The sequence below is a fragment of the Schistocerca cancellata genome, chromosome 7, assembly GCF_023864275.1.
Source record: "Schistocerca cancellata isolate TAMUIC-IGC-003103 chromosome 7, iqSchCanc2.1, whole genome shotgun sequence".
Classification (NCBI taxonomy): Eukaryota; Metazoa; Arthropoda; class Insecta; order Orthoptera; family Acrididae; genus Schistocerca; species Schistocerca cancellata.
In genome coordinates this window covers 343,664,762-344,240,125 of record NC_064632.1, presented here as the reverse complement: position 1 = coordinate 344,240,125, position 575,364 = coordinate 343,664,762, and the positions used below count along the sequence as shown (strand labels likewise).

At 41.3% G+C, this 575,364-nt stretch overlaps 3 protein-coding genes across 4 annotated transcripts; 2 read left to right on the top strand and 1 right to left on the bottom strand.

Moving 5' to 3' along the window:
- The first annotated feature begins 58,806 nt into the window (after window positions 1–58,806).
- Window positions 58,807–117,340, top strand: LOC126092172 (stress-induced-phosphoprotein 1). The gene is made up of 11 exons (XM_049907647.1): window positions 58,807–58,962; window positions 59,179–59,388; window positions 84,522–84,805; window positions 84,883–85,078; window positions 93,625–93,751; window positions 98,946–99,088; window positions 99,953–100,130; window positions 112,755–112,916; window positions 113,085–113,188; window positions 116,372–116,535; window positions 116,643–117,340. The coding sequence occupies exons 1-11, from the start codon at window positions 58,954–58,956 to the stop codon at window positions 116,713–116,715; spliced, it is 1,650 nt and encodes a 549-aa protein (XP_049763604.1). The 5' UTR covers window positions 58,807–58,953; the 3' UTR covers window positions 116,716–117,340.
- A 54,201-nt stretch (window positions 117,341–171,541) lies between these two features.
- On the top strand, window positions 171,542–319,090 carry LOC126091842 (exportin-1). Of its 2 annotated transcripts, none has more exons than XM_049907097.1 (20): window positions 171,542–171,760; window positions 176,790–176,915; window positions 192,599–192,773; window positions 201,324–201,430; window positions 213,532–213,762; window positions 224,980–225,099; window positions 225,211–225,339; window positions 233,367–233,522; window positions 234,007–234,201; window positions 234,389–234,631; window positions 252,460–252,694; window positions 256,948–257,111; window positions 257,221–257,355; window positions 267,383–267,487; window positions 304,443–304,628; window positions 304,735–304,983; window positions 305,074–305,199; window positions 305,309–305,435; window positions 315,270–315,520; window positions 316,652–319,090. In XM_049907097.1, exons 2-20 carry the CDS (start codon window positions 176,805–176,807, stop codon window positions 316,796–316,798), a joined length of 3,192 nt encoding a protein of 1,063 aa, XP_049763054.1. In that variant the 5' UTR covers window positions 171,542–171,760; window positions 176,790–176,804; the 3' UTR covers window positions 316,799–319,090. The 2 variants fall into 2 exon arrangements, with proteins under 2 accessions (XP_049763054.1, XP_049763055.1); XM_049907098.1 differs by lacking the exon at window positions 171,542–171,760 and adding an exon at window positions 171,779–172,153.
- A 10,720-nt stretch (window positions 319,091–329,810) lies between these two features.
- LOC126092003 (acylphosphatase-2) lies at window positions 329,811–493,744 on the bottom strand. Its single transcript, XM_049907379.1, has 3 exons — window positions 493,581–493,744; window positions 427,230–427,356; window positions 329,811–330,285 (listed from the first exon to the last, which is right to left on the bottom strand). Exons 1-3 carry the CDS (start codon window positions 493,642–493,644, stop codon window positions 330,171–330,173), a joined length of 306 nt encoding a protein of 101 aa, XP_049763336.1. The 5' UTR covers window positions 493,645–493,744; the 3' UTR covers window positions 329,811–330,170.
- Window positions 493,745–575,364: the final 81,620 nt, after the last annotated feature.

Genomic DNA, 575,364 nt, shown 5'->3' with positions numbered 1-575,364 from the left:
TTATTTCTTCGTAGCAGCTGGAGAGCGTCAGCTACGCCAAATTTTGAACATCACATCATTCGCCACTCTTTCCCAAAGTATGAAAACGATGGCTATGAAGCTGTGCCATTTGCGCCTAGAGCTTTTGCCTAAGAAAGATCGGTAAGCGATTTGTTCAGGACAGTTCGTTTCTTTGTTAAGGGCCAATGTTTTCTTGTGGTCCCACCTAATATGGATCCCATATAAATACGGAATGTTAGGCAACGGCCGTAAAACCGTGTTATGACAGACAGAACCTACTTTCTCATTATCTTAACATGACCCTGTGCCTGTCATTTGCTGAATTGCACGTAGTGAACGCGATGATTCTACTTCATATTCCAACATATTGTTGCTCCCGATTATTTGTCGACACTACCGACTCTAATTACAACTTTCATTCTGTAGTCAAGGGCTTCTACATTTTTATGTTTCGTGAAGTGCTCAATCTTACATTTCTCCCCGTTAATTCGTTTATTAACCAATTTATTACCAGCTGTATGTCGTTCGCCAATAGTGGCTGGCAGAAGGCTTCAAGTTTACTCATTACATATTAAGGTTAAGAACTAGATTACAATACTTCACAATCGAACTATAAAATCAATACTAGAACATGGAGTAATAATGCAGTAGAGTCGCTGCTGTTATAGCACTGACTTGCAGTTCAGATAGACAATCACCAGAGAAGTATTCTTCAGTACTATACAAAGGCCACTCTTTTAATTTACACAAAATTTAAGTTCTAAATTGCTCCACTGCCAATGATTGAATATCCTTAGGTGAATCATTAAATAATTTTAGGGCAGCCATTGAGAAGCTGTTTTGTGTCTTTCTTAATGGACATCTTGTACCTGTGTATACTGTCTTCAATGTAAGTGTTGTGTTGATTTTCTTTCTGTAGATCACATGTTTTGTATTTCTATGAGCGAGGCAGTTGAAAATATATTGGCTGAAAACAGTCAGCACACCTAACTTGGAAAAAAAAAACGGTTCATAATAATAAGTTTTTTTTTTTTTTTTGCTTGACTTAATGATCCTCATTATTTTCTTTGGCAATAAAAGCATATTCTCGCAGCCTGCAGAATGGCCCCAGGATAACAGTCCACAGCTGATGTGACTGGGAACACTGCATAGTACACTGATGGTAGATACTGATCTGGTATTATACTTTTTAGTTTCCTGAAGGGATATAAGATACGTGTAGCTTACCGTTGCCAGGTTAATTCGGTATCAGTGAAAATGCCCAGAAGCTTAACAGCTGCTTTCTCACCCAGTGATCCAGTATCGTTGTGGCTGCTTATCATCCTCTGCGTTTTGTCTTCATAACTTTTACTCATGATACGGCAGACCCTGGCCTCATGCAATTGGGCTCCCGCTTGTTGAACAACCCGAACTTCATTCTCCCCTTTTGAGAACAAAGTTGTATTTTCTGCGAACTGTAAGGTGCGTCCATTGGAACCTATGGCATTAACGAAAATTAGGAACAACAATGGACGTATTATAGGTCCCTCTGGCACACCTTACTGTAACGTCTTTTCACCTGAGCCTGCTCCTTGCATTGATAAAATTAATCGTCCGTTATTCAGGTAAGATTCGAGAGTTCGTAGATAAGCTTCCCCAATATCATATGATTTTAGCTTACTGAGAAATACCGTAACTACATCTGTACTCTGCAAACCACCGAGAGGTGCATGGCAGAGGATACAGTCGAGCACCTTATTAAGGTCACAAAGTACCAGTGCTGTAGACTCTTTGTCTTCCAACCCCTTACTTATACTTGCAACTAAGTCACGTACTGCTGATGTCGTTGATGTTCACTTCCAAAAGCTGTGCTGTGTAAAGTAAAAGAGGTTATTTCCTTCAAGACAACTTAATAGTTGATCTTTCTTTATGGACTCCATCACCTTAGCTAGCACTGCTATTGTACACTGAGGTGACAGAAATCATGGGGTAGCGATATGCACATAAACACAGATGACGGTGGTATCGTGTACACAAGGCATAAAAAGGCAGTGCATTGGCGGGGCTGTCATTTGTACACAGGTGATTCATGTGAATAGGTTTCCGACATGACTGTGGCCACACGACGGGAATTAACAGACTTAGAACACGGAATGGTGTTTGAAAGTAGGTGCATGGGGCATTCAGTTTCGGAAATCGTCAGGGAATTCAATATTCAGAGATCCACAGCGTCAAGAGTGTGGCGACAATACCAGGTTTCAAGCATCACCTCTCACCACGGACAACGCAGTGCCCAAAAGCCTAACGACCGACAGCAGCGGCGTTTTTGCGTAGAGTGGTCTGTCTAACAGACGAGCAACACTGTGTGAAAATAACCACTGAAATCAATGTGGAACGTACGACGAACGTATCCATTAGGACAGTGTGACACCATCTGGCGTTGAAGGGCTGTAACAGCAGACGACCAACGCGAGTGCCTCTGCTTGAACCACATCGCCTGCAGTGCCTCTCGTAGACTCGTGACCATAACTGTTGGACACTAGACAACTGGAAAAACATGACCTGATGGGATGAAACCCGATTTCGATTGGTAAGAGCTGATGGTAGGATTCAAGTTTGGCGCAAATCCCCTGAAACCATGGACCCAAGTTGTCAACAAGGCACTGTGCAAGCTGGTGGTGGCTCCATAATGGGGTAGGCTCTATTTACACGGAATGGACGGTTATGTTCGGCCACTTTGAGACCATTTGCAACCATTGATGGACTTCATGTTCCCGAACAAGGATGGAATTATTATAGATGACAATTCCCCATGTCACTGGGCCACAATTGTTCGCGAATGGTTTTAGAGAACATTCCGGACAGTTCGAGAGAATGATTTGGCCACCATATAACCTACATGAATCCCATCGAACATTTATGGGGCCTAATCGAGGGGTCACTTCGTGCACAGAATCCTGTACCGGCAACACCTTGTAACCTCCCCGCAAAATTTTTAAAGTCAATAAATAGTGCAATCGTAACCTCCCAGCAAGAGTATGAAAGTCAATGTTACGTGAAATGTTATCTTCCCACAAAACTGCATAATAATAAATGAGCTAAGCGTAACCTCCTTGCAAAATTAAAGAATAATAATGGCCCAAATGTAAAGTCCCCACAGTAATAAAACTCAATGATAATAAAAATGTGCAAAAATGTTAAGTCCCCACAAAATTAACGCTAAAATGAACCTGATAAATTTTTATAAGGGCAGCTGCGCTGACCTTCGACCCTGTGCAATAATCGAACCTGAACCAAAAAAAAAAATTCTTACATCAGTAAACTCCATCAATATCTGCTCTTGTTTTTCGGCACAGCTCCGTGCAATGCTGGCTCATGTTTAATTCTGATTCTTGGAGGGAATGCATGGGAAATATTATTTAACTTGAAATGAATCTTTTGTTTAAAACAGTTACTTTATAAGAAAATTATTATTGGGGCAATTCTTGAACAAATTAATTACAATTAGCATATGTTATTAGCTGAGCGCAATGCTGCTTCATTACCTTCGATAACAATATACCTCGTCCAGAACCGTGACCAGAGACCCATGTCGACGCCCGCCGACTCCTCACACACAACTACTGTTCCTGCCGGCTCGCTACACGCAACTACCGACTAACTACTACTGCAGACAGAGTGCAACTCCACATTCGCGCGGTCAAGCGCAGACTAACTACGATAAATAACTCTCTGGTCAGAGATTCTGTCATGCCTCGCCATCGCTGTCAATGAATACACTAAATACATACGTGTTTCAACCTTTGCAATTGTGAACGACTGTAGAGGCAGCAGGGCTCAACATTTCTGCAGGGGACTTCCATCGACATGTTGAGTCCATGCCACGTCGAGATGGTGCACGATGTCGGGCAAAAGGGGTCCGACATGATCATAGCAGATATTCCATAACTTCGGTTGCCTCAGTGTAGATATGAGCCTGTAGCTTGATACTTAATTTGGACTTTTTTTTAAAAACTGGTGCTGTGCATACTACTTTCAGGATATCTGGAAATCACACAGCATGGTGCATTTATTTATTACTACTGCCAGCGGTTGATCAGTTTCAAATGGTTCAAATGGCTCTAAGCACTATGGGACTTAACATCTAAGGTCATCAGTCACTTAGACTTAGAACTACTTAAACCTGGCTAACCTAAGGACACCATACACATCTATGCCCGAGGCACGATTCGAACCTGCAACTGCAGCAGCAGCGCGGTTCCGGACTGAAGCGCCTAGAACCGTTCGGCCACATCGGGCGGCTCAGTTTCACAGAATATAGTTTTTAACATAGTACAGGACTTGTGATAAATATCGGGACTCCCTGAGTGTCTGTAGTTTTTTCCTTACTATTTTTATTATGTCTTTTGGACTCTCTTTCACATTGCCATGCTGCATTTATTTTCCAAATTTCACTTCAACTGAAGGATCTGTTCCAAAGTCACAAAGTTCACCTACTGTTCTTTCTACTATCTAGATAAAATATTCATTAATTTCATCTGGTCTGCAGTAATTAGAGCAAGAGGTGGGCTTCTGCGGTATTCATTAGGCAGATCTCATGCTGCCTTGCAAAGATTTCGAGCTTCTTCTGTAAATCTGGCATTGCTTTCCTTCTTTGCTTTTTCTCCTTCTTTTTGTGCATCTTTTTGCTCTGCAAATATTTATACGACAATTTATTAATAACGTCAATATCTTGTATTGTTTTAACTTGATTATTTAGTAGTGCAGGGTCTCTGCATGGGCCTCTTCATGATTTTGCCATACCACGCACCTTCATTTGTTTGTCTCTGGCACCTCAATTGTTGGTGCAAATGGTCTATTACCCTAGAAGTAAAGAAGAAAAGGGACAAGACTGAGCAGCTGAGTGTGTTTGTGGTGGCGTGGTGGCCACAGTATACTATCTATATTCCGTTTTAACATTTCATTAGGTTATTGGCACTTGTCGGAGCCCCACACGCATGTTTGATACATTTAAGCGCCATTTTTCAATGTATCTTTCGTTTCTTCTTCTTGTTCGGTAAGTTTAATGTATGAATGAGAGTGTGCAAGGATTTCAGTGTGTAGATCCGTGGGAGTGTAGTAGTCGGCCACTGTGTCAGAACAGCCAACTGTAGGAAAAACGTACCAGGTAGCAAAGAGGTTTCTGTTTGCCTTGGACGAACCTTTTGTATAGGTTGGCACCACAATAGGGGTTCCTCTGGCCACTCCCGAAGGTATGGGGAGCAGTTTTGGTTGGAGAGCGAATGCCCGGGGTGTGTTCCGTGGGACGTGACACGGGTGAGACCTACTGGGGGTAAGTGTGCCTTTCCGATTAGAAGTTAATGTTGTGCTTTATGTAAATTTTTCAAATCTCGTCAAAGTAAATGATTCCTTTCATCGTTCATAGTTTATTATCGTGTGTGATAAATTTTACTTGCTAATTCGTGAGTGTTAAATGCGTTAAAATCCAGGGCCGGTGTATAGGCTATTGTTCAGTTGAACTGTTAATTAAATACGTGGAGCCCCGTTCAGTTTATTGTGATTCAGTTCATTTTGTTTAGTATCCCTTTCGCGAGAGCATGTATATTGCGTATGATTTCCGTGACTTTATGACTGAATTTTGTGCAATTCGTCTCACTTGATAACTTTCTTTGTACACAGTTTTGTTTAAGAGGACCACGTGGTCGTGATCTAATGATAAAGTTTATAGTGCCAAGGCCATAGTGATCTTCCGTTGTATAATATCTGAATTAATTATCATTCTTAATTATGCGTCATTTTTATGGCAATTCACTTCAAATAAAATTTTCTTCATTTATCCCGCATGTTAGAAACAAGGAAACAGCCCCTCTTGCTACCCACGTGCGCTGTGGTGAAGGTTTTTAGTTCTTTTCCTTTCTGTTAGTCTCTCAAGTGCATGTGAATGTAATTGTTCGTGATTAAACCATCCTCTGATCATTCCTCTTCCATAGATCATAGACCTTGCAGGGGACTCCGAAGTAAAGTTCTAGGGGTAATTAATATGCGACTAATAGATTGCAGGCGAGAACAACCATCATATTACTTACTATAAACGTTCATGTGTGCAACTAAATTTACATATCTAATAAATGTTCTTTTGCCAGAATTTTTGAGTATGCTCTGCTAAAATTCCACTCCATGCTTCATCCAGCTCTGATGTACGGCACGTCCTACGGCATTCCGTTTGCCTGACAGTAGTATTGAGGCCACACTTTACCCCCATATTCAGATTAATTGTAGAGATACCCCTCAATTGTATATATATCTTTCAGTAGTTCGACAATGCATTTTATTTTAGCTAGTCTAGGGGTATATAGTCTCCTTGCTTTGACAGTTTTCTCTGTGTACTTTGATTTGGCAATTGGAAATCTCTTGGGTTCTCATGGAAAATTTCCACCAAATTTGACTTTAAGAGTCTAGAACATAGAACTGAAAGCTTCATCTGGCGTGAGTTCTTCAAACATTCGGTGTCATTCTATAGAAGACGCGGTAGTTTTAAAAGAAACTAACTTTTCTTTGTAATAATTCCGTTTCTGAACACGGGATGCCAACTGGTAATTAGTTATGTAGTGATTTTTTCATATCTTCATGATTATCATAATGTGGTGTACAAGCACAAGGTCAAACACACTTGCTTTGCAGTCCCAGCTATTTAGGTTTGTCACAGCTGTACCGAGACAGACATTTCCTCATGTTGGTAAATGATGCGCCACAAGTAGTACATAGTCGCTTACTAAGTTCATAAAAGCTTTCTTGCCAGTCTCTGGATGAAACTGATAACATTTGTACATACGACTGAATATTATTACATTTTTACATTTCCTGGTAGATAACTGTGCCAGCCTCGGAAGGTCCTCTATTCGAAGTCATACTGTACGTCAAGCCCATAAGATGAACATAAATTAGCGCTGGTTCTCGACTTCTGGATTCCTGCATGCCATCAATATTTCACAGATCCTTCAAATAATGACTGAGTCCTTTTACTATTATGTTCCTAATCTATCAGACTTCACCAGGCCGTGCCTTTCATTGTTTTACATAAGTGACACAGGAAATAATACAAGGTGGGCCTAAATTCATTGACATTTATCAGTATTTATTTTACAAAAATTATAGAATCTACAAAGTTATGGTTTGTGAAAAATGAAACAATAAATCACCAAGTTTGATTGCATATGTTTGTTGCAGACAGAAGCTGAGTAGAAAGCACCACACTCGCCCTGGTTGTAATATGGCGTCATGCGAGGAGAAGGTGTAGCGTATTTTGTGGTATCACGAGAAAAAATCTCCGATTACTGTGCAGCGAGATTTTTGAAGGCAATACGGAAGAGAAATACGTCATAGGACAAGTACTGTTGCGTAGTACTTAACTTTTAACAGACCGGAAGTGTGTTGGATCTTCTGCGACGAGGACGGCCTTCGGTCAGTGAAGGAAGTGACGGAGATGTGCGTTCTTACGAAGCCCTTCCAAATGCACTCGACGCACATCTCGTGAATCAGGGATTCCTATGACTACACCAGACGGTGCGTAAACATTCACTAAACGTTCATCCCCTACAGTCAGAGCAACACCACGGGTCGATGGTAAATATTCCACATCTTCCGCCACTATTCCTTCTCGTAACAGTATGGCTGTGCCACCGCTACCGTCATAACCTGTTAAGCAATAGACGTCACAACCGTAAAACTCAACTGGGGCATCGTTTCGTACCTCCTGTAGAAAAACTATGTCGACGTCTGCTGCCCGCAGCATATCTTGCAGCATTTGTATCTTTACTGAGGTGCTAATACCATTGATGTTAACTGTGCCAATACGGTAGACGTGTGACATTTTATCGGTTGCCCGCTGCTGGGAGTTTACGCATCTACTGATCGGCCGTCGACGGAGCGTTCTTCCTGGACCGGACCACACGACACCTCCTCATTGGCCGCCATGGGCAAGGTTCCATCCCAACTCGTTGTCAGTGGGAGCGAACGATTGAACGTCGTCCTCCTGCATCTCATCAGTTTGTTCGATTTCTTGTGCCCAGTCTGCTAATGCATTGGTGAGGACTCTCGCTCTTGACGGACGTTCATCTGCAGGTGGGACCTCATCCTGTTGCTTATCTGTACCCATCGCGTCTAGTTGATGTGGCGGCTTCTCCACCGTTTGTAGCACCGACGCTGTGGATGTGACGTCGTCCTGACCTGGCGGTGAGAACTAATCTTCATAGTTTACATTGTCTAGTTCGTTGCCTCGGTTGTGTTGCTCGTCTTCTGTGGACAGCCGTCTCTTCTTTCTTTTCTTCGACCGCTGTTTTCATGGTGGAGCTTCCACGCTTCTGCTGAGGGACCCCCTTGCGGATCCGCTTCCACATCTGATGATGGGTTCGACTGGAGCGTGGTAGGAGCTTGGCTCCGCAGCTGTTGTGGGGCGTCTGGCTGTTGGTGTGACAAGGCCACTTGCACCGTCAGTGACGTGGGATCGGGGACGATACTCGCAGAATCTACGGTCAACGGCTTGTCATGCGTATCGCCCACGTCGTTCCGTAGCGCTTCCACGTACGTAATAGGCAGCGACGTCATCTGCTGTGGCGGTTGCTGTGTGTCCAGAGATAGTTGTACTGGACGTCGCTGAAGACAGTCAGTTCGGACATGGCCTTCCTGCCTGCAACCAGAACAGGTTTTAGGTTGAACATCGTATATAACGATGGCTCGGCAGCCACCTATTGTTACATAAGACGGTATGGCTTCTGGGGTTCAAATCATATTTGGCGCACTCCGTTGTGTACGGTTTACGTCTCGAAGCTGGTCCATTTCTCCGCAGTGTGATTAAGAACCGTGCCGTAAGGGCGAAGTGCTATGATAACCATGTCCGCAGGAACTTTGAACGGAAGTTCGAATGCGCGTACCGTTCTCTCTCCGAGACCTTCACGATCAACAGAAACCACACCCACGTTCCCGTCGGCGTGGCAAAAGCGGTAACCTTCGGTGGATCGACATAAGTCTGTCGCACGCTGCCTCGTCTGTGAGTTTTACGTATACGACGCTTGACATTATTGATAGGTGAATTCGTATCAGCTCCCGAGGATCTACACTACTGGCCAGACAGGACCGGCTGCGATGGTGTACTCAACGACGAACCTGGGTGCACGAATGGCAAAACGTCATTTTTTCGGATGAATCCAGGTTCTGTTTACAGCATCATGATGGTCGTATCCGTGTTTGGCGACATCGCGGTGAACGCACATTGGAAGCGTGTATTCGTCATCGCCATACTGGCGTATCACCCGGCGTGATGGTATGGGGTGCCATTGGTTACACGTCTCGGTCACCTCTTGTTCGCACTGACGGCACTTTGAACAGTGGACGTTACATTTCAGATGTGTTACGACCTGTGGCTCTAACCTTCATTCGATCCCTGCGAAACCCTACATTTCAGCAGGATAATGCGCGACCGCATGTTGCAGGTCCTGTACGGGCCTTTCTGGTTACAGAAAATGTTCGACTGCTGACCTGGCCAGCACATTCTCCAGATCTCTCACCAATTGAAAACGTCTGGTCAATGGTGGCCGAGCAACTGGCTCGTCACAATACGCCAATCACTACTCTTGATGAACTGTGGTATCTTGTTGAACCTGCATGGGCAGCTGTACCTGTACACGCCATCCAAGCTCTGTTTGACTCAATGCCCAGGCGTATCAAGGCCGTTATTACGGCCAGAGGTGGTTGTTCTGGGTACTGATTTCTCAGGATCTATGCACCCAAATTGCGTGAAAATGTAACCACATGTCAGTTCTAGTATAATGTATTTGTCCAATGAATACCCGTTTATCATCTGCATTTCTTCTTGGTGTAGCAATTTTAATGGCCAGTAGTGTAGTTTTACCACTTCGTGCATGAAACGTTCGATGTCGTGTGCTTTTGGTCTTGTGTATTGTGTGTGGAACGTGGATAGTCGCCTTCTGGTAACAAAGAGCCATCGTGATCTGTAGTAATCAATACACCGCTATGCGAAGCCTCACGGATGTAAACAAAGCTTGCGCTAAACGGGGCGCGGCCGGTGCGCTAGGCACGTCCGAGCCGCTGCAACGCCGAAGGCGGACTGCGTTTGGTTATTCGGGCACGACTCAGGGCCACACCCAGATTCCCATATGTCGTCATTCCCACGTCACAACTTGTACTCATATAGTCATTGTGTAATATCCATAAAAGGGAGGACATTTCTTAATTGAAAGTCGCTGACCCATTGCATCGTTCTTCTTAACAACACAGTCACTGCAATAGCGTGTGTATTAAGACTGTTGATGCTTTTAAAAATCTCGGGAATCCGATATACTGATATTTAAAAAAGAAGCATTATCTGCCTTCGATGTATAAAAAAAAGTTATCGATATTTCGAAGAAGAAATATCGACGTAGAGGCCAAAAAAGTATCGGTCGCATATTGAAAATATCCTGCCAGTTTTAGAGCCGTATATTTGAGTATTGATTTATTATTAGATATTTTGTACATCAACAAGGTAACAGCCTGCTTAGAACAAGAATTGAGAGGAAAACGATGCACTTTCACGCTTGGCAATAACCACCTTGCTAACAACGGTGACGTCAGGTAAGTGGCACAATAAAAGGTGTCCGATGGGTCCGTCGTTCGGTTTCGTAACATATCGGATTTGTCTGGAACACTGCATGTCGACTTATCTGTTTTTTCATTTCTGCAAACGGCAGCGATCTGGCAGTTGTAGTGTCAAAACTGCGTGGTGAAGTTACACGTTGCAGTTTCTGTTCGTAGCGCCAAGCGCCGATTATGTCTGCATTTCCGCTCACACGTCTCCGCCTACCACAGTGACAAATCTTGCCAATTAGTCTGGAACCGCGCGACCGCTACGGACGCAGGTTCGCATCGTCCCTCGGGCATGGATGTGTGTGATGTCCTTAGGTAGTTAGTTATAAGTAATTCTAAGTTCTAGGGGACTGATGACCTCAGAAGTTGAGTCCCATAGTGCTCAGAGCCATTTGAACCTTTTTCTTTTTTTTTTTTTTTGTCATTTAGATTTTTCTTTATCACTTTCAGCAACTGTTTTTGAAGGATGCCGATGTGAAGAAATACCACACTAGTTGAGTTAAAAATAGTTTTTAACCCAAATGATGTGCTGTGGTATTTCTTCACATCGGGTTAGGTTGGTTTGGGTTGTTTTGGGGGCGGAGACCAGACAGAGAGGTCATCGGTCTCATCGGTTAGGAAAGGGAGTCGGCTGTACCTTGTCAAAGGAACCATCCTGGCATTTGCCTGGAGCGATTTAGGGAAATCACGGTAAACCTAAATCAGGATGGCCGGACACGGGATTGAACCGTCGTCCTCCCGAATGCGAGTCCAGTGTGATTTTCACGTCGGATATCTTGTCTTTGTGTAATCTATATTTGCTTCACACAGTCAAAGAGAAATGGAAGTGATGGAAGTTCAAAAAGTAATAAGACTCACATATTGAAAGTAAAATTATGTTCTATTAAAATTTCTAAAAAAACTTCAAATATTTATTGAAAACTGCGAAAGAACTATAACTGCGCGCGAAAGGCAAAGGTCCCGAGTTCGAGTCTCGGTCCGGCACACAGTTTTAATCTATAATATAAAATAAAAATATCGGCACTCGATATTGCCATTTCGATATAGGCATCTCGATATATCGTTGAAAAGCATATCGCCGTTATACAACGAAATGTTTTGGAAAAAATATCAATACATCGACAGTTTAGTAACAGCTGCCAATACCGGGCAGTGACTTTCAATTACAAAATGTCCTCCAATATACGGGAATTGCATAATTGTGTACAAGTACAGCTTGTGACGCTGGAACGAAGACGTATGGAAATTTGAGTCTGGCCATGTGTTGTACACGAATAACCAAAGCGATTCAGGCGAGCAAAGTGGGAAATCCGGGTTCGAGTCGTACCTAGTCCGGCACAAATTTTCGTTGTCGTCATTTCCCTACACAGCTATTGGTTGTTCCTATTCACAACTGCGAATACATTTCACGTACTTGGCAAAATGTTCACCCTATATGCTTCCTGGTTAACCTCTTTATCAATTGCGAGTGACTGTTACATATTCACACATTTCTTTCTCTACAAACAGCAGTTGTGTAGCACTAAGTCACTCTTGAGTCTGTGTAAGATTGGCCTTGGAGAAACTCCTTCTGCTCCATGTGACACTTATTGGTATGAGGGCAAGGAGGACATATCGGAACAAGCGAAGAAATGGTGTTGCCGCCAATATATGTTTTCAGATTGGTAGGTACTATACAATAATATAGTCAAAGGTCACATTATTGTACAATAATATAGTCAAGGGGCACTTCATCAACGAAATACGCTGCCTAACGGAATTAAAGGAACATTTTTTCGAAAGTCCGTAATTGTCTTCCATGGTGACACAAAAGTTTGAAATTTGGCTAAACGGTCTTCACAACCTTCTTCCATAAGGGTTCAAAAGCATGGCGCCCTGCGACATCACCCTGTGGCTCTGCGACGCGCCAGCGGTTGTGGCCGAGCGGTTCTAGGCACATCAGTCCGGAACCTCGTTGCTGCTACGGTCGCAGGTTCGAATCCTACCTCGGGTGATGTCCTTAGGTTAGTTAGGTTTAAGTAGTTCTAAGTCTAGGGGACTGATGACCTCATATGTTAAGTCCCATAGTGCTTAGAGCCATCAGCTCAGCGACGCTTCTAACAGTAAGGTGTCGGCAAATGAGAAAAAAAATCGGTCATAGCCCAGAAGTTCATGTGAGCTGTAAGGTTGGTTAATAATGTCACATTGGCACCAAATTTCATCACAATTCTTCCTGACACCACCGTGAACGTGTCACGCGACCTGTACATCGTCACAGTCCCTCGTAGCCACGTTTCACCCCTCCTTTTGAAATTTCTACAATGGACGTCAGAACCGCGACGCCCAACGTTGCAATCACGCAGTTTTCTTGCGGGTGGCTGAGGAAAACATTTCAGTCACACTGCCGCTCTGAAACGGCACGAAAAGGCCGCAGTCAGTGAAACCATCCCTTTCCCTGGGATGTTATTTCCCAACATATCACAGTCGAAAACGACAGGTCGCAGTGCGATGAGCAACAGGAAGATGTTCTGACGACTTATGACACGGACGTTTCAAACCTTCTCTAAGGATATTGTGGGGCTGTATCTCCATTGAATGTGATTGTACTTCTTTGGAGTGCACGGAGCAGCGCGAATGCAATTTTTGCACTTGTGTAAAGTTTGGAACCATTAGGACCCGATCAAAGCCTTTCGACAAAATTGAACGTAATCCAAAACAGCAAAAGGTACTTTTCCAGCCCTCCTGTTTCCTCCCTCCTGTGGCGGGAGTGCAACATTAACATGTGTGTGAATAAAACGGCAAAAGGCCCCCCTAAGATCCCCACGCACTATTGTTGAGCACGTTAGAAATGTACCTTTGGAAATCACGACACTAAAGCAGCCTGGTGGCAGCTCCAGCGCCTGATGGTTATGCAACACCCTCGACACTCCTCGGGTGGAGTTGTCTACCTTCGCCCGCTATATCAGCCGTTAGGCTTAATTGGTATCGAAGTTCCTGACATGTACATTTCTAACGTGCTCAACAAAAAAGCATGGGTGACACCGACGGTGATGCCGAACTGGGGGTCTTATAGAGACCCTTTCCGTTTTATTCACACACGTGTCAATCACTCCTGCGTGATCACGCCACAGGAAGGTAGAAACAGGAGGGATGAAAAAACATAAGTATCCTTAGCTACTACAGATTACGTTCAAATTTTGTCGACTTGTTTTGAACGGTACTTAGTGGTTCCAACCTGTAAACGAGAGCATAAATGGCAGTCCAAAGGGGTGAGATCACAATCGACGAGGGTGCAGTCCTACAGCATCCTTAGACAAGGATTGAAACATCCGAGGGTGTCAGGAGTGTCAAAGGTTGTCAAGAATACCTTCTTGTTGCTCATCGCACTGCGAACTGTCTTTTTCAGCCGCGAAATGTGTAGGATATATACTAAGATGGTATCTGTTCTTTCGGACATGTCCGAAAGAACAGACACCATCTTAGTATATATACAGGGTGTTACAAAAAGGTACGGCCAAACTTTCAGGAAACATTCCTCACACACAAAGAAAGAAAAGATGTTATGTGGACATGTGTCCGGAAACGCTTACTTTCCATGTTAGAGCTCACTTTATTACTTCTAGTCAAATCAGATTAATCATGGAATGGAAACACACAGCAACAGAACGTACCAGCGTGACTTCAAACACTTTGTTACAGGAAATGTTCAAAATGTCCTCCGTTAGCGAGGATACATGCGTCCACCCTCCGTCGCATGGAATCCCTGATGCGCTGATGCAGCCCTGGAGAATGGCGTATTGTATCACAGCCGTCCACAATACGAGCACGAAGAGTCTCTGCATTTGGTACCGGGGTTGCGTAGACAAGAGCTTTCAAATGCCCCCATAAATGAAAGTCAAGAGGGTTGAGGTCAGGAGAGCGTGGAGGCCATGGAATTGGTCCGCCTCTACCAATCCATCGGTCACCGAATCTGTTGTTGAGAAGCGTACGAACACTTCGACTGAAATGTGCAGGAGCTCCATCGTGCATGAACCACATGTTGTGTCGTACTTGTAAAGGCACATGTTCTAGCGGCACAGGTAGAGTATCCCGCATGAAATCATGATAACGTGCTCCACTGAGCGTAGGTGGAAGAACATGGGGCCCAATCAAGACACCACCAACAATGCCTGCCCAAACGTTCACAGAAAATCTGTGTTGATGACGTGATTTCACAATTGCATGCGGATTCTCGTCAGCCCACACATGTTGATTGTGAAAATTTACAATTTGATCACGTTGGAATCAAGCCTCATCCGTAAAGAGAGCATTTGCACTGAAATGAGGATTGACACATTGTTGGATGAACCATTCGCAGAAGTGTACCCGTGGAGGCCAATCAGCTGCTGATAGTGCCTGCACACGCTGTACGTGGTACGGAAACAACTGGTTCTCACGTAGCACTCTGCATACAGTGACGAGGTCAACGTTACCTTGTACAGCAGCAACTTCTCTGACGCTGACGTTAGGGTTATCGTCAACTGCACGAAGAATTGCCTCGTCCATTGCAGGTGTCCTCGTCGTTCTAGGTCTTCCCCAGTCGCGATTCATAGGCTGGAATGTTCCGTGCTCCCTAAGACGCCGATCAATTGCTTCGAACGTCTTCCTGTCGGGACACCTTCGTTCTGGAAATCTGTCTCGATACAAACGTACCGCGCCACGGCTGTTGCCCCGTGCTAATCCATACATCAAATAGGCATCTGCCAACTCCGCATTTGTAAACATTGCACTGACTGCAAAACCACGTTCGTGATGAACACTAACCTGTTGATGCTATGTACTGATGTGCTTGATGCTAGTACTGTAGGGCAATGAGTCGCATGTCAACACAAGCACCGAAGTCAACATTACCTTCCTTCAATTGGGCCAACTGGCGGTGAATCGAGGAGGTACAGTACGTACTGACGAAACTAAAATGAGCTCTAACATGGAGATTAAGCGTTTGCGGACACATGTCCACATAACATCTTTTCTTTATTTGTGTGTGAGGAATGTTTCCTGAAAGTTTGGCCGTACTTTTTTGTAACACCCTGTATAATTAAGGCTCACCGGCCACTTGACCATCTTCTTCTTCTGTGCGAATGCACAAACAGTGCCCGAACTCTTACGGGAATCAGCAACGCGCCGCGAGTAATGAATATAATGGGCGGGGGCACTACGAATGTAGTGCGGGACAATACGTTGAGAATGTGGGTTTCGCTAGAGGCGTGCCAGAGATAAATCCGTGCAGTCGCGCTATCCTCTGTATCCTCGGTGGCTCAGTTGGATAGAGCAGCCGGCACGGTAGTTCAGCGTGTTCGGTCAGAGGCTTAGCAGCCCTCTGTGATAAAAAAAACTGAGCTAATCGATCAACAACAAAAAAACGGATGTCCTACGACGTCCGCCCCGAGCAGATTCTACGAACAAAAGCGAAGAAAATGAGATTAAAAAAAAAAAAGCGTCTGCCATGTAAGCAGGAGATCCCGGGTTCGAGTCCCGATCGGGGCACACATTTTCATCTGTCCCCGTTGACGTATGTCAACGCCTGTAAGCAGCTAAGGGTGTTCATTTCATTGTAAATGTGTTGGAATCAACGACCCAGGGAAAGGTGTGGTTTCATTGACGCCATTTATGCCACCCCCTGAGGGCTTTTCGTGTCGTTTCTGAGCGATGGTCTGTGTCAAATGTTTTCTTCGGCCACCCAGGAAAAAAACTGCCTGATTTCGACACTGGGTGTCGCGGTTCTGACATCCACCACAGAGATGTCAAAAAGAACGGGGGAAATGTGGCTAAGAGGGGCTGTGACGACATACCGGTCATGTGGCACGTCTTCGGTGGCCTCAGGCAGAACTGTGATGAAATTTGATGCGAGTTTGACTTGTTTAATGCACCTTAAGCTTACATGAACTTCCGGGCTATGACCTAACGCGGGGTAGCCGCCCGGTCTAGGGCGCGTATTGTCACGGTTTGCGCGGCTCCCCCCCCCCCCCCCCCCCATCGGAGATTCGAGTCCTCCTTCGGTCATGGTTGTGTGTGTTGTCCTTGGCGTAAGTTAGTTTAAGTTAGATGCCAGCACGGTAGCTCAGCATGTTCGGTCAGAGAGCTGATTGGCCTCTATAATAAAAGAAAACTGAGTGAAGGATCAACAAAACGAACTTAAACGGATGTCATGTAACGTCCGCAACGACCAAACACAACGATCACCAACGAATAAAAATTAAAAAAAAAAAAGGGAAACGCCTTTGATTCATAATCAAAACGTCTTCGGTCCTGGGTTCGAATCCCGCCGCTGCTTAAATTTTGATTAATAATCAGCATTGGCGGCCGAAGACTTCCGGCACAAGAAGTCACCCTCATTATGCCAATGGCCTTGTCAAAGAGGGCGGAGGAACGGACAGAGGTTCAGGGCACTCTCTTTCCTAGGGGTGGGAAACTGCCCCTAAAGGCGGAAGAATCAGCAACAATCAACGGCATGAGGATGCAGAAGGCAATGGAAACCACTGCATGTTTCCTGCATACAAAATCCTTCGAAACCAGATCGTTGTGCAGCAGTTGTAGACGTTTATTGCCAATGCAAATTCATTCATTAGTGGTGAAGTTTTATAAGGCGTTTACTCCTGCATTGTAAAGACTTAACGTTTGGGCAACTGAATATAAATGTGGTCGCACTTAAAAATGGAGGAGTCTTTGAAAAGGCAACGGATGTTTTCCGCTCGTTTCCTACGGACATTGTATTCCGTCTCTAATGACCTGGTAATCAACGAGACGTTAATCACTTATTTTCCTCTTGACATAACGGTTTTTTTTTTTTGTAATTGTAGTCCATTCTATGGACAAAAATTGCAAAATGTGCTTCATCGAACCAACCTTTGGCTGCATTTACTAAAGCAGAATTTACTTCAAAATCAGAAGCTCTTATATCGATGTTTGCTTTCTTTTTCGGATAAGTCGTCTGTGACCATGTTGATAAACATGGTTCTGTCTTCTAAGGTACTACCACCAGAAATTCTCAAAGGAGGTTTACGTAGTTTTAGAAATATGCAATATGCCGACACATTTCTGGTACATTTCTCCTGACATATAGACTTCACTACTCCTGATCTCAAAGAAGAAAACGGAATGGGTCCCACACAAATCTTTTAGCAGCTGAAATCAAATTCCATTTTCTACTGGTAAAATTTTTCATCTTTAAGAGTTTAAAAAATAATATAGTGCTCAAGTTGGTGATCTACTTTTTAACTTCCTAATAACAAAGTTCTGAATTTGACGCTATATTCTTTTGAGATATCACTTGCAGCCCACAACATTCAGCAACTGCGTTATTCAGATCTCAGCCTTGAATGAGATTTCTCACATCATTTGAAATCCGTTCCCCCATGTACACTGAGCAAGACGAAGTCGACGTGTGACACTGAACTCTCCCACTGGTGGAATTCTTGTCTGACATCTTTATTTAGATATTCTTGCTGTCCTTCGATCACTGTAGGCGAATACCTCGATAGCTCATTCGAAAATGCTGTGCCGATTTTCCTCTCTTCTCTGTTTACCTCGACACTGACAAAACGCTAAACCCTAGTAGTTATTTATGACTTCTCTTTCAGTCCATAAATTTTATTTTCACACTTCGCAGTGATGAACGCTACAGTTTTCAATAGTTCAAGCTAAGGGGAATATATCTAAAAACGAAAATAAACTGACGGAAATGTAAAGTATTACACTATGAATGCCTTGGTTGAACACAACCGAATTGACACTTCACCTGTGCGGCTGGTCCCTTCGGAGGTTCGAGTCCTCCCTCGGGCATGGTTGTGCGTGTTTGTCCTTAGAATAATTTAGGTTCACTAGTGTGTAAGCTTAGGGACTGATGACCTTAGCAGCTAAGTCCCTTAAGATTTCACGCACATTTGAACATTTTTTTGACACTTCACTGTTTCCGTTCCTATGGGATAAGTTGGTTACAATTTTGTCCTTGCACAAGCTTATCTTCATTACAGAAGAAAGCTATTTCTACAGACGAAAAATATCGTGAGTACATGATGGCTGTATGGTGTATCTAATCTCACTGGAACTTTTCCACTGGAGATCGAAAAACAGCGGCCACAGGATACACATGTGCGACTTATCTTCATAGTTCGGACTTCCAGAAAGGTCGAATCACTGGAATGGGGGACAAGGGAGCATCATACCGACAAATCGCACAGACTGTTGGCTATAGGGTGGATGACAGCAGGACAAACTGTCGTGAGATGGACTCGGGATAATAGTGTGGCAAGAAGAACAGCCGCTATTCCTACAAGAAAGATTATACCCTCCCAAAATAGTAAGCTTGTTCGATTGGCTCTGCTGAATTGATGGATCATAACAGCTGAAATCTGGGTAGAGGTTACACGCAGAGTGTCAACATGAACCGCCGGTTACAGATTACAGGAACTTGTGTTGACAGGGCGAGTTGCCATGCGTCGTTTACCGCTGACACCGTACTACAGATAGCAGAGACTTGCAAGGTTAAGGACCAGACACAAGTGTGATATTAAGTGGCTTTCTGCGTGCTCGGCGATTAGACTCAGTTCTGTTTATGGCTGTCAGATTGACGTGTCTGTGGATGTCTTGGTAAAAGATCACAGAAAGCAGCGTGACCCATACTTCTCCAACGCCTTGAACCATGGTGTGGATTTCTGTTGGATATGACAACAGGACCGATTTGTTACAGTTGAATGGAAGGCTGAATGTTCGCCAGTATGTGGCAAGAGTGGTAAGCCATGTTGTTATACTCTTTGTGAACAGGATAACAATGGATTCCACAGTACAGTTCACACTACAAATGCCTACAGGAATGTAAGGATCCTTAACTGGTTTGCCCAGTTCCCAGACATGGCACATATAGAGTACGTCTGGGAGGCGAAGTGATATCTTACATTGTAGCTCCCTGGCAGCAACATTCACGAACTAACGCAGCATGTATTTCAGACACAGCAAGAGATTCTTCAAGATGACATTTGGAGGTTTTTTGCTTCCATGCCACAACAAATACAAGTGTGCACTCTTGCCTGCGGCGGTCAAACCTCATACTGACGTTGATAGTGGATATCACTTGCGGATGGAATGAAAGTTTAACCGTTTAGTCACCATTATGCGATTAACATCTCCACAAAGTTTGATAAACATCGGATTGTTGCAATATCTTGTAACAGTGTCCATTTCTGTAGTTTAGGAGAAAATTGAAAATGGTGTATTTCACCATAATTTCGAATTTAATTCTGTCTCTCTTCTAATCTGCTATGTTTACGTCAGTAGAAGCCATTATATTGTGATATTTGTACTCAGTTTACTACAAATCAGATGTAAAACTTCCGACATGTGTTAGACATGATAGGCAACAATATCATCATTTCCTCATTTAGAGAGCAATTAGAAAACAAAAGGGAGAGGGAGTAAAGAACCAAAGACTATTGAAAGTGAGGAAAATAATCCAGTTCACAGTATGGGACAGAATTAAAATAATGTTCCTCCAGTTTATACAGCCTTTTTCTCACATGGCGCCGGCCGTTGTAGCCGAGCGGTTCTAGGCGCTTCAGTCCGGAACCGCGCGACCGCTACGGTCGCAGGTTCGAATCCTGCCTCGGGCATGGATGTGTGTGATGTCCTTAGGTTGGTTAGGTTTAAGTAGTTCTAAGTTCTAGGGGACTGATGACCTCAGCAGTTAAGTCCCATAGTGCTCAGAGCCATTTGAACCATCTTATCATATGATATCAAAGTCAACAGCCGTTAGTCCAGCACAAATTACAGTTAACACAGTTACGTCAGTTACGAAATATCACATATGACAGAGATAGGATAGTTCATTTATGTAAATACATCATAAAGTCATGGTGGACATACAACCCCTTAATCTTATTGCTTTTAGGATATGCCAGGAGATAATTTCCTTCAAGAGGAATACTATCAATCTTATGAGGATCTGTACACAAAAGTTACCATTTGCAGTTTTTCTTTCAAATAAGTGAAGATCTCGGTGAGTTTCCACTAGAATATATTCTCCAATCTAATATTTCTGGATTCACCACTGTCTTTCTTCTCAGGCATACTTCCTCAGTGAGTGAGACTAAAACTTTTCTTACCTTTTCTGCCCAGGAACATGTCGCTTTGCACATATGGGGAACTGGATTCATCCACTCATTTTTCTCCTTGGCACTATTTATAAGTTCAGCTAGTGTAGTTTGTGTGTTATACATTGCCAGATTTTTCACTACCTGTTCAAACGTAGTAAATTCTCTGTCCATGTGGCTTGGTTATTGTGTCCTCATGAATCAGTTGAACTCTTGGAAGATAACGGTTGCTCAGATATGCTTGTGGGTGGAAGCCTGATATTAGTATTTGTTTAACACTATTTTCCTGTAGAAATGCTTCCGATGTGTGACAAGTGATATCTGAAGCCATTATCTGACAGAAAGGTGGTAGGTTTGCTAATTGTTGATATATAACTGTTTACTACCTTTTGATAATGGTACATGCTGCAGTAAACTTTGTAGCATAGAATTTAACATATTTGGTGCGAAGTATCATATAGTGCTACCACATACTTACACTCGAATAGGCGCACTGTTTTTCATAAAGTGAGTGGGCATGTGGCAAACTTTGTAAACATGTAATGAATAGCTTTCTTTATGTTACCAAGGTAAACATGTACGACCAAAACCACAGTTTAATCTTAGTTTAATGCAACAACGACACAATAAACTTACATTACATGAGATAAAGCATTCTTTAATTAAACAGTAATCAATAAACTTTCATTATATCACTGTTGCTGTGTACAAGTATTACCCCATAGTAACGGCCCACTCCAAGCATTAAATAGCGCAATTGCATCATATTCCAGCCAACTGCTTATTCAATAACTAACTTTGTCATACACACCTGCCTCATTATGGGGTTGTGCTGCTAGGTCTTAATCTGGGTCTTTTTTTGCATGGATCGTAATTTTTTTCCTCACGTAGATCCGTAATTATTTTATATTAAAGCTGCTCACTTGGACTCATGACAACACACCTTATCACTGCGTTAGCGGAAGCAATAATGGAGGAGTAGATATGGACTCATAATTGTGAAACAACAATGGAATGTACAAGACTGTGCCATTTGTGGCTTGCATACTTTATACATAGGCTCGACCATTTGTGGGTTAACTCCAGCTCTAGCTAAGGTCAGAGTCCTGCAAGATCATTTGAAATCAATTTCTATGGTTTTGCTTGTGATGTATGGTGAACTCTTTATGAAAGCATTTTGTTTGTGGGATTTTCTTGTTGTCATAGACGACATGTTCTTAAGAGCTGCTGAATGCGTCCCCTCATATTAGGAAACAACATTATAAGCTTATCTTACTAACAAACTTGGATGTGCCATAGCGACCCAGGCATTATGTGTACAAGATTAAGGCACTCAACATGTAGTTGGGATACAGACGCACCATATGTCACACTGCTGATCATGCCTGTAAAATAGACCATCATTCCACAATTGGTAATGTTGTTTTAATTTATCTGTTGGATTCAGTGTAAGCAGGGTCTTAATTTTGAACGAATGTGACTCAGCATTCTGCAAATGTGCCATGTTTTTGCACATAGCTAATTAATATTGGCAGTAATTGTTGTCCTTAAGGAAGAAAACATGGTAGTCATCTGATTGTTCAATAAGCTCTGTGTGTTCTGGTCACTCCTGTGGTAGTCATAATAGAGTGTCTGCTACAATGTTTACCTGTTATGTGAATGACCTCATAATTGTATTCTTGTAGAAACACAAATTAGTGTCGATGAAGTAAGTTGCAATACAACACAAGACTCAGCACTTGATGATTACAGTAATACTTAACTTTGTTTCCATAAAGGGAATGATTAAATTTTTTAAACACCCATACTACTGCCAATTTTTCCAGCACTGTGGGTAAGAATATACTTTCACTTTCCAAAAATGCTTGACTTGCAAACCAATAACAAAAATATTCTGGTTTCCACCTTCTTTACTCTACTGAAAGCTATGGGCTCCTAGACCAAATATGACGCCTGAATGACAAGGCAAAAATCCCTGTTCATGTCAGGATGGTGTAAAATGTTTTAGTTAACTAACACATAATTAATTACATCAGAATCGCTTTTGCATACGTTGGTCGAAGTCTGTGGTGCAATTTTCTTCAACAGACTTAAAAGAGCAGTACTGTTCATGAGCTGATGTGGCATGAATCTTCGAAAAGTGATCATGAACCAAATATGCTTTAAGCTGATTTTTTGTGCTTGGGTGAGGACAATGCTTTATTGCACTGATTTTGTCAGGGTCAGAAACTTAATTTTATTTCTCACAAACTTCGACTGTTTTAAGTTTGCAGTTATCCCTGCTATTGAAAATTCCTACAGTGTCTTTTCAAGCAAATCTACATGTTCTCTCCAAGCTATTAATATATCGACAGCACATAACGTAACCCTAACAAATAGTTCAGGCCCTAATGCAGTATCTAGAGCGGTTATTAACATGCCTGAATTCACATTTAGACCAAATGGAAGTACACAACATTGGTAGCTGCTCACTCTGAAGAAAAATCTGTATACTTTCTGGATTCTTTAGTAAGACTCACCTACCAATACGAAATTCTTAAACTGATGCTAGTAAGATATTTCACAATAAGGTGACATGGAAGGTTCAGCTATACTCCATTCAAGTGTCTGTTCGATTTCAGTAGTGATGACTGCCCTTTCAGCCCAAGGAATGTAATGCCTATTATGACAATAGATCTCGAGTGGATGGACTTCCATATTTAACTGGTGTGTTTCAATAACACCAGGCTTACTTCCAAACAGATGTATGTACTTCAGTAATAAATCTCTCAGTTCTGCTTGCTACAGTGTACCTATAGTAATGGATTCAGCAGTCTTATCTTTCACCAAATTTTCAATATCTGTAATCAGACTACAATGAGAAGGTATGCTTCTGGTGCATTGTACCTGTGTCTTAAGTAGTCTTACCCCCCAGAGCCTGGCAATATTTACTACGCTCCAACCATGTTTTTATTAAATATACAACAACCAGCTGGCTATCGATATTCAAAAAACATGTCCCTGCAGAGAAGGCAATTATTGAATCCTTCTCTCATAGGGGAGCAATACCTAAAATGCATTTGACGACTAATCCTCTCGTAATTAGCAGTGGGCATTTTATTACTCTGTTTCTTATTTCACATCCACTTGAGTATGCTGCTTGACATTATGTGATTTCACAGAAAAAGCTCTGGTAATTCTACAGTTCTGCACTGGATATGTTGGTACTATGCTGACCTCACTAATTTCATTGAATAAATTAGAAGATAAAACACTCACCACAGCTCCCACACTTGATACACTACAGTCGGTATTCTGCCCACTACTGCACATATTGTTGCCTGTAAAATATCTTTGTTTTGAACATGGCACTTAAAATGATCATTGGTTTGTTCCACAGAGATATCCACTTCATCATTATAATGTAACAAGTTTATTTCGTCCCTTGATTGCCTCCATCCCATCCCTTGGCCAACATTTGAGGGCACAACGTAGCCAGACTTAGTTTGTTGGCCGCGTATTGTCAGGTCGCGGCTCTTCCGCTACCCTGATGATGTTTACAGTAGGGTGTGATGTCCGCCAATCAGCTTCAATTGTGCGTTTCTGTATGCATGTTATTGTTATTTTGCAAGGGTGGTTGGTTATGATTTCCCATATAGGAATCTCACCTACTGTTGCGGTGATGTGTACTACAGTTTTGTCAATGTCCATTACCATTACAAAAATGTCCAGGATGATGTCGTTTATTATTACATTTCTTTCTATTCGGATTCTGCGGACCGCCATGAGTCTGTTCTGCATTGCGCCCAGGAGGTAGTCCCATCTCTGTGATGCAACACACTCTCTTGTCCCACCATGGTTACGCCACTGGGCATGCATCAGAGACAATTGCGCAGTATGGTTATTGTTATTACTGTTCGATTTAAAATCTTCTTGTATCAGGTTCGCAGAGTCGAGTACAAACATATTTTTTTCAAGATCTTTCTCAGATACATGAGTCAATTTGTCTCTGAGATTAAGTGGCAGTTTTGTCTTTAATATTCTGAGAACATCTCGATTATGTATGGGCTCGTCCCAGTATCTCGTTTTATTTAGGTATTTTCCAAAATGCTTGCGGAGGCTAACCTGTTTGCTGGTGAAACCAAACCAGAATTTTTCCTGAACGCACTCAGACCAGTAGTTTGCTAAAATTCTCTCTCGAATTACTCATAATCTTGGAAATTCTATGCTTTTTCTGTGGCCCAAAGGACAGTCTCACCTTGCATGAAGTAAATGTGCTGTTTATCAGTCCATAACCTAAGAAGTACACCGTTGAAACACTTTATAAAAGTAACTGGCTGTAGACTTTTCTTTGTCTGGTGTGATTACCTGAAATTGCCTGTATTTTAGTAGACTTTTGTCTGACAGAACAGAGTATAAAGGCGGTGCTACTCCCACACCACACAGTACAGGGTTAGATGACATGTCTGTGCTGCTGAAACTATTACCATACCTTTCATCAAAGATGGTGGGACTAATGTGATTACCTTTTACCCTAACAGGAGAAGTTGAGGATTCAGTGATCTGCGTGATCATCCTCAGTTCCTGCTGAATACTACCAATCTGTCAAGCGACGTTTTCTCGCCATTTTGGTAGGTCTTTGTCTATGGCTTTTTAATTTGATTTAGTTGCGAGATCTTTACGGAAGTTCCTCCTTGTGACAAGATTTCCCTCACTGTTTGCTGTACAACGAATAGACCTGCATTTAACCTTTCATTTATGTGTGTTTCCCTGTTTGAAATCCACCGATGATAATCTTTCTTGAATTATTCTCTTTGTGGGTCAAATTGATGTTTAACTTTAATCTTATGTTCTGCTGTGAAGTTTAGATCTAGCTTGCAAAGGGTCTCATTCAAATGTAATTGTTCGGCAGAGAGTTGTTTCATTGTGTACTGGTGTGCCCTTATATGCACCTTTCAAAGTAAAGGCTTCAGTTTTTATGTACCGTATTTTGAAGACAAATTTGTCACATCAATTTTTATAGCGTTTTACTGAGAAGACAACTCAGTACATACTCATTATGCATGGTAGAAATTTCATTTCATGAAGTTGTTGTTCCATCTTTTGTACACATTTTTGTCGACATTTCTTTCATGATCTCCATTAAAATATACAGCATTAACGTATTTGGAACTGGTACATGACTAGTTGTGGGACTAATAATAGGATTAACTGTTTCGTTTTTAGTACATGATACTTAATCTCATCTGTAAATTCTACCTCCATAAACTATGTCAATCAAATTAATGTCAGAACACAGCTTATTAAATATGGTGAACAAAAATGTTCTAAAATACAACATTAATAAGTAAACATGTGAGCAATGATATGCCATTAAGCACAATCAAACTTGGTTTCAGCTATCTTGTACAACTAAGCTACTAATTATTGTTAAGACTACCTAATACTATAAAACTGAAGCAAAAGCGAAATTTTGTTACGATCACACTTCGTAAAAGAGCAACATTCTATACTCTAGAAGGGAAAAAATAAACCAGGTCGTCCTTGCACATTATTTTACAGTGTAGTCTAGATATCAGATTCTCAGTTATTATGTAATTATCCGATCTTCTCGTTTTTTTATACAGCTGTACTCTTTAATATTCTTGCTTTCTTCTGTTATTTCTTGTTTCATACTGTGCACAATTTCCATGAAAAAAGAATGGTTATAGTAATAAGACAAAGTTTTTTACAAGCCATGTACATAACATTGATCCTGCTGAGGTGTAGCGATTGAATGTATCACAATCAGAAGGGAAAGGTTGTTTGAATTTGAACTGAAATACTGATGCTGCATTATTCTAAAGTCTAATTGTTCAGAAGCCAGGACACATCATGATAATCGCCACAGGAACAGAATATGGAAAGCGTAATTAAAAGTAATAGCATCAAGAATAAATTACCTCTACTGCAGATGTACAATTTAATTACCTGCGTTGTTGGTGTTCAGGTAAGTCTGGTGATGCCAAACTGTGTTTGTATGAAATATAATACAACAAACTAATTTGCATCACGCTAGATAACTTGAGTCAGACCTTGTTAAAGAAATGTAGATTGCAAGGTTCAACAGTTGCTATATTGTGCAAATCTGAATATAATGGCATATGGATGATGTGCAAATTATTGCAGCACCAAATTGATCTTCTCCCAGCGTTAATAGCTGAAACACAACAAAACTCTATATATCATTAGTAAAGGAAGTAGCATCAATTCTGAAAAATAAAAGCTGGACTAAATCAGAATTATTTTATTATTTCAAGTATACTGTGAACAAAAAACAAGAGGTGCTTAAATTCTGAAAATCGGAAGAAGACACACAGCAGATAGAAAGCGATTTATGCCTCTGTTATTTTGCATGATGGACATCGAAAAATACAACAATGATTACCTGCAGAAATGGTAGTGGTACTGTACAATTTTATGTTTGCAGTGTGAAATAAATAATTATAGGTGGTGCCATATTTGCTAATGTGATGGTAAAAGAAACTCTAATGAGCCATTGTCAATTCCAAGCCTTTATTCCAGACAAGAAAATGTGTACCCAGTCATGTTAATAAAGGACTTTCGTGGCCTATGCCACATACGTGGACAGATGCACAGAAGATTGCCTTTGTGTCATGCTTTATACAAGGTGATGGAGCATTATGGGCAACACATGTTCCTGACTATTGCACAAGCTATGGTGATTTCGAAGCTGCATTCATGTCCAAATACCAGCAATCATGCAGGAAAGGCTACGCAAGAAAATTTTTAAACCTGAGCCTTTCCAAGAATGTCATGGAAACTTGAGGAAATATTTTGAAAAATGCTTGAATAAAATAATATATTGGGGTGATCCAGTTTCACATTGTTTAGGGAAAAGTTAGTTAACATATCTGAACCTAACATTGAAGAATCCATGTCTATATTAGATTTAATCTATTTGGTTAAAGAAGATGCAAAGGCATATTATCAAAACAGAAAAAATGACACTAATTCACTTTATAATCATGAATGGCACAGAAACTGTACTAATAAACCAGAATTTTAATGGTGAATCCCTAACAACAGTAATAACATTTCAAATAATGACCAAAACCAACTTAATTAGTAAAGAAGCAAAGTTATAGATTCCATCCTGGATATGCAAACAGAAACAATATTCCACAGAGGCAGCATCAGCGACTCAGTTATACCAAAAAAAATGGTTCAAATGGCTCTGAGCACTATGGGACTTTACTTATGAGGTCATCAGTCCCCTAGAACTTAGAACAACTTAAACCTAACTAACCTAAGGACATCACACACATCCATGCCAGAGGCAGGATTTGAACCTGCGGCCATAGCAGTTGCGCGGTTCCAGACTGTAGCGCCTAGAACCGCTCGACCACTTCGCCCCTCAGTTATCCCACAAACACTAACTGGGTGAATTATTACATTTTAAATTTCGTTTTATTAATGTAGTTCTCTATGGATACTTTCATACTACCTTATTTATTGCACATTATAACATGTTTTTAAGAGTTTTTGTCATTGTTTGCGCCATATTTTGTGTAGTTTTTCTGTTGCTGTTTTTCTCAGCACACATCATGTCATATGAAACTATATGAGTAGCTGTTAGTAAACAATTACTAACAGGTGAAGTTACGTATTTCAGCATTAAGTACTTGCAGTTCTGGTAGTGTTGTAAATACAGTTTTGGTATTTACTAGGCTTACTTAATTCGTAGTGTACTCGCGTTCATTGGACGGCATGCTGCTAATTTTATACACAGAAAAGCAAAACTTTCGCACTTTGTTTATGATCCAAAACATTACGCCATCTTGCTGTTCGCGTGTGTCGCGAGAAATGTATCTCACATTGCGAGAAGGCTATGAAAACTTTAGCGGGAGTTCTGACGATTTCTATTCCTAATTAGTGTCTCTGTGTGTGATGGTGAAGTGGTTCTTTTGCGTGTGTGTGCTTTCTGTTCTGTGTCCTGGATCAGTTCTCTCATAGCGGTATTGAGTGTGTTGTTACAAATTGCTGCGTTTTCAGTTACTAAGTTTCTCCCTTACACTATAGCCTTTTGTTTGTAGTAATTTTCTTCTATTTTTAGTTGTTGGTATAGACTGTTACTGTGTTTCAGAGGGTGTAGATCGCTTTCAATGTTAGTGTGGTTATGGTTTTTGTTCATTAGGTGTTATGCGAAAGTCGAGTGTGTGGCGTCACTCTTTAGAGCTGTCATGTGTTCTGTGCACCTCATTCGGATATTTCTGCTTGTTTGTCCTATGTATTGAGCCTCACAGGAGCTACATGTGAGTCGAGATATTCCAGCATTGCTGAATTTGTCTCATGGTCTACTGTCTTGTATTAGCCTTTTTTGAACTGTGTTGTTTGTTCTGAATTTTATTGGGATCCCGTGCTTTTTCAAGATGTTTCCAATTCTGTGTGAAATTTTGTTATTGTATGTTAGTGTGTACCATCTGCCTCTTTTGCATGGTGTAGTGGTGTCTACGTGTTGTCTGTGTGTTCTGCCTCTGGATTTTCAGATCCTTTGGTTGGGCTCTTGAGTAGGTGGCCACTATCTTTATGTTTCATTTTTACTTGTTGAGTTTGTTTATGATGTATGTTTTGTAGTCGTTTCCAGCAGCAATTTGTTTGATTATAGTTAGTTCCTGCATGTAGTTTCTTCGTTTAAGAGGTTTTCAGTTTATCCTGTGGAGCATGTGTGTGAAACTGGCATATTTATGCACTGTCAGGTGGATGGATGAGCAATGGATAACAGTGCTTGTGGAGGTGGGTTTTTTGTAGATGGAGAATTCAATTTGGTGGTTGCTTCTTGTGATTGTAAGATCCAATAAATTTAGTTTTTTTATTGTTTGCATTGTGGATTAAAACGATTGAAGAACTACATAGTAATACCAACACCCTACACCCACAAATCCAAGCAGGTCAAAGAAAATAAGGTTTTGATGCTAGGATGCAAAGGTATATAGCAGGAGAGAACGTATTCCTTCAAACCCATCTTAGGTCATCCAGACTGACTAAGCACAAGAAGTGGCATACAGTGCACCTAGTCCCATGCACTATAAGTGATACACCATGTGATGGTGAATAGCTCCCCTCTTATTCACGTACACAAAGGATACTGAAAGAGATTTGAAAAAAAAAATTATGGCTGATAAGCTTCACAGGAAGCAGTAATAGTATCACAAATGCATAAATATCTTTGTGTAAATATAAATGTAAAAGTAGGTACAGAGTTAAGTCTTTCATTAACAATTTTATGTGTTTATAACACAATATTGGTGTGTAGCTGAAGATACGTATTAAATTTTGTTCCAACTCATGGCATGATTATGGAATCAAACTTACCACAAAAAAGGGAAAAAGTGAATGACTATTTTCAAAAAGAGAATTAGAAGACCTCGCAGGTGCAGTGGATTTATGTGAAAGTTATTTGGACTTTTAAATTCGTATTTCATGTAAAGAACTAATAATAGGATAATATTTGTTGCTGTCTGTATGTATTACGAAAGGAGAACGAATGATTTGTGTATGTAGATATGTATATGCTATTTGCAGAGAAGGAAAATTTGTCTTTGTGTTCAAGTCAAGTATGAAACAAAAATACTACTGTAATCATGAAAAGAAATTTGCAGAAGCAACAATACGTATCCCCTATAACAGTATAAAACCATTTAGATATCTTACGTAAAAAGAAAGAACGCAATCATGAGTGGAAGTAACATGCCTCGATCCTTGGCTACTTGATAATAATCCGAGTCTCTCGTCATTGGGGGCGAATGTAGTATAACATGTAACAGTATGCTTTAAAATTTATTTAAAATACGCTTTTAGTGAGCACTTTGCGCAGCAGCAATACTTTGTCTTGAGCGGCTCTCATCCAGAGAAATTATACTCATATTACTTTATCGGTGCTACTTTTACATCCACTCACTGACTTCTATATTACTGAAATGATTCATAAAGAAAAATGATATTAACTTACTTACTCCGCTGACAGTTTCTGATGAGATTACAAGCCCCATAAGGTATGAATTAAGAAATAAATAGAATCAGTCATTCAATCAATTTCCTGTTTATGAGTGCTTAATACAAAAACTTTTCCCCACAGCTTTATCTAGTGAACCTTCAACTCTATTGTTGTCACTATTTATAGATTGTTGCATGTAACATTTTTATATGGTGTGTATTTCCATTGAATAAGAGAATAATTATTCATTATTTTGTAACAGATTTTAGAACCTGCTTTTTAAATAATGAAGTACAACAGCCTTCATTATCCATACTGTTGTAAACTATTCGATAAATTCAAAAGGATTACCACCAGATAGGACAACTATGGTACATAATATCTATTTTATTTCGTAATTATGCATCTGTGAAATATTGCAGTACAGTATAATAGGCATTAAATAAGCAGCTGGCATGTCATGAACCACAACCTAAGGGAGGACTCACGAAATTCATAGGATTAAGAAGGAAACTCTTATTCGGTACGTCAAACGAGGAGGACACCAAGTACAATGAGACCACAGAAAAGCAAGTCGAAGAGGAACAGAAACAGCTATTGCGCCTAAAGAAGGAGGAATTAACAACAGTAAAATCAGCAATAACTGACTTTGGCAATACAGAAGAGAAACGGCAAAGGTGCACCAATATCCTGCAAACCAGCATGGAGACACTTAAGTACACGTTTCTAAATTCTGGAAAGCAACATACCACAGGATGTGGATGTGGATAGATTTGACAGTGTCTAACAAGAAAATTAGGATTGTGTCAGTATATTCACATTGTGAAGGGACAGATCAAGATAAGATGGATAGTTTTTATGATGCACTCAGTGATGTAGTTGTTAGAGTAAAGGACAAGGACAGTGTTCTGCTCATGGGTGATTTTAATGCCAGGATTGGAAATCGAACAGAAGGGTATGAAAACGTTATAGGTAAATTTGGAGAGGATATGGAGGCCAACAGGATAGGGAAACAACTCTTGGATCTCTGTGCCAGTATGGGCTTCGTAATCACAAACTCCTTTTTTAAACATAAGAACATTCACCGGTATACTTGGGAAGGCAGGGGAACCAGATCTGTCATTGACTATATAATAACAGATCAGGAATTCAGGAAGGCTGTGATGGACACACGTGTATTCAGGGGATTCTTTGATGACACTGATCATTATTTAATCTGCAGTGAAATTGGTAATGTGAGGCCAAAAGTGCAGGAGGTCAGGGCCATATGTAGGAGGATAAGAGTGGAGAAACTTCGGGATAAGGAAATCAGCACAAGTACATAACAGTTATCTCAGAAAGGTACCAGTTAGTTGAATGTAGTCAATTACAGTCATTGGAAAAGGAATGGACAAGGTACAGGTACACAGTATTAGAAGTGGCTAAAGAATGTCTTGAAACAGTAGTGTGTAAAGGTAGGATGAAGCAAACAGCTTGGTGGAATGACACAGTCAAGGCAGCCTGTAAAAGGAAAAGAAGGCGTATCAAAAATGCCTACATACTAGAACTCAGGTAGACAGAGAAAGTTATGTTGAAAAAAGAAACAAAACCAAACAGATAATTGCAGCATCCAAGAAGAGATCTTGAGGAGACTTTGGAAACAGGTTGGAGACTTTGGGTCAAGCTGCTGGAAAACCATTCTGGAGTGTAATTAGAAGTCTTCGAAAGGGAGGTAAGAAGGAAATGACAAGTATGTTGGACAGGTCAGGAAAACTGCTGGTGAATCCTGTGGATTCCTTCGGCAGATTGAGGGAATATTTTGAAGAGTTGCTCAATGTAGGTGAAAATACGATCAGTAATGTTTCAGATTTCGAGGTACAATGGGATAGGAATGATGATGGAAATAGGATCACATTTGAGGAAGTGGTGAAAATGGTCAATAGATTGCAGTGCAATAAAGCAGCTGGGGTGGATGAAATTAAGTCAGAACTCATCAAATACAGTGGAATGTCAGGTCTTAAATGGCTACACAGGATAATTGAAATGGCCTGGGAGTCGGGACAGGTTCCATCAGACTGGACAAAAGCAGTAATCACACCAATCTTTAAACATGGAAACAGAAAAGATTGTAACAGCTACAGAGGTATCTCTTTAATCAGTGTTGTGGGTAAAAACTTCTCAGGTATTGTTGAAAGGAAAGTGCGAGTATTAGTTGAGGACCAATTGGATGAAAATCGGTGTGGGTTTAGGCCTCTTAGAGATTGTCAGGACCAGATCTTTAGCTTACGGCAAATAATGGAGAAGTGTTGTGAGTGGAACAGGGAATTGTATCTATGCTTTATAGATCTAGAAAAGGTGTATGACCGGGTTCCTAGGAGGAAGTTATTGTCTGTTCTACAAGATTATGGAATAGGAGGCAAACTTTTGCAAGCAATTAAAGGTCTTTACATGGATAGTCAGGCAGCAGTTAGAGTTGACGGTAAATTGAGTTCATGGTACAGAGTAGTTTCAGGGATAAGACAAGGCTGCAACCTGTCTCCACTGTTGTTCATATTATTTATGGATCATATGTTGAAAACAATAGACTGGCTTGGTGGGATTAAGATATGTGAACACAAAATAAGCAGTCATGCATATGCGGATGATTTAGTTGTGATGGCAGATTCGATTGAAAGTTTCAGAGCTAGATCAGAAATGTAAGGACTATGGAATGAAGATTATTATCTCCAAAACGAAAGTAATGTCAGTGGGAAAGAGATATAAACGGATTGAGTGCCAAATAGGAGGAACAAAGTTAGAACAAGTGGACGGTTTCAAGTATTTAGGATGCATATTCTCACAGGATGGCAACATAGTGAAAGAACTGGAAGCGAGGTGTAGCAAAGCTAATGCAGTGAGTGCTCAGCTACGATCTACTCTCTTCTGCAAGAAGGAAGTCAGTACCAAGACTAAGTTATCTGTGCACTGTTCAGTCTTACGACCAACTTTGTTGTATGGGAGCGAAAGCTGGGTGGATTCAGGTTACCTTATCAATGAGGTTGAGGTTACGGATATGAAAGTAGCTAGGATGATTGCAGGTACTAGTAGATGGGAACAATGGCAGGAGGGTGTCCACAATGAGGAAATCAAAGAAAAACTGGGAATGAACTCTATAGATGTAGCAGTCAGGACGAACAGGCTTAGATGGTGGGGTCACGTTACACGCATGGGAGAAGCAAGGTTACCCAAGAGACTCATGGGTTCAGCAGTAGAGGGTAGGAGGAGTCGGGGAAGACCAAGGAGAAGGTACCTGGATTCGGTTAAGAATGATTTTGAAATAATGGGCTTAACATCAGAAGAGGCACCAGTGTTAGCACTGAATAGGGGATCATGGAGGAATTTTATAAGGACGACTATGCTCCAGACTGAACGCTGAAAGGCATAATCAGTCTTAAATGATGATGATGATGATGATGATGATGATGAACAGACCACAGGCTGCAGTGGTTAACCTCAGAGTCGGTATTTAACGAGCAGGTGATGCAACTGATGGTAATATTCCAATATTTAAGAGGAGGAGTGAGTAACTATTGGCAGCCATCGTTAATGCATGAAGGGGATGTTAGCACCACATGTCATTAACTCCAGGCAGATGATAGAGTCCTTCTGGTTAATCACAAAACGACATTGCCAACAAGAAGTGCGCATTAGAGCTCAAACAAGAGAATGGATATAGATTCCTTTGAATAATGTAGAATGGTGTGTTCCTAACTGATGCATACATAGTGTATGCATTGATACTTGCCCCAATAGAGAGTCAAGTTTTCAGTTTGTGCAGGGTACTGACACTATCTGTGAGAAGAGAGAGGAAAAATTATATATATTTGCCTCCAGAAATGGGCTATCTGCTAACAGACGAGGCAAAGCAACAACATGCAGCGTCCAGCGCAAGTAGTTGTCAAAAGAGAAGTATTATGACTAAGTGCGTGTGAATTCTGATCTGGCTCATGAGAAAAACTCATAAGAAACGCATACCCTAACTGAAATTCTTCCTAGCACCACTGCATCATCACCAGGTACACAGAATCACAGGTGAAGGTCCGAACACATTTTACATTTGTGTTTCAAAGCTGTATTAATGATATTAGTGAGAAATTCTTGGAAGTTACGAGAAAGCAGCAATGTTCGACCCCAACAGAGCCTTGGATGATCAACAGCTTACAGCAGAAACTATCTGAGGTGAGTCAGTTAATCTTGTACACAAAAAGGACCTGTAAAACTTGGCTGTATGTAGCTGTATCTGTTTTTCTCTTCCACTGTGACGTGAAAGTGAATTTAAGCATTCGATTTGAGTGATAGGGACTGGCTTCTTTTTATGATTCATAGTCTGAAATACAATATTTAGATGCAACTGCGTGCAACCTGTACGTAATAGAGCGTCCAACTGGTGTAGACACTTGCCCTAACAATTGGTTAACAATATTGTGAGTTACAAGCCTCATGTGTATTAACACGTTCTTGAAGTATGTCTTAGGTCTGAAGTGACAACCCAGTGTGTCTGCTCTTTGGCATATTCGTGTAAACGCATAAAATAGCATTAAAACGAAACAAACACCAACCCAGGGTCTTGCATAGAGCCACTCGAGTGCCTTAGCTGGATGACCTCGAATCCCACTTCATGTTCATCCTGATTGTGAGATTCAAAATAGGTATGTTGCGACCATTGTCGGGTAAAACAAGCTAAAGCAGAAAGGAGTAAGAAAAAGAAGAAGAAGAGATCTCGTGGAATTATCTCATTTCTAATTCCTCTACTGGTGGATCTTTCGCCAATCGAATCTTTAGCCAGAGGAGCTACTACACACAATGAAAAATTCTAAAAGCACCCAGGTGCAGCCTGAGAAGTCGAAAAGACACAATAGGTTGATGGATTTTGTGGTTATCAGAAAAGGACCATATTTAAAGCCACACAAGGCTATTTTTTTAAAAAAGGGCCTTATCTATACTACCCAAAATATCACTTCCAAATATCGATCTGCTTAAATACGTCAAAAAATTCGGCATTCCAAGATTTTGTCGAGTTTTATGTGAAATTCATTGCTTAAGGCTATGCAGAAATCTAGTGAATGTGCGACTGTAAATTTAGATGTTGTGGGAGGATTTGGAAATCACTGGGTGGCGAATGTTAACAGAAACGCAAATGCCATATATCGACTAGCTTGACTTCTTCAGCAACTTTCACCTGCTAGAGGAACTGCACAATTATCTTACCAACAACCATGTGTCCTACAGTTTTCGATGTTATCAAAACTACATACATACATGTATGGTCATATACGCCTCATATTCCTGCAGACGTCTACAAAGAAGAATGCATAAGAACAGTGATCCCACATCCATTCATTAGTTGAAGTTTAGCTGTGATGTCATAAACTGTGATTTTAAAAGAACGATCATCAGTTTTAAACAAGAGCTACTTTCCACCAATCTATTTAAGCAAGGGAAATTGTAGTATCGCTTTGATTGGTCTGGAGACGTACAACATCATTCCTAATATTATTGGGGCAAACGATAAACTATATCTGGTAGCGGATGGCGGAGGAGAAGATGTTGAGGAAATACCGCCTGTCACATATGATACTGATGATTTAAAACATTTTTAAAACAGTCTGGAAAACGGATTGAGTTACATGCAAGTGTCAGCATGTTTAAATCAGGAATAAGGACATCAATGGTACAATAGACTTCAACCAGAAATGTTCAATAATGCTGCTATTAGCTTCCTCGAAAACTCAAATTTTGAAGAAGAAGTCCATAAATTTTATGAGTCAACTCGGCCAGTAGATGCAAAGTCAGTAAGTAACTACTAGTTAGTACAAGTACCGTAACGAACGTGTATCTAAACAATGAACTGAGCCATACATTCTATGAATTCTTCCCTGCAATTCGACCAGGACATAAGATTGTTGAGAGACCTGCCGACGCCCTACTCCTTCCAGTGGCCACACAGAAATTAGACAATCTCGAGCTGCTTATTGTGGACCAAGACACGCACATAGCAGACTTTTGTGGTGATGAAATCGTGATATACCTGCACTCGAAACAGTATGATATCTTAAGGCACAAAACCAGTGCATGCTGCCATCACTGTACCACTTTGCTAGGAGACACGCTGAAGAACTGTCAGTTCCTTAAATCACTGGGCTTGAAACCTACTAATGATGTCTCTCGGTATAACATCCCCATAGAATATGAAGAGCAAATTATACATCAGGAATACTTTTCACGCAAGGTATATGCTCCAACAACGTTTAACAAAAACAATGAGGTCAGGATTTCCATCCAGCACTCTGCCTTGCAAGAGTTTACTATACCTGGACAAGAAATTTCAGCTAAAGGCCGGTGACATCGAAGCTCACACATAATCAGTTACCATTACTGTTTCAGGAAATAAGATACGAACTGAACAGAACTGAGACTAATCACACACCCAATGTAGGCATAACATTCACCCTTAAAACATACATTTCCACACTGGTCTCAGACTTGAACGCTTGGAAAAAAAAATGATTCATTGCTGAACTGGAGGGCAGAAAAGCAGCAGAGTACAGACGATTTAGTACATGTATACCCCTCGAGATGCTGATGGATTGCTTTGAAGACACATGACAAATTATTAAGAATGTGAAGCAAGAACTTATTTTGGTAAGAAATGCAATGGATAATAACTCACATATTCAAGGAAACACTGAAGAGAACGAGAGTATGGTCAAGAAAATAATATAGAAATTACCTCACATCTTTGTAACAGGCGGAAACTGCTTGGAACTTTTGCAGGTTCTGAATGCAGATACTCATCTACCACTAACTTTCTGTTGATGGGAGCTTTTTGAATATCCTCTGCTACCTATAGCATCTAAGGGAATGTAGCTTATTAAAACATCAGTTCAGTTAAAAACACACTCTACTAGCATTCCAGTCCGATAGTAAGGAAAACCTAGGAAATGATTCGAGCATACTCGACAATTGTAAATTAACTAATTTACAATTAACTAATTTACTCGATCTAACCTGCCAATTGGACAGAAGTTGGCACGATATCCCTCGGGAGGATATCCAACAACTCTATCGGTCAATATCACGCTGAATAACTGCTTGAATAACGGCCAGAGTTGGACTAATGCGTGATGGATCTGCTCAATTTGTAAATCTCTTTCTCTTGAATAAATCATACTTTTTTCTGAAAATGCAATCATTTGTTTGACTGTACATGTGTATCATATCTACTGTTTTCAGTCCCAGTCTGATAATTCGTTTGTGTTGTGTCCTTTTTTAGTCCTAGAGTGTATATTACCCAATATGAGCACTTCAGGACGCAATAAATTTCACGTTTTAATTACATCATGTACTGACATGTTCTTCCTGTTATAACGAATGTGGGAAAGCACACCTAGTATATACTGTCACAATAAGAGCTCCATATTTCTTTCTGCATCCAGATATCTTCTGCTCCACCTGTTTGGATAGGTCCAGGCTTGCCGACCAGCCACCATCCTTAGTCTCATTCAGCAAATAAAAGGGTAGGACTGACTCAGTTGAGCTCACACCTGTGTTAGTCTGACAACCAGAACTACTAGAACTATACAGCTCTGAAGAACGAATCTTGTGAACAGTGCCATGAGATTGGTGATGAGGGGATTAAACACCTTCAGTTCACTGATGACATTGCAGGCATGCATGTAAAAGTATTATATATATATATATATATATATATATGTGTGTGTGTGTGTGTGTGTGTGTGTGTGTGTGTGTGTGTGTGTGTGTGTGTGTGCTTATGTGCTTGTGTGAGTGAGTATTTGTGCTTGTTACTTACATGTCATTACCATTATCAGAAATATTGAGCCAATCTTCAAGCACACATTAAGGCTTGTGGTATTATAAGAGTCAATACATCAAAGCCAGCCAGATCCTATCCACTGATGATGATGATGCAACAGGTTTATGGCACAAATATGGGTGAGTGGGTAAAGGATATGATAAATGACCTGACCACATACGATGATGATAATGTGATGAACTCCCAATGGACTGTTCCTGACACCAATAATGCCTTACATAAGTACCAGGAAAAATTTTTTTACACCTACACAAAGGGATCAAATGTATCTGTACACCCACAAAAACATACTTTTTCATATTAGGTGCATTGTGCTGTGTCATAAAAATGAATATGAAAAAGAATAGGCATATGGTTGCATTGTTGTCTGCACCTTACCCCACATTCATAATTAACGTCTTTGCCAACCCTCTGGTTACTCAGTGTTTCAATTTTTGTTTTTTTAATAAATCTTAATTTTACAGTTTCGTGGGGACCTTTCATCATGTACTTATACAGCTGCCACCTACTGCCATGTACTCCATATCAGTGACCTCAGTAGTCATTAGACATTGTGAGAGAGCAGAATGGGGCACTCTGCGGAACTCACGGACTTCAAACGTAGTCAGGTGATTGGTTGTCACTTGTGTCATACGTCTTTACGCGAGATTTCCACGCTCCTAAACATCCCCAGGTATACAGTTTCCGATGTGATAGTGAAGTACAAATGTGAGGGGACACGTACAGCATAAAAGTGTACAGGCCAACCTCGTCTGTTGACTGACAGACTGCCACAGTTAAAGAGGGTCGTAATGTGAAATAGGCAGACCATCAAACAGGAATTCTAAACTGCATCACGATCCACTGCAAGTACTGTGACAGGCGGGAGGTGAGAAAACATGGATTTCATGGTCGAGCGGCTGCTCATGGACCACACATCACGCCGGCAAATGCCAAACGACGCCTCGCTTGGTATAAGGAGCGTAAACATTGGACGATTGAACAGAGGAAAAACGTTGTGTAGAATGAAGAATCACGGTACACAATGTGGCGATCCGATGGCCGGGTTTGGGTATGGCGAATGTCCTGTGAACGTCATCTGCTAACGTGTGTAGTGCCAACATTAAAATTCGGAGGCGGTGGTGTTATGGTGTGGTCGTGTTTTACATGGAGGGGGCTTGCAACCCTTGTTGTTTTGCGTGGCACTATCACAGCACAGGCCTACACTGATGTTTTAAGCGAATTCTTGCTTCCCACTGTTGAAGAGCAATTTGGGGATGGCGATTGCATCTTTCAACACGATTGAGCACCTGTTCATAATGCACGTCCTGTGGCGGAGTGGTTACACGACAATAACATCCCTTTAATGGACTGGCCTGCACAGAGTCCTGACCTGAATCCTGCAGAACACCGTTGGGATGTTTTAGAACGCTAGTCCTCACCGACCGACATCGATACCTCTCCTCAATGCAGCACTTCGTGAAGTATGGGGTGCCATTCCGTAAGAAACCTTCCAGCACCTGATTGAACGTGTGCCTGCGAGAGTCGAAACTTTGATCAAGGCTAAGAGTGGACCGACACCATACTGAATTCCAGCATTACAGATGTAGGGCGCTACGAACTTGTAAGTCATTTTCAGCCAGGTGTCCCTATACTTTCGATCACATATTGTACATATATCCATCATGTTCTTTTGGAATGGAACACATATAAATATTGACATTTTTCCCAAATAGGAATGTCTGAACTGTCCAGATGGTGCCTTCCATTTGCAATCACTCCAGTCTAGGGCATCATGCTTCCTATGCCCAATGTGTGCACTGCACATTTGCACTACCCTGGACCATTGTGATCGCCATGATATCGGCCATCTCATTCACCATATAAGTGCTGAGGACCAACAATCTCACTCCAGTCATCAACCTTCACTGTTAGTTATAACAATACTCTAGTTAGCAGCAGATCTGTTCTAATAATGCAGACACTCACCATTTTAGTTGCATACTAGCTTTACATTACTCACTGATTCAGGTGCTTTTGAGGACAGGATCTTGTATTCCTGTATAGACAATAGTATATTCAGATATCAAGATCTGATGAGTTTTCCGAATGTCAGTCTACCCACACTGGAAAGAGAGCTCCCCAAAATCGTTAACGATCTTTGGTATTCTGCCCATTAAATGTGGTACAGCACTTTGCTGCCCATGTACACCACATAACAAGCCGTTGATGTCGAGGAAAAAAGCATTGTCTGTATTTTAGGAGAAAGTAGTGTGATATCACAGAGCTCTTTAATTGCTCAGTAGTTCCGAACTCTTACCTTGAACGTCACATAGAGCCATTTTCCTGATATGCAGAAAAGAGGGTCTGGTAAAACACTCAGTGGAACACTACACCTAGACATCCATTCACATGTTTTTGATCCATTAAATTGCGAGAGAAGAGGTGGCGCAGCTAAACGTAGCTTCCAGACTATATAGCGAACAATAAGGCCATTGTTAAAGTCCAAAATCTAAAAGACGACAATTGCTTTAAATGGTCAGTTAGTGCTTGTGGAAGAAAGACACATCATGAGCATTCAGCTTGATACAACATGGGTAATAATATTCTTGGGTATAATAACTCTGATGGTATCGATTTCCCTGTTAAACTTTATGACATTAATTAGATAGGCAGAATTGTGATATACCAGTTCAGGTAAAGCAAGGCAGAAAATGGTGATGTTACAAACAAATTCGTTGGACCCCTTCATTGCAGGTAACAATAGTCAGCATGTAGACCTGCAGCTATTCTCCAAGGTAGAAAATCAACTCTGTTGCTGGATCAGGAACATGTTCAAACTTTTTTCGTCTCAGTTCTGTAAAGATGGTCACAAATGACTTTTTCCCCCTAGATGCCCCAACTTTTACTTTAAGTGAGCGATTAGCAAAGCATTGCATAGATTGATCTTCACAGGAATCAGTCATGTTGAAATGCCTGCTGAGAAGACCAAGTTCTTAAAATTTACGAATATCAGTCACCAGGGGCATGTCCCCTTTGTAGTGCGCACTGACTCTGAGTACCTCCTTGCTCCTTTGACATGATGTGTGGGTGATCCCATTGTCGCCCATACCATGGCTGCAGAACAGTGTATACCCTATGCAGCAACGTTTCAAGTTTTGTGCTCATATGAATGTATTATTAATCATTTTGATTCAAATGTCAAGGATAATCCTTATCTTATCTTACTTTATCTTACCTTACCTTACCTTACCTTACAAGTTGGCTGCTCTGAGCATGAACAACTTGCAAAGAGTATTGATGAGATATATCACACCAGCATTCCTATCGTCGAATTGCAGTCAAATAACGCCTTATATGCAAAAAAGTTCACTGTCATATGTTTGAGCTGCCATTATACAAAGTAGTGGAAACTCCACATGGAGATCATTGTCATCTAATGGAGAAGTTCCGTGTTGCAGCATGCAATGAATACAAGTTGAACTACCAGCTACAACGACACATACTTTTCTTTTTACATAATCTGAGTGGGTACATAGCTCACTCCATTGTTGAGCACTTGGCTGATTTTGATTCACCCAATGATCATGTCAGTGTCATGCCTGAGGACGTTAAAAATGATTTTCATTTTCCCAAAAACACCACCAATGACATTATGAAATTTTCACTCTGGAGTGGAATGTGCACTGATTCACCAATGACATCATCTCTACTTACTTGACTCATTGTGTTTGATACATGTGCCACTTCAGAAACTTGCTGATAACACATGTCAGGAGAACATGCATGTCACTAGAGCTGCACATCCCAATGATACTAAGCTTCAGCTTGTTTGAAGAAGGGTGTTTTCGTATACAAATATATGGATTTGGTGGAGAAACTCTAAGAAACTACACTGACTGGCATAACTGCATTTTCTGGAAATCTTAAAGGCATGCCATAACAGATGCCGAGCGTAGGCATGTGGTGAACGTTTGGCATGATTTCAACATCTCTAATTTAGAGAGTTATAAAAGCTTTGCATGGATATGGACATGGACATGAGGTTAATTGCAGACATTTTCGAGAAATTCTGGAGTGTATGCATCACCACATACACCTTCGATCCTGCCTTCTATTACGCCTCACCAAGACTTTCGTGGAAATCAATATTGAAAATGACTATTGTCCTCATCGGCATTTTGATCGATCTTGACATACTGCTCTTCTTCAAACGTAGGGTCTCTGGGGGACTTTGCCAATATCCCCGTATGCACACGAAGGCAAATAATGTAGAGATTGGTAGAGGTTCAACGCATCCAATAATTCGAGTTACATCCTTTAGCTGGCTGCAAACAATTTATATGGATAATCATATACCAATCTGTGCCAACTGGAGGATTTAGATGACTGTCCAATCGACAAATTGTCACATTAGGCAAATTCAAAGATGTGGCTGCAGTTTCTTTGTGTAAGATATGTCGTGGAGGCAGAACTGGCATATCCTAATAGTTTGTATGATGTGCACATCAATTTTCGACTATGTACAGGAAATCTAGTTCAGTGTTGGCAAAACAATGGCGAATCTGGAAACCACCACGAAATGTACATGTGTATGAACAAAATGAGATGCCATTATGGACTATATTGTCTGACCAAATTTTAAATGAGGCACACTCTTCAACAGAGATCTCATCGCCCTGGAGATTCCAGGTTCTTGATTGGCTTCATGAAGCCTGATTTGTTGGTACCTACTCATACTCCACATGTACTAATTTCATTACAGGTTTGCGTAAACTCATTTTGCCAACCCAGATTTACCTTCTACGGAAATGGATAGCTTCATCTGCCAGGTGAAGGATTGTGATCCATTTGATGTAATAACATGCCACCCCAATCCATTTGACAAGTCAGAATATGTATCCAAAAATCCTTATGACACAACACTTACAAAGAATAAGTTTATTAGCCTTATGTAAGAAGAGGCGAATGTTGTGCAGTTTGAAGAATTTGTGGATCTGCACTCGAAAATACCATGCAGGGAGAGGTGCCACCCAAAGGTGGGCAATCGGTGTGTGTTGTTATGCATCAATAGGAAGGTCACAGTTCGTAGTAATAGATGGCAAATCATCGAGTAAAACTGAAGTGATATCAGGTGTTCCCCAGGGAAGCGTCCTGGGACCTCTGCTGTTCCCAATCTATATAAATGACCCGGGTGACAATCTGAGCAGTTCTCTTAGGTTGTTCGCAGATGATGCTGTAATTTACCGTCTAGTAAGGTCATACAAAGACCAGTATCAGTTGCAAAGCGATTTAGAAAAGATTGCTGCATGGTATGGCAGGTGGCAGTTGATGATAAATAACGAAAAGCGTGAGGTGATCCACATGAGTTCCAAAAGAAATCCGTTGGAATTCGATTACTCGATAAATAGTACAATTCTCAAGGCTGTCAATTCAACTAAGTACCTGGGTGTAAAAATTACGAACAACTTCAGTTGGAAAGACCACATATATAATGTTGTGGGGAAGGCGACCCAAAGGTTGCGTTTCATTGGCAGGACACGGACACTTAGAAGATGCAACAAGTCCACTAAAGAGGACAGCTTACACTACACTCGTTCATCCTCTGTTAGAATATTGCTGCGCGGTGTGGGATCCTTACCAGGTGGGATTGACGGAGGACATCGAAAGGGTGCAAAAAAGGGCAGCTCGTTTTGTATTATCACGTAATAGGGGAGAGAGTGTGGCAGATATGATGCGCGAGTTGGGATGGAAGTCATTAAAGCAAAGACGTTTTTCGTCACGGCGAGATCTATTTACGAAATTTCAGTCACCAACTTTCTCTTCCGAATGCGAAAATATTTTGTTGAGCCCAATCTACATAGGTAGGAATGATCATCAAAATAAAATAAGAGAAATCAGAGCTCGAACAGAAAGGTTTAGGTGTTCGTTTTTCCCGCGCGCTGTTCGGGAGTAAAATGGTAGGGAGATTGTGGTTCGATGAACCCTCTGCCAAGCACTTAAATGTGAATTGCAGAGTAATCATGTAGATGTAGATGTATATCAAAAGTTCTTGAGCTCAAAGACTACTTGGAGTGCCTGCTCATGGTGTTGGTGGTGCTACACTTCCCCCTCTGCACGTGGTGTTCTTCAAGATAGCATTCAGTCATGAGACCATTCAGTGCACATTGTATCATGCTGAAAATAGGCCTGTCGTGCAGTAATATATCATAGTATGTCACTTGTGAGGTTAGATGCTTTCATACTCACACTACTAACTCAAGTGACAGAGTGAGGGAGAACGTAGTTATTTGTAAATAGTGAGGGTGTGCATGTATGCATGTAGAATAGTGTGACCTGCTTATCATAATGTAAACAGTTGTGGCTACACAGGATGTCCCATTTATCTTGACCACCCTAAGTAACTGTTTTTCGAGATCCAATTACAGCATGTTTCAAGCAAATGTTCTTTAGCCATCAAGGGGACATGAATCAGCATGATTGCCTTCGTTGTAGCTTTGTTTTTTACAAATATATAAATAGCTGTATGACTTTTTTAAATGGCACCCTGTATTTTTTTATCTGGTAATTCATTTCTTCTCCTAAAGACATATTAAAAACGTATCACAGTGTACCAATCACTGAAACACAACGTTATTAATTACATAACACAACACTGACGTTGACACTCTCAGTGCTTAGTGCAGATACTCAGTGTAATGGAACACATACAAGTGTTGATGTTGACAGAGGACAAACCTCAACATGAGTAAAATCCACAGCCGTCATTCCATCAACCATCGTCAGTTGAAGAGTTGTGTGAGTAGAATGTACACCAATGAAAGAGAAGGTAGAAATGCTATTCATCTATGGGGAATGTAAGTTAGCAGAACAGTAATTGCAATACTATTTTCTTATATACAGGTACATCTAGTACACTAGTTCAGCCCTTTTAAATACAAGGGTCACTCCAAAAGAAATGCACACTATTTTTGTAAAAATACAGTTTTCATTGTGCATGTATGAAAGTTTTACAGTGTATAGATACTTCCTTCCCTCTTGTTTTCAAACTTAGTACAATCTGTTCCCGTGAGTGGCTCCATCACAGCATGTCTTCAAGATAACTGCTACACTTGACGTTCGTCAGAAGCAACGTGCTGTCATAGAATTCCTGTGCTGTGAAAACGAGACAGTTGGAAACATCCACAAGAGGTTGAAAAAGGTGTATGGTGATGCCGCTGTCGATCGCAGTACAGTTAGTCGGTGGGCAAGCAGGTTGCGTGATGAAAGTGGGCACGACAATATTGAGGATTGTCCCCACAGCGGCAGGCCTCGTACTGCACACACTCCAGACAATGTGCAGAGAGTTAACGAATTTGTGACTGCTGACAGACGCATCACAGTGAACGAATTGTCACGCTACGTTGGGATAGGGAAAGGAAGTGTTTGCAGAATACTGAAAGTGTTGACGTTAAAAAAGGTTTGTGCCAGATGGCTTCCCAAGATGTTGACAGTGGCTCACAAAGAAAAAAGAAAAACGGTATGCAGCGAACTTTTGGAACAAGAATTGTGGAGATGAATTTCTTGGAAGAACTGTGACAGGTAATGAAACATGGCTCCATCATTTTTCACCAGAGATGAAGAGGCAATCAATGGAGTGGCATCATGCAAATTCACCCAAGGAAAAAAAAATTCAAAACCACACCTTCTGCTGGAAAAGTTATGGCCACGGAGTTTTTCGATTCTGAAGGACTCTTGCATGTGGACATCATAACAAGTGGAACCACCATAAATTCTGATGCATATGTGACGACACTGAAGAAACTTCAAGCTCGACTGAGTCATGTTCGACCACATAGGCAAAAGCAAGATGTTTTGCTGTTGCACGACAATACACGGCCACATGTCAGTCAAAAAACCATGGAAGCGATCACAAAACTCGGATGGATACCACTGAAACACTCGCCTTACAGTCCTGACCTGGCTCCATGTGACTATCATCTCTTTGGGAAACTGAAAGACTCTCTTCGTGGAATAAGGTTTGAAGATGATGACTTCCTTGTGCACGCTGCCAAACAGTGGCTCCAACAAGTTTGTCCAGAATTTTACTGTGCGGGTATACAGGCGCTGGTTCCAAGATGGTGTAAGGCAGTTGAGAGGAATGGAAATTATGTGGAGCAATGAAAATATTGTTCCTAAAGGATGTATCTACACACTGTAAAACTTTCAAACATGTAGAATAAAAGATGGATTTAAAAAAAAATAGTGCGAATTTCTTTTGGAGTGACCCTTGTACTTTTGTGTGGAGTTTAGGCATACAGTAAAGGCTGTCCTTCCTACAAACTGCATTGTCATAACGTTTCTTTTATAGTTGTTGAAGGTTGACGAAATGCTACACAGGCAGCGGAACTATACAGAGAGCGATGTCCTGACAAGTATTCACCTTCCCGTCGGATGGTTTCTCGTCTTGTTGAGACACTTCAGGAAAGAGCAAGTTTCAACCCACGACAACACAATCGTCATAGCACTCGAACAGGCGAAGCTGATGAAGTTACTGATCTCGCTTCCGGTGCTATGAGTCCACATGTGAGTACAAGACAGTTTGAATACGAGATTGACATTCCTAAAACCACTGTACATCGTATTTTTACACGTCACCGGTTCGACCCTTACCATGTACACCTACATCAAGAATAGCATGGGAATGATTTCCAAAATCGTGTACAGTTCTGTCAGTGGGCCCAGCAGCAAATCCTCGCCGACCCGAACTTCTTCTCTGATGTTCTATTTACTGATGGATGTTCCTTCTCAAACAAATGTCAGGTAAATATAAGGAACACGCCTTATTGGTCCAGCAACAACCCACGATGGCTTAGACAGGTGGAACATCAGCATCAGTGGAGGGCTAACGCCTGGTGTGGGATGCTTGGTACTACAATTATTGGCCCTTATTTCATCAATGGTAGTCTAAATGGCACAGTGTATGCCAACTTCCTCAGACGAATTCTTCCTCCTCTTCTGGATGAAGTGCCACTAAGATCCAGAATGCTTATGTGGTATTGACACGATGGATGTCCAGCACATAATGCCTTGGGTGCGCATCATGTTCTGAACTGAAGGTACCCTACCAGACGGATTAGTCGAGGAGGAACAGTTACTTGGGCTGCTAGGTCTTCTGATTTAAAATCCTGTGGACTTTTTCCTTTGGGGGTGCGTTAAAGACGTCGTCTATCGCGATATTCCAACGACTTCAGAGGACATGCAGGAACGTATCATGCTTGCTCGTAATTCTCTTCAGCAGGTGACACTGGAAGAAGTAAATAATTCTTTCATTCAACGAAGGCACCAGCGTATCGGTGTCCAGGGTCACTACTTTGAGCACCTTTGAATGTTCTAATCCTGGGCAATGATACAGGAGAGTCATGGTCAATTTTGTGTTATGTTTTTACTTGGTTTTCATTTGTTTTATGACAACTCCAGCAAGTGGACGAGTTTGTGACCCTGTGCTCAAAGTCAGTGTTGTGTTATGAAATTAATAACATTGTGTTTCAGTGAATGGCACACTGTAATACATTTCTGAACAGGTCTTGAGGAAAGGAAATGAATTACCAAATAAAAAATACAGGGTGCCATTTTTAAAAGTCATACTGCTATTCATATCTTTGTAAAAAACAAAGTTACAACATTTGAGTGAAACATTTTGTAATTTGCATCAGGGCAAACAGTTATTTAGGGTGGTCAAAATAACTGGGACACACTGTAAATGTGTATATGACCTGAGTTCGTTGCACACTGTGTGTGTGTGTGTGTGTGTGTGTGTGTGTGTGTGTGTGTGTGTGTGTTTGTGTGTGTGTGTGTAAACTGCATATGTGTAGTACAAAAATGTGTACTGTTACAGTAGTATGCATGTATATAAGAAAGAAAATATGTGTACCATGTAGCTGAATATGAGGCTGTTTATATATATTTATAGTTGTGTTTAATTTTTTCACCTGATGCTAGTCATCAAGGTCTCTAGTTTTGCTGAGTCTCTCTTTTTAACAATAAAAAGAAATATAAAATGACATTGCAATAGTTAAACTCTAAAATTTTCTCACGGCAATAATTGGAAAAGAATGATAAAACTTTTTTCAAATGGCATTGCAGTAGCTGAATTGTGTAATTTTTCAATTAAAACAACTGAAAAGAATGACTACTGTAAAGACCTTCATGGGGAACATACTGAAACATGCAGTAAATTTTGTTATATTAGATTTTCATGCTTCTGGTCATAGCTAGTGTAAAAAAAATATCTCCATACAAAAAGTATTATACATTGTGAAAAAATTTCATCGAATGCATGTTCTAGGCATTGTTATTAACGAAAAAAAGGTACTCCTGGACAAAAAATTTGCTGCGAAAGAAAATATTGTATATGTTTAAGCAGTGTGCGATTTGTGCTTTTAACAGTGGGGGGGATGTCTTAGGGGGTTAGTATAATTATATATGTCACTAGCTTAGACCGTGGCGTTACCCATGGTTAAACAGTTATTTATAAATAGATGTCAATGCCGAAACTCAGTATTAACGCGTATGCACTATCAGAGAAGCCATCCCTTGTTATATCTTTAAAAGTGCATTATAGGTAAAGCTTATTTACAAAATCATCTACATACAGGTATACGACGGCAATTCAAGAAGTAAAGGCACATTTGTGAAAAGCTGTACTTATTCTGATGATAGAAAACTGAAACATGCGATATTTTCTGGACTTCAATGCAGTTTTACCGACGTTTTATGAGTTTTTTTTTTATTTCATCAGAAAACACGTTTTTCGGTTGCATCTGTAACCAATTTTGCACCGCATCAATGACGTGTTCATCACCTTTAAATCTTCTTCCCTGTAGTGCTTCCATTAAGGGTCCAAACATGTGAAAATCACTTGGAGCCAGGTCTGTACTGTATGGTGGATGTTACAGCTCCTCGAATCTCAACTCCTTTATTGCGTCTGCTGTCTGTGTGGCAGAATATGGGCGAGCTTTATCTTGCTGCAGGATGACACCTCTTCACAGTTTTCCACGACGTTTGGATCTGATAGCAGGTTTTAGTTTCGTACGCAACACATCACTTCCATCATACAATACAGGCCTGGCTCTAAAGCCTCGTTTACGCTGGGGCGACGTCTTGCCACATTCTGGCATGCTACAGAAATGGGGCGTGCGCCGTCTTGTAGCATGCTACAACAGGCATCGTCTTGCGGCGTACGTTGCATGCGGCAGGTTAATTTATACCAAAGCACCAGAATTTGTGCCACACGTGTGTCGGTCTTGCAGTATAAAGGATGATAAAGTATCGCAGCGGCGGCATACTTGGTACTTGCACAAGCAGCTAACAACGGAAATGAAAACTAAAGGAAAAGTAAACGATGGTGGAAGAGTATTTAAAGAACGTCCAAGAAATAGTATCCTAGGAACTAGAAGCAGACGATGGTGCGTTATTTAGTAATGTGTGCTTTCGTCCCAGGCGCATTAGTCCGCGCCATACCATTACCAAACGATGGCCTAACGTTAAATGTTCGCACAGGTACGGGGCCGGTCACCACCCTGTGGGTGGGAATTTCAGCCCCCAGCTCACCCAACTCTGCAGTACAACTGCTGCAGTTTGACTGCCACACTACTTTCCTCGCAAGCTCGCAAGTAAACGGATGACGCACCTTAGACGAAGGCAACAATGACAACATGACAATTATGATTTAGTTCTAAATGTTTTGAAATGCTTAACTACTACATAACACTTCTGCAAAATTAATAAGCAAACATATTAATAGTAAGACTGTATTTAAAACTTTCAGTGTTCGGCTCCACAAATTTAAATTATATGTAAAGTTTTACTCCAGTGCGTGGGAAATAAACATCCCAGGTTGGGGTGCATAAACTATAGCCAGAGGAGGGGATGGTCTGATGCAGGGAGGGGGGAATCCCCCCATCCCCCCCTGCAAATCACACACTGTGTTTAAGACAATTTGTGTGTAGCCATTTTTAAAGAACTCAGGCTACCAGCAGTCTACGTACAAAAAATGCAGCCAAAGAAAATATTGCATGTATCACAAGAAAATTTGAGTGTAATCACTTAAAGAAGATACTGCACAAAAAAATTCTATCAAAGAAAATACCCTGAATAAGGGAAGAAAAGTTGTTACCCTGTCTCCTTGTCATTATTTACAAAATCTTACCCAGTCTTAAAGATTCAACTACATTGGCAGTCCCAGTGTACACAAATGTAAAAACGACAATTCTCTTACACATAAATGAATAAAAAAATACATGTCAGGAGTGTGTATAAGAGAGATGACTCAGTTCACAAAATATTTATGTAAAAGATAGTTCTACTGCATACAAATGTATTAAAGATGTCAGCCTTATGTTCTTATGTGTAGATAGGAAATGATACAATATATGAAGTCCCTGCTCCACATCTGGTGAAAACATTTAGTGTCCTCCTTCATTGTCCTGGGGGACATTGAGCTGTTGAAAATAAAACTGTAAGCTATGGTGTATAGAGCATGAATGCCTGATGACTACTAAGACCAGAGGGTAAGTGACCGCAGTGCCATCAAGCAAAATCCTTGGCAGACTTATACCACAACACAAGGTGGAGCCATTCTGCAGCTTTTTCTTCTGCCATATTTCATAGAGACATCACAATTCTGCCAACCAGGATTCGCCATCTTGGATAAATCTGCCTACCACACAGGCTGTTTCAGCTTTTCCTGCCGCCATCTTGGATAAATCTGACAACAATGTAGATTGCCACAACTTTGTTACAGTCCCATTACTGGTGGCACTGTGGCGATTATAAAGCTTTAAATGCTATCACAGTACAATAGCACTGTCCTATACCTCATTTACAAGATTTGAACTGCTAACACTTCAAAATAAAGATATTCTCCAAAACTGAACTCATCAGAGCGTATGACCACATTGCCATTGCACAAGAAGATGTACTTAAAATGGGCATTCTATTCATAGTAACTTGAATGATTTGACTTTTGTGTATTATAATATTATGACTCATAAGAAGAAATTAATGTTTTTAAGCTTTAATATTAAACTCCTTGTTATTGAACTAGTGTGTATACTGTCTCTGTTTGTATGTCTGTGAAGGACAATATCAATTTCCAGAGCGGCATCGACTAACCCACAGCGAACATAATTTTGCAGATGTAGACAAGTTACTCTTGTGGTGTATAAGCAGCTGCCGACTCTGACGGTCGCCTATAAAATTCCTGAAATATAAGAGAAAGAAAAGTTCTATAGGATCTTCTCTGGGATACTGCCATTCGCATTTGATCATTCGATGATTGTCTGCGAGTGAAATGAGGTCGTTTTAGCAGGGAAAACTTTCTTTATGCTTTTGACCTTATTATTGAAGCAGGTTCTACAGCAAACATGGACCACCAAATGTTCGACGTCCTATACAAGCTTGTCGTACTTTACAGTTCATCACAGACTCTTTTGATCAAAAATAAATACCCAGAATTACCTTTGAAATGCACGAGACTGTTATGGATGTTACTAAACTCAACATTAACGTTACATATCGCTCTTGAATCTAAAAAAACACAAATTATACAATATGGCGGCTAACAATGACTGTTTCATTGCAAACACTTCATACACGTCCTCTCGTTATCCTGTCTCATCTCAAAGTCCCATCACAAACCGATTTTCTTACATTTCTCCTTCGCTTGCCATGGAGCAATGCTAAGTCAAGGAATAAATATTTAGCTCGCGAAGGCGTAACGCACCGCTTCGCGATATATATTATCTTTGAACCAATAACAATAGGGAGGTCGTTTAACCGATCAGCTGACCGATTCACGACTCCCAAACAGTAGTACGGGCCAAGGAATATTATAGTATTCCGATTCAGATGATTTTCTCGTTGCTCCAGCACCAGATGAAGAACATATAATGCGTCTGCAGCTGTTTCTTGGATGACTGGATAAATATCACCCTAACCTTACAATGGGAAAAAAATGGCTCTGAGCATTATGGGACTCAACATCTGACGTCATCAGTCCCCTAAAACTTAGAACTACTTAAACCTAACTAACCTAAGGACACCACACACATCCATACCTGAGGCAGGATTCGAACCTGCGAACATAGCAGTCGCGCAGTTCTGGACTGAAGCGCCTAGAACCACTTGGCCACCGCAACATGGGAAAAGGCGTTTTTACAGAGAAAGAGATATCATTCTTGCATTATATGTTGTCAGATCAAGGAATTTTACCATTATAACAAATAAATGTCAGTCCTCCAGAAATTTCAATCCTCAGATTGTGAAAATATGTTTTTGGTGCCCACCTACAAAGGGAGAAACGAACATCATAATAAAATAAGAGACATCAGAGCTCATGCAAAAAGATTTAAGTATTCGTTTTTCTTGAATGCCATTCGAGTGTGGAATGGCAGAGAAGTAGCTTAAAAGTGGTTTGATGAACTCTCTGCCAGGCACTTAACAGTGAATTGCAGAGTAATCATGTAGATGTAGATATAGAAGAAAAAGTGAAAATAATCAAGGACTTCCTTCATCCTAAAACATCAGTAGAACTACACCATTTCTAAGACTGATTAATTTCAAAGATGTATGTTACCATATTCTGCAGAAATCCAACAACCTTAGTTTAACTTCATCAAGAGTAAAAATAATTGCTCTGTTATATGGACCAGCGAGAAAGAAGGGCTAACTCACAGTACTCAGCATGCTCATCCCTCAACAGATCTTCCCTTAATTTTGATGGTTGATGCTTTGACTCTGCCAAAGGAGGCAATTGCGAGGAGAAACAACTGAACCACTTGCGTTTTTCTCCAGTTCTCTCACTGACTCACAGCATAACTGTAGTACCGACAACTGTTAGTTGTTAGAGTGAAACACTTTGATTATCTTCTGGAATGCAGAGAATTTACAATATTCGCATACCACATAGCAATTAACATTTGCCTTAAACAGTGCCCTGAAAAAGTAACACCCGAGCAACTGTGCCATCTGGAATTTCTCAGTCAGTTCACCACAAATATTCGATACCTACCTGGAAGAGAGAATATTCATGCTGATACATATTGCAGAGTTCAGGCATCATGTTGCCAGCCAGTATTTCATATGAAGACACTGCAAAGGCTCAAAGCAATTACCTAAACCTAGTCAAAGTGAAGAATTCAAACTCCTGTTCCTTAGCATTTTTAACAATATTGTTATCTGAGGGATCAAACCTACTTTGTCATAATTCTACAGGTAAACTCAGGCTGTATGTTCATCCCAAAAATCACCATCACCAACAGTGGATGGCAGTTTGAGTGTCAACTGTTCACTCGCCTCACAAAGGCCCTACATATACACCACATCAAAACCACTGCTTATCATTCAACATCGAATGGAAAAGTTGAACAATGACTTCACAACATCAAAACAGCATTAAGAGCCTAACTTTCATGTGACTAGATCAGTCAGTTACCAGCAATTTAATGGGTCTCCAATTTATGTGATTCCAGATTCTAACACCACCGCTACAAAAATGACTTATGGCGTGAGAGCTAGACTTTCAACCTATTTCTCTTATCCTACACAAGTAGAGTGTGACAATCCAACTTTCATTTTCAACTTGAAACTGCATATAGTACTGCCTAACCAACATATGTTCGACATCATGCTACAATGTCTGCCTGCATCTGTACTGAACTCATGACCTCTTGTCATGTTAAAATGTCTGGCTTCATCTATACTGAACTCTTTTCATGTATTCATAAGACAACCTCTACAACCTTTCTACAATGGACTATGCCTGTCACATTCATACCATAAAAAACACTTTGTCATTGCAACACCTCATGGTCAGGAGACCATTTCCACCAACAGACTTAAGCCTGCCTTCCTGCTGAAGAATGTGGATCCAGGATTATCCATGTGATCTTTACATAAACAACCAGCTCAAATCATCAAAACTCTGGAGTGTTATTAGCCAACCCAATGAGTTACATGTTCTGGATAGATTGGGCACTTCCTAAAGAAACAGGTCAACTTTATCACTGGGGAGGGAGTAACATGTAACTGTAATAGACATAGTGAAAAATAAACTGTGTAAAAATTACAGGTACACATTGGAATAATTGATCTTTGGTTTCAGTTATTTAGCATTTCCGTTGCATCTAATATTAAAAGATATATGTGTGCATTCATGGTAGCTTCCTTTGTGTAAGAGTAAATAAGTGATTATTGTTAATGTGACCCACTGTGTAAATTTTTTGTGATCTTTACAGAAGCAACATGTTGTGAGTTCTCTCTCAAAGATGATTCTTGAAATTTTGTAAGTCCGATTTCACTGGATAATTTTTGTGTGTGTCTTTAAGCCTGTGCCAGTTCTATTTGTGTCAGCACCTTCATAACTGTGTCCCAAGGGTCAAACAAACATGTGACTATTCCTAGTACCCTTCTTTGTATATGCACCATATTCCCTGTTGGTCTATTTCAACACATATTGTTTGTTCCCTTCATCGATGTATTTACCTTTCTGTATCTAAAGTGAAACTTTATTTTGTACTCAACACAAGTAACATCACACTCGCACTTTTTACCAATGCACCTACTAGAACTTTTATTATCATAAGCCTAAGAATCTTTCAACCTCCCACTAGTCCTATTTGCTTTTTGTTCTCACTGAAAAGCTGTTTCGAATTAGTTGCGCTCAGCATATTTGTTTTTTTATAACATGAATCTCTTCCAACAGCACTACGATAATGGTTTTGTCTTTGCTGTTCATTATAATAAGCTTTTTGTCTAAATTGTCTTTCTAACAGCTCATACCTTCCTTTGGAACTGACACACACGAATAATGACATTGAGTTTTACAGATTAAATATACTATATCTTTACCTTCTTGTGAGAATATGAAGTAGCTGAGTTTGCCATTTCCTGCAACTAATAAAATGAAGTAGCTGGTCGATTTTGTGACTTTTTTCTTTCACTTGCTTAGATGAAAAAATAATATAATATGCATCTTTCATCACAACACATAAGAACTGGTGCACCTTGAGCACTTTTCCTCATTCTTTTTACATTTACTTACAAAACAAACATATTCGCACTGTTTACTTGGTGCCATCTTGAAACCTCTTAAAGTAGAAAAATACGAAGTCGAAGACATTACAGAACAAAAAAATATAGTGCTATTTGAGCTCAGAATTTACGAATCACAACTGAACTTAGCATGTTACACAAATGTATTGGGACGAAAATGTAAGAAAAAACAAAATGAAGTGATTAGATTACTTCTGTCTACATCTACATATATACTCCGCTAGCCACCAAGCTGTGTGTGGTGGAGGGCACAATTCGCGCCAATGTCGTATTTACCTTCATCTGTTCCACTCGTGGATCACGCGAGGGAAAAACGATTGTCTGAACGCCTCAGTACGAGCTCTAATTTCCTTTATCTTTGAATGGTGATCATTGCGCGATTTGAAAGTAGGTGGTAATAATATATGCTCTACACCCGCGGCGAAGATCGGATTTCGAAATTTAGTGAGCAGCCTCTTCCGTTTAGCGCGTCTTCTATCTGCAAGTGTGTCCCATTTCAAACTTTCTATGAAATCTGTAACGCTCTCGCGATGGCAGATAGCAGAATACTAAGTATATGCAAAGGGTCCAGGTAAAATTGTATTGCTGTAGTGACCATCACCTTAAGGTCATCTCACCATCTTACATTATTTCCAACTGATAATTAAAAAAAAATTAGACATCTCTATTTTTAGTTGAGAAAATAACGGTGTACTTTCCAAAAGAAAATTCTTACCAGCTCCTACGAAAACAATGAAAACTAATGTTACGAGAAATTTTGAAGCAAAATAATTTTTTACTTCAGCATGCTGAAGAAACAGAACCACTCACATATTTGACTGAAAAAATATGAGAGCCGTCTAAAAATTTAGAGATGCATATGCTATATATTTTATCGTGAAAACGCGAAAGTATTCCGAGATAAAAGAAAATAAAATACCTGAGGGGGTGTGAAATCGTTCCGTCTATGTAACGAAAAATTCGTCGCTGATGAGTTCGCATTCTGTTGGGCCTTGTAGAAACTTTCAGTGGGAAAATTGTGAAGGAAACTAAAATTTAATTTTGGTAACATCTGAGACATGATTGTTGTATTGTCACCTATGAAAGCATTTCATTTGCAAGGAACTTCGTGCACTATCGTGTACGAATACTTACATGTCGCCGCCAGGATTTTAGTTCTAACGTTTCACCTTAAACGACTGAGAAAATTCTCTACTTCCTTGAAAATTTTTATTTTTAACTCTTAGTAACCTTGGTCACTGCACCCTACACCCAAATTGCCGATAGACGACATACAAAAGTAACTGTAGGTACTTTGAGGCCAATATTTCCATTGAAGTCGAGTAAAATATGTAGGTGTGTATGGTTCAGTGAAACACAAGTTTTATCGACATATATTAAAAGTTTATTGTTCTCAGCATGCAAAAAGTGCACTGAACACAAAACTTTGTTCTTGCTACTGCAATGCCTCTGCATTCCATTAAAAATTTTCATCGATCATTACACCTCCTGAATCAAAGCACAGGTGAGCAGAGAAGGTGAAGAACAGAGGTCTCTGACTCAGAATACTTAATTTTTTCACTGAGAGCAGCCTGTATTTTTCTAGCTGGCGGATACACTCTTCTGTTGGAGTACCTATGGAGTACCTATGGACTAACTTTTTGTCAAAATCGTCATTTTATCTACATTTCCGTTTTTATTTCTGTTCCTTTCTCAGAGAATCAAAACACACACACACACGCAGATACAGATTCTGCGGAAGTCATTGCGTTGTTAATAAGGAATACATTCGATTCCGAAACACGACAAGGTTCTTTTGTAGTTTTATGAATGTGTGCAAAATTATATTATTCTTGGTATCCTCAATATCGGTCAGATCAGTAAAAAATTTCAGTGCATCCCATATGACAATTTTTGATTGTTTTCTAATCTCTTTTCCCTTTTTACACACGCTAACTGGAGTAGCACTACACATAAGCCCTTGATCCTGCATTTTGCTTACTAACAAACACACGTCAATGCATCGTTGTGCAGAAAACTGAAACCACATGTGAACACACGATACCACACAGAAACACTAAACATTCAGCTGACGCTGACTTACTGCACTCTTAACAGTGTATATGTGCAACAAAGCTATGAGGTGTATGAATTGCAACACTTACTGCTTGAAGATTGTAGGAGTAGATATGACATTGAGATGTCTAATTTGATGATGGCCACTCTAGTGATAGTCGAGAATGATCAAAAAACGACATCCCTCATCATGACAGTTTTGATTGTCTTTTGGAAGAGAACTAGTTATTTAATTTCATGTCCCTGAGATCACTTGCATAATAAATTGTAATGATGTGGAACAAGGCACTTTTTACTAATATCACAAATTATTGTGTAATCATGCCTACATGCTTTTTTACTATACTTTAAAACTTATTTACCCCTTTCTATATAGGGAATTTATAAACAATAACTACAAATAAAGATTAAAAGAAACAAAAGTACAAATTCCACTGCCAATGTTAGCAGATGACGAGACCGTCCAAAAACTTTCTTGCCGAGAAATCTTGATCTTACAACATGTGACATGACGATTCGCTGTGTGAAGATGTCATTTGAAATGTATTACTGAATTTTTTTACATGATGTCATGGCCAGAGTGATTTTTTTTAATCTCAGAGTTCCACTTTCACTATATGTCCTCAATTAGTTGTTGGATGTACTCAAATACATGTGCACTCTATCCACCAATCCGTTCTCTCCTTCTAATGTTTTTGATTTCAACGAAGGTTGTTCTGACTTTTTTTATTAGTTGAAGCAGTCCTTGTGACGATAATTTCTTTTTCGATTTCTTCACATTTTTCCTGTAGCCTTTTCGCTTTGAGTGCCGTGCACTTTCTGTTTATTTCATTTCTAAGGAACTTAAATTGCTGTATTCCCGTCTTTCCTAGAACATTTTTCTACTTCCTTCTTTTGTCGATTAACTGAAATATTTCTTCTGTTGCCCAAGGTTTCTTCGCAGTTAGCTTTCTGCACCTATTAGCATTAGAACATTTGAAATTGCGATAACAGACCGCACTATTTTCATATTTATTCATCCTCTTCTATACATCTACGTGTGACGTCAGGAAGAGCTTCAAGTGTTCGTGCAGAGCTTTTCTCTGTCGTCTGGTGAACAGTTTTGGCAGTAGAATCAAAGTATTTACTGAGAGGATGAGATGCGTTTCCAAAGCCGGGTATGGCACGAAAATACTGAAAATCCATTATCTTTGAGCTGCAGTTGTTTGCTTGACTCGTAGTTCTGGATGTTTCGTTACCTGTGAGAATCGAGTGTTGAGTGTTGTGCAAGTGAAATGGATAAGGTAATTTTTATTTAATAATTAGTTAGGAAAATGTGAATTGGTGAAGAAAGGGAGAAAAAGAATTTGATGTAAGGGTGCTTTTTTTTCATGTTAAGCCTAGCAACAGTGCATCATGTGTAGCGGCGTGTCCGGGTGGCGACTGTTGTTTAATTACTTGTTACACTTATTGTATTTACCAGCGTTATTTGTAAACTATAGTAAATCGTTTTTGTGTAGGTTAATGCATTGAAGGACAAAGGAAATGCCGCCCTACAAGCGGGCAAGCTCGACGAAGCGATTAAATGTTATACCGATGCAATAGCACTGGACAAAAACAATCACGTTTTGTACAGTAACCGTTCAGCAGCGTATGCAAAAGCAGGAAAGTACTCTCAGGCACTGGAAGATGCGGAAAAAACTGTGGAATTGAAACCTGATTGGGCTAAGGTGAGTCATTATCATAAATACTATTTCTTGAGTTCAAAACTCGTTATTGCTTCGAGTCTTACTTAAAGGTTTCGTCGTTGAAACTAGAAATAGATACTTTAAATAAGAACTGACGCACAAGGTAGTCATTGGTGTGAGAATCTGATGGTGAGAAAAAGATATTACGCTGAACCGATAGCCGCCAGATTCTGTTGTAAGCAAGTTAGTGCTATGCCCACAATGATTTAGACATCGACGAGACTTGAACATAAACTCTCCTTTCTTTTAGAAAGTTTAATTTAACGTACTGTACGAACTTAGTCACATTTGACTATGGACGTTCGTGAAAACCACTATGATATTGTGAAAACACCACGCGCTATGTAGTATTCCGTGCAGGCAAATATAAGTTTAATTTATTATAATCTTTTGTCCTAATGGCTGGAATCAATTATTCGATAAGTATGACACTATGAAATTAACTCAAAATCGCATCTGTACATTGTACTAAAGCTTCATATCTTGGAGAAAGAACAAACCTCTCAACTGCAGGCAAATACTCCAGTCTTGTCACCCATTGAATGCCAAGTCCGCTTATTGAACTTTTTTCTTGGTGTTTTGATAGTATACTGTAAAACTGCCTTCTTTAATGAGAAAATGTAGTCCTACCTGCAGCATTCATAGCAAATAGGTCAGTTTCTAAATGTGGATGTTCACATGTGGTGTGTTTGAAAAAATGTTAATGCCTGACATAGTCAATTTAAATAGGTGCCTTCTAACGCAGGTTTCAGATAAGCCAATGGCTTAGTGTAAGTGTAGAAATGTTAACATTTGAATACTTCCACATTGGCAATCACTAGCCCCAGTCTTGATTTAGTGTGTGGTTCCCGTATCCCTTCCTCCCTTTATTGAGCCGATGGTGCATAGATTAGATTGGAAGGTGTTAGTTAGATTGTGAATTGGCTTCGCCAACAAATGTAAATATGGTAATCATCCAATCTGTAGTGTAGCCTGAGGTTTGTTTATTCCACTTGTAACATACCTTTCATTGTAGGAAATACGGAAGCGTCCGATCCCGCCCATCTGCTTTGACCTATGACGTCACAAATATGGCAGAAACAAACACACACACACACACTTTCCACAAGAAGCCTAATGACACTAACGGGACAAGCGTGGGAAATGGGGTGTTTTGGGTGGGGGGGCAAACTAAATATAAACAAATTTAGACGCCTTGCGTAGCTACAACGTGTAAGTGAAGACAGCCATGCATGAATACCCACCCACCTCCCCAGGGGTCGTAACCCCTGCAACCCATAGAAGATAAAGATGCTTCAGTAGCTGATTAGTGTTTTTTGTCTTTTTTTTAAAAATCTCACGGGGTAGAACGAACAGATCAGAAAGATAAATATAATAAACTAAAACAGAAATTGGAGGAAACAGATAATTAAAATAAGTAATAAGCGTTTTTAAATTTTAAAAAAATATCTCACGACATAGAACGAACAGATCAGAAAAGTAAACAAAATAAGATAAAACAGAACTGGAGACAGCCACACTCAAACCAAACTCCATGACGTCACACACGACAACACCCTTACGTCACGGGTCAAAGCCGACGCGTGGGATTGGATGCTTCTGTCGACTCTCATTGTACATAATTACAACTGGAAGGTTAATTTAGGAAATCTGTATTATGTAATAAATCTCCATTTATTTTGGTGATGATATGTATATACAAAATATTATACAAAAAATATGAGCAATGTCGTGGTTGTGGTGGGGGGGGGGGGGCAACACTGCAACTTTTATTGCCCAACCTCCATTAATAAATCTGAATACTACTTTCCAGAACATACTAATAAGAGATAGGGCATCCCTGCACATGGCAAACAACTTTCTAAATCTGTAAGGAGTATTATTAGTTGATTGGTTGGAGGGTAGAGGGACTAAACTGCAGGGTCATCAGTTTCAAGCAGTATTGCGATTTGCCCCGTGTAATAGTGTAATTTCGTGCCATGGCCCTTTCATTCAGTATTAATAAACTATATCACATTTGGCTCCTGCAGAAGCTATAAGTGCATCAATCATGCTCTAACAACTTTGGAATACTGTGTACTCACTGACTATGCAGACAACAGTACAAGCAAACTCAGTTCTAATTGTGTTTAAAAATATTAAATAGATTTTAAGTGACATAACATCTAGTGTTAGTGATCAGTTTCTTGTACAATTACAGTCTGTGGAAAAGTTATTTTTCCCATACAGTAGTGGCAAGGTGTACCAGAATATGCATTTGCTGGTCAAAATGCCAATTAGTTAGCAATTACAAGGCAAGTAGCAAACTAAAGTTTGATGTAGTGTCCCTTGTATTCTCACATGAATGGCCAGAAACTAGTGATGACTAGTGTCCATTATAAGGAAAGAAAGTAAAGGAGACGCCCATTTAAACTATGGGCACCTTTCAGCAGTTAGAATTTCCCACCACTGAAATCGATGTTAATGGCCATACAGTAAACAATCAAGTTCCACAACAGGACAATAGATTCCAGTCCATTGTTGTCCTAAGAGGAATGCTGTTTAATTAATACACTCCTGGAAATTGAAATAAGAACACCGTGAATTCATTGTCCCAGGAAGGGGAAACTTTATTGACACATTCCTGGGGTCAAGTACATCACATGATCACACTGACAGAACCACAGGCACATAGACACAGGCAACAGAGCATGCACAATGTCGGCACTAGTACAGTGTATATCCACCTTTCGCAGCAATGCAGGCTGCTATTCTCCCAGGGAGACGATCGTAGAGATGCTGGATGTAGTCCTGTGGAACGGCTTGCCATGCCATTTCCACCTGGCGCCTCAGTTGGACCAGCGTTCGTGCTGGACGTGCAGACCACGTGAGACGACGCTTCATCCAGTCCCAAACATGCTCAATGGGGGACAGATCCGGAGATCTTGCTGGCCAGGGTAGTTGACTTACACCTTCTAGAGCACGTTGGGTGGCACGGGATACATGCGGACGTGCATTGTCCTGTTGGAACAGCAAGTTCCCTTGCCTGTCTAGGAATGGCAGAACGATGGGTTCGATGACGGTTTGGATGTACCGTGCACTATTCAGTATCCCCTCGACGATCACCAGTGGTGTATGGCCAGTGTAGGAGATCGCTCCCCACACCATGATGCCGGGTGTTGGCCCTGTGTGCCTCGGTCGTATGCAGTCCTGATTGTGGCGCTCACCTGCACGGCGCCAAACACGCATACGACCATCATTGGCACCAAGGCAGAAGCGACTCTCATCGCTGAAGACGACACGTCTCCATTCGTCCCTCCATTCACGCCTGTCGCGACACCACTGGAGGCGGGCTGCACGATTTTGGGGCGTGAGCGGAAGACGGCCTAACGGTGTGCGGGACCGTAGCCCAGCTTCATGGAGACGGTTGCGAATGGTCCTCGCCGATACCCCAGGAGCAACAGTGTCCCTAATTTGCTGGGAAGTGGCGGTGCGGTCCCCTACGGCACTGCGTAGGATCCTACGGTCTTGGCGTGCATCCGTGCGTCGCTGCGGTCCGGTCCCAGGTCGACGGGCACGTGCACCTTCCGCCGACCACTGGCGACAACATCGATGTACTGTGGAGACCTCACGCCCCACGTGTTGAGCAATTCGGCGGTACGTCCACCCGGCCTCCCGCATGCCCACTATACGCCCTCGCTCAAAGTCCGTCAACTGCACATACGGTTCACGTCCACGCTGTCGCGGCATGCTACCAGTGTTAAAGACTGCGATGGAGCTCCGTATGCCACGGCAAACTGGCTGACACTGACGGCGGCGGTGCACAAATGCTGCGCAGCTAGCGCCATTCGACGGCCAACACCGCGGTTCCTGGTGTGTCCGCTGTGCCGTGCGTGTGATCATTGCTTGTACAGCCCTCTCCCAGTGTCCGGAGCAAGTATGGTGGGTCTGACACACCGGTGTCAATGTGTTCTTTTTTTCATTTCCTTGAGTGTACTTCTTCAAGGTGTGAAAACCAAAAGCTCGGTTCTATTTTCAGTTGGCCTTTTCTGTTAATGTTAATGGAGGTAAATTTTATTTACTCAATTAATTAATTGTCTGCATCTAACTATTCCATAAACCACCTGAAAAACTTTTTTAGTAACAGGTTTAACATTGTCTGCGCATAGGACAGATTTTTAATATACCCTTGGGGATAGATTTCAACGTTGTTGAGGGAATATAGCCTACCTACAGCCCATCTAGGCTAAATAATTTATTTAACAGTATGGTATTACGTTATGGAATAATACATACAAGACTTGGATAATATCTTGTGAATGTGAGCAAAGAAGTGTATCAAATTGGAGGAAGTGAGGGGAAAAATTGCAAAGGCCTTGAAAGAAATGAAACATATCATGTCTCGTAGACATGCTGCAGATCTAGTTAGGGTGTACTATTGTGCTTTGGCAGGTTAAGAAACGTAAGCCAGTGGGTATTAAACCGAGCAAGGTATCGCAGTGGTTAGCACACTGGACTCGCATTCGGGAGGATGACGGTTCAATCCCGCGTCCGGCCATCCTGATTTAGGTTTTCCGTGATTTCCCTAAATCGCTCCAGGCAAATGCCGGGATGGTTCCTTTGAAAGGTCTCGGCCGACTTCCTTCCCCATCCTTCCCTAATCCGATGAGACCGATGACCTTGTTGTCTGGTCTCCTCCCCCAAACAGTCCAACCCCCAGTGGGTATTAAGCTTAGTGACAGTAATCACCCTAATACCACCATAGTGTTATCATTGTGTATAAGTAAAGTTATCACCAAGGTGAAATGTAAGCTTTGATTACATTATTAAAAAATATGAACTGGCTTACAAAGATGACAACTTACACATATACACAAATAGCTGGACATAAGCGTACAGAGTACTTGATGTAAATAAAGTAGCTGGAATTAACTAGGTTGACCATTTCATGAGCTGGTATCAGCAGCTCACCTCATTAAAACCCAAAAACACTGGAAAATAAAGAGCAACAGCTTTTAATCAAGCAAATGCCATTGAATTATTTACTGGGACATTAGGGAAGTCTCTGATTCCACCCATCTTTGACACATGATGTCATCAATATGGTGGAAAGCCTACTTCCAAAATGGAGACAATATTGTCACTAGATACAGGTGCCAACTAATGTGAACAGAAATAAAAATGACACAAGAATATCCAACTCAAACAATAAAATGAAACTAAAGGGGCAACTGCGGCAAATAGGGGGCTTAGGACAGGGAAAAGCTAAATATATAACAACACAAAACATCACATCATAAAAAAAGACTCAGTTTAATACAATGCTACAGCCACAAAACCAAAAGGAATTGTGTACACTTCACTCAACCTATATAGTTCAAACTGAGCCCACAATACCAAAAAGCTATCTGCAATTCTGTAAAGTGGATTGGACGTTTCCCTTGACCTTTACTGATCAAACAAAGCCCTCGACACCAAAAAGCCAACACCTAGAACTACGAATAGTGAAATTTGTTATTGTACTATATAGCTCAAACACAGCCTTCGATACCTACCGGCAAACCACAAATAAAAAAATCACAACCCCATACTTTACACACCTACATAACTCACAGAACACCGCTGAAACCAAACCTCAACAGTTTGAAAATCCAAAAACCCCCATATTGACTAGATCAATTAAACAATTAAACCACAACTGAAATACCATAAATATAAAAGACAAAACATCAGATTTACTATTGAATAAAACCAAAGCTAGAGTTACTTACCAACAAAAGTCTCCAACAAAATCACGTAGTCTTGTTACAATACCCCCTCCCCCCCTTACAAACACAAACTAATTACACCTAACAAAAATGCCACACGCACATAAACAAAAGGAAAAAAAATAACTCACTGAAAACAAAGCAAGCACTTCCAAAATCACGTTACAGCTCTGATTGCTCAGGCTCAAATAAACTCAAATTACCACCGTGATAACAAAGACTCAAATTAACCCAATACCACATGTCAACAGTCACCACCATATGGTGCCATCAAATACAGCACCACGATGTCTACAAGCACGAACCAACTCATAAACACGGCACTGTAGCAACATCACACACATCACCACCACCATTGTGTCACAGGTCAAAGCGGATGGGTGAAATCGGACACTTCCAAAGTGGAAGATACCAGTTCATGACACAAAACCAGAGCAAATCAAACCATCACTGCCCAGTGACAATATCGTGCCACTCCAGCCAGGTTAGGGTTGCTGCCATTAGAAAAATACTAACAGGCTCATTTATATGTCCCACCCCCCCTCCTTTCCCAAATCAGACCATCACTCTCAAATACTCATGATAACGAGACGGAGACAACTTACAGCACAAAAATAGCACAGTGGTCTGCCGTCAATGGTATCTGTTGCCAGTGGCCACAGGTTGTCACCTGAAATGAAATCTGCATGCAGTCAACTTTTTGACTCCGCTCTGCTGGGCAATGTGTTGGACGATTCCCTTTTGTTATCAGCCATTTTCCTGGTGGGCCACAAGTTCAAGCCTGAGCTGGCTTGCTGTACTGTTGCTGTTCCCAACCTGTACAGGCCTACATTGTTGCTGACAACTGCCCGGGGTGTGCACATCCACCATCATCTTCAATTATGCTGGACATCATGGCTTAAACACGATATATCCTGGAGTGTTGTAGATGCAGCCACAGATCAGCCGAGCCATGTGCAGTGGCCACAGTCGTCCAGCACCAATAGAGCAGGGCTTGCATCATGCTTCCCCAGTTGCTTGAATGCCAACAGCAAGCATTACCAGCCGGACAGGCAAAAGGTTGACACACCATGCTTTCGCGACCATCTTTGTCGCCATCTTCAGTAACCTGCTCTCAGACTACAGCCCCATCCCTTTAATTGGCATGAGTAAAGAACTAATATAACAAGGGTTGTTTTACTGACATCACCAAATTGTTACACACCCGACATCCAGACAGCAGTCCGCCCTGATTTGGTATCAGCCAGTTCAACCCTCACTGAAGGGGTCACATCCCAATCCCTACACAACTAAATGTATTCTATTGATGTAATAATTGTATACTACATCTGATGACACTTATGAAGAAAATTACAGGTGAAACTGGGAAAAAGAAAAGCAACACACGCAGAAATTGAATGGTGGCATTAATTTTACTTTCTAATGTAGGTTTCGTTTTTCTTAGACTAGTGTTACAAATAGACTCTCTTCCATCCTGCAAACTCCACAGCTTCTCAAACATTTGTTTATAGTCCTTAAACCACCATAATGTAACTCCATATTTTTACTTCCAGGTTTGTCAGAAAACAGCTTTGGAAGATCGGTCTGATATAATGGTAACTTTTCTAGAAGCCTAGCAGTTAATTTTAGTTCTTTTTTCTGATTTCATTTATTTTGTATCAGTTCTCCAGTTTTTCCACTGTTTTAAAGGATTCCTGTTTCTTTTCTTCTTTTGAGTATTGTTGATGATTTCCCTCTTTTATCACCTATTTTCATTTTTTGTTGCTGCCTTTGGGAAAAGGTCAGACATTGTCACATTCAGGTGGTGCCTTCCTCTTGTACTTACTTACAGCTCTTTTCTTTTTCTATTGTGGGCCTAGGAGTACAGCTCAAAATGTTGGATTTTCTTTGCTTGTGCTAGGTTAATGATCTGTTGTGCAGTTCACTTCAACATGCAAAGAATCAACTACAATATCCAGTTTGTGAATTCAGTTGTACATGAAATCATTGGAATAAATAGCTTGTGCAGCTGTTTATTAAAAAAAGAACAACTTCTGTTGTTTGACCACTGAAAGGTAACCCGCCCCTGTTGAAATGTACTCCGCAGTAGTCGCACGTCATCAAAAACATGTTTGAACTTAAATGTAAAATTTTACCTACTATTTACTACAGTAACAAATAGTGCTAATTACAACAACAAAAATGTCATGTTTCATAGGAACAAATTAATAGCTAACATCTCTTGAAGTACATCCCTTACTCCTAAATCATCAGCTACTTGTTGACTTAAGAAGTCAAATTTTTCTTCGTAACGTGGTGCTTGGTAGTCCTAGTACTGAAAATATGCAAGGAACTGTAGGCATAATCTGTATCGCTTCACGCAGGGGGGCTACCTTCAATCTCGGATGTTATTGAATTTAGCACATGTTAAAATACCGGATTAAGTAAGACACGTGGTCCCCCCCCCCCCCCACGCCCCCCTCCCAAAAAAAAAAAAAAAAAATCCTGTACCGGGATACAGGTCTTCAAAAGATGACACTGCAAACACCATTTTGAAGATGCGAATTTTGGAAACATTTTTAAAATGCTCTAGCTCTGTAATAGTTCTAGATATTTTGTTAGAGGGTTTTCTTATTTGGAACATAATTGATTTTTATGATTACAATGGTATCCTCAGTTTGGACGTATCTGTCAAAGTTCTTTTACTGTCACTTTTTGAATTTTCTTTTATATTTACAGAAAAAAAATTTCAATAATGCTAATCCAGAAAAGTTAGATTTTTCCTGTTGATTAGTATCATGTAAAGAAGAGGTACCACATTTGAGTTGGATAGGAATTATTTAAAAAAAAAAGATTTTTAAAAACGGGTAATGTATGGCTTTACTGAAGTTGTTTCTTGCTAATTTCTTTGTTACAATGTGTGTTTCTATTGTCATTGTTGCAAATATTGCTTAAACTTTGTTGTCTGTTTCTTTGGTGTGGTTGTTAATTGCAGGTTTCTGTTCTGTAGTTGTTCAGTGCTTCTAAGAGATCTGAGACCATTCAGTGAGTTTTGTGCTTTCATGAGGAATTTGCCAGTTGACACAGTTGCAGTGTGTTTTTTGAAAAGGACTGTTTGAAATGTCTTGTAATTGGGGTTGCAGGAGAGTGAAGTGTGCTGACTACACATGACATAAAAAAAAGACTTTGTTCAGGTTCGGAATAAGTGTTCTCATTGGAAGACTCTGTTTCAAAGTGAGGCTGTTTCCAGTGACGACTTTTTGTGTTCTAAATATTTTGACAGAATCAGAATAACAACAATGATGGTATCACAAGAAGGTGAAGCCCCCCATGGTGCAGATAATGCAGATTTTGCATCAATAGAGGAAGAATTAAATACCTGGAATCAGTCAGTTACAGAGATCGGTGTTAGTCTGGTTATGAAACCGTGGCCAGTGAATTCAAGTCATAAGCTCTATGCATCAAGAAAGCATAGAAAAATTACTAAAGGTATTGATGAATACACCACATCAAAACTGACCACACTCTTCAAAGTAGAAATTCCATCTTCAGAAGAAAATGAACCAAAGCACTCTTTAACCTCTTGCCAGGAATTTTTCAGAAATATCAATTCAGCTGTTGAATATTGTGAATCCTACAGTGAAAAGGTGAAAGTTTTGACTATTATTCCACAGACATTTTCAAAGAAAAAGGAGTCTTTGGAAGACCAGATCCCTATTATGGTCATCCTGTAGAAGCACTTTTAAGTTCAAATAGTGCAGCCATTTTATCTGGAAGATAAATGGAACTGTTCTCACCAGAGTGCCAACAAAAAAGACACTATAACTGTAAAAGTTGAAGGTCAAAAAGTTGTGAAAGTGAAGAGGTACATGACTCGCAGTGTTAAAAGAAACTTTTGCAATTTAGAAGAGCAACTGCACAACTTCACATATTGGAAGATCAAAGTTTTATGCACTACGACCTAAGTGGGTAGTTCCACAGTTGTATGTTTATGTGTGTACTGCACGAATTTTGAGCTTTGTGTGCAAACTTAGAACAACTTACTGGAGCATGTGACATGTGACACCTTGGTTGGGCATGGCAAGTCATTAGTAGTCTGTGACGTAAAGCGAGAGACTTGCTTGTTTCAAGAATGTGGTGACTGCCCTGGAAAGGGAGGACTGTCTTTAGACACATGGCCTTGAAGACATAGCAGATAACTCTGCAGAAATTACATATGCGACATGGGAGGAAAATAAACTAATTAAGAAAACTGTTGCCTTTGACAGTTTCATTGATGAACTTGGTAAATTATCTATGAAAGCAGTAACACACCAGCCTCTGAAGAAATTGCCACAACACACATTGCAGAAGTGGAAGGGTGTTTACAGACTGAAGACCTATTTTTAGTGCTTCACTGTGATTTTGCTGAGAACTGGACTGTAATTCTTCCACAAAAAGTACAAGGATATCTTGTAGTAATGACCAGGTTTCAATTTTTACAGTGGTGAGGTATTTTCAAAACAAGACCACAAGTGTTGCAGTTATAAGTGATGACACAGGATGTGACTCAGCACATGCTTTGCTAGTAATGTGCAAAATTCTTCAACCACAAAAGGGGCAGAGATGATCATCATTATTTCTTATGGTGCTCATAGTCATTTTAAAAATCGTTGCCAGCTGTTTTGAAGTGAGTGAGTTGCTTGTGCCAACTGACTAGGATACACAGTGCTACTGTTGTGGGAAGGGCCTTGTGATGGTGTAGGCGGCCTGCTGAAGCACCATGCTACAAAACATAATCTTTCCAGACCAAATACAGCTGTGATTCAGAATGCTGAGGATTTTACGTGACAGGTGAAATGTTACACACGCACAGCCCTCATTCATTTGTCCAAAGAGGAAATCGAAAAATTCTTTGAGCAGAAAAAAGAAGAATGGTCCAAACAAACTACTACTGTGACAGAAATTCAGAAGGCACGTTTTTGGACTCAGTGACGGGGGAGCTCATATTAAGTCTTTGGAGCTTTCACATACATTTTGGAGCCATTTAAAATGCTTGAAAAATGTGTGTCTTACTCATCTTTCAAATCTAAAATTGTGTTAAATAAGGCTAGGTTTTGATTTTTATGATCCTGTTATGTGATAATGTGGTAAAAATTTCAGTTTGTAAAACCTGTTCAACCTAAAAGTGGAAGCTCTCCTTTTCAAGGAATGTAGAACTATATGGTACTAATCAACAGAAGAAAGATCAAAATTTTATGGATTGAATTTTTGGAAAAAAATTCCATAAATTATAAAAAGAGAGTTAAGAAAGTTATAGTAAAAGAACTTTGACAGATAAGTCCAAATGGAGGATTTCTTCGTAATCATAAAGCAATAGTCTTTTAAATTTAAAAAAAAAAAACTAAATATCTAGAACTGTTCCAGAGATACAGCATTTTAAAATTTTTTCCAAAATTCGCATCTTCAAAATGGTATGCGCAGTGTCATCTTTGGAGGGCTGTATCTTGGAGCAGAAATTTTTTGGAAAAACAAAAAATACTTGTTCCTTGCTTAGTCCTTCATTTTAGCATATGCTAAATTCAATAATATCAGAGACTATGAAGGTAAGATTTTTTTCTAGCCTGCCTGAATTTATATAGACTACAATTGTAATAGAATTCAAAAATGTATGGTACTCCACTAACTGTTATTTTTGTGTCCAGATTTCTCCTCAGGGGCTTAGCAATGTTTTGCTGGGTATGGGCTTGGTGACCGCGGGGTTCCTGAGCTGGGGACTGGTAAGCACCGCCAGCCCCCGGTCACGGTAAGCTCTGGGCATGCTTCAGTGACCACTGTGCGGCAGTGGACCATTGTGTGTCTCAGGGAACGGGGATCTTGGCTTGACGGCTTAGATCGCAAAATGAATCTATTAAAAAGAAAAGAAAAAACCTTAATCTCAAGGTGTACAGTGTGCTGATGGGATGCGTGGCTGTCAAGGTGCAACAATCATTATCGTGCAACCTCAGTTGTATAAAGCTTACTCAGGCACATGGGGCTCAGTCTGAGTGGACCCTTACTTCACTAGCTGCTCATGGGACCGAAATGGAACCCTCGAAATCATCTTCTTCTTCTTCTCCCAGTGGAAAGGGTGTGCCGCCTGGGAGTATTCACACCCATTCATCCAAAAGAATGAGAGAGGCTAGTCCTCCTGGTATAAGAATACTTTGGATTGCAGTAACGGGGCTCATGGAGTCATGAATAACAGTGTTTTTCTGGTGATAAAGAGGAAGGGGGGGCATTTGAAAAAGTGTCCCTTCTTCTATGTTCATAAGGAATTGGAAGTCATTCATGGAACATTAAAATCTATAAAACAATTGTGTAATGGCTCATTGTTGGTCGAAACTAGCAAATCAAAGCAGGTAGACCTTCTTAAGAAATCACAGAAACTTGGTGACTATGATATGGTTGTATAGATGCACATCTGTCTCAACTCCGGTAAGGGCATTGTCACTTGCCAAGATATCATTGACATAGCAGAACTGAAGCAAGAATCAGCATCCCAGGGAATAGTTGATGTGGAGCAATGAACTCTGAGGAATAATGGAGCAACTGAAAAGACTGCCACTTTCATTGTCACATTCAGTTCTCCGACACCGCCTGAACATCTTATGGCGGGGTTCCTTTGACTTAATGTTCGGCTTTACATTCCAAACACTATGCAGTGCTATAAATGCCAGCATTGCGGCCATGCAACCGTGAGTTGTGGAGGTGAAGCAATGTGCGGGAACTGCAGAAAAGCTGCTCATGACACTGGTACTGACTGCCCGTCTACAGCGATCTGCATCAACTACTCTGTGAACCACCCAGTCGGGAGCTGAGACTGCCTGTTTTTGCTGAAGAATGCAAAATACAGGAGATGCTGAAGCAAAAAAATATAAGGTGATGAAACCCCCTGTCTTTGACATCCCATATTCTTCCATGGTACAGAAACATAGTTCCAAGGTGGATGCTTCGACACAGACAGGGCCTAGTGTGTCTGTATCCACCACAAGCACCTGTACTTGCACGTGTACATGTCAAGGGAAGAAGAGTTACGGACAAAGCAATCCAGGCAGCTGCACCAGGAATGACCAATAACAGTTCAGCAGTAAGCATCCAGAAGGTACAAGAAAAGCAGAGGGCCTCTCATTGCCCCTTTTCCCCCCTCATCCTTGAAGGGACAAGGCTTCAGTGAAAGGCTCACAACATTCAGGTCAAAAGTTGTCCCGAGCACCGTCAGACTGATCTGACTGATGAGGAGAATATCAAGGAATTAGAGACCTTGGTTCCAGGCAGCTCCTCCGCTTCCCCTCATTCATCAAGTGCTTCTCCTTCCCAGTGCAAGAATAGGGGTAAATTAAAACGGCACCTATGACATGGCTTCCATACTACAGTGGAACATGAACGGGTTCAGGACTCATGTGGAGGAACTGAAACTCGTAGCACAGGCATGTCCCTTGTGCTTTTGTTAACAAGAAACGCATTTTAAAGATACTGGTGTCTCTGTGCTACAGGGATATATGCTATGTACTGCAAGGATGATCTATCAGGGTAAAGGGCCAAGTGAGGTGTCGCAGTGTTTGTCACTAATACGCACCACTCCTCTGTTCTCCTATTGGCTACTGACCTGCAACCAGGTGCAGTTCAAATTCAAGTGTGTCGAAGGATCACTGCTCACTGTATGTACCTCCAGAAGATGCGCTAGACTCTGAGGCTCTCATGGATCTTACCGCCCAACACCCGCGACCGTTCCTCCTCCTGGGAGACTTCAATGCCCATCATGTCCTGTGGGGTTTGACCAATACTTGCTCTCGGGGACAGGTTTTGGAGGGTCTCATGACATCTCACAAGTTGTGCATCCTCAACACAGCTACCTGCACACATTTCTCTACTGCTGCTGGGTCATTATCAGCCATCGACCCCCCCCCCCCCTCTCTCTCTCTCTCTCTCTCTCTCTCTCTCTCTCTCTCTCTCTCTCTCTCCCTCCCTCCCTCCCCCCCCCCCTCCAACCATTCCTCCCTCCCCCTCTCACCCTCGCCGACTCTGTTCAGTGGGAGGTCATTGATGACCTTCCTTCCAGTGAACACCTCCCAAACTGCCTGCACCTACTAAATGTCTCACCACCTGACGTTAAGCCCCCAAAATGGATGGTCAGCAAGGCTAACTGGATGAGTTTCACCCAGCTGGCTGTGTTCGAACACTGCAATAGCATCCAAGGATGGGTGGACAACATCACACAAGTGATCCTTCGTGCTGCTGACTCCTCCATCCCGCAGTCCGCAGCTCACCTTAGGAAATGGCCAGGACCTCAGTGGACAGATGGGTGTCATTTCGCGATCTGGAAAAGGCTTGCGGCTCTTACAAATTTTAAATGCTAAACGACAGCAGATTACCTTAGGACCTTTAGAGTCACGAGGGCCAAGGCTCAACACATCATTAGGGAGAGTAAGAAAAGATTATGACAAGCTTTCCTGGACTCCATCAATCTTTCCACTTCTTGTATAAAAGTATGGGAAGCCATCCGGAGGGTTACTGGTAAATACTGCCCATTTACCGATAGCAGCAGTGCTGGAACAGGTGCCTCCAAGCAACACCCAGAGACATTTCTCAGATGCTGGTCAAACATTTTGCACAAACTACTGCCAATACAAGCCAGGATCTGGTGTTTCTTCACTGTTGTGCGACTATAGAGAGGGAAAAGTTGGACTTCAGGCCCAACAGTTCTTAGGCCTAAAACTCCCCATTCTCCATGTGGGAGCACGAATTGGCAGAGACTAGATTCGTGACACTGCCCCTGGTCACGATCAAATCCGGTACTGCATGCTTCGACATTTGCCAGTGGCATCAAAGGGAACCCTCCTTGAATGTTTTAATGTAATATGGCAGACAGGCAACTTCCCCTACTTGTGGAGGGAGGCATTTCTGATCCCTCTCCTCAAACCTGGAAAGGATTGCACATGTCCCAGTAGTTAACGGAGTATCACTTTAACAAGCTTTGTAGGAAAGACCCTGGAGGAAATGGTTAACTATCTTCTGGTCTGGTTGTTAGAGACCAGGCAACTCCTTAGCCGCTCTCAGTGTGGATTTCGAAGATTTCGGTTCACTGTCGACACTCTGCCCCTCCTAGAGGCGGCTATTCAGCAGGCTTTCCTCTGTAAGCATCACTGTATTGGCATCAGGTGGGGCTTTCGTGACCACCTCATCATCTTCATACAGTCTTTTGTGTCTCAGCGGTTTTGTAGGACCCGAGTTGATAACACGCTGTCTGATCTATTTGCACAGGAGAACGGTGTTCCTCAGGGCTGTGTTTTAAGTGTTACCCTCTTTGCCAGAGTCGTCAACAGTATCACATCTCCGATAAGAAGTTCTTTACAGTGCTTCATATTTATAGACGATTTTGCTGTTTTCTGTTCTTCCACCAGTGTTGCAGCAGCGGGCCATCAGTTGCATTTCACAGTGCAGCAGTTAGAGGAGTGAGCTGCAAACGTTGATTTTCAGTTTTCTGCAGATAAGTGTGCATGTGTTCTTTTTAATTGATCTCGTCGTATTCTTAATTTGCCTGCCTTGAATATGGGAGATGCCATCCTACAATTTAGGGAGACAGTGCAGTTTCTGGGCTTCCTCTTTGCCTCCCGATTGTCATGGTTACCACACCTGCGAGACCTGAAGTCACTGAACATCATAAAGTGCCTTAGCCACAGGTCTTTGAGTGGACAGGGTGTGTGTCCTTCAGTTTTATTGGGCTTTTGTGCATTCGCGACTGGACATTAGTTGCACGGTGTATGGGTCAACGAGGCCATCTTACTTGCAGATCATTGACACTGTCCAGCCATGAGGGGATTCGGTTGGCCACGGGTGCTTATCGGACCAGTCCCATATCTAGTATCTGTGCTGAGGCGGGGGAACTGCCACTTACCATCTGGCGCCAGCTCCTCATGGTGCATCACACGTGTAAGTTCCTTGCTCCAACTTCACCTGCACACCATACTGTTGCTCGTCCACCTCTGTAATGCCTTTTTTCCAACTGTCCACGAGCCATGATACCATGTGGGATCCGTGTGCAGTGTTTGCTGGAGTCACTCGGTGTGGAACTAGTACGACCCCAAATCCAGGGTTTTAACTGCCTGCTGCCCTGCTTACTGGAGAGGCACAGAGTGATTTTAGATTTGGTGCAGTACGAGAGAGAGAGCACTCCTGCTTCTATTTGTAATGTGATATTCTCTGATATTTTATCTGAGTACCACGACCATGTAACTGTTTTTACAGGTGGGTCTAAGCAGGGGGACTCTGTTGGTTGCTCTTTCGTTTTCCCAGGTCATATCGTCGAGGTCAGACTGCCTCCAGAATTTACCATCTTCAATGTAGAATTGTATGCTGTCTTGGAGCAGATGAGACGTTCTACCAGTGTTAGGTTTCTCATCTGCTCAGGTTCTCTGAGCACCCTTTAGTCTCTCGAACGTTTGTACCCAGCAGATACAGTAACCCAGAATATCCAGCATGCCCTCCTACAACGACAACGACTGGGGAAGGTGGTGTCTGCTGGGTACCTGGGCACATTGGAACTGCAGGGAATGAAAGGTTGGATCGAGCAACCAAGGAGGCGATTTGCGATCCTCTGGTATTTGGGCGTCCTAGCCCCCTGCATGCTATCAGCTCGCTGTTGAGGTACAAAGTCATGTGCCGATGGGAAGACAAGTGGCTGGCAGTGATTGATACCAAGCTCTGTGTCATCAAGCTCACAACTCGGCCGTGGAGTACTTCTTTCCAGCCACATTGGCGGGGCGAGGCTCTTCTTACTCCTCCTCACATGGGTCACAGCCCTATGAGACACGATTCTTGCTCTGGTGAGAGGACCCTCCAATGTGTGGTGCTTGTGGCATGCAGATCACGGTGCAACACATTTTATTGGTTTGCATTTTATATGCCGACGAGCAGATTGTGCCGGATTTGCCAGCGAATCTGCTTTCTATTTTATGAATGTGGTTAGGATTTTAAAGTTGTGTGAATTGTCCAATGTTTTTAACAAGATTTCTTGGAGATGTTCTTAATGTGTCAAAGGGTGGCCTAGATTTTTGTAAGTATTTAGCCAGTCACGTTTCCCTGTGCTTATAAGTGTAAGGACGCTGATAACCTCACCGTGGGCACCTGTCATACCCACATACATATACATATTCACATTTATGTATAACTAATTTGAAGCACAGTGTTGAGTGTTTCTTCATGTGGCTGAGTGTACAACAGACCATAAAGGTAAATATATGAAATGTATCAATGTGGACTTTTCACAACCCTTTCTGTTTTACAACTTGATGACAATTCACAATGTGAACACAGGTTCAAAACTAGTAACCAACAAATTTGAATTTGACATGACAAGGAGATTAAAAAAACATATGATGTAATAATAATAATAATAATAATAATAATAATAATAATAGCAGCATAAATGCCAGTTTGTACAACACAGTAAACAAAAAGTACGAGTCTTAAAAGTTTTGCCTCCGATGCTCTCCAACACATCGTCATCTGTCACATGCAACTCTTCCCCAACTTCTACTACAGTGGAACTACCAGTGCCACAATCATATCCCCTTCCCTTGCTGCCTCTTTTCTGTCTCTCAACCAACTTCCCCACCCACATTCTGTGTTATACACCACTTGAGGAGGAGGGGGGGGGGGGGGGGAGGACAGGCTGAGAGAGAGAGCACTTAACGGATGTATACAGAACTTTGAGCAGACTTGTATCTTTGCCCTTGGATGTGAAATTCAGAGCTGTGGTATGTGTGTTTTCCATTGATGATTCTATTTTGAGGAGCTTTTGTATGAGGAATGTGTGTCTGTGGTGAAAATTTCTTTGTTTAACAAGCTACAAATTTCAGTAATAATGTTCTTTTCCACTTCACATTTTGACTAATTTGTTTGTAACAGGGCCTATGCGCATTTTTCTGACTACACTACTTCTTTCCCATTCTTTTTCCTCATACTGTATCACAATCAGAATCATTTGATGTGCTGAGCTGCCCATTTGCGGAAAAAATGAAGTCGGTTATCATTACGCTGTGAGTGGAATGTGTGGCAAACATTACAGTACTTCTGTAAATTTTTGTATTTGATCTAATTGTGATTCTGAATCTGAAACAAATTTTTGAACAGTATGTGCTAGTAATGGAAATCTTGTAATATTTCGGGTGGAATACAAATTGTGGAATGAGAAGAAAGGTAAATATTCACCACACACACACACACACACACACACACACACACACACACACACACACACACACACACACACCTCTCTCTTTCTCTCTCGCCCCCCTCCTCCCTCCCTCCCTCCCTCCCTCCCTCCCTCCATTCTGTTGATTTAATACTACCAGCATCTTTCTTATATTTAGTTGGACATCTCACTTATGTGCACATGGGCTGTTTAGGCAGATTGGAACCTAATATTCAATGGTTGAGAAGACAAGATTGTGAACAGAAGAACGTAGGGTGCATGCCGATGTTCCCCACCTTGTACCATATAGTTCATGGTTGAATTGTGTGCTTATTTTTAAATTACCAACATCCTTTATATTCTATTACTGGGTATGAATTGTCAGTATATTGGTTGGATCGTGCTGTAACCAAAATTATTTTAAAACTGAAAAATGAAGTAGTATCTCTGACTGCTTGGAATACAGTACACAAAATGCTTAAAAATGTGTTTCCTTATATGCACAAACATCTTTCAGTAAAGAAATATATAAAGGTCGTGTTCATGGAGCAGTGTGTATCAGATAAAATTTGTTATAGGCTTCATTCACAGTTTTTTTTATGGCCCTTTCACCACATTGCACAACCTGTAGCAGGGGTGAAAGTTTCATTCTGGAATCTGCAGTTAACAAAGTTCCCTACTTTTTGTGTATCTTTCAGATGTACATTTGCTCAAGTTGTTTACAAGTGTCTTTCTACAGCTATATACGTTGCGCGTGCGCGCGCGCACACACACACACACACACACACACACACACACACACACACACACACACACACACACACGAGAGAGAGAGAGAGAGAGAGAGAGAGAGAGAGAGAGAGAGAGAGAGAGAGAGATGTTGAACAAAGAACATGTTCTACACTGTGCGAGTTTAATATCAGGAACATTCAGTTAATTACATGGAATCAAGACTTTGCTACATCTTTTTAAAAAGATGAATGTTGCAGTTTTGTTTTGTTGTTGTTTTCAGTCTAAAGACTGGTTTGATGCAGCTCTCCTCACTACTCTATCCTCTGCAAGTCTCTTCATCTGTTAATAACTACTGCAACCTGCTTACTGTGCCGAGCACTCCTCTCTCTCTCTCTCTCTCTCTCTCTCTCTCTCTCTCTCTCTGTACACTTTTTACCCCCAAACTTCCCTGAGCTACCAAATTAATATTACCTTCATGCCTCAGGATGTGTTTTACTAGTGGATCCCTTCTTTTAATCAAGTTGTGCCATTATTTTTTTTATGCAATTCAGTTCAGCACTCCTTCATTAGTTATTCAATCTATCCGTCTAATTTTTGGCCTTCACATTTCAAAAGCTTGTATTCTCTTATTGTGTGAAGTGGTTATTATTGTCCATGTTTCACTTCTGTATAATGTTTCATCCCAGACAAATACCTTCAGAAAAGACTTTCTAACTTTTTTTAGGGGCATTGGGCCATAGTCAAAGTCATACTTTTCTGCCCAATGTTTTGTCTTCCAATGCTGGAAACATCATCAGTGGCTGTAACAATCCAGAAAGGAGTCACAATCTCAAATAAGTTCTGCATGCGAAACAGTTCCAACTCATTATAGCTGCTGACATCATTGGAAGAAGAAACATTAGGCATAGTGGTAGGCCTTGGACAATAGCCTAATGCCCATAAAACAAAAATCACCAGGGGTACTAATACCGAATGGGAATGTCTGCATTGTATGACAATACTTCACTTTATGATAGACCAGCGACCTGCCCAACTAATTATTTATGGCTAGATGGCTTACCTGGCATAGCAATAATAAATTATAGTCCAAAACATCCTCGTGACTCAAACAGTCTGTTAGTGAAAACTACAGCAAAATCTCTACAGTAGTTCATGAGATTAGCTTTCACATACGGACAGAAAAATGCAGAATGGGGCTTCTAATGTATACCAACTATAGAAATTCTCCTCTTTTAGAAATACTATTTTCCTGTATGTGTCAGCAATTTATACTAGGTCTACTTCAGCTGTGTAAGTTAGTTTGCTGTCCAAATAGCAAAACTCATATATTGCTTTTAGTGTCTCATTTTATTCTCAGATTCCTTCAGAATCATGCAATTTTCATTCAGTTACACTCCATTACTCTTGTTTTATTTTTATTGATGTTCACCTTTCAATATCTTCTGAAGACACTATCCATTCCATTCAACTGCTCTTCCAAGTCCTTTGCTACCTCCGGCAGAATTGCAGTGTCCATTGGCAAACCTTGAAACTTTTATTTCTTCTCCCTGAACATTTATTCTGTATCCAAATTTCTCCTTGGCTTCCTTTACTATCGCATTTTACAAACTATAAGACACACTTTTTTGTTCGAAAAATTGCCTGCAATATGCAGGTGTGTCTTTCAATAAAAATTAATACATAAATGTCCAGTGTTTGATTTAAAATTCCCACGGTCTGAAAAATGGCCACAGATTCACTGCCGCAGAAAATGTGTCTATCTGCCAACATTGGATTCAGCTGGCAACAGCAGTGTGCCAGTGCTATGAATATGAGTTGTGGGGATTCACAAGCTTGCTAACATTGTCTCCCTCTCACCCTGCCACATCACAAATCCAGAACACTGTCCAGCCTATACTGCGTCATTGCAGTCTACGGTGCCAGTCAACTTGAATTGGAAGTTTGTGTTATTAGTAACAGTACAATATTTTTGTTAGCAGCTAGTTTTGTAATGGAAAAAAATAAAAGGTAATCATATGATGTGGATTATAAATTGAAAGTAATAGTATATGCAAAACAACATGGAAACAGATTAGCTGAGTAGTATTTCGGTCCTCCACCAACAGAAGAAAAAAGAAAAGAAGAAAAACATTTGCGATTGGCAGGCTAGTAAAGAAGAAAATGAAAACAATGAAGTCTAAATATGCAGGTAGCGTATTGGATGCAAAATGGCCAAAACTAGAATGCGATGAATTGAAATGGACTAAAGGACACCATCAAAATGGCATTTGAATTAATACAAAAATTAAACAAATACATGTTCGTAAGCTAGCACTACAGTGGAATTTAACAGACTTAAAGGGTGGAGTTGGTTGGTGCTGCAAGTGTATGAAGCATCATGGACTTAGCTTGTGAACCAAAACCAAAATATCTCAGAAAATTTCACAAGAGCCTGAAGAGAAAAGTATTACCTTACCATTGCCTTATCATTCAAGACTGAAAGAAAACCAATGTGGAATTAAGCCAAATAATGAATACATGCTAAATGCCTCTGACATTTTGATGTAACAGAACTGTTGTCATGAAAAGTGCTGAAACTGCAACTATTAAAACAAGTGGACTTGAAAAAATGCACTATACTGTTGTCCTTTCATGAATGTGCTGATTATATTAAACTTAATCCAATGATCGTTTTCAAACACAAAAATATGCCAAAACTTTCTGAAATACTGTCAAGTGGTGTTGATCACTTACATGACAAGGGATGAATGGATGAGGCTGGTATGAAATTATGGATAAGTAGCGGTGTGTGAGAAAGAAGGAAAGGTACTTTAGTGAAGAAGAGTTCTCTTCTTGTGCTAGATCAGTTTAGCAGTCATTTCAAAAATTTTGTGGAAGAGAAATTGAGATAGGGAAGTATAGAGCTTGCTTTTATTCTGGGAGGGCTTACTTCACAATTGCAATCTCTTGATGTCTCGATAAATAAACCATATGTGAAAGAGGAATGGAAAAAATGGATGTTGGGTGAAACCCAACATGAATTTACACCAAAGGGAGCTTTAAAATGACCTGCAATCAAACAAGTGTGTCATGGGATAAAATATTTGTGCTCTAGAGTGAGAGAAAATGTTATTGTTAACTCTTTCAAGGAGTGCAGCATAAGTAAAGCTCTTGATGGCTGTCAAAACTATCTTATATATGAAGAGGACAACAAAGAGGAGGAGGAGGAGGAGGAAGAAGGTTCAGATGAAGATTTTCAGGGATTTTAAAGATCAATTCGGTTCTATAAACTGAGAATTTTTTAGTGTTGCTTTGCAATCTGCTAATAAAAATCGTAAAAACATTATTTTTTATAAAAATTGTGTGGAAATTAAGATGTGTCTTACAGACGGTAGTGTTTTATAGTCCGTAGAATATGGTACTTGCTCATTGTCATTCTCAACTACTGCGTTTTTCCCATGGCCTTTGACTCTTTATAACCGAAATTCGGTTTCTGTAAAAGTTGTAGATATGTGAATAATATTTTGCTCTCTTATCACCGTCATAATTTCATAGTTTATTCAGATCAACATTGTCAAAAGCCTTAACTGAATTTAAATATGTTATAAATGTAGATTGCCTTTCTTCAGTCTGTTTGTGAAGATAAGTCATTTGGTAAGTATCGCCTCATGGTTTTGCATTTCTCCGGAATCCAAACTGATCTTCAGCAGGGTCGATTTTTACATCAGATTTTACATTCTCCCGTGAATAATTTGTGTCAGTATTTTGCACTATGACTTATTAATCTGTTAGTTTGGTAATATGCAACTAGTTAGCAGCTGCCTTTTTCTAACTGGAATTATTACATTCTTGTTGAAGTCTGGGGGTGTTTCATCTGTCTCGCATATCTTGCATACCAGGTATAGTAGTTTTGTCATAGCCAGCTCACCGAAGGATCTCAGTAGTTCTGAAGGAATGTCACCTATTCAAGACCTTTTTGGTTTTAAGTATTTGAATGCTCTGTCAAATTCTTATCACATTCTCATTTCTCACTTCTCATCTTCATCTACCTAGTCTTCCTTGTCTATAATACTGACCTAAGCTGCACTGCATGCAATGTGGAGTGGTGATTATTGTCGTTGGATAGTGTGTTGCAGATCTCACCAATTAGTGATGCTAACTGTTATTGCACATTGCACAGCTCATGGTGTTGCTTCCTCTCCTGGAGAAACTGCAACCCTCTGTTTCAGAAGTTCATATGGGAGCTGACTATATCATCCTAGATGCAGATCTTGTCAGTCATCTTCCATACGACAGTGTTGGAGCATCGTTACATTAGGATCATATTGTCATGTCCTCATCACTATGATGAACAATAAAGGTAGCCACTGACGTCGACACTGAGCGACGTGGCGCAGTGGTTAGATACCGAACTCACATTCGGGAAGACGACAGTTCAATCCCGCGTCCGGCCATCCTGATTTAGGTTTTCCGTGATTTCCCTAAATCGCTCCAGGCAATGCCGGGATGGTTCCTTTCAAAGGGCATGGCCGACTTCCTTCCCCGTCCTTCCCTAATCTGATGAGACCGATGACCTCGCTGTCTGGTCTCCTTCCCGAAAACCAGCCAACCAACTGACATTGACGCTTTGGGATCGTCAAGTGGGCCCTCAGTTTTCTGGACAGTTTTCTGTGATTTATCAAGTGTGGGATCTTTCAAGGTGTAACAAAATCTCGTGATCATTTATTTCATTCATCCTCAATCCTTTGGTTATCGCGAGTGAATTTTGGATGCTCCTTATACCAGTTATTCATCCACCATTTTCCCTTCCGCTTGAAAGTAAGTAGAGCAAGTACCACAGCAGCAGCATTTTGACTGTCTAAAATTTCAAATGAAGCTAAGTGTTGCACATTTTTATTGAGAAATAGTGTTGCATATTTTTATTGAGTAGTCTAGGGAGAACTTCTACGATGTTGCACAAAATTACTGTTTAATAGTACTCACCTTGGAGGGCCTGTTAGCAGTCGAGATTTTGTGCTCCCATTTTGGATGATTGCCCCTAGACAGAAGTTTTTGTTGTTCCTAATTTGCATTTTTCGTAAGCACTTGACATTCAGTTAGTCACAACAGCACTTTTTCCTCCTCTTCCTCCTCCTCCTCTTTAACAGTCCCAGAAGAACTCGTCTCTATAAAGAACAGTGATCACCATGAAAACATTATGTTGCTGAAATTATCTGTTAAATCATACACATGGGCAAAATTTTGTGAGGTGACTGCCTAAGCTCATACCCCAAAGAGCATTGGGAATGAATGCTTTGAATTATCGTAGGAGTTAAGATAGCAAAGTGTAGCTGATTTTGAGTATCTTCTTATACATTGATAATGTTTTTGTGGGATCATGGAAAATAGTACTAGTTTTTAGTGTTACGACAATATTGATCTCTGGAAGTTAGCATGCAAGGAAATGTTGTTGACGTATAGTATGTAATTTACTGTGATGAAAAGGAAATCAATTAAAATAGCTCATAGTTATCTTTAGCAAATGTAAATCTTTTAGCTGTAGGAAAGATAAATCTGTTATCTTCAGCAAACATTTTTCAGCTTGTGTACCTATAACATTCACACAGAATCATTGCCTTAGGCAACACTGCAGAATATCTTTATTGCCACAACCAAGATTTTTGTACTCACATTCATTAGTTGTGCCAAATGAAAGCCAGACTGTAAATTTCTAAACTAATGTAGACCTAGAGCTGCCTTACTGATTTGTCTTTTGCCACAACTAAGAATGTATATCTCAGATAAAATCGTTAATAACTATTTCAACATAATGAATGGGTGAAAAAGTATTGTACATATTGATAACAAAGCCATCAATATCAGGCACACACAGAAAGTGAAGGAAGGGCTGTCTCTTCGTATTTTCCAACATATGCCTATAGGCCTCATGAGGTGAAGAGCCTATTATTGGCATCGCCATACCAATCTCTCATAGGTTGCCTCCAATCTGGACATGACACAATCATCTGCTTCATACTGGGCATAAGCACTGTGTGTGCATAGTCCTTTGTAAATTATTATTTATTTTTTTATTTTTTTTATTTTTATTTTTATTTTTTTTTTTTTTTTTTTTTACCGTTTTTCGGATGCATGCTTGTTACATGATGATTTGGTAATGCTTTCTCGCTTGGAAATGGAAGAAATTTATTCTGTAAATTGTCAGTAACATGAAGACATGACACTTATCAAAACACAAGTATCTGCTATTTACTGAATAATTGCAAAGTGCTGTACAAAAGTGCCCAATGAGAAAAAATGTATTTTTGTCCATTTGCCTGATCTGTGATAATTTTAACTTTAATTCTGGCAGATAAGCCTGCAATGTCATATACACTCCAGAAATTCAATTACCTTCAGTAAAGTTTCAAGTATCAGATTTATATTGGTGGTGAATTTTTGCGATAAAATCTAATCTTTTGTTTCAGGGTTACAGCAGGAAAGGATCTGCTTTAGCATATCTGGGCCGTCTAGCTGAGTCTGTTAAAGCATATGAAGAGGGTCTGAAGAAAGAACCTGACAATGCCCAGTTAAAGAAAGACTTGGAAGATGTAAAAGCTCAACAGTTTGCTGAGAAGGGGATGGCAAACCCATTTAGGATGCCAGATTTATTTATTAAATTGAGAAGTGATCCTCGTACTCGAGCGTATTTGGAAGATCCTGATTATGTGAAATTGATAAATGAATTGCAGAATAATCCAAATAGCCTAGGGTGAGACATTGTGCTATACGTGCTATTTACATTTTGCCGAATTCAGATCATAGAAGTAATTGTATTGTTTTTTCCAGGACCCATTTACATGATACCCGAATTTTAACAACACTAAGTGTTTTACTTGGATTAAACATTGATCCTCATGGAGATGAAGAAATGGAAACTGAACCTATACCCCCTAAACCCGAAACACCAAAACACCACTCAAAATTGAATACAAAACCGAAAGAAGAGAAGACAAATGAAAATCTCTCTGAAAATCAAATAAAAGTAAGTTTTTTCTGTACATTATGGTTTGAATTGTAAAATATTTTAAAAACTTCAGCTGTGATTAATCATACATTCAGTGTTTTTTCTGTTCATATGTATTTATATTTTTGCCATGTGCCTTGAATCTACTGTTTCAGGAGTAAAATTTATTGTCAATTGAAAAACTAATAATGTTAAATTGACTGGAGCATTATTATGAATTATTTTGTGTCTATTTTTATTTGTGAAATGCTTGTGATTGTGCCTGATGACATCCAACTTTGTTGCAGAACTTCTGATTCCCTGTGCTTCGCTATTTGTTGTCTACTTGTTGCTCATACCTCTCAATCAGAATTTTCTTCAGAAACATAACTAATGCTCATTTTTTTCATTCAGAATAATGTCATTTTGGAGGGGGGCTGTCTTTAGTGATTGAGTTTGTTAGGCAAACCCACATTTCCAGATACAAAGCCAATCAGTGCCACAGTCCTCTATAATTGTAAGTTCTGAGAATTCTTCAACAGTCATCATTAAGCAAACAGATTAAATGTTGTATGTCTGGGAGAATGGGGTTGGTTGGTTAACTGCTTGCATTTAACAGCTAAATCTCTGCACAGGCAGTGTGGTTAGTTTTAGCAGCAAGCAAGCAACCTGTGGAGCACAAGCTTCAACTGTTTGAATGAGCTTATTTAGGTATGCACCTTTGCTAATATTATTTGTGTTGTTAACTTAAAACACTGGAAGTGGGACGGTTGTATTACCTGTGAGCATCAACATCCAACCAAATAATCTTCAGGTTATAGCCCCTCATGAACAACAGCATTGAAGAATAGCAGATGTACTGTGCCATATGCTTTCTTTGATTAAAACCAAAAGAACAGTCTGTTGATAATGTCTCAACTTTCTATATGTACAATTATTTGCAGTATATGAACCCTTGAGTCAGTAACACGTAGGGAAATATCAAGCTTCAGAAGACTGCATGTGTCACACCTACTGTCAAAACTGCACTGAAACACGTTTCTCAACTGTACTAAACTGCTCTCGAAATCATACTCATGCCTCAGTGTTAATTGAAGAAAACATTGTATGGAGTTTGAAGTTTCCTAAAAGAAACATCAAACTCCTCAGTTGTTGTAATCTCTCCAACTCTGTGGAAGATGAGACAAACAGAGAAGCCTCAATGTTTAATTGGGTCCCATGCAGAAGTAGAATGTTAATGGGCTGAGTGTTGTAAGCCATAGCACAGGAAATACTTGTGTGTCTCTGTTTGCTAGAGCTTAGTTTTGAAGAATCTAATATCTTTGGTATAATGGATTATAGCCTCCACAAATTTGACCTTTGTGGGAAGAGAGTTAAAGGTTGAATTATCTTTAGAAATGCTACATAGAACTAGATTCTTCTCTTTGACACTAACTTAGAATAACTTTTATTTATCTTGATAGTGTCTTCATAAAATATTAGTGGTTTTGATTGTGCCAGCAATCATCTTCAGATGTAGAATTGACAGGAAATATATTGTTCGTAAAAAGTCCTATCTACTTAAAATAACTAACACAATCGAAACCGGTAATATCGTGTGATAAATACACAGTCTAGACAAATAAAAGTTAATGGTAAGTTAGTGTAAAAAAAAAAAGATGGACTGCATTTGAGCCGGTAGGTTGTGCTGCAAGACACATGTGCAGCTCTGTAGCATATCAGTAAAATGAGTGTCTTGTGTGCAACCAGTGCTATCCAATTAGAAACCTAGTTCATAGTTAACTTCGCTTTTTGTGTTGGTAGTGTTTAATCACTTCTGTTTTATTTCAAACCATGTCCATTGCGAAGAGTGGTGCAACCCCAACACAGAAGTGTAATGGAGGAAGGAAAGTGTGCAAAGTTATGTGTTTGTTGATGGGCTACATTGAGAAAGAAAGAAAAATTTGTGACCTTATTTCCTGTTTGTCGGGTTGTTAAAGAGGACTGCAACAGTTCTGAAACTATGCAAATAATACTGTTTTAACAGTATGGAGAGAACAGTACAATATAGATTGTGATGAGAGTAGCACAGCAAAGCTGCTGAGTATGAAGTGAGTGACGGCTTTCGGCGATTTCCAAAAAGACACTGTTCGTCGTCATGTATACACTATTATAAAAGAGAAGGGAACAGCCCACACCATCTAAATTGGTGGCGCCACTTCAAAAAGATCTAAAAGGCAGCATAGTCGTGTTATGTACTGTACGCAGACATAAGATTGAGCTATTCACTATTTAAAGGAAGTAAAATATTAATGGAAATGACAGATGGTGTTGTATAGTGGTGCAGATTTCAGTGTAGGATAGTGGATTTGACATTTGAAAGTGTAGTGTGGCTAGATGAAAGTTGTATTAATACCAGCCATTCATTACGTAGAGGCTGGAGTGCTAGAATGCCCAAGGGGACAGTGACATTATCTGCTGGAAATATCTACACTTCAGGTACATCTGATGGTTTTGTGCCAAACTCCCCCTTTTTTTCCAAAAAACGCGTGATCATCGTGGAAAGGGGACATGTAGTTTTTCAGAAGTGGTTTGAGATATCGCTTGTAACATATTTGATAGAGCTGTGAGTGATTGTTATATCTGCGTCATTCTAGTATTCATAAGAAGACATAACTTCAGCAACAAAAAAAAAAAAAAGATTACTTTATTCAGTGATTGAATAGGTGAAATGTGGATCTCAGAGAAGATTTGAAAAAGACTGCCTTACATGATATTGTGGCACAAAAGAAACAAAAATTTCCAAAAATCATAATTGACGAGATTACTAAAAGGCACAGTCATGAAATTGTTAATCTTCCTCCATATTATTGTCATTTCAGTGGCGTTGAAGGGGTATGGGTGCAAATAAAAAATTATGTTGCTGCAAACAGCAAAAAATTAGTCATCTATCAAGTTCAGAATCTCCTTGTGGAAGCTGTCATCAAGCAACAAGTGAGATCTGTGAACAGCATTTCAAGTGTCATTAGAGAAGCACCCAAAAATGAAGATGTTGTGGAAGAATGTGTTGAAAACTGAATTATATGTCTGGGAGGGATCTGTGATAGTTCGAGCAGTGCAGAAAAAAGTGAATAAGATTCAGATGGTGGTGTCAATGGTGTTTTCCCTTTAGTGTGACTGCAACACACTTAGAAATTTAAGAAGGTAGCATGCATTGAATTATCATCATATTGTACTTTCTTCAGATTATAACTCTTAACATACTGATAAGTTATTTGTCTCTCATTGTACAACTATTTGATAATGCAAATATTTGACAATGAAAACAAAAATGCAAATGTTGGATGGTATTGTAAACATAGTTTTCACTTGTGTGTGAAGTTTAAAGAGCAACTTAATGTGCTGTCAGTACATTAGGTGCTACATAGTTCTTTTCAATTTCTCATGTTAATATACTACATTAACACCTGTTTCTGCTGCTAGAGAATGTGAGTAGTAGTGACTGGGTGTGGGGCCTGTAAGTATTTCCTCCTGAACTTATCAATATCAGTGATTTGTCACATAAATTATAGCCACTTCTTGGTCTATGCAAAGAGGTTTTTTTATTTTTGTAGGACTATGTTGTTAATGGGTTTTGCTGTTATTATTTTACACCAAGGTTGATCCAAATTACATCCTTGGTCTCTTAGAAAGAAAGCTTCCCTTATGTGTTTTTTTAGATACTTGTTTTGTAATATTTTTATGAATATCACATTAACATTGGGTATATAGACAGATCAAAACTGGGAACTCCCTTCACTATTCAATTGTTTTCTTTGACTGCCTTTAGGATTCACCTGTCAAATTTGTTTACAGCATACAGTGATTAGTTGCACTGTGAAGGCACTAGACAAGGGAAGGTTTTAAATGAGGTGATCACTCTGGTTCCCATGTCACATTTCGTTCTCATCAGTAAACAGTTGTCAGGAATGTACAGAACTCTTTCATTTACTTCTAGCACAGCAGAAGAATGAAGCCGTATTCTGTTGTGTACCAGGGCACATGGAAGCAGTGGCAATCGAACATACGGGCTACCTACTTCATTGTGGCTGCGCAGGCACAGTAACGCCGTTTTCTGGCGCTCTCTGATAACTGTGGAAATGAGTTCTAACAGGTCGCGAGAAAATATTGCAATTGGTCATGTGAAAAGCATTACTTTCAAAGTACATTCATTTTACACAATATGAGTTACATTAAATGTGTGAACAAGATTTGAATTTCTTAAATTGCAATGCGTTTGATTTTTCATTTAAAGCTTAACACTTTGAGAGCCAGCCACTTAGAAGAATTAAGAGACCAGATATTTACATCATTACTCAATATTTTACCAGCTTATTTGTGTGAGGTATCGAAGTGTAACACACGAAAAAGACAGATATTATGTGTGAAACCTTAGAGCTTCTTGTAGCTACACTATGTAATTAATTTTCCTATTTGTGTATTCGTGCTACTTAACAGTGATGTTACTATAGGCTGACTACATCACTTGTCCTATGCTCTGAATCACTACTTTTACATGCGACACATCTTCCGAAAGACGAAAACTGAATTTTGGAAACCATTTTTTTGCTGTCGCATTTACATTTGGAGGTCTGAAGTGGATTTGCTAGCACAGTTAACTACGGCACCTGGAAAACAGCAGATGTAATTTATGATTTAGTCAGCACAATCGCAATTTCTCTTCAGTTAGATGAGGTGAAAACAGTGTCAGTCTAATATTTCTACTTATCCTTCTCTGTACAAAAAGCCACTCCATCAATACTTGCCAAAATTTTTAAAAACTAAATGAAACATGACAGCCACAGCATGTTTCAATACCAGCTGCGTTTAGGTACAGCGAAAATCAATTGCATAACTTGAAAATTGGCAACCAGAAGCATATTTCCAGAATTGATTTTGAAGTGTTTACGTGACCACTCAGAAGCGGTATTGGGAAATCGGCTTAAGAAATCTACTTTTGGGAGCCCCATGTAAACATGATGAATATCTGCTATCTTTGGCTCACGATATCACTTTTAAAATGCTAACCATTGAAGAATGTGTGTTTTTAGTCAAACAAGTGTTCAAAGCTGACAGTAAATACAGTTTTGGTTCGTCAGACATTTAATTCAGTTTTCCTGGAGACAACACTCCCAGATCGCGATACTGTGCGAGATTTGATTAACAAATTTCGAAGTACAGGTTCAGTGACAGATGCACCAAGCAGTGGTTGTCCTAGCGTTTTATCTGAGGAGAAGCTACTAGATTCTTCCGATAAAGTGACCGTGAGTCCGAACAAGTCGTAAGAAAACTCGTCCATGAAATCAGTGTTAGTGTCAGAGTGGCCCACACTGCTGTAAGGAAAAAATTAGAACTTTTCCCATACAAAGTGACAGTTGTGCAAGAACTGAAAAATACTGATCATGGCAAGAGACTGCATTATTGTAAATGGTTCAAAAATTTCGTTCAGCGAAATGGAAGGGATATTCTTAATGAAACAGTTTTTCATTGATGTGGCGTGGTTTCATTTATCCGCAAATGAACTCGCAAAATTCTCATATGTGGAGCACTGCAAATCCATTATGTATTGAGCAGAAACCACTTCATTCTGTGAAAATAGGAGTTTGGATTGCAATTTCTAGACGTTGGATTGTGGGTCCCGTATTTTTCAACAAAGCAATAAACGCATGACAATACTGCAGTGATATTCTGTACCCATTCATAGGAGAACTTGTGTTAAGTGAAATACTGAATGATTATTTTCAGCAAGATGGTGCAGCTGCTCGTGTTTCAATGTCACTGCTTGCTGATGTTTTTGGTGATCGCGTAATGTCACAGGGCCTTTGGCCTCCACGATCGCCTGACCTAACACCACCTCTTTTTCTTCTGGGGTGCAGCGCTGCTCTGACAATAGCCTGTTTTTTTTTCAAAGACTGATTATCTATTAAGCCAATAAAGTACAGAATAAAAAAAAGTTGCCGTGTGGGACTGTCATTGTGAAAGCAACTGTGTATAAAAACCGTCCAAAATCCATCGATGAATGGAAAACTGCAATATCCACTTTCACTGCTTCTGTTACAGAAGAAATGTCACAGCTTGTGTCTGTAAACATGATTAGACAAATTGAATTGTGTATTCAACAACATTTAATATGAAAATATGTAAGTAAAAATGAATATTCAGTAAATTAATAACATGTATTTAACTGAGTTTCACTTCAGTATATTCACTGCGGCATACGGCATGCGCGGCTAACAATTGTTTAGCACTGCAGAGAGACTTTTTGAATACCCCGTACGTTGTATTCTGTATATGCACGAAGTTCCAAGACACAACCAGTATGACAGCGTTATTTTTCCAAAAAGAGGTTTGGGGATACTGTCACACGAAATATAATGCAGTGACAACTACTAAAGTTTCCAGTACTTTTTATTTAACTATAAAACCACATTGTAAATAATGTTACCTAGCATTATAACAGTTTTTAAATACCCTAGTGCACACATTTTCCAAAGTGTTCTCTTTAGCACATAGTAGTATTTGAGCAGTAGCTTGATGACTGGAATTTACTTTATAGCAAATAAACAATGTTTTCAGCCTTCCGTTGCAAGGTAATTTTACTCGTTTACCTAGGTTTCGATTCCAGTAATGGAATCTTCTTCAGAACAACAATGAAATTATTTTGTGAGCCAAACACTGGCCATGTCACAGATTAAAAATTAAAACATTAAAGACGCATAATCGTAAGATTATGTCAGTCAAAATTAAAACCATTAGGGCGAACGTAGACGGTGGCTGATTTATGGCCGGCGCAGCTCCGTCTACGTTCACCCTAATGGTTTTAATTTTGACTGACATAATCTTACGATTATGCGTCTTTAATGTTTTAATTTTTAATCTGTGACATGGCCAGTGTTTGGCTCACAAAATAATTTCATTGTTGTTCTGAAGAAGATTCCATTACTGGAATCGAAACCTAGGTAAACGAGTAAAATTACCTTGCAACTGAAGGCTGAAAACATTGTTTATTTGCTGTACATTTCACAGTTGCTGACACGCTGCAATATGTTAAAGATTTGTAAATTTACTTTATGTTTAAATTTTTTTTCCCTTAAAGAAACCGTTTCTTATTTTCTTGATTCAACTGAAGATGACACACATACAGCAGCCCAAGGTTGTCCATTGTTCATGCCTTGTTTATTTGAGGCTATGCACAAATTTTCTACTTCTTTGCAAATTACGCAAAATAAGATTTTTGTTTGAAATGAGTAACCATTTATTTTTCTCATTTCTTGGACCAAAGTGCAACATTCTGGACGATCATCTGACTTGCAAATCATACCCAAGTTACTGTATTTTCACACTTGTTCAGGTTTACATTCTCACTCTTACCATCCACCAACAACATCAAAATTTCTGTATTTACAGTCACACAAGAGCTATACTTAAGTTTTAGTGTTTTAGATTCAAGAGAACAAATAAAATAGCTTGTTATTTTTGTTTCTCATTGCTGTCAATAATGGCTGTGATCCTTGACAGCAATAGTTTGAATCAGACTGATTTCAGAATTGATATTTTAGGAAGAAAGGTGGGTAGAGGTGGCTCTATGAATAGCTGAATGAAAAAAGGCCATCTTATGAGAATGCGGGTGTACTGAAGTGAATGGTATAATTTGATCAGAACTGGTTTCTTTATGGAAGATGTTGAAGCTAATTTTGTCATCTACTATCGTAAGAGTGAGATTTAGAAAGTTTTAATTGCCAGAACTCATTGAACATATTAAAAAGTCTATAAATAGACATTAGGCCCTTTGTAAATGATCAAAATGTCATTGACGTACTTAGCACATGAAAGAATGCCTACAGTTGAAGCTGAAAAATAAATATAATTAGTAAATGCGCGGTTGCTGGGCCTCAGCCAATAAAAATGTTTAAAATTACAAGATAAAGTATGTTGTATAACTTTGATTTCTTGGTTGACTGTCTTACACTGGTTCTCATAAAGTCAGTCACTGAATTGACTGTACAGCATTTGTAGCATTTTGCTAGGTGCACACTAATTGTCTCACTGCGAGTCTTCCATCCTCTGGTAGTGGAGCTCGATCTCCGGCGTCTTAAAAAGATGCACTCGCAGATTGTGTGCAGTCAGTAGAAGCAGAGACAGTGTCCTCTGTGGATGTGTATAGTGCCACCTGTAACTTGATGTTGAGCCCTGCAGAGAGCATGGCATGCTGGCAGCCTATTTGTGTCTCTCTTCTTCCGCTGAGGTGTGAGTGGTGCGCCATGTGGGGTAGACATACACTGTCAGTACTGCAGATTTGACTGCCCTCTTGAATCCATCTCTCATTTGTAGCCTTCTACCCTGCTTTCATGTAGTGTTTGTTAAAAACGTTGTTAAAATGTGTGCAGTATATCTCTCTTTTCAATATATTATTCCTAAGTACAACTTAATTTTCTTACATCTTCTCTGCTTTCGTCTTCCCTAGTACAAAGTAGACAGCAGTTGTGGACACTTATTTATAATGGCAATGAAATTGCAATCGTGGATATTATTTTCTGTTCAATATATAAATATACCTTTTCTTGCAGGCACGGAAAGAAAAAGATCTTGGAAATGAAGCGTACAAGAAGAAAAAGTTTGAAGAGGCTTTGAACCATTATAACAAAGCAGTTGAACTGGATCCGACTGATATGACCTTTCTTAATAACATAGCAGGTATGAATTACTATTATATGACATACTTCTGAAGAGATTCTAGCTATGTTGACTGATGAGTTTGCTACAGTTTAGATAGCTGTACGGAACGTTATCAGTTATTTGCATTTGATTGTGGTAACCTACTATGTTGCACATAATTTTTCTTTTTCTATATTATAGTTAGTTTTTATTTTTTAGCATTGTTAAATATATTTGAGGCTACTCATATGTATGGACCTGTTTGTGGATTATGATGTGGTTTTCTTGGCAAGCTAAATTTGTCCTGCTTCAACAGCTTATTAAGTCACCAGCCTGACCTTTGAAGATTGTATGGGACAAGGTGAAATAAATTGAGAGGCTGGGTACATAATTACGGGTGATAAAGGCCAGGAGATGATAAGAGAATTTCAGTTAGAGGTACTGCAAAGAAACCATGGGTAACAGAGGAAAAACATTAGTTGCTCGATGAAAGAAGGTAGTACAAAAATGTTTCGTGAACTTCCGGTATACAGAGGTACAATTCACTTAGGAATAAAAGAAATAGGAAGTGCAGGGGAGCTAAGGTGAATTTGCTGCATAAAAATTTGAAGAAATTGAAAAGAAATGATTGACAGGAAGGCTGGCTCAGCATTTAGAGAAGTCAAAACAATCTTCAGTGAAATTAAAAGCAAGGGTGATAACATTAAGAGTGCAGTGGAAATTCCACTGTTAAAAACAGAGGTGACAGGTGGGAAGAGCACATGGGAGGCCTCCATGAGGAGGAAAGACTTCTCTGATGACATGATACAAGAAGAAACAGGAGTGGACAGGGAAGAGATAGAGGATCCAGTATTAGAATCAGAATTTAAATGAGCTTGGGAAGATTTAAGGTAAAAGAAGGCAGAAGGGTTAGATAAAATTCCATGAGAATTTCTAAAATCATTGGGGGAAGTGGCAACAAAGTGATTATTCATGTTATGTAGAATGTATGAGTCTGTCGATATACCATCTGACGTATGGAAAAACATCCACACAATTCCAAAGATTGAGAGAGCTGACAAATGCAAGAATTATCATGTGATTAGCTTAACAGCTCATGCATCTAATTTGCCAACAAGAATCATGTATGGGAGAATTAAAAAGAAAATTGAGGCTTTGTTAGATGATTATCAGTTTAGCTTTAGGAAAGGTAAAGACACCGCAGAGGCAGTTCTGATGTTGCAGTTGATAATAGAAGCAATACTGAAGAAAAATCAAGACATGTTCATTTGTTGACTCGGAAAAAGCATTGGACAATGCCAAATGCTGCAAAATATACGAAATTCGAGGAAAATAGGATTAAGTTGTAGAGAAAGATGGATAATATGCAGTATGTACAAAAGCCAAGAGGGAACAGTAAGAGTGGAAGACCAAGAATGAAGTGTTCAGATTAAAGAGGGTATAAGACAGGGATTTAATCTTTCACCTGTAATGTCCACCCAGTACGTTGAAAAAGCAATGCCAGAAATGAAAGAAAGGTTCAAGAATGGAGTTAAAATTGAAGGTGAAAGGATATCAGTGATAAAATTTTCTGGTGATATTGGGGTCCTTAGTGAAAGTGAAGAATTACAGGATCTCCTGAATAGGATTAATAGTCTAATAAGTACAGAATATACTTCTCTTTCCCTTCAGCATTTGTCCCGCGTGCCTGCGGGGTCCGTTGCATAGGTCCATTGTCTCCATTCTTTATCACGGGCTGCATCTGGTTGGATGTTCTTGCATTTAAGGTCTTTATGAATTGTAACAGCCCACCGTTGCTTAGGCCGTCCTTTTGTGTCTATGGCTGACTACTTCAAGTGTGTAACCCGCCTTGGCAATAGTCATCACCGGCACATAAAACATGCCCAGACCATCAATGACTGCTCTCACACATCTTGTTTTGGATTGGTGCAACACCAAACTGTCATTAAAAACGTGATCTAACTTAGTGAGGCTCGCTGTCCACCTTATCATCTTCGTTTCCATTATACTTAGGCGGTGTTGTGTCTCAACTGTAGTCGGCCAGTGCTCACAACCATACAAGGCGACTGGTCAGATGACAGTGTGATAGATTTTTTTTTTTTTTTTTTTAAAATTGGCTTTCATCCTGCGGTCATAAGTGACTCCGGTTGTTGTTCGCCACTTCATCCAGGCCGCCTGAGTTCTGGTGTTGACCTCTTCGGTGAGTCTGCCATCAACGGTGATTGTGGAACCTAGGTACTTAAACTTTCTCACACGAGTCAGATCTTCACCATTAATTGTGATGGTTCCAATTTCATGTCTGTCTGATGTCGTGTCTTAGGGTTTTTTTAAATTAATGTGCAAACCGTGTTGCGCCAACTGGTCACTCCATTCTTGAGTTGGGCTCTGCAGATCAAGCTTGTTTTCTGCTGCCAGTATCACGTCGTCAGCATAAAGTAGGGCCCATGGTAATGGCCGGTGCAGCAGATCAGCTGTCACGGCGTCCATTACAAGAATGAACAGAAGTGGTGATAATGCAGAAACTTGATGGATGCCAACTGTGATGGGGAAGTCCTTGGGTAGTCCTGAGGTTGTACAGACTTAACTTCTCAGCTGTGCATAAAATAACTGCACCCGGTTAATAAGCTGCTCCGGCACATCTTGTTGTCGAAGTGCTAGCCAGATGAGACTGTGTGCCACCCGATCAAAGGCCTTTTTGAGATCCAGGAATGCTAGATGCAGTGGCTTGGCTTTCTCTTGATGTTTCTCGACTAACAGTCTTGCAGCATGAATCGCATCAGTTGTGCCGCAGTTCTTCACAAATCCAGCCTGGTTTCTGGAAATCCGTGTGATCGGTCCAGAACACGCTCAGAGGTTTTCATGGCATGGCAGAGAAGTCAAATTGGATGGTAGTTGGTGCACTCAGCGGGATTCCCCTTCTTAAAGATGGTCACGGTGATTCTCTGCTGCCGATCAGTTGGTTTTTGTTCCTCGTCAATGATCTTATTGAAGAGTTCCATTAACCATTCGGCTGCCTTCCAATGATGCGAACACCGTAGCTCTGCTGGAAGGTCATCTGGGCCAGTGGCTTTCCCAGGCTTCATTTTCCTCAAAGCAGTCTTGACCTCTTAGACTGCAATTTCTCTTACGGGCCCTTAAACAACATGGCAGTTGGGTATTGGTGGATGGGAGAACTCTTCTGTTGAGATCTCCTTGAAGTAGCTGCGCCATCATTCTCTGGCCTTCTTCCAGTCAACTAGCAGATTACCGGTCTCACCATTGACTCCGTAGAACCGATGAACATTGTCTGACTTGCAATGTTTTGCTTTAGCAATTCGATATAGGTCCTGTTCTCCTTCACGTGTGTTAAGTTTTGCATATAGATTAGCATAACGTGAGGATTTGGTTGCTGCTGTAGCCTGTTTTGCATCTCTTCGGTCTGTTCTTGCACGCATTCCATTGCTCTGGTGTTTATCGGCAAGAAACTCATGATATATAATATACATGAGAGTAAATTGAAGAAAGATGAAGAGATGTTGCAGAAATGAGAACAGTGAGAAATTTAACACCAGGATTCGTGATCACGAAGTAGATGAAGTTAAGGAATTCTGCTATGTAGGCAGCAAAATAAGCCATAATGGATGGAGCAAGGAGGACATAAAAGCAGATTAGCACTGGTAAAAAGAACATTCCTGGTGAAGAGAAGTCTACTAATATCAAACATAGGCCTTAATTTGAGGAAGCAGTTCATGAGAATTTACATTTGGAGCACAGTACAATTGTAGTGAAACGTGGACTTGGGAAAACCAGAGCAGAAGAAAATCAAAGCTTTTGAGATGCAGTGCTACAGATGTAGGTTGAAAATTAAATGCACTGATAAGTTACGGTACAAGAAGGTTCTCTGGAGAATTGGTGAGGAAAGGAACATATGGGAAACATTGACAATAGGGGCCAGGATGGTAGGAAATCTGTTAAGACATCAGGGGATAACTTCCCTGGTACTAGGGAGCCAACAGACGTGCCGCAGTGATAACATAAGTTCCCATCAGATCATCGAAGTTAAGCACTGTTGGGCTGGGCTAGCATTAGGATGGGTAACCATACAGTCTGCCGTAAGCTGGATGATCTCAGCCCTTGTGAAGCAAAATGAGGAGCTGCTGGGCTGAGAAGTAGTGGCTCTGGTATCGTAAACTGACATACGATTGGGATAGTGGCTTGCTGACCACATGCTCCTCCATTTCTGCGTCCAGTTACACCTGTGGGCTGAGGATGACATGGTGGCCGGTCAGTACCATTGGGCCTTCAAGGCCTGTTTGAGCAGAGTTTAGTGTAGAGGGAGCTGTCAAGAGTAAAAACTCTAGTGGAAGACAGAAATTGGCATGCATCCAGCAAATAACAAAAAAAAAAGGGCAGTCACCCTGTGGGGTTGTGCGCTTCGAAGACATTAATGATAAATAGGTCCTATTCTGCATACCTGATGGGATCATTGCTGGATTGCATGGGTGATGTAGCGCACACTTATAGGTCTGGACCAAATACCAGATTACGAAACCATTCCATTTCAGAACTGTAATACATACTACAAAAAGGCTACAGAACTAAAACCATTGTGGTACAAAATGTCACTGACCTGGTGGTCTTGATCTCCATGCCCTAGGCTAAGGTGGCCTGAGCTTGTTCACAATGCATTTTGCATAAATTTTGGTAGTGAAGGGTATAAAAAAGTGCAAGATTTGAAGAAATATTTGGTTGTTGTAACTTTTTTATTAAAAGAAAAATGATTTAAGTGTGCACCTGTGTAGATGATTGAGAAAACACGCAAAACTGGTAACAACAAAACTTGATTCCTAGCAATTTCTAGGACTTTTTTTTTTACATCCTTCATATCCAGTAATGTTCCTTAATTTGCAAAATGCTGAGCTCTGTTGTGATTTAGAGATCACATTAAACTCTAGGTCCCCTTATGACTGATCAGAGGAAGGCAAGGGCATACCATCTTCAGTAGGGCCCATGCCCCAATAGAGCACTGTGGTGTTTAAACCACAAGACTCTTTTTTTTTTCCCGAGAGTAGCATGGAAAAAATAATATTGCTTTAGTTCCTATATGTTTATTTAGATTCAACAAGTCCAAACAGTTGTTTATGTTTTTAGAACTATGTGATAAATTAAGTAATAAAGCTTGTTACAGTTCTTCAAATTATGCCACTCTTGATATGTCATAGATCTGGTGGTCACTATTTTATGTTTGTTGCAGCTGTCTATTTTGAACAAAAGGAGTATAAAAAGTGCATTGAACAGTGTGAAAAGGCTATTGAAATTGGGAGAGAAAATAGGGCTGATTTTAAATTGATTGCCAAAGCCTTTACCAGAATTGGGAATGCCCACAAAAAACTTGGGGTAAGTGATTTTTCTGTAAAAAGATAACTTCAGAATTTGCTTGGTATTTTGAGTGACTGCATATTGGCAGTTTGTGCTGTAATACTGTCATATTTATCGTGTATCAAGAAAAAAGGGTAACACCATTATCTCTTAATGTATCAGTTGCTGTATTGATTTACTAATTAGGCAGAAAGTAGGTAACCTTCCAATAATGACTTTTTGAATTTTTGTGTATTGAATGGCCCATTATGGTTGCAGATGGATTACTAACCACACATCATAGTTGAGAAAGCTGGTTGTCAGGACCATGAATTTGTCATGTTTTATCTGAATGTACTGGGTGTAACGATAAATTTCCATCAAGCTCCATGGTCTTGTCTAACAAAAGAAATGGGCATTTATGTATTTTCAGTCAGTTGATCACAGTTTAGGGATTGTGAAAATATATGAATCATTTCGTGTACTAGAAAACATTGAGGAGTTCAACTTTGACTGTAACTGGTGTAAAGTATGGCCTTTCATTTAAGATGATCGATAAAATAATTAAGAAATGTGTACATTTCGAGCATTGTAGAACTTCTGTAAATTGTTGCTAAAATAGACAAGATGTCTCATCACATAAGAGACACTAAATCAACTATTACAGGATTGGTATTAGTATGTCCTTGTTCTTACTTTGCTACTGGTAGTTGTGTGCTGCTGTTCCACGGAAAGTCCAATTCCTGGATTTACAGTAACAATACTTATTTTTGTTGTCACATTCATCAACTGTGAACTAATGCTGGGATTAATACTGCTTGCTTTGCTTGTACTACAGTCAATTTGTAAATACACAAAATGTAACAATTTTTTCACTTCTTTGTCTCGTGATATCATTTTCAGGACCTGTACAGTGCAAAAACTGCATTTGAGAAATCCATGTCGGAGTTCAGGAACCCTGAGGTGAAGGCTTTGCTTTCAAATGTGGAGAGAGAGATAAAGGAATTAGAGCGAAAGGCATACATTGATCCAGCTAAAGCTGAAGAAGAGAAGGAGAAAGGAAATGAACTCTTCAAAAATGGTATGTTATAAAGTTACATTATTATTGAAGGAGATATTTATCTCTGTTAATGTTAATACAAAATGCCTTATAGAGGTACATTAGTTATTATGGCAGCAGTCGCATGCTTTTGATTGTGAATTTTTAAACCCTTATCAACAAGTTTTTCACAGATTATCTTCCAAAATATTAATCAGTTCTATTTGAATATCCCTCATAAAGATTGCAGCTAAAACCATGAATATATTCATGTATAGCAAAACTCAAAAGTTGGAGAAAATTAATTGTTCTTGTAGTTCCAACATAGATTGGAAACTAACCCACAGATTTGAAAAAAACTGAAGTGTTTACTCCTTGTGGTATGCACAAAAGCAAAGAATAACAAGAGCTTTATAACAACCAGGGATTGGTGCTGCCTTTGCAATATTTTGGAATTATCTCCTCAATACTTGCAATGTGGAACTCGAATTCTTCTTACTATGTTTAATATTGTTGAGGAAAAATACATTTTAAATAAAGTTCACATTTTGGAACTGTTTCTCCCCCCCTAGGTGCTCACCTTGTCAACTCTGTCCATTCTGTTTTTCTACACTGCAGCTGGTTTTGATTTTGTCACCACTCCATATTTTGTGCTCTGTCAGTTCCTGAAGTTTGTAAATAGTAATCAAAATATGAGTGTGTCTCATATTTCTATGGAATTACTGTTATTTTCCGTCTCTGAAAGGCAGCAGTTCAGCTCTTGTGAAGCTTTATGTTACAAAATGGAAATATGTCTTCCGAGATGGCCTTGGAGTTCAGTACGTCTCCTGCAAGAAACAAGTTGGGCAGTCCATTGAGGGGAAGAAGTGTAGTATTTAGGTCAATTTTATGCTGGTCATCATGTAACTGGATGTCAAAACATTCCACAGTGCATTTAAAATGGCGCTATTCACACAGCCAACCGATGTAACGAAGTAGAATGTGACAGATATAATTACAAAGAGTTTTGGGAAGAAAGTATTGGTGTTGGTATTAGTGGGGAGAGAGTGAGTTGTCTTGTTTGTTTTGGAAATTAACCTATTCTCACTGTTTTCACTCAAATTATGGTACTAGATTTTATGCTTTTATCCTATTAATTTCTATTTTATAGTTTGCTCTCTTATCTTCTTTTACACACGTTGCAACGGTTGCATAAAATGTTGGATATTTTTCCTGTGAGTGGTTTTTTTTTTTCCAAAAAGATATTAAATACCAGGAATAGAAAAAATATTTTAATTTTAAAGTACCTGTTAAATCCAACCGATAAAGTTACTTTTTAATGATACACTGTGGAAAATTCTTCAGAATAAAGCATCACCATAACTTTGAAGCTTGCTTCCGAGATATTATGCTGCTGATTCATCAACACTTATAGTGTAAAAGTAGGTTCTCTGAGTATATCAGAACAATGAAGACTTGGAAAGTTGCTTTTTCAATGAATTCAGAAAATCTTTGTTTCTCATCAGACTGTCTATGAGGTGCGACGATAAAGTAACAGGGTGTATACGACCCGGGACAACCGGGAAAAACCCGGGAATTTTTTCATCCGGGAGAAAACCGGAAAAAAACCTGGGAATTTTTCGGAATTCCGGGAATTTTTCATTGTTTTAGCTTTCAGTTACATTTTTGTAGTTTTGACTGCAGAATTGATTCTCTAGCAAAGAATGTTATTGTACCCTGCTACTGGAGAATGATACTGCAGCAATAAAATATAAACGAGAGGGAAAAAAATAAAACTGTAGTGGCAAAGGAAATGTGCATTTTACGACAACAAAACACCGTGCACGCACAAGCGTCTACAGATAGCAAAAATATGTTAAAGGCCGTAGGGCGCAGACTGTAATTCTTCGTAACAATAAACTGCTTGCTATGAGCATGACGTCACAACTGTTCACATTAGGTTCGTTTGACCAGTTGCCAGCGGTCTGTTGCGCATGCGCATTTGAATCGCGTATAAGCAGTACCTTCTCTCGCTTCCCGCTTCTTGAAGTTTGGCTGTTAGCTGCATCGGTAGTAGCAGCAAGCAGCCAGATGCAAACGAGAAAAAATTTTCTCGCGCGCCCTAGCTGCCAGATTCGCGCTTGCACAGAGTTGTCTGAGTTGTAGTGGGGAGGTGGTTAGTCTCCATGTGACCCGTGTTTACGTTAAGTGATTCCGCTGCTTCTCTTCGTGTACAGCTCCCACGTCAAATGAAAACAAAACGGATTTCTGTGGCCGGGAGCTATCAAGTGAATTAAAATGCATTCACATAATTACAGAGGGCAAAAATATATTGTTAATTTCAGTTTCTGATTTTATTTTTTTTCCAAGTTAGTAGCAGTCAAGCATTAATCGCCTTGCAGAAGAATGAAGTTATTTTTGCAAGTTTGCTAAAGAAATTCCGCTGAGGCAATCATTTTATTTGAAACGAAGTGTTTCATTTAACAATTTTGGGTACTTCCAACTGTTCGGTGAATTTCAAGTGCACGTTATCATCTTCTGCCATGTATGGCATTATGCCATAATAAAGAACCAAACATGAGATCGTAGAGTACTGGTACTCCAAGAAAATTTACATCCCAAAAACCACACTGAAAAGCTTAATATCAGATGGGACCTACTTCATTGTGAATCTGGAAAAAACCAATGTGCACTTCAAGCCGAATTATGCATTTTAGTATGATTCACGAAATTTTGATGCCTTTTGGAGTATCCTCTGATGCCCTGTTTCTTTTATGGTGTAGTGTAAGCTCTCTTAGTGCTTTATACACACGAACATGCGGGCTTCCTACACCACTGCAGTTGCACACGCACAATAATTCGTTCTTGGCGCTCTCTGGCAACTGGTAAATCGAACCTATAACTAACAGTATTGCGAACGGTGGTTAGAAAAGCGTTACTTTCAAAGTAAATTTCTTTTTACGCAAGATGAATTATGTTACGTGTGTGAAAGTGGGATGGATATCTAAATCACAGAGCGTTCGAAACTGAACAGTTTGAGGACCAGCCACTTCAAGAATTTCGAGCCGAGGCATTTATGTCACAATTTTAAATTGACTGGCACATTTGTGTGATATATCTTAAAGTATATCACACCAAAAAAAGACCAATATTACACGTGAAAGCTTAGCTTTTCTTGTAGATATACGGTACTGTGTACATTAATGTAAACCGTTAACTTTTCCTCTTGTGTGTTCGCGCTATGTAACCAGTAATCTTACTAGTGGCTGACTATAACACGTGCCCTATGCTCTGAATAGCTGCTGTCATCGGCTGGCGAGATCTCGTGGCTTGAGATATGACTCGCTTACAAAAGGACATCACAACCTCGGTTGCAACGCTCCGGAAACTAACAAGCTGTGTTTGGTGCAATTCGAATTTATACTTTCGTAATACGAAAATATACAGCGTATATGTTGCTGCAAATCAAAGGTCTTTACAAAACTTCTCTGCTCCGGCTTTTCTTTTTTTTTTTCCGTGAAGTTCTACGCGATTATATAAAACGTTAACCATTCAGAGGATTGATAAGTTTTACAGTCCCGAGGGAACTTTTTCTGTGCTGAGTGACAGTAGGTCGCCCGGGAAAAAGCATATTTTTTAAACGGGATATCCGGGAGAAATCCGGGAATTTTTTTTCCTTGTCCCTGTATACACTCTGAGTAATGAGACTGATGTGGGGAAAAAATGTTGCTTACTGTTTTAGTCAAGTTTAGTGTTGTCTCCTTCAAAGTATTTACCTTCTGATTGCATACACTTTTTCCAGCGCTTCTGCCATTGATGGTAACATTTCTGGAACTCATCTTCTGTAATATCCTCCAAGACCCTCGTCACAGCTTTTTGGACATCTTGTGCTGTTTTAAAATGGTGTCCCTTGACCGCCGTTTTGACTCTTGAAAATAGAAAAAAGTCGCATGGAGCGATATCTGGTGAATAAGGTGGCTGTGGTAGTACTGAAATTTGTTTTGAGGTTAAAAATTGCTGTACTGATAGCAGTATGGGATGCCGCATTATCGTGATGCACAATCTTCAGTTATTATTAGACGAACCGTTTCTCGATTGATGTTCAGTTCTTCTGAAATCATTTTCACAGATGATCTTCGATCAGATCATAAGAGTTCACGCATCCCGGCCAAGTTGACATCCGTCTGTCATCCACTGTGGTCTTCATCTTCAACATTCATTCTGCCTTCACTAAACATTTTATGCCAACGAAAAACTTGATCTCTTGACATAACCTCCTCTCCAAAAGCCTTCTGAAGCTTACCGTAAGTTGTCGCATTTTCACCCAATTTAACGCAAAAAGAAATTGCATGCCGTTGCGCAATATTATGCGGTTTAATTTCCGTGACGAGAGACACAAATACATTTTAACTTATTACAGTACAACTCATGACTGATTAGTTGCACCAATGTGCTGCTTGGACTAGAAGCAGCTTATAGACAGAGGTCAAAGATATTGTGCCTACGCAAGTCTGCAGGGTTGCCACATCTTGCAAGGAAAATTAGTCTCATTACTTATTGTTGCATCTCGTGTACAGTAATCATTGATAAGAGATCATCTTAGGGTTGAAACAAGAACTCATTTTGATATTTCAGTGCATGTGTGGCCGAAGAAACGGTTGACAGACTTAAAGTTGTAAACACAGTCTACATGGACTGGTAATGTGTCATTCAAAAGCTTGTTTGTTTCATCACCAAAAATTACTTTTTCAAAAATAATGATGTTATCTTCGAGCTTGTTTAACATGGAATAGAATTAATTGAAAATAGGTTATTTTAAAAACTCTAATGTCCCCGGAGGAGCGGTCCATATTCAGGGATATGAAAGGAGTGATCATTTGAAGCAAGAAAGTCAAGTTAACATGGGCACTAAAAGCATACTGGAAAAGCTATGAGCATGTGTTCAGTAGAAGAGATGTTTCACAGTGGCAAAGATGAAAAGTGCTCGTAGGGTCATTCCATGCCAAGTGGTGTAGAGTTTCCCACGTGAGCTTAACTGAGTTTGATAAAATTTTGTGTAACACTCACACCTGCGTGTGCATCCGCGCATACATGTGCGTAGCTCAAACGTGTTGTTGTTGTTGTTGTTGTTGTTGTTGTTGTTGTTGTGTAAAGAAAACTGTGTTTGCAGGTAATGCAGGTCTTTCTGCTACAGTTTCTTACTGTACGTAGGTAAGGCAAAAAATGTTGTCAATAGTTTTATTTATTACACATCTTAAAGTGGTGTTGTGTGTTTGTTCGGGTAAAATGAGATGTTGTGCAACATAACACACGCTTTGTGGATGATTTTATGGCAATAAAAATTCGTTTCGAGTTGATTAATGTATATAGGGAGTATAAGCCTTCATTTATAACAGTTACAGAATAGATGACTAAATTCAAAACAGGCTGGATTACTTACATAAGTTTAACCATGTATGTGTCCAAAAACTGGAAACACAATTACAGCTGGAAAGTACATGATAGAGTACTGCAAAATTGACAATTATGGTATACATTATAACTGACATTGTAGCCATGACATGAGTAATTCATTATGGGTTTTGCTATGGTTTGATAAGTCTAGTAAAAGCAAGAAAAAATGATTGTTCCGTAAACAGCTCACTTACACCCCGGCAGTCTCGTTTGCGTCTTGCACAGTTATCCTTCAGTGTTTTCATCTCACTGGAAAAAAAGTTTGTCGAATTCTGCAAAATAATTGTTGACTGCAAGTATCACTTCCTCTGTTGGTGAAAATTTCTTCCCAGCAAGCCAAAGTTGTAAGAAAGGGGACAGGCAGAAGTCATTTGAGGCAAAGTCTGCTGAATAGGATTGATGAGGAACCAATTCAAAACCTAGTTCCTGCACTTTTGGCATTATTGCTGATGGTGAAAGAGCACTTTCTTGCATTCCAAGCTTGGTCTTTTTACAGCCAATGCAAGTTTCAGACAACCTATCAACAGATAACAATAGGGTCCAGTTATGAAATGAAATGTAGTCTTTTGTAGTCTTTTGAATCAACGCTACTTTGGCGACTTGTGTGTCGAATAGGGTCAAGCTATGATTCTGCCTTTTTCCAAGTAATTCATGATTATCATTTCTTGAGAATCCCAAAGAAACACTAACCATCAAAGAAACACTGACCATCAAAGAAACACTGACCATCAAAGAAACACTGACCATCACCTGAATAGCTGACAAAATGCTCTTTGCCTTCTTTCGTGCATTTTCACCAATCTTTGTCCACTGTTTTGACTGCTGTTTTCAGAACTGAAAGAAGACTACTTCGCAGCATCACCAAACTCCCCCCCCCCCCTCCCCCCCAGACGCCGAGCAACGACGTGTATGACATCACAAACATAGAACCGTTACAAACTCGACTAACGAAACTACGCGCCAACTATGGCAAACACATACTGACGAAACGACCAGACATGAAAGACTTACTGACCCTGAAATCCGGGAAAGGAGGCGCCCTAAGTTCAAATACATCCAACCAGCGCGTACAGTGGCACAAAATACGACCTCCCACTTCCCCGACCTTGCTCCCACCATGACCCCACTCGTAAGCGGCACCCACTGTCCCCCCCACCTCGACGCCAGGATGTAGGCAACGGCCCTACACACACACACACACACACACACACACACAGTCACACACACCGCAACGAAACGATCACATACACAAACAAGCAATAGCAATAAAACGAAAATCTGAATAGATACACTTCCCTCTTAAATATATGTCTTCTTCTTAATTATATGACTCTCATAGTTATATGACCTTCTTAAATTTACATGTTTTTTCTTAAATTTATATGTTCTTTCTAATTTATATGTTTTTCTTCAACTTATATGTTTTTGTTAAACTTATATTTTTTTTTCTTATACTCTAATTTATTTATTTATCTCTTTGTTAAACACTTAACTATATGTCTCCTAAAAGAACTTCTTAAATGTCTCCTGAATATCAAAATAGTATAAACCCTGTATTGTTCATAAATAATAATGTAAACTCCATATTATACCAGAATAATAATGCTTGGCACAATTGCAAGCAAATGTAACTCTAAAAAGCAAAAATTGTATTGAACACCATCGGCCGAAAAAGAGCAAATAGCAAGCTCTAAAAAGGCCCGCCCTCCACATAAGGGAGGGAATGAAATGTGCAAAAAAAAAAAAAACTGCTGTTTTGAATTTGATGTTTAATCTTGGATGCCAGTTTCATCAACAGTCACAAATCGGTGCCAAAAAATTGTACAGTTTGTGATTAAATATATCCAGACATTGTATTGAAATATTGTACCGAATACGCTTTTGGTCGACTGAGCAGGTGTGGACCCACCTTGCAAAAAGCTTCTTCATGACCTATTATCCATGCAGGACAATATGCACTCACTCAGTTGAGGTGCCTACAGCCTCAGCAAATTCATAAATTTTTATTCAACAGTCTTGCATTACCACGTCATGGATTTTGTCTGTATTTCCTTTGAGGTAATCTCAGCTAGCCGGCTGGAGCACGCTTCACCTTCAGTGCTTGTACAATTTTATTTAAAATACATTAACACAAAAATAGTGATGCAGAATCCACATGAACTTCATCCAATTCTGTTTTGATTTGATTGCCACTCCAAACCTTCAAATGAAAATGTTTAATAGCAGCATGAAACACTACTTTTTTTCCAATGGCATTTGACACACTGATTGATTCAAATGGCTGTCAACAATGAACTGTACACTGTATATTATTGAAGCTCTGTGTACAATCGTTAGAATAGTCAACCATGAACGCACAACATAAATGTTCCGTTCTTTCATGGAAATTTACCAGGTTTGCCAAACCACATTTGTAAGCTTTGTGTGCCATGGATGAAAGTAAAACTGAATTTCTCATAGATATTGGTACTGAAGAACATGATAATTTACCTCAAAGACCTGCCAATACAATTTCTTTATTGGGCAAAACAGTTACCATTAAGAATTGAGGCATTCTGCATTCTGCTGGAGTACAAAGTAGATCCTGAGGATTGGGCGAGATCAGTTGCAATACCATTTATACAGGAAAGACAACAGAAAAGATTGTCACATATAGGGGCACAAAGCTATAAACAGCACCTTATACAACCACTGTTAAAATTATTATGGGGTGCATGATCACAACTAACAAGTCCCTTTCAGCAGATGAGCAGCTTAGTTTCAGGGAAGGACATTTTTGTAGTGACTTTGTATTCACAGTTAATAATTGATTCAGAAGAAATTGCTGTTCACTTTAGAAATCTGTATTTTATTCAGTGATGTACAAAAGCATTTGACAAAAGTTGTGCCCAAGCTTTGAAAGTTATGAAAGAGAAAGCCTATCCATTTTGTGTAACAGAAGTCATAAGGGCCTTGTGTATGGAAACTTAACATCTGCGTTGGTGTTGGGGGTGGTGATCCACTGATGCATTGTAGACCATGGGTTTAGACTACAGTACCGCTATCGGACATACAGTTGGCTGTGCATCAACTCTTCAGCTCACTTTGAAATTGGAACTGGAGATATCCATCAATAAACTAAGATAATAGCATTCAGAGAGGAATATCCAGTCAATTCAAATATTGTAATTGGCGTGAACATAATTGAGCAGGTTAGCAAATTTAACTACTTGGCATGCTTGATTTCCTATGTCCAAGGTGAAGATCTGAGAAATAGTTTAAGAAATCCCAACTGATATGTAACAGTATAATCAGAAGTCATGAATGAGATTTTACATAGCGATTATAATGATTGCGACATTAATGGTTTCGCTGGTTGAACTTTGGAAAGAAAAGAGAAGAGAGCTATTGAAACAGGGGAAATGACATTTCTGAGAAAAGTATTGGGGTGGAGAGGGAAGGGGGGGGGGAGGTAATAATTCAGACACAAAATAAGAAAATTGCACATCAAACAGGAATTAAAGATAGTTTATATAAGTTAAGAGGTCGAATAATAAGTACACTACTGGTACGAGGACCTCTGCCAAAGGAGAGGCCTGCAGAAAAGGCTTTCCTCTTCAAATTGCCTGCTCAGAGACATATTGGACATACGTGGTAGAGATGGATGGCATTGGTATTTTATTAGATTTTTAAAAGAGGTAAAGAAGTAATTACCCTAATTAACTTTGTAAATAGATTAGCAATAGTTTAAATAAGTTGTTCATAACCTTAAAAGAAATTGTGCAGTGGATGAAAGTGTTGATTCATTGAACAATATTACATGTCCCTGAAGAAAAAACTGCAAACAGCCACACTTTTTTAGTGAATAATTTATTCCTTTGTAACTATAGTCGGATTTAAAAGTAGTCAGCACCTGACATTTGAGCCGGTCGCTGTGGCCGAGCGGTTCTAGGCGCTTCAGTCTGGAACCGTGCGACCGCTACAGTTGCAGGTTCGAATCCTGCCTTGGTCATGGGTGTGTGTGATGTCCTTAGGTTAGTAAGGTTTAAGTAGTTCTAAGTTCTAGGGGACTGATGACCCCAGGCGTTAAGTCCCTTAGTGCTCAGAGCCATTTGAACCATTTGACATTTGAGGTTCAAAGGAGTGGCACCGTCTTGTCAAGTATTGTCTGCAGGCTGCAGCCACATTGCCTCACTCACACTCACGATAGGAAATTGCTTCAAAGCCTCTATTGCCAACAAAACTCAGGTAAAAAAAAATTAAGATTCACGTACAATATAAATCATTATATAGTTTCTGAACATGTCAAAAATCTGTTCATAATTTTAATTCTGTTCAAAGTTAACTAATTTTTTAAACAAAACTTCCTCATTTGTAAACAGCTTCAGGCTTATCATGTCATATCTCAAAAGCTATTGAACTAATTTGTAAACATTTTTCATTGGAAACAACTCTTTCTGAAGGTCGGTATTGTATTGCATTTACTGTATGGAAGATTCTAAAAATGGCATTTTTATGTAACTGTTTCAACATTTAACTTCTAGCAAATGTAAAGTTTAAAGTCTTCATTTCTCCACAAAAATCACATAAAAATTCTGAATTTCAGTCAAGTTATTGAACTCAGTAGTACCTCAAAGCATTTCAATAATATTTTCAAACAATTGAAACTCCAAGTCAGGCTATCTACAACATAGGAAAAGAGTAGATTGTTACTCACTGTGAAGATGACATTTTAGTTGCAGACAAGCACAAAAAAGTGTTACATGTTTAGGTTTTGGCCAAAGCCTTCTTCAGAAAAGGAAACACACACACACACACACACACACACACACACACACACACACACACACATTCATTCATTCATTCAAACAAGCAAAGACACCTCAAGCACACATGACCGCCATCTCTGACGGCTTGAACCAAAATGCAACTGTCACATGGAATAAAAGCAGCTACCTGGAGGGGGCAGGGACTGGGGGGTGGAGTGTACAGGGTCTGTGAGGCATGGCCAGATGGCCACCAGGGGCTGCATCAGAAGACTGTGGGACAGGGAGTCAGACGGGGGAGTGGAAAAAGAGAGGAGCAGAGAAGGGGAAAGACGGGCAAGTGTGTTGGCAGAGGGCGGTGCACAAGGAGGGTATGGGATGTGAATAGGGAGGTGGTGAAAGGACAGAGGGGGCAGAAACTATTGGGTGGATGGTGTGGGGACAGTAGGTTACAACAGGTTGGAATCACTATAATTTCACAAGCAATGAATGTGTTGTAAGGATAGCTCCCATCTGCGCAATTCAGAAAAGCTGGTAGTGGATGGGAGGACCAGATGGCCCAGGTTGTGAAGCAGCCATTGAAGTCAAGCATGTTATGTTAAGCTGCCTGGTGTGCCACAGGGTGGTATATTTTGCTCTTGGCCACAGTTGGGCGGCAGCTTTACATCCTAGTGGACTGCTGGTTGACAGTCACACAAATATAAAAAGCTTGCAGTGATGCTAGTATATGACATGGCTGATTACACAGGTGGGGTAGGATAAGCCTGTGACAAGAATGGAATAGTAAGTACTGGGTGGGTGGATTGGCAAATCTTGCACTTGGGTCTTCCCTGTGGCAAGGGGTTGGGATTGGAAGAGATATAGGGATGGACTAGGATGTTGCGAAGGTTGAATGGATGATGGTACATCACTTTAGAAGGGGTGGAAAGGAACTTTGGTAGTATCTCCTTAGTTTTAGTGCATTATGATAGATAGTTAATCAAACCCCTGTGGTTCTGTTGTTCTAGTCTGGTGTGATATTGGGTGACGGAGGGGGCACTTGTTTGTAGCTTGTTCTTGGGTGGGTGGGGTTGCCTGTGGTGGAGGGTTTGTGAAAGGGGTGATGTCATGAGAGATTGTTTTAGGACTAGTCCTAGGGGATGGTGCCTGTCTGTGAAGGCCTAGATGAGACTTTCAAAATACTGGGCAAGGGACTGCCTGGAATGCCCCTTCAGATGATGGAGAGCAAGGGACTCAGTTTCAGAGATGTGATGTATGTAGCAGGGATTCCACACTAGCAGCATCTTTCAGAGGAAGCAGAGATGATTCTGGGATGCCTGTGCCTTGGAGATGCATTTTTGCAATACGAGGTTTGTGAGGGCCAGGTACTGGCTAAGTCTGAAAACGTGAAGGTTATTGTGAAAGGAGGGGTGGGATCCATAGAAATGAAGTTTTATGGTTAGGACGTTGGGGGGACTCCCATGGTTTAAGCATCATTTAAGGAACGAGATGTGGAACTGGATTTTAGCCAGGGAAATTGATACACTTCTGATCTGGTGCAGACAGATGGTTCTAAAGGTCCACTGTGGTAGGGATGGCAAAGGAGAAACAGCAATGATGCAGAAATGGACAAGGCTTGTGATATCTAGTATAAATCAGACTAGTTTTGGCCTGAGCCCACCAACAGGCAGTAGGGAGGATTTCTTATGTAAATTTCACATATCAAATTTCATGGCAAAATAAATAATTCATTAAATAAGTGTGGCTGGTTTCAGGATGTTAACCACCCACCTCCCACCCCACCCCACTCTGCCAGATGGTTATGAAAACAGTATCGTGGCTAAAATAAAATTAACTATGTTGTGGAACTGATTAGCTTAGCCGTACTATCTAGCACATTGTTCACATAAGATACAAAAACAATAATCTGACTGCATATGTTCACTATTTTTAGCCTGTGCAGGTCTTTCTTTCTTTTCTTTTTCTTTTTTTCCATAGAGGAATTTGCCATGCACGGATAATTCTGGCGAATCCAAGTAATTAGTTTAATCGATATTGCTTTGGCATACAGAAGAGTTTGGTAAACATGGGTGTTCATTAGTAGTGTACCTTGAGGGAAGCATATTGCAGGCAGAAATAGATCACAAACATTCTTGGCAAACTGAAAACACAAATAGTCATTGTTGTGTTGCTTGAGGCTTTCCTGACAGAATAGTTGTAGAAATGGTTCTCGGGTGAGATACCAGATGTGTTGGGAAGGTGGCAGCTGCGTCGATGAATGAAATACTGTGACTATTTCATGATATGTGACATCACATCCAAGAACCATTTCTACAATTGTCATTTTTGTCAGAAGTTGGTTTTGTTGTAATGTAAATGGTGTGATAACTGTGCCGCTGCTATAATCATTACATACTTAATGACATATTGAAGCTGAGTTTTTGGAAAGATTGTTTTATCTTCTGTATACTATTGACATATTTATACACAAAATGAAAAATTTCCACAGGCAATTATGCAGAAGCTGTCAAACACTACACAGAGGCAATAAAGCGGAATCCTGATGATCCAAAACTATACAGCAACCGTGCTGCATGTTACACAAAACTTGCTGCGTTTGACTTGGGACTAAAAGACTGTGAGAAATGTCTTGAATTGGATCCAAAGTTCAGTAAGTATTGGATGCTGGTTTTAAGATTTTTCAAATTTTTCATACTGCTCATAGTTTTAAGTTGGTAGAGTGTTTTTAGAGACACTCTTGAAATTATCATCATTAATAATAATAATAATAATAATAATAATAATAATAATAATGTCATAATTTCTTACTTTTTGATAGCTCGAGGTTGGATAAGAAAAGGTAAAATTCTGCAGGGAATGCAGCAATCTGGCAAAGCCATCTCAGCATACCAAAAAGCATTGGAACTAGATCCATCAAATGCTGTAAGTTAACCATAGCTGCTTTAATGTTATCTTAATAAGTGTATCATTATATTATGTTAGCTTGTTTTTCTCTGTCCTCTGACCAAATGGTAGGAAGTTTCCCTGTCTGCCGGCTAGCTGCATCATTTCCTCAGTGTGTGGTGCAATTATGCTAAATAAATCTCAGAAGTTGCAGCAGTCAGGCTTGGCTCATATAAGTAATGAGTGATGTAACACAGTCAAATAACATTTTCTTCTACTTCCAGGAGGGCAATTTCTTTCAAGAAATGTGACACAGTGAATTTATCGTTGAATCAGTTACAAATGAATCTCAAGAAAAAGTATTGTGCTTAATTGATATTGATGTGAACCTGTGGTGTTATAATTAACTCCTTGAATGATGCCATCCTGATTTCTTAAAAATTATATTAGATAAGATTTACTTGGTTACACAATTGCAACTAATTCCAGAAAATTGAATATGTAAAAACAAGTATTTAAAGTAGGCATAAGTTTCAGAAGGAATGTAAGTGCAAAAATGAAAGAAAACATTTAATTTGAGCGTATCATCATTGCCGTGCAATACGTCATCCAATGTATTAGATACCTGCTAAAAAATGATTCATTTTGTTTTGTGTAGAGGCTTGCAGTGATAGTCCATAGGAATGTCAATTGATACAGTACTAACAAAATGCGTAGTCTGCCCATGTCCAGCCATCCTGATTTAGGTTTTCTGTGACTTCCCCGAATTGCCTCAGGCAAATGCTGGGATGGTTCCTTTGAAAGGGTGCAGCCAGCTTCCTTCCCCATCCTTCCCTAATCTGATGGGAGCAATGACATCACTGTTTGGCCCTCTCACCAAAATCAATCAACTAACCGAAAACTCGGAAGACATTATTTCATTGAGAGGTGTTTTTAGAAATCTCCATAAACCCCTCCAAAGTCAGATATATATCAAAATAAAGGAAAAACCAATGTTCTAGAACAAAGACTGGTAGGTGGCACCATCATTAATGTGAATGACACTAGTCTTGTTCTTCATTGTTAAAGAAAAAAGAATGTTTCCAGGAGATGTCAGTTACTGAAGCACAGTTGATGTAGTTGAGTGTACTACAAATTTCTAGCGTGTGAAGTGTAAAAAGCAAAACTGTTATAGATGTTGATGATGTACAGGAGTTCCGGCGTTATGTTAAACAGTTATGTAGGAAACACAGATATTGCAGAACGAAATAGGATTTTCACAAGAAACAAAAAATAATACTGTGCAACATACTGCTTTCACCCAAGCCAGCTGAATGTGTTAGCTTAATACAAATGATACTGTTTGGACCATTAAAAAAAGACACATGATCTTACACCTTGCCCAGCAAAAGATAGTGTTTTGGTATCTCTGATGACCAAACTAACTCACTCACCGGAGTATCCTTTCATTTATCATGATACGTGGTATACAGTGTCATGCTATTTTATTAATCTTACTATTCTCAGATCATGAGTTCAAAATTCCTGAGAGATTCAAATTGTGTACAGAACCAGTACCCAGATCCAGCAGCAGACCTTTTGCAGCCAGTGCACTTACGAGCTTAACATCCAGGTGCGACTAAGACTCAGCCTCACAGCTTTACTTTTGCCAGTACATCTTCTACCCCCCAAACTTCATAGAAGCTCCACTGCATATCTTTCTGGGCTAAGACTCCTGGAAGAAGAGAGATTGCAGAGCAGAGGATTACGAGTGAAAGATTGATTCTTGAAGCAATGCCCCTAGGCTGTTACTAAGCCATTTCTCTGCAATACCTATCCTTCCAGAAGTGCTAGTCCAGCTAGATGTGGAGCTTCTGTGAAGTTTGGTAGGATAAATGAGAGGTCATGAGTCATTCCTGAACAAGTCAGTCGGAGCGTTATCCATGATATGCGAGGTTCTGGGTTCTATCCTTGTCTTCAATCAGCCAGGGAGTTACAGAAACACACCATCTGCTGCAGGGTGAGAGATTGTCATAAATAATGGGTTATATAATGAGATTATGTTCATATTTTAAATACCAAAGTATGGTACAGATGGTATTCCAGTTGTACATGGTGAGCACTGTTTACACGTGTAGTTTGAACAATGTGCTAACAAACTTGCTGCCACACTGTCTTGCCTCAACAACAAAATTGAGGATCCCTTTTTGGCTAGAGAATAGAAAATCTAGTGCAGAATAAAACAATTCACGAATTACGCATAAGCTATACAATGTTTTGCGTCTGTCAAGCTAAAAGAATCTAGTTCCCATTGTCAGTTTCCGCGTCTTTCTTACTTTTCAAACAACCCGTTTGTGATAATCCGATGGGGTGTACCTTCCTCTCATTCCTTACACCCCATGCTCCCCTCATCCTTCTCCATCACCCCGTCTACTCTCCCTCCATCACCCCCACACCTATCTACTCTCCCTCCATCACCCCCACACCTGTCTACTCTCCCTCCATCATCCCAACACCCATCTACTCTCCCTCCATCACCCACACACCTATCTACTCTCCCTCCATCACCCCCACACCCATCTGCTCTCCCTCCATCACCCCCACACCCATCTGCTCTCCCTCCATCACCCCCACACCCATCTGCTCTCCCTCCATCACCCCCACACCCATCTGCTCTCCCTCCATCACCCACACACCCATCTGCTCTCCCTCCATCACCCACACACCCATCTACTCTCCCTACATCACCCCCACACCCATCTACTCTCCCTACATCACCCCCACACCCATCTACTCTCCCTCCATCACACCCACACCCATCTACTCCTTCATGCCCCCTAACACCTTGCTCCCTCCTCATTCCCCTGCCCCCTTCCTCCTCGCCCTGCCCCCTCCTCCTCGTCCCCGCACCCTCCTCTTCGCCCCTGCCTCCTCTCTTTTTTCTGTCTAATGAAGCAGTTTAATTAAACAAAATTCGTCAAGTGTATGAATACAGCAGTAGATTTATCCAGTCAGAAGTAAAATTGGGAACCTCTGCAAGAATAAAAGTAATCTAACTAATGAGAATATTGAGTCAAAAATTTAAATAATTTGGCTAAAACATGTAACTAGTAATGTTTGAGGCTTGGCTAAGGTTTTTATTTTGTTTGCATAGTTTTGCATTTTAGTGCCGAGTAGACAAATGTGAAGTACAGTTTTGCTTTTCATTTTTACTATTACTGATGAAATTAACCTGCTCAATAGGAAGCTATTGATGGCTACAGAACCTGTACAATGGCAGTAAACTCAAATCCAGAAGAAGTTCGTAAGAGGGCAATGGCTGATCCTGAAATACAAGCTATTATGCGAGATCCAGCCATGAGAGTTATTTTAGAGCAAATGCAGAATGATCCGAAAGCTCTTGCAGAGTAAGTGTACACAATTTCATATGGTTACATTCTTCAAAGTTGTTGTGAAATATTACAGCAAGATTCTTAATATTTTATTTACAAGTGAGTGTATTTTTTTTTTCCAGGCATTTGCAAAATCCTGAAATTGCCTCAAAGATTCAGAAGCTTTTGGAATCAGGATTGATTGCTATTCGTTGATGTAACGAGAGAGACTAATTTGCTCTGACTCATCCATTTGATCTGCACAGGTGTTGTAACATCACCAGCGCTCAGTCATCTTCGCCTGAATTGTGTGCATTTATTGGCAAATAATGTAATTCTTGTATTGTCTATGTTTCATTGTATTTTTATATTCAGGATGTGTTATTTAGACGACTGATGAATGTTTAGAAAGCCATTTGACTATTTGTTTTACTGCCAGGTGCACAGATAATTTGTTACGAGCTAACAGAAGACAATGATAGTGTTTAATGACACTAGGAGAAGTTTTTTGATTTGTTAGTGAAACAGAGATGTTATGTGAACTTTAATTCCTACTGACACCATAAATTATTGGCATTATTATGTGACTGTTGAAAGTGCTAATTACTGTATTCTTTCAGAATACAAAATAAAATTTATAGGGGCATATGTTCCATGAAGGAGATAAGCCCTTTACCTTTACATTATCTGTAGTAAGTTTTTATCAAATTTTTGTAATGCGAATGAGTTCATTGCTTCCTATGTCCATCAGTTCAGTATTGGAGACAAGTAACAATGGTCTTAGTCTCATGGCACACCATTTATGACAATTTATTAAATAAATTACTGTTTATGATAAGAATTATTTATTTCATTAGTTATTACATTAGGCTGACAATGTCACCGTACACACAAATAATTATCGGAACAATTGTCTGCCTCTTATAACAGCAACAGCTCTCTCTCATTTCCTTTTTGTAGAAATTCAGATGTTGTCTGTAAGGCTCTTTAAGTTCCTTTAGATTACATCATGCTGTGAAAATACATCAGAAAGTGTTCATATTCAGAATGTCTGTGATTAATACAACAGTTCTACAAGAGTAAAATATCAATAGCCAGTTATTAATTTTTAAAATTATAAGTGGCATTCTTAACTCTTCATATTTGTGACACATGCCGCCCCCCTCTTTCTACGATGTTTTGTCTGTTGTATCTGGTCAATATATTTCAAGGTGAAGTAGGAGTGGAAAATGACCTCAACAATTAACTACTGCTGAAAACAGCTTTATCAATTTGGACAATAGGTTGTTCGTGGTTATGGAAAGCCAGTGACTAAACCATATTGTTTAGAGACTGTTGTGTGGTCACCAATACAGCATTTAAAATAAAGGTAAGAAAATTGGACAATAATTAGTAAATACCTCTCCAAAGCCTCATTTAGGGAAGTGCCCAAAGATGACTTCATCTAACATTGTTACACATGAAGAATAAACACTGGATACTACTTCTACAGCAGAAGTTCTTATATGACTGTTTGTGATACATGAAGAACATAGATGGTTTACAAAATTAAGTTTAGTCATTCTATGCACTCTGACTCTAGCCATACAGCAAATTAAATGCAGGCAGTTTTTCCTTCCATTATTTCATGATAACGAGAAGCCCTCTTCACTTACTCCCTTTGTTCCTTACTCTAAATCAGAGGAAATTGTTCTGCCATTAGCTGGATAGTACAGCATTTTGATGTATTTTTTTCTACAAAATAGTCTATTATAGATAATCCTGTGACTGTATAGCTATGAGTTCTGTCCTATGAAATTTGGGTTCTTTAGCCAGAAGGCATAGTTGTATTTTTAACTGTGTAAATTTGTTCCGCTCTAGGATTACTCAAGTTGACAGGTAATAGACTGGCTCTACCACATTCTGGGCAGTACATTTTGGCAATTACAGAGACGTTTTTGGGAATTTAGCTATAGTTACACATACATTCTCATAACACTAGTCTGATGTTATAAGAAAAGAAATGACAACCATGAAACATTTGGTTCCATTAAAAATACTTTACTCTTTTGGCCAAAAGGTTAATATGGGTTAATATGTCCTAGAAGTTTCACTTTATCCTCATCCTTCATAGTGGAGTGACATTTTCTGCAGTGGATGGTGAACTGAATTTCAGATTAAATTTCCATTAAGTGATGTCTTTGCATGAAGAATAGGATGAGAAATAGATTATGAATAGCAAACCCAAAGCAATGCTGGAATTGATGAAATGGCTAGTCTGCAGAAGATAAGTTTTAGAATTTTGTGCGACTATTATCTACACTATTCCAGATGTCATGGGGGGGGGGGGGGGGGAGGGCTATAAGTATATTGTGACTTAGTCTGCTATAAAAAGGAAAGGGCAGAGAAGTTTCATAGAAGCATTCCGTATAAGAAATTGACTTACATTTTGGTTGACTGCAAGTGCCTGCGCTTACAAGGAACTGAAGTTCAGTACAACTACTTCACTTCAGGATTTTGGAGCAGATAATTTCTGATGCCGTTTTTATGATTCTGCATTGTCTAAAAGGCTACATTATGACTGGGGTATACCAAAATATTTTTTACAGTGACATACCAACTATAGTTTAATTTTACAAAATTTATTTGAACGTTTCGTGTCATTTTTGCTATCCGACATTACAGTTACTTGTACCAATGGAAGTATGAAATGCTGCCTTAGTTATTTCTTCATATGTCGTTCAGGAGTTGATAGAGCAGCAATTGTGTGCTTAGTAACTTAATGGTAGAGGAGATGTTAAACACTTCTGTCTCTATATCAGTTTCTCTGTGACATATTCAACAAAACATCGTTATGGTAAGTTTTGTTTTTCAGCTGATGGTTGGGGATGAAGATGTGTCCCTTTTGTTTGAATATAATTTCCTACTACTCAGTCTGTTTTCAGCCTTTGGTTGTCTGTGTTCACATGACCATCAAATGAGTTAATGAAGAAACAGTGAGAATGAGCACTTTTTTAACATAATGTGTACTTGGGGGGGGGGGGGGGGTGCTGTACAAATAAGCATAGTATCCTGTATTCACTATTCATTGTCAATGTCTTCCAATTGTGGGAAGCTGTTCTCTCTGTAGTTCTAGGAGCCACTAACAATATGCTAAGCTTTGCACCAGTAGTTTGAGAATTAGAGATTATGAACTATTTAGTTTCATCTAACAAGTTGTGTTTAATGTCATGTGCCGGCCGGAGTGGCTGAGGGCTGAGCGGTTCTAGGCACTACAGTCTGGAACCGCGAAACCGCTATGGTCGCAGGTTCGAATCCTGCCTCGGGCGTGGATGTGTGTGTTGTCCTTACGTTAGTTAGGTTAAAGTAGAACTAAGTTCTAGGGGACTGATGACCTCAGAAGTTAAGTCTCATAGTGCTCCGAGCCATTTGAACTATTTTTAATGTTATGTGTTGCTATTGCAGATTCATCATGAACATTTACTCATAGAGGTACCGTGATACCTCTGTAATATCTGAGAAAGTGTGGACATACAATCTAATGGACACTTGCTTTCTTGCATTTTATCCGGACTCTTGCAAATGCGAGGAAAGATGTTTTATTGTACTGTTCATGAAGACTACCTTTCTTGTGCCAAGTCTTTAAACACTGGTAACCATTTTTAGGACCCTTTTCTAGTAAGCGAATATTAAAATATTTTTTGTGGATGGTTCTGTCTGTTCCACTACTAGTCTTTCCATTGCACAAAACATTAACTAGAAACATAGAAGCATCATAAATACAACAATGAGTATACCCTAGGCTCAAAAATTAATCTATGTATCTTAATGCAAAGAATAAACTACACGAAAGTGAAATTACAAGCTTTTTTGGAACAGACAGAAAACATAATGTTTCTGTTTTCCTTTCATTTTACACACCCTTCCCTAAATTACAAAAGGATTAAAAAGTTGTCGCATAAAAATGAGTTACTTCACAAACAAATAAATGTCTGTCCTAGTAGTAGCAACAAACGGAATAAATGAAAGCAACCAGATCTTATAAAGTACATATACCCAGACTGTGCCTGCTTTAACAGAGACATCATGGTAGCTCCTACAATTTAATGTACACCATAATGTACCATGCAATGGTAGCAAATTATGAGACAGTACTAATCAGCTTAAGCCTGTAACATCCAACCTACAGCCACGAAACTACGCATATTACCTGGGGACCAAGGTGGAACTTTCACACTTTTATAGTTTTAAATAATGCATTATTTAGAATAAGAGTAGTCGCTGGGATAAGGGGAGTTGTGGGAATGAAGAGAAAACATCTTGCAAAGTGAACCGAATGATGCAAATGTAAACACAAAATAAAATAAGTAAAGAAATGTGATTTAATGCTCATGATAATAGCTGACTCTCCTCATTTATTTGTAATTTCTAACTTTCAACATTTGCCTGTTTTAGAAGAGAAGTTTAATGAATTTTTTTTTTATTTAATTTGGCCAGCTATGGACTGCATACAACTTAAGACTTATCCTGTCTCTTTTTCTTTCGTTCTTCCCAGTACTTTATTTTCTCGCCAAATGCTGGTCTCTGCTCATCTGTACACACTCTTGGGTCGAGGTTTTGGCTCATCTTCTTCATAGTTTGCGTTTTTTATCAGTAGCCTGAAGTGATTCATGTCACATATTATTTCTTCTGTAACACCTATTTTGTAGGCATCTCTCTTTACTGCTTCTATCCATCCTACAGTTTTTTCAGCTTTCTAACATAATTAAAAATGTTCTTTGTAATCCGTGTTTCTTCTATTATTTTTAAATGTCCATAAAATTTTAGCCGTCTCTTTCTCATTGTATCTGTGATCTATTCTGTATTTTTGTATAAGTCTTCATTTCTCCTTTTAATCCACCTATTTTCCTTGTTTTTCTCAGGACCTAGAATTTTTCTTAGTATTTTTCTCTTTTTTTCTAGTTCTCTTAATTCGTCTTTCTTATTCAATGTTAGGCACGCTGATCCATACGTTGCTTGTGTCCTAATAACTGTATTATAATGTCTAATCTTTGCTTGTATGGATATTGATTTCTTATTGTAGTTTTGTGTTAATTTATATGCAAATTGTAACTTTTTTATTCTTTCTTTGTTTGTTGTGTTATCCAGCTCATTGGCTTGGATCCATTCCCCCAGGTATTCGAATCTATACACTCTTAATTTTTCCATACTTTGTTTTCATAGACTTTTCTGTATTATGTTTGTGTTCTATGTACTCGGTTTTTTCATAGAATATTTTTAGCCTAGTCTTTTCAGCAGTCTCGTGTTAACAGATCAAGTGTAACTGTTGCGTCTGTTCAGTTTTCAGTTATCAATGCCATATTATCTGCAAAGGCTAAACATTTCTTTTCAAATTTGTTCTTTCCTTGGCCCATGCTTATACCCTTTGTGCCTCTGCTGTTTAATGTGCTTTCCCATGTTTTTACTATTTTATCTAAAACCAAGTTAAAGAGAATTGGGGACAGTCTATTTCCTTGTCGAACTCCTGTTTTGATTTTGAATGGTTCAGAAATTTCGCCTTGAAACTTAATTCTTGATGTCGCGTCTGTGAGTGAGTGTTTGTTAAACAAGTCTTCTGGTGTTTTCGTCTATCCCTGATTCATAAAGTATCTGGAATAGTGTTTGTCTGTCAACTAAGTCGTAGGCCTTTTTGAAATTAAATACTGTATTTTTATTTTGTATCACTCTTACTCTCAAAATTGTTTTTAAATTAAGAATCTGTTCTGCACATGATCTACCTATTCTAAATCCTGCTTGATTATCTCCTATATTAGGTCCTGCTTGTTCCTTGATTGTATTTAAAAGTGCTTTAGAAAGCATTTTGTATGTCACTGGTAACAAGGATACACCCCTGTAGTTGTTGGTGTCGTGTTTCATCTCCCTTTTTTTTTATGGAGAGGATGGATCAATGCTTGTTTCAAGACACTGGGTATGATTCCTTTTGTCCAAATGTCTTTAATTACTTTGTGAATTTTCTGCCATACCGATAAGCCCCTAGTTTCCACATTTCTGCTACTATCCTATCCTCTCCTGGTGCTTTGTTATTCTCCAGTGCTTTGATAATCTTTTCTATTTCTTCTACTGTAGGTGGTTCCAATGGTGGATTTTCATGTTGTGGTTTTTTAAATTTCAGTCTTTCATTAGGCTCTTCACAATTTAATAGTGTTTCAAAGTATTCAGCTAAAATTTGGCAGTTCTCTTTATTGCTTAAAATCATTTTTCCATTTGTATCTTTAAAATGTAAACTTGGTGACTGGAATCCTGTTAAATTTCTCTGAAAGTCTTATAGAAGTCTCTAGTGCTGTTCCTTTTAAAGTCTGAATCCATTTCTTCTAATCTGTCTTTGTCATATTTTCTTTTCACTGATCTGATGATTTTTGCTGTCTTTTTTCCTTTCTTCTTTAAACTCTTACCAGTATTCATATTTCTTATTACTGTTCCATTTTTTTTCATGCCTTTACTCGATTGTCAATTGCTCCATCACACAGCTCGTTCCACCATCTGTGACTGGGTATTCTTTGTGGTTTTCCCATTTCTTAGCTGACTCTAGCAGTGTTTCTTTAATTTCTTCCCAATCATCCATTTTTCTTGTGTTTAATATATCATAGAATTTGTCCTGATTTTGTATGAGAAATTTGCTGTTTACTCTTGGAAATCTTATTGGTTTTGGTTTAGGTTTATTTGGTTGGAACATGGTCTTTATTTCAGTCAGATAATAGTCTGAGTCTGTTTAGGCCCTTCCTCACTCTGACATCCAAGATTTCCTTGAAGTTGCGAGACGTTATTGCCACATGGTCCAGTTGATATTCACCTTGATTTGGATTAGGTGAAACCCACTTTTTTTCTTTCTTGCAAGTTTACTGTAAAATGTCGACATTAGTTATAGATTAAATTGTTTACAAAAATCTGAGTCTTTCCCCATTTCTGTTGGTTCTTGCATGTGCTGGATAATCTCCAACTACTGATTTAAATTTTATTTCTTTGCCAACTTGTGCATTAAATTCACCCACTAAAATTTTTATATGTTCTCTTGGTAATATGGATGTTTCGTGCCAGCATTTCCCAAAAATCTTCCACTTTGTCAACATTTGTTCTGTTATGTTAGTTGATAGGTGCATATCGTCGCTAGGCAATGAAAACCTCGTAACTCAAATTGGTCAAATTTTACAGGAGAAACAAAAAACGAATTATAGAAATCACATGAGGAACTGATTAGTTAAATGTAGTGGTTTCTGCTACACCATATGGATCCGGTCATTGGTACATAAGACTTTATTGTGCACTTCAAATTGTCTTCCTGTTTTTGGAGTTACGAGGTTTTCACAGTTATTTTTTTGGTAGTGATGGAGATAAGAGGCATGTAATGAGAGCACGGTTAAGAATTGAAATGAATTTGTTTTAAAAAAACTTCCTTAAATTTTACATTATTTGTGTATTATGAAACGTCTGTAACGATACATTGTTACAGATATAAAGTGAAATGAATAATTTCACTTTGATCAAAATATTGGAATCTGGATGTTAATAAATTGCAGTGTTTAAAAAACATAGAAACAATGTTGTTAGCTTTAATTAATCTTTTCTTACTGTAAACATTTGTGCAGTTTATTAACATTTATTATTGTTACTATTGCTGCTACACTGACAGTCATAGGTGGCTGTAAACAAGTTTAATTTCGGCTGCATTTTTTTATGCGCGGACATGTTCTCTCATTATAAATGTGAGGCAGTGTGTCATAAAATGAATGCACATCCTTAGGAAGGACCAGCTTTAGTTGTTGCAAATGCGTAAACTTTTCTGCGCTGATCTTTAGTGGTGAACTGTAGAGAGGGGGCACTGTAAGTGAGCTGGGTATGTTTGACATCCTTCTTGGAAGTGGTTCCCATGTATCGCTGAATTTCAATTTATATTCCATTTTTCCGGAGGGATCATACTTGAGACACCGGATATCAGTCACTGTTGGATCCCCAATTTTGGATCCTGGCCGAATAGATGAATACAACGAGAGTTTATCATAGGACTTGAAAAACGTGTGGTCCAAATATTTGACAACATAAGGTCTAGGACTTTGTCTTGCGGTAGCACAAACTTCTACATAGCCAGCAGGAGTATAAATGTGTCTGTTTTTTAACTTCCTTTCTATGGTGGAGTGCATAGAATCACACTCCATTTGAGTGTGACCTTTCTCCAGAAATTTTTGCACTATTGTAATGCCTTTCTGATTGGCGAGATAGGCCAGACAGTGCATTACTCATGACTGAGTTTCGATTCTGGTACGTGCATCCGTCGCTATAGAAAATAGCTTCCGAATCATTTTGGACTTACGTTTCTATTAAATGCACGAGTATACTGGCAAATTCCGAAGCTGTTAGCCCACCTTCACTCTCGTGCCAAAGGTAACAATTACCATCGTTACTTTTTAAATCATAGATGGTAAAGTTGTGGACCTTCAGTTTGCTTTTATAGTACAGTGCAGGTGCTTTTAGTCTGGGAGAAAGGAGAAGTGCTTGAAGGTCCATTGTAAACACTCTAGCTGATCCTAATTTATCAGTATTTTTCGCTTCCCTTGCCTCAGTTTTTCGGGCCATATGCAAAGAGTATTCATTGTCTGAGAGATTGCCTGTCTGGTGAGAACAACAAAGATCGCACTGGTCCTTTTTAGGCGAAAATGAGTTAAGATTATTTTCATCGAATACCTCGCAGAACTGTTTGTAAGCAGCTGGGATTTGTCCTCTTTTTCTTGCAAAATTGTGTATATTCCCTATGTAGTTCTGATTTACTCTGCCAGTTAGGTTCCAAGTAGAGTTTTGTGGAAGAATGACGGCAGTAATGCGATTCCAGTTTCGGCAACTGTGCAAAAAAATCTGATGCTGATTGTCGTCCACCTGAAACTTTCGTTGATCTCTCCTGCATTTGAGGCCCTTCTGCAAGCGTTCTTCCTGATGCACTAGATGCCCATGTTCTAACACTCCATTCGCCTAAGCACAAACTATTCAGAAACATAGTCTTGCAGACAGTTTTTCTCTGTCCTTCTACTACAAAATTGTAATATAGTGTGTTAGAACGGTGAGATTTATTAGATTCTGAATTATTTCTGCATCTTTTAACTGGAACGTGGTAGACATAGCTTCTAACAAAAATTTTTCTTTCACCCCAAGACATATCCTGCCAGAAATGATTAAATATTCGCTCTCTGCTCTTCTGTAATATCCTTGCAATTCCTGTTCAGATTTAAGGAAGAATGTTTACAAGTACATCGTGGTTTCATTTCCCTCCTGCTCCTGCTCATTTTTGGTCTCTTTTTGCCAAACTCATCTTTTTTCATTCCTAAATAATCCTGTCCCCTCATACGTTTTTCTTTCTGCAAACTTTGAAGTGATTGATTGCTTTTCCTTTTACGGCGCTGCTTAGTACTCTTCACTCCCACGTCAACTTCGTCATCGTCGTCTTCCTTGCTCTTGTTACTGCTATGGTCATTTTTGTTTTTATCTGGATCGTACGCATCACTACTGCCACTGGAGATATCATCCTCGCTGCTGTGTTCAAAAAGACTTTCAAACTCAGAAGTGGAATTCGCCTCTGTATTGGCTTCTTTTTCCGCATTATCTGTAGTGTAAACCATAACATCATCAATAACATTTAAATAATTTAATCACCTCAACTTCCAAACAAGGAGCTTACTTCCAGTTACAACAATATAAACTACGGTTTACCTTCATTTTGTAGGTCTACCCTTTCTTTTAGTGCAGGACAATGAGGAACCTGACTAGAATCTTCTTCCGGTGATTTTATACGATATGATCCGTTGTCGGCAGCTTTCACAAGGTGAAGAGTGAATTTACTCTTTTTACCCATAGCTGAAAACAAAGTAGCTACTGTAGAATGTATAGGATTCTGTTCAGTTCTAAAATTAGAACCTCCTATGTACCGAGCACAGTCTGCTTTATGCGCGATGAAAAACTCGTAAGTCAACATTGTATTTAACGAGGTCATTATTAATTCTGTATATTAAAATACAATACATAAATACCTAGAAATACTAACACGTACCTGTAGCAATAAAGCAGTGTTGGGTCTGTCAGTCAAAAAAGTTACTATCACGTCAAAAAACGTTTAAATCTCGGAGTATGTGTTCGCCCTGCACACTAACAATGGCGATTATCGGAGATGTGAGGTTTACAGCGCAAACTACATATCGCTGGAGATGTGAGGTTTTCATTATTGCCACTAGATGGCAACACCGTTCAACTCGAAGATAAGATGGAAGGTTTCAACAGCCTATGTGGCATAATTTTCTACATTTGGTAATGCAGTTACGTGGATTTCATTGTCAGATGGAGTTACGAGGTTTTCATTGCCTATCGACGATATGCATTTATAATAGTGTAACATTTATTGCCTGACTTGAACGTCAGAATGAAATTCGTTCTGATGGGGAGCTAAAATTAGTTATTGATTCCGTAAGTTGCTGTTTGGCCATAAATGCTGTCCCTAATATAGTTGTAATACTGGAATTTTTAATGGCTGGCTTTCCTTTGTAGATCCTGTATCCACCTGACTCAAATGCATTTTCATCCAGATACCATGTTTCTTGAAGTGCTAATATAAGTATTTTGTGTTGATAGAGTGTGTGTGTGTTAGGTGTTTTAGTTTTCCAACTTTCATAGGTGTGTTGATGTTCAGAATCCTCAGTAGGTGTTTTTCCTTGGGTCTTATCTTTGAAGAAGTACTAGGAAGCTCCAACTCTTCCTTACTTGATGTTCTAGGCTCTCCAGAATCCAAAGGCCTAGTTGCACCGCCATGAATAGCAATGGAAGATTGGTTACTTCTTGGAGTAGTTTTCCTTTCGAAATTTACCATCATGTCTTAGGTTAAAGTTTGGTTTGGGGAAAGGTAGTTGAACCTTTCCATGATAAAAATTCAAGCATTTACCTTAGAATTATAAGTGAGGCCGCCACTAACATGTGGGACAGACGCCTTTTGTAGCCGCCCACTGTAGGAACAGACGCTAGAGTCTGATGGTTTTATACAAAAGCTTGCCTCTTCTGCCATTCTGATGATCTTCATTGCCACCTTCACTGCCATTGAGGTCTTCACCATTTCACTATTTAATGAGAAATATTAGCCGGCCGCGGTGGTCTAGCGGTTCTGGCGCTGCAGTCCGGAATCGCGGGACTGCTACGGTCGCAGGTTCGAATCCTGCCTCGGGCATAGGTAGATAACAAAGGCCACAGTAAACTCTTTATCTGTATTTAGAGATAATAATTGCAATTCGTACTTCATGTAAACACATTAGGCCGTAGTAGCAACAGGTAAATCACAATTCAAGGTGACAATGACAAGTTTGCCATTTTGGAAAGTATGTGTGTTGAGAAAAGTAGGAGGAGATAAAGGACTACTACAGTGCTCACGGTTATTATTTATGACAGTGCAGTGTGCAAATTACACAGTTAATAAGCACTTTACAACAAATAAAATGGTATTTGTAATAAGATGATATGCAAAAGGGAATCTTGTATCCATGACTAATAAGCTAACTTCATAAAATATAGGTATGCAGCTGGGTATCCATGATGCCCTTTTGCCTGTGATAGGACAACACTCCCAGACATTAATTATGAACAAATGGAAAGTGAATGGAACAGACAATCATCTATTTCAGCAGTAACTGCATCTTCATACATCAATCACACAGTAATAATTGGCAAAATTAATGAAAAACAGCAGTGACTGAATCTTCATACATCTATCCCACAGTTATAATTGGTACACAATGACTGCAGGTGAAGTCAAGTAGGATAACACTTTTACTCACTTAAAAATTGCTTGACTGTTCTATCCTGTATAAACTTAACATCTTTCATTTGCTGGAAGAAGTCATTTCAAGGACTGTGCAATGACTGAAAGGGATTTTGCTTGGAAATGGCACACACACATGGTGAGGTCAGTGTATAACCTAGATCCATTTGAGGTAGTCACCTGGCACACAGGCAGGCTAAACCTTGGTGCTTGGCGCAGCTGATTTTGAACTTGCCAAAAAATCCAACTGGATCGGTCAAGCCATGCGAGTCTTACTCTCCCCACAAACAGTAAGGTTGCTCTATGCCATTTTGACTTCTGGTTTGTTCCTGTGTGGTAACATTTAGACAGCTGTCCTGATCTGAATGTTGCCAACTCTGCCTGCAGCTTGTGGATAATTGTTGGATCCAGATCAAATTTGCTCATCTAACTTGATGGTTGCCTGTATGAGACTGCACAAGTGTCCTCAAATCCGTATTTTGTTGCTCAAACCATTCTGACACAGTTCAAGGAGAGGGAGTGATACATTGACTTGTTGAAGATAGAGTTGGTTTGCAGAGTGCTGCAGTTTAATTAACAGCATCACAGTCTGACATCAGGTTCCTGTAACATTAACCAATGGCAGACAAGCTGATGCATAAAGTCGCCTCACTTGACGCATGTGGGAATAGCTCCTCCACATGGTTTGGAACAGTGTCCCATTGGCAAGTGGAATGCACCACCTCCATGTAGTTTTCAACTTTACACATACCTGCCATGACAGTGAAAAGTGGGCGTGACTGGATTGCTGGGTCGCTCACTGATTATTTTTAGTTAGCACTCAATTACTGGATGATTTTTGTACTGTGAGCAGTCTTCGCTATCATTTGCAGTAGTCAACAGTAAAACCTGCTGTCAACATATTGTTACTTGCAGTAGTTCTTTTTTGTGATAGTTTACCCTGAATTAATGTAATTCATAAGATGACAAGTGAAAAGCTGTCTCTGCACTATCCTAGTGTGTCACATGTATAGAGCAACCACAATTTTTCTGTGATAAAATCCACAGAAATCGTGCGTGTTGCCCATCCTCTATTGAGCTGTCACAAAGGCAGGCAGTGCATGATCTCACAACACCCACCTAGTCTCATGACATTTCAAACTATTCCATTTCCCCTGGTTTTCTCTCTCTCTCTCTCTCTCTCTCTCTCTCTCTCTCTCTCTCTCTCTCTCTCCCCCCCCTCTCCCCCCCTCCCTCCCTCCCTCCCTCCCCCTCCCCTCACTGCCTCCCCACTAATTTGGAATAAGCTGTGAACCACCATTTGGAGGGTTATCAATTTACAGTTTAACTATTAACCAGTAAAAAAGATGTAAATTATATACATATAATATTTAGGAATGATGAGAAATTTTTGGCATTGTTCCATAACAGATTACCCTGTAATTAAGTTTACTGACTTATGATTAAATGGGACAATCAGGGTGTCCTTTCATTTTCAATCTCGAGTGCAAGATCTTCACGTGATTCTATTGATTGATTTTTCCGTATGTTTCACCCTTCCGACATGTGCTTTAGGGCACGTCACATGGCTAACAAGTTTTCTCACTGAATGTAACTGCCAGATAGTTATAATTAGTCTGTAATCATATGTTATATAACTGTAAAAATGATTTCAATTTAAGTGCATATTTAAGTATCTGATGATGCCAAAACATTCTTGACATTTATTTGTGGTCACAGACTATTGGCAGAGGGTTTGTTACTTCTTTCCTTCTTTTCTTCCACAAGACTGGTGTGGTATTCTGTGGCTATGTAACATACTGTAGCATCTTGGGAATAGGATGATAGAGTGGGTAGTGTATCAGTGTCGTTTAGATCAGGATGAGGCCGACGGTTGACTACCTGAGACGTGTGGGCACACAGACTTGAAGGATATATGCATGTCTGATACTCGAAGCTGTTATTAAAACAGTATTACGATATTAAATATTTATTGTCCACAAAATACAACAGTTGATACTTCTGCGTTTTGGTTGCCAGCACGGGCTGGGCTGGTGATATTGTACTGCCATGGGGTGACTGGTCAGCAGTCAGCGGTGTGCTGGCTCAGCAGCAGCAATGCCATGAGACCAGTCATCTCACCTGTGTTAAATTTCGGCTGCATCTGCTCCAAGTGAGGCTGCACACAGCTTCTGGGAGAGAATGTCCAGGACACCCGTGACCTCACCGTAGACTGCACACAGGGAAGGCCTCTACCTGCTACCAGCTTTGCTCATAGTATGTGTAGTGCAGAGAAGTGCTGCCTGGGCTTTCTGTCAGGAGAGTGTCTGGCACTGTTGAAGTCTGTCCCATTAACTTAGACGAGTGGCAATAGTGGCTCAGTCACACAAATGATGGTCTGCTCCCAGGACCTGCTGAAGGCCTGCCAGATGCTAACAGCCACAGCTCCCGTCAGTCTGGACTCGGTAGTTCGCATTGCAGTGCACAGTGACCAAGTCTGTCTGGACAGGACTTATTGCTCCATAGTAGATCGAAGGCAACTAGACGAGCAGATTGACAAACATAGGCCTCCCCTTTCGACAGGATGGCTGCAAACTGAATAGAACTCTACCAGAGTAGTATGCAGGACCATCTCATGTGCAGTGACATCATTCATCCTGGTTTTCTCATTTGGTCAGCTCTACATCTACATATGAGGGTCAGAACTTTAACAGTGGCAGCTATTTATTTACAGCTCATACAAAATAGATACATGTTTCAAAGTTTTACTGACCTTCAAAGTAGTCACCAGCCTTGTGTATAACCTGTTGCCAGCGATGTGGAGGTCGTAGGATATTCTTAGCAGTGCCAGTTGTGTTGACAGTTCGAGTGGCGTGGTCTATTGCCCGATGAATTTGTAGCAGTTCTGAAGCGAATACCGTGAAGTGTTTTCTTCAGGTTAGAAATCAAGTTGAACTCACGAGGGCTTGTGTCAGGGGAGTGCAGTAGGTGGTATAGCACTTAGCTGCCCCATTAGTCAAACAAAACGGTAACAGCTTGCACTGTACGTGCTTGAGCATTGACCTGCAAAATTATGGTCAGGTCTTGCATAAAGTGTCATCACTTCTGTCTCTATGCTATTCATCTTTGGAACACAATCTTCAACCAGCTTAGAGTCCGAAGTGATGACACTTTCTGCAGGACCTGACCATTTTGCAGGACAATGCTCAAGCATGTACAGTGCAGGCTGTTACTGATTTGTTTGACTGATGGGGCTGCTCTCCCCTGATTTAAGCCCTCGTGAGTTCAACTTGATTTATAAACAGAAGGAAACACTTCATGGCATTCACTTCAGAAGTGCTAAAAAGTCTTCGGGCGATAGACCGCTTCGCTGGAACTGTCAACACAACTGGCACTGCTAATATTATCCTACGACTTTCACATGACTGGCAACAGATTATACACAACGCTGGTGACTATTTTGAAGGTCAGTAAAACTTTGAAACACGTATCTATGTTGTATGAACTGTAAATAAATAGTTGCCACTATTAAAGTTCCAACCCTCATAGATACTCCGCAAGCCACTGTACAGTTTGTAGTCAAGGGTACCCCGTACCAGTGCTAGTCATTTCCTTTCCTGACCCACTTTCAAACAGAGTGAGGGAAAAACATTTGGCTATATGCCTCAATACGAGCCCTAATATCTCTATCTTATCTTCATGGTCTTTACGCACAATGTACATTGCCAGCAGTAGAATCATGTGGCAGTCAGCTTCAAATGTCAGTTCCTAAATTTCCTTTGCAAAAAAAAAAAATGCCGCCTTCCCTCCAGGGGTTCCCATTTGAGTTCCCGAAGCATCTCTGTAACATTTATGTGTTTTTTGAACCTACCAGCAACAAATCTAGCAGCCTGCCTTTGAATAGTTCAATGTATTTCCTTCAAGCCATCCTAGTATGGCTCCCAAACACGCAAGCAGTACTCAAGAATAGGTCGCACCAGTGTCCTGTATGTGGTCTCCTTTACGGGTGGTTCTCAAATGCTCGTTCTGTTTCATATTCCTTTGCAACATTATGCCCAGATATTTAAAAGACTTGAATGTGTCAAGCAAGTCATTTTTTATCCGAACATTACAAAGTTGTTCTTCATAATCGTCCACATTAACTTACATTTTTCGATATTTAGAGCTAGCTCCCATTCATCACACCAACTGGAAATTTTGTCTAAGTTGTCTTGTATCTTCTTACTGTCACACAACTTTGGCACCTTACTGTACTTCCTAGCATCATCAGTGAGCCACTCTTGTATCTCTGAACTTGTTCCATATGCTCACATCTTTAACAGCCTGCAATGTGTCAAATGCTTTTCAGAGCTCTAAAAATATGGAATTTGCCTGTTGCACTTCATCCATAGTTCACAGTATATCATGTGAGAAGTGGGCAAGCTGAGTTTCGCATGAGCGATACTTTCTAAAAACCATGCTGATTTGTGGACGTAAGCTTCTCAATCTCAAGAAAATGTAATATATTTGAACTGAGATTATGCTCAAAAGTTCTGCAAGAAACTGAAGTTAGGATTATTGGTCTGTGATTTTGGGGGTACAGGCTTTTACCTTTTTTTTTTTACATGGTAGTCACCAGCCCTTTTTTCCAGTCACTTGGGGCTTTGTGCTGGGTGAGTGATTCAGGTTAGGGAAGGAGCCAGTGCCGTGGAGTATTCTTTGTAAATCCTAATTGGCATTTCATCCAGATCTGGTGCTTATTTGCTTTCAAATCCTTCAGTTGTTTCTCTACTCCAGGCATGCTTATTACTATGTTGTCCATATGGGAGTCTGTTTGGTGATCAAGTGACGGTATGTTTGCACAATTGTCTGTGTGAACAATTTCTTGAATCTGAAATATAAAACATCGGCTTTCATTGTGCAATCCTTAACTGCCAGACCAGACTTCACTGCTTCAGGTTTTCTTAACTTTGGCTTTCAGATGCTTTTTATTAAGTGTCAGTAAACTGAATAGTTACTTCTGCATCTGACTTGAACTTTCTTGTGACATTGTACAGGCTCCATTTCGAAGATATCCCTCTGTCACCATGCTGTAATTTGCTACGTTTGCCCGAGCACTCATCCTGTTCATGGTTTTGTAATAACTCCTGTATTCACTGCTGCTCCATCAACAGTCCTTTCTTGCTGGCATTCTGCCTCGCTATTGACCTTTGCTGCTCTATCTCTGGAATTAACAGGGAAAAACTTTGAAATTTTTCTGACTGCACCAAGTATACTACTCTGTTGTGCAGCAGTACATTACATTTGTCTTTCCACTTTACCACAGCATTATGTCAGCAATGGTCTCCTGCTCCCTTATTATCTTTCAAATTTCACATTATTCGACTCATTGGGTAAATTTGTTCTATTCATCTTCTGAATTCCAGCGTAATGTGTGTTAGTTTTCTTGCCATATGAAAACTACTTGAATAAACAAGTTTCTAGAATTAATTGAAAATTTGTCAGACCGGTAATCAGACTAAGATTTCCCACTTACCGCAGTAACCAGAGGTATAGTGTTTGGAAATTATAAGTAGAAGTGTCAGTGAAACTGAAATTTTTAGTCAGGCCTTGAGCCAGGCTCACATAACCTAATGGTTAAGATGAAAACTTGTGGATTTGAGACACAGTCTTCCACAAACTTTCAGTTGTCAATAAAGGTAATTCCTTGACATAAAAAAAAATCAGAACACCTTACTGTTGTCACAAATTATTCATTATTTAACTGGAATTGTGTGCTTGACTAGACCTACATCAGGAATGTTATCTCATCAAAGTTGGTATGAGTATACTGCCTTGCAATTGTTGGTATTACTTTCTGCCAATGGAAAAATTTTAAAGATATGATTATATAAGTACATGGTAGACTGTTGAGATCATGAAGCAGAATCAACTGTTCAGGTTAGCAATGAAACTGTAGGACTTTGGGACCAACTGAGTGAAAGAATGTGCAAATTATATGGATTTGCAAAATGATGTGGACAATTGACTTGCCCTGAAAGACAACAAAATTGACAAATTTGAAGTATGTATCCCACTCTGTTTGCAAAAATTGACACACTCCAACTTCCACCTTTTCCTACATCAAAGAAAATATATGGCAAAATCAAACAGTGAAAAGTCCTTGTTGAAATACAAGCAATTATGAAAGCATAGATTTCTACTCACTGTAAAGATGACACGTTGAATTGAAGACAGAGATAGTGAAAAGTGTGTTACACAGTGAGCTATCTGCTAAAGCCTTCTACAGAAAAGCAAGAAACACACATTCACTCAAGGAGGGATACCTCACTCACTCACTCACTCACTCACACTCTCTCTGACACACACACACACACACACACACACAGCTACTGTCTCAGGTGAGATTGGAGCTGTTGTATTGAACAAAAGCAGCAGTCTGGAGTGGAGTAGGGAAGGGGAAGGAATAGCAGGGTACAGGAGGCAGAAGAAAAAGTCTGTCTGGCAGAGCATACAGAGCCTAGGCAGGATAAGGGCTACCAGGTGAAGCATCAGGAGGAGAGGGGAGCAGAATAGGAGAGGAGCAGAGAAGGGGAAAGTTCATTGGCAGGGAGTGGCACACAATGAGAGTGAGGGGACATGAAGCAGGAGGCGCTGATAGAACAGAGGGCCCAGAAACTGTTGAGTGGAGGGTGAGAGGGCGGTACATAGAGGTCTGTCGGGCAACTTGGCTGGAGCCTAAGCGGCAGTTCTGCACTGGCTGAGCACATGCGGACAGGGTTTGCCATGTAGCTAATGCATGTGTAGATTGCATGTAACAGGGCCACCTGGTAGGTACCCTTTACTAGTTTCCACCTGCCTGTGAAGAAGCTGACGAGCATCCAACAGTGCCTGTGACTCATGGGGTAACAGTGGAACAGCCTGTTCTAGAGACTAACATTGTTCTTGAGACAATAATAGTGTAACAGTACCTTCTATTCTTCCAGAATGTTGGCAAAGAGTTTCTTGATTTTTCAATATAATACCATCAATTAGCAACAATCTCTCTCTCTCTCTCTCTCTCTCTCTCTCTCACACACACACACACACACACACACACACACACACACACACACACACACACAATAATCACCGAATTATTAAGTTGTTTCTTGATTTATTTCAGTGCTGGTTTGCCTTCACACTCCTTTGTAGCCTACATTTGCCTTGAAAATCAATACAACACAGGCTGACCCAAATCTTCAGATCAATGTAGATAAGTTATTTAAGTATGCCAGTCCTCAGCCTGAATTTTGGCTTGAATGTGGCTGTACTTTAGTAGACACATGTCTTTGTATATTTGCACCCACTACCTTCATCCATAATATGAACCATCTCAACCTTACAGTTATTAATTGATGTTCAGTTTAATGAATCTTGACAACAATGCAACTTGGCATTTTCTAAAAACGAAGCATTTCTGGAATTGAAACTTACTAATACATTTGGATTTGTACTTAAACTCATTCTCACAGAGTTGCCATGTCACACTTCTGAGTTATCATAGTACAACCAATTTTGAACTCATTACTTGAGAGAACCCCCTCAGTAAATATATACAAGATTCCCCAATTGTCTCACTCTACACTTCGTAGTTGCAGCAAGCCATAAGTTTTGTACTTCAGTGTCGTGCGTCTTCTTGGGAAAACTTCCATCTTAGAGACTTTTTTATCCTTTGTATTGTATCTTGATGTTGGGACCCACCACAGAAGCTGAAAAGGGCAAATCACCCAAGAACAATACTGTTGCTGCAGAGGGAATGAGTACCAGCTGGGAGAATGAAAGGAAGGATGGATGCACATGCCTTTAGTACTCACAAGAAACATAAGTCCACTCCCTGAGTCAGAGAGCTACCACTGAGCCACCAGAGGACATACCCAGAGCGGCCCAGCTGAAGGAACTATTCCACATGGTATAAGATCTCATCAAGGACATGTCCGGCAAAAAAGCTGCAGTTATGATAGCCATTCAGGCAATTTCGTCGTAACTGCCATCTGCTTCACATCTCCTGTGCAGCAAGCTACGTAAATTTAAGTATTAACTGTGTTTTTCTTACTTGTCACTTCTTTTTCCGTGTGTTTTTGCTTTTAGGAAGCTTTAATTTTCGAGTACTAGTAGTAGTGTTCCATAGATTTCGTGTTTGTTTTGAATACAGTCTAGAGACAGTTAGTGCTTATTTCCATTGTTTCCAACAAGAAGTGTCTAGTAACCACAGTTTAGACAGCTATCAGCCACCTTTAGTGAATTAGCAGTCTAGTTAAAAGTTGATTACTTAACACTCTACAGTAAATTGCTGATTTCTTAGCATGGATAGGATGTGTGACTGCTGTGTACGGATGCAGGAGGAGCTGGCCACTGTTCACAAACAGCTGAACGTGCTGACGGTCATGGTCAGCCGTCTTCAGGCTGCTGCCCCGGAGTGTAGCGGCAGTGGGGAGTCTGGTGCGTCGCATGCTATACCCCAGGTGTTACACGCTTCACCCATGGTCCATGCTGTCAAGACATCTTCAGGGGTACCGGACGCGGCTGGGCCACCCTCTCCCCAAGGGGAGTGGCGGGTTCAACGGCGTTCGCATTGCACGAGGCAGAGGGTCAATGTGGAGTCTGGCCGTGTGGCATTGCCCGCTCTGCCTGTGAGTGGACATGTGGCCACTCATTCAGCAAGGTCCGAGCAGGCACACAGGGGGAGGGGTTTATTAGTGATTGGGAGCTCCAATGTTAGGCAGGTGATGGAACCCCTTAGGGAAATAGTGAAAAGGTCAGGGAAGAAGGCCAGTGTTCACTCTGTCTGCTTGCTGGGAGGGGGGGGGGGGTTTCGTCCGAGATGTGGAGATGGCCCTGCTGGCGGTGATAGAGAGCGCTGGGTGCACCCAACTGCAACTTGTTGCTCATGTCGGCACCAATGACTCCTGCCGTCTGGGTTCAGAGGTCGTCCTCAGTTTATACAGACGGTTGGCGGAGTTGGTGAAGGCGGAAAGCCTCGCTCGCCAGGTGGAATCTGAGCTATCTATTTGTAGTGCCATTCCCAGAAACGATCACGGTCCTCTGGTTTGGAGCCGAGTGGAAGGCTTAAACTAGAGGCTCAGACTATTCTGCGGAGATCTGGTGTGCAAATTTCTCTACCTCCGTTATCGGGTGGAGAAATGTAGGGTCCCCCTGAATAGGTGAGGCGTGCACTACATGCAGGAAGCAACTACACGGGTAGCGGAGTACGTGTGGAGTGCACATGTGGGTTTTTTAGGTTAGAGAATTCCCTCCCTAGGCCCGAAAAAAGACCCTTCCTGAGATGCGACAACGTAGCAGTAGGCAAAACGCAACAGGGAATGATAATATTAATGTGGTATTAGTAAACTGCAGGAGCATCTATAGAAAGGTCCCAGAACTGCTCTTATTAATAAACGGTCACAATGCCCACATAGTACTAGGGGCGGAAAGTTGGCTGAAACCAGATGTAAACAATAATGACATTCTAAACTCAGATTGGAATGTGTACTGCAGAGACAGGCTGGATAGTGAAGGGAGAGGTATGTTTATAGCATCAAAAGTGCAATAGTATCAAAGGGAATTGATGGAGATCCGAAATGTGAAATAATTTGGGTGAAGGTCACGGTTAAAGCAGGATCAAACATGGTAATTGGATGTCTCTATAGGCCCCCTGGCTCAGCAGCTGTTGTGGCTGAACACCTGAAGGAAAATTCGGAAAATAGTTTGAGTAGATTTCCCTACCATGTTACAGTTTTGGGTGGAGATTTTAATTTATCAGATATAGACTGGGAGACTCAAACATTTATAACTGGTGGTAGGGACAAAGAATCCAGTGAAATTTTTTTAAGTGCGTTATCTGAAAACTACCTTGAGCAGTTAAACAGAGAACTGACTCGATAACATATTAGACCTTCTGGTGACAAACAGGCAATTAGCGATCATAAAGCGGTTACAGCATCGATGATTTCAGCCGTAAATAGAAATATTAAAAAAGGTAGGAAGATTTTTCTGTTTAGCAAAACGTGACAAAAAGCAGATTTCAGTGTACTTGACGGCTCAACACAGAAGTATTATGTCAATTACAAATAGTCTTGAGGATCAGTGGACAAAGTTCAAAACCATCGTACAATATGCGCATTAGATGAGTATGTGCCAAGCAAGATCGTAAGAGATGGAAAAGAGCCACCATGGTACAACAACCGAGTTAGGGAACTACAAAGCAAACATAAACATAGCCAAAGCCTTGCAGACAAACAAAAATTACACAAAGCGAAATGTAGTGTGAGGAGGGCTATGTGAAAGGCGTTCAACGAATTCGAGAGTAAAGTTCTAGGTACTGACTTGGCAGAAAACCCTAAGAAATTTTGGTCTTATGTCAAAGCAGTAGGTGGATCAAAACAAAATGTCCAGACACTCGTGACCAAAATGGTACTGAAACAGAGGATGACAGACTAAAGGCCGAAATACTAAATGTCTTTTTCCAAAGCTGTTTCACAGAGGAAGACTGCACTGTAGTTCCTTCTCTAGATAGTCGCACAGATTACAAAATGGTAGATATCGAAATAGATGACAGAGGGATAGAAAAACAATTAAAATCACTCAAAAGAGGAAGGCCGCTGGACCTGATGGGATACCAGTTCGATTTTATACAGAGTACGCGAAGTAACTTGCCCCCTTCTTGCAGTGGTGTACCATAGGTCTCTATAAGAGCGTAGCATTCCAAAAGATTGGAAAAGGGCACAGGTCAACCCCGTTTCCAAGAAGGGACGTCGAACAGATGTGCAGAACTGTAGACCTATATCTCTAACATCAATCAATTGTAGAATTTTGGAACACGTATTATGTTAGAGTATAATGACTTTTCTGGAGACAAGAAATCTACTCTGTAGGAATCAGCATGGGTTTTGAAAAAGATGATCGTGTGAAACCCAGCTCGCGCTATTCGTCCACGAGACTGAGTGCCATAGAATTGGGTTCCCAGGTAGATGCCATGTTTCTTTACTTCTGCAAGGCATTTGATACAGTTCCCCACAGTCATTCGATGAACAAAGTAAGAGCATATGGACTATCAGACCAATTGTGTGATTGGATTGAAGAGTTCCTAGATAACAGAATGCAGCATGTCATTCTCAGTGGAGAGAAGTCTACTGAAGTAAGAGTGATTTCAGGTGTGCCGCAGGGGAGTGTCGTAGGACCATTGCTATTCACAATATATACAAATGACCTTGTGTTGCAGATGATGCTGTAGTACATCGAGAGGTTGTAACAATGGAAAATTGTACTGAAATGCAGGAGGATCTGCAATGAATTGGCACATGGTGCAGGGAATGGCAATTGAATCTCAATGTAGACAAGTGTAATGTGCTGCAAATACATAGGAAGAAAGATCCTGTATCATTTAGCTACAATACACACTACTGGCCATTAAAATTGCTACACCAAGAAGAAATGCAGATGATAAACGGGTATTCATTGGACAAATATATTGTACTAGAACTGACATGTGATTGCATTTTCACGCAATTTGGGTGCATAGATCCTGAGAAATCAGTATTCAGAACAACAACCTCACGCCGTAATAACGGCCTTGATACGCCTGGGCATTGAGTCAAACAGAGCTTGGATGGCGTGTACAGGTACAGCTGCCCATGCACCTTCAACACAATACCACAGTTCATCAAGAGTAGTGACGTGTATTGTGACGAGCCAGTTGCTCGGCCACCATTGACCAGATGTTTTCAATTGGTGAGAGATGTGGAGAATGTGCTGGCCAGGGCAGCAGTCGAACATTTTGTGTGTCCAGAAAGGCCCATACAGGACCTGCAACATGTGGTCGTGCATTATCCTGCTGAAATGTACGGTTTTGCAGGGATCAAATGAAGGGTAGAGCCACGGGTCGTAATACATCTTAAATGTAACGTCCACTGTTCAAAGTGCCGTCAATGCGAACAAGAGGTGACCGAGACGTGTAAACAATGGCACCCCACACCATCACGCCGAGTGATACGCCAGTATGGCAATGACGAATACACGCTTCCAATGTGTGTTCACCGCGATGTTGCCAAACACTGGTGTGACCATCATGATGCTGTAAACAGAACCAGGATTCATCTGAAAAAATGACGTTTTGCCATTTGTGCACCCAGGTTCGTCGTTGAGTACACCATCATAGGCGCTCCTGTCTGTGATGCGGTGTCAAGGGTAACCGCAGCCATGGTCTCCGAGCTGATAGTCCATGCTGCTGCAAAAGTCATCAAACTGTTGGTGCAGATGGTTGTTGTCTTGCAAACGTCCCCATCTGTTGACTCAGGGTTCGAGATGTGACTGCACGATCCGTTACAGCCATGCGGATAAGATTCCTGTCATCTCGACTGTTAGTGATACGAGGCCATTGGGATCCAGCACGGCATTCCGTATTAAGCTCCTGAACCCACCGATTCCATATTCTGCTAACAGCCATTGGATCTCGACCAATGCGATCAGCAATGTCGTGATACAATATACCGCAATCGCGATAGGCTACAGTTCGAGCTTTATCAAAGTCAGAAACGTGTTGGTACGCATTTCTCCTCCTTGCACGAGGCATTACCACGTTTCACCAGGCAACGTCGGTCAACTGCTGTTTGTGTATTAGAAATCGGTTGGAAGCCTTCCTCATGTCATCATGCTGTAGGTGTCGCCACCGGCACCAACCTTGTGTGAATGCTCTGAAAAGCTAATCATTTGCATATCACAGCATCTTCTTCCTGTCGGTTAAATTTCACATCTGTAGCATGTCATCTTCGTGGTGTAGCAATTTTAATGGCCAGTAATGTAGCAGGTCAGCAACTGGAAGGAGTTAATTCCATAAATTATCTGGGAGTTGGCATTAGGAGTGATTTAAAATGGAATGACCATGTAAAATTAATCGTATGTAAAGCAGATGCCAGACTGAGATTCATTGGAAGAATCCTAAGGAAATGCAGTCGAAAAACATTGGAAGTAGGTTACAGTACACTTGTTCACCCACTGCTTGAATTCTGCTCACCGGTGTGGGATCCATACCAGATAGGGTTGATGGAAGAGATAGAGAAGGTCCAATGGAGAGCAGCACACTTCATTGCAGGATCATTTAGTAATCGCAAAAGCGTTACGAAGATGATAGATGGGCTTTTGTTGAAGTTTTGAAAACATACCTTCACCGAGGAGTAAAGCAGTATATTGCTCCCTCCTACGCATGTCTTGTGAAGAGACCATGAGGATAAAATCAGAGAGATTAGAGCCCACACGGAGGCATGCCGACAATCTTTCTTTCCACAAACAATACAAGACTGGAATAGAAGGGAGAACCGATAGAGGTACTCAAGGTACCATCTGCCACACACTGTCAAGTGGCTTGCGGAGTATGGGTGTAGATTTAGAGACCAGCAGCAGACAGTCATGGCCCATAGTCAGCGAGGCATCACAGTATGTGTGTGGAATGCCCATTGGATTTACATACAAAATGCAAAATTCCAGAAGTTTTTCAGAGATGAGGCTGTTTATGTCTGTTTAGTGTCCAAAACACACTAAAAACCCAGTGCAAGTGTACACACTGCGAACTGTGCTTGCGATGAAACTGGTAGGCCAATCTTAGGACCGTGATTTACGTACACATGTTGCTTGCATGTCGTTTGACCCTATTGCCGCCACTGCAAGGAATGCTGCAGTTGCCATCAAGACTATAGATACACTCCTGGAAATGGAAAAAAGAACACATTGACACCGGTGTGTCAGACCCACCATACTTGCTCCGGACACTGCGAGAGGGCTGTACAAGCAATGATCACACGCACGGCACAGCGGACACACCAGGAACCGCGGTGTTGGCCGTCGAATGGCGCTAGCTGCGCAGCATTTGTGCACCGCCGCCGTCAGTGTCAGCCAGTTTGCCGTGGCATACGGAGCTCCATCGCAGTCTTTAACACTGGTAGCATGCCGCGACAGCGTGGACATGAACCGTATGTGCAGTTGACGGACTTTGAGCGAGGGCGTATAGTGGGCATGCGGGAGGCCGGGTGGACGTACCGCCGAATTGCTCAACACGTGGGGCGTGAGGTCTCCACAGTACATCGATGTTGTCGCCAGTGGTCGGCGGAAGGTGCACGTGCCCGTCGACCTGGGACCGGACCGCAGCGATGCACGCCAAGACCGTAGGATCCTACGCAGTGCCGTAAGGGACCGCACCGCCACTTCCCAGCAAATTAGGGACAGTGTTGCTCCTGGGGTATCGGCGAGGACCATTCGCAACCGTCTCCATGAAGCTGGGCTACGGTCCCGCACACCGTTAGGCCGTCTTCCGCTCACGCCCCAACATCGTGCAGCCCGCCTCCAGTGGTGTCGCGACAGGCGTGAATGGAGGGACGAATGGAGACGTGTCGTCTTCAGCGATGAGAGTCGCTTCTGCCTTGGTGCCAATGATGGTCGTATGCTTGTTTGGCGCCGTGCAGGTGAGCTCCACAATCAGGACTGCATACGACCGAGGCACACAGGGCCAACATCCGGCATCATAGTGTGGGGAGCGATCTCCTACACTGGCCGTACACCACTGGTGATCGTCGAGGGGACACTGAATAGTGCACGGTACATCCAAACCGTCATCGAACCCATCGTTCTACCATTCCTAGACCGGCAAGGGAACTTGCTGTTCCAACAGGACAATGCACGTCCGCATGTATCCCGTGCCACCCAACGTGCTCTAGAAGGTGTAAGTCAACTACCCTGGCCAGCAAGATCTCCGGATCTGTCCCCCATTGAGCATGATTGGGACTGGATGAAGCGTCGTCTCATGCGGTCTGCACGTCCAGCACGAACGCTGGTCCAACTGAGGCACCAGGTGGAAATGGCATGGCAAGCCGTTCCACAGGACTACATCCAGCATCTCTACGATCGTCTCCATGGGAGAATAGCAGCCTGCATTGCTGCGAAAGGTGGATATACACTGTACTAGTGCCGACATTGTGCATGCTCTGTTGCCTGTGTCTATGTGCCTGTGGTTCTGTCAGTGTGATCATGTGATGCATCTGACCCCAGGAATGTGTCAATAAAGTTTCCCCTTCCTGGGACAATGAATTCACGGTGTTCTTATTTCAATTTCCAGGAGTGTAGATGTATTACATTCGTGGCGCCTACTGCCTGTCGAAAGGTGCACTTGAGCCAGCTAATGTCATGGCAGTGTTGTTGCCTCTGGCAATGTTTGATTTAATGTCAAACATGCAGGTTGGCACTCTCGTCAGGTATGTAACGATGGACAGGGGCTTCTTCAAGCAACAGATCAGCAAGGTGCAGTTGTTATTGGACCTTGTGAACCAGCGATGAATCACACCAGACAGCAGGATGTTTTCGATATCCTGGTTCAAGTACTGCACATCATCGTTGCAAGTTCACACGTTGCCTTATCACCCGACTGTCTACCAACAACAAAAGAAATACCCACAATACCAACTGGAAACATTATGGGACTAAACTACACGACGCATTTCAATCTGTGCCTGCAGCTGACATCATCAATGGTGATTAGAATGATCACCACACTGCCAAATAGGAATCATCCACCTGACTGGTCCAGGTAGATTCTATCACATCTCATGTAAACAATCACAAAAAGGAACTGAATTTTCCAACACTGGCAAATGAGAAGAAAAGGTGTCACCGAGAGGACATTAAACAGGATACGGTGAGAAATTAAAGTTGCTGTTGATGAAAATTTCCAACAGGACTAGACAAACCGGACAGCAACTCTTCACGTTGATGATGGATCAGCCTCAATGGAGAAAGCCAGTGTCATTGCTGATATTTTTTAAGGCAATTTCACTCCAGCTGATGAACCAATACACCCAGAGCATGTCCAACTCACTGAGCAGTGCCTACCAGCATTCCTGGTTGCTGATGAAGAAGACAACGACATTGGAGAAGTGACTGGTGAAGAGGTTGACAAGGAAACTTCATTATCTCAACAAATGAAAGGCAGGAGGCCCCGACCTGCTCACAAATGAACTGCAACATCACCTGCAACATAGCATATCTCAATGATTCAACAAATTCCTCTGCTCAAGGAGGTACCCAGAAAAGTGAAAACATGCAGAAATCTTCCTGACACACATACCTGGGAAAGAGCCAAGGCTGCTGATAAGTTATTGCCCAATAACTGTGCTTCCAGCATTGAGGAAGGTATTTGAGTGCACGTATCCACACGTCTTCTACAATGCACACATGCTGAAGACTGAAACAACATGGTTGTTAACAAGGACCTGCAACAATGCAACAACTTCTCCAGCTCATGGAAGAAGCACTTGATGCTCGTGAATGTCGGAAATACCATATTTTATGGACTGTACAACACAATTTTTTCTTCAAAACATTGACACCAAAATTTAGGTGAATCTTATACTCAAAATTAATATAAAAAGTCCAGTGTTTAAGTTGAAATTCCTGCCAGTCTTAAAATGGTCATATATTTGGGGCTGCAGGAAACCCATCTGTATCTGGCAACACTGGATTCAACTGGCAGTGGCAGCAGCAGCAGCACTGCACTCATGAATACAAGTTGTGGGTATTTACAGGCTTGCTAACACTGTCCCTTCCCACCCCACCATCACAGGCCCAGGACAGTCTCTAGCCTATGATGTGTCATTGCAGTCTAGGGTGCCAGTGAACTGGAATTGAAAGTGATTTGTGTTCTCGGTTACAGTACAATACTTTTGTTAGTAGCTAATTTTGTAATGGGAAAAATAAAAGATACTCATATGTTGTGGGCTATAAATTGAAAGTTATAGTATTAGCAAAAGAATATGGAAACACAGCAGCTGAGCAGTATTTCGACTTTCTGCCAACAGAAAAAAACCATTCACTATTGGTGGGATAGTAAAGAATAACTGAAAAAAGAAAAAAAAGAGGAAGACTAAATGTGCAAATAGAGGACTGGATGCAAAATTGCCAAAACTGGAAGATGACAAATTGAAATGAATTCAAGGACACTGTCAAAATGGCACTGAAATTAATATAAGAATGATTCAAATACACACTCGTAAGCTAGCACTATAGTGGAACTTAATAGAGTTTTAAGGGTGAATTTGGTTGGTGCTACAGGTGTATGAAGCATCATGGACTTAGCATGCGAATCAGAGCCAAAATATCTCAGAAAATGCCACAAGAGTCTGAAGAGAAAATATTATCTTTTCATCGCTTTATTATTCAACAATGAAAGAAAACCAATGTGGAACTAAGCCAAATAGCGAATATGAATGAAATGCCTTTTGTGCTGAGTAACACAACTGTTGCCACGAAAGGTGCTGAAACTGTAACTACAAAAACAAGTGGACATGAAAAAATGCACTACTCTGTTCTTCTTTCATGTTGTGCTGATCATTTTTAAGTGAAAACAATAACAAAACCTTCTGAAATATTGCCAGGCATTGTTGTTCATGTACATGACAACGGCTGGATAGATGAGTCTGGTATGAAATTATGGATTAACAGGGTGTGGGAGCGAAGGCAAGGTGCTTTATTGAAGAGAAGAGTTATCTTCCTGTGCTTGATCAGTTTAGTAGTCATTCGGAAAAATTCTGTGAAAGAGAAACTGAGATGGAAATACAGAGCTTGCTGTTATTCTAGGAGGATTTACTTCACAATTGCAACTTCTTGATGTCTTGATAAATAAACCACTTAAATTGTATATGAGAGAGGAATGGAACAAATGGATGAGGGATGAAACCCAACATGAATTCACATCAAAGCAAGCCGTAAAATGACCTACAATCAAACAAGTGTGTTGGTGAATAAAACAGTTGTGGTCTAGAGTGAGACGAGACATTACTGTTAAATCTTTCAATGAGTGCAGTATAAGTAACACTCTCAATGCCAGTTAAGACCATCCTATATATGAAGAGGACAACAAATAGGAAGAAGAAAAAGTTCAGATGGCAATTTTGGGAGGTTTTCAAGGTCACTTTGGTTTTATAAACTAAGAATTTTTTTTAGTCTGTCTTTGCAATTTAATAATAAAAAATGTCATTTTTAAAAACAAAATTATTTAAAAATAAAGATGCATCTTGTAGTCCATAGCGTCTTACAGTTCATAAAATATAGTACTTTGGGCCGGTATTCTAGACCATTTAAGAAGCTTTTGATTCAGCGTGGTATGAGACACTCGTCTATAAGCTCCTAGATATGAAAGTGCTCTTGTCTCGTACGTCTCCTGAAATCATTCGTTGAAGGGAGAAGCTTCTACATCAGGGCAGAATGACTACCTGTAAACCATAACCACATGGGAGTGAGTGTCTTAGAGTTCTGTTCTTAGCCCACTGTTGTACACCCTTTACACGGTAAACATGTCAAGGATAGACCAGGTGCAGTTAGCCTTATATTCAGACATTACACACTTTTTGCGGAGCACGAACACTGAGCATCTTCAACATTGACTCCAAGGAGCATACAACATTCTCAGTGGGCAACAAAGTGGTGCCTCTGCTTCAATGATGCCAAAATGCAAACCATTTTTATTGCTAGACAACCTCTACCAGCAGGACTCAGTCGATGTCATGACAGCAGCTGTTCCTTAGGTCAGCACTGTTAAATACCTCAGGGCTACAAAAAGATATAAGGCTTACCTGGAAGCAATGTGTGGACATTATTTTCACGAAACCAAGAAGTCGATTGATGTAGTTTTACTCATTTCTCAGCCTAGAGTCAAAAATGCCACTACACTCAGGGTTGCTCCATACCTCACTCTGCTGCTGCCGCACTTCAGGTACGCACTGGTGGTCTTGGGTAATGCAGCGGAGCTGTACATCAGCTGACTACAGCACCTCCGAAAGAGGACTCATCATCTCGTGATGAAATTTTCCTTCAGTTGACCTATGCAGGCTTGCAGAAGTTTCACCAGACCACACAGCTGTTCTACCAGCAAACTGTGCAGTTGGCCATCAGACACCTCTGTGCTCTGGGAAGAAGAGTGCAACAGCTAAACACCCCAAGGTGGCCACATCTGCTTTGTGATATGTGAGTTCCAGCAAGAAAATATCAAAAGAAAATGCAGACAAGAAACAACACCACACAAAAATAAGTGAAATGTTTAAACTCCACAGGCAGTTGAGGATTCACTTTTCTCCTGCATTTACAACAGCGGCAGCATGTTTCTAATTCAGAAGCAACATTCACATTTTGATGGTTTGTCAACAATTCTGTTATGAGTCATATAACAAGAATATGGTATAAAAGTTCATGGCAGGATTTGACAGTGGTAGGATTGTGGCCTATCAAGACTGTGGTTTATCATTTCGTAATATGGCTGCTTGCCTTGGTTAGAATCTTATCATTATTACGCAAGTATGGAATAGATGGGTTCAGCAGGGCCATATCTCAACTGCTTCATGTGATTATGCCCAAGAGGACAAACACATTGTTCATTCAGCCATTTGGGATCATACAGCCACATCACATTCCTTGATTCAGACACTGATAAGAAAGAACTTTGCCAAATTGTATTTGTCATTGTCGTAGGGGCCCAGTAAAGGGATTGTGGATTGATGGAACAGCATGCCATGGGTCACCACATGATCAATTGTGATTCACATGACTGATAATGGACAGAAACCCTTAAACTTTTGATGTGTTAGGGCCAATGGTGGTGGTATGTCTTTGAGATCGGATTTATCTTTCAGCAAGAACACAGAGAGCATGTTTTCCAGATCTCTCACCTACTGAAAACATCTGGTCATGGACTGCTGAGATAGGATGAGCCACCACCTGCCAGCCACTACAACTGATGAACACTGGAATAGAGTTGAAGTGGCATGGAATGATACACTCAAATATACCACTGTAAATTTGGTATGTTATTCTTACTACACTGTATACCCACAGTAATTAAAATTTTGTTATTTGCTTTCCTTCCTAATGCTGCAGTTTAGTGGCAGGTGAAAAATTTACTTCATGTATTTGCTCTATTGTCTCCAGCTGTTATCATTTTCAACTTCTATTTTGTGTCCACCTTTGGTCACATCATTACCACAGTGTCCTCCTTAGCATAAAAAATAAATAGTAGAAAGATGGAATCAAACTACCATTTTCCCAATGGGAATGAATTATATTGAAAATGGAATATTAGCAATTATCAAAAACTGAAGCGTGCATAAGCATGGTAAACCTTAGGGATGAATCAAAAGGATGTGAAATACGGCATAAGAGGAAATAAAATCTGTTGTAGAGGACATTTAGTTCCTTGCCTTTGATCACGAGAAAGAATATATGAAACTACAAAAGCCAGCAAATTAAATGAATTATTTTTTATCATAGCAAAAACTTCTGTGCCAAATGTAATAAAGAAATTAGATTTGATTTACTGTGACAGATACTGCAGGTACCACGTCACCAGAGTAAAATTTACTATGCTGATAAACCCTCAGAGAGAACCAGTAACACATTTGGATTTGAATTTTCTGATCCCCTATGCTGACTTGATTGAACCCATTCTATAATGTAGCCTTTCAAAACTCCTTCACCAAAGAAGATGAAGTAAAAATTCCAAAATTCAAATCAGGAACAGCTGCCAACATGAAAACTTAAAGGTAGATACCTTCACAGTAGTGAAGCAATTTAAATGACTTATCAAAAGCAAGTCTTCCGGTCCAGACTGCATACCTGTTAGATTCCCTTCATAGTATGCTGATACAATAGCCCCATACTTAACAATCACATACAACCATTCGCTTGACAAAAGATCCGTACCCAAAGACTGGAAAGTTGCACAGGTCACACCAACATTCAAGAAAGGTAGTAGGAGTAATCCACTAAATTACGGGCTGATATCATTAATGTTGATATTCAGCAGAATTTTGGAACATATATGGTGTTTGAACATTATGAATTACCTAGAAGAAAACGGTCAATTGACACATGGTCAACACGGATCGTTCTTGTGAAACACAACTAGCTCTTTACGCACATTAAGTGTTGAGTGCTATTGACAGGAGATCACAAATTGATTCTATATTTTCAGAAAGTTTTTGACACTGTACCGCACAGAAGGCTTGTAGTGAAATTGTGTGCTTATGGAATACAGTTTCATTAATGAAATTAGATTCATAATTTCCTGCCAGGGAGGTCATAGATTGTAATTCACGTGAAGTCATCGAGTGAAACAGAAGTGATTTCTGCTGTTCCCCAAGGTAGTGTTATAGGCTCTTTGTTGTTCTTTATCTATATAAATGATTTAGGAGACAATCTGAGCAGCCACCTTAGGTTGTTTGCAGATGATGCTCTCATTTACATCTACAGCTATGTGATTACTCTGCTATTCACAATAAATTGCCTGGCAGAGGGTGTAATGAACCATCTTCATGCTGTCTCTCTACCGTTCCACTCTCAAACGGCATGCGGGGAAAAGCGATCACTTAAATTTTTCCGTGCGAGCCCTGATTTCTCTAATTTTATAGTGATGATCATTTCTCCCTATGTAGGTGGGTGCTAACAGAATGTTTTCGCAATCGGAGGAGAAAACCAGTGATTGAAATTTCATGAGATCCCGTCGCAACGAAAAACGCCTTTGTTAAAAATGATTGCCACTCCAATTCACATATCATGTCTGTGACACTATCTCCCCTATTTTGCGATAATACAAAACAAGCTGCCCTTCTTTGTACTTTTTTGATGTCATTCGTCAGTCCCACCTGATGCAGATCCCACACCGCACAGCAGTACTCCAGAATAGGGCAGACAAGTGTAGTGTAAGTAGTCTCTTTGGTAGACCTGTTGCACCTTCTAATTGTTCTGCCAATGAATCGCAGTCTTTGGTTTGCTCTACCCACAATATTATCTATGTGATCATTCCAGTTTAGGTTATTTGTAATTGTAATCTCTAAGTGTTTAGTTGAATTTACAGCCCTCAGATTTGTGTGACTTATCGCGTAATCGAAATTTAGCTGATTTCTTTTAGTACTCATGTGAATAACTTTGCACATTTCTTTATTCAGGGTCAATTGTCACTTTTCGCACCATACAGATATCTTATCTAAATCATTTTTCAACTTGTTTTGATCATCTGATGACTTTACAAGACAGTAAATGACAGCATCATCTGCAAACAATGTAGGACGGCTACTCAGATTGTCTCCTATGTCGATAATACAGATCAGGAACAATAGAGGGCCTATAACACTTCCTTGGGGAGCGTCGGATATTACTTCTGTTTTACTCGATGACTTTCCATCTATTACTACGAACTGTGACCTTTCTGACAGGAAATCACAAATCCAGTTGCACAACTGAGGCGATACTCCATAGGCATGCAGTTTGATTAGAAGACACTTGTGAGGAACGGTGTCAAAAACCTTCTGGAACTCTAAAAATATGGAATCAATTTGACATCCCCTGTTGATAGCACTTATTACTTCATGAGTGTAAAGAGCTAGTTGTGTTTCACAAGAACGATATTTTCTGAATCCGTGCTGAATATATGTCAATAAATCGTTTTCTTTGAGGTACTTCAAAATGTCGGAATACAGTATATGTTCTAAAACCCTACTGCAAATCGACGTTAGTGATATAGGCCTGTAATTCAGTGAATTACTCCTACTTCCCTTTTTGGGTATTCGTGTGACTTGAGCAATTTTCCAGTCTTTAGGTATGTATCTTTCTGTGAGCAAGTGGGTGTGTATAATTGCTAAATATGGAGCTATTTTATCAGCATACTCTGAGAGGAACCTGACTGGTATACAATCTGGACTGGAGGCCTTGCCTTTATTAAGTGATTTAAGATGCTTTTTTACACCAAGGATATCTACTTCTATGTTTCTTATCTTGGCAGTTGTTCTTTATTGGAATTCAGGAATATTTACTTCATCTTCTTTGGTGAAGGAGTTTCAGAAAACCATGTTTAATAACTCTGCTTTAGTGGCACTGCCATCAGTGACTTCACCTTTGTTATTGAGCAGTGAAGGTATTGATTGTGTCTTGCCACTGGTGTGCTTTATATATGACCAGAATCTCTTTGGGTTTCCTACAAGATTTCGTTGTGGAAATTATTAAAAGCATCTCGCATTGAAGTACGCACCATATTTCAAACTTCTGTAAAACTTTGCCAATCTTGGGAATTTTGTGTTCTTTTAAATTTGGCACACTTTTTTCATTGCTTCTGCAACCACAATCTGACCCGCTTTGTGTACCATGGGGGATCTGTACCCTCGCTTATTAATTTATGTGGTATATATCTCTCAATTGCTGTTGATACTATCTCTTCGTAAACATTCCACAACTTTTCTACACTTGCATGATCAGATCGGAAGGAGTGAAGACTGTCTCTTAGAAAGGCATTAAGAGCATTTTTATCAGCTTTTTTAAATAGATATACTTTGCGTTTCTTTTTGATGGTTGCAGGTGTTACAGTATTCAGCCTAGCAGCAACTGCCTTGTGGTCGCTAATCCCTGTATTTGTCACAACACTCACTATTTGTCCAGGATTATTTGTTGCTAAAGGGTCAAGTATGCTTTCGCTTCGAGTGGGCTCATGAACTAATTGTTCAAAATAATTTTCTGAGAAAGCATTCAATACAATTTCGGATGATGTTTTATGCCTGCTGCCGGCTTTAAACGTATAATTTTTCCAGCATATCGAGGGTAGATTGAAGTCACCACCGACTATATACTTATTTGAAATGAGACTAAAGTTTTCTTTGAACTGTTCAGCAATTATGTCTGCTGAGTCAGGGGGTCGGTAAAACGATCCAATTAATAGTTTAGTCCGATTGTCAGGTATAACCTCTACCCATACTATTTCATTTGAACTATCTACTTCAATTTCGCTACAAGGCAAACTACCTCTGACAGCAATAAATACTCCACCACCAACTGTATTTAATCTATCCTTTCTGAACACTGTAGATTGTATGAAAAAATTTTGGCTGAACTTATTTCCGGCTTTAGCCAGCTCTCTGTACCTACAACTATTTGAGCTTCAGTGCTTTCTATTAAAGCTTGGAACTCTGCTTCTTTCCCAACACAGCTACGACAATTTACAACTACAATACCATTAATTTCTACAACTACCTTACTGTATTTTACCTGCCAGCTTTCTGATGGAAACCCCTTCTGTGGTTCCCTGAGACCCTCTAAACTAAAAAACCGCCCAGTCCTTTCCGCACAGCCTTCGCTAACTATGTAGCCGCCTCCTGTGTGTAGTGGACTCCTGACCTATTAAGCGGAACCCAGAAAACCACCACCCGATGGCCCAAGTCAAGGAATCTGCAGCCTACACGGTCACAGAACTGCCTGAGCCTCTGATTCACACCCTCCACTCGGCTCTGCACCAAAGGACCACAGTCAGTTCTATCGACGATGCTGCAGATGGTGAGCTCAGCCTTAACCTCGGAAGCAAGACTAGCAGACTTTACCATTTCTGCTAGCCGCCCAAAACCAGACAGAATCTGCTCCGATCCAAAGCAACACATGTCATTGGTACCGACATGAGCCACCACCTGCAGTTGGCTGCACCCTGTACTCTTCATGGCATCCAGAAGCACCCTTTCCACCTCCAGAATGACTCCATCCTGGAATGCACATAGAGTGCACACTGGCTTCCTTCCCCTCCTTGGTAGCCACGTTCCTAAGGGGCGCCAATATGCGCCTAACGTTGGAGCTCCCAACTACCAGCAAACCCACCGTCTGTGAATGCCCAGACCTTGTGGGCCGATAGGCTTCCTCTGGAATGGGGTGGACGACTGCATCCGGCTCAGAGACATCGTCAGCCACAGATAAAGCCCGAAACCTGTTTGTCAAATGAACCGGGGAGGCCTTACGATCAGCTCCACGGAAAGTTTTTCGCTGCCTGCCTTTGGAATGGTCTCCCACTCGACCATGGGTGAGGGGTCAACCTCAGTGCAGGCAGTACTCGGGGAGGTCACAGGAGTGGACCGATCGGGGGACATGTGGGACGTGCTCGACGTTCCTCGCATCCCCGCGTCCGATACCCCACAGTGACGCCCCTTGGCAGCAGCCTCAAGCTGTGTGACTAGTTAAGTCATCAGACGATCAAAACAAATTACAAAATGATGTAGAAAAGATATCTGTATGGTGCAAAAATAGCAAATGACCCTAAACAACAAAAAGTGTGAGACCATTCACATTAGTGCTAAAAGGAATCCTTTAAACTTCAGGTACACAATAAATCAGACAAATCTGAAGTCTGTAAATTCAGTTAAGTACCTAGGAAATGCAATTACGAACAACTTAAATTGGAAAGAACAAACAGAAAATGTTGAGGGGTAGGCAAATGAAAGACTGTGTTTTATTGGCAGGACACATAGAATATGTAACAGATCTACTAAAGAGAATGCCTACACTATGGTTGTCCTTCCTCTTTGGAGTACTGCTGTGCGGTCTGGGATCCTTCCAGATAGGATTGACAGAGTACATTGAGAAAGTTCAAAGAAAGGCAGCATGTTCTGTATTATCACAAAATAGGAGAGAGAGTGTCACTGAAATGATACAGGACTTGGGGTTGGGCATAATTAAAACAAAAGCGTTTTTCATTGCAGTGGAAACTTCTCACAAAATTTCAGTCACCAACTTTCTCCTCAAATGTAAAAATATTTTGTTGATGTCAATCTTCATATGGAGAAATGTTCATCATAATAGAATACGGGAAATCAGAGCTCACACAGAAAGATATAGGTGTTCATTTTTTCTGCACGCTGTTAGAGATTGGAATAGAGAATTATTGTGAAGGTGGTTTGATGAAACCTCTGCCAGGCACTTAAATGTGATTTTCAGAGTATCCATGTAAATGTAGATACATTTTCCAGTGCCCCTATGTGTATTTCCTGAAAGAATGAAATCTACAGTAGAGGTATCTACTTAACAGAAATTAGGCAAATGACAAATATCATTATAAAACTCAGTTAACTACTCCCAGTATTTTTATCTTGTATTTTTGAAAATGGTGTAGCCCACAATACGCTCCTTACTTTCACATCCATAACTTGCTGCTGATATTTCAGTTTGAAGTATATAACTGACACTCTCCAATGAAGTTTTGACACAGTTCAACAAGAAAACAACACTTGTGTATCCAGTGGTCCTGGAAAGGTTTTTGTGTAGAACACACAATTTTCCATTGAGGGAACACAAAAATCATGTTATCAGTGATATTCCCTTTTTTCCCATTGGGGGGGAGGGAGGGGGGGAGGGGAAACATAAGTTATGTTACCAGTGACATTCCCTTCACATAGCTGAAATTGTGCCAGAGAACAAAACACTAGTAAGTTGTACAAAATGAGTAAAACTTATCTCAAGTATTTTTGAGCTAAATAAATGGCAAATTCATTAAGAGATTAGTGTTTAGTTTTAACATGATTGCAGTTATTTTTATCCACATGCTTGCCCCCCCCCCTCCCCCCACCCTTTCCCCCACAAGCCAGTTAAATGCCCTCGTTCTCAATGGGATATTCATTTCAGACCTTGCCTTACATTAACAAACAGGAACAAACACAGTCACATATTGTGCATAAAAGACCTCTAATTAGTTCACAGCTAACTCTGACAAAGAGTCATATTGTCATGTCGTAATCACATTCGAGTCCAATTCCAAAAGCAAGGTCGTCATTGAAATACAAGACATAACACTGAAAGCACTTTCATTATGAACACCAACACACAGCCAGACATAATTCACATCCGAACAGAGTGTGCAGCTGTTTATACAAACATTGATAACATTCCAGAATATACAAACACATATCAAGAACCTTCCACAAATGATAAGTACTAAATAACAAATAACTACTGGTGGTCAGGTTTGAACTGGCAACCAACAGTGTGCCAGCCAGTGATGCTAACCACTACATCACACTGCATGCACCACAGCTGATGGCATTGCTCCCTCTCCTGGAGATCGCTGTTTCGCATGTTCTAACTGGAGCTGAATACAGCACCCTGGCTGTAGATCTTGTCAATGGTCCTGTGTATGGCAGTGCTGGCAGATCAAGCTCTGGTCATGTCACACCCTCTTCACTATGATGAACTTTGAAGCTAGTCCCTCCCGTCAAAGCTTCACAATGATTGAGTGGGTCTTCAGTTTCCTTGAAACCCCCATTGTTGATCTGCAACTTTGGATTGTAGCAGGCCTTCATAAGGAGGACATGTACAACACCTCTAAGCTTTCACCTTCCTGATGAAGGGTTATAATCCTCAACTTCACATGTGATGTCCGATAACCGGTGAAGGATATGATATGACCCAAAGTAGCACTTCCAAGAATTTTTCTGATAATCCCACTTTAACAACGTTCTTAAAAACCCATACCATCTCTCACTGGCTGTATCTCCCTGGCCAGTACGTGGCATTACAGGACTCTCAGTCTCTTTATTGTCTTTCTTGGATTTCCAGATCTGTATGTGAGCCAGCTGCCTTGCTTCTTTGGTCTTGGTGATAAAATGTTTCATGTAATCATTCTGGATATTGTCTGGTTGCAACAAGAACATGATCTTGGAGCAGAAAGAACTGCGTGAAGCCTGTAGCATCTTGCTTCACTGTGTTACATGCGAATGTCACATTGGACAGTATTGTACCCCAGTCTCTCTGTTTGACATCAACATACATCGAGTGCATGTACTGTGAGCCCATTCATTTGTGGATGGCAGACATTTGACTTTGGGTGTGCGATCTCATGGCCATTGATATTTGCATCTAATTCTGTCTAAAGTCGCCATGAATTCCAGGTGAACAGATATTGCAGAGTCGTGAAAATACTTCTGGATAGCTGGCCGTAGTTGTACTGGGATGATTATCAACAATTTCTGCCCCATTGGATAATAGCCTCTTTTACACAATGCTTTGGTCATTTCCTTCTCCTTCAAGGCTTCTGTTGTTTTCAGTAGTACTTGATATTCCCTCTGTTCAGTAGCAATTTCATTTAATGCAGTGATAACTGAGATTTCATCCATGCTGCTGTATTTTGTCAAAGGGTTTCTTGAAAGGAAGGCAGCTTCCTGATGTTTTTATTCTGGATCATTCAGGCTGCTCATAGACATGATGGTCCTTCACATCTGTGAATGGTTTTCCAAATAAATAGGGCTGGACTTGTTGATGGCACGAACAACCGCAAGCCGCATTTTCTTGGGCGTAGAGTAGTTCATCTTGAACTTGGAGAGTACTCTAGAAGCATGAGCCATCATTTTCTCAGCACCTTTCTGAATTTGTGCTAGAACTGCACCTACACTGTAACCGCTAGCATTGGTTTGAAGTTCTGTCTTGGTGTTCTCCTCATACACTGGAGATGATGTCAGCACCTCTTTAGGGACAAGAAAAGCTCTTTCTTCCATGTTGTTCTACAAAAATTTGGCATGTCCTAGCCACTAGGTACCCCCAGATTTTTATTTTTTAGATATTGAAGAAGACTTCCTTGGATTCAGGCAGAGGCACGCAGTCTGAACACATTTCAACAGAGTTGTCAGGCAGCTTGGATGTCTTTGAAAAAATGACAATGTCATCCAAATAACAAATATGTGTCATTCATTTAAGGTGTTGAAGCAGTATCGTACATTTGAAGTTGGCTGGAGTGTTACACAATCCAAACAGCATAACATTAAAATCATAAAGAGTGTCATGAGTTATGAAGGCAATCTTTTCCTGATCAGCCTAGATTTGCCTGAGCATGTTTGCGTGTCCATAGCATGCTTTCCTCTTTTTGAGCAAAGTAGGATGTCATCAATGCAAGGCATCTTTCATCATGATATTATTCATTTGTAGGTAGCTGACACAGAAATGCAATGTGTTGTCATTCTTCTTCCCAAGGACCACAGGAGAGGACTGAGGACTCTCAGAAGGTTTAGTGATATCATCTTGCAGCATCTTCTCCACTTCCAAATTATTCGCCATTAGGTCAGCAACACTCTCTATGATTGTTGGAAGACTGGTGGATGATTTCCAGTGTTGATAGAGTGCTTTATCATGGGCTGTTTGGTCTGTCTTTGGTCTGTTCCAGATTTGAAAACATCTGAAAATTAATCCTTTTGGCAGTTCTGTAGTAGCTTCCTCCCCTGCATTGTCTGTAGTGGTAGTGAGCACGGTTCTTCAGCCATGACACTAAGCTGCATTTTCTGGACTGGTTCAGCTATCCCTATGCACATACCTTTGGGGATTAATGTGGCTGGTCATGAAACTTCTCATTGACCACTTACAATGCTTATGATCGTCACTGGCATGTAGATGACTTTTTTTTTATCGCGAGTAGCTTTTAGTGATTGACAAAAGCTTCAAAATTTGACTGAGCATCTCAATTGATGAACAGAACTTGTCTTGTTGATGATGACAGATAACATTGTCTTCAGTGGCAAACAACTGCCCTAAGTAATCTTTGTTATGTGTGCTTGTTGGAATAGCTTTGTCAATTTGGAGCTCCCATCCTCCACAGTCTGACTGCTTGTGATGTCTGTGAGAAGTCCAATTGAGAATAACATTAAGACTGCATTCTGTTAAAACAACTAATTTGATGGGCTGTGTTCTGTCATTGATAGTCATTCTCGCAATATATGTTCCTGTCAGCTGGACATATTTCTTTATCTGGTGGCAGTAGGTTTCTGACATCACAGAAAAGAAGGGCCCTGATACAAGTAATGCCCGAACAGGTTGTTCATCAGTGAGGTTTACTGACATCTTGGCAACTGTTCTCCATGGAGTATTTGCGTCTGTGACAGCCTCATCTCCATAGATAGTCACCTCACTTAGTTTTCCTGAAGATGGTGGCTAGTGCAGTTATTTATACAAACTTTGAATATTCCAGAAAGTTGGCATTTATACCAACACTGAATATTCTAGAATATGCAAACATTACAAAGTTATGACATTTCAAGAAACTTCCAGAAATAATAAATATTAAATAACAACTAACTGCTGATGGTTGGGTTTGAGTTGGAAACCCAAAGCACGACAGCAAGTAACACAAACTTCTGCATCCCTTTTCAGGTACTACAGTTACAGGAAATGTTTATTCAAAGATAAAACAATGATGTATAGGTATTATAAACTGACACTGTTTGTAAACAACTAAATAAAACTTCATGTACAAAATTCCTCTTTGATCAGATGGACAAGAAGTTACATTGTATCCACATGATCTGAGTTCAGGATACTTCACAGTTACAAAGAAAAATGCCAGCTGATTGGGAATACATTCACCCCCTGCTATCTTGCAGCATAAATTTTTGGACAATGCATATATGTATGGTATGAGAGGCTGGCTGTAGGGAGCAATAACTATAGGGGTTACAGCTACGAGGGTCACTCCAAAAGAAATGCACACTATTTTTTTTAATCCATCTTTTATTCTAAATGTTTGAAAGTTTTACAGTGTGTAGGTACATCCTTTAGGAACAATATTTTCATTTCTCTACATAATTTCCATCCCTCTCAACTGCCTTACGCCATCTTGGAACCAGCGCCTGTATACCCGCACAGTAAAATTCTGGACCAACCTGTTGGAGCCACTGTTTGGCAGTGTGCACAAGGAAGTCCTCATCTCCGAACCTTGTTCCACGAAGAGAGTCTTTCAGTTTCTCAAAGAGATGATAGTCACATGGAGCCAGGTCTGGACTGTAAGGCAGGTGTTTCAGTGTTGCCCATCCGAGTTTTGTGATTGTTTTCATGGTTTTTTGACTGACATGTGGCCATACATTGTTGCGCAACAGCAAAACATCCTGCTTTTGCCGATGTGGTCGAACACGACTCAGTCGAGCTTGAAGTTTCTTCAGTGTCGTCACATATGCATCAGAATTTATGGTGGTTCCACTTGGCATGATGTCCACAAGCAAGAGTCCTTCAGAATCGAAAAACACCGTAGCCATAACTTTTCCAGCAGAAGGTGTGGATTTGAATTTTTTTTCTTGGGTGAATTTGCATTATGCCACTCCATTGATTGCATCTTCGTCTCTGGTGAAAAATGATGGAGCCATGTTTCATCACCTGTCACAATTCTTCCAACAAATTCATCTCCACCATTCTCGTACTGTTCTAAAAGTTCGCTGCATACCGTTTTTCTTGTTTCTTTGTGAGCCACTGTCAACATCCTGGGAACCCACCTGGCACAAACCTTTTATAATGCCAACACTTTCAGTATTCTGCAAACACTTCCTTCCCCTATTCCAACGTAGTGTGATAATTCGTTCACTGTGATGCTTCTGTCAGCAGTCACCAATTTGTTAACTCTCAGCCCATTGTCTGGAGTGCGTGCAGTACAAAGCCTGCCGCTGTGAGGACAATCCTCAATATTGCTGTGCCTGCTTGCATCACGCAACCTGCTTGCCCACTGACTAACTTTACTGAAATCAACCTTTTTCAACCTCTTGTGGATGTTTCCAACTGTCTCATTTTCGTAGCACAGGAATTTTATGACAGCATGTTACTTCTGATGAATGTCAAGTGTAGCAGCCATCTTGAAGACATGCTGTGACGATGCCACTCATGGGAACAGTTTGAACTAAGTTTGAAAACAAGCGGGAAGGATGTATCTACACACTGTAAAACTTTCACGCATGCAGAATGAAAATTGTATTTTTACAAAATTAGTGTGTATTTCTTTTGGAGTGACCCTCGTATATACAACAAATAAATTAGGATGTTGGGTGCAGGTGCTCCCTAAAGTGATGAGATTGGCGCAGTAGAGGAATTGATGGTGGGCAGCATCAGACTACTCAGATGACTGATAGCCCTCTCCACACTCTACCAGAAAAGACAGGCTACTAGCTAAAAGTTGTTGTTATTTCTGAGATAAGATTTTAAATACTGAGCAGGTAGAGTACAGTCTAGAGCATAAATCAATTCAATATTTTTCTTACAGTTTGTGTTCCAAGTACATTAGGAAAAAATATCAAAATAATTTCACATGACAGTTTCTGAATATAGCTGTCACCATTTCTCAGGTTAGCGTTTAAATGTATAATTTTAGTACGTATGTTTTAAGGCTGAACAAATAGTATAACATGATTAAAGCTTATCATTTTTTTAATATTATGAGGGTAATCCCAAAAGTAAGGTCTCCTATTTTTTTATAAGTACATAGGCCTGATTATTTCTACAATGGTGTACATGAGTTTACAGCTTGAACATTTAGCTATTTTTTGATATAATTGCCATTTCTGTCGATGCATTTTTGTAGACGCTGTGGCAGTTTTTGTATGCCCATGTCATACCAGCTCGCCACCATGCTGTTCAGAAAGTTATGAACCTCTTCTTTCACCTCGTCGTTGGAGCTGAATCGCTTTCTGGCCAAATGTTCTTTTAACCTAGGGGACAGTTGATAGTCACTGGACACCAAGTCAGAACTATAGGGTGGGTGGATGATTTTGTTCCACTGAAACTGTTGCAGGACAGCAACGATTTGCCGAGCGATACCTGGGCGAGCGTTGTCATGGAGAATGTGTAAGTGCTTGCTCAATATTCCTCTTCTCTGGTTCTGAATTGCCCGTTTGAGTTTTTTCAGAGTCTCACAGTACTTGTCAGCATTAATTGTGGTCCCAGCGATTCAGCTCTGACGATGAGGTGAAAGAAGAGGTTCATAACTTTCTGAACAGCATGGCGGCGAGCTGGTATGACATACAAAAACTGCCACAGCATCTACAAAAATGCATCAACAGAAATGGTGATTATGTCAAAACATAGCTAAATGTTCAAGCTGTAAACTGATGTAAACCATTGTAGAAATAAACAGGTCTATATACTTATAAAAAAAATAGGAGACCTTACTTTTGGGATTACCCTCATACTAACGTTAAAAATTATGAAGAATCTGTAGTTTGCTGTCCCTTCTCCTTCTCCATCTCCTCAAGATGGTTGCTTCCAATCAATCCGACAGTTGCATTCCGGCCTGAGTCACTAGAAATGGCAGTTTCATGTGTGCATGAGGTGTGTTTGTTTGTGTGAATGAATGTGTGTGTGTTTCCTTTATGGAAGAAGGCTTTGGCTGAAAGCTAAATTGCAACAATCTTTTTGTTCTGCCGGTCTGCAAGTTACCATGCCATCTTTGTGGTGAGTAGCAATCTGCTCTTTTCCATAATTGTGAGGAAAGGTATATTAGAGATAAGCTGAAATAAACCTACATACTGATGGTAAAGTTTTCTTTTTACCCAACTGGAAATAATTTTGGAGAGCTCCATTTCCTTTCATTGCAATGTGTTGGACACAGAAATCTGCATCAGCCCTTCTCTACCCGTAGAACCTTCAAAAATATCATTTACTACAGATATCTCAATATTTGAGTTTAAATGCTGTATGTGCTAAGTCTATACTTTTTCATAATAAACCAGAGAAAGTATTGTGGAACTTAAAGCATTTTACAAGACGTTCTACGTATGACAGTGGTATCGCCAGAATGTCTGTATACAGGTGAATTATCCATATTACTAAATGACCATCCCGGAACCCAATACCAGTTGCATGTTGCCTATCTAACAACTTCAAAGCATGAAACAAATTTTATTTTTAATATTTCACATAATTATTGCCCAGATTTAAAATGCTGTCATAATATATTCACTAATAGTTAAAAACTTATGTCAAAAGTTTAACATAATAAGACAAATACTTAAATTAGAAATCATGCATTTATCTTGAGGCAATGTACCTGATGTCGCACAAATACCCAGACTCTATTCATCCATTATTTGAGAATAAGAGCACTTAGTGACTTCCAGAAAACTTTAAACTTGATTTAAAACCTTTAAAAATCTTTTTCTCGGTGACACCTTCCTCAAAACGATGAAAGGAAAAAAGTTTATAGCTTACAATGTTTTTGCTGTTTGTACAGTAAAACTTTAGCATCAGACATGGCATTTTAATTTATTTTTTCTGTTCTACCAACTCTGTTTGCAATACAGTTTGCAGACAGTATCGTCATACATCACTGAATGTGCCTGCAAAATTATATCATCGCACAACAAACAGTTCAGAAGATATGACATTATAAACTTTGAGATGCATGAAAAACTTGCCTTTGCTTAAAATGGAATATGAATTACTCAGACTATATTCTTCCATGGTGTCACAATGAGAGCACTTAGTGACTTCCAACAAACTTAAAGCATAATTTCATATCTTTTCTTAGCTTTTGCTTGCTTACATGCTTAACATCAAATATTTAACACACTAACTCATTTGTAAAGTGATCAGATGTTTGAACCTGTTTTATGTGTGGGTGTTAGATTCTTTAAAGAACTGGAGGTCCTGCACAGATTGGAGCTATTGGAAAGATGGATCAACAGGAAAAAATGGGTGCTACAAACAGAAAAGAGAGAGTAGGTTGACAAACCAACTATATTTCTGGAGAAAGAAGTTAATAACAGCCTGCATCATAAAGAAATAAACAACAGTGAATATTGGAAACATTAGAGACAAACACTTTTAGAACTTAGATTCTCATTTTATAAGACTACCACAACAAGAACAATACAGATAGAAGAAAGAAAAGTCACAATGTAACAACCTGAAGAAGTACTGGGTGGTCATAATTAAACTGACAATGTTCAGAGTGATGCAGTGCTGTATACATCACAAAACACTGAAACATAATAGGTGTGCTCATTAATTGGTGCGCACATGAAATATGTTGAAAAGAATAATAGTTCCACTTTCTACCACTAAGTGAAAATATGGCAGTGTAAGCAGTTAGAATGTGCGATGATTCCTGTTTTGACATGAGTACGCTGTTTGTCACTTGGCAGTGAGGGTTGATTTCTCATGTGAAGTGACTGTTGGTGTAAAGGGTTAAGAATGATGAATTTTTCCATATGAAATGCAAGCAATAGCAGTGCTGCTCTGTGAGAGTATTGCTGACAGAAACAGATGTGAAGGAATATGACCAAGAAATTTGAAGAAGCAGCTGAATTAGGTGGTACAGCAGGGAGAGGGAGGCAACCTATTCCCATGGCAGTTGTCGAAGAAGTTGTTGTAGCTGTAGCTATATCTGACTGTGCAGTACTTGCCTCAAATTCTGCAGCCAGTACTTGAACTGGGTCACAAGAACTGTCTTTTGCCTGGTCAACAGTTCAAAAAATTTTGTAGTGCATTTTACACTGGTAACCCAATGAGATTCAGAATGTGCCCAACTGAAGCCCCAGGACAGGCTAGAACACCATGACTGCTAGAACACTGTGACTCCGCACTTTATGTTTTGGCACTTACAGAAATGGATGACATGGGGCCGGGGAATATTCTTTGGACAGATGAGGCACATTTTACTCTGCACGGTGCCTTGAATGCACAGATCGATCGCAAATGGGGTTCTACTCCACCACATCTTGTGCAGGAACATCCATTGCACTCAACTTACATGAGTATGTGGTGTTGTTTCACAAGCTCCTTCATTCTCGGTCCATTTTCTTCAAGGAGATGACACCTCGTGGGCCTGTTAGGTGTACAGCGACATCTGCACGTTATAAAGACCTCACTGTGCAACATAAGATTTCAGCTTTGCAAGAATAGAACTGTGTCCACAACAATATTTTTATGCAAGATAGGGTGACCCCAAATGTCACTTGCCTGGTGAAAGATTTGCTTTGACAAACCTTCAGTAACAACTGCATCATCTCTAGGCAATTTCAAGATGTGTGACATTCCTGATCCCTTGACCTAAATCCATGTGACTTCTGGTTGTGGGGATATCTGAAACATCATGACTACAAGGGATGTATCTGGAATCTTCCTGATCTGAAGGATAACATACGACAACATATCGTTCTGATTACACTGGATGTGCTCCAAGCAATGTGCCATGTTATAGACGCAGCATGTTGCTGTGTTGGGAGACCATACAGAAACAGATCATGTCTGCAAGGGATGTATCTGGACTCTTCCTGATCTGAAGGATAGCATACGATGACATATCTCTCTGACCACATCCTAATAAAAGTGCCAGAACCAGCATTATAATGTGTTCCATCGTTCCTTCCCTTTCCCTGCACCCACACCTTATTCTGACTGTTTGTAGCGCTTTATTTTCACCTAGTGTCAGAAAGTGGAACTATTATTGTTATCATCGTCATCGTCATCATCATCATCATTATATTATTTTTCCAGCATACTCTGTGATCACCAAGTAATGAACATACCTATGATGTTTCAGCATCCTGTGATGTATACAGGCTGCACTGCAGCACTTGGAACATTGTCAATTTAATTTTAACCATCTGGTATACGAAGAAAATGCAACACTCAAGGAAATTACAGGAATGTAAGTTTTTATGTGATGAAAGACTTAAATAATGTATAAAAACCTCACTGAAAAGAAAATAATATAAATTAACAAAGAAGTCATAGGATCAGTAGACAAGTTTTTGTTGTCAGTTTTTCTGACTGGAGCCACTGCTTCTCAGTCAAGTAGCTCCTCAATTGGCCTCACAAGGGCTGAGTGCACCCCACTTGCCAACAGCACTTGGCAGACCTGGGTGATCACCCATCTAAGGGCTAGCTAAGCCCAAAAGTGCTTAACTTCAGCAATCTGGCAGGAATCGGCGTTACCACTGCAGCAAGCCATTGACAAAATTAAATACACAGAAGAATAAAAATACCACGGAGTGCTTTTTGTGAACTAGAGTTTTCAAACTGAAGCTTCCTAGTCAGTGAGTACAATAATTTGAACCATTGTGTTCGTTAGGTCTTGTTAAGAAAGAACATTTCTGGGATGTTGAGGTATACAGTAAAAAGAAAGGCAAGCTAATCATAAAACATTAATATGTACCTTGTATTAACAATAAATTTTTCCTGTACTGCTTAATGCTATTCAGGAGTATGCCAACCAAATGTAACACAGTAAATTGAAAAGGAAAGTGCTACTTTGAAAAAAAGCTGCTGCTTCCTTGCTCATATGAAATAGCTGCTTTTTATATACTCTTATTATTGTTGTTGTTGTCATCAGTCCGAAGACTGGTCTGATGCAGTACTCCACGCTCCCAACCCTTCTTTTAGTCAAGCTGTTCCACAAATTTCTTGTCTCTCCAATTCTATTCAGTATCTCTTCATTGTTACACCATCTAATCTTCACCATTTTTCTGTAGCACTGCATTTCAGAAGCCCCTATTCTCTTCTTGTCTACCTTCAGGAGAGACTTCCTAAGCTTAATATTTTTTAACATTGGTACACTGGTATTTCACAATTTCATTACTACTTCTCTTGCAGTTTTATGATGAACAACACTACTTTCCTTTTAGCTAACAGAACTTTTCAATCCTTGATTTTCAGATAATTCATATAAAGAGTGAAAAATATGATATGTTGTTGATTTCTTTTTGAATTGGCAGGGATTTCCAGTTTCTTACTTTATGTTAAATGGGAGCTTGTTGAATACCTTTGTACCATAGTACGGAGCTCCAATCTGAATACCAGACAAGGAGGCAATGTCTGTATGAAAATAATTGTTGTCTTGTATTGTGATTGTATAGACTGCATTTCAGCTGAAACAGATTTTTGTTTCGAGTGACAAAAACCATTGATAAGTCACTGTACTGGGAAATTCTAAGAACCCTTATAAGGTCTCTGCAAAAATATTCAGTTATTATCTTTACATAATATTCTTCCTGCTCACTTTAGCTGAAAAATACTTCATTTACTTTAGGTGCATTGTCATATAAATGCCCACACAGGGGCTTCTTTTGCCCCTGGCAGAACATCTGCGACTAGTGTGTAGTCTGCTCCACATGCTCCTGAAGTGGAGACAGTCACAAATTGAGCATCACCTGTACGCTGTGTGTTATGGAAGCGTTACTGCAGACAAATGATAACACACCTGTTGACATGCCAATCTCTAGCAGGCACTACCAGGGGTACTGGCCTCCCTCTCAAACAGTGTGACCATAGGCGATGGTGGCACTGCCATTGCATGGACTATGTTGCATTCGCCATCACATGCATGCTGAGCATCATACGACATCCTTCCCTCCCACTGCTTATAAAGCTGCAGCTCAACCACAACCAAGGAGCAGTATACCAGCTAACATTTCTGCTCATGCCCTGGAATTAACAGTGGTCTCATGTCTTATCATTCAGAGCTCATATCATCTGCATAGCACTAATCCGTCAATTGTCACATACAACGCTGCCCTTCTCGGACTCAATTCCTCAGCAGCCATCACAGTTACCATCATGTCCCATGTCACAATGGATTAATATCATCACCCAGGACATGACAGGCTCTTGGCTATCCCACATAAACAGATCAGGAGGATCCCTTTCAGTTGTATCATTCAGAAGTCACATTATGTAAGACTTTGTTCTTTCTGTATTGTGACAATAAAGTGTCACATTCATGCTGTTGGAAAGTCACCATTTATTGTGCGCAGCCTACCACTCAGGACATTAAAATTTGTGAAGAGGATCAAGTTACATCGCTGTAACATCCAATCTCATCTGCTGTCTGGCTGCGGCCATCCTTCTCAAAGGCAGCACTGTCCCAGCATAAAGCTGCTGACAGTAATAAAGTCTATATGTTGCAGCAACAAGAGTCATCTGGTGCTGATGTTCTTGCCGGGTACAGTCCTACCTCCAGCTGTGCCTGATGCTGCCCTTCCATTTCACACCTTCGCCAGAAGATACAGCCACGGCTGGCCTTCCTCACGAGAGCCCAGGACGCAATCTGACTGCACTGGACCTCGGTTGCCACCCAGCTGCCACTCCCCCCCTCCCCCCAGCCACCTCGCACCTTTTCCAAGAAGATGCGGCCATAGATGGCCTGTCTCATGAAGGTAGAAAAACGGCATCAGTTGGCATTGAGGTTGCAGTATATGTTCCCTCCTGCCAACCTGACACTGTTTGCACGCTCTGCATCTTCACGTAGAATATGGCGTCATGCTCGGCCACCTCACAGAACAAGAGGACTCATCTGCCACCTTGTTACTGTCCTCCCCTGGCCATACCAGACACTGTTCCACACCTGTGCCATGAAGATGCAACTGTGGCCAGCCTCCCTTACAAGAATGGTGCACAACATGTGTTGGCTACAAGCATACCTTCAGCATTTCCCATCACAGTAACTTGACCCACCCTTCCTTCCCATGCTCGATGCTACACATTGTTCTTTCACTAAGAAAATGTAGCTGTGACCATTGTTCCTAATGAGGGTCATGCAGCACCTTTGTGCCCTCATTACATCTGTGTTCCACATGGTGTTGCGCCAGCTCTGTCGCTTCCTCTGATGCTAACGCCACTCCTCTCTTCCGTATCTTTTCCAGTGGCATCGGCATGCAATTGATGTCTCTTTTCCAACCGTGGTCCCACCTGGATGGAGCTCTCCCTCAACTGTGCCTGATGCTGCTGCCGCACTTTGCCAAGAAGATGCAGCTGTAGCTGGCCTCCCTCACGAGGGTTGCGCAACACTTTGTGACTCCTATCTTCTGGCTGGTTTGCGACAGCTTGCTGCTTCCATTGCTTCCTCAGTGCTCTGCCATCTCCTCCTACGCTCCTATGTATGCCGCGACGATGGTCTTCCCGCCTTTTCCGGCCTCTCTACTTATCCTCCTTTACGCACACATCATCTGGCAACAACTCTCCCACTATTCTAGGCCTCTCTACCAGTTGTTCTTCATTTATTCTCCTGTGTACACCACACTGGTCATGCCGTTTCCTCACCTATGGGTCTCCCTACAGGTCTTCTTTCTTCCATGCCCTTGTGCACATCACATCCGGCATTTTTTTTTTTCCCATCATTTTTGGCCCCCTTTGACCCTCTTACTCTCATGAGACTCGTGCATGACCCTGACATTCACAGTGCATCTGCCACCTCAAGCCCACATTTGTACTTGTCATGCGTGATATTGACACCTCCCACTGTGTCCGCCACCACAGACCCACACGCAGGTTCTTCATGCATGTCCTCAGTGCCTGTGGGGTCCCTGCTTCCCAGGTCCAAATCTCAGCCTCTGGCATCGCCCCTCCAGCACGTGACACTGCCGCATCCCTCCTTCACCTAGAATATGCAACCGTGGCTGACCTCCGTCAAGAGGGTGGTGTAGTACTTTGTGCCCTGATCATCACAACCGTAATTCTTCATTTTTGTTCTAATTTCAGGCCTCTTCACAGCCATGCCTGGATTGTGCACTATATCGGCAACAGCTGCTTCACAACTTCAGGTCCAGGGGTCCGGGGACAGCCTCATAAGCTATAGACACCCTTGGACGTTCCACATTGCCTGGAGTAGGTACTGCTTCCTGTGGATGCCTTTTGGCATCATTCTGCTTCATCAGCTCCACTGTCTCCCCTCCTCCCCACCCACACGCAGGGGAAGGACTGAAGGGTCCGCAACCAATGTCAAGAGGCTTTGCCATCTTTTTCCTCAAAGTCAAAGGGATATCATACACCTGGTCACAAACTGGCCTCTGCCTCGTGCTGCTGCCTATAAAGCAAGCAGGCAGAAGTATATTAACTCTAACTTCATCTCACATGTCACACTTAATGGCAGCTTCACAGCCCATCAGTTGAAGCTCACGATAGCTGTGCCATGTCAATCTGCCAATTGCCACTTTTGGAGCCTTTGTCTGTCTGATGCTGGCCTTCCCCGAACATTGTACCTCACAGTCATCGCAGTTACCATCGCAACCTAGGTCACGATGGGCTGTCGTGACCTACGTCACAACAGACTTTTGGCTGTGCCACATTACCAAACCAGGAGAATCCATTTGAGTTGCATCATTCAGAAACTACATTATGTTCACTTTTGTTCTTTCTGTGCTCTGTTAATAAAGTGTCTCTTTCATGCTACTTGAGAACTCATAATTTATTGTCTGCAACCTGCCGATCAGGACATTAAAAGGCACTACCCCATAAGGTTACCACATAAGACAACAGGGAGCAACAATGTACAAAATAAGTCAAATAAGTCAGTTCTCTTGTTTTTAGGTCAACGGCAAAATATGTTGCCCTAAGCTTGTTTAGTTTACTTATGTGTTGTGTCCATTTTAACTTCTTATGCAACTGGAGCCCAAGGAATTTTATATATAGTATTCCATTTAGTGTATGGCCATTAATATCTACTTCTGGCGCTACCAGTGCAATTTTGTTTGTTTGAAACTGCTTAATATGAGTGTTTGTGAGATTAAGACTTAAACTGTTAGCTGTGAACCACTTATAACTACTAGTATAATCTGAGTTGTATCTGATAACATGAGCTGGACTGTTGATTAGGATGCTTGTGTTACCAGCAAACACCTGCAGCTTTTGAACCATTCTTTAAGGTTACTAGAAGATCTATCATGTTCATTAAGAACAAAAGTGAGCCCAGTACTGTCTTGTTGGTCCCCACATGGCATGTTTCCCTAGTCTAGTCAACATTCTGGTCTGAGCAGGCAGAGATGGGAGTAGTGTGTGTGTGTGTGTGTGTGTGTGTGTGTGTGTGTGTGTGTTTTCTTTTCTGAAGAAGGCTTTGGCTGAAGGTAAATGTGCCTGTCTGTAATTCAACATTCATCTTTCTGCTGAGAAGCAATCTCTCCTTTTCCAATGGTGATGATATTCCAACCTGGAGTTTCCATTGTTTGATTCCCCCAGTCTAGGTTAGTTTCAAGCCTGTCAATGTCATGCTTGTTGTCTGTTATGAAGACAAAGACTGCTAAATGGAAACCATTAATGCCATGACACTCAAGTTTGTCAATTAGAATTTTGTGATCCACACATTTACAGGCTTTGGCAAAGTTGCGACAGGATATTTTTCTTGTTTCACTCTGCCAGCACTTCATTTGTGAGGTTCAGTGTTGCTCTCTCTCTGTGAACAATCCTTTATGAAAGCCAAACTCTGATGTAGATAACAAGTTCTACTCAGATATGTGTGGCTATCCTATCACGGGATCCTTTCTTTTTTTATGAAAAATTTTGAAGACTGGCAAAAGTGAAATAAATTAACAGTTAGAGATGGTTTGCTTGTCTCCAGTGTTGTCAGTGGGTGTGCAAAAAACATTAAGAAAACTTACAGTTATTTAGTAACCATTCGCAACATGCATATTGCAAATTACTAGAGAGAGACAAAAAAAGAAAAATTCAGATCATGGAAGACGCTGAAGTGTTGACATGGTGAGAAAAAGACCATTAAGACAATGCAATGGAAAGTTGGGAGATGCTATTACAAAATGTGCAGGAACAACTTGGCTGCATGTAGCTGAAATTCATTATGTTTGTGAAAGTCTGTATCAGGTCATTATCCAGTACTGGATGTCAATGGTAGCTGACTCCAAACACTAGTAACAGTTCCAACCAACATTGTGGTCTTCTTGAATTATGCCTCCTCCGCAACTCCAGGATCAAAACCAGCAGACAACTATTCAAATAGCCCCACCATAATCTTGTCACAATTATCTGCGCCACTCTGGTAGCAGTGTTACTATACATCCCTTATCCAACAATGTCACTGATCCAGCTGAGAATTATGTTGGTTATCTATACCATTTCATTTTCTCAGTAGAGCTACTGCATGAATCTAAGGCGCTATTCCGTCATCAAATTCACTAACTCTTCTTCAAACTTACTGCGTTTTAATCAAGGTCTTAAGCTCTAAAAACTAAGGTCTCATGTGCTTACAACAAATATTTGTATTTTTTAACGTCAATTATCATCTGTTTAGGCTTTATAAAGCTTAAGAGGCTGGTATGGTCCTCATCCTAGCCCCCTCTCACCCGGCCATCTCTCCTTTGTGTGAGAAAGTTACAATTATACTGACACTGCACGTCACGAAACAATTCGCTTGCGACCGACATTCACAGTCCCGAAAATTTATTACTGTATAGTAAAGCGATCTGTATTACTTTTCAAGCAACATAGATGTACACTCTTAAGTTCTGCTTCTTATATTTGTATTTATGAAAGGACACTTCTCCGCTTAAACGATCTGAGTTCTCCAAGGAACATTCATTGGACTCGAAATCGCTCCATAGCTACTGGTACCAGCACAGGAATACTGGAAGCAGGATAACTGTACAGCGTACTTATACCCTGCATCATGGAGTTTATCAAGACAAGATGCGTCATTCATATTCTACAATAAAACATACTTTACTGATGCCAAATTCATTTTCACGCCAAGACATTGATTGCATACACACTCTCGCCCCCGACATAAAATTTGTGTTTGTCGTACACGTGTGTTCCATGACGTCATTTTGCGACATTCGCTCTGAAAATTACAAGAAACGTGATTGGATGATGAGACGGCAGCTGGCCAATAGTGTAGAACTTTGTTGCCTGCTGTGGTGCGCAGAGCGCCGCCATCTTGTTATTATTTTCGAAAATCTTTAAGGTTGGGATGCCGTCACGAAGCGTCAGGAATTAATGATAGTCTTTGTTGATAACTACCGATTATAGAAGGCTATAAGACTTGACCGGTCCAAAAATTTGAGAATAGTGTGCAAGATGCGATGAACCAAGTACCATTTATAGGTGTCGATCAGAATTTCCAGAGATCATTAATAAGACACCCAATTCTTGTGTGAGGTGAGCAGTGTGTATGGGTTCGGGATGGAATTTCGTGTGGATCCTCTAGCATAAGAATCCCATAGTATAATGTGGTTATGCGTTAATTATTTCTAGTAGTCAGTACCAAATACGGAAGTCGCCATTTTTGTTTGTGATTACCTCGTGCAGTAAGCGACGGTACTATGGCATACCGCGCGGGAAGATGGGAGTAGTGGTATCAACGGTTGTGTGAATGTAAAGTGTAACCTTGGTTTGTTTGTAGAAATTGAAGCAATATCGAAGTTCTGTGATCTCCTTTCCTTGTGTTTACGGACAAAAGTGTGTATGTGCTTATGCAGTCGAGTTTCTGACGAAAGGAAAGCGTTGTTAACTTTTTCATCAGAAGATACACAGCAACTTTAACTCAGTTAGGTACAGTTTAATTTTACTGTGCGGCATCTTTCTGTTATAGATTCTCATTATGTTCCGTGTTACAAACAGTACTACAAACTCTTGTTTGTCCTTTGTTCACCAGCATTAAACTGTCATATTTTGAAACGGTGTGAGAAACTGCATTTCTTTTTCGCATATCTAATATGTTTGTGTCGCTGCTCAGGTCTTTGTAACGCACTTTTTTATTTTCGTGCATGAGTGCATTATTAGTAGAAGTTTGACTCGTCGCTATGCGGACCTAACAGTATTTCTACTGGTCTTGAATAATGTTTCAATCTGACGCCTGCGCGTATGTATTTCATTAGGGTATTGTGTGAACAATTGGGAGTCTCTGAAGGTATCCTACAGTATAATAATGTCGAATACTAGTTATCACAGTGTTTGATGCAATCATATCGTTTGCAACTAACAATTGTAAAGTTTAGACCAAGAAGTTGCGTCATAAAGTTTCACTTTTGACAGTATTGTATGCACTGAAGGGTAGATACAGGATTGGCCTATGCCCAGCTATCACCACCACTGGTAAAATGTAATGTATGCCTATAGACTCACAATTTATTTGATTATGCACTGTGAATGACAAATTATGTTGTTGCAATCCTAACTCAGCTGCCAGTATGTACTTCCAATTCCAATGAACTATTGCTATGTATCTCTCTCTGTAGAAATCCAGTGTTGCTTGTCAGAGGAAATTAATTGGAAACTCACATTATGTTGCAATTAATGGAAATTGGTCTGCACCCAGTCAAACAAGATAACTTGATGCTTGTTTTTGTCTCACAATGATTTTTCTGAAATGCAAATTTTCGATGTATTACCAGAAGTTCACACATCTAACATGCATAAAATGTACAGTTAGGATCATTATTACTTTGAAAGGCTTGTGTGACGTGTTTCTGTAAATACAGTTACTTACATCAAGCAGTTGTGTGTTTTTAGTACTGTATCTCTCCATCTCTGAAGATTAGATGGGTAGATCACATAACTAATGAGGAGGTATTCAATAGAGTTGGAGAGAAGAGAAATTTGTGGCAAACTTGACTAGAAGAAGGGATCGGTTGATAGGGCATACTCTGAGGCATCAAGGGATCACCAGTTTAGTATTGGAGGGCAGCGTGGAGGGTAAAAATCGCAGAGGGAGACCAAGAGATGAATACACTAAACAGATTCAGAAGGATGTAGGTTGCAGTAGGTACTGGGAGATGAACCTTGCACAGGAGTAGTAGCATGGAGAACTGCATCAAACCAGTCTCTGGACTGAGGACCACAACAACAACAACAACAACATCTCTCCATCATAACTGCAGCAAAATCAAGATGCTGTTATTATGACTTAATACAAATATAGAAAGTGTTCCTTATTAAACATGAATTGTAATTTCATGCAGTTTAGTGTCTAGATTATGTGTACTCATATTGTGTAATTGAAATATGTCAGTTTGCTGTGTACAAAATTCCTGACACATTCGAATACTTCATTCTTAAGACGTTAGAAGTATGTAATGGGTTTGCAAGTATTTGTTATTAGAGAATCATTACTATGCATGGCTAGTTTTTCTGCCATGCATGCTTTGTAGTATTGCCAGGAAACATTTAAGTCAATCATCTATTTAATTTTATTTTGTTTGATAGACATTATTCTTATGGATTAGAAAACAAATCTTCCTTATCTCAAATAATTCATGAAACAAGATGCTTCATTTAGCATCAGAGCTGTCTGTCTCTGTGTCATCATGGCATTGATTAATGAGAGGCTAGATCTTCTGAGTGCTCAAAAAAGTCTGAGACAAAACTCAGGTCTAAATTCACATTTTTAAGATGATGAATTGTTGCCAAGACATGTACTGTTGCTGTTTGGTAAAGTTGATGCTGCTGGAATAAGAGTATATTGGTGGACAATTATGCTGACTTTTCACTGTGGCATTTCTTATTGCTTAGTGGTATGTATAGTGTATCAACTTGGATTTGAGTGATCTGGTTCCTAGTTGCGAATTGGTAGAAATAGGTAAAAGTTGACAGGCTTTGTCTGGTGGTCATTTGTTTTTATTTCAGCCAACCTTTCTCAACTGACAACTGGATGAGGTAGCCATTGATGTCTTCTGTGTTACTTTGTATTTTATACTGTTTCCTTTCCTTGTGATAAGCAATGTAGTTACTGCAGTTGAAATTGTCCAACATACAGTTAACACAATTTAGGCTTAGATACTAAATCACCGCAGAAATAAAATCCTTGCAATTACGACATGTTGTTGGCTTCTTGTCGTCTTTATTTCAGATTAGTACAATTTGGTGCACAGCAGAGTGCTAGCATTTGGTTGTCTGATCATTGCCAACCTTTGCGATCAGTGTGTGTATATTAGTACTGTAGTTGTCATTATAGAATTGTTATTTCATTGTGTATGCTGTTTTTTATGGTAAAATTAGTGTTGAAGGAATTTCTTGTTCGTTGAACATGTCAATAGCTACAAAGTTTTTATTATTGGCTACATGATACATACATTTAAGCTGTAATTTAATGGGAAAAAAGCATGGTTTATAGTTATTCAATCTGTATACAATATGCAGTGTTGTCATATAGATTCTCGTGTACTCATTTGTCACCTGTCTATTCATTTTTAAGTAACCAATGAGACATACTTGAAAACAGAGTAGCCATCATGAAATACAATAATTCGGACAAAAGGACCTAGTCCTATTTCAAAATCACCTGCTTGAATTCTTCTGTATTGTTCCATCACATTATAACCCTTTTGCTAGAATGCCGCCTCTTCTTCAGTGGAATCTCTGACAGAACACAAGTGGTGGCATTGTCCCTGCCAGGTGACTTTATTTTATGATTACTACTTTCCATTTTGAGGTATATCTGGTTGGTAGTGTAAACAGACAGCCAGGTGGTGAGGGTCTGACCTCCAAATCACAGCTAAGTGTGGTAACGTTGGAGATTTTTGTGTAGTATGCTGAATAATAAGAGTTCACTGATTCACTATGTGGGATCAGTAAGGTGGATAACATTAAAATTAAAAGCATAGATATAATAGCTGTATTACCTGATAGGGGTTGCACTCTTTCCCTTAATACTGCTCAACTACATGTCAGTTCTTGTGTGGATGGTGGCTTTCTTTTTCCGTCAACTGCTATCCTCCCTTTCCCCTTTTATAATTGGTCACAAAAGCTTGCATTTACTCTTTAATTCTATATACAGGGTGGCAGTTCTTGAACTATATGAAAAAAAAGGTAAATTAGTTACAAACTGTGGTGTTCACGAATTTTATTAAACTTGTAAACGCCACTACAGATATTGTGATTTAGGTTTTGACGTTTCATATGGCTGCCATCATTGGCAATGATGTGATTCAGACAAATGGCGAAATTCTGCCTGACCCACTGAAGTGTTGGAACTTCGATGCTGTTGATGATCCAATGAATGTCCGTTTTCAGCCCAAGAATGGTTTCAGGGTTATTGCTGTACATCTTGTCTTTATTATAACTGCTGGCCATGGTAGCCGAGGGGTACTATGTGCTTCAGTCCAGAACCACGTGACTTCTACAGTCGCAGGTTCGAATCCTGCCTCGAGCATGGATGTGTGTGATGTCTTTAGGTTAGTTAGGTTTAAGTAGGTCTAAGTTCTAGGGGACTGATGACCTCAGATATTGAGTCCCATAGTGCTCAGAGCCATTTGAACCATTTTTTTAATATAACCCCGTAGAACAACATGGCAGCCAATTGAGGCCCATGCAAGTGGCCTCTGTGTACCCCAGAGCCAGAACGCAGTCCTCAAAGTGCTCCTACAGGACATCGAACACACTCCTGCTTCATGGGGTAGAGATCGTCTTTCATGGACTGCATGTTGTCAGAAACAGGGCCACTTTGGATTATGGGAATGAAATCATCTTCCAAAACCTTCACATTCTGTCTGGTAGTCATTGTGCCATCAAGGAATATTGCACCAATTATTCTGTGACTGAACATTGCACACCACACAGTTACCCATTGAGGGTGAAGAGTGAAGAGACTTCTCAATTGTGAAATGCAGATTCTCAGTTTTCCAAACATGCCAATTTTGTTTATTGACGAACTCGTCCAAATGAAAGTAGGCTTCGTCGCTAGACTAAACCATATGTGTGCATACTTGTTCCCATCATGCCTTGCAGGCAACCATGCAGTTTGAATGTCCTAAAGCAAACTGTTCAGAAATTACGACCTTTTTATTTCATGTAGCTTGATGATTGTCACCCTATATACCATAGTAACTCTGCTGAAATTACTGTGCGTGGTACTGATTGTTGTATCATTAAAGTGTAGTAATGGTACTTCTTTACACTGTTTCGGACTAAGACAAATGGGAAAGGATGTAGATATGGTGTGATTTTTATAAAACTAGACCCTGTTTTCTCCTAAAAATGAGAATATATATTCATTGATGTGTAATTGGTTTTTGTTTTGCATGTTGATGTTCATGTTCCTCAGGCTTATGCAGTCTCTCTCTCAGGAAGTTATTTAATTCAAGTTTAAGGAACTTTATCAGCTATTGCTGTGTGTGTGTGTTAAATTGGTAGCAAATACTAGCTGTAACTTTTGTTCATGTTTTGATGTATCTTTTTCTTTTTTTCCCAGACTTCGTGAATAAAAATGGCAACATTGTCAGAACAGGCATCCAAGCTTTTGGATTTCAACCAAAAGCTAGATATTACGCTGCTTGATAACATTGTTGGTTGTATGTACAGCGGATTTGGGGATCAGGTATGTAAATATCATGCACAAACATAAATGTATTGTGTGATGTTTCTAGATCAGTTATATTGGTGCTGAAATGAGTAGGCCTACATCAAACATAGGTTTTAACGGCTTCAGTGCAAGTGTGTGCTTAGTGCGGCTTGGTAACCTGTTTCCTTAGGTATGGGAAAGGCTCATTCCATGTCAAATAAACAAATGAAAATATGATTTCAAACTGACCCTCTCGTATTTATTTGAAATTAAATATGCATGCAGTATTCATGTATAGGGTCATTCCAACTTAAGTGACCTATTTTTAGATAAGCTGCCCCCTCAACACTCTTCAATCTTGATGAAATTTTTACAGGATGTACATATAGACCTTAAATGAAGCACTGCCAAATTACAACTACATAAGTAGTATGATTGGGCCACTAGCCACCTTTTTGTAAAGGCTAGTTTTTTTGACAGTGCCACTTAAATGAATAAATCAACAGCTTTGCATTACCACTGCTTAGTATGTAAGAGACCTGTCATGCTGAAACTTCATGAACCTGTTCAACTTTTTGGGTACAATAGCTCAGGTGTAGAACTAAAGATTAAATTATGGTAAATTCATGAAAATGTGCTATGAAAGTGGCTTGTAATTATTCTCGCAACAAATTTTGATTGTTTTATCGGCTTGTATCTACTGAAAGATTAACTTTCTGAAGCTGATTCTGTACTCATTTGCAGCCTGTAAGCATGTCAAAAAGCTCTGGCACTTAGATTGCTCAAATAATCTAAGTTCAAAGTAGAGTCAAAAATTTAATCATCAATTTTTGCTCATATTCAAGAGGTCATATCTCAAAAGGGATCACTCAGATCTGATTTTTCAGAGCACTGCTGAAAAGAACTCATTTTGTTGGATCAGAAAAAGTTGTTTTTATTTTTGAGACATTGCATTTAAGAGCAAATAAACTTATATTTTCATTACATTAAAAAATACACGGTCGCATAATCTTGTGTTGGTCCATGGTGGCTTGCCACTACCGTTCTTACTCTTTATGATTCCCACGCCATAACATTCAGTTCTCATTAATTCAGTTGCTGAAATGTGTTATTAATAGCAATGACAGTTGGTTGTAGCAGGCTATAGTGGCAACCCTTTCTTGTTGCTTGTGGAAGTGGAATGACACAAATAACTTGTTGGTCTAGAATCCAACAAACATCCTGCCTTCTGGTGAATAGAATGAATGTGCAGGCCCTTTGGGGTGCTTGAAACTGATTAAGGCCTAATTTTCCTCATCTGAAACTTCTGAGACATTACCAATCCATCATTTTACATCATAAATACAGATAGTTTATTGGCCTGGTTGCAAGGGTGCAATATTTTTGTAAGAAACAGTCATTTGACTTAGGTCAACATTTGCCACAACACCATTTGTATCATTGGGTACTCTTCTAGTGAAATTCATTGGCATTGGAAGAAATGCAGATCTTTAAGCATCTGCAACATGTTAAAGACAATATCCTCAATGACCAACTCCTACTAAGATATAGAAAATTTTTTGAAGGTTTCGCGCCTTTACTTTGTTCTTCATACTTGTAAATCTGATGATCTGGGGATTATCACATGCGCGCGCTGATTGGTGAGCGCGGTTGGTCAAGGTGTTCATCTTCTTTCTTTTTATCCTCATTTTCCTTTTATGATGAAGGTGATTTTAGCCCGTTGAACACCTCACGTTTTATCCCTATATCTTTATTACCACGACGTCTTTAGATTACGTTCCACCAGCCCCCCCCCCCCCCCCCCCCCCCGTCCCTCCCTCCGGCTAACCACTGGCTTTAGGTATAGTTTTTAAGAGTTCCTCCTGTTGTCATAGGTAGCTTCATATATAAGTTTCTTTACCAGCATAAGCAACTATGTGCAGTTATTTTTAGGTTTCATCTCCTATTTAGCTCGTCTCTTGTTCTATCCATTTCATTTTCTGATATACGTTGATCCACGGCTGGGAATATATGAGCTATTTAGCCCCGACTCATCTACAGACATTCTCGTATTTGTATGCGCATGTGCTTAGATAGCGGGTCAGGCTTGCAAGTGAGCGACCGTTTGTAGCTGCAGGCCCATCGAACATAGGCTGGTGTGAGGTGGAGCGTACACCATTAAGTTAAGTAGTGGTTTTGACTTTGTACATATGTACTGTTTGTGTTTCCTTTTCTTTTTCATTTATAAATGTATATCTATGGTGTTCTTTTAATCATTGACAAAGGTCTTTTTAGGCACTTGAGGGTTTTATTGTTGTTCTGAAAAAGGTGTAGTTATCTACGCTGAAACCTGGGTTAACACTTAACAGTAGGTGCTTTTTTCGCAATCGAGGCGGGTTTTTAGTTTTTTAATATTTCAGCAAAATCCTTGAATATGGTCAGTTCATTTGGCTTGAGGATTTCTTTTGTGCGCTTCATGTACCGGCTTTGGTGCTTTGCAGTGTAATAATGAGTTAAAGGTTGTCAATTTTTGAAATCAGATCTTCAATAAAATCCTCACTGGTCACCTGCTTAATTTGTAATGTGTCTCTATCAGTGTCCACCCACTGTTTGAACTTTGTGGTATCATCTGGATCATTGCCTTCAATACTGCTTTCTAAAAACTGTTGCAGAAATTCTTTTCGTGGACAGATTTCACACCGATGAAGCGTGCAGTCTTTGGATTCCAAATCACACACTGTTTTAGCAATCAAGTTCTTGTAATCTTTAATTGGACAGCTTGCAAGCATCAGTTTTGGATTTTGGTGTAAAGCACAAACACAGATTGAATATGTTCGTGCAGCACCTATGGTGAGCCATCATTATGGCTTCAATTCACAGAATTTGGAAAATCCAGTTTCGGGCTTGTAGTGGACTGACAAGACAGCCAGTCCACAGTGACGGGTAACCGAAAGGCACGCGTTTACACACGCCGGCTGGCATTAGGTCTGAAACAGGATACGTAATTAATGCTATAAAGAAAAGTACGTAGCTGCTGGAATACTTAACTTTAATCCATCATTTGTATACAGCATTCTGGATGATACAAGTGAGACTCTCTCTAGAAATGGTTAATGGCGCCTTGCTAGGTCGTAGCCATGGACTTAGCTGAAGGCTATTCTAACTGTCTCTCGGCTAATGAGAGAAAGGCTTCGTCAGTGTAGTCGCTAGCAAAGTCGTCCGTACAACTGGGGACGAGTCCTAGTACGTCTCTCTAGACCTGCCGTGTGGTGGCGCTCGGTCTGCAAGTACTGACAGTGGCGACACGCGGGTCCGACATGTACTAATGGACCGCGGCCGAAGCTACCACCTAGCAAGTGTGGTGTCTGGCGGTGACACCACAGGGCTCATGCTGAAGTCAATATACTGCAAAAATTTCTTCAAATTATCGAGAAGAAGGTATTTTTGCATTAAAACTTTCTGTCCATCTATTATTCTAATTATTACAGAGTCCTTTTTGCATGGGTAAATTCGCTTGAATTTTTCATTTTGGGAGGGAAAAAAAAGTGTTACCATCTTTCTTTTACAACATCTGAAATAATCTTGCCACACCTGTTCTTTGGCAGAGCGAATACACCATTTTCTGCCTTTAACTTCCTAGCTGTTTCTGCCATCCTTTCAGAAACACCAAAGTCTTGCATTCTCTTTTACAGTCCAAAGGTACTAATGTCAAAATCTGCTATTTTTCAGGCTGTCTTGATGATTGCAACTTTTCTTTCAATTATTTAATCAACTGCTTATAATCTTCACAATCAGGACATGCCTTGCTTGTAGTAGGTGTTTGAATATCCTTTTTTGTTTCCCCGAAGCCTCCAGCAGCACCAGTGTTATTCACAATTGCCTCTTGAGTATCACTTGATTTTCATTTTGCATAACCTTTGGCATATCTTGTTGATGCTCTAAAATTTTAGAGGGGTTATGCCAAAAGCAGTTAGACTTGTATCAAGTGATTCTGCTGGATATAACTCTGCTTCATGTTCTCACAGGGATGATGACTGAGATTTTTTTGCTTTTCTTACTGATTTTTTTTAAATTTATGTATTTTCTAGGAGTTGGACAGATATGCCCGGTTTTTCAAATTGCTCTTTGTCACAGCTTTCAATTGTTTTGCTGTTTGTACATTAACCATCCACAAACCCCTTTTTTACAGAATGGTTCTTTGCATCAAAAGGGTTACAAGAGGATCTCTGTAGAAATTCATACTTCTCCAAAGTATTACTTTGTGATGAAAGCATATTTTTGCATTTTCAGTTGGACCTATTTCACTTCTTTTGTTTAGTAATTCCTGTTGTTCTGTTGAAAATTGTTTGATGTGTTTAAAGCTTCGTTGATGTGTATATGTTTTCAGATGGCATGCAGAATTATCTGCAAAGTTCATGCTATATGGCACTGAAACGTCCTTGATATCCATTAAAATACAATTCAATTATAATTCCAACTGGAAAAAATTTGTCAATCATAGATAATGATAACTTTCGTAGGGAATTTGGGAATAAAACAGAAAAAATTTAAATGACCAGATAAGCAATTCTAAAAAGTCAGACACCCTGAAATAATTTGTACTTTCAGAAAAAAAAAAAACACGTTTGTGTAGCAGTGACAAAAGACTTTACATTATTTAAAAAAGTACACATTAAATCTGACTATTCTTCACTATACAACAGTGTGCTTCTGAATAATTGAAGCACTTTTTTAAACTCCATTATTGCCACCAAACTTGCTTGCTTCAAAAATAAAAAACAACTTCTGATCAAACAAACTGAGCTCTTTTCAATGGTGCCAGTAAAAATCAGGTTTGTATGATCTCTTTCAAGGTGTGGCATCTTGAAAATGAGCCAAAATTGGCTAATTAAATTTTTGAGTAGACTTAGAACTTCTGTAAGTCAGTTATTATTTGAGCAATCTAGGTACCACTTGCAGAGCTTTTTGACATGCTGACAGACTGCAGATGAGTAAAGAATCAGTAGATATAAGCCGATAAAGTATAGTCAAAATTTGTTACGACAAGAATTATGAAGCGCTTTGATAACACATTATGACGAATTTACCATACTTTGATGTTTAGTTCTCTTATTTTGTGTTGCAACCAAAATGTTGAACAGAATTGCAAAGTTTCAACAGGTCTTTTAGATACTTGAGCAATGTTAAAACAAAGTTGTTGATTTATTTGTTCAAGTTGCAATGTCAAAATGCTAGCCTTTACAAAACGGTGGCTAGTGGCTACTTACGGAGCCGAAATCTGGCAGTGCTTCATGTAAGTTCTACAGGTATATCCTGTGAAAATGTCATCAATATTGGAGAGTGTCAAGTGGAGAACCTTAGGCCACTTAATATGGAATTACCCCATAGTAACACAAAAGAGTTCCTTTCAAAATTTTTTGACGAAAGAACATTGAAATGAAGTTCATTTGAAACCACTTTAAAAGGGCTTCCACATGATATAAAGCATAGTTAGATGAAAAATCTATATTTATTTATTAATAAAAACACCATTACTGGATTTTTTTTAGTTTTGAAAATTTATATTTTTAAATTTTTCAAAAAATATATGTCAAAGATAGCATTTTGCTCCCCGTATTCTGAAAGTTTCAACTTGGGATGAGCATGGGATCACTGTAAAAAGTAATTTTATGTTTGGGATGGTTCTGTAAAATACCTTCAAAAATTAATGTATTTTAAATGTGAGGCCTACCTGTCAGTACCTACGTATTATTGTATAACTGAATATGAACATCAGAATAAAATAGCTCAGAATTGGCAGCAAGAGCAACAATATTAGACTTCTCAGCGTTGCACTTCTTAATGCAAGTTGCAACTATTTTTTAAAAAATCAAAACATCTGGAAACAAGAGATTGGCTTGAAATCTATTACTTATTTGTTCTTGTTACTTATTTCGATGAGTTGTACCTGCCCAATTCATCATTCTTCTAGGCAATCTGTTTGTTGCATGTTATCACTGCCACCTGGAATTATATGTATATTTGTCCTGTAGCAGTTTGAGGATTCAAGATTGCCTTTAGTTCCCTGTCGCCCATGAAAAGAATGTCTGCTTGAATGGGTAATGTGAAAGATGTGGACAGTCAATGTGGATGTAACAGGCTAACTATGATTTAACCCTTTTCCTTATTTTTGCAAACTGTACAGCCTTAGCCCTGGCATCCGTTATAAACACAAGCAAAATATCCTTTGACGTCATCAAACAATATTCGATCACTGTTAACAGCCATCGCCAGTTCAATTTTATTTTCATTAGAGTCCAAATACACTTTTGTAATTATTTTGTTCTTGCTTTTGGAATAAAACTGAGACATTTTTGTCCCCCTACAACTGTGCAACATTGCTAAAATCACTCTGCAAGTTGCAGTTCATTTCGTGATCTCCTGTAGTGGCATACTTGAAATGATCCGTTTTACGTTATCCCTGGCAAATATACAAAGTTGTTCAAGTCTCACTATTTGATTAGTGTATGGGCATTGCAGACTTGATCGGACAGCCAGTTGCTTGACTGTTCCACCAACACCATTGCTATCTTCTCTATCATGAGAGATGGCAAAAATGCCACTGGGCTTCAATATGAAAATCTTCATGACAGCACAGGTTAATGAAGTTCATTCTGTGTTTATACTGAACTGCCTCTCTGCTAGAGAAGTAGTGTATTTTAGTCGAAAATATTTAGGTCAGAAAGTCAAGTTGGAATGGAACACATGGGCAGCAGGTATCGGGTGAGAGGCATTCTGATGTAATGACAAAGACTTATGTGCTCGAGTTTGTCACCATCCTTGTAATAAAATACAAAGGGATGAATTGTTGCTTGTGTGTTGGTCCAATGTTAACCTTGAACTCAACCTCAAGCTTTTTTGGAAGGCTGATCGTTGACTGGCAATTTTTTTTTTAAGAGATGTTGCCTAAAAAAAAGTTGTTGAAGGGGTTTGTGACCTTTTTTTTATTTTTTTTTGTTGTTGAGAGATGTTGCCTAAAAGTAGTTGTTGAAGGGGTTTGTGATTTCTTTTAAGAGATGTTGCCTAAAAAAAGTTGTTGAAGGGTGTTTTTTTTTTTTTTTTTTTTAAGATGTTGCCTGTAATATAGGACACTGGTAGTTAGCTTGTCTAGTTCAAAAAATTAGGAAAAGAGTTAAATCACAGTGAACTTTGTACATTTACATGCAAACCTCCCAACTTTTACAGTTTATCCGCAAAATTTATAGAAATTCCCGCATTTTACGGATGGACGGTGTCATATTAAGACTTCTCGGACAAAGTTTTGAAATGTTGACATTTGATAATCACCCAACTTCCATACTGTCGATTGTTTGTATGAGTCGAAGGCAAGTCTAAGATAGTCGATAACTCAGTCTTGGTACTTTTAACTGTTTGATGTTTGTGTTGTCTTTGGAATTGAATTTAAAGTCGGGATAACAGTTGTTCTATGTGCTCTGACATGTTTCAATGAAGTATTTGTCTGCCTTGAGTGTTTACATTGTTATTTTATGTGACATTCAGTGATCCAGGTTCATTTTGATGTTTTAGTACATATCGAGACATTTGTACTCAGACTTTTTCATATTGTTCATGAATAAATCCAACAAGAAACATGGCTTCCAGACATTTGCAGAATCATATTCTCTTTATTTTCTGTGTCAAGAAAGGGAGAAAAATTTGCCTTTTGCACGGTATGTGGGTGTGGCATTAATATTGGACATGGTGGAAGAAATGATTTAAGTAATCATGTGAAGTGTGGCAAACTCGTAAGTTATGATAGTTTGAAGGAATATGACTAGAAAATCAACACCTTGTTGTCTAGTCTGGAAACATTGACAGTGATGTAATTAAGGCCGATTGTCTGTTAACTTCCTTTTTGGTGGAACACAATGTGCACTTAAGTGCAGCTGATCATGCAGGTGCTTTATTTAAGGTAATGTTTCCCACATCAGAAGTTACAAAGAAATATATCTGTAGTTGCACGTTAATGACTTGTGTTGTAAATGAAATGGCAAAAAATGCATCATCTGAAGTTATTAAGTGCCTTCAGGATGGACCATTTTCTTTGTCTGTGTATGGAAGCAATGATATGAATTTCAAGTTGTATCTGTTGTTGTTACATTCTATGGTATTCTATGGGAAAAAGTAGTGAACACTGTGCTATTCATACCAGTGTTAGTTGCAGACTCAACAGAGCGAAACATAGATAATCTGATGTTACCACAGTTGAATTCTCATAACATACCAATTGAAAGCTGTGTGGCCTTCTGTACTGTTCTGTTATGGTAGGACACAAAAATGAAGTTTCAACAGTTCTGAAGGCAGTTCATCCAGGTATTGCTATCATAGGTTGCATATACCACCTGATTAATCTAGCAGTTGAATAAAGTGCTGATATATTTTGTTTCTTAGAGCTGAGTGTCAACAGAAAAGAATGCCTTCAGAAATTTCAGAAAGTGCATAATAAAGAGGCAAAGAAGATTCTGAAGCATGTATGTACAAGGTGGTTATCTTAGGCAGAAATTTGGATAGACTGCTGGACCATTGGGAACCACCTCTTTCTTTTTTCAAGGAGGAAGTAATATTGTGTATCCGAAACATTTCCACAAGCTTGACATTTTTCAGAATACCTAGAGTAGAACGAAGTGGATCCAAAGAGTATCAGAAGAAGAGAATTCTTGATCCTGCTACTACAAAAGCTCCTAAAAGAATAGCATATTCTTCCACATGTGACAAACTCATCTTAAATGTAAGGCTTTTGCTACAACAAATGTGGAAAAATTCTTTTTGTTCCTTCCCTCAAACTTGAACAAGGCCCTTTGCATTTTCTTTCGAGTGACAATTCCTGTATTTGACAAATTGAATGTTGCCCTTCAGACTTTTTCCCCACAAGTTCATTTTTTATTATAACTTCTAATGGATTTGCTGTAGCAGTTGTTTACCAAGTTTTTTAAATCCAAAATTGTCGAAAGCTCCTCATTGATTGAAGTTGAGTACAACTTGATTCAAAATCAAAGAAATTATGAGTTAACTGTTGGCATTCAGACTTCGAACACAGTAATTGATTGAAACTTCCTGGCAGATTAAAACTGTGTGCTGGACCGAGACTCGAACTCGAGACCTTTGCCTTTCGCGGGCAAGTGCTCTACCAACTGAACTACCCAAGCTGAGTGATTGATTGATATCCTGGATACATATAAATTCCTTTTCTCTTGATCAGTGAGAAACTACTTTTGTACTGCCTCTGACTACATCATAGTTTTTCAAAATTAAAAAAAAAAATCAATAATGATGTTTTTATATAAAAAGATGAATATAAAATTTTCAGCTAATTTTGTTTCGTATCACTTGGGAACCCTTTAAATATCTTTCACATGAACTCAATTTCATTGTTCTAGCTTAATTAGAACATAAGTTGTGAGCCAATCAACGTCATTCATCAAGTCAAAAATTCGTGTTCCTTTTTTTACATTTGTAGGCGCCTGTTTACTCAGTAACCTTTTGTCAGAAAAATGCAAAAAAAAATTGCTTTGTTTAGCTGATCATGACTACTACATGCATACTTCAGTTTAAAGAAATCGAAAAGGGTTGGGTTGTAGCAGTTTGTGATTTGAAATGGAATAACCCGAAAGTAATCGGGTGATACGACTGTTCTGTTTCTCCTGCAGATTATTTATTTATTTATTTTCCTTGACGCGAGTCTCAAGTCTACTCTAAATAGGTTGTGAAGTCTAATATTAGTTAAAGCCACGGAAAGTGAAACCACAATGATAAATTTCGAAATGCCATCGCTTTTGTCTTCCTGTACAAAATTGAAGAGCCAGAATGCATAATTTCTGAAATCATGCAAGACCTCACACCACCATGATGTATAGATTACATTTTTACTGAAAAAGAAATGAAGATTTACTCTAGTAAAATGAAGAAAAATTTGATTTCTGATACATTATATTTTGATAAAAAGTGTATTTCTGTGCTATTACATTGTTTTCAATAACTAATTTAAACATCTACAAAAATTTGTGGAAATACTTACTACATTTTAGAAACAAAGGAATAAAATAGTTTAGGGAACTCATTTACAGTTAGATCTGTATCAAATTAAATAGAAAAGTTTGCCCTACACCCATAATTTTATATCTAACGAAACAACTTATTACGCTATTCTATTTAGCACTGATACATAAAATTATGACAAAAAAATTTTTACAACATATCACAGCTGCCAGAAATGCTGTTATAGACGTAACACTTCATTTTCCTCCAATGAACTAGGAATTCCGAAACATTTTTCAAAAAGATATTTAGCACATTCCAGAAATGTGGAAATTTAAAGAATTATGGAGAATTCTTCTACTCATTGCCACCTTGCTGTTGTCAACTCATAAGCTTATATCAGTGGGATAATAGGACAGGAAGTGTAATTAAAGTGGTACAGGAAGGTTCTATAGACAGTGATTTCAGAATGTTGAACAACAAATTAGCAAAGTTTCAAGTTCACTGTTTTATCAAAAATAGAGTTCCTTTTGTAAAATGACAAAAGCTGAAAATAGTTCAGATAAAATTTGTGTTCTCTAGATTTATTTCATTGAAAACTTCACAGTTGCTTATCAGGATGAAGTGCAGAGTGCACAAAAAACTAATTACCAAAACACTAGGCATTAATTACCATAACACTAGGCATCAGTGACTTAATACAATATTCAGTGCTGTTTCATATGCTATTATATCTGAATAAAAAGTTCTCGGGTTTCCAGCTGCATCAAATTAACTTCCGCATGCTTTTGAACAAACACTCCATGTCCATTGTCAAGTGGTATTGACTGGAAGTGGGCTGCTGGTTCACTGTATTAAGGGTGTATTTTGAAGGCTTCTTTAATTACACCGCCCCAGAAGCCATTATTACGAGCTACGGCAGAGGTTTGATTAAATTTGATCCAGTGACCTTTTTCTAAAGAATGTTCAATTACAGTGGATTTCTTGGGGTAGCAGAGGTGATAAGACGTCTCATGCTCCTTCCTTTGTTGTTCTACATTGTGTACTGTTTGTCCGACCAGCGTAAGACTGGCCACACTTGCAATGTATCATGTAGACCTCAGATGTTTTGAGACTTGTGGCGAGAGATATAGACACGGGTGCAGTGTCAACATGTAAGAAAAGACTCAACGTTGTACCTTCACTGCAGGACATGGGAAAAATTGGTGACATCGAACAGGTGGTCTGCAAGCTCCCCAGTGAAGCAGCAAAGGAAACATGGCGTGAAACTTGCAAAGCTACCAGCACACAACATGGGCAGGACTTAGTGCAGTGGCCTGCACACACTCTGCAATGATGAAAGCTTTTTGGTCCTTCCTGCTGACAGTCTCTTTAATGAAAAAAGTGTGTTTTTGAACATTTTTCATAGTCTGAATGAATGAATGTATCATACTTTCTATACATTCTGTCAACTTAGTGGCCTACATACCAGATGCTTAAAAAAATTTATGTCTGTAGGTCAATTCATTGCTGAGCATTAGGTCTCTGAAAGTTGGGAAATTGGTTCCTGGTTAATGACACTTTCGTCTTCAGACCTGAATTCGTAAAAAATTGTTTGAGTTAGGACAGTGCTATTTGATTGTTTTACTATTAAAACATGTAGGTATCTTTGTACCAGTTATGACTAAATTCTGAAATGGTCCCTCTAGGATTCACCTAAATGTCTGTGATTTTACACAGATTTTGTCAGCGAAATTAATCGTCTTCGACTTAGTGAGGGTGACGTTATAGCAGTTTTGATGTAATGGTGCTGTTTGTGAATAGGCATAACAAGGTTTTCTTTGGCCCTAGTATTTCACTAAAGTGGCCAGTATCATGATCAGAAGGATGGCATTGCAACAGGAAGCCATGGATGACACAGCCATCATTTGGTCATGTGGAGTTCTTGAAACATCTCAACAGTATTAACAGTAATGCCAAGTTCTCCTTGGAAGTAGAAGAAGAAAATTCATTGCCCTTCCTTTACTACCTTGTCTACTGCAAGCTAAGTAAATACCTTGGCCTTTCATGAGCAAGTGCTGTACCAACTGAGCTACCCAAGCACGACACACAACTCATCCTCACTGTTTGGAAGGTTCTGGCAGAATTGAAGCTGTGAGGACGGGTCGTGACTCGTGCTTGGGTAGCTCAGTTAGTAGAACATTTGCCCGCGAAAGGCAAAGGTCCTGAGTTCGAGTCCCGGTCTGGCACACAGTTTTAATCTGCCAGGAAGTTTCTTACCACTATACGTCTGCATTCTTATGCTATTATACCTGTCTGCAGCATGATAAGCTAGCTGTTCAAGCTTTTAATCAGAAAATACTTTAGAACCTTGAAAATAAATGTCCTGGTCTTAAAATCAGGAAAATATACTCTTGCGGAAGCTAGCCAACATATCAAACAGCAGTACACATTAGCCAGTATAACTTTCAGCAAAGATGGTATGTTGGATTTGCAGCTCCTTTAGGTGTCCCAAAGAAAAGGATTTCTTGATGGTGTTGGAAAGCTGAATCATCTTGTGTAGCACGGTGAGAAAGCTAGACTGGCTCTCATTACTGATTTGGTCATCTTTCGTAAAATGTGTGAAGTCCATAACTGGTTAAGTTGATGTAATAACAGAAACCTATTGCGAACCAGAGTGTTCAAGAAAAAACACTTATAAATTCTTACATAACCATTTGAAATTGTGAAAATTTTCCCTTACTTGGTCAGTGGATTATTTTTAAACTAGAATCTAAAGGAGGACATTTGCATAAATTCTTTGGACAAGTTGTTAGCTAAACACATTAAAAAAAGAAAAGAAATTGGGTAATTCCTTAAGAGGAGGAATTTGTATGGACAGAAAAGAATGATACTAATGAAGCTGATATTTCACAAGTGGTGTGTATTGTACAAGAGCCTATCACAGATCCTTGGGAAAGGTTAATCTGTGCTGAAATAGAACTAAACTTTTTCAACTAAATTTGTTTTGTCTTATCATAATGCACTGCATTTATTTATAAATATATCGCTACACAATGATTTTAACATTATTAGATATATGATTTCAGTCCTCTTTAAGTTAAATGGATGTGTTGGTCTGTAACATTTGTCTTATTTTATATTGGTTATGACAAATTTATATAATGTTCGATATGTTTTCATAAACACTGTCCCTTGTACTTTACAAGGGCTGTAGCAAAAAGGTACTGCCAAACTTTCAGGAAACATTCGCACGGAGAGGAAGAAAACATATTATATGAACATGGGTCCAAAACGCTTTATTTCCTTGTTTAGAGCTCAATTTCCACAACTCTTCAACACATTAATGACAGCAAAAGAACGTATCAGCGGTGTGAAACACTTTTCTAAATGAAATGTTCAAAAATTCTCTGTTAGCAAGAATAGATGCATCAGCCCTCCATCACAGTGAATCCCAGAGGCTCTTGTGTATCGCTTTCACAGCCTTCCGCGATGTGGGCACACAGGCTGTACATCTTGTACCAGGGCTTCGTATAAAAAAGCTTTCAGATGTCCCCACAAATTAAAGTGTACTAGGCTTAGCTCTGGATGGCAAGGAGGCCAAGGAATTCGTTCAGCTCTACCTATCCACCTGCCAAGGAAACTTGTGGTTTAGAAACCTACAGACATTAACACTGAAATGAGGAGCAACTCCATTTTACATAATGTATGTGTTTTGTCGCACTCATAAATGCATATGTTCAAGTGTAACAGGTAGCATATTCTCTAAGAAAGTGCGGTAAGTTTCTCCATTGAAACTGGGGGGAAGAATGAGGCCCTAACAAACAGTCACTGAGAATGCTGTCCCAAATGTTGTCAGAAAATCTTTGTTGGTTATGTGATTGCAGAATTTAGTGAGGATTCTCAACAGCTCGTATGTCCTGATTGTGAAAAATTTACAATCTGATTGCCTTCGTGAATAGCACATTTGCACTAAACCGAGGGTTGACACATTGTTGAATGAAGCATTTGCGGACATGTATCTTTGCAAGAAAATCAGCTACTGATGGTGCCTGCACATGCTGTAAATGTACGGATACAGCAGGTTCTCATACAGCACTCTTTAGTCAGTTGCATGATCAACATTACTTGTTACACTAGCAATACTGTTAACTGCAGTGAGAAGTTCCTTTCCAGTTGAGGTGCTTTTATCCTAGGCCTTGTTCCAGTCGCAAGGAGCAGTCTTGAACATCCCATGTTCCCTAAGGTGATGAACAATCGCTTCAAACGGCCTCATGTCGGGGCACTGTTGTTCTGGAAATCTCTCCTGATACAAATGTTGAGTGACACAGCCATTGCCATCAGTTAATCCATACAGCAAATGGGCATCTGCCTACGATGCATTGAGCACCCTGTATCAGAAACCAAGTTTGCGATAAGCACTTACTGCGAGCTTGATGCTAATGAGCAACGAGATTAGTTGGATGTCAATGCAAGCAGTGAAGAGTGTCACATGGCAACATTATCTTTGTTTCATTGAAGTGACAGACACTGGTGGTGGACCCAAGGTTTAAGACCTGCTGTACATTATAAGCATACGTAACCAAGACAGTATTTAGAACATTTGGTGTAAGTAGATGTTTCATGTAATGTTGGTACACCCTGTTTCTGTATGTTTCCCATGTTTCTGTATGTTTCCCATGATTATGAAGAGAATTAGAAAACGAGTTCCAACATGGAAATAAAACATTTATGGGCCCATGTCTTTATAATACATTTTATTCCTGTATATGTGAGGAATGTTTCCTGAAAGTTTAACCATACCTTTTTGTTGCACACTGCATAAATACAAGTTTCTCTTTGTACTGAAGATACAGATATTACAAGAATTTCAAGTGCATGTGCATTATCTTCAGTTTTCTGAGTTACATCTAAACACTATGTTTTTAATCAAACTGACCTCTTTGCTGAGTCTTTTGATTATATTGTACCATAAATGTGACATTCTGCAATTTTTTTCGGAGAGGGGGACTAGGTAGGGTAAGGGAGGAAGAGATTTCAAACTCAATTTTCCAACATATAGGCTCATTAAATGCAGTTTGTAATTGTAGCCATTTAATGGATTAAAATAATATTATACCAGAATAATCTATGAGAAACTTGATTTAATTGTGTCTCCCATCAGTTAGAAATGAGATGGTCAGCAGTATTTGCTGAAACAACTGAATGATTGATGTGATAAAGCTATTTATTGGTACAAAATTTTTGCACTCACTGAACTGATTAAATAAGATGTGAATTACTGTTTGCATATTATGTCAGTTTAGTTTTGATCTTGTTCCCACTCCTGAAACAGGTATTAGTTTACAGTATCAAATTTTCCCGAAGCAGAACTGATTGAATTCGCCCTTAGGACTCTGTTTAAAGAAGAAAAGATAGTTCAGTAGAAACTGGTTGAAGAAAATCCTAGAAATTTCTCTTGCCAGTATGAAAGTTATTGCCCAAACTTTAACATGACTGCCAAATGGAGTTACCAGCGTTATTTCTACTTTGTCAGGTTTATTAGAAAAGCAATAATTGCTAGTGTCACTTTTGATGCTGTCAGCTGATGTGCATTATTCCTGTGTATTAATGCTTATTATATTACATGTCATATCCCTTTTTATACAATCTCCTATTTTGAAACACTTATTTCCATAGCATTTTAAAATTGCAGGTGTAAATATCATTTCCCATTGAAATATGAAATAATATATTGTATATTACAGCAAAGGGTGGCTCAGGAGGTCCTTACAACTCTCAAAGAACACCCAGATGCATGGACCAGAGTGGATACGATTCTGGAATTTTCACAGAATCAGCAGACGAAGTATTATGCTCTGCAGATCCTGGAACAAGTAATTAAAACAAGATGGAAGGTTTTACCAAGGAACCAATGTGAAGGTATATCACATTGCTTGTTCATAATTGTTTTTTCTCCGTGTTTATGAATTGCATGCAGGAAGTTATTTTGTACAAGTTTCAATATCTTTACAGTTGCACATACGATGGTCATTCCGTAAGTTATGGCAGCTATAGTATATCATGCAAACATGTGGCATCACCATAATCACGGTAAATATGTACGAAACCCCCATGGCAAACAGTACAGAAATCAACTGACAGATTGTGACTGCATGTGGGGATGCCTTGGTGCCAGCACCAGAAACACTGAGTATAAGCTTGGCTGTGCTACAAGATGGGTGTAAGCAGAGTGGAATAGTGAGCATACATAAAAATTGCCTTTCTCGCTGACAGAGATGCTACTTGGTGTCGTGCAGAGCTATGAGCAGCTGTGGGTGACAGGGCATCACCCTATTGAACAGTTGCATCTTTGGTGGAGGCTTTCTGATGTGGATACACAGAGATGGCGGACTTGCCATGGAGTTAGTGACGCATGCCTGCTTGTACTAACCTGTCTTTGGCTGTTATTAAACAGTGTTTACTAGAGGACTACGTTGGACTGTGCAGGACTTAATGATGTAGATAGGTAAGTTAAGGGCAACAGTGTTCCGTATTTTATGACAGTACTTGAAGGTGTGTAGAAGTGTAGATAATGGGTAACACATCAGTTAAGAGGAGCAAAAGTAGACGCTGCCTGGAAGTGTTTGAAATGGGTACCACATGGGTTAACAGAGGTGCAGAAGTGGGCATATCGGCCTGGAGTGATTTGAGTGGGAAGGAAATGACATGCTGAATCACATTATTGTGACCGATGGAACCGTGACACAAGTGCATGAATCATTGAAGACCCAGTCAGTAGAATGGCGTTATCCACGTTCATGACACGTGGAGTGACAGAATACATCACCCACGGAGGTCACACTCATTCTGTCATATAACAACGATGTATTCTATAGTGTCACCCTGTTAGAAATGTCAAATACTACCACAAATTTCTGCTGTATCATTTGCGACACGAACTTTAACGAAAACACCTGGCACTGCTGGATAATGCAGTCATACTCCATGAAAATGGTACAGCCCACACAGCAGACATCATAAAGAATTATGTACAGCAATGGGGGATGACATTTCATTGACATGTGGCACACATTGATGGGAATGCCAGTGACATTCAATGCCTTCCATATCATTGGCAGTGGAGTGTGAATGGACCAGGGGACTATTGAAGGACATTAGTTGATTTTGGTTCACTATTGTTCCAATTGTACTTCTGTGCAATAAATTTAGGCAGAGTTCCAGTGCATGTTTTCCATTTCACACCTTGCTGTGACCATCCGTACTGGAACTCTCTTTTATGTTGGTACACAGGTACACACTGCTGTATCGTTCAGTGCATATTGTGGAATTCCCACGTTGTCTCATAATTGTAAGATATACTGTTGTTGTCATGACTTACAGAATGACTCTTGTATAATCATCAATGTGGTTTTTATCCACCTGTAATAAAGCTCACCCAATTTTTTGTGGCTCCTTTTGCAGGTTCTATTTTCTCACATGGTCAGCCATTCTCTTACATGACGATTGCTTCTAGAATGTCTTTTAGCTTTGATTCGGCCTTGCATTTTTGGTGCAACATGTGTTCTTTAATTTGGATCTGAAACTACTTGTGTTGTCTAGAGACTCTCTGATAGGTGTTTAGCTGTTAAACTTCCCATTCTTTCAAATCTAATTGCTTGAGTGTTTCAATAATAGATTTCATTTTACTTAATTGCTTTCTGATTATACTTCTTTCCTTAAAGCACAGCCTGCAGTATACCTTCTGTAGCAGTGTTTAAATGCCCTGTCACGTTATAATTGCACCAAGAAAAATGATTTTCATTAATTTGCATTGTGGTAGTACCCATTTATTAGCACACACGGTCTTAAGGTTAAAATAATGGTCTAGATTGCATTGATATTGATTTATTATGACCGATTTTGACTTAAGTTAGTTGTTTTCGGATGTGAGTCCAGCAAGGATAGGAATAGCAGAGCTGCATAGAGTACTAAAATGTATGGCTTTATAAGGAAATACAGAAATGCTGTAGCGTTTACTCCTGTGGCTGGTGCTGGCGGCTCCTCACCTATTCTTGTGGTAGCAAGACTGTAACAGCCATAGAGCCACAGGTTAAATAGTTTGCAATTTCCTTCCTGAATATGGATTATGTCAGCAAAGCTAATGACAATAGCTTTACAAAAAGTGAAATGTCGACGTTATATGAAATTCTCAAAGCCCAGGTGTGAATATATAAGAAGTTAAACTATTACAAATCATTAGACAAGTGGTCGTTAAACATAGGCGAACTTACAGAATGAGCAAGGAAGTGGTTTCACCTAGTGACATTGGTATGAATGACAAAAACATCATTCTTCTCAATATTTTGTGGTAAATAAGTACACTAGAGAAAAGTAATTATGTGCGTGTGTTGCTATCACATGAAGATATAATTAGGAGGTAAAGTGCATTAAATGATACACCCATTAAAGTACATACTGTTTACTGCACAGTGTTCTGTAGTGTGATTTCCGAAAAAAACGCTGTTGTCAAAGCAACGCAGGCAACACTAGAGGGCACTGTCTAGCAAATCGACGATGATCTGTACATATTTTAATGTAACTTACTTCCTAACTAAACAATGGAAACTCCCAGTAAGAATGTCAACAATGTAGGAAAAAGACAGATTGCTGCTTACCATAAAGAAGACACGTCAAGCTGCAGACGGACACAATTAACGAACACCCCCCCCCCCCCCCCCCCCCCCCCCACACACACACACACACACACGACCACAATCTCCAGCGTCTCGGGCCGAAATGCAGAATCATATGGGATGCAAGCAAAAATCTGGAGGGGGTGGGGGAATGGGAAGGGATATAGTGTAAGGGTGAACTGCATGACTAGACTGCCAACAGGTGTGGTGCCAGGAGGTTGTAAAGCAGGGAGGTAGAAGAAAAAATGAGCACAAAAAGGAGATGAGTGGGAAAAGACGGGCAGATGCATTGGCAAAGTGCTGCAAATAAAGAGGATGGATGATGAGATGGTAGGACAGTGGAGGTGGAAGCTGTTGGGTGGATGGTGCATGGACAATATGTTACTGTTGGTTGAGGCTGGGATAAAGGGACATGTCGAAGACCTACTCTCTTTCTCATGATCCTTGCAATGGAAGTACTTCTTTGTTGGCAATCCCTGCAGCTGAAACCATCCTAATCCCAACATTAAACCCTGTCTCTTCAGTTCATACCACCATCCAACCGTGATCTCCCCCCTTCCCCCCAACCTAACCACCAACTGGTCACTTTCCAGGAATTCCTTACTTCTAACTTAGCCTCACCATCCTTCTCCTGGTCTCTTTTTCTCAGAACACCAACCTTTCAGTAGAAGAAAGAACAACTTCAAAACAAATCCTGATCTAATCGTCCAACCTGCAGACAAAGATTCCATCACTGGTGTTACGAATCACTGTGAATGCCTGGCAGAGGGCCTCCGCCAATTATCTGACTCCTCCACCTATAAACTCTGCCTGCCAGAGTGATGCCATCTCTGAAGTCCGACATAAATTCTAACCCCTGCTTAAAGCCTTAGGCCCTTACCAGAATATCTCCCCCGAATCCACTTCCCTCCCCACTTCTATGACACCCCCACACGCCCACCTTATACCTTCTACATGATACCCAAAATCCACAAACCCAACGATCTGGGATGTCAAATTGTGGCTGGTTATTGAGCCCCCACTGAAAGAATTTCTACCCTCATTGAGCAACACACCAGCCAATTGCCCATAATCTGGCCTCCCATGTCAAAGAAATGAACCATTACTTCACCAACTCTCCACCTTCCCCACCACTTTATTTCCTGGATCCCTAATCGTCATTTCTGACGCCACCACTCTATACACCAACATCCCTCATGCCACTGTCTTACCACTATTGAACACTTGCATTCCCTCACATCCTTCAGACTCCAAACCCACTATCTCATTTCTCATACACCTTACTGACTTTATCCTAGCCCCCAATTGTTTCTCATTTGAAGGGAAGGTATATAACGAAATCTGTGGCACAGCTACGGGCACCCGCATGGCACCCTCCTACGCCAACCTTTTTATGGGCCCATAAAAAGATTGGCGTAAGAGGGTGCCTTGCGGGTGCCCATAGAGGAGGCCTTGCAAAACACCAAATCTTAAGTCTGGTTCAGGTTCATTGATGATATCTTCATGATCTGGGCTCAGGGCCAAGACACCCTATCCTTGTTCGTTCATGACGTCAATACCTTATCTCCCATCAGCTTCATGTGGTCCTCCTCAACCCAGCATACCACCTTCCTAGATGGTGACCTCCTCCTCTCTGATGGCTCCATCCACACCTCTGTCCACATTAAACCCACCAACCACCAACAGTACCTACATTTTGACATCTGTCACCCCTTTCACACCAAAAGAAATCCCTTCCACATAGCCTGGCTAACAGGAGGATGGCGTATCTGCAGTGACAAAACTCCTTTGCTGAGTATGGTGTAAAGGTCTCACCAAGGCCTTCACAGACAGGCACTATCCCCTAGACATAGTCTACAAACAGATCTCATTTGCCTTTTCCCCTCACATCCCCAATCCTCCCACCACCGTTAAGAACCATCCACAAAGGAGTGGTCATATCCCTGTCGAAGGCCCAGGTGCAAACTTGTCCAGTCCACCCGCCCAGCACGTCCTATTCCAGTCCCTTCACAGGTTCATCCTACTCAGTCATGTGCCAGGCCACCTGTGTAAGCAGCCATGTCATTTACCATCTCAATAATTGCTGCAATAATTGCACAGCTTTTTCTATTGGTATGACTACCAACCAGCTGTCCACCAGGAGGAAAGGCCACCACCAAGCTGGCCAAGGGCAAAGTAGACCGCCCTGTGGCACAAGATGCAGCTGAACATAATACATTTGATTTCAATGACAGCTTCATTACCCCGAGCCATCTGGATCTTTCCCTCCCCCACCAGCTTTTCTGAACTGCACAGATGGGAGCTATCTTTGCAACCCTTCTCCGCTCCTGTAGTATGCCAGTCTCAACCTACAGTAACATACTGTCACCACACCCTCCACCCAACAGTTTCAACCCCCCTCTGTCCTATATCATCTCCCTCTCTGTTCATTTGCAACCCTCGGTCACTGCATCCACCCGTCTTTCTCCACTCCTCCCCCCCCTCCATCCCTCCTCCTCTGTGCCCCACAACCATAACCTCCTGACACTGCGCCTGCTTGCATCCCACGTGATGTTGCCTTCTGGCCCAAGATGTTGTCGTTTGCACTTGTGTGTACTCTAGGTATGCGTTAATGTGTGTGTGTGTGTGTGTGTGTGTGTGTGTGTGTGAGAGAGAGAGAGAGAGAGAGAGAGAGAGAGAGAGAGAGACGAAGGCTGTGGCTGAAAGCCAAATGTGAGTGTTTTATGATTGTGCCTGTCTGCAAATTGGTGTGTCTTTTTTACTTCCTAATTAATGTGAATATAATAGAGGGAAACATTCCACGTGGGAAAAATATATCTAAAAACAAAGATGATGTGACTTACCAAACGAAAGTACTGGCAGGTCGATAGACACACAAACAAACACAGACATACACACAAAATTCAAGCTTTCGCAACCAATGGTTGCTTCGTCAGGAAAGAGGGAAGGAGAGGGAAAGACGAAAGGATGTGGGTTTTAAGGGAGAGGGTAAGGAGTCATTCCAATCCCGGGAGCGGAAAGACTTACCTTAGGGGGGAAAAAAGGACAGGTATACACTCGCGCACATACACACATATCCATCCGCACATACACAGACACAAGCAGACATTTGTAAAGGCAAAAAGTTTTACTTCCTAATTATATTTTCATGTGATATCTGCACATGTGTATAATTACTTTTCTCTAGTTCATTTGCTTATTGGCAAAATTTTGATAAGAATGTTGTTTTTGTCATTCATACAAATGTCACTAGGTGACTTTGTTTCTCGCATATTCTTTAATGTCACCCATTTTTAACGTAAAAGACTGCTTGTGAGATGATTTGCAGTGGTTTAACTTCTTATACATTCGTAAATGGTCTGCAAGAACTTAGTTTGTAAATTCCAGGACACTGATATTTTACGTTTTGTGAAGTGTTTACCACTGGTTGGTGCTGACATAATCCATATTTGGTTTGGGAATTGCATGTTACTTAACCTGTGACTTCATAACCATCAGTAGCAGTTACAATTGTGCTACCACGAGAAAAGCTGTGGAGCTGCCAACACCAGCCATAGGGGTAAATGCTGCGTAATTTCTGTGCTTTCTTGTAACCCTGTGCGTTTTTGTATTCTTTGTGACTCGGCAAATCCTACCCTTGCAGGGCTTGTTTCTGGAGATGGCTTTAAGTGAAAGTCTAAATTGACTATAATGAATAAATATCATTGCAATGTAGAGTGTTATGTTAAACAAATTAAAGCACCAGATCGATGTTCTCCTGTGGACAATATTGTCTAACTGGAGATTTTGCTAATACTGGCAAATTGATGTAGTTTCACCCCTGTTGGGACACAGTCCGTGTGAGGTGTCTGTTATTTTTAGCTAATGCCTGTTGGAGGATAATAGGGGCATGTGTGGAGCTACAAATGCTAAAAGCTGTTGCTTGTGATATCCGATTCGCTATATGAATTCTGTTTGTGTATTGAGAGTGTTGCTTGTCCCAGCAAAACGGGCTCCACAAATGGAGTCTTGTCCATCGGTTTTTGTTTCACTGTAGTGATTTTTAAATTGTTTAATATTTTTGTTGATTCCAGTGATGAGCATTTTCTAAGTGTTATGAACTTCCGTACCTATTCAGAAAAACCGTGTTACTTGGTAGATCCTTTAGACATTCATGGCCACTGCTTTCAACAAAACATAAGGGCATTTAAAGAATAACTATTTGTCTGAACACGGGGAAATTTATTGTGTAGGTGATAATTTACATGAATGCTTTTACTTCCCTGATACCCTTTTATATACTCCTCCATTCACCTGAGCTACAGAACGTGTGATCAATAATTGGATTCTGTGTAAGTCCAGGTACGTTCCACTCATGAACAACAAATTATATTAAAATTCTTAAACAGGCTTGCTTTACTGGTAGTTGGTGAATAATTGAAACAGCTGGTTTATTTAATTGCTAACTCTTCCAAAGTCTTTCCAACTTGAAACTCCCCACACATTCCTGTACGTCTGCCTCATTATATCATCACACATAACTACTCATTTGAAGGGAAGGTACATCAACAAATCCACGGCACACTCATGGGGACGCACATGGCACCGTCCTATACCAATCTGTTTATGGGCCACCTAGAGGAAAACTTTGTAGCGTTCCAGAATCCCAAACTCCTTGTCTGGTTCAGGTTCATTGATGCTATATTGATGCAACCCAGTGTACCACCTACTTGACAATGACCGCCATCTCCATTGTGGCTCCTTCCACACCTCTACCTGTATCAAGTCCACATAATGTCAACAGTGCCTTCATTTTGACAGCTGTCTTCCCTTCCACACCAAAAAGTCACTCCCACATAGTCTGGTTACTTGTGGAGGGCACATTTGTATCGATAAGAATTATCTTGCCTCCACATTTTCTAAAATGTTGAAGATGTTGCTAGATTTTGCCTGGTACCTTCAATAATTTCTCATACTCTTCATTTTTGTTTGCCTGCCTGATGAATCCTTCTTTGTAGCTTTCTGTCTAACTTCACTCTGCATCACTTGCAGTTTGTGTCAGGTGCAGTTTCTTTATAATTTCATCACTATTATGTAATTCATCAGATATTCTCCTTTTAATTGTGCTTTCCCATTGTATTGACATACTTCAGTGTTGTGTGGTATTTCGAATATATCTCCTTTCCACTGATTAGTCTGGAGAGGAGTGAAACAATAAAAAAAATTTAAACCTGCCAAAATGATAAAATATGCGAGTGGAAAGTCCTGGTGGAATGTAAATAGTTGAAGGATGAAACGTACAGAGTTATTAAACATGGGAGGAACTGAATCGTTGGAAGAGACACACATAAGACATAGAACTTTGCGAGCTGTCGTACGAATTCTTTTTCAGAACTATAGAGCACTACTAACAACTTCCTCCCCCCCCCCCCCCTCTCTCTCTCTCTCTCTCTCTCTCTCTCTCTCTCTCTCACACACACACACACACACACACACACACACACACACACACACACACACACACACACACACACACATTCATTTTGTGGGCCAGGTTGACTGAAATTAGAAGTTTTGAGAAAATTATCAGTCTTCTTTATGTATCTTTCAGTGGCTCAGTGCCTCTGCTGTCTGCTGAGTTGTTACCTTTATTTCTTAAACCATTTAATGCATGATTTGTAGTTGGTCATGAAAATGTGTTGATCACAATCTTGCATGTGTTCTTGCCTAGTACAGGGATCGGGCATCTCTTTTTGTGTTATTAATGAGTAAACTTGTTAACCATGTTTAAATAATAATATTTTCTGTTTTCTTCCAGGAATTAAGAAATACGTAGTCGGATTAATTATAAAAATCTCATCTGACCCAGAAACATTGGAAAGGGAGAAAGTATATTTAAATAAGTTAAATATGATTCTTGTGCAGGTGAGTGATTTGTATATATTTTTACATAATACTGTGGATTTAATACAGTTCAGTTTTAATGTAGATCACATGCTTCCCTATGACTAATTCAATCCGAACTTGGTAAATAATCTGTTAAAAGCTATTGTCATTATTTAGGAGTTCTGTAGTTTTTGTAAACATACGACTGTACGATCCTCTCTCTCTCTCTCTCTCTCTCTCTCTCTCATGCGCACACACAAACCTTTTTTCTCTCAAGAAGACAAAAATAATAAGACTTAAGACAAATAACGATATCTGCTGTTCGGACAGCATTATAGTGTTGTAACTTCCACATTTCTGCTGTTGAATAACTTTCCATTGTGTTATATCTTGGTTGAGAGCAAATGCTGTAGCAGTTCCTTATACATCTGAACTGCTGCCAATGAGTAGTAGTTTCACGTGTGATTTATTTTAAAGGACAGGTTACATTGTGCGGTAGCTGTAACTTGGTGGATACGTCATGTGAAGTAAAACTGTAAGTTTCTTCCCTGTCAATAGCAGCACATGATGAGTGAGATGGGCTCTATTTACATTCTTTGCAGGTTTTTCTTGAGGAGTAAACATTGTTATCTTTTCCTAAACCATTCATTGAAATATATTAAAGAAAGCATGCTCACTGAAACCGATAATTGGAAAGAATTGGGGTGGGTGGGGGGGGTGCAAGAGCATACTTGTTCGGTTAGCAGAGTAGACTAGTCTGGTAAGTTGTACCAAATTGAGAACAAATCTATTCTTGCACAACAATATGGAAGAGAGCAGAATTTACATTCACAAGAAAGCAATTACTTGGGCTACAGAGCTGCACTTGGAGATACCGTCATTCTCTCTATATTGCATCCTCCTCTTCAATTGTTTGTGCAGGGATGCCCTTGATGCACACTTCAATTTAGCATGATTTGAACTAGAAAGAATTGTACCAGATGAGAAAAGAATATTTAATCATTTATTGTTTATTTAGCCTGACTAAATTAGTGCTGCAAGGCTACCTTCCATAAGGCCAGGAGTAATACATATAAAAAAAATACACGCATACAATAATTGACGTACACATGCAATATAATAATTGACAATAATAATATGATAATGATGAAGGACATTAAGATAATAACAATAATCAGGGCTGCCACAGGTACCGGAAATCGGGGGAATATCAGGGAATTTCAAACACACCAGGGAAATATAAGGGAAATTTGAAAAATACAGGAAAAATCTCATTTTTGTCTCAGTAGATGAAGTGGGTTGTTTACTGAGGTGTCATTGATCATCGCTCGCTGTATCTTCTCCTCAAATTTCTCAACCCACATTTTAATTGCAGAGGCAGATGGCACCGGCCATTTCCGATTAATGCTGAATGGTTGCGAAATGCATGATATGCTAGCTGGTACAAACTACAGTTTTGATAAAATGCTTTGGCAGCGAATGCACAATGCTGTGGGGCCCAGTGCTCCATTATGACTTAACTGCTATTTCACTCCAAATGTAACTGACGCTGTCCCCTCCACCTCTCTTCAACACAGCTTGATTCGCGTGTTTTTTAAAATTGCTTGATATTATGCCTCTCCTTGTACGAGTGATTGGAAAATAAAACAAAATCCCAAACATTGAAGGATATCATAGCATAGCATATCCCTGTGAATTATTTTAATCGAATAGGAGCATGGATGGATAGTAAAGTTTCCAAAAACTAGTTTCACACACATTCTGTTCCACAGGTTTAGTGATTTTTAGGAGAAAAAGGATGCCACAGAAAGCCGTTCCATTGCTTGATAACGTCCCTTCAATTCTAGTGAGAGGATTCTCATATCTGATTATGGTCTCATAGTAACTAAGTTTCCATCTCCTAATGTGGCTGTGATACAGTCAGTGGACCAAGTCGTAATTGCGTCAGTAAAACAGGGCTACCGGGCTGTTCTACTGAAAAAACTAGTTGCTGAGAATGATATGGTAGTGGTCTGGAAGAAGTTGACTATTCATGATGCTGTACGCATTCTGATGCCTCGAAAGAAGCCAAGCCTCATACATTAGTTCAATCATGGAGGAAAATTCTTCCAGATAGAGAGAAGTGAGTGATTTTCAGGGTTTCAGTAATGAAGAAATAAAAACTGCACAAAAAATTAATTTGGGTTTAAATAGTTTTCAAGATGTCGATAAAGAAAAGTTGGATGAATTTTATTCATAGTGGATGCTGTTGAACTCTGTGACTCTTCCTTTATAGGGTGTAGAAAAATTTCCGCTACCAGTCACAATAAAAGGTTATTTATTTGTCACACGGCCGGTTTCGGGCTTGCGACCATCTTCAGGTATTTATACATTCACGTACATGTTTATATGCTGAAGAGCACTGTATAAATACAAAAATCATTTACTGATGACTAAACAGATACAAGTGGGACAATTGTGAGTGGCAGGGCAGCATTTGCGAAAATATATCTGAACTTACATAAAGATGAAGCATCATTATTATAGTTACGTTGTGATGACAGTTTTTCCACTTAGTTACACTCTTATTATCATTTTCACGTCCATATTTCAGTTTTATTAAGTTTAGCTGCATATTTCACTATTACGATGTGCACTCATGATATACACTGTGTTTGCATAAAAACATGTGGGCTGTGGTCAAAGATCTTAGATGTAGCAGGTGTAAAGATGTTGCAGGTGTAAAGGACTGTGTTTTTAGAACACATACTGGAATCACCTTTTTATATGATATTGTGCTGACTTTAACAACTAATGAAAGAACATAATTGAGCAAATTAGAGTGTAAGTCTGAAGTCAATTTTACTACAATAATGAAAATCATTACGTTGAATAAAAAATCACATAATTTAATAACAAAATCATAGCATTCTTAAAATGTTTATACTTCAGGCAGTGGGAGATGTTTTTGATAAAAGAGATAAAAGTATTCAGAACTAAGGTTACAATTTGGTTGAAGAGGAAGTTAACCAGCTAGACTTTGTTACTAATTTTTACTTGTAGCAGTGAGATACAGACCTAAAATGCAAAAGCAATTGCAAAATTGATGTTTTTCGGTAAACAGTGGAAGAGGAATTATCTTTTGACAATTACTCAGAGAGGCAGAAGAATGATAAATTTGATTAGGCAAGATATTGAAATGGAAGATAAAATGATGACTGAATTGGAGGTGCACAGGACATGTAGCCATGCAAATGAACTGTTTATGGCTCAAGGAAATACTTCACATTACACCCAAGAGATAACACCGATAGGATTGAAACACTGAAACATAGGTAGCTGATACTGACAAAACATATAGCAGCACCATGGGTGCACATACTTGAAGATGATAATTCTTGGAGACATCTGGAGAAAATCTTTATCCAGAGATATTTGTAAATGATTGGTTTTTATTACTTTACTAATTTTGGACATGAGTATGAGAATCAAAGGGTCTTGAAATGAAAGGCGTACAAGAAGTATAAATATGTCATATTTAACAGAGTATAAGAAGACACCCCCCCCCCCCCCCAAAGTGGTTTCAAAATTTTATTTGCAACATATTCTGATGAATCAAAATTACAAACTGTTTCATTGACATAAAGTATGTGCATAAGAAGTTAACATGTCTATTCTAAATTTATGCCATTTATTGATTAACTACATTTTCATAATACAAGGAGAAATAAAGTTAAGAGAAGAAATAGACAGTTTTCTTTCCTTCATTTTTCGCTTACCAATGATGTGGTCTATGGTACCATTTTCTTAATAATAATAATAATAATAATAATAATAATAATAATAATAATAATAATAATAATAATCCAACTAACACAACTGTGAAATTTATACCTATATTGTCACATATATTTAGCTGTTTTTTTGTAAACGTGTTGCAATTTATGAGGTTGTGTTAACCATGGGACCTGAGATCACAGCTGTTTTTATTGGAATACATATTAGATTTCGCTTCTGTTCTGACATGAGAACGTTAAAATATCTTTTTCTTCCTACCATATCACCTGCCCACCACACTATCATTGGCTGCGTAGAACCAGCAGCTGACCCACTCCCTTTTGTTCCTGTCATGTCACATTGAGTGTCAAGAACACTGCAGCATGAAACACATAAGTACATCACTGGCCTCTATCAAGACTTTTACTATCTCCTGCAGAAATGAATACTATTGTTCAGCATTTGTCCAATTTTTAAGTCTGTTCAGTTCTGACTACATATGGATCTGGCAAACTGCAGTTTAAATTTGGCCAATCTGTTCCTAAAAATAAAAATCCAGCGTACGTGGTATAGCTTCCCACTTACTACTTATTACTTACCTCCGAGCACTCATCTAGTTCTCAGCTAACCTGGTATTATTATTCCTCTTCCAGCCCTTCCATAGTGTTGTGCTTGAGCAACTGTGAAACACAAACTGTGATATCTTCTAGTGTTCTAGTCATATGTATGAATAGCAACTAATGTATGAATAAAAGATCGCAATCGTGATTCGGTCCAATTCTCAAACTTAACTCGTCCCACCATCTTCTAGTGTCTGTTGGTACTATCTCAACTGTGTGTCTTGCCGCTGTAATTCCTTCTCATGACAATTACAATTCAGTATCATTTACTTTGTTTGTTAGACATTATTCATTCTGGATTAATTTTCCTTCTAGTTTCCTCTGAATACCATCATCCTGTTCTAAAGCTGATTAAAAGCTGGTGACATTGTGGTATTCAAAAACATGAACAACGTCCGACTTTCTCATTTGAAATCCACCTACTAAATTCTTCATTTGTGTGGCCATAGTGTCCGTAGTTGCTTTATAATTCTTGAAGGTATTTTTGTTCTGTCATTGCAACTACAAAAATGTGTGATATACCAGCCGCGTTTCACTTCATTGAAGTAAAGCATCATCAGTGTTCTGTAATTATTTCCCATTTTGATTTGCTTTTTGATCAAAAAACAGTTAAGAATAAGTTGATTTCTGCTGACAGTGATTTTCGGTTGATTTCTCACTTACATCGAGAAATGCCGTCTGCTAGCACATCCTTTCTCTGTTAGACATTGATAATTTTAGTCTAATTTTTAGTTGTTCTGCAGCGCTACGCATTTCTTATGTTTTTCGCAACATGATTCATGCAAACCAAACTAGCAGTAGAGTTCGTAAAAACAAGAAGTCCAACTAATCTTTCACCATGTAGTGAATGTGTGAAGAGACACACAAACAAATAGTTGAAATATATAGCTAATAATGAAGGTATGCTATTCTGCTTTAGTGTCATAGAGTAGTAAAATCCCCTATGAAAATTCATGGCATAGCCTTCTGCTGCTGGTAAAAGTACCATAGTTGGCAAAGTCTAGAATCATCCACCCAATCATTTCGCTTTCAACTGTCAGTACTATCAAATGAATCATCCCATGGGAAGAATTATTACTTTGTTTATAATTGTTTTCTATAATTAAAAAGTACCTATGAAATGTCAGTTGGCTTGTTTGTTATGTAAACAAAAATTCCTGATAACAATATTGCAGTTTTAGGTCCAAGTTATATCACATAATACATGGTGTTACACAGTGTATTATGCATACCTGTACCCTATCTATCAAAACAAACTTTTTAGTATTCATTTACAGATGTCATCAGCATCTTATTAAATTGTAATGTAATTATTGTGACCAACTGTTTGATAATGGTATTTGCTGAGTCAACATTATGTGGTGCAATAGAAATCCTTCGTGCAGAAAGGGCTGGCTGACACACTTTCAACCTGACACTTATAGGAAGGCCATTTTCATGCAATACAATTGTTTTTGGTTCATAGTTATGAAAGACAGACAGCTGAAAACCATTACATATCTTACTTGAAGTGTTCCCAGTTCTTCTGATTCATGTCTGCTAGCTGATTGGAATTATCATCACCTAAGTTTCTGTGCACTGCTTGTAATAGGAATTAAGATGCAGTGAAAATGTGCATGGTTCTCATTCATGTAAATGATACCCAGTATTAAATAGGGCTTGATTTATTGATCGTCTTGTATGTTTGCTTTTGCAGTCTGTCACAAAGTATACTTTATGAACTCATTAGTATGGCTTGGTGGGTATCAAACTAAAAATTTAAAAGTCAGGAATACGTCATCACTTGGTCTTGGGACTATTTCCGTTGCTTACTGCTTCTTTTGCTTATGAGAGTGATTTATAAATGTGAAAAATCCCTAGTTACAATGTGGTTCAGAGCACACGTTAAACTGAAGATCCTGCTTTAACTGGCTAGGTCTTCTCAAAGATTAGGGGGGTTAAGTCATTTCTAAGATCAAAAGAAAACAAGGGTATACCATTTTGTTAGAACAAAGCCCAGCGAAAATTGCCGTGTTATTAAACTCCAGGTGAAGGGTAGCATTACCCTACTTATTATTAGCGTCTCAGCTGTGGCTTATTATTGTTCATTACATGTAGAATGAGCTTTTATCTTAAAACTTTGGAAGATGTGGCTTTGTGATGCTTGTAACCAAACATTCTTCGAACATTGAATTATTTCAAGAGAGAGCCATTAACTGCATTATGTTTAGAAAAAACTTAATTTCCACACTGTTGAACATGTATGTAGCAGTCATTGTCATTACTTCAATAGTTTCCGACAGCACTCCAGTGCCAAAGCTTGTTCAAAAAAATGTGCAGATTGTTGCAGTTCAGCTTTACACTGAATGCTGTAGCTAAACTTACAATGTAATACTATAACAGTTCATAACCAGTGCCATCCACGAGTTTGGATTTGTACTACACATTATGCAGAGATTCAATTTAAAGTTAATTGTACAATGAAACTTTTCCTCTCGAGGGGGGAGAGTTAAATCATTCTCTGATGGGGTAACAAACTCAGTGCTTCATTCTGTTTTTACCGTTTAACTTGGCAAACAGTGTGCAGCTTCTGCGGTAGAGTGAAAATTTAATTTTGGGATCGTTTCTTACTCCTGAGGTAACCCTTTGTCTGCCATATGCATTTCTCCTGTGTTGTGTTAGTCCAGCAAGGCATGCAGGAGAGCCTCTGTGGATTTTGAGGTTCCTAAGCCACATTAAAGTCTAAGCTTTAGAAGTTTTTCTTTTTCTCAAAGTTTGTTGTGAAACCTTTGCTAATCAGTTGTGGTGTCTAGTGGTTCCTTAATTTTTTTACAGTCTCTTTCAAGTATCTGTCTTTGACATATGATCAATCCCTTAAAAAATGCAGTGTAACTCCACTTTTACATTCAAAAAATTAACATATTTTCCTTCTATTTGTGACATTTTTATCAGTCCCTTCAGATTTTTCTATGTACACAAAGTTATTTTGAATAGTGCTTTTGTATTACTACAATTAAAATTTCCCACAATTTAACATAGTGAAGCAACAGTTTTGGAAGGAAAGTGAGAGGAGAGAGAAAGTAAGGGTGTAACTGACATGAAATGACAATTCCAGAGCTTTTAAGGAGTGCATAAGACACTACAAGGTTAACTTCCTTGATTCAGCACTACCTAATATTGAAATGGCAGGAGTCTTTAAAAGCTAGAACAGTTCGTGGACTAGTGCTTTGTCTTCTAACACTACCATTCTAACAGTAACTATATTGCCATAGAATTATTTTTGAAGTTAGGTTATTGAACAGTATATTAGATTGGGCTAAACTTCATTATTAGTCTGAATGGATGGAAGACCGCAACGATAAACAGAAGTTGTAGCAGCACCTATTCCAGAAAATACGCATATCAAAAAACGTTTTGCATCACCTCAGTTCTGAGAGTTCTGGAACCTGTACAGGAAACTGGAATAGAGATCAACATACACATAATTTCTGCCCTGTTTATTGCTCATGAAAACCACACATTACATGCTGTACTACCATACAGCGAGACCTTCAGAGGTGGTGGTCCAGATTGCTGTGCACATCGGTACTTCTTAATACCCAGTAGCATGTCCTCTCGCATTGATGCATGCCTGTATTTGTCGTGGCATACTATCCACAAGCTCATCAAGGTGCTGTTGGTCCAGATTGTCCCACTCCTCAACGGCGATTTGGCGTAGATCCCTCAGAGGGATTGGTGGGTCAAGTCTTCCATAAACAGCCCTTTTGAGTCCATCCCAAGCATGTTGGATAGGGTTCATGTCCGGAGAACATGCTGGCCACTGTAGTCAAGCAATGTTGTTATGAAGGAAGCCATTGACAAGATGTGCGTGATGGGGGTGCAAATTGTCGTCCATGAAAACAAATGCCTCGCCAACATTCTGCCAATATGGGTGCACTTTCGGTCGGAGGATGGCATTCACGTATCTCACAGCTGTTATGGCACATGCAGCGTATGTCGCCCCACAAATGCCACCCCAAAACAGCAGGAAACCTCCACCTCGGTGCACTCACTGGACAGTGTGTCTAAGGCGTTCAGCCTGATCGGGTTGCCTCCAAACACGTCTCCGGCAATTGTATGGTTGAAGGTATATATGACACTCATCGGTGAAGAGAACGTGATGCCAATCCTGAGCAGTCCATCCAGCATGTCGTTGGGCGTATCTGTATCCCGCTGCTTGGCGTCGTGTTTGCAAAGATGGACCTCGGGAGTGAAGTTGCGCATCATGCAGTCTATTGCACACAGTTTGAGTTGTAACAGGATGTCCTGTGGCCGCACGAAATGATTAGTCAACATAGTGGCGTTGCTGTCAGGGTTTCTCCGAGCTATAATTTGTAGGTAGTGGTCACCCACTGCAGTAGTAGCCTTTGGGCGGCCTGGTCGAGGCATGTCATCAATAGTTCCTGTCTCTTTGTATCTCCTCTATATCTGAACAACATCGCTTTGGTTCACTCCGAGACACCTGGACACTTCCCTTGTTGAGAACCCTTCCTGGCACAAAGAAACAATGTGGACGTGATCGAATCATGGTATTGACCATCCAGGCATGGTTGAACTACAGACAACACGAGCTGTGTACCTCCTTCCTGGTGGAATGACTGGAACTGATCGGCTGTTGGATACCCTCCGTCTAAGAGGCGCTGCTCAAGCATGGTTGTTCACATATTTGGATGGCTTTAGTTACATCTCTGAACAGTCAAAGGGCTTGTGTCTGTGATACCATATCCACAGTCAACGTCTGTCTTCAGGTGTTCTGGGAATTGGGGTGATGCAGAACTTTTTTGATGTATGTATACGAACTAGTTTCAAATTATTGCAGATGTTGTGCCTTGTGGGAAAAAGTTTATGGGCTTCATGGGAATTATTTGCATTTATTCCAAAAAAAATGCAATAATGTTTGAGTTGTGGGGAGATAACAAGTGGTTTATGGTGTATGGTTTATTGTAGAATATGTAGCAGTTTTCTAGGTGGTGGTGGTGGTGGTGGTGGTTAGGTTGTGACCAGACAGTAGAGCTGAAGTTACTTGCACATCCCACTCTATATCATGTCCTTCAGACGTATATTTCGTTACGCCACTGCGTATCTACGTAATGTTAATGTCATTACAGCTTTTGTGGAATTTTTCATTGGATATGTTATCTGTCAACATCTCTCATTGCCAGTTGCTGTCCATTATTTTGCATAGATTTCTGAGAGGGGGAGAGGAATCTTTTGTAGCATATTATATAGCAAGATTATGATTGGAAGTTAGTCTGGTGTCGCATATACACTCCTGGAAATGGAAAAAAGAACACATTGACACCGGTGTGTCAGACCCACCATACTTGCTCCGGACACTGCAAGAGGGCTGTACAAACAATGATCACACGCACGGCACAGCGGACACACCAGGAACCGCGGTGTTGGCCGTCGAATGGCGCTAGCTGCGCAGCATTTGTGCACCGCCGCCGTCAGTGTCAGCCAGTTTGCCGTGGCATACGGAGCTCCATCGCAGTCTTTAACACTGGTAGCATGCCGCGACAGCGTGGACGTGAACCGTATGTGCAGTTGACGGACTTTGAGCGAGGGCGTATAGTGGGCATGCGGGAGGCCGGGTGGACGTACCGCCGAATTGCTCAACACGTGGGGCGTGAGGTCTCCACAGTACATCGATGTTGTCGCCAGTGGTCGGCGGAAGGTGCAAGTGCCCGTCGACCTGGGACCGGACTGCAGCGACGCACGGATGCACGCCAAGACCGTAGGATCCTACGCAGTGCCGTAGGGGACCGTACCGCCACTTCCCAGCAAATTAGGGACACTGTTGCTCCTGGGGTATAGGCGAGGACCATTCGCAACCGTCTCCATGAAGCTGGGCTACGGTCCCGCACACCGTTAGGCCGTCTTCCGCTCACGCCCCAACATCGTGCAGCCCGCCTCCAGTGGTGTCGCGACAGGCGTGAGTGGAGGGACGAATGGAGACGTGTCGTCTTCAGCGATGAGAGTCGCTTCTGCCTTGGTGCCAATGATGGTCGTATGCGTGTTTGGCGCCGTGCAGGTGAGCGCCACAATCAGGACTGCATACGACCGAGGCACACAGGGCCAACACCCGGCATCATGGTGTGGGGAGCGATCTCCTACACTGGCCGTACACCACTGGTGATCGTCGAGGGGACACTGAATAGTGCACGGCACATCCAAACCGTTATCGAACCCATCGTTCTACCATTCCTAGACCGGCAAGGGAACTTGCTGTTCCAACAGGACAATGCACGTCCGCATGTATCCCGTGCCACCCAACGTGCTCTAGAAGGTGTAAGTCGACTACCCTGGCCAACAAGATCTCCGGATCTGTCCCCCATTGAGCATGTTTGGGACTGGATGAAGCGTCGTCTCACGCGGTCTGCACGTCCAGCACGAACGCTGGTCCAACTGAGGCGCCAGGTGGAAATGGCATGGCAAGCCGTTCCACAGGACTACATCCAGCATCTCTACGATCGTCTCCATGGGAGAATAGCAGCCTGCATTGCTGCGAAAGGTGGATATACACTGTACTAGTGCCGACATTGTGCATGCTCTGTTGCCTGTGTCTATGTGCCTGTAGTTCTGTCAGTGTGATCATGTGATGTATCTGACCCCAGGAATGTGTCAATAAAGTTTCCCCTTCCTGGGACAATGAATTCACGGTGTTCTTATTTCAATTTCCAGGAGTGTATGTATGTAACATGTGCCAAGATTTGTAATTGCTTTTAGATTTCTTCTAAATTTTTGATGTGGTCATAAATTTTCAGACAAAGGCAAATCCGGAATGGAAAACCAGAAGAAATTGAAATGAAGTATAGTTCTGGACGTAATTTTCTTTTTAGTAAGATGGTTTCACATAAAAAATTGAACGTTCTGTATCTTCAATTCGTGTATCATGCTGAATTGTAAGACATTGCTTGCTTTTACTTTTGATCTTCATTATTGTTTGACGTAGTAGGGATTAGGATTTTGCTTATGAGTTTCATCTTAGTTTTTCGTGGTAGGTGCTCATATATCGCTGTTCTCAGTGGAGAAACATGATAGACTCTCTGTCTTATGTAATGTACAGTCTAATAGTTTTTCATTTACCTATGCGTGTTTCATTATTTGCGTGTTGTCTTCTGTAATTTTTTAAATTATCATAACACTACCAGCACGAAATACCTGATAGTGTTGTTTGATACAGATTAACAGCAGCAGCAACACTGGGGAAACATGTATAGGTAAATGCAGAAAGTCTCTTTAATTTTTAAATTTTGTTGTTATTTCTTCACTTTTCATAATCTATATTTAACAATTTATATCAGTGTTAATGATTCCTTTAGACGATTTGTCTTCTGGGTCCTGCAAATTTGTAAAGTAAGTACATGAACTGCATTCTTCACAAAGGGTAAAAATAGTACATAATAATTTCGTTAGTTAAGTACATAAAGCAAATGTTCAAAATGTTGTGAAGTCAAACTGGAAACCTTGGTCTCATATTGAAAGGGATACAGAGAGGAGCACTACGCTGAAATTTGTGAATTTCTTGGATGTTTTGTTGCTATTATGGGAGCATGAGAATTTTTTAGAACATATATGGAATTTTAAATCTACATTTGTCGTTAGTGGATTATCATTGCCATAACATCTGAGATATGAAGAACCATTTGTTGTTAGTGAACATTTTTTATACGTGATAGTAAGAGGAAGGCAGATCGTGTGGCATTAACCTAACATAACTACTGTTTTTATTATTTCTTTCAGATTCTTAAACGTGAATGGCCCAAAAACTGGGAATCATTCATTCCTGATATTGTTGGAGCAAGTAAAACTAATGAGAGCTTATGTCAGAACAACATGGCAATTCTTAAGCTTCTCAGTGAGGAAGTTTTTGATTTTTCAAGTGGCCAAATAACACAGAGTAAAGCAAAACATTTGAAAGATTCAATGTGCTCAGAATTTTCACAGATTTTTCATTTGTGTCAGTTTGTAATGGTGAGTATAGTTACTTCAGATATGTACACAATGATCTAAGAGAAATGAAAGAAAAGCATTTACAGTCTGATGTAATTTGAGCTGCAGTAGTATTAAGAGGTCACAAACACATCATTTTTATTATTTCTCAAACTTTGTTCAATGGATTCTGACAGTGAGTGCAGCACTATCTCTCTAACGATTGGCAGAATGTAGGACATCCAAAATCTAAGATTTGTTTACACAGGTCCAAAAAATGTGGAAGAGAATAGCTGGCTATATGACGGCCTCTTTGTACCAATGATCTGTGTCCTTTTATGCATGTTAGGTGAGAAACTGTCCAGGCGATTAGGTTTTGGACCTGGAGAGCTCATGTTTCATGTGACTTGATTTAATAAGTTAAAACTTTCACAATTCTAAATAGTGAATTTGATGCTTGAAACATAGAGGCAACCTACCAGCTAATGAGTGTTCAGGTGCAGATAAAATCTCAGACAAACCATTATTCAGAATTAAGTGATAGTGTTCTACACGATTTTAAAGTAATATTCAATTTTGGTTAACAACTAAACAAGTGAAATCTATTGCCCTAATTTCTGTCATAACAGGCAACTGGAGTCACACAGATACATACTAGAGAACCAATTGACAAATATACTCAGTGAGTCTAACACTCTGATATTTTGTACTAGAAACATGAGCGAGCTCACTATATGAAAGGAACTTTTAGTTCTAAAATATTTGAATACTCTAAATTGGTTTTCAAACATGGTAGAATTTGAGAACACATTGTTTCATGGGTTGCTGATGACTACTAGTCATGTACTTGCTCATACTCTTATTTGTGTTACCCACTAGGTTTGTTGTACTGTTAGTTGCCTGTAACTGTGTTTTGTTACCTTTAGGTAACTTTGTCAGGAAGCATAGGATTTAATACTAATAACAATTTTTTTACTTTGAACGTAAATGATTTTATTTCCAAGAATAGTGGTTGCTTTTTAAGTCTTAGTTTTCCTGAGAGGTTTCCATATTTGGTGAATACAGTGAATAGAGTGAAATAGGTAACAGTCATAATTTATTTCCTGACATGAAGGATTTACAAGGTTGTCTTATTTTCAACCAATTATGTTATGGTTGCAGCATTGTAACCATTAATTTACAGCACCTGGTATTATCATTGGACACACTACTATCTCCATTCACAGCTGCCACAAAGTTTGACAAGTGGTGACATGCATCCAGTACAACTCTGTGCAGCCTACTTACACTCTGCCTCTAGGTGACATGGGTATGAATTCCTATAACTATTGTGGGAGAAAAAAAGCAGATGCTCTAGCAGTTTGATGAACCTTATTCTCTTACTTTTCTCTAGTTAGTACTTTTTGGGAAGGGGTTGGGCAGAAAGTTTAATAATGTTAGTTATTGTTATGTTGAGATTTACATTATTGTACCCATTTGGAAAAATTGCACGTTGGTCACTTCTAGCACCTGCATCTACTGCTATGCTTGTTAGTCCTGTAGGTGCACTGCTGTATTGTGTTTTTGTTTATGTGAAGTGTGCACAAATGCATCACGAAAAATGGATATGCGTATTATGGACAAAGATTGAAATGTAGGAGGAGACCAAAGAATGAATAAAGTAAGCAGTTTCAAATGAATGTTGGTTGCAGGTGTTATTGAAACAGGCTTTCATAGGATAGATTACTATGGAGAGCTACATCAATGGGACAGTGGCTACTGCACATACATACAGTAGATGTTTGGAAGGCTGTTTGCAGTGACAACAGAGAGAACTTGGTGGTGGTGGTGGTGGTGGTGGTGGGTGGTGGTGGTGGGCAAGTCTCATCATCTGTTGAATAACTATTACAACCAACATCTTTCTGCAGTTGCTCATCAATAAATTAAAATGCACGATAAAAGCCATGAATGGGAATGTGTGTGTGTCTACACGCACATTCATGACCTTTCAATATGCTTGAATAAGAGTATGTTATAGTTGTGACAAAACAATGAAAACAAGAATTAGCTGAAGGAAGTGCTGAAAGTAATTCCCTTGTACATATGCTCACTGGCTGGTAATAAGTAAAGGTTGGGTAGCAATTCTATATGTGGATGCTAAGAATGCTTTTCATAAAAACCTCTTTCTCAGATTAATAGTGTACCGTATGTAGCCATGTATAAGGCAAGGTTTATTTCCTAAATTAGTAATTAAAAAATACATTGTTGTATTACATTTGTGTATAAATTTATCAATCCAATTAAACAATTTATTTAAAAACAAAGATGGTGTGACTTACCAAATGAAAGCGCTGGCACCTCGATATACACACAAACAAACACAAACGTACACACAAAGTTCTAGCTTTCGCAACCAGTGGTTGCTTCGTCAGGAAAGAGGGAAGGAGAGGGAAAGACAAAAGGATGTGGGTTTTAAGGGGGAGGGTAAGGAGTCGTTCCAATCCCAGGAGCGGAAAGACTTACCTTAGGGGGAAAAAAGGACGGGTATACACTTGCGCACGCACACACACATCCATCCACACATAAGCAGAGCTTGTGTCTGTATATATATGTGTGTGTGTGTGTGTGTGTGTGTGTGTGTGTGTGTGCGCGTGCGCGTGCGCGTGCGCGCGAGTGTATACCCGCCCTTTTTTCCCCCTAAGGTAAGTCTTCCCGCTCCCGGGATTGGAATGACTCCTTACCCTCTCCCTTAAAACCCACATCCTTTCGTCTTTCCCCCTCCTTCCCTCTTTCCTGACGAAGCAACCGCTGGTTGCGAAAGCTAGAATTTTGTGTTTGTTTGTGTGTCTCTCGACGTGTCAGCGCTTTCGTTTGGTAAGTCACATCATCTTTGTTTTTAAATATATTTTTCCCACGTGGAATGTTTCCCTCTATTATATTCATACAATTAAGTAATTTCATCAATAACTGATTTTTGTTGTTGTTATATTTGTGTATAAAGTATTGATTATAGAGGTAATCATTTTTACATTGTGTGGGAGTGTAATATAGAGGTTGTCTTACATTAGCAGATGAAGCTTTGGTATTTAAAGTCACACATAGATTTAATTTGATGATTTCAGAAGGGTGGGATGGAGTGCATCACCACCAGCACAGCCAAGCATGGGGAGGGTAGTGACGAGTTGGCAACAAATTTCATTATGCTGTCAACCATAGGAATGAATCCTATGTACCTCTTGTTTCTTAAATGTTTCCACCTTTGCCTTTACCATATTTGCCTGAATCTAAATTTAGTAATTGACATAACAGATGGAAAAATACTTTGCAATAGTGTGCATTTCTGTACGAGACAAATTAAGTCTGACAGTATGTTTACACAAACATCCACACACTGTGTGATCAATGAAATAAAAGCTTCAACAACAATGTTAAAGCAGTTACTGCTCAACAGCACTGTTGATTTTCGATGTTGGTAACAAATAATGAAGGCAGTGTTAGCTTGAAGTGGTCTGAATTGTGCTGATTCAGCATTAAGGAGTTGAGAGGCTAACATATTGTTGTTATTCAGCTTACTTAATACTATAAGAACAGTAAATTGTAGTGATTGATTATGAATGCTCATCACAGTTGTGAGAGTTGAGAAACTAAAAGTACGCAGTTCACAGTTAGTTCATGCATGCAATACAAAACTAATTTCACGTTAATGGTTATTCATGATGCAGAGGCCACGAACAGCTGTGCAGTGGGAAGAAAATTTGATCATTACAGGAGGTAATGATTATAGATAGTGTTAGATGAAGAATAAATTGTATGTGGTCGGTTCTACATGGACAAGTTGTAGATTACCAAATCAAGGAAAGTTTCATGAATTGAAGCAGCAGGTCATTCAGTATGTGTGAGAGAAATGAAATTAAGGCTTCCTGATTACTTGAGAAATTGAACACATCACAGAATAAAATAACTAGCTCAGTGACTTCCTGCAACTTTAACAAAAGGCTACTTGTGTATCACTGTCATATAATCTACCTAAGAAAACACTACAGCTGTTTGGAATAGAGTGAGTTTGCTTTTTTAGGCACATGCTAGGATATTTTGTATCAGTAAAACAGTTTGTAGCCTTCACTGACTGTAATTATCCTCACAACCTTGTATGAAAATAAATATCCTGTGCTTTATCTTCCCAGTCTCCCACCACCTCCCAAAGCCCCACTGTCCGGCAACAGAGGAGCATTCCCCTCTTAACTCGGTACCACCCAGGACTGCAGCAACTGAATTACATTCTCCGCCAGGGTTTCGATTACCTCTCGTCGTGCCCTGAAATGCGAGATGTCCTGCCCACTATCTTCCCACCCCTCCCACAGTGGTATTCCACCATCCACCAAACCTACACAATATTCTCGTCCATCCTTACACAATCCCTGCTCCCAACCATTAACTCATGGCTCATACCCCTGTAATAGACTCAGATTCAAGACCTGTCCATACATCCTTCAACCACCACCTACTCCAGTCCAGTCACTAACATCACCTACCCCATCAAAGGCAGGGCTACCTGCGAAACCAGTCATGTGATATAAAAGTTAAACTGCAACCACTGTGCTGCATTCTATGTAGGCATGACAACCAACAAGAACTGCATGAATGGCCACCGACAAACTGTGTCCAGTAAACAAGTGGACCACCCTGTTGCTGAACACACTGCTAAACATGATATCATCCATTTCAATGACTGCTTCACAGCCTGTACCATATGGATCCTTCTCACCAACATCAGCTTTTCTGAATTGCACAGGTGGGAATTTTCTCTGCAATACGTCCTACGTTCCCGTAACCCTTGTGGCCTCAGCCTTCGTTAGTTGCTGTTGTCACCCATCCAGCCCCTTTCCTGCTCCCATGCCAGCACTACACAGCCGTTATTCCACCACCAAACCCAGTCTTCTTTTTATTTATTTTTTCTTTATTTCTCTCTATTTCCCTTCTTTTCCATTACTTCCCCTCCCCACCTCTCCCCTGCCCGCCACCAAACCTGCAGCACTTCATTGTCCGCCATCTCCACCATACTATTCCTCCTCCTTCCCGCCCCAGCCTCCTCCTTTCCCCCACCCAGTCGCCACTCGCATCATGCAATGGTGCTGCTGCTTGCAGTGTGGTTTCAGTTGCCTGAGACTGCAGTCATGTGTATGAGTTGCGTTTGCGCGAATATGTGTGTGCATATGTGCGTCTGTTGTTGACAAAGGCCATTGGCTGAATGCTTTAAGTGTGGAAATCTTTTTATTGTGCCTACCTGCAACTCAGCATCTCCGCTACATGGTGAGTGGCAACTTTCCGTCTCATATTATTGTTTCCATTGTTTGATTTTGTTTGTAGATGTGGTTGTCCAGAATGTGTTAAAAATAAAAACTTTTCAAGGAGCCTATTCAAGAATTGGGGGTCATCATATAGGCTATGCAAGACTGCCTTATTGTTGGGTAAATGTGGTATTTTGAAGGAGGAATGGACCAGAGTCAAAATTGTGAGAGTGGTTTAAATAATTGTCGTTGGTTTGATCACTCACTAAAAAAGGGATTAAAGTTTGATCACTCACTTAAAAAAAAGATTAACCAGCCACTCTTGAAACACATTGAAACCCAATAACTTGGGCAGATGACCTGACAACACACAAAATTGTAAAACTTTTTTCATGCTTGTCTCATTGTTAGTTAAGGTGATGGACAAATCATAATCAAGAAAAATTTCTGCACTCTTCGCGGAACTGACACTGGTCACCACAAGCAGTGCACAGTGGTGGGTTCACTTGCTGGAGGGAATGCCTGTACATCAGAGGACGGTGTCCTGTTCTCGAATTTGTATTCACAGCCGCAAATTCCCCTACCAACACACAACTCTCCTACACGACCATAACATAATGCATTTAAAGGGACAGCATGGGGCAGTATATTACTTTCCTTCCACGAGTCCCTTGCTATCGTGTCAGCTCATTCATTTTCCAGTATTCCCTCATGACCCAGCACCGAGCCGATTTAGACTTCTTGCCCTTGGCTTTTTAGTATGTAAAGTGAGTCTTCTTTATTTTTTACCACTTTATTGTTGCTGGGTACTCTTTCTGGAATTGTCCGTCAAGCACTTAGGGAATCATAGTGGATGAGAAAGTTATTCTGTCGATTGTACCTTATCTTCTCCAGTGCCCTTAGGATTGCACTGAGAACTGTAAATTCATTTGGAGGTCTAACCTTAAAGAGAATGTCAGATGAGTTACTGAGCAACCTACAGTATGTTCACACTTATTTGAGTTCATAGTTATTTGATACTGGCTGCATTCAGAGAAGAGAGCTAACACCTGAGGAGTTACATAAATTTCCTACACAGATACAAGAGTTTGCTTCTGAAGATGAGCCAACGTGTCTAACCAAAGTACATCATTTAAAGCAATGTATGCCAAACAAGCCTTACTGATATAGCTTAGTACTGATTTTGTTATGTAGCATGTCTGAATATGGTTACAATTTTAAAATATGTACAGGACAAGAAAATTATGAATCTAGGTGTGACAGCAGTAAGTCAGGCTTAGGAGCAACTAGGAATCTTGTCATGACACCTACTAGAGCTATTCCTCAGAATGTATGCCACAAACTGTATCATGATGATTATTATATACCACTACTGCTGATGGTATGCATGGAATTGAAAGGTGTCCAGTCTCTCAGAACAGTGTCTTGCAACAGTCTTGATCTGTGACCTTCAAAGTGTGGAGGAATGGAAGGGACGACAAAGCAGATACAGTGAAGCTTAGGTTGCTAATATTGACGCCTGCGAGCTTCAGTACTTGACTGGGAAGATAGCAAAACTGTCAGCGTTTTGTCCACCTTTTCTGATACTTATCCTGTTACAGAAATTTCTTGTTGCAGCAGGAAAACAAAGCAATATCAGAGTGATAAGGATTTATGACATGAATATGTGAGGTCTTGATATAATGGCCAGCCTAAGAGGGTGAGATAAAAACAGAAATGTAATCAAGGAAATGGTATATGTATTTATTGTATTATTTGCACAGTCATTAATCCGTGCTTACTGTTCAGGAGAGCTATGAATTTGTCAGTAGTCAAGGAGGAGGACTATAAAACTCAAGGAATTTAGTGGGTGACCCAGCTGAAAATGGTTCAAATGGCTCTGAGCACTATGGGACTTAACTTCTGAGGTCACCAGTCCCTAGAACTTAGAACTACTTAAAACTAACTAACCTAAGGACATCACACACATCCATGCCCGAGGCAGGATTCGAACCTGCGACTGTAGCGGTCGCGTGGTTCCAGACTGTAGACCTAGAACCGCTCGGCCACCCCGGCTGGCTCCCTGCTGAAAATTTATGTAAAATTGAGAGCATATATAAACAACAAGATGCTGACAAGGCAGTACCACAGCAATACAGCAATACTCCCAAGACTAAAGGAAAAACCAGGTTTCACATAGTCCTCCAACAGATGTGAGAGAGGGCAGAACTGATCATTGAACAGCTCCTGCACCCAACAAACAACAACATAAAATTCTCAAGATCTAAGTGTGTGGAGTGTGGTCTCTTCCTTTTTTATTTTTTATTTTCTTCCCCCCCCCCCCCCCCCCCACCTTCTCCCTCCCAGAATAATGAAGTGAACAACTGTCTTGTTGCCTATTATATCAATAAGGCTATTCAAAACCCAAAATGTAAATAAACTGAAACTTATTTAAAATACTTAGTGTGACATAATAAACATTAGGTTTTTAAACATGTATAAAGTATAGTAATTGTTAGAGAGGCAAATGAAGTACTTAAATTGCAAATGAAGTGCTTAAATTCTTGTCATTCATTATAAAATGTGTGCATTATTGCATTTAATTGCCATTTGTGATAAAAATCTGACATTAAATCTACAAATTTGAGAAAATACTGTTTTTGCATGTTTGGTGTCTTTCCTTGCTGCAAGGAATTAAAGAAGAAATCTTGTTTGAATTAAAAATTCATGTGAACTGTTGATTTAATCACTATCTGTATGTAGCACTTAACTATTCTATCAAAATGTTTCTACAAGCGATATTATTCATGTTGCATGTAATAATAGTAATATCCCATACCTGACTTCAGTCTGATTTGTTTCACCTTCAGATGGTTAAGTGATTTTCATAATATTGAAATTATTGGACATCACTTGACACTGTGGCCGTCCCTGTGGTGTAGGCTGTTCCAGCATGTGTGCCTCTTCGGGGACAACCAGTTGGGCATGTGCAGTGGCACAGGTGGACAGGCATGGACAAATTCCTGACTCATTCGCTGCCAGGCAGTAACATAGGGGATCATAACTCCAGTGGCAGAGTGCATGCGGTTTGCTGGCTACTGTCATAGAGTATTCTTGGTTATGATTCCTGGTAACTGTATCAGATTTTTCTTGGTTGTTGAAGTCTGGAATGGAACCATTGAGCATTGTGAGGCCTAATGAGAAACTACCTAATCACTTAATTTACCTGATTACAAGAAGATTCTTTTCTCAAATTTGTATGCAAAAAATACAGGGTTGTCAGTTGTACATTTGCAGATTAAACTGCTGTTGCTGTCATATTTATGTTGTGTAATAGAGTAATGTTGTGGTAAAAAATTGGCAATTGAAGACACATGCAGATTTATTTTGAAGAATTCAGAACGGTTGCACAGCATCACAAAATAGCTGAGACTAGCATTCATACTTCTGCCACTAGTGCAGTCACAGGCAATGTCTAATTTGACTACAATTTGCTTTAATGGACTATTATTTAATATATTTAATTCATTCTTTCACAAGGATTTCTTTTTGCCGGCCGAAGTGGCCGTGCGGTTCTAGGCGCTGCAGCCTGGAACCGCGAGACTGCTACAGTCGCAGGTTCGAATCCTGCCTCGGGCATGGATGTGTGTGATGTCCTTAGGTTAGTTAGGTTTAACTAGTTCTCAGTTCCAGGGGACTAATGACCTCAGAAGTTGAGTCCCATAGTGCTCAGAGCCATTTGATTTCTTTTTACTTCTTGTATTTAATTTGAGGTGAGTGAGCGCACAGAGAAAGTTATCACAACAGTAATAAAACTTTTAAACATTGATTTACCAAAATGTATGACACTTAAGCAAAAAGAAAAACATTACTATTTTACGTAGTAATGATGAAAAGAGATTGGAACTCAATCTTTTCGAGTTTGCTGCAGTTCCAGTTATGTTAGGAATTGAAGTAACTTCAACATTGCACAAATACTCGACACTGGTATGCATTGCAGCAGAAGAAAAGTCTAGGTAGGGACCTCTAGTATACTTAAGTTTTTCAAGCAGCAATTTTGTCAGTGCTTGACATGTGGTATGATGGGTCAAAAGGGGGTGTCAACCTTGAAAATTACACAATATTCAGAAGAAACAGCCAAATATTTGTGATGACAAAGCTTATAAATTTCTTGCTGCTCATATATAGAAATACATTGCCTCTTTTCTCACCTCTCATTGGTTGGACGAAATTGTCATCGCCGATGATGATGACGATGATGATGATGATGATGACGATGATAATGGATGACGACGACGATTAGAAATAGTACACTACAGAGAGTGGCTTAGATAATAGACCAAAGAGAAGTGAAGATAATAATTAATGTAAACAATTTCTTTTTGATTTCTATTTCTATTAGGTTGGTGCTCAGGCTAGTAGTGTTTTCGTTTTGCATGTTGGTGTCTTGGTTGCTATGGATTTATCGACTGTCATTTTTTATTTGTAGTTCACTGTTGCTATTAAAATTTACATATTGTCATTTGAAGATAGTGAGTGGAGCTATGGGCTTTAGAAAATGGAGCACAAAGTGGAGAAATCGGAACATTTTCGACACATTCTACCGTTTGAATTCAGTAGAGGGGTGATAGCAGAAAAGACAGCCAGAAACATTTGCACCGTGTATGGGGATAATACCATTGAACAGAGCGCAGCCAGAAAATTGTTTTCTCACATTAAGGAGAATTGTTTTAACATGAACCCACAATGATCCACGTCAGTGTACTCTAGAACTGACAGACATGTTGAACTGTGATCATTCCACTTTCTTGCTACATTTGCATGCAGTGGGGAAGGTTCAAAAATTGTTTGTATGGGTGCTGCATGTGTTAAACAAAAATCACAAAAATACTGTGGGTGGCCAATTTTTACAGCTCTGCTTATTCGTCATCAATTGTCTCATGGACAACACTGACCGTTCCCATTGTGTTGTTACTGGTGATCAGGAAATGGTGTCTTCATGACAACATAAGAAGTAATTCCTCATATAAAGACCTTCGTGCATCCACGGAAGATAATTTTATGCATCTGGTGGAATAGTGATGCTGTGGTGTGCAACGAATTTCTTCTTTGAGGTGTAACAATCACTGCTGACATTTACTGTCAACAATTGAGATGTCTTGTGAACATTATGTGAGAACAACAAGCAGGAAGACTGGGATAACACCATCTGTGTTCTGCTAGATTGACGAAAAATGCTATGGAGTAATTGGGTTGGGAAGTCATTCCACAGGCACCTTATTCAACAGATCTTGCGTCGTCAGATTTTCACCTTTTCTGCTCTCTCTTGAAAAATCTTCAAGGAACTTCCTTTCCAGATGAAAATTCGCTCTGAACATGGCTTGATGAGTTCTTCCCCTCAGATCCATGTGATTTTTACAATTGTGGAATCAAAAAGCTACCCCAACATTGGTAGACTGTTATAAATAGTGAAGGAGAATATATTATTGATGACTAAAGTGTCTGTTATAAGTATATGTTGTGTTTGTTAAACTTATGGAGAAACACTACGCACTTATGCACTAATCCAATATTATCAAAATGTAGGCAGTAAATGGGGTAAGTTTAGAATAGGTATAATGGTAACTTCTTCAGGCAGATACTTGATATCAATGGAACTGTTTGTAATTTTGATTAGTCGAATGTGTTAAAAATAAAATTTTCTCAAGGAGCCTCTTGTATTCAGGGTCATCTTGTACTCGCGTAAATATGGCATATAAGTAATGAAACTGATACATCATACACTGAATTGGCTTCAAATTGAAAGCCCCTCAGTGGTTGGTGAGCTGCTAGACATTTATTTACCCGACACTGTGAGTGGAAACGTATCCAGAACTGTGCATTGAGGTTTCAGCTGTGCTAGTGCTAGAAGAAAGTATGCCCCCCATCCCCAGTCCCCCATCTCCACCAACTTGTCTCTACATTATTTAAATTTTTAATCAGTTATTTATGTTGCCATTTTCTTTTATTCCAGGAAACCTCACAGAATGCTCCATTGGTGGGAGCTACCTTAGAAACGTTATTGCGATTCCTTAATTGGATACCATTAGGATACATTTTTGAGACAAAACTGATCTCCACTTTGATTTTTAAGGTTCGTATTATGCCTGAATGAAGTAAATGTTGTCATCTTTGCTTCAAGATTTCCTTACTTTGCCCTTCTGGCTAAATTGATTTACTTATTACATTTGTTTTTGTTTTACAGTTCCTAAATGTACCACTGTTCCGGAATGTGACTTTAAAATGCCTTACTGAGATTGCAGGTGTAACTGTTACAAATTATGACAATGTATTTGTGTCATTGTTTACACAGACCATGTCCCAACTGGAACAGGTAAGAGGTGTTATTTTATGCAAAACTCTTCAAGTATATTACTGCTACTTATAATTCATTAAAAGTGCTTGGTTTTTCTGGGGTTTTTCGCAATTTTGTTTAATTGAAAATGTTTGCTCACACCTAATATATACTGCAAAATAATAATTTTATATCTACATCTGTTCTTTAAAAATATTTCAGCATTATCAATGGTTGTGCTTCCCTTCATAACTCATTGGAAATCGTGAATTGGGATCTTTGTAGCCACTTCATACAATGATTTTTTTTCACAGCTTTTCAAAATTTGACATTTTTAATTGATGAAAAATGCTGTTTGGTAAGACATTCTGTATGGAAATCATACATCATAAAGCTAACATTACTAAGTTGTGAATTTTTACAGATCACTGTCATTAAACCTCAAATGTATTTGTGTATAGCGAAACAGGCCAGTGATGCAGAAAATTAAGTATCTTTCTTCATAGTTCTCTTCAAAAGAAAAGGTATGAATCAGTGCTGTGGGTTAAATTAAAGTTTTATTTGGCATGAGCGCAATATCCCACTGTTTCGTGAGCCGAACAATTCCCGCTTTCTAAGATTCCTGTGTCTGTGAAAGGAAGCAGTCCTTCAGTTCATCATCAGAGTTGAAGTGCTCCCCACCAAGATGATTGTTAGTGGACCAAGCACATGGAAGTTGCTGGGCGACATGTCTGGGCTGTAGGGTGGATGCTTAAGCTGCTGCCACTTTAACTTGGACATTACCCTTTGTGTTACCTTGGAGATATCGCGTGCGCGCAACACACACACACACACACACACACACACACACACACACACACACACACACACGTTGGCTATGTAATGTCTCAGATTGTATGTCACTGGTAATGAATGGTTTGTCTGTGCTCGAGGAATTCAAGGAGTATCTGACTTTGAAAATCGAAAAAGGCGATGAGAGTTGTTATACTTGCAGAGGGGACACAGTTTTGAATTTTATAGGGGGATGTGACAGCACCACATTCACATCCCTAGATGTCTCACTACAATATTCCAAAGCAGCATATACAAATTTCAACTGGTTTGGTTGTTACACATTTTGTTTTAACACTCCTTATAAATTGGAAGTTAACATTTAGATTTAGCAGTAAGTTAACATTTAGATTCAGCAGTAATGTTAATGCTTGGAGCCATGATATGCACGAAAGCAAGGTACAATGCAGAGGGCTAAATTACCGTCGTAACAACAATGTTGTGAAACTTCCTGGCAGATTAAAATTGTGCCGGACTGAGACTCGAACTCGGGACCATTGCCTTTCGCGGGCAAGTGCTCTACCAACTGAGCTACCCAAGCACGACTCATGCCCCGTCCTCACAGCAGATAGAAAGTTTAGCTGACTACAGAGACAAGGAAGGCTTATTGTCAGAGGTACAGTTTATGTCCATTGGTACTACTGTGTCCACCGCGTTTGAAGAGGAGTTACACACCAATGCAATGTGGCCTTTCTTTTGGCACTTGTCACAAATGCCCAATGCTTATGGCATGCAGCACTCTCATGTTGGACAAAGCAGTATGGGCAGGACCGAAGGGGGGCATACAGCTGCTGTTGTGATGTGGCCGGTTGTTGCTGTGGCTATAACCGATGCTGCCCCAACTGACATGGAGTCGGTTGTACTGCTGCAATGGCTTCCCTGTCATCCGGAACACTTGCAGCGGACCTAACAGGGCTTGACTGAGTGAGAAGTGCTTTTTCATTGTGCTTCCCTATAAGGGATCAGACAAATAGTAACTTCACACACCGCGTGATCAGCGTAGCATTTGTGATGGGTACTAGTGACAAATTTACGATGATGGCTGAATCCATATAATTCTGCAGCCCAGGCTGTGTAAAACTGGTTTGGGCATTTCTGACAACAGTAAAGTTGTACATGCGTCGTAATGACATTAGTTCTGTCACAGTAATCGGTTGAGAGAAACTAGCACATTTCTTCAAATGACAAGCTGGCCGGTTCTTGAAAGATGCAAGTTGGCACAACAGATGATAAATGTGCGGCGTAAGCCAGGAAAGAAAGAAAGTCGTATGTAGGAAAGACCTGGAAATGTTAGCAAAACCGTGTCATGTATGAGTCCCAATCTTCAGGCGATTCATCATATGCTGGAAAGGGCGATGGTTGCACTGACAGGAGAGTAACCCGTCGCGAACACGCAGATGCCAGTTGTTTGGGAATGGTGCTGAGAGCCTGCTGTTGTTCTGCAATAGCATGCTGCTGGGCAATGAGATGTTGGAGTATTTCTTACACTTTGATGTGCGATTGTGACTTAACACTGACATGTGGAGAAAACGTAACCCTCACTCATCGCAGAGTTTGTTATAGCAAGAACAAACACAATTTATGGAACATAGCCATTGTAAGATTCAGTGATGTACCAGTTGTGCGTAGCGCTGAATGGACAATTGTAATACATGTTACAAAATAGGCTGAACACTTATTTGCAATCGCTTAAATAATACTGGTTCTTTGGCGTCTCACCAGTGCGTGCCATGGAATCGACCCAGGTGGCCTCTTGAAGTGCACCTGTGAACTGTATGGACACACGATCTCTGAAATTGCGCATGTCATAAGTGGAGGTGTATCAGTTTTGATGTGCTTTAATGTTTATCATTATTGGGGCCTTTTTGAAGAAGCTTGTGAGACTTAATTTTTTCTGCTTATTTTTGTAGTTAGTGTCTGTTCTTTGCCTTCTTCCAGGACGTGGCTGATGAGGCCACATCATATGAAAAAGCTTGGTAATTGACTTTGATGCCTTTGTTTTTTACTCCTATTCGGATTCCACTGTTCCACTACTATTTTCTAGGCCACTGATAAATAGCAGTGGAAATGGTTCATCTCCTTGCCATACACCAGTTCTCATCTCAGAAGTGTTCAGAGAATTCTCCCATGAATTTAACTTTGAATTGTGTATTTATAAGGGGTCTGTGATTAGATTTCTGGTGTAGGTTTAGTTCTTTTAGCAAAGATGTTTTGGATTTCCAATCTGTTGAGTTGTATGCTTTGTGTAGAAGCCAGTGAAAGTGATAACATAATATTTTCTTCTTGATTTTGGTAGCCTATTAGGTTTTTGAGGTTCTGGCTTGTTCTGGGATCTTCCTCTCCAGAAACCTGCTTGTTATTCTCGCAATTGATTATCTATTTGTTGTTCTGCTCTTTTCAGTAAGACTTTAGAGAATATCCTGGGTGTTACATCTAGAACTGAGATCTTTCTGTAGATTGGGGTCTGTTTTGAATGCTTTCTTGTGGAGTGGTAGGATCAGTGCCGGCCTCCATGTATCTAGGATTCTTTCATTTTTCTGAATTTCTTCAAATATGGTTTGGAGAGCCTCTGTGACATTTTTGCTAACATTTTTCCAAGGTTCAGCTGTGATTTGGTTTTCCCCCTAGGCATTGTAGTTCTTGAGATTCCATAATAATTGTTTGTAGTTCCTTGATGGTGGGCCGTTCAGGTTTAGGGTTGGTTGTTGTCGAAGTGCTAAAGCATGTTTATTGTATGTTTTTCACAGTTGAGGGGATTTTTGAATATTTTGCTGTTATCCTTCTGTAGACTATACTTCCATTTTTGTCTTGGAATTGGAGAGTCACTAGGCTGTATTCAGTTATGTTTTTGTTTAAAAATATTAGAAAAATTCCTTGTGTTACTTTTTTATGAAGTCTTCGTTGATCCGAAAGAGGTGTCCTGGGTCATTTTTGATTCTTTTATTGAGATTTTTGTCCACTAATTTTCTTACATTTAATGAGTTTTCTGTGTTAGGTTTGTGTATCTGTGATAGGTTTGTGTATCTGTGATTGTCACTGTTGTTATGCTTCTCTTCTTAGTTGAAGGAATCTGTCAAACAGTGGAAAATCCAGGATCGAATGTAACAATATCACTAAAAGGAAAGTTACTACTCACCATAGAGCAGAGATGCTGAGTTGCAGATTGGCACAACAAAAAAAACTATCACAAATAAAGCTTTCGGCCATCGAGGCCTTCAAAACACACACACACACACACACACACACAAAAAACTGCAGTCTCCGTGTGTGTGTGTGTGTGTAGTGTGGTTTCAGTTGCCTGAGACTGTGTGTGTATGTGTGTGTATGTGTGTGTGTGTGTGTGTGTGTGTGTGTGTGTGTGTGTGTGTGCGTGCGTGCGTGCGTGCGTGCGTATTGTTGACGAAGGATTTAATAGCCGAAAGCTTTATTTGTGACAGACTTTGTGTGGTGCGAATCTGTGACTCAAAATCTCCGCTGTGAGATGAGTAGCAACTTTCCTTTTCATAATATTGTCAGAGGTACCTGTCTTGTTCTTGCATCCACCAGGTGGTGGTTTTTTTTCTGCTTTTGGTTTTGTTGGTTTGGTTTTTCCTTCTGTGATTAATTTTGTTTTATTTTAGAGAGATAGTGCTCATAAACTACATTGGATTCTCTCGTCGCTTTGACATTAAAATGAAAATCCAAGATGGAATGATTACAATATTACGAAAAGGATAGTTGGTGCTTACAATATAGCGGAGATTCTGAGTCACGGATAGGCACAACAAAAAGACTGGTCTTGGTACTGGTCAGCTGATTCAGATGATGAAGTGATTGCTCTGGCAACCAGAAATCTGCAGACACCAGTATTTGAATGCTGACCTCTATTTTGACTGGAACCGAGGTTGGAATCTTCCAACATGTAAGTCAGGAGCCTGAAGATGGCCTAGTAAATTGCCGAAACTGGTAGCCAAATAAAATAAGTTTGTAAATTGGTCAGCCGAAAGGACTTTGACTTGATGTCCTATAGCGAACGGCCGAGTCCTGCAACAATCTCTTAAAAGATGGACATACAGAGAGAATTCAATAGTCCGGCTTCTGCTAGTCTCGGATCTATGGTGCGGAAGGACACCCAGTTTTGCAGGGAATCCATTACTTGTTTTCAGATTACAGGCACATAAGTGATGGGGTTACGATGTGTGTGGTGCACAATATGAAAGTACTCCATTTTGCTGGTTAGATAAGGTCCGATTGGAACTTTGATGATGAATATACCTCATGTTCCCATGCAGTCCAGTATCAGACTGCGCCACATCCAAATGCCTCACAAATCTACATATTATATTGTCCAACCAGCTGACGAAACGGAAAACCACAATGAGGTCTCTTTCAAATCCTGCCAAGTATTGATAATGCTGTCTTACATGAGTACAATGTAGTATTGTCTTTCACAGTGACCACTTAACGTCTGATGCTGTTCATGCCCCCATATGAGCTACATAAATGACTCTAAACACAAACAACACTAGTGCATTGTTGTTGCCATTCAGCCTGTCACTGCAATCATTACATACTTGCCGATAATGTGTACATATATGAAGTTACATGGATATCCAACCATGTCTTCATGATGCTTCACATTTTTTGGCAGGCAGTTTGTAAAGAGAAGTTTCCTGTACTTCATACCACAAACAGCTAAATGCTTTATAGTAGGTAATTTGCCTCTTGCTGTGAACAGATGGCTATGAGAATGTCACTGACAGCTTTTCATTGTGGTCCTACCTAATTGAAATGTATGCATGTAGTGTCTTGAGTAATCACAGTAATGTCTTTACATCAGACCCGAAAACCTTTAACTCTACATTTACTGTTCTGAAATGAAAACAAACTGGAGAAGGTGGTAGTTACTAAAACTTCTCATTAGATTTAAGAAAGTACTGTATATTGAGGAAGAGCCAGGTTCAGCTATCTTTTACAATTATTGCAATGTTTATTGTGTGTGATTTCGTCAATAACTATGTTCAGCTTTATTATGAATTTTCAAATAGGAACTGTGTTGTTATTAATCAAAATATTTAAATTGCTATAGTCTTCTACCTAAATTAATTTATTTTCCATAGACTTGTGAATTATTGTGAGTTATCAACAAAAGTAAAAAAAAGGGTACTGGAGTGCAATCATAAAGTCAGTCAGATGAAGCTGAGGGAGTTAAATTAGAAAATGAGGAACTAAATTGTTAAATGAGTTTTGTTATTTGCCCAATGTGGACCACCATTGCCAAGAAAAGTACTTGTGAAAAACAGAAACCTGTTAACATTTCTTGGAGGTATTTACCGTATTTATTCGAATCTAAGCCGCACTCGAATCTAAGCCGCACCTGAAAAATGAGACTCAAAATAAAGGAAAAAAAGATTTCCCGAATCTAAGCCGCACCTGAAATTTGAGACTCGAAATTCAAGGGGAGAAAAAAGTTTTAGGCCGCACCTCCAAATCGAAACAAAGTTGGTCCCTTGTAATATGAGACACAATTTAGGTCGAATGAATGACGATACAGCTACAGTAGTTTGGTTCGAGTCGTAAGCTTAGCAGTTAAGCTTTACCAGGTAGCCATTGCTATGCGTCAGGCGCTCCGTCCGTATTTATACGGGTACCCTTCCTTTTTCACGTGCTTCGTCTGGTTTGAATCGATTGCTTATTTTGCTTTGATCTGATAAGTGCCGTTTTCTCTGTTATAGGTGTTTACGTCACTCTAAGCTGAAAATGCATCACTGTACTGTGTCATGCATTGTTTGTCGCATTCTGATAGTGCATGTTTACGGCCTGTCGCCGCTCGCGGCATGGCTTGCTTTTGTGCGCGCTACCGCCGCTTACAACTAAAAAGAGGCGAATCGTCTCATTAGCGAAGCAATGTCAAGAGACTGCTATTTGTTGTTACTTACACTGCTGCTTTCTTTGAGAATGATCAACAAGAACCAAATAATAGGCTGCGTATGATAGAACATGTTCTGAACGAGAGTTAGGCGAAAATTTTTCTCCGTTTGAAAATCTTTGCGGCCGCTCCTTTAGTACATCAAATTCTGCACAGAAATTAGTCATCTTAGATTTAAAAATCTAGTCAGTTGCCGTGTTTCATTTCTGACTGTATCACTATTAGGCATAAGAATAATACGAATATAAACATGACACGATAAGTATATTCTTCCGCGTTTGCTGTTGTCTCACTCTAGTTTCGTAGTTTATTAGGCAGACAGGATTTAAATGAAATAGCAACAAACACGGAAGAATACATGGCAAAATGTTTATATTCGTACTATTCTTATGGTGAATGGTGAAAAGAATACTGCTTGTGATTCACATTTCATCAGGTTACTATTAGCAACCATCTCTTCTCACAGGTAGGAAAAAATTCAAAACGTAGAGTTGGCCATATTGACAAACATCCCAAACAGTCTTGCCAGTCGGATTTTCGTAGTACATTGAAATTCTGCTACATTCGAAGATGAACAATACGAAATTTGTATTTACTTCGTTGGATAATGTATGAAAATGCAGTGGTCGAAACTCGGGGCGGAGAAAAAAAAGCTCGTCTTCCACCTTTTTTTTTACTGACCCAGAGGTTTTGGCGCCAGTATTTATCTTTGTGCCTACAAAGCATGCCTGTGTAGCGCTACATATATTCGACGGCAGAAGTTAGTTGTGGCGGCACCTACCAACATTTTTCAGAACTTCCGCTTGCTTTGCACTCGATTATAAGCCGCAGGCGGGTTTTTGGATTACAAAAACCGGTAAAAAAAGTGCGGCTTAGATTCGAGTAAATACGGTATCTGGAGTGTAGCCATTTATGGAAGTGAAATGAAATGTGGTTGATAAAGAGTGAAGATACAAAGTGAATAAAAGTTTTTGAAACGTGGTGCTACAGAAGAATGCTGAAGATTGGATGGGCGGGTCAAACAACAAATGAGGAGGTACTGAACTGAACTGAAAAAAGAAATTTATGGCACAGCCTGATTAAAAGAACAGATTGGCTTGTAGGACACATCCTGAGGCATCAACGAATTGTCAGTTTGGTCAAGAAAGTAAGTTGGGGGGTGGTTAAAAATTGTACAGGGAGACCAAGGCTTGAGTACAGTATGCAGTTTCAAATATTTATAGGTAGCAGTAGTCACATAGAGCTGAAGAGCCTTGTGCATAATAGACTAGCATGGAGAACTGCATCATTTCATCTAGTAAATGTAACCTCTTTTTCTTTTTTTCAGATGCTTCCAATGAATACAAATATCCGTGAGGCATATGCTTGTGGTCAGGATGCTGAACAAAATTTTATTCAGAACCTGGCCATGTTCCTCTGTACGTATTTGAAAGAACATGGTGTTCTCGTTGAGCAGAAACAGCTCAATACTGAACTTCTGAAGGTAAGTTAAAGAATATGCCTAAGTGTACACTTATTGGGCACTTGCAATCCTAGGACGTAATAAGAAAAACACCTATAAATGGAAGCTAGTTCAGCAGTTTATGAATATAGGTTCTACTAACAAATGGATAAAAATTAATTTTTAAAAACATAAGTCATAAATCTGAAGTAATGCTGAACTTTGGCATAGCAATGACAATCTGTTATGGTCATTAGGTAAACTGATCTTGCTAGTGATAAGATTTGCGTTATTATAATTTACTACTCTCTAAAAATGATGTAATTTCTGATGTCCATATGTTCATGTTAAGTGATCATTTTGGGTGACTTTTCATATTACAATTTTTTTGATTTTGTGTATTTTAATATTAGTCGAAGCCAAATGAAGAAATATTGGGTGATCACTACTTTTGAATTTGGGTTTCAGTTTCTTAACCTTTTTGATCAATTTGATATTTATATTATCATGAATAAAAAATTTTCAGGCATTGCACTATTTAGTATTAATATCAGAAGTTGATGAAGTGGAAATATTTAAGATTTGTCTTGAATATTGGAATAGCCTTTCTGCAGAACTGTATCGTGAAAGCCCATTCATTGCTCCATCCACCATGTTTATGTCCAAAACCAATGCTGCTATTCCACCTAGACGCCAGTTCTATAGTGAAGTTTTGACAAAGGTAAGATATTTTTTTATCTTGTCTGTTTTTTAAAATTAGTATTTCGCTGCAGTTTTACTGATGATCATGTATTTGTTTCCTTTTAACTTCTTGGATATGGCATTAAACAAAATGAAATTTGAACTGCATTATTAATTGATGTATACATAGTTTCATCGCATTGTTTGATTCATAATCATTTTCATAGGTACGATACATTATGATAAGTCGAATGGCTAAGCCGGAAGAAGTCCTTGTTGTGGAAAATGAAAATGGAGAAGTAGTAAGAGAATTTATGAAGGACACAGATTCCATAAATCTTTACAAAAATATGAGAGAGACACTGGTCTATCTAACTCATTTGGATTATGCTGACACTGAGAGAGTTATGACCGAAAAACTTCAAAACCAAGTAAATGGTACAGAGTGGTCTTGGAAGAATTTGAACACGGTATGTTTGTTATGTGCAATTATTACAATATATTTTTGCCATATAATGTAATTTTGCATTAGTATTAATAATTTGGGTGGCAAAGGTTGCAAGGTAGCACAATACCTTTTTGCATCCAAGGGTATTTTAGGTTGTTTCGAATACAACATACTACATGAAGAATTATAAAAAATACTTGCATATTTCAGTTTTAGAACATGAAAGTTGATGTGGATGAAGTCGAGATGTACATGGTTTTATGTTAAGTTGCATGTGCAGACTATAAGTTCTCTCTAAGGTGTAAACAAAAAGCTCCACTGGTTACTTGTGCAAGCTAAATTTGGACATAGTACACTCTACGCAAACTCAATGTTGTCATTTCAAGACAATACGTGACATGAACTATGAAGTTGGAGAGTGAATGTGGATTTTCTTGCTCCATTGCTGCAAGCATCATGCTCTGAACTGTGTCTGTTATTCAATACTTCATTTTCAACCCATAATAAGGAAACAGCTAATTTTTTGTCCTTTTCTAATGAAAATGTTGTTGGTGGGGTCCCTTCCATCATTGTTAACGCTTGCAAAATGAAACTGTTAGTGACAGGGGTGCTAACTATTCAGATTATTACAGAATCATTAATTTCAATACAATCTAAGTAGAATCCTTTTTGCTGCATTTCATTAATTACTGTCATGGCATAAAACACTAGATATCTGATAAGTTCAGCTTTTTAGTTTAATGAATTTCATCATCATCATCCTGTACTTAAGTACTGTAACCCCCTCAGCCATTATCTCCGAACGCGCGCGCGCACACACACACACACACACACACACACACACACACACACACACACACACAGAGAGAGAGAGAGAGAGAGAGAGAGAGAGAGAGAGAGAGAGAGAGAGAGAGAGAGAGATTGGGGAAGTTACAAAAGAGGGGCAGTTCAGTCAGAGCCCACATTGATTGGAACTGCCTGTTGTGGAGGTCAAGTGGCTTTAGTGTTGTGAAATTCCCAGCAATTTAAAATTGAAGAAGTATTCCCAGGGAATATTGCTGGCAATATTATGATTAATTAGCAAGATAACTCAAAAAACTGTTAATTAATAGTTAAAAACAGTAATTATATGGTTAAATAAAACTCAAAAATTGAAATATATTTTAAGATAAAATTATAGTTAAATAAAATTCCTGGGAATTAATAACTTTAAAAACAAACTTGCTCAAATTAATAGGTCACTGTCATAATTGTGTGATAAAAAAAACAAACACTCTTATATGTTCAAAAAATATTGAATAAAAAGTCAGAAAAATAACCAGAATGTAAAATGTTATAATAAGAATCAATTAAAAATTCTAATGGGCAAAAGGTTTAATACAGCATCTTTACTTTCCATATTCAACTAACCCCCCCCCCCCCCCCCCCCCCGCCACCCACCCCCCGCCGCTCCCTCCCCAGTCACTGTCCATTAAATCATCTTGATCCTTCTCTTCTTCTATATTTCCAAATAAAAAAAAAAAATCGCCGTCATTGTTACAGTTACTTGACTCGATGAGTGTCGCATATACCTTCAACCAGACAATCATCACAGACATGTTTGGAGGCAGCCCGGTCAGGCCAAATGCTTTAGACACACTGTCCAGCGAGTGCAGCAAGGTAGAGGTTCTGTGCTATTTTGGGGTGGCATTATGTGGGGCGACATACACCGCTGGTGGTCACGGAAGGCTGTACGATACGTGAATGCCATCCTCTGACCGATATGCAACCATATCGGCAGCATATTGACAAGGCACTTGTCTTCATGGACGACAGTTCGTGCCCCCATCATGCACATCTTGCAAATGACTTCCTTCAGGATAACGTCATCACTTGACTAGAGTGGCCAGCATGTTCTCCAGATATGGACCCTATCTGACATACCTGGGATAGATTGAAAGGGGCTGTTTATGGACGACTTGACCCACCAGTCCCCCTGAGTGATCTATGCCGAATCACCATTGAGGAGTGGGACAATCTGGACCAACAGTGCCTTGATGAACTTGTGGACAGTATGCCACAACGAATACAGGCACGCGTCAATGCGAGAGGACATGCTACTGGGTATTAGAGGTACTGGTGTGCACAGCAATCTGGACCACCACCTTTGAAGGTCTAGCTGTTTGGTAGTACAACGTGAAATGTGTTGTTTTCATGAGCAATAAAAAGGGCAGAAATGATCTGTATGTTGATCTCTCTTCCAATTTTCTGTACTGGTTCCAGAACTCTTGGAACCGAGGTGATACAAAACTTTTTTTGATGTGTGTATAACTAACCTACTTTTGTTTTTGTGCTATTCAAATTGTGGGAAATAATTAGGCTAGAAGATGCTAATATATAGGATTAAGGAAAATCACTAGATTTTCCAGTTACGCTGTTGGTTTGTAACTTGCCTTCTAAATACAATGGAAAACACACAACATTCTTACTGTTTAGCATCACAAAAACAGTTTAGGCCTAAAATATTATAGGCCACAAATAATAATACTACTATAAACCACCCATTTTCATACCAAAGAATAGTAGACCTTAAATGATATAAATTACATTTGTTTTGTTATCCATGTGATCCAAAAATGCAGTTACTCCTCTTGATGAACCTGTGGGGACTTGGCCAAGGCTTTGGTGGAGGTGATGTTGGTGGATGTGATGTTGGTGACTCTAAAGGAGATGTAGCTGAACTTAAACCAGCCGAGATTAAATCAACTTTACCCTGGGTAGTCTGATCTACATTTGAATGTGCATCCATTGTCAGTGGTTGTGATATCCTTTGTGGTTGATGGTCTAGGTATTAATATGCCATCTAGTGAGTAACCAAAGTTATTAAAATACACAGGGAGTTTTGCTTATTCAATTTGTTAAGTTTTCTGTCGATGTTACAGATATTTTAGGCTATAGAGTTTATTTTAAACTCGTGAAAATTTTGTAAGCATTAGTCATTGAAAATGGCATTTCGGGGGAAAATTATGAGAATAAACAGTAGAGATTTATGATTTACTTGAAAATACAAGTGGTTTTATTGACATAGAACATGGTAAAATATTAATTAAAGACTCTAAAAGTGAAATTCATCACAGGAAATGGAGTCTTTGAATTCTGAAACACCTCAAGTCATTCATTTGGAAAAATTAATGACTACTACAGTTGACGGCCAGTTCAGAATTATGCCTTCAGAGAAATATTCTGTAAGTTTAGGTTTCATTCAGAGAAATGTGCGGGTTCAACTTGCTTAAAAGTAGTAGCCCCAGCAAATATTTTAAATTATTTTTTCTGCCAGACTTACAGTAAATGATGTTTTGCATGGAATTTGCAAGGAAATTAATGCATGGAATGATACATCTCAGATTAAAATGTATGAATTTACGTAGTTAACCTAGTTTCAAAGTTCTTTAACTGTTAATAAGTATTAAAACATTCAAAATGTAAAAGTTTTCGTAAATTCTCAATTTTTGGGTAACTTTCTTGGGCCAAAGAAATATTCCCGGCAGTATTCCCATTTTGTAAGTTCCCTCCCACTGGGAATATACCCAGCCCACACCACCGGCTGGAGTGGCCGAGCGGTTCTAGCCTCTACAGCCTGGAACCGCGCGACCGCTATGGTCACAGGTTCGAATCCTGCCTCGGGCATGGATGTGTGTGATGTCCTTAGGTTAGTTAAATTTAAGTAGTTCTAAGTTCTAGGGGCTGATGACCTCAACAGTTAAGTCCCATAGTGCTCAGAACCATTTGAACCAGCCCACACCACTAAGTGTCTAATTAATACATGTTTACATTGCCCAGTGCTGCATTAATTGGCTCTGCAGAATTCTTGTTTCATTTGAGTGCATATTACTAAGGTTGACTCCAGAAGTGCACTTTAGGTACTGTGCAGCTATAAGAGGAGACAACAGCAGTCATTAAAAACATTATTACATACGTAAAATAAGGGTAAGACAATCACTTGCATATAGCAAATTGCTGCTAGGGGCACAGAAACAGGTAACAGCATACACTCTAGTTTTTTCTAGCAAATGTACACGCGCGCGCGCACGCGCGCGCGCGCGCGCGCGCGCGCGCGCGCACACACACACACACACACACACACACACACACACACACACACACAAATGTACACTCCTGTGGCCATGGCAGGACTGATTATTGACACTCAATTATTGAAAGCTGTTGCCTGAGATGGAGGTGTTGAGGGGGTAGTGGGAAAAGAGGCAGATCTTAGGACAAGTGACTCTGTGGGTGCACAACAAGTCAAGAAGAGTACAGAGGGTAGAGCAAAAACAGATGTAGGAAGAGGGAGGGGGGTTGGGAGAAGGGAGAGGGAGGGGTGGGAGGAAGGTGAAGATGATGAGGGAGAAATGGAGGGGACAAAGAAGGGAGAGCAGTTGGTTAAAAAGGAGGGGGAGTTTCCAAATGGCTGTTGAAGTCACTTGTTAAGCAACTGGATGGTTAAGTTTGCAGTTTGCCACAGTTTGGTGGTAACCATTCAAATGAGTTGTGGTTGTTGTGGTCTTCAGTCCTGAGACTGGTTTGATGCAGCTCTCCACGCTACTCTATCCTGTGCAAGCTTCTTCATCTCCCAGTATCTACTGCAACCTACATCCTTCTGAATCTGCTTAGTGTATTCATCTCTTGGTCTCCCTCTACGATTTTTACCCTCCACACTGCCCTCCAATGCTAAATTTGTGATCCCTTGATGCCTCAAAACATGTCCTACCAACCGATCCCTTCTTCTAGTCAAGTTGTGCCACAAACTTCTCTTCTCCCCAATCCTATTCAATACCTCTTCATTAGTTACGTGATCTACCCACCTTATCTTCAGCATTCTTCTGTAGCACCACATTTCGAAAGCTTCTATTCTCTTCTTGTCCAAACTAGTTATCGTCCATGTTTCACTTCCATACATGGCTACACTCCATACAAATACTTTCAGAAACAACTTCCTGACACTTAAATCTATACTCGATGTTAACAAATTCCTCTTCTTGAGAAACGCTTTCCTTGCCATTGCCAGTCTACATTTTATATCCTCTCTACTTCGACCATCATCAGTTATTTTACTCCCTAAATAGCAAAACTCCTTTACTACTTTAAGTGTCTCATTTCCAAATCTAATTCCCTCAGCATCACCCGACTTAATTTGACTACATTCCATTATCCTCGTTTTGCTTTTGTTGATGTTCATCTTATATCCTCCTTTCAAGACACTGTCCATTCCGTTCAACTGCTCTTCCAAGTCCTTTGCTGTCTCTGACAGAATTACAATGTCATCGGCGAACCTCAAAGTTTTTACTTCTTCTCCATGAATTTTAATACCTACTCCGAATTTTTCTTTTGTTTCCTTTACTGCTTGCTCAATATACAGATTGAATAACATCGGGGAGAGGCTACAACCCTGTCTTACTCCTTTCCCAACCACTGCTTCCCTTTCATGCCCCTCGACTCTTATAACTGCCATCTGGTTTCTGTACAAACTGTAAATAGCCTTTCGCTTCCTGTATTTTACCCCTGCCACCTTCAGAATTTGAAAGAGAGTATTCCAGTTAACATTGTCAAAAGCTTTCTCTAAGTCTACAAATGCTAGAAACGTAGGTTTGCCTTTTCTTAATCTTTCTTCTAAGATAAGTCGTAAGGTCAGTATTGCCTCACGTGTTCCAACATTTCTACGGAATCCAAACTGATCTTCCCCGAGGTCGGCTTCTACCAGTTTTTCCATTTGTCTGTAAAGAATTCGCGTTAGTATTTTGCAGCTGTGACTTATTAAACTGATAGTTCGGTAATTTTCACATCTGTCAACACCTGCTTTCTTTGGGATTGGAATTATTATATTCTTCTTGAAGTCTGAGGGTATTTCGCCTGTCTCATACATCGTGCTCACCAGATGGTAGAGTTTTGTCATGACTGGCTCTCCCGAGGCCACCAGCAGTTCAAATGGAATGTTGTCTACTCCCGGGGCCTTGTTTCGACTCAGGTCTTTCAGTGCTCTGTCAAACTCTTCACGCAGTATCTTGTCTCCCATTTCGTCTTCATCTACATCCTCTTCCATTTCCATAATGAGTAGGCCGTTGTATACTTATCGTGCCCTAATTGAATGCTTTGCAGTAGTTGTAGCACAGCTGATGTATGACATGCCTGCTTTCACACAGGGCCATGCCCTTTATTGGGAGGAAATGGCTAAATTGTGTTAGGAGTTGGTGGGTGAGTCAAATATCACTTCTGTGAAACACACTGCTATCTGTAACCTGAAAAACAATCCATGTGTTGTCATGCTTTCTGCAGACAAAGGCTCCACTGTAGTGGTAGTGAGTCATAGTGAGCATATGGCTGAGGGTCTCTGCAAACTTTCCAACACCTCTGCATTCGAACCTTAGGTCCTTCGCAAAACCTGACACCTGAAACCATCGGTCATCGCACCAGCAACCCCCTGCACTCCTACATTTTACCTGCTCCCAAAACTCCACAAACTCAACCTCACAGGTCTCCCTACTGGTCATCCTATTGTGGCTGGGTACAGTCCTCCCTCAGAATGAACCTGTGACTTACAGATGCGATGTCGTTCACCAACATCCACCATGCCCATGACCTTTTTGAAAGTCCTGATACCAAACCCACCACTATTTTCTAATCTTCTTAGAGAATCAAATCCTGACATACAATTATTTCACGTTTGAAGACCAAATTTACAAACAAATCCTTGGTACTGCCCTGGCTACTTGTGTGGTACCACCATACGTCAACTTATTCATGGGACCTTGGTGCCAACTTATGTATGGGTCTTCTGGAGGAATTCTTCCTATCCAGTCAAGCTGCAAAATCTCATGTCTGATTCAGGTTCATTGAGACATTTTCATGATCTGGATTCACAGTAAGGACAAATATTGCTCTTTCCTTTATAACCTCAACATCTATTAGCAGCTCTACTTCTCGATCCTTTTCAACTCATTGGGCCACCTTCCTCGACGTTGATCGCCACCTCTCTGATGACTCCATAAATGTGTCTGTCCTTACCAAGCACCCAGACTACAAATAATACTTGTACTCTGACAGCTGTCACCCATTCCATGTCAAAATGCCCCTTCCTCACGGCCTCTCTTCCATGGACATTGCATCTGCGATGGAAAGCAGGAATTGTTGAATTACACCAATAATCTTAAGAGAGCCTTTATTGACACAGTATCCTATCCAGATTACCTATAAACACATCTCCTGTGTTATCTGCTTCTCTAACACAGCAAATCTGTTAAGCAGCCATCAAGCAGCACTCTTCTGATCACCCAGGCCTTGAAAAGCTCAACCACATTCTCCACCAAGGCTTCGTCTATCTCTTGCCATGCCTGAGATGTAGAATATCCAACCCAAATTTGTTCTACATGCCCCAGTGTTCCGCTGCCCTCCCAACATAGATAATATCCTTGCCCATTCCTATTCCAGTCCTACTCCCAATCCTGCACCGTATGGGTCATTCCCTTGTGGTCAGCCGAGGTGCAAGATCTATCCATACACCCACACACCACCCCCTGCTGCTGTTTAATCACATGCATTTCCTCTCTATAAAATACAGGGCCTCGGGTGAAAGTAGCCATGTTAGACATCAACTGTGCAGCAATTACTGTACAGAGGTCTTCATGGGAACAAAAAGTAACCAAATGTATATTTTCATGAAAGGCCGCTGTGAACTTACCCACCTTGCTGCACACAACAATACAGCTGCTTTACCATGTGGGTCATTTGGTTAGTTTCTTCCAGCTAGAGTTTCTCCGAACTGCATGGATGAGAATTCTTTCTCATGCATATACTGTGCACTTAACAATCCTCTGGCCTAAACCTCCACTAATGTGTTCCCAGTGCCTCACCTTATCTTTTCTCTCTTTATCTCCAAACTGCTCCTTCCAGATTGTGTACTGTCCTCTCCCAGAACACCCCCCCCCCCCCCCCCCCCCCTCAATGTACGGGCTCTCTAACCTCTCCCTTCTATCTGCCCCTACCTTCATCTCATTTACCTCCTGCTTTTCCCCTCTCACTCTTCCTACATCTCTTTTTGTCCTACCTCTTAATAGACTATCAATAACACAGCTCTACAAAATAATTTTTTTTTTTCATTGCCAGGGAAGTTTGAACGAAAATGGGATATTGTTATGATACTCATTCCGAGTATATTTGTACTTTTTCCAAATTGGCTCTGGTTTTTGAGATATAGGTTATTTGTGGAAATGAGAGTTTCATGTGGATAATATCGACTGCAGGGTCCATATATGGTGTAATGTATTTGCTACCTGTTTTTTAATTAGTGATATTGTACTATCTTTATTAAACAATTGTGCTCAGGGAGTGCATCTGTGTGGTTGAGGATTACATCATGCAAACATCACACTGTCAGCATGTGTTCAGTCCTGTTGTGCGGTGCGTGTGTTGAAGATATTGAGGGTTGTGCAGATTTGAATTCGGCGGTACTCGACATTCATTTGTTGGCCGAGGTAATCCCCGCAACAGCCGATAGGTAGCGTTCAGTGTAAACAAGAAAAATGGCGATGGTCGAAAGTCACACACATGTGCAGTTCAGCTTCAAGGAGATAGAACCTTTTCATCGTGACGTAGCAAATAAGAGGTGAGTATTCATTTCACACAAAACAATTAATGATGTTTGTTGGATGTGATTGACATGCAAATACAAGAAAGTTCTGCATAATATGTAGTATTTGTGCAATTTTGTTTTAGGAAAACATGAGTTCTTCACGCCGTCTTTGCGTGAACCATCCAGATGAGTTCTGCCACATTTGTGGTGAATACGTTCTTCAAAAGAACAGGAAGAATATCACTCCTTTTGTGAAGGGAGCGTATCTGGCATATTTCGGAATTAAACTTGGAGATCAAGACAAGGCGTGGGCACCCCATAAAGTTTGTAAATGCTGTGTGGAGTGCTTACGGCAGTGGACAAAACGAAAAAGGAAAAGCTTAAACTTCGGAGTGCCTATGGTATGGCGAGAGCAGAAGAACCATACAGATGATTGCTATTTTTGCATTGTTAATGTGAAAGGTTTTAATAAGTTCAAAAAACGAAGGTGGGAATATCCCGATTTGGAGTCAGCAAGAAGACCGGTGGTGCACAGCAACGATGTTCCTGTACCAACCTTCACAACATTACCCACGCTAACATCATCAGATGACGAGGTGCACGGCGAGGAATGTACAAGTAGTGGTTCGGAATACGAAGGACCAGAAGGAGCTCAGTGACTTGATACGAGAACTCAATCTTTCAAAGCAAGCATCAGAACTCTTAGCATCCAGGCTTAAGGAAAAGAACTGTCTTCATCCAAGTGTTAAAATAACAGCTTACCGGACGAGAGAAGAAAACCTTCTTCCATACTTCAACCAAGAAGAGGTTATAGTGTATTGCAGCAATATACCTGGACTTTTACTTGAATTGGGGCTGCCGGAATATAGACCAGAGGACCGGCGTCTCTTCATAGACAGTTTCACTAGTTAAAATGTGTTCTCCTACACAATGGCAATCGTTACGCATCTATTCCAATTGCCCACTCAACAAAACTTTGTGAAGCATATGCTAACATCAAGATGGTTCTGCAGAAAATTCAGTATATGCAGCACCAGTGGTTGATTTGTGTTGATTTGAAAGTGGTGAACTTCTTGCTTGGACAACAAAGTGGATACACAAAGCACCCATGTTTTATCTGCATGTGGGATAGTAGGGCAAAGCACGAACATTGGAAGCAGAAAACATGGCCTCCAAGGGAACATATGGCTGTTGGTGAAGCAAACATCATTAATGAACCTCTGGTTAGTAGGGACAAGATTGTTCTTCCACCATTACATATTAAGTTAGGACTAATGAAGCAATTCACCAAAGCTTTAGACAGAAATGGTAATTGCTTCACATACATCTGCAATACGTTCCCTGGACTCAGTAGTGAAAAACTTAAGGCAGGAATATTTGATGGTCCTCAAATTCGCAGGCTCATCAACGATACCAATTTTACAAGTGTCATGACTGTCACTGAAGCATCGGCCTGGAACAGTTTTGTCGCTGTTGTAAAATGTTTTTTGGGCAATCATAAAGCTCCCAATTACGAGGAACTGGTCAAAAACATGCTCACTAATTTTCAAAACTTGGGAGCTAACATGAGCATAAAATTGCACTTCCTTCACAGCCACTTGGATCGATTTCCTCGTAATCTAGGTGATTTCAGTGAGGAACAAGGAGAGCGGTTCCATCAAGATATGAAAGGAATAGAGGAAAGATATAAAGGAAGATGGGACAGGCATATGATGGCAGATTATTGCTGGAATCTGCAACGTGACTGTTCTGAAGAGACCTATAAAAGGAAAGCGTGCAGGAAGCGGTTTGTCATGGACGGAAAATGATATACTTATAGAGAAACTTTTCAATTATGTTTTATACGTGGACAAATGCCTATCAGGTTTTCATAGAAGCTATTTATAAAGATTATTTTTTTTTTCATTGTAGTTTGTATCGCTCGAGTTCAGTATTAGCAATTTTTTCTAATTTTTTGAATAAATCATGCATTATCTCAAAAACTAGAGCCAAACTGCATAAATGGTTGCTATATTCGTCCTCAGCACCACTAACCCATCCTAAAGCCACTCAATATCCTTGGCAAGAAAATGAGTGTTGACCAGTGTAATCAATCTTGCTGTTGTCATGGTAGTGTATGTTTGGGTGTCTGTGGGGTTGTGCATGTCAATGTCTGTACCTTTGTTACAAAAAGAATTAGTGGTCGAAAGGTAGTATGAATGCTGTATTCTGTTATGTATTTCTGTGCTACACACATCATCCACCACAGGTGAGTGGTAGCTTTTCCCTTATTTTACATATTGCTCCATCAAGGAATTTCCTTTATTTCGTATAAATATAAATATTGTGTGCAGGTGTTTATTATGAAATTTTACATCAATATAACCAATAAATCGTTCAATTATGGATGTATTATACTTTAGAAAACATTTTGGTATTTTCAAATAATGTAAATTTTTTATGCTGACAATGTTTCACCAGAAAACATTTCAAAGCAACACAATTCTCACTTACAATATCAAGAATTACTGGGACAGTATTTAACATTCTAAATTGTACAATTAGCCATAGTCTGAAGGGTGTCAGATTTAAAATTGCAAGAAACCTGCCTTGATTTCTAAAAGTATGCTCATAACTAACAACAAGAAAGTTTCTGAAATGTCACTGTTTTTTTTACCCCTTGGATTTTAGATGTATGTGTCACTGTTTTTTTTTTACCCCTTGGATTTTAGATGTATGTGAGTGGTCATCATTGTGAATATAGGAAACAATAGAATTCAGTTGTTAGTACTTTATACAGGGTGTATACGACCCGGGAAAAACCTGGGAATTTTTTCGTCCAGGAGAAAACCGGGAATTTTACGGAATTCCGGGAATTTTTCATTGTTTGTAGTTTTGACTGGCAAGAAATTATTCTCCAGCAAACAATGTTACTGTACCCTACTACTGGAGAATAATACTGCGGCAATAAAATATAAACAAGAGGAAAAACCATAAAACTTTAGTGGCAAAGGAAATGCGCCATTTATAACAACAAAACACCGTGCACGCACAAGCGTCTGCGAACAGCAAAAATATGTCAAAGGTCTTAGGGCGAAGACTATGTAATACGTCGTAACAATAAACTGCTTTCTATGAGTGTGATGTCACAACTGTTTACATTAGGTTCATTTCACCAGTTGCCAACGGGCTCGTGCGCATGCGCAGTTGACTCGCGTACGAGCAGTACCGTCTCCTGCTTTCCGCTACTTGAAGTGTGGCTGGTAGCTGTATCCGCAGTAGTAGCAAGCAGTCCGATGCTAACGAAAAAAAATTTTCTCATGGGTCCTAGCTGTCAGATTCGCGCATGCGCAGAGTTGTAGGGGGAAGGAGTTAGCCCCCACCTGAGCAGTGTTTGCGTTAAGTAATTTCGCTGTTTCCTCGTCGTTTACAGCTCCCATGACAAATGAAAACAAAATGGATTTCAGTGGTGTATACGACCTGGGACAACTGGGAAATTTGGGAAAAAGTGAATTAAGACATTCACATAATTAAGGAGGGCAAAAATAAATTATTTGTTTTGGTTTTCTGTCTTTATTTCCAAGTTATTAGCAGTCAAGCATTGCGCAACAATGAAGTTATTTTTGTCAGTTAGCTAAAAATTTGGATTTATTAATCTTTTCACTGAGGCAGTCAATTTATTTGAAATGAAGTGTTCCATTCCACAGTTTTGGCTACTTCCAACTGTTCGCTGAATTTCAAGTGCACATTTTCATCTTCTGCCATGTATGGCATTGTGCCATAATAAAGAACCAAATATGAGATAGTACAGTACTGGTACTCCAAGAAAATTAACATCCCATAAACCACACTGAAAAGTTTAATATCAGATGGGACTTACTTCATTGTGAATCTGAAAAAAAAAAACAATGTGCATTTTGAGCCGAATAATGCATTTTAGTATGGTTTACGAAATTCCGACGCTCTTGGAGTATCCTCTGATGCCCTGTTTGTTTTATGGTGTAATGTAAGCTCTCTTAGTGCTTTATACATACGAACTTCCTACATCACTGCAGCTGCACACGCGCAGTAATGCCTGTTTTCTGGCTGTCTCTGGCAACTGCTAAATAGAACCTATTTCTAACAGTCTCGGGATGGTATAGCGAACGGTGGTTCGAAACGCGTTACTTTCAAAGTAAATTTCTTTTTACGCAAGATGAATTATGTTATGAGTGAGAAAGTGGGATGAATTTCTTAAATTACACAGCATTTAAAACCAAAAATTTTGAGGACCAGCCACTTACAAGAATTTCGAGCCCAGAAGACCAGACATTTATGTCATTATTTTAAACCTTCTAGCACATTTGAAGCATAACATACGCAAAAAAAGATCAATTATTAAACTTCGAGACCAATAATATATGTAAAAGCTTAGCTTTTCTTGTAGCTATACAATGTATAAAAATGTAAACCATTAACTTTTCCTCTTTGTGTGTTCGCGCTATGTAGCAGTGATCTTACTATTGGCTGAGTGAATGTCTGCGGTCATCGGCTGCCGAGAACACATGGCATGATATATGACTGGCTTACAAAAGGACGTTGCAATCTCAGTTTCAACACTCCGGCAACTAATGTGCTGTGTTTGGTGCAGTTTGAATTTATACTTTCGTAATACGAAAATATGCAGCGTCTATTTTGCTGCACATCAAAGGTCTTTCCAAAACTTTTCTCACCCCCCCCCCCCTCTTTTTTCAAGTTCTACGCCAGTGTATAAAACGTTAACCATTCAAAGGAGTGATAAGTTTTACAGTTCCAAGGGAAAAATCTACGGAAAACCTACTGTCACTTAGCACAGAAAAAGTGTATTTTCGCCCAGAAAAAAGTATATTTTTTAAACGGGATATCTGGGAATTTTTTTTTTCTTTGTCCATGTATACACTCTGTTTATAACACAGTAAGAAGTAAATTTTTGTGTCATTGTTTCATTGTCCCATCTTGGATGCACATAACACCAATGCTATAAGGCCTGTACAGATTTCATACTGTGTGTCAGAAGATGTAATAGAGCACCTTGCAGTGCAACTTTGGTATAGAGTGTCCTATAAAGAAGGGGTAGGTATTAAGTAATGGGGGACTTAAATTAGCATACATTTGGAGTTGATTTTGTGTACCAAGATTAGTTTATGGTTAACAAATTGTAGATTTAAGTCCAAAAGTTCTACATGTTCTCAATACAAGAAGGAAACAGATTTGGAAATAGAAAAGGAGGCAATTTAGAAATGGGCTGTACTTTGTCCAGTTGATTGGTGCAGTTAATGTATTGGTGATAAGAGTAGTTTGGCAGCATCTGAGATAATTGTTGAAGAGAGGAACTATTAGAACACTTAAGAATATTTGAGTAAAGGACCATAAATTCCAGAGACAGGATTGTTATAGTGGAAACGGGGCTGAACTCCCAGGAAGAGCAGGGTTGAAATTTTCATCTGACCACCCAGATCCAGATTTTTCTGCACTCTAAACTGTGTTACACAAATGTGTCGAAGATACCTCTGAAAAGGACACAACTGACTCACTTCTGCCATCCTTGTTCCATCAGAGGTTGTGTTTCTCTTGCCAACAGCTGTCAAGTTAAGCAATGCAGGTAAGACATTCCAGTATTTTGAACTTGAAATGGAAACAAATGAAATTAGGTTATCCCACTTGCTAAAATTTTGTAGAAGTGATAAACATATATCATTAATATTTTCAAAATTTTGACAGAAGTGAACAAATGTTATATTAGGAGTTTTCTAGTGCAACTGGTTTTCCCTTAGGCAGTTGACATTAAAAGATAAAAATTATTTTTATTATTACTGTGCTTCTTCACTGAATGAGATGATTAAGTTTTTTGTTGCTTTTCAAATTTCTTCGAATTGACTTCGGGAATGTTCTATGAACATATCAAATTGACTCTGTTCCCTGAGCTTTTTCTGTCTTAAATACTGCACCATGTTTCTTTAACTTTTCATAAACAAGATAGAAAAATGTTATAAAAACCATACATCTTTGTGTAAACTTGTTGCATTTTTCGTTATCATATTGCTTCCCTTAAATTAAGGATATGATTTTACAAAAGTTTGCATGTGAACTCCCACCGATATTAAGGTACGATGGTATATTGGCCTATATACCAGTATTAGTGGTATGCTGCTTGACACAGTTATGCTGATTAAGTATCTAGGCTTAAAATTGCGAAGTGATAGAAATGAGTGAGCACATAGGGTTGGTAATAAAAAAGTGAATGGTCGATTTCAGTTTATTGGGATAATTCTAGGACAGGATAGCTCTTCTTTAAAGGAGACTGTGTGCAGAACATTTGCCCTTTCTCGAGTACAGCCAGAGTGCTTGGGATACCCATCAGGGGGGGATGAAAGGAAGACAGAAGCAACTGAGAGGTGAATGGCTACATTTGTTACTGGTAGTGAGGAAGTTTAGAGAACTGGAATTTTTGACTGCCTTCAGACAATTCTACTGCCACCAATATACTTCTCAGGTAAGGCCTGTGAGTACGAAATGAGTCACATTTAGGCTTATACGGAGACATATAGGCAGTCATTTTTTCCACACTCGATTTGCGAGTGGAACAGGGAAGGGAATGTCTATCAATGGTACCTTCCACACTCCATTTGCGAGTGGAACAGGGAAGGGAATGTCTATCAATGGTACCAGGTCAGCATGCACTGTATGGTGGCTTGTGGAGTATATATGTAGATACATTTGTATCATAAGTCATTATTTGTATAAAATTTTATGATATGCTTCTAGATAATTTACATAATTTTAATGCAGTCAGTGTTTATCTCTGAACCCTTTAAGCCAGGATTATACTCAATAGTTGTGAGCATTTGCATGGGTGGTAACATGACCAAATACTCTTTTACAGTCCTGCATAGAAATATGTGTTTCTCTTCTGTCTGTTGATGACTGGTAACACTACTTTTTTGGCTAAGTATAAGGATATCTATTACAGCGCACCATGATCTTTGCTAATTAGTGGGCTGTCAGAGGAAATCAGCAATTACAAGCTGCCTTAAAAATGGAAGGGGAAAAAGTGTCTATAGTAGTACACAATAATATTATGTTTCAGTACATAATGCATTTATTGCTTAGTAAGTAACTGAAAAGGCAAAGGAAGATTTACATGTAAGCTCCAGTTTGTGACTCTTAACAAGACTGCTGGAAACTTGTGAAAAAAGACTGCAGTGTAGGCTTTGTTTGCTAGACTGCCTTACACTGAAAGTTCATATTATATTTTAAACATAATAAAGATCTGTTGTTAATAATCTCAGTGAAATTTAATAAATGTCTACAAATAATTCCTGCACTAGAGCTGCATTCTTGTACAAGCTGTTCTTGTAAACTACAACCAGGAGGCTTGGCACTAGTACGGAAACTACTGGCTTGAGGGGTTAAGATGTTTGTAGCATCTATAAAGAAAACACTGTCAGAAATTGCACTTCATTACAGCCCACTCTTTTGTATTCTGAAATGTTATACAGTGTCTGACAAAAAGACCTCTCATATTTCAAAAGATAGTTACAAATAGAGATTCTGGGAAAATACATTTATTTGTGAACAGCAAATACTATGCCATTTTACATTAGGTGGTTTTAAACATTATGTCTAATAAATAGTGTCCTCCATTGTTGTTACATTGATGAAACCTTTTCCTGAAGTTATCCATAGTTCTTTGTGTCACTTCTGGTGGAATGGCCTCCACTTCCTGGGTGATTGCCTCCTTAAGTGCCTGCAGAATTGTGGGGTGATGTTTTTACACTTGAGCCTTGAAGTGTCCCTAAAGAAAAAAAGCAGATGATAAATCCAGTGATCTTGGGGCTAGACATTGTCTCCTCACAAAGAGAGAAGACATCCAGGAAACAGCTCTCTCAAAATTTCTAGAGAACCCTGAGAAGTGAGAGCTGTGACTCGTCTTGTTGGAACTAGATTTCTCTCCCTCTGTGGTCCCCAACAAAGGTTTAACATAGGTTAGTGGAAGTCTTTATCATGTGACATTAGTCATTTGAATCAACCATTACCATTATGCCATCTTCTTCAAAAAATACAGACCTCACACACCAAATTCAGCATAGATGCACCAGACAGTCCTATGATGGCTGCGAAATGGTCATTGGTGATGTTTCTAAGGGTTTTCTGCTGCCCAGTAACAGAAATATTATTTACAGTATCTGGCAAGTTGAAATGGGTTTCATCAGAAGAAATCAAGATGGGGGGAATGTTCTGGAGAATTTCCTCACACACAACTCTGACAGTTTCAAAATCTCTCTGTTAATTCTTAGGTAACCATCATTTTATATGGGTACATGTGAAATGAAATGTGTATTTGGCTAGGGCCTCCTGTCTGGTAGATTGGTTGCCCGGTGCAAGTCTTTTTAGTTGTTGGCGACTTGGGTGTTGATGAGGATGAAATGTTGTTGAAGACAGCACAACACCCAGTCTGTCAGTAGAGAAAATCTCTGACCTGGCCGGTAATTAACCTGGGCCTTTGGCATGGCATTCTGCCACACTGACCCCTCAGCTGTGGTGGCAGATGGTGCATGCAAAGATCTATGTGCAAAATATTATTCTTATTAGACATCCCGCGTCTGTGATTTCCCTAAATTGCTCCAGGCAAATGCTGGGATGGTTCCTTTGAAAGGGCATGGCTGACTTTCTTCCCCATCCTTCCCTAATCTGATGAGACTGATGACCTCACTGTTTGGCCTCTTCCCACAACCAACCAACCAACCATCTTATTAGACAATCCCAGGGCAGCTACATGTTTAAGCGCTGAATGCTTTGGAGATTGCTGGATGGACTCTTTATCACATGCATCACATTTTCCCTCATTTGTGCAGTCCAAAGTCGGCCATTAGATTTTGTATTCAGTGCAGAACCTGATGCCCTAATGTTTGATACCCAAACTCAAATAGTTTTTCTATCGGGAACTGAACGCGAAATACTTGCTGAATGGTAATCACATAACAATCATAATGGATATACTCCTTCACAACAAATGCACAATGCTCACCTAGCCATGTTGTTGCGCCTATGACAGAATTGCACATACACTGCTATCAATCGATACGTCCCTCCAAATCAGTATTGCCACCACAACTCTTACAGTGGCCTATCCAAATACGGGAGGTCTTTTTGATGGACACTGTATAATGTTATTTGGAGTTGTTGTATGTTGTTTATGTGCCATGCGCCTTTGTTCTGCAAACCATCATCCATTCTTGTTTCAACAGTTATGTTGGGCCATTGGTAGTATATCTGGTGCTATGCATGAGGAGGATGAGAAAAGGTTTTTGGTGACAGTTATCAAAGATCTGCTCGGATTGTGTGAACAGAAGAAGGGAAAAGACAACAAAGCAATTATCGCGTCCAATATTATGTATGTGGTGGGCCAGTACCCAAGATTCCTTCGTGCACATTGGAAATTCCTAAAGACTGTAGTAAATAAACTCTTTGAGTTTATGCATGGTAAGTTTATGGATGGTAAGGTTAACATCAATATTTTATTTTTGTTTAACATTTAATCAAATGGTACTGTTGCATGCTGCTCTCGTTATATTTTTATGATCATTTTCAATGACAAAAGTTTTGGACTTCAATCCTTTTTAATAAATTCATTGTTTCCTCCTCTCTCCTCAAATTCTCTTTGTGTGTTCATTAAGTTGTTCCTTTCGCTCATAGGTCTTCTTATTTTGTCTTTTGTTTTCAAATCCTTATCTATTGACTACATTACTGAACTGTCCCTGATCTTATGTCATATCTCATCATGTCTAGTTGTTGGTAATTCTATCTTCCTTTATTGACTTTGCCAGGATGGATGACTTTGAAGAATTTTTTTGCTGTTCTGGTCTCATTCATCCTATGAATGGGTCCATAGAATTTTTTTTTTTTTTTTTAACATGTCTGTGATTTTCCTGTTTGTCTGTCTGTACCTGATGTTGCTCTCCTCATCTAAATTTGTTCCCTGTTTATTGGTCTGAAATTTTGGTAAGGATTTTTCGATTCCTGATCCTCTCTTTCTTTAATTTTTGTTTGTCTGCTAATATGTGTTGCCTCGACTGTGTATAATACTTTTTGGAAGTATGACTGTTGTTGTGCCCTAATTTTGTGTTGTGGATATTGATGATTTGTTGTCGTGATTCTGTGAGCGTGTCTGCTTTTCAGAATTTTCTGATACTTTCTTGATGGATGAATAACTTTTCCAAAGTATTTGAAATGAGGGTCTTGTGCAAAGTTCTCATTGGTAGTTTCTGTGGGGAGATGACCCAATCTTTCCGTTTGTATGTACTTTTTTCTTGAAATTTGGAAATCAGTTTTTCACATGATTTTATGTACTTTTTTATGTCGTATTTGGCTTCTTCTTGGTTGATTTTGATGATTGCAATATCATCCTCAAGTGCCAAGCATTTCATGTTGATTCTGTTTCCTGTTCCTTATGCCTACTTGGATTTCTTCAGTTCCTTTTTACATGTACTGATGATTTTTTTGAGGATGATGATGGAGTAATGTTTAGAGCCTGCCACCCTATTGCACTCCAGTTTTAATCACAAATGTCTCAGAAATTTCACTTTAGAGGTTGTTTTAGTGTTTCCCAAACAACTGCTCATTTCCTTCTGTTCATCCAAATTTTTCTGTTGTATCAAAGAGTATTTGTCTGTTTATACAGTTATATGCCTTCTTGTAGTTCACAAAGCTGGCAATAGTGTTCCTGTTGTCATCGCAAAAATCATCATAGGATTCCAGATCTGTTCTCTGTAGGACCATCCGTTGCACAAACCTGTTTGGTGCTCTCCTATCGACAGCTCCACTTATTTTTTGTGCCTGTTGAAGAGGGCTTTTGAGAGAATCTTGTAGATGACTGGGAGGAGTGATTTCCTGTAGAAATGTTCATATTAGTTTCATCCTTGCAGGGTGAGTGAGTTAGTGAGCGAGTACACATTTTCATTCAGAAAGGATTCATTCGGTTTTCCAGATTTTGTACAAATACCTTGTGGATTATTTGGGTCACATTTTCTTCAATTAGTATCCAAAGTTCTGCAACAATTCAGATTACTGGGGAAATGGTGTTTTTGATAATTCAGTATCTGACTAATGACCCGCCTGGCTTCGCACAGCTAACACTTAAATATCTATAGCTGGACAACTAGTCTGGTGTAGAGTTAATAAATTTTCTACATAAACCTTCCTCATGAATCAGTCTGTCTATTAGTGAAAACTGTCAAAATCTCTAGAGCTGATTCTTAGATTAGCAGTCGGATGCAAACACAGAATTGTGTCAGAGAACTTTTGATTACAGTATATAAGATATATATGGATTATGGTCAAGCTTTGCTGCTCTGAAGTTGTGGCAGCTGATTACTGTTTTTCCCCACCAGATACAGCTTTCTCTGTAGCTTTAATTTGTATTATATCTGATAGTTCCTTTATTGTTGGTATGAGGTGTGGGCGTTCTTCTGTGGAACATCAGCAGTTGAGAAATTTACTGAAATAGTCCATCAGAATTTCACAGTTTTTTTCGTGTTGATTTGTAGTGAGCCATCAGGTATCTTGGGGTTTAAAGAACAGCCTGAGTGATGGGTAACCCCCGAGATTTTATCTAAGTGTGTTGTAAAAGTTCCTGCTTTATTATTATTGTTATTATTATTGAAGTTTTGTTGTATTTCTTAAAAGTTGGATTTTATTGTAATTGCATTTTTTGCTTAGAATCGAGCTTTACTGATTGTTTTTGTATCTTCAAATTTTTGCCACCCCTTCAATAATTTGTTAATACTGAAATTTTTCCAAAGTTTGGTCCTTTCTTCTAGTGCCTGATCTTAAGTTATGTTTAACCACCTGTTTTTTCTCCTTTTTGGAGCTTGGCGTAATTGTATGGTGGATTTTAGGGTGTTTAAGAGCTCTGTCCAAATTGTAGTGGTTGATTCGTAGACTCAATGTACAGCGCCTTATTAAGTGGTTGTTATTAGGTGTCTGGTTTGAAGATTTTGTTCAATTGCAGTTTTTTCCTGGTGGGTTGTAGCTAGATCTTTATCTGTACGAGATGCATTTACGTTCAGAATTCCTGCCGTGTTGCATGGTACGTTTTGAGAAATTGTTTTTAGTTGAGCAGATTTGATATGTTGCTAGTTTTTGTGTAAGACATGGATCATCTTGCACATCAGTTACGCATGTTATTCCATTAATGGTGGACTGTCTTACATCATGCCAAATATTTGTGAACATTTATTTGTTTTAATACTGATTCACCCCAAATATTTCTACATTTTCTTTGCAAACCAAAAGTTACTTTGTAATTTAATTTTTGTCAATAACATTCTAATAAATTTATGGAGCATCTCTTTTTATCCTTCTGTACATAGAAATCAGTGCTCGTGATGAACACACAGTATTTGTATTTTAACTGACTTGGTCTCCTTTATCTGATATGACTTTTTCATTGTTTGCTGCTATTTTGGAATATAAGTGCCTCTAATGAGTATACATTGGCTGTAGTATAGAAACGCATACATCGGCGAGCCTCTAAATTGTGACACTTACTGTCAGCAGTTTAAATGAGATATCATTACTACTGTTCCTGTTGATAAATAGTGGAATGACACTAATCTTGCATCAAAGGATGGAAAATAGAAATGGAAGAACATAATGTTGACATTGCTGGGAACTGATGATCTGATGATATTGTGCTTGAATGCAAGTTGATTTTGTGCTTAAAAAAAAAAAAAAACCTTCATTTGGAATTCAAAGAGAGACACAGATTGGTGGAGTATCTCAAAAAATATGCAGTATTGATTACAGCTTAAGTTATAGGTTGACAAATTGAAAGAATCTGTTTAAAAGTTGTTGAAACACGAACTTTTAGGAAAGACCTGACAGCATAAAAGTTATGAACTTCAATATATTGTAAATAGAAATTATGTTGTTGGGATGTAACAAGAAATAAAGAGAGACAGAAAACTTTGACGCAAGTAATGTGCGAAATACTACAGGAAATAAAAAAGAGAAAATCTGTTGTAGCAGGTGTTGGAAGTGGTTTAGTTTGTGTCTGATGTCTTGAGTTTTTGAGCAGTTTAGCCTTACCACATTTAAAATGCAAGCTTCAAAGCAGGTTTCTTTCTTTGTTGATTCTTAATTTTTAGTTGTGCTGTGCTCGTCGTCGTTGTTGTTGTTGTTGTTGTTGTTGTTGTTGTTGTTGTTGTTGTCGTCGTTGTCGTCGTCGTCAGTTGAAAAACTCGTAGCTGCAGAACTACTGCAACCTAGAGCTATTCAAATCTCCTTACTGTAGCTGAGCCTTTGTCTGCCTCACATTTTTTACTCTGTACTTTTCCCTCCTATACCAAATTGTCCATTCCTTGAGATTGTACTGTAAGGCAGAAAATCGTGCACTAGTCCTTTGCTTAGGCCTAAAACCATGTCTTTGGACATGGCATTTGTGTTTGCCAAGTAACCTTGGTTTGGAAAAGATCGTCATTACATTGGAGTGAATAATTGGTCTGATGCAGAGTGATTGTCTCTGTTTAGCATTGTAGCAGTATATGTATTTCCCACATTCAGTTCATTTTGTGGATTATCCAGGGAATTTATGCGTTATCGTTAGACACATCTTGCAATTCTCCTTGAAGTGTGTAATTTATAAAATAATTTTATGCCCTCCCAAAGTGATACTGTAGTGATAACCTAAAACAGTTTCCCTCAGTATAATTTACTTCATGGCCTTCCTGTTCCAGAAACACACGATGGAGTTCAAGACATGGCATGTGACACCTTCATAAAAATTGCTTTAAAATGTCGCCGACATTTTGTCACTGTTCAGGTTGGAGAAGTGGTTCCCTTCATTGAAGAGATTCTGTCAACAATAAGTTCAATTATATGTGATCTACAGACTCAGCAGGTAACTTCTGTATAATTATGTTGTGAAAACACATGATGTGAAAACATATTTCTATTACAATGTTTCTGTGAGCCCTTTTTTATTTAAATTGGTGAAAATTTTTCCCCAGGTACACACGTTTTATGAGGCTGTTGGTCACATGATTAGTGCACAGGTGGACCAGGTTGTGCAGGAGCATCTAATTGAAAAATACATGTCACTGCCTAATCAAGTGTGGGATGACATAATATGTCAGGCCTCAAAGGTAAATGTAATTTTCTATAACATAAAATGATTTTCTTTGTACCGTATTGTATGAGGTTGATTCAAATGAAACCTGGTCAGTGCATCTACCTTTGCCCTACACGTAAGGTGGAGCAGCACATAACTGTGGGTATGGTGACGCCATCTATTGGTGGAGGGACTGACGCGTACACACCATTTGATGTTGCATAGCGCCATTGTGGTTTTACGCCGAAGAAAAGGTGGTCACCCAAGTCACCGTCCATACCAAACATGTGGGCGAGTAAGCAGGAACAATGAGGAGTGATTCGATTAGACGAGCCATTAACTTGAAACACTGAGGCATGTGGTCCAGTGGCATTAACCTCCTGCATGATGATGCCCGCCCACATGACCAATGCTGTGAAGACACCATTGCAGCAGTTTTGGTGCGAAACAGTGGAACATCCGCTGTACAGTCCCAACCTTTCACCATGGGACTTTCATGTGGTTAGACCTCTAAAACAAGACATCAATTTGCAACGTATGACGAAGTGTTGAGTGTGTGACTGGGTCCAGGCCTGGATCTGACAGCAGCCTGGTAGCTTCTTCAAGGATGGAATCAACGGGCTAATGTCAAAATACGACAGATGTGCCAACAGTTTTGGCGACTATTTTTGAGTATGTGTACTGTGTATAGGGCCATTCCGTGCCAAGTGGTCTAATATCAAGAAATGTTCCCACATGACCATCATGGATTTTGATGAAATTTTGTATGAACATTCACACATCTTCTCAATGAACACTGGTAAAGTTCCAGTTTCAGAAATTCAATACTTTCGGAGATACAGTCACTTGTTTAAGACCATAGCAGAGCTTTCTATAGTGCGTCCTTGAATTTTCAGCAACTTTGAGATGAGATATCTCTAAGTATTTGCATGAAAGAAACAAAACTTGGCCATCTTATACAACTTTTAGAGCACTTTAAAGTAAAATATTAAGAAAAGGATTTCTGAGCAATTTTCATATAGATAATTTGAAGCAAAGTAGGGCGAAAAAATAGCTGTTTAAAAAAAAAAAATGCGAACTTTAGTTTTTTATGTCTCCAAAAGTAATTGTGGGATGTACATGAAACTTTGCACACCATAACTCACCAACACAAGGTCTTAGAATATAAAATTTCATCCTCCTATTGCTTTCCATTATTTCACAAATCTAGGGTGAAGTTGTCAATTTTCCAAAAAGTGCTAAAAATGGGTATTTTTAGTCAAATTTTTCAAAAAAGTGTTTTGTCTAAACTCTTCTGAACTATGGTCATTAGAAAGAGCATATTCTAAACTATCTAGAAAAGTGGATTTGGTTTTGCAATGCAAGCATATAAGGCCCTAGAAAGTATCATCATCAAAGAGGCGCACTGGAAGTTTGAACACATTTTTCTGGCACTCAAATTATACGTGAAACCTTTTATTATGCATAATAAATGTTTATTAATGCCTTGAATAATTGAAATAAAAAGATGTGGTAAATAGGCAATGAGACTGTCAGAAAAACTTGAAAACTATGAGAAGTAGCCATTCTGCTTTTATCTCATTTGTAAAAAAGAGAGAGAGAGAGATATCATAAAGAATTCAGTGAATAATAGCTTCATATTTTTTGTACTTCTCAAAATTGTAAATATTTACAAGTGGAAAACGAAGACCTAATTTTTGGATTCAGTTGTATAAAACATTTTTCCAAATAAGAATCGGTTTGCTTGAATCATGCATCAAGTGATGTAAATTTTCCAATCAATATTGCAGAGATTTTAATACCTAGGTTTGTAACCTGTGAATTTTTGTCTTAAAGTTATTAGGGAAACGTGAAATTGGTTGGTTAAACATCTAAGAGTTTTAATTTTGTATTTAATCACACTTAAATGTAGCCTACTACCTTGGTAAATACATTACCACTAGTTTCACAGAGAAAATTCACAAGATTCACTGTTTATAGAAAATATAATGGTGACAATTGCTTTAACAATCAGATTGTTTCATTATTGTGAGCCTTGATGTAATTCTTCATGCTTTCCCGGCGATCTGTTGACATCTTGGATATTCGGGTATCCAGCTGGATGTTCGCGTCGTTCTTCAGGTAGCACCTGAAGAAGACAGTGAGGCACGCTGTTGAAATATCGTGCAAGAACGACGCGAACATCCGGCTGGATTCCCGAATATCCAAGATGTCATTGTGAGCCTTGTTTGAACAATCAGTATTTCAGTGGTGTGTTTGCAGCATAGTGAGTGGGTTCTCTTGACTGAATGTGGCCTGTTAAGTGATACATAAGACCATCAAAGTTTGTAATCTAATTTACAAAAAATTGTTTTGATTGTGTCTTTTATAGCATATATCTCTTATTAGATTTTTTCATTGGTATTATACATTGTGTATAATTTCATTCAGCAGCAATTTGTCTGAAATTTAAGCAGATTATAATTTGCACTTAGAGGCCAAATACATTATTTAGTTACTGATTGGAGATGGATGCAGAAGGGAACAGCATAACAGCAAACCTTCCTGCTCAATTAGGCAAGGAGATAGTGGAACAAAGTGTCATGTCACTTTCTTTGCCAAAAAAGCTGCTTTTTTGCGGATTTTAGTGATGAGGAAAAAGAGTTGTTGGTCTGACGTTCTGAAGCAAAGCTGGAAAATACCTCTCAAATTTGCCTACACCGTGAAGCCCTGTTATTGGCACAATATGAGAGGTTACAAAAAAAATGCTTTGATCCCTTTGAGAAGGTGAATCATAATGTTAAGGCAGGAATTCGCACTCTTGATACTGAAACAGCTAATAAGGCTTCTGATATGTTGAAGCAGCTTGTTAATAACATAAAGCCACGTCAGAAAATTTGTCCGGCTTGCAGGACTACTTTAAATAAACACTTGGACGAAGCTTTTTCAGCCTCATCATCACATTCTGATGAGGACTTTACACCAAAAGAAGAATTAAATAGTAGCTTATTGTCTATCGGTATTTCATCCCTGAAGAGAACAGTAAGCTACGGAGATAAGCCCCAATATGTGAAGAAGAAAATTCAAAAGTGTGATTAAAAACAGAATTGTAAATGCAATGGGTGTAAACAGACAAAGTGAAGATGCTAGTGAAATTAAGAAATGTGGAAACTGTGCCGACTATGCACATTTGCTGACTGAACTGAAAGCCAAGATGCAGAATGCAATTCATAAAGAACAGATGCAAATTTTAACCTTGGCATCTGCAAGTTGGACAGTCGGACAAACAGCAGCTCAGTTCGGTGTGTCGGAAAGAATGGTGAAGAATGCTCAAAAGCTTAAGGCAGAGAAGGGCATTCTGGCACATCCCGAAAATAGGCAAAGCAGGAAATTACCAGCAGAAGTTACTAGTAGAGTGCGAAATTTTTTTGAAGATTATGAGTATAGTAGGGTGTGCCCTGGAAAAAAAGATAGTATTTCAGTTAGACTTTTAGATAGAAAGACATACATGCAGAGAAGATTGTTACTTTGCAATTTATGGGAAATATATGTTACCTATAAGAATATAAATGGTCCAGAAATAGGGTTCTCAAAGTTTTTTGAACTTAGACCCAAATGATGTGTAACAGTAGGATCAGCTGGAATGCATGCAGTTTGCGTCTGTGCAATTCACCAAAATGTTAAGCTTATGCTTAGTGGTGCTGGTATACGTGAAAATTATAAGGAGATTCTCAGCAAGACAGTTTGCAGTTAGAACTAAACAGTGCATGCTACATCGCTGTGAAAGGTGTCCTGGGCCCGAAGCTGTAGCATCTGAAATTGCCAGCTATTTCCTAGATCATGAGCCACAGGAAGTTATTGTGTTTAAGCAACGGATACATACCGATCGGGCCACACTGGACACGAAGCAAATGGTAGTGGATGAATTCATTGAAGATGTAAAAAATAAAATATGGAGTCTGTCATGCCATTATTACATTGCCAAGCATCAAAGCTTGCATCTTAAAGGCCTTAAATGTCTTCTGAAAGACGAAGAGCTTGTTGTCCTAATGGATTTTGCAGAAAATTATTCTTTTATCATTCAGGATGCTGTGCAAGGCTTCAACTGGGACAATAGTGAAGCAACAATTCATCCATTTGTTATCTACTTTCGTCAAAATGTGAAAGTAGAATGTTTAAGTTTTTGCATTATCAGTGGTTGTTTGCGGCATGACACTATTACAGTTCACGTTTTTATCAAGGAGCTCATCAAATATATAAAAGCACGGTTTGCACAGATATCCCACATTCGTTATTTCAGTGATGGCTCCAGTGCTCAATATAAAAATTTCAAGAATTTCCTAATTTGTGCTATCATAAGAGTGATTTTGGAATGACAGCCAAATGGAATTTTTTTGCTACTAGTCACGGGAATCACCTTGTGATGGGATTGGAGGTACAACAAAGCGGTTAGCAGCAAGAGCAAGCTTGCAACAGCCACTTAATGGACAAATTCTTACCCCCGTAGATCTGTTTCACTTCTGCTCTGAAAACATAAATGGAATTAAATTTGTTTTCGTCAGTAAAGATGAAATTGAAAAAAATATTGTGTCACAAGAAGAGAGGTTTAAACTTGGACAAACTGTAGCAGGCACTAGAGAAAATCATCACTTTTTACCTATTGATGAAACAACAATTCAGGTCAGCAAATGACTGTTCATCTTTTCTAGCTAAAATGGGTCACAGTAGTAAAGAAGGCATATTAATGTCTGCTCTCCAACCAGGACAATATGTTGCATGCATTTATGAAAACATGTGGTGGATTGAGAATATATGTGAGACCTCCACAGAGCAAAGGGATGCATTAATAAGCTTTATGCACCCACATGGTCCAGCAAATTCATTTTATTGGCCACCAAGAAGTGACTAGTGCTGGGTTCTGGAACACCACATTATTGCAGTTATTCCAGCTCCATCAGTAAATTCGTCTGGCCGGCAATACACCATTCCTCTTGATATTCATCAGAAAATTAATGTAGCATATCAAAAATTGAAATAGGTTAGAGGAAACAATCTAAGGAGTCCAAGAGTGCCTTCTAATTTTACACAGGGCACTTGAATAATTTTAATATCTGGCTTGGGAATCTGTGTAAAGAAACCCTTATCAGGCTTGGGATCCTGTGGTAAAGAAACCCACCCGTGGCTGTTGTTGCTAAGCTATCGGGCGTGGCCCCTATGGCAATGGGAATGCTCGTTTTCTCAGGTGAAATGAAACTAGCAGTGGTTAAGCCACCATGGACAATAGCAACTCGTTTATACACTTCTTTTCCATCAGTAAGCTGGTGTTGTTCATTAAACAGGCAACTAATGCAGATGATTATGCAAATAAATTTTACGATTTACATTAATTCTTAATAATAAGTGTGTGTGTGTGTGTGTGTGTGTGTGTGTGTGTGTGTGTGTGAGAGAGAGAGAGAGAGAGAGAGAGAGAGAAAGTGGGGGGTGACAATTACGAAATACCATTGTTTCTATTTTTATTCATTTGGTATTCGGACTTAAGCTAGATGATCAGGACTTCTTATTTCACTTATCCCAGACATTAATAAACATGTATAAGGCAAAATTAAAGATTTCAGGTATAATTTGAGTGCCAGAAAAATGTGTTCAAACTTCCAGTGCGCCTCTTTGATGATGCTACTTTTTAGGGCCTTATATGCTTGCATTGCAAAACCAAATCCACTTTTCTAGATAGTTTAGAATATGCTCTTTCTAATGACCATAGTTCAGAAGAGTTTGGAGAAAACACTTTTTTGAAAAATTTGACTAAAAATACCCATTTTTAGCACTTTTTGAAAAATCGTCAACTCCACCCTAGATTTGTGAAATAATGGAAAGCAATAGGAGAATGAAATTTTATATTTTAAGACCTTGTGTTGGTGAGTTATGGTGTGCAAAGTTTCATGTACATCCCACAATTACTTTTGGAGATATAAAAAACTAAAGTTCCCATTTTTTTTTTAAACAGCTATATTTTCGCCAAACTTAGCTTCAAATTATCTATATGAAAATTACTCAGAAATCCTTTTCTTAATATTTTACTTTAAAGTGCTCTAAAAGTTGTATAAGATGCCACGTTTTGTTTCTTTCATGCAAATACTTACAGAGATATCTCATCTCAAAGTTGCTGAAAATTCAAGGACGCACTATAGAAAGCTCTGCTATGGTCTTAAACAAGTGACTGTATCTCCGAAAGTATTGAATTTCTGAAACTGGAACTTTACCAGTGTTCATTGAGAAGATGTGTGAATGTTCATACAAAATTTCATCAAAATCCATGAGGGCCATGTGCGAGCCTCTAGACCAATTGGCATGGAACGACCCTATAACTACATTTTTGAGTTAATAAAATCATTACTGTTACTTTCCACTAGTGATCGGGTTTCATTTAAATGTCCCTTATACATTTGCTTGTGAGAAATAATGGATTTCAGTTCAATTTTATCATCATAAACAACATTCTGTTGAATTAAATTGTAGTTGCCCAAGTAAGTAGTGTTTTTGTTTTTCATGTTGGTGTTCTGATTGCTATGTGTTTGCTCATCGATTGTCATTTTTTTAATTGTAGTTCACTGTTGCTATTTGAGTTTATATTTTGTCATTTTGGAGGTAGTGAATGGAGTTGTACACACTAGGAAATGGAGTGCCAAGTGGAGAAATTGGAACATTTCGACATATTCTTCTGTTTGACTTCATTAGAGGGGTGACAGCAGCAGAGGCAGCCAGAAACATTTGCACTGTGTATGGGGGTAATGCCATTGGGCAGAGCACGGCAAAAAAATGTTTTTTTTCATTTTGGGGAAGATCGTTTCAAAGTTCGTGACTCTCCACGTTCAAGTAGACACAAAGGGTTTGATGAAGATTATTTAAATGGATTAATCCAGAACGATCCACATGTATGTACTTGAGAACCAGCAAATATGATGAACTATTATCATTCCACTATTGTGTGACATTTCCAGCGAACGGAGAAAATCAAAAAATCAGGTGTGTGGATTCTGCGTGATTTAAGCCAAAATCATAGAAATCAGCGACTGGCCATATGTGCATCTCTGCTCGCTCGTCATCAGTTGGCTTGTGAACACCACCAACCATTCCTATCCTGTATTGTTATCGGTGATGAGAAATGGTGTCTTTATGATAACACAAGGAAAAGAAAGAAATGGTTGAACCCAAACAACACAGCAATTCTCCGTACAAAGACCAGCTTGTATCCACAAAAGATAATGTTATACATCTGGAGAAACAATGGTGTGGTGTACTACGAGTTGCTTCCCTGAGGTTTAACCATCACTGCTGACGTATATTTTCAACAACTGAGATTCCTTGTACATGCAATACAAGAACAGTGACCAGGAAGACTGCGTGATGTGATGCTACTCCATGATAACACCCACGTACATTCTGTTGGAATGACAAAAACACTATAAAGAAGTTGATTTGAGAAGTCGCTTGGCACCCAACTTATTCAACTGATCTTGCACTCTCAAATTTTCACATTTCCTGCTTTGTATGGAAAAAATGTTAAGGAACTTCCTTTCCAGATGAATATTTGGTCCGAACATGGCTTGACAAGTTCTTCGCCTCCAAACCGTGTGGTTTCTACAGTCACAGAATTGAAAAGCTACCCCACCATTGGCAGATTGTTGTAAATAGTGGAGGAGAATATATTATTGATGACTAAAGTCTCTCTTATCAGTATCTATTCTGTTCATTAAACATTGGAAAATACTATGAAATCATGCACAATACCAATATATGAACACTGCTTACCAGATCTGACATGTTGTAGAACTTTTGCTATGACATTCAGGGATAGTTAACCTGATGCTAGAAGCAGCAGTAGAGTGAAAAAATAGTAGAGACAGACTAAGATTAGAATATGTAAAACAGATTTTAACAATATTATTAGGAGGAAAGCTGCTACTCACCATATAGTCGAGATGTTGAGTCGCAGATACACACAACAAAAAGACTCTCACAGTTGCAGCTTTCAGCATTAAGGCCCTCTTCAACAGTACACACACATACTCACATGCGCACACATACAATGCAGTATCAGGCAACTGAAACCACGCTGCGAGCAGCAGCACCAGTGCATGTTGCACTGATTATTATATTATAGATTATTATTATATAATAGAGGGAAACATTCCACGTGGGAAAAATATATCTGAAAACAAAGATGATGTGACTTACAAAACGAAAGTGCTGGCAGGTCGATAGACACACAAACAAACACAAACATACACACAAAATTCAAGCTTTCACAACAAACGGTTGCTTCATCAGGAAAGAGGGAAGGAGAGGGAAAGACGAAAGGATGTGGGTTTTAAGGGAGAGGGTAAGGAGTCATTCCAATCCCGGGAGCGGAAAGACTTACATTAGGGGGAAAAAAGGACAGGTATACACTCGCGCGCGCACACACACACATATATCCATCCGCACATACACAGACACAAGAGACATCAAAATGTCTGCTTGTGTCTGTGTATGTGCAGATGGTGTGTGTGTGTGTGTGTGTGTGTGTGTGTGTGTGTGTGTGTGTGTGTGTGTGTGTGTGTGTGTGCGTGCGCGCGCGAGTGTATACCTGTCCTTTTTTCCCCCTAAGGTAAGGCAGACATCAAAATGTCTGCTTGTGTCTGTGTATGTGCGGATGGATATGTGTGTGTGCGCGCGCGCGCGAGTGTATACCTGTCCTTTTTTCCCCCTAAGGTAAGTCTTTCCGCTCCCGGGACTGGAATGACTCCTTACCCTCTCCCTTAAAACCCACATCCTTTCGTCTTTCCCTCTCCTTCCCTCTTTCCTGACGAAGCAACCGTTGGTTGCGAAAGCTTGAATTTTGTGTGTATGTTTGTGTTTGTTTGTGTGTCTATTGACCTGCCAGCACTTTCGTTTGGTAAGTCACATCATCTTTGTTTTTAGATAGATTATTATTATAGATATATTAAAGGTGATAGATACAAAAGATCAGGAGAAATGAAAAAAACTTAACACACTATAGGAAAAAGTGGTCAGTATCAAGCAAACAGGACTAGCGAAACATCTGAATATTATATATGACTGGATCATTGGCAGATTGGCAAATGTTGAGCCCAGAATTGAATGTATCTTGTTGTATCAGTCATATGGCTGTAGAGAAGATCCCTTGGGGAGTAAACATTTAATAGCTCTATGGAAAAAGATCTGTGATGCACTAAAATCCCGGTGCCTGGATAATTATCTTGTTCTTAAGTTTGCTCCTGAGAATTAAATGCAGTGGTGCTTGCACAGACATAATCTATGCAAAGATATTTCAGGCATAGCACCAGCACCACAGACCACTGATGTGTGCGTAACAGGAAATGGGAAGTGATCACATGCCACACAGACTGGCCTGATCCACATTATGAATAGCATCCTGTATTGTTGTGCTAGGGCAGCAGACACACTGTATTAATACTCTGTGTGCCTCTGGCAATGGGACACCATACACAATGCCACCCATATCCTATGCCTCACAATGCCACACATGTACTATGCCTAGATTTCCATTATACCTTTGTGTACATATAATTGAGTCAAGTGTAACACTGTCATATGTTCTTGCACACACTGTTTTACTATGTTTTGTGGATCTCAAAGAGGACATTAGTGTATTTGACCAGTCACTGTATTTAAGAATGTACATATCATATTTAACCAGTCATGTATTTATTAATGGAGAAACTGTGTGATGCAGTGCAGAGTAGACGTACATGAATTATCAGTTCTTGTGAGGGATTTTAATGAATAATTACTGCACAACTAGCTGGATGCAGTTAAAGAAATCACTCATCTGTAGTAACTCTTTGCAATAAGGTTGAATTATACCTCACAGAAAATGCTTTTTTCAGCAAAATGGATGGGTGTACAAACTCATAACAGTAATTGAAAAATAATTGAATTTATAATCTACAAGTAATTATTCAAAGCATCTTGTCATACTCATCTGCAGTGTTTCTCTACTTTCCCCATTGTAAGAATATGTTTGTTCTTGTAATACAATTCTTATTGTTCTGTTCTAGAATGTAGAGGTCTTAAAAGATCCAGATGCAGTGAAGCAGCTAGCAAGTATTTTGAAAACGAATGTTCGAGCCTGCAAAGCACTGGGCCACCCATACGTTGTCCAGGTTAGTCCACACTTCATTTACGCATGTAGAGATTAATTGTGTTAGTTACAAAAGCAAGTAGAATATGTATTTGTAACTTGCATTTCGTCTTCTTGTTCTGCCTTCCATATCCATTTCTGTTGTATCTTCTCCATGATTCCTTGAGTGACTTAACTGTTGTTTTGTTTACATGGTAATATGCAGTAGTTGTTTAAATGGAGAATTCTCCATTCTGTTGCTCACTATGCTGGTTTTTGTCTGTGTTGAGGTAATAGTAACGGCTTTTTAAGGAATGTCTTTATATCTGTATACGGCTATATGTGCAGTCCTGTCACCGTGGTATATTGTATTGAGTACCTGCACATCCCATCAGACTGCGCTCTTCTCTTCCTCCACATACACCTTCTATCGCTTCCCATCCCCTGCCCCTCTCTAGGTTGCACTCATGTGACTTTCGCATTCCAGTTGGAAATGCAAGTGTTAGTGGTCATGTGTGCATGAGGTATGCCTGCTTGTGTGTGTGTGTGTGTGTGTGTGTGTGTGTGTGTGTGTGTCTTCTTTGCTGAAGAAGGCTTCGGCTGAAAGCTATAATGGGTATGAATGTGTGGTGTCTGTTCTTTCAGACATTTATATAATTTCATAGGCCATACTGGGCAATGAATACACCTTCTTCAGTGTGGATGCACCAATGTGTCCAATATCCTGTCGGAGTCTTGGAAGAGGGAACATGAAGTAAATGGACAGGGGCTGCGGATAGGAGGCACTTTATGGGATTGTGGACTGGCCGTGAGGCAAGCCGAGATAGTCCATGCAGTTGCAATAACGCTGTGTCCGGAATAGCACAGTGGTTACCGGGTGCCAAGTAGGCAGGAGGTTGCAGGTTCGAATCCTGGACTGATATAAATGTTCACTTGTTGCCGCCGATTCCACGTACTGTCTCAATGCAGTTGACAGCAGTGATCCACTCCTCTCCTTTCTTCCACTCTTCACCTTCAATTTACTATAATGTCTAACAACACCGTTTTTCTTCAAATAAAGACATTGGCTGTTATATGAAATACATTTTTATGGTCTACAGCAACCAGCCACAAATTAGTTTTATGTTAATTTTTTCAAAAAGGACCGTTACTGGTTTTGAACTTTCCACAATTCATTATCAGACAGTTTTTTACACTTGCATTTATACAAATGATAAAATGGTTTCCTGTTAGTTGCTCTAGGGTAAACAACAATTATAAGTGTGTAGCAAAAATGGTTGCTCTCCAGAGTTGTGTTAAAATGCAAATGTGAAATGCCCATGTGGCACTTTCCTTTTTGCAGTGTTCTTCCAGTGAAATATATTCTGAAGAATGTTCATATTTTCACAATCACATACATTTGTGTGTTTGCACTGTAAAATGTTTTAATTTGGTCATAAAATGAATTTTCAGTGTGCACCGTGTCTTGATTTATAGCATACTAAAATAAATACAGAGTTTACGAAGTACATGAGTGTCCAATTTGCTATAGTACAGTGATACGGAGATATAGTATTTTTTGGGATAGGAAGAATAAATTACTGATGTGTTAAATTGGAAAAGTATTTTCATTAAATGCAGGTGGTAGTGACAAATATCTACATCGATACTCCACACACTACCATATAGTTTGTGGTGGAGGATACCCTGTACCACTACTAGTCTTTTCTTTTCCTGTTCCAATTGAAAATAGAGAGAGGGATAAATGACTGTCTATATGCCTACATATGAGCCCTAATTTCTTGTATATTATCTTTGTGGCTCTGAGGTGCAATGTCTGTCAATGGCAGAAGAATCGTTTGTCAGTCAGCTTCAAATGCAAGTTCTCTAAATTTTCTGTATAGTGTTTCTTGAAAAGAATGTCACCTTATTCCCATTTCAGTTCCCGAAGCATATCTGTAACACTTATGTGTTGTTCGAATCTACCAGTAACAAATCTAGCAGCCTACCTCTGAATTGTTCAATGTCTTTCCTTCAATCCACCCTAGTATGGCTCCCAAACATGCAAGCAGCGTCTAAGAATAGGTCACACCAGTGTCCTGTATGCAGTCTCCTTTCTCCTTTACAGGTGAACTGCTCCTTTTTTTCCCTAAAATTCTCACAATAAACCGAAGTCAGCCATTTGCCTTCCCTACCACAGTCCTCAAATGCTCGTTCCATTTCATATTCCTTTGCAACAGTATGCCCAGATATTGAAAGGATTTGACTGTGTAAACAAGACGTTAATAATATTGTATCTGAACATTACAGGTTTGTTCTTCTTAATCGTCCACATTAACTTACATTTTTCCATGTTTAGAGCCAGCTGCCATTCATCACACCAACTGGAAATTTTGTCCAAGTTATCTTGTATCTTCTTACAGTTGCTCAACTTTGTTTGTATCTTCTTAACAGTTGCTCAACTTTGAAACCTTACTGTACTCCATAGCATCGTCAGTGAACAACCACAGAATGCTGCCCACCCTGTTTGCCAAATCATTTATGTAAATAGAGAACAACAGTGGTCCTATCACACTTCCCTGGGGCACTCCTGACTATACCCTTGTGTCTGATGAATACTCGCCATTGAGGACAACGTACTGCGTTCTATTATTTAAGAAGTCTTTGAGCCACTCACATATCTCTGAACTTGTTCCATATGCTCACATCTTTGTCAGCCTGCAATGGGGCACTGTGTCAAATGCTTTTCAGAACTCTAGAAATATGGAATTTGCCTGTTGCACTTCATCCATAGTTCACAGTATATCATGTGGGAAGTGGGCAAGCTGAGTTTCACATGAGCATGCTTTCTAAAAATCATGCTGATTTGTGGACATAAGCTTCTCAATCTCAAGAAAGTTTAATATATTTGAACTGAGATTATGTTCAAAAGTTCTGCAAGAAAAAGTTAGGATTATTGATCTGTGATGTTGGGGGTCCATGCTTTTACCTTTTTTTACATGGGAGTCACCAGCCGTATTTTTCCAGTCACTTGGGGCTTTGTGCTGGCCAAGAGATTCTCGATAAATACAGGCTAGGTGACGGACCAGTACTGTAGAGTTTGTAAGACCGCATCAGTTGCTTCTCTATGCCAGAGGTGCTTATTACTATGTCATCCTTAAGCGAGTCTGTCTGATAGTCAAATGATGGTATGTTTGCAAGATTCTCCTGCTTGAACGATTTCTTGACTGTGAAATTTAAAACTTAGGCTTTCGTTTTGCTATCTTCAACTGCCACTTCAGATTGGTCAACAAGAGACAGAATGGAAGCCTTTGACCTGCTTATTGATTTTACATAGGGCCAGTATTTTCTTGGCTTCTCTGCCAGATCTTTTGCTAAGGTGTGACAGTTGTAATTGTATGCTTCACACACAGATCTTTTGACAGATGCATGAATCTCTACTAACCTCGTTTGTCGTCATCTGTGCAATCCCTTTTGAACCAAGAGTGCAACAGCCTCTGGTTCCTCAATAACTTCAGATTTTCTTTGTTAAACCATGGTGAATTGTTTCCATCCTTTATCCACTTTTTATAAAACTCCAGACACGATTTACAAATCTGCTTAAACTTTGCCTATAATTCCTCTAAATCATCTTACTGGAACTAAGATATGTCAATTCACTGTCTAAGTGAGAAGCTAACACCTTACCTGTTCCACCAAGCACAAATATTCTCTAAGCCTTCTTGACCAATCTGTTAACTTTCGTAATCATTTTTGCTATAGTGACACCATGATTTCTAATACCCGTTTTGATGCTGACATTGTCGATAAGATCCAGTGTATTTATATTAACAAGGTCTGAGATATTTCCATTGTGTGGGGGCTGACGAGTTAACTACTCTAGACAGTTGTCACAAAATGTGTTTGAAAGTATTTTGCATGACTGTCTGCCTGTACCCCTCGAAATGAATCTGTATTCATCCAAATCTGTACTCAGTAGGGTAAAGTGCCTCCAACTAGTATTAAGTGAGCTGTTTATTTACGTGCTACTGACGGTAGGCTTCCTTTGAATGACTCTTTGAATGAACTGTCATGGAAAACAGATTTACATCATGGGTCACTTTTTGCTGTAATTTACTATTAGTAGAAAAGCTGACATTAATATTCTTCTTTTTGCAAAAGTTTGCAATTTCGTATAATATTGGGCCTGTGAGTGGGATAATGGTGTATCAGGTTTGGCTCTTGCAGAAATCTGATTTGTTGTGGATTGAATGTAGTGTGTGTGTGTGTGTGTGTGTGTGTGTGTGTGTGAGAGCGCGCGCGCTTCTTGGGGGGGGGGGGGGGGTTCTATTATTATAGCATCATAGCTATTGATATAAGTGACTGTTAAATTAAACTGACTTAATTTTGTTGATCTGTGTGACTCATAGGTATGTTTTACATTTGTTGTACCAGGGCTCAGAAGTATGACATTTTGTGTTGGTTGGAATGACATGGGGAGATGTCTGTGGTGGCGGATTTTCTGTAGATGCTACATTGATGTTTATGGTTAATATTACAAATTTTAAGGTCAATTAAATATATGCTCTTGTTTGTTTCATGCTCAAATGTGAGTTCAATACTTTTACGCATTTTGCTGATGTCTCCTGCTAGTGCATCAGTTTCACTGTTCGTACCGTTAAGAAGCAGGATTGAATTACCGACATATTTTTTTGTAGTATATTACGTTGTTTGTTGTGATTTGTTGATTATTATTTTCATTCCATGTGTTTGATGTAACAGTATTTTCATTGTGCCTGTTGTCAATTCAGTGGGTCATCTTTAGAGCGAGTAGCAATCTATCCTTCTCCTAATATTGTTGATATTTCACCCTGGAATTTCCATTGTTTGATTTTGTCTTTTGTTTTCTTGTGAAAGGAAGATTCATCTACTATTCGGACATTCCTTGTCCTTTGTAATTTTTTGTGCATTTTAGTTGCATCGTCTACTAATCATTAGGTTTGCCTGAAGGTATGGAAATGAGATGTGTGTGGCATTTTTTCTTAATAATTTGGTGAAACTTTTAGACCCCCCCCCCCCCCCCCCACACACACACACGTCTTCAAAAAAGCACAGCAAATATCCCAAGAATTTTAATGTGTAAATTTGTTATGTAGGGGCCTAGTGTAATGTATGGTGTTTTGAGTGCTGCATTTTACATCCCAATGGTATCCTCTGGACTTTGAGTGAGTTTGAGTACTCTTCAGCTGGATGTATTTTAATATAATTGGTTAGAAAAAAAAAATTATTCACCGTGTGATGGCAGGAGAGAACATACATAAAAGATTTGACAATATGCAAGCTTTCAGAATTGGTGGCTCCCTCTTCTGGCAGAAGAGCATTCGAAACAAAGTTCCTGAATTTACTGCCCTCCAGGAAAGTTGTCATGCTCAAGCCATTCTCGGAACTGAGAGCGGCCTGAAACCTTAAGTAGAAATCATAAATGTTCATTGAGGCATGGAATGTATATCAGAAAGATTGTATGCCATAGGAAGGAAAGTATTCATCTCTGTTGACAAAAATACTGTCTGTCGAGGTCGAAATTGAGTCTGACCGTGCAGTTGTAGCAGGCCTTGGTGTATTCAAGTTATTTATTGAATTTTTTACTGGTCGCCAGATGCTGCCGTATCCATTGTAGACTCATTCAAGAGAAGTCTGCTCTCAGTAGTGGGGTTTTCCGAAAAGTGCCTTGAACAACTAATTCACCAACCCACACGCAGTGGCAATTTTAGGTCTTGTTAGAAAAGGGAGATGAACCTGGGGGATTGGAATGTGGTTGTAGGGGGAGGAGGAGAAGAAGGGGTTACAGGAGAATATGGGATTGGTGCTAGGAATGAGATAGGAAAAAGACTAAGTGAGCTCTGCAGTAAATTTCAGCTAGTAATAGTGAATACTGTGTTCAAGAATCACAAGAGAAGGAAGTATACTTGGAAAAGGCCAGAGGATTTCAGTTAGGATACAACATGGTCAGTTAGAGATTCCGAAATCGGATATTGGATTGTACGGTGTACCCATGAGCAGATGTAGACTAAGATCACAATTTTCTAATGATGAAGAGTAAGTTGAAGGTTGAGGCCCGTCAGGATGAATCAGTGCACAAAAAATGGGATATAGAAGTACTAAGGAATGAAGAGATACACTTCAAATTCTCTGAGGCTATAGATACTGAGATAAGGAACAGCTCAGTAGGTAGTTCAGTTGAAGAGGAATAGGCATCCCTATAAAGAGCAATGATGGAAGTTGGAATGAAAAAAAAAAAAAAAAGAACATGGGTACAAAGAAGGTAACTTCGAAGAAATCATAGGTCACAGAAGAAATACTTCAGTTGATCCGTGAAAGAAGAGAGTTCAAAAACATTCCGGGAAAGTCAGGAATATAGAAATAAAATCGCTGAGGAATGAAATAAATAGGAAGTAGAAATGGCTACATAAAAAAAATGAAGAAATCGAAAAAGAAATAATTGTCAGAAGTGCTGACTCAGCATATGGGAAAGTCAAAACAACCGTCAGTGACATTAAAAGCAAGCATGGTAACATTAGGTGTGAAGTAGAAATTCCACTGTTAAATTCAGAGGAGAAAGTGGGTAGATGGAAAGAGAGGGAAGACTTGTCTCATGACATGTTAAGGAGGAGGAACAGGAATTGATACAGAAGAGATAGGGGATCCAGTATTATAATCAGAATTTAAAAGAACTTTGGAATGTCAAAGATTGAAGAAGGCAGAAGTGGTAAATAATATTCCATCAGAATTTCTAAAACCATTGGGGGAAACGGCAACAAAATGACTATTCACGTTGATGTGTAGAATGTATGAGCCCGGCAATATATCTCTGACTTTCGGAAAATCATCATCCATACAATCAAAGATTGCAAGAGCTGACAAGTGTGAGAATTGTCGTACAATCAGCTTAACAGCTCATGCGTCAAAGTTGCTGACTGGAATAATATACAGAAGAATGGAAAAGAAAATTGAGGATGTGTTAGATAATGATCAACTTGGCAATAGGAAAGGTAGAGGCACTAGGTAGACAATTCTGACCTTGCAGTTGATAAGGAAAGAAAGACTACAGAAAAATCAAGAAATGTTCATAGGATTTTTTGACCTAGAAAAAGCATTCATCAATGTCAAACAGTGCAAGATGTTTGAAATTCCAGGAAAAATAGAGGTAAGCTACAGGGAATGACGTTAATATACAATATGTACAAGGGCCAAGAGTGAGTAATAAGATTGGAAAACAAAGAGTGAAATGCCAGGATTGATGCATGTAAGACGGGGATGTAGCCTTTTGTCCATATTGTTCAATCTGTGCAGCGAAAAAACAATGATGGTAAAAAAGAAAGATCCAAAAGTGGAATTAAAATTCATGGTGAAAGGGTCTCAGTGATTAGATTTGGTGATGACATTGACATCCTCACTGATGTGAAGAACTACAGGATCCATTGACTGGAATAAACTGTTTAATGAGTGCAGAATATGGATTGAGAGTAAATCAAAGAAAGATGAAAATAATGAGCAGTAGCAGAAATGAGAACAGTGAGAAACTTATCAGGATTGGTGATAACAAAGCAGATGAAGAGGAAATCTGTTACCTAGGCAGTAAAATAAAGCATAATGGAATGGAGCAAAGAAGACATAAAAAGCAGTTGCAGCCAAGAGAAGTTACCAGTATCAAACACAGACCTCAATTTGAGGAAGAAATTTGAGTGTGTACATTTGGAGCCAGCATTCTATGGTAGTGAGACATGGACTGGGGAAAAAGCGGAACAGATGAGAACTGAAGCATTTGAGATGTGATGCTACAGAAGAATGTTGAAATTTAGGTAGGCAGATAATGTAAGGAATGATAAGGTTCTCTGGAGAATTGACAAGGAAAGGAATACATGGAATACACTGACAAGAAGGAGGGACAGAGTGGTAGGACATCTGATCAGAGATCACGGAACAAGTTGCATGCCATTAGAGGAAGCTATAGACTGTAAAAACTGTAGAGGAAGCCAGAGATTGGAATACATCCAGCAGGTAACTGAAGACATAGGTTGTAAGCCCTGTTCTTGGATGATAAAATTGGCACAGGAGAGGGATTCATGGTGGTCAATATCAAACCAGTCAGAAGACTGGTGACTCAAAAGGGGGGGAGGGGCTACAAACAGGCCTGGCCTTATCGACAGCATCAACATAGAGATGGGGATTAGTGATCATAATGTTGTCAAACCAATGATGGTCACTGAAGTTAATAAATCCATCAAGAATGCTAGAAGAGTATTCATACTAGTAAACGTAGATAAGCACTTGTTAGCATTCTATTTAGACAATTAATGGATGTCATTTAGTTCCAATATGATGGACATGGGCAAATTCCTTTTACGCAAGTTGAATTATATTATGTGTGAGAACGTGCAATGAATTTCTTAAATCACAGAGCGCTTGACTCTCATTTAAAACTTTACACTTTGAGTACCAGCCTCTTAGAGTAATTTCGAACCCAGAAGACCAGAAATTAATGTCATTGTTTAAAATTTTAGTGACACATTTGTGTAATGTATCTTAAAATGTAACACACATTATAAAGACCAGTATTTATGTGAAAGCTTAGCTTCTCTTGTAACTACACTACGTACATTAATTCAAACAATTAACTATTTCTATTTGTGTGTTCATGTTGCTTAACAATGATATTGCTATTGGCTGACTACATCACAGTTTCAGTGCTCTGAATATCTGCTGTCATTGGCTGGAGAGACAACGTGACATGAGTTTATGATTGGCTTACAAAAGTGCATTGCAATATTTATTTCAATATTTCAGAAACTAACGTGGCTGTGTTTGGTCGAATTCGAATTTATACTCTCGTAATATGAAAATATGCAGTGTACATATTGCTGCACATCAAAGATCTTTGCAAAGCGCCGAGAAGTTCTATGCTGTTGTATGAAACCTTCATTCAAAGGGTTGATATTTTTTTCAGCACCGAGGGAAAGAACACTGTCATTTATCACGGAAAAAGTGTATTTTCACCTTTGAAGTAGTGCATTTTCACGTGGGAAAAGTGCATTTCTGACCTGGAGGTCTGGAAAAAACCGGGAATGTTTTTTTCTTGTCTGCGTACACACTCTGTGATAGTAAATCTTGCTCTGGAGACGTGTGTGACAACTTAGTGGATTAACTCTTTGCAGTCCATAATTCAGATACTGGCATCTTTGTGTGTGTTCTTATTTAAATTGCCACCACCTGGGCAGTGAGCACCCTGCAGAAAATTGCACAGGCCTCTTTACGAAATCAAAGAAGCCTCTAACAAACAGTTGAGGTATACATTAAAACAGACAGAGCGATTTCGTTCAAAAATATTTACATAATCATTAGAATAGAGAGTTTTTCAATTGTGTGATATTCTTTGAAACAATTTTCTGAATGGATTGTTTTCGTCATTTTACTCGAATTGTTTACAAATGAATCACTGTCATCATAAAAATCGTTCTCATTCTTGTTTGAAGATCGATTCTTGAAGCATAGAATGACTTCCAGCATCATGCCTTAGCACAAGATCTTGTTAGGCTTGAAAAAAAAAAATGTGGTCATTCATAAAACCACTAAGCAGAAGATACCATCTAGTCACTCGTCGACCAGTCCGGATGGCAGTAGAGGACAGCACAAGAGAAGCTGTGTTTTGAATTTCATGTTTAAGAAATTATTCATGTGGGAGGATCATACAAATATACAGTCTTTTGCCTATAATACAGTCTCCTGCATGAAGTACATAAAATAGACAAATCCTTGGTGTAAAAGAAGCAACTTGAAGGAGTTGATAACAAATTAAGTCACCAGGTCCAAATGCAATAACAGTCAGTTTTACAGAGAGTACTACACTGATTGGTCCCTTACCTATCTTGCATTTATTGTTAATGTCTCGCCCAGCACAAAGTCCCAAACAACTGGAACTAGTGCAGGTGACTCATGCATATAAGAAAGGTAAAACAAGAAATCCATAAAATTACAGACAAGTATCCTTAACATTCCAGAATAAAATTTTCACTCTGCAGCAGAGTGTGTGCTGATATGAAACTTCCTGGCAGATTAAAACTGTGTGCCACACCGAGACTCGAACTCGGGAACTTAGCATTAAGCGGGCAAGTGCTCTACTAACTGAGCTACCCAAGCATGACTCACGCCCTGTCCTCAAAGCTTCAGTTCTGTCAGTACCTCGTTTGGAAGGTAGGAGACGAGGTACTGGGGGAATTGAAGCCTTGAGGATGGGGTGTGAGTCGTGCTTGGGTAGCTCTGTTAGTAGAGCACTTGCCCGCGAAAGGGATAGGTCCAGAGTTCGAGTCTCGGTGCGGCACACAGTTTTAATCTGCCAGGAAGTTTCATCCCTAACATTGGTTTGCTGCAATATTCTGAAATATATACTGAATTGGAATACAATCAATTTCCATGAGAAAGAAAAGCTTCTGTCCAGAAATCAGCACAGATTTAGGAAGCTTCACGCCTGCAGTGTGATGGACAAAGTGAGCTGATGACACTGTGGGGTATAGAAATTCTTGTCGTTGAGTGATTGTGGACGGATAGAAGATGACTTTGGCAGAATTTCTAGTTGGTGTGATGAAAGGCAGGACGCTCTAAATGTATAATAATGTGGGTTAATGTGGATGTGAAGGAAAAACAATCCTGTAATGTGTGAATACACCATTAGTAGTTGGTGCTTGACACTGTCATGTAGATTAAATATGTAGGCATAGTGTTGCAAAGTCATATGAAATGGAATGAGCATGTCAGGTTGGTACTAGGGAAGTAGAGTACTCGACTTTGTTTTATTGGGAAGCTCATTTATAAAGCAGATGACGTATAGCATGCTGGTGTGATCTATTCTAGAGGGCTGATTGAGTGTTTGGGATCTCCACTAGGTTGGATTAAAGGAAGACATTGAAGCAATTCATAGCCGTGCTGCTAGATTTGTTACCGTTAAGTTCGATTAGCCTTGCAAGTATTACTGAGATGCACTTCGCGAACTTAAATTGGAATCCCTGGAGGGAAGACAGCGCTCGTTTTGTGAGGCACTTGTGAGGAAATTTAGGTAACCAACATTATAGATCGACTGCAGAACAGTTCTACTGCCACCAGTATACAATTCGCATAAAGACCACGAAAAAAAGACAAGAGAAATTAGGGCTCGTGTGAAGGCTTATAGACAGTTGTTTTTCTCTCACCTCTGAGTGGAAAAGGGAAAGGAGATGACTGATGTGGTGCACTCTGCTGTGCACCATGCAGTGGTTCGTGGAGTATCTTTGTAGCTATGGCTGTAAGTGAAGGGAAAGGAATAGGGATGAAGGAAAAGGACTGTGAGGTTTAGGAAGTGGGGAGAATTATGGAAAAGTCACGCATGACCCTGGATCAGGGTGGACTTACCGAAGAGGATGAGAAGAAAGACTCATTCCGTTTAAGTCTCCCTAATCTGGGATTCGAGGGAGACATTTTTGTAACCCTCCACATTTCCTATTCATCGCCAGTCCCTTTCCATTATCCATTTTCCTTTCCCTTCAATGTTTCGGTCAGAGTAAGGAGCATGTGCCTCTGAAAGGTTGCATATTGGTTGATCATGCTGTTTTCCAGAACTCTTAAAGATGAATTATATTGGTGAGTCCATAGCTTCTAAAGTATTTGTTTTTTCCATAGCAGCACTGTATGTATCTTATTTATTTATCTTTTGTTATTGCTACTAGTTTTGGGGTCATAACCCCATTATCAAGAAATCCAGTAAAGTGCCAGACTACTAAGTGACAAGGAATGATTACTTGAGAATGGTGCTACAACCCTGAAATCAGTAGCGAGAATGAAAGGTAAATAAATATAATACCACCAGTGTGGAATGTCTGGATTTCCAAAATAAATTGTTGATTGATGTCAGAACCAGTTGTCAGTGTTACAGAAATGCTGACATATGGAAAAAAAATCCATAAAACAGCTGAAGGAGACAAATATTGTTTTTGAATTTATATACCTGTGTCCAAAGGATCTGGTTCCCCCATAAATAACTTTTCAGGAAGTTGTCATTTGTATATCATGGTTGCAGTTACATTTCTGTGTTGTTGGGCTTTGCAATTGTTGTGTAATTGCATATGTCCAATATTTGTTCATATTTGATTTATTTAACTCTCGAGTTGGGAACTTGGACCCAGAGCATGTTATGTAACAGTGCCCAAAATATATACACTGAATTCATAGCATGTCTACTGATTGTCTCAAGTTTCACTTCTCTTAAATGTTGGCACTTTGGACTCAGCAAAACTGTTTTTTCCACAACAAGGAAACATTCATAAATACGTCCATCAACATTTTTAATGCTCTTAATTCTTCAGTTAGCATTATTGGCTATAGTGATGGAAACCAGTGTCACAAAGGATATGAGGGTCTTATTTTTGTCAGTCAGATTTTGAAGGAAGGTGTGTGTGATGGGAACAGTGGGTGTTTGGATAAAAGTCTTGCTAATCTGCAGCCTCTGGAGCCCCCACTGGATCTTGATTACATTAAAATTGAAGACATTATATGATGGTCTCTTATCCCATTAATCACTTGTTTCATACCTTCGCCTTGCAAATCCTTAAGTTCCTAACAGTTTAATGGAAAATAAGTGAACATTTTGCACTTTTCAAAAATTTATTTGAGTGTTTGTACACAGTCCTCACCTAATTGAAGATAGCAAACAAAACTTGTATAATATGTGAAAAGTGTGTAGTTTCTTAAATCTCTAAACATTTCATCAGCCACTACTGCTAACTACAGATGTATCCTCATCAGTTGTTTGACATCCTCCTCTGGATAAAGGCACCATCTAGACTTCTCTGTACATTATAGTCCTTACCTACATGCATCAATGTCTTTACTTCAGATTTTCTAATGCTATCTGCGTGCATTCCTTGGTTCACCAACCATCCATCCACCAGGCCACATGTCTTGCTCACTTCCAATACTTTTGCATTACAGTCATAATCATGTCTTTCACTCCAGTTGCTTATGAGATTCATTTATTTTTATTCCTGTCTTTCCATGTAATCGCCACCCCCACTCTCTCTCTCTCTCCCTCCATTGTCTGTTGATCCACATTTATGTTTCTTTCTGTATGCTTTTTGCATTAGAAGTTGGTAGATTGCTTACTGTCCCAAGTCACAACTGATGACACATGTTGATTGCTAATGTTGATTTTTCCTTTTTAGACACATCAGAAGTTTGGTTTAGGAAACCCTGTTTAGTTCACCAAAAGCACTCCTGATCTTTTATACTTCCCTGGGTATTTCTTTTCATGCCAAAAATATGAAAATTCTTGTACTGATTTGTACCATTTTCTTCCCATTGTGTTCATTACACATTATTTTAGTCTTATTGTGATTGATTTTTAGGTGTATTTTCAAATCTAATTTAGTAAGTGTGTGGAAGTTCTCTGGATTAGAGGAGAACAGTCCAGTGTTGTCAGCAAAAGAAACGTGATTCAGATAGCTTTCTTTTAACAGGTATCATTCTCCATTTTCACAGTTTAGTTCTGAAAAATTGCCTCAAGGCTACTGAAAATATTTTAGGGGATATGGGATCCCACTGTGCAGCTCTTCCTTCCGTTATACAAGGACTGTTCAGAAGGTATCTGATCTTAATTTTTTATTGTTGAAACCCCAATGGTATCTGGGATGCATGCTCTCTGTTTGTGAGTGCTAACACTCAATTTTTTTTCATGACTATGGAGGCGACCATTCACTGCCAATCCATTGACAAGTGAACGCGTGTAAGTGATAGTCATTGGATTTTGCGTTGTGGGCAAAATTACAGAAAAAGTGGAAAAATGTTACTGCAACAAATTTTGTTTTAAGCTTGGTGGTGGTTATCAAGTTGAAATAATCCGAAAGATTCAATAAGTGTTTGGGGACGTAGCAGTGAATACCACACTAGGGTGTCCATTCGTCCCTTTTTTCCCGGGAGAGTCCCGTTTTTTACCAAAATGTCCCACTGTCCCGAAAGTTTTTTTGGGGATGCTCAAATGTCCCGTTTTTTATGATTCCGCTTGGCTAGAGTATTTTACGCTACTGGTTGTTTGACTTGTGCTATTAACTGCACAATGTTTTACGCTAGGGAGCGTGTGATGACTTTCAGCATACCCCAGACATGTACCGAACTGTCAAAAATCGCAAGTAATTTTAAACGCACTATAGGTTACGAATAACAACGAAGATTCTTCTCTTCTAAATCGATCCACTGAATCCGTCCTTTCGGTCCAGAGATACTCTGCACTACTGATATGTGCTCTCTGGCTTTCGTCACCACACTGTTAATGTTTTGCACTGTGCAATCACTGTTTCATTATTCCAAAATGAAAATGTAATTTTAACAGCAATATAAAAAGCGAGTTTCCTTTTATCAGTGGTAGTGGAGAAACTGTATAATGTACATTGTGCGGATCAAAATTTGCTATTGGTCATGGTGGAAGGTCTGACATGTGAATCACATTAAGACAGCGAAACATCGCATGAGTGATCAAACGAAAAGAGCAAATAAATGCGTGAGTGACTACTATGTAAACTTAAAATCAGTAACGGAAATGGATAGGCAGTTGGCAGCACAAGAAGCTACGTTTGCATACCACAGTGCAATGCATAAGCATAGCTTTAAGTCAATGGACTGTACTACAACAGTTGTTAAAAAACTTTTCAATCCTAAATTCACATGTGGACACACAAAATGTAATACAATCATCTCAAATGTTATTGCACCGTATGCAGCTCAGCAGGTTTTAAATGAACTGAAAAGTGCTCGATTCACTTCTATAATGATTGATACATCGAATCATCTGGATTTGAAGTTGATTCCTCTCCTTATCAGATATTTTCACCCTGAAAATGGCATCACGGTGAAAGTGCTCGAATTGGTTAATTTAGCTGGAGAAACTTCAGATTTACTTCACAATTATGTGCTGGAGGTTTTAAAGAAATATGATCTTGAGGGAAAGGTGATTGCAGTTTCTGCAAACCACACTAACACCAATTTTGGTGGTAAGCAGAGGAAAGGAAAATACAATTTGGTCTATAAACTGCAACAGTACACAGTGAATAATATAGTAGGTGTTAGCTGTCCAACACATGTGGTGCAAAATTCCTTACAAACTGGCTCAGATTGCCTACCCATCGACTGCCAATTAATTGTAAACAAAATCTACCAGCATTTCCTTACGTATACAGTAAGTTTACTGAAACTGAATACAAAACTGTACTTGGGCACAGCAAGACAAGGTGGCTATCTCTGCTGCCAGCATTGGAAAGAATTGTAGAGATATTTCGTGCTTTGAAATCATATTTCATTTCCCTTGATAAGTGTCCTGTTATCCTTAAACAGTTCTTTGATAACCCTGTGTCTATTGTTCTTCTACATTTTCTTGTTAGCCAGCTACAACCTTTCTCCACAACAATTAAAGTTATTGAGAAACAAGAAATCACAATAGTGGAAGTTTACCAAGAAATAAACAAATTATTGGGCAAATTACAACGTAGAAAATCTGAAAGATTTCTCGCATCCTTTGTACATGAGACTGTAAGAAAGCTGGAAGAAGAGGGTGAAATTACTGTAGAACAATTTCATATTTATGCTAACATCTTCTATGACTCTTGCATTGAGTATATTAAAGAATGTTCACCATTTCTCACACCTTTTAAAGCATTTGACCGGGTTAATACTGAAAAGGAGCAGCTACAGCGGAAGGATATTCAGGACTGTTGTGTTTTTGTTAAAAGTACTGTATCAAATTTTCCTGTTGATGAAGACGACCTGTTCGATGAATTTTCATGTACACAGATTAGATTAGATTAGATTAGATTTACTTTCATTCCAATTGATCCGTAGTGAGGAGGTCCTCTAGGATGTGGAACATGTCAGAAAAACAACTATACATGCCAAATATTTACAACTAAAACAAATAAGCTAATGTACCATTCCACAGGTCCCAAGTGGAATGATCGTCATTTTTTAATGAACACTAAGTCATTTTACAAATACTAATGCACTGAATTTAAAATAAAAAAGTTTTTTTATTTATTTATAAGGTAATAAACATGTAATACAACTACTGCAATACTTATTTACAATGAACACATTACTGCACTGAAATGGTGCAGAAGTTATATATATATAATAGAAGGAAACATCCCACGTGGAAAAAATATATCTAAAAAGAAAGATGATGAGACTTACCAAACAAAAGCGCTGGCAGGTCGATAGACACACAAACATACACACAAAATTCTAGCTTTCGCAACAAACGGTTGCTTCGTCAGGAAAGAGGGAAGGAGAGGGAAAGACGAAAGGATGTGGGTTTTAAGGGAGAGGCTAAGGAGTCATTCCAATCCCGGGAGCGGAAAGACTTACCTTAGGGGGAAAAAAGGACAGGTATACACTCGCACACACACACATATCCATCCGCATATACACAGACACAAGCAGACACCTGTGGTGTCTGTATATGTGTGGATGGATATGTGTGTGCGTGCGAGTGTATACCCGTCCTTTTTTCCCCCTAAGGTAAGTCTTTCCGCTCCCGGGACGGGAATGACTCCTTACCCTCTCCCTTAAAACCCACATCCTTTCATCTTTCCCTCTCCTTCCCTCTTTGCTGATGAGGCAACAGTTTGTTACGAAAGCTTGAATTTTGTGTGTATGTTTGTGTTCGTTCGTGTGTCTGTCGACCTGCCAGCACTTTCATGTGGTAAGTCACATCATCTTTGTTTTTAGATATATTTTTCCTACATGGAATGTTTCCCTCTACTATAACCATACACACACACACACACGCACACACACACACACACACACACACACACACGCACACACACACACACACACACACACACACACACACACACACACACACACACATTTTCAATGAACACATTACTGCACTGAAATTATGCAGAAGTTATGTTGTACTTATATACAGAACTTCATAAAAAGTGAAGGAGGAGACAAAGAAAGTGTTAGTGCAATGTGGTGTAAAATATTTGCTTATTTCAAAAGTAAAAACATTAACATGAAAAACATGATTCATTTGGTGGAGTTTTGTCTGGCAATTCCTGGGTCAAACGCTGCTGTACATAAAAGTGAAAAGTACAGTGATGGTGTGACAGAATAACTGTAAAAAGTGATTTGGGATCATCTGAGTGCACGTTGTAAAGGTAAACTTGTATGTGTATTAAATTTAGTCAATACAATATTTATGTCCCGTTTTTTTGTCATTGGCCCAGGTTTTTTTCTAAATTATTTTAAATGTCCCCTTCTTCAATGAAAATGAAATGGACACCCTATACCACACAGATAAAAGACAACACTTGTCAGTGAAGAGTGAAGCATGTTCAGTTAGGTCTTCAACATTCGCTAATGAGGTTGTTCTTTGCCACGAAAAGGACCATGGAAATGCAGGATAGATGAATCATAATTGGACAACTTGCAGGCGAGGTTAAAATTAGTATTGATCCCATTAATTCCATTTTAATGGAACAATGGGAACGCAGGAGCAGCTCAGTAAAATGTGTACCAAAACTTGGAGATTGCACAGGGCTTGCTGGATACTGTGAACCATAGTCCCAACTTCCTTAACACAGTGATCACTAGTGACTAATCTAGCGCTTATGGGTATGACCAAGATACAAAGTTCCAATCATTGATATGGAAGCATCCATCATCCCCAATACCCAAAAAAGCAAGTCAGGTCCACAGCAACATGAAAGTCATGCTGACTCATCTTTTTTTACTCCAATGACCTGGTCCATTGCGAGAACGCACCCAGAAGGTGTTACCATCAATAAGGAGTTGTACAGAGAAATTCTGCAACAATTGTATCTGAATGATGACTGATTTTTATATATAAGGCTGGTATTATTTGAACAGTCATCATAAATTTATTACTGTTCTGATGAAATTGAATAGAAGCTGAAGTCAGCCTCTATAGCTTGTGACGTTCGCCTTTTTTATTTCTTCGTTGATGGTCCTCGGCGTTGACGTTCTGCATTGTGGTACTGGCTGAGAAATGGAGGTGGAATTTCTACACTGACTACTGTAAATAATGTAGCCGACAGGTGGATAGTTGCATTTCACAGTTCTTTACTTTTACTGTTCACAACCCCCCAATATACACAGTTAATAGGGTCAATTAACTATTGGCAAATTTCGGTAAGCCTCATCAATAGTTTGCAGGCAAACATCAACATATTGCTATAATAGTTTGTGTGTTGAACATCTACGAGCAGTAAAAACCTAACCACACATTTCAGTCTTTCAAATAAATTAAACAGAAACTGTCATTGTTTTAACACACGGTCTATTGGTGTAACACTTATTTAACGGTTAAATGTCTGAAACTCGGTCATGGACTGACTGTCTCAGGACCAAAAATCAGGCTCTTATGTATCATCACAATAATAGGCACTGAAACTACACATTGTTTGATATTTAATTTACAGAAATTACAATTAAAACGAAACTCATTCAAGCAACTGAATGCATCAAAAAATTAGTTCTTTTTAACAGTTTCTTCTACCACAGGGGTTAAGCTGAATTATTTGTTTTAGTGATGAAATTAACAGATATAGGTATGCAAACAGTACTTCGGACAAAACTGGTAATTACTTTAGAATTAATTAAGAGCTGGCTTTACTAACATGTTTTCAAATAGAGTCAAATAAATAATTAAAGAAAGCTATTAATTGTTCCTCCAAATGTTTATAATTAGAACAGAATTTGTATTTGTTTATAATTTAAAAATATAATTTAAGTTACAAAACTGTTACTGATTTCACCCTATAACAGAAAACACTAACTAGGAATAGTCTAAATCAATTAGAAAATCGATTACATATATAAAACTAAGCACAAAATTACATCTGGTGCTATATTCTTTAAAACTGAGGGCCAATCCTCCTCTTTTATGAAAATGCAGATTATACTCATAAATGTTAATGGTAATAAGTCAGGCAAGGAACAATGAATTTAAAGGAGGGAAAATAAAAATATTCTAGCTTGCTTCGTCACAAGTTGACCAGTCAGAATGTCAAATACCATCCAGAAGGTATTTTAATGGATTCACCATACCATCAGTAGTTTGGTGGAAGGCCTGGATTTGGATACATTTAGCCTCTTCAAGGCCAGCTGAGGATCTACATGATTGAGAAGTAGCAAGTGTAAGGTTTAGAAAGTTGATAATGGCTGGGAAAGTTGTGTTGAACACATGTCCCGTAATATCGATCCCAATTATGCAGTTGGCATAGATGAAACAGCAGTCAATCAGCATCACTTGGTCTCAGTTAGTTAAGTGGAAACTTGTTAGCATCTCAATAAATTATAATTCAAAATGTGACTTTTTGGGGACAAGTTCTTAATGTCATACCCAGAAACCATCAAACTTACTTTTAGTTATATAATGAGCAAAAATGTTCCACATATGGCAAGACTAGCTAAATCCTGTATATCAAATGTGTGTACACTTCTGTCATCAGCCAGTTGGAACACAGGAAAGTGTAGCATCTAAAATATGTTCTTGGCATGTGATGTAGAAAAAATAAAAATATGCTAACATTGCAGTCTTTATTAACCTTCTCAGAACAAACAAACATTGTTCATTTAGCAACTCTCCATCGGTGAATCACTACTGGGAACTGAATAGGGGTTGTCATTTTAACAAACTATTGGTGTATTGTACATCGTTTAACCATCTAGACTATAACAGAAGATGATAAAGTGCATAGTCCTGTCTTACAAAGGAGTGAAAACATATCAATAGCTCACTGCTTGTTTTTCCTAATTTTAATATTATATTGTCCATCCTGCTTAATATGTTCATTACTTTTTTGTTGACTTCAAAACCCAAAACATTGTTTCAGTAGCTTGTGATCTCCATTTTCTTCTTGCTTCTTTGCATCTGTTCCTGCAAGACTTACATCTACATCTATACTTGGCAAACCACTGTGAAGCGCATGGCAGAGGGTACGTCCTGTTGTATTAGGATTTCTTCCCATTTGATTCATGTATGGACCACAGGAAGAATAACCGTTTAAATGCCTCTGTGCGTGCTATAATTAATGTAATCTCGTCCTCACGATCCCTGCGAGAGTGATACATAGTGAGTTGCAGTATATTCCGAGAGTCACCAATTAAAACTTGTTCTTTAAACTTTGTAAGTAATCTTTCCCAGGATAGTGTACATCTGCCTTCGAGAGCCTGTCAGTTCAGTTTCTTCAGCAAGTCTGTGACACTTTCATACCGGTCAAACAGACCTGTGACCATTCTTGCTGCCTTTCTCTGTATAACATAATAGGTCTATTTCTGTGAAACATTTTATTTCAGATACATACATGTTATTGTCACCCTTAGTATACTCCCCTCCTCCGTCCCTTCAACAGTCCATGTGAATTTTCCATTGATTGAAGTAGTGCTGGAAGTCTTCCCCTGTGAGCTCCTTACTGACATGTTTCACTTTTTCTTTCGCTATTTCAGTGGGCTGAAATCTTGTTCTTTTTAATGCAGATTTGACCTTGCGGAGTAGGTAAATCACATAGTGCTAGGTCAGGCGAATAAGGTGGGTGGTCTAACACTGGGATACTGTACTTCGCTAGAAACCTCTTGACAGTCATGCAGTATGAGATGCTGCGTTGTCTTGATATGAAACCCATGACTTGTTCTTCCACAATTTTTGTGGTTTTTTTCCTTATTCTCTTATGGAGTTGAGGAAGAACCTGAAGGTAGTAATATTGATTAATAGTTTGACATTCAGGTGCTCAGTGAAGATATAAATTCCATGAATATTGAGGGGGAGGAGGAAGGAATGATCATCACTTTGAATCTTTACTTACTCATTTGAATTTGTTTTGCTCTCGATGAAGTTGGGCCTACGGTTTCGGCAGTTGATGAAATACTCAGCTGACAATCAGATAGAATCGTATTACCTACTTTTCAACATTGTCATCCATTTTTGATGTTGAAGGGCGTCCCAGGCACAAGTCATCTTTAAATTCCACTTGGCGATGTGGGAAATGTTTCAACCATTCAAAAACTTGCATACGTAATAATGGTCTTTACCATATACTTCTTTTAGTAACAGATAGGTTTCAGTAACAGTTTTTCCAAGTTTCATGGGAAACTTCATGCCAGTGTGTTGCTCTTATCATTTTTCTGGCAAAACAAAATAACAGGTCTTATTCAAATGAAGGCCACGTCCCCACTGATTTGGTCACGTCCCCACTGATTTGGTCACGTCCCCACTGATTTGGTCACGTCCCCACTGATTTGGTCACGTCCCCACTGATTTGGCCACGTCCCCACTGATTTGGCCACGTCCCCACTGATTTGGCCACGTCCCTACTGATTTGGCCACGTCCCCACTGATTTGGCCACGTCCCCACTGATTTGGCAACGTCCCCACTGATTTGGCCACGTCCCCACTGATTTGGCCACGTCCCCACTGATTTGGCCACGTCCCCACTGATTTGGCCACGTCCCCACTGATTTGGCCACGTCCCCACTGATTTGGCCACGTCCCCACTGATTTGGCCACGTCCCCACTGATTTGGCCACGTCCCCACTGATTTGGCCACGTCCCCACTGATTTGGCCACGTCCCCACTGATTTGGCCACGTCCCCACTGATTTGGCCACGTCCCCACTGATTTGGCCACGTCCCCACTGATTTGGCCACGTCCCCACTGATTTGGCCACGTCCCCACTGATTTGTCTACAGACACCAGATATTCTGCATTTGTCTGAGAGGGCTTCACACTTCACAGCTGTCGGTTGTTTATCTTTGATGCATGCGAACTTGCTGTGTGACAGCATCAGTCCCATTATTTTATAGCCACACCTTGAACTTTCGATATCCTCTGTTACATTTGGTACAAGTCCCACACACTTGAGCAACATTCTTCTAGAGTGGGTCACATGAATGATTTGTAAACAGTCTGCTTTGTAGACTGATTGAATTTCCCCAGTAATCTAATAATAAATCAAAGTCTACCACCTGCTTTACCCACGACTGAGCCTATGTGATCGTTCCATTTCACATCCCTGCTGAGGTATTTGTACGAGTTGGCCAATTCCAACTGTGTCTCATTGATGTCGTTATTATATGATACTACACTTTTTTGACTTGTGAAGAGCACAATTTTTGAACATTTAAAGCAAGTTACCAATCTTTGCACCACTTTGAAATCTTAAGATCTGACTGAATATTTATGCAGCTTTTTTCAAACAATATTATAGAAATCTGCATCATCTGCAAAAGTCTGAGGTTACTATTAATATTGTCATCAAGCCATCAAAACGACATGAAAAGCAGGGGTCCCTACACATTTACCTGGGGCACGTCTGAAGTTATTTCTACATGTGATGCTGACTTTCCATCCAAGATAACCTGCTATGGCCTCCCTACAGAAAATTCCTCAGTCCAGTCACAAATTTTTCTTTATGCAACATATGATCGAACTTTCGACAAAAAGTGTAAATGCGGTACTGAATCAAATGCTTTTTGGAGATCGAGAAATATTGCATCAATCTGATTGCCTTAACCCTAAGCTTTCATTATGCTGTGTGAGAAAAGTGTAATTTGGGTTTCACATAATAGATGCTTTTGGAATCCATGTCAGTTGGCATGGAGAAAGTCATTATGTTCAAAATACCTCATTATGTTCAAGCTCAGAATGTGTTCCAAGATCATACAACAAATCGATGTCAAGGATATTGGATGGTAGTTTTGTAGATTAGTTCTACAACCTTCTTATAAACAAGTGTGACCTATGCTTTCTTCAAACTCTGGGCACAGTTTTTTATGCAAGAGATCTACAATATATTATAGTTAGAACGTGGGGTAACTTAGCCGCAAATTCAGTATAGAATATGATAGGGTTTCTGTTGGACCCTGGAGCTCTGTTCAGTTTTAACAGGTTTCAGCTGTTCCTCAGTGCCATTGATAGTAATATCTATTTCAGTCATATTTTCAGTGGAAAGAGGATTAAATTGGGGCAATCCTCCTGGATTTTCCTTTGTAAAGGAACACTTGAAAACAGAGTTAAGCATTTCAGCTTTTGCTTTGTTACCATCAGTTTCAGTTCCTGTCACATTCTTGAGTTAATGAAGACTAACTTTGTTGCCACTAACAGCCTTAACATACGACAGAATTTCTTTGAGTTTTGTAAAAGGTCACTTGATGGTATTTTGCTATGGTAGTCATTGAAGATTTCACACATTGCTCTCTTGACAGCCAAACGTGTTTCATTCAGCAACTCTCTTTATAACCCTGTGCTTCATTTCACACCTATTATGCAGTAGCCTCTTGTTTCTTTAGAAGTTTCTTTACAGTGTGACTGTATACCATGGAGGGTGTCACCCAGAACAAATCATTCTACTGGCTACATATCTGTCCAGTGCATTGTGAACTATTCTTTATAATTTGAGCCATAGTTCCTCTATGTGATCTTGGCCCGTGCTGAAAGTTTCAAGTTCCTCTTTGATATATGACAGTACTGCTGTTATATTTTACTGTATTGAACTTATACAAGGGAGGATTGGAAATTAAAAAACATTAATTTTTTTCTCCTGTGATATTGCAGCTGGAACATGAAAATTTCGTGACAATGTAGTTTGAAGTTTGCACTGCGGAGGGTATTTTGTATTTATGTGCATCTCTAGCGAGAGAAGCCTGAACTACAAAACAAACACGGGACGCATGTTACTGTTGCCAACTTTTGAAGAACAGTGAAGTGTTGTTCAATATTTGTGGGCCAAAGGATGTGAACTGAATGAAATTCACAGGGACATGCGTGGTATGTATGGGGATGACTGTATGGACTGTAGCTATCTCTCTGGGTGTTGTGCACTCTTCTAAGAGAACTGTGTGAACCTTAGTGATATGCCACACTCCTGGTGGCCAGTAGCGGCTGCAACCCCGCATAATGTCAAGGCGGTTGAGGCAGCAATTTTGAATGACTGGCATGTGCAGGTACGAATCTTACTGTAGTAGTTCAACATTTCCTATGGTGCTGTGTATGATACTGTTCATGACATGTTGAAATTCTGTAAAGTTAATGCTTGCTGGCTGCCAAAGACCCAACAGACAACCACATGGGCCAGCGAATGACGACAAGCTTGGATCACTTAACACCTTACCCTACAGAAGGTAATGACTTCCTGGAAAGTATCATCACTGGTGGTGAGTTGTGGGCATACCACTACACGTCTGAAACCAAAGAGGCCATTATGAAGTGGTAACAGTCTGGTTCCCCAGTACGAAAAGAATTTCAGAGTTACTCATTTTGCCATGGAAGTGCTTGCGACAGTGTTCTGGGATATGCATGGTGTGTTATTGGTCAACTTTGCAACCACTGAGAATGCTGGAGCCTACATTAAAACTTCAGTCAAGTTGTGTCATGCCTTTTGTGACAAACACCATAACATTAATGCTGACAGTGTCAAACTTCATCACAATGCTCGTCTCCATGTGTGTGTTCCTGTTCATGAGAAAATCACCAGATTTGGGTGGGAGTTGCTCCAGCATCCATCATACAGTCAAGATCTTGCACCGTCGGACTTTCATGTTTGGTCCCATGAAGAAACTCCTGGCCAGCCAGAGCTTTGTGGTAGATGTGGAAGTGAAATAAGCAATCCACAGGTGGCTACATTTCAATCAAATGGACTTCTATGAACGGGGCATATTGAAACTGGTACCGCGGTGGGAGAAATGTGTTGAGAACATTCGTGATGATGTAGAAAAGTATGTAAAAGATGTAAGTTCATTTGTGATTTTATTTTGTTACGTATTAAACTTTTTGTTAAAAAAATTGTGCGTTAACTTTCTGACCTTCCCCCGCATAACTTTCTGTTTCTTCTAGTTGTCCTTTGTACGTTGGTAATCATTGTTGCCACAACCACATCATGGGCACTGATATCAGTTTTGATGTGGACATCCTTGGATCCAATATACTTCTATCATGAATGGAGTTCTGAACTATCTGTTCTAGGTTGTTTTTTGTGAAGCCATTAATTTGTCATAGGATGCTATGTCATGCTCACAACTAATATAACTTCGTCAGTTGTCTTGGACTGATGTATTGTAACACCTTTGTCACATTCAGCACATTCATCAAAGCCAAGATAGCCAATGTTGTCATCTTGCCCCATTATTTGCTGCCATTGTTCAGCTGCAGTGGCTTAGTTTTCTGGCATGTTGTCTTTTGTAAACATGCATTGAAAGCCAGCCTTATTGAAGCAGTTTGAGATTGTGCATTCTTGCACAGAATCCCAAGCACTTGGTACAAAGCGGCATAGTGTCAAAGATTGTGACATTTCTCATCCTAGTAGAAGACACAAAAGCTATCCTGTGCTTTTGTTTGGATGACTTGGTCAAGTGGGTGAAGGTGGCAATGCATTTGGGGGGGGAAAACACTATGTTTATATTCTGCACACAATGTATCTTGGGGATGCGCTGCACACTGGTCAATAAACAGAGGATTTTCCTATTTCCAACACCAAACCTTGCATCCCAGGCATGCAAGAATTATTAGAGTATAGCTGTTGTTACACATGCATTCGCATTAGATGTATACTTACATGGAAATGACAGCACATTTTAAAGCATCATGTACTCTTTGCATTCCCAGTTATTAGTGGCACCAACTATCCTGGTCCACTTTCACTGCAATATAATGAAACAGTTAGCATCTTTTTACGTTTTTTCCCCTCTGATCTTGAGGTTTTATCAGACAAAAGGTGAAAAAATAAGTCCATTTCATCTCCATTAAAAACATCATTGGGACTGTAATTTCTGTGAGTGATGGAAAAGTATTTTTCCATGATTGAACTGTGTCAGTGTTTACGCTTCCAGCATTAACTCGAATGCATTTACACATTAAATTGTGTCTGGTCTTGAACATTTAGATCCAATCATTGTCTGCTTTGAAATTTGTAAGGGATTTTGTTTTAAGAAATGTAAAAATAGACAAACAGTTCGGGTTGAGAGGGAGGACATTGTAGCATGCCGTGCACACCTTCTTACACTACTGACCATTAAAATTGCTACACCAAGAAGAAATGCAGATGATAAACGGGTATTCATTGGACAAATATATTATACTAGAACTGACATGTGATTACATTTTCACGCAATTTAGGTGCATAGATCCTGAGAAATCAGTACCCAGAACAACCACCTCTGGCTGTAATAACGGCCTTGATACGCGTGGGCATTGAGTCAAACAGAGCTTGGATGGCGTGTATAGGTACAGCTGCCCATGCTGCTTCAACACGATACCACAGTTCATCAAAAGTGGTTATTGGCGTAGAGTGACGAGACAGTTGCATGACCACCATTGACCAGACGTTTTCAGTTGGTGAGAGATCTGGAGAATGTGCTGGCCAGGTCAGCAGTCGAACAATTGCTGTATCCAGAAAGCCCCCGTACAGGAACTGCAACATGCAGTCCGGCATTATCCTGCTGAAAGGTAGGGTTTCGCAGGGATCGAATGAAGGGTAGAGCCACGGGTCACAACACATTGAAATGTAACGTCCACTGTTCAAAGTGCCATCAATACGAACAAGAGGTGGCCGAGACGTGTAACCAGTGGCACCCCATACCATCGCGCCGAGTGATTCGCCAGTATGGTAGTGATGATTACACGCTTCTAATGTGCGTTCGCCGCAATGTCGCCAAACACATGTGACCATCATGATGCTGTAAACAGAACCCGCATTCATCCGAAAAAATGACGTTTTGCCATTCGTGCACCCAGGTTCGTCGTTGAGTACATCATCACAGGCACTCCTGTCTGTGATGCAGCGTCAAGGGTAACCGCAGTCATGGTCTCCGAGCTGATAGTCCACGCTGCTGCAAACATCGTCGAACTGTTCGTGCAGACGGTTGTCATCTTGCAAACGTCCTCATCTGTTGACTCAGGGATTGAGACGTGGCTGCATGATCCATTACAGCCATGCGGATAAGATGCCTGTCATCTCACCTGCTAGTGATACGAGGCCATTGGGATCCAGCACGGCGTTCCGTGTTACCCTCCTGAACCCACCGATTCCATATTCTGCTAACAGTCATTGGATCTCAACCAACGTGAGCAGCAATGTCGCAATACGATAAACTGCAATCGCGATAGGCTGCAATCTGTCCTTTATCAAAGTCAGAAACGTTATGGTACGCATTTCTCCTCCTTACACGAGGCATCACAACGTTTCACCAGGCAACGCCAGTCAACTGCTGTTTGTGTATGAGAAATCGGTTGGAAACTTTCATCATGTCAGCACGTTGTAGGTGTCGCCACCGGTGCCAACCTTGTGTGAATGCTCTGAAAAGCTAATCATTTGCATATCACAGCATCTTTTTCCTGTCGGTTAAATTTCGCTTCTGTATTACATCATCTTCGTGGTGTAGCAAGTTTAATGGCCAGTAGTGTAGAATTTTGAGAGAAAATGATAAAAGTGCAAAGAAACCTGTCATGTATACTGGTGAAACATTGGTGCATACACACAATACTATCAGTAAATGTTGGCAGCAAAATGACGTACAAAATGTGTGGTAAAATGAATGTTCTGGACAAAGAGCAATAGTAGTTCATGTGGCAGGAGAAATGGGGTTCGGTAAGGGTGCAGAGCTCATCTTTGATTCAAGATCAACATCGCAAGATTATCACAATGAAATGAACAGTGAAAATTATACAAAATGGTTGCAAGAGCACTTCATACCAAATATTCTAGGTGTAAGTATTGTGGTATTAAAGTACCTAACACATCTTCTCATAAAGGAGATATGCGATCATAGCTGACAAAGCATAAAATTCTGTCGGGTGCGGATTTAACATGCAGCGAGCTTTTGGAAGTGTGAAACTTTACAAACCTTAACCAGAATATACAGTAGACAGAGTACTAAAAGAACGTGGGAAAGGTATTAGTGTTAAGCCTTCCACCCTACAGCTGTGATCTGAAACCCATCAAACTTATCTGGAATTTAATGAAACAAGAAGTTTCAGCGAATAATGTCAGCAGCCTTACCCTTTCCCTACTTCAACAAATGACTACAGTGGCAATACAGAGCATTGCGAAAGATGACTGTAAGGAGGTGTGTGATAAAGTGAAAACTATTATGGGCGTATACTGGCGCAGACGTGCTGATGGGCAAAGCTATTGAGAGCGTAATTATTCATCTTCAACCAGTGACAGTGAAATTTTGTCGCATGGTTCTGAGGGTATATTGGATGAGCTGACTCAGACTCAACAGAGAGAACTGCTTCGAACATCAGCAACAGCTCTACCGAGTCTGTAGATATGTGCAGTAGAGCTAGGTGTTCAGCCTTTATATATGGATTAAAGGTTGTTGAAAACATTGTATTAAATTTTTTCACTAGGCCATATTTTTTGTTCTTCCTTTTTTCATTTGGAATCCTTGTGTATGTGATTTTAATAATTTTTTTAAAAATCCAGATTAATGTTTAAATGTTTGAAAATCCTGATATATTGATCAAAAAACAAAAGTAGAATAGTGTGTTTCTGTTAGTTGTGCAATGCAGTCAAAAATATATTTTTCGCTACGAGATTTAATAATACAGTGATCAAATTAAAAAAATGTTACAGCACCTGAAAAGACAACCTACAACCTCTTGCACAGTAAATAGAAGTGTTGTCCACTGCACTACTTCAGCTGACAGTATGTACTCCCTATTTTAATGGAATAGGCCTTCACGCGAAATTCCGATTTCCCCTCCCCTGCCCCCATCCATTACTTGCAAACAACGGCCCACTAGAATGAATCATTCCAGGATGTGATACCTGGGTTCCTACCCTACACCACTGTATATATAGTTTCAAAAGATCAACACCCCGCCCCCCCTCCAGTGGGGACCGATCTTCGTTAGCATTATTAGATCGTACACCAAAATTTCTGTTTCCTTTTCATTCCTTATGCTTTCCTGCAGAATAATATATTAACAGCAAACTTATTTTTATTTGCTGCACGACCGACTCCAGTTATTAGATCCAAAAGCAACGGTTTCACTTTAATTTTGCATGATTCTCTGCAGATGAATGTGTTAATAGCAAATATAGCACGCGTTGGCTTCAGTTATATATTATAATACAAATTTTTTTACATGTAGAAGAATATATTAAAACCGAGTGTACCATTGTCTCCTAAACACATGCACAGCTGCATTGTAGTCCATAAAACAACAGTTTCATGTTATTGTTGTTAATTTCAATTGTTTTTCTATACAAGAATGTGTGTGTTTGTTTTATCTGCTGGACATATACCAAGTACAGTTCGCAAACCATGTTACATTTTCATTGAGCGCAGTTATACTGTTCGTGCATCATCCGAAACTACCAATAGTAGCATACGACAACAGGTCGCAGCAGGCCCAGCTAAAACAGCAATTGTAAACGGAATGGGTAATACCTATGTATGACCACAATTCATTGCCTAAAGCTACAACAACAAAAACATTTATATTATTTTTTGCTATTGCAATACGCATTCAACCACATTCCTATGTTTTGTGAAGTGAAACTCCCCTTTTTTTCTCAGTAAATTTTTGTAGGCTGAGAAAGATCTTTGTGCAGCACAAGAGGTCAGTTGTGCATGTTTCATCAACTCAATTGCCTATAGCTCCCAATACAATCCACCTTCAATCTTCTTTCCCTGAATAATTGTGGTGGATAATTTCGTCACTGTACTGGGGTAGAATTTTGTCGTTGTTACTCTTGCTTTTAACATAGAGGCAGCAATGACTGTCACCAACAGCAAAAATTTGACTTCCCTATCTTCTCCTGGTCATAGGATACATAGGACAGTCCTGATTCCGGGCTGCAGTACTTTGATTTGTCTTTCCATTTCTTTCCACAGGAGTAGGTGAAGTTTTCCTGGTGCTTGGGAATCTGAGTTCTCCACTTCAGCATTTGCTATATATCTGCTACAGCTGTCAGTGGTCTTGTCAGCTGAAAGCCAAATGTAGTCTCAAATGTATGTTTCAGTGTCGACTAACCTGTTATACTGCAGCCACTGATACTCTCCAGGAATCCCTTAAAAGTAGGGTTCTTTAGCATGTTCCATGGCCAACACTAAAACCTCACTCAAGTTTAGATTAAAGCTGTCCACTGCATTTGTTATCGCGGAGGAAATTAATGGTTGTATCTGTTGTCTGTTTTTCTCTCTATTGTATTAAGAGTTGTAAGTCAAGGAAAATTTATTTTTTTAGATTCGGGGAATCAATACCAAAAGAAAAGTGTGAACAGTGCTGTGTTACACCCTATTTGATCTTCTTTAGTTCTCTTCCAGCTCCTCTAAACTATCTTTGTTTTACAGATCTACATCTACAGCGTTACTCTGCAGTTGACACTTACGTGCCTGGCTGAGGGTTCATCAAACTATTTTCATACTACTTCTCTACCATTCAACTCTCAAATAGTGCATGGGAAAAAGGAACACCCAAATCTTTCTGTTCGAGCTCTGATTTCTCGTATTTTAATATGATGATCATTTCTCCCTATGTAGGTGGGTGTCAACAAAATATTTTCGCATCCGGAAGAGAAAGTTGGTGAATGAAATTTTGGAAATAGATTGTCCCGCAAAGAAAACCACCTTTGTTTCAGTGACAGCCACCCCAACTTGTGTATCATATCAGTGGCACTCTCACCCCTGTTGTGCGATAAAGTATTAGAAATAGTTAGCCAAATTTTGTGTAACAAGATGCAGGTGCAGATTTAGTTATGGGTGGCCAACTGTCTGAAGCCATTGCCCTATCTACATCTGCATTTATATTTGCATCTGCATCTATACTCTGAAAACCACCATGAGATGCATGGCAGAGGGTACATCCCATTGCACCACTCATTCAGGTATCTTCCTTTCCATTCATGTTTGGAGCACGGGAGAATGATTGTTTCAATGCCTCTGTGCGTACAGTAATTGTTCTGATCTTATCCTCGTGATCCCTAAGTGAGCAATACATCGGGGTTTGTAGTATATTCCTAGAGTCAGAATTTAAAGTCTGTTCTTGGAAGTTTGTTAATAGACTTTCTCGAGATACTCATTGATATGGTACTGCTTTTTTTGATCCTGAAATTCTTTCACTTGGTCTGGAACACCGAGGTAGGATCTCGGCCGAGGCAGCAGGGCCTCCAGAAATCCTACCCATAGTGTACTTAGCTGCCAGGGCCTGCAGAATTTTGCACAATACTTCAGCAGTGCTGAACCTTAGAAAAGTTTTAGGCCTAAATGCTTCTAAATTTCAAAGGCCAAGGTCAGAATGACCAGTTTGCTTACAGGTCACATTCAGGCAGGGGCTTAAAGTCTCCAGTCATAATCTCAGTATCATGATTCAGCAGTGTCAGTCCCTTTGACACCCATAGTACATTTAGTCTAGGGAGTGAGAGTTACCACATTACTGTACAGGTTGCTGGGCTGCCCATACGTATTTGTTCCCCGTAAGCCAGTTGATCGAAGTTGTAGGGCTACGTATATTAAAAACACCGCAGTGTGAAATTCTGGATTGGTTGTTGGAATCCACCCAGTTGGCTCTCTTAATCTTCACTAAGATGTAATTAATAACTCTTCTTTTCTTGGTTGAGCCACCTTTTTCATTTATGATAAAAGGTATAATAAACTGTGGAGTGAGAGGGTACATGAAAGTGGTAATGGTGTTCAAATAGTGTGCTTTTTTTTTCAGTAGTAAATTAGAAAACTGATTTCAGGGTTATTTTAGCCTTACTGTTTTCAACAATATTTTGAAAAGTATAGATTGCTGCTCCCTGTAGAGATGACACATTTGGTTGCAGACAGGCACAATGAAAAAGTATTACACGCTGAGCTTTTGGCCAAAGCGTTTTCTCAGAAATGAAAATACACACACATTTACACAACAGGCACACCCCATGCACCCATAACCACTGTCTCTGGCTGCAATGCGACTGTTGCATTGGACAAAAGCAGCAATCTGGAGTGGGGTAGAGAAGAGGACAGTTTGCCAAGATGGCAGTAGGATGTCAGCAGCTGGGTTACTTCCGGGGGTGGTGTCTGGAATCTGATTTGCAGTGACCACATGGTGGAAGGCCTCTGCCAATTGTCTGACTCCTCCAATAATAAACTCTTGACAGTGTGATGTTATCCTAGAAGTCCAACATAACTTCCAAACTCTGCAAGAAGCCTTAGGTGCTTCCCAGGACCTCTCTCCCTTGAATCCATTTGCATCCTCACCCCTATGAAACCCTGCACACCCATTTTCTACATGCTCCCCAAAATACACAAACCCCAAAATCTTGGACACCCTATTGTAATTTGTTATTGTGCCCCCACCCATTTCCATTGAAAAGGATTTCAGCTCTCATTGACCAACACTTCCAATCAGTTATTCAAGTTCTAGCCTCCCACATCAAAGATACCAACTACTTCCTTCACCATCCCTACCCCTTTATCTCCTGGATCTGTACTCGTCACTGTTGAGCCAATTGCTATACACCAACATCCCTCATGTCCATTGTCTTTCTGCTGTGAACTACACCTTTCCCAATGTCCTTCAGACTCCAAACCCACTACCTCATTTCTCATACAGCTTACTAACTTTGCCCTAACACACAACTACGTCTCCTTTGAAGGGGAGGTATAGAAACAAATCCATGGCACAGCCATGAGCACCCACAGGGCAACTTCGTGTGCCGACCTATTTGTGGGCCATCTAGAGAAAACTTACCTAACCTCCCAAAATGCCAGACACCTGTTCTGGTTTTGAGTTCATCGAACTGGACGCATGGTCAAGATACCCTGCTCTCATTCCTTCACAACGTCAACACCTTCTCTCCCATCTGTTTCACGTGGTCCTCCTCAACCCAGCATTCCTCCTTCCTTGACGGTGACCTCTTCCTCGCTAATGGCTCCATCCACACTGCTTTCCACATTAAGCACACAAACCACCAACAGTACCTGCATTGTGACATCTAGCATCCCTTCCATGCCAAAAAATTCCTCCTCGACAGACTGGCCACATGGGGACGGTGTATCTGCAGTGACTGGAGCTCCATTGCCCAGTCTGTTGTAGGTCTCACCGAGGCCTTCACAGAAAGGCACTATCCTCCAGACCTAGTCCAGACCATGCCACATCCCCAATCCTCCCACCAACCCCAGGGAGCAGCTACAAAGGAGTGTCCCCTTCGCCACTCAATACCATTCCAAACTAGAACAACTGAACCATATTGTTTGCCAGGGCTGTCCTTTATCGTGCCCTGAAATAAGGGAACTCCTACCCAAGGTTCTTACCACCCCTCCTAAAGTGGTATTTTGTTGCCCACTCAACTTCCACAACATCCTAGTCCATCACCAAGCCGCTCCCAGTCCCAACCCCTTTCCACGGGGATTGTATCCCTGTGGATGTCCCAGATGCACCCACTCAGCATTTGCTATTCTGTTCCTGTCACAGGCTTATCCTACCCTGTCAAAAGCTGGGCCACTTGTGAAAGCAACCATGTCATATACCAGCTCTGCTGCAATCATTGCACAGCTTTTTATATTGGTATGACTACTTACTAGCTGTCCATTAGGATGAATGGCCACCACGGAATTGTGTAGGGAGAGCGAAGTGGACTACCCTGTGACACAACTTGCAGCTGAACACTTCTTTATTTTAATGGTTGCTTCACAACTCAAACCATCAGGCTTCTTCACCACCAGCTTTTCTGAACTGCACAGATGGGATTTGTCCTTACAATTCATTCTTTGCTTCTGAAATTCTCTCTGCCTCAATCTACAGCAACCTATTGTCCCCACATCCTCCACCCAACAGTTCCTGTCCCCTCTTACCCCCAACCAATTCTCATTCCCTCACCATCATTGTGCGTTGCTCTTTGCCAATGCACCCACCAGTGTTTTCCCCTTCCCTGCTTCTGTCCTTTTCCTCTCTTGCCACTCTCTTCCCCCCCCCCCCCCCCCAGCCTTTCCACCTGTGCAAAAATGCATTATCCATAAGGCTACATAAGTTATTGTTGTAGACTAATGACTTCAACTGGCTGGCAGAAAGTAGTTCATGGGGTAAAGATCAGGTGGCCCTAATGCCACTGAATGTGGTTGTCACAGTCAGCCTACAAATCTTACCATTCCTTGCTTGAATGATGTGTCACAGCAGGGCCATGATGCAGTGGCACACCATTCATTTTGATACACATTTGTTGACATGCTAGCAGTGTAGACCGTCTCAAATGCTTTTCAGTGATGGAGGTATTGCTATGGAAAGATTTCAGTCCTTCAGCAGTAGGACAGGCAGTTCAGCATTTGTAGAAGCTGAGATGATTTGCTCTATTTGCAAGTTATCACACACCTATATGTTGATTTATGAGGATGAGCCAGAAATTAATCCCCCCTCCCCATCATTAAGTTGGTAATATAGTAATCATGAGTTTGGTGCAGTTCCACAAACCACCTACAGCTTACGGCAGCACTGTATAAGTTTTTTGACATACGTAAAGGATCAACTTCTGTAATTGAATGCTTACTGCAGAAGTTGAAATGTCCTGTTGCCTTAGTGAATGGCTGCAGAAGGCAGCTGTGGGCATCAATACCGTTATATAGTAGGTTTGTGACTGTAGAGAAAGTGAAGTGGCAGTTGGCTGATGCGACACAGAGTGGCCAACCAGCAACTGAAGTGAAGTGACTACACACATCATCCTTCTGTTGACCGATGATTCGGTCTGACTACTGGCTCACAACACATGAATTTTGTTACCAGTTATCTTTTGGAAATGCGGAGTAATAGACATTGTTGTATAACTGGGCTATGCAAAGATTTGTGGATACTGGGTACTGAAGATGTTGACCAATCAGAATAAAGGGCCAAACGAAACAACTGCATCCAGTCCCTTGCACCATCAGATTTCCATCTGTTTGGCCCACTCAAAGGAGCTTGTTGGGGGCAACCACTTTGAAGATAAAGAGATATTGGAAAAACTCTGTGTACCAGTGGCTGAAGAAACAGGATGATGATTTATACTGCATAGGTAAACGTGTGTGTTTCAAGGTGGAAAAGAACTGTGGACAAATATGTTGGCTATTTTGAGAAGTGACAAATTGGCTGTGAATATTGTAGCTCTTCTACAATGATGTGCCATGTACTTTTCTTGAAAAGTAAAAAAAGTAAAAATAGGAGGCATTACCATCTCACTGATCTTTGGAGCTAGGCACACAAATAATATTAATAATAATAATGATAATAATAACAATAATAATAATTTTAAAAACCTTCTAATTCTGGGAAAGGTTTTATGCTGAAATAAAATGATTAGTTTCACTAAGTGAACTGAGGTACTACATAGAATTCACAGTGGTAATCTGAAAACAGTGCCACCTGTATTGATGCAAGCAGCTGACTCTCTGTAAGGATAATCCATTCTGCCTTCACACTTCATCAGAAATTGCACAGTGTTGAAATCTCTCATTCTTGATAGTAATAGATTTCACCATTTGGAAGGGCACATTATGCTTGGATGTGTCAATTAATGTGTTGTATACAGTTGAATATGTGTTACATATGTTACAGATGCTTCACCATTTGCAGCCTCTGAGTTGCTATGACCAAGTTGATATTTAATAGTAATTGCTTGTGTAAGTTACCAGATATGTGGCTCCATATTTAGAAAAGCTGTTAACATGATGTCTTCTGTGTTGAAGCAACCATCAATCAATTGTTCAGAATGCATTTTATTTATCTGCTGTGTTTGGACAGTACACTTGTCCCAGTTCCTGGTCATTAGTGGTTTTGGAATTCATCTCTTCCATTTAATTTCCTTGGTGTCTTTGTCCTTTTAAGTTCTTGAGCTGCTGATAAAAAAGAGTATGAAATTTTCACACACATTGTTCAGTTACTCTAATAGTAATTAAATATTTTTGCCACACTTGTAAATATTTGTTATGTAAGGTATGCACAGTGATCAGCAATCCATATCTGGTTATTATGTTTTGTATGTGCTGAATAATAAGTGATTTAAAATTAAAAGTTCTCTTAAAATGCATTTTTATTGAGGTTTCAACATTGATGTAGAGTTTAGTAACCAAACCATGTATGGTAACAAGTAATGTCATTTCTCAATGTCAGTGTAGAATGTTCTTTCGTCATTATCTTTCATTGTCTAGTAGCTTCATGTTTGAAATACACAACCCATGAAGTAAATAGTACATTAATAACCTCGTCCCCCTGCCCCATCTCTCCCAAGGCTTACTGGGATCAGCTTGTCAGTAAACTTGCGAAGTTTGTTGTAAGAATGAGTCACAGTTTGAAAATATTTATAATATTATGAGAAGGAAACTTGCTACTCACCATATAGCAGAGATACTGAGTCGCAGATAGGCACAACAAATTCAAGCTTTTCGGACGTTAAGGCCTTCATCAACAATACACACACACACATGTTGTCAAAGCCCTTAACGGCTGAAAGCTGTAATTGTGAAATTCTTTTTGTTGTACCTCTCTGCGACTCAGCATCGCCACTATATGGTAACAACTTTCCTTCTCATAATATAGTTACAGTCCATCCTGGATTTTCCAGAGTTTGAAAATATTAGTTAGATTCATGAATATAACACTGGAGGAAGAAATGGATTTAACCATCAACAGCTTAATATTACTTTTACTTTAAAAAGGGAAGGGGAGATGCAAATTACCAGCCATTAAAATCTTTCTCTCTCTGGCTGTTGAAATGATTTTGAAAACAGGGTTAAATTAGCTGTGTTTGACAATATGTTTCACTCCAATTGACAATATGTTTCACTCCAAAGGTGAGTGAGTAGATACTGTGTGTTTGAATTACACTTATTACAGTTTATTGTAGCCCAGCTTAAAGTAAATGCCAATTATATAGCTGTATTTTCCATAAGAAAATATACATCTGTTGGCACTTTCTACATTAGTGACTACTGGCACATAAGAGCCACAGAACAGACAAATAATTGAATATTACTTTTTAATTCCACAGCTGGGCCGTATTTACTTGGACATGCTTAATGTTTACAAAGTGATGAGTGAGAACATAAGTGCAGCTATAGCAGTGCATGGGGAAAGTGTAACAAAGCAACCTCTGATAAAGAGCATGAGGGTAGTGAAAAAGGAAACACTGAAACTAATTTCAGACTGGATCAGCAGGTCAAATGACCATACTATGGTGAGTGGAGATAAGTGACCAGATTCAGTCAAAAATAACTTTAATTAGTCTAATACAGTCAAATGCTAGTAACAATTTATCACCAATATGTTGATTCATCATCCAGGTTCTTGAAAACTTCATTCCTCATTTGCTTGATGCTGTGTTGTTGGATTACCAACGAACAGCTGTACCATCTGCAAGAGAACCTGAGGTACTGAGTGCAATGGCCACCATTGTCAATAAATTGGAAGGCCATATTACAAGTGAAGTTCCAAAAATATTTGACGCTGTATTTGAATGTACGCTGGAAATGATCAACAAAGACTTTGAAGAGTATCCAGAACATAGGACAAATTTTTTCCTGCTGTTGCAAGTAAGATACTGAAAAATTACAACTCATTTAACTCTTCCTTTTGTGTATCCCTGTTACTATTCAACTGACTGATTTTTCCAATGGTTGCAGGCTGTAAATAATCACTGCTTTCCAGCTTTCCTGAGTATACCACCTGCTCAGTTTAAATTGGTGTTAGATTCAATAATTTGGGCATTCAAGCATACCATGAGGAATGTTGCTGACACAGGACTGCAGGTCAGTTATCAGTCAGTATTTGACAGTTTCTGGTGATGTTAATTACGTATTTACAAATTTAAAAAAGAAGTAAATATAAATCTTATGACAAATGTGAGTTTTGTTACAGATCTTATATCAGTTACTTCAAAATGTGGAGCAGCATGACCAAGCAGCACAGAGCTTCTACCAGACATATTTCACTGATATTCTACAGCACATTTTTTCAGTAGTAACTGACACATCACATGCTGCAGGTAATCAGACAAAACATATTGCATGCAGGGAAACATGGCACAGGCCAACGAAAAAATTTTTGAAAAACTTTTTTTTACTTTGATAGCTGATTTTTTATGAGCTGAATCCAAGTCTAGCCTTAGTTTTTTTGTATCACCTATAGTTTTTGAGTAGTGTTGTTTTTATTATATAGAATAAAAATCCTCTGCTATACAGTAATCAGGAAAATTAACGAAACACTTTGTTAAACACACAAGCATGGTTTGTATTTACAGTGAGCTACTTAAAACAATGATATGTGTTAATAGAGGCTTCACTTGCCAGCTGGAATTGGTTTGTATTTTCTTTCTCCTTTTTCTTTGAAGTTTCTTGTGTAGCTTTCTCTACAATGAGTCGCTTGCTGAACTTCTCAGTGAAGTAACCAACAGTAGTTGCCCATCATGTTGGTGCTCCAGTGGCCTTGGTAGTGTTTTTCCATCACTTTAATGTCCTGGTGGAAACGCTCTCCTTGCTCCTCACTAACATCTCCCATATTGCCCGGGAAGTAATCAAAGTGACTGTTCAAAAAGTGAACTTTCAGGCTCATTAAATATCCTAAACTTCTAAACTTCTTTAACATTGTAGCTATAATAGAAAAATATTCTGGGTCTTTTTGATGTACTAAGAACTTGTAATGTCTTGCTTGAATGATACCCATGCTTCTTTCTCATTTAAAGTCATTGTGGATTCGAAGTTACCATCAGATATTAATTTTCTAATGTCAGGTCCGACAAAGACGCCTTCTTTTAGTTTAGCTTCTGAAAGGTGTGCTTCTGAAAGGTGTGGAAACTTTTGCCAGAGATACTTAAAACATGGTCCATGTTTAGGCAAAGCCATTACAAACTGTTTCATTAGGCCTAACTTTATATGTAGAGGTGGTAGGAGTACTTTTTTTGGATCCACAAGGTTTTTGCATAGAATGTTCTTATCACCAGGTTTTAAAGACTCCTTCATAGGCCAATTCTTTCTGCACCAGTGTTGATGCGTAGCTCTACTATCCTATTCATGCAAGAAACGTGGAAATTTGGTAAAGCCACCTTGCTGACCAAGGAGCATGCACATTACTTTTAGATCGCCACATATCATCCAACCATGAGCAGAATAGCCTATTTTATTTAGCACTATTTCTAGGTTTTCATAGCTGTCTTTCATATATACAGAATGTCCAACAGTTATAGATGCATACATGTTACCATTGTGTAATAAAACAGCCTTTAAACTAGTTTTGGATGAATGTATAAACAGCCTCCAGTCTTCCTTTTTGTATTCAATTCCAAACTCATTCATCAGACTTGGAATGTCTGAGCAGTACACTAAATCATCTTCTCGTTGAAAAAACTTGTAAAATTGCTGCTCTCTTTTTCTATACGTGTATATGCTGGTTCCAACTTTCAATAAGTTCTTTAATTTTAATCTGGAGCCAAGCTATTCAGCTTTTTATTTCGTTTCCCCTAGATTCCTAAACAAATCGTTAAGCTTGGTTTGAGTAAACAATTTGGGCTCTAAACTTTCTCTAATACAATGGAATTCATAATCATCTGGTCCATCTAAATCACATTGTACGTCAGGAAATACTTCCGTTGGAATAAAATTTAAATCATCTGGTGGTTCAGGAACCAGCAAATCTACACCATGCCCTACTGGCCGGATGGCGGGTGGAAGGTTGGGTAGCTTATTACCTTCTTGTTTTTTTTTTTTTTTTTTTTTTTTAATTATGACCAGTAATATCAACACTGCAAAACTAGCAATCATCAGAATGATTTCTTGGCTTCCTCCATATCATAGGAACAACAAATATAAAGGCTTTTTCCTCCTGTTTGGACCATTTTCTCAGATTTTCAACACGCACATAAAATACCTTATGTGGCGCCCGAGATTTATGTTGATGACCAAGTTTAGATCCAAAGTATGATAGATAAACCTTTTTCACAAAGTCTGTAATGTTTCTTTGATGTTTTTTGAATCACAAATTCACCACAAACATAAAAAAAACTGCCAACGAAGTTTTTATAACCACAATTACATTGTACTGAGCACATGAACAGGAAATGGGAAAGTTAGGTTAGGTTGACAGTAAACAAAACACCATCTGTTAACACAAAAATAGAATTGACACTTTTTTTTTCCAGCAAATGTTTTTCGGCAGTGCTACCAATGTCATCTACATTCATTACACCTCGTTTTTTAATAATTTTAACTATATAAAAGCTGTTAAATTCTTTAAGTTACTTAATTTAATACATTTAACTGTAAAATGTGAAGAAATGGAGGGTGATACAGTTTTTTAAGTATCATATTTGGATTTCCCACCCTAAAAAACATAAGAATAAGGTATTTTCAGCAAAAAGTTTTTCCATCATTGGCCTGTGTTATTAAAACCAAAGAGCAATACCTACCCTGATTTAGTGGTGATGGCAACAGTAAAACAGGTTATTAAAAAAAAATATTTAAAAATGGCGCACTATTACATGTAATAAAGCAATAGATAATTGTACATAAGGATATTCATTTAAAAACTACTAACTGCATATTTACAAGTCTGTCATATTTTGCTGTATTGATTACGAAGAAAAATAGCTACCAGAATTTTTTAAAACTGTGATTTGGAAGGATGAATGCACATGATATTGGGCAATGAAATATTGAGTAGAAAGTTTATCAGTTAAGGAACTTCCGTTGCATGACGACACAAGTTTTGGAGCAGTGATATGTTGTTTGTATTTTCTTTTTAGCTGATTAAATTTGTTGTTTTTAGGTAGCTATATTGCTCTAGTAAATATTTTGGGAACAACAAAAATAAGTCATTAGCAATTTACAGACCATGAATCAAGAAGAATGCATAAGAAATAAAAGACAGGCGAGTAATCATCTTCTGGCACTCCACAGCAGATAGAAATTAGCCAATTAGTGGATGTAACACAAATGGAGTCCATGAAGTGTGTATGGTCATTTACTGTTCCGTATGTAATGTTTTTTATTAATAATGTGTCCTAAAGGGAAAGTACCAGAGTTCCAAGTGCTAATAGAAAGCACTGATGCTCAAATCGTTATAGGCACTAAAAGCCGGATATAAGCTTAGCTGAAATTTTTGCGAAGAACCTAAAGGTGTTCCGAAAGGATTGGCTAAACACGGTTGGCGGTGGCGTGTTTGTTGCTGTTAGAAGTAGTTTAACTTGTCGCGAAATTGAAGTAGATACTATGTTGGCAACCAGAATAAAATAATAATTGGATCCTTTTACTGACCCCCTTAATTCCGATGATACAGTTGTTGAAACGTTCAAAGAAACCTCGAGTTTGATTTCAAACACGTACCCGACTCATATGGTAATAGTTGGTGATGTCTTTAATTTACCTTCGATATGTTGGCGAAAGTACATGTTTAATCCCAGAGGTACGCATAAAATATCATCCAAAATTGTGCTAAACACATTCTTTGAAAGTTATTTCAAGTAGGTAGTTCATGAGCCCACGCGAATAGTAAACGGTTGTGAAAACACACTCGACCTCTCGGCAACAAATAATCCTGAGTTAATAACAAGCATCAAAACTGATACAGGGATTAGTGAACACAGGGTTGTCGTAGTGAGATTGAATATTGTAATCCCCAAATTCTCCAAAAATAAGCAAAAATATGCCTACTCAAAACAAGAAATAAAAATTTAATGAAAGTGTAGACCAGATGTGGCTTGAATTCAAAGAAATAGTATCGGCAGCAATTGAGATTTGTACCAAATAAATTAACAGACAACAGAGCTGATCCTCCTTAGTACACAAAACAGGTCACGGGCTGAAATAATGAAACAAACATGCCAGATTTAAACAGACGCAAAATCCCCAAGATTGCCGATCTTTTACAGAAGCTCGAAATTTAGCACGGACTTCAATGCGAGATGCTTATAACAGTTTCCACAACGAAACTTTGTCTCAAAACCTGGCAGAAAATCCAAAGAGATTCTGGTCGTATGTGACGTATGTTAGCAGCAAGAAACAATCAATGCCTCCTTTGTGCAATAACAATGGAGATACTATTGAAGACAGTGCTTCCAAAACAGAGTTACTAAACACAGCCTTCCGAAATGTTTTCACAAAAGAAGGCTAAGTAAATATCCTCGGAGTAGTGAAGCAACTTAAATCACTTAAAAAAAGCAAGTCTTCTGGTCCAGACTGTATACCAGTTAGGTTCCTTTTGGAGCATGCTGATGCATTACCTCCATACCTAACAATCATATACAACCATTCACAACCATTCACTCGACGAAAGATCCATTACCAAAGACTGGGATGTTGCACAGGTCACACCAATATTCAAGAAAGGTAGTAGGAGTAATCCACTAAATTGCAGGCCCATATCGTTAATGTAGATATGCAGCAGGAATTTTTAACATATATTGTGTTCAAACATTATGAATTACCTCAAAGAAAACTACTGTCACACAGTCAACATGGGGTTAGAAAACATTGTTCCTGTGAAACACAACTAGCTCCTTATTCACATGAAGTGTTGAGCGCTATTGACAAGGGATTTCAGATCGATTCCATATTTCTGGCTTTCCGGAAGACTTTTGATACTGTTCCACACAAGCAGCTTGTAGTGAAATTGCGTGCTTATGGAATATCATCTCAGATGTGTGACTGGATTTGTGATTTCCTGTCAGAGAGGTCACAGTTTGTAGTAATTGACGGAAAGTCATTGAGTAAAACAGAAGTTATTTCTGGCATTCCCAAAGGTAGTGTTATAGGCCCTTTGCTGTTCCTTATCTATATAAACGATTTGGGAGACAATCTGAGCAGCCGTCTTAGGCTGTTTGCAGATGACACTGTCATTTATCGACTAATAAAGTCATCTGAAGAACAAAACAAATTGTAAAACGAATTAGAAAAGATATCTGAATAGTGTGAAAACTGGCAGTTGACCCTAAATAATGAAAAGTGTGAGGTCATCCACATGAGTGCTAAAAGGAATTAAACTAAAAGCCGTAAATTCAATTAAATAACTAGGTATTACAATTACGAACAACTTGAATTGGAAGGAACACACAGAAAATGTTGTGGGGAAGGCTAACCAAAGGCTGCGTTTTATTGGCAGGACGTTTAGAAAATGTAACAGATCTACTAAGGAGACTGCCTACACTAGGTTTGTCCGTCCTCTTTTAGAATACTGCTGCACGGTGTGGGATCCTTACCAGATAGGACTGATGGAGTACATCGAAAAAGAAGGGCAACACATTTTGTATTATCGCAAAATATGGGAGAGAGTGTCACACGTGGGCTGGTCATCATTAAGAGAGAGGCGTTTTTTTGTTGCGAGAGGATCTTCCAATCACCATCTTTCTCCTCCGAGTGCGAAAATATTTTGTTGACACTGACCTACATAGGGAGAAACGATCACTACGATAAAATTAGGGAAATCAGAGCTCGTACGGGAAGATATAGGTGTACGTTCTTTCCGCACACTATACGAGATTGGAATAAATAGAGAATTGTGAACGTGGTTTGATGAACCCTCTGCCAGGCACTTAAATGTGATTTGCAGAGTATCCACGTAGACTATTAGCAAACCCGGCAGTGCTTCACAATTGCTAAAAGTTTATGGGAATTGGACAGAAGTCCTAATCTCGTTCTGCCCCTATCTTTGTCCATCCCCTCCTCCTTCCCCCATTCTGTCTATCCTCCCCTCTCTCTGTCCGTTTCCTCCTCCCCTCTCTCTGTCCGTTTCCTCCTCCACCTCTTTGTCTATCTCCTCTCCCGCCCTCTCTCTGGCCTTGGACCTTGTTTATTGTTATTGCAACGAAACCTTTATTGGTGATTGAAGTCATGTAAAGTGAATGGGAATATGGTTGGTATCACTGGGACACAGAATATGAGAGAGACTTTTCCAGCTGGTGGATTTGTGACGATAGTAGCTTCAGTGACAGTATTTTTTCATAATTTTAATTTGTGAATGGGTAGAAGTACAACATTTTGGACAATTCACATTCCATAGTAGTATTCTAATCATAAGCTGAATAACCTGTGAAAATTACTTTCCTTTTTTCTGTTAAAACAACTGTGAGCAAGAAAACATATCACGCTTTTGGTGCTTTGAAACTGTAATATGAAGAGGAAGAATATATTTGAGAAAAACAGTTTTGCTAATCATGCCCTGCTATCCTAGGGAAAACTGACTGTGAAAAAGTAAATGAAACCACACATTTTCACAGCACAGCACAATGCAGTGCAGAATTTTCTTTCTCACTGTCAGTTTTAACAGAAAACCTACAAATTGTTGTTAAAAATATAGGCTATATCAGTATGAATTTTTTAGAGCTTCATGAAAAAATTGGAAGTAAAGTGGTCAAACACTGATCAAGATTTTTGCTAACAGTGTATCCTTATTGTACAGGGTGTTCCAACAAGGAACCAATTCGTCGTTCATTACAGACACACTATGAAAGAAAGAAACACAATGCAATACTGGATAGTGGAAGGTTCAGAGTTTTATGTTCGCACAGGCACTGTACCATACACTCAACATGAGCATGATGCATTGCTTGAGGAACATCAGAATGGTAGTCCATTTCATTCCACACTTTGAATCAACAGATCCCTGTTTATTGAATGATCAGCTTCAATAATTCGATTTTCCAGCTCTTGAAGACTAGCTGCCGTAAGTGGGATTAAGATCCTGTGTTTCATGTACACCCACAGAAAAAAAATCATAATGTGTGAGCACTGGTGACCTGGCAGCCCAAAAGCAATGAACAATATCTTGTTGTACACTTCTCCCAAACCACTATTATGGGATGATGATGGTGTTAAGAGAACGCCACACCTCAAAGTGAAACCAAGATAGGGTGCTTTCATGCATAAATGGAATACTGGAATCTTCGTGGTAGTGGCAGAGTTAGTCGTTTCCTCATGTTCAGGTATTACATTCCTGTCACAGTTTCCTCCACAAAAAAAAGAAAGGTCAATAAACTTTGTGAATAAAAAGGCTTAAAACACATTCAGTTTCGGTGAGTCTCCTTGATGTTTGTCGACGACACCAGGATTTTGTGATGCCCCCAAACCCTTACATTATAGCAGTTTACTTTATACATTAGATGAAATATCGATTTGTCCAAAAAGGTGAAGTTATTCAGAAAAAAGTGTCCTCTACCATATACCGGAAAATTGAAATGTGGAATTCGTACCTTCTGTTATGGTTGCTGGGATTCAGTAACTGCAACTTGTAAGGCTTCATATGCAGGCGTTATTTTGGAACACACCATGCTTTTATCTGAGGATGTTGAAGTTCCAGGCCTGCCCATCTTGTGGACTTGTGGGAGCTCCATTTGAACGCATCTCAGATACACTCAAAATTTTCATCAGGTGTGCGTAGCTGACCAGTGCTCTTTCCTTTGCATGTGCAAGCAGCTTCCAAGAATTCTGTATACAAGTCATAAATCTGTTTGTGGAGATGCAACTTCTTGCTGAATCAGTGACAGAATGCACGCTGCACTTGAACACTCTATTAACTTTGTGCAAATTCCAAAACACAAAGGATTTCTCTTGTGATGTAGTTGCCATTTTGCTACAAACAGCAGCACAGCTGTGTCAACTCTCAGAATCTTCATCTACAGTGAAATGCACAATGAATTTTTATCTTCTGTCTCAGGATTTCTATAACAATGTTTCCCCTTTATATATTGCATATATATTTAAAAAATATGTAGCTCATATCCATCCAAACATTTATTAGAAAATCGTGAAAAATTTGAATTAATCAGTCAAGAACTTTGAGATGTGTGCTAAATAAGTTTACCCTTCATGTATTACATATGTAAATTTGTATATTAGATATATTTAAAAAATATGTGTTCCATGGCCATCCGAGTGTTTGTTTGAGCGATATGTATAAATTTCATATAAATTGGTCAAGAACTTTTTGAGAGTTTTGATAAACAGCTTGTTTTTATGTAAGTATAGACCGTAACAAGTCACACTTCTTAAAAATTGTATAGTGTGACTGATTATAGCAATTTTTATTTTCAATTTAGACTATGATACTTCAAAAACAGGCTTGTCAGATACCTCGTACTGTGTGGTGGCTGTCCACAATGGAATGAACTCTTCCCCCAACCCCTTATTCTGTCACCATGTCTCTGTTGCAGTCAGACTTCTGTCCTTTCCTGGGGAGGAAATTTGCAAAACCATGGATCCAAATCATATTGTACTCTGTTTTACATTTTCAGTTCTAAGAGGCTATTTTTATGTTGTACAAACTCTTCTCACCTTTTACTGAGAATGTGGTGATAGAATACTCAGCTCATTCAGCAGGCTGGTATTGATTGACCAACATTTGATTTGTCTTCCTTTTGTCTCTTTCATTGTTTTACAATTTTTATTAGTTCATATTATTGCTCATTTTGATTAATTTATTGTGATATACATCTCAAGTTGATGAATGGTAATAATCTGTTCAGATGGTTTACAGGAATGTGACTAGGTAGAGTCATCCAAATCAGTGTATTGAGTAAACCTCCTCATCATTATCAAGTGCTGTTGAGAAGATTATCCATTGAAACAAGACTGATTTGCACTATTTTACGTAACTGTATTTCAATAACTATTTAATGTATACACTGGGAAAAGCTTAAAAGTTAAAGAATCTGTTGGCTGTGGGTTTTGGAAGAAGTCTTGTTCATAGTTTGCTTAGTCTTATACGTGCTTTCTCCAGTTAATCTGTTTGCAGCTGTTTTCTGCCTAGTTGGATTTATCTTGCCAAATTGCTCCAGATAGATGCTTCCAGATATTTAATAATTGACTTATTCTACTGTTTGATAATGGTTTGCTTTCAAAATATGGGGTATTAAGGATGGTTTAGGCATTACATTCATTCAACTATTTAAGTATGAGTGCTTTGATTTCAATGTCATGTGGCTAAAAGACAACAACAGTAGTTTTGCTGTAGTTGAGTATGTGCCATGAGAAATTGAAACATGTGAGAAAGATATTGAAAATCATCAGTTGAGGTGAGATTTGTTTAACTTTCTGATGGCTCTGAAAGATTTTTAGAAATCAAGTTCTTTGGTTCATTTGTAACTATTAAAGGAATGACAGGTGAGTGTTTTGAGTTTATCAAGAGATTGTTATTGTTATTAGAATAAGAGAAGTTACTTATTCTTGTGTGTTTTAAATCCCAGCATATTTATTGAGGGGCTGAAATGCACAGACAAAACACTGCAGGGTGTAGTATGAAGGCTTTCACGACCAGATGACATATCTTCTGGTGAACCTTTCGGGATGTAAGGTCGTGGTCCATGAAACTCTTCAGCTCCTAACGTTTCGTCCAGAGCTGCGCTGGACATCTTCAGAAGGGTGTGCCTCCTCCGGTGAGTCTTGCCGACTCGAGTCGGCATGCTGGAGTCGGCATGCTGGATTCATGGACCACGACCTTACATCCCGGAAGGTTCACCAGAAGATACTGCAGGGTGTGCTTTTGATACTTTTATGCTACACAATAAACTATTACATACAAACATTCTGCATACCACAGAAGGCTTTTGTTTCAAACTGCTGCTATATGTAAGTTAAGTAGGTGTAGCATGGTTTTTTCCCTGTATTCTAAATACGGGAGCATGCTTTTTTCAGTACCTGCATCACTTCAAGCAGATTTCCCACTGCTATACAAAATTTTACGAAGGGGAGTATTTCTAAGAATGGCGACCTTGGCACTTAGTTAAGTACAAAAATCACAATGAAAGTTACCTTAATCATTAGGTTGTCAAGAGAGCTTTTCAAAACCAAGCACAATTGTAATTTATTGATACAGTATTATTGTGGTCTAATTTCAGGTCTGAATATGCATGCAACTATTTTGGCCTATATGTTTACCCTAGTGGAGATGGGGCGGATCACTGTGCCCCTTGGAAATTCACCAGATAATGTGCTTGTTGTTCAGGAGTTTGTTGCAAGTCTTCTTCGCGCAGCATTCCCACACCTAACGGATAATCAAATAAAGATAACTGTGCAGGGGCTTTTTAACCTTGATCAAGACATACCAGCATTCAAAGAACATCTGAGAGACTTCCTTGTACAAATTAGGGTAAGTATTATGCTAATTATTTCCAATAATAAATACATGCACAATATTATGTGCTTTGCTTGATGAAAATTGAATGTATAAAGCTTATTGTTTGCGGGGAAAAAAGTTACACCTTACCAGCTTGCAATGAGATAAGTGTTAAGAAATTCATGTTATAATTGTATAAGATTTTCTTTGATTTTCAAACATTGCCATGTAAGATTTTTGAGATCTTACTTTTGTCTTTTATCTGTAGCTATTGAGTACATAAGTCCAAGTCATGTTCGTTTCCATTTTGCTCAGTACACAGAAGTATTTCTATCCAGTTCTGCAAAAGTACTATCAGTTTTCTGTGTGTTAGTGTTATTTTTTAGTGGTATCTTAAACAAATTTATGTTTTTATCCTTCTTGATTTGTCATTATTTTATCATCCACAGTCTTTACCAGTTCAACTGTTATCAGAGTAATTCCTACAAATGTAACTACTACTGCCTAGCATAGCAGTTACTCAACCTGCTAACTTTGGTTTAAGTAACCTATGTTGTATTACTTCATTGCTGTAGCTTCTTCTAAACGTCTCTTCTTATGAACTGATATCTGTTCATGGTACTGGGATATCTTTAATGTGAAAACATGATATGTGACTATAGGTGTCTGCAAGAAGGGGTTCTTCCCCTCCCCCAACCTGCAGCCCAGAAGCTGGATTATAATAGAGTTTTCATTCATTATAGCATTCTCATACACTTCCAGAAGAGAAGTTCTCTAGGATATAATAAGTTTTTTGTGGCATCTGTAAAATTTAGTTCTTGCGAAATGACATGCTTTGAAACTGAACAATTCATTTATATAAAAAAAAAATTGCAATTTTACAGTGTTTCCCCACACCCTGGATAAATTTCTGCAGACACGACTCTTTTCTGTGACTTGATCTCATATTTGGTATTTGTATTACATTGCATCTACAATGAGTAACAAGGAAGAGTAGCAACCTGCCCCACCTTATTTCTCATTATGACATTCATGCAGCCTCAACTCTCTTTTCTTAGCAGTGTACAAATAATGTATGCACATATCATTAATAGCTGTTTATTACTCAACTAACTCCATAAAGCACCAGTTTGTTAACTACTAATTTTTCATATTTACTTGCAGGAATACACAGGTGAAGACGATTCAGATTTGTTCCTAGAAGAACGAGAAGCAGCTTTGCTCCAGGCCCAGGAAGAAAAGAGGCGAATTCAGATGTCAGTTCCTGGCATTTTAAATCCTCATGAAATGCCAGAAGAGATGCAGGACTGAAGAAGTCTGCAATCTAAGTAGGCTGAAGTGTAATACGAGCGAAATATAAACTATCAGTAGATTTAAAAAGAAAAATGATTGTGCTTTTTGGCATTTGATAGGACCAATGGAAAGGGAAAACAAAGGAAACTATTAGTTCAGTGTTCAGTGAAATATTTGAAAAGCTAGGTAATCTGTCAAGTTGCTGATGTTTTGTAAGAAGCTGGCCATTCCATGTATCTCAGCCTTGAAATGGAGGTTATGTAATAAGTTTGCCCATTATATCATTAGCTTGAACAAGCTTTTGCTTTTGGTCAACATCTCATTGTGGCATGAAAAGAAGCTCCTTTGTGGCAATACAAATATTTTTGTATGTAGTGAAACCTCCAAAAATTATAGTCTGTATTTGTAATGTGTGTGTATTCACAGTTACATTTATCAGCTTGTCCATCTTTTTGAAGGCCATTGGTTTTACCAGGTTATAAGTCTGAAATGAAAACCGTGAACTCTCAACCCATCTCATTTACAGCTAGCACTCAGTGTTGTTTTCCGTTATTTATTTCTCATAAAATTTTCCCAGTAAAACTAAGAGCCAGCGGATTATTTCTTTGACAGATTTTTATGCTGAAATATCTCAGTAACAAATGAGATGATCAGCAAATGACATTTGTTGAGAAAGAATCTTAAGTTGGACTTTAACCATGGATGATTGTAAATGTTGTGAACTTGAAATAATGTGTGAAGGACTAGATTATTGTTTCGTGTTTCTTGTTCATGCTGTATAAATTGCCCTCTGTGAGGAGCAGTGTTGGTGTGTAAACAGTTTCATCTATGGACACTTGTGAATTCAGTGGCTTAGAAACTGTGAAGGTATATAAACATTTGAGTCAGTAACAGTGGTTTGGTATGTGTGCGTGTTCATGATTGCATTCATATGTGAATGGTCTTGTTTTGTATAAATGGTTGTATTTTTATTTTGTCTGTTTTCATTTGTAATTAAGAATGTGTGCTGTTCTCTACAATTCATACACCCTTGTAATGTAGATTTCAGAGGTGATTTTTGAATATGTTTGTTACTTTTGTTCAGTTACCTTATTTCTGAGAGTGGAGAAAATTGCATTTCTGTGACATACAGGCATTTCATTTTTAACATTTTTTAGTGTTACTTTTGTTCCATAGTTATTTAGTTATAATGTTACAGTTAGGTAGCTGAAACTGAAAAAAGAAACCCTAATTCCCATAAATATACTTGAGTACCATGTGTTCACACTGTGCTTAGAGATTAACACTCCAGATATGTTAGGTACTTCTTTGTGTAAAGCTTTAATGAGGATGGTTTGTGTACATTGCAGTTTGTAAATTGTTATGTCAAGACAGTATTTGAAATAATACAAAAGAAATAATATATAGTTCCAACAATCTGTAAATAGGTATGATGTGAAAATGACGCTTTTTTATTTTGTGTTTGCTCTTTCAAGGGTGTTAAAATTTCAGCTTCTCTCCAAGTCATGCGCAAAAGAGAATATAACGCATTGGTTACTGGAAGAATCTATCATATGGAAAAGTTTCCTAGATAGTGTAATTTACTTTTGATGACTGTGTGTGAAGATTGTATGTTGCTGTTGTATAGTGTCCCTGAATGTGTTGATGGATGCAGATTCCTTGTGTAAATCTTTGCTGTTTTTAGAAGGAAAATAATTTTTTTAATCTTTCTTCCTATTTCTTGAAATTCATCTTTTGTTATGTGCTCATGGTAGTTCACTGTTTTAGCAATGGTTGTGAAGGAAGTCTTTAAGTCTGACAGTTTACGAGATTCTTTCATCAACTCTTCATTTGTGAAAGCAACAAGAGTTGCATTTAATGAGCCACATCTGCGTACTTATTTTCCATTATTGACTTTTCTCTCATTTATGCCTTATGATGGATGTTTTAGTGATTAAAATTACTTTGAAAATGTTATCATGAATAGCGATTTTTGGACTAACTTGCTTGGGGTATCAGTTATAGGTTTCATGTAGAGAAACCTATCTGGAAGCAAGGAGAGAGAATTTGGACAGCCGTTGATCATATTTGAGCTAATTTCTGATTGTATGTGTACGCCTTAGTGGAAAAAAGAAGGAAAGTAAGGATAGCACACAGAATGCATGAGAAACTGTTGGACAATTTGAGCAGTTGCTTCAGGTAGCCCTTTGCTTCTGTTCTAAGAAGAAAAGGAATGTTCTGCCCATGTTGCCCAGAGTTTGCGGAGTGTAAGCTTGAATTTGTAGGAAGCTCTTTGTGAGAAATAAGTTAATAAAATTATTTTACAGTTAATCACAATTTTTATCCTTAAGCTTAGAACACTGGTTTCCTGTATCAATCTTCCCTGGTTGCCTGTTTTAATCGAAAGGTTTTTTTTATAACAAAATATGAGCATCAGAACTGTAGACAGCAATAAATTCTTGCTAAGAATTTGTTGTATGCAGCTGAGAGCAGATAACTTAGCTGTGCAGGTTTAGAAGAGGAATTGAATTTTGTGGAGTGTGGCACATTTATACAGGTGTTGAAATCCACTGGAGCAAAAGGAAGTCATTTTGCAGGTGAGTGATGCTAGGCCATTTTTATAGATTACTAGTGAGTCACAGAATTATTTTTCTTTCTTTTGTAATAAGTTTGCTGTTTGGTACAGTGTGACACTGAGTTAAATATTAGATTTAATAAGAATTAATTTTAATATTATACTCACCATCCTATGTTTCAGTTAACATCACCCATTCTTTGGTGAAAATATTATGAATATATATTTTTTACAGACATTGTAATGTATAGCTCACTTACACATACTGGGTGCATTAGTCAGAGAATTGCCAGTATAATTTAAAACCAATCCAAAGCTGGAAATAAATATAAAATTCTGATATTTTGGAACTAAAAGTATATTCTTCACAGAACTGGAGAAAACCAGAGGAATTTTCTTTGTAAGCCATTCTGTGCTTTCTTCCTCTATGTTTCAGTGGAAACACCAGGGTGGTTCTCTTTAAACAAAACAGGTATGTAATAAGAAAGCAATGTGTATTTTCATATGGAGAGGTATGGCTGTTCTGAAGCATACTTGCATAAGTAACAGTTAATTTGTCACTAGCAAGTTATCGTTATTATTATTATCTGTTTCAGTAGTTGAAACTGAAACAACCAAAGAATGTACAGGGGTTAGACGAAAATATGGAAACAGTGCGAGAAATGCAGGCTTGAACATAAATGCAGATGTTAGCTGAGCCTGCAGGTTACAATGTTGTTCTTGGCGACAAACAGCACCTGCGCAATGTCCTCAGTATGTTGCAAGTGTCAGTAATTTTTCACAAGTTTAAAATATTTTGAGACATGAACCTTCTTCAGGAACTTATAAGCTCATTTTTTTCCATATTTGGCACAGTGTGGTACCCGGTGTGTCTCGTAAGAGTCATCAGGCGCTTTTTCTCTGGTGTTTTCTCAGATATTTGCAATTTCATTTTTGCTGTGTGTAGCTGGAGTTGCCCCAAACAATTACTGCTCATGCAACACCCATTGTCAACAGAAAGGGTCAGTTTGATTCTAGGTACAAACAAAATTATTTTTAAATTCGAATGTTATCTGTACATTAGATAGAGAACTCCCAAATTGGTGTAGTCTGATATGTTTTATTGATATATATTAACAGTACTAGTAGAACACGAAGAATTAGCAACTGTCCAGCAACAACTGAGCAGCGCTTCGTGCTTGACGGTAGCAGGAAGCACGGGCCAGGGCAGTGTTGCTGCATGAGTACTACTTATTCTTTGTGTTTAATGTTCCTATTAGTATTTATCTATAAAAAAGTATCACACTAAAATAATTTGGGGACCCTCTATCGAATGGACACGTAAAATTTCTCTTCAAAATTAATTATGTTTGTTACAGGAAATAAACTGATGTTTTCCCTCAGCATCACTTGATTTAATTCAACTTCATTCCACTATATACATGTTTTGCTTTTTTATGTTCATCTTATATCGTCATTACAAGGCACTGTCCATTCCATTCAACTGCTCTTCAAAGGTCTTGTTGTATCTGTCAAAATTACAATGCCATCTACAAACTTAAAAATTTTTTTTCTTGTCCCAGAATTTCAATTCCTACTCCAAATTTTTCTTTGGTTTCCTTTAATGCTTGCTCAACGGGCACATTGAATAATGTTGGGGATAGGCTAGGTCCCTGTCTTACACCATTCTCAGCCACTGCTTCCCTTTCATACTCCTTGACCCTTGTAATGGCCGTCTGGTTTCTGTATAAATTATAAATAGCCTTTTGCTCCCTGTATTTTACCCCTGCTACCTTCAGAATTTCAAAGAGTGTGTTCTAGTTAACATTGTCAGAAATTTTCGCCAAGTCAACAAATGCTGTAAATGTAGGTTTGCCTTTCCATAACCTAGTAAGTCGTAGGGTCAGTGCTCCACATTTCTCCATAATCCGAACTGATCTTCCCCAAGATTGGTTTCTTCCATTTTTTTCCATCCTTCTGCTTCTTCTGTGAAGGAGACTGTGTTAGTATTTTGTGATCATGACTTATTAAATTAATAGTTTGATAATTTCCATCACCAAGTGCTTTCTTTTGAACGGGGTTTATTACATTCTTCTGAAAGTGTGAATGTATTTCATCTGTCTCATACATCTTGTGCACCATATGGAAGCATTTTGTCATGGCTGTCTGTCACAAAGCAGTTCTGACAGAATGTTGTATACTCCTGGGGCTGTGTTTCGACTTACGTCTTTCAGTGCGCTGTCGAATTCTTCTAACAGTACCATATCTTCCAACTCATCTTTATCTACTTCCTCGTTAATTTCTATAATATTGCCTTAAAAGTTTACCTCCCTTGTATACACTCTATACATACTCCTTCCATATTCATCAGATGCTTCTCGTTTCTCCAAATGCCTCCTCAATTTTTCTATCGGTGGTACCTATCTTTCTCCTAGTGAATTCTGAATCCTTAAATTTGTCCTCTAGCCTTTCCTTCTTAGCCATTTTTCACTTCCTGTCACACTCATTTTTTAGACATTTGTATTCCCTTTTGCCTGTTTCATTTGCTCGCTTTTTATATTCGCTCCTTTCATCAATAAATTCAATATCTCTCGTGTTATCCATACTAGTCCTTGTCCTTTTACCTGTTTGATCCTCTGCTGCCTTCCACGTGTCATCTCTCAAAGCTAACCATTCGTCTTGTGGTGTATTCCTTTCCCCTGTTCTAGTCAACAATTGCCTAAAGTTCCCTCTGAAACTCTCAACAATCTCTGGTTCTTTCACCTTATCCAGGTCCCATCACCTTAATATCCTACCTTTTTTAATTTCTTCAGTGTTAATCTACAGTTCATAAACAATGAATTGTAGGTAGAATACACATCTGCCGCTGTAAATGTATTGCATTTTAAAATCTGGTTGTGAAATCCCTGTCTAACATTATATAATCAGTCTGAAACCTCCCATTGTCTTCAGGTCTTTCCCACATATGCAGCCTCCTTTTATGATTCTTAAACAAAGTGTTATTGATAATCAAACTATGCTCTGTACAAAATTTTGCTAGACAGCTTCCTCTTTCATTCTTTTCCCCACCTAAAATTTTCGTTCTCTTCCTTTTCGTACTGTTGAATTCCAGTCCCCGTCACAATTAAATTTTCAGCCCCTTATAACCATCTGAATAGTTTCTTTTATCTCATCATATATTTCTTCAATCTCATCATCATCATCATCATCTGCGTAGCTAGTTGGCATATAAACTTGGTCTACTATGTAAGGTGTGTGCTTCTTTCTATTTTCTAAGCTGTTCATAGTAGCATACCCGCATTCCTATTTTCCATATTCATTATTAAACACACTCCTGTGTTAGCCCTATTTAAGTTTGTTTATAACACTGTATTCACTTGACCAGAAGTCCTGTTCCTCCTGCCACAGAATTTCACTAATTCCCACTATATCTAGCTCCTATCCATTTTCCTTTTTAAGTTTTCTAACCTACGTGTGCAATTAAGGGATCTAACATTCCACACTCCGATCTGTAGATCTCAAGTTTCATTTCGCCTGTTGTCTACATCCTATTGAGTAGTCCACACCCAGAGATCCGAATGGGGGACTATTTTACCTCCAGAATATTTTTCTCAAGAGGATGCCATCCTCGTTTATCCATTCAGTAGAGATGTGTGCCCTCAGGAAAAATTATGGCTGTAATTTCCCCTAGCTTCCGCCGTTTGCAGTACCAGTGCGGCAAGGCCTTTTTGGTTGATCTTACAAGGCCACATCAGTCAATCATCCAGACTGTTGCCATTCCAGCTACTGAAAAGGCTGCTAACTCTTCTTCAGGAACCACATGTATGTCTGGGCTCTCAACAGATACTCTCTATTGTGATTGCATGTATGCTATGACAATCTGTATCACTTGAGACATACAGGCCACTACTCCGATGACAAGATGAAACTGTAACCACAACAGAGCCTAAATAAATTGCACACTTTGCTGTTTAATGTTTAAAGGTGTGTTAAATAGCTGGCACTGTAGGTAAATCAAAAGAAAAAGCTGGGTGCTGTATTTACTGAGCAAAAGTAGGTACAGAAATAAAATTTTCATTAATGTTGTGACAGTTCTGAAGTGATTCTAAACGGATTTTATTTCCACATTTGCTACTGTAGCTCAGATGTGGGTCCACCCATTGTCAGCGGAAAAAAAAGCAGTATGTGGTTGTTAGTAACCATGTATCAGAAAAGATGAAGTAGATTTTACTTGGTGGAAAGATAATAACCAATGTTTTCTAGGAAGCAAAGGTGTTTGCTTTAATTGCTTGCCTTGCAGAGTGCAGGTATTCTTGACCAACTCATTGAATGACAAATGGTTTGTGTGGGGGGTGGGGGGTTGTATTGATGATTGTTTTCTTCAAGACAGTGCGCTTGCCCACTTGAAAATGGGAAACAAAAATCTGAAGTGCAAACTGTGAGAACAGGGTCCCTGTTTATTAGATTTAACATGCTGACTTCCATCTGTTGTCATAAACAGAAAAATTGTTTCTAAAAAAGTGTTTTGAGCCATATGAAGCAGTTGTAAACATTTATTTTGCAGTATTCTGTGAAATGCATTTCAGGGTCAAATATTCCCAAAACATGCTCATGGATCCAAAAGGGAGCTGTACACTTTTTCCTTAAAAACTATTCAGAATTATTTCCTTATTGACAACTAAAATAGGTCTGAAACAAGTCAGTGCCATAAATGAACCATACATTGTATACAATGAATTGGGACACCATTATTGCTGAAAGCTGTTTGCATATAAAAACTTGAGTGATCCTGGAAATATAGTGTAGTTGTCTACGTGCTGCTGTTTCTCAGTTTCATTGTTTAAGAAGTTAAGTTCATTAATAGCTGTAGCAGTGTTGGCATACCTGTACCTAGGAGATACTGTGTGTTACACTGCAGCAACCCAGTCAAACAGTATTAACTTGTAGTTTTGATAAAATTATTAATATATTTATGTGACTAGTTTTGTGCCACATCGGTGTTTGTTGAATCTATTTCTTGAATACAGACAGACAGTCCAGTTACTATGACTTGACTTAATTAAGTAGTGGGTTTTGTGCTAAGCTAGTCTTAAGTTTCTGTAGCAGCAAACATTTTCATCTATTTTATGATCTTCATTAATCAACTCGTATAACTACTCTTACACATCATGTGAATATAACCCTTTGTGAATAATATTTATTTTGTAAATAACTGTCACTGTGCAGAATAAACTGGTGGGTGAAACTTAACAAATAAGCTAACTTTCGCATCCTAGGTAAGATACATAAGTTGGATGAAAATATGAAAACACCAAAAACATACGAGGATAATTGCAAAAGTAAGGTCTCCTATTTTTATAAGTACATAGACCTGTTTATTTCTACAATGGTTTACATCAGTTTACAGCTTGAACATTTAGCTATTTTTCAACATAATCACCATTTCTATCGACGCATTTTTGTAGACGCTGTGGCAGTTTTTGTATGCCCATGTCATACCAGCTTGCTGCCATGCTGTTCAGAAAGTTATGAATCTCTTCTTTCACCTCGTTGTTGAAACTGAATTGCTGGGACCACAATTAACGCTGACAGGTACTGTGAGACTCTGAAAAATCTCAAACGGGCAATTCAGACCCGGAGAAGAGGAATGTTGAGCAAGGGCGTACACATTCTCCATGTCAATGCTCACCCACACACCACTCGGCAAACTGTTGCTCTCCTGCAGTAGTTTCAGTGGAACATAATCACCCACCCACCCTATAGCCCTGACTTGGCACGCAGTGACTATCACCTGTTCCCTAGGTTAAAAGAACATTTGGCCGGAAAGCGATTCAGCTCAGACGACGAGGTGAAAGAAGAGGTTCATAACTTTTTGTGAACAGCATGGTAGTGAGCTGGTATGACATGGGCATACAAAAACCGCCACAGCGTGTACAAAAATGGTGATTATGTCGAAAAGTAGCTAAATGTTCAAGCTGTAAACTGATGTAAACCATTGTAGAAATAAACAGGTCTATGTATTTAAAAAAAAAAAAAATAGAAGACCTTACTTTTGGGATTACCCTTGTAACACATTACCATGCCTTAATATGTTGTAGGAAAATTGTTGACATTCGAAACAGCTTCCAGTCGCCTCGGAATGGATAAATACAGGTCCTGCATGGTTTCCAAGGGAATCTTAAACCATTCTTCCTGCCAAAGAGTGGCAAGTTCAGGTAACAACGATGGATGTGGCTAGCTATCACGCACACTTCTCTCCAAAGTAGACCACAAAGGTTGAATAATAGTAGTGAATCTAGTCAATGTGGTGGCCAGGGGAGATAGAATAATAATGTGTCCTTGTGCTCACAAAACTAGACCTGGACAGTGTGAGCTGTGAGGCCAGGGGCCCTGTTGTCTTAGAACACAGCATCACCATTGGGGATTAAACATTGTACTATGGGATGGAGCTGAGTCGCAAAGTTGGTCACATAATTATTGGCAGTAATGCGACCTTGTGCAGTGTCCATGGCGTCTATGGAATACTGTGTCTTGGCTGCCCAAATGTTCACTGAACTTCCACCATGTTTTACTTTCATAAGATAAACTTGGCCAGAAGTTGGAGACTGTGCAACAAGATTCAAATTACTTTATTCCATTGCTCACTCCATCGTCATGGTTTTTTGGCTTCAGCACCGCATTTTCCTGTTATAGGCATTTACGTCACTTGTGCATTGTTCTGGAACCAGCTCAAGCTGCAATTCCCAGCTTATTGAACTCTCTTCATGTTGTTTTCGTTCTGGCAGGTTTTGCAAGTGTGACCTTCAGTCCTGCAGTGATGTTTGTGGCTTTTGTCCTCGTTTTTCATCACAGTCCTATTTAATGACCATCTGACACAATCACTCAACATGCTCTTGGCACTTGGGTCCACATTTTGAGTTACAAGGAGAGGTACAGTGCGATCTACTTTTTGAAACTATCTATACAGTGATGGAGGTTAAGGTCCCAGGTATCATACATTGCAGCCATTCAACCTGCTGGGCCCTTGTTCGCGAGTAATTGATGGGAAAAAAAGTCGTAATTGTGTGTGACACTTTCAATCTTCTGTGACACTTAATAGCGTTAGAAAAGTTACATTGTATGATCATACTCCTCAGGCCACCTAATGATGTGTGCTGCAGGATATCTTCGGTACCACTATATGATCCCTACAACCCTGTTCCACTCGCGAATAATGCATGGGAAGAATGATTGTCAGTAAGCCTCTGTATTGGCTCTAATTTCTTGAATTTTCTCCTTGTGGTCAATACGCGTGGTGGGAAGTAATATGTTGTTAGACTCCTCCTGAAAAATGCTGTTCCAAAATTTCAATAGTAAATCTCTCCGTGATACACAGTGCCTCATTTGTAACGTCTGCCAGTGGAGTTTGTTTAGCATGTCCATAACGTCTTCTCGCCAGTTAAACGATCCTGTGATGAAAAGCACCGCTCTTTGTTGGATCTTCTCTATCAGTCCTACGTGATAGGGATTCCAGATAGATGAACAATACTCAGAAATCGGGTGAACAAGCGCGTTATAAGACACTTCTTTCATGGATGAGTTACATTTCCTCAAGATTCTTCTGATGAATCTGAGTCTGGTGTCTGCTTTTCCCACAATCTGTGTTATGCGGTCATTCCACTTAAGACCGCTCTGGATAGTTAAGCCTAGATATTTTCCGACAGATGCTGTCTTCAACTGTTTGTCATCAATAGAGTAGTGGATTTCTTTTCGTATGTATGCTCAATATGTTACATAATTCTACGACAGATTGACGTCAACGGTATAGGTCTATAATGTGTGAATCTGTCTTACTGCCTTTCTTAAAAACAGGCATGACCAGTGCTTTTTTCCAGTTGTTAGGTGCCTTTCTTTGCTCAAGCGATCTACAATAAATTAATGCTAGAAGGGGAACAAGTTCTTTTGCATAATCTTTATAGAATCTTATAGGTATCTCATCTGGTCCTGACGCCTTTCCACTACTAAGCGACTATAGATGCTTTTCAATTCCGCGGTTGGTTATCTCAATATCTGTGATTTCAACGTTCGTACAACAATTGAAAGGAGGATCAGTGTTACGATCGTCCACAGTGAAACAACTTCGGAAGACCGAATTCAGTACTTGGGCCTTCTCTCTGTTATCTTCCGTTCTGGTGCCAGTGTGGTCACTAAGAGAATGAATACATGATTTTGACCCACTTACTGATTTTATATATGACCAAAATCTCTTTGGGTTTTTACTCAGATCTGTTGACAACGTCTTACCTTCAAAATCATTGAATGCTTCTCTCATTGCTCTCCTTACACTCATTTTCACTTCGCTCAGCTTTTGTTTGTGAGCTAGGTTTTTACTTCTCTTGAATCTGAGGTGAAGTCCTCTTTGTTTACATAGCCCTTCTCTAACACGGCTATTAAGCCATGCTGGATCTTTCCCATCCCATAAAACCTTACTCAGAACATACTTGTCTGTGGCATATTGAACAATGCCTTTGATTTTTTCCATTTGTTCTCCACGTCTTCATCCTCATCATCGAATATGCCGACTGCTGAGATATTCTGAAATTTGTATCCTGTAACCATTGCAGAGCAAATATACCTTCTTACCGTTCTTTTGGTTACCAGAAGTGCAATTTTTTTGCACTACCGTGCATAACCTAAATACCTAATGAGCTATGGTTAAAAAAAAAACGCAGGTTTGTAAGTAAAACAAAATTCAAGCAAAATTAGAAATAGATATAATGACCACAATAATATGGACAAAAAACTGTGATAAAACAAAAGGAATTAAATCGAAATTAATTCATAAATTTAGTTAAAAACACATGCAAATGGAGAAAGAGTGATAGGAAGAAAGATGGGAGCAAATGAAGTTGATATTATGATTAAAATTATGTGACAAAGAAATGTGATTAAAAATTGCATTACAATTAATTGAATAAAAATGATGACAGTTTGATAAAGGTTTTAAAATAGAAAAGCATTGTGCCTTTGACAAGACTCAAACTCACAACCTCCTACGTTGAAGCTGCTGTTCTACACATTAAACCACGCAAACAGATCACATAATGTAACTTTGTTAACGCTATTGAGTATCATACAAAATTCCAAGTCTCCCCCTCCCCCGAATTACTTGCAAATTAGGATCCACCAGGATGAATGGCTGCAGTGTGTGATATCTGGGATTTTAACCTACATCACAATATAGAGTGTTTCAAAAAGTTGATATCATCGTTGGGACCTCTCCTTGTTAGTGGATGATATTTTTATGCTTTTCATGTATGCAGTATATGTCTTAGAAATGCTTCTTGAACAGGTTCAGTATGTTGTCAAAGACAACAGTGCAATGTGCAGGCTAGTCTAGGATCTACATTTACATTTACATTCAAGCATGCATTTCTCATGATGTTCTCCTATTTTTTGTCCAACCTCTGTAGCACAATGAACTTAGACTATACGTAGAAAAAACTGCTGTAGTATAGTACAGAAGGTAACTGAAAGAAATATGCAATGAGACAAGCATAAATGGAACTTTTATTCGAAGACAACAGTTACACCAAAGTCACCAAAAGGTGGGACATGGTTCTTAATAGGGTGTGTGATGACCACATATGACAATGTGTACTCTGCAATGTTCTCCCATGCTGGCTACAAGGATGAGAATGCTTGCTTTGCAAGGTGTCCCCATGATACCCAAAAAACTGGTAAGAAGTTCTTGTGGTAGGACATTCCATTCATTCATCCAGCACAGTTGACAACTGCTGTATGAGTGGATGTGCTGCAAATGTCTCCCCAGTGCATCCTAAACTTACTTGATGCTGCTATTTAAGTCCGGGAGGAAATGGGCAGGCCAAATTAGGCCAGTCCATTCGCCGAATATCCTCTCATTCCAAGAGCTCCTTCATTTGCGCAGTTTGATACATTTGCAGTCAGAGCCAACTGCACTCCTGAAAAGACACTCTTAAGGAAGTAGTACAGTGTCATAATAACATTGAACAGTGAGCATACAGTGTTGAAAGATTTGAAGTCAGTATACCCATGCAACATTGTTTCTCGCCACACCTTGACACTTGTATCACAAAAGCAATGATGTTTGTCATGATTGTGGTCGTATCTTCCTATGGAGGTTTATTCAGGTCAGTAATACGTGCATAACAGCTCCAGTGGGACCATGCACAACGAAACACTGTTGTGTTTAAACCAACCTGTGGGTTATTGTCTTACCTTTATCTTTCAACATAGAATTGAGGTCAGTGAGACACCATACATAACATGTGGATTATGAATGTAGCTGTAAAATCCAGCAAAGGCACCTGTATTTTGTTACTCCTCTGCATGGTAGAACCAAGGAAACGAAGTTTGCAGCAGTGCAAACACACAAATATAAGTTATGCTTGTGTTCATCTTTTATACTTCTCTGTCCTTACAAAATCAATAAAGGTGGTGCATAAACGTACATACAATCACAAAATATAAGAAACATTTAACAAAAACACATAAAATACTTTAATTCTCAAAAATTAAGGTACAATTTGGCAGTTACATGTACTATTGGTCTGCTGATGTCTTTTTTGCATATTCTGTTTGCAAGTAAGATACTTCTTGCATAAGTTGTGTGTATTTTTGATTTAATCATCCAGAAAGTTTTATTAATATTTGTGTATACTTATGTGGTGTGAATGGTTCAGGTCAAGCATGAAGTTGGAGGATGACTTGTAAATATGCACGAATTAATGTTTCTGTTGATGTAAAATTAAGACATCAGCACTGTGAAAAGAAAGGCATTTAGACATGCAAACAGAAGTTTTGCATGTTTTTCTTCTTGGTGTGATTTTAAAACACTCAGAATCTGATACTGAATCCTCTGAAATCTTGTCTTGCCAGGAACTCCCAGTTTTTGAATTCACAGCGGTCAATCTTTGCTCCAGGACTACCAGTCTTAGATAACCATTGAACCCTGAAATGAGAGAAAGTATAGATTTTTAATGTTTAGAATTGTCAGGAATTTGACACATAAGAAGCAAATTTTAGTGCTCCATTTGTACACCACAAACATAATATTGAAAGAAGCATTGTTTTAATGCTCCATTTGTATACCACGAATGACATAATATTTGAAGAAGCATCTGAATCGTGTAAAGATTTTTTTGTTTGCATGGACTAATGAAAGAAATCTTAAAAACCACTGAATGGCACTATATTATATACTAATTTTATTTTTGTTACTAGTCTGAGATGACTATCATTTGGCAGATGTGCATACCGAAAAAAAGTCATGAAACATCTTAATCAAAGTTTTAAGTAGAAGTGATATAAAGGAGTTTTTGTAAAAATTTGGAGCAGCTGTGGTTGATTTAAAAATTTTCTTAACTAATTTTACATTTATGTAAGACTTTCTTATGAGAGCTGTTTGTATCGCTCTTCTCTCATTTGATGATAGATTACCAATTGATTCCTAACATATGTTGTACGTACAAATGTATTTACAAAGTAGAAAACTAGACACAGTGAAGTTAGAAGGCTTCGGGCTCTCCATTGATCTCTCACGTCGGTGTTTGTTGTGGGATATCAGGAGGCTGGGTGATACTCGGTATGGGTAACCATTGGACAGGAGTAGAGTGCCAAGTTGCAGATTAGATTCTCATTTGGTGGTGTAGTTGGATATCAAACAGTTAAGTTTGGCAACTGTTTGAACTTTAGCTGCCACTTTTTCAGGATGGCAGTGGTAGGTTAAAAATCTGAGGTTACACCCAGGTATTTGGAAATATGAGTGTATCAGAAAGAGTGGCTCCTGAGCCTGACCGTATTGCTGACATGTAATGTTTGAGGATAAGTCAAAAAGTATCTGCAAAACGTATCTCTAATTTATTACAACAACAGTCAAAAATGTACAATATCATTTTTCATCATAGTCACCTAGCTTTTAAATGTGCTTGGTTCATCATTAGCAAGCTTTCCATACCCTCTGAAGAAAAGTTTTTCGGTTTAGCAAGCCTTCTATGCATGATTTACTTCAGCACAGGTGAATTGTCGGCCTCATGCACTATGTTTAAGTGCAACAAAGAAATGGAATTATGGTGGGTGGTGAGAATGTTTGCAGGATGCTCCAACACCTCAAAATCCATATGCTGAAAAACTTGAAAAGTGTTGGCAGTGCCATGTGTATGCTCTATGGCAGGGAGGGGGAATCATAATGCCATTTGACAGTACCATGGTGTTTGTTTTGAACTGTTGCATTCAATTCGTTGCAAAAATATATCACTGTTATGTTGACAATTTACTGTTGAGACCTCTTCCAAGTAATATTCCGGACTGGCCCTTGGCATCCCAAAATACTGTGAGCATCAGTTTTCCTGCATGGGAGCGACTCTGATTTTCATTGTCTGGCATTTGCTTTCTCATTCAAAGTGATGAAACTATGTTTAGTCTCCAGTGATTTGTTTTAAAAACATTTCACCTTCATTAGTATGACAGTCCAGTAGCACATTCTCATACAATTTTGCTTGCACTTGTTAGTTGGTTTTGGACCCATCTTGCGCAGACTTTATAAAAATTGAATCTGTTGTGGAAGGTTCACATGCACAACTAAAACTAATGTGCATTTGGTTTGCCACCTTGACAGTCACTTATATATTATTCAAAATCATGCCACAAGACTTTCTTAATATGTGTAAATAGTTGGTGTGAATGGACGTTCCGCTATTTTATTGCCCCGCACACTTGCTAGGCCACTTTTGAATTATTCAGTCTGTAGGTAAACAATTTTCCACAGTAAACATTGTCCCCTTATTGTGTTTAGACTTCTGCTTATTTATGCTCCTCAGGCACTTTCAGACAAAAAGTGGAATGCTATTCTTGGTGCAAACGGAGGGTAGTGCTTCCATGTTCACTTCGTAAGGATACAAAGTGAATTGATGTGATGGTACTGAAATCTGTCATGAGTGTAGAAGATGGTGGTATTTAATGACTGGCGAGCACATCAAACTTTGTTACAAACCTAAAGACAATTGAAACGAAAGTGCAGGTGCTTACCCTTATAGCTATTTCCAGACCAAATCACAGGCACCATTTCTAAGAAGTAATAAATTCTGGAAATCTTTGGCCTGTGTGTCCCCCACTTCACTGAAATTTCCTCTTTGAGTAATGAGAATGATGTCATCAACATAGATATATTTGTGAGATTGTTTAAGGTTGCAAGAGTATTAGTAGGGAATTGGAAACAGTACTGAACCCTATGGCCAGCCATATTTAAGTTTGAAGAATCTGTTATAAGCATGTTCTGTACAAATTTTAAAAAATCTATTGCAAAATGTGTTTTTTTTATCAGATTGAAAATCTTGTGACATATATGCCCTCGATGAGTTTATGCTGAGAGCCTCCTTTCTAAATGGAATTGTAAGCAACCACATCAAGGATTGCAGACAAACTATCCATCTATCTTCTAGAGTCCATTTTCCAAGACATTAATGTCTAGTCAATGCAGTTTTGATCATACCAAGAGCCAGCTTTCTTAACTATCATAGAATGTTAAATCACAGGAACTATTTTGCTCAGAATTGACATTTCCAGAAACTTTTAAGCTACACTTAGACAGAAGGTTTGTGGTCTTTCTTGGTTACTGGACTGTTCTAATATAATGACGACTTACATGTCTGAAACAAGAGAGGCAGTCACCTGACACATGATAGACTAATATAATGTCTAGTGTAATCTTAACAGAGTGAATATATCTATATGCAAGTATTATTGCTCCCACCACCACTCCAACCACCACCATTACCACAGTATGTCTGTCAGAAAATAGTATATAGTGTATTAGACGAATGTGAATCAGAAAAACATTATTCTGATGCTTTGTTTGGTTACAAATTGCTGCTAAATTTTGAATTCATGGAGAGAGAAAAAAGCACATGATTAAAGTGCAGTTTTTTCCTAGAACTCTTTGTTAAGGAGGATATAGTGTTTGAGAGCCTAAATTCCAATCGTGAAATAATAATCCCTTTAATTGTTCTTTGTCTTCACGATTTTTATTTAACCACATCAGCACTATTGGGTGGTTGTTAGACCTGCTCAATCATAATTAATAGAAAGAAGTTGCTATGATTTTCGTAGGCTGATGATCGTCACACTCTTGTGTTACTGTAGAACTAATGTGGCCAACCACATTGCAAACAACAAGCAGATAGTAATAGAACATGCTGCCATTGGTCAGGTAGTAGCAGAATGGTGTAAACAAAAATTTTATCTTTGAGAAGCACAGCTTCCATCGCACAGTATAGGAGAAGGCAAGTTTGATGAAATAGGGCTATTTAAAGTTCAGGCAGGAATGTCACATTAGGTGAAAAAAGTGGAGAACAAAATGAATAATTTTTCCATTTATTTATCAGCTTTGATATACAAACCATCCAGACAATAGCATGGAGCTGGCTATGGCTTACTAAAACCGTTCCCTGAAATGGGGTTCATTCTATCTGAGACTTTGCCCACCACACGTAGAACAGCTTTTTGTCGCCCTCTCAACCACTGCAGTATCCATGCCAGACCCTGTGTGCTCCTTTGGCACCGTTATCCCTATGCTATGGCTCCCCCTGTGACCGTCCCCACCAAAGACTTGTCCTATTCACCCTTCTACCACCATCTATACCAGCCCTGTAACTGGCAGAACATAGACCATGAAAGAGAGAGTCACCTGTGAAACAACGTGTCATATACTTGCTGTTATGTAAAAACTCTTCAGCCTTTTATACTACCACCAAGTTGTCAGTTAGCATGAATGGGCACAGATAGGCTAATATAATGGCAAAACACAAAATCCTATTGCAGAGCATGCACATGTGTCATCTGGATTCTTCCCCCAGGGTTCTTGCCATCCACATCTTTCATTTTCTGACCTGTCAACTTTTCACTATCTCCCTCCCACCTCTATCACATACAATGCACTTAGCTTTCTGCTCTTATTAACTTGTGCATGATGTTTTAGCAGTAATCTCTGTCTTACATATTACCCTCTCTTCCACCTTTAAGCTCACAGCTTTTCAAGTCTCGTCTGTTGCAGTCCCCAATGATCAGTCTTTCATTCTCATTCCATCTGGTAAGTCTCTCCTGACCTGGAGATCTGAGCGACTTCTCCGAACTCTACCCCTTTCCCTAAACATCGCCAGTTCTTTTCCTTCATCCCTCTCTTTCCCCTTCAAGCCTTCTGCCAGGAAGAGGAGCCACTGGCTCCGAAAGTTTGTGTAAATAATACATTTGTCAAGTGTGTTCTCCTGCCGCCATTTGGTGAGTACATTTTTTGCGTATGTAATTACAGTACATAACATACCGAAGATCTCTCAACCAAATAATTATGTCCAGTGACAAGAAGGACAGCTGAAGTGATCCACAAATCTTCTGTCCACTATCCTTGACATCCATTTGTTGTAGAATCTTAGAACACAATCTGAGCTCAAATATAATGAGGTACCTGGAACAGAATGACCTCCTCCATGTTAACCAGTACATCAGTCATGTGAAAACCAAATCACACTTTTCTCACATAACAACCTGAAACCCATGAATGAAGGCAATCAGATAGATGTAGTGTTCCTCGAGTTCCAAAAGCTAGTATCACCATACACTTATTCTTGATAGTGTATTCATATGGAGTATCAACCCAGATTTGTGACTGGAGAGACAATACCATGTTGGAGACCACACAGCATCTTATTTTGGATAGAGAGTCATTGACAGATGTTGAAGTAACTTCAGGTGTGCCTCAAGGATGTGTATCTGTTGCTGTCCTTATAGTACATTAATAACCTCAGACATTTTGCAGATAATGCAGTGCTCTATAATGAAGTACTGTGTGGAAGAAACTGCATAAACATTCAGTCATATCTTGCATCCTAGAATACTGCTCAAGTTTGTGGGATCTGGACAAATCAGGACTAACAGGGGGCACTGAACTGATACAAAGAAAGGCATACGAATTGTCAAAGGTTTCTTCGACCCATTGGAGAGTGTCACGAAGATGCTGAAAGACCTGAATTGGCAGATGCTTGTAGATGCAAACTATCCTGTGGAAGCTTGCTAAGAAATGTTCTAGAACCAGCTTTATGTAATGAATCCAGAAATATATTAGAAACCCCTACATATACATCTACATTCTGCATACCACTTTTAAATGCAAGGCAGAGGATATGTCTCATTGTACCATTTATTAGAGCTTTCTCTCTTTCCATTCACGTATGCACTGCATGAAGAATGATCACTTATAAGCATCTGTGCATGCTGTAATTAGTCTAATCTTGTCTTTGCGATGCATTTGGGAGTGACAATTTCTAAATTCATCACATCTTCTAGAAACTTTCTGAGTAGATTTTCAGAGGACAGTATGCATCTGTCAGCATCTGCATGACACCCTCCCATAGTTCAAACAAACCTGTGACCTTGCCCTCCTTTTTATCCATTCAGTGTCACCTGTAGTCCTCTTTGATATGGGTCCGACATATGTATCCAGGGTCATGTTTCATTTTTGCTTGATAATTGTTATAGTGTGGTTAAAATGGCGTTAAGGTAGGTCAACACAGGTACGGTTTTGTTAACTCAATTAAAAATATTTGTGCACTTTTTTCTGGTTCATAAACAAAACAATATATTTTTTAAACTTTCAAGCATGTTTGAATAATAGAATTTTTTCAACTTCTATCAGTTAAATATGAGTTATCTTACCATCGCCTTTCTGTTAACTTTTCTTATTTCGCACATGCAGTTACATGTAATAACAGGTGCCCACTGTAACATTTTCATGTAGATTACTTAATACAATTCGCTTTAGTTTGTTAACTCAGTTGGCACTGACTTCAGATATAATTCCTACTCTGCTGCTAATGGATGTTGATTTGCTGTGTTTCGATCACTGAAGAAAGTGGCTGAGTGGGGCTTGGTCTCGATATCTGGCCAAAGGAAAGTACCAGAAGAAGCATTGAAGAAACTTGTGCCTCTTGATGTTTTTAAAAAATCCTCAAGAAATGCAGGTAGGGAACAAGCACCTTCCCCATGTGAAATTGTGGAAGACCGATTGCAGTGAATTGCATGCAACAAAATAAAAAAAGTGTTTTCAAAATCAAAACATCAGTTTGAAGATGGTACCACAAAAGACTGTACTAGCACATTTCTTCAGAGAAAGCTGGCAAACAATGAAATTATTGATTGAACAGTCTTAACTGTACTGCCAGTCCCTAGTGTCCAGTGGGCATAATACTTTGGTGATCATTCATGCTCCTATGATCAGGTGCACTGACCAACTGAGCTCTGTGGTCCCCTCTCCTTCTTATGGAGAAAGGTGGGCTGATTGCAGCCATGGTAGAGGAAATTTTATGCTGTTTTGCACGTTCATTTTGCTTGATCACTGATGCCTTGGGTAAGAGGATGGGGGCTTGTCCCCAAATTGGGAATTTATTTGGAGAAACTTGTGGAGCCAGTTACGGTTTTCACCTTACAACCAAGTAAAGCCTACAAAAACTGGTCAGAACTGCTGGTTTTGCCACCTATTTTGTTGCCCTGATGTGGGCACAATCTTCTATGAGAGACAGCTGGTGCGTGGTCATTTTATAAACTGCAAGCCATTACCTACGTGTTGGTAGTCGTGGAGACTTTTGCATTGGCGTCTGTCGTAGCATTGATGTAGTTCCTCTGTTCGCCCTGGTCACCAGATTGTTGTGTTTATTGACCCCCTTCTTAATTAGATCCAGTGCTGGTTCCAAAGTCTTGGAGGGATTATAGCCGAAGGGCTGACAGAGCAGCAGCATTAATGTTGCCTCATATGCCGATGCTAGCGTCTCCATAACTGTTGACATGGAGGGAACAGCTTGCAGTGGGCAGGATATAAAGTCTTCTGCGTGCCCTTAGGAGATTAGTTAGGTAGAGTAACTGACAATGGTCACATGTCTAATCGCCGAAATGTTGAGCCCGATGGACACTACGGACTGGCAGTACTCTTATCGACTGTTTGATCAACAGATATAAAACTGAAGAATCATAGTGAAACTATTAATAGAGATTATTTTGTGCACCCGTATTCAGAAAGTCGGGGAACATTATTTTTTGCACGTTCGTACCTTCTAAAAAGTAAATAATAAAAGAACATTTGCAGATCAATATTAAACAAGTAGATAAACATTTCCATTTGTTAGGAAAACTTTAATAAATATCTGCATTTCAAGTCTCAGCAGGGAGAGGATGGGATGGACAGTAGAGATTTTTTTGGCCTTGGGGCATCAGAAGTCCTAAATATGGACATACATGTATTGCTCCCAGAGAGATCACGAAGACAAGATTATTCTAATCACAGCACACACATTGGTGGTTTCATCCAAATACATAGAACATTTTGCCACTGTATGTAGTGCATAATCCTTTAGTCATGGACATACTTTGGAACGATATATCCATGACTGAATATCACCATGGACAACATAGAGTGGCACAGGGTTCTATGTATGTAGATGATCTGAATCTAGTGGTTTAAGTAGCTTTGTTTTTGGAGAGGATCTGCCTTGAGCAAAGCACAATTTTTCTTTTTATCCCCCACTATATTTTGCCCGAGGCAGATCCTCTCCAAAAACAAATCTGTGTGTTAGCTGACACGGACAGAAGAGCTCAAACCTCCTCAAGATGGCAGTATAACTTGTCAAAACTTCTCTCTATGCATTTTCTTAAGTTAGGAGCTGATCTCTATTAGAAGGCAACCAACAGAAAGAACATATGGTGAGATTAAAAGGAGGAAAAGGTAATGTTCATCAGTGAATGCCATTCATTCTTGTACCTGTAGTTATCATTCTATAAAATCCGCTTAGTGTTGAGACTTGGTGTAATAAAGTGACTATAATGTTGGGCTAATTTATTGATCTGTATTTACGAGAGAAGTGTTGGATGCTTGTAAATTCAGTAATGTGAGTGTGTGTCGAGAGTCAATCATTTGAATGCATACACACAGTGATTTTCATCTGCAGATAACATTTATACAGGGTGGCCGGAAACAGTCGGAATAACTTGTAAGGGTGTTACAGGGGAGGTTGTGCTGAGAAATAACTGTTAAGGAAGAAAATGATGTGTTGCTCTGTTTCAAAGTCATTTAACACTGAAATTAGCCAATCAGGTCATCGTGCATACAAATTCAACTGCCCTCCAGAGACAGTGTAGCTAAACTTGGTCCTCATTTGATTTCCTCAAGCCGAACCACATGGCTTTTGATCACAACTGGTAACTCATGGATCCAAAGATGTGTCTGCATTTTGGCGCATGCAATAGCTTGCATCTGCACGTGAAATGAACTAACTGGCTAATTTCAATGCTTGTAGCGTATCAGTTTTTTTTTTTCCTTAACAGTTATTTCTCAGCACATTCTCCCCTGCTACATCATTATGAGCTATTCTGACCACCCTGTATCGTATATGACAGTCTGACTCATTATGTTAAAACCATTGAGCTCATTTTAAAATTTCAAATAGCCCCAGCATGAAACCTGTACCTATGACTTTGTGAAAAAGTCTGTGTAATTAATATTTTAGTTTCCCTAACAATATACAAAGATTAAACTTAACAGTACAAGAAAGTAAAAACAAGATAATTTCTTCCCCAAAAAATAAAGCTTTGTAAATTGTTAATTTTCTGCTGCGTGTGATAGCTCCAAATTCGATGTTTTCAGGGTATTTTCACATAAAAACAGACATGAGAGATATCAAGTCAGGCTGTATACGTGGAGAAGGGAAAATATTTCTGGAGTTTTGCTGGTTAAAAAAATTCACTTTTCCTGGGTGAAACACTTTTCCATGTTAAATGGCAGTACAGTATACTTTCCCACGGAACGGTAAAACTTACCGATCCTTGGAATGGTTAACGTTTTATACACCGGCGTAAAACTTCCCGGTGCTTTAGAAAATCAAACAGGAAGTGTTCAGCCCCATGTGAAACGTCAACCACGACCTGCAACAAATGATGATGCCCAAGTAGGTGTTTTAGCTGCTGTCGCAGTTAATCCGCACATCAGTAGCAAACAAATTGCGCGAGAATCGGGAATCTCAAAAACGTCGGTGTTGAAAATGTTACATCAACATCGGTTGCACCCGTGCCATATTTCTATGCGCCAGGAATTGCATGGCAACGACTTTGAACATCGTGTACAGTTCTGCCACTGGGCACAAGAGAAATTACGGGACGATGACAGATTTTTTTGCACGCGTTCTATTTAGCGACGAAGTGTCATTCACCAACAGCGGTAACGTAAACCGGCATAATATGCACTATCAGGCAACGGAAAATCCACGATGGCTGCGACAAGTGGAACATCAGCGACCTTGGCGGGTTAATGTATGGTGCGGCATTATGGGAGGAAGGATAATTGGCCCCCATTTTATTGATGGCAATCTAAATGGTGCAATGTATGCTGATTTCCTACGTAATGTTCTACCGATATTAGTACAAGATGTTTCACTGCATGACAGAATAGCGATGTACTTCCAACATGATGGATGTCATAGCTCGCGTGACATTGAAGCGGTATTGAATGACATATTTCATGACAGGTGGATTGGTCGTCGAAGCATGGCTCGCACGTTCACCGGATCTGACGTTCCCGGATTTCTTTCTGTGGGGAAAGGTGAAGAATATTTGCTATCGTGATCCACCGACAACGCCTGACAACATGCATCACCGCATTGTCATTGCATGTGCGAACATTACAGAAGGCGAACTACTCGCTGTTTAGAGGAATGTTGTTACACGTATTGCCAAATGCATTGAAGTTGACGGACATCATTTTGAGCATTTATTGCATTAATGTGGTATCTACAGGTAATCACGCTGTAACAGCATGCGTTCTCAGAAATGATAAGTTCACAAAGGTACATGTATCACATTGGAACAACCGAAATAAAATGTTCAAACGTACCTACGTTCTGTATTTTAATTTAACAACCCTACCTTTCACCAACTGTTCGTCTAAAATTGTGAGCCATATGTTTGTGAATATTACAGCGCCATCTAACACACAGCGAAAAAAGTGGTCCAACTAAAACAATCATATTTCTTTACGTACTATACGAATATGTAATAAAAAATGGGGGCTCTTATTTAAAAAAAAAAACGCAGTTGATATCCGTTTGACCTATGGCAGTGCCATCTAGCGGGCCAACCATAGCGCCATCTGGTTTTCCCCTTCAAGCTAGACAAGTTTCGTTCTCTGTAGTTTTTTTCGTTTGACGCTTATTTCGTGAGATATTTGGCCCGGTCACGATCAATGGACTACCCTATATATATATGAGCATAGGGCACGTGAAGTAGTCAGCCAACAGCAACATCACTATAGGAAAAGTTAATGGTTTAAATTAATGAATATAGTTACACTAAGTCTTCACGGGTTGTCAGCCGAGTGGCGTCGTCGTCTCGTAGCAAAGTTTCGATGGAATGCGTCTTTAGGCTACGAGACGACGACGCCACTCGGCTGACAACCCGTGAAGACTTAATGTGTGAAATTCTCCGTGAAAGCCTGCACTCATATATAAATGTACATAGTGTAGCTACAAGAGAAGCTAAGCTTTCACCTCTCATGTGTGAGTGTTACACTTCAGTATACATCACACAAAGTGCCAGTAAAATTTAAAACAATGACATTGTCTGCTCTTATGAGCCCGAAAGTCTTCTAACAAGGGAAACTCTGCATCGCATCCCCCCTCATATTTAGTGGTAAGGTGGCCCAGTGGATAGCCCGCGAAAAACTGAACACAGATCAAGCATGGAAACAGGAAGAATGTGTACTGAACTATAAAAAAAGCAAACTAGAAATAGTGAACGACCCAAACTTAACAAGTGCAGTATTCAGCGCAGATAAACAGGTGCGCCGTCGTAGTTAAGTGGTCACGGTGTTGAAGTGGAGGCGCAGTTTTCAAAAATTTCTTACACCACTTGTTTTTTATTTTATTCCCCAGTATTATGAACTGTCCATCTGGCCATTGAAATGTCTGTTCTCTTTCTGTAGTCTTGACAGTTGTCATACTATACACTGTTTGTAGAATGCGAGTCATGTGGTAAGAATACGGTACCGCCGCAAGTTAACGTGATGAATAGTGAGAGCAAGCGAGGAGATACCACATAGTCATCTCACAGAAATGAAAACAACAAGAAAGTGAATTATGTAACAACAAAGAAATTAAAGTCAAAACTTCCAAAACGGAACGCAACTTCAGAAATGTTAAAAATATATATTTTGATAGAGCACAGAGAAACTGTGTGATTGTGAAACTGTTACATTCATTTGTTGCAGCTTGCGTGACAAACTTACGTTTCCATCATTTCTTTGGGGATGATCACATTCATACGAAACAGGAACACCAAAATCAATCTCTCTCTCTCTCTCTCTCTCTCTCTCTCTCTCTCTCTCTCTGTAAAGGTCATTTAGGGTAACTAATAATGAAAATCTCATGATCTTCAACAGTTATCTTCAACTCATTGACTGAGTCCAATTTATAGAGCACTGAAAGTCAATGACAAATTTAACCTATTTATAAATGAATTTATGTGCTACTGTGAAGCTGTCTTCCGTCTAAGAACTGCAAAGAGCAAGTACTAAGCCATACCAGCAAACTATTTCACCCTCAACTTGTTTCTCCAAGATTCTCGAGAAACTTGCACACAGAAGGATTCTTGAACATCTTAGTAAATACAATATTCTCAATAAAAGTCAATTCGGTTTCCAGGAAAACATCTCAACAGAAGATGCAATATATTCTTTCACCAATGCAATTCTTTAATCAATCAATAATAAAATGTCTCCAACTGGAATTTTTTGTGACCTTCCTAAGGCATTCGATTGCGTGAACCATGAGATTTTTCTGAGAAAGGCTGAATTTTATGGGTTAACTGGAGAAGCAGGGATGTGATTTGCGTCGTATTTAAAGGACTGGAAACAGAAAGTCATGGTAAACGCCACTAATGGGGAACCAATGTCCTCTTCTTGGGGCACAATAAACTGTGGAGTCCCACAGGGCTCTATTCTGGGTCCTCTAATTTTCCTTATTTTAATAAATGACCTTCCAATGTGTACAAGGGCTAAGGTAAAATTTACTTTGTTTGCCGATGACACCACGATTCTGGTAGACAATTCAGGAAATACTAATCTTGAGATCACTGTAAATGCAATTTTTCAGGAGACCTTTAACTGGTTTACCTCTAATGGATTATCACTAAATTTTGAAAAAACTCTATTGATTGAATTCTACACAAGCCAAAATATCGAAGGTGAGATTAATGTTAAATACAATGATGGAAATTTAGCAAGAGTGGAGTCAACAAAGTTCCTTGGTCTACTTGTTAACAGCAATCTAAACTGGGCCTTACACATTCCTTACCTATATAAAAAACTAAGCTCAGCAATTTACACTATTTGCGCGATTACTTCATTCAGTGACTTAAATAGTTCGAAAGCTGCCTATTTTGGTTATTTTCATGCCCTGATGGCCTATAGAATTATATTCTGGGGAAACCAGCCAAAGGCAAATAAAATCCTCACAGCCCAGAAAAGTAATTAGGATTCAATTACAGACATTCCTGCAGGAAACTCTTCCAAGAGCTGCGAATACTCACAACAGTATCTCAGTACATTTTCTCTCTAGTGTTTCTTTTGTAAAAAGCATTCCATTTTTTTAAATGAATAGCACGTATCATGACACTAGGGTAAAAAAATTATCTACACCTTGAACAAAAGAATCTAAGTATGGTACAAAAAGGAGTACACTACTCTTGTATAAAAATGTTTAATGCTATCCCTCAGGCAATAAAAATGTCAGTTATTGATCCACCTACTTTTAAAGATCAACTTAAACAATATCTTCTAAGTAAAACCATTTACTCACTGGACGAATTTATATATGTGAATTGATTTTGACCTATTGTAAGTCTGTTCAGTATAATTTGTAACTTTTTACAAAAAACAATTCTTGTAAACATTTTTTCTATGTAATATATTATCCATTGTACAACCTATTATTATAAACAAATTGACTTGTCGTCTCGTCATCAAACCTTTGCAGTTCCCCTTCGAAAGCCACTTCCTTACGGCTGTTAATGGTTGTGCAGAATCAACTGTCATTATAGGTCCTTATACCTCACGTAGGATACAGGGTACTTATAAATGGTGGAAAAATCGAATTGTTTATGACTTTATTAAATTCTATAATACCAAATTTTAAAGTTACAGTCATGTATGCCTCCACGCCACCTTTTTTTCTGTTACAGAAACCAGTATTATTTCGAAAAGAACTGTGAACTTTATTTCCAGCGATTATACATATGATACATTGTATATGTTGGTAACAGTGCAGGTTTCCAGTGTCTGTAATGATTATCTTTGCTAGTATTTACTTTTGTTTTGCTGAAGAAGTTGGTTCATGTGTTACTGAATGTTTGTTGCCCAAGTGCTACATATATTTGTGGAAGTGTGCAATAAATACGAACTATGCTATGCATCAAGAAATTCAATAAGAAATTCAATAAAATCAAATTCCGTGGTAACCAGTTCTAAAAAAAAATCAAGCCACATTGTTGAAAGTAACCCATGTATCAGTTCTTCAGGGAAGAAACTCCCACATGGCACAACTCTTGGTGATTAAAATTTTTGTGTTAACAATGTCGCTGTTTGTAGTGGATTTGTTGTTGAATTGGGCATCTCATCTTCTTTAATAAAGGAAGTGGCAAATGTAAACAATGTGATGGTGTAGGCTGTCTGGAAATAACTGAACAACAAAGTAGCAAGAAAGGTTTAGCGTCAAAATTAATTGTTCTGTGTATAACCTACAACAAACCTAACTCGAAAACGATTTTGAACATAGTGCATAATTCATGTTATGTGAATTAGAAGTTCGTGTATGCAATGCATGCAAAGAAAAAGGAAAAAAGGCTGCTCAAACGTTTTGTGGTTTGATGGACCTTACTCCCAGTAGGTTTAGCAAATACATGAAAATACTTTTTAGGTGCCGTGACGGTTGTGTCTAAAGCATCCGTGAAACGTGCAGTAGAAGATACTGTAAATATTAGTGGAACCAGGGACATTACTATTGCTCTTGATGGGACACGGCAACATCGAGGACATCATTACTTGAATTTTGTTGTATGTGCTACGTCTCTGAAGAATGGAAAAGTTACTGATGGTGAGTGTGTGTCTAAGTACTGCCATACCTACCATGGTAACACTGAAGGACATATTGCACATCAATGTTCTAAGAATTATGATAGTTACAGTGGAAGTATGGAGTGTGAGGGAGCTCTAAAAATATTTGAAAGGTCAGTGCCCAGTTATAACTTTATATATACGAAGTACCTAGGCAGTTGGGACTCTAAAGCATTGAATAAAATTAATGAGTTCACTGTTTATGTTGATTGCTTGGGTAACAAAACTGGAGTGTTGTGGACGTGTGTAAAAGAGGATGGGCGCTAGATTGAGTGAGCTACCAAGAGAAATGAAAGGAAAGTTGCTATCTGATGGAAAAATCACTTTCTGGCTGAGGCAGATTTGACAGAAACGGAAATAGAGCTTCTTCAGAGTTATTATGGACTGGCTATTAGATGTACTTCACCTCTGAATGATGCTACAGCAATGACAAAATCTGTATGGGCCACCTACTTTCATAAGTTGTACACAGATAACCACCCTGTTCACCGACTTTGCCCTAAAGGAGCAGATTCTTGGTGTTGTTACCAAAAAGAAAAGGAAAGTGGTCAAATATACCATGATAAGCATTCTCTTCCTGAGCCTGTTATGAATGAAATGAAACCAATTTTTGGATACCTGAGTGATCCTGTTTTCCTTAGTAAATGTGTTCATGGGGCACTCAGAATACAAATGAAAGTTTCAACCTTTGTATATGGAAAAGATTACCCAAGAATGTTTTTGTATGACTAAATACATTAATAGTTGGTGTACTACATGCAGTGATATGTTTCAGTGATGACGTGATAGGAAGGTTGGAAGTACAGAGAAATTTAGGCATAAAATGTGGCTCTAATATGGAAAATCAATTGCTTGCATGTGACAGACAATGGGTGCATGAAGCTGAAAGATTCGATCTTCAAGTTACCAAAGAAGCAAGAAGTGCTAAAAGGAATGCCAAGAGGAAGCTCGGAGCTGAAGAAATGCTGCATGATGAAGACTATGCTTCAGATCTTCATTCGCAATTACCCGCAATGTGTATTTTTCAGAATTCAGATACAAATGTTTCCTAAGTATATATAGCATTGTCCTAATTTTTTCTGTAACTTGCAATAGTCAATACTTATGTTGTAGACCTAAGCTTTATTGCAGAACCAACTAAATTATAGAAGAAACAACGTTTTTATTAGGAAAAAAATTATAAAAATTAAAATATAAGATGTGATATTTTTATCCTCGTAATACATATTATAGTTGGAATTAAATAGGTCTAGTATCTTAGCCATCATGCCATGCATATCTGGTAAAAATTTGGTCTCCGTCAAATGTATAACATTGGACTAAATGGTCCCTCAATTTGAGGAAGCATTTTGGAAGAAAATTGCATCAATTTCTTTGTAATTTTTTTTAATAAAGCATATTCCAAAATATTCAAAATACTCCTAGTTTATTTAGAAAGTGTGCTGCATTACCTGATATCAACAAAAAAATCTGTAAAACATATGCATTATAAACACTGCCTTAAAGAAATAGGTGTTGATTTTTACGTAATATTGAGCCAGGAAAGTACCCTGTAAACTTAAAAACGGCTCGCCTGCTTGGTAGTCCAACACTGTGTAACCTCCTAACCATGAGGCCGTCGCTGTTTGAGGTCGTTCTATATTGCATTTCTTTTTCTTGGACCGTTCATTGTTTCTATTTTTTGCGCAGTTTAGTGCACATTCTTCCTTTTTTCATGTTTGATCAATGTTCAGGTTTTGATGGGTTGTCCACTGGGCCCTTGAACCACAAAATCGGGGGGGGGGGGGGGGGGGGAGGTCTGATGGGCAATAAGTGGACAGTGCTCAATGTGTTAAAAGTTTTCAACAAGAGTCAAAAACTCTCTGTGATTTGAGAAATTCATTGCATATTCTCATTCATCTTGGCGTAAAAGAAAATTTGCTTTGAAAGTAACAGTTTCCAAACTAATATTCGCAATACTTTCGCAAGACCTGTTAGAAATAAGTTCGTTTCAGCAGTTGCCATAGAGCGCCAGAAAACCGGTGTTATTGTGCATGTGCAGCTACGATGGCATAGGACGCCTGTATGTTCTTACATGTGAATGTCACAAACTAAACAGGATCTCAGGGGATGCTCCAAGAGCACCAGAATTTCGTAAACCGTACTAAAATGTATAATTCGGCTTGAAGTGCGCATTTGTATGTCCACATTTACAATTATGTAGGCCCCAACCTGATATTAAGCTTTTCAGTGTGGTTTTCGAGATGTAAATTTTCTTGCAACACTGTACTGAACTATCTCATGTTTCGTTCTTTATTATGGCAAAATGCCATACCTGCCAGAAGATGAAAATGTGTACTTGAAATTCAGGGAACACTTGGATCACACCTTTACTGTGATGAAACGCTTTGTTTCAAATAAATTGACTGCCTCAGAGGAAAAGATAAAAACTAAATTTCCTTATCAAATCGACAAAAATCACTTCATTGTACTGCAAGCCGATTATTGCTTGACTGCCACGAACGTGGCAATAAAATGGCTTTAGAAAACTGAAACTAATAATACATTTCAGCCTTTCGTAATTACGTGAATCTATTTTAATTCACTTGATAGCCCCTGGCCACAGAAATCCATTTTTTTTTCATTTGACATGGGAGGCATAAATGAAGAGGAAACAGCAAAATCGCTAACTGTAAATATGGATCACATGGAGACAACCCCCCACCCCATTGCAACTCAGACTGGTCTGTGCATGCGCGAATCTGGCAGCTTGGGCGTCTGATTTCAAGAAGCCAGGAGCAGAAAGCTCGCATGCGACTGAACTGCACATATGCATGAGCCCACTGGCAACTGCTCAAACGAACAAGTGTAAACATTGTGACGTCATGCACCTCGGAAGCAGTTTGTTGTTACACAGTGTTGCATGGTCTTCATCCTAAGGCCTTTGATACATTTTGCTGTTGGCAGACATGTGCACGGTGTTTCGTTGTTGTTAACGGCGCATTTCCTGTTCAACTAAAGTAGCTTTTTTCTCTCATTTATGTTTTATTGCCACAGTAATATTTGTGGATACACAAGCTCTATGGACTCCTTTCCCCAAGACTATTGCTGCAAAAACAGTATCTCTGGACCGTGGACAATGTGTTCTGAGACACCAAGTGTTTTAAGTTGTATGTGTATGTATAATGTGTGTAAATAAATATCATGTATCTGAATCGGTAATGTTGAGTCATTACACACAGTCATTACACATCATGAACATCATGTTCATTACCCAAATCCTGCATTGATGACCCCAAGTTTTTCGACAACTGCACCATGAACTTTTTCATGTGACACATTGCTCCACCTCTACCTGACATGAGAATCCAACACCTCGCCGACGTGGATCCTACACACACCGACGGTCAGCCAGCTACGGCCGACGATAGCAAATGTTGCGAGTGTTTACCTAACGACTTTTCAGCACTACAAGACAGTAATTGCAATACTTGTGTGTTTAATAGCCTCACAACAATGCAACCATTGTCACATCAGCGCTGAAAATACTGCTACGAGTGCTTATGTGGACACTAACCTCGTCAGATCACATAATGCAGGGACGACGATGATCTGCAGTAATCAACAATGGCGCTATCCTGCTGCGTAACCAGCCGACCCCGCCTTTCTCGAGTCGCACCACTCCCCACACCCCAGCTCACACTGGGATACACTGATGCCTGCTGCATGCCGGTACGGACCCACAATATGACTGTTTTACCATGACCACACATCAACAGCTACCAGGATGCCACAGCAGACATATCAACAGCACTACAACCACAAGATGGATATCAGAATTACAACTTGACTGCTACACCACCCGCACTGACAGCGAATGTCGTCAAGTTCGAGCCACACATCACTGCCACATCTACAGTGAACCCCATACCACGTCGGCTGATGATCTACCACGAATTTATCCAGCCAGTGATGGTTACATGACATGCCACTGATCCTATGGGCGCACTGCACGGACCACCCATGTCACGACGGCCTCCGACCCACCGTGACTTCACCCCACCTACTGTGACATGCATTACGGCAGAGGGGGTGACGCCATTAACACAGACTTACTTGCTGCACCACCCAAACTGCGCGCTACATTTCATTACACCGATGCAACCACAGCAACCGCGATGGCCGCGATGTGACTAATGGAACAGTGGACAGACACGTGGACAAACAGCAGAAAACTGTGGTATCCCACAGAACTATATTTCTCCGCAATCCACCAATGCTTCTAAATGTCACACGGGTGATAGCACAGAAATATCAGCTGCACTGCGACACTCGCCATTCCATGGGTGTGATGTCACAAGGCCAGCCACGCTGCACACTGGACCACAGCTCCATCCAGAATATCACACTACACCATGCCAACAGATGCAACAAACAGTGGTCATACCTCATCAGACCACCACAGCCAGTCCAAGCAACACCATGCAACTACTGCACAGTGACAACTCAGTGGGACCAACACAAAAGAACTACACACTATCTATCAAACTCCACCTGCCACCCATTCACACAGAATCACCAGAAGTGGGGTTTGCTTTAAGCAAATGTATGATGAGAACAGCAGGAATCCAGGAAAACCAGAGCAAACTTTTAATACTTCTCAACAATCTCGGTGAACAAGTGGATCTCGTCAGTGGTCTACTGCTAAATACTCCGACTGTGCACAAGTATGAAATGGTGAAGTCACTAATATTGCAACGATTATTACGTGCACTGGAGCAACAACTGCTCCTCGCCATAAATGAGACGATGCTGGGCGACGACACACCAGTGTTATAGGGCAAACAGCACCTGAAAATTGATAACAACCTACTACCAGACCAGTCACTATGGTCATTATGGTTATCATTATGGTTACTCAAGCTCCCAGAGCAAATACAGAAAGCACTTCTAGTATATGCAGAGATGCCACTGGAAACCCGCCCACAACTGGTCTATAGGATGCTGGCCCTCACACGCCACAGGACACTGATCAGTGCCAGGACACCTATCTATGACCGCCATGCCAGCGACGGATATGGTTCACAACAGACAAGGATGGCAGCAGTGAAGACACGGTGCAAAACACTGCACGCAGATCCTCGGTAACCTCCTCCTCCCTCACAACTGGATCCTAGCTGCCTTGCAAACCACAACTGCTGCAGCGCCAACAACAGTCAGAGCACATGGACCTGGCTCCTGAAGGGAATAAACAAACAAGGGAGACAGCTGACACCCGGGTCGCCACAGACCAGCCAAAACAAAATGACAAGCAGCTACTACCGGCTTCATGCTACGCGCGATTTGGGTCCAATGCACTCCGCTGGTGACTGCCGTGTGGCTAACCAAAGTACACCGGCAGACTGGCCTAGGCGCACCAGCCCACTTGCGTACTGGAGATACCAAAGCACATAACATGCCACTCACACACGGGCAGACAGCACACGATTATTTGTTTGCAACTGCCGGCTACACCAGAAGCTGCTGGTTCATACAGGTGTAGACATCAGCACGCTACCCCCACATCTGACCACAGGAGATAACAAGCCTTCAATCATACAACTCTGAGTGGCAAATGATTCAGTAGTACCGGTGATGGGGACAACCTCCATGATGCTCTGGCCAGACGACCACACACCACCTCCATAGACTTTCTTTGTGGCCAAAAGATGGAACCAGTGCTCAGAGCGGACATCCTCCATCATTACTGCCTCATCTTGGATCTCAGCAGGGAACTGTTATTACAAGGTGACAGACTACACCATATAGGGGGCGTCTGCAGTGACAGTCCGCTTTGCACCTCAGACCCTCCCCCTACACTGCTAGACATGGTGACCGCAATGGACCTTGCATTACAATGTGCAACCCTGTGTGATGAACTCCACAAAATGATTACGGCCTATGAGAACATCTACAAAGAGAACAACAAAACGTACAGAGAATGAGCAGCACAGCAGCTGCCATCACGAACTGGGCAACCAACTGTAACGAATCTGGCAGCAACTACAGACGGCCTGGCGCACCCGAGAGCCACAGGATAACTGTAAAACCACTAGCACGGAAGCATGGGTTAGTACAGTATCTATTATACTTAGTGACGCAGCTCTCGTGAGCAGGTTGAACAATGACAGTTTTTCTGCTCTTGTGAGTGGGTTACCCACTGACAAGGCTAACACCCCTGGAGACAGATTAAACAATATGATTCCGCCCCCTGGACCATCCCTACCAAACAAAACAGTTATCATTGTTACACATGGCACCATCCACAGAATTAATATGACTGCAGGACCGCCGTACGCCGCTGACCCCCCCCCCCCCCCCCACGCACCGCCTAGTCCCCCACAAACTCAAGGCAGCCATTGAAGAATTTCTTGAGGATGGTATGATCCGACCTTCGGACAGTGCAAGGGCATCACCTATTACTATGCGGCCAAAGAAAGACGGTACATGCCTTCTCCGGTGCAGTGACTACCGGTACCTCAATGCCAGAACGATTATAGATAGCTACCTGGTCCTGAATATCCAAGATCTTGCACACGAGTTGGCAGGTGCAGCCACCTTTAGTGTACTGTACTGTAAAAGAGCGTATTCCCAAATACCTATGGCCCTGGAGGATGTTCACAAAATGGTCATTATCACTCCATTCGATTTAAATGAATTCTTATTCATGCTGTTTGGGTTGAAAAATGCCACACAGACATGGCAAAGATTCATTGATTTTTTTTTTTTTCAATGTGCCAAAATGTTACTGCTATTTAGACGATTAAATACACTCCTGGAAATGGAAAAAAGAACACATTGACACCGGTGTGTCAGACCCACCATACTTGCTCCGGACACTAGGAGAGGGCTGTACAAGCAATGATCACACGCACGGCACAGCGGACACACCAGGAACCGCGGTGTTGGCCGTCGAATGGCGCTAGCTGCGCAGCATTTGTGCACCGCCGCCGTCAGTGTCAGCCAGTTTGCCGTGGCATACGGAGCTCCATCGCAGTCTTTAACACTGGTAGCATGCCGCGACAGCGTGGACGTGAACCGTATGTGCAGTGGACGGACTTTGAGCGAGGGCGTATAGTGGGCATGCGGGAGGCCGGGTGGACGTACCGCCGAATTGCTCAACACGTGGGGCGTGAGGTCACCACAGTACATCGATGTTGTCGCCAGTGGTCGGCGGAAGGTGCACGTGCCCGTCGACCTGGGACCGGACCGCAGCGACGCACGGATGCACGCCAAGACCGTAGGATCCTACGCAGTGCCGTACGGGACCGCACCGCCGCTTCCCAGCAAATTAGGGACACTGTTGCTCCTGGGGTATCGGCGAGGACCATTCGCAACCGTCTCCATGAAGCTGGGCTACGGTCCCGCATACCGTTAGGCCGTCTTCCGCTCACGCCCCAACATCGTGCAGCCCGCCTCCAGTGGTGTCGCGACAGGCGTAAATGGAGGGACGAATGGAGACGTGTCGTCTTCAGCGATGAGAGTCGCTTCTGCCTTGGTGCCAATGATGGTCGTATGCGTGTTTGGCGCCGTGCAGGTGAGCGCCACAATCAGGACTGCATACGACCGAGGCACACAGGGCCAACACCCGGCATCATGGTGTGGGGAGCGATCTCCTACACTGGCCGTACACCACTGGTGATCGTCGAGGGGACACTGAATAGTGCACGGTACATCCAAACCGTCATCGAACCCATCGTTCTACCATTCCTAGACCGGCAAGGGAACTTGCTGTTCCAACAGGACAATGCACGTCCGCATGTATCCCGTGCCACCCAACGTGCTCTAGAAGGTGTAAGTCAACTACCCTGGCCAGCAAGATGTCCGGATCTGTCCCCCATTGAGCATGTTTGGGACTGGATGAAGCGTCGTCTCACGCGGTCTGCACGTCCAGCACGAACGCTGGTCCAACTGAGGCGCCAGGTGGAAATGGCATGGCAAGCCGTTCCACAGGACTACATCCAGCATCTCTACGATCGTCTCCATGGGAGAATAGCAGCCTGCATTGCTGCGAAAGGTGGATATACGCTGTACTAGTGCCGACATTGTGCATGCTCTGTTGCCTGTGTCTATGTGCCTGTGGTTCTGTCAGTGTGATCATGTGATGTATCTGACCCCAGGAATGTGTCAATAAAGTTTCCCCTTCCTGGGACAATGAATTCACGGTGTTCTTATTTCAATTTCCAGGAGTGTATATTCTCAAAATACTCAGACGAATGTGAATGAGACCTGCATGGAGTAAACGACAAGCTGTCAGAACAGGGGGTGGTAATTAATATTGACAAATGCCAGCTGCGACAGCCTTGGGTCACGTTTGTCAAAAACTACGTAAATTTCTTGGAATTGTCACTTTCTACTGACGACACCTACCCCATGCCGCTGAAACTCTACTTCCTATCGCAAAAGTTCTACGGGGGAAAAATACATAGGGGAGATGAAGCTAAATGGCCAACTGAGATGCAAAGTGCATTCGACAACATTAAAGCTCAACTAGCTCACACCATCACACTCACACTACCTTCACCAGATGCTCGTTTTATCATTACATCAGACACAGGCGACCAAGTGATAGGCGCTGTATTACAGCAGGAAGTGCCAGGGATGACACACCCTCTCCGTTTTTTCTCAAGGAAACTGACCGACTCCCAGAGGAAGTGGTCAACCTTTGACTGGGAACTACTGGCTATGTATGAAGTGGTGCACTACTTCGGTGATGATACTGAAGGGAGACCACTTACTATCTATACAGACTATCGACCATTAGCTGGAATAGTGAAGAATCCATCTGTCAATGCTGTGCCATGCAGGTTTACAGTTCACAATAGACTTTTGCCACAAGCGCGGAGCGGACAATATGGTTGCGGACTACTTCTCCCACCTAGCGGCTGTGACCACTCAACTGGATATCGATAACCTCGCGGTCGCACAGGCAACAAATAGGGACCTGGAACGATTCTTGTCAGGTGGTGACATGGGATTACAACGACGAAAATGTCCAGTGCTCGGAACTAACAAACTAGTTTGGTGCGGCGTGGTCAATGGGGTGGCAACGAACTTCCGTTCCTACCAACTATCGTTGAACAATATTCGACTTGCTCCATAATTTATCTCAACATGGAGTGTGCCCCACGACGAAACTAGTTTCAGAGGTTTATGACTGGCCGAACATGAAGAGGGATCGTGCCACTTGGACACAAGTGTGCATTCCTTGCATGAGAGCAAAGACAGGACGACACAACCAGCCGCCTTTAGGGGACTTCCCTGTCACGAAGGGTCGGTTTTGCCCCGCACATATAGATTTAGTGGGGCCACTACCTGAATCTAACGGATTTTGTTATATCCTATCGATCATCAACCAATCGACTCGATGGGTGGTGACCTCTCCACTCAGGGACATATCAGCGGAGACAGTGGCGAGGTCGTTCATCAACCAATGGGTAGTGAGATTCGACTGCTCTGAGTCGCTAACAACCGATCAGGGCAGACAATTGGAACAGACCCTGTTTACGGAAGTATGCTGCCTCTGCGGCTGCCACCAATTCTGTACCACAACCTACCATCCTCAGTCGAACGGCCTAGTGGAACGGTGATTCCACATGCTGAAAACAGCACTAGTGTCCCACGATATCGAATGGTCAGAGGCCCTACCCTGGGTGCTGCTGGGTATCAGAAGGGCCCACAAAGAAGACCTTGATGCCTAGCTAGCAGAGCTCCTCTATGGTGAAGCTATTAGCCTCCCGGCGTAATTTGTCACACAGACAATGAACAAAGGCAATGAGGATCTCTCAGATTCTCATAAATCGAATCGAACACAACAAACAAACTCGTAATGTTAAAGCGTTAGTATGTTGTCAGTCAATGACACTCGTTCATAGATAATATCAGCTGCTGTTTTCTACTAATAACTCGTAATTGAACCACATAGCCCAAATATTCGGCAAAGTCATAAAAACAAATGGAATATTGCGAAGGCATACGATACGGATCAACCACGCACTGAACATCCGCGCTGGCATTCATTTCCTTTGATAACTCAACGAAATTTTCACATTATGCCTAACACAGATCTCTTGCTACATTACACGTGACTCTCTTACCACATATAGTTTCCTTGGATTTAATGAGTTCACTGTTGAATTATAACCTAACATAGACCTCAGGCTACGGTACAGATCAACCTGTCACCATAGAAATCTTTTGCGCTGTCAGATTCGTTGGTTTTGCCGACTCAAGTCCAAATCGCCATGTTCCATCCTAATCTAGACGTTCGGCTAAAACAGTCCATTATTGTGACATTAAGCTGTTCTACTGACTCACATTGTAACCACTCTCCCAGAAATTCGACACTTCTTCAATACTTCCAAAAGAATACATCTATCTCTCTTTGCACTCTACCTCCCCATCAATTGGTATCTACAAATTCGCTAAGACCAACGTCAAACAACTGCCGACATCATCACAATGCAAGAACCATCACACAGCAAGTCACAGTTAGTCAAAACTAGTATGGAAATGAAAATTACGGTATTAGGGTAAGCACCAGTACTTACCAATAGCAGATTAAGATCTCTAATAGCGTGACGTTCAAGAAATCAAGGATATCCATGAAACTATTAAAAATAACCGTACTAACATTTCAAATAAAAAAACGAAAAGTGCGCCATAATTGAAAAGCAGAAACTTAGCTCCATTTCTTTGGCACGTACGTCCTTCTCACATCTTCCGAAAAAAAAACACGATTTTGTGAAACTGTCTTTCTCGAGAGATACTCATGATTCACAGCTAAATGCGTATATCCAGTTTCGTGTAATCTTATAACTAGCCCATCCGTCTGACGTAGTGGTTATCCCATCTGCTTATAACTTTTTACTAAGTGAAATACAGTACAAGCTGTCCTATCTTTAATTACCTTAAAAATCATGTCTGGAGAAGAGTGTGCCCGTTGCACCCGTGGTCGAACATCGCACCATCCCTCTCTTTTTTTTTTTTTTTTTTTGGCAAATTGCGATTTGTCAGTTTCTTCCGGACCACCAGCCCTCCAATTTTGCCTCTTCTAATAAGAAAATCCAACTTCCCAGCAAAACAAATAACAGTCTATAAAAGTTTTACGGTTTGTTTCTGTCTCATGAGCAGCAAGCCAAGTAGGAAATTTTAAACAAAATAAGCGAAAAAGTAAGACAGTCATAAAAAACTTTTCATAGGAAGCCTTTATATCTTAGGCCACGTCCCTTCAACAAATAGATTGCCACACACGATCTTTTGCACAGCGCCACATAAAGAAATCGCTCGTGCGTTTATTCGAAACCTTGGAAAACGTCATGTCGTTGCCACAAAGTATGCTATACGATAGCAAGCAGTTAAATTGCACTGTCTGCCAAAACTGATGATATTCATTGGTTCCCTCAATTCATCGGCCAATTTCACAACAGTGAAATGCTCGTAAGGAATATGTTGTTCACTGTTTCTGCTATCTTTCACATCTTCAACATCAGGAGCAGAACTTGGCCCTGCACTTGCCTCATATTTTGCGATGATACCAATACTTCAAAAGGAATTTCAAATCCCTTGCAAAGATTAATAAATTACTTTCTGTATAAACCAACGGAATTACGATACAGAATGTTAGGCTGCATCATAGACCACAGATAACACATGTTCTATGGGCTACACAGAAATTAAATTCCAAATAAGAACCAAAATGTGACGTCGCAGCAGCTATTACGTCACAGATCAAAGCCGACTGCTAGACCCGGACGACAGATAATTTAAGAGATAGGAAGTCATAAGCACTGAGATGTGTGAAAAAATGCTGCATCTTGTGTGAAGTTATAATACATTTATTCTTTACTACTGAGCTAGGGTGTCCATTTCATTTTCATTGAAAAAGGGGACATTTAAAATAAATTAGAGAAAAACCTGGGACAATGAAGAAAAAAACGGGAAATAAATATTGTATAGACTAATTTAATACACATACAAGTTTACCTTTACAAGGTGCACCCAGATGACCCCAAATCATGTTTTAACAATTATTCTGCCACACTATCACCGTACTTTTCACTTTTATGTACTTTATCAAGAAATGCATTTTCGTTTGAAATTGTATCATAAAAGTCAGTACACGATACACCATTAAAGTGTTGATTGACAATGAGCAAGGCCCTCACTGATTCAACTTTCATTCTGGTTTTTTCAGCTGACCGCAAAGAGTTCACTAACGAAAACACACGTTCCACAGCAGCATTTGACCCAGGAATTGCCTGACAAAACTCCACCAAATGAATCATGTTTTTCATGTTAATGTTTTTACTTTTGAAATAAGCAAATATTTTACATCACGTTGCACTAACACTTTCTTTGTCTCCTTCTTCACTTTTTATGAAGTTCTGTGCACATGAAAATTCATCAAACAGTTCGTCTTCATCAACAGGAAAATTTGGTACAATACTTTTAACAAAAACGCAACAGTCCTGAATATCCTTCCACTGTAGCTGCTCCTTTTCAGTATTAACCCAATCAAATGCTTTAAAAGGCGTGAGAAATGGTAAACACCATTCTTTAATATATTCAATGCAAGAGTCGTAGAAGATGTCAGCATAAATATGAAATTGTTCTACAGTTATTTCACCCTCTTCTTCCAGCTTTCTTAGAGTCTCATGTACAAAGGATGTGGGAAATCTTTCAGATTTTCTACGTTGTAATTTGCCCAATTATTTGTTTATTTCTTGATAAACTTCCACTATTGTGATTTCTTGTTTCTCAATAACTTTAATTGTTGTGGAGAAAGGTTTTAGCTGGCTAACAAGAAAATGTAGATGAACAATAGACACAAGGTTATCAAAGAATTGTTTAAGGATAACAGGACACTTATCAAGGGAAATGAAATATGATTTCAAAGCAGGAAATATCTCTACAATTCTTTCCAATGCTGGTAGCAGAGATAGCCACCTTGTCTTGCTGTGCCCAAGTACAGTTTTGTATTCAGTTTCAGTAAACTTACAGAATTACTTCAGAGATTCAACCCTTACTGTACATATGTGGAAATGCTGGTAGATTGCGTTTACAATTAATTGGAAGTCGATGGGTAGACAATCTGAGCCAGTTTATAAGGAATTTTGCACCACATGTGCTGGACAGCCAACACCTACTATATTATTAACTGTGTTCTGTTGCAGTTTATAGAACAAATTGTTTTTTCCTTTCCTCTGCTTACCACCAAAATTGGTTTTAATGCTGTCTGCAGAATCTGTAAACACCTTTCCCTCAATGTCATATTTCTTTAAAACCTCCAGCACATAATTCTGAAGTAAATCTGAAGTTTCTCCAGCTAAATTAACCAATTCGGGCATTTTCACCGTGATGCCATTTTCAGGGTGAAAATTCCTGATAAGGAGAGGAACCAACTTCAAATCCAGATGATTCGATGTATCAATCATTACAGAAATGAATCAAGCACTTTTCGGTTCATTTCAAATCTGTTGAGTTGCACACGGTGCAGTAGCATTTGAAATGATTGCATTACATTTTGTGTGTCCACATGTAAATTTAGAATTGAAAAGTTTTTTAACAACTGTTGTAGTACAGTCCATTGACTTAAAGCTATGCTTATGCATTGCACTGTGGTATGCAAACGTAGCTTCTTGTGCTGCCAACTGCCTATCCATTTCCGTTACTGATTTTAAGTTTACATAGTAGTCACTCACGCATTTATTTGCTCTTTTCGTTTGATGTTTCTTAGTCTTAATGTGATTCCAATGTCAGATCTCCCACCATGACCAATAGCAAATTCTGATCTGCACAACGTACATTCTACAGTTTCTCCACTACCAGTGATAAAAGGAAACTCGCTTTTTATATTGCTGTTAAAATTACATTTTCATTTTGGAATAATGTAACAGTGATTGCACAGTGCAAAACATTAACAGTGTGGTGACGAAAGCCAGAGAGCACGTATCAGTAGTGTAGAGTATCTCTGGACCGAAAGAACGGATTCAGTGGATCGATTTAGAAGAGAAAAATCTTCGTTGTTATTCGTAACCTATAGTGCGTTTAACCCCCCATGAACCATGGACCTTGCCGTTGGTGGGGAGGCTTGCGTGCCTCAGCGATACAGATGGCCGTACCGTAGGTGCAACCACAACGGAGGGGTATCTGTTGAGAGGCCAGACAAACATGTGGTTCCTGAAGAGGGGCAGCAGCCTTTTCAGTAGTTGCAGGGGCAACAGTCTGGATGATTGACTGATCTGGCCTTGTAACATTAACCAAAACGGCCTTGCTGTGCTGGTACTGCGAACGGCTGAAAGCAAGGGGAAACTACAGCCGTAATTTTTCCCGAGGACATGCAGCTCTACTGTATGATTAAATGATGATGGCGTCCTCTTGGGTAAAATATTCCGGAGGTAAAATAGTCCCCCATTCGGATCTCCGAGCGGGGACTACTCAGGAGGACGTCGTTATCAGGAGAAAGAAAACTGGCGTTCTACGGATCGGAGCGTGGAATGTCAGATCTCTTAATCGGGCTGGTAGGTTAGAAAATTTAAAAAGGGAAATGGATAGGTTAAAGTTAGATATAGTGGGAATTAGTGAAGTTCGGTGGCAGGAGGAACAAGACTTTGGTCAGATGATTACAGGGTTATAAATACAAAATCAATTAGGGGTAATGCAGGAGTAGGTTTAATAATGAATAAAAAAATAGGAGTGCGGGTTAGCTACTACAAACAGCATAGTGAACGCATTATTGTGGCCAAGATAGACACAAAGCCCATGCCTACTACAGTAGTACAAGTTTATATGCCAACTACCTCTGCAGATGATGAAGAAATAGATGAAATGTATGACGAGATAAAAGAAATTATTCAGGTAGTGAAGGGAGACGAAAATTTAATAGTCATGGGTGACTGGAATTCGTCAGTAGGAAAAGGGAGAGAAGGAAACATAGTAGGTGAATATGGATTGGGGGGAAGGAATGAAAGAGGAAGCCGCCTTGTAGAATTTTGCACAGAGCATAACTTAATCATAGCCAACACTTGGTTCAAGAATCATAAAAGAAGGTTGTATACCTGGAAGAATCCTGGAGATACTAAAAGGTATCAGATAGATTATATAATGGTAAGACAGAGACTTAGGAACCAGGTTTTAAATTGTAAGACATTTCCTGGGGCAGATGTGGATTCTGACCACAATCTATTGGTTATGAACTGCAGATTAAAACTGAAGAAACTGCAAAAAGGTGGGAATTTAAGGAGATGGGACCTGGATAAACTGAAAGAACCAGAGGTTGTAGAGAGTTTCAGGGAGAGCATAAGGGAACAATTGACAGGAATGGGGGAAAGAAATACAGTAGAAGAAGAATGGGTAGCTCTGAGGGATGAAGTAGTGAAAGCAGCAGAGGATCAAGTAGGTAAAAAGACGAGGGCTAATAGAAATCCTTGGGTAACAGAAGAAATATTGAATTTAATTGATGAAAGGAGAAAATATAAAAATGCAGTAAATGAAGCAGGCAAAAAGGAATACAAACGTCTCAAAAATGATATCGACAGGAAGTGCAAAATGGCTAAGCAGGGATGGCTAGAGGACAAATGTAAGGATGTAGAGGCTTGTCTCACTAGGGGTAAGATAGACGCTGCCTACAGGAAAATTAAAGAGACCTTTGGAGAGAAGAGAACCACTTGTATGAATATCAAGAGCTCAGATGGCAACCCAGTTCTAAGCAAAGAAGGGAGGGTGGAAAGGTGGAAGGAGTATATAGAGGGTTTATACAAGGGCGATGTACTTGAGGACAATATTATGGAAATGGAAGAGGATGTAGATGAAGACGAAATGGGAGATAAGATACTGCGTGAAGAGTTTGACAGAGCACTGAAAGACCTGAGTCGAAACAAGGCCCCGGGAGTAGACAACATTCCATTTGAACTACTGATGGCCTCGGGAGAGCCAGTCATGACAAAACTCTACCATCTGGTGAGCACGATGTATGAGACAGGAGAAATACCCTGAGACTTCAAGAAGAATATAATAATTCCAATCCCAAAGAAAGCAGGTGTTGACAGATGTGTAAATTACCGAACTATCAGTTTGATAAGTCACAGTTGCAAAATACTAACGCGAATTCTTTACAGACGAATGGAAAAACTGGTAGAAGCCGACCTCGGGGAAGATCAGTTTGGATTCCGTAGAAATGTTGGAACACGTGAGGCAATACTGACCTTACGACTTATCTTAGAAGAAAGATTAAGAAAAGGCAAACCTACGTTTCTAGCATTTGTAGACTTAGAGAAAGCTTTTGACAATGTTAACTGGAATACTCTCTTTCAAATTCTGAAGGTTGCAGGGGTAAAATACAGGGAGCGAAAGGCTATTTACAGTTTGTACAGAAACCAGATGGCAGTTGTAAGAGTCGAGGGGCATGAAAGGGAAGCAGTGGTTGGGAAAGGAGTAAGACAGGGTTGTAGCCTCTCCCCGATGTTATTCAATCTGTATATTGAGCAAGCAGTAAAGGAAACAAAAGAAAATTTCGGAGTAGGTATTAAAATTCATGGAGAAGAAGTAAAAACTTTGAGGTTCGCCGATGACATTGTAATTCTGTCAGAGACAGCAAAGGACTTGGAAGAGCAGTTGAACGGAATGGACAGTGTCTTGAAAGGAGGATATAAGATGAACATCAACAAAAGCAAAACGAGGATAATGGAATGTAGTCAAATTAAGTCGGGTGATGCCGAGGGAATTAGATTAGGAAATGAGACACTTAAAGTAGTAAAGGAGTTTTGTTATTTAGGGAGTAAAATAACCGATGATGGTCGAAGTAGAGAGGATATAAAATGTAGACTGGCAATGGCAAGGAAAGCGTTTCTCAAGAAGAGGAATTTGTTAACATCGAGAATAGATTTAAGTGTCAGGAAGTCATTTCTGAAAGTATTTGTATGGAGTGTAGCCATGTATGGAAGTGAAACATGGACGATAACTAGTTTGGACAAGAAGAGAATAGAAGCTTTCGAAATGTGGTGCTACAGAAGAATGCTGAAGATAAGGTGGGTAGATCACGTAACTAATGAGGAGGTATTGAATAGGATTGGGGAGAAGAGAAGTTTGTGGCACAACTTGACTAGAAGAAGGGATCGGTTGGTAGGACATGTTTTGAGGCATCAAGGGATCACAAATTTAGCATTGGAGGGCAGTGTGGAGGGTAAAAATCGTAGAGGGAGACCAAGAGATGAATACACTAAGCAGATTCAGAAGGATGTAGGTTGCAGTAGATACTGGGAGATGAAGAAGCTTGCACAGGATAGAGTAGCATGGAGAGCTGCATCAAACCAGTCTCAGGACTGAAGACCACAACAACAACAACAGTGCGTTTAAAATTACTTGCGATTTTTGACAGTTCGGTACATGTCTGGGGTATGCTGAAAGTCATCACACGCTTCCTAGCGTAAATATTTGAGCAGTTAATAGCAAGTCAAACAACCAGTAGCGTAAAATACTCTAGCCCAGCGGAATAATAAAAAACGGGACATTTGAGCGTCCCCAAATACACTTTCGCGACAGCGGGACATTTGTGTAAAAACGGGACTGTCCCGGGAAAAACGGGCCGTATGGTCACCCTATACTAAGCCATTCCGAGTCGGTTCTAGTGCCCGATTCCACACGTTGGTTTTGACCAATGACGTAATGTTACTTTGTTTATGTCGCAGACTTCAGTTATGAATGTTAAATGATTTCCCTGGATTTCTTCGTAATCGGGTATATTAAAAATCCGGTGTAAATTTTTTAGTTTTCATATCGTAATTTGTTTTCGGTATATTTTGTTGATAAAAGTGTTCGTGATTTATAAGATTCTGATTTCTCACGCGATTGCTTTTCACTGTTTATGAGCCAGTTGTGTTTACAACGAAATTTTTACTTGATGGGCTCCAAACGCTGGATATCGAATGTGCAATCCTAAATCGATCACGCTGCTGTGATGGCTGGCGTTATGATAAATAATTTGTGAGATGCTAGGAAAACCCAAACGATTTATGAATAGTGAGTGGGATGCCTGGTATTGTAGAAGTTTCTTCGGCTGATTGCCTCACGTGCAAGAATCTAACTCCATGCTTATGCAATGTAGAAAATTGTTTGAATTTTTTTCTTAAATGTGGCACTCTGCCCATACTTTTGCTTGACATTGGCGCAGTCTACCAAGGTTACGGCAAAAAGGGAATGCTTCCCATAGCAGAAAAAATAATATATCGAGGCCTATACCCAGAGGGGCCTGGTGTGAAAGATCGAGGCTGAATTTAGAGGTAATAGTCATGTTAACTTAATATTTTTGCCATGAATAAAACAGGGGTTGCGTGTGGCAATGTAGTTGACTGATTTTCATTTTGGATCGTTTGGGGGGGGGGGGGGCAGGGAAGGGGGGGGGAGTGAGGGGTTGTAATTGAAGTAGACTAGTCGCATTTTGGAAAGAGAAAGTATGAAAGGAGACATGAGGTGGATGGGCTTTTGGTTTTTGGGGCAATAGTTTCCGGAGGGGATAGTGCCGATGTTGTATTGGGGGCTGTTCCAAATCGTACGAAAGTATTACTGTATTTAATACTAGAATATGTGGAAGAAGGTTCAATAGTAAAGTCGGGTGGGTTTGCTTCCTACGAGGGGTTGAGTGACGTGGGTTATCATCATTTGATTGTAAATCACAATATTCAGTTTAAAGGTTATGAGACGGGAGCATGTACCAACTTTATCGAGGGGCATTGGGGGACAGTAAAATATATTGCTGGGTGGGGAAAGAGAAGGATTTCAATGTTGCAAGGCCTTTGGGATGAATACTGTTGGAGGAAGAGTATTCCTAAACGTTATTGTGTATTTCAAGCATTTCTGAAAATAGTCAGCAAAATGTACAAGTTTCGTTTTGTTAGTTAGCTGTGAGTGGGTTTCATATTTTGTCTTGTTTTCTGTTGGTTTTTTCTGTTACTGTGGCCTGTGGGTTTGGTACGTTTTTTTGATTTTCTGGGGGAGATTTTTCTGTCGTTTTAATATTTTTCTAGTACAGTGGTGAAGCGTGGGGTTGGTTGCCTAGGCTTGTACAGTGGGTTTATTTGACTGACTTGTTATATCATTTTTTTGTTTTAAAATTTTGGGGGCTGTTGGTAAGGAAGAATTGATTTGGGTGGTACCTTGTTAATTTTTTGATTAGTTATTGTTATGTCCTTTTTTTGTTCTTCTAGTCAACCTCGATCTTTCACTCCTTTGGAAGTTCATATGTGGTACGTTTCTTTTTATGTAGCCAATTTTATGTTTTCCTTTTGATGTTTTTGCTATACTTCTGTTAATTTTACTTTCATTCCTGAGGTATAAATTCTACCATTTCTTATTTTCGAGCTATTGTAGCTCGTGTGGCTTACGTGTAATATAGTTATCGGTTCCAAGGTTTTGTCATTTTTGCATTTTTTTTAATGTGAAGTGATGTTGTTAAAGATTTTCTTTTTTCGAAATGTCTTCTTTACTACTTTGGACAATAATGATTAATAAATTTGTACTACATAGGCGAATACTTTTGTCGATTCCAAGGTATGCAAGTTCTGCGTTTTTACAATGTGTGTTCGCAGTGTTTTTTTTTTCAGTATTTCCATAGCATCTTTCCTCTTTGTAGTTAAGTGACAAATAAACAATTTATTAATTGCAGTAGTACAGAAAGTTACAGCGAAATAGAAATTCTACAACATACTACTGCACATAACTACTGCAAAGACGTTGAAAAATAATGATTTGTGGAATCGATAACTACAACTAACCTATAACGATATATTAGTTACAATGGAATGCGTGGAACTGACAACTAGAATTTAGGTATAAAATGGTTCAAATGGCTCTGAGCACTATGGGGCTTAACATCTGTGGTCATCGGTCCCTTAGAACTACTTAAACCTAACATAAGGACATCAGACACATCCAGGCCCGAGGCAGGATTCGAACCTGCGACTGTAGCGGTCACGCGGTTCCAGACTGAAGCGCCTAGAACCGCACGGCCACACCGGCCGGCAATTTAGATAGTTACCGATTCCAAACATTCCCTGGTTCATTATGCACATCATTTTTCCATATATACTCAATTCTAGTTACCGATTCCAAACATTTTATGGTTGAATATTTGGAATCGGTAACTAGAACCGAAGTCCTATGTAGGTCAGTTCTAGTCATATTCAATAATGCATTAACAAGTTCGTTCTTTAAGCAGGTTTGTCAACTGTAATAAGATATTTGCGCTTGTAACTGCTCTCTGACTACTGCGAAACAGCTACGAACATTGGAATCGTTAACTATAACTGACCTATATGTGTCAATCCCAGTTACCGATTCCACCTATTGCATAGTTCGTTAACCCGCGATCACTTGTGTCGTTAGAAAAATCTAACATTTATGATTTTAGTTAAATATTCCAGCACATTTCAAAGCTAATGAACTGACGATCTAGAAATGTCTTCTTTCATATCACATGCTTCAATTAACCTGTGACTCAATGGTTAAATTTCGACAATAGCTTGCTAGTTGTGCCATTATTTGAAGTGATGCACAGTGTTCGATTTTGTCTAACGCGGGAGTCTTTACGTAACAATTACTTCTCCTTTCGTGTAATACCGCCTTGCTTGACTTTTAGTCTTGTTTCTTGTACTTGTAACATGCGGCTGTTTTCGTTTGTTTTCTCCTGAAGGTGTTCAGCGCATGTTACGTCTTTTATAACAAAAGTAAGTATTCTTGTAGGGTTTTACGAATTGAATGAAGCAACTGTTTATACAGAATACATGACATTCTAAGTCGGATATGAAAATATATAAAACTTTTCAGGGAAGAAGTCATGTCAGATCAACAGATATTGATGTGGCTAATGAACCACCAGATGAGGGTATTTACATAGAGGGTCTGTCATCAGATACTGACGCACCATCTGAGCATGAAGAGATCAATACCACAACAGATCAGTCAGATAGAGTATCTGATACTTCTCCTACAGCTGTTTCTCAATATATAGATCGTGAAACTTTCTTGGTAAGCATGGAATAACAAAATGGTTGAAGCAAAAGGCTAATCCAGCAAAAACTGGCTTCAGAAAACTGTAACACAGCTTCCCGGTGTGAAGGGTGTTGCACAAAATTCGAAAATAATTTTGGAATGCTGGAAATTATTTTTTTGAGATAGTGTGACTTGACGGAATGGCAGCGCCTTATTCACGGAGTGCTCGAGACTGCCCACGGACAGATTTTGAATTATCTGCTTTCTTTGGTGTATTATATCTCGCAGGAGTGAAAATGTCACAGCGTCTCAATACTTAATGAGCTATGGGGCCACTGATGGGATTGCACCAGATTTCTTTATTACATCGATAAGCAAACGAAGGTTTCACACACTTCTGCAAGCTATACGTTTTGACGACAAATCTCCGAGAGCTCAGAGAAAGGAAACATAATCTGGCGCCTATTAGAGAAACATTTGACGAATTTGTGAATGTTTGCAAGAAGAGCTATAGTGCCGGTGCATTGAAAACGATAGACGAGATGTTACAACCATTCCATTTCAAATTCATGCAGTATATAGCAAACAGCCTGAAAAATATGGCATCAAGGCATATGCGCTCTGTGATGCCAGAACGTTTTATACGCTAAATATGGAACTATATACAGGTAAACAGCCTATTAGCCCATATCACGTACCCAATGATGCAGAGAATGTGGTGTTACGATTGATTCGACCGATTGACAAAACAGGCAGAAACGTGACGATGGACAATTATTTTACATCTATACTATTGGCTAACAAAATGTATGCCAATCAGCGACTCACAGTAGTAGGTAATCTATGGAAGAATAAAGGAGAAATTCCACCGGAACTTCTGGACGTAAAGTGTAGGCAACTAAGCAGCAGCATATTCGCATTTGGAGAAAAACGAAGCAACAACTGCTTGATTTGCTCATACGTACCAAAAAGTAACAGAAAAAGAATGTTCTAATGTTATTCACCATGCACAGCGATGATGCTATAGACGCTGACAGTGGCGAAGCGAACAAACCTGAAGTCATTACATTTTACAATGTCACAAAAGGAGGTGTAGATGTTGTCGACCGTTTGAAATCAGAATATTCTGTTTCAAGAATAAGCAATCGCTGGCCTCTTACACTGTTTTTCGGCTTGTTGAACATCGGAGCAATAAATTCTCAAATAATATATAAGGTAAATACAAATGACTTAATTCCACGAAGAAGATTCGTCATAGAATCGAGTATGAAGCTTACAAAAACCCACATGATCAAACGCACGTCGATTCCGAGGATATCAATTTGCTTGAAGGAGAAAATAAAAGATGTTGTACACATTTGCAAACTACCGACAGCTAAAGAAGAAAATAAATCAAGAAAAAAAAACAAGATGTCACTACTGCCCTAAAAGGAGAAACAGATCCACACAGCATCGCTGCCATCATTGTTCCCACCCTATCTGTAAAGAACATACAGCATCGAGTGTTCTTATTTGTCAGGAGTGTATGTCACAAGAAGCCATATCTGAATCTGACGAGTAAAAAAGGAGTGTGGTTAACCTTAATTCATAAGTTGCTATAAATATTACGAACTGCTGTTCACACAGGTGTTGTAATTGTAATCAAAAAAGTTTGTGAAATCTTTGCATGTTAAAATATTTTTAACTTTAGCAAATTACATGTCCCTTATCATGTTTATTCTAATTTATAATGCTTTGGTAATAATAAAGAAAGAAATGAGTTATTGTATAAATGTGTCTTTGGCTGGCATAAAGAGATAAAAAAGGTGCAAGATATCATTTTTAGAAAAAATATAGTACGGGAGTTATCGCGTGACAATATACGCGAGCGACCGCGGGTTAATTAGATCGTTTTTCCAGGTCGTAACTGCTCTCTGAACGTTGGCGAAAAAATTAGCAATATTGGAATCGGTAACTAGAATTGACATTATATATTGGCCAATTCTAGTTGTCGATCCCAATATCTGTTACTTTTTATAGATTTTCATTTCTTGTGTACATGCTTTATTTTTAGGACTTAGGGTGCTGGTTTCTCCACATTTCATGTTAGTAATTCGTATTTGTTGTCACTAGCTATATTTTTCCGTTGTTCTGTTGTAATTTAGTTCCTCCCCGCCCAAAACCCCAACTTTCCTGCGCTTCTCCTATTTGAATGAATAATTAAAATTAACGCAATTTTATAATAGCACGATTCACCACGCGCTATACTGTAATGCAGTTTAATGGTCCTCCGTGCCCCTCTATTCGCTTGAATTATGATAATAATTCTACTCAGACATAAACTTTTTTCCCTCTTGTTCTTAATTATTTCGGTTATCTTCAAATCGGTTAGATGTAATTCGTGCGTAAATAATAATCGCGTTCAATGTGAGTGTAATTTTATCGCATGCTATATTCGTTTTTTCACGAATATGATCCGTTCCTTTCATAGCTTGCCTCAGTGCAGCAGCTTTGCCTTAGGTATGACGTCATAGGTCAAAGCCGACGAGTGGAATCGGAGACTAGAATTTATCCACTATTCCTACAGTCTTGTCAACTTATGGAAATCTCCGACACTTTACAGCCTCTGAAACAGCTTTCAGCTGCGAAGCTCAAATGGCTGTAGAAGTTATGAAGAAGCGTTGCCCTAGAGACATATACGAAACCGCTTTGTAGACACGCGAAACAGTTGCATCTACTGTTTTCACAAATACAAGGAAGCGAAATTTTTTAGGTATTACGCTACAAACATTTTTTATTTTTATTTGTAACAGAAAATTGGCGTAATGAATATCCGGGTTTTGTCAGCTGGTAACAAATGCTCTGACCATTTTGGTCAAGTCATAACAACTGGACTTTTCATTGTTTGAAAATATCTGAATCCATCGATTAACCTGATTACAGGTAGGGTACTGAAAAAGAAAGTGAAAGGTGTATATGGAATGGTATACATTTGAGAGATGCACATGAGGCTGTTATCACTAAATGAAAGCACTGATCTGATGATGTTCAACATGAGACAGTTTATGAAAGCAAAGCAGCAGTTGCAAGATGTCTGTGCACAAAGGGTGTTATACGTACTGACTAACACCACCATGCGGATAACCAATAACAGGTCTGACATTAAGCCTTTTCATGGCCACTTCAATAAATTTAATACACGAAGTCAAATTGTGCAGGTCTGAATCTGCTTCATGATTACCAGCTTTTAAATCTCATTCCAGATCCAACAAGAAACCATACATGTTAGTATGTGTCGGGCAATTCTTAATCAAATTCATTATAATGGTCAAGAAAGATTTGAATATGCGCCAATGCAATCCTTTGCTTACCAGCAAGACAAAAATTATCTCACAATATTTTCTTCTTTGGATATTTTTGGGAGAAAATGATGTCAAAGAATAGCAATATTGTAACCAAATGTATGATTAAAATATAGAAAAAGTGCAGCCATATGCAATACATTAGAAAAATACACTATCAAATAATGGTTCAAATGGCTCTGAGCACTATGGGACTCAACTGCTGTGGTCATAAGTCCCCTAGAACTGAGAACTACTTAAACCTAACTAACCTAAGGACATCACACACATCCATGCCCGAGGCAGGATTCGAACCTGCGACCGTAGCGGTCGTGCGGTTCCAGACTGTAGCGCCTTTAACCGCTCGGCCACTCCGGCCGGCAATACACTATCAGTCCATACTCGATGCAGTGGTATATATACCGAAAATGTAATCATCTAGAGAGAAGATTAGGAACACAGATAGCACGGTGGGAGAGACTGACTAAGCAGCACTCAAGATGTTCTAAGAAATATCCACTCTGATATGGCATTGATAAGGAGTCACATACTTCAGTACCACAATAATTAGTATAGTAATATGATGGAAGTTAACAGAGTGCCTGCTTGACTACGTAACAAGGAAACCTCAGAAGAAACTGGTAATCCTGATGACATTTATCATGAGTGACGAAAATAGAAAAGTTGTAGTAACTCTGGGTAAAATCTGACTTTTGGGTTGCCTGCATAAAGAGTCAGGGGCAATGACCTTTGACCTAAGAGCTGACTACATACAGGGGTAGGGTCAAATACATGATGTCATCACACCCCCACGTCTCTCCCAAGCCACCCCCTCCCCTAAGCCGTACCCCTCGTCTCCGTCCCTCCCCTCGTACTCACAAAGCCATGGCCCCTCTCCTTAGCCTTGCTCCCATCCCCACTCCTCCAGTCAAAGCCCAGTATTTTTCCAACCATTAAAATGAAACATTCAATCAATATATGCCCACAACTGCGATCTTGTTCTCTGCACTTCCCACCTGATGCCAAAACTTGACTATGGTTGAATTTTTGTACCAAAGCTAAATAGAATTTTTAAGAAAACAAAAAAATTGTTTGTATTATTTACGAAAATATGTAAAGATTTATTCCGCAACAATACAAAACACACACAGCTCCTTTGTAAGCAATGTCACATTCTCCGGAAGAATCTAATCGGAGAGCATCTAACATGCGCTTTACCAGCCCTCTAAAAAGAAACAGCACATCAGCCCAGCATTTAACTTGCCATTAAAAAGAAACAGCCAATCAATATGTACCTCAGAGTTTTAAACTTTGATATCGTACAAGGTACACAAGGACCAATAAATGTTTCTGTATCCAAACCGTCCATGTTATCTATCAAAATACACGTGGCACTACTAATCTAACTTACAAGTTAAGCTACACTTGGCAATGAGTAAAGTTCGATCTTTGTTCAAGAGCAATGCACAATGGACCTACCTTTTCTATACCAACCCAGAATTGTCCATGGAGAGAACAATTGTTGGTAAGCTCCTATGTGATCTCGAATCAGTCTAACATCACCTTCATAGGTTTTTTTGAGGTGAACATTGGAGGAAGCAATATATTGGTTGATTCCTCTAGGAATTTAAGTGTCAGAATTTCAAGAATAAACCACATTGCGATGTACAATGTCTGTCTTGTAACGTCTCTGACTGAAATTGTGACCATCTCTGTGGAGCTTTTGCACTTACTAGATAAATCTGTGACGAAACACTTTGCTTTCCTTTGGACCTCATCTGTTTCCTCTGTCAATCCTACCTGGTACAGATCCCCAACTGACAAGCAATATTCAAGTATTGGTTGAATGAGGCTTTTGTAAGCTACTTATTTTGTGGGTGGATGATACTTCGGATGAATCTCAGTCTGGCACCTACTTTATCTGTTATTAGTTTCATGTTGTTGCTCTACCTTAATCTGCACCATATGCATACTCCCAAATATTTATGAGATGTGACTGTTTACAGTAATTGTTCTGCTATTTTGTGATTATACATTTGTTTATGTTGAGAGTCAACTGCCAATACCCACACCAAGTCTTAATCCTTTGCAGATATTTCTGCATTTGACTACAGTTTTCTAATGCTGTGAGTTCTCTGTATGTGCCAACATTATCTGCAAAAGCCTCGTGTGGTTGTTTATATATTTTGTGCAAATTAATGATCAGTAGGGGAGCTATGTGTTTCCAGGCCCAATAATCTATGACCCTTACAAAAACAAACTTCACCTGTCAGTTTCAAGGTCGCTTCCTGCCCACTCTCAGTAGGCCACTTGGGTTGTTATTCTGTGTTTCACTATATTACTAAGAGATCATCCTGGAACCTGGAAACTGACACCAGTTGCAGATTGCCTATCTAAAGGTTTCCAGGGACAATAAAAATTTCTTAGTATTTTGCATAACTGTTGGCTGAATTTCAAGATTTTAACTATTGTCATAATTTACTCGTTCAGAGGTTCAATCATATGCTCAAAGTTTAACACAATTTGGCTAATGTTGCGGTTAAAAACTGCTTGCTTGTCTTGAGCCAGTATAACTAATGTTGCACTAATACTTGGAATTTATTCGTCCAATATTTGAGAATGAGAGCACTTAGTGACTTCCAACAAACTTTTCAACCTTTTCTAACCTTTTCTCGCTTACATGCTTAATGTAAAATATTTAACTCATTAATTCATTTGTAAAGTAATCAAATACTTGCAGCTTTTTATACATGGGAATTTCATTATGGTTTAGGACCTAATTTATGATCCTGTGGTTTTATCCGATTGGTTGGCGGGCATATGTTGGCGTTTATTAAGGATTTAATTTATTATCCTATTAATTATCCATATCACTATAATTTACGATCCAAGATGCTTGCCTCTACTTTTCTGCCAAACTTATCTTTATTGCTATAATCTATGGCTCAGCTTAGCTACAGGGTGCTTTTCCACGACAACATGATCTTAATTAGTGTACATTATGACACACTATGTCACAATGAAACATGACTGCCCAAGGTAAGTCCGACACTATGACATTGCAGTGGGAATAGAACCCACTCTAAAATGTCAAGTAATTCAAAAAATGAGAGATGGTTTGCTTGTTAAAACAATCACTGGAATATTATAACTTTTTAGTGTTGTTAATCATGGTTCAAGATGGCAATGTGTTCAGAGCATGCTGATACAGTAGCTCCGTAGTTAGCAAATGTATGCAACTGCTCATTCATAGAAAGATCCGTACCAAGAGACTGGAAAGTTGCACAAGTCGAACAAATACCCAAGAAAGGAAATAGGAATAATAGAATGAATTACTGACCCATATCACTAAGTCGATTTGCAGTAGGATTCTGAAACATATACTGTGTTTGAACATTATGAATCACCTCGAGGAAAATGATTTATTGGCAAATAGCCAACACGGATTCAGGAAATACCGTTTTGTGAAACAGAACTAGCTCTTTATCCTCATGAAGTAATGAATGAAATCAACAGGAGTCATCAAATTGATCCCATATTTTTAAATTTCCAGAAGGTTTTTGGAATACATCCAGCAGATAATTGAAGACAGAGGTTGTAAGTGCTACCCTCTACAGTTTTTTCTCTCTACAACTCCCTCTATTACCATGGAAGAATAGATTAGATTAGATTCAGTTTTCGTTCCATGGACCCAAAAAATGAAATGATTCTCGTGGGTGTGGAACATGTCAAAAAGTATAACATAAAAGACACAGAACATTTGAATATAATACTTACTACCCTGGTCATTTGACAGGAAATTGTCAAAATAGGTGAACACATTACAGTAACTTGGAACTGCTAATATTTTCAGAATTAATGCGCTATCAGAATGAAACATTGTTATGGACTTTTAATAAATTTATTATACACGTAAAATATTATATACGTAATATGGACTGTTGTGACCAAATGACGTCAAAACTGAAATCTAACACACATTTTTATTTAAGCTGGTGTAATAGTTCCTGTTAAGATATTCATCTACAGAGTAAAAGGAATTGCCTATAAAAAAAAGGCTTTCAAACGCTGCTTAAATCATGCTTTATCTGAAACCAAGTTTTTAATCGTTGCTGTCAATGTATTGAAAATGTGTTTTCCTGAATATTGGACCCCTTTTTGGACCAAGGTAACTGATTCGCTCCTCGAGCGAAACTGGCGGCACCTCGGGCCGACCCAAACTTCCGTATATCACACTGTCTACGTTCCTATACCGTAGTTCCTACATTCGTCACTTAATGTTCGCAGCTTTCCTCTGTATTGCCGCGCCAGAGAGAATGAGGCTAATGGGTAATCTATCTGATGCCAAGAGTCGGCCGGGGTGGCCGAGCGGTTCTAGGCGCTACAATCTGGAACCGCGCGACCGCTTACGGTCGCAGGTTCGAATCCTGCCTCGGGCATGGATGTGTGTACTGTCCTTAGGTTAGTTAAGTTTAAGCAGTTCTAAGTTCTAGGGGACTCATGACCTCAGAAGCTAAGTCCCATAGTGCTTGGGTTGTTTTGGGGAAGGACACCAGACAGCGAGGTCATCGGTCTCATCGGATTAGGGAAGGACGGAGAAGGAAGTCGGCCGTGCCCTTTGAAAGGAACCATCCCGGCATTTGCCTGGAGCGATTTAGGGAAATCACGGAAAACCTAAATCAGGATGGCCGGACGCGGGATTGAACCGTCGTCCTCCCGAATGCGAGTCCAGTGTCTAATCACTGCGCCACCTCTCTCGGTCCCATAGTGCTTAGAACCATTTGAACCATTTGATGCCAAGATATTCACAGTCAGCGAATTTATTTAAATTAATTTCGGACGGCTGTCAGTCCTTGTTAATGCCTGTTCATTCAGACATACAAGTAAGTATTACATGACGAGGCGGTAACGTGTCATTCTCACTGGTGCAGGTATACAGAGTAAACTTGCGAGCGCAAAGTGACAAATGTAGGGAACTGTGGTAGAAGGATGCAGACAGTGTGGCACGTGGAAGTTTGGGTCGTTTCAGTACGCACACACAGGCAGCCTTCGTTGGCAGTGTGGTCCGGAAGGGGCTGTTTATGTCTTCAACACGGCGAGCGGTTTCGAGGTGTTTACGTGCTACAGCGGCTATCACGCGAGTGAGTGACTATGGCCATTTCCATAGGAAATCGACACTGAAATTCAGTTTCTCGAATTAGTATATATGTCCCAAGGCGCTTGAAATAGATCGATTTCTTCGAGACGATGTGAAGATTCCTTGTACCCATCTTGTTTGAACCCATCTATCAATGTTGAGGAGCGTGGTTTACGTCAAATTAGTAACTGATGCTGCATGCGACGCGATTTTAGAGAAGACGAGAGACCAGCTCAAGTTCCAACACTCGGACGGCAACATTGGCCCAGTGACTGTGGACCATGTGGATCACTCAGGACGATCCGCATATTCTAACTCCCGTTTGAAGTGCTAGTGGACGATATGCTGAATGCATTTAAGTCCTATGGAACGATTCACAGTCACATCGCGGAAAAATGGGCACAATTTACCTCCTGCTCCGTACTGAATGGAGTGCAATAGTTACATACTGAGTGAGCATGTTCCATCCTACCTCTACATCGGGTGATGCCGAGTGATCGTCATACATGACGGCCAGCCAAAGACTTGCTTGGGCTGCGGAAAGGAGGACCACGTTTGATTATAGTGCCTTGCAGCGATGGATCGTCCAGCTCCGACCAAGCTGATCTGATGTCTTCCATCACCCCGACATCTTTACCTCTCATGTATGTGGTGGCGCTCTGGACGGATCCCAGTCAGATACATGAGCCTGACCACCCACAGGATCTTTCGCCATAAAAAAAATATTAAAAAATGTTCAAATGTGTGTGAAATCTTATGGGACTTAACTGCTAAGGTCATCAGTCCCTAAGGTTACACAGTACTTAACCTAAATTATCCTAAGGACAAACACACACACCCATGCCGGAGGGAGGACTCGAACCTCCGCCGGGACCAGCCGCACAGTCCATGACTGCAGCGCCTAGACCGCTCGGCTAATCCCGCGTCTTTCGCCATCGGCGAGATCAAGACAGAACGACGAGGAGTACCTGACGCTGTCCGCCCCTCACCCCCGCCAACACTAGAAGAAGAGAAAACCACGGCGGTTTGGAAGTTGATGCGATGGTTGTGCTCATGGCCAACTTTGTGCCTGGACGTCAGGACTGAGTCCCTTCATCTGACGCAGAGATGCACTCTCAGAAACAGTGGTTCCTAAAGAGGCATAAGAAGCAGAAGACAACCTCCACATGTATCACGACACAGTCGTGAGGCGATTCGATCTCTCACCACCACGATTAACTTTCGATGGACGCCTCCATGCTGATTCTGACGCGTGTACTTCCACCGAGCCGGCCGCCGATTCGCTCTTGTCGAACGTGTAGCCGCCGATTTCCGACCAAAGCGACGAACGACACCCTGTGTCATGTGAACTGTGGTGGTAGCCACCACACCCCTTTGGGGAGGACTCTGAAGACACTCCTACTCAGCCGATGGCATGTGCTGTTGATATTGCCCCCGCATCTTTGGCTGTGAATATACAGGCGATTGTTGCTTCTACATCTACATCTAGATCTACGTGATTACTCTGCTATTCACAATAAAGTGCCTGGCAGAGGGTTCAATGAACCACCTTCAAGCTGTCTCTCTACCGTTCCACTCTCGAACGGCACGCGGGAAAAACGAGCACTTAATTTTTTCTGTGCGAGCCCCGATTTCTCTTATTTTATCGTGATGATCATTTCTCCCTATGTAGGTGAGTGCGAACAGTATGTTTTCGCAATCGGAGGAGAAAACTGGTGATTGAAATTTCTTGAGAAGATCCTGTCGCAACGAAAAAGTCTTTATTTTAATGATTGCCACTCCAATTCGCGTATCATGTCTGTGACACTATCTCTCCTATTTCGCGATAATACAACATGAGCTGCCCTTCTCTGTACTTGTTCGATGTCATCCGCCACTCCCACCTGATGCGGATCCCACACCGCACAGCAATACTCCAGAATAGAGCGGACAAGCGTGGTATAAGCAGTCTCTTTAGCAGACCTTTTAAGTGTTCTGCCAATGAATCGCAGTCTTTGGTTTGCTCTACCCACAATATTATCTATGTGATCGTTCCAATTTAGGTTATTTGTAATTGTATTCCCAGGTATTTAGTTGAATTTACAGCCTTCCGATTTGTGTGACTTCTTGTGTAATCGAAATTTGGCTGATTTCTTTTAGTACTCATGTGAAAAACTTCGCACTTTCCGTTATTCAGAGTCAATTGCCACTTTTCACACCATACAGATATCTTATCTAAATCATTTTGCAAGTCGTTTTGATCATCTGATGAGCCTCAGCGGCTCAGTAACGTTAGAATGTGTTGTGTAGTAAAGGGGCGGCTCGGCGTGATTGGTCTGCCATTACAGTTTCACCTCCTACCCTTGGTGTTACGAAAATCCCACTGCCTGCAGAACAGATGCAAGCTTACAAGATAACCTCCATCAATCACAACATCATCGGCACACTTATCGAACTTCAATTGTTGCGCGATATGCTGAGGGTGGCGGACGTGGATGTTGCTCAATTGCAGGATGTTCGACTGGAGACATTCCCAGACTTCTAAGGGTTTACTGTTTGCATTACTCCTGCTGCTACGGGAGGCTGTGGAACAGCTGACCCAGTGCGAGAAGGGGTAGAGATAATGAATGTGACATATTTGCCATAGGCTCGAGGACTGGCGTTCGATATGGCTCTGAGCACTATGGGACGCAACATCTTAGGTCATAAGTTCCCTAGAACTTAGAACTACTTAAACCTAACTAACCTAAGGACATCACACACACCCATGCCCGAGGCAGGATTCGAACCTGCCGACGGTAGCAGTCCCGCGGTTCCGGACTGCAGCGCCAGAACCGCTAGACCACCGCGGCCGGCGTGGCGTTCGATATGCAGGGGACTCGAGTTGTTGATGTTCACTCTCCATCTGGGACAGAAAAAAGGTGAGACCGGTCACAGTTTTATGCAGAAGAACTTGCGCCTCTCCTCTTAGGCCACTTTAACCACATTGTTATTGGCGGAGACTTTAATAGTGTGCTGTCCCAGGGAGACCAGCAACCAAAGTACACTCCATGCTCCGAAGTGCGCCTCTTGGTACAACACTTGCGTCTTGCTGATACTTGGGAGGTATTACTTCGTGATCGCCCTGGCTTTACTTATGTAGCCACGCGATCTAGGGCGCCTTGTCACGGTCCGCGCTGCTCCCCCCGTCGGAGGTTCGGAGTCCTCCCTTGGGCATGGACGTGTGTGTTGTCCTTAGCGTTTGGTAGTTTAAGCTAGATTAAGTAGTGCGTAAGCTTAGGGACCGATGACCTCAGCAGTTTGGTCCCCTGAGATCTTACCACAAATTTCCAAATTTACTTATGTGACCAGTCATTCAGCCTGCAGACTCGATCGCATCTACGTTTCCTCTGACCTTGGGATGGCGGTTCTAGGAGCAGAACGCTAGCCCACAACTTTCTCAGACAACTATGCCTACATCTGCGCGGTCAGCCTCCAGCGGATGATGGTGTGGAGAAGTCGGGGGTTCTGGAAACTGAATGCAGCACTCCTACAGGATCAGGAATGTAGGCAACTCGTAGTGAGTATGTGGGCCTCATGTGAACGTCACTTGCTGTGGAATACATCATGGCTTCAGCGGTGTTTAGAACGTGTCAAACCTGATTTACGACGTGTGCTGGTTACTTATGGTAGAGAAAGATCTCTTTGGCACCAACAAATGACAGACTTCTATTATGCACTTCTTTGAGAACTTACAGCACTCCCACCATCTCTCAATCGCCAGACGGAGATCCATTGCGCCAAAGCGAAGATTCTCGTCCCTATCCGCCATAGGCTTGAAGGCGTTGTGGTGTGAACGTGATGCCAGAACAGGATAGGCGAAGAACTTCCATCCATGCACCACATTATCTCCGAACACCGACAGAGGCGTCAAAAATTGGTCACGCTCTGTATCCCCCAGATGGTAGAGGGTGACGACCCAAGCAGACATCGTCCATGCATTCATCGACCACCATTGCCGCCTGTATTAGGAGGTGCAACACGATGGTGTAGCTTTGGCTGCAGTCCGCAAGACCCTCATTGACACTCTTGATGATACAGCATCGACATATGTTTTGGAGAGGAGATCACGAGTGATGATGTTGCCAAGGGTGCAGATAATAAATCATCAGGACCATACAGCTTTCCATTGGAATTTTACTGGATATCTAATCATCTGATGGCCCACAGTGGAGGGAGATGTACCAAGAATTGCTATTATTAGCGATCCCCATTCCATCAGCTGTCGTGGAAGCTATTGTTATTCCAGTGCCCAAATCAGCTGGAGGCACATGGTTGATGATTACCGCCTAATCACCCTCTTTAACTGTGATTTCAGAATCTTCACCAGAATTTTGGAGATGCGTCTTATGTGAGTATTACACCAAGTTATATGAGAAACATCCTAAGGGGGGAACAGTAATATCTACATAGCCCTTAGCGACTATCGTGTTGTGATTCCCTTGCATTGGTCTGTACGTTGCATGGTGCCCTGGTATCCGTGGACTTTGATCACGCATTTGATAAAGTGTGTCATCCATCCTGGACTTCTCCTTCGCCAGGCTACAACCTACTTTTCCCAATCAAAGACGCATATGATTGATTGGATCTGAGGACTTTCTGTGCACTACCTTTTTCAGGACAGTCTCAAAGACATGCTTAACTTTTGGTCTTTCTTACAGGAATGACACGATCAATTACAATCCATTTCCAGATACCTTCGCTTATTACTTAAACAGTGTATTCATGGATCCTCTCCACAGCTGGGTAGTACCAGGTAAGAGAGGTAGATTCTGATGGACAATGATTTGAATCTCAAAATGGACAGTTGAACAAGATTGTGGAGACATATCCGAGACCTTACTGTGGAGAGCTGAGACCAGACACATTTAATTTATAGATGTTTTTGAGTGGTCGTCGTTCTTAAATTGTGCTACTGGAAGGGTAGTCTCAGTTTGATTGTAATCTTCTTTATATTGTTTGCTAATAAAGTGCAATGCTGTCACACACAAAAAAAGTACACCACCATAGATTGGTAATAGAAAAGTCTCTTGTTCGAATCTTCTTATCAGCAATTTTTTTACTTTGCTTTAAATAGTATGTTTTTCTTTAAAAAACGCTATAGTTTAGTGACGTGGGGAGAGAAAGGTAGGAGGTTTGTGTCCAGCTCCTCCAAATTTTTTTCACCTTTTGTTTTCTAAAATAGTCTGGGTCATGTTAATTTAACGGAAGTATTTTCTGCAAAGAAAAGAAAAAAATCGGTAGTTTTGTGGATTTCTATGCTGACGTTATATAGACCACTGGTTCAAATATCACTTTTATTTTCCTTTCTTTTCGTTCAATTTGGAACACCTACGTCTTTTAAATATAAAACTCGTCGATTATATGCTAATTAACACATCTAATCAACATTTTTTATGAAAAATGCATGTCTTCTTGTTAAAAAAGTGCTTAGGGCAAACGCGCGTGATAAGTGGGAAATCTGGGTTCGAGTCCCAATCCGGCAAAAATTTTTATATTTCACTAATAGATAGTATATGTATACTTAACACAGATGATGCCGAGATATTCGCAGCCAGTGACTTTATTTCGAATTAATTTCGGACGGCTGGCAATCGTTATTAAAGTCTGTGCATCCAGGCATGCAAGTAAATGTTGTGAGAATTTTTGTTGGCGTTATAGTTCTAAAATTAATAGCGTGACACATGTACTACTAAAATTTTCGGATATATGCTTTTCAACGGCTGCATTTTCCTGGATTACTATTTCTTGGAAATTATGTTACAGCAATGTACTATTCTCTAATGTTAAAAATTATCATTATTACATTATTCTTTTTCTTTTGCCTTTATCCCATTTTAATATGGGGCACACATGGTTATTATCGGATTTGGCACTGTTAATGTTAGAGGGTAGGCGGATAACCTTTCTGGCGCCACACTTGTACCCGTCCAGGCCAGAATTTGTGAAACCCAGCCGTCTGTGTTTAGTATTAACCATGTGAAAATGTGCCAACGTTTTTTAGAGTACAAGCCCGGTATTCATCTACTTGAACGTGTGAAACAACCTAAAAATAGAACCCAGGCTGGCTGGCACACTGGCCCTCGTCGTTAAACCAGCGAGCGGAGTCTATAAGGGGCCAGCCTGCTGCCCGAATCCTGGAAGTGGCTTTCTAATATGTGCACCGATCTGGGTGGATAACGAATTATTATTATTATTATTATTATTATTATTATTATTGCATTCAAATATTTACACACATATGTGACAAAAATCAAGAGATACCTCCCAATATCGTGTCGTACCTCCTTCTCCCCAGTGTAACGCAGTAACTCGAGATGGCATGGATTCAACAAGACGTTGGAAGTGCCCTGCAAAAATAATGGGCCATGCTGCCTTATAGCCTGCCATAATTGCGAAACTGTTACCGGTGCAGGGTTTTGTGCACGAACTAATCTCTCGGTTATGTCCAATAAATGTTAAACGGGATTTATGTCGGGCGATATGAGTGGCCAAATCACTAGCTCGAAATGTTCAGAATGATCTTCAAACCAATGACGAACAACTGTGGCCCAGTGACATGGCGCATTGTCATCCACAAAAATTCCATCATCGTTTGGACGCAAATGGCCTCCAAGTAATGTAACGTAACCATTTCCAGCCAATGATCCTTTGAGTTGGATCAATCGACCCAGTCCATTCCATGTAAACACAGCCCTTACTATTAAGGAACCGCAACCAGCTTGCACAGTGCCTTGTTGAAAACGTGGGTCCATGGCGATGATGTTTTGGTTTGTGGGGTGCTCAACTGCACGGTCATCAAACTCTCACAAAGTCCCAATCTTTTCACACTCCAATGTTTTACACAGTGCAATCTAGCCACTATCACGAATGAGGATGATAATAATATTATGAGGACAACACAAACACCCAGTCCCCGGCCAGAGAAAATCCCTAACCCGGCCGGGAATCGAACCTGGGACATCGTGATCCAGAGGTAGCAGCGCCAGCCACTAGACCACGAGGTGAGGACTTGGGTCCATGGCTTCGTGGGATCAGCGTCACACTCGAATCTTACCATCAGCTCTTACCAACTGAAATCGGGATTCATCTGACCAAACCACGGCTTTCCAGTCGTTGAGGGTGCAACCAATATGGCTACGAGCCCAGGTGAGGCATTACCGGCGATGCCGTTGAGTTAGCGAAGGCACTCGCTTTAGTCGTCTGCTACCATAGCCCGTTAACGTCAGATTTCGCCGCATTGTCCTAACGGATACGTTCGAAGCAAGCCCCATATTGATTTCTGTCATTATTTCAGGCAGTGTTGCTTCTCTGTTATCACTGACAACTCTACGCAAACGCCGCTGCTCTCAGTCGTCAAGTGAAGGCCGTCGGCCACTGCGTTGGCCGTGGTCAGAGATAATGCCTGAAATAAGGTACTCTCGGTACACTCTTGACACTGTGGATCTCTGAATATTTAACTCTCTAACGATTTCCGAAAGGGAATGTCCATGCATTTAGCTCCAACTGGCATTCCACGTTCGAAGTCTGTTGATTCCCGTCGTGGGGCCCTAATCGCGTCAGAAACCTTTCCACATGAATCAGTTGAGTACAAATGACAGCTCCACCAATGCACTGCCCGTTTATACCTTGTGTAAGTGATACCACAGCCATTTGTGTTTGTGTATATCGTTATCTCGTGACTTTTGTCCCCTCATTAAATAATAAATTATTGTTACATTTAAACATTTTCTATAAATTTTTGACCATGGTGGTCTAGCCTGTTGGCCACTAGACTCCGACTCCAGAGGTCGTGGGTTTAGCCCCTAAGAGGAACGGGGATTTTTCCTCGTTCCAGTCTCTCCAGGATGGCTCCAGGTCCACTCAGCCCGCTATAAAATCGGTACCGGTAATTTTAGCCGGAGGTAAAAAGTGGCTGGGGTGATGGGCCCACCCAGTGCCACAGCGAAGAAAAGCAGCTGTCTACCAGCAGTCAGGTCAGTAGCCCAGTCATATGCTTTAGCCAAAGGCTTTGCCTTACTTTGTCTACGTATTACATTGTTATATTAAACTCATGTGTGGCACATTAATTGCGGATATGACTTCAAGTTCTATTTTCGGGAAGGGGTGAGGGGGGAAAGATAATAACAACCCTGGATCTTTAGAAATGTAGCAAAACAGACAGTCAACAATGCCGATATGAAAGTATGGCGAGATCTCAACTGTCATGGGGAACGGTTCTGGTGTCTGGTAAGGAACAGCGCCTTATTTCTTATATGGAAATGTACCACAAACAGAAATTATTTTCATTACCTCTTAGTTGTTCGTCATTCTCTGAGAGATCGTGTCCCACAGTTTTTCTTGCTGTTCAGAATCCCTAGGCAAATTCTAGAGGAAAGTAGTTTTAAAGCTAAATCTATCGAAATTTTAATTTGGCTTCTCAGTCAGAAATAAAAAGTACGTCTTTCAATGTTTTCGAAAACCCCAAGGGGTGTGAAATAAAGAACGAAAACTTTTAAGAAAATATTTCGTTACTGGTATACTACAAACTTTTTAAAGCTAATTGTGTGAAAATTGTTATTTCACTTCTCGGTTAGATATAAAGAACTATGTCTGAGGGAATAAAGTCTCTATGGAAATATCTCCACAAGAACGCAAAAGGAGTGATTAACAAAACCTTGGACTCCTGCTACGAGGATCACTGTTTGGTCAGAGGTACATTCGGAAAAGACCGTGCTTCTATGGCCTTAATTGACGTAAAAAGTTTCGAAAGTGTTGCAGTTTGTGAACAACATAATAATTAGATTAAAAAAATAGAAAAAAATCTCTGCAGACTAACCACTCTATGCGAGCGAAGCAGCGGGTGCTAAGCTAGTATTAAAGTAAATATATATTTTTTTCCTTTATTGTTATTTTAATACCTTGCAAAAGGTAGGCTGGCAGCGTCCTATCTGCTCCGCTCTTCGGCCACAACAGAAAGAAAACATGGAGACAGAAAAACAGACATACACGAATGGTAAAAACATGAGACATACATAAGAAATGAAAAGAGGCCCTTCGTGGGCACTGGTTGTACAAGTAAGTTCAGCAGTGCACACAAACATAGACAAACGGTTTCACACATGAACGGAGGAGCACATTGAAGAAGAACACTGACACACTTAGGTGAAGAGAATACTGTAGCACATTGGTGATGATCTTCGGCAACATTGATGACATGGGAGGGGGGGGGGCTGCCACTGGGTGCAGGGGACAGGCAGGGGGGCGGGGAAGGAGGGGGGAAGTGGCCAATGGGAGATAGGAAGGGAGAGGGGAGGGGAGAGGGTAGGGTTATGTGGGGAAGCCCGGGGAGGTGGGGGATGGAGTAGGAACTGGGAGCAAGGAGGTGGCAGGGAGAAAGGAGGGGGAGGAGGGAGAAAGGGAGCCCTGGAGAAAAAGGGGAAGGAAAAGAAGGGGAGGATTATATCTGATAGGAGGGGTATATGGAAGTAACGAGGACATCATCAGAAAGGAAGATTTGGTGGAAGCCCCCTCAGGCAAGGGTGTGGAGAGTGTGAAGATGGAGAGCAGGTGGGATGGAAGAGTACAGGCGCGGCAGCGGGTTGGGGTTGGAGAGGATGGGAGAGACAAGCGGGTGGGGAAGATCAAGCTTGCGGGAGGTGAAAAGGATCAGTATCCGTTCAATGAAAAGCAGGAGGTGCAAGAAAGAAATCAAGTCGTAAAGGATCCGCATGGGGGGGGCGTTCAAGGATTTGAAGAGACTTATAGTAGGTGGGAGGGGCGGATATCTGGGCGGGAAAAGTAAATATACATATTTATATATTTGTCTATATTTAAATATACATATTTATCTTTATACTAGTTTATCACCCGCTGGTTCGGTCATGTAGAGTGCAAGGAGAAACGTTATTACCAAAAATCTTGAAGAGTTCTTAATCGATTTACTTAAATTTTACATAATACTCTAATGACCATTCAGACATAAGATATATATTTTTAATATACACTACGTAATAAAAATTATCTGGACACCTGGCTGAAAATAACTTAAAAGTTCGTGACGCTCTCTGTCGTTAATGCTGGAATTCAGTATGGTGTTGGCCTGCCTTAGCCTTGATGACAGCTTCCACTCTTGCAGGCATACGTTCAGTCAGATGCTGGAAGGTTTCTTGGGGAATGGCAGCCCATTCTTCACGGAGTGCTGCACTGAGGAGAGGTATCGATGTCGGTCGGTGAGGCCTGGCACGAAGTTGGCGTTTCTAAACTTCTCAAAGGTGTTCTATAGGCTTCAGGTCAGGACTCTGTGCAGGCCAGACCATTACAGGGACGTTTTGTTCGATCGTGTTAAAACATGCAATCGCTACCCCCGAATTGCTCGGGAAGCAAGCAGGTGCTTAAAACATCAATGTAGGCCCGTGCTGTGATAGTGCCACGCAAAACAATAAGGGGTGCAAGCCCCCTCCATGAGAAACACGACTACACCATAACAGCACCGTCTCCGAATTTTACTGTTGGCACTACACACGCTGGCAGATGACGTTCACTGGGCATTCGCCATACCCACACCCCGCCATCAGATCGCCACATTGTGTACCGTCATTCGTCACTCCACGCAACGTTTTTCCACTGTTAAATCGTTCAATGTTTACGCCCCTTACACCAAGTGAGGCGTTGTTTGTCATTTGCCGGCGTGATGTGTAGCTTATGAGCAGCTGGTCAACTATGAAAACCAAGTCTTCTCATCCCCCGCCTAACTGTCACAGTACTTGCAGTGGATCCTGGTGGAGTTTGGAATTCCTGTGTCATGGTCAGGATAGATGTCTACCTATTACACGTTACGACCCTCTTCAACTGTCGGCAGTCTCTGTCGGTTAACAGACGAGGTCGGCCTGTAAGCTTTTGTGTTGTATGTGTCCCTTCACGTTTCCACTTCACTGTCACATCGGAAGCAGTGGGCCTAGGGATGTTTAGGATTGTGGAAATCTCGCGTACAGACGTATGACACAAGTGACACCCAGTCACTTGACCACGTTCGAAGTCCGTGAGTTCCGCAGAGCGTCCCATTCTGCTCTCTCACGATGCCTAATGACTACTGAGGTCACTGATACGGAGTACCTGGCTGTAGGTCTCAGCACAATACGCCTAACATGAAAAACTTATATTTTTACCGGTGTCCAGATACTTTTGATCACATAGTGTATATAATATATATATGTAACATTGTTAGTAAAAACCTAAAAAGTACTCGACCCATTTACTTCGAATTTTTGCTTGTTACAGTAATTAACGTTTGGACACATGTAGGCTATATATTTAAATATGTAATATATGGAAATAAATAATATATATATATAAAACGTCCTGGCAGATTACAACTGTGTGCCCGACCGAGACTCGAACTCGGGACCCTTGCCTTTCGCGGGAATATATATTGTTAGCAAACAAAAAGCCGAATTTCTGCTTTATCGACTTATGACTAGAATTCTACTTCAGAATCTGAATTTGCGCCCAATTTCAGAGAGAGGGGGAAGGAGGAGATGGACAGAAGGGTGGGAGGAAAAGGACATAAAGGGCGGAAAGGAGAAGATGGACAGAGAGAGGGGGCAGGAGGAGATAAGAGAAAGAGAGTGGGAGGAGAAGATGGACAGAGAAAGGGAGGACGAGGTGATGGACAATGAGAGAGAGAGAGAGAGAGAAAGAGGAGGAGAAGATGAGAGGGGGCAGAAGGTGAAGGACAGAGAGAGAGGGAAAGAGGGGAAGATGGACAAAGAGAAGGGGAGCAGGAGACGAACAGACACAGGAGGGAGGAGATTGGGACGTATATCCACTTCCCACACATATTTATCAATTTTCCATTCAACCAGAGCCACAGCAACGCGTGGCGGGGAACAGTTGGTAACAGATATAGAGCAATCTAATTAATTTGAAGAAGTTGTTAAACAGAATGAATAAATTGAGTTACCGTATGAAAATTCCTGGCAGATTAAAACTGTGTGCCGGACCGAGACTCGAACGCGGGACCTTTGCCCTTCGCAGGCAACCGCTCTGCCAGCTGAGCTACCCAAGCACGACTCACGACCTCTCCTCACAATTTTACTTCCGCCAGTACCTCGTCTCCTACCTTCCGAACTTCACAGAAGTTCTTCTTCGCGCGTTACATTGCGAACATTTTGAAACCCTTTGCGGCAACGTTAACAGAGGAGGAAAAGGTCTACCGTTACTTCCAACAGGATGGAGCAACTGCATATACAGCCAGCCGAACCTTAGAGCACATTTACATCATCTTCAGGCCTGACAGAGTTGTTAGCAGAGGTCAGTCTAGTCGCGGCCTTAGCTGACCGATCGGATCACCTGAACTTTCAATGTGTGGGATCTGTTTTGAACAAGTCACAATAATGTGTGCCGGCACACCAGAAAATGAGGCTGCAGTTCACCAGAAAATACTTCAGAGTCCTGCCGAATCAACCCGACGCCTGTCGCAAGTGACCGGCATATCACGTCGATCTTACGGACGAATACTCCACCTGGAGCTGCACATGCACCCCTACTTTGTGTGGGTAACCCTCTAGTCTAAGATACATCGCAACTATCATAGCCTTTAAGAACTGTAGCAGAACATTTCGGATGACACTGCAGCAATTTCAACAGTCCGGCTTCGATCTGCCTTCAGCAGCCAGCTGGCCACGACCCAAACATAGCAAGAGATGAATGGTAGTCGCTTTCAACACCTGCTATAGTCAAGTTAGTACTATATTTCCTTTCCTTTGATGTGTTTACTTGTATCCTGCAACTCAGTCCTCTGGCCACTTTCATTTGCCCCACCATGTGCCATAATTGTGGGTTCTTTGAGTGCTCTGAGAGAAGGCACATCAATCTAGAACACATCAAATTCTAGTTCACTTTATTATATGAATGAACAAAAGAGTTACTTAACTATGAAAAATTTTTGAGCCACTGTTGTGCTTGATAACTTACAGCTGTCAGTGATTATGAAAGCATCGCCTGATGCTCTAATTAACAAACTGTAAACTTGAAATACAATGTTCGACATTTACAACAATACAAGTTCATCTGAAACCTTAACAGCTCTTTGGTCCTACACTTATGACGGTGACTGCTCTAGCCGAGGTCTCGAACCAAACTTAGCTCTTGCCCTACACTATACTGACCTCAGCGCAGGGGCGCTGCTGTACTAAGAGGAAGGGTATATCTACTGGAGTGTCTCCCATTGGTTTTTGCGGATTGCAGGGAGGCCCTGCTGTTGTCTGTGGTATCCATTCGCGATGCCGACTTTGGTGTCGCACCGCGATCTCTGGACGATACCACAGAAAATGTGTGGGACTATCTTGGAGTCAATTAGGTCCCAGGACCAGAACTCAGGATATCAAGGACCAGTTACCATTGTGGGCCAGCTTCTTTCAAGAGAGGATACGAAAGCAATAGAGCCTTCTCGACCGAATCACTGCATGATCTAGGTCAGGAAGGATGTGACGTCATACTAAGTGGGTTCATGCTGCCAAGTTCTTTGTAAAATTAAGTCAAATTTTGTAATTCCTAAAATGCCATCAAATACCTTCTCAACCCGAGAAGTTCCATTTCGTTTCCTCCTTCCCTTTTGGCCCTTCAATTTTAAGCCAGGCAGTATTATATCATATACTAATTTCAAGGCACAAAAAAAATCTGCTGATGAGCTTGTTTTTTTTTCATCATTTCTACTTCCGTGAGCTCTTGTGGCACTACGAGTCTCGTCATAAAGTTTTAATTATCACATAAGTAAGATTATTTTAGGTAATTATTTGTTTGGTTGTCTGCAGCTAAATTATCTAGTTCTGGAACACGTTCAATCCACGTACCACAGGACCGTAACACACTGCTAAAAGGCGGTGGTGCCGTTTTGTTTTGGCTCCCCAAGTGACGTACAGGGGTCGCGTGGATTGAATGTGTACTGTGACTAGATAAATGTACCTGCAAACGTTCAAAAAATCAATTACATAACATTATTTTTTTGATGTGATAATTATAAGTTTATGACTACTCTTCATACATGCATTCAGTAACAGCTAAACTAAATGGTAAAATACTGTTAATAAAAAGCTGAAAATGGTCAGGGGTGGCGTTTGGTGCTTCCAGTCGAGTACTGAGCGAGTCTAGTTATTTATCTTTTAGATTCATCGTGTTAATAACACAGTCCAACGAAAAAATTTTTTTGAAAAACTTTTTTTGCTTTGATAGCTGATCTTTACAGATTTTTATGAGCTGAATCCAAATCTAGCCTTAGTTATTATTATATAGTGTAAAAATCATATGTTATACGGTAAACAGGGAAATTAATGAAACGCTTTGTTAAAACATAAGAAGAAGTAAGCTACTTAAAACAATGATATGTGCTAATAGGGGTTTCACTTGTCAGTTGGAATTGGTTTGTATTTTCTTTCTCTTTTTCCATTGAAGCTTCTTGTATAACTTTTTCTGCGATGAGTCGCTTGCTGAACTTCTCGGTGAAGTGACCAACAGTAGTTCCCCATCATGTCGGTGTTCCAGCGGCCTTGGTAGCCATATTCCATCACTTTAATGTCCTCGTGAAAACGCTCTCCTTGCTCCTCACTAACATCTCCTATATTGTACGCGAAGTAATCAAGGTGACTGTTAAAAAAGTGAACTTTCAGGCTCATTAAATATCCTAAACTTTTAAACTTCTTTAACATTGTAGCTATAATAGAAACATATTCTGGGTCTTTTTCATGCCCTAAGAACTTTGTAAGGACTTGCTTGAATGATACCCATGCTTCTTTCTCGTTTAAGGTCATTGTGGATTCAAAGTTAACATCAAACATCAATTTTCTAATGTCAGGTCCTACAAAGACGCCTTCTTTTAGTTTAGCTTCTGAAAGGTATGGAAACTTTTGGCAGAGATACTTAAAACATGGTGCATCTTTAGCCAAAATCTTTACAAACTGTTTCATTAAGCCTAACTTTGTATGTAGAGATGGTAGGTGTACGTTTTTTGGATCTACAAGGTTTTTGTGTAGAATGTTCTTCTCACTAGGTTTTAAAGACTCCCTCACAGGCCAGTTCTTTCTGCACCAGTGTTGATCCCTGGCCCTATTGTCCCATTCACACAAGAAACATGGATATTTGCTAAAGCCACCTTGCTGACCAAGGAGCATGCATGTTACTTTTAAATGGCCACATATAATCCAACCATGAGCAGAATAGCCTATTTTATTTAGCACTATTTCTAGGTTTTCATAGCTTTCTTTCATATGTACAGAATATCCAACAGGTATAGATGCATACATAATTTTGGATGGATGAATAAACAGCCTCCAGTCTTCCTTTTTGTATTCAATACCAAACTCATTCATCAGACTGGGAATGTCTGAGTAGTACACTAAATCACCTTCTTGTTGAAAAACTTGGAAAATTGCTCCTTTCTCTTTCTATACATGTATAGGCTGATTCCAACTGCTAATAAGTTCTTTTCTTTTAATCTAGAGCCAAGTAATACAGCTTTTTTCTTTCGTTAAGCCCAGATCCCTAACCAAATCGTTAAGCTTGGGCTGAGTAATTTGGGCTCTAGACTTTCGGTATTACTATGGAATTCATCATCTGGTTCATCTAAATCACAACGTACATCAGAAAATACTTCTGTTGGAATAGAATTTAAATGATCTCATAGTTTAGGAACTGGCAAATCTACACCATGCCCTACTGGTCGGATGGTGGACAGAAGGTTAGGTTAGCTTACCTTCTTGTTTTTCGAATTATGACCAGTAATATCAACAATGCAAAAGTAGCAATCATCGAAATGATTTCTTGGCTCCATCCATATCACAGGAAAGCAAATATAAAGGTCTTTTTCTCCTTTTCGACCGTTTTCTCAGATCTAAAACACACACATAACATACCTTATGCGGCGCCCGAGATTTATGTTGATCACCAAGTTTAGATCCAAAGTATGATAGATAATCCTTTTTCACAAAGTCTGTAATGTTTCTTTGGTGTTTTTTAATCACCACAAATATAACAAAAACTGTCAACAGAGTTTTTACAACCGCGATTAGACATTGTACTGAGCACATGTACACTAAACAGGAGAGTGAGGTTGACAGTAGACAAAACACTATCTATTAACACAAAAATAGAATCGACCTTTTTTTGCCAGCAAATGTTTTTCAGCAGTGATAGCAACGTCATCTACATTCATTACACCTCCTTTCTAAATTATTTTAACTACATAATAGCTGTTAAATTCTTTAAAAAATCGCTTAATTCAATAAATTTAACTGTAATATGTGAAGAACGGTTGGTGGTATCATATGTGGATTTTCCACCATAAAAAACATAAGAATAAGGTATTTTCAGTAGAAAACGCCAGCCACGTCGCTTCCTGTCACTGGGGACGAGCTCAGCATATTTTGCTTGCTGAGAAGGACTGAAGCCGCCAGGGACGCAGCAACAGTTGTATTGTGCCTCCATCCCCCCCCCCCCCCCCCCCTCAGATTGTTGTCTGCGTGCCAACTGGCGGCAGGGCAAAGCGCGCTTTAAATTTACCCACCCACCACGGGCGGCGCCGGCCGTGCATACGGCTAGGGAAGCCGTCCGTCATAGCTGATCAGTCAGGAAGAAAGCCGGTTCATAACGTAATATTGCAAAGAACCAACCTCTCGCTGCTAATCACAGCTTCAAGGAGCCACGCACTGTGGACGAGAAATGTCACACCAGGTGGCCCGGAACAAGTGTCGACAACATCTAATACGATGGGCATTCAGTAACTAATGCAATACTTTTTTCTCCGCCAATTTCGGTTGAAAAAATACGGAATTTACTGTGAGAGATCGTAGAATATTCCCGTTTCAACCCCTATAGTTGGATTAGATTACGGTAGGTGCGGTGGTGTATGTAACCTTCAAAATGGCGTCTGTAACTTAGGAGCGTTCGAAGCAGAGAGCTGTCATTGAGTTTCTTTGGGAGGAAAACCAAACCATCACAGATATTCATAGGCGCCGGAGGTCTGGTAATGCAAAAGAGCACGGTGGGTCATTGGGCGAGGCGTCTGTCACTATCGCAACAAGATCGCGCAAACGTGTCCTATCTCCCTCGTACCGGCCGGCCACAAACAGCTGCGTCTCGTGCAATCGTGCGAACATTCGCAATGAAACACCTCGCTGCACAACTGCATGCCTCTGTTAGTAGTGCTGATACACTCGTCCACCAGTTGGGATACTCACACGAAAGGACACCACACACATCCATGCCCGAGGCAGGATTCGAACCTGCGACCGTAGTGGTCGCGCGGTTCCAGACTGAAGCGCCTAGAACAGCTCGGTCACAGTGGCCGGTACGTTTGTTCCAGTAGACGGGGAGATTATTGAGCAGTAAGACGTTGGTTGCGACGTCGACCAGTAAAAAAGATGTGTTGCATTTCGTATTGAACGCTCCTCGTACATACACGTTGGTCCGCGACCTTTATTAGATTATTTTGTACGAAGAACATTCCAGGCGGGGTAGGGTGAGGTCACTTGGTGGCTGCGGTGGCAGCGGTGAAATGTGGGAAACCTGTTCGGCAATATCCTGTCATTAAAAAAAATGAAGAACATTAATCCGCGAGTTCCAGGCTGCCTAGCACAAGACCATAAGGCGTTACGCGGTTATTCGTGCCAATTTTTTGTGGAACATCGTCACAGGCGACGAAACATGGGTTCATCACTTCTAACCGGAAACAAAACGGCAATCTATGGAGTGGCACCACACCACGTCTCCTCCTAAGAAAACGTTCAAAGCCGGTATCTCAGCTGGTGAAGTCATGGCGACCGTCTTCTGGAACTCTGTAGGGGTTATTTTGTTTCATGTCGTCTCTCATGGTGCAACGATCGACTCTGAAGCGTATTGTATGTTCTTCCTCATCCACCCTACAGCTCGAAGCTCGCACCTTCCATCTGTTTGGTCCAGTAGAAATGGGACTTATCATCTGAGGTCATCAGTCCCCTAGAACTACTTAAACCTAACTAAGGACACCACACACATCCATGCCCGAGGCAGGATTCGAACCTGCGACCGTAGTGGTCGCGCGGTTCCAGACTGAAGCGCCTAGAACAGCTCGGCCACAGCGGCCGGCACGTTTGTTCCAGTAGACGGGGAGATTATTGAGCAGCAAGACGTTGGTAGCGACGTCGACCAGTAAAAAAGATGTGTTGCATTTCGTATTGAACGCTCCTCGTACATACACGTTGGTCCGCGACCTTTATTAGATTATTTTGTACGAAGAACATTCCAGGCAGGGTAGGGTGAGGTCACTTGGTGGCTGCGGTGGCAGCGGTGAAATGTGGGAAACCTGTTCGGCAATATCCTATCATTAAAAAAAATGAAAAACATTAATCAAGACACTAAAATTACCTGTTACAGTTGCCTTTTAGTAGTGCCATTCAAACGTAAAAGGAAAGTCATTATTTACAAACAACTTGAAAAATGGGTGAAATGGCTCTGAGTACTATGGGACTTAACTTCTCAGGTCATCAGTCCCCTAGAACTTAGAACTACGTAAACCTAACTAACCTAAGGACACCACACACATCCATACTCGAGGCAGGATTCGAACCTGCGACCGTAGCGGTCCCGCGGTTCCAGACTGTAGCGCCTAGAACCGCTCAGCCACTCCGGCCGGCTCCAAACAACTCTATCTTAAAACTGAAATGAAATTTTTGGACTACTCCCCAGTGAAGCCGACCAAGTGACCAGGTTGTTCTTACTCTTGTTTTCATTTCTTGGGATGAGAGAGTGATCATAGTTCCAGGTTTATTCCACGCCTAGAATTTCCAGGCAAGCAGAACTAACAGCTGCCCATCGTTTCAGGCGTTGGCTAGTACGGAATCTCGCAGAATTATTACAGTTCACCTTAAAAAGTAAAATGAAACGTTTAATAAAGCTTATACGTCTGGATGAAACAAAATTTCGCAATACACTTTACAGGGCTATGCCACATAGTGAAACGTCTCGACACACAGTCAGGAAAGCTTGTTCATCGTTATCCTTACTGGTGGAAGATAGAAACCTAATAATGCGACATTTGGCCAGAGTGACTAGACACATTGGCATATCTGAATAGGTTGAGTGTTAAAGGAGGCATGGAAATTTTAAGAAATAGCGTAGAAATATGTCGACAATTATTGTAAAGTCGCACTGAGGGTGATCTCAAAATGAGCGAAACGAAGGTAAAACTGGCTCGCAGGAAGCAGCGCTAAGTGAGGCAGAGTATCATTATCGGCAATTGAATCAAATAGCTGCCAGTCTTCGGGAGTGTTTTGGTTGCCTACGTGTTTTGCGTAGCGATCTTTGTCGCTTGATGCGAAAGTATACCAATAAAAAAATTTTAGGCAGTTTAAGAAGCAACGCAAAGCAAAAGTTTCTGTCAAGAACGCTGTGGCGTGATTATGTAATACACTGTTGGAACAAAACCGTGAAACGCACAGAAATGTAGGAAGAAACGAAATGAGAGGGAATGTGTTAGAAAACCGCTGTACCCTCTCCTGTGGCAAGCTGGCCTATAACTGTTGTAACTTTTTAACTTGTCGAGGATATCCTGGAAGAAACTTCCTGGCAGATTGAAACTGTGTGCCCGACCGAGACTCGAACTCGGGACCTTTGCCCTTCGCGGGCAAGTGCTCTACCATCTGAGCTACCGAAGCACGACTCAGGCCCGGTCTCACAGCTCTACTTCTGCCAGTATCTCGTCTCCTACCTTCCAAACTTTACAGAAGCTCTCCTGCGAGGAGAGCAGGAGAGCTTCTGTAAAGTTTGGAAGGTAAGAGACGAGATACTGGCAGAAGTAAAGCTGTGAGACCGGGCGTGAGTCGTAGCTCAGATGGTAGAGCACTTGCACGCCAAAGGCAAAGCTCCCGAGTTCGAGTCTCGGTCGGCACACAGTTTTAATCTGCCAGGAAGTTTCATATCAGCGCACACTCCGCTGCAGAGTGAAAATCTCATTCTGGATATCCTGGATATTGGTAAACATCCCCCAGGCTGTGGCTAAGCCATGTCTCCGCAATATCCTTTCTTTCAGGAGTGCTAGTTCTGCAAGGTTCGCAGGAGAGCTTCTGTAAAGTTTGGAAGGTAGGAGACGAGATACTGGCAGAAGTCAAGCTGTGAGACCGGGCGTGAGTCGTAGCTCAGATGGTAGAGCACTTGCACGCCAAAGGCAAAGGTCCCGAGTTCGAGTCTCGGTCGGGCACACAGTTTTAATCTGCCAGGAAGTTTCGTATCAGCGCACACTCCGCTGCAGAGTGAAAATCTCATTCTGGAAACATCCCCCAGGCTGTGGCTAAGCCATGTCTCCGCAATATCCTTTCTTTCAGGAGTGCTAGTTCTGCAAGGTTCGCAGGAGAGCTTCTGTAAAGTTTGGAAGGTAGGAGACGAGATACTGGCAGAAGTAAAGCTGTGAGAGCGGGCGTCAGTCGTGCTTCGGTAGCTCAGATGGTAGAGCACTTGCCCGCCAAAGGCAAAGGTCCCGAGTTCTAGTCTCGGTCGGGCACACAGTTTTAATCTGCCAGGAAGTTTCGTATCAGCGCACACTCCGCTGCAGAGTGAAAATCTCATTCTGGAAACATCCCCCAGGCTGTGGCTAAGCCATGTCTCCGCAATATCCTTTCTTTCAGGAGTGCTAGTTCTGCAAGTTTCGCAGGAGAGCTTCTGTAAAGTTTGGAAGGTAGGAGACGAGATACTGGCAGAAGTAAAGCTGTGAGACCGGGCGTGAGTCGTAGCTCAGATGGTAGAGCACTTGCATGCCAAAGGCAAAGGTCCCGAGTTCGAGTCTCGGTCGGGCACACAGTTTTAATCTGCCAGGAAGTTTCATATCAGCGCACACTCCGCTGCAGAGTGAAAATCTTATTCTGGATATCCTGGATATTGGTAGCCACATCACATCCAGTGTGTTTCCGTGAGAGCGTGGAAAAATGTAATAGGATATAGAGAATGCTCCACTGAACAATTTGAAGCAGGGAACCTGGGGTCAGAGAAGCCAGCTTAAGGAGATATGCAACTAAACTTGTCTACCGCTTTGTCTAGCATTACTGTTTTCCAGCTTATTTACAGGTAACATGTGCGCAAGTTTACACGCATTGTGCCTTTTATTTAAGTGTACATTCTTTATTTCCTGCAAGGAAACAAGGAGGACTAGTCTGTTTACTACGAAATCATGAAGCAGTTTTTAACAAAACCTTACTTGTCCATAAGGTTGCTCTGTAGTATCGTATTAATATTGTCCCTTGACAGAACGTGTTATGAATCAACGAGAGACCTATTCAGTATGACGGTGCACCGCCTCACTTCAGTGTGGATTTACACAACCATCTCAGTGCTGTAGTTCCTGGTCGCTGGATTTGAAGGGGAGCTCCTATTCCATGGCCTGCGAGGTCACCTGACCTGAATCTCCTCGATTATTTCCTATGGGGATATCTAAAGTCACTTGTGTTTGGGATCCCAGTGGATATGGAGATGGAATCAGCTGTCAGAATTGTAGCTGCTTGTGAAGTTATTCGAAACACACCAGGGATATTTGTTAGGGTGGGCAAGCATCTTGTTTGCGGATGTCTTGCTTGCATTGAGGTTGGTGGCCCTCAGTTTCAGTGCATTTTGTAACATACAGTACATACGACAGTTCATTGTGTCAGTAATGGTATTTGCAGTTAAGTGTAACTAATGTAAATAAAAAAGGACACAGTAAAGTGATTTTACTCCTATTTTCCCCTTAAGCTGGCTTCTCCGAACCCAGGTTCCCTACCTCAAATTGTTCAGCGAAGCATCCTCTATGTCCTGTTAGATTTTTGCACGCTCTTACTAAAACAGCCTATATATTCTACAGGCGACGCAGGAGTGTCCCAATACCAAGCATATAGTTCATAGAGAGACGTAACAGCGTTGACGAGCATTGTTCTGTTAGAAAATGGCACCACAATACTGTCACATGAGAGGTAACACTGAGGACGCAGGATGCTCGTGATGTACCGGTGTGCCCTCAAAGTTGCCTCAGTCAGTACCAGTTGCGACCCGCATACTCAGTCGCTCACGGGAGTAACACTGCTGTTCCCCTCCAAAACGGCCGGGGAATAGGCCTGTCCCCAAATTTTCGCCATACTTGCCGATGATGGTCATCCACGGTTCAACGATTCATCAGTGAATGCAGTGTGACGACATTCATCAGCAGTCCATGTTTCCGGATCATGTCACTGCTCCATGCTCAGGCGTTTCTGTTGCGGCCTTAACGGCAACCTAGGGCTGAGACGATAATTCCCTAGACTGGGTGCTGCTAGATTCGACCAACGGTGTGGGATGAGTCAGAATGTTGTAGACAGTCCATTATTTATTATCAGAGGGCAGGCGCAGATGTGAAGTGGTTACGGTGTACCTGGTGTTAGAGTCGTAAAAATACAGTAGGGTACTGTAGACTATAAATAAGTGTAGACTACGGTAGTTTTCCTGGTAGCTTTTGTCAGCTAAGTCGTACAAGCGTTACCTGTACGTTAGATGTGTTGCATACCTACACTATGTGACCAAAAGTATCTGGACACCTGGCTGAAAATGACTTACAAGTTCGTGATGCTCTCCATCGGTAATGCCGGAATTAAATATGGTTTTGGCCCACCCTTAGCCTTTATGACAGCTTCCACTCTCGCAGGCATACATTCAGCCAGGTACTGGAAGTTTTCTTGGGGAATGGCAGCCCATTCTTCACGGAGTGCTGCACTGAGGAGAGGTTCAAATGGCTCTGAACACTATGGGACTTAACATTTGAGGTCATCAGTCCCCTAGACTTAGAACTACGTAAACCAAACTAGCCTAAGGAGATAACACACATCCATGCCCGAGGCAGGATTCGAACCTGCAACAGTAGCAACAGCGCGGCTCCGGACTGAAGCGCCTAGAACCGCTCGGTCACAGCGGCCGACCTGAGGAGAGGTATCGAAATCGGTCGGTGAGGCCTGGTACGAAGTCCTCGTTCCAAAACATCGCAAAGGTGTTCTATAGGATTCAGGTCAGGACTCTGTGTGGCCATTCAATTACAGGGATGTTATTGTCGTGCAACCTCTCCGCCATAGGTCGTGTAATTCGAACAGGTGCTCGATCGTGATGAAAGATACAATCGCCATTCCCGAATTGCTGTTCAACAATGGAAAGCAGTAACATGCTTAAAACATCAATGTAGGCCTGTGCTGTGATACTGCCACGCAAAACAACAAGGTGTGCAAGCCCCTCCGTGGAAAACGCCACCGAGTCCGAATTTCACTGATGGCACTACACACGCTGACAGATGACGTTCAGCGGGCGTTCGCCATACCCACACCCTGCCATCGTATAGCCACATTGTGTAACGTGATTCGTCACTTCACACAATGTTTTTCCACTGTTCAATCGTCCAATGTTTACGCTCCTTACACCAAGTGAGGCGTCGTTTTGCATTTACTGGCGTGATGTGTGGCTTATGAGCAGCTGCTCGACCATAAAATACCAAGTTTTCTCACCCGTGCCCAACTGTCTTAGTACTTGCAGTGGATCCTGATGCAGTTTGGAATTCCCGTGTGATGGTCTGGATAGATGTGTGCCTACTGCACATTACGACCCTCTTCAACTGTCGGCGGTCTCTGTCAGTCAACAGATGTGGTCGGCCTGTACGCTTTTGTGCTGTACATGCCCCTTCACGTTTCCACCTAACTATCACATCGGAAACAATGGATCTAGGGATGTTTAGGAGTGTGGAAATCTCGCGTACAAACGTATGTCACGAGTGACACCCAATCATCTGACCACGTTGGACGTCCATGAGTTCCGCGTAGTGCACATTCTGCTCTCTCACAATGTCTAATGACTACTGAGGTCGCTGATATAGAGTACCTGGCAGTACGTGGCAGCACAATGCACCTCATATGAGAAACGTGTGTTTTTGGGGTTATCCGAATACTTTTGATCACACGCTGTATATGGCGTTATCTCATAACGATCTCTTTCTTTACATATGCGATAAGTGTCTTACTAGGTTCCCCTAATAACCGGAAGTGGTGAACTGTCCAGAAACTGAGTGAGAATATATAATGGACTGGATAACCTACGGAACATGTTTGTTCTACTTAGTTATGCTCCTGCCTGTTACTTAAAAATAAAGAGTATTTGTAGAAAATTGTAATTGTCGATGTTTAATTGAGGTTATATTCGAAAACTGCTAATTTGTAACGTGAAACAGAGGATTGTGATAGTAAAAATAAAGGAAACAACACAGATTTATCACACTGCGCTATAAAACGCAATTTCCTCAACAAAAATGTAAATTTTAAAAATCTGCAAAACACAATATATCAAACATGGCTTTAATACTTCGTCGAACTATATAAAACATGTTTATGTTAACCGCTACGGTCGTAGGTTCGAATCCTGCCTCGGACATGGATGTGTGTGATGTCCTTAGGTTAGTTAGGTTTAAGTAGTTCTAAGTTCTAGGGGACTGTTGACCTCAGAGTTAAGTCCCATAGTGCTCAGAGCCATTTGAACCAATTTTTTTGTTTATGTTATTCGAAAACAACTTTAGCGTTTATCAATAATAACAGGAAACTCTTGCCACTGATCACGATGGAGAACGTTTTATTGAGTACAAAGTAACAACAATAATTATATTTTTATGTTTGTAGATGTAAATTGTACTTGCATCTAAAGTAATCGTTTTGGTTACATAAAAGCTCAGAAGTTACCCGCTCAACTACTTTTATTACTTATAAAATGGAATTTATATTCTATAAGGATGTAAAATACGAAATGGACTAACACTGAATGATGTGCGATTCTAATTTATGTGCAATAGAAACAAACAGTCAAACAAGAAACAAAGGCAATTCGTCGGTTCACTGTCTCTCTCTTACACATTCATTTAGGTTTCTTTCCCTTCCAATACTACCGGTAACCCCACCATATTCTATTTCATTTATGTAGTGTACCAAAACCACCCAGCGGTAATTTTGGCAGAGCGCAATACGACACAACTCTGTTTGGCACACATCAGGGCGGTCCTCCCTTGCGGTAGTCAAACGTAGTCGACCGGCACCTTGACGACAACTATACAATTATGCCTGCCCTCACGTTCTCAAGCAGTGCAACATGGAGCCACTTTCGCATCCGAATGTTCCACAAATATGGATACTGCACGATTCGACCAGCTCGCCAAATGGAGACCCACAGTGAGGTTCCCTTTCAAACTCCCTCAATGGCTGACAACGCTGTCTCACACGAGTACGCAGCATCTCCGTGTCCCTCGCATTGATCACTCAACATGTGACCCTGTGTCATGCTCCTTATATATCTTATCATTCCTGGTAACAACACTAAACACGAACAACACTAATGCACCCTGTGGCCGATCTGCCCGTCACAGAGAACTGCAACTCTAATCGTCTACATACACATAGATGGTGTGTACCTGTAAAAAAATAGTTTTAATATCCGACTACACCTTCTGAGTGCTTCACTTTCTTTGTCGGGAAGTTTAATTCGGAATATTACACCAGCAGGCCAGAGACGAACAGAAGACGAAACCCCTTCAAACGTTGGAAAACACACGCGCTTGTGGCAATGATCTACTGTATTATTTATTCTGCTTTAAAAATACTGCACTGAAACAGGTAATTTTAGTGTCTTGACTAATGTTTTCAAATTTTTGATGATGGCATGTTGATGAATAGTATTCCTACATTTCACCGTTGTTACATCACCACGTGACCTCACCAGACCCTGCCTGTAACGCTCTTCGCGTCCGCAGCTCGTGGTCGTGCTGTAGCGTTCTCGCTTCCCACGCCCGGGTTCCCGGGTTAGATTCCCGGCGGTTTCAGGGATTTTCTCTCCCTCGTGATGACTGGGTGTTGTGTGATGTCCTTAGGTTAGTTAGGTTTAAGTAGTTCTAAGTTCTAGGGGACTGATGACCATAGATGTTAAGTCCCATAGTGCTCAAAGCCATTTGAACCATTTTGAACGCTCTTCGAACACAATTATCTAATAAACGTCGGAAATCCAATTGTACATACGAGGGGCGTTCAATAAGGAATGCAACATTTTTGTTTGAAGGCATGTTGGTTTTATTCAGGATTCCAATACACCGTATTTTCCCACTGTTTTCATTTCAAAACTACTAAAGGTTAACCATCTTCCGAAAAACTGGATAGTACGGCTGCTGGGCCCATGAGGGTGTGACACCCGTAGCATGTACTACGTGGACAAATCGCCTCTTCCTGCAGCAGCTGAGAGTCTATCGTCTACATGTCGTAGAGGACTTTGCGTACCACTGCTACTACCCATTTCTCCTGTTCCAGTAGCAAATCGTCCACAGAAGAACCATTATTGGTAAGCTCACGTGTGAACATGAATCTCTCTAATTTTACCTTCATGGCATGACAGGGATAGGAGGAAGCAAAATATAGGTTGACGTTTCTAGGAATGCATGTTCTTTGGATTGCAACAGTGAACCACACCGTGATGCGGAATGTCTCTGGTATCGTCTGTCACTGGAATTGGTTGAGCATCTCCGTGACGCTTTCACGTTTACTGAACAAATTTGTACCCAAACGAGCTGCTCTTATCTGGATCTTCTCTGCGTTCTCTATCAAGCGTACCTGGTACGGACCACAGAAGGGTGCTGGACGGACGAGCGTTTAGTAAGCGACGTCTTTCGTGGATGGACTAAACTTCACAGGGATTCTCCCGATAAATTTCAGTCTGACATCTGTTTTAAATTTTATGTGGTCGTTCCACTTCAAATCGCACCGATACACTGTCTGACTATAAGGATGTAGACATGGTCTGTCCAACATTGGCGGGTATGTAATTGATTAGATTTGCAATTCTCTGTGACTTTTGGAACAGCCACCAGATCGCTTTAGCGTTGTTCGTGATTAGTGTTGTTACCGGGCTTCATAGGGAATATTATGGGCGTAAACAGCGTCACATGTTGAATGATCACTGTGAAGGACAAGGAGATGCTGTCAGCGTTATCAGCACTTCACAGAATTTCAGGGGGACTTCATTTTAGATCTCCATTTGGCTGTTTGGTCGGATCGTGAATATCCAGGGCATTCGGAAGCTACAGTGGCCAGATGTTGGTCTACAACTGAACACGAGGGCAGCTTGTGATCTAGTGGCTAGCGTTGCTGCCTCTGTATCACTGGGTCCTGGGTTCGATTCCCGGCTGGGTCGGAGATTTTTTCCGCCTGGGGACTGGGTGTTGTCCTCATCATTTCATCATCATTCAAGAATGTGGCGAGGCCGGACAGTGAAAAGTTAGGGAATTTGTACTGTCGCTAATAACGAAGCAGTTGAGCGCCTCACAAACCAATATCATCATCCTCACCTCATGATTTGCAGGTCTTCTAGCATTTCGCTACAGTTTTCAAGCGTTACCACTTCTATGTATACAACAGCATGTCCGTGAAAAGCCTCATATAACTTTTCATACAATCCACTGCATCGTTTATATCTAGTGTGAAAATAATGGTCCTTGGTGTACGCCTGAAGTTACTTTTATGTCTGAAGATTACCCTCTGTTAAGGAAGACATGCTGTGCTCTGTCTACTAGGAACTCTTCAGTCAAATCACACAGCTGATATAGGTCTACTGCACGCTCGTGTTTTGTTCATTAGTTGTTAATTAGACAGCATTGCGAAGGTCTCCTGAAATTCAAGGAACATGGCGTCAATCAGCACGCCAGTATCTGTTGCCATCTGCATCTCTTGGGCAGACGGAGCGAGCTGGGTTTCACAAGATGGCTGTTTTTCGAATCCATATTCATTCCTATAGAGGAGAGTTTAGCTGTATAGCCTTATACTAGGTTCTCTTTGGCTGTAGCTTACCAACGACAGTTGCTACAGTCTTGAAAGTTAGTGACCGACCAAATGAATTCAAGAATATACCCCATCACCTGTACTTATTTTGTCAGCAAAATAGTGTTGTTGTAAGGTATTTTTCCACTAAGACCTAAGCCAACTGCCGCGCGGGATATGGCTCTGAGCACTATGGGACTTAACTGCTATGGTCATCACTCCCCTAGAACTTAGACCTACTTAAACCTAACTAACCTAAGGACATCACACACATCCATGCCCGAGGCAGGATTCGAACCTGTGACCGTAGCGGTCGCGCGGTTCCAGACTGTATCGCCTAGAACCGCTCGGCCACACTGGCCGGCCCGCGCGGGATATCCGCGCGGTCTATTTCGCGCCTTGCCACGGTTCGCGCGGCTGTCCCCGTAGGAGGTTCGAATCCTCTCGGGCATGAGTGTGTGTGTTGTCCTTAGCGTAAGTTAGTTTAAGTTAGATTAAGCATTGTGTAAGCCTAGGGACCGATGACCTCAGCAATTCAGTTCCATAGGAACTTACCACAAATTTCCAATTTTCCTAAGCCAATTATAGCCTCCGTCGAGATCGAGCGAGTTGCCACAGTGCTTAAAGTACAGGAATCACTTTTGGAGGAGACGATTTCAAATCCCTGTCCAACCATCGATGATGATGTTTGGTTTGTGGGGCGCTAAACTGCGCGGTCAAAAGCACTCGTACATAGCCCCAATTTTCACACAGCCCAATTTTTTTCACAGTACAATCTAGCCACTAGTACGAATGATGATGATGATGGTGAAATGTTGAGGACAACACAACCACCCCCCCCCCTCCGTCTCCGGGCAGAGAAAAATCGAAAAATCGCCAACCCGGCCGGGAATCGAACCCGCGACCCCGTGATTCAGAGGCAGCGACGAGCTGCGGATGTTCAGCCATAGAGATTCAGATTTTCCGTGGCTTTCCTAGAATACACAAAGCGAATTTACGGATCGTCCTTTTGAAATGAAAACGCGCGATCTGGTATCCTCGCTAGAGAGTGGTGTGGTGCGATAATAGTCAAAAATGGCTCTGAGCACTATGGGACTTAACATCTCAGGTCATCAGTCCCCTAGAACTTAAAACTACTTAAATCTAACTAACCTAAGGACGTCACACATCCATGTCCGAGGCAGGATTCGAACCTGCGACCGTAGCAGTCGCGCGGTTCCAGACTGAAGCGCCTAGAACCGCTCGGCCACCAGCGGCCGGCGATAATAGTCGAGACAGCCTAAGAAGATCCGTCACGGCTCACAACGTTGTAATGAGCTTTCAACTGCGAAACACAAACGGCTGCAGGAGAGAACAATAGCCGCCTTTAGAGCTTCGGTGTTATTACAGAGACTTTTGGAAACTCGCGTTACATTATTGATTGAGGCAGTGGCGCAAAGCTGCCGCACCCAGCCCACTGCAGTTGTCAGGGATCAACTAAGGCCGACTCAACTATAGTATCAGACTATGGACGTGTTCACAGGTGTCGCTACCGTTGTTCCTCTTGGACGACACGTGTGGACCGCAGGTTACAAGGGTCAGTTATAAAGTTCTAATCATCCCATCGCAAAAATAAAGTCACGTAAGTAGTTTTTATTCCGTTTGCAAGTACCTGCCTGAAGTCCTGGTACACACCAGTAACATAGCACGCCGCTATAGTAGCAAAAACAAAATCGCACAGTCCGTCGGTAAAATGCAGATAGGTTTGGGCCACTTTGTTTGCCTTCTCTCGCGGACTGATTCGCTCCTGTTGCGCTGCGATTTCCATATGTACCACGACTGCAAACATTTACCCGCAAACAAACTGAAAACTGAATATGTAACTTGACTTATTGGCTCAAATGGCTCTAAGCACTATGGGACTTAACATCTGAGGTCATCAGTCCCCTAGAAATTAGAACTACTTAAACCTAACTAACCTAAGGACATCACACAGATCCATGTCCAAGGCAGGATTCGAACCTGCGACCGTAGCAGCCGCGTGGTTCCGGACTGAAGCAGCTAGAACTGCTCGGCCATATTATATATATATTCGAAGATATAATTACAACGTAGATTACGTTTCGTTCAACCAGTGCAGTGTTTAGTATTAATGTCGGGTATACTTACTCGCTACACCAGCTATGGCGCTCTTTGCTTTATTTAGCAAGAAGGCCCACAACTTGGCTAATTTCACTTCTTCTCTTCTGCTGTTAAAGTTGTTTTTATGCTTTGGAATTTCTCTGAGTGCTTTGTATATCGTAGTAATGATTGAATCTTGATAAAACAATTGCAGTAGGAAAGTGGAAGGACTGAAAGTAGACAATTTGTGGGACTTTGTGCCACATACTGATAAGCCAAAACATTCTGACCTCTGCCCACCATGACGTTGAATGCCGCCTGGTGGCGTTGCGGACACGTGAGATGGTAACAAAAGTATGTAAGCGGAGCAGACGCGGACGGGCAATTACCCTGACGAAGATATGAGCTGCAAACGGGGAAATACATTGAGACGAACGACTTTGACAAAGGGCAGATTATTATTACACAGGGCCTGTGAACGAGTATCTCAAAAACGGCGAAGCTGGTCGAATGTTCACATGCTACTCTCTTGAGCATCTACGGAATGAGGTAGAAGGAGAGTGCAACTACTACTAGACACTAAACGGTTGGATGTCATTCCTCGAACATATCCGCATCCTCTACACCTCCCGCCGTCTTGAACCCCCTCACCCCCTGGTTGCTCCTCTCCTCTCCGATCCCCGCCCCCTGCCACGTCTTCACCGTTGTGTCCCCCCTACCCTCCATCTCTACACCCTACATCTCCTTTCCCAAGGTGGCTTCCATCAACTCCCCCTCCCGGATGATGCCCTCTCTCCCTCCATTTATCCCTCCTATCGACTCTGATCCTCACTCCCCCTCCTTTGCTCTGTCCTTTTCCCGGGCTCCCTCTCCCCCCCCTTCCATCCTCTTTCTTCCCCACCTCCCCTCTCTCTGCCCCCTTCTCTCCCCCGAGTCCTTTTACATTTCCCTCCTCTGCCTCCTCTCATACCCTCTCGCGTCTGCCCTTCTCCCCCTTTATTAGTCCTCTCCCTCCTTGGTTCCTCCCCCTTTTCGTTTTTTCCTCTCCTCCCTCCTTGTTTTTCCCTCTTCTCCAAGTCCCCCCCCCCTTCTGCCTTTGGATCGGGAGTGCCGTATTTGTGCCGCCATTTTCGTGCAGTGTTTTACGGTGCGTTTTTCCAGTGAGTGTTCCGTGTTGTGTCTTTTGGGAAGTGTAGCGAACAGCCATCATACTGTCGCTGGGTGTGATTTTTTTACCTCTTGCGAACAGAAACCAGACTGTCGCCATGTTTTTTTTTCTTTTTTTTTTAATTGTGTGTCTACTATGTTACTTGTCTGATTGCCTACCCCTTTTGCTTTCTGTTTTAACTTTCCGCATTTTTACGCCATTTCACACTTAAAATCACCATTTTATCACTTGTTTTTCCTTGTTTCTTTCTTCTTCCTTTTTTTAAAAAAAGAAGTCTGTAGGCTGTAGAGCAGCGTAGTAAGCTGCTGCCAGCCCGCCTCCCCCCCTTTGGGGGGAATTGAAAATCAATACAGAAAAAAAAAGGGTTGGATGTCGGGTCTTCGGGTGAATCACATTTTTGCTACACTACGTCGATGGTCTTCTCCGTAAACGCCGTATCGATGTGAATGGTGGCTCGAAACGTACAGGCAACCACGGACGCAGACAGGTGGGAGCGCTTGCTTGGGACCTGTGTAATCTTGGAAGATACGCTGACAGCTGCAAACCACCTGCATCCCTTCATGCTCAGTGTCTTCCCTGACGGCAGTGTCATCTTTCGGTAGTATAATTGTCCGTATCTCGAAGCCAGAACCGTGCTACAGTGGTTTGAGGAGCATTATAATGAACACACTTTGACGTCTCAGCGACCAAATTCTCCTGATGTAAATCCTATGGAACTCATCTGGATCGCTATCGGACGTCATCACCGCATACGCAAATCAGCGGCCCGTTATTTACGCTAATTACCTGATCTGTGCGTAGGCATCTAATGCCACATACCTCCACAAGCTGTCGGATCCCTGATACGCAGAATCAGTGATGTACGTTTCAAACATGGACAGGCAATCTATTAAGCGGGTGGTCATAATCTTTTGGCTCATGAGTGTCAATCAAAAAGCGCAACTCGTCCCCAGTACAGTGCTGTATAAGAAACGTCGGCATGACTCCGAGATCTTAGGCAGCGGTCTGATGTGACGAGTCTGTTGTTGCGACGATAAGTATAAACGGCCTGTTGAGCTTGTTTAATTTCGAAATGGCTATCTGGGATTTTATAGTCTCTGACGATGTCTCCAGCATTAGCAGATGAAACGATAGGTACGTAAATACACATTGTGCAATATAATTAAAGGATAGCGTTTTGAAATCCCATAACGTCTCCCATTTGGACCCTCCAGTTTGAAATTTGACTCAAAGGTGCTTACAACTTTCCTCTGTAGTGACGCAAAAACGTGGCGCCCTGCGACATCACCCTCGGGCTCAGCGTTGTTTCAAACAGCAGGGTATCGACACATGTGAAAAAATGCCAGTGCATAGAAGTTCGTGTGAGGTAGGTTAATGATTTGACATTGGCACCAAATTTCACAGCAATTCTGCGCAACGCTACCATGGACGTTTCACACGATGGGAAGGTGGTCACGGTCCCTCTTACCCACACATCACCCACTTCTTTTGACGACTCTGTGATGTAAGTCAGAACTGTGACGATCACAGTGCAAATCACGCGGTTTACTTATGGGCGGCTGAGGAGAAAATTTTAGAACTACCGGCACTCAGAACAGATACGAAAAGGACTGAGGAAGTGGCATAAAATGTGTCAGTGAAACCGTCCCTTTCCTCGAGGCCTTCATTTCCACACATTTTGTATTCGAAAGGCAGTGTGTGTACAACCGACCGATGTTAGCGACATCCTTTGAGACTGCTGACACCCTTAAAACGGCCGGCTGGCGTGGCCGAGCGGTTAAAGGCGCTACAGTCTGGAACCGCACGACCGCTACGGTCGCAGGTACGAATCCTGCCTCGGGCATGGAAGTGTGATGTCCTTAGGTTAGTTAGGTTTAAGTAAAGTTCTAGGGGACTTACGACCACAGCAGTTGAGTCCCATAGTGCTCAGACCCATTTCAACCAACCCTTAAGACGATTCAACCCTTCTCTAAAGGTTTGTAGGTCTGAAAACGAATTGAACGTGGTATGACCCCTTTAGAGCACACTGTGGCGACAATGCTCTGATATACAGTGGTTACACAGGTTTCCGTCGGATTACGGAAGTTAAGCTCTGTCGGGCTTGGATAACACTTGGATGGGTGACCGTCTTGGTCTGCCGAGCGCTAGTCGCAAGCGGGGTGCACTCAGCACTTGTGAGGTCAATTGAGGAGCTGCTTACTTGAGAAGTAGCGGCTCCGCTCACGAAAGCCGACAACGGCCGGGAGAGCGGTGTGCTGACCACATGCTCCTCTGCATTGATGCTTGTCAGCTGAGGATGACAAGGCGGTCGACTGGTACCGTTAGACCTTCTGAGACTTGTTAGGACGGAGTTAGATATACAGGGTGGGACCACTAGGATTTCTTCAAAACCACTTGGTGAAATCTGAATGTGATCCGAAGCAGCAAAAGGTATTTACCATTTCTCAGAGCTACCGTTCCATGCCCAGCTGTGGCGTGATCAAGAGGGGGCGGCCGGTGCATCAACGATACGCGCGTGAATAAAACAGCAAATGGTCACTCTAAAGACACCTCCGTTCGGCAACACTTTCGGTGCCATCCGCGTTCCTTTATCGAGCACTTTAAAAATGTCCCTGTACAGAGACTTCAATATCCGTTCAGTGAATGGCGCTCCGTTGCCGCTCTAGCTCCTGCCTGTGGGAATGCGGACTCCAAGGTGTGAAAAGGGGTTACCTGCCCTCTTAAACTCTTACATATATGTGTCTAAGAGGACTGAAGAAAAGTTAAACTAGTGCATCCTATCCACCCCTACTGCCCTGATATTCCAGAGTTTGACTGAGATTAAATAGATTGCCAAGCCGGATTGTGAACTCTGATCAAACTGAAGCCAAAGAATAAGACGAAAGAAATATACGAAAATGAATTCACTAACCATCAGAAGCATTGTCAGAGCTGCCTGCAGCAATATTACAGGCTTTCTTAAGTTGGCTTCTTTTATTCTGTCTCATAGAGTAACTTACTTGGCGGTGAGCCCAGGTTTGGACTCAGGCAAATGGCGGTGCCTAATTAACTTCAGTGTCACCCCGCATAGCACGACTTTTGGCCGCATTTACCCGCTAGCGCCCTGAATCAGACGGAGCCTGATCCGTGCAGCACTGACAACTGTTTTTCCTCTCATGTGACAGTTCACTCAGTGCTAGAAACCGTAAATTTCGTTTGTGAGCTAACCTTCAACTTAAGTTCCGCAGATCGAGAAAATGCTTGCAAGAAATTTATGGAAGACGACAATGCATAGCCCTTATCACAAGATTCTGCTAGAAAGCCTGGGTTAGTTACGAAGCTCTCTACGGTTTTCTTGTAGACAATCAGCAATGACACTGTTGACGATGACAAAAAATAATCCACACTTTTATTTTGAAAGTAATAGGTTATGGGGCGCCACTTAACCGTTTAATTCCATTCCTGTTCGTGATAGCTCGTTACATAACAATACATTCACATGTTTTCATCTACCTCATTTACACTCTTAATTACCACAGAAGTTGCAACCTGGTAACCAACATGCAAGTAATCGAAGTGCTATAAAATACAGGGTGATTCAAAAAGAATACCACAACTTTAGGAATTTAAAACTCTGCAACGACTAAAGACGGAGCCAAGCACTATCTGTCGGCGAATTAAGGGAGCTATAAAGTTTCATTTAGTTGTACATTTGTTCGCTTGAGGCGCTGTTGACTAGGCGTCAGCGTCAGTTGATGCTAAGATGGCGACCACTCAACAGAAAGCTTTTTGTGTTATTGAGTACGGCAGAAGTGAATCGACGACAGTTGTTCAGCGTGCATTTCGAACGAAGTATGGTGTTAAACCTCCTGATAGGTGGTGTATTAAATGTTGGTATAAACAGTTTACAGAGAATGGGTGTTTGTGCAAAGGGAAAAGTTCTGGACGGCCGAGAACGAGTGATGAGCACTTCATCACTGGCCTCCAAGAAGCCCTGATCTTACCCCCTGCGATTTTTTCTTATGGGGGTATGTTAAGGATATGGTGTTTCGGCCACCTCTCCCAGCCACCACTGATGATTTGAAACGAGAAATAACAGCAGCTATCTAAACTGTTACGCCTGATATGCTACAGAGAGTGTGGAACGAGTTGGGGTATAGGGTTGATATTGCTCGAGTGTCTGGAGGGGGCCATATTGAACATCTCTGAATTTGTTTTTGAGTGAAAAAAAAACCTTTTTAAATACTCTTTGTAATGATGTATAACAGAAGGTTATATTATGTTTCTTTCATTAAATACACATTTTTAAAGTTGTGGTATTCTTTTTGAATCACCCTTGTATTTTGCAAGTAAGGGGCTGGTTATGAATAGATTGCCAGACAGAAGAAGAAGAAGAAGAAGAACCAAAACAAAGATATCAGTCTTTTAGCTACTGATTATGAGACACAGAAGGTCTTCCGACTACTCTTGTAGGAAAAAAATTTCTTACTTCCGTGCATTAGCTTTCATTTCTACTTCTGGAAGCGTGTTTGATGTATCTTAACGCGCATCTGTTCTGTGCTGATGAGTAACCTTTGTCTGTTTCGAGTCTTGTTGCGTTTTGAAGCGCTCGACATCGAAGTCGACAGCAGACCGCAGATTGAGTCTGGCATAGTGTATGTTATGTCAGTTATGAGTGGAGGAAATGAAACCAAGAGCGCTGGAAACAACGGCGCCTAGGTTCGATACAGTTCCACACTGTTGTTTAGTGAGTAAAATACAAGCTTACCTAGAGCTGGACCAGATTTACATCTTGATCCATGGCCTTGTTGTAGGCCGACCTCAATATGTAGTTATGAACGTGACGAAATCGAGAGATGCAAAAGTATTTCCAGGAGTTCTCCAAAGGAATGCTTATTGAGCCGTTAATGTTCACAGTTACACTTATCAGCCAAAACATTATGACCCCTGCCGCCGTTGGATAAGCAGCTGCAGCAGCAAGTCGTATACTCTTAGCTCACTTATTTGTTACATAGTTTAATTCTTAATTCCTTTGCGTGTTTTTGGTACTTGCATTGTTTAATTCATAAATTTCGGGCGTATTACAGTATTTGAGAGTGTAGCATCGCGTTTTAGTACCTGAGCAGTGTAAAATCGCGTAGTCTCCTTCCGCCGCCGAGCAGTGTGTCAGCAGTGCGCAAGTAGCAGCATTACTGCATCTATTAGGCAATCTTGTATTTTAATAACCGTTTAAATTTTGTGTCGAATTGTTTGTGCTCTCTGTAGATTAGTTCAGACGTTCTTTGCACAACAGTTTTTAGCATGGATAGGGACTGCAACTGCTGTGTCGGATGCAGGCTGAGTTGGCATCCCTTCGCTCCCAGCTTCAGGCAGTGTTGGCTTCGGTCACACAGCTTGAAGCTGTTGCCAATGGGCATCACTGTGGGGGTCCGGATGGGGGTTTGTCGGGAACGGCCAGCTCGTCCCACGCATCCCCTGATCGGACTACGACTGTGGCTGCCCGGGATACTGCCCACATTGAGACTGATCCCTCACCTGTGGTAGAGTGGGAGGTCGTCTCGAGGTGTGGCAGGGGGCGAAAGACATTCCGGAGGGCTGAACGGAAAGCCTCTCCAGTTTGTCTGACGAACCGGTTTCAGGCTCTGTCTCAGGCTGATACTGATCTTCGGCTGGACATGGCTGCATGTCCTGTTCTAGAGGTTGCCCCTCAGTCTGCAAGATCTGGGTAGTCGCAGAGGGTGGGCTTACTGGTAGTTGGGAGCTCCAACGTCAGGCGCGTAATGGGGCCCCTTAGGGATATGGCAGCAAGAGAGGGGAAGAAAACCAATGTGCACTCCGTGTGCATAGCGGGGAGAGTCATTCCAGATGTGGAAAGGATCCTTCCGGATGCCATGAAGGGTACAGGGTGCACCCATCTGCAGGTGGTCGCTCATGTCGGCACCAATGATGTGTGTCGCTATGGATCGGAGGAAATCCTCTCTGGCTTCCGGCGGCTATCTGATAAGGTGAAGACTGCCAGTCTCGCTAGCGGAATGAAAGAGCTCACCATCTGCAGCATCGTCGACAGGACTGACTGCGGACCTTTGGTACAGAGCCGAGTGGAGGGTCTGAATTAGAGGCTGAGACGGTTCTGCGACCGTGTGGGCTGCAAATTCCTCGACTTGCGCCATAGGGTGGTGGGGTTTCGGGTTCCGCTGGATAGGTCAGGAGTCCACTACACGCAGCAAGCGGCTACACGGGTAGCAGGGGTTGTGTGGCATGGACTGGGCGGTTTTTTAGGTTAGATGGCCTCGGGCAAGTACAGAAAGGGCAACAGCCTCAAAGGGTGCGGGGCAAAGTCAGGACATGCGGGGACCAAGCAGCAATCGGTATTGTAATTGTAAACTGTCGAAGCTACATTGGTAAAGTACCGGAACTTCAAGCGCTGATAGAAAGCACCGAAGCTGAAATCGTTATAGGTACAGAAAGCTGGCTGAAGCCAGAGATAAATTCTGCCGAAATTTTTACAAAGGCAAAGACGGTGTTTAGAAAGGATAGATTGCATGCAACCAGTGGTAGCGTGTTTGCCGCTGTTAGTAGTAGTTTATCCTGTAGTGAGGTAGAAGTGGATATTTCCTGTGAATTATTATGGGTGGAGGTTACACTCAACAACCGAGCTAGGTTAATAGTTGGCTCCTTTTACCGACCTCCCGACTCAGCAGCATTAGTGGCAGAAAAACTGAGAGAAAATTTGGAATACATTTCACATAAATTTTCTCAGCATGTTATTGTCTTCGGTGGAGATTTCAATTTACCAGATATAGAATGGGACATTCAGATGTTTAGTACGGGTGGTAAGGACAGAGCATCGAGTGACATTATACTGAGTGCACTATCCGAAAATTACCTTGAGCAATTAAACAGAGAAACGACTCGTGGAGATAACATCTTGGACCTACTGATAACAAACAGACCCGAACTTTTCGACTCTGTAAGTGTAAAACAGGGAATCAGTGATCATAAGGCCGTTGCAGCGTCCCTGAATATGGAAGCAGCATCCCTGAATATAAAAAAAAGGGAGGAAGGTTTAGCTGTTTAGCAAGAGTAATAGAAGGCAGATTTCAGACTACCTAACAGATCAAAACGAAAATTTCTGTTCCGACACTAACAATGTTGAGCGATTATGGAAAAAGTTCAGGGCAATCGTAAAATGCGTTTTAGACAGGTACGTGCCGAGTAAAACTGTGAGGGACGGCGAACACCCACCGTGGTTCAACAACAAAGATAGGAAACTACTGCGAAAGCAAAGAGAGCTTCACTCCAAGTTTAAACGCAGCCAAAACCTCTCAGACAAACAGAAGCTAAACAATGTCAAAGTTAGCGTAAGGAGGGCTATGCGTGAAGCGTTAAGTGAATTCGAAAGTAAAATTCTATGTACTGACTTGACAGAAAATCCTAGGAAGTTCTGGTCTTACGTTAAATTAGTAAGTTGCTCGAAACAGCATATCCAGACACTCCAGGATGATGATGGCATTGAAACAGAGGATGACACACGTAAAGCTGAAATACTAAACACCTTTTTCCAAAGCTGTTTCACAGAGGAAGACCGCACAGCAGTTCCTTCTCTAAATCCTCGCACAAACGAAAAAATGGCTGACATCGAAATAAGTGTCTAAGGAATAGAAAAGCAACTGGAATCACTCAACAGAGGAAAGTCCACTGGACCTGACGGGATACCAATTCGATTCTATACAGAGTACGCAAAAGAACTTGCCCCCCTTCTAACAGCCGTGTACCGCAAGTCTCTAGAGGAACGGAAGGTTCCAAATGATTGGAAAAGAGCACAGGTAGTCCCAGTCTTCAAGAAGGGTCGTCGAGCAAACGCGCAAAACTGTAGACCCATATCTCTGACGTCGATCTGTTGTAGAATTTTAGAACATGTTTTTTGCTCGCGTATCATGTCGTTTCTTGAAACCCAGAATCTACTCTGTAGGAATCAACATGGATTCTGGAAACAGCGATCGTGTGAGACCCAACTCGCTTTATTTGTTCATGAGACCCAGAAAATATTAGATACAGGCTCCCAGGTAGATGCCATTTTCCTTGACTTCCGGAAGGCGTTCGAACAGTTCCGCACTGTCGCCTGATAAACAAAGTAAGAGCCTACGGAATATCAGACCAGGTGTGTGGCTGGATTGAAGGGTTTTTACCAAACAGAACACAGCATGTTGTTCTCAATGGAGAGACGTCTACAGACGTTAAAGTAACCTCTGGCGTGCCACAGGGGAGTGTTATGGGACGATTGCTTTTCATAATATATATATATAAATGACCTAGTAGTCAGTATCGGAAGTTCCATGCGGCTTTTCGCGGATGATGCTGTAGTATACAGGGAAGTTGCAGCATTAGAAAATTGTAGCGAAATCCAGGAAGAACTGCAGCGGATAGGCACTTGGTGCAGAGAGTGGCAACTGACCCTTAATATAGATAAATGTAACGTATTGCGAATACATAGAAAGAAGGATCCTTTATTGTATGATTATATGATAGCAGAACAAACACTGGTAACAGTTACTTCTGTAAAATATCTGGGAGTATGCGTGCGGAGCGATTTGAAGTGGAATGATCACATAACATTAATTGTTGGTAAGGCGGGTATCAGGTTGAGATTCATTGGGAGAGTCCTTAGAAAATGTAGTCCATCAACAAAGGAGGTGGCTTACAGAACACTCATTCGACCTTTACTTGAGTATTGCTCATCAGTGTGGGATCCGTACCAGATCGGGTTGACGGAGGAGATAGAGAAGATCCAAAGAAGAGCGGCACGTTTCGTCACAGGGTTATTTGGTAACCGTGATAGCGTTACGGAGATGTTTAGCAAACTCAAGTGGCAGACTCTGCAAGAGAGGCGCTCTGCATCGCGGTGTAGCTTGCTCGCCAGGTTTCGAGAGGGTGCGTTTCTGGATGAGATTGCTTCCCCCTACTTATATCTCCCGAGGAGATCACGAATGTAAAATTAGAGAGATTAGAGCGCGCACGGAGGCTTTCAGACAGTCGTTCTTCCCGCGAACCATACGCGACTGGAACAGAAATGGGAGGTAATGACAGTGGCACGTAAAGTGCCCTCCGCCACACACCGTTGGGTGGGTTGCGGAGTATAAATGTAGATGTAGATGTAGATGTAGAACACCGACGTTGGATACTGCGTGGTGGCGTTGCGGGCACGTGACGCGGTAACAGAAGTATGTAAACGGAGCAGACACGGACGGGGGATCACCCTAGCCAAGATATGGGGTGCAAACGGGGAAATACACTGAGATAAACGACGTTGACAAAAGACAGGCTATTATTACGTAGAGTCTGTGAACGAGTATCTCAAAAGCGGCGAAGCTGGTCAAATGTTCACGTTCTACTGTCTTGAGCATTTACGGAAAGAAGTAGGACAGGCAACTACTACTAGGCAATAAACGGTTGGATGTCCAAGCTCTTCACAGAACGTGGGGTAAGGAGGCTTGTCTGTTCTGTAAAGTAGGATAGATGGTGACCTGTGGCATCTCTGCGGAATGAGCACAACGCTGGTGCATGCACAAGTGTTTAGGAGGACGCTGTGCATCGTACTTCGTTGAACATGGAGCTCCGCAGCAGACCACCCCTAACAGTTCACATGTTCACCCAAAGACATCGTCAATGACGATTGCAGTGGGCACAGGACCATCGGGATTCGACCGTCGAACAATGGAAACTTGTCAGCTCTTCGGATGAATCACATTTTTGCTACACCTCCACAAACGCCGTCATCAAGAACGGCAGCTCGAAACGTGCCGCGTGCAACGGACGCAGGCTGACGGGAGCAGTATCATGCTACGGGAGACATTCTCCTGCGTTTGCATTGGACCTATGGTAGTAATATCAGAGATGCTGACAGCTGCGAACCACTTGCACCCCATCATGGTTGACGTCTTACCCGACGGCGATGTCATCTGTCAGCAGTATAACTGCTCGTGTCTTGGAGCCATAACCGTGCTACAGTGGTTTCATGAGCATTATAGTGAACTCACATTCGTGTCTCGGCGACCAAATCCTATGAATCCCATCTGGTCGCTATCGGGCGCCATCACCGTGTAAGCAGATCAGTGGCCCGTTATTTATGCTAATTACATGATTTGTGCGTAGACATCTAATTCCACATAGCTCCACAAACCTGCCAACAAACCTTTCGGTTCCTGACGTATTTTGTCATAGAGAGGGACAGACAAGCTACACTATGGGCCATTAAAATTGCTACACCACGAAGATGACGTGCTACAGACGCGAAATTTAACCGACAGGAAGAAGATGCTGTGATATGCAAATGATTAGCTTTTCAGAGCAGTCACACAAGGTTGGCGCCGGTGGCGACACCTACAACGTGCTGACATGAGGAAAGTTTCTAACCGATTTCTCATACACAAACAGCAGTTGATCGGCGATGCCTGGTGAAACGTCGTTGTGATGCCTCGTGTAAAGAGGAGAAATGCGTACCATCACGTTTCTGACTTTGATAAAGGTCGGATTGTGGCCTATCGCGATTGCGGTTTATCGTATCGCGACATTGCTGCTCACGTTGGTCGAGATCCAATGACTGTTAGCAGAATATGGAATCGGTGGGTTCAGGAGGGTAATACGGAACGCCGTGCTGGATGCCAACGGACTCGTATCACTAGCAGTCGAGATGACAGGCATCCTATCCGCATGGCTGTAACGGATCGTGCAGCCACGTTTCGATCCCTGAGTCAACAGATGGGGACGTTTGTAAGACAACAACCATCTGCACGACCAGTTGGACGACGTTTGCAGCAGCATGGACTATCAGCTCGGAGACCATGGCTGCGGTTACCCTTGACGCTGCATCACAGACAGGAGCGCCTGCGATGGTGTACTCAACGACGAACCTGGGTGCACGATAGGCAAAACGTCATTTTTTCGGATGAATCCAGGTTCTGTTTACAGCATCATGATGGTCGCATCCGCGTTTGGCGACATCGCGGTGAACGCACATTGGAAGCGTGCATTCGTCATCGCCGTAGTGGAGTGATGGTATGAGCTGTCATTGGTTACACATCTCGGTCACCTCTTGTTCGCATTTACGGCACTTTGAACAGTGGACGTTACATTTCAGATGTGTTACGACCCGTGACTCTACCCTTCATTCGATCCGTGCGGAACCCTACATTTCAGCAGGATAATGCACGTACGCGTGTTGCAGGTTCTGTACGGGCCTTTCTGGATACAGAAAATGGTTGACTGCTGCCCTTGCCATCGCATTCTCCAGATCTCTCACCAATTGAAAACGTCTGGTTAATGGTGGCCGAGCAGCTGGCTCGTCATAATACGCCAGTCACTGCTCTTGATGAACTGTGGTATCGTGTTGAAGCAGCATGGGCAGCTGTACCTGTACTCGCCAACCAAGGTCTGTTTGACTCAATGCCCAGGCGTATCATGGCCGTTATTACGGCCAGAGGTGGTTGTTCTGGGTACTGATTTCTCGGGATCTATGCCCCCAAACTGCGTGAAAATGTAATCACATGTAAGTTGTAGTATAATATATTTGTCCAATGAATACCCGTTTATCATCTGCATTTCTTCTTAGTCTAATATTTTTAATGGCCAGTAGTGTAGAAAAGATCCAACGGAAAGCGTTGTATTTCGTCACAGGATCGCTTAGTGTGGGTGACGGAAATGCTCACCAAATTCTAGTGGTAGACGCTACGTAAGATGCATTCTTTATCCCGAAGAGGTTTCTAACTGAAATTCCGAGAGAATACGTTCAGACATGTGTTTTAGTGACATATTACTTCCTTCCACGTCGACCCTAGTGGTCTATCGGTAAAGCGGATGCCTGAGGTCGAGCGTTCCAATTCCGGTCGGACCACGGACCTTTGAGTCTCCCTTTAACCAAGCTGTCACCTCTTAATGATTTGATAATGGTTCGGATCCCACGTTAATCTGTAGGTGCCGGCCGGTGTGGCCGAGCGGTTCTAGACGCTGTCTGGAGCCGCGCGACCGCTACGGTCGCAGGTTCAAATCCTGCCTCGGGCATGGATGTGTGTGATGTCCTTAGGTTAGTTAGGTTTAAGTAGTTCAAAGTTCTAGAAGACTGAGGACCTCAGATGTTAAGTCACATAGTACTCAGAACCATTTGAACCATTTTTGAATCTGTAAGTCTCCTTTGCCCGGTTTGATAACTGGGGTAGGTCAGGGACACACAAGTCGTCGAAATGTGGTCCAATTGAAAGACTTGGACCAGGCTATTCAGCCACACGAAATTATGGCAACTTCCTCATACATACGTCTCGTGGAATGACAACGACGAGAAAATTATACAAATCGGAGGTAATACTTAGGTTTACAGTATGCAAATAGAGCAGAATAAGTGGCGGAGGAATTTTAATGGTACAAAATCTATTCTCAGTCACACTCATTAAGGCCGCTAAGTGTGTGATTTATTGTAGACGTCTAGGACACTGGCTGTTCCTCTCGAGCAGAACCAAGATGGCCGTCTGGTTTAGCGTCCCCATGGAAAGGGCGACCCATCGTCAAATGTGATAGTTCTCTTTAATGAGACACTGCCGATAGTTTTGGAATATCAGCCAGGATATGGAAGTGTAATGTGATCAGCTGCAACTGTGCGTCACCACCTCTCTCTCTTTAGTGGGGAAATCTCTGTCATGATAATTTGCTCCACCACGAAAACTGGAAATTGTCACTATCCGGACAATTTGAAGTGGTCACCTTCCGAGAGACTGTCAACACTTTTCGCGCGTTAATGCCCTGGGTAGTTTGCCGGACAGAGATAATGCAAACAGAAAAGAGGGCACATACTTACGTTTTCAACTCTACTATAATCTGGGGAAAAAGAATACCCTCACTAAGTACGGCGACATAGAAATATTTATAGTTATAACAGCTTAAGCGGATACTATCTGATTATAACATAACAAATCGTACTGGAAGTGATATGCTCCTCAGTTGTCTTCTACTTCCGTTTTTGAAATGTAGGCAAACATGAAATACCACGCTGAACGGTAAACAATACTGTGGTGAAAGGGAAATTTCAGGAAGGCGAAATACATAGACATGTGGGGATAGTCGATGCGTTCAGGTGTGCCGCAGCGGAGTGTCGTAGGACCGTTGCTGTTCACAATATACATAAATGACCTTGTCGATAACATCGGAAGTTCACTGAGGCTTTTTGCGGATGATGCTGTGGTATATCGAGAGGTTGTAACAATGGAAAATTGTACTGAAATGCAAGAGAATCTGCAACGAATTGACGCATGGTGCAGGGAATGGTAATTGAATCTCAATGTAGACAAGTGTAATGTGCTGCGAATACATAGAAAGAAAGACCCTTTATCATTTAGCTACAATATAACAGGTCAACAACTGGAAGCAGTTAATTCCGTGAATTATCTGGGAGTAGGCATTATGAGTGATTTAAAATGGAATGATCATATAAAGTCGATCGTCGGTAAAACGGATGCCAGACTGAGATTCATTGGAAGAATCCTAAGGAAATGCAACCTGAAAACAAAGGAAGTAGGTTACAGTATACTAGTTCGCCCACTGCTTGAATACTGCTCACCAGTGTGGAATCCGTACCAGATAGGGTTGATGGAAGAGATAGAGAAGATCCAACTGAGAGCAGCACGCTTCGTTACAGGATCATTTAGTAATCGCAAAAGCGTTAAGGAGATGATAGACAAACTCCAGTGGAAGACTTTGCAAGAGAGACACTCAGTAGCTCGGTACGGGCTTTTGTTGAAGTTTCGAGAACATACCTTCACCGAGGAGTCAAGCAGTATATTGCTCCCTCCTACGTATATCTCGCGAAGAGACCACGAGGATAAAATCAGAGAGATTAGAGCCCACACAGAGGCATACCGACAATCCTTCTTTCCACGAACAATACGAGACTGGAATAGAAGGGAGAACCGATAGAGGTACTCTAAGTACCCTACGCCACACACCGTCAGGTGGCTTGCGGAGTATAGGTGTAGATGTAGACGCAGATGGTGATTTCAGACGAGCCAACCTTATTTTGTTGCGTTCTTGGGCACAGACCTTTAGTTGTTATATGGGATTGATTACAGTTGTTAGTAGCATTTGTCAAGGGGAGTTCGTATTTAGTCACCACGAGCGAATTCCATTACATACTGAAGTCTAGTAGGAAGAACGCTCGTTACCGACACTGTACTGCAGGATGCCTCGTTGCCAGACAGCAGAGCGATGGGAGAACACCAGTCTTCCTAACATTCTCCTGGCAGTTAATACTTCTCCCCTTCACAAGGAACACCCAGGTCATGATGACACTTGCTGCTCACTTTTGACGTGAAACAGTCGCCACCGGCCGGTGTGACCGAGCGGTTCTAGGCGCTTCTGTCTGGCACCGAGCGATCGCTACGGTCGCAGGTTCAAGTCCTGCCTCGGGCATGGATGTGTGTGATGTCCTTAGGTTAGTTAGGTTTAAGTAGTTCTAAGTTCTGGGGGACTGATGACCTCAAATGTTAAGTCCCATAGTGCTGAAAGCCATTTTTGTAACAGTCGCCGCTTAAATAAAGTGTAGAAATTCTAACTGCTTAATTTACCCTTGTTTGACACTGAGTCATGTGCCTAAATCTCCAGAGCTCATTATTTCACTCACGAAATTTTTCGGCCTTAATTACTTTCGGCGACCGAGTTCTGGTGCGTCTGCAGTGTTTACTGATTCCGTTCGAATCTGCAATTGACAAATTATTCACGTAGCAAAGATGGATACCGTTGTTATGCTCTGTAATTGCTGTACTCCTACTACGTCCAAAGCAAGCATTTTGAATTATTGCCTTTACCTCCACCTATCGGTGTTTTATGCAAATGTAGCGTTTGAACGTCACGTTACAGGTGTATTTCTTTCATTCTGCATTACTGTATAAAAAGTCGTTTTCTGTACAGCATATATGACGGTAATGATACCTTGCAAGCAGTGGTGAAGTTACGGTTCCGTCAACACGGTCAAACATTCTATGGTGACAGTTTTCCGCAAAGAGGTCTTTCTTTGGGATAAATGTCTTCGTAGCCAGAGTGACTATGGTGAGAAATAAATATATATACATGAAGAATAAAGATGTTGAATGCTAATAAAATATGTTTCATTAAAAAAGCTTCAATAATTTTCACATAAAAAATTCAGAGGCATTACTTTTTCAGGGCGCACTCGTAATACACTCTTGGGGGAAAAAAGCCGCACAATGAATGAATTATCCGAATGGGACGAAAATCGGTAGATGTGATGTACATGTACGGCCAAACAAATTATTAAAATTTGAGAAAAATTTGATGATTTGTTCAATAGAAAGAGCTTCACAAATTGAGCAAGTCAATAACGCCTTGATCCACCCCTGGCCCTTATCCAAGAAGATATTCGGCGTGGCATTGATTGACAGAGTTTCCGGATGTCCTCCTGGGGGATTGTACTTCAAGCAAAAACCCAGAGTCAGAGCAACCTTGGATTTAAGAGGTGGTGCAGTCAAGAGGGTCATGCCAGTCTCTCCCCTTCCGCTAAATTATAGGTGCATTTATGCTTTTACATATATCACTTTCCAGATTTCATAGCTAAATTTCGGAGAATAAAGTGGCGTGGAAACTAAGAATGTCGAAAATGTTGTGGAATTCCAGAAATTACAAGCTCCCTCTAACGCAGGGTACTTTGCAGATGCTTGTGTGAGCAGATGCCCGCGTGGATGGGTTCCAACCAGAATGAGGCGCACGTTCACACACTGACTCGCCCGCTGCCAGCAAAAAATCTAACACGATTCTCGAGTTCGAGTTCGCAGATAGAACAGGAACCTGAGTAAGACAGGGAAAGGCACACAACTACGAAAATAAAAGTAACGGAAAAACTCACTCGCGGTCGTAGGCAGTCATTTGCACGATCTTATAGCCATTGCTTGCAGCTCTGTGTTTACAGTCGTAGTGCCTCGTAAAATACTGATAATTGTGAATTCACACTTCCATTTTCTATTGTGTACATTATGATATCAACGAAGTCGTGAGAATTTATTCTATCATAGTTCTTAAAGTAATTACACGACACACTTACTACTCACATTTCTTGAAAACGTGCGTTTCAAAGCCTATTTTTCTCTGAATTGCAATGTCTTGGAAGTTACGTTAAAACAATGTACGGCTAACTGTTGCAAACGCATTATTACTATTATATTAAAATAGTTCATTGTAATTAAGCAATTTATTATTATTGTATAAAACAGTGTTTATATCGTATATATATACATGTTATAAAAATGGATGTACGTATACAGGGTGGTCAGTAACAGTCTGAAAAGCTTGCAAAGGTTTTGCAGCGAAGGTTGTGCTAGGAAGTACTTGTAAAGAAAAAAATCTATGCATTGTACCGTTTACGAGTTATTTAACATTGAAGTTGGCTAATCAGGAGTTGCGGGTGCAAATTCAAGCACTTGCAAGCGCTAAAATACGGTAATGCACAGACTGTGGCTTCCTCAGTTATCATGTCTTCAAATGCTGATTACCAGTTAAAATATGCCTTTTTTTTGAAGTGATAAATTTAAGCTATGTAGGCAAAAGCTACGTTTGTTCGGTTTGAGGAAAACGAACGAAAAAATACGTTTGGCGACACTGTCTCTGGCAGACTGCTTGAATTTACGCGCGCGACGACTTGCTTGGCTAACGTAAATGCTAAACAACCAAGAAAACGGCGCAACGTACGCAGCACAGTCTCCCGTGAAACACCCTTACACGTTTTTCAGACTGTTTCTGAGCACGCTGTTTATGTATGGATGTCTGTATGTTCTACATTTGGACTGATTTCATCAAAACTTAGTACACGTATCACTTGCTGTCTGGAAAGAATCGCTGTAGGGAAAGAACCAACTATCTATCTTAGAGATGGAGGCAGAGGTAAAAAAGGAACGTAGCGCACGACGCGAGTACCCGGACTTTATTGATCCATTATTTAAGAGTACTAGCACTTAGTGGCTTGCACCCAACTTCATACATAATTTCAAACCTTTACGAAACTAAATCTCGCTGACAACCGTCACAAAATACTGAAAGGCAAATGTTTGTCGCTTACTACCTCTTTTGCTGGTCGTGCAGCCTGACAAGCCTTGAGGTTTTAATTTATTACTTCTTTATCACTAACTGTATTCACGACACATCGCACTAACAATATTCATGTAGACCACTGAATGTACATGAAAAATTATGTCATTATATGACACATAGTTCAGGAGATATGACGTCATGAACGCTAACATGCGTCAAATACAGCCGCAAATGCATGAAGTTTAACTTAATAACCGGTTTGCTACGCCGGCCGAAGTGGCCGTGCGGTTAAAGGCTCTGCAGTCTGGAACCGCAAGACCGCTACGGTCGCAGGTTCGAATCCTGCCTCGGACATGGATGTTTGTGATGTCCTTAGGTTAGTTAGGTTTAACTAGTTCTAAGTTCTAGGGGTCTAATGACCTCAGCAGTTGAGTCCCATAGTGCTCAGAGCCATTTGAACCATTTGAACCTGTTTGCTACAAATGCCCAACACAAGTCGCAGACAATATCCACGTATGCCGCAGAATGTACCTAAATTAAACTCCGTTCGAACAGGCCTTGGAAGACCCAATGGTACCGACCGGCCGCCGTGTCGTCCTCATACACAGGCGTAACGGCATTCGGATATGGAGGGGCATATGGTCAGCACGCCGTTCTCCCGCCCGTATGTCAGTTTACGAGACCGGAGCCGCTACTTCTCAATCAAGTAGCTCCTCAGTTTGCCTCACAAGGGTTGAGTGCACCACGTTTGCCAACAGCGGTTGGCAGACGGGATGGTCACCCATCCAAGTTCAAATGGTTCAAATGGCTCTAAGCACTATGGGACTTAACTGCTGAGGTCATCAGTCACCTAGACTTAGAACTACTTAAACCTAACTAACCTAAGGACACCACACATATCCATGACCGAGGCAGGGTTCGAACCTGCGACCGTAGCAGCAGCGCTGTTCCGGACTGAAGCGCCTAGAACCGCTCGGCCACAGAGGCCGGCACCCATCCAAGTGCTAGCCCAGACCGACAGTGCTTAACTTCGGTGATCTGACGGTAACCGGTGTTACCACTGCGTCAAGGCCGTTGGCAGAATGTACCTACAAAATAATATCATTGTATGACACATAGTTCGGCAGTTGTGACGTCATAAACATTGAGCTGCGTGAAAACGAAACTGCAGGGCTAAATTCGCTAGAAGTACAGGTGAAGTATGTGTATAAATATATGGGAAATAAATTCAGTATATATGAAATATATGTGACATGCGCGTAAGTGTGCAAAGCCACGTGTGAAAAGCTCCTCTTAAACCCTTGCATCAATTTCAAACAAATTTGATACAAATATTACGAGCACTTACTATCTGGAAATAAAGACTGTAGACGTAAGAACCAGCCACCTCCTATTGGGATAGGGATGATAAAGTGGAGAGAGAAGGTGCAACGAGGAAACGGACAGACAGTGAGGGGAGTGGTTGAGATGGATGGTGAAAGGGAAGAGTACGACAGAGACAGTGTGGAGGAAGAGATGGACAGAGATAGGGGAGGAGGAAATGGACACAGAAAGGGTAGAGGAGGAGATGAATAGAGAGAGGGGACGGAGGAGATGAACAGAGAAGCGAAACCGGAGGAGACGGATAGAGACAGGGGAGGGAAGGTGTTTCACTGGATGCGCAGCTGAGTCAAAACTGGTGGAGCAGTAAGGAAGATTATGGTCTGTCTCGTCAGCGTCGCAATCGTTACAAACGGAGCATAAGTTCGGAATGTTCCAAGAATGGGGGTGGAAATCGGCCGTGCCCTTTCAGAGGAACCATCCTGGCCATTGCCTGGAGAGATTTATGGAAATCACGGGAAACCTAAAGCAGGAAGACTGTGCGCGACCGTCGTTCTGAATGCGAGACCAGTGTGCTAACCACTGCGCCACGTGGTGAAGTAACAGAGGGAATACGAACATAAAGAAAGGTCAGTCAAGGATGTCTGTCCGATGCTTTTTTAATGTGTGTGGAAAAGATTATAGGAGATTCCAGAGATGGAATGGGCGGAGTGCGTAAAGGAGGCAAAAGTAATGGATATGAAAGACCAAAAGCATAGTACGGAAAGGGAAAAGAGAGATGGTCAAAATCACGACAGACGGACAAGTAGTACTAGGGAAATACTATAACGGAGGACCTAAAACGTGACACAGATATAAGATCGAGAATATCATGGCTGAATTCAACAAAAAGAGCAAATTACTATGCGGACAACTGACGAAACAGTACGCCAAATACTATTTAGGAAGCAGAGTTTTATATAGTGCAGAGACGTGGACATTGCGAAAAGATGAATGAATGTTGGAGGTATTACAATAAGTAAAAAGAAAGAAAAATTGTCGTAAGAAAAAGAATGAAAAATTGGCTACGATACATCCTGAGACGCCGGTGCTTACTCTAGCGGCAAATTTAAGGGAATGAGAGGAAGAGGAAGAAATATCAACTGTGTGGAAGGCGACTATGTGTGAAACTTAAGAGGGGGATGTGGTGAAATACCATACCTACACTTGACGCAAAGCAGAACAGCTACTGATGATCATTATTTCTTTATTTATCCGACCATTTTATAACATAATACATATAAGTTGTGTGTTCATTGTTAACGTGTCACAGTACTGCTAAAATATAGACAAATACATATTGCAGTATCGAACCTCACGGGAATATCTGAGTGTACTCTTGACGAGACAGACTGGGGAACTGACATAGTCTGCAGATGCATACCGAAATGAGAGAACCGTTTCGAAAATTTAAGACTCGAAGTTCCTGCAAGACTCACACTGAAAAACAAGGAACTAGAAAAACTAGCACGCAAGTCTTCAGGTATAGCGATAAACATAATGTTTTGAGTTTATTTTCGTGCAAACTATTTCTCCTTTCTTCTTTTCTTCGATTTCGTGTTATTCATTCACTGAATTTTATTCAGTTATTAATAGTAGGAAGCTTCTGCTTATTTCAAAAGTTTTGAGATATTCGTTTTTTATAGAGTTTAAACAATAAAAAAACACATAATACGACTTTTCCCACAACCATAACTGTGCAATAATATATTCTGTTTTTTTCCCTTGTTATTGCAGTTCGATGAGTCATGGGCAATGCGGATCCTGTACGTGAGGTCGCTTACTAGAATTAGTGCCTCTTAGACGGAGGGACCAGAAGAATCTGCACTCTATCTCATCTGTAGAAAGGCACAACGATGAGCTTGACACTTGAAGAACTGGCAGGATAACACAACATGGAGACGTAGACGTGGCTGAGAGAGAACACAATTTGAAATTTACGTTCAAAGAACAAACAGATTCATACCACGAGAAAAAACGGTGAAGTTGTGAGGGTGCTCGTTTTCCGAGGAAGAAAGTGTTTAAGAAAAAACAGGAAGCACTCTCCCTTTTTTTCCTTGTGTCTTTCTTTAGCATCGGCGAAAGATCAGCGTGGTTATTAATGGATTTGGCGTGGTTAATTTAAGGTGTGGCCGGATGTTCTTTTAGTTGCCACCGAAAAACAGAAAGCTTCCGCCGAGCAACAGATGATGATGCTCAATAACCACACACGAGCAGAGAAGCCGACAAGAAGAGTGCCATGTACCCGCACTTCGGCTAAAGGGATCGGCAAACCGTCGGACACTGAAGCATCACGGGTTTGCATAAGTACAAGGCGCTGCCTCCTCTGACTGCTTCGATCGCAAGGATGATGGCGATGATGACGTTTGGTTTGTGGGGCGCTCAGCTGCGCGGTTATCAGCGCCCGTACAAATTCCCAACATTTACTCAGTCCAATTTCGCCACTTTCATGAATGATGATGAAATGATGAGGACAACACAAACACTCAGTCATCTCGAGGTAGGTGAAAATCCCTGACCCCGCCAGGAATCGAACCCGGGACCCCGTGCTCGGGAAGCGAGAACGCGACCGTGAGACCACGAGCTCGATCGCAAGGAAGATAGACGGCAGAACAAGAGCCATCAGAGGTGCTTCGCATCAGGGACCTATTTCCTACGCTGTGTCACGTGTGCAGAACTGGATCTGCACGAATTCCTCCGCGTCCCGGCTATATAAGGCGGCTCAAGCCAACATGCCGGCAGTTGGCTCCAGCGGAGCTCTGGGCCAATTCATGTGCTGGCTTTTAGCAGTCCATCAGTCAGAGCCAAGTCGGAAGCCACCGCAGGGGGTCTTACGACTTCCCTGCGATATCCCGAGACGTACCTGTCGGCCAACTCTCGTCGTTATGGATTGTCAGTGGCATAGTCTTCACGTCCCACTACGTTTATTCACTTTATGTTCCGGGCAAATACCTGTTGGTGTGTGAGAAGTTGTATTATTTTTTATTGATAAGAGTTTCCCTTTTTTATTAAATCTCTCTACTGTGGTCGTAATAAGTCCTTGTTCTTGTTTATTTCTTATCAAGCATCTCCCCGTGGGAGATATAGCAAATAGGAAAATAGCAGCCCGTCAACGGAAAGAAGAAGTAAGTAAAATAAAGCTCGTGACAGGGATATTGGCCTGGCTGTAAGAGGAGTACGCTCTCTCTCTTCCACGGCACGAGGATGGAGAGGATAACGGGACCATCGATCTGGTCCCTTACCGCCCGAACAGATCCCCAATACTCATCTGATAGCAGGCTGAGTAGATCGGGAACCGTCTTCGAGGAACTGTAAGGAGGGAGAACCCATCCCCTCACTGGGACTGAATCCGACACATCCAGGCCGGAGTCGAGTGCTCTATGAGCTAGACCACCACGGCCACGAAGAGGCGATGGCTTAAATACAAAGACCTCACAAACCTCTTTCGATTCATCTTCATAAAACAATGGACCTCCTAAATGGAAATAGCACGGGATACAGCATTTCATCGCTTAGGAACACAGAATACATTTAACAAAGAAGAGTGGACATTGCATTCTAATCACTAAAGTAGAAAAAATGGAGCCCGGTGTTTTATAAGGAATACTGTTAGCTTCAAAGAGCAACCACATACTCACAACCGAATTCAGGAAATCAATAAAATAAAACTGTTACTGCAGCGTGGAATGGTACATGTACAGCGCCTTGCTACTCACATATGTTCCACAGCAATCCGCGGACCCTGTATTTTGCCAACGATGGTTCCGTTTTTGGTGTTCTTCACCCAGCCACCGATCCCCAACTGCACGCACATGTCGCGGCAGTATTTGGTGAAGTAGACACCTGCACACACAAACAAGCCACATCATCAGCAGCCGCTCCTCTTGCCTTAATGTTCTAATAGCTTATCTTTAGTTGTACAAGCACAGCTTTCACAAGACAATAACCTTAAAAATATCTGTGGGCTATAATCTTCTTTACGTAGGGTCGCCAGAAACAGTCTGAAAACCTTGTAAGGGTGTTGTAGTGTAGACTGAGCTGAGAAATAATTGTTAAAAAAATTGGATACATTGCACCGTTTTCGAGTTAATTAGTATTGAAGTTAGCCAATAAGGTCGTTGCACTTGCAAATTCAAGCGACCGCCAGAGACGGTGTCGCGAAATGTGTTTTTGGTTTGGTTTCCTAAAACCGAATAAGTGGGCGATATATAAATTGGACATAGGATGGTAGTGATGACTGAACCCGAGCCAAAGGCTGAGCAGTCTCGTGAGCTATCATCTACACTGTAAGAAAAACAAATTATATCTGACAGACCATTTGAATTTGCGCGCGCAACGACGTGATTGGCAAACTATAAAGTTATTTCACTCCGAAACAGAGCAACGTATCGAATTTTTTTCTAAATAATTATTTCTCAACGCAAACTACCCTGCAACACATTTAAAGGCGTTTCAGACTGTTTCTGAGCATCTTGTACATAAATGTTCAGCCTGCATATGTTTCTGCTCGCAAAACTCGAGAAATAGTCTGTCGATTGACTTGAAATTTCGACATAATGTTGCATTCGACCACAAGTGTGTTTTTATATAGCTATTTTTAAGACGTATAATATATATGTGTAATATATAAAAAAACATTCTTTCCTAAAATGTTGTTAACAGAAATCTAGAAAAATTCTTGTCCTATTTATTTCAAATTTTAAACGATAGTCTATTATACATTCAGACAGACAAACATTATACATATATTTTTAATCGACGCTGTACAGGTTTTCTGTTAAAACAGACTGCGAGAAAGAAAATGCTACGCTGTGAATGTGCGCGATTTTGTTCCCCTTCTTCAAGTTCCAATGGCTCTGAGCACTATGGGACTTAACATCTGAGGTCATCAGTCCCCTAGAACTTAGAACTACTTAAACCTAACCAACCTAAGGACATCACACACATCCATGCCCGAGACAGGATTCGAAACTGCGACCGTAGCAGTCACGCGGTTCCGGACTGAAGCGCCTAGAACCGCGCGGTCACACCGGCCGGCTTGTTCCCCTTCTCACAGGAAATTTAACTACAATAGCGGTACGTTTAAACCATTATCCAAATGGTTTCTTCCACGTATATCCTTTGTCATTGTACATATTTTAAGCATTAATTGTATATACAACCATCTGCTGTTTTTATACCTCAGAGACGGTATTCACACAAAACATGAAAGTTGTATTTCTAGCTTATCAGCTTATGATTGGAATACTACTATGAAATCTGAATTTTCAATAACAATAAAGCATGTCTCAAGGTCAGAGTGTGGAGAGAGAGGAGACGGACAGAGGGGTGGAAGGAAATAGACATAGAAAGCTGAAACGAGGAGATGGACAAGAGAGGAGGTAGGAGAAGGTGGACAGAGAGAGGAAGGAGGGCAGGGACAGGGGAAGCAGGAGAGGGACAGCGGCAGGGGATCAGGTCGTATATCAAGTTCCCAATGACATTATAAACGTGTGCAATCTCTTTTACTTCTTTTCCATCTAACCAGACTGCGCCACAATAACGCGCGCCCGAGTACAACTTGTTTGATACATATCGCATTTAGCGATTTCATATGTGAGGATAGCATTTTTTGTTAGTAAGTATGTCTGCGTGGCAGATCTTACTATAACTCTCGTGATTTCAGTCGTTGTAGGAAATTATTCAGAAGTGCCTCCCCAACATATTAAAAAAGAATCTGACGTGAACTGTTACTTTTATATATCGTACGAGGGTTGTCCAGAAAGTAAGTTACGACGGTCGCGAAATGGACACCATGGTGAAAACCCGATGAAGCTTTGCACAGAGTGTTGGGTAGTGTCTCTAGTATGACCGTCGATCGCATCAAGACACACTTTTCAGTTGTGAGCGCATTGTGAGCGAGTGAAGATGCCTAAAAAACGATGTCTGCCGCCAAGTAGGAGGGCCCACTGAGAGGCTTCGTCTTAACGAATGCAGCCCACCTAACACAACTGCCACGCACTTCCTTCTTGATGGCAATTCTCAGCCGCACTCTGCAGGGGCAGTGAAAATGCTGCTGCGGCCTTTTCGATGGGAAGTGTTCGATCACCCACAACACAGCCCTAATTAGCTCGTCCTGAGTATCATCTCTGTTCCCATGAAACGCTGGATACGAAGACAACTCTTGGGCGCAGGCTACACGCTACAGACCAGCGTAGAGGATTACCGGAAAGCCCAGACGGCTGCCTTCTATGACGATGGTAATGGAAATTTGGTATAACGCTCCGACAAATGTCTAAGTCGGAGCGTCGACTATGTAGAGAAGTATCTGGAAAATGTAGCTAACTCTTGCAGATAAAATGCTTCTGATTTTCACTGTGGTTTCAATTTAGTGACCGACCGGAACTTACTTTCTGGACAACCCTCGTATTTGTAAATGAATTGTTGAATATGGGTAATCCATCTTCCTGTAACGTTAAAACTGTGCACCTGTACGGTACCAAGATCCGAATCCTTCCTTATCCCAGCCAATGCTCTTGCCGAACCAGCTACCCAGAGAGCACTTATGTCCAGTCTTCACAGCTCCAATTCTACCAGTTACTCAATAAGTAATGTGCCACATTTTTTCTCAGCCAGTTTCAGTTGAAAAAAATGTAGCTGAGTGGTTAGCGCGGCAGAATGTCAGTCATAAGAGCCCGGGTTCGATTCCGGGCTGGGTCGGAGATTTTCTCCTCTCAGGGACTGGGTGTTGTGTTGTCCTAATCATCATCCTTTCATCCCCATCGACGCGCAAGTCGCCGAAGTGGCGTCAAATCGAAAGACTTGCACGCGGCGAACGGTCTACCCGATGGGAGGTCCTAGTCGCACGATATTTATTTTAGCTCTTATAGTTTCATGAAGTTCCGATAGCTGACGACGCTATGCGTAGCTTTCAAAATCGCGTTTGTAACGGAGGTGCATTCCAAACCGAGAGCTGAGATACTTTTGGTGGAAAACCAGAGCATCGCAGATATTCATGGCCGCTTACAGAAAGTCTATAGAAACCAGGTAATGAGGAAAAGCACGATAAGTCGCACAAGGTGGCGCAAACCGCGTGTCAACCGGCCGCACACAGCCGTGTCTCCTGGAACGTGCGGACAGTCTCATTCGAGGTAATCGATGTATTACAATCCAAAGCTCGCTGATCGACTGGATTTCATTTGTCCACCACTTGGGATACTTACAGGAGTGTGCCCGATGGGTCCCTCGCCGCCTAACAGAAGATCATAAAGAGCAACAAAGGATGGTCTGTGCGGAATAGCTTGCACTTTACGAGGCTGATCGGCTTTTGTCGAACAGCGTCACAGGCGATGAAACATGGGTTCATCACTTCTAACCGAAAACAAACAGACAATCCACGAAGTGGCGCTTCCTCCGAAGAGTTCAAATTCGCTACGTCCTCTCTCATAGTGCAACGATCAACTCTTGAAGTGTACTGTGCTACCATCGCGAAACAGAAGCAACGACTTCAGCATGGCCGGCCGGTGTGGCCAAGCGGTTCTAGGCGCTTCAGTCTGGAACCGCGCGACCGTTACGGTCGCAGGTTCGAATCCTGCCTTGGGCATGGATGTGTGTGATGTCCTTAGGTTAGTTAGGTTTAAGTAGTTTTAAGTTCTAGGGGACTGATGACCTCAGATGTTAAGTCCCATAATGCTCAGAGCCATTTGAACCATTTTTGAACTTCAGCATGTTTGTCTCCACAAAAATGCAAGCAAACTTCTCTACGATAATGCAAGGCATGACACAAGTCTGTGAGCCTGAGAGGAGCTCGTGAAACTTGCTTGGAATGTTCATCCTCAACCACCGTACAGCCCGGATCTCGCACCTTCCAGCCTCCATCTGTGTAGCCCAATGGCGGATGCACTCCGCGGGAAGCAGTACATCTACATCTACATCTACATTTATACTCCGCAAGCCACGCAACGGTGTGTGGCGGAGGGCACTTTACGTGCCACTGTCACTACCTTCCTTTCCTGTTCCAGTCGCGTATGGTTCGCGGGAAGAACGGCTGCCGGAAAGCCTCCGTGCGCGCTCGAATCTCTCTAATTTTACATTCGTGATTTCCTCGGAAGATATAAGTAGGGGGAAGGAATATATTCGATACCTCATCCAGAAACGCACACTCTCGAAACCTGGACAGCAAGCTACACCGCGATGCAGAGCGCCTCTCTTGCAGAGTCTGCCACTTGAGTATGCTAAACATCTCCGTAACGCTATCACACTTTCCAAATAACCCTGTGACGAAACGCGCCGCTCTTCTTTAGATGATGGGGAGGTTATCGATGCAGCAAGACGTGGATCCGACGTCAACCATCAGACTGATACCATCTGGGAATACAGGCCCTCCCAAGGAGTTGGCGTAAGGCCAACGCGCAGAACGTAGATTATGTTGATAATTGGGTTTTGTAGCCAAACGACTGGGGAATAATTTGGTGTTTTGGAATCCTGAATACAACCAACCTGCTTACAGAAAACTATGTGTTGCACTACTCGTTGAATGTTCCTCGTACTTAAGAATCTGTACAGAAGCTTCCCTGTGATGGAGTAGCAAGCCTAGGAAGAAAGGATTACCAATGCGGTTAAGGTATTGTCTACGTCGGGCAAGCGTCTGAGTCCCAGACGCTGCCCGCCTCAGAGCACAGTTTTAATCTGTCAGGAAGTTTGACGAATGCTGACAAGCCTCTGCAGAGTGAAGGATCCATTCTACAGGCGAGGGGTCACCCAGTTTGGTTGAGGAGCCGTGACTGACGTTAGTGGAGTAATGTGAGGTCACGCGTGTGGAGAAACCTAAGTGTCTGCTGGCAGCGGCCCAAAAATGTGGCGGTTACGTATCGAGACGGGCCGGACTGGGCCGGGCCGTGAAACGTGTGCGCCAGCCGCGGGGGTGGGAGGGGGAGGAACACAGCACGTGTCCCTGGCTGTGGCGTCGCTTGGAGGCCGGCCAGAGGAGTGGGCGGCGGGGCGGCGGGGCGGCGGGGCGGCGGGGCGGCGTGGCGGCGCCGCCCGCGATTCACAGCTATGTGCAGGGCAGGAACGTCGAGAAGCTGCGTCGAACTTCCTGCCGCTATATCCTCAGGAATGTCTGTGCGGGGCGAAATAGAACCCCAGCTGTGCCTGCTATCGTACCGTAAACATGACCGACAGAGCTACGTCTTGGACACTCATGCTCTCGTCTACGCTACAGTCAGCAGTACCCAACTGGAGACCTGCACTTTCACAGCTGAATACAGCAACCTAGATTAAAAGTTAACCGTGGTAAAGTTGATATTTAACCCTGTTCAAGGCAAAATTCTGGTGCACCGATCTCAATCAAAGTGAAACACGACAGCTGACAGTGGTTAAATTTGACCGTGGCTCATGCCTGGTTTTCACAAGATGACCAGGGCCTAATAAGCGTACGGTATTAAGATGGCGGCGCGTTTCGACACAGTGAGACCGACTGAAGGTATCATAGACCGTACCCTGTACTTAATGTTGTGGCGTAACAAGACAGCCACGCCACTCGGAAGTAGCCGAAAGGGCACGCGTCAACTCACGCCGGCTTGCGTTAAGTCTGAAACAGGATACGTAATGAATGCTATAAAGAAAAGTACGTAGCTGCTGGAATACTTAACTTTAATCCATCATTTGGATACAGCATTCTTGATGATACAAGTGAGACTCTCTCTAGAAATGGTTAATGGCGCCTTGCTAGGTCGTAGCCATGGACTTAGCTGAAAGCTATTCTAAGTATCTCTTGGCAAATGAGAGAAAGGCTTCGTCATTGTAGTCGCTAGCAAAGTCGTCGTACAACTGGGGCGAGTGCTAGTACGTCTCTCAAGACCTGCCGTGTGGTGGCGCTCGGTCTGCGATCACTGACAGTGGCGACACGCGGGTCCGACATGTACTAATGGACCGCGGCCGATTTAAAGCTACCACCTAGCAAGTGTGGTGTCTGGCGGTGACACCACACTTAAGATGAACCCAGAGAGTTTGTTAATTTATGAATTAAACTTAACACCAGAAGAATTAAAATGTGCCTACACATGTGACCAAATCGCCAGTTTTTCTCTAACAAGGGAAACATGACAATCGTTTTTTAGTACTTTTTTGTATTTATGGCATGTGAACTTCAAAACTCGAATATACTTCTCCCAAAGCAGTTCGATGCAAGCCTCAAAAATTCTCGAGAACAACTTACGAGGTTTCCGAGAATGCTTAATACACTATAATTTTGTCGAGAGCCACAATGGCTGTGTGATGCGGTGCCTACTCATTGGGGGCGCAGCTTGGGTTCGATTCCAGGTGGGTTTAATTATTTTAAAGAAAGCTGCATGTTCTAGGAGCATTTGCATGAAGCGTAAAACACAAGAAGATAGAAAGGAAAACAAATTTTCGGTTTTCTAAGTTGCCCAATCTTTGTTAACAATCTTTTATAAAAGACCATTAATTAACAATTTTTGTTTGCAATGCAAACTGGGTTTTTGTGTACAGTATATATTTAGAAATAAGAAGACGCGCTTTAGATGTAGCCCTGGTAACTAGCATACATTTGGCGAATTTTATACTTAAATGATATAAGCATTCAAAGTGAACGGAAAATCGAAAAAAATAATGCCCGAAACGAGACACTGTACATTTTTTCTTTTATACTACAGCCGTCATTTCTTCTATTTTCGAGAACCCATCCATCCGCTCCGACCCGTTCGTAGAACACAGAATGTTTGATAAGTCACTCCCTATTTTTAAACAGTTATAATTTATGAACCAATCTTCCTAGAACTACTTCTGTTAGAAATAGTACTCCTTGAGGTTGTGTGTAACATCATTTTTTTCTTTTGTTTCAGTTCGGAATAATGACCTATGTTGACTGTGGGAGAAAGGGCCAAAATAGCAGTTTTTTATGAGAGCTAGAGATCTGTAGTGAGGGCACAACGATGGGGGAAGGGTGAACCAGGGATCCATGCGACTCTGGATGCAAAGCCAGTTAAAACTGTCATTCCAAATTACTAACAACAGGGAGTGTGGCCGATGAAAGAATATCAGGAAGACCATCAACTTCGAGGACACCAGAGAATGTTGACAGAGTTTGTGAAATGTTTACAAGGAGCCCTAAAAAATCACTGCGTCATGTATCTCGTGAAAGTGGTCTTTCACATCACCCACTTCCAACGATTCTTAAGAAAGCTCTCACTTTTACGCCATGGAAGCCACATTGTATGCAGCAATTGTTTCCTGATGACAGTGACAGAAGAATTGATTTTGGAGAAATTTTCTTCGTTTGGAATGATGATTGTCACGAACTTTTTGAGAACATTCTGTGGACTGATGAGCCAGTTTTCCACATTGGAGGATCTGTAAACAGGCAGAATTACAATTACTGGGCAGCCGATAACCCACACGAATGAGTTGAAAAACCACAGGGGCATCCGAAGGTGAGAGTATGATGCTGTATCACGTCGTCCGAAGTTGCTGGTCCTTTCTTTCTGCGGAACACAATGAATGGCGCAAGACATCTGGAAATTGCTGCAAGATCATGTTTGACCAGTAATGTCACAATGGAACATCCCACAGCTTCGCTTCATGCAGAACGAAGCACTTGCACATTTTGCAGATGATGTCCGCGAATGGCTGCGTGATCATTTTCCAGGTAGTTGGAGTGGCAGACGTGCTGCATATAAATGGCCTACCTTCAGCTCTGATTTAATGCCTAGCGATGTTTTTCTCTGCTGGTGGGCTACGTAGGAGGTTTACAAGAGAAAAGAATGCAACGTGGATGAATTGGAAGCAGTAATATCTGATGTGTTAGCCAATATTCCACCTAACATGTTGCAGGCAGCAACATCGTAAGTACCAGTTCGTTTAAAAAAAATGCGTAGAGAATCCTGGAGCTTACGTGGAGGTTTCAAATGATATTAAACATAGCCTCAACGAATGCTATCTCTAACAAAACTATTTCTAAGAAAATTGGTTCATAAATAAAGAAATTATAACTGTTTAAATATAGAGAGTGACTTATCAGACAGCCTGTACATTCATCCTGCACTTCGAAAAATCTGGGATGCCTCGCAGCGTGCTGTTCAGAAGAGATCTCCGTCTAATAGGAGCTGCTCATGCATGGTTGTTTAGATCTTTGGGCGGGTTTAGTGACATCTCTGAACAGTCAAAGGGACTGTGTCTGTGATACAATATCCACAATCAAGGTCTATCTTCAGGAGTTTAGGATCCGGGGTGATGCAAAACTTTTTTTGATGTGTGTATAGGATTTTAAACAAAATTTGTTTATTATTTTATTCATGGCTGTAGTTTTCAGCAACTTTCCTATATATTACAGAATAAAATTCCTTCGTCAGATGCAATAATATGTACATTTTTGGACATATCATTGTACTGATACCTGGTAAAACAACTACTAAGCTTCTGAAGTTGACAAATTAAGTTGCCGAAACCGATAAAGCGAAATAAAAATGTACTTACAACAGAGGACCGAACTTTATTCTGAAAAATTTGTTTACATAACAATGTGCTGTTTTGTTTTATTACTCGCAGTCGGTTTTAACAGAAAACAGGCTGGTTGCATTTATGACAAATGTGCCGCTACGAATACTAGAAAGACGTATAGAAATACACTCCTGGAAATGGAAAAAAGAACACATTGACACCGGTGTGTCAGACCACCACCACCTAAAGAGAAGGCCGCGGCGCGCTCTTGTGACGTCACGCAAAGCGGGCCAGGGTTGGCTTGGCGCTACGCTTAAAGAAACGAGACGCACGGCCTGCAAATCTTTGTCAAACGGTTTTACAGAACCTATTCCGTAAAAAATAATTAATTTCTGAAATACTTTTAGCTTTATATGGCAGCTTCATGATGAAGTGCCAATCATTTCGATAATGGTCATAACTATTGTGGTATTTCACAGATAAGTATCAAATTTGAGAACGTTGCCATCAAAAATAGGGGTCGCTATGAATTTGTGTTTGATGCATATTACACATTCTATTGCTGAGTATGAAATACAGATGAGGATTTGAAATTTTCGTAAAACTTTGGATTAATATCTGCTTCCAATCTGGAAAAAATTGAGCATCTGCAGCAACTTCACTTCCGATCGCAACGCGCGGGAATGAAATATTCATAACGCCTGTCATATCTCGTAAACCGCTGGAGATAACGAAACGAGATCTTGGCAAATGATACCACGCAAAGAGGAGAGTACTTTGCCGAATGGTTAAAATAAGTAACTTTATCAATCGCGATATAGCAGAAACTATAGTTTATAATTCTTTTTTACCGGTAATGTAATTGCATAAGACTTATCAATAGCCAGTGAAAACGTACGAGTGCGGGATGTTAATAATATTGCGATATACATGATAAAACAAGGTACATTTGTGGAAAATGCATTGTGATAAAGTACATTTTTTCTGGACCAGACAACTATTATTTACACTCACTTGAAAAATTCTGCACTAATACAGTGTATAATATTAAATTCCTCTGCCTTTAGTATCCTAAATAAATATTGTGTAGCTGTTTATAGAGCTCCCTCAGGAAAGCTGAGTACATTCCCCAAGCAAACAATCACTTTTAACTCACCTCACAAAAACAATTATGCGTTGTTATTGTAATGTAAATTTTCTTTCTTGTAAAAATATGGCAGATTTTGAGCATAAGTCAACAGTGAAAATCTACAAACCTTCAGCAGACATTTGGAACAGTTGGAATGAGACAATGTGTCAAGCTAAAAACGTCAATAATAAATTTAACCTATTTCTAGATTAATTTGTTCCATTTTTTGACACATCGAAAAATAAAACAGATATGCTTCATACAGAGAGATCGCTTTTTAAACATGAAAACAGCAGTTTCAACATTCGTTAGCACTCATGCTAACTAATGCGAGAGTGAAAAACAACACCCACTCACAAATAGAGAATAAAACGTACCGGTAATGCGTAACAAAATACGAACTGCAGAGAAATTTAAACACGAATAAAAAGTAACACGAGCCACAAATTTATATTTCGTTTTCAAAATCAAAATAAAGCCACTTGATAACGAATACTAGGCCTATTTACTGCGAACTTTTGCTCACAATTTTAGTCAAATGTATCCAAAATGCAAGATATTCCACCATAAAAAAATAATAATTGTACTAGGTATATAGTTTTTACATACCTTCGTGTGCTCAGTGGGTTGGAAATTGTCCCGATGAATCGCTGAAAGACATTTCCAACGCAGATTCGCATCGTTCGGAAAGGAAAACAACATTACTTTCGGTCGAGTTCCGTAATTCCCACGACACCTTGGCACACAACACTTGTAAACCATGTTCACAATAGCTTCACTACACGTAAACACTGTAATCGGTAGTTTTAAGCACGAATATAGCACTCGATCCAGCAAACGTGTAGATAAACAAACGCTTCGAAACAAAACATGGTGGCCCGCTTGGAGTGACGTCACGGCCTGCTATGAATTTCGCGCCGCGGCCTTGTCTCTAGGTGGTGATGGTCAGACCCACCATACTTGCTCCGGACACTGCGAGAGGGCTGTACAAGCAATGATCACACGCACGGCACAGCGGACACACCAGGAACCGCGGTGTTGGCCGTCGAATGGCGCTAGCTGCGCAGCATTTGTGCACCGCCGCCGTCAGTGTCAGCCAGTTTGCCGTGGCATACGGAGCTCCATCGCAGTCTTTAACACTAGTAGCATGCCGCGACAGCGTGGACGTGAACCGTATGTGCAGTTGACGGACTTTGAGCGAGGGCGTATAGTGGGCATGCGGGAGGCCGGGTGGACGTACCGCCGAATTGCTCAACACGTGGGGCGTGAGGTCTCCACAGTACATCGATGTTGTCGCCAGTGGTCGGCGGAAGGTGCACGTGCCCATCGACCTGGGACCGGACCGCAGCGACGAACGGATGCACGCCAAGACCGTAGGATCCTACGCAGTGCCGTAGGGGACCGCACCGCCACTTCCCAGCAAATTAGGGACACTGTTGCTCCTGGGGTATCGGCGAGGACCATTCGCAACCGTCTCCATGAAGCTGGGCTACGGTCCCGCACACCGTTAGGCCATCTTCCGCTCACGCCCCAACATCGTGCAGCCCGCCTCCAGTGGTGTCGCGGCAGGCGTGAATGGAGGGACGAATGGAGACGTGTCGTCTTCAGCGATGAGAGTCGCTTCTGCTCTGGTGCCAATGATGGTCGTATGCGTGTTTGGCGCCGTGCAGGTGAGCGCCACAATCAGGACTGCATACGACCGAGGCACACAGGGCCCACACCCGGCATCATGGTGTGGGGAGCGATCTCCTACACTGGCCGTACACCACTGGTGATCGTCGAGGGGACACTAAATAGTGCACGGTACATCCAAACCGTCATCGAACCCATCGTTCTACCATTCCTAGACCGGCAAGGGAACTTGCTGTTCCAACAGGACAATGCACGTCCGCATGTATCCCGTGCCACCCAACGTGCTCTAGAAGGTGTAAGTCAACTACCCTGGCCAGCAAGATCTCCGGATCTGTCCCCCATTGAGCATGTTTGGGACTGGATGAAGCGTTGTCTCACGCGGTCTGCACGTCCAGCACGAACGCTGGTCCAACTGAGGCGCCAGGTGGAAATGGCATGGCAAGCCGTTCCACAGGACTACATCCAGCATCTCTACGATCGTCTCCATGGGAGAATAGCAGCCTGCATTTCTGCGAAAGGTGGATATACACTGTACTAGTGCCGACATTGTGCATGCTCTGTTGCCTGTGTCTATGTGCCTGTGGTTCTGTCAGTGTGATCATGTGATGTATCTGACCCCAGGAATGTGTCAATAAAGTTTCCCCTTCCTGGGACAATGAATTCACGGTGTTCTTATTTCAATTTCCAGGAGTGTATTTCGCACATCGTCATATTTGTACACGGTGGCCGAAACTGTAACTAATTTCTTCCAGCGTAAATCGGTTCCGCATTAACGCGTTAGCGTACCTACTACACTATATGATCAAAAGTATCCGGACACCGGGCTGAAAATGACTTAGAAGTTCGTGGCGCCCTCCATCGGTAACGTGGAATTCAATATGGTGTTGGCCCGCCCTTAGCCTTGATGACAGCTTCCATTCTCGCAGGCATACGTTCAGTTAAGTGCTGCAAGGTTTCTTGAGGAATGGCAGCCCATTCTTCACGGAGTGCTGCACTTAGGAGAAGTACCGACGTCGGTCGGGGAGGTCCGGCACGAAGTCAGCGTTCCAAAACATTCCAAAGGTATTCCATAGGATTCAGGTCAGGACGCTGCGCTGGCCAGTCCATTACCAAACCGCCACAGGCCGTGCATTGTGAACAGGTGCTCGATCGTGTAGATAGATGCAATCGCCATCCCCGAATTGCTCTTGAACAGTGGGAAACAGTAAGGTGCTTAAAACATGCTGTGATGGTGCCACGCAAAACAACAAGGAGTGGAAGCCCCCTCCATGAAAAACACGATCACACCATAACACCACCGCCTCCGAATTTTACTATTGGCACTACACACGCTGGCAGATGACGTTCACTGGCCATTCGCCACACCCACACCCAGCCATCGGATCGCCGCATTGTGTACCGCGATTCGTCACTCCACACAACGTTTTTCCCCTATTCAATCGTTCAGTGTTTACGCTCCTTACACCAAGCGAGGCGTAGTTTGACAATTACCGGTGTGATGTGTGGCTTATGAGCAGCCGCTCGAACATTAAAACCACGTTTTCTACCTCCCGCCTAACTGTCATAGTACTTGCAGTGGATACTGATGCAGTTTGGAATTCCTGTGTGATGGTCTGGATAGATGTGTACCTATTGATAGATGTGTGCCTATTGCACATTACGACCCACTTCAACTGTCGGCCGTCTCTGTCAGTCAACAGACGAGGTCGGCCTGTACGATTTGCGCTATACGTGTCCCTTTACGTTTCCACTGCACTGTCACATCGGAAACAGTGGACCTAGAGGTGTTTAGAAGTGTGGAAATCCTCGTAAAGACGTATGGCACAAGTGACACCCAATCAACTGACCACTTTCGAGGTCCGTGAGTTCCGCGGAGCGCCCCATTCTGCTCTCTCACTATGTCTAATGACTACTGAGGTCACTGATATGGAGTACCTGGCAGTAGGCGGCAGCACAATGCACCTAATATGAAAAACGTTTGTTTTTGGGGGTGTCCGGATATTTTTGATCGGATAGTGTATGTTTCGTTGCCATTCGATAATAACAGCTCACACTGGATGTCCGCGAGTAACCGCGCTTTAATTATAACCACCCGGTAACTTAACATATGGTACGTATGTTACAGTGATTTGTAGGTTCCAGATTTATTTAGAAAGCTGGATTGTGCTGAACTGTGTAGAATACTTCGCGAGAGAGAAAGGTCGCTTTTTGTTCGAGGTTTTACTAGAATGCCTTTGAGACGCGCACTGTTATTGTGTAAAGGGAGCAGCTGTGCTGGCCTGCTGTTATCGCAGTCCCCTCCCTCCCCCCCCCGGCCCCCCCCCCCCTTCGACGTCAGAGCATCCGCCTGCCAGACGGTGCCGACGTCAGAGCTACGGCGTCTTCTTGAAGGGCGGCGTTTTGGCTGTTCGCAAGACGAGCAGCCCGGCCGTTATATTCCACAATGAATGGGCGCCTTATTCACCACCAGAAGCGCTCCGCTGTCTCTCTAACGAGACTTTTACTTCCCCCATGTGTCGGCAGCTGTCTCCATTCTATAAACAAGACCGGCTGCTGACATCTGTCGTCCCAGCTCAAGAAACCAAAATTAAAGCTTTGGTGAGCATACCACACTGAGATATGTAACAGCTGTCCGCTAACCAAGCGAAACAGAAATCTAGTACACATGAACGCGCGTCGTGACTGCAAATATACACTCCTGGAAATTGAAATAAGAACACCGTGAATTCATTGTCCCAGGAAGGGGAAACTTTATTGACACATTCCTGGGGTCAGATACATCACATGATCACACTGACAGAACCACAGGCACATAGACACAGGCAACAGAGCATGCACAATGTCGGCACTAGTACAAGTGTATATCCACTTTTCGCAGCAATGCAGGCTGCTATTCTCCCATGGAGACGATCGTAGAGATGCTGGATGTAGTCCTGTGGAACGGCTTGCCATGCCATTTCCACCTGGCGCCTCAGTTGGACCAGCGTTCGTGCTGGACGTGCAGACCGCGTGAGACGACGCTTCATCCAGTCCCAAACATGCTCAAAGGGGGACAGATCCGGAGATCTTGCTGGCCAGGGTAGTTGACTTACACCTTCTAGAGCACGTTGGGTGGCACGGGATACATGCGGACGTGCATTGTCCTGTTGGAACAGCAAGTTCCCTTGCCGGTCTAGGAATGGGTTCGATGACGGTTTGGATGTACCGTGCACTAATCAGTGTCCCCTCGACGATCACCAGTGGTGTACGGCCAGTGTAGGAGATCGCTCCCCACACCATGATGCCGGGTGTTGGCCCTGTGTGCCTCGGTCGTATGCAGTCCTGATTGTGGCGCTCACCTGCACGGCGCCAAACACGCATACGACCATCATTGGCACCAAGGCAGAAGCGACTCTCATCGCTGAAGACGACACGTCTCCATTCGTCCCTCCATTCACGCCTGACGCGACACCACTGGAGGCGGGCTGCACGATGTTGGGGCGTGAGCGGAAGACGGCCTAACGGTGTGCGGGACCGTAGCCCAGCTTCATGGAGACGGTTGCGAATGGTCCTCGCCGATACCCCAGGAGCAACAGTGTCCCTAATTTGCTGGGAAGTGGCGGTGCGGTCCCCTACGGCACTGCGTAGGATCCTACGGTCTTGGCGTGCATCCGTTCGTCGCTGCGGTCCGGTCCCAGGTCGACGGGCACGTGCACCTTCCGCCGACCACTGGCGACGACATCGATGTACTGTGGAGATCTCACGCCCCACGTGGAGACCTGACGCCCCACGTGTTGAGCAATTCGGCGGTACGTCCACCCGGCCTCCCGCATGCCCAGTATACGCCCTCGCTCAAAGTCCGTCAACTGCACATACGGTTCACGTCCACGCTGTCGCGGCATGCAACCAGTCTTAAAGACTGCGATGGAGCTCCGTATGCCACGGCAAACTGGCTGACACTGACGGCGGAGGTGCACAAATACTGCGCAGCTAGCGCCATTCGACGGCCAACACCGCGGTTCCTGGTGTGTCCGCTGTGCCGTGCGTGTGATCATTGCTTGTACAGCCCTCTCGCAGTGTCCGGAGCAAGTATGGTGGGTCTGACACACCGGTGTCAATGTGTTCTTTTTTCCATTTCCAGGAGTGTATTTTTGAGGTTTCACGCCAAATGGTACACTTGCTACTAGCCAGTGCCCATTATACATTCCACCGTTCTTCTTTTTCATACTGAGCTGATGTATCATTGCGGCAGGGAATGAAGCAGTTTGGTTTGTGAATTTATTTTTTTTGCAGGGGGAGGGGAAATTTGCTACCCTCACCCCTCACCTTCTCACCTTTCCTGTCCACCAGCTGGGTATGCTCACGTCAAACTACACATTAATTGGATAATAAGTTAAGCTTCAAATAATAGCTAACACATTCAGGTAGCAGTTGGCTGCACATTTTGGTCAGATCATCGACTTCACTCACTTACGCAAACGCTCAAACATGTAGTAGGCTTGTATATAATATTTCTCATTGGGACATGTTAACCTAAAAATAAAAGTACCTCCAATCTTCCGGTTCCAACCAAGGGTTTTAAGAGGATTCACTTCGTAGTGAGGCAAAAGCTGAAAGTCCTCCCCCAAGAATTCCCAATTGGTAGCCCTTTTCCTCCACTATTACCTCGTTGGTATTCGGATGAAAAACTAAAAATACTGCCTAACAAGAAAAGTGAAGCACCCAGAGGACGTGGTGGGACGTAAATGTTAATTTTTACATGCACACGACATCGGCTGATATGTAAATGGTTAGAGCTGCAATTCTCTGTGACATGTAGAACGGTCAGCAAAGGGCATTAGAATTGTTTTTGTTTAGTGTTGTCATCTAGTGTAGCAGGACATACCGCTGTGTTTTATGCAACCCACAACGCCTTCAAGTACCACGCACAAGATTTTCATATTCTCTCGCTCACCACATGCAAACAGTAAGCCTATGGAAAAGAACGACAGAACTTTTTTTCTAGGACGTTTAATGCACTTTTCATCTGAGGCTGTAAACTGTCAAGAGAGCCAGTATGTCTAAAATCCTCTGGCCACGTTACGAGTGTTGTATAGGTAAAATCAGATTTCTTAAGGTGGAACGACAAGGTGACTGACGAAAATATTGCACAAATTCAGGATTTCTGTTTTCTCTGTACTGGAATTTAGTAGACAAATTGGGTTTGCTGCAATGAATAAGGCATATATTTAAGTTTTTATTCCTTTTTTTACATTGAAACATATGACTACCTTCTCTGTGTAATTGGGATTTTCCAGGGGCAGCTCTGAAAGGAGATAGATCGACGGTTGTCGCTGTAACCGTGGTTATGATTACCTGAAACATGGAAATTAACATATCAGCCTGGTCCTTACAGACGTAATTTTTTGTTCATAGTAGGGGGTTGCAAAAAAAATTGTTGCGAAATTATAGATATCTGAAGAAATGGGCATTTCTTGGACCCTTCTTTTTTGGCCGAAAAAAATACTAAATATCAACATAAAAAAATCGGCTATGCTGAACTGAAGAGAATTCAGTTTGCTTCAAGGGAGACAAAAAGCATTAAATTCGAATGAAAATTGTACAGTGGGCGACGACAACCATGGTGAAAAACATGGTATTGAGAAAAACGCGTTTACATTTTCACAAGTATAAAAAAAGGGATAAAGCTTGGAACATAGGATATCATCGATACCTGGTCCATAATAGCTATCGCCCCGGCTAGTGGATGGCCGCTTTCTGCTACTTTGATCTGATAAGCCCTTATTTTCGGTCTTCAGAGCCCTTTTCGTCGCTGAGCGCATAGCCGCTGACGTCTCTGTCTTCAGAGAATCGGCGCATTTCATCGCTGATTTTAATTTGAAAGGCATCTGAGACGTGCATTAATGCAGTATGGTCCACATTGAACAAACATGCGGTGAAATTTGAAGCAATGTTATTTTTGGAGCGTATCTCGAATGAGACTATTGCAACTTTCGTTCACATTTTGAGTAAAACCGCCTTAACAATGCTTCAGGAAATCAGGTTTACTCAAATCAGTATAAATAGGGGTGATGGCATCGATAACGACTTGTGACAACTGGTTCTCTAACGGCCGCTTAAAACGCTTGCAGAATCGTTACTTTTTGGAGTTCGCACATAATATTTTGGGGAATACTTTTTCAATGTATATACATTCGTATTCCGTCCTAAAAAAAGGTCGAGTTTTTTCGAAGGTCACTCTATCGTTCCCCTTTAAGAAAGTGAAAGGTGTTATCAGAGAAGACTGTGTTAGATTTGAAGATATTAGGAATGAATTAGATATTTATAACATTAATGAAAAGACTGAACAAAATAAAACATTATTTGACCATCACCTACAAATAATGAGTGTACCAGCCCAGAGGAAGTAGGGATGCAGAAAGATCCAAACTGAAGAAGGAGAAGAGAATTTAATGTACTTAAATTTTGCTGTGGGGTGTGTTTACGCTGGAGGCCGTAATTGTCGAATTATTGAAGTAAAACGTACAAAAGTGACTTTCAGATGCGTTTTTCTCGAATAACTCGAAAACCTTGGCCTCCAGCGGAAATGTGTCCCAGTACAAAATGTAACTACATTAAATTTCCTACAAATGGTCCTGTTCATTCTTTTGTAGGACTAATAGTTTGCACATACCCAGTGAAACAATTCTAAAATCTTGCGAGTGATATTTAAAGGTGTTGCAGGTTGCATAAAACCCAGCGTTAGTGGCAGATGAATCACCCTGTGGAAGAGGCGTGAGCAGAATCAAAGGTTGAGTGATCACTGTGAAGACACGGAGTCACCGTCTACTCATCCCGACCGAGCGAGGTGGCACAGTGTTTACGTGATGTCATTAGTCATACGACCACACCGCCGCCGGATGCGATTCTCTCGATAAACGGAACAGAGTAACGGCTGTGCTTGCCAAACAGTACACACCCAGTCGCAGTACTTATGCTTGCCGCGAGGCGCCGTTAGGCCACTTCATGTGTAGTAGGAGTTGTAACACCCCACCTGTCACTTATCTGGTTTTAGCGTATGTTCACCCCAGCTAATTGACTAACAGATCAACATAGAGTGCCAAACTGCCACAATATCGGATAACGCAAAGAAAGTAATAAGGCCCTGTGACACCTGATTGAACTGTGGTGGCAGTGTTGACATTAATTGATTTAGAATTGATACCTTTTAATTAAAAAGGGGCGGACATTGATGTTATATTCAACTATTGAACACCAGATGCAAATGTTGAACATAAAATTAATTAAGAAAGTGACTTGGGATTTCAACTACTTGATTGAAAAGAGATGGAGTCGATTAGCACAAATTTATTTTAACTCACGACCTTCAATCATCACATTACATGACTCTCCTAAAAGGAAGTGGGAATAAATCGCGTTTACATTGAGTAAAACGCGATACATCAAAATTAATTCCTATCGACTGACCCAGGCGTAATGCGAAGTGCGAGAAGAATTCTTCAATACACGGCTCATGAAACCCTCGTGGAAACTCTGCCGACGTGATCCAACAAATTAATCAGTGGCCTAACTCAAGCCGGACGGGGCGCAATATCACCGAATTCAGCATGGCGGGGCGGCGTCGTTGTGCGGACGTCGGCTGGCCTCGTGGTGCTGCAAGGCTGTGCTCGTCTATTCACTCCTAGCTATCTTGCTCAGTACATAGCTGAACGAAAACTTTCTATCTCCAAGCTCAATCGTTCCATTTGCTAAGTCATAAACTGCAGAGATGCTCACTCTCTCTCAGACAAACTGAGTAAAGAACGCCACGTCCACATTCTAGGCAAGCTGGGAATGGAAGACCTCTACGCAGAGTTCTGCCAGTCCCCTCTTCGACTCGGTTTTCCCTCCAGCAAAATCACTTACGCCAATTGCAGCGCAAGTCGCGTTAATTATGCATCGCTTCCCAGCGCCGACCAATGCCTGCTCTGGGAAGTGAACAAATTCCCACAAAATTTCCCTTCCTCTCAACTTCTGCTATTTAGCTCCTCCCAGGTCCCCATCAAGGTTAGCAGCTGCATAAAACATCTATTTTTCCGAAATTCTGACTCCCAGGAGAGTACTTCAAATTTCTTCGTCCTACGTTCCCATCGGAGGCTGGCGTATTCCACTCTGTCGCTCTTCACCTGATTTACTTCAGACTCTGCGGACCGTGAATTCAGCATGAAGTTGCTATAGTTACGAACACGCATATTTCGGCCTATGTTGACCGCTCCACTGTCACTTTATGCGGCTTCCTCGCTTGTTTCACTGAAAACGGGACAATGGACATTTATCAACAGGTGTACAAGTTCTCCATCTGCTTCCCGGTACACCAGCATGGGTTCAACGACCCCCTCACTGTCTCTCATCTTAAGACAGCTGGAGACCACACCTCGTTACTGCTTTCTCAGAGCTTCAGCCACCCTAAGCTGCCTATTGTCGCTTCCCTTCACCGCTCCCCAGCCAGCCACGGTCAACTCTGAATACTTCCCTGAGATAAACTAAGCTCCAGTAAATCAACGCAATTCCACAAAGTTTTCATGTCGTGTGAATTACTTTAAAACCATCACCCAACATTAATTATTCCAATACGTCCATATTATACCCTTTACAAGATGCATCGTGCCTTGTCAGTCATTTTTCTTCAGCCCTACTGTTCGCTCAATATGAGTTCGGTGATCTTTAATGACTTCATGTAATGGGCATAGTTCTTGCCATCTTACAGAGTGTAGTGCAGTTGTGCCAGTCTACAGTTCGTAACCGCGCTCAGTGGTCAGCCAGCGCCAATGTTAGTCAGTCATCGTCTGCAGCTCAGTCATTGCTGCCATCAAGTCTTTGTAGCCCAGTTCCAAGTTAGTCTTGAAATTCACCGGATTCGACATTCAAGATTACGAGAGATGAATTCGTCACTGCAAGATTTGTGACTTGTAAACTATGTCATTCTACAGACGCTTAGTCTGGTCGTGCTTTCTACAATTGTCAACCAACAAATCATGGACTACAACAAAGTTAAGTAATAAATACTTTCTTATTTTGTACTCCTGCTAATTAATTGCGTTTTCCTGTTGTAGCTACCAAACAGTCTTGGCATAGTAGAACCCACATTTCCACCTCCTTGGGTACCTCATTATTGCTACCTCATGTTGATGGACTCAGTTGTGGTGGAAGATCGAGAGCCATCAGTTTAGCACACCGAACTCACATTCGGGAGGACGACAGTTAAAACCCGCGTCCGGCCATCCTGATTTAGGTTTCCCGTGAATTCCCTAAATTGCTTCAGGCTAATGCCGGGATGGGTCCTATGAAAGGGAACGACCGATTTCCTTCACCATTCTTCATTAATCCTCGCTGGGGGTCCGTCTCTAATGATCTCGTTGTCGACGGGACGTTAAACACTAATCTCCTCCTCTTCCTCATCCCGTTTTGGGAGTGTATGGGAGCGTGAGGGCAGGTGTATTCGTCGACATGGTTGCGGTCGACCACGTCTGCATCAGGCACATCGAACCGCTTCAAATCTGCGCCTGCCATCTGAAAACACTGGTCAGAGACTAGCAGCAGTCATATTAGGGAATTACCGTCCAATACGTAGGCTGCCTTTAATACCAAAACACAAGCGGCGACATTTGGATTGGCATCATACTCGAGAGGCATGGACTGCTGATGAATGCAAATGCAACGTGTGTAGCGATGAACCTCAGTCCTCCTCTTCCCCGGAAGACCGTCGTCGGCGAGATTGGAGGCGAGCTATGGAGACGTTCCATTCTTGCAATGTTTTGGAGAGACACAGCGGCGTTACTACCGGAGTCGTGGTGTGGGGAGCCATCGGGTATGACTCCAGGCCATGGCTGACGGTATGTGACGGATATTATGTGTCCTCGTGTGTTAGGTCTCATGTAGGAGTATTGTATGCCAGTTTTCAGCAGTACAATGCTCGTCCACATGGGCACATATGTGTACGAACTGTTAGCATGATGTCGAGGTACTCCTGTAGCCAGCGAGATCTGTTCCTGACAGAACACATGTTGGACCAACTTGGGGGCCAACTACGATCCTGTGCCAGTATTCATGATACCAAGGCTCAGTTACAACGGATGTGGTCCCGCTTGCCTCAGATGAGGACGCAAAGGCTTTATGATACCCTTCCCAGCCCGCTCAGTGCATGCATCCACACCACAGGGGGAGCAACGTCACTCTGATACATGGGTCATACTACCTAGTTCTTTGTAAATTTGGCTCTGTTTTGCAGTCACTGAAATGACATCTGTGAGGTAAAAGGCGAGTTGTGGCGCCCTGGAAATATTCTAAATTCGGAGTTGGCATGCCTGCACTGGGGCCTTTCGGCCGGCCGCGGCTCGTCCGTGACCACGTGGTGCCGAACGCTAGCCGGGTTCCAGCGGCCGCGTGGCTGGAAATTCCATGCTGACCCAATGTCGGTGAAGGAGACATGCAGGGAGTGCCAAAGATGGCGGACTTTGTGAAACCTTAATGGCAGACATTTCACAGTTCGTATAGAAATTAATTGTACCCAGATGAATCATGATACCTCATAAAGAAACATGTATATTACCATTATTTGCACGACGATTCTGATGGTGTAATCAGATTTTCAATATCTTTATTATTTTAAAATTTGATATCTGACGATAAATTATAGCCTACAAGTAACACCCAGCAACGAATTTACAAAATCCAAAAGGTTCACCCGACTTCGTCGATCGACGTGTCTTTAGAGAGCTATTAGTCTAAACCTAAATTGGTGTAAATTACAGGCATGTATCTTGAATAGTACATGAGTTATTGGAGGTCAAAGCGGCCGATTACTATCGATCGCTTCAGGCCATAAATTCTCCACGTTGACACGAAAAAACGGTAGCAGCATGTTCATAAATATATGTATTCGTCTATGTCTTTGTCTATATCCTATATACAGGTTGGTCCATTGATCATGACCGGGACAAATATCTCACGAAATAAGCGTCAAACGAAAAAACTACAAAGAACGAAACTCGTCTAGCTTGAAGGAGGAAACCAGATGGCGCCATGGTTGGCCCACTAGATGGCGCCGCCATAGGTAAAACGTGTATCAACTGCGTTTTTTTTTAAATAGGAACCCCCATTTTTTACTACATGTTAGAGTAGTACATAAAGAAATATGAATGTTGTAGTTGGACCACTTTTTTCGCTTTGTGATAGAAGGCACTGTAATAGTCACAAACATATGGTTAGACGAACAGTTGGCAACAGGTAGGTTTTTTAAATTAAAATACAGTACGCAGGTACGTTCGAACATTTTATTTCGGTTGTTCCAATGTGATACATGTACCTCTGTGAACTTATCATTTCTGAGAACTCATGCTGTTACAGCGTCATTACCTGTAAATACCACATTAGTGCAATAAATGCTCAAAATGATGTCCATCAACCTCAATGCATTTGGCAATATATGTAACAACATTCCTCTAAACTTCGAGTAGTTCACCTTCTGTAATGTTCGCACATGCATTGACAATGTGCTGACGCATGTTGTCAGGCGTTGTCGGTGGATCACGATAGCAAATATCCTTCAACTTTCCCCACACAAAGATATCCGGGGACGCCAGATCCAGTGAACGTGCGGGCCATGGTATGGTGCTTCGGCGACCAATCCACCTGTCATGAAATGTGCCATTCAATACCGCTTCAACCTCACGTGAGCTATGTGCCGGACATCCATCATGTTGGAAGTACATCGCCATTCTGTCATGCAGTGAAACATCTTGTAGTAACATCGGTAGAACATTACGTAGGAAATGAGCATACATTGCACCATTTAGATTGCTATCGATAAAATGGGGGCCAATTATCCTTCCTCCCATAATGCCGCACAATACATTAACCTGCCATGGTCGCTGATGTTCCACTTGTCGTAGGCATCGTGGATTTTCCTGCTGCCCAATAGTGCATATTATGCCGGTTTACGTTACCGCTGTTGGTGAATGACGCTTCGTTGCTAAATAGAACGTGTGCAAAAAATCTGTCATCGTCCCATAATTTCTCTTGTGCCCAGTGGCAGAACTGTACACGACGTTCAAAGTCGTCGCCATGCAATTCCTGGTGGATATAAATATGGTACTGCACGAATATGTAATAATAGATGGGGGCTCCTATTTAAAAAAAAAACGCAGTTGATATCCGTTTGAAGTATGGCAGCGCCATCTAGCAGGCCCACCATAGCGCCATCTGGTTTCCCCCTTCAAGCTAGACGAGTTTCGTTCTTCGTAGTTTTTTCATTTGATTCTTATTTCGTGAGATATTTGGCACAGTCACTATCAATGGACCACCCTGTATACTATTGATAAAGAAATTGGTTAAATATTTACTGTGTTTTAGAAAGCACAGAGACATTAGGCTACTGGTTTTTTTTTTCTTTATTGTGATTTCATTCCCCTGCCCCATATGGGTAGGGGAGGGCTGTCAGCGGCACAATCCGCCGCTCTTCAGTCGAGAAACACGACAACTAAAACAAGAATAAAATGATACATACATAAGGAGATAAAAAAGGGGAACATAAAACAGAGTAAGGGGAGAAAATGGAGGTAAAAAGACATGGACATGTAGACGTTCATGGGGGACAATTAAAAAAGTCACCAGAAAGTTAAAAAACACAGTTGGCCATTCTTGAAACACAGAGAAGACACTGAATACGCATGCACAGGTTAAAAGTTGGCCACAGTATTAAAAACACTCCAAAGCAACACACTTAAAACCCACTTGGAGCACACACGACTAAGAGTAAAACTACCAGGTGGGACCTGCTGAGGGAAAGGTCAGAGAGGATGGAAAAGGAGGGGAGAGCATGGGGCAGCTGAGGATGAAGAGAGGAGGGGCAAACGTGGGTTCACAAAGAGGCAGGAGACACGTGGGGCGGGAGAGGAAAAGGGAAGACAGGGCAGGAGGGAGCGCAGAGCCACTGAAAGGAGGCACAAGAGATGGAGGGGGAATAGGAGGGGAAAGCCGCTCAGGAGGAGGGAGGGGGAGGAGAGGGAGCCCTGAGGAGGAGGCAGGAAGAGGGGGTTAGAGTTGGTAGGAAGGGCAGATGTCAGGGCGAAGCCCATCATCCGGGAGGGGTAGATGGCGGAAGTTGTGTTGGGAAAGGAGATGGAGGGTGTGAAGATGGAGAGAGGGAGGGACACAACGGTAAAGGCGCGGCAACTGGTTGGGAGTGGAGAGGAAGGGAGACACCAGGGGGTGAGGGGGATCAAGGCGGCGGACAATATATAGTGTGCGGATGTGTTCAAGGAAAAGGAGAAGGTGGGGGAAGGGGATGAGGTCGTAGAGGATGTGCATGGGCGACAGAATGCGGATGCAGAAGGCGAGGTGGAGTGCATGGCGTTCGAGGTTATGGAGAGCTTTATAGAACTGGGGAGGGGAGGCTACTGGCCTACCTTTTGTTTCTATTCCTTTGACATATGTTTATCTGATTTGAGCATGTATTTAATAATGTGTGTTAGAGCGTGTTTACGGTCCATCAGTAGGAACATTTATTTAATTTCAAGTTTGGAGGGAGCGCTCTAGCCAATCACAGTGCTTGTGAATGGGGAGACTGGATGGAAGTGGGCGAAGAGCATCGTTTCCGGAGAGGAGACAAGGAGTCCTGAAGAGTGTAGCGCCAGGGACGCGATGGCGTGACGGATGCACAGTCGCGGGGAAAGATTTGGACACTGGAGCAGTTTGCGCGTGGTCGCGAGAGATAGAAATTAGGAGTGCCAACTTGTGCTCTTGTGTGATTTCCGTGGCTTCTGTAGTGAAGACGTAGTATGCGTTTAGAGGTGAATATCTCGTGAGCTATGTTCTTGTTCATAACTAATTACGTGAATTAGGAGTCTATTGCTTCCCTGTTATTCAACATATATTTTATTTAATTGCTGGACCGTCGACACCAATAAGTGTTTTGCAGAAATATACCACATCCTCAAAAGTACTTCCACTATCGTACTCATCATTTAAAGTTGTTTAGATAGTACCTGCAGATTTTATTTCATTGCAGTCTTTCATTTATGAATTTCTACGTTACATTCGCAATTGCCGAGTGATAGGAACCTTCGACCATTCGATTCATGTGTATATTCATATTGTGTACTGTAGACTCAGCAGTATTTGGCTTGTAATGCGGCAACTACATATCCCAGCTCGTAGACAACGAAATCAGCCAAAACTTTCAATATTTCAACTCTGAGTCTGAGGGTACGTAGTTGAGGGCCTCACCACACCATCACATCATCTTTAATTTGAAAGCGCGCACATCACATATAATCGTTTTGTTTCCTCTTCCACAGCTCCGTGCTTCACTTTTTCTGTTAGGGAGTGCACGAGTACTATAATATATCAGATATCGAACAACCTATAGCGCAGTGACATTTATTCTTCTCGTGACAGAAACGTAGCCATCACCAACAATCATTTAAATATTTATATGCTCTTATCTCAAGTAGCTGATGTTAACAGTTAGACGGTACACGATGAAATCAAGGGACTAATTAAGAGCTCGAATGACGAAAAAATTGTGAGAGCGAAGGAATGATAGGGCTCCAGTTGGTTTTTGTGAAGACTGTCTTCAAAATTCACAGGAAAAATTATATGCCTACGTACGAAACCAGGAGAGACGGTAACGAAACAAGTGGACTATATCATATTTACATAAAAAATAGTGGGATTCAATAACAACCCCATTGTCGATGTGTACATTCACGTTCTGATACGGGTACAGATGGTAGTGGTAATTCGCAGCCAGAAATTCAAGAGTATAGAGGGAAAAGGGATCATGGAAATTAAGCAAGGACGAGCAGCAACTGCAGTTTTGTGGAGGAGTGAGCAACGAAAATATAAATATCGGGTGGTTACAATTAAAGTGCAGCTATTCACAAATGTTCAATGTGAGCTGTAATTATCGTATGACAGCGAAACTTCGTAGATATGCTAATGCGTTAATGCAGAACAGATTTGCCCTGGAAAAAATTAGTTCCAATTTTTGCCACCAGGAGCTTATCTGGTGCTGTACAGCATCTCGTCTACGTCTCCGGTGCTCATATTGAAGAATTTGTATAAGCTGCGGTTAATTTTAAAACCAACATCCTGCCTTTCTCACTTGTTTGACCTTTTCCGCCCACGCCCCGTCCCGAATCCGTTACATATGAATCATTTTTATACGTCTTTCTTGCATTTACAGCACCGGATTTGCTCCTGCTGACCAAAACTGGAATTAATTTTTTCAGCGTAAATCAGGTTCTCATTAACGCATTGCATTATCTATCAAGTTTTGCTGCCATACAATAATAACAGTCCATACTGGACCTCTGCGAGTGGCCTCCTGATACGTTGGAGGTAGCTCACTGGTAGAGGGGAGGAATGTAGTTCAAGGAAGTGCTGAAAAGTAACGCCTCTGAATTTTTTATTCTGTTCTCAATATCGATTGAGGTGGTTCATGTCATGCACACTACTCGGTCGACTGTCCCGCATCACTGACACAAACTGCAATCCTCTGTCGCTAGAGGGGTGCGAATTGTAGCGATTAGCATGGCAGTTTAACTACACTAATGTTCGTAAAAAACAGAACACGTTGAATGTCTTTTTCCAAGGCTGTTTCACAGTGGAAGACTGCACTGTAGTTCCTTCTGTAGATTGTCGCACAGATGACAAAATGGAAGATATCGAAATAGATTACAGAGGGATAGAAAAACAATTAAAATCGCTCAAAAGAGGAAAGGCCGCTGGACCTGATGGGATACAAGTTCGATTTTACACAGAGTACGCGAAGGAACTGGCCCCCCTTCTTGCAGCGGTGTACCGTAGGTCTCTAGAAGAGCGTAACGTTCCAAAAGATTGGAAAAGGGCACAGGTCATCCCCGTTTTCGAGAACGGACGTCGAACAGATGTGCAAAACTATAGACCTATATCTCTAACGTCGATCAGTTGTAGAATTTTGGAACACGTATTATGTTCGAGTACAATGACTTTTCTGGAGACTAGAAATCTACTCTGTAGGAATCAGCATGGGTTTCGAAAAAGACGATCGTGTGAAACCCAGTTCGCGCTATTCGTCCACGAGACTCAGAGGGCCATAGACACGGGTTCCCAGGTAGATGCCATGTTTCTTGACTTCCGCAAGGCGTTCGATACAGTTCCCCACAGTCGTTTAATGAACAAAGTAAGAGCATATGGACTATCAGACCAATTGTGTGATTGGATTGAAGAGTACCTAGATAACAGAACGCAGCATGTATTCTCAATGGAGAGAAGTCTTCCGAAGTAAGAGTGATATCAGGAGTGCCACAGGGGAGTGTCGTAGGACCGTTGCTATTCACAATTTATATAAATGACCTTGTGGATAACATCGGAAGTTCACTGAGGCTTTTTTCGGATGATGCTGTAGTATATCGAGAGGTTGTAGCAATGGAAAATTGTTCTGAAATGCAGGAGGATCTGCAACGAATTGACGCATGGTGCAGGGAATGGTAATTGAATCTCAATGTAGACAAGTGTAATATGCTGCGAATACAAAGAAAGAAAGATCCTTTATCATTTAGCTACAATATAGCAGGTCAGCAACTCCTGCAGTTAATTCTATAAATTATCTGGGAGTAGGCATTAGGAGTGATTTAAAATGTAATGGTTATATAAAATTAATCGTCGGTAAAGCAGATGCCAGACTGAGATTCATTGGAAGAATCCTAAGGAAATGCAGTCCGAAAACAAAGGAAGTAGGTTACAGTACACTTGTTCGCCCACTGCTTCAATACTGCTCACCAGTGTGGGATCCGTACCAGATAGGCTTGATGGAAGAGATAGAGAAGATCCAACGCAGAGCAGCACGCTTCGTTACAGGATCATTTAGTAATCGCGAAAGCTTTACGGAGATGATAGATAAACTCCAGTGGAAGACTCTGCAAGAGAGACGCTCAGTAGCTCGGTACGGGCTTTTGTTGAAGTTTCGAGAACATACCTTCACCGAGGAGTCAAGCAGTGTATTGCTCCCTTCTACGTATATCTCGCGAAGAGACCATGAGGATAAAATCAGTAAGAGACTGGAATAGAAGGGAGAGCCAAAAGAGGTACTCAAGGTACCCTCCGCCACATGCCGTCAGGTGGCTTGCGTAGTATGGATGTAGATGTAGACTAGAGATAGGACGTTCATATTCACAGAACATGTACATTAGTATATTCTACAGAAATGAGTAGCATTTGAATCATGTCAGCCCACTGGTCAAGGTCAACAGTGATATCGCGACTCAATACCACCTACCGGTAAAATGTACGTGATGATCGCATTGTCCCTATAAATAGAAGGTAATGGATCAGTGTGAACTGAGCAGACGTGCAGGATGCCTCGCAGACGTATCCGCGAACCGTACCGTCCAATTAGTGACTTTCAAAGAGGGCACATAATTGGCATGAGAGAATGTGATGCATCCACCCGAGAAACTGCTACTCATGTGGGACGAAGTGTTTCGGTAATGCAACGGGTACGTGCAGAATCGGTAACGGAAGGCCGTAGAACGCGACGAGATTGGCCAGGTCCCACCAAAAAATGGTTCAAATGGCTCTGAGCACTGTGGGACTTAACTTCTAAGGTCATCAGTCCCCTAGAACTTAGAACTACTTAAACCTAACTAACCTAAGGACATCACACACATCCATGCCCGAGGCAGGATTCGAACCTGCGACCGTAACGGCCGCGCGGTTTCAGGCTGTAGCGCCTTTAACCGCTTGGCCACCACGGCCGGCCAGGTCCCACCACTCAGACCAGCCCACGAGAAGATCGACATCTCATCCGAATGCCATTGCAGGGCGGATCTGCGTCCTCCTCGGCTCTGGTGCAACAGCGGAACGCTGTAGCACGTCTTTCACTATCAGGGATGGCAGTCCGTCGCCGTTTATTATGGCGTGAGTTACGTGCGCATCGCCCACTGCTCCGTCTACCTTTGACGAATGTGAAGAAGTATGCTAGGCGGCAATGGAGTATGCATCGACGACACTGGGGACAGGAATGGCATCAGATAGTGTTTTCGGACGAATCCAGGTTTTGTTTGTTTGTAAATGATGCCACATTTTTGTTCGCTGCAGACAGGGTGGAGTGGCATCACAGCGACTGCATTAGCACAAGACATACATCGTCAACTCAAGGCCTTGTGGCGTGGTGTGCTATGGGGTACAACCACAAATCACTGTTGGTGGGTGTCCAGGGCACTGGGAACATTGTGACGTACGTGAGTGCCATATTGCGATCCGTAACAATACTCTTCCTGTACAACAAACCAGATGCCATTTTTCAGCAAGACAATGTGCATTCACATGTTGCTGCACGAACACGTGCATTCTTTATGCCACAGCATGTGAGCTTTTTGCCCTGGCCCGCCAGCTCATCAGACCTGTCGCCAGTCGAAAATGTGTGGGATACGGCGAAACGATGGTGCAGCATTGTGACCCAATGCCAACTGCCACGGAAGAACTTTGGAACCAGGTGAATGAAGTATGGATGCCTGTACCACAGAATGCCATTCGCACCTTTTACGCATCGATGCCATCACACATGGAATAAGTTATCAGGGCCCATTGCCTACTCTGTGCCCACTAGGCAACAGGACACATGCTGAACTGAGGTGACTAAAATGCTAATCATTTCTGCAGAACATACTAATATACGTGTCCTGTGAAAATGAACCTCCTACTTCTCGTCATTCAAGGTGTTTTTTTTTCTGAACATGAGTGTATATCGATGCGCGAGAAACAGTTTCTTACCACAGAAGAGTTCATCTACAAATGAAGCAGCCTCTCCTTTAGCACGACAATGTGAGACCAAACATGAGCGCTACATTTGCAACAATCACACGCCTTGGGTTCGCTGCTATCGATCATCCTCCATACAGTCCCGACATGGCCTCACCCAACTTTCATCTGTTTCGAAAACTTAATGCACACCGTCAAGGACTTCACTTTGATATGATGAAGCGTTGCAAGCAGAAGTGAGGTCGTGGCTCCATCAACAAAGTCAATCATTATACACTGACGATATCAACAAGTTGGTCTCTACTTGGAAGAAATGTGTTTGTCGCCTACCAGTGTTGAGAAATAAATATGTAGACATGAAGAATAAATCTGTAGAATATTAAAAACGTTTGTTTTATTTAAAAAAAACGTTAAAAGTTTCACAAAAAAATCGGAGGCATTACTTTTCAACATGCGCTCGTAAATAAGAAAGCAGTTGTTAGCGAGATCACAACATATACGAGGGTATTTCGGAAAGTAAAGATACACCGTACGCCAGAGGAACAAAAGAGTTTTGGTGAGCAAGTTGGCAACACTGGTGTTAACCTTGAACCGTTAGCTTTTTCCACGCGGTCGTTCGGCAGTTGAACGTTGCTTCTGGTTGGTGTAGGTCGTGTTTGAAATGGCTGCGCCGATTCAGAATCCCGCCAAATGCGAAGTGCGCTCCGTCATACGTTTTCTTCATGCAAAAGGTCAGCGACCAGCGCATATTCACAAAGAAATTGTATCTGTTTATGGGAACATTATGATTCGACAAAATGTAACGAAATGGTGTCGTCAATTCTCTGAACGTAGGACCGTTGTTCCTGACGAACAAAGAACAGGTCGGCCATCTGCGATCTTTAATGTCCTTCTTCGGAGAATGGAGGAAGCAATTCGTGCGAATAGACGTCTCACATTGAAAGAGTTGCTTCAGATCATAACGGACGTGTCAATGACAACTCTTTATGATGTTGTCACTGTCAAGTTAGGGTACAGGAAATTGTGTGTGCGCTGGGTTCTAAAACTGTTAACGAAAGAACACAAAAAGAAAAGGATGGGCTTTGCACTCGACTTCCTCACACACTATGCTGAAGCAGGTGATGAGTCCCTTGATCGCATTGTGACAGGTGACGAGACGTGGGTTTATCACCATACACTTGAATCCAAGCAAAAATCAATGCAATGGCGCCATTCGAATTCACCAAAAGCCAAGAAATGCAAAACGTCGATTTCAGCGAAGAAAATCATGGCTTCTGTTTTTCGGGACAGACAAGGCATTCTTCTGTTGGAATTTATGCCTCCTGGAACGACAATTAATGCTGCTGCATATTGCCAGACTTTGAAACGTCTTCGAAGGGGAATGCTGACAAGCAGAGTTTCATGACAATGTTCGGCCTCACACAGCGCTCGTAACCAAATCACTACTCAAACAATTCAAATGGGACGTATTGAACCATCTGCCATACAGACTGGACCTTGCGCCCACCGACTTCCATGTCTTCCGTTACCTGAAGTCACATTTTGGTGGAAAATCATTCCACGACGATGAAGAGATCAAAGGCGAAGTTGAAATGTGGCTCCGACAACAGGCAGCAACCTTCTATGACTGTGGGATACAAAGGCTCGTGCACCGACTTAACAAATGTTTGGATAACTGGGGTGATTATGTTGAAAAGTAACAAATAATCCAGTTAATAAGTTGTAACTAATGTTTTCTAAATAAATGTTCTATTTAAGGACCGAGAGCCATTGTATCTTTACTTTTCGAAATGCCCTCGTACAACAAAGACGGAGCCAAAAAATGGACGAGAGAGAGCTGTTAAGGAGCTGAAGATGCAAAAAGTAGGCCAACCTTGGTGGTATATATAGATTCCGTCCGTCAAGTGCAAAAAAGAGAGCACCTGGGAGTACACGAAAATCTATACAGTAGATAAGAGTCGTCCTCCAGCGTGTAAGACGAAGAAGAGGAGGAAGCTATTGTACAGGAAAGGTGAACTAGTACTGCGGACGGATTAATGATTAATTTGAAACGAAACGCGTCGGCAGGAGATTACAATCAGTGAGAGGCACAGAAATTGATGGGTTATTTTATGTAATGTCCAGGGTTTGTGAAACAAAAAGTTTATCATCAGTTTTCCTAGAATATGTTATTGTAACATCACCGTAGAATGTCCGAGTGTGCAAGTATGAAAACTATAAGACGATCAATTTTTCCTCCCACTTTCATGAACTAATGACAAGATTAATATATTGAACAAAACTAGCAAATTATTGAAGACCGGTTCATAAACTATGAAGGTACATGAGAATGCGCTATGACAATGTGCTCAGTGATGGAGGTAAGAAAGAAAAACCTGTGTACTTTTGCGTCATTTGTAGACGTAGACAAAGTCTTCAATAATGTAAGAGGGAATAAGGATTTTAAAATCATGGGAAGAAATGGAATAGAATACAAAAACAAAAAATTACATAAAAATTATACAAAAACAATATGGGAGTAACAAAATTAGAAAGGATAAATTTATTTTAAAACTTGCATTATATAGATTTACACTTTATAGCCAGTACAATTTGAAATCTATGTCGAAGAAACAAGTGGGTGAAAGGAAATTTCACAACATAAGTAAGTGTATAATGCGAGTTAACAAATATTAATGCTCTGACGTCAGATAATCTCCATGGGCGAAAGGAACGTAGAGCCAGATTTGATGTGTGGAGCTGAGAGGTTGCTTAGCAGACAACTGAGTTTAAGAACGTACAAATAGAAAGACGAAAACGATTTAAGTTAAGCGGACAAGTTAACAGACATAACTGCACTTACTGGTACAGTGACAATCAAAATATTTTGTTAGATCAATCACTAAATCAACCTGCTGTGAGGGCTTGGGGGACAATATTATCGTTTGGTGTACTTGCACGATATTTTTTTGAACGAACGGTGATAGGAGATAACTATTTGGATGTGCTTCAGAATTACTTGGTACCAGGACTTATGTTGTGTGCTGAAAACTTTCAGGAAATTTACTTTCAACACAATGGTGCTCCACCAGATTATGCCACTACCGTCCGTTGTTTTTTAAAGGGGGTAGGACGTGAAACGAGCCGACTTCGAGGACGAGAGGCACCATAGGACATTTCAATTTCCACTGTCTATACTTTTACAAATAAATTCATAAAACTTTGTTAGAATGACTAGGAAGGATTAAGGATTCACACTCATAGCAGAGGAAGTTCAAAAACATAACAAAACAATTATTTTTACATTTGAAATTTCACCATTTTTTCACTAGGTATTGCCTGCATTTGTTGCTGTAGGTACACTTTACTTCATAAGTAAGAGATATTCTTCGAAGAATTTTGCACAGCATACAAACCATACTTACAGGTGTATGAAACTCTAGAATTTCCTTTTCTCTAAACACGAAGTTTAAAACGTAACAGCCCCTTTCGTTTTTCCATAGATTAAATAAATTCTAGAGTTTCATACACCTGTAAGTATGGTTTGAAGGCTGTGCAAAATTCATCGAAGAATCTCTCTTACTTATGAAGAAAAGTGTACCTATAGGAACAAATGCAGCCAACAGTAAGTGAAAAAAATCATGAAAGTTCACATTTAAAAAAATATTATTTTTTCGTGTTTTTGAACTTCCACTGCTATGAGTGTGAATTCTGAATCCTTCCTGGTCACGCTGACAAAGTTTTATGAATTTATTTGTAAAAGTATAGACAGTGCAGATTAAAATGTCCTGTGGTGCCTCTCCTTCTCGAAGTTGGCCCGTTTGACGTCCTACCCCCCCTTAAACGAAATTTTCCAAAGAAAAGTGATTGGTCGAAGGGCAGATATTGACATGCCTCCAAGTTCAGCAGATATCACGTCCATGGGTTCTTTTTTTCCGACGGAGTATCGTCAAGGACTCTGTTTATTCTCAAAAACCTCAGACCATTGCTGCACTAAATGACTACATACACGACGTATTCCATGATTTGTACAGTGGTATCACACAATGCCACAGAATATGTAACAGTGTTTCAAAAAAACTTCAAACTGTATTAATGAAGACGGAAAACAGTTTTAACATAAAAATAATTGTAAGTATTGTTTGTAGTTGTAATGAAACATATATTCGATCTTTTGTTTAAATCAGGGCCCAGTGCCAGTGACTTTGGCGCCACCCTCTATGTTCTTATTGCTATCCCATGACTTTTGTCACCTCAGTGTGATGCTACACTACTGGCCATTAAATTGCTACACCACGAAGATGACGTGCTACAGACGCGAAATTTAACCGACAGGAAGAAGATGCTGTGATATGCAAATGATTAGCTTTTCAGAGCATTCACACGAGGTTGACGCCGGTGGCGACACCTACAAAGTGCTGACACAAGGAAAATTTCCAACCGATTTCTCATACACAAACAGCAGTTGACCGGCGTTGCCTGGTGAAACGTTGTTGTGAGGCCTAGTGCAAGGAGGAGGAATGCGTACCATAAAGGTCGGATTGTAGCCTATCGCGATTGCGGTTTATCGTATCGCGACATTGCTGTTCGCGTTGGTCGAGATCCAATGACTGTTAGCAGAATATGGAATCGGTGGGTTCAGGAGGGTAATACGGACCGCCGTGCTGGATCCAAACGGCCTCGTATCACTAGCAGTCGAGATGACAGGCATCTTATCAGCATGGCTGTAACGGATCGTGAAGCCACGTCTCGATCCCTGAGTCAACAGATGGGGACGTTTGCAAGACAACAACCATCTGCACGAACAGTTCGACGACGTTTGCAGCAGCATGGACTATCAGCTCGGAGCCCATGGCTGCGGTTACCCTTGACGCTGCATCACAGACAGGATCGGCTGCGATGGTGTACTCAACGACGAACCTGGGTGCACGATAGGCAAAACGTCATTTTTTCGGATGAATCCAGGTTCTGTTTACAGCATCATGATGGTCGCATCCGCGTTTGGCGACATCGCGGTGAACGCACATTGGAAGCGTGTATTGGTCATCGCCATACTGGAGTGATGGTATGAGCTGTGATTGGTTACACATCTCGGTCACCTCTTGTTCGCATTGACGGCACTTTGAACAGTGGACGCTACATTTCAGATGTGTTACGACCCGTGGCTCTACCCTTCATTCGATCCGTGCGGAACCATACATTTCAGCAGGATAATGCACGAACGCGTGTTGAAGGTCCTGTACGGGCCTTTCTGGATACAGAAAATGGTTGACTGCTGACCTTGCCAGCACATTCTCCAGATCTCTCACCAATTGAAAACGTCTGGTCAATGGTGGCCGAGCAGCTGGCTCGTCACAATACGCCAGTCACTGCTCTTGATGAACTGTGGTATCGTGTTGAAGGTGCATGGGCAGCTGTACCTGTACACGCCATCCAAGGTCTGTTTGACTCAATGCCCAGGCGTATCAAGACCGTTATTACGCCCAGAGGTGGTTGTTCAGGACACTGATTCCTCAGGATCTATGCAACCACATTGCCTGAAAATATAATCACATGTCAGTTCTAGTATAATATATTTGTCCATTGAATACCCGTTTATCATCTGCATTTCTTCTTAGTGTAACAATTTTAATGGCCAGTAGTGTAGTTAAGTAACGTACACTAAGAGACGAATGACGCTGTGTAGACGAGTACACACACAAAGCAATGTACCTTAGAACGTATGCAGCCGTTTAATTTCTGTAATAAATACGTAGGTGGGTGTGAATCACATTCATTGCACTGTTCTGTAGTGGACATCGCCACTGAGAAACCAAGGCGCCGGTGATGCTTCTGCGATGCTGGTGCACATTTGGACGCTGGTAAGAGGCAGACGGCCTGCGTCCCGAACGATGGAGGCCCACTGGCTGGTAGGAGGGAGGAGACTGGCGGGGGTGTCGTGGGCGGCGGGAGGTGGTTTGGCTCCCGAAAAAGCGTCGGACAATGCCTGGCAGCCACGCTTAACTGACAGCCACGGCGCGCCTAATGTCCGGCCAGTCACTCCTTTATTATGCCCCACACAACAAACGCTCAGGCGGCTTCTGATCAGAGGCGTAAGACTGCAAACGGCGGTGCAAATTATGAGGCACCACATCTGGCACTGTGTCGAAAAAGGTTGTGAAATATACTTTCACTTTATAAAACCTAACCTCCTTGGCGTTACAGTTCGTAAAGAACATTGTCTTGAAACTTCCTGGCAGATTAAAACTGTGTGCCCGACCGAGACTCGAACTCGGGACCTTTGCCTTTCGCGGGCAAGTGCTCTACCAACTGAGCTACCGAAGCACGACTCACGCCCGGTACTCACAGCTTTACTTCTGCCAGTACCTCGTCCCCTACCTTCCAAACTTTACAGAAGCTCTCCTGCGAACCTTGCAGAACTAGCACTCCTGAAAGAAAGGATATTGCGGAGACATGGCTTAGCCACAGCCTGGGGGATGTTTCCAGAATGAGATTTTCACTCTGCAGCGGAGTGTGCGCTGATATGAAACTTCCTGGCAGATTAAAACTGTGTGCCCGACCGAGACTCGAACTCGGGACCTTTGCCTTTCGCGGGCAAGTGCTCTACCAACTGAGCTACCGAAGCACGACTCACGCCCGGTACTCACAGCTTTACTTCTGCCAGTACCTCGTCCCCTACCTTCCAAACTTTACAGAAGCTCTCCTGCGAACCTTGCAGAACTAGCACTCCTGAAAGAAAGGATATTGCGGAGACATGGCTTAGCCACAGCCTGGGGGATGTTTCCAGAATGAGATTTTCACTCTGCAGCGGAGTGTGCGCTGATATGAAACTTCCTGGCAGATTAAAACTGTGTGCCCGACCGAGACTCGAACTCGGGACCTTTGCCTTTCGCGGGCAAGTGCTCTACCAACTGAGCTACCGAAGCACGACTCACGCCCGGTACTCACAGCTTTACTTCTGCCAGTACCTCGTCCCCTACCTTCCAAACTTTACAGAAGCTCTCCTGCGAACCTTGCAGAACTAGCACTCCTGAAAGAAAGGATATTGCGGAGACATGGCTTAGCCACAGCCTGGGGGATGTTTCCAGAATGAGATTTTCACTCTGCAGCGGAGTGTGCGCTGATATGAAACTTCCTGGCAGATTAAAACTGTGTGCCCGACCGAGACTCGAACTCGGGACCTTTGCCTTTCGCGGGCAAGTGCTCTACCAACTGAGCTACCGAAGCACGACTCACGCCCGGTACTCACAGCTTTACTTCTGCCAGTACCTCGTCCCCTACCTTCCAAACTTTACAGAAGCTCTCCTGCGAACCTTGCAGAACTAGCACTCCTGAAAGAAAGGATATTGCGGAGACATGGCTTAGCCACAGCCTGGGGGATGTTTCCAGAATGAGATTTTCACTCTGCAGCGAGTTCGAGTCTCGGTCGGGCACACAGTTTTAATCTGCCAGGAAGTTTCATATCAGCGCACACTCCGCTGCAGAGTGAAAATCTCATTCTGGGAACATTGTCTTGCTTGTCAGCCAATATTTCATCCCGAGTATTAGGCTTCAATCGATGGCAGCACTGAAGTCGTTAATACTGCCTTATGAAGCAGGACTGTTATATCTCTTATAGCAGACTCTGAGATGTGCTTAGGAGGCTGAGTGGATCCGTCCCAGTCATCCCTACAAAGGGAATCCATAACTGTACCGGTGCTTACACCTTAGTCTTCTTTGCGGCAGTCAATTGCTCTAAACATCCAGCCACGAAGACGTACAGAGTCACCTCACTAGAGTGTGAAGTGGATCGTGGTGTTAAAGCTGTAATTCTTACCTTGACGTTAATAAATTAGATAATCTTTCATTCCTTCCTTCTTTCGCGGAGTTATTCCGGAGTGATGAGGTCTGTACATGATCGGTATTGAGAATTCGTGTATTCATAATTACTATCGTAAGTTCTCAGAATGAGATTTTCACTCTGCAGCGGAGTGTGCGCTGATATGAAACTTCCTGGCAGATTAAAACTGTGTGTCACACCGAGACTCGAATTCGGGACCTTTGCCTTTCGCGGGCAAGTGCACTACCAACTGAGCTACCCAAGCACGACTCACGCCCCGTCCTCACAGCTTTACTTCTGCCAGTACATCGTCTCCTACCTTCCAAACTTTACAGAAGCTTTCCTGCGAACCTTGCAGAACCAGCACTCCTGAAAGAAAGGATATTGCGGAGACATGGCTTAGCCACAGCCTGCGGGATGTTTCCAGAATGAGATTTTCACTCTGCAGCGGAGTGTGCGCTGACATGAAACTTCCTAGCAGATTAAAACTGTGTGCCGGACCGAGAAGTTCGCAGGAGAGCTTCTGTAAAGTTTGAAAGGTAGGAAATGATGTACTGGCAGAAGTAAAGCTGTGAGAACGGGGTGTGAGTCGTGCTTGGGTCGCTCAGTTGGTAGAACACTTGCCCGCGAAAGGCAAAGGTCCCGAGTTCGAGTCTCGGTCCGGCACACAGTTTTAATCTGCCAGGAAGTTTCACTATCATAAATTCACGGGCAAAAAATTACAAACACAATCTAATATCGTGTAAGTCCGCCTCTGGACTTGATTGCCGCCTGGATTCGGTTAGGGCGTGAGTTCGCCATGTCGTATAAGTAAGTCTTTTCAGGCCAAGCCGCTCGCACAGGATTTGCTTGCGCAATTCCACCAAGTTGCGGGGATGCTGATGTCGGCGTTTTACCCACTGTTCCAACATTTTCAGCAGATTTTCTAACGGGTTCAAGTCACATGATTACACAGGCCAGTCGAGATGTAGCAGGGTGGGGGAGTGTCCAGGAAACAAAATTTCATACATTCTTCCAGGCCAATGAACTTTGCTGTTGTCCTTTTGAAAAATATGGGTATCAGTGGCCTATTGCGAGGTGACTGACTCCATTACATGCAGTTCTCGTCGCAATGTTCTCACGCTAACATGCTGGAATGGACCTTAATTCACTGCCTGCAACAGTTATCGTCTGGTTTGATAGCGAAATTGTATTAAAGGCCGTGAAAAGAGTTTCCAGTTTCCAGTCCCTCTCAGTGCGGATCTTATTCCGACCACAGTTCTGACGTCGTATTTCGTGACCAACGCTGCGAATCACAAATAAATCCAGCAACTTCATACACCCCATGGCCATTGGCACCGTCATACACGATTTCCCAATTTTTCCACCTTGTCACGTCCTTACATTTACCCATGTTTACGTATAATGTCGCCGGCCGCTGTGGCCGAGTGGCTCTAGGCGCTTCAGTCTGGAACCGCGCGACCGCTACGGTCGCAGGTTCGACTCCTGCCTCGGGCATGGATGTGTGTGATGTCCTTAGGTTAGTTAGGTTTAAGTAGTTCTAAGTTCTAGGGGTCTGATGACCTTAGATGTTAAGTCCCATAGTGCTCATAGCCATTTGAACCATTTTGAACGTACGATGTCCGCTTCAGACATACGATGACAAAGATCTCGGGATATCTCCTAATTACGTGTCGGACCTTCTTTTGTCCGGAATAGTGCAGCAGCTCGACACACCATGGATTCAACAAGTCATTGGAAGTCCCCTGCAGAAATATTGAGCCGTGCTGGCTCTATAGCCTTCCATAATTGCAGAAATATTGCCGGTGCAGGCTTTTGTGCATGAACTGATCTTTCGACTACGTCCCATAAATTTTCGATTGGATTCATGCATAGCGTTCGAATTGTCCAAAATGTTCTAACCAAATGCGAACAGCTGTTTCCCACAGATCTGGCCCATTGTCATTCATAAAAAATATCGTTATCTGGGTACATGAATGGCTGCAAATGGTCTCCAAGTAGCCGAACATAACCATTTACAGTCAATAATCTGTTCAATTGGACCACAGTCCATTCCATATAAACACGGCCTACACCATTATGGATCGACCACCAGCTTGCACAGTGTCTTGTTGATAACCTGGCTCCATGGCTACGTAGGATCTGCGCCACACTTGAACCCTACCATCAGCGTTGACCAATTGAAATCGGCTCATCTGAGCAGGCGACGATTCCAGTTGTCTAGGATCCAACTTATGTCAGCATCCCAGGAGAGGCGCTGCAGGTGATGTGCTGTTAACCAAGACACTCGCGTCGGTCATCCGCTGCCAGAGCCCATTAACGTCACATTTCATCACACTACAAGTTCCTCGTACGTCCCACATTAATTTCTGTGATTATTTTACGTAGTGTTGCTTGTCTGTCAGCGCTCACAACTCTACGCAAACGCCAGTGCTCTCGATCGCTGAATGTGGCAGAGTGGGTAGCACACTAGCTTCGCATACCGGAGGACGACGGTTCAAACCCGCGTCTGGCCATCCAGATTTACATTTTCCGTGATATTCCTAAATCGCTCCAGGCAAATACCGGGATGGTTCCTTTAAAGAGCGCAGCCGATTTCATACCCCTCTCTTGCTACAATTTGAGCTTGTGCTCCGTCTTTAATGACCTTGTTGTCGACGAGACGTTAAATCTAATTTTACTTCTTCCTTTTTTCTTGGTCGATAAGTGATGGACATCGGCCACTCGCTGTCCGTGGTGAGAGATAATGCCTGAAATTTGGTTTCTTGGCACACTCTTGACACTTTTGATCTCGGAATACTGAATTCCCTAACGATTTCCGAAATGGAATGTCGCACGCGTCTTGTTTCAACTATCATTCCGCGCTCAAAGTCTGTTAATTCCCGTCTTCCTGCCATAATCACGTCGGAAATCTTCTCACGTGAATCACCTGAGAACAAACGACAGGTCCGCCAATGCACTGCCCTTTTATATCTCGTGTACGTGATACCACCATCACCTGTATGTGTGCATATCGGTCTCCCATGACTACTGTCACGTCAGGGCAAATGTGTCACTCATCGTTGCTGCCTTATGTTCACGTAGAGGTATCGCGCGTGAAATTGGGCACGTGACTCGATCACTGCGCCATCTGTAAAGGCCTGACGATTCACCCGTGCTTGCGCACGGGGGTGACTAATTTGTTGTCCCGCGAGTTTATTTCTGTGACCCGATGCCGTTTCTGACTCTTGGAGGGTACCCTCGAAAGTTCCTCTGAACCGCTCGTCGTGTGTTTACGGTAGGAGTGTCGCAGCGATTGGTGAGCGCAGCGGCTATCGCTGTCGCAGGATGAGGCGATGCATCGGATTGCGGTTAACGCCAGGCCGCTGCCAGACTATGCGCGCCATGAGCGTGACATTTGCACCGCAGTGTTGTGCCCATCAGCTGATCCTCGTGGCACGCCGTTGCACAAGGCGCCGGCCGCACCAGCTCACAGCCTGCTGTCAATGTCACGGGCCCCACCCGTCCCGCACACGGCCGCCGCGCAACTGCATTTCTCCTATGCTCCAGATACGCACATTTCGTTTATACCGCGTGTTCATAATTAAGGTGCAGATACTCACAGAGATGCAGTATGGGCTGTATTATCGTATGGCAGCGTTGCTAGCTATGCTAAGGCGTTAATGCTGAACGGATATAAATGTTCAAATGTGTGTGAATTCTTAAGGGACCAAACTGCTGACGTCATCGGTCCCTAGACTTACACACTAACTAAACTAACTTGTGTTGTTGTTGGGACTTGAATCCAGAGACTGGTTTGATGCAGCTCTCCATGCTACTCTATCCTGTGCAAGCTTCTTCATCTCCCAGTACCTACTGCAACCTACATCCTTCCGAATCTGCTTAGTGTATTCATCGCTTGGTCTCCCTCTACGACTTTTACCCTTCACGCTGCCCTCCAATACTAAATTGGTGATCCCTTGATGCCTCAGTATATGCCCGACCAACTTCTATCAGTAGCTGCACTTTAAACGATTATAACCACATGATATTTTCCTTTCTGGAGTTTTTTGGTTTTAAGAAGTTTATTCGCAATTTCTACGAACACAATGCATTAGTTTCTTTCTGCAGGGTACTCGAAAGTTTTATAATTGGCGCCAATTTACGCATGCTGACTGTGGTATGTTTTGTGAATAAAACCGTCTAGATCGCTTAAGAAGTTTCTTTAATACGCCGTTTAGGCTACTGCAATCATCAGATATAAAAAACTAAGTACTTGCAAAACAACGTAAGGATAAGCACAGGCCGCGCGGGATTAGCCGAGCGGTCTTGGGCGCTGCAGTCATGGACTGTGCAGCTGATCCCAGCAGAGGTTCGAGTCCTCCCTCGGGCATGGGTGTGTGTGTTTGTCCTTAGGATAATTTAGGTTAAGTAGTGTGTAAACTTACGAACTGATGACCTTAGCAGTTAAGACCCATAAGATTTCACACATTTTTGATAAGCACAGCTAATTAATACTAACACTGAACCCTCTTCTGCAAGTTCTAAGTTTTTGGTATCTGATTATGACTGTAGCCGATGCGGCGTAATAAACAGATTTACACTCCTGGAAATTGAAATAAGAACACAGTGAATTCATTGTCCCAGGAAGGGGAAACTTTATTGCCACATTCCTGGGGTCAGATACATCGCATGATCACACTGACAGAACCACAGGCACATAGACACAGGCAACAGAGCATGCACAATGTCGGCACTAGTACAGTGTATATCCACCTTTCGCAGCAATGCAGGCTGATATTCTCCCATGGAGACGATCGTAGAGATGCTGGATGTAGTCCTGTGGAACGGCTTGCCATGCCATTTCCACCTGGCGCCTCAGTTGGACCAGCGTTCGTGCTGGACGTGCAGACCGCGTGAGACGACGCTTCATCCAGTCCCAAACATGCTCAATGGGGGACAGATCCGGAGATCTTGCTGGCCAGGGTAGTTGACTTACACCTTCTAGAGCACGTTGGGTGGCACGGGATACATGCGGACGTGCATTGTCCTGTTGGAACAGCAACTTCCCTTGCCGGTCTAGGAATGGTAGAACGATGGGTTCGATGACGGTTTGGATGTACCGTGCACTATTCAGTGTCCCCTCGACGATCACCAGTGGTGTACGGCCAGTGTAGGAGATCGCTCCCCACACCATGATGCCGGGTGTTGGCCCTGTGTGCCTCGGTCGTATGCAGTCCTGATTGTGGCGCTCACCTGCACGGCGCCAAACACGCATACGACCATCATTGGCACCAAGGCAGAAGCGACTCTCATCGCTGAAGACGACACGTCTCCATTCGTCCCTCCATTCACGCCTGTCGCGACGTCACTGGAGGCAGGCTGCACGATGTTGGGGCGTGAGCGGAAGACGGCCTAACGGTGTGCGGGACCGTAGCCCAGCTTCATGGAGACGGTTGCGAATGGTCCTCGCTGATACCCCAGGAGCAACAGTGTCCCTAATTTGCTGGGAAGTGGCGGTGCGGTCCACTACGGCACTGCGTAGGATCCCACGGTCTTGGCGTGCATCCGTGCGTCGCTGCGGTTCGGTCCCAAGTCGACGGGCACGTGCACCTTCCGCCGACCACTGGCGACAACATCGATGTACTGTGGAGATCTCACGCCCCACGTGTTGAGCAATTCGGCGGTACGTCCACCCGGCCTCCCGCATGCCCACTATACGCCCTCGCTCAAAGTCCGTCAACTACACATACGGTTCACGTCCACGCTGTCGCGGCATGCTACCAGTGTTAAAGACTGCGATGGAGCTCCGTATGCCACGGCAAACTGGCTGACACTGACGGCGGCGGTGCACAAATGCTGCGCAGCTAGCGCCATTCGACGGCCAACACCGCGGTTCCTGGTGTGTCCGCTGTGCCGTGCGTGTGATCATTGCTTGTACAGCCCTCTCGCAGTGTCCGGAGCAAGTATGGTGGGTCTGACACACCGGTGTCAATGTGTTCTTTTTTCCATTTCCAGGAGTGTATTAAGCGATTTAGACGGTTTCATTTACAATGATCGTGGCCTCATATAGAAAATTAATTTCCTGTGTTAATATTAATTTTGTACTGGGTGATTATCATTAAAGTGTAGTTTTTCACAGAGATCCAGAATTGGCTGTGATTATCGTATGGCAGCGAAACGTGGTAGATATTCTAATGCGTTAATACAGAACCGATTAATCCTGCAAAAAAACTAGTTCCAGTTCTGGCCACCAGGTGCAAATCTGGCACTGTGAACGCAAGGAAGAATAGCCTAGTAATGTTTCCGTATGTTATGGATTAGGAATGGGACACGGGCAGAAACGGTCAAACAAGTGAGAAAGCTGTAATGTTGATTTTATTGTTAACCGCCGCTTATACAACTTGTTCAATATGAGCGCCGGAGACGTCGATGAGTCCGTAAAACTATATGACCAATAGTTCTCGCAGTAGTTCCAGTGGAATCTAAGCAACTTGTTCCCGCATACTAGCCTTCAGATGAGGTAAAGGCCGAACGTGAATTGGATAAACACGTAGATTCAGATCAGGTGATCTTGCAGGCCATGCTTCTGGAAAACCTCTGGAGGTAGATGTAAACGTAGTAAGTTGACGTAGATGTAGGTGACACGTTCGTTGAAGGATGAGTTAAGCAGATCTTTCACGAGCAGATCTTGCACAAAAACAGTGGTTTCCACACAGATCCGCTCTTCCACTGTAGGTATCACATGCTGTACAAGGACGTCCCGATAAATTGTAGACGTCACGGTACACCTAAGAGGTCCTCTGGGTACATTCTCTTCAAAGAAGATCGGCCAGTGAAAAGGCTCTTCGTGCAGAACACGCGGTTTAACAGTTCTGTATACTCACTGCACACTGTAATGTAAACTGTGCCTCTTCACTCCATAGAATATTGTCTGACCAAATCTCATCAGCTTCGAGTCGTGCCAGGAACCAAAGAAATTCAGTACGTTGCTGCGGATCGTGAGGTTTCAGTTTCTGCACCGTCTGGCTCTAGTATGGGCACCAGACCGCAAAACTTTCCATACTTTTTACCATTCACATGAAACCACGCGAGCAGTAGCTCTGTGAGGGCCATGTGCTGCAGGGTCAGTTACAGCAACAGCAACCTCATCAATAGCTTGTACTCGCATTGGAAATCTTCCTCTTCCAGGTGTGCACCACCAAGATCACCTGAGTTTCCGAATTTCATTATCATCTTTTTTAAAGCATTTAATGACATCGGGCTTCTCCTAAAACCTTTCAGACGGCGATACTCTACATCTACATTTACATGGATACTCTGCAAATCACATTTAAATGCCTGGCAGAGGGTTCATCGAACCACCTTCACAATTGTCTATTATTCCAATCTCGTATTGCGCGCGGAAAGAACGAACACCTATATCTTTCCGTACGAGCTCTGATTTCCCTTATTTTATCGTACAGATCGTTCCTCCCTATGTAGGTCGGTGTCATTTTTCGCATTCGGAAGAGAAAGTTGGTGATTGGAATTTCGTGAGAAGATTCTGTCGTAACGAAAAGCGCCTTTCTTTTAATGATTTCCAGTCCAAATCCTGCATCATTTCTGTGACACTCTCTCCCATATTTCGCGATAATACAAAACGTTCTGCCTTTTTTTTAACTTTTTCGATGTACTTCGTCAGTCCTACCTGGTGAGGGTCCCACACCGCGCAGCAGTATTCTAAAAGAGGACGGAGAAGCGTAGTGTAGGCAGTCTCCTTAGTAGGTCTGTTACATTTTCTAAGTGTCCTGCCAATACAACGCAGTCTTTTGTTAGCCTTCCCCACAACATTTTCTATGTGTTCCTTCCAATTTAAGTTGTTCGTAATTGTAATACCTAGGTATTTAGTTGAATTTTCGGCTTTTAGATTAGACTGATTTATCGTGTAAGCGAAGTTTAACGAGTTCCTTTTAGCACTCATGTGGATGACCTCACACTTTTCGTTATTTAGGTTCAACTGCTACTTTTCGCACCATTCAGATATCTTTTCTAAATCGTTTTGCAGTTTGTTTTGATCTTCTGGTGACTTTATTAGTCAATAAACATCAGCGTCATCTGCAAACAACCGAAGGCGGCTGTACCATTGCAGCACTATAATTGCTGCCATACACATAAAAGTTTCACTAACAGCCAACTATATTTCTTCTCAATAGCTATACTGTTCACTCACGTTATGATTTGTCAAAACACAATGTGGATACCATACCGTCATACAAACAGTGTGCAGGGCCAGATTTGCACGTGGTGGGCAAAATTGGAACTAATATTTTTCCAGCGTAAATCGGTTCCTCATTAACACGTTAGTATATCTACCAAGTTTCGCTGTTGTACGATAAACACAGCCCACGTTGGACCCCCGTGAGGAGCTGCACTTTAATTATAATCATCTGGTATGTGGTACGGTGCTAAGACGTTTCTAGAGCCATTAATACGTCCAGTGGAATTCCACAGTCAAGAAAAATCGTGTGAAGTCGTTTGCGTTTTCAAATCTTAACTGTATATGTATAGTACTGTAAGGTGGCTGAATAAACGGAGGTCAATTTCGCAGCTTACATAAGAGTTTTGTACATCATAACAGGAAGGTGAGCATGACAGCTAATTTACTTTGGCGGTAATGAGCAGGTTTGCCTATAAGTATGTAATGCAAAACAGATGACAATCGACAGTGTTAACACACCGCTCCTATATAATGCATGTCAGTGAGCAGAAGGTGAAACAAGCAGTGAGAGGAAACGTTTTGTGTGGAAGCAAGCGTGGGCAGAAGCAGAGGCCATACCACGGGAGGCACCACGAAAAGCTCTTAGAGGGTGTCCCGCAGTGGGAGTCAGCGACCGGACAGGTGATGCACACCGGAGAGCAAGTAACGGGCCACCAGAAGTAGGACGGAAAGAAGCTTTAGAAAACTGCGTTTCGGAATTCATAATGATTATTAACAAACCCAGTGATGCAGTTGATCACGTGAACAACGAATGATACACATGTGATGTATGCATGTATCTTTTAGGTGTCTGGAGCGGGTACAAAACGTCCGATTGGCGGAAACGAACTAGGAAGGAGTACAGTGCAGAGATTTCGACGCAGTTCAATGGTAGGGCCCTTGCAGAGAGAGTTTCCACAAAATAAGAGGAACGCTTCTATTGGTCTAAAAAAGCCGTGACGTGGAGAACCAAAGAACCCAGCTGGGGAGGCAGTTCGGCTACGAGAAAGACAAGAGCGAAATTATCGCGGACTTCTCTCTGAACTGGCGTCAAGTGCACAACGGGGTAGATAACACTCTGTACGACGCGGAGGAGTAATTTGAGTGAACACTGCATTCACTGCGGCTGACATTCAGCTAGATATTAGCTGTAGCGTCGTTGAGCTCCAACTGTGGATAAACGAACCAGACAGATAGTTAATTGTCCTTGCGAGGACTGAGAGGGCATTTTAATATGCACGCTGCTCCAGCCATGTGCGTGCATATCGCAATATTCCAAGACTAGGGATGAGTACATGTTTTCTTTCATAACGAGAAACATAGGGAGAGTTTCTGCTGGAAAAATCAGCAAAGGCTTAATTAGTTTTTATAGGAATTTCAGAGGACGAGAGCAGCCATGCAGATGACAGCTCATCGCAGCTAAGGTAAGTACCATGAGCAGAAGCGTAAACTTGTTGTTTCAACAGCTTGCGTCCACTTTAAACTCGAGCTACCTTGGGTAATCTTTTGCTCAACTTGTCACAAAACTAACCATCCTCCGTAGACTTGATTGTCATCCTAAATAGTACCGAACTTTGAACCGGAATCATGACGTAGTTGTAAGAATAATTTTGTAAAGAAACTTCTAATTATAATTTACCATTGTTGTGTTTAGGGTTATTTCACTTTCTGAGGACGACATGCGTTCGTTTGATAACTGTCGTAACATTGTCACATTGTAAACTGTGTAAATGCGTGTATTTCTGTGATAAGATTGCAACATTAAACCAAAAATATTTACAGCTTTCACAGTTATTGTTCTGACCTCCAAACCTTACAGTATATGTAAAGGGAAACTGAGTTGGGGGTCAAGGATTTTATTGAACGTGTGAAAAACCGTTCCTAAGCTTCAGTGAAGCGGATCTGAAACAGTGCTCGATGTGAGAATCAGTTCCTCCGCCTGCCTGCTTCATTCGCAGACGGGGCGGCAAGAATGATTGTCGGTGCGACACTGTGTAAGCCGTGTTGGGGTTTTTGGGGCTGGACAGTAAAACATTCCTAAAACAAGAGCAAAAATGTTATTAATGAACTGAATATGGTAGAAACTGTGAAAATAATAGCATAATAATTAGTTCGAAACAAGGTCTGTAGTTAGTTCTAGAGTTCTAGTCGTATGTAATAAAGCAAGTAATAAATAAACTTCGTGCTCGCACTAATTTTTATACTTTAATTGCATATCTCATTGCACGAAATATATCTGGATGGAGTAATTAATTCTTTATTCTTTTAAAAGCTTTCCGGGATTTTAAGTGTATTTTTACCAATGCAGTTTTACTAAAGCGTCGTGGAGTTAAAGCTTCACCCCAAGTGATGTAGTGTTTACGTTTACGGATATGTACAGCCAGACTTTTTTTAAGCACATCATAATCGCCTTTGACCGTAAAATTATTTATTTATAAAACCTAGTATTACAACTTCGGCCGTGTGGGAGTTATTAAGTGCAGTACTGTGAAGTGCAAAAACGGAGCGCATACACTTAAGGTGCGACCAAATAGTTAACGTTTGAGGGCGTTGCTGCAGCTTATATCCGATTCAGCACGACTCCGATGCGTTTACACCGGACAGTCAAAAAGTGTCTGAGAAGCTTGCACCTTTTCCGAGTTATTTAGCATTGAAGCTCGCCAATCAGGTATTCGCGCGCCCAAATTCAAGCATTTGCAGCTGCTAAAATGCGGTAATGCACAGACATCTGTGGATCCGCGAGTTACCACTTGTTCAAATGCTCATTACCAGCTAAAATATTCCTTTTTCGGAGGCGATAACCAGAAGCTAGGTGAACAAAAGCTATGTTTGTTCGATTTGAAAAAACCAAACGAAGAACGCATTTGGCAACTCTCTCTCTCTCTGGCAGGCTGCTTGAATTTGCGCGCTGGACGACATGATTGGCTAACTTCAGTGCTAAATCACTCTGAAACGGAGCGAAGTATCGAACTTTTTCAAAGAATTATTTATCGGCACAACGTACCCTGCGACACCCTAAAATACTTTTCAGACTGTTTGTTACCACCTACATAAGCACCGACATGTAAGCGAGGGGTTAGTGTGGGCTTGGAACAGAAACTTTTTACCGCCCCTTATAGAATAGCACTCTTGCCATGCAAGCGTCAGTTATGGAATGAAAACAAAATACATATTGTGATTCTTGAGTTTCTCCCGACGTATTTGCTAATCAATATATCCATGGGTGTACTGCCGGTCTACAGTGTCCAACGGGCACAATATTTCGGCGATCATACATGTCGCCACATCAGGTGAACTGACGGACTGAGCTCCTGTGAACGTGCCGGTACGGAGATCCGTACGCTATGGCTGCTCAGAGGGAACTGGCTTCGGTCGCGGCGAAGGGCCGATTTAAATACCCTCCGCCCGCGGCGCGCTCCCTCCGCTGTCCGCTCCCCGCGCCACGGTCGCGCGGTGGAACAGATTGCGACGGCGTCTGAGATGACGTCGGTGTGATGGCTCTGTCCACCGTGGTCGTCACAACTATACGTTTGCTCGAATTACTCTTGATTAACCCAATCTCTGGTTCCCAAGCCTTGCTAAGATTATAGACACAGTCACGGTTTATGAGATCGTCATTGGTGCGAATTTCGATGGCCTCTCTAACAACGCTGTTCCAGTATTTCGACATCTGTACCAGAATCCTCGTGCGTTCATACTCCACAGCGTGAATTTCCGACAAACAATGTTCAGCGACCGCCGACTTGCTCGGATACATCAGTCGAGTGTGCCTCTGGTGTTCACGGCATCGATTCCCGACGGTACGCATCGTCTGACCAATATACGACTTGCCACATTGACACGGAATCTGGTATACGCCGGCCTTCCTCAAACCGAGGTCATCTTTGGCGCTCCCCACCAGTGCACGAGTTTTATTCTGAGGACAAAACACAGTTCCGACCCGGTGTTTCTACAAAATGCGGGCGATTTTTCCCGAGAGTGCGCCTGTATATGGAATAAACGCAGTGCCTAGCTCCTCCCTCGTGATTTCATCCATCTCCACAAGTTGTGCTGTAGTGGTTGGGCGGAGAGCACGTTGAATCTGCCACTCTGAGTACCCATTTTTTCGAAATACAGTTCTCAGATGTTCCAATTCCTGGGGTAGACTCTCTGCGTCAGAGATAGTGCGCGCCCTATGTACTAGAGTTTTAAGTACCCCATTCCTCTGTGAAGGGTGGTGGCAGCTGTCTGCGTGCAAATACAGATCAGTGTGCGTTGTCTTCCGATACACCCCATGACCTAGGGTGTCGTCAGTCCTTCTCTTGACGAAGACGTCAAGGAAAGGTAATTTACCCCCCGTTTCAGTCTCCATAGTGAACTTGATGTTGGGGTGTATCGAGTTTAGATGTATCAGGAAGTCAAGGAGTTTATCCATACCATGTGGCCAGATGACGAACGTGTCGTCCACGTAACGGAAAAAGCAAGTAGGTTTCCATTCGGAAAACCATTTGGGAACCAGCGATTGGGGTAATCAAGAGTCAATCAAGCAAACGTATGTTGTGACGACCACGGCGGACAGAGCCATCACACCGACGTCATCTCAGACGCCGTCGCAATCTGTTCCACCGCGCGACCGTGGCGTGGGGCGCGGACAGCGGAGGGAGCGCGCCGCGGGCGGAGGGTATTTAAATCGGCCGCCGCCGCGACCGAACCCAGTTCCCTCTGAGCAGCCATAGCGTACGGATCTCCGTACCGGCACGTTCACAGGAGCTCAGTCCGTCAGTTCACCTGATGATGGCGACATGTATTATCGCCGAAATATTGTGCCCGTTGGACACTGTAGACCGGCAGTACACCCGTGGATATTTTAATTTAAAATACATATTACTCGCAATGTGCTCCGGCATATAACTGCCTTATGGATGACATGATGGGAGTGGTATTCGATATATGTACTCAATTTTTGCAGTACTCTACTCGATAATGGTCACACGGCCGAAACTGCAATAGTGGGTTTCATAAACAACCAATTTTACAGTCAAAGATGACCCAGATGTACTTTAAAACATTTTGTTGGGTTCTGAACCCTAACTGCAAGAACTTAATGAGTACGTCAATAATTATTTCCCGTCTGGCAGGGAAGGGAGGAATGATAGTATGAACAAGCACCCTCCGCCGAGTGCCTCAAAGTACCGTGCCTAGCACAGACGTATACGTACATGTGGATACTTGGAGCATCAATTACTACCGCCAGCAGTACAACTGGGCGCTTCTTAAAGGTAACCAGCCTTGCAGTTGCTGAACTCTTGCCAGAGACTTCGACAATGCTCCATTTGTTTTCGTTCCCCTGACAACGAACGAAAAACCATGGGGTTGTCTTCGTGCTTGGACTGTAAGCTATGTGAAACAGTGATAGCCCCTGCTTTCGTGCCTTGTAGAGAGGCCTTCCAGCTGGTAGCCTATGCATTGTTTTGAATCTTTTATCTGCTGTACCGATATAATTATCCTACCAGTCCAAAGGCTAAGGCAAACTGCATCCAAGTGCACAATTTCTCTTGGCAGATGATGCAACTTCGATTTCACAAGACTGTGTCTTCTACATCAGCGGTTGTTAAACTGTGTTCCGCGTAACCCTGGAGGACCGCTTTTGTTCTGTCTCTTGCTTCCCATACTTATGTGGCACATAGGGTGAGCAGTAATGTGCAACTGTTCGTTGATGACGCTGTTGTAGACGAGAAAGTATCGTCGTTGAGTGACTGTAGAAGGACACAGGATGACTTAGTCAGGATTTCTATTTGGTGCGACGAATGGCAGCTTGCTCTTAGTGTAGAAAAATATAAATTAATGCAGGTGAATAGGAAAAACAATCCTGTAATGTTAAAATACTGTTTTAGTGACGTGCTGCTTGAGACAGTGATATCGACTGAACATCTAGTCGTAACGTTACAAAGCGTTGTTAGCTGAAACGAGCACGTAGGACGAGCGAACGGTCGACCGGTTTATTGGAAGAGTCTGAGGAAAGTGTAGCTCATCTACAAAGGAGACCGCGTGTAGGACTCTTGTGCGACCCATTCTCGAGTATTGTTGGAGTGTCTGGCATCTCCACCAGTTCCGATTGTAGAAAGTCGTCGAAGCAATTGAGCAGCGTGCTGGTAGATTTCTTACCGGTAGGCTCGATCAACACGCAAGTGTGACGGAGATGCTTCGTGAACTAAAATGCAAATCCCTGGTGGGAAGAGGATGTTCTTTTCACGAAACACTGCCAAAAAAATTTAGTGAACAGGCATATGCAGCTGACCGCAGAATGATTCTACTATCACAGCCTACGTTTTGCGTAAAGACCGTGAAGATAAGGTAAGAGAAATTAGAGCTCTTACAGAGACATATAGATGGGCATTTTTCCCTCTCTCCATCTGCAAGTGGAATAGAAAGGAAATGACTATAGGGGACACATTGTACCCTCCGCCATACACTATACGATGGTTTCCGGAATAAGTATGTAGATGTAGATTGCCTAGCTGTGATTAAAGAGTATCTTTAAATTAAATGAAGCTCCTCCCCCCACCTCTGTCCCCCCCCCCCCCCCCCCCCCCCCCCCCGTCCACACACACACAAACATAGAAAATTACACTGCTCTTCCACAGCTAGTCGCACCAAGGAGTACCGTATTAAGGGCCTCATGAGAATTGAGAGGACAGAGTATGCAGCAAAGAAACCAGTCGTGTGAAAACTGCTCACATGATCGCGTAGCGGCATCGAGGGGTACGAACTGAGAGCAACTTCATAATTGGTCCTTGTGTAGGTACATGGTGAAAGACCCCGGATATGGTAAAATTAAAAAAAATATTGAAAAAGAAAAAATAATGAAGCAAAGGCCGACCGTAAGCGTCGACAAAGCTATTAATTATGAATTCGCAGTAAGGCGCAGACAAATGAACATAAAACATCATTCACTTTTCTTTGTACGTGATTTTGTTTCACCCTCTCATATGTAGAAGGATGGTTAAGATGTATTGCTCTAAGTATGACCTGCTACGAGTGTTTTGTATTATATGTGATTATGGATCAGAGAAGACTTAACAATAGTATTAAGTATTTTTATTGAAGTGAAGTGGAGCCAAATTGGGAGGGTTCCCTTAATCTTGAGAGGCACTGGTGGCCTTGGAGTCGGCTGCATGCATCTACAATTGAAATGTAAGGGAGGAAGTCCATGGTCTCATTTGGTAAGATTAACAGAAGTATAAGAGCCCATACAGGGAGCGACAGGCTATTTACAATTTGTATAGAAACTAGATGGCAGTTATAAGAGTCGAGGGACATGAAAGGGAAGCAGTGGTTTGGAAGGGAGTGAGACAGGGCTATAGCCTATCCCCGGTGTTATTCAATCTTTATATTGAGCAAGCAGTAAAGGAAACAAAAGAAAAATTTGGAGTAGGTATTAAAACCCATGGAGAAGAAATAAAAACTTTGAGGTTCACCGATGACATTGTAATTCTGTCAGAGACAGCAAAGGACATGGAAGAGCAGTTGAACGGAATGGATAGTGTGTTGAAAGGAGGGTATAAGATGAGCATCAACAGAAGCAAAACGAGGATAATGGAATGTAGTCGAATTAAGTCGGGTGATGTTGAGGGAATTAGATTAGGAAATGAGACACTTAAAATAGTAAAGGAGTTTTGCTATTTGGGGAGCAAAATAACTGATGATGGTCGAAGTAGAGAGGATATAAAACGTAGACTGGCAATGGCAAGGAAAGCGTTTCTGAAGAAGAGAAATTTGTTAACATCGAATATAGATTTAAGTATTAGGAAGTCATTTCTGAAAGTATTTGTATGGAGTGTGGCCATGTATGGAAGTGAAACATGAACGATAAATAGTTTAGACAAGAAGAGAATAGAAGCTTTCGAAATGTGATGCTACAGAAGAATGCTGAAGATTAGATGGGTAGATCACATAACTAATGAGGAGGTATTGAATAGGATTGGGGAGAAGAGAAGTTTGTGGCACGACTTGACTAGAAGAAGGGTTCGGTTGGTAGGACATGTTCTGAGGCATCAAGGGATCACCAATTTAGTATTGGAGGGCAGCGTGGAAGGTAAAAATCGTAGAGGGAGACCAAGAGATGAATACACTAAGCAAATTCAAGAGGATGTAGGTTACAGTAGGTACTGGGAGATGAAGAAGCTTGCACAGGATAGCGTAGCATGGAGAGCTGCATCAAACCAGTCTCAGGACTGAAGACCACAACAACAACAAGAGCCTTCGGAAGACGAATAATATAACTAAAATATATATATACTGATGGACATACACACACAATAAAGGAAGAAAGAAGCGACGAAAGGCAAAATTAAGAATAACTCAATTTCGTACACGCAGAACATTTACTAATAATTCAATTGTACTATCCTTCATTTTTTCCATTTTAATTATATCGTCATTTTATTATTATTCTTATACATCCTTTAACAACGAGACACTGGTAGCTCTTTAGCTTTGACGTTCAGATTTGTTCACTGAGCAGCTCCTTCACCATCTGGCTCACATTATCAACTCCATCTAAGACGGTTCCTTCAGCAATCCCTCCTGGCTGTTGGCTTGTACAGACGCTGAGCAAGTATCTCCCACAGTTGGCAAGGCGAAGCCATACAGTATCAAAAGCAAAGGACACGCCTTGTACATTCTATCCTCGGGGCATCCCTTCGCCTAACGGCTACAACTGGTGCTGTTTTTCTGTCATCAAGATTTTCGAGGCAGCTTTACTGCACTTATTTGCAGCATTACTGTGAATTTAAATAAATTGGCTATCGATGTCGCATTTAATGGGAAGGAGTGCGAAGGGAGGACAGTTTAGTGAGGTGACTAACTGTTTTTGCAGTTTACGATTATTATGTTTAAACGGCCGACTGAAGGTTGGTACTCCCAAGAAAAGCCACTTTTAATTAATTATTTCATAGGAACAGATACGTTACGCGATACCCATTCATTCCTCTAATTGGCAATATTCTATTAAATTATTTACTTTACGATTATTAATCAGAGTAGGGCAGCTGCAGTCTCTCGCACCCGTTTTAGAAACCAATCGTTGCAAGGTCGCGCAAATTCCCGTAAATTACAGGCCAGTGGTTTGTAGGCGCATAGATAGCGCCCGATAGCGTCCAGATGTGTTCGATTCACTTCAAATCGGGCGAATTTGGTGCTCAATAAACCAATAAGTGTTCACTATCACGCGCCTAAAACCACTGTAGCGCGATTCTGGTCTTGTGACACAGACAGTTATCCTGCTGGAAGATGCCATCGCCAGCAGGGAAGACATCAACCATGAGAGGAGTACGCGAAAGAACTTGCCCCCCTTCTAACAGCCGTGTACCGCAAGCCTCTAGAGGAACGGAAGGTTTCAAATGATTGGAAAAGAGCACAGGTAGTCCCAGTCTTCAAGAAGGGTCGTCGAACAGATGCACAAAACTATAGACCAATATCTCTGATATCGATCTGTTATAGAATTTTAGAACATGTTTTATGCTCGCGTATGATGCCATCTCGGGAAACCCAGAATCTACTCTGTAGGAATCAACATGGATTCCGGAAACAGCGATCGTGTGAGACCCAACTCGCATTATTTGTCCATGAGACCCAGAAAATATTAGATAGGGCCTACAGGCTCCCAGGTAGATGCAATTTTCCATGACTTCCGGAAGGCGTCCGTTCCAGTTCCGCACTGTTGCCTGATAAAGTAAGAGCCTACGGAATATCAGATCAGCTGTGTGGTTGGATTGAAGAGTTTTTAGCAAACAGAACACAGCATGTTATTCTCAATGGAGAGACGTCTACAGACGTTAAAGTAACCTCTGGCGTGCCACAGGGGAGTGTTATGGGACCATTGTTTTTTACAATATATATAAATGACCTAGTAGATAGTGTCGGAAGTTCCATGCGGCTTTTCGCGGATGATGCTGTAGTATACAGATAAGTTGCAGCATTAGAAAATTGCAGTGAAATGCAGGAAGATCTGCAGCGGATATGCACTTGGTGCAGGAAGTGGCAACTAGCCCTTAACATAGACAAATGTAATGTATTGCGAATACATAGAAAGAAGGATCATTTATTGTATGATTATATGATAGAGGAACAAAAACTGGTAGCAGTTACTTCTGTAAAATATCTGGGAGTATGCATACGGAACGATTTGAAGTGGAATGATCATATAAAATTAATTGTTGGTAAGGCGGGTATCAGGTTGAGATTCATTGGGAGAGTCCTTAGAAAATGTAGTCCATCAACAAAGGAGGTGGCTTACAAAACACTCGTTCGACCTATACTTGAGTATTGCTCATCAGTGTGGCATCCGTACCAGGTCGGGTTGACGGAGGAGATAGAGAAGATCCAAAGAAGAGCGGCGCGTTTCGTCACAGGGTTATTTGGGAAGCGTGATAGCGTTGCGGAGATGTTTAGCAAGCTCAAATGGCACACTCTGCAAGAGAGGCGCTCTGCATCGCGGTGTAGCTTGCTGTCCAGGTTTCGAGAGGGTGCGTTTCTGGATGAGGTATCGAATATATTGCTTCCCCCTACTTATACCTCCCGAGGAGATCACGAATGTAAAATTAGAGAGATTCGAGCGCGCACGGAGGCTTTTCGACAGTCGTTCTTCCCGCGAACCAAACGCGACTGGAACAGGAAAGGGAGCTAATGACAGTGGCACGTAAAGTGCCCTCCGCCACACACCGTTGCGTGGCTTGCGGAGTATAAATGTAGATGTAGATGGCCCGGAAGTGTTTACCTATTGCTCACCGATTACCACCATAGCCTCCCTCCCCCCGCTCCCAAAAACAGCAGATGACTGTCCCCCGTAGGATAACATGGCTCCCGCAGTCCTGCATCCATGGCGTGGAGCAAGTTTCGAGCAACTGTTGGCCTACATGACGGTATACCCGAACACGACCATTGATCTGGTGTGACAAGAAACGCGATTCAGCTGACGAGATGACAAGTTTCCATTGATCCACGGCCCAATCTCGACGATGCAATAATAACTGACGATGTTTCTGTCTCAACGTGGGAACACGTAGTAATCGTCAGCTTTAAAGAGCGGGCAAGCCTGCGACGTCCACGTTCTGTTATGAGGCGTGGACGTCCAACACCTCCTCACATTCTTGTGTTTTAAGCGCCCTTCAACCAGTTTCCATCGACATCACGGCAGTAGAACGGGAACAGCCGACCATCTCCGCCATTTCCGAGCTGCTCGTTAACAGACGCCGGCCATGACAATCTTATGTCAGCGGATTTCCCCACAAGCGGCTCGTATCGCTATCAGGATGATTCCCCATTCGCCTCTGCTCCTCTTGTCCGGGGCGAATCACCTAGAACTTGCTCCGCAAATATTACGGAAATGGAAAGCGCTGTTGACGTGTGCTTTTCACAGAATGGTTTTGTAGTCACGGGCTCATATTGTTACCCAATAAACAGATTGTAGTGACACTTATTAAGTACATTTTTTGTGCAAACCTGGAATAACGCCTACTAATATTAGCAGACTATAGACGGGAGGTCATCCAGTAAAACAGAAATAATATTCGGAGTTCCCCAAGGAAGTGTTATAGACCCTCTATTGTCCCTGATCTATATTAATGACATAGGAGACAATCTCAGTATCCGTCTTAGATTGTTTGCAGATGATGCTGTCTTGTAAAGTCATCAGATGACCAAAACGAATTGCAAAATGATTTTGATAAGATATCTGTGTGGTGCGACAAGTGGCAATTGACCCTGAATAAAGAAACGTACTAAAATAAATCCGCTAAATTTCGATTACGCGATAAGTCACCCAAATCTGAAGACTGTAAATTCAACTAAACACTTAGGGATTACAATTACAAATACCCTAAATTGGAACGATCAGACAGAAAATCTTGTGGGTAGAGCCAACCAAAGATTGCGATTCATTGACAGAACACTTAGAAGGTGCAACAGGTCTACTAAAGAGACTGCTTACACCACGCTTGTCCGCCCTATTCTGGAGTATTGCTGTGCGGTGTGGGATCCGCATCAGATGGGACTGACGGATGACACCGAAAAAGTACAAAGAATGGCTTCAAATGGTTCTGAGCACTATGGGACTCAACTGCTGTGGTCATCAGTCCTCTAGAACTTAGAACTGATTAAACCTAACTAACCTAAGGTCATCACACACATCCATGCCCGAGGCAGGATTCGAGCCTGCGACCGTAGCAGCAGCGCGGCTCCGGACTGGAGCGCCTAGAACCGCACGACCACCGCGGCCGGCAAGTACAAAGAAGGGCAGCTCGTTTTGTACTATCGCGAAATAGGGGAGATAGTGCCACAGACATGATACGTGAATTGGAGTGCCAATCATTAAAACAAAGGCGTTTTCCCTTGCAACGGGATCTTCTCATGAGATTTCAATCACCGATTTTCTCCTCCGATTGCGAAAACATTCTGTTGGCACCTACCTACATAGGGAGAAATGATCATCACAATAAAATAAGAGAAATCAGGGCTCGCACAGAAAAATTTAAGTGCTCGTTTTTCCCGCACACCGTTCGAGAGTGGAACGGTAGAGAGACAGCTTGAAGGTGGTTCATTGAACCCTCTGCCAGGCACTTTATTGTGAATAGCAGAGTAATCACGTAGATGTAGATGTAGATTAAAAGTAGGAAAAGTAGTAAAAGCACGTTAGTGTTTTCTGTTGCCGGATTCTAGTCCAAATCGTTTATGAGATATCATATTTTGAAAAGTTCCCACACGGACACTTGCGCAATACTTGTGGTAGCACACAATAAAGAACAACACAAGTGCATACATAAGTTATGTGGATTCTGATCAGTAACGAGACAACTGACTGTCACAGGTTGTCTTCAAAATGATCACCGGCAGCGGCAATTCACGCTTCCAGTCTGCTGTGGAACAACTGCTGTACACGTACTAGCGTTTCAACGGAGATGTCAGAGCAGGCTACAGTAATACGTTGTTGCATATCATCGGGTGTAGTTGGTATATCCTTGTAGACAGCGACCCAGCTTTTCCCACAGAAAAAAGTCTACAGGCGTCAAATCCGGAGAACGGACCGGCCAAGGTACAGGTCCTCGGCGTCCAATCGCACGATTTGGAAACAATTCGTGAAGACACGCTGTAGTACTTCGTGCACAATGAGCTGGGCAGCTATAATGCTGGTACCACAGGTTCCTCCCAGTCTGCAGCGGAATGTCTTCTAGCGTCCGTGGAAGATAGTGTCTTAGGAGATTGCGATACTTGTGCTCGTTCAGTGTTCTATGAAAGCCGGGCGTATGAGCTGGTGGTTCACACAAAACGGTTATATTCACTGCACGCTGACGTTCTACCTGACGAGGTCAACGAGGATTGTCCACAGACCAACAGTCCATGTTTCTGCGGTTTACCTGACCGTTATTGGTAAATGGAGCTTCATCACTAAACAAGATTCATGATACATCTGGAGTATCCTGTCGTAATGTCTATGTGCAGAAGCTAACACGATTGTCATAATCGTTTCCATACAGCACTTGATGAAGAGAGATATGATAGGGATGGAAGCTAATTCGATGGAGAATGCGTAGGGCACTTGCCTGACTCATGCCACTTCCTCGTCTGATGGTGTGGAAGCTAATATGTGGATCAACTGCATCAAGAACATTAGTTTCCCCAGCTTCTATCGTCACTTCTTTCCTTCTGTAACGCTGTCTAGGTGTTACACTACCACTTTCGCGTAACTGGTTGATAGACAATTGCCAAGGTGGTTAACGTCTACTGGAATATCTTGCCGCATACACTGTACAAGAATGAACTGCATTCTTCCGAAACTCTGTATACACCATGGGCATGTCGGCTTTTTCTGTATTTCTAAATCCCATCTCCACTCATGGCCTATTGCTTGGACCGTCACACAATGGCTAGCAAGTCGCAATGCTCTCAAGGAACAGACAATCGTGCTGTAAGCAAACAATATCGTACCTATCAACTACGCAGGTTGAATGGCACAAACAAGAGTCCGTGTGGAAACTTTGCATAATACGACATCTCGTAAACGACTCCACTAGAATCTTGCGACAATCACCACTGACATTCTAATTTATCCTACCTGTAGTTTTTTACTATTAGTGGGCATTCTTCCATTTAAAAAAATAATTTATCCTACCTTTAGTTTTTTACTATTAGTGGGCATTCTTCCATTTAAAACAAATGTAAGTTTGCACAAGAAATACAATTTCTAAGCACTACTGCAATCTGTTTATTGGATAACAATACGAGCCCCTGACTACCAATTTATTCTGTGAAAGCCGGCCATCAATAGCGATTCACATTTCCGCAATATTTGCGGTGCAAGACTTAGGTGATTCACATGTCCGAAAGAACAGACACCATATCCATTTAAGTGTATAGTTCTGGCAATACCGGCCATGACCTCCTTCTTCTGTGCGGAAGCACACATATTCCTCGAACTGTTACGGGGCTTAGTAAGAATGTCTTCCACGAGTAATGAGTGTGTTGGGGTGGGACACTACGAATGTAGTGGACATACAATGTTAGAATGTGGGTCTCGCGGGAGGCGTGCGCGTGATAGTCCCTGCAGTCGCACTATCCTCTGTGCCATCGGTGGCTCAGATGGATGCTGGCACGGTAGCTCAGCATGTTCGGTTAGCCTCTGTAATAAAAAGAAATGAGTAAAGGAATCCACGATCAACTTGAAAGGATGTCATGTGACGTCCACCCAGGCCAAACGCAACGAACAATACCGAACAAAATGAAGAAAAAAAAAGATGCATAGAGCGTCTGCTATGTTAACATGAGATCCCGGGTTCGAGTCCCGGTCGGGGCACACATTTTCACCTGTCCCCGTTGATATATATCAACGCCCGTCAGCAGCTGAAGGTATTAATATAATTCCAATTTAGTGATCATAATGCTTTTACTTAACATTTTGTGTCAAAATGTGAAGATGATTATGCAATTTTATTTGTTCGCTCGGCATATTGGCCTTTGGCGCGCATATAACAGATGTATAATATCATTACCCGCGGTCCAGTCACATCGATGTGACCATCGTGTATGTTCGATGTTCAAGAGCAATAATCATTCACAGACGGCAGATAGTAGCAGTAACAGTAGAGGGTACACAGTCTAAGTAGGCTGTTTATGTTTTCTTATTGGCAACGTTACGTAGCGCTCTGTATGAAAATCACTGGCTTTGCTGTGTGCAGTCTGTGGCTAGTTTGCATTGTTGTCTGCCACTGTAGTGTTGGGCAGCGGCAGCTGGATGTGAACAGCGCGTAGCGTTGCGCAGTTGGAGGTGAGCCGCCAGCAGTGGTGGATGTGGGGAGAGAGATGGCGGGGTTTTGAAATTTGTAAGACTGGATGTCATGAACTGCTATATATATTATGACTATTAAGGTAAATACATTGTTTGTTCTCTATCAAAATCTTTCATTTGCTAACTATGCCTATTAGTAGCTAGTGCCTTCAGTAGTTTGAATTTTTTATTTAGCTGGCAGTAGTGGCGCTCGCTGTATTGCAGTAGTGCGAGTAACGAAGATTTTTGGTGAGGTAAGTGATCTGTGAAAGGTATAGGTTAATGTTAGTCAGGGCCATTCTTTTGTAGAGATTTTTGAAAGTCAGATTGCGTTGCGCTAAAAAATATTGTGTGTCAGTTTAAGCACAGTCATGTATAATTGTTCAAAGGGGACGTTTCAACAGTGCGTCTATCCTAACAATAGTCAGGTATATTTTCTTTGGTGTTTCAGGAGATAATGTGATATTTAGTTTTCGCATTGTGCAGGTGGAGTCAACCCAAATATACACTACTGGCCATTAAAATTGCTACACCACGAAGATGACGTGCTACAGACGCGATATTTAACCGACAGGAAGAAGATGCTGTGATATGCAAATGATTAGCTTTTCAGAGCATTCACACAAGGTTGGCGCCAGTGGCGACACCTACAACGTGCTGACATGAGGAAAGCTTCCAACCGATATCTCATACACAAACAGCAGTTGATCGGTGTTGCCTGGTGAAACGTTATTGTGATGCCTCGTGTAAGGAGAAGAAATGCGTACCATCACGTTTCCGACTTTGATAAAGGTCGGATTCTAGCCTATCGCGATTGCGGTTTATCGTATCGCGACACTGCTTCTCGCGTTGATCGAGATCCAATGACTGTTAGCAGAATAAGGAATTGGTGGGTTCAGGAGGGTAATACGGAACGCTCTGCTGGATCCCAACGGCCTCGTATCACTAGCAGTCAAGATGACAGGCATCTTATCCGCATGGCTGTAACGGATCGTGCAGCCACGTCTCGATCCCTGAGTCAACAGATGGGGACGTTTGCAAGACAACAGCCATATGCACGAACAGTTCGACGACGTTTGCAGCAGCATGGACTATCAGCTCGGAGACCATGGCGTGATGGTATGGGGTGCCATTGGTTACACGTCTCGGTCAGCTCTTGTTCGCATTGATGGCACTTTGAACAGTGGACGTTACATTTCAGATGTGTTACGACCCGTGGCTCTACCCTTCATTCGATCCCTGCAAAACCCTACATTTCATTAGGATAATGCACGACTGCATGTTGCAGGTCCTGTACGGGCCTTTCTGGATACAGAAAATGTTCGACTGCTGCCCTGGCCAGCACATTCTCCAGATCTCTCACCAATTGAAAACGTCTGGTCGTTGGTGGCCGAGCAACTGGCTCGTCGCAATGCGCCAGTCAGTACTCTTGATGAACTGTGGTATCGTGTTGAAGCTGCATGGGCAGCTGTACCTGTACACGCCATCCAAGGTCTGTTTGACTCAACGCCCAGGCGTATCAAGGCCGTTATTACGTCCAGAGGTGGTTGTTGTGGGTACTGATTTCTCAGGATCTATGCACCGAAATTGCGTGAAAATGTAATTACATGTCAGTTCTAGAATAATATATTTGTCCAATGAATACCCGTTTATCATCTGCATTTTTTCTTGGTATAACAATTTTAATGGCAAGTAGTGTAAACAGTACTGCTCATGGCGTTTCTCGTGCGACGCCCATTTTCGACAGAAATAGTGTGTTTGATTCCCGTTACAAACAAAATGATTTTTAAAGTGGAAGTTCACGTGTCCATTCGAAGAGCCGTTTCAGATTAGTGCTATATTTAATTTATCGATATAACAGGGACAGTAAAACCCGAAGAACAATCAGTACTCCAGTAGCGACAGCACTGCCCTGGCCCAAGCTGACTGCTGCCGCCAAGCATGCAGCGCTACTGAGTCGCTGATGGAAATGTGTGGCTAGGGCCTCCCGTCGGGTGGACCTGTCGCCTGGCGCATATCTTTCGAGTGTACGCCGCTTCGGCGCCTTGCTTGTCGGTGGGGATGAGATGATGATAGTAGAGACAACACAACATCCAGCCCCTGAACGGAGAAAATCTCCGACCCAGCAGGGAATCGAACCCGGGAAGCCGAGTTCGAAATGGTTCAAATGGCTCTGAGCACTATGGGACTTAAGCATCTGAGGTCATCAGTCCCTTAGAACTTAGAACTACTTAAACCTAACTAACCTAAGAACATCACACACATCCATGCCCGAGGCAAGATTCGAAACTGCGACCGTAGCGGTCGCGCGGTTCCTGGCTGTAGCGCCTAGAACCGCTCGGCCATCCCGGCCGGCGAAAGCAGTTATGGAAGAGTTATACGTGGAGACGAGAATCCTCGCCTTACAAGCAGACAAAGGCACAGAGGAAACTGCGATCATAAAGATGATTCTATGGCGTATTGGAAAAGAACTGTTTTTATTCCAACACTGGACCATGGCAGGACTGACATGAGAGAACGCTTCGCTGAAGAAAATATTTATCATTTAAAATTCAGCATACTTTTGCCCTCACAACTACTGAAACATGACAATAATGATCTGACACCTAAATTGAATCAGCGCTTAACTGAACTACCGTTCTTTGAACTAGTGTGTAGATCGGTCGGCAGAGAGAGGAAGCTGCATTTGAGTTTCAGCTGGGAGTCTGGATAGCGCTAGTCGCGCAGCGTACGTTAAGATAGCTGGATAGCACAGTGGTTATTATAGAAGCCTCATAGTCCGGAAAAGCAAGATTCACTTTCCCGCTCTACCATCCTGATTTGGGTTTCTCGCATTTTCTTGAAATTTGTCAGCTTTAGTATCACCCTTGTCCTATGCGAGCTTATGACACGGTCCGGGTGGCCTTGCTTCTAGCTTACTTTCTGGTGTAAATTCCGATTGCTACATAAATCCATAGCAGAGAGTGTCTATCGTAATATTAAAGTACTGTGCTGCCCATATTAGCCCTGTATTTAGCCATATTTGTAATTTTTCCTTTGGGAATGGTCAGTTTGCTGAACGACTCAAGTACTCAGTAGTAAAACCACTTCATAAAAAGGGAGAAAGGGATAATGCAGATAATTTTAGACCTATTTCTATACCATCAGTGTTTGCAAAAGTTATTGAAAAGGCTGTGTATGTAAGCTTAATTGATCATTTTATATCACACGATTTGCAATCCAATGTACAGTTCGGCTTTAGAAGTCGCTTAACAACTGGAAACGCTACATTCTCTTTTCTCTTTGAGGTACTGGATGGGCTAAACAAAAGGTTTCGAACGCTTGTTTAAGGCATTTGATTGTGTTGATCACAAAATATTGCTCCAGAAGTTGGACCATTACGAAACACGGGGAGTATCTCACAATTGGTTCACCTCTTACTTTAGCAACAAGCAGCAAAAAGTCATTATTCACAACGTTGATAACGGCTGTGATGTGGGATCTGAGTGGGGTACTGTCAAGTGGGGGGTGCCCCAGGGATCAGTGTTGGGGCCACACCTGTTCCTTATTTATGTAAATAATATGCCCTCTAGTATTACGGGCAACTCTAAAATATTTCTGTTTTTGCTGATGACACTAGCTTGGTAGTAAAGGATGTTGTGTGCAACATTGATTCGGTTTCAAATAGTGCAGTACATGACCTCAGTTCATGGCTTGTAGAAAATAAACTAACGCTAAATCACAGTAAGACTCAGTTTTTACAGTTTCTAACACACAGTTCAACAAAACCTGAGGTTTTGATTTCACAGAACGGGCATATGATTAGTGAAACTGAACATTTCAAATTTCTAGGTGTTCAGATAGACAGTAAGCTTTCGTGGAAAGCCCATGTTCAGGATCTTGTTCAAAGACTTAATACTGTCATTGTTACTATTCGAACGGTATCAGAAGTGAGTGATCGTTCGACACGAAAATTAGTCTATTTCGCTTATTTACATTCGCTTATGTCGTGTGGTATTATATGTTGGGGTAACTCTTCCCATTCTAAAAGGATATTTTTGACTCAGAAACGGGTGGTTCGCGCAATAAGTGGTGTGAGATCACGAGCCTATTGTCGACCTCTGTTCACGAGTCTGGGTATTTTGACATTGGCCTCTCAATACGTATATTGCTTATTGTCGTTTCCTGTTACCAATATTAGTTTATTCCCAAGAATAAGCAGCTTTCAGTCGGTTAATACTCGCCAGAAATCAAACCTGCATTTGGATCGGTCTTCCTTAACTCTTGTGCAAAAAGGTGTGCAGTATACTGCTGCACCCATTTTCAATAAGCTGCCACTCGAATTCAAAAATCTTAGCAGTAATCCACGCGCTTTCAAATCGAAACTGAAGAGTTTCCTCATGGGTCACTCCTTCTATTCTGTCGAGGAGTTGCTTGAATAATTAAGCTGATTCTTATTGTATTGCTGATAGCGGTTACTTAAGCTTATGGACTGAATTTTTTCCGGTTCATCAACATTTAACTGTTATTACTTTTATGTTGTAATTTCATGTACTAACACGTTCCATGACCTCGGAGATTTGCTCCTCAGTTTGGTCCTTCGGAACTTGCCGTGAAAATAAAATAATATAAAGATATTCGTCTACTATCACCATACTCGTTTTGCGTTCGTATTTGTCAGCTGCTTGATACTTTTTGGATACTTCGAAGTCAGTTGACTTTAAATGCAAGTAACCTGTTGCGCACGACACGTGCTGTTCGCGTCACTCGCGGCGCAAGGAGGGTTACGTCCTCCAGCCTCCAGCCAGCGTACCTTGCACCTGTCCGAAGACCTCAAACTCGACGGACACGATGGCTGGTCCGTCCTGCACGCCCATGCTGATGGGGTACGGGTTCGCCGTGCTGACTGCTGCTTCTGCCGCTGACTGCTTGTCTTCCCGTGGCGGCCGCCCGGCCTGTACTGCCCTCGCTGCACGCCGACGCCGCCTCCGTCGTCTCCGCCGCCGGCGCCGCCGCCGCTGCCGTGTCCGCCGGTCTATTCCTGGCGCCGAGACGCCGCTGCGCCTGCCACAGACGCTGACCCTTGGCTGTCGCCGTTGCCCAGTAAACAGCAGGCAAGGCCGGACCTTTACTTTGCAACACTGCACTACTTCGTGGCTCAAGTACACGCACTCCTCGACTATCGGACAATGATAAACGTGCTGCCTGCCATTGAAATCGCAACTTCGAGACAGATGGTAAATAACGAAATTTTCGTCATTGCAGATGTCAGTGTAGAAGGACGAATATACGATTATTTAAAAAATGGTTCAAATGGCTCTGAGCACTATGGAACTTAACATCTCAGGTCATCAGTCCCCTAGAACTTAGAACTACTGAAACCTAACTAACCTAAGGACATCACACACATCCATACCCGAGGCAGGATTGGTACCTGCGACCGTAGCGGTCGCGTGGTCTCAGAACCTAGAACCTAGCACCGCACGACCACAAAGGCCGGCATACGATTATATTTGAAGGTGATTCGGAAGTGTACAAGATGCAAAATTTACTACACAGAGTTGCCACCTCTGGCACTAAGAACAACTGTAACCGAGCTGGGCATCCAGTCGAACTGAGCTCGAACGACAGACAGGTATACGTCATACACAGGAAGCGGCTACACGGATAGCGGGAACTGTGTGGAGGGTTTGGGCGGTTTGTTGGGTTAGAGGGTCTCGGAAAATTACAGAGAGGGCGTCAGTCTAAAAGAGTGCAGGATACATACACGAAAGTAGATCCACCAGAAATCGGTATTGCAGTTGTAAACTGTCGTAGATGTGTTGGAAAAGAACCAGAGCTCCAACCTAAGCCCGCTGAAACTTTTAAAAATGTCGGGAATCGGATATATCGATACTTAGTAAAGTTATTACCCCTCGGTAGAAAAATACTATCGATACATCGATATATTACTGGTGAAAATGTCGACGTACCGGCCAAAAAATATCGGCTGCACATTGTAAATATACCGCTGGTTTCAGAGCTGTTTGTTTATGTATTGATTAATTATTATATATATTGTACATCAACAAGCTAGCAGCCTGCCCATCCCCCTTAAGGCAAGAACTTAAAGAAAAACGATACACGTTCAATCTTGGCGATAACCACTTTGCTAACAATGGTAACTGCATGTTATTGGCAGAATAAAAGGTTTCCGATGGATCCTTCGTTCGGTTTCGTCACACACCGGATTTGTGTGGAACACTTCATATCGACTTCCCTGTTTCGTACGTTTCTGCAAACGCCAGCGAACTAGCAGTTGTAGTGTCAAAATTGTGTGGTGAAGTCAAACGTTGTAGTTTCTGTTGGTAGCGCCGAGCGCCGGTTACGTCTGCATATCCCCTCACACGTCTCCGCCCATCGCTATGACCTATCTTACCATTTACATATTTGTTTATCATTTTCAGCAAATGTTTTTGAAGAATGCCGATGTGAATAAATGGCACACTAGTCGCGTTAAAAATTGTTTTTAACGCAACGCGTGTGCTATTTCGTCACATCGGATGTATTGTTATTCCATTCACACTCCCATTCCCCGGTGCAATCGGACTTTTTCTTTGTAACATCTATACTTGCTTCACCCACTCAAAGAGAAGACCGGACGTGATGAAAGCTCAAACAGTAGTAACACTCCTTCACTCGGTGAAAGTAAAATTATGTTCTACTAGAATTTCAAAAGAACAAATATTTACCGAAAATTGCAAGAAAATGTAAACAGAAATATCGTCACTCGATATCGCCATTTCGATATTTATTCATCTATATCTGGGTGAAAAAGTCATCGCCGATATATACCAATATTTTCTGGAAAAAATATCTGTATTTTATCAACAGCCCTACTCCAAGCGCTGGTAGAAAGCACTGAAATTCAAATCGTTATAGGTACAGAAAGCTGGCTAAAGCCGGAAATAAGTTCATCCGAAATTTTAGCAAAGGACCTTACCGTGTTCAGCAAGGATAGATTAAATACAGTTGGTGCTGGACTTTTATTTCGAAAGAAGTAGCTTATCTTGTAGTGAAATTGAAGTAGATAGTTCTTGTGAGTTATTATAGGTAGACATTGTACTTGACAACCGGAATAAATCAATAATTGGTTCCTTTTACCTTCACCCCGACTCTGATAATTTAGTTTCTGAGCAGTTCAAAGAAAACTTGAGTCTCTTTTCAAACAGATACCCCACTCACACAATTCTTCAATCTCCCTTGATAAGTTGGCGAAAATATATGTTTAAGGTCTTTGCTAGGCATAAAAGTCTTCCGAAGTAGTTCTGAAAGCGTCATGGGAAAATGATTTTGAACAATTAGCTCAAAAGCCCACTCGAAGTGTAAATGGTTGCGGAACCATACCTGACCTCTTTGCAACAAATAATCCTGATCAAATAGGGAACATCATGATGGCTGCAGAGATTAGTCAGCACAAGGCTGTTGTAGCGAGATTGAATACCGTACCATCCAAACCCACCAAAATTAAGCGCAAAGTACATCTATTTAAAAAGGCAGATAAAAATTCGCTTGAGGCCTTCTTAAGAGATAGTCTCCTTGTCTTCCAATTTGCTTATGTAAGGTTAGACCAGATACGGTTTAAATTCAAAGAAATAGTATTGATGGCAGTTGAGAGATATGTACCAACTAAACTAGTAAGAGATTGTACTGGCCCCCCATGGTACACGAAACAGATCGGAAAACTCTTGCAAAGGCAACGAAAAAAGCATGCCAAATTTCAAAGAACACAGAACCCCCAAGAACAGAAGTTCGAAATTTAGCGCCAACGTTAATGCCAGATGCTTTAAACAGTTTCCACAGCTAAACTCTGTCTCGAAATCTGTCAGAAAATCCAATGAGATTCTGGTCGTATGTTAAATGCACCAGCGGTAAGTCACAATCAATACCTTGACTCCAGAATGAGATTTTCACTCTGCAGCGGAGAGTGCGCTGATATGAAACTTCTTGGCAGATTAAAACTGTGTGCCCGACCGAGACTCGAACTCGGGACCTTTGACTTTCGCGGGCAAGTGCTCTACCAACTGAGCTACGGAAGCACGACTCGCGCCCGGTACTCACAGGCTGTGGCTAAGCCATGTCTCCGCAATATCCTTTCTTTCAGGAGTGCTAGTTCTGCAAGGTTCGCAGGAGAGCTTCTGTAAAGTTTGGAGGGTAGGAGACGAGGTATTGGCAGAAGTAAAGCTGTGAGTACCGGGCTTGAGTCGTGCTTCGGTAGCTCAGTTGGTAGAGCACTTGCGCGCGAAAGGCAAAGGTCCCGAGTTCGAGTCTCGGTCGGGCATACAGTTTTAATCTGCCAGGAAGTTTCATATCAGCGCACACTCCGCTGCAGAGTGAACATCTCATTCTGGAAACATCCCCCAGGCTGTGGCTAAGCCATGTCTCCGCAATATCCTTTCTTTCAGGAGTGCTAGTTCTGCAAGGTTCGCAGGAGAGCTTCTGTAAAGTTTGGAAGGTAGGAGACGAGGTACTGGCAGAAGTAAAGCTGTGAGTACCGGGCGTGAGTCGTGCTTCGGTAGCTCAGTTGGTGGAGCACTTGCCCGCGAAAGGCAAAGGTCCCGAGTTCGAGTCTCGGTCGGGCACACAGTTTTAATCTGCCAGGAAGTTTAATACCTTGACTGTGCGCTAACAATGGTGATATCATGGATGACAATACTACTAAAGCAGAGTTACAAGATACAGTTTTCTGAAATTCGTTCACCAAAGAAGATGAAGCAAATATTACAGACTTCAAATCCAGATCAAATGCCAACACAGTTTAGAAGCAGATATCCTAGGCGTAGCGAAGCAGCTTAATTTACTTGATAATGGCAAGGCCTCCGATCCAGATTGTAAACCAATCAAGTCCCTTTGAAAGTTTGCTAATACAATAGCTCAACCCTTAGCAATAATATAGAACTTATAACTCTAACGTGCCGTGAAACACGCTAATGTTACCCTCTGAGAGGATTTCAAATTTCGACCGTGCGTGTATCTAGTGGAAAAGGGTATCGGACTATATTTTCGGTTTTTGTGAAGTTGACAGTAAAACCAAACGGCATTCTGTACCGTGTCTAGCAGCAGTTATCGATAACACACACACATGTAAATTATGGGGAGCAAAATTGCACCGGGCTCATACTAAAGACGGTCACAATAAATAGCATTACTTAATCAAATTACTGAAACAATAATGTATGAAGTGCAGAACTGATTTTGGACATGAGGGGCTTTATCTTGACTAACATGAATAACAAAAATAAAATGAAAAACATCTGAAATACATTGTTTAAGCTCATCTGCATGTAGCAGTTTTCCTTACTAACAGTCGTAGCTCATTTTTTTCTTAATAGGAGGACGATATGACGGGCACCTATAAACTGGTATAGTTTCACTAGCCAAGGTTATTTGAGTATTGCAAAAGTAAAAACTATGTCTAAAAGCTAATCATTCACTTAAATTACTTTGCAAGGTATTAAAATGCCACACTGGGCTTAATTAACTTCTAAAGTGACCATTCATGATGGGTACCAAAACTACACTATCTTTGAAATTGCACATAACTTCACTTCTAATGGTACTACCGCAAATCGTTTCATTAAAGATTTATATGTACTTGTACTTTAATCACCTGTGAAGCAGGTATTCTTGACAATAATATTTAAAAAAAATGGTTCAAATGGCTCTGAGCACTATGGGACTTAACATCTGAGGTTATCAGTCCCCTAGAACTTAGAGCTACTTAAACCTAACTAACCCAAGGGCATCACACACATCCATGACCGAGGCAGGATTCGAACCTGCGACCGTACCGGTCGCGCGGTTCCAAACTCAAGCCCCTAGAACCGCTCGGTCACACCGTCCGGCTGGCAATAATATTTACACAATCTTGAACTGTAATCCTACAAACTATATTTTAGAATGAACTAAGGATGCTTTAGCAAAATCCTATCCAACTTCACATTTATTGTTTTCAGCCTTTAAATAATTAAGGTTTTTACCTTCCTATTGTTTGATCTTTAAATTTTTGTACTTCCTACCTTAACAATTCTACTTGGAGTAGTCGATAAACGAAGCATCCAAATTTTACTCTTTCTTTAACTTTTGCCACTCCTTTTACTTTAGACAAAAAAAATCACTTTTAAACACATGAATGCCAGAATTGTTCATTTAAGTCGGGATACTCGGTTTTAGTAGCACTTAGGTGAGGATCCTCGGTAGGTTCGTGATCAGGAATGAAGTTATGTTTTCGAACACGAATTGACGTTTTGTGTGATTACTGTTGAAACAACACATAAATTACGTGGCCCATGGCAATGTACATTACGCACCTGAATGTATGAAGTCTGTGAAGCAGTGGCGAAGATTAGTGGCAGGCTTTTTTCATATATACATTACAAAACTCTAATTTTCTTGCCATACATCAGGGAGTTCAAACACAGAATGCACACATCTTAAATTGTAGGTACACAGTTACTTAAAATAAACCTACTCCTAATCGATATAAGTGTTACAAACTGCTGACTCCTCAAAGGATCCGCATCTAAAGACCGGAAAGTTGTACAAGTCACACCAATACCCAAAAAAGGAAATAGGGGTAATCCGCTGAATTACAGACCAATATCATAACGTCAGTTTGCCGTAGAATTTTGGAACCTGTATTATGTTCGAACATTATGAATCACCTAGAAGAAAATGATTTATTGACAAATAGTCAACATTGATTTTGTAAATACCATCGTTGTGAAACGCGACTATTTCTTTATTCCCGCCAAGTAATGAGTACTATCGATAAGGGATGTGAAATTGATTCCATATTTCTATATTTCCACAAGGCTTTTGATCCCGTTCCTCACAAGTGGCTTCTGATCAAATTGCGTACCTATGGAGTATTTTCTCAGTTCTCAATTGTTCGACTGGATTCCTGATTTCCTGTCATAAAGGTCACAGTTTGTAGGATTGACACTGTGCGTTATTACTGGATTTGGGTGTTCTAGAAGCCGCTATTGGTGTGCGCAGGCCCTCCTACCTGTTGTCACTTGAGTTCTCGAGCACGGAATTCAGACGCGCGGCCGATGTGAACGCAAAACGTCGAGAATGTGCTGATTGCTGTGTAGATCTTTCACGCAATCATAACATCATACTTCCGAATGTTTTCCATAATAGTTAACTCTCGTATTTATATCTTGATGTTTGAGTATTTTTGAAACCTAATAGGTTTTACAAAATTTTTATTTTTCACATTTACAACTAGTGAGCTCAGATCTGCAGTTATATTAAAGCTATATTTGTGTAAAGCATTTTTTATGAGTTTAAAGTGGGAGCCATAAGGCTTCTTTCTTTTAAAATTTTTGGAATTATTCTCTTTGCTTTTATTAAATAATCGATGTACAGTAGATCACCGCAATTTACAAGTACTAATTAATCGTGTTGTTGCCAGTGCTTTGTTTTAATTAACGTGGTGAAAATAAATTTTTGTATCCTCAAATGGGTTCAGCATTCCACTCCAACAGCCCATGTGCCCTGCTTACCAATCCTGTACCTTACCACCGTCAACCTGCAAGAAACTCATATATCACAAAAAGTGTATGTCATATCTTTGATTGAAGAACAGATGTTCTGTCCCTCAAGGCATTAGGAGGTATTTGTTGGCATTCCTGTGTAATATCACATTTATCGAACAATAATAATTTTATTTATGAATAGTGGTGTCTGAAATTATTGAAGAAACCTTTTGCTACTACCAGATTAATTTTATTTGATGATCTTATACTTTTCACGTAGACGTATCAGGAAATTGTACGCAAATTATTTGAAGGCGGGACGACAGATTGCTTATTGCGAAGTGTCGTTGTGTTTTATTCTCCACAAGTCTAACTTGCAAATCTATTTTTATGAAGTCCGAATTAATGTTCATTATCGCTCTTTACGTGGAAGTCATTATAGTATAGTGGAAGTATAGATTGGAAATCGGTACATGTGATTATAATTTCAGAAAAAAATGAATAATTCATTCAAGAGAAAGAGCTTCATAAGTTGAGCAAGTCTATAACGCATTGGTCCATCTCTGGCCCTCATGCAAGCAGTTATTCGGCTTGGCATTGATTGATAGATTTGACGGATGTCCTTCTGCGGGATATTGTGCCAAATTTTGTCCAGTTGACGTGTCAGTTCGACAAAATCCATTGCTGGTTGGAGGACGCTGCCCATCATGCTCCAAAGGTTTTCAATTGGGGACACAGGGGAGACCTTTCTGGCCGAGGCAGGATTTGGCAAATATGAAGACAAGCAGTAGAAACGCTCGCCCTGTGTAGGAGGTCATTATCTTGCTGAAATCTGAGACCAGGTTGGCTTGCCATGAACGGCAACAAAACGGGGCGCAGAATATCGTTGACATACCGCTGTGCCGTAAGGGTGCCCCAGATGACAACCAAAATCTGCTATGAAATGAACTGGCACCTGTGCATCACCCCTGGTTGTTGGGCTGTGTGGAGGGTGCTAATCAGGTTGGTATCCCACTGCTGTCTGGGACGTCTCCAGACAAGGCTCTGCTCGTCATCGGGGCTCAATTCGAAGCGGTATCTGTCACTGAAGACAATTCTTCTCCATTGGATGCGATCCCAGCCAGAAGACGGTTCTGGAGATGCCACAGGCGGTGGTGGGATACCAACAGGACTACCATTCGCCATACGGCCCAACAACCAGGAGAGATGGTCGGGGGTATTTAATAGCAGGACCCCTTTGGTTGTCATCTGCGGGATCCTTACATACAGTGGTACGTCGACGATATTCTGTGCCTTCATGAGAAACCACCCTGGACTTTCATTTCTGCAAGGTAATGGCCGCCCGCCGGCCGGTGTGGTCGAGCGGTTCTAGGTGCTTCAGTCTGGAACCACGCGATAGCTATGGTCGCAGGTTCGAATCCTGCCTCGGACATGGATGTGTGTGACGTCCTTAGGTTAGTTAGGTTTAAGTAGTTCTAAGTCTAGGGGACTGATGACCTCAGATGTTAAGTCCCATAGTGCTCTGAGCCATTTGAACCATTTGAATGCCCGCCCGACACGGCGAGAGTTTCTACTGCTTGTCTTCGTGCTGGCCAAACCCTACCTTGGCCAGCAAGAACACCAAATCTTTTCCCATTTGAGAACGTCTGGAGAATTATGGGCATCGCTCTCAACCAGCTCGAGATTTTGACGATATAACGAGTCAGTCGGACAGAATCTGGCACGACATCCGTCAGGAGGACATCAAAGAACTCTCTCAGTCAATGCCAGGCCGAAGAACGGCTTGCATAAAGGCCAGCGTTAGACTTTCTCAATTTGTGAAGCTCTTTTTCTTCAATAAATAATCCATTTTTTTCTGAAATTGTAACCATTTGTTTGTATATGTACGTCACATCTACCGATTTCCGTCCAGTTCAGATAATTCCCTCATGGTGCGTCCTTTTTTACGGTCTTAGAGTGTATTTTGACGGTCAACGAGCCTTCAAATAACGACGATGCTAAATAGCCACAAGGACCTGATACATAAAAGTCATGATGTGCGACAGCTTAAGAATTTAAATTACAGTGATTCAGTACGGTAGAAAGTTTGATAGTATCTCAATGTGTGTAATATTACTAACCACATCGTGGTATCGTATTTGTAGAGTGTCTTTCCCGAGGTTAACCTTTATTCATGGACTGCATACTTTTATCAAAATTTATTTGTCTCACTTTTATACTCCAGAAAGGAAAGATACTTTGCAGTGGCCTATATATCGTCTCACATTCTGTGTGAGCACTTGTCTTGCCTGAAGCAAGTCCATTTCTTGGCTCGAGGTACTTGATTGTACTGCAGTGCACAGTCGAGCAAATAATATATCTACTCTCTCGGGCACCAGTTAGGTCGGACCGTGAGAAGCTGCATGCACCGAGTGAGACCCTCCTGAACCCATCAATCCCATATTCGCATGACAGTCGTGGTACACCGTTCAACGCGAGCAGCAACGTCGCGAAACGATAAATCACGGCCTCGATGGACCAAGATCATGCTGCAGTCGAAATTCGACAAGTGGTGGCAGACATTTCTCTTTCTTAATCGAAGCATAGCATGGTCTTCTCACAAACAGCCAATATTCAATTAGATTAGTTGAACTGAAATGAGCGTATGACGAGAATGATATCAGCGAGCATGCAGTGACAAGAAATGATATCGGTGAAAACTGGTCGAATATGATGAGATACAGCGTCGTCATGAATAAACATTTGACCAGACTGTGGCTCAGACTGGAATGGTAGAGCATTCTGCAGTGTAGAACTGTCCATATGTGCACACACAAAGGAACTTCTAGGCTGTGACCCAGCAACGCAGCAATCTCACAAGAATCAGCGCTTGGTCCAGTTTAGTAGTAAAGTCTGAAGGATACTCCACAAATATTCAGCCGGAACTTAAATGATTTCAAGGTGGTTTAAAGATTGGTAACTTGCTTTAAATATTTAGAAATTGAAAACCGTGCCCTTCACAAAGCGAAAAAAACTTAGTATGCTATGAATACAATACCAGTGAGTCACTATTAAAATCGGTAAATTGAAACAAGTACGTGGATGTCACGGATTTCGCGGCCCCTCCCGCCGGAGGTTCGCGTCGTTCCTCGAGCCTGGTTGTGTGTGTTGTTCTCAGCAAAAGGTTCTTTAAGTTAGTTTACGTAGTGTATAAGTCTAGGGACAGATGACCTCAGCAGTCTGATTCCTTAGATACTCACACACATTTGAACACTTTTTTGTAAATTAGTGCCAAATTCTGCGTATTAATACTGCCTTCTTCGAGTATGTGTGTTATTTCCAGTTTCTACTGTATCGTCAGTACAAGTCAGCACGACATGATTTCGCTTTTCAGACACTGTTCGGCACTAACAGAAACCACATGACTATAGTATCTACCGAAACATTATAGTCCAGCGCTTGCGGTTTTCGAGCAGCACATTGTTTATTACACTAGTGTTGCAAAGTGGCATTATCGTTAATCGACGACCACTCAAGGAAAATTTCAGCATCTGAAATATATATATGGCTGTGGACAATACGCTCGTGGATAATCAAGAAGCCGGCCGGAGTGGCCGAGCGGTTAAAGGCGTTACAGTCTGGAACCGCACGACCGCTACGGTCGCAGGTTCGAATCCTGCCTCGGGCATGGATGTGTGTGATGTCCTTAGGTTGGTTAGGTTTAAGTAGTTCTAAGTTCTAGGGGACTTATGACCACAGCAGTTGAGTCCCATAGTGCTCAGAGCCATTTGAACCATTTTTGATAATCAAGAGTTTACTGTATTTAAATTCGCTAATCTACATCGTAGCCGCGAGGTATTTGAACTGTCAACAGGTAGCACGTGAGTCGTATCGCGAATGGATTGCCTGGCTACAGGGGCTGTCAAGAGACTATAAATTCGTGTGTACAGTGGACAATGTCATCAATCTTATGCTTCTTCGCTAGTCAGAGACATGGTTTTGGTTTTAGTGCACGCTCCTGACGAGACACTGCGACACAATCTCTGTAAGCTCAAGGAACCATCACTCGATGTGTGTCTCCCGGTTATTCATGCATATGAACAGTCGTTCAGATCTTCAGCGTTCCTGCAGGATCCTGCCTTGGGGTTCACGTCCAATCTGGTCAAGCTCGCCCATGGACCTCAATGGCCATTCCACAAGCAGGATGGGGTACGCCACACAGGCCGCAATGTTTCATGCAACACCCTCGCCAGCAGTCTTCAGTACGTGAGATGTAGGTCTTGCGACAAAACCGGACAAAAAGCGGAAGTCTTCCACTCCTCCTCACACATGAATCTGGATAATATTCAAGCGGTACGATTCGCGAAGTCCCAGAACCAGACAGAGATGAGGATCACGACTTAGCATTCATCGAGTTCGTTCTCAACACTTTGGCCATGTGTCTGAAATTGGGGGTTCAAATTGTCGGGGTGACTGTTGTTACAAACCAACACCACTTCAGCCGTCACTCTGACTGGTACACGTACAAAAAAGGGAGAGCACTATCTTTGCATCGTTTTTACACCCCCTCGAAGAGTTTCAGAAATGATGTAATATCAGTGGCAGGTTTTTCCACGGATATTATATTATAAGGAGAAAACAATTACGGCTCGCGTCCTGGCTGTTGCTACCCTGAGCACCTGTAATTTGCTGGGTATGGAACCCTTTCATGCCCTAGGTTTAGAGGTACATGACACAGCACCAACACTGCATACAGTGAATAGACAGCTGCAGGTGCAACATTTCAGTAAATGCTTCCCTACGACTAGTTTACCAAATAACATAAGGGTAAAAAACTTTGAGGCACACAGTGCCATGTTACCAATGGCCATTCGCATCTTTTGTAAAGCGCATATGTTGCACTCGCACTGTGGGACAAGCTCCGTGCCGAACTTCAACGCTTGCAAGAGGACAAGTTTCTGTCCCCAGTGCCCAGCAGTAGATGGGCAACCCCCATCGTCTTTGTTGAGAAACCCAAAGAGACGATCAATGTCTGTGGAGACTCTGAAACCATCATCAAGGCACAAGCAGTCACCTACTCATATCCAGTACCCAAAGTTGTAGATTATATAACTCGTCTCTCTGGGAGTAGAATGTTTGCCAAGACTGACTTAAAGGACGTCTATCTACAACTCCCCCTCGACAACGGCTTCTAAGAAATTACTAGTGATCAATATATTGTCTGGACTTTTCCGGTATAATATATTGCCTTTCTGCATTTCCTGCACACCATCCATATTCCAATGATATCTAGAACAGTTAAATGGGCAAGTTCCCGGCATGGCCAAGTATGTGGATAATATTTTGAAGGTGGAGAAAACTACAGAGACCTCACTGATAATTTAGAAAATATTTACTATTTTTCAAGAAGTTAATTTACATTACAACTTGGACAAGTGTTGACTCTTTGTAAATTAAGTGAAGTATTTGAGACAAATATTCAGTGATTCTGGTATCCGCCTGTCACAACTTACGTGAAGGTGGTCCAAAAGCTGCCTACCCCCCAGAACATATCTCAACTGAAGTCGATCATAGGTCAAATCAATTATTACAGCCAACTCCTTCACCAGGCAGCAGCCACAGCAGAACAACTACATCAGCTCTTACAAAGAAATGTACCATGGAAATGACTAGACCATTGTGATAGAGATTTCCACAGTTTGAAGCACGCTTTCCTCAAACCTACCTGCCTAACAGCGTATGATCCCAGAAAGCTGTTGATTCTCGCAATTGATGCATCTGATTACATAGTGGGAGCAGTGCTCTCACACATTGTGGACAGGGCTGATCACCCTACATCATTCGTTTCCAAGGCACTGAGTCACACACAGAAAAGTTACAGCCATATCGAGAAGGAGGCCCTTGCCATCATATTCGCCGTAAAGAAATTCCACGACTACATCTATGACCGTTAGTTCACATACCTCGCAGACCACGAGCTGCTCCTTCCGTTCCTGCGCTCTTTGGCAGCTCTTCCCACCAGTACTGCTTAGTGCCTGCAATGTTGGGCCTTCTTTTTATCAAGTTTTGTTCGACAACACACCATGCTAATGCATATCTTCTCTCCCGTTTACCTGTAGGATTGGATCCTGCCGTCGATGGGGATCCAGAGATCTGCTTCCACCTGGATGTAACAGTGGAGGAAACTATCAACAAACTCCCTCTGGATGCCAACACCATGAAGTACCATGCAGCTCAATCGCCAGCCCTTGGCAAGGTCTTGTATGCAATCTGGATAGTCAGCCAACAGAAGGGAACTAAGGAACCCACAACTTTAGGCTTCCTGGGGTCACCATCTCTACACTACAGGCAGTAGTAGTTCTCCAAGTGGAAAATGGGTGAACACATGTCATGATCCTCAAGTTGCCCCAACAGATCGTCCTGGAACTCCTCCACTAGGGGCGCTGGGGAAGGGGGCGGGGGCAGTTCTCACAAAACAACTGGCCAGACAGCATATGAACTGGTGGAGAATGGATACAGCCATCGTAAACGTGGTTTCCACTCATACCACTTGCTAATCCAAGCAAGCAGTCCCTGCCCATTGATATTTCCTATGGTCATCCACCTCAACCTTTGGTCAAGGATTCATCTGGATTTCGCTGGCCCTTTTCTGGGAGCCTCTTGGCTCATTGTGGTAGATGCAGGCTCTGGATACCCATTTGTCTCACGGATACCCTCCATCACTTCCACTGTAATCATCCAGACTTTAGCCAGAAGGTTTTTCTTAGAGGGCCTCCTGCAAACTATAGCAACAGATAACGGTCCCCAATTTAAATTCCAGGAATTTTGTAAAGTTAACAGAATCACATTCACCCACATGGCCTCATTCTACTCAGCAACTGCCAGGAGGAACGTTTTGTAATAACTTTCAAAACTCAAATGTCTAAAATCTGCCAGCATCACTCAGTAACTGATGCACTCTCCCTTTTTCCGTCCTACCTGGGACACCTTTACAAAGGGGTGTCACGAGCCAAGAAACTACATGGACACCCATCAAATCGGCCCTCCACTCACAACGTCACAGGTATGCCCTGCCAGACCTGAACTGGTCAAATCTATGTACCTGAGACTAGCCACCATGGGTCCCAATCACCGTTCAGCGCCTCCTAGGAAGGCCCATGGTAGAAATATAGTGTACTGATGGGTCCAGACACAGGCGCCACTAGCTTTGCCCATGGCAGGGAACGCCACAACCGGCAGAAAATCTGACACCACTATTTGTTCCAGAAACCACGGTGCCAGCAGTTGACAATGATCAGGCGCCAACCTTGGAGGACTCCATTCAACCGCCAATAGCTCAGCAGTAGTCCCATTGGGACCTTTCCCCATGAGACTGGAAGCTTCGGACGTCAGCAAGACTGCAGCAACCTGCCTCTGCTTTGACGACTCTGTCTCGGACTTAGCATTCACAACGCGTGTGCTCCTTAGTGGCTAGTCGGATCTTTAACTTTTGTTCTACCACTTTCATCGTTCAGCAATGGACTTCATTATTTGTTTAACACATATTGATGTTTTGCAAGACTGTGTTGTTTACTACAGTGTTCATGAATAGCTCTTCTTGTAAAAATAAATTTTCTGAAGAAGTATTTTAATTTCTATTGTATTAATTGATTAATTTTGGAGGACACTTTAAGTAGCATTGTTTTTCTGCATTTTTGTTAATATTTATCTAAAGGCATATAATTGGGCGAATTTAACACAATTGCGTCAGTAAATATTTTCCAGTTTAGGTTCATTATCAATTATGTTGGACGTAATACAATCAACTAGTGATCCTCTGTCTATGGCACTCATTACTTCGTGCAATAAAGAGCCAGTTGTCTTTCACAAGAACGACATTTCCTGAGTCCATGGGTTTCTGTATCTGTGCTGTTTATGTGTAAATAGATCGTTTAGTCGAGGTGTTTTATAAATTGAAACACAGTATGTTTCAAAATCCAGCTCAAATCGATGTCATTGATATGGGTGTGTGCCGGCCGAAGTGGCCGTGCGGTTAAAGGCGCTGCAGTCTGGAACCGCAGGACCGCTACGGTCGCAGGTTCGAATCCTGCCTCGGGCATGGATGTTTGTGATGTCCTTAGGTTAGTTAGGTTTAACTAGTTCTAAGTTCTAGGGGACTAATGACCTCAGCAGTTGAGTCCCATAGTGCTCAGAGCCATTTTTGATATGGGTGTGTAATTCAGCGGATTACCTCTACTTCCTTTCTTGTGTTTTTCTGCAACTTTCCTGCTTTTAGTACAGCAAGCGGTTATCTATTTTTACTGAATTGGAGCTATTTCATCAGCATACTGATATGCAATCTCGACCAGAAGACTTGTCTTTATTAGATGATTTAAATTTCTTCCCTCCAGTGAGGATGTGTACTTCTAAACTTCTCCTCTTGGTAGTAATTCTGTTTGGGATTCTGCAATATGGACTGCATTTTCTTTGGTGAAGAAATTTCGGATTATTCTGTCTGTTAGTATACTTTACATGCGATGGGAATCGCTTTGAATTTTTCTGCCGTATTTCGAGATAAGAATTTCGTTGTGGAAACTATTAAAAGTATCTCGCTTTGAAGTCCGTGCTAAGTTTCGAGTCTCTGCAAAACATCGCAAATCTTGGAGGCTTTGCTTTTATTTAATCTGGTTTGCTTTTCTTTTTTTCCGTTAGTCGGTATCATTGTCCTGACTTGTTTTATCCACAGAGGTAGACCTGTTCCGTCTCTTATTAATCTATTTGGCACAAAACTCTCAAATGTCTTCAACACTTCTTTTTAAGTTTAAACCACATCTCTTTGACAGATACATATTTCGTGTGGGAAGGTGTCAAGCAAATTTCTGTCTAATTTTTTAAGGAGATGTGTTTGACGTTTATTTTTTGTGGACGTGCCCAACATGGTATTTAGTCTCACTACGGTGACCTTGTGGTCGTAAATTCGTATCTCTCCCTATTTGCTCAGGACTAAAGTTGCTTAGGGGGTCTCATATTTTGTTGTAACTATTTATACTGCATTTGGGTTCCTGAATTAATTATCAAAATAATTAACGGAGAATTATATATACAGATAAAGAGAAAGCTCCTACCAAAATTCCCTAGGGCATTCCCGACGACACCTTTCTCTTTGATGAACGCTCGCCATCCAGGACAACGTTCTGGATTCTATTACTCAAAAAGTCTCCGAGCCGGGCGTCATGTCTGAGAACCTATTCCGTACCCGCCGACTTTCGTTGACAGTCTGCAGTATGGCACTATATCAAACTCTCTCTGGAAATCTATGGATAAAGCTTGCGCCTGTTGTCCTACAGGCATGGCTTGCTGGATATCGGACGAAAAAAAAGGAAACTTTCAAAATCTGTGTTGATTTCTGGACAGAAGCTTTCCTCTCTCAAGAAAATTTATTATATTCGAACTTAGAATAAGTACAAGAATCCGACAGCGAACCGACGTTGATATTGGTCTGTAATATTATGGGTCTGTTCTTTTAGCCTTCTAATATACGTTTGTCACCTGCACTTTTTTTCAGTCGCGAGGAACTTTGCGCTGGACGAAAGATTTACGATAAATGCAAGCTAAGTAAGGGGCCAACGCCGAACAGTACTCTCTGTAAAATCGAAATGGAGCTGACGACTTACTCTTTTAGCTGCTTTCTGCGAAGAGGTTGCCTGTTTATGAATATTCCGCAAAGAAGTTTGCGCGGTGGTAAAACGAGCTTCCGTAAAACTATGGTATGCCTAAAGGTGGCAGGGGTTTAATACAGGGAGCAAAAGGCTATTTACAATTTGTACAGAAACCAGATGGCAGTTATAAGAGACCGAGCGAGGTGGCGCAGTGGTTAGCACACTGGACTCGCATTCGGGAGGACGACGGTTCAATCCCGTCTCCGGCCATCCTGATTTAGGTTTTCCGTGATTTCCCTAAATCACTTCAGGCAAATGCCGGGATGGTTCCTTTGAAAGGGCACGGCCGATTTCCTTCCCCATCCTTCCCTCACCCGAGCTTGCGCTCCGTCTCTAATGACCTCGTTGTCGACGGGACGTTAAACACTAATCTCCTCCTCTCCTCCTCCTCCGCAGTTATAAGAGTCGAGGGGCATGAAAGGGAAGCAGCGGTTGGGAAGGGAGTGAGACAGGGTTGTAGCTTGTCCCCGATGTCATTCAATCTGTATATTGAGCAAGCAGTAAAGGAAACAAAAGAAAAATTCGGAGTAGGTATTAAAGTCCATGGAGAAGAAATAAAAACGTTGAGGTTCGCCGATGACATTGTAATTCTGTCAGAGACAGCAAAGGACTTGGAAGAGCAGTTGAACGGAATGGACAGTGTCTTGAAAGGAGGATATAAGATGAACATCAACAAAAGCAAAACAAGGATAATGGAATGTAGTCGAATTAACTCGGGTGATGCTGAGGGAATTAGATTAGGAAATGAGACACTTAAAGTAGTAAAGTAGTTTTGCTATTTGGGGAGCAAAATAACTGATGATGGTCGAAGTAGAGAGGATATAAAATGTAGACTGGCAATGGCAAGGAAAGCGTTTCTGAAGAAGAGAAATTTGTTAACATCGAGTATAGATTTAAGTGTCAGGAAGTCGTTTATGAAAGTATTTGTATGGAATGTATCCATGTATGGATGTGAAACATGGACGATAAATAGTTTAGACAAGAAGACAATAGAAGCTTTCGAAATGTGGTGCTACAGAAGAATGCTGAAGATTAGATGGGTAGATCACATAACTAATGAGGAGCTATTGAATAGAATTGGGGAGAAGAGGAGTTTGTGGCACAACTTGACAAGAAGAAGGTACCGGTTGGCAGGACATGTTCTGAGGCATCAAGGGATCACAAATTTAGCATTGGAGGGCAGCGTGGAGGGTAAAAATTGTAGAGGGAGACCAAGAGATGAATACACTAAGTAGATTCAGAAGGATGTAGGTTGCAGTAAGTACTGCGAGATGAAGAAGCTTGCACAGGATACAGTAGCATGGAGAGCTGCATCAAACCAGTCTCAGGACTGAAGACAACAACAACAACAAACTATGGTATGTCTTTATGATCCACTTGTGCGAATGATATTTTAAACGCAGAATTTAATGGCACTGTAGATCACCGCAGGAGTATATGGCGTAACTCCATGTCGGTTATAAATCTAGTGGGCTGGTACACGAGCACTACAGCTGGCGCTTCGTTCTGTTCTTCCAGTTCGGCGCTTCAACTCGCCCGTTGCCTCCTCTCCCGCGGTACGTCGGGTGTGTGACGGGTGGGCATAAACGTCAGGCGCTGCAGTTGCGGGCTGCTGAGAAGCTCACGGGACGCTGCCAAGTCGTTTGGGATTAATTGAGCGGCGCTGGCCAGGACTAACACTAGGGGCCTTCCGCTTCCCGAATGCCTGTGGCGGGTGCCAGCAGTGTTCGTTACCTCTCACGCCTACATCCCGTACTGAGACTTCGCCCTTGTTCGTTTTTGTAACTCAATATCTTTAAATCTACAGCCACACATACAGGATGTTCCAAAACTAAACTCTGTGTTCTGCCTTACGGCAGGTCTTTAGATTAGATTAGATTAGATTAGATTAATCATTCCATAGACCCATAAAAGAGGGAATCCTCCTGGGTGTGGAACATGTCAGATAAACACATTACAAAAATGTAATTAGAAAAACTTTAGTTTCATTAATTTTAATGATCCTCTGCCAATAAACAGTAAAATTAAACATATGAATTAAATTTAAACTTCTAATATTTACAGGTTTAATACTTACATCTGCTTTCATTAAATCCATCATTCAGACATTTGCTAGTTTCTTGGCTATTACAACCAAGTATTGTCAAAAATTAAAGTAAATTATTCATTTCAGTGATCCTCAGTTAAGAACGGTCAGATTATGTACAAGATTTAAAATTAAACGTCCACTATTTACAGACTTAAGACTTACATCTGCTTTCCATACATCCATCATTCACACAGTAAGTAGTTACTTGGCTGTTACAACCAAGTATTGTCAAAAATTAAAGTATAATAAATTTTCATTAAAATGGTCTACTGCACTTGTTGAGAAACTCATAGATGAGATTTAAATTGTGTTTAAATTGTGCCTTGTCTGAAACTAAACCCTTAATGATTGCTGGTAACTTATTGAAAATATGCGTTACTGAATACTGGACTCCTTCCTGGGCAAGAGTAATTGATTTGAAATCTTTATGTATATTGTTCTTATTCCTAGTATTGATAATGTGTACTAAGCAGTTAGTTGGAAAAAGAGATGTATTATTTACAACAAACTTCATTAAGGAATAAATATACTGAGAGGCTGTGGTTAATATGCCCAATTCTATGAATAGGTTTCGACATGAAGTTCTTGGATTTACACTACTCATTACTCTTATACGCTTCTGTACTCTAAAAATTTTTTCTCTGTTTGTGGAGTTACCCAAAAATATACCATATGACATAATGGAGTGAAAATAAGCAAAATATGCCAGTTTTTTATATTATATCTCCTATGTCTGACATTATTCGCATTGCAGACGCAGACTTGTTTAGACACTTTAGCAGGTCGTTAGTATATTTCTCCCAAATGAATTTATTATCAAGTTGTAATCCCAAGAATTTTACACTCTCAACTTCTCCTATTTCCATGTCATCATATTTTATACACACACCAGAAGGAAGTCTCTTGGAAGCTGTGAACTGCATATAGTGGGTCTTTTCAAGTTTTAATGACAGTGAATTGGCTATGAACCACTTATTAATGTCAGTAAAAATTAGATTAGCTGCCCTTTTTAAATTTATATTTGATTTACTATTTATTGCAATGTTTGTATCATCTGCAAATAAGACAAACTTGGCATCTGGTAATGTAACAGATGACAGGTCATTAATATACACAAGAAACAGTAGTGGACCTAGTATGGAACCTTGGGGAACACCACATGTAATTTCTTTCCAGTCAGATGATGTCTGATTGCCTACTGCTGAAGTGTTACGTAATGGCACCCTTTGTTTTCTATTAATAAGATATGACTGAAACCACTTTGCAGCACTACCAGTGAGGCCATAATATTTTAATTTACTTAAAAGAATGCTGTGATTCACACAGTCAAACGCCTTTGACAGGTCACAGAATACGCCAGTTGCCTCTAATTTGTTGTCCAATGAATTAAGGACATTTACGCTGTAAGTGTAAATAGCTTTCTCAATATCAGAACCCTTAAGAAACCCAAATTGTGACTTTGACAGTATGTTATTTTCACTAAGGTGCTTGAGTAGACACTTGAACGTAATCTTTTGTCATGGGGGAAGCCTCGTCAGAGCTTCTAGGTAAGTGATTCCAGTGGAAGTTTCCCGTTGCCTTCCACTGATGATGATGAAATGATAATGAGAACAACACAACACCCAGTCCCTGAGCGGAGAAAAATCTCCGACCCAGCCGGTAATCGAACCCGGACCCCTTGGCATGACAGACCGCCGCGCTGTTCTGGGGGCGGACAGGGTGTTACAAGGTGATTGTATAACCTTCCGAGAATAATTGAGAGGGCAAATGGAACAATTTGAATAGAGAGCCGTAGTTCAGAAAAGAGTGGCTGAAAAGTTATAAATGAATATGCAAAAATTTCCGTTTTATCATTCGACTTACAATCATATCGGTATTCTTTACTCTACTCTATTTTTCTTCCCTGCCAGTTATCTTGCTATTCAAGTTGACTTCAGTCCCATACACGTGGTCTAGGGGTGGCGTCTTTGATTAGTAATCAATACGTCCTCGGCCCCTCCACCGCTTAAATTTTGAATAAAAATTATCAGTAATGGCGGACAAAGATTTCCGGCATAAGAAGTCAGTCTCATTCAGTGAACGGCCTTGTCAAGGATGTTCAGGGCACTCTCTTGCCCTTCAGGTGGGAAACTACGCCTAAAGGTGGAAGAATCAGCAATGATCAACGGTATGAATATGCAGAAGACAATGAAAACCACTGGATTAAAGACATGGGGCTTGTAATTGAAAAAAAAAAAAAAACGTTTCGATGACCTCTCCATTGGCAAAAGATTCCGGAATAGTCCCCCATTCGGATCTCCGGGAGGGAACTGCCGAGGGGGGAGGTGACCATGTGACAAAGTTGAATAACCAGCGAAAGGATAACGTTCTACGAGTCGGGGCGTGGAATGTCAGAAGTTTTAACGCGGCAGGGAAGCTGTAAGATCAGAAAAGAGAAATGCTAAGGCTCAGCCTAGATATAGTGGGGGTCAGTGAAGTGAAATGAAAGGAAGACAAGGATTTCTGATCAGACGAGTATAGCGTAACATAAAAAGCATCAGAAAATGGCATAATGAAAGTAGGATTCGCTACGCATAGCAAGGTAGAGCAGAGAGTGTGTTGCTGTGAACAGCTCAGTGATAGGGTTGTTCTAGTCACAATCGACAGCAGTGCAACACCGATAATAATAGTTCAGGAATACATGCCGACGTCACAGGCAGAGGATGAAAAGATAGAGGAAGTATATGAGGCTACTGAACGGGTAATTCAGTACGTAAAGGGACATGAAAATCTTATATTCATAGGTGACTGGAATGTAGTTGTAGGGGAGCGACTAGAAGAAAGCGTTACGGGAGAATTTGTGCTTGGCAGTAAAAACGATAGGGGAGAAAGACTAATTGAGTTCTGAAATAAATATCAGTTAGTAATAACGAATACTCTGTTCAAGAATTATAAGAGGAGGAGGTATACTTGGAAATGACCGGGAGATAATGGAAGATTTCAATTAGATTACATCATGGTCAGGCAGAGATTCCGAAATCAGATCTAGAAATGAATGCCGTAGCCAGGAGCACATATAGACTCAGATCACATTTTAGTACGTGGTGCATTCAAGTTCCAAGGCCTCCGATTTTTTTTCTAATTAACTACTCACCCGAAATCGATGAAACTGGCGTAACTTCTCGACGTAATCGCCCTGCAGACGTACACATTTTTCACAACGCTGACGCCATGATTCCATGGCAGCGGCGAAGGCTTCTTTAGGAGTCTGTTTTGACCACTGGAAAATAGCTGAGGCAATAGCAGCACGGCTGGTGAATGTGCGGCCACGGAGAGTGTCTTTCATTGTTGGAAAAAGCCAAAAGTCAGTAGGAGCCAGGCCAGGTGAGTAGGGAGCATGAGGAATCACTTCAAAGTTGTTATCACGAAGAAACTGTTGCGTAACGTTAGCTCGATGTGCGGGTGCGTTGTCTTGGTGAAACAGCACACGCGCAGCCCTACCCGGACGTTTTTGTTGCAGTGCAGGAAGGAATTTGTTCTTCAAAACATTTTCGTAGGATGCACCGGTTACCGTAGTGCCCTTCGGAACGCCATGGGTAAGGATTACGCCCTCGGTGTCCCAGAACATGGACACCATCATTTTTTCAGCACTGGCGGTTACCCGAAATTTTTTTGGTGGCGGTGAATCTGTGTGCTTCCATTGAGCTGACTGGCGCTTTGTTTCTGGATTGAAAAATGGCATCCACGTCTCATCCATTGTCACAACCGACGAAAAGAAAGTCCCATTCATGCTGTTGTTGCGCGTCAACATTGCTTGGCAACATGCCACACGGGCACCCATTTAGTCGTCCGTCAGCATTCATGCCACCCACCTGGATGACACTTTTCGCATTTACAGGTCGTCATGCAGGAATGTGTGCACAGAACCCACAGAAATGCCAACTCTGGAGGCGATCTATTCAACAGTCATTCGGCGATCCCCCAAAACAATTCTCTCCACTATCTCGATCATGTCGTCAGACCGGCTTGTGCGAGCCCGAGGTTGTTTCGGTTTGTTGTCACACGATGTTCTGCCTTCATTAAACTGTCGCACCCACGAACGCACTTTCGACACATCCATAACTCCATCACCACATGTCTCCTTCAACTGTCGATGAATTTCAATTGGTTTCACACCACGCAAATTCAGAAAACGAATGACTGCATGCTGTTCAAGTAAGGAAAACGTCGCCATTTTAAGTATTTAAAACTGTTCTCATTCTCACCGCTGGCGGTAAAATTCCATCTGCCGTATGGTGCTGCCATCTCTGGGACGTATTGACAATGAATGCGGCCTCATCTTAAATTAATGCGGATGTTTCTATCTCTTTCCAGTCCGGAGAAAAAAAATCGGAGGCCTTAGAACTTGAATGCACCTCGTAGTGATGAAGGGTAGGCTGAAGTTTAAGAGAGTAGTCATGAAGAACCAATGTACGATGAAGTGGGATACAGAAGTACTAAAGAATACGCTTGAAGTTCTCTCAAGCTATACACATTGCTATAATGAATATCTGAGTGGGCAGTACAGTGGGAGAGGAATGGATACCGCTGAAAAGGAAAATCACAGAAGCTTGAAAGAAAAGCGTAGATCCAAGGAAGGCTACTGCAAAGAAACCATGGATAATATATCAAATATTTTAGCCACTCGACAAAAGAAACAAGTACAAAAGTGTTCAGGGAAATTCAGCAATACAGAAATATAAGTCACTTAAAAATGAAATAAATAGGAAGTGAAGGAAAGCTAAGGCAAAACAGCTGCGTGAAAAATGTGAAAAAATCGAAAAATAAATGATTGCCGGAAGGGTGGATTGAGCCGGTAACTTAAAGAGTGCAATGAGAATTCCACTGTCAAATGGAGGGGAGAGAGCTGACAGGTGGAGAGAGTACAGTGAAGTCCTCTACGCGGAGATGACTTGTCTGATGACGTGATATAAGGAAACACAAGAGTCGACCGGAAAGAGATAGGGAATCCAGTATTAGAATCAGAAATTAAAAGAGCTTTGACAGACTTAAGTTCGAATGATGCAGAAGGGATAGACAACATTCCAAAGGATTTTATTAAAATCATTGGGGGAAGTAGCAACAAAATGACTATTCACGTTGGTGCGTAAAATATATGAGACTGGAGATATACCATCTGACTTTCGGAAAAACACCATCCACATAATTCCGAAGGTAGCAAAAGCCGACAAGAGCGAGAATTAGCGTGCAATCAGCTTAACGGGTCAGCATCCAAGTGGCTGAAAAGTATAATATACAGAAGAAAGGAAAAGAAAACTAAGGATGTGTTAGATGACTATCAGTTTGGCTTTAGGAAAGGTAAAGGCACCAGAGCGGCAGTTCTGGCGTTGCGGTTGACAATGGAGGCAAGACTAAAGAACAATCGAGACACTTTCATAGGATTTGTCAACCTGAAAAAGCGTTCGACATTGTCAAATGGTGGAGGATGTTCTAACTTCTGGGAAAAGCTATAGGGTTAGCAGGGTAATATACAAACGTACAACAACCAAAAGAGAACAATAAGACTGGAAGATCAAAAACGAAGTGCACGAATTAAAAAGGGTGTAAGGTAGAGATGTAATCTTTCGCCCCTTCTGTTCAGTCTGTACATCGAAGAAGCAATGAGGCAAATAAAACAGAGGTTCAAGAGTGAGATTAAAGGTCAGAGTGAAAAGATATCAATGATAAGATGCGCTGATGACATTGCTACCCTGAGTGAAACTGAAGAAGAAATACAGGTTGCGTTGAGCGGAATGAACACTTTAATGAGTACAGAATATGAAGTGAGAGTAAATTGAAGAAAAACCGAATCAATGAGAAGTAGCAGAAGTGAGAACAGTGAGAAACATAGATTGCAATTCTGGATCATGAAGTTGTGGAATTCTGCGACCTAAGCAGCAAAATAACCCGTGATGGACAGAGCAAGGGGGACATAAAATCAGACTAGCATTGATGAAAAAGGCATTCCTGCCCAAGAGAAATCTACTAGTGTCAAACATAGGTCTTCACTTGAGAAAGAACTTTCTGAGAATATACGTTTGGAGCAAAGCATTGTACGGAAGTGAGACATAGAAAGTGAAGACTCACAACAGAAGAGAATCCAAGGCTTCGAGATGTGATGCTACAGAAAAATGTTGAAAATTAGGTGGACTAAGCAGGTAAGGAATGAGGAGGTTCACCCCAGACTCGGCGAGGAAAGGAGCATATGGAAAACACTGACTAGAAGAAGGGAATGGATGATAGGACATCTGTTAAGGCATCGGGGCATAACTTGCATGGTACTGGAGAGAACTGCAGCGGGTAAAAACTGTAGAGAAAGACAGATTGGAATACGTCGAGCAAATATATGAGGACGAAGATTGCAAGTGCTATAAGTGATGAAGAAACTGGCACAGGAGAGGAATGCGTGGCAGGCCACATTAGTAATAATAATAATTATTATTATTAATAATAATAATAATAATAATAATAATTAATAATAATCTATGACAAATGAGCAGCGATAGGGAATTTAAAATATTCCTCTGCTTTCTGCCTCTTAGTGTTTGTGCTGTTCTTTTACTTTGCCATGAATAACCATTTTTAGTATTCCTCCAAATTTTAGTAATGACGCAGATTGTGAAAATCTCACGCCAACGTTTCTAAGGTGTAGTGCTTCAACTCTTCAAAATTTCTTATTCCCACTATAACCGTGCCGTTTTCTTTTATTTTATTTTACTTCCTTACTAGTACGTAAAACTGCATATCTTAGATGCGAGAAATGTAGGCCTCCTGTTGTTAGGTCTGGCATGCACTACACGCAGAAATCTGCTGCCGGGGTAGCCTTGTACGTGTGGCATGCACATATGCGTTTTGTAGGACAGAGAAATGCCTCCATAGGCCCGATAAGACATGTTATGAGTCCAAATACTGTATAATGCTAAATTAATACTTTCTTTTACCCATCTGCTGTGACGAATGCTATTCTACACTCCTGGAAATTGAAATAAGAACACCGTGAATTCATTGTCCCAGGAAGGGGAAAATTTATTGACACATTCCTGGGGTCAGATATATCACATGATCACACTGACAGAACCACAGGCACATTGACACAGGCAACAGAGCATGCACAATGTCGGCACTAGCACAGTGTATATCCACCTTTCGCAGCAATGCAGGCTGCTATTCTCCCATGGAGACGATCGTAGAGATGCTGGATGTAGTCCTGTGGAACGGCTTGCCATGCCATTTCCACCTGGCGCCTCAGTTGGACCAGCGTTCGTGCTGGACGTGCAGACCGCGTGAGACGACGCTTCATCCAGTCCCAAACATGCTCAATGGGGGACAGATCCGGAGATCTTGCTGGCCAGGGTAGTTGACTTACACCTTCTAGAGCACGTTGGGTGGCACGGGATACATGCGGATGTGCATTGTCCTGTTGGAACAGCAAGTTCCCTTGCCGGTCTAGGAATGGTAGAACGATGGGTTCGATGACGGTTTGGATGTACCGTGCACTATTCAGTGTCCCCTCGACGATCACCAGTGGTGTACGGCCAGTGTAGGAGATCGCTCCCCACACCATGATGCCGGGTGTTGGCCCTGTGTGCCTCGGTCGTATGCAGTCCTGATTGTGGCGCTCACCTGCACGGCGCCAAACACGCATACGACCATCATTGGCACCAAGGCAGAAGCGACTCTCGTCGCTGAAGACGACACGTCTCCATTCGTCCCTCCATTCACGCCTGTCGCGACACCACTGGAGGCGGGCTGCACGATGTTGGGGCGTGAGCGGAAGACGGCCTAACGGTGTGCGGGACCGTAGCCCAGCTTCATGGAGACGGTTGCGAATGGTCCTCGCCGATACCCCAAGAGCAACAGTGTCCCTAATTTGCTGGGAAGTGGCGGTGCGGTCCCCTACGGTACTGCGTAGGATCCTACGGTCTTGGCGTGCATCCGTGCGTCGCTGCGGTCCGGTCCCAGGTCGACGGGCACGTGCACCTTCCGCCGACCACTGGCGACAACATCGATGTACTGTGGAGACCTCACGCCCCACGTGTTGAGCAATTCGGCGGTACGTCCACCCGGCCTCCCGCATGCCCACTATACGCCCTCGCTCAAAGTCCGTCAACTGCACATACGGTTCACGTCCACGCTGTCGCGGCATGCTACCAGTGTTAAAGACTGCGATGGAGCTCCGTATGCCACGGCAAACTGGCTGACACTGACGGCGGCGGTGCACAAATGCTGCGCAGCTAGCGCCATTCGACGGCCAACACTGCGGTTCCTGGTGTGTCCGCTGTGCCGTGCGTGTGATCATTGCTTGTACAGCCCTCTCACAGTGTCCGGAGCAAGTATGGTGGGTCTGACACACCGGTATCAATGTGTTCTTTTTTCCATTTCCAGGAGTGTAAATTCTACAAATGACTGCAGACAAATGTAGCAGGAAAATGATAATTGTTACTCAACAGATGAGAAAATACATAGCTCCCAGTACATAAACCTTCTATTACTCCCCAAAAAACAGATGAATTGACTACAGGAAGAGGAAGTCTTCGTTTCCCAACTTCTGTTTAAGGAAAATTTGAAAGAGATTAAAAGATTCTCCTTAACCATTTCTCGTGTTCAGAGAATGTGGACTACAGCCAGCACTAGTTCTCTTACACATGACATAGTATTCATTTTCCATTACAGGGTGCTCGTAATGAGTAATTATTTCATCATAAGATAAAAATAAATAAAAAATCATACGTCTTTCACAATACATGTTTGAGGCATATTTACAATACATGTTTGAGGTGTATTTACGGATATGGATTCCTTATGAAGGTAATAGGTCACGCCATGGAGAACAACTTTTGTTAGAGACCTAATGTTCGCTGATACTTCTTAGCGACTCTAGATGTCCTTTAGTTTTCGCCAGCCCTGGAATGGTGCGATTTTATCGAACCAGCAGGGTCGACAGACAAGCTTACCATCCCAGTAACTTGATAGAGTTATTTTCAACAAGAAAACCATAACAATGAGTGTCTCTGAGCGGAGAAAGATGTTCTAGAAGGAACTTCAAGTTTGCCCTTGCTATCGCCTTTCACAAGTAAATGATGACTAGAAGATGGGCAATACACATTGCATATAAAAGCGCAGAGTATCTTGCCGCCTTTCGGGGGCATAACTAGTTTTAAACGACGCCTAGCGTCACCAGGAAACATCAGTGAGTATTTTGTCTGTAACAAAAGTTGTTCCCCATGACATAATCTATCAGCCCTAGACGTTTACCTAGTTTCTGTCGATATGGACTAACAGGGACAGTAAAACACGGAGAACTGCCAGTTCTTCTGCAGCGACTGTACAACGCTATTGCATGGAGGTAGTAGTCAGTGAGGAGCACTGATTGTTCTTCGTGTTTTACTGTTCCTGTTGGCACATATCGAAAAAACGAATATCGCTCTAGACTAATTTCGGACCGCTCCATCGAATAGGGAAGTAAAGTTCCGCTTTAAAAGTCATTCTGTTTGTAACGGAAACAAAATGACATGGGCGTCGCATGAAAGGCGAGATGAGCAGTATTTGTTTGAGATGCCTGCGAAAACGAAATCGCAAATATCCCCTGAAACACCAAAGAAAATGCTCTTCACGACTCTTATGTTATGTACAGGGTGTTTCAAAGTCTTTGCAAGAAACGTCGGGGGTGCTAGATAACACCAAGTGAATTTCATTGCTATTGACATCTGGTTTCAACCAGTGTTATGTGGGCATTGTTATCGTTTATAAGCCGTATCAGTTTCGGGACCTTTCCATAGTCCTCCTGCAGTTATACAGTATTTGCCGAAAATACGCTAATTTTGTTGTATAGGTTTTATGTTTGAGTATGATGTATCAGGATTGTGCACTCACTGTTTGAGACCAGAATGACCGATAGCTTATTGCGTCGTGCAGTTTGACTATCGCGTACATACAAAATCGAATTTGTGCGTTCTTTTCTACGAAGTCCGATTCAATACCCAGTACCACCTATTGTGTGGAAATCATTTCAGTACTTTCATGGTCCAGATGCTTTCAAATAACGACGATATACAATAGGCACTAAGGCCTGATACACCGAAAAGCGAAGGTAAATAGCAATGGCACACGAAGGATAACTAAGGTAATGTAACGCAATGCGGTAATCAGTTGAAATTAGACGTGTGTTAGAATAGTAACCGCATCTTGTCATGTGGTTTTCTGTCGTGTCTTTCCCGAGGCAAACCTTTCTTAATTCAGTGCGTAGTTTTACAGGATATAAATATTACTTTCACTTCTTATTCCGCCAGTAAGGACGATACCTTACATAGCATTCAACTATCAAGTCTCCTGCTCTACGGTACGTTCACAGCCGGGTGAATGGGCTCTCACTTGCTGCCTGTGTGCTCTACAGGAGCCCATGGAATGGGCAATGTTTGGAGTGGCCGTCATTGGATTCTCTTCTACGTGACGAAGACATCCTCTAAGCTGCCAAAGTACCAGTTTTTCGCAACTATTATTGTACTCGCCCGAAAGTAGTGTATGGTGTCATGATTCCGAGTACAACAGTAGGCGATGACAGTGTCTCTTCTCAGTTTGGGTGCTTACCGTAAAGTGAGAGATTTGAAAGTGATCGCATCTTCAAACTTATTTTATATCCAAGTCGTATATTTTAGGACATGGATTCCTGGTCAAAAATTTGTCTGCTTTGTCCCTTCTGCAACCCCAGACGCCTGTAATAGGATTTATGAAACACAACGTATTTTAGTGAAAACGTCAGGAAAACTTCATTACAGTCTACTGAAAATTAAAAAGTCCAAGCAGACGCATCATCGTAATGATTTTGTTCATCTTCTCAACTTGCACACGGTGTAGCCCTTACATGATGTGCAGTGTGTGGACGTACAAGTAAGGTGGGACATGAGGGCGACGCAGCAGCGCCCAGTATCAAGCAGAGGGGATACGGCGGACTGTTGTAGAATGTAGAAATTCCTGGTGTTTGTGGAGATATGGAGACTTCATCACCTGATGCAGGACACATTTAGGGGGTGTCAACGGATTTGGAATGGGAAGTGGAGTTCGGGACGTTCGAGCATTTGGAGGAGAGGATGTCAGTGCAACATTTACATAGGCGCGGGTTGGAGGGATGAAAGTCTAATAGGTATATATAGGGTGCAACAAGTATCAGTGTAGATATTTCTATTGGCGACTGAGTTAGGTGTACCGAACAACATTACATCATTATTTACGTCATTTGCAGACTAAAAATTGTAGTTATTATAAGTCATACGTTTTTAGGTTGGGTAGTAGCTCAAAGTGCATGGCCCAAGAGAAAGCCATTAGCGATTATTTTACACTGGGCAGCAGTTCAGATGTTTTGGTGTGGACGCATGGACGCAGAAACGGTTAGTCTATACTGATTGGTGTAGGCCACTTAATGGCACAGTTAGTAATTTATTGTGAGCATTCTGTACGATGGCTGATAGACGTGAGTTCCAGGCTCGCTTTTGATGTTAATTAAATATATTTTAGTACTTTAATTAAATAAACTGGACGGCAGTGGACTGTAAGGTAACTGCCCCAGGGACAAAAATCTCGAGGGTGTTTTTCCTGTAACTATTTTGCTGCTTGATGTACAGATACTACTCGCTACACCAGGAGGTGAAATAATGGGTGAGGGTGGGAGGGGAGGGGGGGAATGGAAGGGGCAGATGGACAGCAAGGTAAGCAGTTGCGTTAGTATCTTGAAATAGGTTCATGGGAGGGAATGGTTTTGCGACGTCGGCTTTACATGGAAGATCTTAACTTCGTGTAAACCTTCACCCTGTTCTGATGCGTTGTCAGTACAACCATGGCGAAAAAAAGGAACTCGGTGTTCAAGTTTAACTTGCATCCCACTCCCATTTAGCGGCGTCACCCAGATCGTAGTTTCTAAAGAGCTTGCAATAGCCTGCAGGGCAGTTAATATTAAATTAACATGGCGATCAGTCCCGTGCGTGGAAATCAGTAGCTTTTTTACCTACTTGTGGTGGGCAGCTGATGAATTAAGTCTGTGGTAGGTGGACAGGGGTTACAACTCGAATTTAAAAACAGGTTAAAGATAACTATCGGGATACATTCTGAGAATATAGATACAAACAGAAGCTGAAGTAGCCTTCATTGACAAAAATACCGTACTAAGAAACACAGGGTACCGGTGTCAGTCATTTGTTTATTTCCCCACTACATGTTTCGATGATACACACTATTATCTTCAGGTGGAGAACTGTGTTGTTACACTCCTGTTTAGAACACAGGTGTCTTTTCAAAGCAGCAGCTGCTGTGAAAAGGCGTCTCTACTCTACCCTAACACCAGGAGTGTAACAATACAATTCTCCACCAGAGCAAGATGATGTGAACTACCCAAACTCCTGGTGGAAAAATAAACAAAAGACTGAGGCAGTAAACTGTTTTATTTGTATTTAGCAAAAGTCGCAGTGCTCATGCTTCATGCGCTATGTTCACGATTTATGGCTGAAATATTCAGAGATAAGTAGTCTGCACAAGTGCGGACAGGACTCGCGCACTGTACATGCTTGATTATGCATTTGAGTAGTTCATCCATCCCAGGGATCGAGAATCTCGACGGTTTTTGCCTGTATCGATATCGACACTGGTAAGATATCAAAATATGTGACATAAATGGCCGTAGGTTTTGACTGCTTTGACGCAGAAGCTTAATTTTTTTTACACTCTCAAGAGAGCGTAGATCTTAGTATGTGACATGAATTTAATACGTTCAAAAATGGCTCTGAGCACTATGGGACTTAACATCGTAGGTCATCAGTCCCCTAGAACTTAGAACTACTTAAACCTAACTAACCTAAGGACATCACATACATCCTTTCCCGAGGCAGGATTCGAACCTGCGACCATAGCGGTCGCGCGGTTCCAAACTGAAGCGCCTAGAACCGCTCGGCCACTCCGGCCGGCATTTAATACGTCTAATCGTTCTTGAGATAAAGGATTCTTAACAGTTGGACACACAGACAGCAGACATAAAGATGAACAACAAAATGATCGTATAAAGGTTCCGTTTTGACCGAATGAGGCACGGAACCGGAAAAACTTACAAAGAATGTTTAACCAAACCAAAACAAGTACTGAGCCTGAGAGATTGTGTAGAACAGCTTATGTCAGGGTAATAGGAGTGTGCAGAACCCATGAGATCGTGCGCTTGCTGGGATTTCTTACCACATGGCTGGTACTGGCGATATTTAGTCGAGGCGGGACTCAGTCGCGCATGCCGAGTACGACTGGGGACGTCGAGCACGAATAACATTGTGCTTTTGTGCTCAAAGCAATGAGAGACAGGCAAGCTGTCTAGATGCGAGGCGAGGTGCGTTCCCGTCGGCGTCACTTCTGTCAGACGATCTGTGCGTAATCTAGCGAACGAGACAGGATGAGAGCGGTGGCGGACTACGCTCCATACTTTGACGGTCTCGGCTGCACTTCATTGATCTTCTGACTCTGAAAAATAGGGTCGTTGCGTCATAAAGAACTGGCGAAACTGTTCGAAATGTTTGCTTTTTAGCGTTTGCCGCCATTCTAAGCAATTTATCAGCATTTGCCCAAATTATTGCAACTGAAATGTTCAGTACCTCAGGAATCTGTTAATTTCAGTCCCTTTCTGTTGGAGTTTTTACTGCGGATTTAATCTGCAACTGAAACGCCTGGAAGCTCGAAGTAAAATGAATAGCTCAACAACAAAAAATCACCAGTCGATTGGGCGTAGAATTTGTAATTGTATGGATGGATTGTTACTCATTAATGGCCATCAGTCCCCTAGAACTTAGAACTACTTAAACCTAACTAACCTAAGGACATCACACACATCCATGCCCGAGGCAGGATTCGAACCTGCGACCGTAGCGGTCACGCGGTTCCGGAATGAAAGGAATAGAACCGCTCGGCCACCGCGGCCGGCAGTTATTGTTCTTTATGTTTTAAAATACTTGGCCGTATTGCGGATAGTTTTGAGGCCAAGTTTTCGTAGCTTTTCATACCTAACGGACCACTGTTGTAAGTAAATAAGATCAAACAGCAATCTGCTTTTCGTGAGAAAAGGATATTGCTTGGCACACAAACTTCCTTCAAACTACACGTCCTGCTACATCAAAATTGGTGAGTGGAGTTCAGCACCATACTATTATACAATAACATAATCCAATTACTGTAATTAAGAAATTATAAGAGGTTGTTACGTACTGAATGAAAACTATAGAGAATGCATTTCCTTTCCTGTATTTTAGTGAATTTTGTACACTTACAAATCTGTCGATTGATAGCCGGCGACGACAATGAAGCTCACTTCCTTTTCCAAATACAAGATATTTATATTCTTCACTTCCAGAAAATTTGTATACATAAATGTTTATCAACTCGTCCTCTTCCTTTCTCGGTTTTATCACTAAAACAGCAATTTTCATTGAATGTAACAATACGTTCTGAGCGACGGCCTAGCAACACGTCCTCTTTCCACAAGATACAGATTGACAGTCCTCTTTTTTGTTTAATAAATCGTCTTTTTTTTCTAGAGTCTATACTCAAAGATTCGCAACTACTATCGTTGCGGGGATTGCGCGCTAAAGAGTTTCTTGCTGTCTAGCTGCGCTTCACTTGGTATTTACATACATTACTGAGCTTCTCAGAATGAAATTAGGCACAAATTAATTAAGAAAAGGTTCAATGAGGCTCACATAACATTACAAGCACAATACACTTCAGAGTTAATCGTTGCGCGATGAGGGAGGACAACAAACAGTATAACTCTTTCACAGTCCATGACTTTACCGACTGAGGAAACAGTTTCGAATTTTTTCTTCGAAGACGAGGTGTTGAGGCACCACTCCATGGGTTTGCCTTTTTGTTTCCGGTTCGAAGTGATGAACCCATGTTTCATAGCCTGTGATAATGTTCGACAAAAAATTGACACTATCAGCCTCGTAACACGCAAGCAGCTCCCCACTGACGGTCTTTCGCTGCTATTTCTGGTCCTCTGTTTGGCAGCGAGGAACCCAGGGGGCGCACACCTACGAGCGCCCCAACTGGTGACCGGTGTGTCAGCACTACCAACAGAGACGTCCAGCTGCGCAGTGAAGTGTTTCATTGAGATCCGTCGATTTTACACTGTACCACACAAGCGGCTTGTAGTGAAATTGCGCGCATATGGAATATCGTCTCAGTTATGTGGCTGGATTTGTCATTTCCTTCAGAAAGGTCACAGTTCGTTGTAATTGACGGAAAGTCATCGAATAAAACAGAAGTGATTTCTGGCGTTCCCCAAGGTAGTGTTATAGGCCCTTTGCTGTTCCTTATCTATATAAACGATTTGGGAGACAATTTGAGCAGCCGTCTTAGCTTGTATGCAGATGACGCTGTCGTTTATCGACTAATAAATTCACCAGAAGATCGAAACAAATTGCAAAACCATTTATAAAACATATCTGATTGGTGCGAAAAGTGGCAGTTGACCCTCAATAACGAAAAGTGTGAGGTCATTCACGTGTGTGCTAGAAGGAATTCGTTAAACTTCGGTTACATGATAAATAAGTCTAATCTAAAATCCGTAAATACAACTAAATTCCTAGGTATTACAATTACGAACAACTTAAATTGGAAGGAACACATAGAAAACTTTGTGGGGAAGGCTAACCAGAGACCGCGTTTTATTGGTAGGACACTTAGAGAAAGTAACAGATCTACTAAGGAGACAGCCTACACTACGCTTATCCGTCCGCTTTTAGAATACTGCTGCGCGGTGTGGGATTCTTACCAGATAGGACTGACGGAGAACATCGAAAAAGTTCAAAAAAGGGCAGCACGTTTTGTATTGTCGGGAAATATGGGAGAGAGTGCCACAGAAATGATACAGGATTTTGGCTGGACATCATTAAAAGAAAGGCGTTTTTTGTTACGACAGAATCTTCTCACGAAATTCCAATCACCGTCTCCTCCGAATGCGAAAATATTTTGTTGACACCGACCTACATAGGGAGGAGCGATCTGTACGATAAAATAAGGGAAATCAGAGCTCGTACGGAAAGATATAGATGTTCGTTCTTTCCGCGCGCTAACGAGATTAGAATAATAGAGAATTGTGAAGGTGGTTCGATGAACTCTCTGCCAGACACTTAAATGTGATTTGCAGAGTATCCATGTAGATGTAGATGTAGATGTACTTACTCTGCAAATCACACCATACAGATATCTCTTCAAAGTCGTTTTGCAGTTTGTTTTGATCTTCTGATAAAAATGTCGTGTGATTAGGGCCACCCGTCGGGTAGACCGTTCGCCGAGCAAGACTTTCGGTTTGACGCCACTTCGGCGACTTGCGCGTCGATGGGAATGAAATGATGATGACACAACACCCAGTCCCCAGTCCCCAGTCCTTGATCGGAAAATATCTCAGACCCAGCCGGAAATCGTACCCGGGCCCTTAGGATTGACATTCTGTCGCGCTGACCACACTTTTTTTTTTTGTCGTCGCGGACGTCACATGAAATTCGTTCAAGTTCGTTTGTTGATCTTTTCACTCAGTTTTTTTATTACAGAGCCCAACCAGCTCTCTGACCGAACACGCTGAGATACCGTGCCGGTAACCACTCAGCTACCGGAGGCGGACGATCTTCTGATGACTTTACTAGGCGATAAACGACAACATCATCTGCAAACAACCTAAGACGGCTGCTCAGATCGTCTCCTAAATCGTTTATGTAGGTAAGGAACAATAAAGGGCCTGTAACACTACCTCGGCGAACGCCAGATATCAGTTCTATTTTACTCGACGACTTTCGGTCAGTTACTACGAACTCTGACCCCTCTGACAGGAAACAACGAATCTTGTAGCGTAAATGAGACGATACTCCTTTTGCAGGCAATTTGATTACAAGCCACTTGTGGGGCACTGTGTCAAAACCAGTCTAGAAGTCTACAAATACGGAATCAGTTTGATATCCTTTTCGATAGCATTCAACACTTCGCGTAGGTGAAGAGCAAGCTGTGTTTCACAGGAACAATGTTTTCTAAATCCGTGTTGACTATGTGTCAATAGATCGTTCTCTTCGTGGTAATACAAAATGTTCGAATACAATATATGTTCCAGTCGACCTGATATGGGCCTGTAATTTAGTGGATTACTCCTATTGCCTTGCTTGAATATTGATGTGACCCCTGCAACTTTCCAGTCCTTGCGTACGTGTCTTTCGTTGAGCGATGGGTTGTATACGATTGTCAAATATGGTGCTACTGCATGAACACATTCTGAAAGAAACCTGGTTAGTATACAATCTGGACCGGAAGACTTGTTTTTATTAAGTGATCTAATTTGCTTCACTGCTCCGAGAATATCTACTTCTAAGTTACTCATGTTGGCGGCTATTCTTGATTCAAATTCTGTAATATTTACTTCGTCTTCTTTGGTGAAGGAATTTCAGAATGCTTGTTTAGTAACTCTGCTTTAGCAGCATTGTCGTCGATAGTATTTCTATTGTTATCGCGCAGAAAAGGCATTGATTGTCTCTTGCAACTAACATACTCTACCCACGACCAGTATTTTATGCAAGGTTTCGAGACAAGGTTTCGTTGTGGAAACTGTTATAAGCATCTCGCATTGAAGTCCCAGCTAAATTTCGAGTTGCTATAAAAGATCACCAATCCTGGGAGTTTTGCGTTTGTTTAAATTTGGTAAGCTTCTTTCGTTGTTTCTGAAACAGTATACTGACCTGTTTTGTGTACCATGGGGGATCAGCTCCGTCGTTTGTTAATTTATTTGGTACAAATCTCTCAGTTGCTGTCGATACTATTTCTTTAAATTCAAACCATATCTGGTATACATACATTTTTAATTTAGAAAGAGTGGAGGTAGTCTCTCAGGAAGGCGTTAAGCGGATTTTTATCTGCTTTTTTGACTCGATATAGTTTCCGTTTATTTTTGGTGAATTTGGGAGCTATAGTATTCAGTCTCGCTACGATAGCCCTGTGTTCAGTAATCCCTGTATCCGTTTTGATGTTCGCTATTAGCTTAGGATTATTTGTTGCTAAGAGGCCAAGTGTGTTTCCATAACCGTTTACTATTCGAGTGGGCTTATGAACAAACTGGTCGAAATAATTTTCAGAGAATGCGTTTAGCCCAGTTTCGGATGATGTTTTATGCATACCTCCGGATTTAAACATGTTTCTTTGCCAACATATAGAGGGTAAATTCAAGTCATCACCAAATATAACTAACTCAGTACTCAAGTTTTCTTTGAACCTTTCAGCAACTGTATCATCTTAGTTTGGATGCTGATAAAAGGATCCAATTATTATTTTATTCCGGTTGCCAACAACGACCTACACCTATACTAACTCACAGGAAGCATCTACTTCAATTTCGCTGCAAGATAAACTACTTCTAACAGTAACAAACATGCTACCGCCAGCTGTGTTAGCCTGTCCTTTCTGATCACCGTTAGGTCCTTCGCCAAAATTTCGACTGAACTTAGCTCCGGCTTAGGTCAATTACCAGTGTGCATCGAAAGGGTGCAAAAAAGGGCACCTCGTTTAGTATTATCACGTAATAGGGGAGAGAATGTGGCAGATATGATACGCGAGTTGGGATGGAAGTCATTAAAGCAAAGACGATTTTCGTCGCGGCGAGATCTATTTACGAAATTTCAGTCACCAACTTTCTCTTCCGAATGCGAAAATATTTTGTTGAGCCCAACCTACATAGGTAGGAATGATCATCAAAATAAAATAAGAGAAATCAGAGCTCGAACAGAAAGGTTTAGGTGTTCGTTTTTCCCGCGCGCTGTTCAGAAGTGGAATGGTAGAGAGATAGTATGATTGTGGTTGTGGTTCGATGAAACCTCTGCCAAGCACTTAAATGTGAATTGCAGAGTAATCATGTAGATGTAGATGTAGACATAACGCGTTGAGCAGCAGTGCTTTCTATTAGCGCTTGGAGCTCTGGTACTTCACTAACACCGCAACGAAAACTTTCAACTGTTGCACCGATGGTTCCTAGGTCTACATTCTTCCTGCGTTCAACCTGCACGCTTTGAGACTGAAGCCTTTTTTGTGCTACATATAGCGCAGCCATCAATCCTAACTTCAAGACATTACAGTAGCTGAAGCGGTAATATTCTATTATGTCCCACAAAAGATTCCGCATTTTTTCAACCTAAATTGGCAATCAGGAAGCATGGACTCAAATAACATCCAACCAGCATCATCAGCCGATGACTCCCAGGGCCTCTTCATTTCATTAAGCCTTTTAATTTCCAGCCAGTCAGCAAATACTTTCTCGGCATCAGTCTTGCCGGCTCCAGCTTTTCTTCTTTTTTAGGGGGAGCGGGGGAGTTTAAGATGGAGTCAACCACATCATTTGTTTCTTCTGACGTTCGACAACTTTTCCCTTCCTGAGAGTCTGTGGCAGACAGCGTCGCACTTCAAGCCGTGGTGCTGTCGCAATTTTCCTCAAGTGCAGGTACATTCCCAAAAGAAGGAGACTTCTTCATGCACGGGCGAAGAAATGCGAAATGCATGGTTTTTGCGGGGGAGGGCGGGGGGAGGCAGGGACGTCTCCAGATCCTGATTTTTTACGATTCAGCGAAAAGTAGTGCGGATGGTTTTCCAGCGGTCACGGCGTATCTGTTTTGAAAAAGGAACGCAAAATAAAGCAAAAACAAAGTGGATATATTTAAAAATGACCAATGGTTATATCTTTGTCTGCACTTGCGAAACGCCTGCCTATTTTGTGGACAGATAAACGATCATACATTTAAGACGTAGAAGTTAAGTATGTTTTCCATTAATTTCTAACACAATCTCTCAGTTACCCATTAATTATTATTCCGGGTATTTGGCTACAGGAAGTGATCGTGAAGACTTGGCTCAATAGTTTTATACAAAAAAAGATACCATCAGTAACACTGTTCTAGCAATACGTGAAGCTTTTGGACTCATCTGCAACCAATATTTGTGCACATCCCAGATCAAAATAAGCGGTATGATATTGCAGATCGGTATCCTGAACTGTGGAATCTGCCAAACTGCGTCAGTGGTATTGAGGGCAAATATATATACACGTGTACAATCTTTTAATACCCAGGTTGTTGGAACATAAGTTACAAAGGTTATTTCTGAACCGTGCTGATATCTGTTGTTGATGCAAATGGGATGTTTACATTGGTTAATGTTGGGGAGTCGGAAGAAATGGCGATGGGGTGATATTTCGTCACTCTTCGATTGGACGGCAGTTGAAAGTATGCGAACTACACTCCTGGAAATGGAAAAAAGAACACATTGACACCGGTGTGTCAAACCCACCATACTTGCTCCGGACACTGCGAGAGGGCTGTACAAGCAATGATCACACGCACGGCACAGCGGACACACCAGGAACCGCGGTGTTGGCCGTCGAATGGCGCTAGCTGCGCAGCATTTGTGCACCGCCGCCGTCAGTGTCAGCCAGTTTGCCGTGGCATACGGAGCTCCATCGCAGTCTTTAACACTGGTAGCATGCCGCGACAGCGTGGACGTGAACCGTATGTGCAGTTGACGGACTTTGAGCGAGGGCGTATAGTGGGCATGCGGGAGGCCGGGTGGACGTACCGCCGAATTGCTCAACACGTGGGGCGTGAGGTCTCCACAGTACATCGATGTTGTCGCCAGTGGTCGGCGGAAGGTGCACGTGCCCGTCGACCTGGGACCGGACCGCAGCGACGCACGGATGCACGCCAAGACCGTAGGATCCTACGCAGTGCCGTAGGGGACCGCACCGCCACTTCCCAGCAAATTAGGGACACTGTTGCTCCTGGGGTATCGGCGAGGACCATTCGCAACCGTCTCCATGAAGCTGGGCTACGGTCCCGCACACCGTTAGGCCGTCTTCCGCTCACGCCGCAACATCGTGCAGCTCGCTTCCAGTGGTGTCGCGACAGGCGTGAATGGAGGGACGAATGGAGACGTGTCGTCTTCAGCGATGAGAGTCGCTTCTGCCTTGGTGCCAATGATGGTCGTATGCGTGTTTGGCGCCGTGCAGGTGAGCGCCACAATCAGGACTGCATACGACCGAGGCACACAGGGCCAACACCCGGCGTCATGGTGTGGGGAGCGATCTCCTACACTGGCCGTACACCACTGGTGATCGTCGAGGGGACACTGAATAGTGCACGGTACATCCAAACCGTCATCGAACCCATCGTTCTACCATTCCTAGACCGGCAAGGGAACTTGCTGTTCCAACAGGACAATGCACGTCCGCATGTATCCCGTGCCACCCAATGTGCTCTAGAAGGTGTAAGTCAACTACCCTGGCCAGCAAGATCTCCGGATCTGTCCCCCATTGAGCATGTTTGGGACTGGATGAAGCGTCGTCTCACGCGGTCTGCACGTCCAGCACGAACGCTGGTCCAACTGAGGTGCCAGGTGGAAATGGCACGGCAAGCCGTTCCACAGGACTACATCCAGCATCTCTACGATCGTCTCCATGGGAGAATAGCAGCCCGCATTGCTGCGAAAGGTGGATATACACTGTACTAGTGCCGACATTGTGCATGCTCTGTTGCCTGTGTCTATGTGCCTGTGGTTCTGTCAGTGTGATCATGTGATGTATCTGACCCCAGGAATGTGTCAATAAAGTTTCCCCTTCCTGGGACAATGAATTCACGGTGTTCTTATTTCAATTTCCAGGAGTGTAGATGTTCCGGACCCTGTGTGCCTGTCAGGAGGTTCGAATGATAAGCAGTTCCCTTATTCCTTCATTGATGATGACGCTTTTCCTTCACTTCCGTACTAATGCCGACGTTTCCAAAAAGCATGTTGAATGATGCGAAAATAATTTTTAATTTTTACACCGTCATGGCATTCGGTCATTAAACCTGGACTAACCTCATCCGTTTATCGAAGCAGCTGTAGACAAATTTTATTCGTAACTGCGTGTTTAAATGAACTGAAACTTTGTATACATGCAATTAATGTTTTCAAAAGCCAGCCCTGTTAGCCATGCGGTCTCAACGGAATGCTTTCCGGGCGGGAAGGCGTGCAGGTCCCCGGCACGAATTCGCCAGGCGGATTGGTGTCGATGTCCGGTGTACCGGCCAGCCTGTGGATGGTTCTTAAGGCGGTTTTCCATCTGTCTCGGCGAATGCGGGCTGGTTCCCCTTATTCCGCCTCAGTTACACTATGTCGGCGACTGCTGCGCAAACACTATCTTCACGTACCATAATCACTCTACCACGCAGACATTGGGGTTACATTCGTCTGGAATGAGACACTGGGGGCCGAACCGGACAATATCCCTGGGTTCGGTGTGGGGCGGCGGTGGGGTGAGTAGTCTGCTGTAGCCTGTTGTGGGGATGTGAGCCACTGAGGGCTCCTCCCTTTCCGTTTCGAATGACGTAATTATCTGAATTATCTGAAACAATGGTGCAGATTCCACAGCAAGTTTTTACTTTTTTCTTTCATTTCCGTTGTTATCTTCCTCCACACAAGCTGCTCACATCTGACCTCCAATACGATTTCTTTGTGTATTCCATAGACAAGGTCATTTTTCAATAAGCTAGATCAAAAATATCGTCTCCGAACGGTCCTCCTGTGTGAACATGTTGACTATACGCGCCACAGAAAGAAATGAACATATCAAGACGTCTTTCTATGTTGAAATCACACGTGCGAGTGAATGATTTATCGGAAGCATACGAAGAAGAGAAAAACGAGGCAGATCTGCCACTGTAGACAGAAATAGCTGAGAGTGTGGCTCATTGTAGGAAACCTAAAATTTGTATTACGTATTTACTCTAGACTGGAAAGAGGCATGACTCTCTTCCAGCGTTACAAATAAATTCCATATATTAGATGGTATTTTTTACATAGCAATTAATTCCCAAACTGCAGTTTTTAATTTTTTGAGAGAAAAGCAAAAGTTTTACAGAGAGAGATATAGCTCTGCTTCATCAACGACCTTTTTTTAATTTTTTTAGGCACATCACTTTCACCGCGTTTCTATGCGCTCTACAGATGTGGGATGTGGCTTCTTCATCGTGTCGCTAGTCACATTTTGCATGTCGTATCACCACAGTGGGGAACCACGCCTTAGAATTAGGACTGACTGGCGCTCCCATAAGGAACAGTTATAGCTGTGTGGCCTGCTTATGAGTATGAGCGACATACTCTGTTATGTCCGTCTCTTTGGCGGTGCTCGTCTTACTGCCTCGTGTATTGCCTTAGCGCGACACCAGACGTTCCACTGTGTGAGTCCTGCTCCGGTAGAGCAAAGAATGGCCCTGACGTGTTGCCAGAAGCAAGGAGCCTGGGACGTGAGTGACGGGAGAGTTTGTCCATCAGAGATGATTCTCACTTCAGTTCACAGATTTATAATCACCACGTATTTGTCTGCCAGGGGTGTGGTACAAGTTGCAATGATAATAACATTAAAAATATCATTCCACATAATTTTAGGCGAATAGGAGTACCACCAACATTTTCTAGCAAAAGTAACGAAACTATAAACAACTCAAAACAAGGTTAATACAGTGCTGATAGAATTCCAAACTGAATTCTGAATAATTGTTCTAGTTTAAGTGTAAGACCACTGTAAAAGCCTTAAAAAAGCGTGGTAAGAGCACTGTAATAGCCTAAAAAGAAGCATTTTCTTGACTATTTTTGTGTCGGGGAAACTGATAAAAAATAATACTTGGTGCAGTTGTTGATCATATGTTTAAGTGTGTTACAAAAAAGTTTGTCGGAAAATATTACAAAATGGCGACGCTGTGCAGCAATTCTCCTGAGACATGAATTCGATTCAATCTGCGGCACGCACTATAACTGGTGCCAATTTGAATCTGGAAAAAAGAAAAAACCTCGATGTAATCTACATGAGTGTAACTAGTTAACCACATAAGGGATTTTAGAAAGACTGATTTTTGTGTAATTGGCTAGTGTTTGAATAATGTCAATAAAATAAAAATAACAGTCATTTGTTAATGAATATTGATTAAATATTTACTTTGAAATGTTATAGCAAAGTTATGGTCAAATATTCAAATAAAAAGACTGAAAATTGTTCGAGTTATACTGCATGCCGTTTTGAAAAATCACATTCCAAGAAAAACGCGTTTGAAGTTTTGAAATGTGTTATACACATGAACAAATGAAAAATTCTACTTTTAGAAAACTCGCACCGTTACCAGAATGAGATTTTCACTCTGCAATGGAGTGTGCCCTGATATGAAACTTTCTGGCAGATTAAAACTGTGTGCCTTTCGCGAGCAAGTGTTCTACCATCTGAGCTACCCAAGCATGACTCACGCCCCGTCCTCACAGCTTTACTTCTGCCAGTACCTCGTCTCCTACTTTCCAAACTTTACAGGAGCTCTCCTGCGAACCTTGCACAACTAGCACTCCTGAAAGAAAGGATATTGCGGAGACATGGCTTAGCCACAGCCAGGGGGATGTTTCCAGAATGAGATTTTCACTCTGCAGCGGAGTGTTTGTCTTACCATTAATTAGCTATCACAGGACTGGCCTGTCGTACTGCTGCCGTTCCGGTCGAAATCATATTCGCTAGTTTATCATAGAACGATCGAAATATCGATTTTGGCAGTTCCATGAACGCACAAGACATTACAATTCCGTTTGGCCCAAATCCAAGCAGGTGCATTGCGAGGACTATACGGTGGCTAATTCCGGATGCTTTCGGTATGAACTTACTACTTGGTATACCATTTCTGTGCAGTTTGGACAAGCAATAATTATTCTGAAGCCGAAGCCTCGAGCACTTCGTTACTGCAACAGGATATCCGCAGTGCACGTTTTACATTTCATGTGTGTAGACCTAACAGAGAAACCAGAAAGTAAATTTATAATCCTCTACGGCATCCCGCAATTCACACCAAAATCCTGGTTACTGTCTTTCAGTTTCTTAGTTGAGGCACTGGCTCCTCCCGAACTGCTCTCAGCCTCATATCTATTCCTTCGACGCTTTGATGACATTTTGCCTCGAAGCTATGTTGGATACGATGTTTCCGTTCTGCCTGAGTACACTTTCTTACCCCTCATTGTTACTTGAAAGACAAAACTATATATTATAAGATCACAAACAATCACAAGTCAATACTGCATACAAGAATCAAGATTCGAAACGAAAAAATTGTCTCTTTTGTAAATGTACTGATGCTTCCTGACGCCATGCTAATGCATTATTCCTCTGAAATGCTTCTAACTATACCCAGACACTACAGGGAGTATCGAGTGGCGGAGGTAGTTGTTTCGGGCTACCCGAAGCGCTTGAGGAGGAGCTCGAAATTCCACAGAACAAGTTTTTGTATAGGGATTAGACTTTTTGCCTCATATTTTAGAAGGTTACAAGCATCTTCCAAGCCAACAAAAATGATTTTTTAAAATTTTTATTATAGTGTTACCCTTTAATAGGCATTCTATCTGTAGTGTCCTGCGGTCGGTAGGGAAAACGTAACAGGCAAGTTTGAACACACTTTATTATAATTAAAATAACGCCTTTTTGGCGTGCACTAATTAACAAACGCAGGAACAACAAGAAAACCCCACAATTCTTGTGGTGGCAAAACCAGATAAGAAAACAAGACAAAGAAAGAAAATAATAACCAAAATCTACTCTACCATTTACAAGATACAACGTGCTTCTGAATGCTACGGCGAGTGTATACAATGCTAGAGCCGGTTAAGTACTGGCCGGAGCTGTCCCTAGCGATAGGTATACACTGTCGCCCTGACTGTCCGAGCGTGCTTATAAGGCCGAGCTGGCGGAGTGCTACATGAATCACATGAGTTCCGACTGGTGGAACACTGTCACATGTTGTCTGGCGAAGTAGTTCCATCTTTATTCGGAAAGCCTGTTATCGTTTATAAGCACTGGCGTGGTTTCGCTCCGCGCTCTTGAAGGGAGGTCGGTAGCCCATCTTGCTTGTCGGTTGTGCGGGCCCTCTAACTGACTAAGGGGCCGCTACGACAACACCCTTGCTAACACATGTCCTGCTTCTGCTAACACATATGCCGCATCACTGACACAGGGAATTTTTCCAGGCAAGTTAAAACATGCCACTGTTAAACCTCTTTATAAAAAAGATGACAAGAAAGATTTGTGGTGTCACCGCCAGACACCACACTTGCTAGGTGGTAGCTTTAAATCGGCCGCGGTCCATTAGTACATGTCGGACCCGCGTGTCGCCACTGTCAGTAATTGCAGACCGAGCGCCACCACACGGCAGGTCTAGAGAGACGTACGAGCACTCACCCCAGTTGTACGACGACTTTGCTAGCGACTACACTGACGAAGCCTTTCTCTCATTTGCCGAGAGATAGTTAGAATAGCCTTCAGCTAAGTCCATGGCTACGACCTAGCAAGGCGCCATTAACCATATCTAGAGAGAGTCTCACTTGTATCATCAAGAACGCTGTATACAAATGATGGATTAAAAGTTAAGTATCCCAGCAGCTACGTACTTTTCTTTATAGCATTCATTACGTATCCTGTTCCAGACCTCAAGCCCGTCTGCGTTAGCTTATAGCGTGCATTTCGGCCTCCTCTATCTACAAGGTGTTGGCACATTTGCCAACACATCATTGGCGCCGAGGATTGGTGACGCGCCCACGTTGCATTCATTTTGATAGTAACTTGCTCTGATTTGCTTGTGTCATGGCTTCGCCACGTTCTCCAGATGTACTGTCCGAATTTTATCGCTTGCAGAATCAGCAGACGCAGGCGTTATTGGATGCCCTTGGACAGCTCGTTCAGGGTCAACGAGCAATGCAAAACGATGCTGCAGCCGCCGCTTCACCGCTACCGCAGCCACAACATGCTGTTGCACCCCAGTTTAGGCCATACGAGCCAGACCAGGAAACATGGACGGAGTGGTCACGGCAATTTGGATTCCATCTCGCCACCTACAGAATTCAAGGTAATGAGCGGCAGCCGTTTTTGCTTTCGTGTGTAGGTGTGTCCACCTACCATGTGATAGTGAAATTGTTTCCCCGATGCGACGTAGCAACTCTGTCCTACGAAGAAATTTTGTCAGCATTAGATGCCTATTTCAAAGAAACAGTCAATGTCGTTGCAAAAAGGTATACGTTTTTTCGTACAAAACGTACGGCCGGTCAGACTAATAGGGAGTGGGTTGCAACATTGCAAGGCCTTACAAGGGATTGTGCTTTTGAGTGTGAATGTGGACTCCCTTATTCAGATACTATGGTGCGTGATGCAATTGCACAGAACGTTTCTGATGTTCGCATAAGGGAACAGATTTTGAAACTAGTCAATCCCTCCCTTCAAAAAGTGATAGACATATTGGATAGGCAAGACACACTTGACTTTGCTCAGGAATCATTTGAAACTTCGCCAGCTGTGTGTCGCATTAACCGGCCCGCCGGGCGCGCTGCACAGAACTGTAAACAGCCTTCGCGCACGTCCGCACAGCCACGTGTCCCGCGAAAGCAAGCAAATGCAGTGCTGAAATCATGCCCGCGGTGTGCAACTAGACATTTGCGTGAGAATTGCCCGTCACGCCAGGCTATTTGCTTTTTCTGTAATAAGAAAGGACATGTTCAAAGTGTTTGCCAGAAAAAGCTCCGATCGGACACTCACAACCATTCCAGGCCCTTTGCTTCGCACCGGAATCGAATCAAGGACACTCAGGCTCGGGAACCTTCGCCCATGGGCATTCATGTAGTTAATGCCACTCCGCCCAGTGTTACTCTCTCTAACAGTGACTGTGTTCGTCCCACAAAAAGTGTGCGGCGACGTCGACGGAAATCCCGTCACGTCGCAAGTGATTCTGTACCAGTGTCTGTTCACGTTGCACAAAACAGTCGCTCTTGTCGTCAGCAGGACAAGAAACTTTTTGTAGATTTGGACTTTGCCGGACAAGTGATACCGTTCCAGCTCGATACCGGAGCTGCAGTTTCATTGCTCAATCACGCCACATACAAACAACTGGGCGCCCCTCCGTTGCGTGCCGCAAATGTTCAGCTCACTAGTTATTCAGGACAGCATATCCCTGTGTTAGGACAGTGCAGCCTTCTTGCAACATACAAGGGACAAACAAAACTTGTGTCATTTTACGTTCTTCGTTCTTCTTCTGCAGTGAACTTCTTTGGTTTAGATTTATTTCAGTTGTTTAACTTATCTATCGTAAATCAGTGTTTCTCGTCTATGTGAGGAATTTGCAGACATTTATGCACCGGGCCTTGGTTGCGCTAAGAACTATGAAGCACATTTGGAACTAAAAGTAAACACGCAACCGAAATTTTTCAGAGCGCGCAATGTTCCCCACGCATTGCGTGATGAGGTCGCACGAACATTAAACGATTTAGAATCACAAGGTGTAATTGAACGTGTGCAGACTTCTCTCTGGGCCTCACCCTTAGTAATTTTGCAAAAACCTTCCGGAAAACTGAGACTTTGTGTGGACTTCAAGGCCACGGTGAATCCACAACTAGTGACTGCTACTTTTCCTTTGCCCCACCCGGAAGATCTTTTTGACAAACTGTGCCCGGAAAAATATTTTTCAAAGTTGGACCTAGCAGATGCGTACTTGCAACTACCGGTGGACGAAGAATCCCAGTGCGTGTTGGTGGTTAACACGCATCTTGGATTGTACCGATTCAAAAGACTGCCATTCGGGTGTGCACCCGCCCCTGCATTGTTTCAGAAATATTTACAAACTGTTTGTGCGTCGGTCCCTACTGCAGCAAACTATCTGGACGATATTGTGATCTCCGGAAAGACGGAAGCAGAACATTTCGCTAACCTACGAACATTATTTCAGGTCTTGCGACAAAATGGTCTTCGCTTGAGGAAGGACAAATGTGTGTTTTTTGCTCGTGACTTGCCATATCTGGGAAATGTAATCAATGCCCAAGGCATACATCCGAGCCCAGAGCACCTCCGTGCCATACAGGACTTGCCTTCGTCGCAGAATTTGAAGCAGCTACAGAGTGTGTTGGGAAAAATTCACTATTACAACAACTTTATCCCCCATGCCTCTTCCATTTCAGCTCCGCTTCATCGCTTACGCTGTAAAGGTGTTCCGTTCGTCTGGTCGACGGAGTGCGAACGCGCCTTTCGCCAGTTGAAATCGGCGTTGCTTTCAAATACTTGCCTTACGCCATTCGATCCCCAGAAACCCCTTTTGTTGATGGTAGATGCATCGGATTTCGGGATCGGTGCTGTGCTTGCGCACAAAGATGGTTCGCATGATCGCCCTATTGCCTTTGCGTCCAAATTGCTCTCGTCAGCGCAAAGAAATTATTCCCAGATAGAGAAAGAAGCTTTGGCTCTCGTGTTTGGTGTTACAAAGTTTCATGATTTCTTGTATGGTCGTCACTTTACCATCATCACAGACCACAAACCTTTGACATCGCTTTTTCATCCGAACAAGCCTGTACCTCCGCGTACAGCGCAGAAATTCATTCGCTGGTCTATTTTCCTCTCGCAGTACCGCTACGATATCTTGTATCGGTCCACTGCTAAGCACGGAAACGCCGATGCGTTGTCCCGTTTGCCTGTTGCTGAGGATAAAGTATTCGATTCTTCCGAACTTGCTTGCATGTTCTTTGATGCGGACACCGATGACGTGGTCGAATCATTTCCGATTGATTTTCGTCGTGTAGCTGCAGCCACAGCTGCCGACCCTGTCCTTGCTACCGTTTTGCGTTTTGTTGCTACGCAATGGCCCTTGTCGAAGTCACGGATCGAGGATCCGTTGGTTCGCCGATTTTTTGCTCACAAGGAGCGACTTTTTGTACGACGTGGTGTTTTGTTGTTGCGTTCTGATAATGATCAGTCTAGGGTCGTGGTCCCACGTTCGTTACAGTCCTCTGTCTTAAAGCTTCTCCACCAAGGACATTGGGGTATAGTGCGTACGAAACAACTTGCTCGTCAGCACTGTACTTGGTTCGGAATTGATGCTGCGATTACGAATATGTGCTCTACTTGCATGGCGTGTGCCGAACAACAATCCGCACCGTCGCGGAAATTCTTTGCTTGGCCAAAAGCCACTTCCCCTTGGCAACGCTTACATATCGATTTTGCTGGTCCATTCTGGAATGCTCGATGGTTGGTTGTTGTCGATTCATTCAGTAATTTTCCTTTTGTTGTCCGGATGTCTTCCACGACGTCATCTGCCACCATCCAAGCGTTGTCTGCTATCTTTTGCATTGAAGGTCTTCCACAGACTATTGTTTCCGACAATGGCCCACAATTCATGTCCGCAGAATTTCAGTCATTCTGCAAGGCCAATGGTATTCAACATCTGACATCCGCGCCGTTTTCGCCTCAGTCAAACGGTGCCGCTGAACGTTTGGTCCGGACTTTCAAGTCACAGATGTTAAAGTTGAAAGAGACGCATTCTCGGGAGGACGCGTTGTTGCTCTTTTTGTCTTCGTATCGCTCTCAGCCCCGCGATGGTCGCTCGCCGGCTGAGTTGCTTCATGGTCATCCTCATCGAACCTTGATGTCTTTGCAGCATCCGCCGCATCAGGTTCCTGTGCAGCGGTAGACTCCTGCTTTTGCTCCAGGCGACGTTGTATTCTATCACAACTATCGCGGTTCACGGCGTTGGCTCGCAGGGCGCATTCTTCGCTGCCTCGGCCGCGCGATGTATTTGGTTTCGGGGGCCTCTGGTGAGGTGCGTCGGCATCTCAATCAACTGCGCCTCTGTCGTCGCACGGGTTCTGCCGCTCCCCGTCTGCTTCCAGCGACGGTGCCGTCCGGTCAGCGCCCTGGGGACCCATCTACTGGCTCACTTCATCCCCAGGTGTTACCGACGATGCCGTCCATTTTGCCGCATGGCGCCGCGCCGCCGCCGCCGCCGCAGCCGCCGCCGGCGCCGCCCGCAGTGGACGCTTATCTGCAGCCGCCAAGCGCCTCCCTGGGTCACGCGCCGCCGTCCGCTTCCCGTGACCAGCTGTCCTCCGCCATGGAACTCTTGCCCGCTCCGGACCACATGGCGTCATCGCGCGTCGGATACCCCGACGCAATGGAGGTCGACCCTTCGGCCCCTCCACACTCGTTACGGGCGCATACACCGCATGTTGACGTGCACCCTGGACTAGGTTTTCAGGCGTTTCCTAGCTCCCCTCGGACCGAATGGCCGGGTGCGGATGGCACAGCCTCGCCTGTTGTTAGGCTCCGCACCTCATCGCATACGTCAACATGGGGCCCTCCCCACGGCGGGCGGAAGCCTTATAACACGACCGTTCGCCGATTTGCGGGGGAGGAATGTGGTGTCACCGCCAGACACCACACTTGCTAGGTGGTAGCTTTAAATCGGCCGCGGTCCATTAGTACATGTCGGACCCGCGTGTCGCCACTGTCAGTAATTGCAGACCGAGCGCCACCACACGGCAGGTCTAGAGAGACGTACGAGCACTCACCCCAGTTGTACGACGACTTTGCTAGCGACTACACTGACGAAGCCTTTCTCTCATTTGCCGAGAGATAGTTAGAATAGCCTTCAGCTAAGTCCATGGCTACGACCTAGCAAGGCGCCATTAACCATATCTAGAGAGAGTCTCACTTGTATCATCAAGAACGCTGTATACAAATGATGGATTAAAAGTTAAGTATCCCAGCAGCTACGTACTTTTCTTTATAGCATTCATTACGTATCCTGTTCCAGACCTCACACCCGTCTGCGTTAGATTATAGCGTGCATTTCGGCCTCCTCTATCTACAAGGTGTTGGCACATTTGCCAACACATCAAGATTGAAAAAATTATGTACCATTTAAGGAAAATATTCGAAAAAAGTTATGTACTCAACAGTAGTCTCGCATTTAATTCGAAACAATTTGCTTATCACTTCACAGATTGGGTTCCACAAAGGTTTCCCAACGGAGAATACTGTATATACGTTCACTCAGCAAGTATTACAAGTCTCAAGCAATAAAATATCGCCTTTTTATCTGTCTGAAGCATTTGACTAAAGATCATGTTACTCTCTGAGGAAATTTAAGTTTTATGGAACTGACGGCTTTACTGACAATGGGTTTGAATAACACATAACAAACACAAAGCAAAATTTATGACTGTGGAGAAATGATGAAGAGAACCCCATAGGATTAAATTTTTAGTCCAGTCCTACTCCTTATGTGTGTGAATGGCCTTTCACTTAACGTTCATCAAGCAGAAATGGTACGTTTTTCAGACGATAATTGTGTTGTAAAAATCCCATTAGAGACATAGCAACAAAAGAGATCGTTAGCGATATTTTTCAAAGAATTATTAAGTGGTTCTCTTAAAATGGATTCTCCCTTAGTTTTGAGAAAACACGTCAAATTTAGTTGTGTAGAACAAACAATGTCATACCAACAGCTGATGTAATACATGAACAGGAGTCAGCAAGTAGCTTAGAATGTACCAAATTTTAGAGTGTATGTATTGAACAAAACTTGAACTGGAAGAATCGTATATCTGAGCTATTCAAACTGTTAAGTTCAGATACTTTTGCTCTTCGTATAACCACTTGTCTTCAAAACAAACGAATCAATCTGCTAACATATTTTGTTTGTTTTCTTTGTTATGAAATATTTTCTGGGATAACTAATAGCTTAGTGAGAAATGTTGATGCTACAGAAGCGAGCATTAAGAACTATATATTGCAAGAGAACCTTTAACCCTTGTCAGCACACCTCTGTGATGCTAATAAGCTCTGAAACCGGTGAACAGACCGCTCCCCACAGGATCATGTGGGAAATTAAGACAAAGTCGCACAATGGATATTATTAAACATCTTAACTTGGGCGGTCTGTTACTTGCCCCGAGTCCCATTGGGTTTTACCCCTAACGGCTGAGGGACTAACCGGTGGATTTGGTAGTCTTTGCCGTATGAGCACAAAGGTGAGCACGACTCAGAATATGTCCGAGATGCCCAGCCTTATTCCAAAGTAACTGGTATCCTGAGTGTCGGGACCACTTACTTGGCCGCTCATACGTTGCCCGTGGTTCATGAACTAGGACATGACTACAGGAACCCACACCATGAACCACCTTTTGTGTCTCTTGCAATCAAATGATTTTATGTTGCCGCTTTTAAAACCTGCACTCTGTTAATACAGTTGTCCATGTGTAAGTGAGTCAAAGGTTCTGTTGAGTGTTTCTATGTTTCAAGGTTATTGGAATGTCTTTGTGATTCGGGCAGAAACTTTTGATTGTACCAGCGCATTGGCGGAGAGTGAAATGTCATCCGAGGTCTAGGCCTGGCAGTGTTTAAGAACCTGGCCACTACCGCGAGTTGTTCACATATCGCCTTCCAAAGTTTAGTATTCATCTTCCTTCCACCAAGGCATTTCAAGCTGGTGGATATATAAATACATATTGTATGTAACCTGTTCGTATATGAACTTGTTTCCTTTAATATTAGGGACTAGTAACTGGCTAAACCTTAAACAGCATAGCATCTACTGAGTTCCTTGTGCTGCCTTTTCTAGTAATTTTTTTTATTAACACGCCTGAGTACGTGAACATTTACTTTTAAAGATCAATGTTCCTGCTGTAGTTTTTTATTTAAGTGGTTCTATCACGTTATGTAATTGGATCCTAGCTTGGCACTAGTGTTCATGTGCCATTGAGACACCCTTTACTTGTAATTGTTTTATTATATGGTTTTCAGGGAAATCCTATATGGGAGTTTGAATTTCTGAAGTTTCTCCGTAATTCTGTTTCCTTAGTAAGGGACTGTTTGAGTACTGAGTACGTTGGGTTTCTAACTGTATTTTCAAAGCTTTATCTAGTGGCTCGTCCACAATTTGTAATTCTCAATTTTTTTAAGGCGTAATGCCAATAAATTGTCTTAATTATAAAGTGTGACTACGAATCATGATTCCATCCCACTTCCTCTTTTATGGTATTTAAAATATGGTCTGTAAGCATGGTACGATTAAGGAATCACGTATCAAATACTGTGGAATAATAACGGAATGATAATTATGACCTCTCATAAAATTAGCAAGAATGTTAATTGGCATCAACAATTACGACTCAGTGTGTAAACAATCCAACCTGCGATTTTCTTATCGTCTCAGAATATAATTATTCATACCAGACGTAGGACAGTGTTGTGTTTAGTGTGGAGTGGCTCCCCTAAACTCGCTTGCATATTTATATACTTAATTTCAGGCAAACCAGCAGCAGTGTGGAGCAGAAATAATACGACCGCCGCGGGTGTACCAGGTACGTGGCGCGAACAGGGCGCTCGGTCAAAGCGAGAAAAGTTTAAGGGTCCCCCACCAGTTAGTTGTACCGCCGGGCGTGTTAAGGAGTGAGTTAATTCAGAAAGTCAAGATCCTCACACGAAACAAATAACTTCGCGTCCGCTTCTTCACGCCGTGTTTGAATGCTGCACATGCATAACATCGTCCTGTCGCACAGTAATCCTGTTTCTGGGTCCACTAATAAATCTTCGAAGTTATTACTCGACACAGACAGTAAAACAACCAAGTAAAACTCAGACCGTGTGTCACAGTCGTAATCTACAGCATGCGAAGAGTGCCAGTACTGCAAAAGCAGTGCAGTGCCCGTAAATCATTGCTACACAGAAAGCAGAGCAAGGAGTTGACAGCACCTAGAACGTCATTCTGCGAACTCGGAGTAAGAACATGCAACATCCGAGCTCTGCCGCTCCAAGGCGTGCAGGTACAGATGAAAAATGCAGAGGCAGGAAAAACGGTCCGCACTTGAGACATGACGGTGCGGACAGAACCGCTGACATCTCTGTTTAAACAAGAGCAAGCGGCAGCTTAGTCTGGTACAGTGACGTAATATCTGACTTTAAATACCCCTGTTTCAGGCAGTTCGTCCTCAGTGTGTCTGTTCATTCCGTCGGCGTCATCAATTCCGACAGAATGACAGTTTCGCTAGTTACATGTTAAGCCGTCGGCACACGGATCGTGCTGTCGAACGTTAACGTTAAGCGTGCCAACTTCAACGTGCTGCTGAACGCTCAGGAACAAGGCTACTTGTGCATAAGGTACGTGGGCCCCTACGTGGTATACGCGATCGCAACCCACTCCAGCGGCAGTTTGAGGAACGTTTCTAGTTCGTAAATCACACTGTTTACTCAACGGGCGCGCGTAAAATTCCCACGTTAGCTCTATTAAAACACACATTTCCTCCACCGTCCACGAAAAGGAAAGTACCATCAATTAGGACACAGGCTTATAAAAGTTTCATTACAAACAGAGCGGTACAAATTTGGAACACTTCTCCGCATGAGATAAACATTATTTCATCATTCCCACATTTTAGTAAAACCCCAAGGTCAATCTTACTTGATCACTGTTCCTACCCAGTAGCAGAATCTTTGCAACATGTTAATTACGAAGCGTAAAAGAAAAAGGAGCAAAATATCTTTATACAAGTAGCGCAAGCTGTCCTGTAGATTAAGCCACTCGAACGAAGTCACCCCTCAAAACAAGGTGAACTTATATTTACATAACTTCAAGTACGGTATATGCTATACCGTACTTATATTAAACTAATAATAAAGTATCAGAACCTAAACTTATATTAAACTAATAATAAAGTATCAGAACCTAATAAAAACGCGAATGTTAGGGAAAAAATGGAAATGTTGGGATGCGAACTACTGCCTCAACAAAAGCTCATTTTTGGACAGAGACGCTACTCATTACGCTAAATCAACAACATGGTCGTCGTACTTAATCATATTGTGTTAGCGCTTACTGAAAATGTTAATCATAGATAATTATGTTACTAATTGAAATTTAATTATAACAAATTGTACCAAGAACAATGCGTTTTGGGTGGATCTTCAGTGTGTCGCTGCCTTCAAATAGCCTACTCTCATATTACGCAAGTTACAATAATTCTTTTGCCACGAATATGATGTTTCTCATTATTTTATTGGAACGAATCACACAACTAACAACGGGTGTTCCACTGATTCTCAATTTCCTGGTGCTCAGAAACGGCATACATACATATAGGCTTGAAATGAATGCCAATATGGCGCCTCATAACTCCGTACTGAAGGGAGACGGCGTGCGTGTGACATAGGTGTCGTTGCGCCGTCTCATTGGTCAACGCTCAGACACACGCTCAGAATATCTGACATGCCAGATATCGCTCTGCACGTTCGGAAAGATTCCCGAACGTGCTGTTCCACGCTATGACGTCAGAAACTCGGCACGCTCATCTTTCAACGTTCCGATGCACGGTCCGTGTGGCGACGGCTTAAGGCTGCGTTCACAGTGGCACCGACAACGGTCGTCAGACACCGTCGTCAGAGGTCATACGGCGACCGATCTTCTCCGTCAGTTTTCGGCAGGGTCAGCGAGGTTATTTTAGGTTCGAATCTATTCTATGTATGAAATAGGTTAGATTTTAACCTCGTAGGGTGGGGTAGATACCACGACGCGTCTGTGCTTGGATACGAGTGCTGCATAGCGGCTTCCACTATTAAAGAGACGCCGAATGCAAGTGAATGAGCTTTCCTGTCTCGTAAAGAACGTGGCGAGTACTACACACTCTGTCCGCAGTTATCGGAATAAGCAGACAAGTTTTACGAATGTATGAGATGACTGGAGAAACGTTCTGTTACCTACTCGAGATAATTCGTGGTGACATTGACAAGCAAGTTATGAACACTCTGTTTCGCTGTATTTAAAGTTGTGCAGACATACATCAATTGACTGTCATTTAGCAAACGAGTGAAAGACAAGCATAAAATGTAACATAAGATATTCTGAAAACTTAAAGCGCTTACAAGTGGAAATACATACCTACCGTAAACCACATTTGCAAACCATTTCGTATTAACAGAACCACTACCTGACTGGCATACAGCGCCAGTACGCAGTAATAATAGTCTATAGACAACTAATGACAATCTACCACAGAAAAGACGTACGGTAAGTATAAGCATATAAGATACGCCGGCCTTTTCTCTCGAACAAATTGCCGGATGTGGGGGCCGAGCGGTTCTAGGCGCTTCAGTCTGGAACCGCGCGACCGCTACAGTCGCAGGTTCGAATCCTGGCTCGCGCATGGATGTGTGTGATGTCCTTAGGTTAGTTGATTTGAATTTCACCGATTTTCGCCGAAGTCTCTACTTTCGGGATATAAGATCGGGTATAGTGTGACAGCTCACGTAGTGGTGTACTGATTTGAAAAGATCGACCGTCTCCGGCCGATGTCGGTCGTCGACGGAATCCACCGATATCGGAGCTACTGTGACCGCAGCCTTAAGCCGTCGGCACACGGACCGTGCATCCAAACGTTGAGCGTTGAGCGTGACGAGTTTCTGACGTCATAGCGTGGAATAGCACGTTCGGGAGTCTTTCCGAACGTGCAGAGCAACATCTGGCATGTCAGATTTTCTGAGCGCGCGTCTGAGCGTTGACCAATGAGATGGCACAACGCCACCTACGTCACACGCACGCTATCTCCCTTCAGTACATAGTTATGAGGCACCATATTGGCGTTCATTTCAAGCCTATATGTATATATGCCGTTTGTGAGCACCAGCAAATTGAGAATCACTGGAAAACCCGTTGTTAGTTGTGTGACTCGTTCCAATAAAATAATGAGAAACATCATATTCGCGGCAAAAGAATTATTGTAACTTATAGGTTGTTTGAAGGCAGTGACACACTGAAGGTCCACCCAAAACGCATTGTTCTTGGCACAATTTGTTATAGTTAAATTTCAATTAGTAACATAATTATCTACGATTACCGTTTTTAGCGCGGGGTAACACAATATGATTAACTACAAGGCTTGCGGCGTTCGTTTATCGTAATGGGTAGCGTCATTGTCTAGTAAAGAATTTTTGTTGGGGTGGTGGCTCGCGTCTAAACACTTCCTAATTTATTTTTTTACTTTCCCGTTTTTATTAGGTTCTGATACTTTATTATTAGTTTAATGTAAGTACGATATATGCTATAATATTTGATGTTACGTAAATATAAGTTCACCTTTCTTTGAGGGGTGACTTTGTTTGATTGGCTTAATCTACAGGACAGCTTGCGCTACTTGTATAAAGATATTTTGCTCCTTTTTCTTTTACGCTTCGTAATTCACATGTTGCAAAGATTCTGCGACTGGGTAAGAACAGTGATCAAGTAAGACTGACCTTGGGGTTTTACTAAAATGTGGGAATGATGAAATAATGTTTATCTTATGCAGAGAAGTATTCCAAATTTGTACCGCACTGTTTGTAACGTAACTTTTATAAGCCTGTGTCCTTACTGATTGGACACGGTACTTTCCTTTTCGTGGACGATGGAGATAATGTGCGTTTTAATAGAGCTAACGTGAGAATTTTACGCGCGCCCGTTGAGTAAACAGTGTGATTTACGAACTAGAAATATCCCTCAACTGCCGCTGGAGTGCGTTACGATCGCGTATACCACGTTTGGGCCCACGTACCGTATGTACAAGTCGCATCGCTCTTGTGCGTTCAGCAGCACGTTGAACTTGGCACGTTCAACGTTAACGTTCGACAGCACGGTCCGTGTGCCGACGACTTAATTAGCGCTACTAGCGGACCGTGATGTGCTGCTGTGGGTGGACTTCGTCACTCCACACCGTCGCTCCTGATGGATCGCAGCCGTGACTGACAGAAGATGCAGACCTATGGGACCTTCCTCCGGTGAAGGGCCTAGCCGACAGACTGCAAGCTGTCGTCTCCTGTTAGCTGGGTGGGAGCCTGAGAGCCGCCTTCCAGGCTGTACGTGTACCGCCTTCGTGGTTGTGCGCTGTGTATGCTGAGGGAGCCCTGACGTCTGCCTTCATGACAACCGGGAGGTGTTGTGAATACAGGTCTAAGCACGTGTCCCTCTGTGAATGCGCTGGGGCTTTCGAGTTCACCGCAGCGCGTCTGCAGCCCGCCACACAGGGTCCCGCTGACGTTCCCACGTTGTTTCACAGTCAGGCAAGGGTCGAGTAGACTCTGCATTACTTTTTGCATTCGTGACGTCACTAGTGGGCTTTCGAATATCGACTTCCGCGAGTGCGTGAGAACCACCCTTGCGTGAACTGTGTACATTTCGATTATTCATTTGTAGTATGTGTGCTCCATTACGCTTTCTCACAAGGGAACCTCCCCATCGCACCCCCTCTCAGATTTAGTTATAAGTTGGCACAGTGGATAGGCCTTGAAAAACTGGACACAGATCAATCGAGAAAACAGGAAGAAGTTGTGAGGAACTATGAAAAATATTAATAAAATATACAAACTGAGTAGTCCATGCGCAACATGTGCAACATCAAGGAGATTGTAGCACAAGGAGCGCCGTGGGCTCGTGGTTAGCGTGAGTAGCTGCGGAACGAGAGGTCCATGGTTTAAGTCTTGCTTCGTCTGAAAATTTTACTTTCTTTATTTTCGCAAAGTTATGATCTGTCCGTTCGTTCATTGACGTCTCTGTTCACTGTAAGAAGTTTAGTGTCTGTGTTTTGCGACCGCACCGCAAAACCGTGCGATTAGTTGACGAAAGAACGTGCCTCTCCAATGGGAACCGAAAACATTTGATCGAAAGGTCATAGTTCAACCGATTTCTCCTCAGGAAAACATCTGATATATTCTATACGACACTGGTGACGGCATGTGCGTCACGTGACAGGAATATGTTGTCGACCCACCTAACTTGTACACTTAGCGAATGGGTAAAAAGATCCTTCTACCTGGCCCGATTTAGGTTTTCTTGTGGATGTGATAATCACTCCGAAAAAAGTGATGAAAACATAAGAGTTTGTCACATAGACTGAAAATAAAAATTTAAACTTTTCACTCGAGGGAAGACTTGAACCTAGGAGCTCTCGTTTGGTAGCTGCTCTCGCTAACCACGGGACCACGGCGCTCCGTGGCACCTATTGTCCTTGATGTTGTCTGTCTTCGCATGGACTACTCAGTTTGTATATTTTACTAATTTTTTTCATAGTTCCACACAACTTCTTCCGGTTTTCTCGATTGATCTGTATTCAGTTTTTCAAGGCCTATCCACAGTGCCAACTCATAAGTAAATCTGAGGGGGGTGCGATGGGGAGGTTCCCTTGTCAGAGCAATGGCGCAATGAAAATGTGTCACAAATACGTCACCCTTATCATTGAATGTCAGTTAATAACGCAGCAGCGATACAAGACTTGAGGAAATAATACTATAAGTCCAATGATTAAGCTTTAGCATAATGGATATTGTTGGGGTTTGTGATGTGAAAGGAGGTAGGCTCCCGTCCCGCTACATGCCAATATTCTTTTTTCCCCTTAGCGATGTTAACACGGACTGGGAGTTTATTATGAATGTAATGAAAGTATGCCCGGATTTAACATTTCCGTCAGATTAGAGAACGAAGGATGAAATAAATATTTGCGTATTTATTTCCGAATATGTGGTGATTTCCGAGTGTGTGGTTAGTCAGGAACCTAAGAGGACAGCCTTACATCGCCGCACGTGAAACGAATAGTGATAAAGTTCATACTATTCCTTGTCAAAAATATTTTGCACGTTGCGCAGCCACAAACACATCCCAACGAAGAGTTACCGCTACAACTCAGAGATTCTCCCGTCACTAACACATCAACTCTACGCCACAGCGATCGATAAATCGATAGCCTCGTTTCTGGCTATCTCCAGACTGCCACTACGTCACGATTATGTCAGTTCCTGCAAAAAAGTAGTGCGAAACGTATTCGACCGACTACGCAGGCTGTTTGGGTGCTGTTTCCAGCATTCAAATAAAACGTTATTTCCGAAACCGCTGTTTCTCTGGCGCCTTCGGGCGTAAGACTGAAACACTCACCAGCCCTCGGAGTTCGGCCTCCGACCCAGTGCAATGTCACCGCTTCAGCTGACCAATCTCGACGCCCAGTGTGACCGATAAAGTTCTAGTGCGGCTTACGTACTTCTTTTCCTTAGCAAACTGCACTGTTTTCTCGCCTTCGTAAGCAGTGGCTCACATTAGGCATTTTTTTTCAATAGTTTTTAACGCCTTTACAAGAGGTCAATTTGAGAAGTTCGTGGAATAAACACCGCGATGTTAGCGCTAGCACAACGAGGTTCCTGAGTAATGATGGATCATCATCCTTTATGAGTAAACACGTGACACGTCAGTGCACTGCTTAGAGGGCTGTGGAGCGGACGATTATCTGTTGTTAAATCTGCTGTGCTCATTTGTGAAGATGGAGAAAATTTAGATTCGGGCACTGTAAAGAAAGAAAAGGAAGCAAAAGAAATTCATACCGATATTCGGAACACTGTGGAAGACTCTAGTCCTTGATGTTCAACTGTTGCCAAGTGGGCGAACAAGTTCAAATTTAGTCGTGACAACTGAGATGATAATTAGCATAGTGGTCGGCCCAGATGTGCCTCTATTTCAGCTGTTATTACGAAAGTGCATAAAATGATCATGGAGGATCGCCGATTAAAAGTGTGAGAAATTGCTGAAGCTGTAGGTATTTCGTCTGAACAGGCATATCATATTTTAAGAGGGGCAAGAGATATGAGAAAAGTATGTGCTGGATGGTTGTCACAATTCGTAACGTAGAATCAGAAACGTATCAGTATGGAAATATCCGAACAACACTTGATCAGTTTTCAGAGCAACCACAAGATTTTTGCCCTGGTATGTGACCACGGATGAAAATTAGGTCCACTATTATATCCTAGCGGCCAAACAACAGTCAAAGCAGTGGGTTCATGTTGTTTCACCAACACCAAAGGAAGCAAAGTCAAAGGGGTCGGCCTGAAAGTCCATGGCGTCAGTTTTCTGGGATGGGGAAGGGATTCTATTGATATATTATCTGCCCACTGGTCAAAGAATTACGGAAAAATACTTTGCTAGCCCGCTGGACCAACTACAGTTAAAAATAACCGGAAAAAGGCCAGATTTGACAAGGAAGACAATGCGCGCCCACAGACAAATGTCGCTTTCATGGCAATAATGCATGAACTAAGATGAGAAGTGTTGCTAAATTCTCCACCAGACTTCCATCTATGCCCCAAGCTCGAAATTTTCCTCGGTGATGGAGATCCTCTTCAAACAAAGAACTGACAATTGACGCTGACGGCTGCTTTGTAGTCCTGAGGGAATCTTGCTTTGCCGGCCGAAGTGGCCGTGCGGTTGTAGGCGCTGCAGTCTGGAACCGCGAGACCGCTACGGTCGCAGGTTCGAATCCTGCCACGGGCATGGATGTGTGTGATGTTCTTAGGTTAGTTAGGTTTAACTAGTTCTAAGTTCTAGGGGACTGATGACCTCAGAAGTTGAGTCCCATAGTGCTCAGAGCCATTTGAACCATTTTTTTTTAAATCTTGTTTTGAGATGGGATCAAGGCATTGGAACATCGATGGGCCAAATGCAATAGTGTACGGAAAGACTATATTGAAAAATAAAAAAAAGTTTCGTTCAAGTTAAGTCGTTTCTTTCCATTTCATTCAGATAACTTGATCTTGATCTTAGTGCTTTTCGTCATTGTCCTGTTTGTTCAAACTTGTAAATATAAGCTTGCTTCTTAAATTATCCAAATTATTTATTTGATTAATTTTGTTGTGGATCCACAAACAAAATTTATTTCAACTATTGTGTTGGCTTCGATACTGGTGATATCAATAAATCAGTAACAGCGGTTTTCATTTTATTTACCTACCGCCGGGAACCACTCACTTGCTACTTAGAGTAAAATTCCTTCCGTTTCGATAAGAAATGGAATTTCTTTTGCCAGAGAGTTCAGACTGACAAGAATTTTAAAAAATGGTTCAAATGGCTCTGAGCACTATGGGACTTAACTTCTGAGGTCATCAGTCCCCTAGGACTTAGAACTACTTAAACGTAATTAACCTATGGACATCACACACATCCATGCCCGAGGCAGGATTCGAATCTGCGACCGTAGCGGTCGCGCGGTGCCAGACTGTAGCGCCTAGAACCGCTCCGCCACCTCGGCCGGGTACAAGAATTTAATTTGATATTCATTCATATACGAGTACCTACGACATAATTCGTAAGCTCTGCATTGTTTATTTCACCTTATAAATAGGAACACTGTTAATATAACCAAAGGACACATTATGTGTTAAGGTGAATAAAAATCGCAGTAATGCAAAGTAAAAGCACATTTAATCGTGTCTGTTTAAGTATGATATATTTTTTGTAGGTGCCACGTAAGTACGCGAAAAAGTGTGATACTGCGCTATTCAGATGAAAGTCGGAGTGAATGGGAGAGCAATAGAAGCCGTAAGATATGGCTTCCACGTGCATGCTGCATGAGCTCAATAAGCAATATCTTATGAAACACTACAGCGGTGCACGCTTGGCCCCAGAGAAAACAACACAAGGCGAAATATAGGAGATAAACCTGTGTTCACAAAGTAACAAGGATACTGTTATAGCAAAGAGCTTCAAAATTAGGCCAAAAGATGTTTTCCTCTTGCCCTTCAGGATGTTCGAAAAGCAGCCTCCAGTTATGCACAATTTCTGAAAATTCAACATTTGTACAAAAAAAGAGGAAATAAAGGGGTACGACTGGTTGAAGAAATTTGTAGAGAACAAAAGGAATTATACCCAAGAAAAGGTATGGTTATTTCATTGTCTAGAGTTTCTAGGTTGAAAGGGAAGCCTTCACTGAATTCTACGAAAAGTTTTGGTGTTCTCGTAGAGATAAGTCATTTTAGATTATAAAACATATAGTTTACTACCGATTACTTGGTGAATAGGTGTATTAGAGTGCCTTTTAAGTGTACCATTACAGGTTTCATTTTTCTTTACGTAATTTAGCAGCAAAGGCGAAAAGATGGTACAGTCGTATTTTCTGTTTACGTTTTGCCGCAGCAAATCTATAGAACGTCGTTTAGTTGTTCTTTGCTCTCTCCAGCAATTTAACTGTAGCGCACCTCTTCATTATTTAACTAGCATTGTTATTTCAGAAACTTTGCACTGTTGTTTTTGTTTACACATAGTTGCGTATAGGCCAAATTTCTGGAACCATAGTTTCGTGTTTCCTCCCCCCATGAACCATGGACCTTGCCGTTGGTGGGGAGGCATGCGTGCCTCAACGATACAGATAGCCGTACCGTAGGTGCAACCACAACGGAGGGGTATCTGTTGAGAGGCCAGACAAACGTGTAGTTCCCGAAGAGGGGCAGCAGCCTTTTCAGTAGTTGCAGGGGCAACAGTCTGGATGATTGACTGATCTGCACTTGTAACACTAACCAAAACGGCTGTTGTGGTATTGCGAACGGCTGAAAGCAAGGGGAAATTACAGCCGTAATTTTTCCCGATGGCATGCAGCTTTACTGTATGATTAAATGATGATGGCGTCCTCTTGGGTAAAATATTCCGGAGGTAAAATAGTCCCCCATTCGGATCTCCGGGCGGGGACTACTCAGGAGGACGTCGTTATCAGGAGAAAGAGAACTGGCGTTCTACGGATCGGAGCGTGGAATGTCAGATCCCTTAATCGGGCAGGTAGGTTAGAAAATTTAAAAAGGTAAATGGATCGGTTAAAGTTAGATATAGTGGGAATTAGTGAAGTTCGGTGGCAGGAGGAACAAGACTTTTGGTCAGGTGAATACAGGGTTATAAATACAAAATCAAATAGAGATAATGCAGGAATAGCTTTAATAATGAATAGGAAAATAGGAGTGCGGGTAAGCTACAACAAACAGCATAGTGAACGCCAAGATAGACACAAAGCCCTCGCCTACTACAGTAGTACAAGTTTATATGCCGACTAGCTCTACAGAGGATGAAGAAATTGATGAAATGTATGATGAGGTAAAGAAATTATTCAGGTAGTGAAGGGAGATGAAAATTTAATATTCATGGGTGACTGGAATTTGCCAGTAGGAAAAGGAAGAGAAGGAAACGTAGTAGGTGAATATGGATTGGGCCTAAGAAATGAAAGAGGAAGCCGCCTGGTAGAATTCTGCACAGAGCATAACTTAATCATAGCTAACACTTGGTTCAAGAATCATGAAAGAAGGTTGTATACATGGAAGAACCCTGGAGATACTAGAAGGTTTCAGATAGATTATATAATGGTAAGACCGAGATTTAGGAACCAGGTTTTAAATTGTAAGACATTTCCAGGGGCAGATGTGGACTCTGATCACAATCTATTGGTTATGAACTGTAGATTAAAACTGAAGAAACTGCAAAAAGGTGGGAATTTAAGGAGATGGGACCTGGATAAACTGAAAGAACCAGAGGTTGTACAGAGTTTCAGGGAGAGCATAAGGGAACAATTGACAGGAATGGGGGAAAGAAATACAGTAGAAGAAGAATGGGTAGCTTTGAGGGATGAAATAGTGAAGGCAGCAGAGGATCAAGTAGGTAAAAAGACGAGGGCTAGTAGAAACCCTTGGGTAACAGAAGAAATATTGAATTTAATTGATGAAAGGAGAAAATATAAAAAAGCGGTAAATGAAGCAGGCAGAAAGGAATACAAACGTCTCAAAAATGAGATCGACAGGAAGTGCAAAATGGCTAAGCAGGGATGACTAGAGGACAAATATAAGGATGCAGAGGCTTATCACCCTAGGGGTAAGATAGATACTGCCGACAGGAAAATTAAAGAGACCTTTGGAGGAAAGAGAACCACTTGCATGAATATCAAGAGCTCAGATGGAAACCCAGTTCTAAGCAAAGAAGGGAAAGCAGAAAGGTGGAAGGAGTATATAGAGGGTCTATACAGGGGCGATGTTCTTGAGGACAATATTATGGAAATGGAAGAGGATGTAGATGAAGATGAAATGGGAGATATGATATTGCGTGAAGAGTTTGACAGAACACTGAAAGACCTAAGTCGAAATAAGGCCCCGGGAGTAGACAACATTCCATTAGAACTACTGACAGCCTTGGGAGAGCCAGTCCTGACAAAACTCTACCATCTGGTGAGCAAGATGTACGAGACAGGCGAAATTCCCTCAGACTTCAAGAAGAATGCAATAATTCCAATCCCAAAGAAAGCACGTGTTGACAGATGTGAAAATTACCGAACTATCAGTTTAATAAGTCACAGCAGCAAAATACTAACGCGAATTCTTTACAGACGAATGGAAATACTGATAGAAGCCGACCTCGGGGAAGATCAGTTTGGATTCCGTAGAAATGTTGGAACACGTGAGGCAATACTGACCCTACGACTTATCTTAGAAGAAAGATTAAGGAAAGGCAAACCTACGTTTCTAACATTTGCAGACTTAGAGAAAGCTTTTGACAATGTTGACTGGAATACTCTCTTTCAAATTCTGAAGGTGGCAGGGGTAAAACACAGGGAGCGAAAGGCTATTTACAATTTGTACAGAAACCAGATGGCAGTTATGAGAGTCGAGGGACATGGAAGGGAAGCAGTGGTTGGGAAGGGAGTGAGACAGGGTTGTAGCCTCTCCCCGATGCTATTCAATCTGTATATTGAGCAAGCAGGAAAGGAAACAAAACAAACGTAGACTGGCAATGGCAAGGAAAGCGTTTCTGAAGAAGAGAAATTTGTTAACATCGAGTATTGATTTAAGTGTCAGGAAGTCATTTCTGAAAGTATTTGTATGGAGTGTAGCCATGTATGGAAGTGAAACATGGACGATAAATAGTTTAGACAAGAGGAGAATAGAAGCTTTCGAAATGTGGTGCTACAGAAGAATGCTGAAGATTAGATGGGTAGATCACATAACTAATGAGAAGGTATTGAATAGAATTGGGGAGAAGAGGAGTTTGTGGCACAACTTGACTAGAAGAAGCGATCGGTTGGTAGGACATGTTCCGAGGCATCAAGGGATCACCAATATAGTACTGGAGGGCAGGGTGGAGGGTAAAAATCGTAGAGGGAGACCAAGAGATGAATACACTAAGCAGATTCAGAAGGATGTAGGCTGCAGTAGGTACTGGGAGATGAAGAAGCTTGCACAGGATAGAGTGGCATGGAGAGCTGCATCAAACCAGTCTCAGGACTGAAGACCACAACAACAACAACAGTTTCGTGTTTATCTGTAATTTGACTGACTCATTCTTAATAAACTACTACGTTTATCATTAGTGAAAAGTGCTTGACTTGCCGTAGAATTGTTACGTCGGGGCTTTGGTGTGATGGGTGCTGTTGTTTTTTCCATGTGGGCGACTGTAGTGGCGTGGGCATAGGGGAAGTAGATGAGACTCACCAGTGGTTTTGTAGGATTTGGGTAGAGATAGGAAGACACTAGAACAGGAGGGGAAACTGCCGCTCTTCAGGCTGAGTTAGACAAGGCCAGTGGATATCGTGACAGATTAAGGAGGGAGTAGGGTAAAGAGATGTGGGAAGTGGCAACAGGCAACAGGATAAACAGGCCTACAACTTTGTCTGACCGCTTTGTGGTGAATTTGGAAAATTGATTTGACCTGTTGCTTCAGTTAGAAGCTGGTGAGCCTCAAGCAGTTGCAGGTGTAGACAGGGCACAGCAAACTTTCAGCAGCAAATTGAAAAGGAATAATGTAGGGAAATCAGGAAAGAGAAAGAAAGTGTTGTTGTTAGGTAGTTCCCATGGAAGAGGTGTTGGCCAACTTTTGCAGGATGAACTACGGTCAGAATACCAGGTCACAAATTTTTTTAAACCTAGTGCTGGAGCAGGCGACAGAGGATTTAGGATCACTTTGCAATGATTTCACTAATGAAGACACCGTGGTTATAGTGGGTGGGCCAGGTAATAGTACTGTGTAGAGATGGGCAAAACTGTTCTTTTCAGAGATTGGATCAGAACTGTTCACTCCCTGAAATGAATTAGCTCTTTTTCATGACTCACCACTCATTTACAATATAAAATAAATGGAAGGCACATTGCCCTTTAAACTTGGTTTATTCCAGTCCTATACCTGTATTTTGATCTTATTTGATCCTATTTTGAAGTAACACAGATAATGAGTAAGAATTTTGTATTGTTTATTGAAATTTCCACGATATGACAAAGTTTTTGATTATTGATTTATTTTGCACTATCGTGGTTTTTTGGGTGATCGGAAAATGTTGTAACTTGAGATTTACATTAACAATATATTTGGCTATAACGTATTAAAATTTCATTAACCTCATACAAATACATCGCAAGCCATATATTTTTAAAGTGAACGTTTCCTTTCGAAGACGCCTAAAATCGCAAAATCCGTACCAGAATAAGAAAAAAAAATATAAATTTGACTGTAAAACGAAAGTGCTGCATATAGCCTTACGCAGAATAAAACAAGGAAAATATTGGTGTATCACATTTTGCGATACGTTTATCGGTTCGCTCGCAATTAAAGGGTTAATTTCTAGTGTCTATAATAAAAATCCTATAGTAAGAGGAGTCATCAGGAACCTAAACTAATCAGTTTAAACAAATAAAAATAAAATAAAAACAATTGATGTATACATAACATAATAATGTAATATACATAGCGGCATTACTACGAAGAACAATATCCAGTGGGGACGAACTCCGATGCAGAGGCGCTGAGTCGAGCAGGTCGAGCTGCGAGCTGTATTACTGCGTGAGCTGAGACCGCAGAGACCACAGTGACACCTGAGTCGCTTTGCTCGACGCTCTGGCTAGAGTCGAGACGGTGGGGCGAGCGTTGAGCGGGCGAGTTCCGAGGGAGGGGGTAGCGGTGAACTCACCCGCTCCGAGACAAATAGTTCGTTCCCTTGCGAGCGGGTTTTTGCAAGTAGTTACTATGTTATCCGCTAGGTGGCTCTCTGTCCTGTTGCTCGCATCAACTGCCCAGAGGGCAGGACGTGCGACTGAAACGATCGCCGACAGAGTGCGATGCGAAGTTACGCACAGAGACGCCACGGCATATGTGAAACACAAAATCCAATGGGGCACTGCACAATGCAGGCAGCCAAGGTAGAAGCAGGGCAGAGGCCGGCGCTGGCTGTGTTGTGTGGCGTGCACTGTGCTGTGACTAGCAGAGGCGTTGCTGATATGCTCCGTCTCTCTCTCTCTCTCTCTCTCTCTCTCTCTGCCGTGGGAAACGTTTGGAGCTACCGTTCTTTTTTTCTGAATCACTGATTGTTCACTCCTTTGAAAGATTGAACTCTATGAATTAGTTCAAGAGCGGATCCCCCATCTCTAGTACTGTGAGGGATCCTGGGTACAGTATAGAGTGTGACCTGGCAAAGATTGCCTCAGCATCGAAGCATACTAGTGTTGAGTTTGTATCTGTTTTTGGGCGCCATGACCGACCTCATTTGAACTCTTCTGTCAGGAGTGTTAATTTGGAGCTGGAACGGCTGCTTATGTCGGGTGCAGGGTCACACATTGGTGTGGTTCCTGTTGATTCTCTCAATAGGTGGGATTATACTAGCCTTCACCTCAACAGGAAGGGGAAGGGTAAACTGGCTGGGAAAATAGCAGACAAAGCAGTCAGACTCGCACGCTGTAGAGGCAGCTGTTGGTTTTGTCGAAGCACTGAGACGCCCAAATGACATGCGAAAAGAAGAACGTCGCGTGTTCAGCTCAAATGTGGAATGTTACCGTTGCAATAGGCCCGGTCACAAGCGCAAGGACTATAAGGAGAACAGGACCTGCCACAACTGTGGGATACAGGGTCACTTAGCGAGAAACTGTCGCAACAAAAAGAAACCAAATGTGAGCAGCAGACAACTGGGCAGATCTTTAAAAGAGTGCGGGGGCGTATGTGCCACCACAGCGTCCGCCCCTTGCCCGAGGCAGTGATTCCTGTTAGTGCAGCTGAAATCAATTCGATAATGACTTCGCGATAAGTGCTGTTTATCGCGGAAAAATATTAAATTATTGATTGATACGGGATTAGTTAGGTTTAACTAGTTCTAAGTTCAAGGGGACTGATGAGCTCAGAAGTTCAGTCCCATAGTGCTCAGAGCCATTTGCACCATTTGTACAGTTGTGAGAAAGATTTGTTTATGAACAATGCATCTTCATCAACCATTCCTTAAAAGATATTCTGAAGGTATAATATATTCGTTTAACTCAACTCTCGAAATCACATTTACCTGTAAAACGTTTGACACATCTGAACTACCTTTCACATTCAAATTAACTGGTAGTGGCTTAATTCTGAATGTTACGCACTGTGATTTATCATGTGATCTGTTTTAAATGCCTTCTGTATTACCAACCACCTTCCATGCAAATGCAAAATTCCCTTTAACAAGGATGTTACCTGTTTATTACAATGAATCATACTTACTGACCTACGCAAATCATTCTCTCTCCAGCTTACCCGAGGATGACAATTTAATTGCGGATATCCATGAAAGTGTAATAAATACTGAGATAAATTTCTTAGAAGTAGCAACTAAAATTAAGTCTATTGAATCTTCCAATAATGCTAATCCATATTTAATTGTAAGTGTTGTGTTCTTTGTGCTTTTATTGATGTCTCTTGAATGTACAGCTTATGTTATGTATGAAATTGTCCTGAAAACCCGCTCGTCACTGTGTCTGCAAACAGAATAAACGTTGAAGTGCCCCCCAACGCCGCCATTGGCGAGACAAACGCATGACGCCCAGGAGGTCGTCTCGAGCAACCTTCGGGAGCTCGTTGTCATGATGGAGGGTGATTGTAACGCCAGAATTGTACGGCCATAGCGGACAGCGCCAGAGTCGCCGCGCTGTGCGCTTATCGCTCTCGACACAGTGATGACGGGTTACCAGACGCGCGCAATGCATTGTCGCACCGTCTTTATTAATAAACGGTAAAACTAAGTTTTCCGTGTTCCACATTTTGCACTACCCGGAACTACCGCCCACGCATCCCTTCCTAACAGCAAATGGACGCAATAACATTTTACTCGGCCGTCCAAAAGACCCCGTTAGGCAATTTAATTAATGCCACGTTGTAAGAGAATGTCCATTGTACAGGATCACCACTAACGAGGTTATTTCTTTTTATAATGTCTGACCCGATACTTAATTTTTCGTGAAACTCAATTTGCTCGAAGACGAACCAGCAACGTTTCCTGCGAAAAATTTATCTTCTCTGCCAAGCGTTTTTAGAACATTGGCTTCTTGTTCTCGCCTTTCCTTCGATAATTTCCGAAATGCCGCCCCACTTAATTTTGCACGTTTGCTTTTTCACTGTTATTCATGTCAAGGCACTTACAAAATTGTCAACCAACAGTCAAAACAAAAGAAAAAATTGTAAAAGAAAAGAAAGAAAGACTGTATCCAGTTCCAATCGTACTACACCGCACGTGAACACAAAGCTTTTTACTTTTTAACACGACACATGAGCACAAAGATTTTTTCCTTTAAACACGGAGCGATGAACTGACCAACTCGGATTACTCGACGTATCTGTGCTATGAAAGAACGACAATGCAGAATAATTTAATTTCAGTGTCGCCTGTTTCTCTCTTGTCAGTGAACAGTAGAAGCACACCTGCCGGCTGGAATTCGTCTCGTAAAGAAAACTGGAGAGTCCCTTTTTTTTTTGGCTTCTGTTTCCTGCGTCACCGGAATTTTAGCTGGGACGCAAATATGTTCTGAATATTCTTGACACTGTCTTTCTAATTTAAGAAGCAAATAATTTTTGCAGTTTCTTGCAGTGAGGTGTGCTGGATCGACTCTTATCCCACTTACAACATTTTAGCGGTTTCTGTGGGCAGAGAAGACCGACTGCACAGTTTAAGTAGTCTTTTTGGCAGTTGATGTGGTGTGTTGTCATTTGTGTGAACACTACTGTTATGTCTACACGCAAATGCACCTTTTGTTCCAACATAAAATAAAAATAACCTTTCCTCGAAGATAAAAAGCTTAGTTACGAAGTTTAATATAAAATTTGCAATGCCACATACTATTCGATTGCACAGAGTGGGAACTTGGATATCGTGCAGGCTGCAGCACAATAAATGAGACACGCGAAAGTTTGTTTCTTCTTCTGTTTTCGCCAAAAATGTAACTAAATAACTAAAATTTTTTAAACTGTTGTGAAGTGTATTTCACACATTATTAGATATTCTGCTTGTGTTATTTTCGTGTAAACATGTGTTTAAAAATGTAAAATATTCCCAGAATCAACATTTTTTGTTAAACTGGTGTCATTAAATCAAAGCTCAGATATTGAAGACCTCAGAGCTTTCACATAAACTTCAGTAATGGAATGTTGACTTGATACTTCCCCGTAATTTCTACATTAAATTTAAGTAGAGTAGGGTTTTACATACTGAAGTTCACACATGTTACAGTATTTAAGAAACTGCTGATTAGTTTATCACAGCTTTTCAGGGGTCCGGGTATTTTCGCAGGGAAAATATGGTAGGGTTAAGCAGAAGCCGACAACATTCTCGGAATAATAACGTTTCAAACACTTATTGTAGATTGCCGTCCTGACAGCTTACTTCAGAATATTTTGAACAATCATGAAGATCATACAGACAGAAGCCCAATGTTAAATTTCCATTCAGTCACCAAGTAAACTATGTATATTTCCAAGCTTGTATTGTCGAATTTCGTTCTTGAGGCTTATTTAAACTAGCAAGTTGTTTAAAAATATTAAAAATTTTTGTCGGTTGTAAGCGCAGTTATTTTAAAACGTAAAAGGTTAAAATGAGTACAGAGCAAAAAATGCCGTCCCCTTAAGGTGCCGCCCCTAGGCAGGTGCCTAGTGGGCATTATGTAAATCCGCCACTGCCTGTAGATTCGTGTAAATAATTTGATAGTAAATCATACAGCTTACTTTGTTGTTCCTTTGTAATTGCTGTAGATTCAGTCGCTTTATCAACTAAGAGTTCCTTTAAATCTAGTATTTCATCTTTTGTTAAGCTGTGGCTAATGTCATGGTTATCACCATTGCCTAAGAATTGTATACGGTAGCTCCGGCAGTATTTTCCATTATTTAACTTCTGTCTGTCCAGAACCAGTTCAATCTTTTCGCCCCTGTACGTCAAGAAACATTTTCCTAAGGATATATCAATTATTGCCTCTTTCTATCTCTGATAATGATCAATTGCTCCATTACCCAGCTCAGCTGTCACAAACATCTGCATCCTAAAACGACGTCTCTTAATGCCAGTTTCACTCACGATTCAGCATTTCGGGACAGGAAAATAAGGAAGAGGGTCTAATGCCCTCATCTTTTTATATAAATTGTATGATGCAGCGCGCTTGCTGCCCTTATGTCTGCAACAATTGTGGTTGGTACACCACCTTGTGTTGTGACCTGTATCACTACATTCTTTGTGCCACAACATTTCGTGTTTTCTTCCATTAACTTATCGCGAAGATCCATGTTCTCATTGCATAATAAAAATACAGGATCTGTCTTATTACTACCTGGTCTCTTATGGTTCTTATAACTAACTTGTGACAAGGTGATGGCCCCATTATGATCTCCAGTCATCACCTGGGGATAATATGGACCGGATCTAGTTTTATGGGCCGTCATTTGACGTTTTAGGTACATTAACCGTTTCGGAACTGTGTCCTCCAGTCTCCCTGAACCACACGACTTTGCTTGTTGATTTGCGAATAACTTTGGTAGCTAATATTGTTACTGTTGTTTGGTGGATACCACTGTGTGCTGTTAATTTTTGGAACACAACCTACGACCAGCTTAGGGACAGAAGTGATGACACTTTCTGCAGGACCTGACCACCATCTTGCAGGACAATGCTCAAGCACGTACAGTGCAAGCTGTTACTGATTTGTTTGACTAATGGGGCTGCTAAGTGCTATACCACCTACTGCACTCCCCTGACTTAAGCACTCGTGAGTTCAGCTCGATTTCTAAACTGAAGGAAACATTTCACGGTATTCGCTTCAGAACTGCTACAAATTCGTCGGGCAATAGACCGCGTCGCTCGAACTGTCAACACAACTGGCACTGCTAAGAGTACCCTACGACCTCCACATCGCTGGCAACTGGTTATACACAATGCTGGTCACTACTTCGAAGGTCAGTAAAACTTTGAAACACATATCTGTTTTGTACGAGCTGTAAATAAATAGTTGCCACTATTAAAGTTTCAACGCTCGTACTTTTAATTGGTGAATGAAGCATCCAACATGGATAAAAAAATACTGAAAATCTTTTTCTTTGTGCATGCGTCTTAAAATCGAATATAACCACTTCAAGTGACTGTATTTCTGTTTGGGTTTGAGAGTCTGCATCCTGAGTAATAACTAATATTACGCCAGTTGATAGTTTGCTGTAAGCACTGGTACTAAATGGATGTTGGATTTGGTATCTAATTTCCTGCTAACGGTCATGTTCTGTTGAAACCTTTATTGTTTTGCAACCGTGCAATTCACACAAGTGATGAGGTTCCGATTGCAAGAGTGGCACTTCGCCCTGTGCCACAGAAATGACACATAAAGAATAGAAAAGATTGTGCTCTTCTTTGCACGGAATTTTTTAAACTAATTTTAATATGTAGAAGCGAAAATGTAGAACGTTCCTCTAGTTAAGATTTTTGTTTACATGTTGTACCTTTTAGCGAGCCAAGTAGACCTGCAATGTTCTGTTACTTCCTCCTGTAATGGTCGCCTAGTCGTAGATATTGCTAATTGCTATAATCGCACTATTTCACTCCCATTTACGGAGCTTGTTAGCACTTGATGTTAGGTTGGCGCCATTAAAATGCATTGTGTTGTGGTAATCGCTGCTGCTTGCTGGATCGCTGCTGTGTCTCGATGCTGATGCTGGCTCTAAATCTGGTTGTCTAGGGTTAAAAACATGAGGTACCGTGTTTTTTATGTGCTTTTGATGATAAAGAACGAGCGAAACCAACAAATATGTAAACTTCAAATATTTATTACTCTGGTGGCCATCTTAATTCCACAGTCCACCAAACACCATGACACAACACAAAGTAGTACTTCCTTTACATGTTCTCTGCATTGTTTATCCACCTCAAACAATAACACACAAACACACTTTACCAAAGTGACAATCCGACTGCCTCCGACCCTTCTTGCTGCTTGTATTTATATATAACATTGTCAAAGAACTACTAAAAAGAGATATAGTTTATAAGTCACATGTACATCTGTTATCATAATTTGTGCAGAAAAGTTATTAATTTGCATCAAGTGACATAATTTAACATGTTATTAAAATGACAGACAGATTTGTTGACTTGACAGAATAATTCTTTGTTACAAAAAGGCCGTTTTTTAGAAGTTTGTCAATTGACTTCTCTAATTTGCATAAATAAGTAAATAACATGAATTATTAAGAATTACATTGGTTTTCGTCTAAAATAGGATTGATTACATGAATACTGAGTACAAACGTTCCTAGTGAACAAATGGGATTCACTGGGTGATTTTTATTTAAGGAGATCCAAAATACCTAAGTTGTCCACTATTTTTCGTACTTCATATTAATTATTTAAGATGGACTTAGTGTTTTTACATGATGACATTTGCTGTATCAGTGATCAAGTGATATTAACTTTTGTGTGGGTCAGTTATTCAGTATAATTTAATGGGTTGACTGTTTATGGAGACATGTTATGCAATCATTGTTAACATACACAATAACTTTTCTATAATCATAAATACTCGTTAAACTGGTTGAATTTGGAGAGTTCCGTTACACTCCCAAAAAACTTACGCTACTTAAGTCTCCAGCAAAAAGACTACATGTACGGGTTATGAGTGTAGTTCAGTAAAATTGCTGTTATTAATATTAATTACTCGGAATGCTGCCAGAATCTCACACTCCTGGCCTCTGTGCTGTAAGCTGATCTGTGTGGGTGAAGGATGTTACTGTAATAACAGCCATTAATTACAAGCAGCTCGTGCCAACAGTCGAGGTGGGCACTGGGGAACGGTTAACGGCGTGATTTCGAGCGTGGCAGGTGCTAAGGGACGTGAGGAAATTCTGGAGCCCTGGAGAAACGCCAGCTGCAGCCAACACACCTCCACGTGTTAGCATGCTCCTAAACACAAGGCGCCCTGTCATCCGCTAGTCTAACTTACTGACGCAGCAAAAGAAGCCTAAGGGGAAAAATTATGACTTGTTTGAGATTAAGAGGGGAGCTATAAAAAGTCGTGAACTGCCTCCAATTTTTTCAATTGTCTGCTTGAAAAATGGTCACAGAATGAAGAAAGAAATTACGGGAATTTAACATCAAAAGTGGAGTGTTCCGAAATGGATAACCTCTTTTGCATATAATTAAGCTGTTCTGACACAGTGTAGATGTAGCACAAAAACAGATAGAAATATTTAAACAAACAGCAAAAAATACTTTTTAAAATAACGAAGTTAATAGCAAAAATACAAGACTTCACCATCAGAATAACAGATAAATTTCAGCATACCGGTATAGGAGAAGTGAAGCATAATGGAGTGGAAAACGAAGACATCAGAGAAAGATTACGAAATATGGACTTCGCATTTCACTTAACTACCGAGGTTTCTATTGATAAATTATTCTCTAGAAATCCAAAAATTTATTAATAAATAGCAGATCGGTTAGAATGCACATATGTAATCAGAAATATTAATTTCAGCATCAATAAAATATTCGGAGGAAGATATTGGGAAATAGGACAGTAGAAACATTTATATACAGTAGAAGTATACAATCATATACAAAAAAATTGCAGACAATATGAATAACATGGTTTCAATGAAGCAAATTAAGTACTTCCCTACTAATATAAATGCAAAAATAACTGTTTGTTACGTCTTCACGACCAAACAGCCAAACCGATTTCGAAGAAATTCGGTATGGAGATTTGGAAGGACGTAGTTTACTTTAGAAAGTGTATAGTACAAGGAATTTTTTGATTTGAAGAACATTAAATGAATTAAGGAAAAATATTTACTCTTTGAAAAGGCTGTTTACTCACTGACTTTTGAACCTTACCATATTTGTAAAAATGCTTTTATTGGTTGGTATGTTCTACTCAATAAGATGCAACGTAATGAATACAATGCTTATGCAATGAACGAGTTTAATTCATACATCCGTTGCATCCCAGGAGGGTATTCCGGGTGGGTCACGAAAATTTTTTTAAGTTTTCCCCTGGCCAGCGACAGCGCCAGAGGTGGAGCCAAGGAACGCTAGTATGCAATATCTACAGTCTGGTCCGAAAGTCCTGTCGCACACCTCTTTTTTTATCATGACATGCATTTATTTATTTCGAACACGTCACAGAAAATGTGTGACAAATGCTTATGCTTTAGATGCCAGCTTGTTTAGTGATCCAGAACATCAATATGGTCACTGTCAACGTCGCAGCGCAAAACGATGCAGCGCCAGGTCCTGTGTGAAATTTTCTGGTGCATAGGGAGTGTGGGTTGGGGTTGGGTTGTTTGGGGGAAGAGACCAAACAGCGAGGTCATTGGTCTCTTCCGGTTAGGAAACACGGGGAAGGAAGTATGCCATGCCCTTTCAAAGGAACCATCCCGGCATTTGCCTGAAGCGATTTAGGGAAATCACGGAAAACCTAAATCAGGATGGCCGGACGCGGGAATGAACCGTCATCCTCCCGACAGGGAGTGTGATTTTCTTGTATGCCTCCCTAACAGCTTACGTCAATTCGTCAGTTGTCTGGTACCGTTGTATCGCGACAAGCTGCCTAATTATTCCCCACAGGTAACTGTTGCATGATGTCGGATTAGGACTCCTCGGAGGTTGCTCAGTCGGCATTGGCAGCTGCACTGATCCTCTCCATCCTCATTTGAGGTAACAGTTCATCCGTTGGCGAGAGCTCCATCTTGTTGAAACCAACCGTCTACAAGAATTTTCAAATGGTTCAAATGGCTCTAAGCACTATGGGACTTAACATCTGAGGTCATCAGTCCCCTAGACTTAGAACTACTTAAACCTAACCAACCTAAGGACATCACACACATACATGTCTGAGGCAGGATTCGAAACTGGGACCGTAGCAGCAGCGTTGTTCCGGACTGAAGCGCCTGGAACCGCTCGGCCACAGCGGCCGGCTAAGAATGTTCAGTCTCTGGAGCTCTGGAATAAACCATTCATGCAACATTTGCAAGTAAGAATGTTGATTCACTGCACCATCAAAGGAATTCGGCCCTGTGAGGTGCCTACTGGGCACTGCAGTCCAGATCCTAGCGTGTGCGGGGTTATTCTGTAATTATTCATAATATGGGTTTTTCTTTGCTCATGAAAAAATACCCCTGTTCTGACAAGGTTGATAAATTTCATATTCGTCTGAGAAGAAAACTTTGCTTCGCTATGGAGTGTCACAAACACGTCAAGTAATCTTGAGCAAGCTTCATGTCTACGCCATATGCTCTCACCACTCAAGTCGTTTGCGAATGCTGGCCCAAAAGATTTTAATTCCATACATTTTTTCACGCATGTCGGCATAGTCGTTTTTGGAATTCCAATTTCAACAGATTTTTTTGCAATGATTTTATGCGAGATGTGGTCACAGAAACTGGCACTGCTGCACATGTTTGTGGTCGAACTGTTCTCTTTCCATTCCAAATGGAACCGGTTCTGAAGAGTTTCTATTGTCATCGCAGTTTCGTTCGCTTTGTTGGAAATTCTTTATGAATTCGTGCTGCAAAATCCCTTTGCATATTTCTTTTGGTTTTCCAGGAGCGTGCACGTTCAAAAGGCCATGCACTTGCCACAACACGTTCTTTCACACTGTAGGTACTTGTGTCCGCCATCTGAAAAGAAAGAAAAGACATATTGAATAGGCCGGCCGCGGTGGCCGTGCGGTTCTAGGCGCTCCAGTCCGGAGCCGCGCTGCTGCTACGGTCGCAGGTTCCAATCCTGCCTCGGGCATGGATGTGTGTGATGTCCTTAGGTTAGTTAGGTTTAAGTAGTTCTAAGTTCTAGGGGACTGATGACCACAGCAGTTGAGTCCCATAGTGCTCAGAGCCATTTGAACCATTTGAACATATTGAATATAAATTGAGATGCTGTATTTTCACACCGCCACATCTCGTCCCATAAAACACTGATTTGACTCGTGAAAGATGCCAAGAGCCATTTATTTGCCAATGTATAATATTTAACTACGCATTGTACTGATGTATTTTGACGATTTACAAGGAGAAATCAATCCAGCGCTACTGATGCGCCAAAGAAACTATAGACTAATTCAGCGCGCATGTAAAAAACATCGATATTAAAGACATACTCTGAAGACATTTGAATATTACAAAAAAGCAAGCTAGCAACCCATCGTCAACTGCCGGACGATATCATTCTCTTTTTATCTTCTGTATAATACGGATGCACCATTACAGAGGCGTCATTATAAGATTTGTAATTTGTTTAAATCTATTGATAAATACTATTATTTTGCTGCATGTGAGACTAGTATGTGTGAAAAACACGGAGTGGTTAATGAATGGACATTTCTACGTGATTTGTAAACTTGTGGACATAACAAACAACTCAGGCTCTGTCATTATTTATGACGTAAGTGTTAACGTGTTATATGTGTTTGAAATCCAAGCTCGTAATTATAGTGTCAGTTACTCTAAATTTGTGTTTGCTTTGGTAGTTGGACAACCTTAGTCATTTACTTTCTATTTGCCAAGGTTGTTTTTTTTTTTTTTTTTTTTTTTTTTTTTTTTTTTTTTTTTTTTTTGTGCGGACGGAACAGTCGACGCCGGGGAACTTATATTCCTCCCTTTCTTAGCAAACTTCACTTCTCAAATCGTACATCCCTGGCACAAAGCCTCGCTGTTCCACAATGGTCCGCGGCACTTTCTAAACGGCAAAGGGAGCCACGCAACTATATGTTGCTTACCCTTCCCAATCTGATGCTTAATAATTTTGATGTGTGCAAGAGCGCACGTCGTGAGCCAACCACATCTGACTTTTAAACAATCTGCATTACAACACCAAATTGCAATCAATCATCATATTTTAATAACAAATATCTAATAATATTTTCTTACATTATAAAATACAAATGATGACCAAAAAAATGGGAGAGAAAGGATTTTCGGATCTTAGTGTAGAGTGGAATACCAAGAACGAAGGACACAATATTACAAGCTGCACAGGCAGGCACATCACGAAGTTCATTGCTACACACGCCGTACAAGGTGAATGACCAAAGTGCTGAAGCAGCAGAGTGAAGGAAACATAACATCATTCTGTTAATTACACATCACGAAGTAAAAATGCATAAGTCGTCCGGAAGAGTAGCTTTACAGCACATAGACGCTGAAGAAATAACCAAGCCGAATGACTAAAGATAAGAACTGGGCACAGCAGTGCAACGCAGTGCTAACAGGTCAAGAAAACTAGGTCGCATTCAGTCATGCTTGCCACATGGTAATATCATTGGCATAGACCAACTTGTGTAAATACTCTGACTTTCAAAGCGCAGGTCTCAATTTGCGGCTAACCAACCAAAGGCAGGATCTGCGGCACTCTGTCCCCCATCTGCCTTGACCTTGATCTATGATACAGCAGCCAGATTAGCCTGAAGAACTTGACTGTCATGAACTGCTGCCGCTTTGTCTTTACCTTCGCTTATGAGGAATCTTGGGTGCCTCTGATCATCGGGCCCACTGGAGGCCCAGCTGACGGGGCCTAGGTGATGTTGTTGTTGTTGTGGTCTTCAGTCCTGAGACTGGTTTGATGCAGCTCTCCATGCTACCCTATCCTGTGCCAGCTTCTTCATCTCCCAGTACGTACTGCAGCCTACATCCTTCTGAATCTGCTTAGTGTATTCATCTCTTGGTCTTCCTCTACGATTTTTACCCTCCACGCTGCCCTCCAATACCAAATTGGTGATCCCTCGATGTCTCAGAACATGTCCTACCAAACGATCCCTTCTTCTAGTCAAATTGTGTGACAAACTCCTCTTCTCCCCAATTCTATTCAATACCTCCTCATTAGTTATGTGATCTACCCATCTAATCTTCAGCATTCTTCTGTAGCACCACATTTCGAAAGCTTCTATTCTCTTCTTGTCTAAAGTATTTATTGTCCACGTTTCACTTCCATACATGGCTACACTCCATACAAATACTTTCAGAAATGACTTCCTGACACTTAAATCTATACTCGATGTTAACAAATTTTTCTTCTTCAGAAACGCTTTCCTTTATGGTAATGAATAATAATGAGCGTATGGCATTCGTGGCCGGGAGATCCCTCGCGGGGCGGTTCGGCCGCCGCTCCACAAGTTCTTTAACGCCACTACGGCGACTTGCGAGTGAATGAGGATGAAATGACGATGGAAGACACACAACACCGTCACCTCGAGGCAGAGAAATTCCCCGCCGGGAATCGAACCCGGGACCCCGTGCATGGGAAGCGAGAACGCTACCCCAAGACCACGAGCCGCGGACAAGGTGATGGTAATTGGCGAGCTGCCAAAGTACCATCATCTGGGGAACACAGTAGCTGCCGCCCCCGACTTCCTTCTACGAGCAGACACCATCACTGCTGTCTTAGCTGCCGCCCACGACCTCCTTCTACGAGCAGACACCATCACTGCTGTCTGTTCTGTCACTGTGACATAACTCTTCACAACTGCGTCCCCCTTGAGCAGATCTGCAGGGTACTTTCCTGGAGTTAAGTCTGCGAAGTTAACAGGACGCCATGTGCTAGTGCTGCTGGTGGCCACCGCGATCATGTGGGTAACTTGCGCCCGATCATAAACTTCCTGTGATATACTTGCCCACTGCATATGTAGCCCTGTCGCTGTGGTGGCCAAAACCAAGAGGCAAGCATGTGTCAGAGCGTACTGGCCTTTCTGAGCTTCACCTCCTCTCCTGACACCGGCCATCTCAAAGAGGACGACTGTGTATCCATGAACAATAAATGTGTACTCTGTCAACAATGTCTTATTGTCACCTGTAGGCATCTAACAGACCCTTGCCCTCACACACCACACCATGTTATCCTGACAAACATAGAGGTTATGGCTCCGGTGCTCTACATTTGGTATCAGAAGTGGGCGCCATTCGTGAAAATGTTAACACTTGGTGCCACATCCGCATGCCTACAGCATCAGCAGCTGACGTAGCTCCTCTTTGAACGTCATCTCTACAGTTTGCAATTCGCCACGATGCAGTGCAGTGAATGACTGCTTTTGTTAGCCCTTTTTTGCTTCTCTTTTATTTGTGGCCGTGTTGGGTCGTAGGAACATACAGAAAAATTTGAAGGTTGCTTTTCTTAAACCTGCATGAACCTATGGATCTCTCCCAGCAGTACGGTAATAGTAGGGTAGTCTATCTGTGGACAGTGAGGTGTCAGTTTTGTTACTGGTATGGACCCAAGTCGCCGTATACGAAGGCAGCACGAGATAGTGTAATATTGTAGGTAGTTCGGCAACGAAACTCAACAATCTACAGCAGTGGTCGACGAACTGTGGCCCAAGGACCTCATGCGGCCCAGATCAAGTATTCGTGTATCCCTCAGTTCTCAGCAACATTTTATAATAATATCCATCTAGCAACTTACAGACGAACCCAAGATCGTCAAGTAATGTTAAAAGCTTCTTAAGAGTAAAGTTTTCCTGCGCAGTAACAAACAAAAATGCTTAGCGGCAGTAATATTTTAAGAAAGGCCTAGTTTCAACTGACGTTGGTGAATTCAGCTGTGAGTTATAGTAAGTAAAGTTGGCTGCTTATTTCAAAGTCAGAGAATAGTGCGGTCACTGAGGGGTTAGAGGATGCGACAGGAGAAATTTTTTATTGTTTCTCTTCCACTACTGACAACTCATGGGCGTGCGGAACTTGTACCTATCGGCTACTATGGTATGAATTTTGACACAGAAGTAACATGGATTAGTGAATATAGATTACGGAAGCCATCACCTTCAAATACAGTACATATTTTCAGAAATTATAAAAATATAAAAGACTAAGCACAGTTCATTTTAACACTATTTCCTTCAACTTAGGCCCAGATTCCATCCACAGCCAGATGCTCCAATTCTCCAACACTCTGACGTTCAACAGAGGTAACATCTCCTTACGGTTTTCAGCCGCATTTGGTTCACAGGTGCTTTCCTGTCACTGTGGCGAAATAGTACAGTTATCCCCATCTTTAAGCCCAGGAAGAACCTGCCATCTGTCGACAGCTACCACCTGATTACCCTGACGAATGCACTTTGTAAATTGCTCGAGAGTATGATTAGCTTCAGATTATGTTGGACACTCGAATCTCGGGGACTTTTTTTCCCCCATATCAGTGTGGCTTCAACTGACCATTTACTCAGATTGGAAACTGCAATCCGACAGGCTTTCACCAACAGCAACAGCTGGCACCTTGTCGCGGTCTTCTTTTGACCTACATTACTGGCCATTAAAATTGCTACACCAAGAAGAAATGCAGATGATAAAATGGTATTCATTGGACAAATACTAGAACTGACATGTGATTACATTTTCACGTCAATTT

Coding starts and splice junctions, on each gene's coding strand:
- LOC126091842 (XM_049907097.1), top strand. CDS start 176,805: ATGGCAACATTGTCAGAACAGGCATCCAAGCTTTTGGATTTCAACCAA. Junction 267,488..304,442: donor GCCACCCATACGTTGTCCAG/GTTAGTCCACAC, acceptor TTAATTCCACAG/CTGGGCCGTATTTACTTGGA. Junction 315,521..316,651: donor ACTTCCTTGTACAAATTAGG/GTAAGTATTATG, acceptor ATTTACTTGCAG/GAATACACAGGTGAAGACGA.
- LOC126092172 (XM_049907647.1), top strand. Junction 84,806..84,882: donor AATAATCCAAATAGCCTAGG/GTGAGACATTGT, acceptor TGTTTTTTCCAG/GACCCATTTACATGATACCC. Junction 99,089..99,952: donor ATGCCCACAAAAAACTTGGG/GTAAGTGATTTT, acceptor TATCATTTTCAG/GACCTGTACAGTGCAAAAAC.
- LOC126092003 (XM_049907379.1), bottom strand. CDS start 493,644: ATGGGCGTGCAGGACGGACCAGCCATCGTGTCCGTCGAGTTTGAGGTC. Junction 427,357..493,580: donor GGTCTTCGGACAGGTGCAAG/GTACGCTGGCTG, acceptor TTGTGTGTGCAG/GTGTCTACTTCACCAAATAC. Junction 330,286..427,229: donor CGGATTGCTGTGGAACATAT/GTGAGTAGCAAG, acceptor CTCTCATTTCAG/GGTTCAATGGTTATCTAAGA.